The sequence below is a fragment of the Agelaius phoeniceus genome, chromosome 10, assembly GCF_051311805.1.
Source record: "Agelaius phoeniceus isolate bAgePho1 chromosome 10, bAgePho1.hap1, whole genome shotgun sequence".
NCBI classification, from domain to species: Eukaryota; Metazoa; Chordata; class Aves; order Passeriformes; family Icteridae; genus Agelaius; species Agelaius phoeniceus.
In genome coordinates this window covers 16,747,728-17,322,556 of record NC_135274.1, presented here as the reverse complement: position 1 = coordinate 17,322,556, position 574,829 = coordinate 16,747,728, and the positions used below count along the sequence as shown (strand labels likewise).

At 45.3% G+C, this 574,829-nt stretch overlaps 3 protein-coding genes and 2 long non-coding RNA genes across 18 annotated transcripts in view; 3 read left to right on the top strand and 2 right to left on the bottom strand.

Annotated features, from left to right (window-relative positions):
- The window catches only part of SST (somatostatin), a 1,600-nt gene extending 1,047 nt beyond the window's left edge, over positions 1 to 553 (bottom strand). Inside the window, exon 1 of the mRNA XM_054639484.2 lies at positions 321 to 553. Within this exon, the coding sequence (XP_054495459.1) occupies positions 321 to 458 (138 nt within the window). The 5' untranslated portion in view covers positions 459 to 553. The remainder of the gene's footprint in view (positions 1 to 320) is intronic.
- An 8,925-nt stretch (positions 554 to 9,478) lies between these two features.
- BCL6 (BCL6 transcription repressor) lies at positions 9,479 to 27,717 on the bottom strand. The gene is made up of 10 exons (XM_054639396.2): positions 27,604 to 27,717; positions 18,976 to 19,014; positions 17,800 to 17,967; positions 16,514 to 16,735; positions 15,379 to 16,362; positions 14,592 to 14,773; positions 13,448 to 13,615; positions 12,240 to 12,370; positions 11,672 to 11,809; positions 9,479 to 10,794 (listed from the first exon to the last, which is right to left on the bottom strand). The coding sequence occupies exons 3-10, from the start codon at positions 17,958 to 17,960 to the stop codon at positions 10,651 to 10,653; spliced, it is 2,130 nt and encodes a 709-aa protein (XP_054495371.1). The 5' UTR covers positions 17,961 to 17,967; positions 18,976 to 19,014; positions 27,604 to 27,717; the 3' UTR covers positions 9,479 to 10,650.
- LOC129124418 (uncharacterized) lies at positions 27,513 to 42,148 on the top strand. Of its 13 annotated transcripts, XR_013183639.1 has the most exons (7): positions 27,529 to 28,773; positions 33,207 to 33,276; positions 33,639 to 33,737; positions 35,053 to 35,200; positions 36,761 to 36,925; positions 38,615 to 38,880; positions 41,846 to 42,148. It is a non-coding gene; the product is annotated as an uncharacterized LOC129124418 (long non-coding RNA). The 13 variants fall into 13 exon arrangements; XR_013183644.1 differs by lacking the exons at positions 36,761 to 36,925; positions 38,615 to 38,880; positions 41,846 to 42,148 and adding an exon at positions 35,401 to 36,334 and having other exon boundaries at positions 27,534 to 28,773; XR_013183638.1 differs by lacking the exons at positions 36,761 to 36,925; positions 38,615 to 38,880; positions 41,846 to 42,148 and having other exon boundaries at positions 27,537 to 28,773; positions 35,053 to 36,334.
- Positions 42,149 to 179,440: 137,292 nt separating this feature from the next.
- On the top strand, positions 179,441 to 512,611 carry LPP (LIM domain containing preferred translocation partner in lipoma). Of its 2 annotated transcripts, XM_077184001.1 has the most exons (13): positions 179,441 to 179,726; positions 201,748 to 201,853; positions 242,550 to 242,648; positions 272,475 to 272,539; positions 296,540 to 296,741; positions 327,364 to 327,476; positions 346,948 to 347,070; positions 382,936 to 383,610; positions 428,250 to 428,373; positions 454,477 to 454,646; positions 492,777 to 492,955; positions 496,023 to 496,143; positions 497,741 to 512,611. In XM_077184001.1, exons 5-13 carry the CDS (start codon positions 296,549 to 296,551, stop codon positions 497,867 to 497,869), a joined length of 1,827 nt encoding a protein of 608 aa, XP_077040116.1. In that variant the 5' UTR covers positions 179,441 to 179,726; positions 201,748 to 201,853; positions 242,550 to 242,648; positions 272,475 to 272,539; positions 296,540 to 296,548; the 3' UTR covers positions 497,870 to 512,611. The 2 variants fall into 2 exon arrangements, with proteins under 2 accessions (XP_077040116.1, XP_054495090.2); XM_054639115.2 differs by lacking the exons at positions 179,441 to 179,726; positions 201,748 to 201,853 and adding an exon at positions 203,167 to 205,670.
- A 52,220-nt stretch (positions 512,612 to 564,831) lies between these two features.
- Positions 564,832 to 571,271, top strand: LOC143694842 (uncharacterized). Its single transcript, XR_013183567.1, has 3 exons — positions 564,832 to 564,877; positions 564,979 to 565,176; positions 571,146 to 571,271. It is a non-coding gene; the product is annotated as an uncharacterized LOC143694842 (long non-coding RNA).
- Positions 571,272 to 574,829: the final 3,558 nt, after the last annotated feature.

Genomic DNA, 574,829 nt, shown 5'->3' with positions numbered 1-574,829 from the left:
GACCACCAGCACCCAGCTGGACTGTCTCACCTCCCAGCACCAGCTGCCCAACCTGTCGATGGCTCAGCCCCGGCGGGGAACGGGGGATCTGCGGGGAAAGAGGGGTCTGCAGCAAGCAACCGCGCGTCTGAAACAGGGACACTGGGGAAGCCTGGCGAGGAACGGGAGGGGTCCGCAGCAGGGGTGCCGGGGCTGTGACAGGGAGCGGGGGTTCTGCAGAGGGGAATCGGGGTTTCTGTAGAAGCGGGAGCCTGCAGCGCGGCCGTCGGGGCGCCCGGGGGTACCCGCGGTGTCCGCCCCGTCGCGGGGCTCTCTCTCACCTGCTTCCCGGCGGCGGCGGCCAGCGACTTCTGCAGGAACTGCCGGAGCCGCGGGTCCGACGGGGCGGCCGAGACGGTGCCGAGGGCCAGGGCGATGGAGAGCAGGGCCAGGGCGCACTGGAGGCGGCACGACAGCATCTCGCCGGCGGGTCGGGCGCGGGAGGCGGCGGCGGGAGGCGCTGGCGGCTCCGCTGCGGCTCGGCTCCGGCGTTGGGGATCTCCTCGCCGCCCGCCGCCTTTATAAACCCTTCTCCTGACGTCAAGGCGGGGGCGCCCCCCTCGCCCCACGCCGCCGGGGGTGGGTCTCTGGAACGGGGGGGGGAACGGGACCGGGGATGCTCCGTTCTGCCCGGCGCCGGCCAAGCCTCCGCGGTTCCCCCTGAGCTCCCCTCCCCTCTGGCCGCCCCCAGTCCCCGTCCCAAATCACCGCCCCGACCACAGCTCCCGACCCTGCCCGTCCGCTCCCTCCTCCCCGGCCTCAAGACCACCCGAGCGGCGCTGGGGGGTCCCGGCTGTCACCGCCCACCCGCGGCTCTGACCCAGCGCCGGAGGGTGAAGCCCCCCAGCAGCCGCGCTGCCAAAGCCCCTCGCCCTGGAGCCGGGTCCCTCCCGTCGGTGAGAAACGGCTCCAGAATCCGGGGAGCGGCAAAGGGTCCCCTGAAGGGCGATTGCTTCCGGCTCCTGCAGCGGGTGGGGCTGCTGAGGTGCCCTTGGGGTCGGTCCTTTTGCCTCCCCTGCCCCTGTGGGTCGCTCCGGCACCGGTCCGACCCCAGGCTCCCTCCCGCGGGCAGCTCCGGGGGCAGCGGGAGCCTCAGGGACAGTGCCCGGCTCCTGCCGTGGCTCTGCCGCTCTGGGAGGCGAGCACAAATCTGTGCCTGGGTCGGGGCGTGCTGGTCCCTGGCTCAGCCTGCGGGGACCCTTGTCTCCATCTCAGGGTCGCTGGACATGCTGGTCCCTTGGCATGCACCTGTCCCACTCGATGGTGGGACAGTCTTCCCCACTCCTCCAGCCTCCACAACGCGGAAAAGCTGCTTCAACCCCCCTGAAGGATCAGCCTCCTCAGCTGTCTCCCAGCTGGCAGGAGCAGAGCAGGATGTGCTGGAAAGGGCCTCTGTTGTCAAAAAAGGGGTATAGGAACCTCTCCTATCTCAATTTCCAGCTGAGAAAAGTCAAAGACTTGAGGGGACAAGAATTCAAGTACTGTGAAAAGGTCTCCAGAAGCCTTCAAAATGACATTTTGTTTCATGATGAATTAATGTGCATCCCCTGCTCCACTTTCAACCCTGGTGCTGCTGTCTGGGTTTGTTGAAGCTGACCAGGGAGTGTGAAACATGAAACAAAGTGTTCCTGCTCTGTTTCACAGTCCAACATGATGAATTGGTGCTGGTTGCTGGTTCCAGACCAGGCAGGACTTTGGGCTGCACTGTGACTGCCCTCCCTCGATGGTGCTCCCTTCCTTTGTGCAGTGCAGCTCTGTAGCCTCACATAGCTTTCATCCTCTTCATCTTTCCCAAATTATGGAGCAAAATTAATGAAAATCATGAGAGAATAAGCCTTCATTTGTAGCCCATGAGGCCCTGAGGGTTGGGTTTACTTGTGCTGCATTATAGCCAGTTTTTCCTCATCTGCCTGACATGGACAAGGCCAAGCTCTGTGCTCCTGGGACCCTGTCTGTCTTCTAGCACTCATCTTGCTCTGGGGAAACCAGTAGAGAAGCATCAGCCCCTGCTCTGGTTTAGACAAATTCCCTTGCTTTGGGCACAGGACACAGCCTCCTACCAACGCCAAAGGAAATGACTGGACCCAAAAGAGCAGACTGTCCCTAAGGGCCGTGACTGTCAGAGCTTTTCTCTCTACCAAGATCCTGTGTGAACAGCTGGACCAGCATCTCTCTCCTCCTGTGGGCAAAGAAGCAGAGCCAGTCCTGGCTGTGGCAAATGGCCAAGGCAGCAGATGCCAGGGCACCAAACCTATCCTGGATCTCTTGCCTGCCTTCCAGAGAGGTTTCCTAGGAAAGGATTTTCTCAGCAACAATAATTTCGCCACTTTTCTAGATGTGCCAGTAGCAGCAAGCTGGGCTCTCCATTCTGCTTGCACTGAGAATAGAGTTGTTTTGTAGCCCCCAGGCTCACCTGCTTGGCACAGCCCAGCCCAGCTGTGCCACACTGCAGTGCAAGCCTGGGCCAGCTTTGCAGAAGGCTCCAACTCCCCACCAGCTCATCCCAGCTCCCCCAGCCCAGGGCAGTGCAGCTTGCTTGGGTTCCACATTGGAGAAGAGCAGAGATGGGAATGGGAGACAACACTGGGTTATTTCAGACTCCCCTGTGGCTTACTGGAAACTCTTACCTAACATCCCCTGCCACTGCACAGCAGGCAGCTCTCCAGGCTGGCACTCCTTCTGTCATTCAGTGTGTCACCCCAAGGGGATGGGCACACTGGGAACTCCCATCACTCCAGAGCTACCGTCCTGCTTTGGCTCCCACAGTGATGGGTCTGCCCTGAAGTGCCAGAGGGATCAGTTCAGCACCTGTATTTCTTAGAGCACTGCAATGGGCTGGAGTGCAGCCCTGGACTGCTGCATGGGATGGAGAGCTGTGCTACATTTCATCACCCTTTGGACCCACCTGGACACTAACATGGAGATGAGAGCTGTAGGAGCTGGCACAGTGCAGGAACAAGCTCATTGATGAGTTCCCCTCTTTCTCATTACCTGATAACTTCCTGTGGGACCAGCAGGACTTAGACACACCTAGTGGGATTGTGCAGAGTTGCACAGCTCAGCTGGAGATGGATGGGTCCCAGGTGGGCTGGCAGGGATGGTTTCAGGAAGTTGGTATGGTCCTGCTGCCATCAACTGGGGGAAGATACCAGACTAGATTCCTAAGGGGTTTTGAGAGGCCATTCTTGATGTCCTGCCCAAACCCAGGCTGCTCAGCACCTTGCTCTTCCCCAGCTACCCGCAGCACCTCTGTGTACATGAGGCCAGCTCTATTAAAGATGTTCAGACCAGAACTGTTCCTTCCCTGTCTTCACTCACACTTTGTTTTTCATTTTTGCATTTATTCAGCCCAATCCTGCCCTGCCAACCCTCCATGGCCACCTGGCAGTGCAGGGGATCCAGCCATAGAACAATAATGCCCAGCGGGACTTTGGGTTGGAGAAATGTTGTTGGAGTTGTGCTCCTGACAGTCCAGTTCCAGGCAAGCCCAGACCATCAGTCACACTGCGAATTCCTGGCTTGGATGTTCACTGGCTTTTCCAGGTACCTGGGGACAAGACTTGGAAGATGAGGTTGGCTCTGACTCCATCTCTCTGTGCAGCACTGGAGCTGGGTGGCTGTCCCTCTGTTCCCCCCTCTGCCTGAGGGAGGCTGGAGGAATTCCATCAGTGTTCCCCAGGAACAGGGGAATGGTGACTGCATGGAAGTGTCTTGGATTTGTCCCACTGAATTTCAGAAGCTCACCTGAGGAAAGTGTGGTTGGTTTCTTCTCTATGGTCATGCCCTCCATCGGGACATGACTAAACTCCTGAGCCAGAGCAGCCTCAGAAAGGCTCTGACATCCACATTTTTGGGATTTTACCTTTTTGGGATTCAGCTGAGGTTGTGAGGCTGGTGAGGCAGGACCAGAGACAAAGCTTTGATGGGACTGTTCCCCTAGAAATAACTCAGCCTGTTTAGAGCAGAGAAACTGAACTCTCATAGCGTCTGAGCCTTGTTGACAGATACAATGTTGAATGGACCAAAGTTCTCAGGTGATGTTTGTGAGAATCCCTCTGATGTTCTCCTTCTGAAAAAATTATTCTTTCTTTTCAAGGAAAATCTAAAGGAAAAAGACCATGTGCTTTGGTTCAGAAAACTACCTTGTGCTGACCTGAAGGAACCAGCAACAAGGGAGTGGAGAAAGGAAGTTCATCTGCTCCATACAAGTCTGGACTGTCTCCCGCAGAGGACTCCTGGGGAAGGGGTAAGGGCAGACCTCCAGATGTCCTCATGGCTGGTGCAGGCATAGATCAGCAAGTGAGCTGAGATTGACTTACCAGTTTCCCTTCCCCCAGCTCCTCTATGGGATCTGTGTGCTCTGAATTTTTTTGCATTCATTCTCCAGCCAGATAAATCCATCATCCGCTGGGCTGTGGCAAAGGCAATTCTGTTCCTTTCTTTCTGCCGCAGCGCTGCAGGGCATGTGGCTTTGCAGACGATTGAATTGCTCTGAATTCCTGTGACTGCTTCCTTTCCCCCACGCTTCCAGCTTGCTCCAGGGACCCAGAGCAGCCCAGCAGTGCCCGGCTCTGGGTGCCCAGGCTGTGTGCTCGGCAGCGAAGCGTGCCCTCTGCTGTCACCGCAGCCGCCAGCCCGGCTCCCATCGCACCTTATCTCCCTCGCTATCACCTACGGAGCGCTCTCCACACTCTCAGCTCTGCTTCCACGAGCAGGACAGTTGGATCACTGCCTTGCCAGCAGGGAATACCGCTTTTCTTTATATTCCAGCGCCCAAGCTGGTAGGGTTGAGCGGTGATCTGGGAGCCAGGGCGGTGGCATTCCCCACACTGCCTCTGGACATGCAGCTGCTGCTGTGGGGCAGTGAGGAGGCTGCTACAACCCCACAGATTTAACAGCTTGCTGGAAATCTAATAAAGCAGGTTTCTGCCCCGGGAGATCCAGATGAGTGGAGAAAAAGTAGTCAGTTACCTGAGTGATAATAAAAACCAAGAGCTCAATAAGGGAGAGAGCCTCTGGCTGAATGGTACCATGTACCCCTGGAATGGGGCACAGAGACAGCAGCAATGTTGGGGTTGTACACAGACTTACAACAGCCCCGAGAGGTTCTGTTTTTATAGTAAAACTTGGGCACAGATCAAAAAGAATTTGCCTCTCCATCAATTACAAGCATCTGGGATTTCTGCTCCAGTAGCAAAGAGGGAAGACAGTCAGGCTGTGGAGGTTCACAGAGGTGGAATTCTCTGTGACATACCTAATTTTTGGAATGTCTCTAAGAGCCTGAGCTGTGTTTAGGATTTCTGATGCTGTTACCTGAGTTTTATTCCCAGTCTCAGGCACCTGGGATACTGCCATGGCATCCATAGGGATGATAGCAGCTGCCTTGAAAAGGGAGAGGGAAGAGAAAGAGGAAGGGAAAGATATGGTAAAGACAAGGGAAAAACCAGTACAAACACTTGCAGAAACACAGCTGAACAGGCTGAGCTAAGAGTGATGTACCAGGTATAATATGAGAGTTAAATACCGAGGTATTTACTTGTACTATTGCAGTGGCTGCCAGGAGCCAGGGCTGTGTTTGGGACCATACAGAGAGATGCTGGCCTGAGCTGTGAGGAATTGTTAGCATAAGGAAAGAGATGATGGGTACAGATGGATGAGCACATAAAATCAAGAAATAATTATCTCTGCTTTATCTCTGTATATAACTCTCCTCTATTAACACCATTTCTGTTCAGCCTGGAAAAGGCTCTGGGGAGACCTTATAGCACCTTCCAGTAGCTAAACAGGATTATAGAAAGTCAGCGATGGACTTTTTCAAGGATATGCAGGGACAGGACAAAGAGGAATGGTTTTAAACTGAAATAGGGACAATTTAGGTTAGATATAAGGAAGTCATTCTTTACTGTGAGGGTGGCGAGGAATGGGTAATCTAGAGAAGCTGCAGATGCTCAACACCTGGAAGAGCAGCCTGGATGAGGCTTTGAGGAACGCGATCTTGTGGAAAGTATCCCTGTCCACGGCTGGAATTGGATGATCTTTAAAGTCCCTTCCAACCCAAACTGTTCCATAATTCCAGGACTGCGTGCTTAAACTCCGTCTTCCACTGCCCTCTCGTGGAGACTCGGCAGAATGCAGCGGAGCGCCCCGGCCCCGGCCCCGGCCCCGGCCCCGGCCCCGGCCCCGGCCCCGGCCCCGGCCCCGGCCCCGGCCCCGGCCCCGGCCCCGGCCCCGGCCCCGGCCCCGGCCCCGGCCCCGGCCCCGGCCCCGGCCCCGGCCCCGGCCCCGGCCCCGGCCTGGCCCCGGGGGTCGTCCGTCAAGGCTGCCAAAAGAAATAAAGCATCCCCTCCCGCAGCCCTGTTCACTCCCCTGGAGTTTGAATCCCCATTTCCATGCTGGGCCTTCTTGGCAAGCAGCCATTCCATAGGCTCGGTGGTGACCTTCCCTCTGAATGCCAGCCTGTCTCTGAAGCTGGGTTTTCCAAGGGCGAACAACCCAGCAATACGGACACGGGCAGGGCCGAGCAGTTCAGTGTTTATGGGTATAAAGCAGGCATAAAGCAAGTGTAGGGCAGCTCTGTGTGTGAGGGCTCCCTCGCCTCTCCAAACACCATCCGTGCCAGATGCCTGCAGGCCTGTGAGTGCGGATTGCTATCGCTTCAGCTGAACTGCCCGGAAAAGCCATGACATCACTGTTAAAAAAAAATAAAGTCTGTCAGGAGGAGGAAACCATGCTCCAGGAAAATACAGTATTTATTTTGCAAGTGCAGCTGGGCAAGTCAATAGGAAATAAAGGTCGTGGCAGCACAGCTGCTTTTCTGGGGCAAGTGGAGCTGTCAGTCCAGCCCTGCCGCTTCCAAAAGTGACAACTGCAGTAACCAGAGAGGCGGTGAGCTCAAAGGCAAGCAGGTCCTGACAGGGAGGGGAGAAACCTAAATATGTGTGTCAAATGAGAGCAGTGTGTCAAAATCCTGCTGTGAGGACAGCCAGCTTTACTAAAACATTAAAAACCCACCCGACAAAGGTAGAAAGGGAAAGCAAATGAGGGAATAAGGTGGGAAAGTAAGATTTTGCTATTGTTAACACTCAAGCAATGATCCATTTGTGGTTATTTTTCCACCACCCTGTGTCTAACATGAGTAAGTTGGTGAGGGCTCATGCTGGCCTCAGCCTTCGGGGTAAAAAATAGGCTCTTGCCCAGAAGGATGCTTGGGAAGACCTCAGTTCATGAAATGCCTGCCCCACAGCAGGCAGGCACTTGCTGCAGGCTGCCAGGCAGCTGTCCTGCCTGGCCAAACCAAACAGGAGGAGAGAGAGGCTGGCTTTGCTCAGCTCTTGCCTTTTTGTGGGGTTTCTTCACATGCCAGCAGATCTGGGCTGCTGGGAGACAAGCCAGAGGAGCTGGGGGGGGGTCATAAAATCATAGGATGGCTTGTGTTGGACGGGATGTTAAAGATCATCTTGTTACAACCCCCTACCGTGGGCAGAGACACCTTCCCCTGATTAGAGTTACTCAAGGCCTCATCCAGCCTGGCCTTGAACACTTCATGGATTTGACATCCACAGCTTCTCTGGGCAACCTCATCAGTTGTTCCAGTGCCTCACCACCACCATGGGTAAGAATGTTCTCCTAATAGCTAATCTAAATCTACCTTCCTCCAGCTTAAGGCCATTCCCCCTTGTGCTCCCACTACATGTCCTGGTGAAAAGTCCCTCTCCAACTCTCTTGTGGGCTCCCTTTGGGTACTGTAAAGTGCTCTAAGGTCTCCCTGGAACCCTCTCCAAGCTGAACAGCCCCAATTTTCTCAGCATGTCCCCACTGAAGACATGTTCCAATCCTGCTGCCAGCTTAGTGGCTCTCCTCTGGACTCATTCCAAAGGGTCTTCCTTGTGCAGGGGGCTGCAGAGCTGGACACAGTACTCAGGGAGAGGCCTCAAAAGACCAGAGTAGAAGTAAAAAAGTTTAACTTTCATCCTGAAACAATATGTTTATTTAGAGGCAAACAGGAAAAGGCAACTGCATTGCTTTTAGATGAGCACAAAAAGCAAGAGCTCAAAGATGTCATAAGGAAGAGTAGCAGACCCAAAAGCCACAAGCTCACAAAGATGAGGACCAGCCACTCTATCCAGCTCAGCAGCCTGTCCAGATCCAGAGGCTATGCTAAGCAAGACAATTCCTCAGGTGGAACTTCTCTAAGAATAGCATTGCTGTTATCAGTCATCATGATCCCACTTATGGGGCCCAAAAGCATCTTCATAGCTCCTGGTCCTAAAAATATTCAGCTGATGTCAGCAATAGTTGTCTCAGCCTGCTGTGACCATCAGAAGGCCAAGTCAGAGCAGCAAGGATGCTGAAAACCAGCAAATTAGCTGCCCCTCTTCTTGGCATTTTCTTCCCATGCAAAGCTGCTTTGGTTATCTCACATCCACCTCTGTCCCATGGCGTGTTGAAAACCAAATCCTTCTCTTCATCTCCAGCTCCTCCTAAGTGACCCTGCAAACAGCCAGGCCCTCTTTTTCCTGCTGGGGCTTCCAGGTGCCCCCACTGTGAATCATCTGGCGAGCCCCGAGACAAAGCTATCCATGAATTAACTAAACTCAAAATGAAACTCAGACCCCACCCCGGGCTGTGCTGAGCCATGGCCGAGCTCCACACCAGTGCTGGTTCCAGCCAGTCCTGTCTGTGTGATTCAGAGAAACTTTTTGCCTGAGGCTCTTTGGTTTTCTGAAACCAGCAGAGCAGTGCAGAGCTGCTGGGCTGCCTGCACAGAGCTCAGGGCCTGGGCACCCAGAGCTTCTCCCAGCACACCACAGCCATCCAAACAGAGCAAAGCAGCTCCTCTCCCCACCAGGGCGAGCCCAGGGACTCTCTCAGGCTGGGCTGTCTCAGCTCTGGCCCAAAGCCAGACTGCAATGGCTGGAAACAGAGATGCTCTTGGCCAGTGAGGTCCTGGATGGGGTTACAGACCCTGCTCCCCTGAATCATCCCACAAGGCAGGCAGAAGAGCAGCTCCCCCCTATCCCAGGCTCTGAGAAGAGAGGAGCAGCAGGCGGTCATCTTCCCTGAGCAATTCTGGCAAGTGCACTGGATTCCAGGAAATATAAATAACTACTCAGCCATCTGGAGCTGTCCCTGGGCTGGTTAGCAAAGGTTTCTCCCAGGCTCTGCCCAGTTCCTGCTGGCTACTTGGTGCCAATGCAGAAAGCACCAAGGGGGTGGCACAGTCCCCACCAGGATCCAGAGCAAACTTGAGCCTTGCTCCTGCCAGAGACCACCCTCACTCAAGGCTGAAAGAGGCCCTGCCTTCAATACAGGGCCAGAGCCACACCAAGCCAAGAGCTCACACCAGGGCTTGGGATGCTCAGCCCCTTCCCCAGGCACCAGCAAAGCTTCAAGGTGTTTAAGGAGAAGGACAGGCAAGAACAGACCTCTCACTCCATCATACATCACTTTTCTTCATTTTATTCTTTTATTTGTACAGCTATATTTTACAGAACGCATTAATGCAGTTTAGACACAGCCCAAACCCTGTCTCCCGAGATTGTTTATAACACAAGCATGTAAAATAAGACCAAAAAAAAAATCCAAAACAAAAAAAAATAAAACATTCCCCCACTTAAGAGTTCCACCAAAACTCCTTTTGCAACATCAGGCTGTACCTTGAAGAAACTGAGCTCAATATAGTCCATACACTGAAAACTTCCATTGAAAAGAAAGGCACCGTGCGAAACCACATTTTACATATATACAGACTGAGAACTAGAACAAAAAATTACACTTTATTATTATTTTAAATTCCTTCTGCAGCTTTGTTGGTTTAATACACACTTTTTTGTAAATTGTAAACCTTCACTTGCAAAAAAATACAAATACACTGATGCATTTAGACAAAATATTTTCTTACTTGTACAGATGCAATACTTTAAAATATCTCCTTAAGTGCTCTATCATAATAAAGATTCTCAGAGTGGCTTCTGCCTGCAGAGTCCAACTGAGCCTTTAATGCATTTTATATATTTTTAATATAGCTTTTTTAAAGGTCTATATATATTTATTTTATATATATATTTATATATTTATATCTATATATATTTACAACTCTGCCATAGATTCCTTCACCTTTGGTTAAAAAAGTTAAAGCCCTCTCTTTAATAGCATACTTTCTCTTTAAAAGAACACACATTTTGCATACAAAAGAAAAAAATCTGTTCCCATAAATCAACATTACATTCCTCATCTTCAAACTGCAAAGGCTGTGAAGGTTAGACTCCAGAGTTTATCAACACTCCACTGCACAGACATTTAAAATGACTATTTTAAATTTTTTTATGTTTTATATACAGTAAGATCTGAATAATTTTATTTTTTCATTTTGTTTCACATAACTGGGAAAAATAAAACCCGTGTATTTGTAATTTTTTTTTTCTAATTTCTAATGTTTTTCCACCTATCTGTACTATGGGTTTAGAGGCACTCCATCATGTGATGAATATTTTTTTCTCTCTCTCTCTCTTTTTTTTTTTTTTTTTTTTTTAAAGTGTTGCAAGTATCCTTTGGACAGCTGCTCCCCGCCATGCCCCCCAAGACGAGCTCCTCCTGGGCAATCCTGTGCCTTCAGCAGGCCTTGGGCAGCTCCGGGGGCACCTCGCTGGCCGAGATGCGGTACTGCACCTTGGTGTTGGTGATGGCCCCGTGCTTCTGCCGCAGGTGGAGCCGCAGCTGGCTTTTGTGGCGGAAGTGCAGGTTGCACTTCTCACACTGTGGGGAGACAGGCAAAGAGAGAGGGTGTCAAATGCCATGGCAGGGGACATGTCCTCCCCTCAGGGCACGCTCCACCAGAGGCCCCAGGACACTGCACCCACTATACAGGCAGATGAGGGGAAAAGTGGGAACATGGTGGGAGGAGCAGCACCTGCAGGCACTCCATCCCGGGCTTTCAGCAGCATGTATTGGTTTTTGGGATGTACAAAGGGCAAAGTCCCTCAGGAGATTACTCTGGCTGTGATAGACATAGCACCAAGCTCCATATCTAGGTGATCAAACCAGCTACAGGGCTATTTCTGGAGCTGCTTTTGGCCTCTGCTGAGCTGAATGGCTCCAGGATGTTAGGATGTCAACCTCTTCTTGGATTCTCTTTTGAACAGATGGTGAAAGCCAGGAAAGCCCCAGCAAAGCGCTGGGAGCCCACAGGGCTGCAGGCAAGGCAGGGCATACTGCTTGCTGTGTGTGATTATCACCATCAGAGGGGAGCTCAGGCCAGGCTGTCTGCTCCTTTCCCCTATCCCCACACACCACAGGCAGCTGTAATTTAAGCCACAGCTATTTGAAGTAGTGTGACCTTCTTCCAGATGGGGTGGAAGAAAAGAGCAACTAAGATGTACCCAGCTTGGGCTGCATGTCAGTGTTTCCAACACAGCCACGCCTGAAAAAACACCACATCAGCATCAGCTAATGCCCAGGAGGGAAATGGGGCACGAGAAGCAGGGATGTGACCTTGGTGTGGGGCCTCATGAGGCTGGCAAAGGGTGTTAGGATGCTGCAACCAGCCTGTGCCTTCACAGCCCCTCAGGCTTGGCAGCATTGTCCCCCAGCCCAAGCTGAGATTCCCCACCACCAAAAAAAGCAGGGCACTCACATGATAGGGTTTCTCTCCTGTGTGGATTCGAAGGTGACTTTTGAGGGTCTGCAGGTGCCGGAAGCGTGTGCCGCAGATCTCACAGGGGTACGGCTTCTCCCCGGTGTGAATGAGCACGTGAGCACGGAGGTGGGCCACCTGCAGAGAGCAGCTCTGGGTCACAACAGCCCCAGGGAGGATGGCATCCCACTGGGAGCAAGGGTATCCCTGCGGGAAGGGGGTTCTGCCCAGACGGCTTTTTTGGTCTATTGGGTTATAGCTGGGAGCCAGGGCCATGTGTCTGAGCTCTGGTACCTCCAGTCCTTAAGACAAAATGGAGCAGAATAGCCACAACCCTCAGTCAAGGCTTCCTTACTAAGCCAAATTTTTCCCCTCGGACCTTAAGGTCCATATTTATCCTACAACACCATGGGAAGAGCTGCCCAAGGCAGCAAGCTGGGCTATCATCACCCTCCTCTCTGCCATGAGGCATCACCAGTTTTGGCAGTGAAGATCTGCCAGTCTTGGGCAGAAGATCCAACCATATCCCACCTCCCCAGGCACCGTGGGTCCCAGAGGCCACACGCACCTGGACAAATCTGGCCCCACAGGTCTCACACTTGTAGGGTTTCTCCCCAGAGTGGATGCGTGTGTGGGTTTTCAGGTTGGCTGGTCGGTTGAACTGTGCCCCGCAGATGTTGCAGCGGTACGGCTTCTCTCCTGCAGAGCCCAAAAGGAAGGGTGAGGGATTAGCTACAGGTGTGCTCAGCAGCCAGGATCCATGGTGCTCCCCAGAGTTCAGTCCCTTCAGCTGCCAGACCCCATGGCATGAAACACCAGCCCTGACTCCTGTCCTTTTTGGAGATGGCTGTGGACAAGCAGCATTGGGCAGGGTCCACAGGGCAGGGTGAGCTCAGGAGGCAGATTTTCTCTTTTGGATTGGAAGCTGCAGCCTTCAGGGCAAGAGAGGAAGTCAGGCAGCTCTGCCAGCAAGGATTAATAGCATTGTTCCTCCTGACCCTGGGACAGCAGCTGGCATCTACATCTCCCTAGAGCTGTCAATAAGCACCCTTGAACACTGCCCTGGTACTTGTGTTGTCTCAGTCCCCTGCACAGCCCTCCTGGAGCTCAGCTGAGACTGTGGGAATTTGGGTCTAATTCAGTGCAGCAGTACAGAGTCATCAGCCCAGACTTCCCCTCCCCAGCTTGTGAACTGGCTGTTGACATGTTAAGCATTAAAAGCATGAAATAAAATAAGCCCTAGGTTTGTCAGCAAATGACTAAACCCTTAATATCCTCTTCCTTTCTCAGCTTTCATTGTGCTGATTCACAGAGTCCATCCATTCACAGATTTTCTCATCAGCACAGTTTATGCCAAGCTAGATGTGACCTGAATTTCTAGGATGTAAAAATAAATCTCAGACTTCTCCCTAAATGTTCTTTAGACTATTTTTAATTTTTTTTCTTGCTTAAGTCTACCACAAAGTTACCTAGAGGCCATGCATTTGCTCCCAGTTATGAATTTTGCACGACACCGTTAAAAATAGTGGTGCCCAGTGCTTTACAGCAAAGGAGGTTGAGTTCCACCCTTACTGCAAGGGCAGGTATCTCCCCCATTCCCAGGTTTGGTGCTCTGTCCAAGTAGCGGTGCCAAGTAAAGCACCTTGCTCTTCCCATCAGGGACAGCTTGTGACACAGAGTAGAGGACGCTGCACCAGGCACAAACCTAGCCATAAGCACCCACGTGCTCACCAACCCACAGCCTCCCCAAAGCTGTCCCCACAGCCAGCACTGTACCTGTGTGGACGGTTTTGTGGCTGGCGAGGTTCCCCTTGTAGCGAAAGGAGGCCTGGCAGCGGTCACACTTGTAGGGCTTGTCACTGTGGACTTGCAGAGAATGTCTCTTGAGAGAGGCCTCCTCGGAGAACCGGCAGTCACACTCGTTGCAGAAGAAGGCTCCGTTCTCTGGGAGGGCAGAGAGAGGAGCAATCAGATGGACAGTGCATGGGTCACCTTCTTGGTAGGCTATGGGATGGATTTGGGTTGGAGGAGAGGCGCAGCCAGTTCAAGTGTTGGAACAAGCAGCCAGGTGCAGGTGTTCATATTCAGTTGTGCTTCCACTGTGCTGTTACCTCTTCCAGAGAGGTCCATGAAAGCACTCAAGAGATCAGGCATCCTCTGAAGGATGCTCAGCTCTGGAGCAACACCTGCACCTTCAGAGGTCTTTTAACCTTTACAGGCACAAAGCTCTGCCTTTAGCTTGGGAAGATGATCATGATGCAAATTACAAGGCAGACTCCCCCAGTAGGAGGATGCCCAACTCTTAAATGTTGTGTTGAGTGTTACCACAGTGATGCTCCCTCCTTGGATCTCTGCCCACACTACAGGTGGCAATGCTGCATTCCCCCTCCCTGAGCTACAGGCAGATGAGTGCACAGATACCTGTCTTTGGGCTTGTGGGGTTTTGTAACAAGATTGCAAGCCTCATTATCTGCATTTCCCCAGATGTGCACACTGGGTTCCCTAATAATAAAGATATCATGACGGATGCATGAGACATGCCAGCTTGCCCAATCCCCATTACGGGTCATTACATCTGTCAGGCTTGTTCTCCTGTGGTTCTGGTGGGGTGGGGTGCACTTGTTTCCTGTCCTTATCTGCCAGGTTTGCAGCAGGTGACTACCTCCCTGCACAAGGTATCTGAATGGTGCTGGGGAAGGGGAGGAAGGCAGCAATTCCCATTTACATGTGTCCCTCATATGCATGCACACAGCTGGGCAGACAGTTAAGAAGGGGCTGTAAAGCACTGTGGGATTCACCAGCAGTGGACCTGGGACAGGTCTGACTGTGTGCTTGATCACAGGGCACTCAGTGATGGGTCCCTACATTGCACAGCCCCCAGCTGCTAGCTGAAAAAGATGACCAAGGATGCAAGACTCACCGCAGCTGGAGTCGGAGTATTCAGACTGGGTTTCCCCCATCTCTTCTCCAAAGTTTGAGCCAGGGGTATGAAGGCACATCTCAGTATGTTGTGGGGACTGGCAACCACAGGAGCTGCACTTTGATGAATGCATGTACAGTGGGGACTGCCCTTCGCTGCTCTGAGGGGACCCATCCCGGGACCTGTGGAAAGAGAGCAATGTACACAGCTGTGAGAAGGCCCTTGCTGTGCTCGAGATACTGAGGGTGTTTGCACCCCTCCCAACACAAGGGACAGACATGTTTTATGGGGACGTCTTTGTCGTGAGCTGCACAGCATAGCCCTGATCAACAACAGATCCTTAAGCTTCAAACCTTCAGATGTTCATCACCAAATGACCTTGTATGTCTTTAGGAACATCCAGGTCCAGAAGATGGCATATTGTTCCCTGAAACTTTGGCCATTCCAATGCTTACAGCCAACAAAAAACTTGAGGCATAGAGAGTCTGGTGGAAACACAGGCTAGGCAAATCCAGGCTCCAGGAATAATCCAGAGCTGCCAAAGTTACCCAGGGATTCACAACCCAACATTCCCAGTTCCTTTGCCAGTCTTCGCTGGCACCACTACAGTGGGAATGGTGGGCACTAATGTCACTGGCAGCCCTCCACCATAAGCAGGGGATTCCATCTGCTCATGACTGGACTTCCCAGCCCAATGCTACAGATATTTCACACTTCCAAACCCTCACCAACAATGCAGGAAGTCCTGTTTCTCAGGGAGGGGCAAGGGGGGTGGAAATCTTCTCACCTGTTAACAATATTGTTGAGTCTGCTCGCTTGTGGGATCGTAGAGTCTTCACCATTCACGCTTATCTTGGTGGGGGATTGCACATTGAGATGCTCCGGCTCCATGGACTGCTGGCAAGTGGACATGGGCACATAGGTGCGAGGAGAGAGGGTTCCCATCTCGTTCTGGTCAGCGCTGTCTTGCTTGGTGTTCTGGTTGAGAGAGTTGAGGACAATGAACTTGTACTTCTTCCAGTTGCAGGCTTTGGGGTCTGTGGGGCTCTTGGTGAAGAGGGAGCTGGAGTTCTGGCCGATACGGGCATTCTTGCTGCTGCTGGATTCAGTTGGTGAGTTGGGCTGGCAGTCTGACTTCTGGGGGCTCTGAGGGCTGATGAGTCCCTTGCGGTCCAGGGGTGTGTTGGTGGGCTCAAAGTGCTGGCTGATCTCGTCCTCTGAAGAGGTCCGCTCCTCCTCTTTGGCCACTTTATCGCAGGGGAAGTAGGGGTTGTTCCGGACTGAGGGGATGACAGGTTTGGGCCCAGAAGCCACGCTGTAGTGCATGTCACTCCTGGCTTCTTCAGCAGCACCTTCTTTAGGAGCATAGATGGTAGCGTGGCACATGTTGGCAGAGATGTCGGTGATGGTTCTCACGTACTCAGTGGGGATTGTCCTGGAGCTGTCGCACGGCAGGATCCTCTCCTTGGGGAAGGCACCTGCCCTTGAGAGTTCAGAGAGAGGCATCCTCATCTCCCGCAACTCATCATCCACCAGGAAGCTATTTAGAGGGAGAGGGCTGTATCCATGGTAGGAAATGGGGGATCCAGACAAACTGTTGATCAAGCCGGGTGCAAAGGCCCTCCCGTTGCAGAGGGACCCGTTTTGGAGAGGCATTCCGTTCTCTGAGACATCTCTGCTCCTATAAGCCATCACCTCTGGGTGGCCCAGCATCCGTCCAGCCAGAAACTCTTCCCTTGGGGTCTTCACAGCAGACACCATCTCTGCTTCACTGGAATCAGGGAAAACAAAGTAATTGTTTAGGAGGGAGACAAAGTCATTTTCAGCTGTTAAAGATATATTTGCAGATACTTTGTCAGTTCTTCCCTTGTCCACCCAAACACACAGTCCCCAGCTCTTCAAAGCTTACCAACTGCACTCACCTAGACTTGACAAACCTTCGGCAGGTGTCAACCACGTGCTCCATCTGCAGGTAGAGTGCTGTGGCCATCACAGCCATGATATTGTTCTCCCTCAAGTTCAGGCGGGAGGTGTACATGAAGTCCAAGAGGATGCAAAACCCCTCAGGGTTAATTTCAGGATCCAGGTTGATAACATTCAAGTTGCACTTGAGCTGGTCAGTGAAGATGCTGTAGAAGAGGCCACTGCAGAGGGGAGACAGTACAGAGGAAAGTGTTATGACAAGTCAAAGGAAAAAAAGGAGAATTTGTATGAAATCCCTGAGTACAGAGGGGGTTTGTGAATGGGAAGGGAGGAGGAGGAGGCAATTACTGAATTCCCTGAGCTTCCCCCTTATTATCAAGCTTGGTTTCTCAGCTTAGTAAGCGTCTTCTGCACTGCACTTTTCCCAACTGGAACAGCCTGCTTTTAGATCTCACCTGCTCAACAACTCTCCACTGCTTCCATTTAGTAATTCCCCAGCTTTTTTGTTTTTTTCCATTGTTGTTCTTACCACCATCCCCCTTCCACTATGACTCATTTCTTTCAGAAGCCTCTTGAGGCATCCACACAGTTTTAAACCAGAAAAATAAAAAAAGGAGAAATGTTGGCAAAACATTTTTCAGACATTTTAATAGTCAAAGCTTGGCTTTTTGAAATCTTTACACCATGTCAGCAAGAGAACCTGGAAGGCATTTGCTGTAATTCAACTGGGCAATGGTGGGATATTAATTAGCATTCACTGGGAAGCAATTCCAACAGTCTTAGGAGATGGAAAGTGATTTCAGACTCCATCAGGCTTTGAAGAAAAAAAAAATTAATCAACTAAGGTGGGTGCAGCCAGCAGTCTGGGAGCCAGGGAGGAATAGCTCTAAAAATAGCTGTGGCAGGGGACACCTCGGTCACAGAAGACTCACTCATCCCAGCGAACATCCTGCCCTCCCTCTCCTCTCCTATCCTGTCCCTGTGGCACATCTGTGCTTTGCCTTCAGGGATGTGCCTCACAGCTGCTGTGCTCCTGCTGGTCTCCATGGGCTGTGTGTGGGCAGATGTGGGTACACAAGGAGAGGTGAGGGCAGCACACTGGAGGGAAGCGGTCTCAGCTCTAATCCCATTACAGGTACAAATTTCTTGGCAGCCCCTTTCAGTTCTGTTTCTCCACCTCTGATTCCCTGTGAATCCCACGAGCCCCCACAGGACTGCAGCAGTGCTTCTGGAGGCCAAAGGCTGAAGGAGCAAGGAGGGAGCTAGGGAAGGAGCCTGTTCTCACCTGCAGGCCATCAGGACTGTTTTGTGGGCTCTGAACTGCTCCCGGTTCACGATGATGACAACATCGGTCAAGATGTCCCGGCTTCTAAGGCGGTTGAGGTTGAGGAGGACGTCACTGGCGTGGCGCGTGAACTGGATGCAGCTGTCTGCCGGCGAGGCCATCTTGAGTCTGGGAGACACAAGCATCAGAGGAAGATGAGAATGGAGAACAGCCAGGCAAGTACCCTAAGCCTGAGGAAGAGATGGCTGCTGCTCTGGGACATGCTCAGATGGCCAATTGCTCCTGGTAGGGGCAGCACCAGCTCCTTGCTCCCAAGGCAAACAGTGCTGCACCACACCAAGCTCTTGCCAGGCTGCCTGGTGAGGTCCCTGGTCTCCTGATAGTGAGACCTCGCACGTCTCATCCCACCCATCAAGCTGGTGGGTGAAGGCAATCAGACCCTCCTGATGATTAGCCAACCATCTCCTCTTTCTCCCTGCCTCACCCATGGCAGCCCCACCCCAGGCCACTCCACCCACTCAGGTTCATCTCCATAATGTTTCCAACATTAGAAGCTTCTAGCCTTCCAAACTCCCTCAGGAGCGATCCTTCTCACCTGTGTGATGTCTAGCTGTAAATCCAGCCACAGGAATCAAAACAAGCCTTAAGGTCCCAACTGAAGTTGAATGATTTCAACATCTGGAAAATCCAGCCCACGATGGAATACCAGCCCTCACCCAGGAAACTACTTTCCTGTTCCCAAGTGGTGGTCACTCTGGAGAAGACCTGTCCACAGTTTCCCAATTAACTGGTGAGGAGTAGAACTCATCTAACCTGCTGGGCTGCTACCCACACCATGGCCCATGAGCAAGGTTTGGGTTAGTCGAGGAATATGACTTCTCCCAACATAACACCTGTTGACACATCTCAGAGGTGTCCTCCGAAGCAGCACCCAGGATGGCCCATGTCTCCCTGAGGTTTGGGCTGGAATGTGCATCTTTGGTGGTAAATTCTTCGATGATCAACCCCCTCCCATAATCCTGATTCCTCCTTCCCCAGTGACACATGAACATACAGTAGTTTCTACAGAGCAGCTGCTCTCCCAAAAACAAATTCCAGCTGTGCCTAATGAAACGTTGCATTAAGGAAAGGGGGAGACAGATTAGGAGGGAAAACACAAGATTTAAATTTACATACCCAATGCCTCAATTCACAGTCCAAAAGTTTCTTTCAAACCTACAAATAAATCACAAGAAAACAAACACCACATTAGCTGGTAATTATGAATTGGCATGGCAGGTCACAAGGCTGCTATTTCGCTCAAGTATCAGTTGGATAAAAGCTCGAGATAACAAACCTTCTACTCTCCAGTAAGGTTAACATTTGTTTCTTCCGGTACAGTACGTTCTTATCACAATCACAGGCTTTGAGAATCCAATCATAGCTTCTTCCACACCCTCTAGCCCAAACCATGGGCGGATGCCAAGGAGATTTTCATTTCCATGACTCAGGAACTTAAAGGCAGGTGGGGAAAGGAAGTCAAGCGAGAATTTTCTCACCACTTCTTTTGGAGATAACTCTTCCCCTGCCAAAACTGAATTCCTGTCCAGTGCCACATTCAAGCCATGCCATACTCCCAGCACCCTGTTAACAGGTATGACATACACACAAACATCTCCTGCCACTCTCCTCAGAAACCCACATGCTCCAGCCATTGGTGAAAACGCCCTGGGATGGGATTGCTCAACAGATTTGGGAGGATATAGGTGTCAAGTATACACATGACTTGGCCAGGACTGCATAGGAAGCCAGTGGTGGAGACAGTAAGGATGCAGAACAAATGTCCCTTCCTCTTGCTGCTGCCAAAGCCTTCCCTTAAACCACAAGCTGTGTCTCCAGGCACTGGCTTCACCCAGCAATGTAGCTGGGACAGAACAGCAAGGAAACCAGGAGTTAATTGCCTCGCAGAACTCATACTAATCCTCCAAAATTTACTTAAACCAAACCCAATTGACTCGGCACCAATGCAGAAAGAATGTCCTCAGAGAACTGCCTCAGCAGGTAGAAGCACAATAAAACAAACCCCAAGACCTTCATCACACCATTTTGAGGATGAATCCCTGGACTGTTAAGACAGCAAGAAGCCCAATAATCCCTGTGAGACAAGGGATTGTCAAATTGCTTCACCTCTCCCTTGCAGGAGATGTGCAGGATTGAAGCCCACAATCCCCTCCCATCCCCAGAGCCACTGGGACAAAGAAATGGGATTTAAGGCAAGGTATCACACACAAAACCCAGAGGGTGTCTTACAGCTTTATTCCAGCCATCAAACACAAATCTTCAGAGCTGCTCTGAGCCTGGCCAGCTTAAAACTTCATGCACATACAAAAAGTGACTCATTTCCCAAATACTGCAGACTCTGACCTTTCTGTACATGCTCACTGCCAGCCACTCACTACCATGAATTGCGAGCCAAGGGACTCAGAGTGTTCTGCAAGGAGCCCAGCACACATCCCTGTGCCCACATGAGCAGATGTGTGTGCCTGGGGCAGCTAGCTGGCACCCCAACCTCAGCCACAGTGGCAGACATACTCTGCCAGGCTCTGGGGAGTCACCTCAGTGTCACAGAGGTGAGGAGGTGATCCACTTGTAAACCAACAAAGTTACAAACAGCCAGATGAACTCTGTACCCCTGAGCATCATGTGAGAAGCCGCTACTGTCGCCAAATCCCCTTATCCACAGTGAGGGCACAGCACTGCCAGAGGGACACCCAGCTTCTCTCCCAGAGCTGGACCCCAGCACAGCCCCCTCCCCACCCTTCCAAATTATCCCTCCCAGCACAGTGCTGCTGCAACGTCCACAGCCCCAAGAGCTGGGCAGGTGCATCCCAAGCAGCTCCTGGCTGCAGGATGTGGGCATGCAAAGGGAAAGGGACTTTCCTTCCTCTTGCTGTGCTGAGCTGTGTTAACCCTGCCCCTTCCAGTCCCCATGCAGCACTAGCTCTGTACCCCAGCACGGGAGGATACTCAGACCAGAGAGAACAGGATGGCAAACAAGGACCAGAGACCAGTGATGGGGACAGAAAAAACCACTGCAGCCAAGCATGATCTTTGCCATCAAAACCCCCCTCAAATCCCATGAGGCTCCTCCAGGCTCAGCTGGGGCCAGAGCATCATCCCACACCCCTGCCTCCCCTCCAGTTTTCCTGTCCAGTACCTTGAAGGTGTGAGCTCTCTGGCAGTGCTCGAGGCTGTGTGCCAGGGCTGGCTGTGCCCATAGAGGAAGGTCTGGAATGGGCACAGGGCCCATTTTGGGGGTGGCCACACGGGACAGTCACTGCTGTTGCCTTCCAGGAAGGCAATGAGTCTGCCCCAGCGGTTCAGGGAACAGCCCTTCCCTGCCGGCACCTCCCCGAGAAAACCCATTCCTGGAAAGGAGCCCAGAGCTGGCCCTGCCTTCCCTGCAGCTCTGTGAGCACAGGGAAGGTGTACCTTCGTGTGGGGGAACCTCTTTCAGCTCAACCCCAGGCAAAGGGGAGACCCTCTTTGCTCACTTACTCTAGGGCAGAGCTGAGAACCAGGGACTTCCAATCCATTTTTCTGCCATGCCTCTCCATTGATCTACTCTCCCAGTTAGAGGCAATCCCTTTTCATCCATCCTCCTCCCACTCTGTGCACAGGGGGGAACTCCTTGCTCCCCTGTCCTTCTTTGCATGGTGATACCCCGTGGTCTTAACCCTTCTCCAACCCCCAATCGCATAGGCAGGGAGGAGGGCATCAAACACTCCCCCTCCCTGGGCCCCAATCTCCTACCCCTCCAGAGCCTGCAGCGCCGACTCACTCACATCACCTTAGAGGGGTGGCTGGGTGAAGTCTTCCTTCCCCACAGCCTCATCCCACACAGTGTTCTGAAACTGCCCGCCCAGGGGAAGCTCCATCCTGCCCTCCTCCTCCTCCCCAGCCCCTGCACCCTGCAGGGTCCCAGCCCCATGGGAACATCCCCGCTGCCTGCCAGGGCCTGCTGCCAGCTGCCTCTCCACCCTGCCAAGGAATGCCTGGTTTCTCCTGAACAAGGATCGGGGGACAACCAAGAAAATGAGGTGGGGTGTGGGTGGCTGCCCCAGCAAAGCCATGGGTGCTACATGCCATGGTGAAGAAGATGCTTTTGGCTGTGGGTGTGTGAGCGCCCAGCTCAGCTTTCTGATACCATGCAATCCAGGGGCACTAAGTGTCCTTTAGTTGTCACAGCAGTTTTATTAGTTTAGTAGCTTGTGGTTAGTGTCTAGGCCAAAACGTGGCTGGGTTAATAATAACCCAAGAAGAGACTGAGAGAAGCCCACAGCGTCAGCACAGATCAAAAGCAGCACCACCAGTGCAAGCCCTGTCGTATTTTCCACCGTACCCTTCCGAGAGCGGATCGCGCTCGCTCTATCGAGCGGTCTCAATCTGATCCAATTTCCTGCCAGCAAACAAATGTTTCTAGGAAATGCAATGCATTATCTGGACGGGTTTATTATCAGCATTTGGAACCAGGAAAACTGCATATTTTCTCGAGCGCCGCAGGGAACTTTATAGTTCATACTTCAAAAGAGGGTTTAAAGGATTGCCCTTGAAAGCTGGCCCAGCTCAAGTCTCACATTGTTTTGGTCTTTGCAGAAGAAAATGCAGAGAAGGGAGGGGGTAAGCACGCTAAAACTGCCTCCAATGTTTTTCTACTAAAGAGGACTCCCCTGCCCTCTACGGAGCCAAGCTCTGGCTCTGAGGCAGAGGCAGTGCGTGCCCTTGGGAAGCAAGGAGTCGAGCCTTCCTCAGCATTTCAAACGACCCCAAGCAATCTGGCACATTAATTTTTCAAGGGAAGGCAGGAACCATGTGTCCTGGCTGAAATCTAGGGAGCTACTCCAGAGAACAGAAGATGGACTCCGTGCCCTGCCAACACAGCCCTGCACCGAGATGCCGACCCGAGAGCAGGGTGCAGCTGGAGCTGGGTGTCCCCTGCAGCTGAGCTGGGTCCCTGGCCCCACTGGGCTCCAAGGAGGTGTCTGATCATCCCAACCCTGCTCTGGGACAGAAAATTATCAGCGGGCACCTGACCCTCCCTGTCTCTGTACTCCTGGGGCTGAGGGTGGCACAGCTCCTTCTGGCAGTAAGGAACTGCTCTGGAATCCCACCTGGATGGGATGGGACACATGCCCAGTTTGGGGTGCCTTGGCCAGGGCAGAGACACCCCCTTGCCCCTATATTTAGCCAAACAGATTTAAGGAGGTGAATTTCAAAGGGTATCTAGTCCTACAGGACACCTTCTTCAGGAGCCATTCAGAGCCCCCTGTCCTGCAGTGTGCTTGTCTCAAGCTCTCTCCTCCATGAAAAGGGGTACAACATTCCCCATGGGTACCCAGCATACAGCCCAAAGGCAGCAACTGACCAAGAGAAAGAGGGGAAGGAAAACAATATAGATCAAAAATTCCCTAACCCTCTCCCAAATGCCCCTAGTTCTGTCTCTGGCTTAGATGGGAAGCTCCACTGAGATTACTGGGGTTTTAAAGCAGTCCTAAAGTCTACACACTTGCTCCAATTTAGGGGTGTGTGTCTTTTGGCTGCCAGCGTCCTGCAGTGATGCTAACACATATGATCTAGCCTGGATTTTAAAAAGAAAAAAAAAAAAAAAAAGGAAAAAGGAGGACTACATTTGCAGTCTAAATTTGCAGTCTGAAGGAGCTCACTGGACAGATGCTGACTTTTGGATACTGATCTAACCAAACTGCAAACTGTGAACTCCTGAGGTTTGCCAATGCCTGCTGTAAACATGGAAACCAAGTGTCACTTTTTGCCAAACAGAAGAATGGTTTAAAAATAGATCTAGAGAAGAATACAGGCACTCGGCATACGGGCTCCCGTTTATAGACTCCCAGGCTACTATAAAATGGAGCAAGAGGTTATGAGCACACAAGCAACCTTCCACCAAATTTAGATTTTACCAACTTCTCAGAAAAATGAAAACAACATTTCAGGCTCCAGCTGAACCAGTAAAAGCTCTTTGAGTGAAGTTCCCAGCCCAGGTATTACAGAATGCAGACTAAACCAGGCATGAAACAGTTCTTCAACCTTAACACCATAAATATATGAAGGTACATAAATTGCACACTGAGAAATGCATCTACTGATTAGAACTTCATTTTATTCATCTATAGACTTTGTAAAAAGGTTTTATTTTTCATGGAAAAATAAAGTGAGAGGACAGTTCCACCACATAGGACTGGCACACAAAGTTTTACCACCTATATTTGTATGGGGTTTTGAGGATAACATTACTGTTTACTAAGAAAAAAAATGTGCTCCAAACCCAAATACTATTCCTACAAATTCATATTGGGCTGCTGCAGTTGGACACTGAAAGCTTTCCCCAACCAAGGAAAAAAAAAAAAGAAAACAGAAAAAAAGCATCGCTTTACAATACATCCTAAATTAGGCAAAAATTCAAGGGCAGATTAACACCACAACTCGGAAAGATTTTCACATGTGATTTCATGACCAGACCCAGAGAGAACTCCATATGGAAATGTCAGTGACTTTATTAAGCACTCGGTTGTTTCCAATTAGGCTCCTTAAGTAAGTTCAGTGGCATCCAGAGTTTCCTCTGCCACCTTCCTCCAAGCTGGCAAGCATTTTTTTTTCTTTTTTTAACGAGCAGTTAATAAACATGTTCCCACTCTCCCGAGGCTGGCGGCCCCGCCAGCCCCGCGCGGAGCGGCGGCAGGTGACACTAGGTGGCACCAGTTCGCTTTGCTGCAGGAGCAATTTTTCCCCTTGGAAAATAAAACACCCCAACCAAACCTGGAAAACATATAATTTTGTCGATGTAATTCTGTTTCTCTTAAAACGCATCTGAGCAACATTATTTTTATGAGCTTTTCCAGCCTTGTTTTGAAAAACTTAATGTTTCTGTTAGGTTTATTTTTGTACCATCCAACAGCCGGCTGAATCCTCCCCGCACTGCAAACAGGGATGTCTAAAATGTGTCACAAAGCCTTTTGACGGATTTTTTTTTTTTTTGCTTTGTTTTTGGGGTGGGATTTGTAAGAATCACTTCTCATTCCAACTTCTTCCTTCACAATAATAACTAACCAGTTAACCTCCACTTCCTCTCCCATTATTGACTCAGACAGTCAGAACTGAGGAGGATTGGAAATTGGAATTGAAATGTATCTCAAGAGATCTTTGATCTGTTTTGCCAATCAAAATTGAACACCAAGAGATGAACTCTTTTCTTACTGGAACAATATAATAATCCATTCTTCTGGAAATTTTCTAGATACCCTTTGAATATTTTAATGGTTTAGTGATATGTTTCATGGGGCAAAATGTTTGCCATCTATAATGCAAGTTTTCAAACCTGCAATCCTACCCTTAGGAGAAAACAACAGAATCTTTGGTTCTGCTTCTCTGTGCATATATAAACAGAGGATTCCCCTAAAATATTTTTAGAGCAATTTTCGAACTGTAACCTACTCAAGGACTGGAAGAAGGAGCCTGCATTTGCTCCTAAAGCTCTTATCCTTTAAATTCTTGAAACAGTATGGCAAATAATAATTTTTAAAGCATTTAAAGGCTCGGGAGAGGAATCAATAAAATTCCCAGATCGAATAAGGGCCAGATCCCAAACCCAGCCCTGCTGACACTTCCACTGGCACAAGTAGCAATTTGGCCCAAGACAGAGATGTCGGACCAATGTAACAGCTTCTCATTGAGCCTCATCCGTCTGTCCCCAGCCTCCCTTCGCACTGATCCTGCGCCTACTTAAGTCAGTGGAAAAAACTAACCGGGGATGGGTTTGTTTTTGTTGATTTTGACTCATAATTTTAAGCCCAGATTCGCCTTTTCCCTGGAAATGCAACAGGGGGGTTAAAGGCAGCTTTTTAGGCACATCTGAGAGGCTGCCGCGGATTTTTCTAAGCAAACGCCTTGCTTTCTGTTTCCCTCCTTCCCAAGAGGCGATTTCATAACATTTCATATTGTGACTTTGCAAACTACAGGCGGGGGGAACGGCGGGGGGGGGTGGGGGCGGCCGGGAGAGGTCGCTGCCGTCCGACCACGAAAGTTTTCATAACAAAGTTGGGCTTTTTCGGTTTTGTTTTGCCTTTTATTTTTAAAGGGGGGGAGGGGGAGCTTAAAAAAAAAAATTTAAAAATTGCGCACACAAGATCACGCACCTAATAAAAAGCATTAAAAAACCCCAACAAACCAAAACAGCGCTCTGTCTTCGCCGCCCGCTCGCGGCGGTTTCGGGGCCGCAGCGAGCGGCGCGGGGGTTGCGCGGCTCCCCGCGGCCGTTCGCTCCAGGAATAGCGTGTGGCCGGGGGCCAGCCCCGCGGCTGCCGGCGGCAGATTTACGAGCGCCTGTCCCCGCGCCAAGTCCGCCGCGGTAGTAAACACAGGGCAAGGGCTGCGCTGGGGGCAGCGGGGGGCTCCGCACGCATCGCGCCCCGGACCCCGTCCCTCGCATCCCTCGCACGGCTGCGCTCCGCTTCCCCCCGCCCGCCGCCTTCCTCCCGGCGGGGGACGCCCGCTCCTCCCCACGGGTGGTAGTGGTGGTGGTGTTATTATTATTATTTTCAGCCCTACGCGTGATATTCAGAGTCGCTTCATACACTTTTGCCCCTTCGCGAGTTTTGCGTTGCGGTTGCGTTCCCGGCCGGCAGCCGCCCCGCACGCACCGTCGAGGCGAGCGCGGTCCCCGCCGCCCCGGGCCGGCACTCCGCGGTGCTCCGGGGCCGGCAGCCGGCGGCGGCCGAGCCTCCCCGCGGGCTCCCCCCTTCCCCGGGCAGGGAAATGCCGCAAGTCTTCTCCATCACCGCCCGCTCTTAGCCCGGGGCTTGACAGATCACGGCGCAGCCCCGCCACAGGTTGCAAAACGCACTAGCCCTTTCGCGGTTGCGCCGGGGACAGAATAACAATAATAATGCTTTAATAACAGAAACAGAGAGAAATGGGGGCTGGCGCGGAAAGGCCGGTGCCCGGTGCCGCCGAGCCCCCGCGCTGCCGCCAGCCCCGCTCCGTGGCGGCTTCGTGCGGCGGCGAAACGACAACAGCGACACAACACGCACACACCAAAAAAAAAAAAAAAAAAAAAAAAAAAAAGATAAAAAAAAAAGGCAAAAAAAAAAAAAGGCAAAAAAAAAATAACACACCCCGACTGAAAGATCCAGCCATTGAGAGCGGACCCCGAGTCACGCCACAAGCCCGGCGGCCGCCAGCGCTCGCCGCCGTCCTGCGCCCGCGGAGCGGCTGCAGGTGCAGAGAGGAGCCGCCGCCGTCCCCCCCGTCCCCACCCGGCCGTCACGCGTGCGGGAAAGCCAATAATCCCAGATAACCGATAATCCCCGGGAGAGGACAGCGAGGGGAGACACTCCCACCCACCCCGCTCCCCTCCCCTTATACACGCTCCCAGCGTTAAAGACATGCAGGCACCCCTATTTCCCTAATTTTTTTCTCGCCTGACAGCGGGAAAGGGAAAAGGGGGGGATGTGTATGTGAAATAAATAAATAAATAAGGCAGGGAAAAAAATTAAATTGAGATGATAATAATAATAGTATTAAAAAAAAATAAAGGGCACCTGCAGCGGGAAAGGGGGGGGAAGGAATGAGGAGGGAGAGGGAAAAAAAAAAGGGTAGAAATATATAGAGGCGGCTCCGCGCCAAGCGTCGGAGCGGGGCAGGGAGGGAAAGAGGAGGGAAAAAAATGGAGAGAAAAAAAAAAAAAAAAAAAAAAAGCGAGCGAGAGAATTAAAGGGTAAAATCGGCCGCGGCAATAGAAGCAGCAATCACCTGGTCTCCGGGCTTTCCTAGAAACTCCTTGCATCACCACTTCTAAGAACCCCAGTTCTAAGAATCAACAGAGCCCAATTCTCGGAATTTGAGCTGCGGACTCTACCATCGCGCTCGGCATGGGGAGGGCCACGGACCTCCCCCCTCCGCTCCTTCCCCGGCGCCGCGCCCCTCCCGGTGTGCGCGCCCCGCCGGGGCTGCCGCCAACAGGGTGGGCGAGGTGGGGGCGCGCGTCCCGGGGGGGCCGCGGCGGCGGCGGGGGTCTCACGGTGTCGCCCCCCGTTCATCCCCCTCCCCGTTCCCCCCTTTCAGCAGTGGTCGCGCCCGGCCGGCGGGTCACGTGGCGGCGGGTGCTGTCGGTGACGTGGGGGGCGCGCGGGCGCGGAGCAGCGCGCGCGGCGCGGATCGAGCAGCGGCGGCGGCGGCGGCAACGACGGCGGCGGGAGAGGAAAACGGGGGGTCCCGGGCACGGCTCCGGGCGGTGCAAACACACATCTCACCCCCCTGCCACCACCAGCCTCCGCTTCTGGTTTTTTGTGGGTTTTTTATTTTTTTTCTCCTCCCAAACCTCTCCGAAAACGAGCGAAGAGATCTTGGAAAAAAATGCGCCTTTTATTTTTATATATATTTATATATATATATATATATATATATATGTATTTTTAATTATAATTTATCTTTGTTTATTTTTTAATTTATTTATTTTGGGGGGGGGGGTCACTTTCGCGTTTCTAAAACACCCTCCCCCCCTAAAAAATACCCTAAACCAACCAAACAACCCAGCGAGCAAAGCCAGGAGCCAGCTGCATTGTTCTGGATTTTTACTTTTTTTTCTTTAATTATTTTTCCCTCATTCAGCTTTTTTTTTTTAATATTTTTTTGCAAACAGCCGCACTCGGCTCAGGGCCTCCAATGGGATTTACTCTTGGGGAAAGAAGCTTTTTCCTTAAAGACGGTTCCCCATGAACTCCCAATATTTACTTTTGGTTTTATTTTTAATTTTTTTTCTTTTTTATTTCTTTACCAGAATTCTCCAGACAAAACCCCCCCATTTTGATGATTTTTTCTTCTTTTATATTTTTTTCCATCCGTGTTCTCTTTTCCTTTCCAGGACCCTCAAGTGGTGGGTTAATTCTGTGTAGCTGTTTTGTTATTGTTGCAAAATAACCTGTAAGTCTATAAATATTCTGCTTGTATGGAATTGTTGTACTGTGCTGGGGATGCAAAATCGCTTTGGCTTTTCTGGAAAGGGATTTTATTTCTGCACTTTTTGCGTCTTGCTGGGCAAAGGCCTTTGCTGGGAGGTGGGAGGGGGGGATGATGCAAAGCCTTGCAATCAGTGTCTCGGGTGGGTGTCGCAGGGGGTGCCGAGGAGGGGACCTGTCACCCCAACCTTCCCCGCTCCTCTGTGCAGATGTAGCACCCTGGATGTAAATCTCTGGAGATTTCTGCGCCTGTCCCCCAGCCTCGCGTGTTTATTTCCTGGGGCCCTGCAGCAAGGGTTGGCTTTAGGGGTGGTTCAGATCGCTCATTTTGCTTTCCCGGACGGGTTTTTGGGCTGCGAGCTGCCGGTCGCGGTGGTGGGGAGCGGGGGAAGGCACGCTCTGGGCTGTGAAGGCATTCCCGGGCCCTGGTGATTAATAGAAATTTGTTTACGAGAATAACCACCGCAGGTCACGGTGCCCTCGGTCCACTGGTGCAGTTGCTCGGAGCTACTGATTCCAGCCCTGGCGAGCCCACGGAGCGGCCGCCTTGGACGCAAAGTGCCCGGGTGCTGCCTTTATTTTCATTCTCAGCTGAGCTCTTGAACCGAAACATTTTAAAGCAAGGAGGTTGGGCGGCGGGGAGGGGGGGTAATAAATTAGGAAGAAAGCCCTTCTGCTAATACGACTCGTCATTAAAAATAGCCCGGTGGAAAGACAGGGATGGTACTCCCGAGACACTTGAGGTGGTACAGATATGCTGGAGAGACGGCTTCCCTGTAGTTAAAATGCGATGTGGGATTCCCAGGGAGTGAGTGCGGCTGGAGCTGTGTGACTTGTGCGACTCCGATCCCGGCCCGGGGCAGGGAGGGGGCTCCCGGCTCTGCAAGTGACCGAAGGAGGGACGGACCCAAGAATAGCAACTCTGTTCCGGGATTTTGATTTTTTTTTTTTTTCTTTTTCCCCGGCAATGAAACCCAAAGGAAGGGGGTTGTTGGGATCGACAGATCTGTTCTGTTTGTCATTTCTCTGCAGTGCGTGACGCTTTCGCTTTAGCCGGAGCCCAGCGAGCCCAGCGCCCGCGGGACGCTCGGGAGCAGCAGCGGCAGGGCTGCCGCTTGGGGGATTTTTGGTGGAGACCCGAGGTCGAGCACAGCTTCCGTTCAAGTAGCACTCTTACGGGGGAGATTTCTCACTCTGCCTGGCCACAGCCAAGCCGGGCTTACATCAGAGTTTCCATCCTAACCCGCCTCGTTGCGGGGACATAGGGAGCAGCCAGCAGCATCCCTTTCGGACTGGGAGCTGAGCGGCCTGGGCGCCTTTGCTGAGGTTTTGGCCTTTCTGCTCTGGTGTCATACCTTCTCCTACTCCCTCGCTGTCACTCAGGGCCTGGCTGCAGCTACCCACAGGCTCTTGCCCACCCACCTCTGCTCCCCACTGCTTCCTGCTGCCCCAAAACCAACAGCGGTCCCTGTGTTGCCTCACTGGGGACTTCAGGGAGCTGGGGATGGAGTAATTTTCCTGGTAGCCCTCTCCCACCATTGGCCAGAGGAATCTCTGCTGAATGCGGCCTTGACACCCTCTTCCTTTGCCTGTCCGAGCTCTGGGGGCCTGCACGGCCGCCGCTGGCAGTGGTGGTGGCTGCCAGGGTGGCAATGTCCCGGTGGGACAGCTTCCCCTGCCTCTGCAAGCGACAGCAAGTGCTTTCTCTTTGGGGGACAACGGCGGCCCCGTGGTGGGGAGGGTGGCTGGTGGGAGTGTGCAAAGCCGCCGGCGGCCCCACGTCGGCTGTGGGACGTTTCTCAGCGGCCCCGGGCTCGGCGTGGCTCCTGCACACCCACGAGGTGCCTGTGTGGCACGTGGAGGAGCAGCAGCTCGGCCCTGCCTGTGGGAGGCTGTGGCAACCCCGCTGCGGGGGTCAGCCCCATGCACCCCTCTCTCAAAACACCCTCTACGCTGCAGAGAGCTCCTCACCCAGGCAGGGGTTTGAACCCCTGAGTGCCACCCCTCAAAGTGGTGGCAGTGCTGGCACAGGGATGATGCTGCTGGGAAATGGTCCCCCTTGGAGTTGGCAGGGGTATTTCTGGTCGCACTGAAGCAGCTCCAAGGAGCAGGAGCAGAGGCAGGAGCAGTGCTGGGCATTGCCACAGGTGCCTCACACCCTCCCACGGACTGTCCCTCTCCAGCTTCTTCATGTCCTCCCCTGGCAAAGCTCCTGGGATGAAAAACAACCCCTCTGCCTGTGTGCTGGCGTGCAGGGCACAGAGCAGTGTGAAATTATTCAGCCATCCCTGGGAGCTGCAGTTGAGTGCTGAAGGGCCTCGGAGCTGGAGGTGCTACTTGGCAGTGAGGGGAGTCCCTGGGCTTGGGTCGTTTCCCTCCAGGGGACACAGAGCAGGTTTTTATGGTATATCGAGGCCAGTGCGTATTTTTCCCAGGTGAACCGCACCCTTGGAAAGAAATGCCTTGTCTTCTACAAAACACTGCTTAAATAAACAATACCTTACTATAATTTTTTCTTTTGAAATTAACTCCTTCAGGCCATAAGGCTTCCCCATCTTCACACAAAAATAACTGCCAGGACTTTTAAAGGGAAAAAAAAAATATGTGTCTAAGAGAGAAAAGTTTAGCCTGACAGAAGAGAGCCTGTGAACCTCTCTCCTTCACTGTGGCCCTTGAGGATGGGTTTTAGGGACAGCCTGCCTGTTTTGAAGCTGGGTGCCACTGCATGAGGATGAGTTTCAGGGACAGCCTGCCCATTTTGGAGCTGGGTGCCACCGCATGAACATTACTTAAAAGGAGTTTTGTGCACATTAATGCAAATGCAGCGAGGCCAGGCTGCACAGGGACAGCCGAGTCCCTGCCTGAATTCAGCTATCTTGTTTTCTAATCTAACCTACTTTTTTTCTTTTGCCTTTTTTTTTTTTTTTTTTTTGTCAGAGGCCGGTGCTTTGCAGGAACCTGTTCTCAGTGCAATCTCAGAGCTTTTTGTGGGTGTCTGATTTCTGTAACACGTTTTGGTTTCCAGTATGAATGTAATGTACAGAGAACATCATGACACTGCTCTAGGTGTATGTGATCTTATCTACCTGACATTTAAGGTTTTTTTAAACCGTCCAATTCATCTGATTTGCATAGAAATCACATGATTTTACTTTTTTTCCTCCTTTTTTTCATGCATCATCATAACAAACTACTAAGGTTTACCAGGCTGTTTTATGTCTGTCAGCATGAACACGGGGCCCGTTTCTCTCGTCTTCATTCCTCCCCGGTGGATGTTGGGGATGTAAAAGATGGCACTTGGAGGGGACTTGTGATCCCAGCCAGCCACTGAAATCCTTAATAAGCAATTATGTACAGTTTAACTTCCCAGAAAACAAAGCAGCTGAGCATGCATGCCATGCAGTTGTTGTTAATTTAAATAGTTGAGACTTCTTTTTATTGATAAGGAAAATCCTCTGGAACAGCCCCCCGGATCCCAGCAGGCTCCCCCTGCTGCAGCCGTCCTCATTACAAAACAAGGCCGCAATTAAAATAAACTCCAAGAGCTAAACAAACTGCTGCCTCTTGCTGGTCATGTGTTAGCTTTAGCCTTTAACGCAGAACAAAATGTTTTCCTGGGTATCGGAAGAGGCATGGGCTCCGACCGGGAGGAGAAGAGGGAGCAGCAGCTGGGCCTCTGGGAATGGCAGGGAGTGGGGTGCTGCAATGCTCATTGGGGCTCCTTTCTCTTGCTTTCTTTTTATTTTTTTCTTGTAAATTTGAGTGTTTGTGTTCTAACTCGGTATTTACTGCAAGGGAAAGGGCTGGAAGTGGAAAAACTTGAATGTTGTGGTAAAACCTGGCTGTCCCAGCACGCCCTGGGCACACCTGACTGTACCTCTCCCTCGCCCGGCCTGGCTCCCACTGAGCCCACTGGCCACAAGCCCCCGGCCCAGTCTGTGTTACTTCCTTTGCAGTGGCTTTAGGTGGCTGCAGATACCACTTGGCATCTGCCAGCATCTGGATGGGTGCTGGGAAGGGAAGCACAGGGTGCCCTGGAGGACAGGACCAGAGGGATGAGGTCTGGATGGAGGGAGGGACAGCCAGGGGCTGTGGAGGGGTGTGTGGCTGGCCGGCCCTCAGTGCTTCCATGCCATGCCATGGCTCCCTTCACGGCCTGAGGACACGTTTTAACCCCCGTGCCGTGTCCAGCCGTCCTGTTCGGGATACTGAATTGCCCTCGGATGAATACCCTGCAAGAAGAGCTGCTCTGATGATGGAGGGGTGTACATCCACGCTGTGTGCACGTCAACCCCCAGGATAATATTCTGGCAAAATGATCCAAATAACTGGCATATCTGCTTGCTGACAGGAGACAGTGTAGACTTGCCTGTCAAAAATTACTTTCTTGCCACATAGGAGCAAGATACTTGCCTGTCTCCTGCCTGATCTCCCAAACTGACTGAGCATAAACAGCAGTTCTCGGAAGGTGCGTAAGGACTGTCCCCATTCCACAGAGCACTCACAGCTCCACATCAGTTCTGCCCCATCTTAAATTTAAAAGGGAAAATTCATCCTAAAGTTTTCCAGCTGCAAATAAATACCTCCCACCCCACCCTGGACCCAGTCGATTTTTAACCAGTTATGGACTAAAGCCTGTCCGTGCCTCAGTGGGGCTGTGCCGGGTAAGGAGCCTCCTGGCACGGGATGTGGTGGGGCAAGCCTAATTCCTTGCTTGTCCCCAAATCTTGTCATCCTGGCACCCACCAAACTGAAGTGTGTGACCAGTGGAAGCTGAAAATCCCTGTCCCATGGCTGAGCAGCACTACTGACCTCTTTTCTTTTCAGCAGATCTGTCAGCGTTCAGACGTTACAATGAAAAAAACCTCACTAACCCCTACAGATACTTCTCTCATTAGGAGTTGTGCTGAGGTAGTTCAAACCAAATGTGTAAGTTGCTTTGTTGGGGAAAAAAGTAATAAAAAGAATAAAAGGCAGTGTTTGCTTTGAATGGTTTATAATATTATTTATACTCCTACGTCTCAGAGAATCTTGCAGATACCTGATATTAAAAATCAGCAGAGAGACTAAGAAGGACAATGCCTCAAACTTTTAGAGGCACAAGCATATTGTAATTAAGAGAGGGATTTGCATTGACCCTGATAGTTTTGAAACAGGTCTCTAAAGTTCAGGCTAAACTAGCCTGGTTTATTTCTGTTTTTCCTTTAATAACTCCCCGGACTCTCAGCCTGTAGAGTACTCTGTGAATTTCAATTTCTCTCTTCAAATAAAACATCGACGTAATTTTTATATTCTTTGAAATGATCTGTGCAATTTTGTTCACAGAAACTCTTTGATTTAGACTTAAAGGATTTAGTGATTGGATAGGAGGGTATCTGGAAGTAATGGTGAAAATGGTGATTATTTGTTTTACTGCCTTCTGGAATTCTTTTATTTCTCCGTACTATCTCTAAAAGCATGTCTGGCAGTAACAAGCTGTCTCTAAAAAGAATTCAATTAAATGTATTGCCAACAGAATATTTTATAATTTTTTATACCAGTAGTTAGAGTGTTAAATAATATATTAGTAGATTTATAGACTACATTTAGGTATGACTATGAATAGCTACAGTAAAAACTCAGAATATTCATGTAAAAAGGGAGGGGAGGAAGTTTGGTTTCTGGGGTTTAAGATTTTTTTCTCCTCGTCCTTATTTGAGTTTCAGTTTTAGGACTTAAAAAGAATTAGATTTTCACATCTTTTTTTCTGTTATTCTCATATGACAAGAAAAAGTCAGCTATTTTTTGAGACAAAAATTCCCGTGAGATTTCTACTTGTTTTAAATAATTAAATATTAAAGGAGTAAGAAAGAAGCAGGCAGATCCTACGATATGGACATGAATCAAATGGGATATTTATTTGCATAGGTACATGGCAAATAGGAAAAAATCGATCCCGAAGCTGTATGAAATTGCCAGTTACTCCATTACAGTGTTACAAATAGATTATTGCTTATAAGAATGTAACTCTTAATGTACTAAAAATAATTTAATGCTAGGATTATTTTTATTTAATTTGGTAAATGACAAATATATTTTTGATTCCTATAAAGCAGAAATAAACCATCTCCCAGGAACTGGGAACTAAACCCAACTGCTCCCCCCACCCCTCCTATTTTTTTATTGACTTTTTTTTCCTTTTTTTTTTTTCTTCTTGTTTTATTTTTGCTTTCCAAACTCTCATCGGCTCTTCTGAATTTTGCAGTTCATTTCTCATTCCTTCTCCCTCAATAAAAATACTTTTCATCAGAAAACTTGATACTTTTTTCCTTCCGAGCCTCCCTGCGAACTGCCTCTCTCCCTGCAGACAAGTTTCGAGGATCAACAAGTTAACCTTCCCAAAGATTACAAAGGTACAAGTGGGCTGCTTAAGATGTGAATCATTAAATGTAAGGTGAAGTATACGACTGCAGGAGGTTTCAATTAAAGTGAGAGTCGAGGCAGCCTTTGCCTGCCCGGGAAGCTTTGCTTTTATTGTCAGAGCCGTGCTGGGAGCTGCGTCCATCCCAGGCAGGGAGATTTGGTTCCCAGTGTCTACATTCTGCATTCCCAGGTCTGCTGCTGCCTCAGTCCTCACTCCTGAAACAACTCCACGGGTTTCAGTGTCATAAATTCAACTGTCACAGCATTAAAATGTGGGAAAGGAGCCAGATCTTCTTTATGTCCCATTCAGGCTGGAATCAAGGAGCCCACCTTGGAACTGCCTTCACTCAATACTCCTCATTACCACGTCCTGAGGAAGAGCCCACGACCTACCCCATTCCTTCCCCAAATCCTGCTCGCTCCTACTTATTTTTATGTTTTTGAAGTAGTTTTGGTTTAATATCACAGTATATTTGATGAGCAGCCCCAGGGTGGAGGGAGAAATGTGAGATCCTTGCTGGGTGGTGGAAATCCTGCCCCGCTGCTGCCTTGTCCCCACATCCCTGTGTCTGCTCGGCATGGAGCACCCCTCGTCCTCCTGCCAAATGTCTCATTTGCCCTGACACAGAGCCTGTGTCCACGCACAGAGGGTAATGCAAAGACAACCAGTCCACGGGCAACTGCCCCTCATGGAGGTCCCATGTGCTTTGAAGCAGAACGTGCAATGCTGGGCTTTTTTTCCCTGGCTCTTTGGAGTACAGACAGCACGGTGGTGAGGCAGGAGGTAGAAAGGGCACAGGCTAGATATTGTCCTGCATGGAGCAGTGCTGTGACATTTTTTGGCACTTTGCTGATTTAAATTTTAAGTATTTCTGAGTTTTACATTTTGCTCTGACATGTTCCCATATGGCAGCCCCAAGTGTGGATGATATCCTCGCCACAAGGATGCTCCAGCGATTGGGTTAATTCCCTCCTACTAATTCCTTACATAATCATGTGGGCTCAGATCCTCAAAAGTATTTGTGTGCCTGCCTCCCTTGGAAATCAGAGAGTTTAATTGTCTGCTAAAATTATTGTGTTTTGTTTTGAAAGCAGAGCAGGAAATAAACTTGGATTTTATGAGATTTGTTTGCCTCTCTGTGGCCACAGAACACTTTTTTTACCTTTGCAAATGAATTTCCTGTTAAATAATGTAATGCCCAGATTACAGGTGGGTTTTTAGACAGTGACCAACAGGAACTTGAGTGCCAGCATAGGTTAGGGAAGCTGGGTCTTGGCCTTTTGGTACTTCTGGTCCTGGTTAGTAAAACGTGTGTAGGACAATAGCAGAGTCTTGAAGAAATGCTGGAGGGAAGAATCCATTAAAGCCTGTGAGATGCTGAGATAGGAGGATAATAGAGATCACGTCAGTGAGAGATGCCATCTATTACAGATAACGTTTGCACAGCTGACTGCATCTCCCCCTCTGGAAATGGCTCCTTTCTTAGTTTCATTTTTGGTTGTACAACCCAAAAGAATTCTTCTCACTCCTTGGCATTTGTCCCCTTCAGATATTTCATGCAATACAGAAGAGGGAGGAATCAAAATTCCATGACATTGAAGTTCATTGCCGATTCTGCTCACGTCAGTTGAAATCAGTCACTAAAACCTCAGCCTGCAGGACCCCGTGCTCTGTATTTTTCTAGTCTAGGTAATCGCGATGGCAGCAGGGGGAGGTAAGTAGAAGGAAAAATGAACTGATTTCATTAGGTGTGAGAAGAGCTTATTAGAAAATAGGACAAAAAAAGTAATAAAATTATGAAGACGGAATTAAAACAAGTGATGAAATCCAGTCTCTGCTGACTGCAAGGGGACACTTCTCACGCACCCTTTCTTGGTTTGGAAGATGCCCAGGCATTGATAAACATTTTACGAGAATTCAACTCCACAGCAGCAAGCGGCGGCGAATACCAAGAGAAAATATACTCGTGTGCCAGGATCAGCCCAGCAGCTTCAGAGGCAGCGTTTAACCTGCTGCCTCACAGCCTCTGGGCCCTGTTTGGGTTTGTTGTCAGCCAGCAATCTGGATCTGCACTATACCTGGGTTATATTTAGGACAATTAAATTAATTGCTGGAACAGACAACCCTTTTTAGACCCAAGGCACTTTGCCCCCCTTCTCGATACCGTAGGGCTGATGTAGTGATTCTGGGGCTTTGGCTTGGCAGCCAGAGCATGTGTGTGTTTTATGTAAGAAGCAGCAGTGGGGATGGATGCTGCTAGACAAATATTTGGTTAATTTTTGTAATTATTAGTAATAACAATACTCTGCTTTCTCAAGCACCTTTCATGTCTGGGTGCTTTTGAAACACTGGTAAAGTCAAGTGATGCAGCTCCATTCTAGGGGCTGTAATTAGCTTTAGCTCCACTTTGTAGATGTGGAAAGTGAGGTGGAGGGAGGCGGGAGGATTTGAGGTACAGCAGAGTTGGGGGGTGGTGCCCTGAGCAGCAGCCAGCAAGAGCTACCAGAAGTAAATCTCAGGCCTCTGCCAGCCTCTTGGTTGACCTGATCTGAGAGACAAGCTCATCTCACCACGCTGTGCTGATATTTGGGCCAGCGCCTGAGCCAGGAGCCTGAACTTTTCCTCCTAGGAGGTTCAGATACACCCTGTCCAGGAGGATATCCCTTGGCACCTGCCCCACCTGCCATGTCAGCTCTCCTCATTGTCAGAAGTGATGGGACAAGATGGTTTCATGTAGTTCCTCTTCCCAACCCTCCTCCTGACTGGGCTCCACGTGCCCATGGGATGAGAATGGTCCCTCAGTGACCAAGAACAGGAGGGACCTGCTGGGCTTTGGAGCCTGGTCCCCACGGGCCTGGGTTACCACATCCTCTTTGGCCAGGTTGGCTTTTTGCCTCTGCCTGCCTGTCACAAGATCTCTTTCCCCACATGGTTAGGGTGTTTCTTCCAGTTTCGTCCCAATGCTGGTTCACAGACCATTGGTCCCCCACCATGCTTAGGTCAGCTCTGTACCAGCTCTGTCCTTTTGCTCTGGTCTGCTCTAGATCTCTTGGACATCTGTGTCCAGGCTGTGTTTGTCTTGGTAACAAATTATAGCAAACTCAAGAATTTGCAATTATCCCTTAGGAAACTCAGTATTTCATTCCAAAATGAGCCCTCTGAGATTTCAAGGCATGGATTGTGATTTGCATGGGCTCTTCCAGTCTGCACCTTCCTCCAGTAGGGTCATGTCATGTTAGCTGGGATGTAGGCCTAAAACAAGGATGGGTAAGCTCTAAATCTAATCTTGAGTAAAAAAAAACCAAACAAAACCAAACAACAAAGAATTAATAATCTATCATTTCTATTATTTTTTTTTTTCTCTTCTGTTCCATTCTCGTCCATTCCAAATGTGTCTTCCCAGCAGGTTCCCTGGTTTAGGCCCTGAGTGCCAGCACAGAGATTCTGGCTGCAATTCTGAAATTAGTTAAGCCCAGCAGATCGTCAAAGCTTCAACCCAACACAAGGATTCAATCACCTAAGCATATTTTCAGCTCCCAATTGACCTGGTGCTTCTCTCTGTTATTATGCGTGCACAATCTCTCCTGCTGTGCCAAGATTCCTGTGTTCTTCATTTCTCTTCCGTCTCTGATGCCACAAAGTCAAGTGAATGTCTTCAAGGAAATCTCGGTAATAAAACCTATTTCCTCTTCCCAGCTGCAAAGAGAAAGCAGAGTAATAGTTTCTTTATCCATCAGGGACCGGTTAATGCCTCACTCCTCATCATCACCAAATGCAACTAATAAAGGAGTAAAGGAGATTTGGCAGTTTAATGCAGCAGCTAATTTTGTGCCTGCTGCCCTGCCAGAAAGTATTTTCACTTTTGGGTGATGCCAGAACAGCAGAGCTGATTAATTAGCCTTCTCTTGAGCAGGAAGAGCTCAGTTAAGATGCCTGAAGCCCCCAGACATCCCAGGCATTGGCCAACCTTGTTAGTAGCCGGCGTTCCCAGTATCTCAGGGGTTCATCGGTCTGCCTGTCTGGGTAAGGCAAAAAGACGACAGTGCAGAGCTTTCCCTCGGGAGGGAGCAGGTCTGTTACACACATCAGGTCTAGCTCTGAGACAGAGAGAACTGGCTGGAGAATGCTCAGAGCATGGAGGAGCTGGCACAGCACCACTGACGTGGTGGCTCACAGCGGGTCCCTACAGAGCCCAGTGCTGCCTGGGAGGGACACAGTGCACACACTTCCAAATCCCTCTGCAGATGTGGCTTTGGAGGGGTCAGCACTGCAGCTGTTGCACACAGGCGTGGGATCCATGGAAAACAGTGCTCCGGAAATGTAAATATGTTTGTGAGATGAGCAGAAATGCAAAACAAGGAAACTCCAGCCTTGATAGGGAGTCTCTCAGCAGAGACATTCAGACTCCTTCCTTGACTGAGAACAATCAAATACACAGAAAACACAATCCACGTGTGAGGACACCCTCCAGAGCAGCATGAGCTCCACAAGACCACAACAAGCAGAGCTTCTTTGCCAGCTAAGTAGTGCTCTCCATGGGTCATTAACACCTCCTGAGCCCTCCCTGTCCTGCCTTCATCTCCCAGGAGGTGTTTCTGAACAGCTTAAGCCATGGACAGATTAATTAAACTTGACGACAGGACCAGGCAGTTTCTGGAGGGCCTGGTCATTTTCCTGTCCATGTAATTTCTCAGAGGTTTTATGGTAATGCCTGTAAGAGTTTGCAAGACCAGGAACTCAATGAGTGTGTTCACAGACAGAGAAACTTCCTTAAAGCGCATGAGATGTGTAGGATCCAGCAAAACAAGTCCTTTGTTCTTGGTTGGGTCCTCTTTAGATGCTATAACAGTAATGATAATATGGAGAATTTCAGTCTGGAGACTTGGACAGCCTCTGCTGTCTGGGAGGTGGTGAGGGGACAAGTGGCTGCAAAGAGGGGGGCAGGTGGGTGGTGTGGGGTGCTTCTCCTCTGGACCTGCCACTGGGCTGCACTGTGAACATGGGCAGGTACACCAGTGAGAGCATCTTCACTGGGGCTGGATAACTCTGCTGCTTTTGTAATGGGTGCAGAAAAAGAGATGCTCCAAAGAGGCCCTTCAACTAAAGGAGCAGTCCATGGCAGGCTGGCTGTGCCCTGCAAGTACCTTTAGAGACCACCCAGATGACTGCCTCAAGTGCGAGCACCAGCCTTGCAAGTGTTCATACACAACCCCTGTTTGGGTTTCTTCTGGCTATTCCTGCCTCCTTGGGCTTTCAGAGCATCGCTTCTGCCAGCCCCATGTGTCAGGCTGGATTTCCCCACTATTCAGTGGGGTTGCCTATTCAGGGAGACAAAGGCTGGAACAGATTCGACACATCTTTAGTAGGAAGCAAGGGCTTATACCCTGCTGCAGGTAGGTGAGGTTTAAACCAGTCTGTAAAGAAATCCTGTTGGAGGGAAGCACAGTGTGCCTTGGACAGAGACACAGAGCAGCTGGTGATAGTTGAAACTTGCCGTTTCTACATGCCAGACTGCTAAACTGCAACACGCACAGAGGAGACCTTGATCCAGCCAAGGAGATAAGGTGTTTCAACTGGTACAAAGTAGCCAGTACAGAACTGGACTGAAAACGCAGAGAAAGTTGAAACTATGAGGTGTTGCTGCAGCCTGGTGATGGGGCACAGCCTTCAGGCACAGTGTGCTGTGATGTGTTACGGAGATAAGGGACAGCAAGAACACAGCCAGAGAATGGAAGGAGTATCAGTTTTACATTTTTCTGGAGTGAAACACTTTTCCTTGTTAAATGTGTAGTACTGGTGTTTCCCTCACGTTGTAACCAACTTCACGATGAGGGGAAATAAGTTGCTTTTCTTGCACAATCCAGCTTTGATATGGTTAATCCAGTTGGCATAAGACCCTTGGGGTTGCTCATAGGATGCAATAACGACACTGTTAGGAAGGGTGGCCTCGGTGCCTCCCGGGCACGGTGGTGTGTGTGCAGTATGAGAGCCTGGCGAGGCTGAAGGCTCCCCCTGACCTTGCAGGGCAGCCCCTGTGCCCAGGTGAGGCTGCACAGGGCTGGGTGGGCTCGGCACAGGTGGCGCTGCCGGGGCCATGCGCTGCCTGCGTGCTCGGCAGAGACGGACAAATCAACTCGCCTGGATTTATCTCGCTTTCTCAGATGATATCTTGCAATGTCTCAATCCTATTGCTCCAGCCCAGGCTGGCAGATAAGAGGCAGCTCGTGCCTCGCTGGGGCAGGGTTTAGGCAGCCAGTGAGTCCAGCTGGCAGGAAGCTCACTGCCGGACTGCGAGGGGACGGAGCTTTCTGCTGTGGCAGTCACGAGACCAAGAAATGCTTTTTCTTCAGAAGAACTTGTTGATTTTAAAAATAAAGCAGCCATGGCCTATGCTCCAAGGAATGTCTGGGATTGGGAAAAATGGAAAGGCATTTTTCTGTTCCTAGAGGGATTTGCACTGTAAAACCTAAACAATGTTTGTTCCTCTGGACCTCCCCAGCTCCACACTTCTGTGGTATTTATCAACACAGTGTTTTAGTGAATGATCTTCCTCCAGTTAACTAGCATGACTTAAATAGCGTGGTGATATTGCCAAATTCCTGATATCTGACAGCTTCCCTCTTCTTACCCACAGCAGCCAAGTGGATCCAGGGAGTCCTTCATTCATGGACCTAACAGGCTGACCTGAAAGTATCTTTGGACCAAGCCAAGGCTCAAACCTGTAAAAACTTATGCACTTGCTCAGATTTTATAGCATGTGTAATCTCAGAGACTGAACATATTATTGCTATCATTTATTCATATGTGCTATCTCTATTCCTCTCTCCCACTATTATCTGAGTGTCTTGTAAACATTAATGAATGATTTCCCTGCACACTGCTTCATTGTTTGGGCAGCAGGTCACAGGGAATGATTAAAGTGATGGGAAAAATGGCAGGTTGGATTTAAAAAGTCTGGTTTATTAATGTTCCTTTGCCTAGCTTCTGGAACATAGGAAATTCAAGGTACCCTCATGTGTTTTTTGAGACATTTCAGAAACTAGGAACCATTTCCCAAGTTGCTTTGTTCTATTCCCTTCTGAAATGTTAATGAAAATCATTAGAGGTGTCTCCAAACCTTGCTGCCCCTAAAGAGTTAATGTACACAGCTAGAAACTAGATTTTCAGGTCATTTTGGATGAAAAACCATTTCCTCTTATTTAACTTACCTCTTAGAAAAATGTTGCTCCTAATCTTGGCTATCTTCTTTTATTGACCACTGCCATTTTCAGTGGGACCTCAGAAAAACAGAACGGGCCAAGGTCCAGCCAGGCTGGTGTGTGACCAACTGCCTTCATCCCCTGGGAGGATGCTCATCCCCTCCAGCCCTGGGTGCTGGTGCAGGGAAGTGCCCTCTGTGTCCCCCACCAGGAAAAGGAATTTCACCATGGTGCAAAGCCTGAAGGGTTGATTTTCTGCAGCCATGCATGTGAGATGGGGACCTCATGCTGAGGGTTTGGGTGTGACATTTTTGTCTCTGGACCCATGACCTGGTTGCTGTGGGGCTGGAACAGATTGTGGGATATGACTTGGGGTGAGTTCCTTGACCTTCCCCAGGGAATGGCCTTGTGCCTTCTGCCATTGTGGGAAGGAGAGTGACTCACATGAACTCAGCCAACACCTCCAGCTGCCCCTTGAGCTCTCTATGTGACACCACGCTGGGGGGAAACCTTGCCAAAATGTTAAAAGGACAGAGCTGCCCAAACACAATATGGAAAGCCTGGTCTGGAGATGAATCCTCAGCAGTGAGAGGTTTGGTATGAATGTCCAGTTGAGTTAGTTCACACAATGGCAAAGGGCTGGGAGATGTCCTCAATTCCCAGGCTCTGGGGATGGGTGCAATTATTTCACCTGAAACTTCCCTTGTGTGAAAAATGCAAATTTGGTGACAAATAGTTTTGAGCATTAGTGCTGGTTGAACTAAATTGTTTGTCCTGAGAAAAAAAATTCCAAGAAAGTACATTTGCAATGTTTATTTCAGTTTAAAATTCCCCTCCATTTTACTTGTAAATAGCTCCAAATCAAAGCACAGCATTTTCTCCTCACCTTTCACATTTTCTGTAATTTAAACTAATAGTCCTAGTTGCAATCTGAACTAATTCCCTCCTTCCTGACTTTTCAGAACTGCTCATGAAACAAAACAACTCCAAATTCATTTTTTCAGACATCTCTCCTCAGAATCATTAGACACATTAACATCCACCACATAAATGAAACCACAGGCTATCAATGTTTTGAGACAGCTGTATTTCCCACCAGAAATTTGCATAGCACCTTTGTAGCACTCTGAATTACTCTACCAATATTTTTTTGGGAAAAATGCAACTTACTGGTACTGAATCTAGAATTAGAAGACTAAAAGTCCCCAAGCAAAACCCCAGCCATGCTCTTAGCCACCAGTCCCAGGTCTCTCTTCCTGCCTGTGTCTAGCAATGGGCAACCTTCATTCCTTCCCCACCTTTCCTCATTCTGTCTGTCCCTAGGAAAGTGGTGTCATCTTGTTTTCCTAACCCATTTCTCCCCTTGCAAAGCCATCCTGCTGAAAGAGCTGGTGTAAAAAAAAAAGGTTTTAAAATTCTTTTTCATCACCAAAGCATGACCTTTCAGAGGGTTCCAGCAGCTATCTCTGCAAAATTTCCATTTTTTCCATTTTTGCCACCACTGAAGGTTTTCATCAAACTCCCATCTAACAAAGTGTAGTTCTCAGCAACTGGAAGCAGAAGCAATTCAGCCCTCTGGGAAGTGATATTTGTCTGCATCAAGAAAATTCTTGCGATTAGACAGAAAATGGATATTTCCTCCCCTGTAATATATACTTTCAGAGAAATCCCCCAGCTCAATTCCCCTCCCCCCTCCAAAAAATAATAAGAGCAGAAACAGAAAATAATGAGAAAAAAAAGCAGCTTTTCCTGCAGAAAGCACCGTTTCCTGGTGAGGTCTGCCACCAGAGCTCCCACTGTGTCTCTTGGGAGGTATGGGCTGAGAAGGTGCAGGAAGGCAGCAGCTCACCCTGGTCGTTGTGTGCCTCCCACACCCCCAGGAAAGTGCAAGGTTTGGTTTCCCACAGTCAGATGGAGGACAGCGGTGGGGCTGATGCTTTTCTCTGCTCTCTGCTGAGCCGTGTCTCCTCCTCAGGGATGCTGATGGAAACGGCCAAGCTCCCTCCACCCAATGCCATGCAGGAGGGGACAGCATGTGCAGCAGGACAGCTGAGGGCTGTGCCCCTGGGTGGAGTGGCTCAGTGTGGACTCCTCAGGCCCCATGCCTCCCACCAGAGTCCCTGTGGCTCCCACAGGGTGGAGGAGGCTGGCTCTGCACGGCCCTGGGGCTGGCAGGGCTGTGCACAGTGAGCTCACCCCACCGCCTGCACCCAGGTGGAGGTTAGGCAATACTGAAGGAAAAAAACATGGGGGTGGAAAAAAGGGAAATGAGAAAGAAAAAGAAACATGAAGGAGATGGTGATGAAATGTTTGCCCTGCCTGGAAAACTGCCCTATCAGGGCAGGGGCGATACAAGCTGCAGTAGCAAAACACGCTCACGCTGCCCCAGAAACAGCCTGTGCAAAGATGTGGGTCAGTTAAGATGGGTGTACTCAGGAGGGCCATGCCCAGAAATGCCAGATGCAGTGGGAGCCCTGCTGGGCAGCAGCCAGGGTGCTGTTGTTACATGGCCATTGCAGAGATGTGCTGCCAGGGCTGGAGAAGAGCAAGAGAAGAAGGAGGAGGAGGAGAAAGGGAGAAGGAAGGTTGGGGGAGTTTCTCTCACGTTGTTGCCATGTGGAGCCCAGCTCAACACCTGTTTTCTTGGGAAGGTTCAGTCTTGTCTTGCCAGGTTGTGCTGGAGCAACTTGACTGAGTGAGGAAGGTCCTAAGCAAGATGATCCAAGATGGGCCCAGGCTCCTTGCTCCATCCCTTCCTCTTGGCCTTGAATTTTGGGGCTGGAGCTTTTCAGCAGACAAACACTTAACCTCTGACCTGTCTCTCCAGGGCTCCCTGAAGAGTTCAGGCCTTTTTCAGCCCATGCACTCTGAAGTGTTGCCCAGGAGAGCTGGGCTCTTGCAGGGCTCATTTACAAACCCTCACGACAGGTTACTGTGCAGAGTAATCCTCTGCAGAGCTCTCTCCTCTGGGAACAAAACTCTTCCTGAGAACATATCTCCTGAGAGAGGCCTGGAGCTGGTGCTGGGTTGTCAGGCTCCAGCAAGGACAATAGTTTGCATGGAAAAACTTCCTCTAAAAGCAAGACTTTCTCTGTGAGCAGCAGCATCTCCCAAAGGTGCTGGAGGCTCTGTTTTACCACATCTGTGTCATGATGCTTTGCAGGTAGGAGCCTGCATCCAGTCCTGTGTGCAGTGCTGTAGCAAATCCAGCACAAACAGCTAGAGAGGGTGCTCAGAAATGTGTGTGTGACTCCCACAGCCACAGAGATGGGGGCTGGCAATGATTTGGCTGGCCCTGCCAGGCACCATTTTCTTCCTCCTCAGCTGGCAAAGGCTTTGGCACCTGCAGCTGCTCCCTGAGAGACTCCTAGGAATGAAGGAGCTGATGGCTGCTTGCAGAAACTAGCATGGCACATTTGTGAAACAAATCAGGATCAAAGTGCTGCTGGGGGTAACCAGGTTTGAGAGATGCAGCTAAAAAACCCCATGGCTGGGGACCACCTGTTATTGCTATCCCTAGGCCATTTGTTTGGGCTACACAGAGATGTGCTGGATACTTAGAAATTCTCAAGTTCTAAAACTTTCAGCTCATATCAGGGGAATAATAAAAATCCAACTCTAGTCATCAGGTTCTCAAATTTAATCAGTTTAGAACATGTCAGCATTAATCCCAGCCCCCATGAATACTTTATAACATCAGCTATGTGTTGACACTTAGAAGTCAGGTATTTTTTAAAGGATTGTTCAGATCTTTTATAACTAAAGGGATTAAAAAATATAGGAATGTATTAATTTTTCTTCTAGTTTCTTTACTCTTCTCTTCTGAACAAGCCAATGAAGTAATAAAAAGCAGGTGTAATGGAAAACAAACCCAGAAGTCTCCCTGCTGGGAAATGTTGTCTAGCAATGTTGGTTTTGTTTTTTTTTTATTTCAGCGGGAGGAAATGGTGACATCAAAATGATATTGTAACATAGTTGGCACTAAACAAGAATAAAGTGTTCTAGATGACAGCACATCATCTCACATGCCTTCTATGCTCTAGGTATTGAAAATAAACCACCTGTCACGTACACCATAAATGTATTTCAGAGACTGAGTGAGATCCAGGAACACTAGATATTGCAGCTATCCTCGATGACTGGTTGCACTGAATTTCCCTCTCCCTGTGAGGCAATTCAGAAGCATCTCAGTGGCCCCAGAGGCCCCAGTGGTCAAGAACAACATTGGATGGAGCACCAAGCCTGTGTGCAAACTCTTCCTGGCCTTGTGCTGTCTCCTATACCATGGTTTTGCCTTGGCAATCACACTACAGCTAGTCCCCTGGGTATCCTCACCAGGAAGTAAAGGATGAGCCTCTGGGCTTGCTGAGCAACTGTCTCACTTGTTTGACATCCAAAGGTGTCCCACCTTTTGCTCAGGGCATTTCCACCTGCCTCTCAGCGACAGATGTGTGCCAGATTCCCACTTCTGAGCTGTATCTTAAGCTCTGTCCCTTGCTTTCCTGAGCCAGACCCTGGGCAGAACAGTTGCTGTCCTTTGCAAGGGTCTGTAGCCTTGGAAAAGATTTTGTGAGGTTATACCATCCCTATGGACCATGGGAAACAAGAGGGAGGAGAAGCAAGACTTGGACTCTGTCTCTTGGAAAAGATTTGGTCAAACATCTCTGAGCTTCCCAGGCCCTTGGTGTGGTACCAGCAGCCTGGTTCCCAGGCACAGAGCAGGTGCCTCTGACCAGCTCCCTGTACCATCAGCTGTCACTGGTCGCACCAACATCAACATCAACAGCTTCATCCCAGCACTCAGGTGCTGGTCCTTGCTTCCCCATGTGCACTTTACCCACCCACTCTCTGAGCCCTGTGTGTATAAACTCTCCTTGCCAGGGAGTTGATGCAGCACAGCCCAGTATTTGTCTGCCTCCCACAAGACTTCCAGTGCGACCAGCCAGTGGTGGTCAGGCAATGAAGACAGGGTCTGGCAGCAGCACAGGGGCTAGAGTCAGTAGTGGGGGATGCCAGCTGAGGAATTTGTGTTGCACCATGACTGGAATCAAGGATTGAAATATCCAGGTGGTTTGGTTTGAGGTTAGCTCTCTCCATTCCTCTGGCCCTCACCTGATTCCTTCCCATGTCAGAGCTCACCCACTCCTTGCCAACCTCATGTTCCTCTTTTCACTGCTGGTGCCCTGCTCACACTTGCTGTCCCACAGGTCTTCCTCACCTGAATCCTCTATTTGCATGATGAGTACACAGGTTAAACACACTTTCCTCCTCCCCTTCTGCCCTTAGAGGACTGGGGGCAACCAGTTGAGGAAAAACTGGGAAACACCTTCTTCAGCCTAGCAGACCCAGCTGACTTCCTGCAATGTCCCTCTTGTTAGGAGGGACAGAGAAGTCATTCTTGCTGTGTTTTGCTAGTTCTTAGGATAACGTACAGCATGATTAAGAAAAAAGAAGCCCAACCATTTATTTGTAGACTCCAGAACCTTCATGACTGACTCAATTTGGTCTTCACGTTCAAGTGGGGAGTGATTGAGCAAGAACTTGATTTTATCAGAAGGAGGTTGTCCTTTCTCTATTCCAGCAGGGATTTCTTTGGTTATTATCTATTCATGCATTTAATTTCTTTAGAAACAGCATCTGCCCAAAAGCTCTGGGCAGTCTGCCATTCCTCTGATGTACAAAGTGTACTTGTTATTGAACCTGGGAATGCATTAGCTACTGATCAGGCCTTGGTTTTGTAAAGCCTTTTCCATACACTTAATGCTAAACATATAGAAGACAGAGGAACAAAGTGAAGCTTGCCATTTCTCTTTGCATTGCTGGAGTTATAGTGGATCACATTCTGACCAGTTTTAAATGCTATTTCACTTTTCACTTTTCCTAAAATACACAAAGTCGTATCCCACATGGACATGTGGAATGCAATGATCTTTCCTACTTGTGAAATTGTGTCAAATAACTTGTATTTTTATCAGGTGTTACTTGCTATTTAATTCTCTAGTAAGATTTCAAGAAGAGCAATTCTTCTTAGCTGCAGTCACACGATCTTGTTGTCACTCTTAGGAGGACTGGACAGGCCCATTAAGTGTCCTGGGTTTGCACCTGGGAACTGATTTAAAACAAGCACCTGACTGACTGCATAAATCACAGGTCAGTGGAGCAACTCAAGCACTTTATGCAGCATCAGTGAAGGGACATACAACCTCCTCCTATCAAATCCCGCATGAAAGCAAACATTCACCTTTGCACAAGCATTTCTGAGAAGTATCCAGAAGAAAGGATTCCAGAAGACCCTAAATCTAGATAAGGACAAGTTCCTTGTAAACTATGCACAGATGCCTCTGGAGAAATTTCCAGGTGCAGCAATTACCAATAAAGCCTATTTTACACCTTTGCGACCAACTGAACTTACGCAATCCCTCTGCTCCTTACATAACGCTGGCAAAAAGCCACCCCCTCCCTGTTCTGGAAGAACCAAACTGACGTGTTAGAAGAGCACGATTGGAAAGGCTGGCCTGGGCCATTACTGTGCTGGAGCACTTAAAGGACATGTGGAATATACTTGAGATGCCATGAAATAATAGCCTATGTCAAACTAGTTCCAGGTCTCCTAACGCGCCTGGCCACTGAACACACCTGTTCCCAAATTGGGGTGACACGTCGCTCCTTTTTTGGGAGCGCATGGGTGGACCCAGACGTGTCCTCCTCTGCCCCACCCAGCTCAAGAGGGTGGGTGAATCCAAGAAGGCACCATGGCAGGGATTAACCACGTGAGGAAACCTGTGATGTTCCCATCCTCCACCAGCAGCTCACTTACAATCAGTCCCTTATGAGGAGCTGGGCACACACCAGTTCCCTGGGGAGCGCCAGTTTCCCTTCCTGAGTAGAAAGGAGCTCCCCACTCCTGGGTTATGATGGGTCAGATGTGGGCTCTTCATTCCACTGCTGCAAGGAGGCTGCTCAAAATCACTGCTGCTGAGGATGTTCTCCCTCAGCTCATGTGGTTGTGGGAAATTTTGTGGGAAGGGATAGCAGAACTGCTGGTCATGCTTGGGTTTGATGGATAGGGAGGATTGCATTCCTGCAAGCAATGTTCCTTCTAGCCCTGCTGTGGAAGCATAAACGAATATTGGAGGTGTAAAAATAAAAGAGAAAGTGCAAAAGCTGCTAAGAACCTTCAATTACTTTTGTGGACGTTAAAAATACCCTAACCATAAACCAGCTTCTGTGACTCCAGAAGCAAAGAGGAGCATGAGCACGTGCAGCTGGAGACCTCCATTCTTCCATCTGCACCACAGCTCTTTGCCTTGCGGTCGCTTGAGTGCAGCACTGGCACTGGAAGGACCGTGCAAAGTCCATGGAGGGTCAGGCAGTACTGAAGGGGTCCAGACCCTGTCACTGCCCGAGGGGAGCAGAGTGTGCCGGGGCCCTGCTGGGTGCAGGAGCCAGGGCTCAGTTTCAGCCTGTGCTGGAGAGAGCTCTTTGGTGTAAACAGCGGGGTGGGGAAGGCGTCTGGGCCGGGGCAGGCTCAGACCTGTGTGGCACTGGCAGCCCGGCTCCCTCCGTGGGGCTGCTGATTTCAGGAGCAAAGGCGTTCAGAGAAAGCGCCCAGTGCTGGGCATGCAGGCCAGCACCACACACTGCTCACTCCGTGGTCTTCTTCAGACCCTTTCTTTGCCTCTCTGAAGCAGCTCTTCTGTAATACAGGTGGAGTTATGGACAGGTTTTTAATAGAATAAATAGTTTGTGTAAAAAAATTAAAAATTGTGTTGTTATTGCCCTCTTAATTTGCTCATAGAGGGCTACAACAGGCAAGGAAGGAAATAACTGCTGACCTGCAGCTGGGCAGATTCTAGTCCATCCAAGTCTGGCATTTCACACTTAGTTTTCAAGGTGTCATCTTGTGAAATTTTACAAGCTCAGTGTGAGAGGAGCGAAGTGATGCCAGGGTGGGGTGCACTGGTTTGGCAGGCAGTGCTCTTGCCCACTCCCACCACACCGTGCTGTGCCGTGCTATGCCATGCCACGTTGTGCTGGCTGATCCATGCTCTGGCCAGGGGCTGTGATTGTCTCAGTAGCTGCAGGTCTCATGGCATTGGCTTTCAGTAGCATTCAGGTGGCAGCCACAGTGGCCAGGCCAGGCTACCAGTGGTGTGGAGACAGAAGGCCGCTGAACAGGTTTGAAGGGATGAGGAAACATTTAGGTCATTTTTATCCAGAGCTCATCTGCTATCTCTAAATCTTGCCAAGTGGGCATGACACCAGGAACAGGAGGTGAAGTGCAAGAAAAAAACAATGCCAGGATTTTTTCTTTCTATTTTTTCCCCCCACCTCTTTCTCCTCTCCCATCAGGTTCAGTGAGATTACACCAAACACAATACATCTCAATGCACGTGGCATGATGGAGATGCAGGCAGTTTTAGGGGGAGGGAGCCACACTGGCAACCCAACTATTTTGGTGGAAATAAAACTTCACTGTTTAGCAATCAGCTTGTCTGCACCAAAATGAACAGTTCATCCCCATCAGCTCCCTGCACTGGGTCTGCCCAGCTGCACTAATGGGGAAGACCACAGGGATGCAGGAAAGTTCTGGCCTAGTCTTCACAGGGTAAAGCAAAGGCTGCACACAGGGTCTGAAGACAAAGAGATCCAATTAAACACCTAGATTCTCCACAACACACTCTTTTTTCAGGACAAAGTGGGGCTATTTATTTTTACCCCTTGTCTTCTGCTGGCTCTGGAGCAATGTGGGCTGTGCACACAGTGTAGGATGTGAGCACATACTGTACATCTGAGGTGAGATGAAACACAAATATGCTTTTCATAATAGCATTTACACCTGGAAGAGAAGACCGGTTTATTACCTTGGTAAACAAAAGTTAGAATTCAAGCAAAGTACAAACTTTGCCCCGAGCTATTCTGACAGCGCACCTTGTGTTTGTGAAGTGAACTCGGTTGCTGATGTGCAGCGTGAAGCAACGGGGCCATTTCCAACCCTCCCCACCCCCTCATCTAGGGCCCACAGTTTAAAAGTTTGGTAATTTTGGAGGGAGAGGGTACCTTGAAGTGCTGAGGTGCACCCCAGACGCTCTGGCTGAGATGGTCACTGCTGGTGGGGAGAGCTGTGCGTGGCATATCTCTGCTGTGCATCGGGTTTTGTCTCTTTCCAGAGAGGGTGAGGATTTATAAGGTGTGTAGATTTAGCAATACGTGTTGTGCCGAAATGAGACTTGTGCTGCAGGGACATGCTAATGGGGGAGAAATACCTAGAGTGCTTCTCTGCAAGTGGCAGCAATGCCAAGTCCCAGCCTGGGAGGACCTGAGAACCATGAAGCTGGCTATACTCGGCAGTGTGGGTCTCAGACCTCCAACACTCCAGTGTTACAAGACCTGGAGAAGGCTCTGGGCCATTTGGAAACAGTCTTTTGTTTGGTTCACATGGGCCTAAGATCAAAAGCCTTCATGAAACCAAATTCACTCTGCAGCAATGAGATTAGCTCCTGTATTGCACAAAAGAGCAAGCTCTGCCCTGTGCCCCAGTTTGCTCTGTTGCAGTCCACACAATCTGCCAGCTGGGCAGGGAGGAAGGGTATCCAGATAGATCTGAGATGAGTTGGAGCAGCAGGATGTGTCTGGCACCATGCTCCCAGCCCATCAATCCTCAGCCATTTTTCTCCATGCCAGGGGATGGTTACTGGGCCAGGCATCAGGCTGGCTCTGGGCTGCCCTGCTCTGTATCCTTATTAGGCAGAGCCATGTGCTAAGGGCAGAAAAATGCCAGCTTTGCCTGAAAAATATAGGATGAGCTTGCTGGCTTAAAATTTCCAATAGCCCTGAAATTTCTAGCTCCAGTATTTGACTAAGCAAAATCCCAAAGTGGGGTTTTTTTTGCAAGTTTGAGATGTCCATATATTTTCACTCTGTTTTCATTGGTGCCTTTATATAGTTCTGGTAAAAAAGTGTAAGTGACTGCAGCCAAGCAGTTTCAGAGAGGTTGTTGGTTTCAGGGATCTGCAGCTCATAGGAAAGACTGGAATTCTGGTGAGACTGTTCTCTTGCAATTTTGTGAAAAACCCACAGCTAGGTGTTATTTCCAAAAATTTGAATTGCCCTCACTGGGCCTCCGTGGAGCTGATGTGCCCAGGGCTGCAGTGAGGATGGAGGCATGCCAGGACAGCAGAGCTGTGTCTGCTGCCTTGCAGATGATGGTGTTCCCCACAGTGGCATCTGCTGACCCAGCTCTGGAAGTCATTAGCAAGATGAGACATATCTCACCAGGCCATGTATTTTATTGCAGGTCACTGCCTGCTCTTTCTGATGACTTAAACACTTTCATCCCTCTGTACAGGAGCTATACCACCAAGGGGAGCTGAGCTTTGAAAAAATCTTGCCCTTTCCTAGACCACAGTGTTTTTGCTGGTTGTTTTGTTTAGCTCTATTGACCCTAGAAACCTCCTAGGTTACTTTAACAAAAAACCATGTCTGTTGATTAGATGCAACTGAGCTAGCAAATACACAGGGTGTTTATTCTCAGAGACCTGTGTCTCTGGCTGTAAGAACTGATTCTTATGCTTTGTGTGAGCCCAGCTACAGCAGCATGGCATGCACATTGCAACTTGCCTCTGCTGCAACCTCTTTGGGCTGCTGGGAGGGGACCTTCCTCTTTTATGCTTTCAAGGGAAGAAAACTAGGACCCTGGATGATAACAAATTGCTTCTACAGCCACATTTTTTTTTCTGAGTCATTTGTTTCTCTTTGTTTGCATGAGTGGAACATCACCCTTCTGAAAGCAGTCGCCACCACCAAAGGGCAGACCCGTAAGAAGATCTTCAAAAACAACACTGAATTCACTTAATATATGAAAGAGATTCTCAGTGGAGACCAGGAGGGATGTGTTAGGAAATGTGCTCTGCCTAAGTGAGGGATCTCTGGATGAAGTGCCTTAAGTCAAGGAAGTGGTGGAGGAGATGATGGAAAAGAAATGCCCACTCAGCTCTCTGATAACAACTTCTGTTGACCTGCACACTTTACTGGATTACAAGATAAAGTCATGAGGGTTAAATTGTATATGAATATAGCAACCACATTAGTACAAGTGTGATTTCAATTTGTTGAATGATGGCTTTGGCTGTGTTTATTGCAAGGTCTTAAAAAATCTTGGAAGATGAATCCTTGCAGAAATGAAATGCATTTCTGCATAGGATTTTTTTAACCACATCAAACATGCTCGATAAGTATACATTGTACAACTGTGGGACTCAGTTCTGATCAGAGATACAAGATTCCCCAGTGCCCCTGCTGCAGCAAGATGACATAACTTTGCCTGGCTGTTCTAGTCTCTTTGCTTGAGTGATTAAAAACAAGACGAGGCAAAGCAATGAATATAGCCCAGGGAAAAATGCTGCCTGGCTCATGAGAGATTGCAAATAGGTCTGATAGATCACTTCCATCTCTAACTCCTTTAGATTCTGTCATGGTTCTCTCAGGCATTTTACAAACTACGCATGACTGTACACATGGATTTGCAACGGGTCCAGAGATAAACAGAGCTGTATGCAAACCCGTTTGAGAGCAGCTCTGTGAATTGTGGGTTCTGGTCAGTGTTATATGCAGAGGCCTTGCCATATCTCCAGTTTTCAAGGTTTTAAGCTAGACCAGAACAAGTCTTATCAGTTCTGAACATCTGTTCCACCTCTTTGCATGTGACACCGACCATGGCCATGGGACAACTGACTCACAGGGGTCTCAGTGCTTCTTTTTAACCTAAAGTTTGTTTCTACAACATCCCTGCAGAAAACCTCCAACAAGAGACAACACAGTGACTGGAAGACAATCTTATCTTTGTTCCCTGTGAGAAATCACCGGAGTGGCACAGCTACACCTGTGCTCCAGGCAAGATGGGCCACATATGACTGGCTGTATTGGCATTTACAGCACTTGCACCAGCACTTCACTGCTGCTCCAGCCATCAGCATGTGGCAATGAGACCAGCTCCATTGCTTGTATAAACACTCCACACCTGTGCAACACTGCTAAACAGTTCCCTTGTGCATGGAGCAAGCATGTGCTGGATCATGTACAAAGCAGCTTTGTCCAGTGTTCCCTAAGGTGGATCTCTTCTGACATTGGCCCCTCCTGTTACCAGTCAATAAAAAAAAAAACTATCCAGGAAGATCACAGAAGGAATAGCGAGTTCCCTTGTTATGAGCAAAGATATGCCCAGGAACAGCTGCCTGTGCACCAGGCTTGCTTGGCACAAGGCTGGCATGACCTTAGCTGCAGCCCAAAATTGCAGCTGGGCCTTGTGAAAGGCATCTTCAGCTTACAGAGGGCTGGTCATGGGTTGTCTACCTGCAGACAGAGCCATAACATTCCCCAATATGTCTGTCTCTCCAGGGGCAAGAGCTTGGCTAACATTATAGCCCCAAAAAGATTGAAGCTCTGAAAGAACTGGAGAAATCTTCCAGACCCAAGTGGAGCTTGGGCGTGAGATTTACAACACAAAAAGTCCAGAGAGCAGAGCCTGAGATTGCTCAATGGTCAAGGCATGCGCATCTCATGAGTCTTTTGGGGACAGTGCTCAGTGGGGGACAGGGATCAGGGTTTTGCCCCTGCAAACCCTGCAACACAGAGGTGTGAGCTTGCAGAGCTGGACTATGGACGAGAGCTGAACTGGGGTTTATTTCCCCATATAGAGGTGCCAGTTTCAGGTGTGTCTGCTGTGCTGTGCTGCTGTGAGTGACTGAGGCTCCCTGGGCAGCCTGACATGCACCAGGGAAGGGCAGCTTGTGGCACTGAGAGGTGGGAGGAAAAGAGCTCAGTTCAAAGGCTTGCAATGCTCAGTTCAAAGACATTTTAACACTTCATAGCTACTTCCTCCTTGCTGTACTGTCTGCTCCTTAATACAATAGTCACATTATATTCATGATAAACCTATTGTACAGAAGAGAACCTTCTATTTGTTACTTACTAAATCAACAACCAGCTTTTTCCTAAAGCATAAGACATTCTCAGCAAATAGTTGCTTGACTAAGATAATGTAAAAATGTTGAATAGCTATTCAGTTTGCAATTCACTGAGTATTTCTTAAATACTGATAGAACAATAACAATAAAGTGTGGGCTTTATTTTCATCTCTTATTGAGGAACTTACAGTGTGTTACAGAAGGTAATTGTTAAGGTTTCACAACAAGATGGAGTTGGGCATTGCTTTGATAAAAACAGTTTGAAAAGCACTGAAAAGTGTCAGATTTTGAAAAAAAAAAGACAAATTCTCCATGTTTCTTTGCTGGATCTGCTTCCTTACCAAGGTCATCTTTACCTGATACACTACTGTCCCCTTCCCAAAGAGCCCCATTAGAGTTTTGAGGGATGTCCAAGGATCTGGCTGCCACAGTGCCAGGACAGCAGGCCTGACTGGGACTGTGTCTGTGGGGCACATGGCAGCTCAGTCCCACTCCACACTGGCATTTGGCTGGGCTCATCAGCCCCACAGAATGCTCCCATCACTTGGGGATCCATACCAGGAGCAAGATCAGATGATCCTCAGACAGACCAAAATGTGCTGCAAGGCGATACGGGAGAGACATGCTCTCCCTGCTTGCTAAGGCTCAGCTGCAGCTCTGGGCTGATCCAGTGAGGGGAGGTTAATTCAGAGAGGAGGGAGCAGCTGGGCGAGTGGTGCCCTGCCAGTGACTGCCTGGGAGTGCAAACAAACCCATTTCTGGAGATATCTAAGGAAAAGTCAATCAGTGCCTTTCCCAAAGGGCTCAGGTACAGTCCCACCACGCCAGCCATGGGATGCTCTGATCTGGTGACCTGGGCCTCTTGTGTCCCAGCTTTGCATGCAGGAGCACTGCTCATCCAGAGTTATTTATGGTGAGCGGCTGAGCGCCCAACCATCTGGAGCCCAGCCCCACTAATCATGTCCTCTGCCAAAACAAATTGAACCTAATTGGTTGGAAAAGAAGGAGGGGGAGAAGCAATAACAACAAAATCAACAACAACAACAACAAATACCCCAACTCACCCCAATCCGATGCTAAAAACAAATCATTAAATATTTTCTAAAGTCAAATTGCACCAACTGTCTGACTGAGGCTGGTCCAAGTCTGGCCTTATCAGCATTCAGCTCCACTGCCCCAGGATGGACGAGGAAACAGAACATCACTAAAGGGTAAGCCAGGGACAGAGGCCCCATGTTCCTGTTTCTTCTCCAAGGCCCTTTATGCTCTTTTGGAAAATAGAAATAGATATATCTAACAGAGAAACAGATCTCTTCATTATCTTTGATTAAACTGGCTGGAAGATGTCTCTCTTTCTCTCATTTCTGCTCTTTGCAGGCAGTGCAGGAGCTCCCACTTCCTGGCATTGGGATTGGCACAAAGCTCAAGGCTGCAGGTTGGCTCTGGCCTTTGCTGTAGCTGTGGGAAAGTCACCCTGCAGCCCTCCTCCTATCCCATCCTTCTTCCATGGAGGGGCTCAGGGCCATCGCTCAGAGCCCACCTTGGCCCCAGGCGTTTCCTCACCCTGGGGTGATTCCAAGGGAGGAGAGCGGCCTGTGTGCCCGCACTCCAGGACCTCTCTGCCCTGTGGTCTTCTCCTGCCTCGGGGGTCTCCTGCTGCTCCCTGCTCTGGAGGCTTCTCAGCCGCGCTGTCGCACAGGAGCCGATGTTCCCGGGCGCTGGGCGCGGTGACACATCTGCCGCTCGTTTGCTCTCTCAGCCTCTCCCCGGGGGAGGAAGGACTCTGTGCAATGGACTCTGCTGGCTTGTTTTGTTTTCCCTGTGTGTGTATACATATTTTTATATATGCTTATGTGGAAACATGGATACAGATATAGGCCTGGGTTTCCCAGCTTTTGCCTTCCCTCCCACTCACAGGTTAATAGCTCTAGGCACACTGCTCTCTCCCCAGCAGTAAGTGAGGCTCTTTAGTCTCCCACCCCCACTGTATCCTGGCCCTGGATCTGTGTTTTAAAGTATGCAGACATCAAAAAATACTTCAATGTGTCTTACACCTACCAGCTGGGGGACTTGTTCTGGGCTGGCACATTGAAACCCTTCTCCTTCCTAGGCAGGTTCTGATTTCTAAAATGCTGTGGTTTCCCCTTAAAAAATCTTTCCACCAGAGGACTTTGTCTTTGCCATAAAGGAGATGGTTCCACTGAGACATAAAGAGTCATTGCCATCTGGGACCCTTCTCCTGCACATGGTGTGTTTCCTGTGTTTCCTATTCCAAGGCCATGGTTTGGATGTGATGATAACGTTGGGTATGGAGGGGTGCATATCACCCACTGGAAAACCTCCCTGCTCCCACGTGCACAGAGCTCTCCATGACCATGGTTTTCTCCTCAGCAGAGGATTTTATGCTTGTAACTAGATGGGTTCAGATAGGCAAGTCCTATCCAAAAGACATCAGATATCTTTTGCAGACTGATGTTCCTTAATATTTTTCCTGTATTTCAGAGTTGATGGAAATCCTTTGGATTCACCTAGAAAAAACATCCCTGATGTTCCAAACAGCAATAATTGGAAGACAGAAATGCCCTGGATGCCGTGGCTTTTATTTTATCTGCTTACAAGCCAGCACTGCCTTCCAGGCAGGTGGTACATGGATAAATACAGACCACTTCACTGGAGAGAGAATTCCCCAGACATTGTTGACAAGGTGAGAGATGTTTCACCGGTATTCCAAAAGCTCTTGGCCTCTTTTGTCCTTTTCTGTGAGGCTTATCCATTGCCCATCTGGAAATGCTTTCTTCTCTGTTCTCTGTGAGCCTCCTCCACAAACCTCAGTTCCAGTTCTTGCTTTTCTATTCCTTGTGCCGTTTTCTCGGCCCCTATTCCAGCTATAAAGAACTTCTCAGTTTCCTGCTCATCCAACATTTTATAGTCCCCTCCAAAAATTACTCAAGCTTCATCTTCCAAATATTGCCATTCCCCAAAGGCCTCTCTCCTTGCAGGCAGCTGTTGTCAAACTCCTTGCCAGATAGAAACCTCCTAATTTTTATCCCAAATATTCTCATACAGCAACTGATCCCTCATTTGTTTTCATGCCAACAGGATCTTTTAGCTTGAATAGGTCTTCTCCTACCCCAGCCTCTGGTGTATTTACAGACAACAAAACTATGCTCTCTCCTCCTTAGTTTTGCTAGACTAAACAAGCCAAACTCTCTTGAATGTGGGTGAGAAATGCATTCCAGAGACCTGCTGAACTTGGGGCACTGACAGAAGCAACTGCTGGGGGGCCCTTTGAAGCCCTGAAATGCTTTTACCGTAAATTGCTGGAAGCAGGGTGCTTGTCTGACTGCCAGATCAGTTTATCTTCTTCCATCCCCATCCTTGGATAATTCCTTCATTGTGTTTTGCTGGACAGTTCCCTCACTCATCTTACTCCAGCCCCAGGCTCGGTCTTGGACCTCCACCCACTGGGAAGGTCTGCATCTGAAGGTCTGTCTGCCCAGCTTCCTGCACTGGATTTTTGGATGGCAAAGCTGTTCCTGTGGCTAAAAGCATATTTGTTGTCTGATACGGTATCATGTGGGCAGGGAGCCTTCCTTCCTTCCTTCCTTCCTTCCTTCCTTCCTTCCTTCCTTCCTTCCTTCCTTCCTTCCTTCCTTCCTTCCTTCCTTCCTTCCTTCCTTCCTTCCTTCCTTCCTTCCTTCCTTCCTTCCTTCCTTCCTTCCTTCCTTCCTCCCTCCCTCCCTCCCTCCCTCCCTCCCTCCCTCTGAAGGAGAGATTCATACCCAGTGGGGCTGATCATTCCCTCCCACCCATGGATTTATTCAACCAGCACCCAGATCACTCCTGTTATCTGGGGGATGTCTATGCTGCTTTCGGTGCATTCGCTTTTTTAGCAGTGAAAGGATTGCCATCAAATTTTGAGTTGAAATACACCTCACCTGGGGGACCACTGGCCTCCCTGAGAAGACAAGGTTTTGGGCAGCTGCAGCCCTGGGGCACAGAGCCTGCCCAAATCATGGCTTTCAGCAGCACAGAGGAGCAGCTGTGGTCAGCTTTCTCTTTTTGTAATTTCACCTATTTCAGTATGACCTTTGGCCAGGCTGCATCCCAGACCTGCAGGGCTCCTGCCACAGCCTGTGGGCAGCAGCACACAGAGCAGCACATTCATATCATGAAACAATACAAAATGCTGCAATAGAACAGCTTTCCTGAGGGCTCTGCCTCTGTGTTTGTGTGTCTGTGCACAGACATAGGCTGGTGTTTCAAAATGTGATTTAAGAGCAGGACAAGTGAGCAGAGTTCATTGGGGAGTAAGGAATGGGAAGGTAACACAATGTGTTCCAAGTCTAGGACCACCTTGTTTCATTTTAAAGAAGCCTTGGAAACAGTGTATTTCAGCTGAAGCTTAATTTTTATTTGCCGAATTTTTAACTTCATGCACCACATTGTTCCTGCAGAGCACCAAAAGCACTTTACAGAAAGACACCAAGCTATTGAATCAGGTTTGAAGCCTGCAGCTGTATCCTTGAGACACTTTTTTTGAGACAGCCTTGGCCTAGACTATTTTAAAGCAGCATGAAACTCAGATTGGTAATTTCTTTTCCCTAGCACAAAAGAGCACTCTACAATAAAAGTTTGAGATGTACTCAAAAGGCAGAACTCTATTAGGCAGCCAGTCCATGGCAGTGGAATCCTTCAGCCCATGATCCCTACCCTGAAATCAAGAACTGGGCAATGAGCTGAAGTCTGTCCCAAGAAAATCCCAGATGTGTCTAGTCCACTCCTCTAGTGACCAGGAGTAACAAAAACAAACCCAGTACATGACAGATTCTTTGTTGCTCAATTGAAAAAATGCTGCAATAACATGAAGAGCAGGCTGCTGGGGGAGCACAGGAGAGAATTAAATACTCCTCACTGCTGCACATGCAGGGCGCTGACATCCCTGGTGGTCATCCAGCAGCTGGGGTCAGGTTCCCTGACCATCACTTGTGGTGCATGGGCAGCTTGCACCAGCTTGTGGAGAAGCCTGTTCTGCTCATGAGAACTTCATAGCTGGAAGCCAGGGTCCTTTGCTGTTCCAGGATGCTGCAATGTAAGTTCAATGTGTTTCTGACACCTGCACTGTGCATAACATGGCAGTTTCAGTTCACAGTGGCTTGGGCAATCACTTTCCATTGCCTTATCTTTATGCCTGCTTGAGTTTTGCTTTTGGTTTAGGGCTCAGACTCACCCAAACCTTTGAGGTGAAATGAGCTTAATAGAAAGTATCATGAAAGAAGACACTACCCACATTTCCTCCAGCCTGGGCCTGTGAGAAATGTGCATGAAACTTTGAAATTGGAGGCTGTTTCATGTTTTAAATAATATTGTAAACAAGAATTTTAATCAAAACATTTGCTATTTTCCAACCCACGATACAGGAACTGATTTCAATGTATCCCTGCAATTTCTTACAGTGTCTTGGCTCCTTCACTTAAAAGCTCCCACTGGATCCTCTGGATGGGTAATATGGTTGCTGTGACTTTTTTCCCAAGTTGGAGTTGTTTCCAACTTCTCTTCTTTTAGTTTTCGCTGTACCAGCAAATCATCTCTTGTTAGAACCAGATATCACCCTGATAGCCTGAGGGATGAAGTCTGAATTGGACTCATAATTTAGTAGCTGTGTAATTTCCATCTCTTCAGTGGAAATTTTCTTGAGTGGTCCAGCAAACCTTAGATTTTCTTGCAGGATTCCTACTTCTGATCTACTTACTGCAGAAAATTCTGGAAATTTAGCTCTATAATTTTATTTCCTCGTCCTTCACATTTTCTCCCCATCCTTGCAGCTGTCTCTGACCTGCTGTCTTCATAGAGTACAGCTGCAGTTCTAAGCAGGATCTTGTGTGATTCAAAAATGTCACAGCCTTTAACAATACTGCTTCTTGACACGTTCTGTTTTCTAGAAGCAGGTTCATGCCCTGTGATTTTGGGATATATCACAGCAATTGGCCCACAGACTGATACAGTGGATGGGTGGCCTGCTGTGATGACTCCACACTTTTAATTGGACTTTAGTAACTTTCAAGATAATTAAAATCCCTTCTGTGCAACCTTTCCATGTTCTGGGTCAGAGAAATTAAAACACAAGCCCACACACACCAGAGGCAGACTTCTTGTTCTAATACGTTCTGAGCACAGTGAGACAGTTGTTCTGTATTGACTCAGAAGGAAAAGCACACTCTATTGAATCAGCAACACCACTTCCTTCCTCTGCACTTGTACCATTCACACACTCACTCTGCTTCTGTGAGAGAACCAGCAAGAGCAGTCCTGAGGAGGAAAGGCTGAGGATGCAGAGAAAATGTAGCAAAATAGACATAGGTAAAATACACTGGAGGGGGAAAGCAACCTTAATCCTCTGCAGCTGATGTCTGTGATTATGTGCTCTTAATTAAACAATGTAGCTTGGCTGGAATGGGTGTCACTGAGCTTAACATCCTCCCAATAGCTGATTAAATGCATCATGTCACACTGCCAGGGCACGAATGGTCACTGAGGGGGCTGCTGTGGAGAAGGGTCTCTGACCCAACACCAGGGAGCAGCTGCTCTTCCTAGGCTGTGCCATCTGATGACTCTGTGACCAGACACAGCTGCCTCAGGATGTTTGTCACAGCCCGTCACAACAGCACTGTGGTGAATGATTTCTCTTCCCTGCTGCAAAACCCCTGGGCAGCAGGACCCATTTACCAGCTCACCTTTTCTGGCAGGATAATGAAAAGGTTTCCCTTTTCTCAAGACCCATCGTATTGTCACGTTTGGCTCCGCTGGCTGAGGGAGGCCTGGAGCAGTAACAAGGCAGAGGGGAGGGCTGGCCACAGAGCTGAGCTGGCCACCACAGAATGCTGATGTTGAGCTTGGGGGCCAGTGGTCCAACTGTGTTGCCTTCCACTGCTTACAAGTGGGAGCAGCACATGGAGGGCCTCAGCTGTGATGAGGATGTGTAGCTTCAGATGTGCTTGGCCAGGGTTGGCCCAGGGAACTGGAAGGGTACTTAAAAGACGTGTAGTTTGGCACTTAGGAGCGTGGTTTAGCAGTGGGCTTGGCAGTGCTGGGTTTATGGTTGGGTTTGACCATCTTAGACAAAGGCCTTTGCCAGCCTAGCTGTGATTGTAGGCCTCCATGTCCTTAGTGCAGTCAATCAACACTGAATTCCATGCAACCCATTGGAAAATGGGACAAGGAAACATCAGACACAACTACAAAGCTTCACAAGCCCTTGTTGGGATGTTGCAACATTCCAGGGACTTTTATGGAGGAGTAAGAGTTTATAAAGCTGAATTCAGGAATGATCTTGGCAAATGTCACCTGATTGTCTTCCCTCAACCTCAAACTAAGGCACGGCCATATGTGTAGTGTCCATTATCAGCATCACTGGCCAGGAGCCATGTCAAAGGAGCTGTTTACAAGGACAGGGAAAGAAACCATCTACCCAATTCCTAGGCAAATAGCAGTGATTGGGATTCATGTGGCACAGCTGGATTTGAAGCAGAGCAAGCTAGTTCACCACTCACTAAACACTCATACTGGTATGAGACCATGGGGGACAAAATGCATGCACAGACACTAGCAGGAAGGCCTTCCTTTCAAGCTAGACACGTGGTAACAGGATTTGATTTTTAATTTTGCTATTTTTTTTTTACTATTTTGGCACTGTTCTGGTGTGTTTTTTACTGTTTGGTTCATTTTGGTTTTTTTTCATTAAACCTCACAGAACCATGTGAAGCAGGGAGCTCAAAAGCTGGGTGAAATTTTTGCCCCAGGCTCTCAACATAGAAGATATATTCGTATTTGTGCATATACATGTCTTCATATGCACAGATGAGTCATTCTCACTCTTGCTCGTGTTATTTCCGGGAGGGGGAAGTGGGGTGGTTCAATCCAAGGTAGAGCAATGCAGCACACAGACCTCCTGACACTGGGGATGGCATACACAGAGGATTTTGTGACTCAGCAGAGGTGGCTGGAAGGGGAACCTGCTGCCACTTTCCCAAGGGAAGGGTGGGCAAAGCAGCCCTGTGCCCCCCGTGCCTCAGCTGGCCAGAAAGTGCCAGGCGCGTCTCATCTCCATTCCCTCAGTTTCTGTATGTCACTGTGGGCAGAGGCAAGACTCAGAGAGGAAACCACAAGTGGTCCAGGCTGCCGAGTCTCAGCAAACAGCAGAATGGGCTCCAGGTGCAGCCTGTTTGCTTTCCAAAGAACCCAGGGCATGGCTGTCTGTCCCTCTCCTGGGGAAACATCACCTCCTGCATGTTTGCCAGGACACGCCACCTTCCCCTGCCCTGTCTGCCCTGCTCCTTCCATCTCCTTCTCGAATACAGATTGACCTTTTTTGCCTCTTTGTTGTCCCTTCTTATTAAACCTATGTGATGGCTGGCAGATTTAGGGCTGGCAAAAAGGTGCAGGTCCAATAAAAACTGACCCAGATTGTCACCTGTGATTTGTACCAAACTCAAATGGGACCATTCCTGAGGCTCTCAGTTGTTTAATTCAGTGTAAGATGAATTATTTTTAATCATCTCACTCCTTCTGGATCCTGGCTGGGGACAGTAGCGTCTATATTATCATATATTAAAATGGAACTGAGGTTGAAAATACACGGGCACAGCAAAGCAAGCTGTTCCCAGGCTAATTTATGGCTCATTCCATAGCAGAGACCAGTAAAAAGCCTCCAAGAAGGTGTATCCTGCAGAGAAGGTGAGCCTCAGTCTGGAGGACCAGCATGCAAATAGGATTTGGATAAACTTTTTAGGACGAGATCTATTGGTGCAAGCACTGTGGGAATGAGAGGAGGGAAATCAGCCCAGGGTCTGGCCCAGCCTGTTGGCTGTCACCCATGTCCCATGGCTGGGTGGGAAGCACAGTGCTGCTGGCAGAGCTGGGGGTGCTGTGCCCCACTTCCCAGCACCCACCCTGCACCCCTGGCTTTGTCACCTTTGTCACACAGCCCCTTCATGAGCCCTGGGTGCCCTGAGCTTTCTGCCTGGGCACGCGTTTGGTGTCCCCATGTAGCACATCACTGGTGGAGGCTGCCTTGGGTCCCCAGCTGTGCTACTCTTGCCCCAGAGCATCACCATCATTACAGCACAGATCATGCTCAGGAGGGTTCCCTCAGCACTCAGGGCAGGTGTGTCACTCCTGTGCTGCACTTTGGGACTTCTGTGACACCTTCTGCAAGCAAACTCCCTGGGAGTTACCAGCATCATAAAGCCACCCCAGGACAGTGGCACACAGGTCCTCTTGTCCCCTTACCCCATGCTCGTGGCTCCTGTGATTCAGAGTTTGCAAAAGCCATTGGCAGCTTTCTTTGCCTGGGCGTTGCTGAGCATATTCAGAAGTATCACAAGCACAGACATTTCCAACCAGCTCTAAGGCATCAGGAAGAAAACAAAGTGAGCAAACAGCTCCACTGGACTCCAAATTACATTAAAGGCAACCTTCCCTCCTCCCTCTCCAGGAAGGTGAGATTTTCTTTGGTGGAAGGCAGTGGTTGTTTCTGCCTGAAAGGGAGAGGGAGCAGGCTGAAGCTTCCTCTGGGCAGCAGTATAAGAACCATCAATAAGAATGAGTAGCACAAAAGTAATTTTTGGGGTTGTAGCAGACACCTTGGTCAGAGGACAAGGCCCCTTCAGCTGCATGCCTTGCTGCAGCACTGAGAAGCACTGGTACCCTCACAGGGACAGCTCAGGGATGTTCCAGAGCCAGGCAGGGACTCTGCAGGTGGGATATCCACAGCAGGGTGACCAAGAGACTAAAGTCAGTTAGGGACAGTCCTCCTACATCCTTTCCCAGAGCAGAGCTGTCTCTGGATCACAGCCTGGATGCACTGGGAGCTGCAGCCTGGGGTAACTGGCACTTGTGAGGAGGTACCCAAAATGTCGGAAAGCCACTGTGGTGCCAGCTTTGCTACCAGCTCTAGGGGCTTGCTGCAGAAGGTGCTGTTACCTGAGCTGTAGAGGCTTGGCAGCTCACAGTGGGAGGTGCAGAAGATTCAGCACAGGGTCACCTAGGAAGACACATAAGGCCAGGGCTTTCAGTCCTGGATTTTTTTTTTCAGTGACATACAGAAGATTTTCATCAGTGTGAATATGGACATTACTGGCTTTGCAGTTCTTTGTGTCATTCTGAAAAGTCCAGCTGACTTTCCCTTAACTAATAGAGCTTTCTCCAGGCACACAGACAGGACAATATTTTCAGTGAGTTATTTCTAAACAGCATCAGAATGTGTCTTCAAAAGATCATAGAAGAGATGGAAGACCTTGACATGGTGGCCTGACAGAGATCAGAGATGTCCAGCTAATGTGGTAAACCATGGCTGTGTTTTTTGTAGCCTTTGTGAGTGCTAAAGGGAGGTCAATGCACAGGGATGTGATAAGGACAGTTGTGGTAGATGTTCTAAACGACCAGAGAGCTCAGGCTGATGCAACTGCACAAGAGCAGGTAGCTGTGGATGTACAGTGCTCCTTCTCCAAGCCTAGGGCCATGGTAAGAAATGCAGATGTCTGTGCATAAGGCATTTATTAAAATGACCTCACCCATATGTATACATTTTAATCAAGTCAGTGAATGCCTGTTGTGTTTATTTTTAATACAACACTTGTTTTGATGTTACAATTGTGATGATGTGGATCTAATGGCAGTGACTCCTCATCTCAGGCCTCAAATCCAGAGCTGAAAGTGAAAAGACACTTTGCATTACTTTAAAATACAAAAGGGAATGTCCCTGGGCAAATTAGTCCTTCATTTCCATTCTAGACTGTAGTCAGCTGTCTGCTGCCTGGAGTCCAGAGTGCACAAGCTGCTCTGGAGGTCACCTGAGGTGCCTCCTCCTACCATTGACCAATAGGTGACAGAAAGGCAAACAGACCTTTGGAGAAAGGCTCACATATACCCTGAACTTCAGTATCACCTTCAGGGCAGAACACAGTCTTTGCCAGCCTTGTATTTTGTTTGAGGTGCTATGGCTTTGCTCTTTCTTGCCTTGAATATCTCCCCAAAAGTCCTCAAGAGCAAGGTACACACCCTAAACTCAGGTCTAGTAGAGCTTTCCATCAGACAACCTGGTCCTGGTGTTATCTCTTGCAATAGCAGTTCCCACCAGCTTTTCATAGAGAAGAGATGTAAAAAAGATGCAAACTGAAAAAAGATCAGCAGAGATGCTCTCAGCCAGTCCATGTGATGGAGCCCCAGGAAGACCAGGTATTTCTGACTTACAGCTTTTTCCCTAAACTGTTTCCCTAAATTTCCCTAAAATTCCCTAAAATTCCCTAAAATTCCCTAAAATTCTTGTCGTCGGGTCTGCAGAGATCTCACAGTTTTGTAATGCATGATGTGTGCCTGTGATAGACAGGCAAGGCAGCGAGCTGAGGGCAAGCTGCCAGCCTTCCCTTCACTTTGAACGCCCTTGGCTGTCCTGAGACTTGTTCCAAAACATTTAAATTGCTTAAGTGTGCAGCGATGTGTTTTAATTAATGCAGAAGAAGGGGACAGTAAAATACAGGTCCCTTCAGTACTAATTTGGCCTTGTGGTTGAGGCACAGGTGCTAGAAAGCCAGGAGTGCCTGGATGTGCCTCTGCCTCACTGCAGCACGAGCAGTGCCTCAGTTTCCCCAGCCTCAGTGGGGCTGACAGTGCCGGGCTGCCTTTGCCAGGTGCCTGGGACACAGGGTACCATGGGAAAGGTGTGTGCAGCACACAGGTATTTATGACATCTTCTTGCTACTCTGTCTAGGAAATGAGCTCCACAAAATAAACAGCGGGTTTATTATTAAACAGCAGGACCAGGAGACTGAAGCCTTCCCATGACACACTTTGTGAAAACTTTCAGGAAGTGGCAGAGTTTCCTCAAATTCCTCCCTCCAATGTGGGGCAAGCAATAGCATTGTATGAAGAGATTACTACTTCCATTACACAGGTGGGGAGCACAGTTTTCAGTTTTCACCCAGCTGCCACAGGAAATGTGGCATCGAACTAGGGCTTCATGTAAACTGTCTCTGGAGGCTCACACTGTGATTTACTGCAAGACCACCTTTTGTCAAGCTGCCCTCCCCAGCCAATCTGTGTGTAGTCCTGGAGAAGGGATATTTCTGAGTCCATCCATTATTTTCCCTGTAAGCACAACAGGAAAAAGAAAAGTGGAGAAGTTTCTGGGTCATGATTAATGTCACAGGGATCAGATGATATTTGAGTTTTGACAGTTGGATTATTAGGGATTACATGTTGTCTGATTGAAGTGCCCCAACTCCAGCATCTACATCCTAACCATGATTCTTTAACAGAGGGCACAGATGTTGATTTGACCATGTGAATGAATTGTTCATTGCAATGCCAGGAGCGCTTCCTTCTAAGAGACACAGATATTGTAAACCCTGGCTCAGCCTGTGAACTGGTCAGAAGATCTGGCCTTGATTTGGCCAGCGAATGACCTTGCTGAATTTGGAAATAAAGGGTCAAATTCTCAGACAGGCTGCAATAGATTAGGACATTTTTATGAGAGATTTCCCTTTAGAAAATCACCCTAACTGGGTCTTCTAAACTCCTCAGATACCCAGAATTTGAATGGCAGCTAGGAATGCCTTGATTTTGTAGAAGTTTTATTGGGGAAATTTAACCAACACCTGCAATTAGTCAGCATGAGTCTTACCAGAATGGTCAGTTCCTTAATTTAATGAGCATTAGAACAGTGATTCATTTCAAAGTGGAACTTGGTTATAGTGCTGCAGAAAGAAGAAATGACAGAGAGGAACAAAAAGAATGAGGAAACAGTTGTTTTAGGCTGAAAACAGACCAATATGTTCCTGGAAGTACACTTTCTGCCCCTATGCAGGCCTGGGTCAAGCTGAGGGAGAAATCTCTGTATACAGTTTGCTCAGCTTCTCTTAACAAGGCTGGACTGACCTTATTTCTTTAGGCCAAAGCTCTGCAAGGCTGCAGGTACTGGCTAACAACCCATGCCATGATAATCTGCACTGTAGAACCATGAAAGGAGCATTTTCCATGCATTTCCTTGTTCCGTGAAAGCACTAACAGGTTAAATACTTGCATAGAAATGTAATAATAATACTTAATGCATTCCTGCCCAGGTTCTGGCTTTTCTTCTGGCATAATTTGTCCTTCTTCAAGACTACAGATCCTTTGCTCATGCTGGCCTTCAGTCTAGCTAAAGTCAGCAGGAGACAAAAGCGTTGCACGTCTCGCAAGCTGAAACCCATTCTTGACCAAGCAAACACTTTCCAGAGTAACAAAAGCAATGGAGCAACTGTAAATAGGAGATCAAGCAGAGAAATGAGAAAACATTCATTTGCTTAGGAAAAAGTCCTGGCAAAGCTCACAGTGGTGAAACCAAATGGAAATGTTGCAAACTTTCACCTAGAATAAACAATCCGAATCAGCTGGAAGCGCTTTCCATCACACTGGTTCCCAGGAATGGGGTTGCCTCATTTTCTTGACACAAGGCTGCCAAAATCTGTAGTGACAGACTAGAATCCTGCTGATTAGCCAAGCTCTTGGCACATTTGTACGGCCAAAGCCTTTTATTTATTATTTTTCTGGTAAGAATCGCTAGTAGATTAAAAATGGGAGGCAGGCAACACAAATACATATTTATTTGGGTGGAGGAGACTTTGGCTTTAGGGTAGAATAAAGCGTGGTGTTACGTGGCAGCTTTCTGTCACAGGGCTTCAGATGTGCAATGCCATTATTAACCTCCCAGCACTGTCTGTGGTAGGTGAGACATGCTCCACTTCTCAGATGGTCAGAAGCTGGCCAGAGATATGAGGCACCAAATGCTCTTAGATCCCCTTGAGTGAAGCCTGACTTTCCTATTCCAGGTACTGGGGACCCCACTTCATATGTTTTTACATTTACTGTTCAAAGCTGCCTGCAGCACCTGCAATTAGAAAGTGCTCTGGTAGAGAAGTTAGTGCCCCACTAAAACCAGAACTGAGGAACTCTGACTTTCTTCCTTTGCTATTTATCGGGTTATGTTTGGAAGTAGGGACACTGTCCCTTGGTGTTTGCCCTTCAGAATTATCCTACCGTGAAGAAAATCCCTGGGTTTTTTTCTTTTCTTTGCAAAGGTGTTTTATTCCATGTTTGTTTTTCCAGCACTGCCGAGCCTGTCTCTGTTTCAATGTCTGTCCAGTCCCCACTGCTCACAGACCAGGTGTTGAAGCACCTCTTTCACCCACCTCATCTTTACCAGTTCTCTCACAGTGCCTACTTCTTCTTTTCACTCTTCACTGCCTGAGCCAGCATCCCCCTGTTGTTCAAGGCAGCCTTTGTACACACTTCCTTTTTCTCTGAAACTCTAGCAACAAGAAGTATGGGCTCAGAAAAAATTAAATAGCAATGGCGAGGTTTCCCTTTTTCTCAGCTCTTTCTTCAGCGTGGCTTTCTTTGGGAATTCTGTTCAGAATTTCTTGCCATTTGTAACAGCATCCAGGGAACCGAGCTGCAACGTAATACATCTGGGGCTAAGTTTGAAAGAGAAGCCAGATGCAGACAGGCATACTGGAGAGGAGGGGAAGGAAACAGGGAAAGTTCAGACATAAGTGGACATCCAGCAAAGCCTTGCAAAGCCAACTGGCAGCCCTGTCTTCCAAGAGGCTGTCTGAAAGCAGAGGTTTGTCTGAATCAGAACCCTCCATCCAAACAGACGTGAACTTTGAGAAGGGTCAGGTCCAGATTGTCTCCAGCTGGGTTCCAAGCCTTGATAAGAGAGTTCCTCCCTGGGGCTTGAGAGCAGCTGAGTCCTCAGGCAGCCTCTGGACTGACCTCTCCTTTCCAGGGTCTCCAGGATTTTTTACCCAGTTACTAGGTCATGATCAACCCCCTTTGGGATTGTTTGTTTCACTGTCCAGGGACATTTTTCTTTCTTCAGGGAGCTCTACAAAGCAGTTTTTCAGGAGGGGAGGAGATTCAGCATGACTCAATGGTGTTTGAGAAACAAGGAAGAAAAAATGAGGAGATCCTAGAGATACTTCCTTTTAAATAGCTCAGAGATTAGTAACGCTTTGCCATACCTGTAAATAGTTCACTCACGGACGTGAATGCCAAGGAGTGCTTGGAAAGCTGCACCTCGCTGCCCCTCATTTTCAAAGTGCATTTGTGATTTTTCGGCAACCACCTACCAAGCTGAGAGAAAATAGAAAGATCCCTGACCTTTCACTGCTCTGATTTCCTAATAATTTGGACACCTTTAATCCTTGCCTCAGTCTGAAGGGCACAGTTGTGTAATGCAGGCACAGTCCAGGAAGAGCCAGGCACAAGAGAAATGCTGGACCTCAATGTGCCAAACAAAAAAAAAAAAAAGCAGGAGGGGTGCAAAAGAAAAGCATTTCTGGGGGATCACAACAACGTTAACCGTATTTCTGTGGTGTTTGCAGAATCAGTCACTGTGTGGAAGGCTTTTGCTTGTCACCAAAATGTCTGTGCAGAGTGGTCAGACGAGTTGGGCAGTGAACACATGTACATTAATATTTGCTGTCACTGAGGTTGCAAAATAGAACAGACAGATCATTTCAGGACTTGGCCTCCTTATCTCCATCTACCACAGCCTATAAAGTTGCATAAGAAAAGAGGACTGAATAAGAAAAATTTTGAGGTGGAAACCTGAAGAGGAATGAAGAGGATTCAGCAACACCAAATGGCAAAGCTCCCCTAGAATGGGATTTTATGGTAATGGCAAAGTAATTCTGAGCTTGTCAAACCCCGACTTCAGGTCCTACCCATCTTAGGCCAAAAGAAGTTAAAATTAAGAAGTCTTCTTTTGTGGTTTGTCAGATACTCTGTGATTATGGACACTCAAATTGCTTTCTACTGAAAGACTCAAGGATGTGCAGCTACTGGAAAACTTCCTTGTTTAATGCATATAATTCCAGTATGCAAAAAACTTAATGACTGAGAAAAAGAGGAAGATGTTCCCATTGTGGTTTGGTGGTGACAAAAGGGTTAATCATCTCCCGACAGGACACACTAAATGCCATTGAGTCCTGCCTTCCCCTGGGCTCTGAGAGCAGCACAGAGGGATCAACTCCATGCAGAAACAGGGTCCCATAAGCACCCAGCATGCAGCCGAGGAGACAAAGTGGCTCCAAAGTGCTTTTGATCTGTTGTAAACCCTGACTTTGTTTAAGAAGAGTGAAGATTTTTTTGTTTAGGAGCCACGAGCATCTGTTTAGTGACTTCTTGGGGCATGGGAGAAGCAGCTCACTGGTGTCTTGCCAGGTAAGCAGCAAACAACATTAGGTCATCACAAACAGCTCTCCTTGGGCTCCATCTGTCCGATAAGGACCATGTCACTGGCAGGATGTTTGTGCTGATGAACTCTCCTTCAGCTAAGAAAAGCCAAATGTGAAGCTCGTTAAGGAGAGAACCTGAGATGCCCTCCCTAGACCAGCAGCAGCTGATTTGCTGCTATGGGTTAGTTAATCTCTCATTAGCTCAGGACAAAATGAGCTGTGTGAAGAAGAAATGTCTCTGTCATGACATGTCAAACCTGTGGAGCCAACTGAATCCCAAGTGCAGAAGCTGTTAGGGGCCACGGGGGTGGTTCTGGCTCTGAATTAGCCACAGCTGATTATGTGTGAGTGACTCGTGCAGTCGGGGCGTGACCAGCAGCCTTCTCAGGGCTCAGCCTGCAGGAGACAAGGTTGTGTTCCAGCCTCACCTTCCCTGGCTTTGGTTAGTGGCCATTCAAACACGGTGCTGTCAAGGAAGAAGCACAGCACCTAATAGTGGAGTAGATTGAGATGAGATTAAAAGAAAACCTGTGGTTCAGAGGAACGACGCCATGGAAAACATCAAGGAAAACGAGATGGAATGTGCGATCATTAGCAAATTGCTTTATTTATGGCTATTGGACACTGCTGTTGTGCCAAATCTTGAATTTATTTGGTGCCGTGGATTTCTTAATTAAAATCGTATTATTGGATTGTTATTTGGTGCAGTTTGCAATGATCATCCCCTTCGCTATTTTTACTTTTGCTCTGTGTACGTGTGTATGATCCTGCAAAAACAAGCCAGTCTTTGGGAGGGAGCACGTTTCCAGTCATGCTTTTCAAAAGGCACAGCTGATTTTCTCTGAGTTGAGTCACTTCTCTCCTCCATTTTGCTTTTCTGCTTCACCTCGCAGGCTGCACTGCAGTGGCTCCAAACCCTTTCCCTCCCAGTTATTAATGTTAAGCTGACAAGCTTTAAGTAAGGATTTTCAGGTGTCTTTACAAAGCTTGTGTTGGCTGCTAGGTGCTCCCAGGAGGATGCAGATCCTGGAATCTTCCACCCTGGCAATGTGCCCAGCCAATCACAACTGCAACCTTACTGAGATCTCAGTACTGGGATTTTGCAGCTGTTCAGAGGTCTCCAGACACCACAGCAAATGATTTCTGCTCTCTGAGTCAGCCAGTTCCTGCTTTGGATGACACAGATCCCAAGCCTTCCAGGTTTTCCTGCTGTTCCTTAGGAGAACCACCTTCAGAACTGGTGTCCCTGAGATGGAGCAACAAGTGGAGGTTGGTGGCTGTGTCATTTGCCTTTAGTTTGCTATATGCCAAGGCAGATGGTCTTCAAGGGAGACATATGGAGATGGCAGGATGGGGGAGAGCTGGGATTTCCAGAGATGATGAGTGGATCAACAACCATTTCTGCACAAGGGCTGTACTGTAGAGAAATCACATCAGCTCTCTTCCCTAATGGTAATTAAACGCATTATGTGATGCTGTGTAGATCCAAACCCTATTCAAGTAGTTTTGTGGTTTACAGGCTGCTGGATCCCAGCCACAGCTGTGCAAAACTGACAGCAGCTGCAGAAGGACAGAAGCAGCTCATCCCTGAGCCCTGCTCCCCCAAACCCTGCCCTCCTCTGATGCACACTTGTGTGCTGGAGCACCCCACAGCAACCCTAGAGCTCAGACTTTGGCTGTCCCATCATATCAAGTCATCAAGATTAAAAAGTCTTTTGTCACTTCTGACCAGACACAGTCATAGTAAGAATGTGGGTTCTCTGCAAAACAAGGTACACTTGACTTTTCAGTGGCATGCCCACCATCAGTCCCTACAGGAAGATTTTTCAGTTTAGAAGCTTACAAGAACATCATGTACCCTAGATTCTGTGCTGCTGTTTTGCATAACGCTTCCCAGCCTGTTTGAACCTAGCTCCAGGCTCTCTCAGGTCTCTTTCAGGTCTCTTTTGTCCCAGGGACAAATCTCTCTTGAGAACTGCAGTATCAGCCTCATGTGTTGCTCAGTTTTAAGCAAATAACCAGAGGCTGGTTACACTCAGGTTCATTAGTAGGTTTCACATCTTGTATGAAGCAAGATCAAAAAAGATTTCTTCTTTTTTTTTTGTCCTTTTTTTTTTTTTTTAATTTTTTCTCTTTTTTCAAGTGATTTGGAGCACTTGGGGTGTAATCTGGCTGTCAAAGCAAGCTGAAACAGGCAACACATGGGACATTCAGGGCAGGGGGAGTGCCTCTGAACCATCTCAGCAGGTGTGATACTGTCCTGCACCCATCAGTTTGCAGATCTGTTTTTTTCTCCAGGACCTCATGAGATGAGAAGCTCCCTTGTGACAGCCTCTCCTGCATGGATTCATGGCTCTGAGGGAGCAGCAGTCTGTGCAGAGACACTGGGTGTGCACTCACCTGCCTTCACATGTGACATGTCTCAGCCCCTGATGTCCAGGGTGGAGGATGCTGAAAAGCCTATCCTTCTTATTTTTGGTCTTGCCTTTGTCTTTCTCCGAGTAAAGGATGCATACCAGGAGCTGCTCCCCACGGTAATCAGAATCCTGGCTCCCCTCCCAACACACTCACACACACCTGGAGGGTTGGGTGCAGAGGTTTCAGGGGAAGATAAGCTGCTCCTCTGTCAATCAGAAACACTGTGAACAGCATTCACGCTGCTTTGCGGGGCTGTTGTGTATTTCAGGTCCCTTCCTGTGGCTCTTCCCGGGCTCTTTGTGCGGGGGGAAGGCACCTGGCAGCTGCTCTCGAGGCTGCCATCCACAGACCAGCCCGGGCACATGCACACCCCTGCCTGCAGCCCGACCAGCACCAGACAAGTCATCTGCTGCCAAAGAAGGTTTCTTCAGGATCAGAGTAACTAAAACTTCATTAAGATATGCAGGAGTCCTTCCAGGTTGCAAAAATGAAAATCACTGCCCGGAATCACTGCATTCAAAGTAGGGAAATATCGCTTTAAAGAAACCCATTGGCAATATTACTAAAGGCCCTTAGGCCAAGCTGATATTCAACATAACTCCACCGAGGCAAGAGAAATACACCAGGGATTAAGTTTGGCCCGATAGCAAAAACCACAGGCAAGTGAGACTGATTCCCAGAATCAAGTTGACCTGAAAAATATAGTTAGGTTTTGCCCTTAAAGGAATAATTTTCTTAATAACAACAGATAAAATGAAATGCTTGTCAAAATTATTACAAGCATACGGGGATGAAATGATCAACATTGCATGAATTGCTTCCTTCAACAGCTGCATTTCTGGTTCATTCTTTCACTGCTCTTTAATTCCTGAGCTTTTGACCTTCGCACTGCTCTTCTAGATTTACTACCTGCCCTATTCATTCTTGGCTTGTTAGACACACAGACTGTGTGGTTTTGGTGTTAATCCTAGGTTTGCCACAGACTTTCTGTGGGAATTTCATGGCTTGATGGTTTTTTCCTCAGTATCCTCCAACTCCATCTCTAACAGTACATCAATACACGAACTAACTGCCAGGCAATGTTAAGGGTAAAGTACCTCATTTTATCTTTCTGGATTGGGCCCTTGGTCTTCAACTTAGTGCTTTGCAACCATTACCAAGCAAGGATGGTAGTTAGCGTAAGGAAAAAACTTTCTCAGAAGCAGTGCCTGCATATGGGACTTGTTTTCTGACAGAGGAGAATGAATGACCACAGAATAAATCTCTTTCAAAACTCTGTCCAGGGCTCATTTGTTGTGTTTAACTTGTTCTCAGCAAGTCCTAAACAAACACTTGCAAACAAAGAGTGAAAACCCAACCATAGTTGTTCAAAAAACCCAAACCAAAACCAAACAGGAGCAATTTGCAAGCATGCTAAAAAGACAAACAAACATCTATGAAATAATCAGTTTATTCCACTAACAGCATTGAAAGGGCGTTAAAAGAGGAAGGATTGAGGGGTTTTGGGGATGTTTGTATCAGTTTAGAAGTAGTTACCAAGAACTCCCAGGCTTTTTCACTTGCTTTCTCACCTTTTTATACCTTCCAAGAGGCAACAGGCCTTTTAAATAATATTTTTCTTATTCAGCTTTGTAGTTTTCAGTCCCAAAATTCATGGCTGCAAGGGAGGGCTGGAGACTCCCTTCTGTGCTCCAGCACTTTAGGATCCCTGACTATCACTCCCTCACCTCTGTGTTTAACTCATGTTTGGCAAAGCACAGCTTGATTTCAATCAGACCTCCTAGGAGGGCAGCCAGCCTGGATTTGATGGCATCAAGAAACGTGGATCCAATCCTGCCTCTGGAGTTCATTCCAAAGTGCAAGTGTCTTCACTGATACAAGGCATGCTACTTTCTTATTTGAACTTTCTGGGCTGTGGTGTTTTTGTCAGGGGCCTTACCTGCCCAAGTTAAAGATTTTTTGTTCCCTCATTTTGTCCTGACAGCACTTTCACAGTGTAATGACAGCACCTCTTATTTTCTGGATGAATTTAGCACATTAAATTCTTCAAGTCTCTTAACTTCTCTTCTTAAAATGCAGAGACCAGCAAAAGGCAAATTATTTTTCTGTTCAAGACCTTTAGTGGAACCAGAACTGGTTCATACTTCAGTCTGCATCTCCTATCTTCACTCTTATCACTTGCAGTGTCACACACAGGCTGGGCTGCATGTCCACCTTGCCCCCCAGCTCCTTTCCTGACTTCCTCTGCTTTCCAGGGTGGGTGTTCTCCTTCCATACAGGCAGCAGCACCCCTGTCTCCCTGGCACAGGGCTCTGGCTGCCTGAGCACACGTGCTCTGCCTGTCAGTGACCCACATCTCCCCACATCTGCCCCCTCCCCACCTGCCTGGTGTCACCTGCAGGTTTGGACAGCAGTCATTGTGTCACCTTTCGTGTGCTGGGTATAAGCATTGAAAATTAGTGATGTCCTGCCACTCCCTGAGGATCTCCTCTGGGAATGTGGCTTCTCAGGAACTGCTCACATGGAAGAACTTTGATCTCACTGCTCTCTAAGCCATGCAGAGCTTGTGCTATTCATATCATGCTATTAATATTTGTAAGAGAATCTGCTAAGTCAACCACCTCACCAAAAATCTATCCCATCCAAAGTCACTTTTCCCAACAAAAGTTTTAACCTCTCCAAAGAACATAATAGGATTTGTCTGAAAGGCCTGGTTCTCATTTTAAAAAGCCTGAATAACAGTCACAGCTTTTAACTCCACTCAGTTCAGCTCCCCAACAGCTTTTCCATCATGTTGTCCACAACTGGTTCCATCCTATTGTGTGGTGCAGTTTTGCTTTAAACCTTGTCATGCCCTTGTGATTTTGAAGATGCTGCACCATGCTGAGGGATGTACATGATGGGGTGCCCAGTGCCTTTAGGAAATAAAAGTGTCAGTAGAGTCTCTGCTCTCCAGTCATCTGCCCTAAGTGGGCCAGGTATTTTTCTGAACCTGGTGGGAGTGCTCTAGTGTGATCCAGCTACAGTTTACATGCAGGAGCGGGGGAGCCAATGCTAGGAACAGCATGGGAATTTTTGTTTTTCCTTTTTTCAACTACTTTTACCCATCATTAAGTGCTTTCAGACCCAGCCTCAGGCTTTATATATATTTTTAAAGGACATTTTTAGCCACTGTGTCTTAAAAAAAAAAAAAAGGAAAAAAAGGAAAAAAAGAAAGTCTGCAGAAGTTATTTTTGAAGAAGAAACCACACACATGCACACTCTGTCACAGTTTATTTGCTTCTAGATATCCCACAATGTCCTCTCCACTGTGATATAGGGGCATTGTTCTACTCCTCTCACCTGCAGCTCTGTAACAATATCAGAGTGGCAGCCCTTTTGCTTTCTAGGCTGGAAAGATTATTGCTCTATTACAAAGAAGAATAATCTCACAATATCAGTAGAGTCAGGAGCAGCCCACTCCAGAGTAACACACCTGAACATCCAAGTTGTTGCACAGTTTGGTAAAACAACTTTTTGTGTTCAGCAGTGGGTGGAACAGAGGCTGGAGAAATATGTTTTAAGCAGGTATCTGTCACTGTTCAAAGCCAGGCTTTTTCCTGGCTCTGATTTGGTTCTTGCTGCTCTTAATTTTCCTTTCCAGCTGTCCAGATAATGCAAGACTTTGAACTAGCAGCCTCTCCTGTTGAATCTGTAAGCGTTTACTGAGCAGTATTTAGTTAAAGCACCAGACAGAGATGGAGACCAAAGAGGGTGGGATATGGAGGGTTTGTGGTTACAGCATAAGGCTCTGAATCAGGAAATTGCCAGAATCAACTTCAAGAGATGGGTCCAAGCCACAAAGTTCAGTTCTGCATCTGCTCCTGCACCAAGCTCCAACTGCCCTGGAGTTTAGTCTGTTTTGGTCTGTGCCTGTTGTGTAGAGATCACCTCTGCTTTCCTTGGATTTACAAAAAGCAAATTATTATTAAGGGCACACTCAGCAAGTGAGCCAGATTGAGAAGAGGGTGCAGTGCAGGATGAACTCACAGAACAGCTTCCCAACAGTGAGGAGTCTGGACCCCATGGACATCACCTGGCTTCCAGGTGTTATGAGAACTCTCTCAGCTCATCCCAAGCTGTGCAGTGCACACACTGCCATAGCTTTTCCCCAGGCTGAAATGCAGTGGCCACAAAGCCCATGGCATCCCTCTTCCCTGAGCCATCCGTCTGCATCAAGCCAGAACTGTCTGTGAGGAGCAATAACAAATTCCCTCCCTGCTGAACAGCCCCACAAAAGATGTGCAGTATCTGATTCCCAGATGGCAATGTTAAAAACAGAAGGCAACATGTCTGGGAAAGTACCCGAGGCATACCTGAACAATAGAAATAATAGAGATGTAAGAAGAAGATAGGTCCTTTCTTTTTTTCTGATATATGCATGCCTATGATCACTTAAAAAAACAAACAAACACCTTTTTTTTCTCTCTTTCAACAGGAAACCGTCTGCCTGAATAGGAGCACAGAGGGCTAGAGTGAAGTAGCTGAAGTAGGTGCATGATTGGTGTCACAGTGTGCCAGTCTTGTCTGCTCCTGGTGTCTGTGTTGGGTGTCATGTAGGCACATCCTTGGAATCCCTTTTAGGATTTATTTGGGTACCAGCAAACTGAGTGCATACCTAGCCTTCCAGCAGCACGCAGGATTATTCATTCCTAAGGACCGGGAGCCCCTATAGTCTGCTCAGGAACATGAGACTTGGCATGGGTTTCTATGCATAGTTTTTCTTTTAGGCTCTCCCAGGACAACTTCTAAAAGGGTAATGTGAGGAAGCTGTGCCTGCCTTGTCTCACACATTCCAGGAGCTAAACACCCTGAAGAAACCAAAGGCAGTGAATGTTTTGTGGGAAACTCACCAGCCGTCAGTGAGATGGAGATACCACCCCACGAGCAGCAGGCAGCTTCATGCAGACACATCGCTCCTGTCTCTCTGCTCCCGCCCCGCCTGCATTTGTTCCTCCTTTGCCTGATGGCACATCTTCCCCACACAATGGCATGCACAATCTAATCTCTACTGAAAGCTCTGCAGGGCAGGAACTCACACATTCAGATCCAAATAGGCTGCTCATGCCTTTCTAATTTCACTAGATCAGAATAACAACGGCAAGGAAATAAAGTAACAGCCAAAGAATCAAATCAGTACAGTGAAACAGGTCCCTTCCCTGTTCTACAAGTTACATCCACACCGCACTAATGGTGCAGGAAATCTAGTTACAACTGGCAAATCATCTTCCATTAAACAGCCCAAAAGGCTCTTGGCCACCATAGTGGACATCACCAGGTGATGCTTTCGAAGGTGATGTTCACTATGGTGATGTCCACTGTGGTGATGTTCACTATTACTAAAGCCATGTCAACCAGACAATGCATGTGAAGCATCCCTGGGCTCAGAGCGCCTCTGCACCCGCTAAGGGTCTGGGAAGAGCAAGCCTGGGGTTGGTGCACTCCCACGCACATTTGCAGCCCGGTCTGGCACCCTGCTGATCTCCACAGCCATCAATCCTGCTGCCATCTGGATGACAGGTCTTGCACAAGAGCAGAGCCATTACTTAAGGCTGTGGCTGTTTACAACTTCCCGCCCAGCGCACACCCGCCATGTGTTAATCAGGATGGTTCATAGTCAGTCCTGGAGTAAACAAATGCAACTTCACCAGAAAACATGGGAGCCACACCTCTTTACTCCAGGTGTGCATTTTGGCCCACTATCTGTTTCTCCATAGCGATTAGTGACTGGTATTTAAGACAATTTCTTAACAGGAGTTGGGATCGGTGGTTTATCTCCTCATTAAGTTGGTAATATCATTAATTAAGGCCATGTCAACGGACATGATGCCACAGCAGATGGGTGTTATCAGTGGCAACAGCCTTCCAGGGTTTGGGTTTACACCGCGCCTACCGCGATGCACCGTTGGCATCCTGCCCGAGGTGGGGACCTGCCCTTTGCCCACACTGCCTTTGAGAGCCCGCCCCACAACAAATGCATTCTGAGGCAGGCTCCAGAAATCCCCTCAAAAGTCCCCACTCTCCCTTGATCCCCGTTCCCCAGCTGACACGCTGTCTCAGAGCAGGGAACGAGTGGGAAACACAGAGTATTGGCAGGACTGGGGCACATGGGCTGTGTCCATGGCCCTACTCACCCCAAGGGCAGCAGTCCCTGTGCTGTGTGCTTGGCCCCACCTAATGCAGCTGCTCATTCAGGTGCCGGTATTTTAACTGAGAAAATGAGTTACTGAGCGATGTGGTGGACCCTGTGCCATGTTGTTGAGGCAAAGAGGCTGTTGAGGCCAGAAGGAATTGAGTGGTCACAATGCTCCCTCTGGATTTAAACCATACACATCATGAGAGCCATGAACGGGAAGTGGAAAGAGCATTTAGCCTGTCCCACTTACATGATACACCTCAGTTTAGTAAAAAAGCATGAGGATCTTTAAAAAACCTTTCTTTTTTCTCCTCTTTTACTCCAGAAGACAAATGGTTAAGTCAAACACAGCTTTGGGCTGAGTCCTGTCCTGGTTCTATGCAGAAGTCCCAACATATCCCAAAGACTCAGAGCACTTTAAATACCCATCAACAGGAGCATGTGCTGGCCAGAAGGTATTTTACAAAGCGGTCCTTCAAATGAGTGTAGTTTTAGTTGTTTTCCTCGGTTGTTTGAGGTCACTGTTCCCCCGCCCTTGTTAATAAAGATGTGATTAATGACTTTTGGCAAAGCTGCTGCCTGAAAGAGCCAATGCTTTAGGAAAAGCAAAACCAGTTTTCAGGTATTTTCTGTAAGGCTCATCTCAGAAACACACAAATACATTTCAAAGCATTTACAAAACACACTGACGCCTCCTTCACCCCATCTCCACCCTCCTGCAGACACATCACCATTCATAATCTGCATGATTCTATTCCATCTACCTGGAAGAAAGCTCTCACTGTGCCTTCAGCTGGAAAGGTTCCCCCTCAGCACAGCCAGGGCACAGGCACCAGCCAGAGCAATGGCTGTGTGTTATCACAGGGCTTCCTGGAGTGCCCTGGTGCAGAAATGGCTTTGGGATTGCTCTCCCCAGGCTGAGCGGCCCCCAAAAGTCCTGAGTGAGGCCCCCAAGTCTCTCCTTAAATAAATCAACAGTAGTAAAGAAGTAAGGGGTAAAGACGTTAAAAAAAAAAAAAGAAATGAAGTTGTTTTCTCTGAGAGGGCTGGACTCAAGGTTTGAAGCCCTTTTGTGCAAGCAGGGAGGCTTAGAAATACTGATGGTTAAAAGCAAGATGGCAAAAAATGGGACTTTTACAGCTGGGCCCAGGGTGCTGCAGCAGGGATTTGGGGAAAAGCACCAAAATTCAGGGTGTTTATGAAGAGGGCAGTACCAAACATAGGAACCTAAGCTGTGCTGCCTCTGTCAGGGACTCATTTCTCCCAGGCAGACGCGTTTCTCATAAGGGTTTGATATGGCTTAGCTTTCCCAGTCAGGTGGTTTAAATCTTCACACTGGTGGGGTTTAATCTGCAACACAGGGGCCTGTGCTGCTTTTGAGGGGGCCACATAGGATTTCTGAAAAAAGGTAACCCTTGCCTGGGGATGGGGATAAGGATAAGGACACCGATGCAGATGCAATAGCCAGAAGTGATGGTTGAAGGCTCCTATATGGGGTATCAAATCTGTGCTGGGAACCAGCAGCACAAGAATTAAGACCAAATCAGAGGTGTTAAAGTCTTGTACCAGGAGGGTGCAAGACCCCATCAGCTCCTTAGTCCTCCAGGCTCACCCTTATCCTGCTGGGCCTGAGCTCAAGACAGAGCTGATCTGCAAGCATGGCTTGGGCCAGGGTGTGCTGTCAGCCTCCATGGCAGCTGCAAGGACAGCTGGGGGTGGCTCTGGTGGCTCTGATTTTCCTTACTCTGCTTCAAGGGCTTTGTAAGGAGACAGTTGTGCAGCTTTGCATGGGGTGCTGTGGAATGTGCTGTACCTGCAGCACCCAGTGCTCGGCAGAACTGGTGTTTTTCCAGCTACAGGAAGCTGTTCTGGGGAGATCCAGTTTGGATGAGCCAGTGACATTTTATAATCCAATGGAAAAAAAGGAGTGAGGGCTCCAAAAGGAGTTTGTCCCCAAAGCTGAAGTTAATCCTTCAAATTAGAAGGACAGTCAGGTAAAGGCTTATACAAAAATTCCTATTGCTGTGACTCTCCTGCAGGCACCAGGGTGCCTTAAAGCACTGCTAAACTCCAGACAAGCAAGAGATGTGTCTGGGAGTGCTGGCCACTGGATTTCTGAGCTGGCCCAGTCCAAGCAGATGGTGAACTGGCAGCACCAACAATAAGATCCCAATCCATACACTGAAGCTTCCCCAAAATTGCTGTGGGTGGCTCTAATTATAACCTGTATCCTACCGCCTCCCCTTTCTGTGAGTAGGAAGGAGCTGGGCTTCCTTGTTACTCCAGCTGCCTGCCCGTTACCAGGTCGAGATTGCTGGTGGGATAAGGGCCTTCCATTTGTTTGTAGCACTGATGTCCTACTTGGCAGCACGTGCCTCATTCCTTCAACCCTACAAAGGGAAGAGCCCCGAGCAAAGCAGGTTTGCAGCTGGCTTAGCAACACGGCTGCTCTGCATTCCTGTAAATTTCCAGGTTCAAGTACAATTTTTTCTCTTTGTTGCCAAGCCAAGTGGACATCTAGCTCCCCTCATAGCACAGTTGAGCCTTTGGAAAGGGTGATGGGACCTGAGAGGAGTGTCTCCCAAAGCAGGCAGCAGCCTGCAGGGAGGCAAAGTGGTTCAGCAGTGCACATGAAGGCGACCAAGAGCTACATCATTTGCCCACCTCCAGACTTCCAAAGCAAAAGGAAAGCTTGCCCTTGAGGTTTGAGGTAAAGAGGTAAGTACAGGTATAGATCCAGGTCCCCAGGGCTAGTCTGATTTATTTGGCAGTCCAGACAGTCAATACTTTCAATCTTGGATGTGATGACTTTTCTTTTCAGCATGTGGCTCATTCTTGGATTCCTATTACTTTATTCCATGTGGGGTTGGTTTTTACTTCATTGTTTTTCCCTGAGCATGATTGACATGAACAGGAAGGAAATGTGGAAACTATAGGAACTATTCTCTGTGCTGAGGGAAGCTGCCTCATATTCTTCTGAACCTGACCCCATTGTTTGGTGCTGCACCCACAGGCACGTTCTCTGCCTCGCTCTGGATGGACCAGGGCATCCTTACCCACGTTCAGGCAATGGTCACCAAGCAAGCATAAAGACCTGACCCCATTCCCGCTGGAATCTGTGGGAGTTTCACCCCTGATTTGATTGCAGCAGGAATCAGGCCCCTACTTATAGCATATAAATAGCAGGAATTGATTTGAGGCAGATGGATATCAAGTTGTTCTGAATTTTTCCCGTGATTTCATTAGTGAGGTGATTTGTGTTACAAGGAAAACTTGTTCTGAAGCTGTTATTATTTACCTGAAACGCATCTGTGCTTTGAAGTAGGCTCTGGAAACACAAACAGAATGAAATTGCCCATAAAGCAGAGGTGGAGTGTCTTTTTCTGAGGTTTGAGACTGTTGGGTTCCCTCTACACTGGAATTCAAAAATAATGCCCTAAATTTAAACACTCACTAAGCTTTTTTTTTTTTTTTTTTTCATTCGTGACTTGAGAACGAATTCAGACGTAAAACGAAATGCAACTGACACATTTGGCATGCAAAACAACCATTGTTTTTGCCAGGGGGTTTCATGCACGTGTGTATGTGTTTGTAAAATAGCTCATGAGCCTCCATGGAAGACTTGCATGGTGGAAACATTGGCTTGGGCTGCCCAGAAGAAGTTAGCACCCACTTGTGGTCCTCAGTCTCCTTGTGGATCATCCATGTCCTGCTCAGAAGGGTTAACTCAGCTGTATCCAGTTTCCAAAGATTTAACATCATGTAAGATCACTGCAATCCCAAACCATTGAAAGAAATAATTTAACAACTGGATTTTTTGGCTGGTAACTGGTGTGAGCTCAGACACAACGTGCAGCTTTCTGTGTGCACCTTGTTTTGTTGCACTGCTTTCTTCCCAAATGAATGCTGTGATAAAAGTAGCAGCAGCAGCAGCAGCAGCTTGGTGCAGAGAGCCTAAAAAAAGGTGTTTGTTTCCATTGCAGTGCTTAGCTCATTGTTCCTGCTCCTCGTCCTGTTGACTGGCTGCTCAGGAAGGCTGTGTTCCCACCAGCCAGGAGCTCCTGCCTGCTCCCCACTGCTCTGCCACCACGTTCCTAAATCCACACTCTTTATCCCCAGTGTCCCTTTCTCTCTCTTTGTTGGAAGAGATGGTTTTTTACTTCTCTCACAGGGATGTGGTGGGTACTTTAAAAACCTTTGAAAGCTGCTTGCAATTCCTCAGATGGCATCAGTGAAACTCACACTGGTGTAACTGGCTGGAGATACAGGGATATTGACTTGACAGCTCTCATGAACCTGGCTTCACTCCCACATCTTCAGGCCATGGCAGGGTTAACCAAAATTCCCTTGTATGCTGTGCTTGAATGAAAATGCCAGCGAGCTCTGGTATGATAAAATTTATATCTGAATCATTTCAGTCAGTCCTGGGATGAATGGGATCTCAGCAACTTGGAGGTTTGCTTTCCACTTCACTGTTTTTCCCTGGTGTTGCTGTTTTTCACAGAGAAGGGACACACAGGAGCAGACTTTTCAGGGGCCTGGGTGCTTGCCTCCCTCTCCTGCCTCCTGCAGCTGGGGAACATGAGCTGGTATTGAAGAGCAAGACTTATGAGTCCCCATGCTCACCTCCTGAGCTGTGGCTTCCTGAGAATAAGCATTGAATTACACAACCCACTTTTGGTTGGCTTTTTTGTTGTTGTTGGTTTTTGTTTTCTTTTTTAAATTTTTCCACCAGATCTGGAACTGAAACCATCAATTCATTTCACTGACAATCTCATTCTCAAGTCAAGTCAGCAACAGCTACCTCAGCCAGCACCAGGGCTCTGCCCACTGCATCAGCTGTCCCAGCTCCTATGGGAAAGAAGATTCATCTGTTGTGATATGAGAGAGAGTTTTTTTATTAAGAAAGCAATGTGAGGAGCTTCCCTAGACACTCACTACACATCTTTATATCCTTCATGGAGACAAATTAATTAACCCTGCTGCGATTGCTGAGATGGAGCAGGGGAGGGGTGACAGTGGCAAACATGAGGAAGGTCCAGCTGAACAGGAGACTTCCCATCCTGAGCCACAGCACCTGAACAGTGAATTACTCCTGTAATCTCCAACTGTGTAAGTCTGAGATCCATTTCCCAGATCACAGGTCCATGTTATAATCATTGCTGTCACCCCGTGTCACACTGGCTGTGTTGAGAGGATTGAACAAGAATGGGGATCACAGCACGATGGCTGTGGGAAGGAGCTCTACTGTGTGTTGGTCTCACTGTGCTCTGTCAAACAGGGACAGTGCTGCCCTGAGCTCCAGAAACCCAAATTCTCAGTGTCTGTTCTCATATCTTTCAGAGCTGAACCAAAGTCCACTGAGATCAATGGAGTTTTCACACTGGTGACCATGAGTTTTGCATTCAGCTCCCTCAGATGAAAGTGCAAGGGACAGGCAGAAAATTATCCACAGGAAATCTGTTTCAATCATCCCCTTTTATGATGTTTTGGAAATGATTATGTGCTGTATAAAGAAATATGGCCTTCTGAATTTATTCAAGCTAATTCTGAGTGAACCCAAAGCTCTTTTATACTGTTCAGGCTGTGTAAAGAGTCTTAATGCACACAGAAATTAATTTACAACCCATTTCAATCACCTTTGTTCTGTCAGAACTTCAGAAAGCAGAAAAGCCTGCATTTTCATACTTGCATGTTGGTCAAGAGTGTGTTTTTCTTTAACTAGTGCAGTTAGGGTGATGGAGTGGGCATAGGGTGATAGGCAGGCAGAGAATTCCCTAGGGTGGATGTGGTGCTGCCTTTGTTCAAGTCTAATTTATCCCACTTCTCATAAAGAAATAAGTCCCACACGTGTAAACACCTCTATAGAGTTACAATTCCAAGCACAGCAGGGAAGTTTCCTGCTTTCCCAGATGCAGCACAGGATTACAATAAACCCTGAGGTCCAAATCAGCAGCCATCTCCTTGCTCCATACTGTGGGATGAGTTAAAAAAAAAGCAGTGGGACAGATGATTAATCTTTTGACAAAAATCTCGTTTGTGATGGCCTTGACAAACTTTTCTTACCTTCTGTTTGCTGGAATTTCATGTTTTTTGCCACACACCTTGAAAAGTCTCCTACTCACATCAGTGGGCTTGAGTCAACCATAAGCTGCCTGAGAGGGTCTTCGTACAAAGAGTTTTCTCATCCCAACCACAAACTCAACACTGGGCTCAGATAACTTCCAGCCAGGATAATAAAACCAGGTGTATCAGGCAGGACTAAGTAAGGCTGAGTGCAAAGCAAAGTGAGATCACAGTTTATTTTGATCAAACAGAAGGAGGGCTCTGTTTCATCTTCCCACAGCCCTCACAATTTATAATCCCTACCTGGCTGTTTTGGGACAACCCCCCAAATCCATCTGAATCTCAGGAAGGGCAGTTAAAATGTCACTTTTTTTCCCCCACTGCAGCTTTTCCAGGCTTAGGACAGCACTGAGCCCATTGCTGCCAAAAGGCCTCTGTGTTACTGGCACACAGACTGGTCACCAAAATCAACCTCTCTGTGTGTCCTTAGACTGAACATGCATTAATGGCTGGCTTCAGCCAGGAGACATCTGGCACATGGTTAAAGTTGGGTGCCTGCCCTGGTTCCCAATCAAGACAGAGATATTCACCATGTGAACCATGCTGCTAGTCAGTCAAAACAACTCAAAATAAAAGTGCCGTCGACTAACAGTGAGAGGAATTTTTTTTGTATAGATTACTTGGCAAATGATCCTGCAGTTCAGATACATTTCAGGAAATCATGACCTATTTTTTGATGACTTATCATGTCCACGTGTGGCAAAATTCCTCTAATAAATCAGTTGTGGTGAATGATTTAATTGCTGTTGTTATTATTATTATTATTATTATTATTATTATTATTATTATTATTATTATTATTACTATTACCTGCTCTCTCCACCTTAAATGTTCTGAGACAAGATGAAAGTACTGAAACTTCTAATGCCTCCCTGCTGAGTCGCTATTGTAGGAGTGAAAAAGAGCAGAATGGATCAGCTTTTAGTAAAACCCATGGTTTATGTAAAGCATCTGATTCAAAACCTATTTTCTATGTAGCCTTTTCTTGGGGACTGAAATAGTAGGCTGCATTCAAGCTAGACTTTGAGCTCAGTGAAAAGGAAGCACTGATGAAAATCACGACTCAAACACCCTTGCATCATATAATTCTGTTTGTTTTATTGGTGAGATACAGCCTAGGCCCCATTCTCTGGCTGCAGGAGGAAGCTCAGCCTAGGGCAGCAGGCCAGGCTCAGGCTCAGGCAGCGGCTGGACAGCAGTCAGACCCAAGGGGTGGAATTTGGACGAGACCAAAGTCCATGGGGACTTCACCATCAGCTTCTGCAGGCCCAGATTTCACCTTGCTGACCACTCCAAGGGCAGCTCTGCAGAAAGGGATGTTTTTGTTCCTAAAACAGGCATCTCTTGTAGAGTTCAGGTTCTCCCAAGGGCAGCCCCTCTTCCATCTTGGCATCCAGCCCAAGTGATGGAGAGCAGACACACAGCAGGTGCTAGGAAAAATGCATGCCCCACTTTTCTGCACGTGGATGGTGGGGTTCCCCTCTCTTCAAACACCCAGGCAGAACTCATGACATTTTTCCTGGCTGCCTCAAGGGTTTGTGTACCGTTTGCGTGACTTTTGGGTCTCGATATGTCTGCAGCAATTGCAGCTTCTGAAAAACATTTCAAACATTCCTGCCTGGGAGGCTTTTGGCTAAGAGGTCATCATCATTTGGGAGAAATGAAGCTACGAGGCAAACCCTACGTGCAGTGAGTGTGCACACGTGCTTGTGCCCACAGAGATCTCTGCAGGAATCGCCGTCCACCTCTCATCTCTACCATCTCTACATAGCTTCCCATTTTCAACATATGAAAAAATATTTATAGCTGTCGGGGAAGTGGTGACATAAACTCATCCTAAAATGCCTTGCAGCAGAAAGGATACAAAGTCCTTTGTTGTGAGTGTTGGGCAAGCCCCATGACTTGGTTCCTCACTTGGGCAGTGCCGCGGTACCGGAGGTGCTGGGTTCAAGGGAAGGCTGTGGCTGTGCTATGATGTGCAGCAGTGATGGTGAGGTGCTGCCTCTCAGGAGGAAGGATCCTGGCACTGAGCAGTTCCAGCAAAAGGATACCTCTCTAAGGAAGCTGTAGCTAACACTTGAGAAGCTACAAAACGGTCGTAAAAGATGCTCAGCCCACCATGCCTGATGAAATATGGATCAGTGTAATTGTTTCTTAGGCTGCTGAAGTATATAAAAAAGGAACAGAGAGACTTGAAGTATTGTATTACCACTGCACCCTTCAGTGGCTACAGCTAACATTTTTATTTTCATGCTGACAGCACCAGGCAAGTTGATTTATTTTCTGTGCTGTATTAAATATCAGAGGAGATATGCATCTCCTGGAATCTGAGGCATGGGATACAGCGGATGAGCTAAATGCATGTTAACCAAAGCCTCCTCTTGATTCACTTTGAAGTACCTGAGTGTTTACTAAGTGAAGCAATTCAGGGCTTCTGTAAGCAGATCCACCAAGGGTCTGTGCATGTGGCAACTGTGATTTGCTGCCATGGCTCAAAGCCACAATCGCACTGATCATTTCATAGTCCCCTTCCTTGAACTCCTTTGTCATACACTTAACTAATACTGCTCCCAATCAAGAAATGTCTGTGATTAGCAGATTTAAATGGACATTTGTTTCCTTCTTATTTGCCTTCTGACTCTGAAGCTCTCTGGAGGACATATTTTCAAGCTTTCTCTTCAATCACAAGATTTAGAGCTTACTTTTCTTTCCCTCATTTTTTTAAAGAAAGCTGAGATTCTTATGTAATCACCTACCTTCAGCATCTGGGACTTAAAACACAGGACCAAATATGGCTTGAAGTGGAAACAATGAATGATCAGCTTTTCTCACATGAGTAGTCCCTTTGAAGGCTAAGTGTCTGTACTCAGGAGCAAAGTTACATGTATATTATGAGAGCTTGCAGAGCCAGAACATGAACAAAATACAAAACCTAATTTACCCTAGAAATACAAACCTTGTATAAAGTTTTCATTACGTAGTTGGAGGAAATACCCTTTTTCCTAAACTAACATACTTCTAATCTTTTTTTCCTTTCCTTTGCAAAAATACCTGCTTTGATACAGAAGTCTTGTAAGCCTTACTGTTAAGTCTTTTATTAAATGTTTCAATAAATATTAAGTAAGCTTAAGGCAATAATAGAAGTTTATGACTTTTTAAAAGAGCTTGATTCTCTCCCTCCCACATTGTGTTGGTTTTTTGTTTTTCTTTTTAAAAAGTCACAAAACCTACATCTTGATCTGCTCCAGTCTGAAGGCTTCTATTTATAGTTTTTGGTTATGAATGTTTTTTCCTATGAAAAGGTCAGACCTCGCACATATACAATGGTGGAAAGCCCTGCTTATTAAAAAGCAGGCAGACGGATTTGTTAAAAAGAAGTAATTTCATAATGCAGCTGCTGTGAAAGGAGGCTGCTTTAGCAGAAACACACTCATGCTGCTTTATGAGAAAAACAGGTGAAGGAATTCTGCTTTGTGGTGGAGGAGTTTTTCCTTTCCAAGCCCCCAACCTCATTCACACGGTGTGTTCTTCACCTCTGTTTACACACTTTGTCCTACACCCACACATACGCACACACACTCTCACATTCCCTTAACCCATTTTTTCCCACTCCTGCTGCCCTGGAAAGACTGGAGGAGGTAATTATGCACCAGCTCAGCGTATCTTGCATGGAGCAGACACCCCTGGACTGCTGCCCAGGGCTCACCCAGTACCAGGCACACTCAGCCTCTGTCCAAAGCCCATGGCCAGGACCCTTGGCCAGCACTGGGAGCTGGGTCCTGGCCCTGGGGCTGGGCTCTGCAGGCCAGGACCACCCCTGGCTGAGGCAGTTCTTGCCCCGGGTGACCTGTGAAGGGTCAGTGTTGACTGACAGGTGTCCTTCAGCAGCACCTGGAGGAGCTGCTCTGCTCAGCACAGGGCATTGCTCTGGAGCATGGGATGGCCCAGGGTTTGGGGTTATAGCAACCTGCAACTTCCTGCGGGATGACAGCCAACAGAAACCTCTCTTTTTTGATAAAAGGAAAAAAGGAGAGGTCTTGGCTGCTTTGTCCTGGCTCTGAGTGAGGAGCTTTGATTAGCTGAACAAAAACCACTTAATCCCAAAAGCTTTTCTTTTCCTCCTTCCTCCCTGAAGCATCCTAAGCACTCCACACACCTGCAGCACCCTGGAGTGATGGAAACAGCACATATAGCCTCACATTTCCTAAAAATCTGTGTTATTAAGGAAGATCTCTCCTGTGTTTTATGAAATCATATGCAAAATGCCCAACTCCTTTAAATTAAACTTTGAAAATAGCCACTTCTCACTAACTCCTGGCTACTTTGTACAAAAATGGCCCCCAAACTCTGACCAGTCTCTTCTGCTTTGAAGGAGCAGCCGGTGCAGGAGGGAATGGGGTCACTGCTGAATGCATGTGGTGTCCTCCAGCCTCCAAAGGCACATCCCCATCAGGGTTAGTTTCCAGGGAGCATTGCTGTATGTTCTCTCTGAAGAGCTTTGTCTGCCTCAGCTCCTGCTCCACATCATCCCACAAACAAGTTGTCCCCAGGGTTCTAAATTCAGGGATCCACCTGTGCAGGAAATATTTTACTCTGTTAGCGATTCCACCACTGCTGCTATCCATCACGTCACTCCTGCAAAGAAAAATGAGGATGGATTCACTGAAAACCCTCTCTCTCTCCAGAGTGGGCTCAGCCCAGAACCCCTGAGCTTATTAATCAGCTTCTTCTCCTACCATGAAATGATGCTCTGGGTGCCTCCTCCGCAGTGCCTTCCCACGGGGTGCCAGCCCTGCTCCCGTCTCCCTGGCTCCATGTGAAGTGACAGCAGTGGGAGAGTGGCTGGGGCTTTCCCCACAGGCACTGCCTGTTCCAGGGAGGCAATAGTTCTGATCAGCCCCAGTCAGCACCACTGGATGGTGACATGGGTGGGCAGCTCCATCCAGCCTTCCCATCTGCTCCTGGATCTGTCTCTGCAAATGACTCCTCACTCAGGGTTCAGGTGGTCCCCGTGCAGCTGCAAGCAGAGCTCAGCATTTCTGGTGGAATTCCATCTCACCTGAGCTTTCAGGAGCAGAGCTCAACAGTGCCAGTCAAGTTATTCATGGAGAGATACGGCAGCTTCCTGCACTTACCTGCAGCTCAATATGAATATCAGCACATTCCCACCCACAGTTTCTCACCTGGTTTCACCAACAGGGTGAAAACATGAATATTCGGTAGCAAAAATACTCAAGGGATTTAAATCTTAGGTGGTGCGTGGATATCTTGGCACAGATTAATCTCACCCATTTTGAAATGTAATCCAACCTCTAACGGGAGCCCATATCAGTCATCAGTACAGCTGGAAGAATGGCACTGGAGACAGGCAGAAAATGCACAAGATAAGTGGATCTAGCCCAAGAGTCAGTGTGTCTGGAGTTTGGAAATATGGAATGAAACATTGGCCTTCATGACAGACCATGTAGGTGTAGTATTCATGTCTTTATCTGCAGTGAAATCAATAAAAAGGTTTAGTAAGGCAAAAGTGGAAAAACAAGAAAAAACAGTCTTTCCAAGTGACCTGCTGTGCCCTCTCTTGATTGTTTCAGATATGAGCTTCTGATAGCCATTCAAGCCTGACTTTAACTCACCTCACGTGTCCTGTCCCACTCCCAACTCCCAGGCTTCTACAGAAGCAATAATTACTATTGCCTTTGCAAAAGAGAGCATCTAATTGCACCACAGGACCTGGTACTTGTGCAGGAGGATACATCAAATTACAAACCTCTGTTCCTTTGAGCTGCAAGGTCTGTATGTGCACTGGCTGCAAGCTACTCTGGCAAGAAAAGGCATGTTACAGATTTGTAAAGTTCTGTGTGCATTAGTCAACGTGGTCATTAAAACAAATATTGCAGTTGTAGGGGCAGATGTTAAAATGCTTGTATCGTTCACAGTAACCATACTAATCCAAGGGGAAATCAGTTTGTGATCAATCTGTTGATGGCTGAGAGTGAGATTGTCCAGATTTCCCCCCCTGCAGCCCCACACAGGAGGCAGCTGTGCAGCCCAGCTCTGCAGGGCCTGGCAAGCAGGGTCCCAAACCCTCCCTTGCTCTGAGCATCCCTGGCACCTGATCCCCACCTGATGGCCCTCAGCATCATCCACATTGCCCTGACTTGGTATCCTCAGACATCTCTGAGGATTAAGAAGCTGTGACTCATTGAGGTCGTGGGGAAAAGCCCCCAGGTCTGTTGGACAAAGGATTGTGCTCCAGCAAGGCTGGGAGAGGCCAGGAGTTGTGCAGTGCTGTACACCTGCCTGCCCACCTGTGAGCCTGCAAACCAGGGGAAAGTGAAATAGCTCTGCCCACACCACTGTCACTGCAGGGGGCTGGGGAGCAGAGAGGGTTTAGTAATACCGAGAGCAGAGAAGTCTGCCTTAGTCAGATATTTTTGATGGTTTCTCTCCACACAGGGCAGGAAGTGAAACTGAGGTCCCAGTCAAAGCCCTGAGCCATGCTCCCCCCGGCAGGTCCCGCCGGGCAGGGGCTGAGACACAGGGCTGTCAGTCAGCAGGGATGGCTGCTGTGCCCAGGGCCCCCACACTGACACCCACCACCCCAGGCAGCCCCATCCACCCCCAAGCCACCCGTGCTGCCCTCAGAAGGGATGACCAGGCAGGCCTGGGCTTTGGGAAGGGGACCAAGACTAGATTTCTGACCTGCTGCCAGATAATCCAGGATGATCTCTTCCTGACCTTGTTTCCAGCCCAAATGGGACCTGCAGGGCCTGGTGAAGCCCACAGTGACCACATATCCCGATCCTCGAGGGATTGTGTGGACAAGCTGGTCCTTGGCAGTTGCCCCTTTGAAATCTGTGGCAGCACTGATTTAATTGCTGCCACACTGAAGCCTGTCCCCCTGGCGTTCTGCTGCTGGCTGAACAGCGTGTGGTCAGCAGACTGGAGGGGCACCATCTGACCCCCGTGCAAATGCAACCCTCTGTGAAGCAGAATGCAGGGCTGTGCAAGAGCACCGAGCAGCTCAAAGCAGACACTGAAAGGAAAGGAGGGTGGAAAGCAGGAAGCAGTTGCTGCCTGCCGAGGCTCCCAGGTGGAAGAGCAGTCCCAGTGCTTGAGCTTTTACCAGCAGAGTTGCAGATCAGCAGCCTTGTTGGGAAAAACCTCTGGGACAAAGCACAGACTTGGTCCAGCCCTGTTCTGTGATTCAGCTCCAGTTGCTGAGGGTGGGTGTCTCAAAAGTGGCCTAAAGAGGTGATGATTTGGTCACCTCAGATTCCCAGGAAGGTCATTGAAAAGTGAAATCTCTTGAATATAAGTGGACTGAGGAGGACATTACATTGCAAGCTCTTCTCCAGATGATTCTTGATATCTGTTCCCATGGCAGTTGAAGGAAGGGAATGTCTCAACCTCCCATTCCTGTGCTGGACCCTCAGGCAGGTGTTCCAGCCTCCCAGGTGAGACCCTGTGTGCTGCCACTGCCCCCCTGGCTTCAGGAAGCCACAGCAAATTATTCAGTGCTGCTGTGCCTGGTTGGCTTTGGGTGGTCAGAGCACATTTCTGCTGTGCACAAAGGGGCCAGGCAGAGGAGATAGCTGGCAAGCAAATTGGGACCTCAGGTCCATTCCCTCTAACAAGGACAGCTCAAGGGAAGTGACCGAACAGTGGCACGGCCCTCCCCTCCTGTTAGCCTCATCTGCAGGGCTTGGGCAAAGGTCTTTTTATTACTGTTCTCTGCTCCAATTAAAACATCCTACAGATTGTGCTTGGCAGGCTCTCAACGGCATCCAGAACTAAAGCCTGTTAACAGGATACAATCAGCGAGGTTCAGGGCTTGAAGGAAGCCAGAGGGGTAGGGAGTGTTTGCCAACTGCAGAGTGCCAAGTCCTATGGTCTGCCCATATTAATTCTGGCTGTTAATTGCTTTCTAGAAGCACCCACAGGTCCCCAGTGACAGTGAGAAGCCAGTGGCCAAAAATGCACATGCCCAGAGCAACAGGAAGTCGAGCTTCAGAGAGCTGTGTGTCCCCCTGCACCCGGGATGTTCCCGTGGGCCAAGGAAGGGTGGCAGGGGCACAGTGGTGGCCTGTGCCAGTGGAATTTTTGTCAAACCACCACGGTGGCCTTGAGGGCACAGTGCCCTCCTGCCAGTTGAGTGTTGCTCAGTGTTATCTCAGGCCCGCTGGGCATTTCACACACCCTGATGGGATTGCTGGGGCCAACTGGGAATTCAGCCCTTGCAGGAGCTGCCTGGGACATGTCAGCCATTTTCCAATGATCAGCACATCCCTCATGTCTGCAGAGAGCTCTGCAGGAGGATTTCCACCAGCAGCAAAGCCACCAAGGAGCATTTCTCTGGGGTGCAAAGGAGGAATTAGAAGCAAACAAAAGATGCAGTCACCTCATACAGTGAGAAACAGCATTGGAAATGATGGAAAGATATTTGTGTCCAGGAGTCCCTGAGTGACAATTGAAGCTTAATAATACCCAGAAAAGGGCATCTTAGAACCTCTGTGGGAGGGGAGAGGGGTCCACTCAAATTCCCACATTAATTGGCTTATGGGGAAGGCATCTAGCACAGGGTCCAATGACCCCTTTGGCACCTCTGGGGCAGGAGCATGATGCCTTTGTTGAATGCAGCTCTGGCCAGGGGAGATGGAGGCGAGGGGCGATTCTGAGCAGTAACACATTGGCACTGCCATGGGAGAATGAGAGATGAGCTGAGCATGGGATGCTCTGCTGAGCTCTTTGCTCCTGCTAGACCAGCACAACCTTGCAGCAATGACAGGGACAGACAGCAAAAAGAACAAGCAGATTGGAAATGTGAAATGACCAGTCTGATTTCTTTGTGCAAGCTAGAAGAGATACAAGGTGGGAACCAGCCCCTGATGAAAATAACCAGTAATTCACACCAGTTTGGAGGCTGTAGGGTCCAGCAATTTTCTTTCTAGATGAGCTGTAATGACAAGTGAATTTGATTTTTACAACTCATTCACTTTCAATGACCTATGGCTGTCATTAATGACTGAGCTCAGGACCCAACTTTTGGATAGAAGAGCTTATGTTGACAACTGGGTCTTCATAATTGCTTCCTCTTGTTTGTTTTAGTTTTCTCTTCATTTCCAAACATATACATTTTCCTTATTGTTTCTGACACCTGTCAGCAAAAAGCACAGCCTTGTGTATCTCCTGCCATTCCCAACCAGTGTGCAGGGAAATGGCTCTGCATGCTGTGTGGGAACTGTGCCAGCAATTCCAAAGATCAAGGAGAGAAACAGAAAATGCAAATAAATCATAATACAAATAAATCACAGGCGCAATGGAAGACTCTCCCTATAGGGACTTGTGGCCTTAACCTCATCTAGACCAACAAGAATCAAAGGTTAATGCAGGTGTCACTTGAAAGGTAATTTTCTATTGATTTGCAAGTAAGTCCCTGACCTACTGACCTCCGTGGTGCAGGAAATAGGAGTTCCCCTGGAGCAACATATGTGCAGGCAAATGTGTTATTTACTTTGGTAGTCCCTCTAGTATTTATAGGCCCAGGCAGAACCAATAGAGATAACCTAAGGAATGTGGTAGCCCTTGTAAAGATTTCTTTCTCACTCTTAAATATTTGGGCTGCAAAATAGGAACCTTGATCATAATTTGACAGAAGAAAACCACAAGGGCGCTGCCCGATTTCTACATCCTTTTACAGGCAATAAAAACCACCCATAAATAATTTTCATGCAGTGCCTCAGGAGCTCCTTGCAAGGGTCAGCTCAAGACTCGCTGGACATGATTCATGTTGTGCAGAGGTGTAAATCTATGCAGAGCTGTTCCTGGGGTGCACTGTGGGAGGGACTGGACGATCTGGATTCAGGAAGGTGCAGCAGAGAGCTGTTGATGCTGGCCACAGTTTGGGCTGGTGTGGTGAAGCACCCCCAGAAGCTCAGCCCTGAGCACCAGTCCCTGGCTAGACAGGTTCTGGAGTTTGGAACCAGGAAGCAACAGTAAATCTGTGGCTTGGCCACAGGTTGGGGACTACAGAGCTGGAAAATTTCCATCTGTTTCTTCAGTAGGAAATGGGGGATTTTTAAATGAAAAACTGAAAGGGCTTAGCACGGAGAGATGGCTGCAGCACTCCCCTGAGGATTTTAATTAGCTCTTGCTCTCCCTTGGCTTGTGCTGCCATTGATGGTCCATGATTCACAGCTGATGGGAGAGGAGATAGGTGTGCAGGGAGCTCACCTCCCTCCCGGGAAGCACGGAAGGGCAGAGGGTTTCCAACCCAAGAGCTGGCAGCAGATTTCCCAATGCAGAGAGATTTACACTTACAAATAAAAAGTGAATGTTTTTGAGGTCTGGAAGAATAAGGAGAAAAGTGATGGAGGAACACACCAGCTTTGACCACATGCAGCAGAAATGCCACTGTCACTCGCACATCCTGACCTCATCTCTTTTCTCCCAGCACGTCAGGGTCTATCACATTACTCAGAGCTATGTTTAATAGCCCTGCTGCTCCATTCCTGGTGCTCTGATACTGCCCTGGGTACTCCTTGTGCTTCTCCAGTCTGTCTCCTTCCCTAGGGGTCAGTATCCAGGAGCTGGATCTGGGGTTGTACAAGGCAAATGGCAAAGAAGATGGGGCTTCTCCTCTGCAGGTTTCCTAGCAGCTGAGAGGTGCCAAAGCTTGCAGAGCCCTTGCTGTCCTTCCCCAGCTCCCCTGGATACTGCTGAGAGCAAAGCTCAAGGGTGGGGATGCTGCAGAACTTTCATGGGACACATCTGGATCAGGGCTCAATGAATGGGTCTGCCAGCTCCAGGGGAATCCAAATCCCATCCTCCCACAGAAAGACTCTCAGATGTTTCCCTTGAGCTCACCTCCCCACACCGCATCCCAGCCCAGTTCTCATTCCTGGTTCCTCTCCTTTCCCTTCCCACTCCCAGGGCCTTGATCTCCCTGCCAAGCCGGGTGTCCTCCATCAGGCTGCTGCTGTCTCCTGCCCCACACGGCCTTGTGCCAGTGACTGCCTCAGAATTTGGGACACAGAGCCTGGCACCTGCACCCTGACCCACCCAAGGTGGGAGTCTGTGGCAGCCTGGGGACCCAGCCCAGGTGTGAGTCAAGCCACTCACTACCTGCCAGGGCATTGCATTCCCTGTGCTCCTGGCTGGCTTCCCAGGAGACCCAATTTCACACAAGGATTTCAAGGATGGTCTTGACACATCCTGGTGCTGGTTACAGCTTCAATCCAGCCAGGCACTTCCCTACCCACTGGGAAAGCCAAATGCAGCAGGCTGGTGCTCCTGAGTCCCTCTTGCAATGCACCCCTTCTCTCCCACCAGCCCACACACCCCACTGCTCCATGGAGCAAGCAGTGCTTTGATCTTTCTCTTGGTACAAACCAGGCCACAGCAGAGGCATCTTCATGCTTGTTTGCATGGCAATGGAGTGATCCCAAAGATGCCAGTCCATCTCTGTGATGCTGGGAGGGGTTAATGCTCCCAGAGCCCATTTGGTTCTCCAGGGAAACAGGAGGGACAAGCATCCAGTGGCTGTGTAACTCAGAAAATCATTTTTGATAGGTTTATTCCCATTGCTTCCAGCCAGGGGTGTGGGTTATGGAGCAGCCCACCTACAGCCACTGCTGCCTGCTGACACAAGAACCAGCTCTGAACAGCCTGTGAGCCACAGGCAGCCCACAAACCCCACATTGCCCAGCCCTGGAGGTGTTATCCCATCTGCAAGCCTGAAATGCTACAGCACTAGATTTGGGGAGCCAGGGGATCTGTGATAAACCTGTTGTGGAAATGCTCTGGTACCTGATACCTTCCCTGCTCCTCCTGGTACACGAGGGAACATTTCTCTCCTTTTCCAACAGCTGCTAGGACCTGCTCATTCCTCTGATCTGTAGGTCGTGAGAGAAACCACTCAGTCCTCGCTCATTCCAGTGCCCCCTGAGGCAGCAGAGATGGCTGAGGGATGGAGAAGAAGGAAAACAAACCTCCTTCATGGGGCTGAGTCAGCATCCACCAAGGACCACAGCCGGGCTGTACTCCTGTCTGCATCCCTGTGCAGGATTTGCCCACCTTTTGTCAAGAGATACAGGAATGACATTAATTTGATTTTACAGGTGAAGAAATAAGACATGGGGAGGTTTAATCATACTCTGCTTTTCCAGAGCTGCCCAGCCCTTTCGTAGGACCACAGGGAATCCAGGTGTGAGCTGTGTTGGACACTGCTGAGCTTTTCTCCCTGAGATGTGCAGCACCTGATCCATATGCTGCTGCTGTTCCTTGGTTGAAAATGGTATTTGCTCACTGAAAGAAATCTCTGGGTAAAGCTGTTTTTGTATTAGGAGTGAGGGCAGGAAACCCTACAAAATAAGCAACTTAAAACAAAGCTGCCACCACAGGTGACTCTTTTTTGACACCACTGCCCACAATTGGACAGTGCCACTGCAAAGAGTGGCACAGCTAAAGGTGATGACCAGAAGTACAAAAATACATTGACAAGGCAGTGGCTGGTACCACCAGCAATCTTGCAGATCTGCTACAGCTGAACTCTGCTCATCACTGCTGGGGAAGGCACTGGCTGCTCTAAAAAGGTGATCTCCACCCATGTTCACAGGGATGGACTTCACAGCCTTCCTTCTGTAGTACTGTCACCTTTTCACTGATACCCTGGGCACTTTTGCCAGCTCCTCTGCAAAGGGCAAATGAGGTTTCAAGTGCAAAACTGGGTCATCTTTCAACAGGCCAGGACAGCAGCTGATGGGTAAAGTAGGAGAAAATTCACAACATAACCCTCCTCTAGAGAAACCCTTAAAAAAAAATAGCTTGAAGCCTTTGACCCCTCTCTCATGCATAAACCCAGGTTGCAAAGCAGAGGGATGCTGCCGGGGAGTGTTAGATGTTGATGGCTGCTCCTCCCTGCACAAACTCTCCCAGATGCTGCTGAGGAATGGAGTGGCAGTTGGTTATTATTTTTAGCCCCCCGTTCACGTGGCCTGAGGATCAGATGCACATTGCCAGATGCTCATTCTGCAGATGCCGAGATCCCTGCAGCCCTGGGCGCGGATGCACGGGGCTGGCACAGCTCCTCACAGTGCTGGGGGGCACAGCAGGGGCTGGCAGCTCCCCCAGCCCACAGACCCACACCTACTCCTGCACGGACACACCACCTGCTCCTCTCAGGAAGCCCCCAGTGAGAAGGGCTTTCTAGGAAACCTGAATAAATGAGTGTGAGGAAGTCAGACTGAATCAATCCATCAGGCTGATGAACAGCCTGTGTCCCCTGAGGACACAGCATTCCCAGGAAGGTGAAGGGCTGTGTTTCCATGGGAGAAACCAGGCAGAGAAAGGGAGAGCAGGAGGCAGGGGCTGCCCATAGGAGCAGCAGGATGTTAGGAAGGGATGCAGGAGAGCAGAAGCTGGACCAGACCATGAGGGTGAACCAAGCAGCTGCAGTCCCTCCACCAGGTGATTCTGGGATGGGCACCAGCTCCATCCCTCAAAGGAAAAGGTGGTCCAGGAGGGTGCAGAGAAGGAAAAGAGAAAAACAAGCTCCTGAAGAAGTAAACCAAGTGAAGGGCACTGAGTCCAGTCTTAGTTTTGTCCTGATCTCTGCAAGAGCTGGAGGGGAACTCCAGCATGTCTGAGGTGTGGGGAACAAGTCGAGCACGTGCAGAATATCCAGAGGAAATGCATGGTCAGTCTGACCCTGGGGAAACATGTGTGATATCCCTCACCCATGCCCACACAGCTCTGAATGGGCTGCCTGGCATCTGAAATGTCAAATAAGAGACTGAAACCCTCACCCTCCATCCAGGCAACATTTCTGGGCAGGGAAAAGTAATGCCTGGGGTAACCCTGGTCCAGGGAAGTCCTACTGGGAAGTGATGTGGAATGGGAGTGGAATGACACCAAACCTGTCCAATTAGGGAAGGTAAAACAAGATCCAGCCGCTGCAATCTGAAGCCAGACAAATGCAGATTAGGTATAAAATGTGTTTCTATCAGGAGGCTTAATTAAACACTGGCACAGCTTTGGAGAGCTGTGATGGGTTCTCCATTACTGGCAAGGGTCCCATTTGCATTTGGAGGCATCTCTGAGGGCTCTGCTCTTGTTCAAGCACAGATATTGATCTAGTGGTAGAATTGTCAGGGAAAAAGCCTGAGGCCTGGGCTCCCAGAGCAATCAGCAGCAGTGGAGCATTCTTGATGGTGTCAGTTTTGGCACCAATGGAGACTTGGACTGGCACCAAAACCAAGAAGAGACAAAGCCTTACAGGTAAGACTCAGGATACCAAAACACCTCTGTCTCAGTGATGGATGTCAAATGGCCTTGAAACCTCTAAGAACGTGCAAGGACCACAGGAATGTGAGGAGATCAGGCCCCTGCTCTGTGGCAAGGCCATTCCTGTGAAGCCATGGCTCATTTGCTTGGGGTGGCACTCCTGAGGGCGAGTCATGTCTCAGGTGTCCAAGGCCAAAGGGGGCCATGGCTTAGCCAGCTGGGCAGGCTGGGAGCAGCCTCCCAACCATGCCATCCTCCTCCTCCCTCACTCAGGGCAATTGCCCAGCTCTTGGGCTGGGAGAGGCTCAGGAGCTGTGGGGCTGTGGGCTCAGGAGGATTTTCCCAGCTACAGGGGCTGCCCCGGACTTGAGCGCCCGAAGAAAACTGCTGACCTTGCTTATGGAAAATTGTGTTTTCTTGAAGGCTCCTGTCCCATAGATGAGTTTCTGACTGGTAGATAGCTATGGAGTGAGTCACTTCTCTTTGTGCCCCAGTTTCCAAGCTGGCTGAGAGGCTGAGTCTGTTCACTTTGATTCAGTCATAGAGCTGCTGGGGGAGGGGGAAAGGCTGGAACAAACCTGGAGCCTTGAGCCCACTGCTTTCCGGGGGCAAAGCCTCACAGCTTTTGGTATCACACTTCTCACCAGCACAGTCATCTTGAGAGGGTTGCTGTGATACCCAGAGAGGCTTTGAGTCCACGGACACTCAGCAGCTGTGACTGCAGCAGGGCACTGCAAGCTGTGCCTCTGCCTCGAGCTCTGCTTCTTGCTGGGCTGTCCGGGCATCCCAGGGTCCAGGGCTGCCTGGGGCAGTCACTCAGGGGAGCACTGTGTCTACTCCAGCAGCTCTGCATGGCCAGCCTTGAAGGGAAAGGGGAAAAGAGGGCAAAAAAAGACTTTTGATTAGCTGAGCTTCAGGTTCACAGCAATCCAGGGAGTGGGTGAAGCTTTCCCAGAGGCAGCGGGATCTCCACATGTATAAGTGATGCCTGTAATAATCCTCATCAGGGCATGGCATTCTTCCCATAACAAAAATTGGACATATTCAGGCTAGTAAGCAAAGGAAATGTTTGCTGCTTTTATTAGTAACCTGAAGAGACCTGTGCCTTCTGTTCTTTAGCTGTATATGTCAGCCCCATATGCAGAAGATTTGCTAATGATCCTTCAATTTTCCACAATACTCTATTGAAATATATAGAATCACTTCTTTTCCCATTTCTGTTCTGCTGAAGATCAGTAATTTGTGAATTACTGAAGGAATCCTGAAGCCTTTTGCAGGTCAGGAGCACTCTTCTCTGTTAAAAAGTACAAAAATGGGGATCAGGCCTTTCTGCCTACCCAATCTCCTATGCAGCAAATAAGAACAACAAATATTGTGAAATAATCTCAGGAAGAAATCTGGTTGCTGTTCCAGCCTTTAGAAAGCATTTTCCTGTGTCCACTGCTGCCCTTAAAACTACAAGCAGCCAAGGCAGGACCTGCTTTCCCAGCTGACCATTGAATTGATTTCCTCTTTGTTTGCTATTGTGTCTGGGATCCTTCTCTCTGTAAAACCTGTGTGCAGACCAACACACAAGCACAGACACACAGAGATCTCCTGCCCATGGCAGACCCCATCTCTGCTCCAGGGAGAGCTGTGGTCAGTCAGTGTTAGGCTGGCCTGGGGCTGGGGCAGCTGGACTCCACCCCAGACGTGCAGGCTGCATCTCTGCAAAGAGCTGTGCCTCAGTTTCCCTTGAACAGAAGCAGGGGGTGATTCGGATCTCCTTCTCAAGGTGCCTTCAGATCTAGAGACAAGAAGAGCTGTGTTGTGTCAGTGGTATCAGAGCCTCCCTTTTCCATCATTATTTTGCATCACTTTGATGCCCTTGAAATCAAAATATCACACTGTGATTTCATTAGTTTTCAGAGAGGATATCAGCAATCTTTGTCAAGTGTGTGCATGCGTCAGGTGAGGGGCTGAGGGTGGTGGAAGTTACCTGAGATGAGTATTAATGACTAACAGCTCCAAGCTCCAGCAGTAGAAGTGAGAACATCTAAATCAAGATTGAGGCACTTAATTAAACCTTTATTAAACTTCCTTCAACGCATGGGCATAATTCTTTCTTGCTTTCTGAAACCAGAAATAAAAACAAAAAAAATTGTCCTTTCACACTTAGGACCATGTTACTTCTACTTTACTGCAACATGAGCTGGTATTCAATGAGCAAGAGCTGAGTCCAGCTCCCCCATTTCAGCACCCAGGGCAGCAAAATTAAAGTTCAGAAACTGGTATTTAATTCTATAAAAGCCTTGATGTAGCCGGTGTTTTTGCAGGACCAAGGAGGTCGACTGGCCATTTTTGGGTAGCTGTTTCAAAGCCACCAGGCAGCTTTGCATTATTTCGAATTACCCTCAACTCTGTTCAAGAATGTCCAGACCCACAGGATGGAAGTTCCTGCTGCCAGCCAAAGTGGACCCCAGCCCAGCCATGTCCCATGTTCATCAGCATTTTGCCCCAGTGACTTTGGTAACCCTTATATAAACTTTCTTTTGGCACAGCCCAGGCAGGTGGCTCTCCTGTGTTCCTGTTGCCATGGCCCTGGCATGGCATTATAATATTATTATTAATAATAATAATAATATTAAAATCCCTAGCATCATTAAACAGCTATAATAATTAATCCCTAGTACTTAGCCCTGCCTTTTATGTTTTCAAGAAACACAATGACATTCCCTGACTATGTTCATTCACCCTTCTTCTCCTTGGAGAAAACTCTGTATCACATGCTCTGTTGTAGAGGGAATGAAGAATAACACATCCAGGGTATCCATGCATTTCAGTGCACCAGATGGGAATAAGGTATTATGTTTTAAACAGTTTGCTGTCCTTGAGTGGCAGTCCCAGTGTTCCCTGATTCACAGGGAGCTGGAAAGTTGCCAGAACAGCCTGCAACCAGGTCTTGCAAGTTTGGGCAGATTATCCCAAAGGACTCCTCTGAAGACCTACCCATGCTTGGAGTGATTTGTCTGTTGTTTTTCTATTTTTTTTTTAATTGTGCAAGGAATGAAAGCCATATTATTCTGGACCTGTGGTGGGACAGTGCCCCAGCTGTGATGTCTAGTCTGTGCTTGGAGCTTCAGGAGAGTGAACCTCCTCAGAGATAGGCAGCAGAGCTGGTTGAATGCTACTGGTCCCACTGCTGGGGAAAAGCAGAGCTGAGATGGGCCCACAGGACACGATCCTGGTGCTGTGCTCACAGCAGTCTGAAACACATCAGGACACAGCACAGCAAGGCTTTAGAGTGTGCTCAGCTCTAAGCAGAGGAGCAACCTACAGCAAAACAATGCTGACTTTGGAGCCTTATCTTTGCTTAAAGGTCAAAGCATGCTTAATGCCTCAGCAGCTTAAGACTATAGCACTCTCATGAAGGCAAGTTGAGAGCAGCTGTCCTTTCCAGCAAAGTGAACCCTGAAGAATTGGGTTCTCCTTTCCCTTCTTCCCAGTCCCTTTGCTGATGTAAACAGCACATGCTCTGAATCTGTGCTGGGGCAAGCGGAGCAGGACCCAAGTTCTTTCCTTTGCATCAGAGGAATGGCTGGACAAGTGGGGTGAGCCAAATGGGAATAGCACCTGCTTCCCGACAGAGCCCCTACACCACCCTTGGCTCAGAGATATCAACTGCATCTCATGTGCTCTGGTGCCCTGGGGAAGGCACAAAGCACTGCTCATCTCCCAGGAGACCAGAGCCCCCAGGGACCTGTAGGTCAGAGTCTGGGGAGCCAGGCAGGATGTGGACATGGCCACGAAGCAGCCAACGCTTGCCCGCCACCCGCAGCACATCCTCTGGCTGCCCCGTGGTGTCCACCATAGGCACCCCCTGCCCCCCACCAAGAGATATTTTGAGGGCCTGTTTTGATCTCCTTTGCATGTCAGTTATGCTATTTCTGAGCAATTTTATTTTTATTGTTTTCCGGTGGTGAGCTTGTTGTCTTACACTCTCGCCTTGATCTTTTCCACTTCCTCTCGCTTTCATGCCTCTTTCTTTCCCCGCCGGGCTGACAGGTTGGGTGTTTTTTGTCACAGCTGGTGGATGAGCTGTGTCCATCCCACATGTGCAGCCCCCAGTGGAGATTCCTGAGGCTGGTGGGAGTGCAGAGTCAGCCCCGGGGGTGTCTGTGTGGGTGCGTCACCCTCCTGCCTATCTCGGTGCCTTACCTGTTTCCAGCCACTGCCATGTGCAGAAAGAGTGTTGACTCATTAATTATCACGATGTAGGTTATGGTTAGGCAGATGAGTAAAGCATCTTCCAAGTAGTGCAGCACTGCAGAAAGGAAGGCTTTACCCTTTAATCACTCAATTTCAGAAATGGTAGAACAAGCAGGACTCTGCTGGAGATGGCCATTGGGTGACCACCGCAACTCCTCACTGAGGAAACTCAGCTACCACTGGGGAAATTCAACTTCTGCTTAGTTTTGGCAACTCAGAATAGACATTCTTCATCCAAAAATGGGGAGAGGGGGAGCTGAGGGGAACAACATTGTTTAGCAGCTGAGGCAAGAGAAAGAGAAAGGTGTCTCTTAAACATTTTTTGGCAAAACCTCTCTTTCTGCACCATATATTTTTTGTAGTTGTTCAAAGTATGAATTTCCTCCACAAATTCTCAACAAAACTTTATTTTTAAAAACCTAATTTTAAACAAAAAAGACGCTGAATCTAACCAGTTATCAATGCCAGATCTGTTGTAATCTTAGCCTGCATTCAACACTTGTGGAAGAAATGCACAACCATGAATCATCACGGTTCTGCTTTAGCGGGGTTTTATTGAAGCAATTCATGTGGTGAGATACAGGTCAGAATCTGACACGCTGACAGGATCAGCATTCACATTTCCACAGAGAAGGGGCAAAAACCCAAGTGGTGTGACTCCAGGACACAAGCAAAGACCAGCAAGCAAGCTGTGACCCAGGTAAGTACTGCACACTTGTGGCAGAGCCAGCCTGGAAGAGCACTAATGAAAGCCCATGGCTTCAGTGCAGCAGGGAGAATTGCAATAACAATGAATCATTTGTTGTTAGCATTGTACCATCAGGTGGTTAGTGAGCGTTTTCTCTCCAGATAGACTCTTGTCTTCCCATGGAGCAGCTGGGATCTGCCATTTGGGGAGGCAAATGTGTGGCATGCATGCCTTGAGAGTCTGAGCCAGGCTGTTCAGCCTTAGGCTCCTCTGAATGGCCAGCAGCTCCCTGCAGAAGGACAGCACCAACATGCCCTTGCTCACTCTTCCCCACACTTCTGCTGTCTCCTTCCTCTTGCTTCCTTTCAGTCTTGCACTTACTGGATCTGATCTCACACTCGTCTAACTCACCACAGGACCACCAAAATGAGTGGATTAGGCAAAACCCTCCATGGCACCTGCTGGACTGCTTCCAAGCCCTTGGTTCTAGCCCAAACACTGGGCAGATGGTTTGTTAACAGTCAAGTGGCAAGTCCCTGGTCGCTTCAGTTAGGGTCAGTAGTCCAAAAGGTCAGTTGGAAATCATCTGATAATCTTCCCCAAGGCTTTGTTTCTCATTTATAGCTGCAGGGAGAAGCAAGGACACCTGCATCAGGGAAAAGACATGATAAAAGCACTGAAACAACCCATGGTGCTCAGATGTAATGATAATGGCAGTCAGAGAAGTGCTGAAGTTAGATAGCAGGAAGGAAGGGGGGGTGTGGATTTACTCAGGTGTAGTTTGGACAGTCTGACCAGCTGATCTCTCTCTTCTATCCTATCCTCTCCTCTCAACTATCCTATACCTGTTTCCTGGGGTAGACTTTTTCTCTACTCTCTGTGCTCTTTACTCTCACTCCCCTTCCTCAAACTGAGACAGTTCTGCAGAGTTCATCAGGCTTGAAGCCATATGGCAGGAAGAGCCCATAACAAGTTTTTGTTTTTGAAAAAAATATGAGGATACCTGCTGCAAGGCAAATCTTGCTCATCTTTCCCGGAGAACTTGCTCCCCAGGGCTGGGTTTGACCGTCGGTTTGCAAGTGTGATAAAACAGACAGGAAATTCAGGGTCTGGCTTCAGTGTACAGGCACTGCCCTTCAGAGATACCCACACCTGCTCCAGCACTGCTGACACACAGCCTGTGAGCAGTGCAGTCCCACTCATCCCCTGCGTGGCCTGAGTTAATTGTGGTGCAGGGGAAACCAGGTCTGTCACCTCCAGCAGGGATGGAGCTGTCACGGATGCCCTGCTGTGGGTGCCTGAGAAAGCAGGGTAGCTCTGGATAAAGCACAGGTGGTGCAGATATGCCCATTAGTGGTGAGGCAAGGTAGTCCCCTTCCTCTCCTCTCACCTGGCTTTGTCACCTTTGCTTCACCATCTCTCTCCATCTTCTCACACCCAGCCTGTGTCTCGAGTTGAGCGATTCATGCCTGGCACAGCCTTGTACTTGCCCTGATCCCCATTGTATCAGACAGAAGCACCTCCTATCCCTGGCTCCTTGCTGTGTTGTGTCTGCTCCTCAGGGAGCACTGGCCCAGGAAGAAAATCCCAGACCAGGTTCATACTACCCTGCCCAAGCCCCTGCACTACCCTGCCCTGTCTTTCTGCTGTTGTGATTTCTAATGAACACTGCTGCTCTGAACTCCCTTCCCACCCACAGTTCATGGTCATTCCCATCCACAGTCTCAGTTCATCCCGGAACCACCTCATTCTGCTTGGTTTGGGTGCTAACTTTCCCCCTGAGCTGGGTAGCTTTACCCATCTCACCATAAATTCACTTCCCAGCCCTGCTCAGCCCTGTGCTTGGGGTTCTTCCAGCAGCTGCCCTGCACTGTCCAGTGCTGCCTTTTTGCTTGAGCAGAGCCAGGCACAAGCAGAACACTCCTCCACGGGCAGCAGCACCTGCAGGGGAGCAGTGGGGATTCAGGGACAAATTCTAGAGGGGATGAGCAGAGGAGCTCGTCCCGCTCCCTGCGCTCAGCACAGCTTGATCAGCCTCTTGCTTTTTCCAAGTGCTATATTCCCACATGGAGTGAGAGAGGTTTCAGGAAATTTCTGCTCCTCTCAAAATCACTTCTGATTTTTCTAGTAAAAGCGTCTGCCAGCCTCCTGCCGCCAAGTTGGTTTTTTTTTAATACATATACGATTCAAGCTGCGCTGGCTCTATTCCTGAAGTCTGGCAGGTGCTCAGTGACATATGTTCTGTGATAAATGTTTATTACATAAGTTCATTCAAGCTAACATGGATTTTGAGATATAGTCAGCTCTCATTATACAGCTTGCCTTCAAAGCTCAGTGTCCAGATTATGTCTTTTCTTGTAGGGATGTCTCCCAGGGTTTGTTTGCTCCTTCCTTGATTTAGCCAACTCTTGATTGGTTCATCAAGGTAGTTAATGAAGCACTCAGACCAACTCAGGGGAGGGGAGGAAAACGAGCAATTATAACTTCAGCTTGTTCCAGCTCATTATTTTAATCACTGCGTATCATATTTGGTGAAAACATCTCTCTACAAACATTTAAACTTTGGAGCTGTCATCACTCAGAAACAAAGGGTCTGGTTTTGCTGATTCCCAAGCACTGGTCCTGCCTTAGAGGTGGATTGCATCACTGTGTCTCATTGGAGGAATTCCTCCTGATCCCTGCTGTTTCAGGGCTATGGATACAACTCACAATGTTCAAGATTTCAAAGTGTGTTCATCTTCATCCTGGTTGCTCTAAAAACTTCTTATTATTGTTTAATCTTGTTGTAATAAATTCCAGTGACTAAGTGGGCTGTTCTTTGGAAGGATGACATTATAAGTGCTGTACCATAAAATCCTGAGCATCCTGCACAAGTCCAGGGCACCACTGCTGTCAAATTTCTCCTCTTCATGTGCATCAGATGGTAAAAATCAGGATAACCTGTTTTTTGCTTTGGATGGGGAGTTTGGAAACAGCAGGAGCCAGAGCTGCCTTGGGCCTGCCTCCCACATCACCACACCTGAACCTGTCTCTGAGCTTCACATAGACTCAAACTCATTTTGCACCCCAGGTTTTGGCAGGGTTCACAAAAGAGGTGCATCCACGTGTCCAGGAGCAGTGTGGTGTGCCATTCTGGGGAAGCCTTCACCTTGGCTGGTCACAGATCTCCACGTTTGCACTCAGGGATCAGGCTGATCCTGCATGTTATCACTCCTGATGTGCAAATGCTTGTGCAAATGGGATGATTCACACACATTTTGCAAATGCCTCGTGAATCTGGACTCTCTGGTGAGTCCAGCCTTGCTGAGGCAGGGCTGGGTTTTGGACAGTACAGCAGCAATGAAGGTGACTTTTTCTCAGAGGATCCCCTTAGCTCCCCCTCTCATTTGGGAGACCAAAATATCAGGACTGTCTATAGGCAGGTAAAATCCTGGCCAGGAGGAGCCCTCTGCAGTGAGGCTGTCAGGGCTCAGCAAAGGGACAAGCAGGGTGTGCATTTTACACTTGATCAGTTAGGGCCAGCAGGAGCAATAAATATTTTCTAGTAAACACATGTGTCTTATCTGGCAAATTCTGAAGCAAACACAGGGCAGATGGGCTGTTACTAAATGCCTGTACCTCTCTTGGTCTGCAATCCCTGTGTTTTCCTCCTATCCTACTTTGCTGCTCAAGATCTCTTAGTCAGAAACAAACCCAACTCTGGAGATGTGGCAGATCTGCAGATGGGAGGTTTGCAGTTAAGGGACAGCACTGGGCTATGAAATGTGGTTAGAGCTGCAATGTGTGCCTGGGCTATTATGGTTGAAGGGGCAGGGTGTTTTTAATACAGCTGCATAAGATAAATATGTCAAGCCTTCACTGAATGCACCAGTTTTAGCAAGACATGTGCATGTTATTCAGAGAATCTAAGGTTAAACTTGCTGAGCTGTAAATCTCAGTGACTGGCATGCACTGCAATTCCAGGGTGCTCTGAAGCATAGGAAAAGGAGACATGGGGAGGACGTCATCCTTAGGGTCCTTGGGATCAAAAATGCAGACTGGCAAAGATCAGCTTTCCCTGCTCACACTTTGCCTTGGGCTGATTGTGATCAATCTCATGTTTTGGAGGTTTGGAAGGGATGAAATCCCTTCCAGAAGAGAGAGGATGCAAAAAGGAAGAAAGGAGCTTTAAGGGGGAAACAATATTGCTGAAGACCCCAGACTGATCGTTGGTTTCTCTTGTACGTTTGGGAGGAATTGGGTGTCCTTCCTGCTAAATAATGCATAGTGGAGACCACACAAGAAACATCTGCAAGAATGGGAGGAACCCAACCAGAACAGCAATTAATGTGCTTTTTTAATTGGTATAGGTCAAAACTTCCCCTCCACGTCTCTTGGAGTGAACAAAGCTGAAGTGGGTGGCCATCTCAAATGGATATGGGCAAAGCAAGGGACCAAGTGCTGTACACTGAATCACCCCTTTTAGAGAATTGCCTCAGAAAAGACTGTGGAAAACAGAAAAATTTATCTGAGTACAATCCCAGCTGTGAGAAACTGGCAGGTCTTGAGGGGCAACTTGGCACAGTCAGTCCCAGAAGTTGTGTGGGGTCAGGGTTTCTCTGCTGGGACAGGGTCATGCTGGGAGCAGGGGTGGGAGCAGGAGTCAGTCATGAGGTGGAACAGGAGCCTCTTTGGAGAACAGGTGGTTTTGCATTATCTGGAATTGAATAAGAGCACTGAAAATAATAAACCATCATCCCAGAAAGAGCTGGGTACTTAACCTGTCTCTCTTGTGAACTTCTCCTGCCAGGCTCTCTGTTTATTGTAAATGGTATCCAGCCCCTAAAGAAGTCAGGAAGCACCTGCTTTGGTATTTGCATACTCTACAAGGTTTTTGAGGCAGGGACCGTCCTTTGGTGGCTTGTGCTGGCAGCCTTCAGAGCCAGAGGTCCTGGCTGGGGCACACCTGCAAGGCAAACCTTAACAACCAGGTGCCCATCTCAGCCACTGAAGGTGAAGCATTTTGTCTCTGGCTGGGCAGATGACTCAGACTCAGAGCAAATTAGAATTAGCTTGGGTGGAATTGTGATGTGAGTGTCTAGCCACCACTTGTGGGGAGGGTCAGTCACATCACCACAGCTCCATTAGGAATGATGCAGGCATTCTCCACCCGCAGAGAATTTGGCCCAGACCTTTTAAGTCATATCCTTGTGGTAATTTGATTTCCCTCTGCATTAAAGACATTAACATTTTAAGTGTCTTAGATGCTGATATGACACATGGACCAGTGGAAATGGTGGTTTTGCATGTGCTGACATTCAGTCCCTCTGAGCAATGTCCCAAACACCAAACTGCTTTTGGAACATCTTTGCCCCCAGAAGAGCTGCTACTGTGCTGAAATTAGAGCTCAGATCACTCATCAGAGAATCAATTTTCCTGATCCTTGGGGGATATGACATTAGCATGGTGGCTATCATCAGTCAGAGGGTTCCCTGATTTGCAGGCATTTAGGTACTCCCCACTCTGGAATGGGCCGCTGAAAGACTTTTAAAACTCTCAGATTTTGGGAAATCTGGGCTAAATTTTTCAGGAGGCACAGTGAGGAATGAGACTGAGAAAGGTATCTCTGGAAATGTATTTGTCATCAGGGCTTGCAAGACTGCTACACTACAGAGTGCTTCAGGTCTTTGTGACCTTAGGTCAAGTTCACAATCCCCATGGCCTGTAAATGAAAAATATGAACCTGATTTGATGTTTATTTGTTTTCCAGAGGGTTCAGGATTCAGGCTTTGTTGAATGGACAGCTATATTCTCTTTCAGGCATGAAGCAGCTCCTTCTGTTGTCTCTCCTATAAAAAAGTCTGGCAAATACTAGCTTTTTCTGCACAGCCTTGGGATTAAGCTTTCCAAAGGCAACTCTTCATCATGAGGCACTCATTTCTGGGATGCTTGAGCACAGCTTGCTGGAACAGTCTCTCCTTTGGAGGTCTCCAACTGCTGTATCCTTCAAAGATCCCTCCAGAGAGATGCCTCAGACACAGAGCCTCTTAAAGGTCTGGTCACTCCTGAGAGCCCTGGTATGCCTGTAGTGTGACTTTGCTCTCTCCCACACCTTTGCTCTTGCTCTTTCAGCCCATGCTCCAGTCCACTGTCAGTTCAGCTCTTTGGTGAATTCTTCTCTCACACACCTTCCCTCTGCTGGATTTCCCATTCAGGATGTGGATGCAGGAATGAACCAAGACACTGGTTGTGGTGGATTAGGCATCAAGTCATTTGCATTTCCTCACCACTGCCAATTACTACTCTTGCAGCAAAAGACAGAGTGCACACACTGACTGGGGCTGCTGCTCCTGATGGGAAAGCCAGAAGGGAGCACTCCTTCCGTCACAACATGCGCTGTGCACACTGACTGCAAGTCCCTGCATGCTGTCAGCTCGTTCCGTGTGCCTCTCCTTCAAAACAGCAACGTGCAGGCTGTACTAACCACCCCAGCTCCCTCAAAAACAGTTTGGGGTTTGACCAAGGGAAAAACACCCTCCTTGGGAAAGAGCTGATATGCAGGGAAGTGATTTTGTCAGAGCTGCTTGCTTAAGCACGTGGAGACAACTGCTCAGGGTCAGCCACGGATAACAAGCCTTCAGATGACAAATGGCAGTCCTTGGCTGTACAGTAAGGGGTGTATGTTCCCAGCATGCTCCCTCTGAATTATTGCAATGGCAGCACTCACTTCCCTTCTCTGGGAAAGAAACAAGAGCAAAGCAAGCAAGAACTAGCAGCAGATGGTCCCTCCTGTGCCCAGATCGTTCCAGCCAAAACAAATCTACATCCCCAGCTGAAGGGAAGGGTACAGGAATAGAACAGGAGTGTGACTCAGATCCAGTGACTCAGACAGCAAGGCGAGGGGAGAGAGGGAGGGGGAGAGGCTGAACCTGGCGCAAGAGCCTCTTACGGATGACAGTGATTATTGCTATTATTCCTGTGAGTGCTTGCGGGCACTGACAACTCTCACTCCTGTTCTCTTTTTTAGGGTTGTTTTTCTCTCTCTCTCTCTCTTTTTTTTTTTTTTTTTTTTTTTTTTTTTTTTTTTTTTTTTTTTTTTGCTGTGTCTCTCTTTCTTTCTTTCTCACTCTTCCCTTTTGTGGGAAACTGTGAGCACTCTCCTCTGCATATTTATCTGTTTGTGAGCTGGTAAATAGCTGGCCAAACACTTGTGTGCCAGATATCAGATAGACTCAGCTGTTTGCATGCCAGTGGAAAATGCCACATACCCATCTTCCTTCTGTTGGGGCAGCACAGCAGCCTGAGAGATTCCAGGCATGGTCCCCAGCTCTCCTCCCCCCTCTCATCCCCAGTCCACTGTCCTGTGGCACTTTTTCCATGTGCCTACCCACAGCAGTGGTTGTGTCAAATGAGGATGATGTTTGCCCAACCTTAGCAAGTCAGATTTTAAATAATGAGCTCAAGTGCTGAACTGTTGGTATTATTCTGTCAGAGCTGCCATGCAGGTCAGATCAGCTACTGTCACTTACTCATGGCTAAGATGTTTTTGTGGTACTTGGCTTTACCATGGAGGGATGGATTCCCATCTTGATACCCCTTAGATTATGTGGAACACTTTGCAAAGCTCCTGAAAAGCACTATCACTAGAAAAACTAGGCCATTGGGTGAGATCATGCATTAAGCACTAGGGGCTGGCTGAACAATCTGTCCCAGAAACCAGCCTTGGATTAGTGCTGTGCTGTGCTCTGGTCCTTGGCACAAGCACAGGTGGGACGAAGGGCCCAGATCCTGCCTGAGCACATTGGAGGAAAACCACCCTGTGGAGAAGAACATCCTGCCTTGCCCAGGTCCTGAGCATGAGGGGGCTGAGCAGGGAGCAGAATGTCCTATGGAAACCCAGACTCTGCTGTGCACCAGCAGAAATTCTGCTTCTCCATCTCCATCCCAGGTCATCCCCTGGGTGCCTTCCTCACCCACCCAGGCAGAACTTAGAGGCTTCTGAATTGTGTCAGACCCCAAACTGCTCCACACTGACCCCACCAGATGAGGTCTATCCCATGGCAATAAACTATGTGAGGACTGGCATTGTATGTGGATGACCCCTGAGCAAAGTCCATAATGAAGATGTACAGCTAGCACACACAACTTGAGCAGTGCAATTGCAGCCACTGGGAGGTTTGGAAGAACCAGAATGGCTGGAAAAAAATGGTCTCACTGACTTCCAGCTAAACTAGGTGCCCTAAACTGAGTCCACTGTGACTGCAGTGGGTATTCCACATACATTTTGGATTTCATGGGTGACAAGAACCAGCATATGTCTGCTTTAGGACATAGAGGTGCTTGAATACACCATTCTCTCTCCTGGAGTGGGTCCCATGACCAGTACAGTGCCTCTGGACACAGCACAGCTGGCTGGGGACTTACAGCTTACTCATCATGAATGCAGACAGCAGCACCCCAGTCCTAAACTGAGGGGTCCTCAGGGACAGAGCCAAGGCACAGAAAGGAGCATGTGCCAGCCCACGCACTGCTCACCAGCCAGTGAGGGCTTCAAGAAAGCCCTGTGGTCACTGGCCCAGCCAACACATCTGGGCTGAGGGAACACAACCCAAAACTTGAGGTCCCCAGCCTGCTGGGTTTGGAGGGTTTTCTCCTTGGGGTAGCCGAGAAGGAAGATAGAGACTGTCAGACCTTGGGTTATTGCTGAGGGGCATCAGGGAGATGGGATTTGAAAAGATGAGATAGATTGAATTTATATTAAAATTGTATATAGATGTTGTTACACAAACTATATAGCTATTTTTAACTACGGTACCCACTCTGGGTTTCATTTAACCGAACAGGATACAGGAGGTAAAACTTTCTTCAGGTCTACAAGATGTAGAGGCCCAGTGAATTGTCACACTTGAATTGCTTCCCCCTTCTTTGCATGTGTTGGTGACATGTTATAGACCATTGCAATGCTATATTTGCACACATAGAGTGTGCTGGTTTTTTTAAAAAGTGATTCAGCAGTAATGCAGTCTGCATGCACATGTGAGTAACTCAAGGGGAATTTTAACGTAAAGCCCCTTCTCCCCACTTAGTGCTCCAGCCCTGCTAAGGGCATGAAAATACAGCGTGTTTTCTTCACTTTCTGCTCTTGACCACCTTGTATAGTGCTGTACAGGATGAACTGCCTAAAAGATGAAGCATGAGGGAGAGATCAGAAGCTTTAGGGTCAGACCATCAATCCACAGTGTCCATGTTGGGAGAGAAGTGAACCTTTCCTTCCCAGCCCACACTGATGCCTCGGAGGCACGACCTTTACAAGCAGATACTCTAATGCATGATCTGATGCTGTATCTGCCACGCTGTTGTTATACCCAGAGGCTGTTTCTGGGGGAAAATTTGGATGACCTAGATGCAAGTTTTTGGTTCTTTCAGAGAAAATAGTGTCTGAAGTCAAGATATTTGGGTGGGAATCAGGGTTATTTATCAATAAAGCTCTGGCACAGGCTTCTTGTGTAAGTTCACTAAGCAACAGGGATGCTAACTATGGTGACCTAGGGTGCTGTTCAGATGAACAAGGCATCTCTGTGTGATATCAGGGATTGGTATCAGGGCTGAGAGAGTTTAGGTTGGGGGAAATCATTAGATTGTAGCCTGACTGACCCACAGAGTGAATAACAATTACTCTTAGCCATCTATCCTTTACTTGTGCTCACCTAAAGCATCTCTTCCAGAAAGGTGTCTAGTCATGATCTGAAGATACCAAGAGAAGGAGAAGCTGCCCCTCCCCTTGGTCATTTGTTCCAGTGGTTGATCACCTCTTTGCTAAACACGTGCACCTTGCAGCTAATTTGAATTTGTCTGGTTACAGCTTCTCACCAGTGGTGGTTGGTGTTTATGCTATTCTCTACTACATTGAAAAGCCCTTTTGCACTCTCTGTTTTCATCCAATGGAATTAATTATATGCCGATCTTAACTCACCCTTCAATATTCCCCTCCATCCCCCTTTGGGTGCATGAAACAGATCGAACAATTTCAGTATCTTGCTCTAAGGCATTTGCACTCCTTAATTCATTTCTGTGGCTCTTTCCTGCCCTCACTTTAACCACCTTTTGAATATTAAAATGTGAGCCCCAGGCCTGGTTGTGTTATCTTATCCACTTTAGTCTCAGTGCTTTATGTGGAGGAAAATTGACCTCCTTGATCCTACTTACCACTTTCCCTGTGTGCTTAATCCCAGGCAGCCCTTGCCCCCATTTGCCAGGAGAGGTGTCTGCACTGAACCACTCATCCACAGCGACCTCCAGCCCTCCTTCAGGAGCTCTGCTACACTTGCAGCCAGTCCTGCTGATAATGAACATCCTCCCCTCTTCCTTCCTCCCGGACTGCAGGAATGCATTGCAAGTGAGCCCTGCTTACCCAGCAGCCACCATACCCTGGTGTGGCTGCTTCTTCAACCACCTTGCCACCAAAGGTGGGCATCAATACCCTCTGTCAGTGTCCCTTTTGCACTGTCTTCCAGATTGATGATAGAAAACCATGGGGTAAAGCAGGGCTGAGTCCCAAACCTGCTTGGAATTTGTTGTTCGATGATGAGTCCTCACTGACAACAACATTTTGAGATCTGTCAGTTATCCAGCTCTCAATCTGTCTCACATATCCTCTGGTTCATACTATTCTGTGCTATTTTTTAAGCAGGATGTCATGGTTTTAGCTCAATCCCCTTGTAGAAAATCTAAGTATAGCATATCTGCGTAGTTACTTTTATCAGGCAACTTTGTAATCTCCTCAAAGAACTAAATCAGGTTTGTTAAGTGCTATTTTCTCTACTACAACATTGAATCACATTCACAGAAGAGGGGAATGCTGAGAGGCTACTAAGTTTATAATTCTTAAACTTATTATTCTTATTCTATTTTTATATATTCTTCTGCTGTCCTCACCTAATTGGGAAGACTGATCTTGTATTTGTTGTTCTCTTGGCTGTAGGACCTACCAGCAGAGGCAGGATCACCAAGTCCCTGGCCCAGGTCACCCTCGGGGGTGGCAGTGGCTCAGTGAGTTCTGTGCACAGCAGTGGGTTTGCTTTGGGGAGCACAGCCCAGAGCAACTGATCCTTGTGAGGTACAGGCAAGGCTGTGGCTGCTGTTGCAGGGGTACATCTCTGCTGGCCATCTTGTGGGTTTGGGGATGTACCACCCAACCATGAGGACTCTGCCCCTCCCTGCTCCTTCCACCCTCCTGGAGGCGGTCTGTCAGTACCTGATCAGGAGATACCACGTCTTCATTGTGATAAAGATCTGGAGAACATAAAAAAGAAGGGATATTCTCAGGTGTTGGATGCTGTCTTTCTTCCTGAGAATGGCTATGCTCAGGTCCCTTGGGTCACCCTAGCTTTAATGCACTACAAAGCAAACTGAAACCTTTGGGCCTAAAGTCTCCCTGATGGAGTGAATGTCCCACAGGTTTCTGACACTGCCCTAAGCCGACCTGCTTGGTGAATTTTCTGTGGTGAGAGTTGTAAAAGTTTGTCTCTGCTTCCCAGCTACGAGGGTGCACTGCAAGGAGGCAGTGGAAGATTGTGCAGCACCTGCAAGGACCTAGTCCCCTTCTGTGTGGGATGTGTTAGCAGCTGAAGAGCTGAGCTCCTGCTTTTCTTTATGTGCTCTCCTGACTCAGCCGATCTCTGTTACAAGCACAGCTGCACTCAAGAGAAGAATATGTTATAAAGAGAGTTCAAACTGGCTCTTCTGCTGTGGTAAGTTTTCAGCTACCACCTCTGAAGCACATCCTTCCTTCCTGATGGCCACGTCAAATGGTTTTGCAAAGACACTGTGGAAAGGAGACCCAGACGTGCGGTGTTTGATGGCCTCCTCTTCTGCAGAAATGCTGAGTGTCCTCATCACTTCCTATCTTTGTGTGATTATTAACAATAAAACAAGTCTGAGGGATTGGTAGATTTAACCCATTATAAGAGAAACACCCCAGCCTATGCCTTCTGAACACCCCAGGATGTCACTGGATCATGGGGGACTGGGAGGCCAGGTTTTGTTTAACTGGAGCTTTAAGTCTTTCCTAAGAAGATGGGAGCTCTCACAATTTGTGTCACAGTAACCAAGATCTAAAAAATGTGCCATGTTTCCACTGCAATTTTCCCTCTCAGATGTGCCAGCTGCTCTTTTTTCACACTTTTGCTGCACATTTACGAGAGTGAGAAGGAATGCACACACACACACGCACATACACACAGCTGCAGCCGTGAGACCAGCCTGGCCTTAGCCCACACAGTGCTGTTAAGCCCAGAGATGTATTTAGTTAGAGCAGAAGAAAGAGGAAAAAAAAAAAAAAAAAGGAAAGAAAAAAGGGTTGGTGTAACTATGTCTGGATTCCCAAACACCTGCATCAGGGTTTCCTGATATTTCTGCAGACATTTGCATCAGAGATACAGCTGCCACAGTGCTCTCACAAGACCTTAACCTTCATTTGATCATGGCTCTATTCTCCTTTCATTTTCTCTTACTTAAAACAGAGCTGAAATCTCATGTGCACCCAGGGCTGCAATGGTCGGAGTCCACGTTTGTGAAAAGTATCCAAATCTATTACACCAGTTTAACATCATTTAGTCAAAGGGCTGAAGGAGGTTGCATGTGCTCTGTCAGCTTAGTTTAATTCCAATACATGAAAAACAAGCTTAAACCACTATCTGTAATGGATTTTAAATAAGACTGAAAATTTGTGTGCAAAGAAAGCCTAATTTGATGGCGTTGTAGCTTCAGGAAGGGCAGACCTTTCTTGCTGTTTTAAGGGAAGAAACAAGTGTTAATTTGTGCTATTTTTATTCCCTCTGCACTATTGCTTTCTAGATTAACACATTAGTTTATCAGATGCTGAGAACTTAAATAAAATAACCAGGGCCAAATTCCCACCTGCTGAATACATTTAAACAGGGTTTTCTCTGAGATGTTTAGAGTCTTCTCCTTCTACTGACTTTTCTGGGGCATGACAACACTCACCACTGTGGTCCCTTACTGAACACTGCCCAGGTAAATCACAGCTGCCTTAGACAAGTTGCGCCAGGAGTGAGAAACGTATCAGGCAGCTCGTTCATTCATCTTTCTGAGCTTAGAAAAAAGAGAATGGGGACTGCAACTTGGTGTTTCTACATGGTTTCACTCTCTGGTTTTCATGAGGTAGCAAAAAGCTGAAGATTCTGTAGAGGAAGTCAAGCAAAAAATTTCAAGGAGATTTCTTAAAAAAAAATCAAAAAACAACAACAACAAAACACACACACACACACAAAAAAAGAAAATAAAAAACCCAGAGCAAAACAGAACAGCAACAGCTGAAATGTTTCTCTTTTTCTTGGAGATTCTGTAAAACCCCTTGCTTAACTAAACCTAGATTTGGAACCTACACCAACCTAAGAGCTTTCTTTAGTTAAAACCTCATCCGCAATCCAACTCAGAAAAAATACGATGACAATAAGCGCAAGCTTCAGAAAAAAAATGAGATGACATTTGTTCTTTAGGCAAGACTCCTTTGTCCTGAATTCTAGAGAGCTGGTTATTTAAGGAGAGAATTATGTGAACAACTAAGATTAAACAGAAGCAGCAACACACCCTGATGCAAGCTTGAGGGTGTTGAAATTGCTCTGCTCTTCTCCCCAAAGACATTTCAGATCCCATTTCTTGAACACTGTTTATGTCGAAAGTGCTCACATTCTGATTTCCTCTACCGCCAGTTCACTGCTCTCTGCAGTCTCTAAAAGCATCATCAAGCGTTTCCTCATTAGATAATATCATCACACACCCTAATGATTAGGCTCAATGAGTCACCTTCCTTTTTGGAGCCCTGTATTCAATCCAAAATTGTGTATCTCCTCTCTCTCTCTCAGAGAACTCCCTCCACACAGAGATGTCCCAGGAGACCAGCCCAGCTGTAGCAACAAGTTCATTAGCCAACCTATTGTGGTGGATTCTGAAACCCCTCTGTGAGATGCCAGGGACAATCAGACCATGCCAGGGTTAGGGGTGCTGTGTGCTGGGAGCAGAGTGGGCACTTCAGAAAGGGGAGCCCTTGCCTCAAAGAACTCTGACATCTGAAAAGCAAGAAGCCAGCTAAGTGCTTAGTGAAAGGCTTTGGGGATCAAGAGGATGATAAACAATCAGTGTAACTGTGGGCACTTGGGATGAGCAGAAAGGAGGGACTAAATATACCACATCTATGGGGAAGGATAAGGAAGAAGAAGAAAATGCTGAATTGAGACAATGAAGAATGTTGTAAGCAACGAAGTAGAGGCTGGTAGAAGAGGAAAAGGGATGGGTTCCTCCCGTTTGATTACAAAGGCCTTTTCCTGTCATCTTGCTTGCAGAACAGGTTTTATTATTTATCTCATTTTTTTTATTTCAGGCAGCATTAGCAGCAATTATAAAAATAATGGCATCTCTATTGCCATGTGCACTATTTACATTCCTGTGAAGCCCACAATCAGGGGCAGGAAGAGGGCCCTTCTCCAGGGTCTGTGGCTAGGAGAGGGGACAGGCTGGGTAGGGCAGTGGCCCGTGGCCACCTGCACAAGCAGCCAGCTTGGCTGGGACAGCAGCCAGGAGGAGAAAGCCTGTCACTCTCACTAAAGTTTTCATCAAAGGGCTTTCCTGCCTCTCCCCATCAGCAATTGAGAGTGGTGGACTTTTGCTGGTTTCCTTTATTTTTATTTTATAAACATTGCAAAAACCAGATACTTCCCCTGGGACATGGCTGTTTGCACCCCCTTGCTCACAAGTATTTATAGGGCTCCCCTCTCTGCAGCTTCTGGATGCCTTGTGTTTTTAACTGGATCTACACTCAGATTTACCCCTCTTGTGCAGGTAGCTGTGTGCAGGCACATACAGCTGAAACTGAGGCAATCAAGTCCAAAATGTAAATCTAGAAGTGGCCGCCTCAGGTGCAATTTAATACTTCCAACATCCCAAAAGTAGGTGGAGAAACACCTTAATTCCCAGAGGGACACTTTCTAGAAGATGTTTTCTGAACACATGTAAGACTTGCACCAAACAAGTTGCTGCCTTTTTAGGGAGGATGTTTGCATGTTCCCTCTCACTCACCCAACCCACTGATAGGATGTGCCACCCTGCAGGAACACATCCCCTCTGCCAAACCACAGGGCATGATTCCCTGGTGTTCCTGGTGAGATGGTGACTCACTTCAGCCTCCTGGATAAGGAGCTCACGAGCATCCCCTCCATATCTAATGAGGTGTATTTCTTCTCTGCATAGAATCACAGGATGGTAGGACCATTCAGATTGGAGAAACCTCCAGTATCATTACGTCCAACAATCAGCCTACCACAGCCAAGGCCACCACTCAGCCATGTCCCTAAGCACCACATCTACACATCTCTTAAATACCTCCAGGGCCTAGTCTGAATTAGGGACCCCCTCCCCATTGTACACCTGCTCCCTGGGGATCCTCCACCCCCACAGGGGGTTTTAGAGCAGAGGATGGAGGTGTGGGACCTGCAGCCTCACATGACAAGTACCTGCTCACCAATCAACCCTCCCCTCCAGCAGCCTGGGTGCTGCTGCACAAAGGGTTTGGAAAGGTGCCCATTTTGGGAGTCTGAGTGCTGGTCAGAGAGCTCTGTACCCTCTGTACCTGCTGCACCAGCCATGCAAACTGAGCTTTCAATGGAGGGTTACCATCACCATTGGCTGCCAGCTCTCACTGAGGACAGCAGCTTGCTTGGAGCTACCTTGTACCCCTCCTCTCTTTTTCCATCCCTGGGGCATCAAGTCTCTCTTAGGCTGCCTTCCTGATGCTGCTGAGGACTTGTGGTCCACCTGGCTCTGTGAACCCAGGATATTCCTCCCAAAGAAGGAAAGCTCTCTTTCACTCCCCTCCTTTCTCAAGCATCACTTAGGTTTCATTGTTCTCATCACCAAAGAGGACCCCTCAAACACTGTCCCAGTAAGTCCCACCCGACAGAGGAGGTTTTGTGCCTTAGCAAACCAGGGAGAGGCACAGCTGCTCTGTTTACTGTCTGTTCTGCCTTGATAATTTTTTGCTCCCAGTCATCCGCCTCCTCCTAGGTCTTTTCTCCAGAGGAGGTACTCTTGTCTCCCTGTCATTGTTTCATAGACACACGCTCAGAGATTTCCCAATGGTAGTATGTGGCAACAATGAATCCCCAGTGCACGGAAATGCACATGAAATTGTATTAGTCACACACAATTAGGCAACGCACATTCACCATGCAATCAGGGGAAGCCTAGATGCAGATTGTTGAGGTGCAGAGGTTTTTGATGAACCATATTGTCACCCAAAAATGCTAATATATGAGAAACAAAGCATTTTCCCTGAAAGGGTTGTACTGGGCAAATTTTTCAATTTGAATTGTATTTTGAGGGTTGGAAATTGCCCTTTTATCATTTCCGAAATGAAAAATTCATTTAATTTAAAATTACTTTTGATTTCACAATTTAAGCTAATGAGCTTTTTTTTAAACGTGGCTGAATACAAAACACTTCAAAGTTATCAAAATGAACCAGTGTTGATTGCCCCCATAGAGCTTTTTTTCACATTTTCATTGTAAAAATGCTTATCATCACCTATATTTGCATGTAGGGAAAAACATTTAAACACTGAAAACTGTTGCAGGACAGAGCAATCATGTGTTGCTCAGCTCTAACGCAAGAGCAATTTCACCACCTCCTTGTTACATGATTGTGATAGGCAGTCTTGTCTTCTTGACATCTTCCAGAGGATTCTTGCTTTCTGTAGGAGAGGTTCCCAGCTATGCAGTATTTACAAGCTGCAAATCCACACCAGACCTTTCAGGACACTTGCTAGACCATGCAGAGATGGAGGAAATGGATGTGGTTTGATTTGCCCGAGCTGGGTGGGGTCTCAGTGGATCTCAAATGGAATTGACAGAGCAAAGGGAGACCTTTGCGTGCTTTTCAGTCTCCAAGTGAGATTTCCAGCATTGTTTCCAGGCTGCAATCGGAGAATTACCCATCATTATAATTCCATTATAATAACTGGAGGCATGTTCAGTAGCTCAGCACGTTTCCCAGAGGTGGAATGTTTGCACACCCATCGGTGCTGCTGGCCAAGGTGTTCCCTGGGACACAGGAGCTCCCCCACGGGGGGCTGGGAATGCACTCACACCTGTTTGGATGGAGCACCCCAAAATTCATGTGGGGCACCTTGCTGACCTCCATGGAACCCTCTCTTTGGAAAATAGAGCCAAAAAAACTCACTAAAAAAACTTGGTGTCACCCTGATCAGTGTCTCCCCTGTGTTTCCTTGGATTTTCCCCTCCATCTGCACCCCCTGCCCTTTGGACCATACCTACAGTGCCCCAGCAAGGCCACACTTGCAGGAGGGCCTGGGAGGTCCCTGGTGTCCAGCATCATTAAACCACCTGGGAGCTGTTGGAATGGGGATCAGCAACATTAATTAGAGAGCAGCAGAGGGGAATTGCTGGGATCAACCTCTTAGGTGCTGCTTGCTTATTTGAGCTTCAGCTGATGAAGAATATGTGGCTTTAGCAGTCCCAGGGTTGTGCTGATGTGGTGTGTTGGAAGTTCTACAGAGTAAACCTTAATAGATTAATGTTTGTGCTTTTGAGTTACCACAGGATGAGGGCCTGTTGGGGGTGCCTGACCTCTGTGTAAGTGGCCTGTGTAAGGCAACAACACAGACAGTAAATTTCTTAGCTTGGGAACAGATGCCAGGGAATCTGCATCCCAGTCCTTTCCCTTCCTGAACAATCAGTTTTTCTCCTTTGGTGTACAGAAGAATTTGTAACCTACCAAGAGACACTGTGTCTGATGCTGACCAGAATTCTTTTCAAAAAATCTTGCATAACACGGATGAAACCAAAACTATAGTGTGCTACAAACAAAGGTAATCCTAAATGCAGTAAAAAATGGGAACACTGGGATTTCCCCAAGACAATTCTCATGTGTCCAGGCTTCACAGGAGTGAGATGACAGCTAGAAAAGAAGGCTGTGATGCCTCAACAGCCATTGAGAACATGACAACAACCAATTTGTTTTGAATTATCTTGCATTCAGTATTTTACAGTAGGAACAAGATAGGGCATAATACAGGAAGTGCAGAGTAAAAGCCCACTAACCAAAAGCTTTTTTCAGCAAGAATAAATAAATTTAAAATAAACCAAAATCAACAGCATTAAACCCCTAAATATTTATGTTTAAATATTATATTTACGCTTTCTTTTGAAATACTTTTGTTGCAAACTCAAGAGGTAGGGCTGTTCACATGCCCAGCTGGCAGCATCTGTCCTTACTGAAGCAGGAGTTGTATCAGTCATCTGATTCCCATCTTACATAACCCAGAGCTCTGCCTGGCCACGCTGCAGCTGGACAGAGGGAAAAGAACCTGAGCTTTGCTGAAACACATCGTCACAGTGCTGCATCAGTGTTGGTTCACCATGGTGTTTCCAAAAGTCAATCTCAGTAAAGATGCACAGGGTGTTCAATCATGTCAAGTGTTCTCTCCTCCAGCTGTAAAAATTAACAGGTGTTTGATTTCTCTGAAGTCACTTGTTCTTGGACTCATCCTTCCATGTGGGCTATCCCTTTCAGAAAGTCTGTGTGGCCCAGGTAACCTGAAAGGTAAAGTGCATACATATACATACACACACACACACATATATATACATATATGCATATATATATGTATATAATCACACATGTACACATGCTCATGTCTGTGCTTATACACACACACAGATACTTGTTATGTGTACACATTTTGAAGACCCCAGCCATTCTACCTTGGCTCAGGGAGCAAAGGTCTCCAAACAGGACTCAGATGTCACTTGCACAAAGAGGGTCTTCCCAAGGCAGTCTGGCCAGCTCTCATGCTCCAAGATCCCTGGTCCTCAGAGGCTGAAGGACAGAGTCAGGGACCATCCCTGAGACAGCAGAAAAGCACAAAAAAGGTTTGTTGGTTTGGCTGCTCCCCAGGACCTCCCCTTGCTCAGTCTCCCACACCACTGCCATGCCCACAGCTTGTACCCAAAGTTTCCCCAAACATTTTGGTTAACAAAGATGGCCTGACCAGGAGGAAATGAAGCTCTTCCTTTTTTCTTTTATTCTTTTATGCAATCATGCATCTGTCTCTCTTGTCCTGTCACCACAGAGATGTGGTTGCTGGATCCTGCAGTTGCCTCCCACTGCCCTCTGAAGCAGCCATAGGGGACAGTGCTTAGACAGCAGGAGGAGCAGCAGGAATTCCAGTCCAGCCACAGTGTGGTCTCACAGCCTTCAGATGCAGGCTCCTCAGTGGTCCTTAAAAGCCCTTAATGTAGGTGTAAGTTCGTGAACATGCCCTGTTACCATATTTGTGAGTCCATTTTGTCTTAGTGTGGCAGGAGTGCTTAGCACTTTCTAGTGATCCGAATTTTGTTTGTTAAAAAACCCAGCTTGCTATTCTATAGAATCTGCATAGGAGCATCCCACTTCACTCCAGGGCTGGTTATAATTTAAATAGGAAAGCATTCATCAGGAGTGAGGAGAAACATCTTTTCCTTACTCCCATTAGCTTCAAGAGCTCGAGGAAATCCTTCTCACAAAAGAAGAGCAAGACTTGGGGCTTTCTCCTAATGCTGCCTTTGAAGTGCCATCTCTTTTTCTGTCTCATACACACATCCACAGCAGCACCTGTACTTGTTGGTCTATCCTCAATTAACTAATTTGTTCTGATACATGAAATTCAAGGCACCATGACTCACTTTGTGCCTCACCTCTCAGATATGTGTCCATACCACAAGAACTGAGCACTTCCCAGAGCTGTCAGCCCTGCACGAGCAAATGCTGCTCAGCTTATGGAGCTCTTCAATCCCTCTCCTTTTCCAAGTGGAGGAGACTTTACTCAGAAAAGGTTTGCACAAGGAGGGGTTTACATCTGAAGTTTTTTCACTCTTTGTGAGCTTTTGCTTCTCTCTAAACACAACATGGAAGCTCTGCACATTGCTATTCTATGGATAAACCCAATCTCCTGAAAAATTTGCTTCTCCATTGACCTTTTCAATCCATTGAGCTTTTATGTGACTTGGATGCTTTCTTTAGCTAAATATTTATACAGTAAACATTCAATGTATGGATGATTGTTAGGATTGCAAGCTCTGTGGGACAGAGGCTGGTTCCCTGTTTTGCACCTTGCTCAGCCATTGCCAACACAATGCACAGCTACAGCAACAACATTCCTATGGCTTTGGAAGGCACAGACTGTGACTGGATTTGTCAGGCACAATGGAGCTGTTATTAACAATTCCTCTGAGAAAGAAGTTTCCAAATTCACCTTTCCTGCAATGTCTGAGGAGAATGGAGGGGGTGTTGAATTCTATCACGACAATATTAGAAAGAAGATGAGTCAAATATGCCACAAGGGTGTCCATCAAAGAGCAGAGATAAAAGTACTGAATTCCAGCAGCAAATTGTGCCTGGCAGCCACGATGAAATAATGCTGCTTGAAGAGAGTGAGGGGAAGTGTCAGGGCACTCCAGGTGTCAGAAGTGCCTCTGTGAGCTCCAGAAGAGTGAAGTTGTCTCTGCTGCGGCGCTGCAGACTTTCTGTCTGACGCTGAGTGAGTCACTGGCGTGTGGCTCACTGCAGGAGTGCAAGTGCCTGGCTGCTGTGGAAATCAGTGCAGGTCAGGTGCTGAAAGAAATGTAAGGATCTCAGTGTCTTCTCTCCTGTGACGTACAGATAATACTTCCTCTATTCCTTTGTGTGGCAAGGTCTTTGAGGAATTAAGTCATTTATGCTCAAGACTGAGCTTTGGGGACATTCTTCTCTGCTACTTTGGTACAGCAATAACTGGGGAAGTCCAAAATTTGCTCTGCTGTTTGTGGAGAAGGAACAGCTTGTGGACATTGCAGCCCCAGCACAATCTCTTCTTGCCAGGCAGAGTGGGTAAAAGCCCACGGGGGTCCAGGTGATGCCCAGAGAAACATGAGCTGGCACCCTCAATGGCCCCACCTCTGCTCTAGCACCAAGGCAAGGGAGCTCTGCTGTGCTCCACTTCATCAGTGGGTCTGCCACGCTCCCGGTGGGGCAATGCTTGTGTTTCCCTGTTGCAGAATGGCGGGCAGAACCACAGTGCCTGGGAAATCCTCCCCGAGGGATCATCCGTGTCTGCAGGGCACACACCGGGTGGCCCCGGCCTTGCCAGCCAGCCCCAGAGGAAGCTGCCTATGCTGTGAAATGAATTTTTTAACCAAGAAACAAAGTTTCCTTTCCTGTAACCCCAGACTTATGAGTCAGCATTTCACACATCAATTATTTACAACAAAAAGCAAGAAAAGCAATTTTAAGATTTTGTAGGATGCAGGGAAAGTGGAGATCTAGCCCACACCACTCCTAAGTTAAATGTATTCCCTTTCACTGCTTTGCAGGTCCCCAAGAAATTTTCTTTATCCTCACACAGTCTTCTGCGTGTAGCAGCTCCAGGCCTCCATTTATGTTTAGCCTCAAGGTCAGTGCAAAGCAAACCTGTTTTACTGTTAGAGAAACTACGCACAGAGAGCTGAAATAACTTGGCTATGCCTTTAATTCCCCATACCAGCTATATCAGGATCCAAAAGCAGCATGTGTGCATTCCCTCCTAGGAGATACAGGAATTCATGTAAGGACTCCTATCCTGTTTGTGCAAGGTAACTGAAGGCTTTCATTTATGCACCCTTGGTAATGAGTGCACACCTCTAAATGAAAATTGCTTTGAGTCACAAGGAAAATCCATGCAACCCTCAAGCTGCATGTCTAACTGCGCTGCTGAACATGGAGCCACAGAGGCTAACAGGGCCTTCCTTAAGTGGCAGAGGGATCCTTTGCTGCCTAATGTCTTTTCCAGCTTCCAAGAGCTGTTTGGCTGTGGTGATGATGTTGTGAGGTGGTGACAAAGGATGCAGGAAGTTCTTATGAGGAGGACGCCGTGATAAGGAAGCAAACAAGATGAGCTGTTAATGAAAGACAAAAAGCACTGAGATCCCTCAGAATATGTGGGGATTTTTCTGGTGAGTAATACCAACATTTTAGGAACAGAAAAATGAGTCACTCATACTCCACATGAACTCCTCTCATCCTGCCATGATTCAAGAACAAGTGTATTCCCGTGGAGTCTTTCACCATGGGATAGAGTAAATGATCTCTCCTGTAGAGAAGACAAAGTTTCAGTGTTTGCCCCAGTCCCCCCATGTCCTGAGACACCTGCAGATGGGAAGACTCATTAGGGCCCTAAGGGAAAACATGAAACACCTGTGGGCTCTGTCCAGAGAGAAGAGCGGCTCCCCTGTTCTCTCCCCACCCAGCTGGCAGCAATCTGCACCAAACACTACATAAGGGATTATGTTACAAGCACCTTTCCCTCTCTTCCTCCAGCCCCCAGTTGCAAGGGTGGTGTTGGATGCTGTGGATGTGAAAACTCCCTGCCCCATCTTGTTTGGAGAGATGCAGCTGCTTGAAGTAAGTTGGTGGGTGAAGGTCTTTGTTATGATGAGCTGGTCATGGGCTCTTGCACAGGCACTCATGGGAGGGCTGTGAGCAGTATCTGTAAACAGGTTTCATGCAAACATCGTTATCCTTGGCAGCTGCAGTGAAAAAGCTGTGGCTCAAACGAGCGTCTGGTTCCTCAGTCTTTCCTGTGCTATGATCTCATATTACAATGTGAGCAAACTTCCTATCTGTAAAGAAGGGAAGTAGAGAAGCCTCTGGGGAGCTGAGGTGGATTTTCCCTTCTTCCCATCAGGTGCTACTTTTAGCACAGGGCTGTGGTATAACCAGGAGCCTGGTCAGTGTTAATCAGGGCTCCTTGCAGCCCTGCTGGTGAGATGCTGACCCTCTATGCTTCTGGCTGAGCTGCTGCTGTGCAAGCAGCATGTGGTGTGGCCTCAGGGGTCCTGCTTGCTTTGGGACCCTGCCCTGTCCCATCGGGGGGAAGAGGTCAGCATGTCCAAACTGAGCCTCCAAGAGGCAGGGGGCTGGTGCTGGCATGAAGGGGCTGCATCAGGCTAGCTGTTCTGGCAAGCTGCTTTGTAGCTTTATTTTTTTTCCCTAGCCCAAGATATGGGGCTATTACTGTGCCTGGGAGCACCCTGGTTGTTCAGGGAAGAGGGTAGGGTCTGTGTATTCCCATACAGCAGGGATCCTGGGGGACCCATGGCTTCCCAGCTGGGCATACTTGGCAATGGGTGAGTTTTATACCATCCTGTGCCAGCCAGCTACAGCAAGAACAGCAGGAACTTGTCGGGATACCTTTGGGATCCAGGTGTTTATTTTGATAGCGTGGCTGTGTTTGGATTTGTGCTTGCGATTTTTCTTTTTTTAGAAGCAGAGTGGATTAGTCCTGGCTTGTGCAATTGTTGTACCACATTCTGGCTTTGTGTTGTACAGGGCTCGGCAGTGGTGTCAGGAGAGGTGCCCCTTAAGTACTCTTATTATTTATCCTCATTGTGCAAGCTGCACCAAATAAGTACCAGGCATTTCCAGAAATTGCTATTGATTGGGCAACTGTTTACAAAGCTAATCAATAAGTCCCCCCCACCACCTATTTATTTGTGATACAACTGCTCTCTTTGTGTGCCTCGTGTGCTTTCCAGAGTTTGTAATTTGTCCAGTGTAAATAGCTGATTTCATTCTTTTTCCTGGGGAAAAAATAGCCCTGCTATTATAATGCCATGTCTCTTCTGGTGAGGGAGGTGTATGTGTCTTCCTGCCTTTAGGGTGGGTAATCTCACCCTTCACAGGAAGAAGATGAAGGGATGGGAAAGAGCCTTGTTGTTTCCTGAACACCAGAGCTACTGAAGTCTCCTGTGGATTTTTGTCCTTTGGCCTTTTCATCCTACTTCTGTTTCTATCATAATAAGCCCAGCTCTTTTCACACTGCTCTTCCTGCGGCTCCGTGACACGGAAGATAACGTAATGCTGGAGCTGGGACAGAGCTGGGCAGGCTCTGGTTGGCCAGGCAGGACACACGTGTGCTTGGCCAGGCAGCTGCTGCCATGTGCCCTTCCATACTGGGAACTCCTCTGGATCTCTACCTCCTGTCCTCTGCGGGTTCTGCCAGTTCCTGTGGGCACTTCTTGTTGCTGAAACTTCTACCACTCTTTCGAATGTGACCCAATTGAGCCAAAACCTTCCAAAGTTCTTTGAGAAGGATGGGTGCTGGATTATCTGAGTGTCAGTCCAAAAAGAATCCTTTGTGTGGATGGCTGAATTGCCAAAACATTTAGAGTTATATTTAGGGCTCAAATTAAGGTGAATTTGGACATCTTCCTCTTCTGGTCTCAAATTACTTTGTTTATGCTGCCCCTCTAGGCCTGGTTTGCCTATGGTGAGAATGAGAAAGCACATAAAGCCCTTCTAAAGGATTTCCCCACAAACTGTAAACACCAGAATTTTGCAAGATCTTATTCTGTAGTGTGGGACTACGACTAAAGAAACATTGGCTTTTCCTGCTCCACTCTGTGTCCTGTGTGAACTTGGATACAATAATGTCCCCAGCTGTCTTCTCCATTAAGAAGAAACAAACTTGCATTTGATTTTCAAAACCCAATGTATCCCACATTTCTCTCTGAAATTTCCCAGTTTGATCTGTACAGTCACCACATTTAGCCCTATTTTGCACAATTCACTTTACTCTCACACACAGAGATCCAGCTACTGGATCCAGGACGGGATTTAAATCAACAGGCTTACATGTTGACAATATTTTTCCAAGATTTTGAGAGATTTTCTTAGGAACTACTGCCCTGGCCACAATACTAAGCAAGGCCAAAACCAAAGTAGTGTAGAATGTGGTGTGTAAGAATATAAATTATTTTCAAAATAGTAACACTGGTATCTTTATTATGTTCTTTCAGAAATTGTAGAACCAGTTGATCAGCCAACCTAAACAGGGCAACCCAAATAATCCTTGTTACAAAAGCATCTTGAAAAATCAATGGCAAGGCAATAGTGTGCTCTGTATGAGGGAGCTGGAGTTTTTAAAAGTTATATGTGCTGTTTGGACAAGTGGGTGACTGTCCAGCTAGAGCACAAATAGTCTAAAACAAACCACAGTAAATGCTGCTTCTTCCCTAGATGATCCCTACAGGGCACGGGAAGGAGCCGAGTGTCTTGGGAAGGGGCAGTTTTGAGGATGCTGTGGGTACAGAGCTGGGTGAGGTGGCTGCAGAGGGAATCTTGGAGCAGTGACCAAAGGGAAATGTGGGGGACACTAGAGTACATGTGCTGGTGGAGGGAAAGGACGTGTGGTGAAAATTCTTTGATTGTGAAAAGAAGAATCTCGAGGCCAGAAAAAGCTTGGAAGACAAACAAAGGTGTATGATGAAATACTGTGTTTCTCCTTCTAACAAGAGCTCCTATTGCCCATTTTCATGAGGTTTTTAAACAAATGGGGCTTTCTTTGGCACTAGGTACAGTATAATACCATGTCCTGAAAAAGTCAAATTGACCTGTGTATAATTAATGTTTCTTTTTAATATACATGAAGGCTTGCAGCCAGTGGAGCTAAGCTCTTAAAATGTGAACCTTTGTCTTCTGACTTTGGTTGAGATTACATCAATTCGAAGCTGTAGACACAATTAAAATTAACTCCTATTCTTTCCTTCTGCTCCTCTGTACACTCAGTTGCTTGTCCACACCCTCAGCTTCTTGGATCATTGACTCAGATGTTTAAATGGAAAAATACTTAGCACAAGTTTATTGCAATGAGTAGAAGCAAAGAGGGTCTCTGCAAATATCTTGGTTCTTTGTGTGCAGCTGGGTTCCCCTTTGTTTACTTGACTTCCCAAGTTATTTTCAAGCCTCTAAGGTCATTGCTAGTTAATAGTTGGCTAGAAATCAATAGACAGAGAGATGGTTAAAGATAAGTTTTAATAATGGGTGCAATCAAATTCTAGCAACTTTTTATCTCTCTGCCTCTGCCAGTGGTGGGTGTTTTTTGTGCATTGATTCCATTTATCTTCCAGCTGTACAAACTCCAGGCAGGATTTTTATCTTTGTAAAATAAAAAGTGGAAGCCCACCCTGGTGCTTAGTGCCCTGCTGTTGGAGAGCTGAGCCCAAATGTGCTTCAATGCTTTCCATAATTTTTAACAGGATTTTCATCCCATGTTCACCATCATTCTGAGGAAACAAAGCCCCTGTACAAGGGAGCAAGAGCATCATCATCTTTTGACTGCTCTCTAAATGCATGGGGCATCTCAAAGCCTCAAGGAGCTTTGCTCGTGAGTTCAGTTGTTAAGTGGCTTCTGCACCTCTAAATGAGCATTTTGAAGCCAGATTTTAAAATCTTCATTTTGGAAGAGAAAGTGCTGTGATTTGATTTATGCCTTTAAACACAGGGTTTGCTTAATTTGGAGTGTGTGCAGGGCACTGCAGAAGCCTAATAGTTATCTCTTGCCAGCTGGACATCACCACACACAAAGCAGATCTCTCACAAATACCCATGGTGTTGAGTGATCACTTGAACAAGTGTGTTCAAAGTGTGCTGGAGACAGTGGCTGCCCTGGGCTCAGATCAGGTGCTGCATGATGCTGCTTGTCAAGAGCTTCCTTGGCTGCCCACAGCTCGCCTGCTGATCCTGTGCCTGGCACCAGGTTCTGTTCCTGAGGGCTTTGCAGGATTTTATTGGGCTGTGATGCAATGGCATCCCATCCCTCCTGCTGCAGCACATTCACCCACAGAGGTATGGCTGGCACTTCCATGCCTGCTCAAGCAGGTGAAAGGCTTACACACTGCACCTAAAGCCCTGCCAGATGTTTTCACAAATATGGAAAACCATTGGGATGGCCTGGGCTTGGAGTGCCTGCAAAGAATTTGAGGGACTTGAGCTCAGTTCCCTGTTCTGCCCCAGACTTCATCTTCTGTCCCAGGCAAATTACAGCAGTGCTGTGATTCAGTAGGAGTACATTGGGAATAGCAGGAGTGCCCCAATTTGTGGGATTATTGTGGGGCTCAACTCCTCTTAGACTCGGGATACTGTGATCAGGACAGCCATATGAGCAATGGTGTAAAAAGTGACTTGATATGCCAAATCTTCAGGGAAAGGTTTTGGGAGTGCTAAACCTGCCCCAAGGTGTGGGAAGGGACTCTATAACCATCTGGGTGCTCAGGACCTTCTCCTGTGAAACCACTGGCAAATCCTGAAGGTGTTGCCACACTGGCAGGTCAGCTGAAAACTTGCAGAAGCACCACAGGCACCTGAGGTTCTCCTCTTGTAAAAGCTCTGTCCAGGCCATGAATCAGGGAAATTAATTTAGCCTGTGAATTCAGGGTTATGGATTCATTCTGTGAGTGACAAAGAGCTGCAGGGCATTAATTAACTGGCCAAAATGACCTGCTCAGGAATTGCCAAGAGCCTGAAAATGTTTTCAGCTTCTCTGGAGTACTGAGACACTTCAATGAGTGCAAGGGAAGGCAGGAACTTGCAAAAGTTACCAGTGGCTGCGCTGCCCTCTCAAAGCTTGCACTCTCCTTACACACATCACATCTCCAGAAGAGCTTTTCCTCCTTCCTACCCCCTCCACCCCTCCCTCCTTTCCACAAGAGTTGTTCTGCCTGCAGAAAGACTTCCTTGGCCAATGGCACCACTTGTCAATCCACTACGGGCAAAAGCTGGTTTGGCAATTTCAGCCAGCCCAAGGGGCACCTGTTTGGGTAAATGAAGAACACCAGGGCATTACTTCTAATGATTTGCTGGTGGATAAGATGTGAACTGTTCATTACAAGCCCTCCTGGAGATGCATGTTCTCAATTATTCTAGTAGTAACCTCTGAGTAACTACATAAGGTATTAGAGAAATGCAAAGTGGCACAACAAAGAATGGCAGAATATCTTGGAGGGTGACTTGTTGAACACCCAGACAGCATATGGAGTCCATTTTCATTATGACACATAAATGAAAACTGTTCACAAGTAGAGTATTTTACATTTATATGTAAATAGAGTATGCCATTTCAAAATTATTAGGTGAAAGCTGAGTTACCAGTTTGTTGTTACTAGTTGGCAGTAACAGGACATCTCAATGGATTTGAGGTACTCCTGTTTATCTGGGTATCCTAGGATGCAACCTCTCTGCAGTGGCGTTGTCTAGCACACCAGCTCATCACATTGTCCAGGAATTATTTCCTAGGTGGCCTATCTCTTGTGTATAATTTCCACTCCACTTCAGGAAGTAAAATCTCTGCATTAATGCTCTTGATAATACATTAGGAGAGACGAATGTCTTGCCCCAGTTTTACCAGCCTTTCTTCGTGGATTTTGGCCATAAAGCAGTAAAATCAAAATACAGCTGAGAACCTATTCCTGCTTTCAGTGGGCAAATCATATCATACATCTCAATCAAAATGCTAAATATAATTTAATTCCTCCTGATCCATCTTCTGAGGCTAGAGGCCGTTTGTTTGTCCATGAGGATCAGCAGGTGAGAGCAGAGTTTCCTGGTGCTTCTAAAGGACAGCCTGTACACGCTCTGTGCCCCTGCCTCTGGTGCTGTGTGAGTGCTGTGTGGCCAGTCACACCTGGCACAGAGCCACACCTGAAACCCAAACCTTTGCTGGGCTGATAAGCCAAGTCATGTAACGAGAAAGGAACGCTCTGCCTTGCTTTTGAACACACTCAAGGACACACACAAAGTCAGCTTGTCCAAAGGCAGGAAGGATTTGTTTGAAAAGAGATGCAGGGAAAAAAAGTAAAACCCATATTTTTTTAATACTGAGCAAACAAAGTGAGGGTTGGGATGTTTGTGGATTAGGACTTAAAATCTGTGAGCATTAAGCTTTCATTTGTTTTGAATAAGGCCAAGGTCACAAACGACCTGAAGTTGTGGTTGTGTTGCTTTGCATGAAGAACTGGTTTGGGTTTGTGAATGAGCAGTAAATTTGGCTCAAAACTGCTTCTCAGAGCCCAAGCCTATTTGCTCCTTAGCATCAAATACCGTTTGAGTTTTGGTCAAGGCAAGAATAAGGATGTTGGTATCAAATGTTTTCTCATGGTTTGCAGACAGCATTTTGACTTCTGTTTCAAAAGGATATTTTTGACGTGCATAACTTTGGTTTGAAAGTGCAGAAAGAGGGAAGGCAAACTCCAAACACACAATGTTGCTTGTCAAATGAAATGTTTTGGACCAACCCTCAAGCAGGTGTCCCAATAACCTTTGTTTGTCTGAAATTGTGTGTTTTCCACTTGGTTGTCAAGGCTGAAGAAAGGAAAGTCTTCCTTGTAGTCCCACCTTAAATGAGAGTATCAGGTAGGAGATCACATAAAGGTTCTGGGCTCATTACTTTGGGTGCAGCACAGGCAAGTAGCAAAAACAACCTTCCCCTCCCTGATGAACGCCTGAACAGGAATTAGACAGGATGCAACAAGTGGACAAAACGCAAATGGGAGTGCTGGAGGAGGATGAAATGAGGAGGAAGCTGTGCCTCGCCATGGGCGAGCCTGCTGCCAGATGGGTGTGAGGGGTAGGCTTGTGGCAGAGAGGTGTTTTGAGGAGCTATGTGAAAGATGCTACTCTGCCTGTTGATGTGAGTTTTGAAGCCCACATGGTAAAAAATAATCTCTGCTGTTTTTGGCATTAGTGACTGGTAGTTTCATCAACAAGACCTGAATGTGAATGCTGTCATGGGAGTTTCTGTTTTCTTCACTGTCTCAGATAGTGCTATAAGTCATGCTCAAAGCTTGTTGACGTTGTCTGGGCCCACTGCCAAGGCCCATGCAGGAACTATCTGGGGGCAGGGGGCTTTCTCTCGTGGGCAGTCAACCCAAAAGCTTTTCATCTTCAGAAAATGTCAGTTAACAGATCGAAGATGCTCAAAAATGCCAATTGCCCCTGGTTCCTGTTGTCTGCAAACTGGAGTGCTGGGTGCTCAGGTCATGACTTGAATAAACATCAGAGTAGGATTCCCTGCAGCAGCCAGATGCCTGAGCACTGTGCAACCCAGTGGCTCTCAGACACTCACAAAGATATTCTTGATTCTTCAGCAAGTGCTGAACTGGAGACTTAGATCAGACTCCTGCCTGGAGCCTGTGATTCTCAAAGCAGCTCCAGGAAGATAAGGCAAACTTTTAACTTGGTTCAACTCCCTTTGACACCTCTGGAAATGTGCAGCCAAGGCAGAGAACAGGGATGAAATGAGAGGCAGTGCAAGGTAGCACTGCAGCTACCAAATAATGGTCCAACACTTTTTCTTCCAGAGTAACCCACAGCTGATCAATAGAATCAATTAAAACTGTGGTCATGATGAAGCAGTTGATTGATACCTGCCCCCTCAAGACTTAATGATTCTGTTGCCATTCAGGTGAGGACCCTCTTAGGGGGCTTCTCCAAAAGAAATGAGAAGAATTGCTACTAAACTGGAGGAGAATGTTATTTGCTAACCACAGAATCTTGGGCTGATAATTGAGAGGAAGTTTCTTGCAGAGTTTGAAATTTCTTCCCAGTAGGAGCAACCAATGAAGAATGCCCTGCACAAGGATGTGGCTTGAAAAACTTCAACAGGTTGTCACAATTATAAGAAAAGGTTTGCAATAGCAAAAGCTTAAAAATAATAATCTGGGGGTCTTTCCAACCTCCTGTTCCAGTTGTGATCATATTGTGATATTAGCTTTTATTTTTCAAAGCAACTGGACTAAAACTGAATTCCTTGGTATCATTTTAGTCTATTCCTGTCCCTAACCAAGCTATTAACTTGTAGTATTGGTTATTAAAGGCACCTGTGATCCCCTACAATCTCCAGAGCCAACTGGCTGCCTACTTCTTCTTCCTGATCTGGTTTGAGGTCAAGATCTGAATATGCTTCAGCACTCCAGTCCAATTAAAAAATTCAATTTGTGTTTAAAATTTGTTTGGGGGGTCTTTAATTCCCTGCTGTAGATTCCTCCCCTCCTTGCAAAGTGGTAGGGAAAAGCATGTTCCGTGTTATTAAATGACTCACCAAAGTAGCCCAGTGGCTTAGAGGGCTTATGCGAGGCTTAGTGTACTCAATGGAGCACGGTGGGATACCCAGCACTGTCTGCCAGGTCAGGAGTTGAATTGGAGCTATCTGAGTGATATTATCCAGGATGCCTGGGGACAGAGGAAATTAAAAGTCACTAACGCTCAATGCCCTGAGCCAAGACTCAATTGCAGAAGCACCTGCAGGGTTGGCCTGCACACCTACTGCCTCTTTTTTTTTTCCTTTTTTATTTTTTTTTTCCCTTGGTTGACTCTTAAATGCGTTTTTATTTCCAAGTCAGTGGATGGCATAAGGCTGGCTCTGGATGGCTGAAATAGTCAGGGATGAGGCAGAATGGGATTCACTGATGTGCAAAAGACCTTGGACACTGTTGGGAGTGAGGGAGAAGAGTGATGGGAAATGAGCAGCTCTTTCCCTTTTGACTTGTGATCTCTAAGCCTACAAAAAATAAATGTGGGTGATGGGCTTTGCAGCCTGACCGGGAAGGGTGGGGGAAGCAAGGCAGAAACGGGTAAGGCTGTCCCAAATTTTTATTACAAGGTTTTTCCAAGGAAAATCTAGGGTTTCAACTGACCATAATTTTACTGGGAGAAATATCTGCTCTTGAATTCCTTCCCCCCTGCTTCTTTTTTATGCTGGAAGTTAAAATAATGGAAATAATTTTGGATCAAATGAAGCATCCCTCTTTTGTTTTTTGCACTTTTTAGAAGATAAGAAAAAGTTTTATCTAAAAGATATTGGAGTAGAATGTGAAATATCAAGGTGAGCTGAAAGTTCTGGAAAAAAAAATTCTTCAGTTTGACTCAAAATAAAACCTTCAGATTATTCTGAACTGCCAGTGAACCGAAAAATCAGTCATTTGCACTAATGATAAGTAACTGGCAGGTTGTTTTGCCTGTCAAATTCTGTGTCTTGTGGAGTGAGCACATTGTTGTCTGCTGACATGATCTACTGAGCTGTTAAAAAAAAATCAAATACGGCTCCTCTCTGTTGGCAATAAGGCTTGCTGACAGGTGCAAGGCACTCACATTCTCATGTCTGGGCTGTGGGGATGAGGGACCCCAATCCCAGTTGTGTTCTCAGAAACCACCCTGGCCTAATAAACACACCAAAATTTTCCTCTGAGTAGTGATGTTCAGAGACTGTCACAGCAATAACTGCTGATTATCTGGATGGCAGTGGCATCTGCATGCAGCCACCCATGCCAGGGCAGGACACAATACCACAGTGTGTCCCAATGGGGAAGTCAGAGCACAAGGTGCTGGGGGAGGAGGGAGTAACTGTGCTTTTCTCAGCCCTCTGCTAAGGGCTGGAGTCACCCATTGCCATAAACAAGGGCAAATGACAAAAATCAGCTGGACCGGCCAGTGAGGTAAAGAAAAATTAAAAAAGAAAAGAAAATCTGTGTGTCTCCTTGTTCCTCTTTCTAGTGGGAGATGGATCTGTGTGTTGGGAAGAAAACTAACTTCTCCCACAAATATATGTTACACACCCCATGTATCTTGGCACTTGTACCTCGGTGCTTGTACTTATTTACCCTTGGGTGCTTTCCTGGTAACACTGCCAGGGGAACAGGCTGCCTTACAGACCACATGGACAGGAAAGAACAGGGGAAATGTAATAACTGTAATTTCATGGTACCTCTACCAGGTGACCAAGACTCACTGAGTGAGGTGGTGTCTGAGCTGGAAGGAAGTTCTGGGAAACTGTATGAAGGTCTGGGTTTCACCTGAGGTGCGTCTGGTGGTTGTGGTTAAGGCAGAAATTGGTAGTTTGGCAGCTAAACCAAATCAGAGTTTAGGATTGTGTGTGAAATGAGCTGCTGGTGTGGGCTAGACCTCTCATCTTCATATGGTTCCTCCTGTCTGCTGTGCTGGTCCCAGGGGGTTTGTGGCCCTACAGAAGCAGAGGCAGCTCAGCAGGAGCCTGCCCAGTGCAGCTCCAGGACTGGCTGCTGGTGAAGCTCTTGGCAGCTTTGCCATGATGTGGGCACAAGCCTGCGGCTCCCATCTAAGGAATGGTTTTGGTAGTATAGTGCATTTAAGTGCTCTAGGGCTTAGGTTCTGTCTGGTGATTCAGTGTTTTAGTTCTGTTAGACCCTGCATGGCTGCTGCCCTAAGGAAAGGGAATCAGTCTGGTGAGCAGAGCAGGCACAGGATCCAGGTCTAGATCTACCACCAGCTTGCTGTCATCTGTGGGATCCTCTTGTGTTGGCAAAGAGCAAAACTCAGTAACTATAAAGCTTATTTCTCAGAAAAAAATCGGGCCATGGTACAAGTAAGTATCACTCTAGAAACTAAACAAGCTGCTGCAAACCAGAGTAGAGTAACACATGGGGCTGTGCTCCCATCCCCTGCTTGAAGAACATAATTCCTTTCATTTTCCTTCCTTCATTTAGCTTTATTCTCTAAAACATGAGGTGCCAGGTCCACCAGATGCCTGTGAAGAGGCACAGTCACAGCTGGTGTGGTAGGGGAAGGGAGGGCAGGGCTGGAGCAAGTTACCCGTGGTTCATTTGCTCAGAAGCCATCGTGCACACAATCTTCTTTGTTTTTTGGGGTTTTTTTCCTAACTTAAACAATCCAAACCACTGTCTTGGGTCCTTGGTGCCTGTTCTCCCAGGGCAGCTGGGTAGCAAATCATGGTGCAAATAACACCACCAGTAAATGGCTTCTTTCCCTGTGCACCCTCCCGGGTGCCCCCATACTTTGTTCCCAGGAGAGTGGCATGAAGGCTGCAGCAGTGCTGGTGCTTTCTGCAAACCCCATCTGAGGCTGAGGAGCTGGGTTCAACAGGCAGCTCTGGCTGCCAGGTCCTGCCTTTACTTGCTGGTTGCATTTCCTTATCTGGGGATGGCTCCTGATGCCAAGTCCTGACCGTCCTCACGTACGCTTGCAGCTTCTGCCACGAACATGACCTGTGCACGTGCTCCTGCTTGGACCTGACCCTTGTCGTGGTGAGAAAGGACAACAGACCTAGCTTTTCAACTTCAGAAGTGCTTGGTATTCACACCCTGGGTGCTATGTCATGCATGATAATGCATGCCCTGTCCATGCCCTCCTCAATCTTACTCCTTTTGCCTTCCTCCTGTTACACTTGTCCCTATTGGATTTTCAAGCTGAAGAAATAATTTCTGGGTTTTAAGTTGCAGAGGTTATCACAGAACAAAAACTGCATCTCTTTTTACCTCTTTTCTGTTAGTCACCCAACAGGATCTCATCTCCAAATAACCCTCTAGCCCTCAAGGATTTAACCACTTGTCTCTTCTGCTTCCTACCCTGCCAGGCACAGGCTGCCCACAGTCCCTTTCTGACTCAGTTCTGCTGAGGGTGAACCAATAGCTGCCTTCCTTGGCCACTTCTGCCAAAGGTGGAACTTTCCAGATGGATTACAGCTACAGCTTAGGAGTTGCAGCACAAAGTGTCTGTTGTGCTTTGGTAGTCTCTGAAAAAAGAAGCCGGAGCAAATTAGTTTCATTTGTGGAAGGGCCATTTCTCGACTGTACTTCTAAAAATCAATACAGAATAAATCCCATGTGTTAGTGGAGAGGTGTATATTAGACTGCAGCTATCACTATCCCAGCTTGAGGTCAAGAACTCCCAAAGGGTTTGGTGAGTTTCCTTAGTTACATTAGACAGGATAAAAATACTTGGGGAATTCGTGCTCCAAGAGAGAAATCAGCTGCCCCCTTACCAGTGCCACCTAAAGGTACTCTGTGCACCCAGGTCCTTCATGAACAGACGGTTTGCACCATCTTAAGAGGCAGCAGGTATTGACCATGTGGGTCCTGGGTGGCAAATTTCAGGAGAGAAAGGAATAAACTATCCATAGTAGCCAAATAATTCACGACACCCAGGACAGTGTGCTGGGTCAGTGGAACTTGTAGCATCTGGTCTGTGCCCCGTCTCTTAAAATAATAGGCTCTGTCCTGGAAAACAGATTATAGGATGTAATTCTGAACCACCAGGAAGAGGACAAGGCAGGATTACTGGGTCTTTTTCACTTATCGTAACCTGTGACCTATTTCTCCAGAAAGAAGGTGACTAGGTCAGGCCAGAAGGGGTGACAGCTCTTTCCATAAACCTTCCCCAACCTGGAAGAAATTGTCTACACAGCAACAGGAAGGAGTTAAATCCTAAAACAGGGATGCAAGAAAAAATCTGCACTGGACAAAAAAAGTGTCATGCTCTTTAATTTTTAGCTTTTCTTTATGGAATTTGCAGGACTTTGTTTACACTGAATGTAAAGCCTAACCAAGATCAACATGTCCTTGATTTTGCTTTGCATGTTAAGTGCTGCATATTTACCCCTTGCCACCTAATTTGTCAATTTGCCAGGAATCAAAACATCCATTTAAACTAGCCTGGAAGATAGCAAAATATGAATACAGCTAGATCATTATCTAAGGCATGGTTATGATGTACTGAGGGTGGCATTTCAAAGTCCTATGAACTATAAAAATGCTTCTAGACATAGGAGAATAAAACACACATTAAAAAAAAATTAAAATAACACCACCACCACTCCCTTTCCCTGTAAAAAAACCCAAAACAACTACAAAAAAAGCGCCACCGCAGAAAAATTTTATTTGGTCCAAAAACTGATTGCTGGTAGAAATTAAACTGGAACATTTCAGGTTAAATTTTTTTTTCTTCCTGTGGAAAAGCAGTAGAGGCCTGGGAACTATCCAAGGTTGGATGTTGCAACCTGCTTTGAGACAAGCCCATGGGTGAATCCCAGCCTTTGCTGAAACCCTCTGGCCTATTCCCCAGGGGAGAAGCAGGCTGCAATTCACCCTTGGGCTAAAAACCTTGTGGGAAATAAAGTCCATCTGGAGACCAGGGGAAGAGAGACCCTCTAATCTCCAATGTTTGTGCAAGTCCAGGGTCTTTAAGGGGCAGAGGAGTGAGTGGCCAGCATGGGCTGGAAGTGCACAGAGACTTTAGGATTATCTCTTTTTGTGGGTGCAGTTGGTCTGATTTGCCCTGAGTTGTCTGTCTTGATGAAGGTGCCATGACCATGTAGAGAAGAGTCTGTCTTGTTTAAATTGTTCTTTATATTTGGTTGGTTTTCCCATAGAAACAGTCTGGTAGGGAACAGCAAGTTTTGAAGCTAAACCAAGTCTTTATGAGAAAATACTGCTAAAAATGAGGTTTTTATACAACCTTTGGTTTTAATGATCTAGGAGGATTTTTGGCATTTCAGTACTTGCACCTTAATGTTGCTCAAAGCATAATGTTCAACAGGGGATAAAAAAGGAAGTCTTTGTCAAATCTGAGACTGTCAACATTTTATTCCATTTTTCCCAGGTATCAGGCAATGCAGGTGTTGGTCCATTAGAACCCTGAACTGGGAAAAGCTGCTTGATCTGTGCAAGTGTTGGGATATCTTATGACACCTGCTGCCTTAGTTTCCCCATTTGTAAAACAGATTGTTATGGTTTTTTCCTGTTATGGTTTTCTTCTGTTTTTCAAACACCTTTGAAAGCTGGACAGACATGCCCATACGATGTTTTAGTAAGCAATTAATACAAAAAAATGCGTAAATGAAATAAAATAAGCTAAACATGAAGTAAAGGAGATTTTTACTTTCTTGCTGTTTTTGTGACCTGTCTTACAAAGGAAGGGGAAATCCTTCTGCAGCTCAGGTTGCAAATTGAGCTCAGCTGCATTATTAGACAACAGAAAATCCAGCCTGGCAGGAGCAGGAGGAAGCCAGCCTTCCTACGCATCACTGTCAGGCAGCTATTGCCTTCACTCCAGTGTCGTGGGAATGAATTATCTCTGGAACTGCCGGGCTTTTATTTCTGCATGTAGGCTCTCAGGAAAGGAAGGTGCACAGGATTTTCAGGGTTGCTAAGAAAGCAGCAAGTGACATCAATCTGAATCTTATATTGTTGATGCACCGTGGAAGTTAATAAGGTTAGCTGGAAGTGTTAATTGTTCTACGCTGCTTGCTGTCTACGCTTGCTCTGGAAAATTCATGCATAGCAGCAGCTGAAAACTCAGCAAAAAGTGCTTTAACAGAGGAAATGGGCAACATTTGGCCCAGTAAAATCATAATGCAGGTGGCTGAGAAATCACTCACTCAATTATATGCATGAGGGGGACTCCATTTAAGAGCAACATTTGGAGCTTTATGGGCAACATAAAAGGGGAGAGAATGAGGTTTTTATATCGCTGTGCTCAGTTGTAGAAGAAGCAGGAGGTTGTTTCCCACCCTTTTGCATATGCTTGGACTGTGCAGGGAAAATGAAAATGTCTGCTCAGAGATTTGGATGACACCTGGGGAGGATGGGCTGGAGCTATTCCAGAGACCCCCTGCACACACCCTGCTACACCCCCTATTACACAGAGATTTTGTGTGATCACGACTGGGCAATGTCAAAACAAAAGCCATACTCTAAAAATAAAACCTTTGGCTCCTTTACTAACAGTGAACTCTCAAAGCAAAAGAAGTTTTTAAAAAAATTATGATCATAATTAATTGCTGCTTTTCTTGTCCCATGGCAGTTGTTACAGCAAGTGAAGTTAGATTATCTCCCAGCACACACAGCTCCTCCCATTTTTATCATCCTTCTGTCTTCTGTAGGGACCCTGCCCCTGGAATTCACAGCTAAATCTCTTTATTAAAGTTTCTTTTCTAATGCTTATGTTGGCTGAGGGAAAAAGCACAAGTAAGAGTGCACACCTTCCACAGCAAAGTATTTGTATTTTCCTTTGCTTTAAATTCTTCTAGTGCCTTAATCCCTGATTTTTGTGAGGCTGGGCTGACAGTGCTGCCACTTTGATACTGCAGCATCTGTGTCCATCCTTTCCTCCAGGCATGCCAGTACCTGCACTCTCCCCATTGCTCCTTCCTACTGGAGATTAGAAGAACCAAAACATTTTATTTTCTGCTGCTATAGATAGTCCTTTTAATCTGTTTAGAGAAGGTTCATCCACTAGCTCAGTGCTGTCTTTGCATTTTTAACAGAGAAGTACCTAATTTATTTTTCTATTAAACAAAATACAAAACTACCCCAAATACTTTTTTTTTCCCCTGCTGTAAAGCTTGACATCTGGGCCTGTAACAGCTCATCAGTAGATTTGTGAGATGAAGCAAATGACATTTCTGTATAGAGCGCCGCTGCTCTAGGAGTCAGTTGGTGAAATGGAACTGCAAAGAATTTGGTACTGAGTGATGATCTTCATGCAGGGATCTCGGAGTGCAGGAGTCCCCACTTTGCTGACACAGATGATGGGTGGCTGGCTCCAGCCTGCACAGCAAAATTGGCCTCACAGCTGAGTATCTCTGGAGACCTGCACACAGAGCACTCTGGAGCAGGACTCACATCTCTGTGTTTTATAAAGCTCTTTGTTGTAGCAAGCCTTTGACCCTGCTGTGGACAGAAGTGCATCTGTAAGTAGCTGTACACGAAACACTCATTCCATCCTTGGCATGCATGCAACCCACTTGGGTGCTTGCTTGCTCCAGTGCCTTGGCACAAGAGAACTTGCACTTTGCTTCCCTACACATGTGCTGTTTGAGCTGTATTCAGTATAAACATTGTTTCTGTGTGTTAAAACACAGCACCAGAGCACGGCAGCACTGCCCTGCCCTGCCCTTGGCAGCCCCACTCCAGAAGAAAGGCTGGAAAGCAGTTCCCAGGTTCCCAGCAGAACTGCTAGGGGTACAGAGCCAGACCAAAACCCAGTGACCTGAAGAAGCTTGAAGATGAATCTGGTAAAGTCCTGGGATATGTTTACTTCCAGCAGCAGGAGACTGGACTCAGCAGCCTGAGCCTCCCCTCCGTGCCCTGTTTGTCCCCCTGGGGCCTGGTGGCCAGGTCCCTGCCCCTGTTTGTCCCCCTGGGGCCTGGTGGCCAGATCTCTGCCCCTGTTTGTCCCCCTGGGGGCTGGTGGCCAGCTCTCTGCCCCTGTTTGTCCCCCTGGGGCCTGGTGGCCAGCTCTCTGCCCCTGTTTGTCCCCATGGGGCCTGGTGGCCAGGTCCCTGCCCCTGTTTGTCCCCCTGGGGCCTGGTGGCCAGGTCTCTGCCCCTGTTTGTCCCCCTGGGGCCTGGTGGCCAGGTCTCTGCCCCTGTTTGTCCCCATGGGGCCTGGTGGCCAGGTCCCTGCCCTAGCCACACCCGGTGGTTTCTGGGGCTGAGTCCGGGCTGAGCTTTCCCCTTCCCGCTGGTGCTGAACGCCGGCCCCAGCCCCGCTTCCCAGGATAGCTCCTTGGCTGGAGCTCAGGGAATCGGCCCGACGGGGGAAAGGGAGGGAGCGCTGCCCCTGACTGTGATGCCCTTCACTGCAGAGCGGCAGGAGCCTCCCGGCAGGGGCCCACGGTTCATCTCCTTGTAAGCAAGCTCAGAGAGGAGGCACGCTGCTGTAAGGATTTTGTGTTCCTCGGGATCGCTTTGTTCCTCCCCAGGTGCCCAGCAGGGCTGTGATGATCCTGCTGTTGCCTCTCCCGTGGGATTCACTCTGGCAATGCCAAGCTCTTCACAGCATCAGTGGAGCTCAGGGATGCTCCTTACCCAGGTGCTTTCCAGTGTGTGACTGTGTGGATGGCAGGAAGGGTTGGAAGGAATGGGGCACACAGTTAAGCACCCCTCTTCCCAGTACCAGCAACCTCCATGTGATGAGACACATGAAGATATTCTGATTATCACCAATCACAGCACCTCTGTGGTTCTGATGTTCCTGAACAAATCCTCCATCTCTCCCACCTCCTTTTAACCTCTGGAGTGGCTGGGCAGTGCCAGGCAAATTCTGCCTGTGATGATGTGCATAAACCTTGTGCAGAGGTAATTAATGTGCTTCAGTGAAGGCTGGAAATCTGGTTCTGTGCTCCAGCTTGTACATTCAATAGCAAAGATATTCAGATCCAGCTGCACCATCTCAAGCCACATCTGATCAAATCTGAATCAGCAGCGAGAACTTGCTGACTCCCAGAAACTCCATGCCTTGTAAAGAGATAGTCGTGATGGCTGTCTGTCAGCCAGTCAGTGCTCCAGCCCCGGGCAGGACACGGGGTGTTAAATTGGTGTCTTAAGAGGAGTCCAGGATATTCATGGCCATCAGGAGCTCTGTGGCACTCTGCTAGAGAAGGAACCTTTGTCTGATTCCTGCTGCCCTCCATCCTGGGGAGTTACACTGGCTTTTTGCACTTTCAGCTGAGCCTTCTGCTGCAAAGAATTGAAAAGCTATGAGTCCTGTTGTTACTGAGATTTTGGTTTTGCTATGATACAGGAAAAGGTTCTGACAACATTCATCTTCTATTTTTTTTTAATGAAGCCTTTCAACTTTGATTGTAGTGATCTTGCATATAAATATATGTGAAAATACAGGCATGTATATATGTGATCTATTGGTAATTAAACATAATCATAAAATACAGCTGGTTGGAATGTATTTTCTGGAAGATATTTCAGTGTGGTCCCTTTCTGCCTGGAACCCATGCTGTGCTGTAACACTTCAAATTCTCCTGTGGAACTGAATACATTTCTTTACCTAGCATGCAGCTCACCTGTCTGTTAAAGGCCTGGATGGGGCTGAAGCAGGTTTATGGTTTAAAAATTACTTCAGAAGCTGTTAGGAGCTATGTGGGTATTAATGGAAGCCACCTCAATATCTGTGAAGATGTTTGCTTGCTGTTGGACCCTGCTGTGTTCTATACCCTGCTGTTGAACTGAAAGGGCTTTCCTGTCTGTACTGGGTACAAATACAAAGTTCAGCTCAAGCACAGGCACTTGGAAGCAAGAAAACTCAGCTCTGTTCCTGCTCTTGTTGTGAGCTTTCAAGTGGCCATGGCTGTTTCATTAGAGAATCTGTAGGTGAAGGCATGTTCAGAGTTTGGTGCTAGATGTTCTTTGCAGTTCTAAAAGCAAATCAGTGAGGAGCCCAAGACAGACTGGGTTTGCTTTCTGGAAACATCCACAAGGACACTGCACTGAAGTGGCAGAAATAAGTAAGACCTTGACCAGCATAGGAAGAGGCATGACAACTTGAGCCTGTCTAGAGAGGTGCCAAGTGATCTGTCAGTGGAAATCTATAGAGCTGCTGTGAGGTGTCCCCTGCAACCCAGCACTCAGGCACTCTGTGCCTGACAATGCCTCATCACTTCCCTAAGAACAAGGGAGATAAGGAAAAAAAAGAATGCCAGAAAATGGCTTTATCGACTGGCAACTCTGTGTCAACTTTTCATTAAAACAGTGGAGAGTGGGGCCAGCAGTCTGGGGCTTTGCTTGATGAAGAGATTTCTAAACATATTAAAAGAAAAAAAATTGTAGCAAACGCATTACCTTTTGTCTCTGTTGTACAATAGCACCAAGTGGAGAGTATTAGTCACTTCTGGAAGTGGGAAAGGAATTTTACAACATAGAATCACATCTTGCTTCTCTCTTCCTTTTTCCAAGATTTTGTCCATCTGTTCCCTTTTTCAAAAACAAACAAACTATTAATACATTGCTTTGATGGAGCCTTCTGTTCAAGGCTCTTAAAGGGCTGTACAGATATTCATTATTTTATTTGTCAGGAAAGGCTCCAAGAGATAAATATTAAATTCCTTGCTTCCCACAGGGCAGATGCCAGAGAGGTTGTGTGTGTGTAGTGCTGACATCATGACTGGCGCCCTGACTTTAGACTCTGGAGAACTTGCTCAGCCCCTGGCTTTATCTCAGCATTCCTTTTTCTCAGCATGTACTCAGGATTGTACACTAGCTGCCTATTCCATCTGTGTCTCAGTTCCCCTATTTGTAAAATACAGGCATTTCTTTTCTTTTGCTCTTCCTTGCCATCTGCACACCGTGACCTGACTTCAGCTGATGCACAGGCACACGGTGATCCTCTCCCTGTGGAACTGCCCTTGGCTGGGAGTTATTTCTGCAGGGTGGCATAACCAGAGATTTTATTAACAAAATGCTTGGTGCTGACCTGGCTGGGTTGGCTACCAGTATCAGTGTAGTCCTGGCAACAGCACTCACTGCTACCCTAATGCTTGCTTGGATTCCTAGGCAGGTTTTCTGCCTGCACCAAGGTTTTTGCTGCTGTGTTGGTCCTAAAGGTAGCTCAGAGGGGCCTGCCAGAGCTGCTGCTGCTCCCTCATCTGCATCACCACCTCTCAAAATCCCCTGTGGTACAAGGATAAGGGACAGTGCAGCTTGTGGAACCAGGACCCCTTATCCCAAGCCTTGCTACATTTTCTTTAATGAAGGCACTAGCAGCACCTGTAAAGCACCAGAGAAAATGTGCATGTGTTGGGGACTGCAGATTGAGGATCTCCCCTGGAAATTACTTCCTGAAAAATCTCCTTGTTGCCCGAAACATCAGAACTAGCCAGCCTGGGACTGCAGCCCAGTCATGATGTTGTCTTAGTCATTTTTTTGGTCCTTTTTGTTGGTGGAAGAGACAAAAGGATAAATTGCATAAGGTGCCCCAGATAGAAAGCTTTTGTTATCAGGGAAAAAGCAAAGGCATCCAAGAAAGGAAGGAACCAAATGTATCCAGCACTGAAATGTATTCAGGAACATCCCAATTGCTGCTTATCAGAAAACAATGGCATCTTAAATCCTTTAATGAGAGAGCAGCCAATGTGAAGTTTTGGGTTTTATAATGGAAGATACTCTCTCTTCTCACTCTGTTTTGAAATAGAGCTCATGATGGTTTTCAAAATGCACTCTGCAAGTCCAAAGAAGTTGGCTTGGGAGCCATTTATCCCAAACACAGATTTACAAATTTGACCTGACCCAAATGAAAATGGTTTTCAGCAACACTGGGCAGTTCCTGGGTTCCTCTTTATTGCAAAATTGTTGCAGCTGAGCATAAGTGGCAGCTTCTTCTCAGGAGCCTGGCTTTAGGAGTGTGGTGGGGACTGTAGGATGTGGTCAGTGTAGCAGAGAAGGAGAGTAAATGGGCAGAATATGTACTAACATAGAGGGAAGACTGCTTGGATGATCAGAGTGGCCATGGAGCACAGCTGGATCATTTACAGGAGGGCAGATACCAAAATGTCTCCATCCAGGAAGAGTGCAAACAGTGATGGAAGCACTCAGTGTGTGTCTAAAGCAGATGTTCACAGGCAAAACCTACTGGATAAGAAGAGACTTGTCTGAAAGGATCAAATGTTTCTCTCTTTGCCCCGGTAAGAGTCAGTCTTGAGGGAAATGCCTTTTTATCACAAGATAACTGAGGGAGGCAAGGCTTCTTTGCTCCAGCAGAAATCCCAACCTGCAGGACTCAGGTGCCTGCATCCACATTTAGAGTGCAGAGATCTACCCTGAACTTGTTTTATTTTGGCTCATGAATATGCCACATGTAGGCAGAGAGGACTGAAAGAGGGAATATGGGTCTGGTGCCATTCCAGAGTAAACAGAGAGGCACTGTTGGAGAGCAGTGTGGAGAGACTCCTGGGCAGCGTGTCCATCTCTGCAGGGGTGGGAGGAAATGAGGTTTCAGAGGTCAGCTCTGTTCCTCCTCTGATCTCTCATCACCTGCCACCATAGAGCCATGAAAACCACTGAACCTGTAAGTAGAGAAAGTCTCTCTTTTATGAGATCTCATGACTACTTGGTGGCAAGTGACAAGATATTCTCTTGTTTTATGGCAAAACAAGGTATTTCAGGACAGGTGGAGAACAGTGAGGGTTCAGCACAGTGTGTACTGGAGAAATTAAACTAGACATTGTTGTGCAATTTCTTGTCATGACTTGGCATGACCTCCATTATACCCATGAGATCACCTCCAGTGAGTATCAATAGTCTCTTCCACTATGTCTTAATGTATTTTTAATACCTTGTAACTGCCAGAAAAATCATATTGTTTCTGGAAGCTTTCACTGCAACATTTAGTTATGCATTTATCCTACTGTCTGTGAATTCAGGATCCTTAGTTACCTGCAAACAGAAAAAGGTTAGGAATATATCTCCACAATAGTTTTAAAATAACATTGAAAGTCTTCATTATCTGTCCTTGTTGAGTACAAAGTCTAATACAAATGATGAAAGGCAATTCCCAGCACCTTGACTGGGATATTTTGAATTATTGTAACTTAGTAATGAACTGGTCAGTTAAACCTTTCACATAGCTTTAGCTCCACCTTTTTAAGTTGCTTACCAAATACCACAACTTTTACCAGCACACAGATATTCTGTAGCATGTGAATTTTATGCTCTCCATGAGATGTAAGTTCTTGAAGGTTTTTTTGCTAGGTCTTTGCTTAGCTAACACCTTAGGATGCAGTGTTGCCCATCTTGAATCAAAATTAAGTGGGATTTATGAGGCTGTATAAGGGCCCGAAATGTTCCAAGCAGTAAATATGGATTGGTGAGAAGAGCACACATAAAATGAGTGATGATAAGGACTGTGCCATAAATATAACTAATCATACAGCTATTATCTCTAGTTCAGTTGACTATGACAATAACACTTAACACTCTGGATCAGGGGACCTCAGGTTGCTCTGTAAGAACTTGTTCACATTATACTGGCAGTGAAAATTCCTGTCTGGGAGATATAGTGAACATCTGAGTCTTGAACAAACCATTGCATATTGTAGAATCATGGAATAATTTGGGTTGGAAGAGACCTTTTGAAGTCACCTAGTCCAACCTCCTGCCAGGGGCAGGGACACCTTCCATTATACCAGGTTGCTCAAAACTCCATCCAACCTTGTCTTGAGCACTTCCACGGAAGGGACATTCATAAATTCTCTGGGCAATTTGTTCCAGTCTTTTATTACTCTCATTAGAAAAACTCCTTCCTTCTGCCTAATCTAAACCTGCCCTCAGTCAGTTTAAAGTCACCACCCTTGCCCCATTGCTACACGCCCTTGGAGAAAGTCCCCCTGCAGCTGTGTCATAGGCCCCCTTATGATATGGAGGAGTACAAATCTCATTTCCCTGTACTTCCAGTGTGATGTCCTACTCACTGGACTATGGTACATGACTGGGTTCTATTACAGACACACCTGTAAGCAGAGACAGCTTCAAAGCAGAACAGAAACATCCCAGGCACCCCAGCTGCCTAGCTGGATGGCATGGGAAAGCATTGAGGAGGGAAAAGAGGCCCCTTTTGATGATTTCCCTGGAAAGGTAATGATCTGGAAGGTAATTTTTTTCATTTTCTCTGAGATAAAATCTCACAAACTTTGGTGTTCTGGTCTTGCTGGAACAGGAGACAGAAGCACAATGTCAGCAGTGTAGGCTTGACCTGGGATCTGCTTGGGCCTCCCATGTCTTCCTCTAGTCTTTCTCTGTCCTGTCTCTTTGGGAAAGTACTGCTTTCTGATGTCTCCATGCCACTGTGGTGTAACCTGCACCTTGTGACCTGCTCAGCAGATGCTGAAGGGATGAAAAGTGCCCTGCACTGAGGCCTGGAGTGGCTGGCAAGAACAGGTTGATAGCCTGATTCAGCGGCGACAGCAGTCCACCCTCCTTCTGTAAGTGCCTCCCATCTCCTGCTGCCAGTCATTACAGAAATAGAGACTTAGCTTTTCTCAGGAGGATCTAAATGTCCTGGTTGCTGCTTGGTAAGGGGCATATTTCTCCAATTAATTATTAAGTGGAGCTCTGGCTGGAGGAAGGGGTTGCAGAGATGTCAGAGTGAAAAGGGGAGAGTGTTTTAACCTTTCTGGAGCTCTCTGCAATCAGCAGCAGGTTTGCCTTGTGGGTGCTGGCCAGTTCTTGTTCTACAGCCCATCAGCAGGGCTGGCCAGCAGAGAATGGCCTCACGGGGACTCTGCCAACTTCCATGGCTCCTGGGCCATCTTTTCTCCCTCCTTGGCAGCAGAAAGATGCTGCAAGGAAACTGCTGCCTACAACTCATGTCTTCATCCTGCCCTTATTCTCCTGAGCTGGATGCAAGGTCCTGGCTGTGTAGGCAGCAGGGCAAGCAGACTTGGAAGAGCAGTTGTAGGCACAGGGGGAAGATTCATCACCTGAGAAGGAACAATGGGAAAGGTCCACTGGACATGGTTTTAGAGTTTTTATCAACCTGGGCTTTTATCAACCTGGATTAGAAGGACAAAGGAGAGTGCAGTGATCAACTCACACCATGCACTGGCCCTCATCCCTTGGGAGTACCACGAGAATCACATGTATGAACATTTTGGTAGTTTTGTACATCCAAATATTCAGTCTTCCCCACCTGTGCCCAGGAGAGGTGCAGAAGAAGCCTTGACTTGTCCCTCAGCCTGTTTTTCATAGTTACATCCTGGCACGATTGAGCTTCTTGCTCCTGCAGTTTCTCTTAAAATATTTTGGAAAAGGGAACACAGAGGCACTGTGGGGGGTGAACAAGGTGTGAAGGATGGATATGAGCAGAGCCAGGAGGATTAAAAACTTTAACCATTTTCTGGGCACTTTGGACAGAATGTCAACTTCTTTGAGAGGGTGGAATCAGCTGCAAGTGCCAACTCCCAGCCAAACCTCTACAGCTCTTAGGGCCAGTGCTTTGTTTTGTCATGTATGAGAATGAGCAGTCACAGGCTGGTTTCACCTGGGGTCCGCATCATGTCTTCCTCAGAAATCCCTGCTGGGGCCATCCTCCACTCACCAGCTGGGGGGCCTTCCTGAGGCTCAGCTCCTGGCTGGCTGTCAGAGCACCCCTGTGCTGCTTTCTGGCTCCAGCTGCTGTACCACATCTGCACAGACAGGGCTCACCACTGCCTCATCTGTATTTTTGTAATGCCAATTTTTCTAATCATAGGCCTGTGGCTATCAGCCAATCGACTCCATCTTTGAGACTTGTTATTGGACTTTGGATGTCAGGCTGAATTTTTCCTAACTGTCCATAATAACAGTAATAGCTTGACTTCCACCATGAGACAATTAACCTTCTTAAAGTTTAGTGCCTCAGGCTGTACCTCAGAAAGATTCTCTCTACAAAGCAGACAATTACCTTTACTTAATAACCTTTCTCTTTCTAATCTGATATTAGTGCCAAAGTAAATGTAAAGGGCAGTGCTCTATGTCCCCTCTTAAGTACTTTAAATGCCTGTCCATGAAAGCTAATGAGCTGCCATTTTGCTTAATCTAGATTTGCTGTGGATCTAACAGTACTCTGCAGCATCTTCCCTTTTTAAAAAACTTCATAAAAGGATATAGAACTGTTTTAGTTTGTATTGAAACTTTGAGTGAAGAAAGGAAAACTGATGAAGCAGGAAGAAAAATAATGATGTCCAAATAACAAAACAAGACAAAGCATATTTAACATTGGTCAACTGCTGGCTTAAGGCTGGTTTCAGTGGGAAGTGCTGTCAGTATCTGTAAAGAAGGAACTTGTTGCTGGAGCTTTTAGGGTTAGTGGCAGCCCCTCTTGTCGACTCGGATGTGCAGATGTGGGTTGGAGAGACAAGGTTGGGGAGTTTTTCTGTGCATCTCTCTGTCGCACCAGCCAGGAGCACTGACCTCTCTGCTTATGGCTGCTGCAGACCTACAGCAGAAGCACAACTGCTCTGTAGATGTAATTTCTTCATGGATTGCTGCTCACAGTAATTAATATGTATAATATTAGTAACTGTTGAGACACAAAATGCTCTCTCAGCAAAGAAGTTATTGCTCTGCTGACCCTGTGTTTTGCACTTTCAGTATGGGCTCTCTACTAATATTGAAAATTGCTCAAAGATTTCTGAGATAAAGACAAAGCTGTAGGCATTTCTCTATCATGTGAGCAAACACCATTTTTCCAAGAATTCTAGCTAAAAACAGCAACAAAAAACAGGTTTAAAATCCAGGAAAAACAGGGCAATCGCTGCTCTTAGCTAAGATGCCTAATTCCTCAGTATATCTTAAAGCTGTGTCTTGGGATGCTGAGTATTTCCCCACACAGCAGAACGTCACCTTCATTTGCTTCATCATTGTGCCCCTGCTAAGTCCATTCCCTGCTGCTGAGCCAACATTTACTCTCTTCTCGTAAGAGTGCTCTGGTTTCATCATCTCAATATAATGAGGTTTGTATTATTTTTTTATTATAATAAAAGCAGCCTCAGGTCTTAATCAAGATATTGGGCTAATTGCTATGGAAACCTAATTAGGCAGACCATGCCTCAAACTCTGTAAATATTTATACATGCACTTAACTGTCTGCGTGCAAACCAGCCCTCCCTGGCCATGGGAATGGGGCTCAGCACATGCTGAAGTGTTGATAGGGGTGGGAGCCTGCAGTGAGACAAGGCTGAGCTGTGCTGCAACACGTAGAGAGGAGCGGGTAGCGGAAATCAGATTGGGATCGTGTGAGTGCTCATGGGGCTGGGATCAGATAGGGCTGGGTTATGGGGCTGGTTAATAGCTGTACAGAACTGCTGCAGTTTTTAAATCATCCTATAGAATAATGACTAAAAATATGTGAGTCTCTGTACCAGACACAAACATGCATAGAGAAATACAGGGGTGTATGAAGTCTCCCTAGCCAGAATAAACTAACAGCGCTGTTTCCCAGCACAGCATTTTAAACATTATTTGAAAATTGTTCTTGAACTCAATCTTGGAAATAGTTTGCATGCATGAATCAGTTCATATTTACATGTTTATTGCAGCAGAGAGAAAATTCAGTGTTAGCTTTGGTACAAACACTTTAGACCACTAAGGTATTAACTTTAGAAGCTGAATATATGGAACTAATCAAATCCCTTTCATAAACAGATTAATGAGGAGACAAAAATGCACAAGTACAAGCTGCTAGGCTTTGAACAGTCACATCTTCTGTGTGTCTTTCTTTATTTAAATTAACAAGTATTTTAATTGGTTTTGTTACATGTCAGGTTTGGGAACAATAAGGTGGGGTGAATTTGCTGAACAGATAGAAATATAATAATGTAGACAGAGATCTCTGCATGAAACCCCATGTTGATCTTTTATTTATGTTTTTCTCTCTGTCCTCCATATTTGCTGCACCCTCCTGTCTGAGCCCTGCTCTCTCACGTGGAGCTCTCCAATTTTGTGTGCAATATTTGGTCTCCAAAGTGTGAACAGAGGTAGAGAACAAGGGCATTTAATTCAGCATAACCAGTATGACAGCATCCAACCAAGAATAGTAGATGCTCTGCCACAAAAGCTGAGGATCCCCTTCCCAAGATTTTCTGCTCAAGCACGTTGTCTATTTAATACCATTTATTTCTAGTAAATAACCTTGTACACAGAAAGCAATAAAACACTCCAAGAAAAAGAATGAAAAAAAAACCCCAAAAGCAAAATTAAAAGAAATTACCATGACCTGTTTATAAACCTTGTGCTTGGAGCAGAGGGGGAAAGGAGATGGGGCTGCTCAGAACAAACGTTTCCTGTGCTGGCTGAGTCACTGCAAGGTTCAGCAGCTCAGTCCTGCTGGGGACGTCTCGCAGACCTCACTCCCCATTCAAGACTGTAAATTTCCTTCCTGAGTTTGTTAGCAGCAAACAATGTGTGCAAAAAAAAAAAAAACCAAAAACCCTCAAACACCCAAGCCCACTATAACTGCTGTTATTATGCAAAAGAACTAATGCATAAGCAATCTGCTGCCCTTGGAGGAGCGTGCAACGTGACACCAGCCACCACAGAGAGCAGGGCAGCAGCTCTTCCAAACCTGGAGATAAAGAAGGGATCTCTATGGGGCTGGCTGAAAATTTTCCATTCAACACTTTTCTTTCAAACTGGCTCTTGAGTAACTTTATTTTTTTCCCTCCAAAGTTATGTCATTTCTGTACAAAACATCACCTTCTTACTAAACCAACCAAACAAGAATCTCCTCTCTCTTTGCTAATATGAATAATTTTGACCCTGGGAAAATGTCATGGGATGTGCCTCAGCAAATTTTTAGTGCACACACACCAAGTCCTCATCAGGCTCCAAGGACAGGTTTCCAACCTGTTGTCCTGACTTCAGGAAAAGCTCCCAGGAAAAGGGGATTAATGGGCAGGAGTGTGAGGTGCTGCATGGGAAACCAAGTCTGAGCAGAATAGCAGGCTCTGGGGGAGAATGGGGCCCTAGAGCTCCAGCTTCACAGACAGCAAGCCTTAATTTCCATTTCCTATCTTTCAGTTTTTCACTGAGATGCCAAATCTTTTTCGTATAGGAAAATTACATTCCAATCACTGCTGATGTTAAGCCTTAACCTAAGAAAGTTCCAACTTTTCTTTCTAGCTGAGATGTCTCTTTCAAATTTTTCCTGAAGCTTCAAGAAGAAAGAATAAAAGCCACGGGATTCAGAAAAACTTGATATTTCTCATGTTTAAAGGGGAGTTAGTCATATTAAAGTGAGCTTCTCTTTATACGTCAGAAAAGAGAGTAGCAGAAGTGACAACAAAACACACAGCTATTTTTTGATTTCCAGTTCACTGTGAAGAGTTGTTTTCACCCTCTCCCCCTTCTCCCTTTAGGAAGAAGTGTTAAATTAGCAATAAAAACAGCACATTAGCTGACAGGTACTGCAAATAATCTGATCATGAGACAGCATTAAAAAAACCTATTCAGCATGTTGTGGATATTGGGGTTATTCTCTTCAGCAATTACATCTCAGGGAAGCTCTCCCTAGATATTTAATGGGCTGGAGCTAAAGAATGTTTAAAGCACATTTCAGATCTGCTGCTATTGAAAAGGATCAAGTATTTCATAGTCACAGCTAAGTTTTACAATTGTTTATGGCACATCCTAAGTTAATCTCCTTCAGAAGGAAGCTGACAGTACCTAACACGAAATTCTGCCAAAGACAGTCTGTGTAGGCATAAAAGGAGAAGAGGCAGAACGCAATGCTGGGCATCATGAATAAAAAGCCTTATTCAGCCAGGGCCCAAAAGTGACTTTTTTAATGCTTATTTTTAACTAACTGTGAACTTCTGCAATAAGCAGAGTGCTACTTGGCTCCTTAAATAGCTGCAATGATGAGCTGGCGCTCGCTTCTGTTACTATGTGAATTTATGGAGCTGTTGTCACACGCTTTGTTGGAGGAAATATATGGTGGTTCTGTCATAGGGACTGGACACCTATAATTCTCACTTTCTTTGCCTTCTCATAAATCCCTGCTGCTCAGCCACACCATTATTATACTTGGGTTGTTGCTATAATCCCCTCGCTGGAGCAGAGCCCTCGCAGTGCCTTGCAGAGGAAGTGCTGAGTCACCAGGATCGCTCCAGTGGAGATGAAATGCTGCACGGGGTCGGTGACTGCCTGCCTGGCAAAGGAGAGTCAGGCTCCTACATCTGCCCCAGGGGCATGCTGACAGATAAATCCTGAGCTGAAAGGCATTGGGTGCCTTGGAAATGCAGCTTCGGGTGGGTTTTACCATCTCGAATAAGGTTTTATGTGTTTTGGTGCCTGATGGCCATCAAAACAAAGGTACAAGCTTTGCTTCTTGATTTTTTCTGTAAGACCCTGCCCAAGAAAGGGCATTTTCTACTTGTTGCTTGGAGAAGCACTTGTCTTACTGGAGTACAAGTCTAAAGAGGAGCAGCTGATGGTGCTGGGGTTGTTTAGTCTGAAGGAAAGGGAGATTGGGGAGATCTTATTGCTCTCTACAACTACTGGATGTTGTAGACAGGTGGGGGTCAATCTTTTCTCCCAGGTGACAGATGATAGGTCAAGAGGAAATGGCTTCAAGTTGCACCAGGGGAGGTTTAGATTGGATAGCAAGAAAGGTTTCATCACTGAAAGGGTTGTCAAACATTGAAACAGGCTGCCCAGGGAAGTAGTGTAATCACTGTCCTGCAAAGTGATCAGAAAATGCATAGGCATGGTGCTCAGGGACATGGATTAGTGGCAGTGTCAGGTTAATGGTTGAACTCAATGATCTTAGAGGTCCTTTCCAACCTTAACCTATTCTATTCTATTCTATTCTATTCTATTCTATTCTATTCTATTCTATTCTATTCTATGCTTCTCCCATTCTTCCCCTCTCTGTGCTTTTTGCTCAGGCCGGTGCAGCTGCTGCAGAGGACTTGGTTGTACTTCATTGGTGTGCATAAAGCCCTGCCTCGCCCGCAGGCCTCGAGCTGCCGGCACGGAGCTGTGTGAGATCCTTTATTGCTCAGACACTCTCAGTCTAGCTGGGCTGGGGATGGGTTTGATCTCTGGGCTGCTCCCGGACCCCGCGCTTTGCTGCCGCGCTCCTTTGTGTCCAGCGCCGGGGCCGCTCCGTGCTCGGTGCGCGGCGGCCGCCGCTGCCTCTGGCTCTGCTTTTTGAGTCACCGCCGCCTCTGCTCCTCCGGCCTCTGAACCCTTTCATCTTGCCCCGCTTCGCCTTCTTTCATCTCCTCCTCTGTGCCTGTGGGGATGCCCTTTCGGGAGCTGCCCTCTGCCTCATCCCCGTCGCTGCTGGAGGAGCTCCTGTGCAGGGGGACGCGTCGCTGTCGCAGCCCGTGTGGCAGTGGCACCTTGCCGAGCACCCCCGACCCACGCCAGTCTCTTGCCTGGTCCCCGGGAAATTCCTGCTCTCCCCTGTGCCTCTGTTTCTCTCTCTGGCTTTCATCTGTCTCTTTTGCTCAGGCCAGAGGCTGCTGTGTGTGACAAGCCCGACGGTGCCACGGCCGCCTGGCCCCAGCTGGGAACGCTGCCGTGGCACAGAACACAACCACAGCGCTGTCCCCGCTGCAAGCCCTGCTCAGCCCCTTGTCTGCACAAAGCCTATCTGCCTGTCTCTATGTCCGCTGCTCAGAGACAGGTGAGCCCTCCCAGGGAGACGGTCTGAGTTGTGTAACCCTTCCTGCACCTTTGTGGGAACAGTAAAGTCTAAAATGTGGCTGTGTTTTACTGCCAGCATCAGGATGTCTCAGTCCTGTGTTGGAGGCAAGGGTTAGGCTGTGTCTACATCCACCTGTGACGTGGATGGCAGTCCAGGAGCCACCAGGAGCAGCACCTGGGGGTTGGGACAGCACTGGGGTGCTGCTAGGTGGGCTCCTGTTGCTCCAGGTTCTTTCCAAGCTCCCAGGGAGCTATAGAGCATCTGAGACTTATCCCAACGGCTTGTAGGGAGCCAGACTCAAGGAGATCCATACCCCATAAGAAGGGAAAGTCCTGAGGGCAGAGGACCACCACAATTGTTATCTCATGAAGCTTGTAGCCCACGGGAATGATGCTGCATTCCCTTGAGTGGCTCCTGCAGGGACTTTATCCATGGCCCATTCACCACCACAAGGACCAAATTCTGGCAGCAGCCATGCACTGAATGCCCCCTCTCCCTCTGGGTGGCTCAGGGGTGTCCCCCATCTGTGCTGTAAGCAAGCATGGGGAGAGTGGATGGAGACAGGGAGTCTCTGTCCTCTTCCTCCAGCACCGTGTGTCAGCCCATTGTGCAGGAAAGCCATCTATTGATCAAGATCCATTGCCAGTTATTTCCCGGAGAAGCAAGCAGTGATTGAAGAAAGGTTGGTGCCTCTGAGACATACTTTTCCCCCTGGAGCAGTGCACTTATCTCCTGTTCCACCACCAGAACAAGAGGGAATGGCGTAACCCAGCCCAAGGCCATCGTTCCTTATAAAAGGCAGTGCTGGAGATGGTCAATGATGGGCACCAACTGGAGAAGCTTAAACCCTGGTCATCCCATTTTGACAATAAAATCACATGTTTTGATAATAAAAGCTTCCACCTGGAGAGCTTGATGAAAAGCACAGGGAAGTGTTGGTTCTAGGCAGGAATTTGCTTTACTATTCTGCTCCTCAGGAGCTTTCATAAGCAGGTTTCTTTGCTACCACAACAGAAAGAACATCCCTTTCATAATGAATTGCCTTCAACTACTATGAGCCAAGCTTAGGGGGTTTTTTGTTTTTGTTTTTTTTAAATGTGGGAGCACAGAAAATTAAATCTCTGTTGGATTTTTTTAAAGCAATTATTTTAAGCACTGTGAATAAACAGGGAGTGTCTTACAAACACCTGTTATTTTTCCCATCGTGAGTTTGGCTGCTGCTGAACAGTCAGAAATGCTGCTCTTTATAGGATAAAGTGTGTTTATCTGACAGAGAAGAATAGGGTTTGTTTTCATCACAGAATAATGCACTGGCTGCCATATAAAATGCAGCACCAACTATTATTGAATAGGAGGCATTTGTTCCCCAGCTTCCTCCTGGTTGCTGACAGATTGGTGAGACTCACTTGCTCCCATCCTGAAAGAGGCACCTCAGACCTGGGCAGAAGGAACTGGGGCCGTGTCACTGCCAGCTTCTCGAAGCTTCTGGATTTGCTATGAATATGAAGCTGAGCTCCAGCATAAGAATTGATTCAGATCTAGCTCTCAGCCTTCTTCTGGAGAAATCAGAAGGTGCAAAGTCTGGCCTTCTGAACTTCAGTAGGAGTAAAGTCCATTTAGAAGTCCATGCTCCCAAAACACTGGATCTGGAAACAGTTCTGAGAAATTCTCATAATCAGCTGTTTCCTCTTTACCCCTTTTCCCCATCTCCCTGTCTGGCTGCTGCAGGCTGACAGTACCATGGGGACAAGGTTACTGCTTGTACAGCAGCATTCAGAGCACGAACAGAGCAGCACAGGGACCTGAGGCAGAGGGATTACAGCAGCAGTTGGTTGGCTGAGCTGACCTGATTGAGCTGACACTTCCTTCTTTTCCAGCCTTAACCTTTGCTGAAGGTTGTCACCTCCTCTCGCCTGTCCTCCCTCCGGGTGGGGGGAAGCTACAGAGCAGCTGAGCAGGAGCCTCGTGAGCAGGACATGGCCTGAAGGGAGGGAAAGAAGAGGTCAGAGGTGGCTGGGGCTCCATAGATGAGACAAAGCACAAGGGCTGACAGTAATGGATTTGCAGCATGCACTTGGTATTGCAGGTCAGGCTGGAGGTGACCTGAGCAGTGACCATTCCACAGAGACAGCCGAGATCCTTTGTCCTTCTTCCCTCAGGTAGCACCAACCACCAGCGTTGTTTTTCAAGTACGTGTCTAAAGACAGCAAGGCTCTCTAACAAGCTAAGACAAGCATCACATTAGCCCCCAGCAGGGATGATTTTAGTAGGGACACTCGCAAAGCTCTATTGTAGCCAGCCAGCAAGTGCTCTGCCTCCTGGGTTTTGCTGGCTGATAGTATGGGAGTATGTTTTTTACTCTTTTTTCTTGCTTCTCAAAGTTTCCAATAAATCAGGGCTATTTCTGAGGCTCAGTTAAAGACCAGGAAGAGAGTGCTGAAGAGAGGTTAGGGGGCACTGGGATTAACTTGCTTCTGTTGGCGCTTGTGCTTTTGAGCAGTTCAGATATTCATCTGGCCAGTTTCCTCCCTTCTCTTACTGGTCTGTTACTGGTTCTGCACTGGATCTGTGCTCTGCCAGGTTGAGGTGTCCTGAGCAGGACATGGTGAAGGGGCAGAGGGGAAAGATGATGCCACCTGTGAGGCAGAACAGAGGTTCACACACCAGACGTGCTGTTTGAGCAAAGCACTGCAAGTCAAGCAAAGCTGCCTGGGCTCTGAAGAGCTGAGAAGGAAGCAAAGAAATCTCACCAGTTTTATACTCCTGCTGTTGCTCTTTAAAAGTCTCTAGCTGAGAGCACGTAGGCAGCCAGTCTGCATTGCTAACTCTGAACCTCTGCATGGCAAAAGGGGACACTTAGGAGGCTCCACCAACTCTTGGCTAGTGGTAGAAAGGATGTTTTCAGTGGTTAAGGTGTAAGACAGGTAGCAGAGACCAGGCTTCCATCCTGGGTGTTGTTACCAGTAAACTGTGTGTGAACAAACCCCTCAGGCCAAAATTTTCATTGCCCTGCCCTTCTGAAAATCAGGCCACAAGTTGCGTAAATATGGGTGTAGGTACCTAGCAGTAGGCAGCCAGCTTGGAACATTCTGGCTTTAATCCCTGTGCCTGAGTTACCTCATTTATAAAATGGGGATAATTCTTTGCTACCTCGAGGGATGCTCTGAAGCACAGCCCTATTGATGCTGGTGGAGCATGTCCCAGCTCGCTGGAGAGCTATTATTCTACACTTGACAGAAATTGGATACGGCAGAGCCGAACCAGTGCTCTTGGTGTAGTTTTCTGTGTTGCCAGTGGACAGCCTTTGAGTCACAGTTCCTACCCCCCAGCAATGAGACAGAGCAGATCAGGGACACTTTTGGCATTGCCATAGCTCCACATTGCAGCTTTAAAAAAGCCAAGTACCCCAATAGTTCTGCGCCTGCCTGTCACTGCCCCGGGGTACTCAGAGTGGACATAGGGCATGGATCCTTCCCCCTGGGGGGAGAATGAGTTGCCAGGACACTGGGGTGTGTGGCTTTGTAACTCCTTCTGTTATGAGCAAATTTTGTTTGTATCTCCTCAAGTTTATGTGGTTGGTTTTCATGAAGCATGAGCTCAGCATTTCTGCCGCAGAGACAGACGTCTGCACAAGACAATTAAAAGAGCAAATTGATTCAGAATAGCTCTGGATTTTGACACTCTTCTTCTGTGATAAAAGGATCTCTTCCTCTGTTTCACATGAGCTGTTGATACCAGGAAGCTTTCCCATCAATTTTCCACCACGGAAAAATATTTAATTCAGCCCATGACTTCCACGTCATTTTCATAATCATCATCAAGACATTCTTTCCAATAGAACTGTGCTCCTTCTTCCCAGCAACTTATCCCAGATACTCCTAGGAGAAACATGGATAATACATCACTTTATGCTAAGAAACATGTATTTATATGTCAAAACCTCTAATGCCACAGGATTAATATTTGCACAATGCTAGCAAAATCTTGCACTTAGAGTCACTTCCAGATTTAAATCATAAAATGCAGGGAATAAGATTTTTTTAAATTGAAAAATGCCTTCTTGATTTTCATCTTCTATACTGTTGGAAACTAAAGCATAGAGGAAATCTTGGGAGAAGTGTGTTATCCTAGGATTGTCTCTCTGGACTCACCCTCGGGGTGAGGTGATTTAAGTTTGGGTGCCTATCTGTAATGACAGCTGCTGTATCTTCTGAGTTTCAACCCTCGACACAATGACAAATGAACCTCCATGCCCACCTTTGCACCCAACTGGTTTCATATCAGGCAGTTTCACTGCCCACACATAGGTTAGATAAAAGAGGAGTCTTCGACTCTTTTGCAATCCTCTTACCTCCTCAGAAACCTTCCGCAATCTGCATTGTCTTGAACAAAGGGTGAGCTAAAGGATGAGTGGGATACTTCATTATAACCTCTGGCTGTGCAATGAGTCACACCTGAGATTTTGAAATACAAAATAATAAATTAAGAGGGCAGTAGTGAGATTGAGCTGACAACCTGATAATAAAAATACTGGGCAACTTGTCAACTTCAGCTGAGTAACCAAAGAACAACACTTTCTGCCAAGCACAGGCAAATGAAAGGCTCTCTTTGCTGCACTGTTTTCATGATGTGGCCAACAGCAATGTCTAGTGGTTCAATAAAATGTAAACACTGACTATATTTTCTGGAGCCAGTTTCTCTTTTTGTCCTCACGGAGAAGGAAGGTTGGCATCCAGGAGTCTGAAGTAAAGATTGAGAGCTGGGACTGTGCCTTGTGTTTATGCCAAGAGAAAAATCTCTATGATTCTGTTTACCTAAATGTAGATGACTTTATAGATAGGATTTAGAAAAGTATAATTACTATCAGCCTGATTCTCAGAGGGAAGGCATTCATAAATATTCTCTATTTATTAATCATCATACACAGTCATTTTCCTACAGCTGTCAAACTAACTGTCAGACTTTTCTCTTCACTGACTTCTCTTGCTCAGTGGTACAAGGATGTGTGGTATGGAGCAGCTACCTGGGCCAGCTCACTGTCCAAAACACTGCAAAGCCACACTGCAGACAATTTGGGACATGGCTTCACGAGCCAGCTTTGCAGGAAAGGGAACAGCAAAATGCCAAAAAACCAACCAAGCAACCAAAAAAAAAACCCAAAACACCAACCAAACAAAAATGCCCAACCAGAATTTGGGTAGGAATTAATATTTTTCCCTATGGAAAGAACAGAAAAAAAAATAAAAAAGGAAAAGACTTGTCACCAACATGTCTTCTCCTTTGGGTGACTACAGGAATAGGTATTTGCTCCCAGGAAAGCCTCTGTTATTCTGGGCAAAGAGCTTGTTCTCTTTGTCTGTGAGGGGGAGGAATGCTCTCAGTGTTTCTGTGAGAAAGGTGGGGCTGCAGCTGTGTAACTGAGATGTTCACGTGGAGGTTTGGCATGACTCAAAATTGTCACCAGGACAAAAACATCCCCAAACAAAACAGAAAACTTCTCAATGGAGTAAAATCCCCTACTGAAGGCCTGTGCAGAAAGCCAATCTCAGTAGCAAGGTGGCACAGCTCCTACCAGAACCAAAAGATTTATGGATTTAAAAGTAAAATGTAAACTTTAAACACCACCCCCCTCCCCCAAAAAAATTGTTTTTCTTTTCCTATTATTTCAATACAGGTGGTATTAGGGAATAGACATTCTGGTATGAGGCAGAGCCACTGTGTTGCTTGTAAATTGATAAAGTACAGGGTATTTTTAATGTTCCAAACAGGATATCTTGACTTTTGAGCATTGCTCAAATAAAACAAAGCACTGCAGTTTTTGCCCATCATTACAACTGCACATTTAGTTTCATGATTGGCATCTGGGCTGAGCCTGTGTATATTCTAATATCAGAAAAAAACAACATTTCCAGCCAAGGAGACAGTACTGATTGAACTGCCAAGGATGCACCAGCTCTGAGCTGGAGGATAGCTCGTGAAGTGGAGAGCTGAAATCTTTGCTCCTTTGACCCAATCATCACTGTTCCATTGGTGATTTTGTGTCTTCAGTTTCATCGACTGATTTGGCTTGCCAGGGACTGGACAATGGAAGGACAGAGACAGATCTAGATTGAGTCTAGTTGGCAAGTGTAGCACACCATTTTTAGTGGGAAGTATATATTTTTAAATATTGCAGTGAGATAAGCAATGTGTTACAGTAGGTCAGCACTGTCTTGAGGGCTCTGGGGCCATGGGCTGTCTGTACCCCAGTGTCAACCACGGCCCCATGCTCATAGCACCTCCTACAGTAGGACATGCCTGTGTCTATATTTCATAAAAAAACCAGCTCCAGGTCAGGATGCCAAATTGTTCTTGAAGCAAGTGAATCTGGCAGCAAAGAAAGAGCTCAGGCCATCTTCTTGGCCATAAAGCAGTGATGGAAAGGTGAGCAAGACAGATGGTGATTGCTATGTCAGACACTTGGCACTACTAATCCTCAACTCTTCTGTCAAGTGAAAACCTTAAGAGAAACCCCCACTTTCCCAAGCATGTTCATGAATTTAATCCAATGGGACCTGGAAAAGCCAATCAGCCATATGATTCCCACAGTGAACAACCCTTCAGGAGGTGCCATGGCTACACTTGCAACCTGTCACCTGTAACTCCTCCAACTCAATGGCCACATATTTATTTACATTCTGAGACTTGAATTCATACTCTTACCTGGGCAGTGAGACATGTCTCTTTCTCCAGCACTGTTGCTTGCCAGGGAATGCATAGATAAAGCAAGGTGCTCCCTCCTGCCACCAAGGACAATGTGCTCTTATTAGCCCTGGAGGCTGGACATGCTTCTTGTTTCAGCAACCTGGAGTGAACATGGAAAGCACCTGGCTACAAGGGCTGTAAACAAATAGAAACTTGACTGGGAGTTGCCACATAACACAGGAATTTAAATGAGATACAAAGCCAGGCACCTCCTATTACTAAGGAAAAATCAAGCTGCCATTTGTCCCTGCACAGTTCTGTTTTCCAGTGCCAGCACACCCCAACCAGAGACAGTTTGGCATGGAGGATTCTCTGGCCTGATGCAATGTTCCCAACCTGGGATCAGATTAGTCCTAACCCAGGATCTTATGCAAATCCAAGGCTGAAGGAAGCTTGAGAATGAAATAAGAGAAAATCCCTGTGATGAAGGGTGCTGATAAAAGCAGCCGCCTCCAGCCGGCGAGCAGCACCGCCCGCAGCCCAGCTCCTGGCGTGCCACCCTGGGCAGGGGCTGGTGACAGTCCAGCACCGAGGAGGAGACCAGGATGCTGTCCCATCCCAAACACACCTCAGCTCTATCTGAGCGAGCAGGAGGCCGTGCCAAAAACACGGGCAGGCAGACCTGTATCCCACCATCTGTGGGGAGTCCTTGGGCAGCTGTGCTGCTAGGCCTGTGTGGAGGGGCTGAGTGGGGGCACCACACACTCTCCATTTTCCTGGGCTTGCTAGATATCCTCTCTTCAGTGGATGTATATACCTACTTTCTACTGTGGACAAGATTTGAGAATTAGGAGGGTCACCAGAGTGCCTGTGTTTCTACCTGCAGTACTCACAGAGTGTTTGTTGTGGTGCCCCTTTAGTAAGAACAGATCTACTCTATTTATCCCAAATATTAGGAGTGGAGCTAGGTCCCACAATTTGTTTCACACCGATAAATGACATTCAAACGGCAGCAACTTCTCTCCCCTGCTCTCTATGCCCAGGGTACACACTGCAGCGAAGTAGAAAGCGCCGCAGTTGCAGAAACAACTTCCAGTAGCCACTGTGATCCCTGATAATTACTCTTCTTAGCCTCCCCTGATGCTTGGTGGCTGCTCAGCAAAGCCAGCCACGTGCCCTACCTGCGCAAGACTCTTGGGATGTGGTGTCAACGTGACTAAGACCGACTTGCAGGTTCTGTCACCTACCATTCCCAGGAAACTTTCTCCTGGAGGCAGGCAAGGCACAGGGCTGCCACAGCAGGTATTTTGCCCAGTTAAGCAAGTGAGCAGTGCTATGTGGCTGCTTGACATTTAGAGCAGAGCAGAGGAAGACAGACTGGAGGGAGATGTTGCAACCTTGTTTGTGTTGGCAGTGGATGGGGTTGCGAAAAAGCCCTAAGAGAAAGTAACAAACAAAGGGCGTGTCTTGAAAGGAGATTGAGTTCAGAAACCTTTGCACAACACGTGCAAGAGCCAGGTGATTCAGAGCTGCCTTTCCTACCCTCTTGTGACCTAAATCCCCCAACAAAAGGGACTAGTATGTGCACATACAACAAGAGCCTCCTGGCCTCTGGACCTGGTTTTCCAGGAAGAAAACCTGCCCCTGTTGAACAGAATGACACACTGAGGTGCAGTGCGGGATGTTTTCAGGGCTGTGTTTAGAAACTCAGGGACTGTTTAAGATCAGACTTGGGAGTAGTGGCCCAATATTTCAGTTTTCATGTGGCTGAGTTTCTTCTAACATAAAGCTCCTCTTTACATTGGCTCTTTAAGTCAGCCATTATTATGAGTATTTCAGATTCTTTCCATTTGATTGTTTTGTCCTGGGTTTTTTTTTTCCAAAACAGGAAACAGCTTTTGTTTGTTTGGGGGAGAGGAGGGTTAGCGCTCCATGTGTGTGATGCTTTCACAGAATCATAAAATAGTTTGCACTGGAGGGGACCTTAAAGTTCATCTAGTTCCAAACCCCTCTTCATGTGCAAGGGCACCACCCACTAGTCCAGGCTGCACTGGGCCCCATCCAACCTGGCCTTGGACACTTCCAGGGATGCTTTAAGAAATATTCTCTCAGTTCAGGCCTCTAGAAGAGTACAGCAGGCAGAATCAGTCTGTACCTGTTAGTTACAGAGGAAAATATACTTTGCAGCTTTTTGGGGGCTCCAGGAGTGAAGTGCAAGTGTTCCTTGCTCCTTTGTTTGAACAAACAGTAGGAATTATTGTTCCATCTGCTGTGGGAGCACTCCCATAGAACACTGCTGTGTTACTGTACAGTAAATTTTTCTGAGCCCATGTTATTTCCTGGGAGGGGTGCTCATAAGATGACCATGAGTTTTTTAACCCCTTTGGCGACCTGTTCAGAGGTCCCTCTACGCTTTCACCATCATGGGCAGCCTTTCAGCACATCTTGCATTGCCAAGAGGAGATCACACAGTGGTGCTGAATCAGTGCTATGGAGAGGGGTTGTGTCATGAGGCACTGATGAGGCAGATGAGCAGTGATGTCAGAAGGGTGGAATCTGCATATCCTGTTGGGATAAACCGATAAATGCCAAGTCAAGCTCCTCCATCATCTCTTGTGTTCTTAGATTTTTTCACTGTCTTGTTTGTGATTCAGCCTTTGAGGCACCTGGTGTTTGTCTGTATTTTTCCCACCACTGAATCATGTTCTCATTTGCACATTATCCCTTGCCTGAATTTCCCCAATAAGTGTCTAGACACAGATATCACTGCTTTGTGAGGAATACAGGTGGAAAAGCATACTTTTATTCCTGAGGATCTCAGAAGCTTTTCTGAGAGGCAGAAAGTTTGCTCTCTTCTTTGAACAATACACAGACTATCAAAAATCAGACCACGGCACGGGCAGAGATAGGAACACAATGTGTAGGAAACACAATATTCAGGTAGGGCGGCCAACACTGTGCTCGTCTGTGTCTTAGTCTCTATAAATCAGCCAGATGTCTTGCAGGCAGAACAGCATAAATAAGGTCTCCAGAAAGCACTCAAATCCAGTGAAAGAAGAAACTTTATGAATCAGCACGGTGTGTATTGAGGTCAGTGTGGAGGAAGGCAGAAGGACATTAACATGAGAATAGTCATTTATTAAAACGCTGCAGCCCTGAGAAAGAAGAGAAGGAATTGTTGCTTTCAGTGATTGTGTGCAACAACTGTCAGACAGGGCACTTCCCTTCTTCTCTACTGGAGTATGACCTCCATTCATACTTAGCTGCTCTGGTTTATATCTATATGTTGTAGCTCTAAAACCCTCAGAGCTGAGTTCGTCTGCAATATTTTTTACGTAAAGCATTTATTTTAACAGCTTCTCTACATGGACTGTGTGCAGTTCTTTGGGGACAAGGCCATTTTTCAAAGTTAGTGCTGCAGAGACAATAAAAAAGAGCTAAAAGAGATTAGAGTTTTGACTCTTACTATATATCAGGGAAATCTTACTGGAAACCTCAGACAGAAGCACAGTAAAAAGGCTAAGCATGCTGCTTCTGTGATATATTTGCCTGAAATTGCTATAAGACTCATATAACTTTTCCCTGTTTGCACTTGAGAAACAGATTGCTTCACTTCTTGATCCAAAGTTTGAGCAGTTCATGGTTGAAAAACTGCAAACCAAGGGGCATTGGCTGATAATCATGTAATTGTGCTGCTTTTCTGTCCTTTTTTTTTTTAGCGTGTGTTGACAGCACATAAATCATCGTAGCTTTCCATAGTTATATTGGTAGAGCTCTACTCCCAGGATTTAAAGGCAAAGTCTTGCAATATGAGGACTGAACATCAGCTGAGCCATGGCCACTATCACTGTAGGTGACAATAAAAGGAGGTTAATCCAAACTGCATCGACTGCAGGCCTGTGTACAGCAAAGTCACACTAGTTTTGTTTATTACAGGCTAAGAGGGAGCATATGGAGAGTTACCACAGCTCAGCTAATATATGGTAAGTTGCTAAGCTTGCAAGCCTTGAGTCCCTATTTTCTGATTCACATCTGACACAGGAAATGGAAGACAATAATTAATGAGTGGAAGAGGAGATATGACTTTACAATAGAGAGAGATGGTGAGATAACCTTATTACATATTTCACTGGATCTTTTACCAAACAGATGATAGAGTCATTATAAAGGGTGCACAGAACAAAGGGAACATTGACATTTAAAGAGATTCTGCTCCGGAAAGCAGGCACAGAATTGGCATGATGGGTTTCCGTGACTTTTATGTTTGGCTTTTGGGTGAAGGAACAGCTTTGTGTCTATTAGACCTGCAAAGTGTTGCAATGTGGGAGTTACACTGATTTTTAGTCTGATGAGAATTTGGTCCTGAAGTATGCTTCTGTTCCTTCCTCCACCTCTTTTTTCTTTCTTTTTTTCTTTCTTTTTTCTTTATTTTTTTAACTTCATTTTCCATGAAGACCAGCTTGCAGCAGCTTTTGTTTTTTCTCACTTGTTCACAGGGCAGGGCTGCTTTTCCCACTATGCTGTTGCAGCTTCAAAGCTGCTTTCACACAAGCTGATACCACCCTAGTTTAACCAGTGTGAACTTTTGCATTTGCTGATGTACATTGGCTGTAGAATGTCTTATCCTTGTTCATTTACAAAGCTCTTCTAACCAACCAGAGATGAAAATCCAGCTCTATTGATACTAAAATAAGAGGGTCTGCATGGCCTTGTGCCCTGATTTAGTTAAAATGTCTTAAATAATTAAACTTTAAAATAGTGCCATTGAATATGTACTCAGTATGTTGGAAATATCATGCCAGTACGAGCTATTTGAGTTATATCCTCAGAGATATAACTCAAAAATAAAAGCCTTTATTTTCAAGGAGCCTGGAAAATAAGAATTAAAATGCTTGTAAGCTTGAAGTCTGTGAGTGTGCTGGTGGAATTGAAGCAGTGGCAATACTAGAATAATGCATGGGGTGAGAGAAAACCACTTCTGGCTGTGTGTCACCATTCTCTTGCAAAGCACCCTTGGCAGACACTGCAGCTCCCTGAGTGACTTTGGGAACAGTGGGTGCTGCCTGCTTGCGTTTGGGATCACTTGGAACATGATGTGTTTAAAGCCAGCTTCAGTCTCATAAAAACCTGTAGATAACACCCAAACAAAAGGCTATGCTGGGGCCATTTTGCCCTTTCTGAAATGTTTCTCAGAATTTGGGTTCACAGGAAATTGCAACTTTCTGGTCTGATTGAGGAAAACATGAAATGTCAGATTTTTCTGTGGAACACAGATTTCAGCACTCATTCAGCTCAGCCAGCAGGTGAGCAGAAGCTTAACAGTAGCACATGGAGTTAGTGTCCACCACAGTAATCCCTTGAGCAAAGAGCACATGAGGCTGGAAAACTCTGAAAGGGAAGTCAGAATGACCCTAACAGAAAACCTTTCCTAAAGGAAACCACATCTGTTCAAGCTGGCATGGAGGACTGTTCTCAGGAGGAGCGAGATGCAAAGTTCAAGGGAACTGCCTGTGAAGACACACAGTGACGGCGCTGGGTTATATAATGTGCCTTGGTGTGAGGAAGCTCTTTGTTCTATTTACAAATCCCTGTATTACTGACAAGGAAACTTTGATGGCTGCCTTCCAAAGGCAACAATGAAGAAAGAAAGAAAGGTGGGTTTTTCTTTGTCTTGCAACTCCCATAAATCCCCTCCTATTCTGAAATGTGATTTTTAAAATTATTTTTCTTTCCCCCATGTGTAATCCCATTGCAGGTTTTACAAGTATAATTACAAAGCAATTAAATGTGGGAGCAGTGAGGAAGACTGCACCAAGGAACGCTGAGCCTATTTGTTTGAAAACTCCACAGGTGCTGGTTACAGCTTTGAAACACCAAGGTTATTGTGTCTGAAGAGTATTGTTTCATCCACAAAGAGGTCAAATACCGGAGAACATTCTTGGATATTATGTGAGATTTAAGCAAGACCCGTTCCTCAAAGACTACCTTATAAACCAGTTTATCTGATACAAAAGCTCCAAATCCTGAGAAAACTCAGGGTGAAAGTGGAATACCAAGGGAGAGGATAGAGCAGAGGGCACAAAATCATGAATAATGCTGAGTAGAGGGATGGAGAATGAATAATCACTATTTGCTATAGCACGAGAACACTGATTTTCATTAAAAAACAATCACAATCATTTTTCTCTGCAGAAGCAGGCTTTTACTAAACTGATTCCTCTAAGCCAATCTCTGGGACTCTGCCTCTACCATTCACTTTTCTGTACTCCTCAGTAAATATTTAGACTGAATGGTGTAGAGCTGTAATGTCCTCTGGGAATAACCCTTGGTACCTGTCACTAAATCCATTCTATATATTTGTTGGTGAACAGTTTGGCTGTAGACTAGATGCTGTTCTTGCTATTCTGTGAAAAATTTCCCTGGGTTCTTTGGGGGAAAAAAGGCATCTATTTGGTAAAAGCACATTATAAAGAATTATAAGGTAAGGATAGTCCTTCCAAGTTTTGTTCAAACTCCACTTCAGACATCAGGAGTTCTTTATCTCAGCTGTCTATCTAGGAAAATATTTACCCATTATAATGACCTAATCACAGGAAGGGGCCAGGGCCCAATTTTCTCGTTTGCCTGCCTGTCTCATTGTGGGGTGAGGCTTGATGCAGGGTGTGTACCAGTCCCAGATCCCTGTGCAGAGCCTGCAGTTGGTGCTCAACACCAACAGCATTAACCAATGCAATGCTCTGGGTGCTGGGGACAGTCTGGGTGCTCTCAAACACTGCCCTGTGATATTCAGCTTCTCCATCGGGGCCTCCCTACCATTTGGGCAGCATGGCCATGTCATCTAGGAATCTGTGGAGCAACACCAATGTGGCTAAAGCAAGGCTAAGTAGGTTGTTGTTCCTACCCGAATGTTAAGCATGAGTGAAAGCTCTTAACTGAAAGACGTGTGAACCATTCTGCTTAGGACAAAAGCAGAGCAGGGAAAAGCCCAGATGAAGTCATGGACATTCAAAGAGTTGAGCTGCTGTGTTTCCACAGGTGAAGCTGCAAGCTGATTCCTCTGTAATAAGATAGGGTGGGAAAGGTTATATAATTAAGTTGTTTGCCTTAAGCCCTCCTTCTCTGTAATGCTAAATAAAACAAATGCTTCAAGGATATAGGTCATTATCCCTGATCAGCTGCCCAAAGGGAGGAAACAGAGGGTGGTAAACAGCTGACACATGGGTGTAGACAGCTTTTGATTTAATAGTGGAGAAAGGTGGCATTTTTCAGTCTATGCTTGGGAGGGGTGAGATGTTGAACAGGTGAGATGGGCTTCCAGAAATTCTGCAAATGCTGGAACCTTATGGCTGAAATGTAGACAGGATAATGCAATTGAATTTTTTTCCTCATTTCCCTGCAGTAGGTGTGGGACTAAGAAACAAAGGTGACACCAAAATGTCAGCTTTCCTGAAGCTTTGGAGCCATTTGACTATCTCTAAAAGCTCTGTGCAGATCAGGTATTTGTAAGCATATTGCTCCAGGCTCACAACCTCAGCCAGCCCTTGCTAGGAACCTTACCACATTCCTGGAGCTGCATGGCTGTGGTGTGTCTGTAGCATCAAACAGATACTTAAAGTGTTCTGAGAGAGGGGACAGAATACTCATAGGTGGCTCTGACATCTAAAGGATTTGCCAAGGCAACAGTGAGAACCAAAGGTTTCTCCAGTGCAGCCACAAGCCCAGTGTTCTCAGGTTATTACTTTGAAGGAAAGATGGTGCTTCCAGCACACATTTACTCTCAAATTGTCCACTAAATTAGAGACAATTTGGAAGAGATCTATGAGCAATCTGGTTTAGCTCTCTGCAGACATTCCTCTCCAGCCACAAGCAGCTCATGAGCAGTTTGAGCCCAGCTCTGGTGCCAGGGATCTGTCACCTCACTGGCAGCAGGGCTGGGCTGTCTCCTTGGTGATCCAAGTTTTTGATGGTGTGAGGAAATGTGCATTCAGGGATGGCTGAGCTCAGGGATACTGAGGTGCCCTGCATTGCCTCTGTGTCCCAAAGTGGAACGGAGCAAATGGAGCAGCCTGTGGGCAGAGATGCTCTTGGTCAAGGTCAAACAGGGTCTATAAAAATTCTTGAGTCAGTCCATACTTATGTGCTATAAGGTATACAGAGTAATGGAGGTAAGGAGTCCATCACTTTCCTAGCCCAGAGTGATCTCCCAGAGCCTAGGGAAGGGCTGTTGTCTCCTTTTATTGATGGTGCACTGAGGCACAAAGCTCCAGAGTACTGGGGAGAAACATGTTGGACAAATGTTTCTCATTAAGAAATGTTTATTTGTCAGACATGATTCCTTTCATGTAGTGTGTGTGGGAGTGTATCCATTTTAGCAAGATACTCTAGGAAATGTTTTCTTGGAGTCAGCATGGAATTTCTGGCTGAGATGGTCCTTCACCGTGGCATGGTTATTCCTGGGCTGGCTGGGAGTCACATCTCAGAGCTGAGGCTAGCAAGGTGGGGGATTAAAACAGGCAAAACTGATTCTCAGTCACTTCTGGCACTGCGATTTGTTTTTCATTGCATGCTTTTTGTCCTTTGTTACAAGGGAGAAAGTCCTCCAAAATGTTGAGAAGTTCTGTTTTTGTCACAGTAGAGATGAGAAAGATTCCAGACTCTCCAAGATATTGGCAAATGGTGGAAGCTTTTCCAGTTCAAGCTGCAATTTTCCCCAAGTCCCACATCTGTTCTATTGCAGAGCTGCATACTTAACCCTGCTTTTCTGGATAGAAAATTATGTAAATAAACCAATTTGCTTTCTAAAACTATTACTGCCTAATCACCTGGTGGAGAAAGGGCAAAGCTGGCAGCCAGAAACTGGAGACCCAGGAGCCATGTCCTCTCCTTTTGACTTCATTGTCCTCTGTTTACAAGCTGGTATGTCAGATTGGTCACAGCTCTCAAGTCTCAAGGCAGTTGTTTTCCAAACTAAATACTTTTCTTTACGTAATTTTCTTTGTATATATCTTTAGTATAAACCAAATTAACCTCTTGCTTCTTCAAGGCTTTAAATCATTTAGGACCTCTGTAGGTGTTTTGAAGCACCCCACGCAGGACACCTCCTGAGCCAGCAAATGCAGAGCTTTGCTGTTGCATAGGGCACTGTCTGATGGCACCATGGGATTTGGGCTATGGGCTACCTAATAGCCCAACAACAACCTCAAGTTACTGGGAACATCCACCTCAAGTTAGTTGTCTTTGCCTTTACCAACTGCACAGCTTTTGATTTCTTTGACTCTTCTCATCAATCCTGTTCTTCGCTCAAGTCTGCCCAAAGGCACAGAAAGGGAAATGGAAATGTCCAGAGGTCAAGCACAGAAATCAAGTTTTGTTCAGATGAAAACTATCAAGAGAGAATGTACTACCTCTAAGCAGGCTGGCCAGAGGGTCACTGGCTTATTTTTCAGTCTTGCCCAAAAACTCCTCTTGGATCTGTTCAACGCAGCTCAGATTGATTTTCATCCAGAAGACCTCCTCATATTTTAATTTTGGTTTCTTTTTTCTTTTCCTTTTTTTCATTGTGAATTATTTATCCTGTGTTTCACCAAGGGAGTCTAATTTTCTAATCTTCTCCCTTCCTTATATTTAAGATCTCTCTAGGTGTCTCTGCAATACATCCATGTTCCCTGATTAAAGGAGTTACAGACAAAATCCACAGTTGGCATTTTTAGCTTGCAGAGATAATGTTTTTGTGGCTGTATACATTTCCATGCGCTGTAACTCTATTTACTTTAGCAGAAGAGTCCTTAAGATTGACGAATTAAGAAACGTATTTAAAATATGTATCTTGCAAATGTGTTAATGCCTATATAGGCTATAGGTCCCTGTGGAAATAAGAAGAGGCATTCTTTTAATAAACAATGGAGTGCATCCAGTTTTTCTTCCTACTTAAGTTATTTCCAGCACATTCACTAAAACGCTACCAGATTCAATAATATTTGTCTTTTTCTTGGCTTCTTACATATATAGCTTTCTTCCATGACAACAAGTCCAAGATTTTTTGGAGCTGAAGCAGGAATGATGATGTGTTTTTGTTGTTGTTGTTCTTCTAACCAGCTGTCTTTGCTCATCTTGCTGTCACTAGGAGAAGACATCTGCTTAGTACATTCAATATTTTCACTTTGATTCTCCACAGGGAGGTCAGAGCCTGTGCAAAAATGTCCCCCAAAATATTTTGTTACCACAAATATTTCTTTTTAGACTGGGGTACTTTGTTTATTCAGTGTAGGCTCCATAAAGTATTTAACTGATTCTCTTCCTGCATAGCAAAGCACTCATGATTTCTGTGCTCAAATCTGGACATGAGACATTTACCATTAGTGAGATTGTGTGCAAGATACCAGATGGCATAAAATACAAAGTCTAGTGGCTTCTGCTTTAATTGTTCTGATGAGACACTAGAAGTTTGGTTTTTCCCCCCACTAAACTGAGACCCAGAGAGTGAGGATTGTTAATGAAATGATCAACTTCTTTACCAATTCTTTGTGTTAATTTCATCAAAATTCATTAGAAGAAAGGAGTAGTGCTAGTAATGGTTTGGATGTGCCAAAATGCTTCAGGCAGTTCTTTCTTCTAGGCACTAGCAAGTCCCCTTCCTCATTAACCAAAGATACAGTCTAGCAAAACACTTCAATCCTTAAATTCACCCTGTTCAATGGAACCCTTAAATCTAAGCTGAAATCTCTCTGGGCTCAAATTGGATTTAAGCATGTCCTTACAATGAAGTATGCTACACTAGCACATTGCTCAACTGTACTTATCAGCACAGGAATATAGCAGTTTTACAAAACTTTACCGTTCCTGAGGCACAGGCTATTGTGGCTTAGACTGTAATGAAGTAGAGCAGGGAGCAGAGCCTAAAATATTTGCAGGAAGGTTTATACTTTCCTGAGCTACCCCAAACTCACCATGGCCAACAGTGAAATGATATGGAATTAGAGAGGACTGATGGCCAGGTAAAACTGAACATCTTGTGAACCACTTGCAACTCCAAGATGTGCCCAGAGATGGAGGGTTTGATGATGGTTACTATCTCTGATACACTCACAGAAAATTGGGGAATTTGTTGGCGACTGTATTTCTCACCAGTGAAGATTCCCTTGGGGTTTTGGCCCAGTCTCAATTGCTGTCAGAGATCTGTGACTCACTAAAGCCTGCTCAGTACCGTGTCTTGCATTCCTGTCTGGGTGCAAACATACCTGCAAAAGTGGGGAATGACAAAGCTTGGCCCCACTGCTGTCTCCAGATTCATTCTACCAGGCAGCACACACGTGTATCTCTCAATCAGAAACAAGCAGCCTGTTGGGAAATTAATTCAGTCTTGCAGGATGAGTCTTTTCTTTCCCGTCTGCCTAGTAGCCATGCTGGTGTTTCCTCATTCCTTCCCCAGTGCCACAGGAATGCTGTTGCTGTGAGCTCAGGTTTTGCATGTGCTTCCAAGAATGCCCTTTAGAGACTGAAGGGTCAAGTGTGACACTGCATGTCTTGGTGGAAACTGGCGTCCTCCTGGCGAGGCGGGTGAGGAGTCTGTGGTTTGGGGCAGAGGAGCCTCCAGTTGATCTAACACTAATTGCATCTGATCTTTGTCTCTAAATTAGGTGGCAGCTCTCCCAAAAACACATGCTAAGTGTGTTTTCCAGCCTCTTTGGCTTTTACCCACAGAAGAATTAGTTCACCAGGTGGGTGACTTTCCTGTTGTTCTGGAATTGTTGCTAGTGAGGGAATATCTCAGTTCCCCACAACTTCATCTGATTAAGAGCTGACTTGCAGAAAAAATGACTTGGGTTTGAGATAAAGCAAACATATCCAACTGTAAGGCTCTGGAATGGATCCTCTAGATAATCTTATAAGCAGGGTAGGTGAACCCCTGTCAGTTTAGGCAGTGCTGCTCCTGCTTTATTTCCTGAGAGGTGGAATTCCTGTGGCTTCCTAAGGGCTCTTCCCACCCTGAGTTTTTTGTTTCGTGATTTTTTACATATGAAATCTCACTGAAAAGGAGAGACCCAAACTGTGAAAAGCAAGGTTTCACTTGCTGACTTCTGGAAACTTTGCACAGAATGGGGTTTGATAGGAGGTCATGGTGTGTCATTCCCTGTTCTAAACCTTGTGCTGTGTGGGTTTCTAAGGGCTCCTCCAGACATGGGAAGGTGAACTGACTGGTTAAAGTCACACAATACAGGGAAAGTAGGAGCAGAAGCCAAGTTTCCAATCTCCTAGTCATGCACCTTAAACACAAAGAAACTTAATTTCCTTGAATTAATACTGGCCCAGGCTGACTCCTGTATTCCTGCCTCCTGACTGGCCTATGCAATGTCAGGCATTTCAGTCTTTTGCTGCTTAATTCATTTTGCTGCTATGGTGCAGGGTGAGGTAGATATTACCAAAGGAATGATTGTATGTTTGCCAGTATTTTTGATTCTTTCCAGGCAAAGAGCAGATTTTCACAGCCAGGCTCAACACCTTGAATTTTCTACTTTCATTTCTAAAGTGTATGATATTGGTCATGATAGGAAACTGAAAAAAACCCATAAAATTCATGCTGTGTTTGACAAGGCAGTGACCATTCTGGGCAGCACGTTACAAGGGTAATGGGTTGCAAATCAAACTTCTGCTGCTGTGCTGCAGAGGATTAGTCACAGTTCATCTACCAGCAGAATGGAGGTAGTAGTAGTTACTATCTCAAACTCTGGAGCCTCAAAGCTTAAAACTTTTGGGATCATTTAAAGGACGCTGCTATGGATAGGCACAGTATTCTATCTTCTGTTAACAGCACTGGAAAATGTCATAAGCTTGATGGATAAAGAAGCAATAAGTGTTGGATACGGGACCAGGAAAATATTTGACCACTGGTTTTGTCTGAAATACTAAATAAGAACACTTGTCTCTCATCTTGGGCCAAAGGGGCTTTTTTTTAGGGTTCATATACTTCCCCTAGACACCAGTTGACACAACACAAGGGCTGTGGCAGCTCTGCAAGAACATTTGAAGAAAGAAAACCAAAACAGGCAACAGTTCCTGTGTTTATCTGCCATCGAGAGCTCCACCATGCTGAGATCGACAGACATGGGTGCCAGGAAACCCCTGGCGATGACCACCTGCTCCTGGTGGAAGAAAATCCCATTGTGACTCATCCTCGGGGCACAGTGCAGGAGCACAGCCTCGCAGCCCAACACTCAGCTGGCAGGAGACAGGTGAACTGTAGGTTCTGCAGGAGGGAACTGAGCCTGGGTTTACAGGGCCTCAGGCAAAGGCTTTGGCTGCTCAGCTTGAGCTGGTGCTGCAGTCTCTTCCATCTGGGAATCAGCCATGCCCATCTTTCACAAGAGGCCAGGTTCACAGAGCACTGCTGGCTCTCCAGGTAACACCTACGGCACGGGGCCCTGGTGACTCACCGTCCTTCGGCTTTGCTTTAGGATCCCAGCAGGGTTTAAACACCAGGTAGGCGGCTAGGACAAGGCTGGGGTGTTTCTAGTCACAGTCCTAATGCTTAGAAAACACCTGCAGCCATGACTGCTCATGCAGATTTAGCTGCAGTGCTTCTAAAGAGCCAATCTGGCCCTCGCAGGCCTTGTTCCTGAGGGGAATTTAGCACCTCTGGTATACAGGGCCAGCACCAGACACCAAATCAACCCGAGAGGGGGGTTTGCACTGAGGACTATATTTGGGAAATGCCATACTTTCCCTTCTGAGGAGGTCTGCCAGGGTGGGGTGAAATCTCTTGGGGTCTCTGATTGGGAAGTACACTGGTTTTGGCAGCCACTGAAGGTGGAGAGAGGCTGAATCACAATTTTCTGCTACAGCTTAAGTATTTTAGGGACTGACTGTCCTTTATTTTATGTCCAAATGAGCAATCTTGCCCTCCTGGGACTGTCAAGCACTGACTGTGGACATTAAAGCTGGTAATGGGATAAGATGTAAACATCTTCTTGAAAGCACACACCAGAGCCCTTTATTTTAAAAATGAAATACATTTGAAGTGCCTACAAACTCACCCAGAAATCTCTTTCCAAATGAGGAAGGTTTGGCAAGGCTCCCCTGCACAGCCTGAACACAATGTAACCCTCTGCCTTCCCATTCTCTTCAGGGCAGTTGCAGATACCGAACAGCTACTTAAAGGGTAACATTCCATTATAAAAACAATCACACTCAACATCCCAATTTATTTTAATTGCAGTCCTTAGAAATAGCCAAAAAACAATCAAACAGAAAGCAATCAGAAAATAGTTTCCCTTCCCCCTCTCCTTAGTATTTGCAACAAGTCTTGTTTTGAATCTGTGAACAGGCAGCTCCTTTGGAACTCCCTGCACCTTTTTCACCTCCCGTCACCTTGCTCTTTGCCCCAGCTGGGGAACAGATTAAAAGTTGGTTGGAGAAGCACCCAAAGAATCAAAAGGAGCCCTGGACAAAACTTCCCCGTGAAAAGTTGGATCCCGCAAAGCACAGGGTGTATTTCTGGGCCTACGACTCTCCTGGCTCCGGGATGCAGAGCACAAGGTGATGCTCACAGGGTCGGGGCCGCCTCCAGCCCCGTTCCCCCCCGCTCCGGTACCAGGAGCCGGTGCCGCCCGTCCCCCCCCGGCCGCGGCGCAGCGCAGCCCCCTCCCGCCGTGCGGCCGCCCCGGCCCCGGCCCCGGCCCCAGCCCTTACATGGACAAATCTGCCTGCAGGGAAAGGCAGGAATTTGGGCCCTTGACGTCAGCCGCGGGCAGAGCGCGGCAGCCCGGCAGAGCGGGAGGCAGCGGCCGCCGCTTTCGCTTTTTGTTCCGGGGCCGTCCCGCCGAGCTCGGGGCCGCCGGCCGCCCCTCCCTGCGCCCCAGGGGAGGTAAGGGCCGGGGGGGGCGCGGACGGAGGGATGCGGGAGCGGCGCGGCCGGGGGGATGCGGGGAGGCTGGCGGACCGGAGGGAGGGAAGGAAGGAGGGATGTGCGGGGCGGAGCGCGGGAGGGGCTGCCCGGGGGACGCGGCGGGAGCGGCGCGGGGGTTGCGGAGCCGGGAGCGCGGGAGGGGCCGGCGGGGCACGCCGCGGGGCAGGGGCGCGGAAGGGGCCGCCGGGCGGAAGGAAGGGGCCGGCGGCGGGGCCGGGGGCGGGCGGTGCGGGGCGGCCGCGGGGGGCGGTCCCGGTGCCGCCCTCGGCCCGCCCCTCGCCACCTCCTCCCGCCGCCGCCGCCGCGCTCGCCTCCGCTGCCTCCTCCCCCGAGGTATTGTTGCAGATAATAACTTGCCCCCTTCCTCCCCCCACCCCCGTCCGCTCGCCGAGGCAGCTGTGCCACAGCTGGAGCCCCCGGCCGGGGCGGGGAGCGCTGCCAGCCGCCCGGGGGGGCCGCCCTGGCTCCTCCCTCCGCCCGGGGCGCCGCGGCCGCCGGAGGGGCCGGCCCGGTGCGGTGCGGGCTCGGCCGCGGGGCGGGGGCAGCGCCGGGCCCGGGGCAGGGGCAGCTTCCCCGGTGCCCGGGCGGCCCCGGTGCTCGGCTCCCGGCCGGTGTCGGCGGGCGGGGTGAGCCGGGCCGGGCCCCCCGAGCGGGCGGGCCGGTGCCGCAGGTGCACCTGGCCCGGGCGGCGGCTGCCGCAGCCCCGCCCCGCCGCCCGCCGACCCCCGGCCGCGGCTCGTAGTAAATAATAAGTTGAGTAAAGCTCCGGCAGCTTTTTATATGCCGGGGGAGGCCCTGCCTTCCCCACCAGGTAAGGACGGAAAAGTTTCCCACACCCTGACGTCACCCACGGCTTTTTTTTTTTTAGCATAAGTTTTTTTTTTGCCCTACCCCTTTCTTGTTCTCCTCTTTTGAACAGGCAAACCTTACTCCTGCCGTTGCTCAGGAGCACTCCCCGCGCCCCGGGGCTGTGCTGGGAAGCCGGCAGTGCTCCCGAGGAGGCGTTGATGAAGCAACTCCTGCCTAATTGCTCTGCCTCCTGTACCTCGAGGTGCAGCTTGGCCCTGCCGCTGAAACAAACGAGAGTTGGCTTCTCTTGCTTTGTTTTGGTTATTTTTGGTTTGTTTCTTTTTTCCTACACCTGTAGGAATTTACTTTTAAGCCCAGTTGTGTTGTTCTTGAGTTAGTTTCCTATTTCTTTCTGTTTTGCTAGGCAATTGGTACACAAAAGTTTAAGGAGCTTGTAGGAGCCATAAAACCTGCTGATGTGTCTCCCTGCACATCTGCAACACCTTGGTCCCTTTGCACAAAGGGATTTTGACCCATGCAAAAAAGGAAGGTCTCACATACAGCCACAAGTGCTTTTGGACACATTCCAGGATTTCTAACTTACTTACCTGTAGAGTTTGTGCTTGTACATTCCGGGAGTAATTTCTGGGGCAAGAGCTGAGAGAGTGGGGAGTGCCTGGGAGCTGGGTGATACAGCAGGTGCCAGCTCCCCGAGTAATTCGAGAAATGGGATATTAGGAAAGTATGGGAACATGCAAAGCTGAAGAAGAGGACACAGCATTTCATCTCTATGTTAATAATGTGGCTGTGTTCTTGCTGAAAAATGTTGGCTGCTGTCCTGTGTGTAGTTCAGCCTGCTGTGCAGCAGGACAGTTTAGGGATGTGGGGGACTTTCTAATTATTCCCCATCATTGCTGAAGCAGGACTGGCCCACACAAGGCTAAATAATACTCAGTGATTTCCCTTGGGAAATATGTGTGTCTGTGGATAAAGATTTAGTGTTGAAAATTACTCTCTGTCTGTTGGCTTGGTCTGTCTCACCCTGCCCACTCCATGACCTTACAGCCTATTGCTCCTAAATTTATTAGCTCTGTTATTCCCCTATTTCAATTGTTTAGCCTTTGTTGGAGGTTTTTCCCTGCGGGATGGGCTATCAGCAGCTCATGGTGTGGGTGGTGGCCACAGAGCCACCTGTCAGCACACCTCCCTGTCAAATCCTGCCTTTAACTTTGTTATGATGCAGGTGCTGCTAATGGGCCCTTCAGCCTGTTGCCGTTGTTCCATAGATGGTTTTCCTTTAATTGTTTTATTCAGGTTTCCTTTTTTCACCTGGCTCAGCTTGTGTGGGCTGGGAAAAACTGCCAGATCAGAGACACCTCTGCTCTGGTTCCAGCAGAGCAGCAGCAGCAGTAAGTTGCCGTCAGTAATGGTCCTGTAGAGGGATGCTGTGTAGTGGTAGGAGACCTGCTTCCCGAAAGTCACTCCCACCCTGTGTGTGGTGTGGCCGTGGGCACCTTGGCTGTGTGTGTCCCATGTTGCCAGCAGTGCTGGTTGGTGGCATGCAGCCCTTGCATGCTGTCTGAGTAAGTTCCAGGGTGGAAATTAAAGACATGTCTGGGAAAATGAAGCTAGAACAGTTTCTTTAGGTGCAGCTCCCAGCTGCTCTGAATTGCTGATCAGTCTCCATGGTGCCTGGGTCAGTGAGAATTACTGCTTTTCTTGCTGTACAGCTCTTTCTGTCTTGCCAGCCCTGATTGCCTGGTGTGGTTGGTACTGGTGGGGCAGAGATGCTGGTATTGAGCTGGGAGAAAAACTCCAATTCCTGTTTCACAGAGGTGAGATTTTTACCTTTGGAACATGTTCGGAGATCAGCCTGGATGTCAGGCCAGGGTGCTGGTGAGCTTGCCCATCTCAGCGTGGGTTCCAGCTCTGTGAATCGTTTCTCTTATTCGTGTTTGGTGGAGAGTCATCCAGCTTTAGGGGATAAGAGTATTGAATGATGTTGTCTGTGATGTGCTGTTGTGAAACCAGGAAAAACAGGCAAAAGCCTGGCTCTGCACTGGCAGGTCAGAAGTGGTATTCGGGTCTTGGGAATTGTGGTTAGTTTACCTGTCTTGTCTCCTGGAAATTTGCAGAGCACATTGTATTTCCAAGTTGGATTCCCCTGAGAAACACCTTGAGCTGTGCTGCGTTAGTGAGGTAATGGGCACAATGAGGAACTGGTGCAGTGTAATTCAAGCTTTCAAGCAGTGTAATGGCAGATTCAGGTGTGTATCCCTTGTAAAGCACTTGTTTCTCTAGGGTGTTCTGGGATGAAGCTCCAGAGCTGGACTAGTGAGTTTTGCAAGGCACCTAATAGTGTTGGTTGCAGTCTCATGGGAGCTTGAGTGCTTTTACATATATTATCATCAGTATGTATTTTTAATTCTAACTTCTAGTAAGAATTATGGTGTGGGGGTTCATGTTTAGAGACACCATTCTGTTTTGAAGTCTGGCTGATGTGTTGTTTGTTAAAATCACTGCTTGTGTCCACCTGCCTTAGTATAAAACCTGAGTAATACTCTTGTGATCAGTCAAACTTTGTGTATGCAGTTTTGGAGAGGGATAGTGAGAATGGCTGGGAGCTGGAAAACTTGAGAGAGTTTTATGAGCAGTATGGGATCACTCCTGTTAGAAGGACACAGGTTAGAAGGGTGTCAGAGAAACAGTGAGTGCTGTGGAAAAGGGATGTCTATTCCTCTGTAAAAATGAAAACCAAGGTGAAAGTGGTCGATTCAAAATGAAGAAAGTGCTTTTCAGTGTAACTAATGGTGGCATTTATCATGCAGAATGTTGCTGAGAACAAGTTTAGCCAAGTCTGAAAAGAAGATGGGATGGTTGTATGAGTGTCAGGCACACTGAGAGTTGTACCAGTTTGTGCTGGTGCCCATTGTATCATAAACATCTAATTGGAAAGAAGAAACAGTTTCATGTAGGTTTCCATGAAGCATCTCTGGCTGACACTAGATAGACACAGATAGAGAAAAGCAGTAGCTTGGGTGGATGACAAATTGTTCCAAGAACAGTTTCCGTGTGTCTGTGGAAACAAATACCCTCAGGGTGCCCGCAGTGGTTTCTCTATTGCTCTGCCCATCGTGCTTGTGTGAACAATACATTCTCAGTGGCTTTTTGTTGCTCCTCAAGCTTCTGAAGGCCTGATCCACACAGCTCTGCCTTTCTCCTGCTGGGCTCTTCTCTCCCTACATGGCTTTGAGAAACACTTGCACACTCTGCTCTGGCTGGCCCCAGATGCTGGGTTTCACCTTAAACTGATTGTCCAGGCTCTGGTGTGCTCTGTGGCAGCCCTGCTAAGCTGGAGCTAAGTCTCTCTGAATGCATGGAGAGGTTTTAAAGATGGCATCAGGATGATGGAGAAATATACACTGGCCAAGAGTAGGTCCCTTCCAAATCTGGATATTCTATGATTCTTTAGATATGTGTGTGCTTTTTAGGTACTTTGTTTTTGACGGGGAGAACACTTTCAGGAAAGTAAGATGAATACAGAGTCCATGTGACCCCAGCAGAAGTCTGTGATTCAGCAGCTGTGTTTGCTGTGTGCACATGTGAGTGTGACAGTGACCTCCTGTCTGCAAGACAAGGTCCTCCACAGCCAGTCTTTCACCCCAGCAGCTTCCTCATCTCCCTTTGCCCTCGCTCTTGTGTGAGTGTAGTTCTGTGAAAAGCTAGAGAGATTACTGCAATTGCAGCCAGAGCAGAGGAGGAACGAGCAAAGGAGATGGAAACCATAAATTATGAAAGGATGTGGGTTATCTGATGCACAGATTCACAAGGAACAATGCCTTTAAAGAGTGTGGGTTATACATAGGAAAATACTTGAAATAACTTTACAAGCAAGGGTTCCAGAGGAGGGATTGGAGGGAAGGTCTTGTGTTTGGTGTCCATGTGTGCATTGGAAGAGAGAACCAGTAAAGTTTGAAGAACTTAGTGTTTTTCTCTTTCTGATTTAGGAAGCTCTTTGTTTTGCAAAATAGAAACAAACAGAGAAAAGAAAACAACAAATCAAACCGAAAACCACAGACCAGAAAAAAACCCCACAAAACATTAAAGCTTTTGAGAGCTTATGCCTGCCTAAGAAGCAGAGTTTAACAGGGTTGGTTCTTTTCATTCATCCTGCTCCTGGGCATGGCAGGCCATGCAGGGCTGGCAATGTTTTCCAGTCCAAACATTAAAAAAACTAAAACCCGTTACCCACACTTAATCATTGCAATTAAGGTTATTGGTAGAGACAACTCAGTGGAGATTCTGTTTTGATCTCCAAGAGCTGGTTTCGATCAGGTTCTGAGCAACTGCAAGAGCTGGCATGAAAATGATCTTTTTTTAAGTCACTGTCAGCAACTCTCTGTCATTTTAGACTGTCAGTATCTGTTGTTGGGATCTGTGGGTGACAGTGACACACACGTGTGAGTCAGAAGAACTCCCAAACTATCACAATATGCTCAGGGAGGGAAAACAAACATCGGTGGAGTTGTGGGCTGCTGATAACCTTTTCTTAGACAATGTTATAAGCTTTTGAGTGTTGCAGGCTGTTAGGATGTTTTCTGTTGCCCTTGATGGCGTAAGGGAATCTTGGAGTACTGTGATTCCTCAGCAAACCCATAAACCACTTAGGTTGGTTTGGGGGCAGGGAGGGATGCATGAGGGTCTCTGACTTATGCCAGTTGTGTTGCTGAGTCCATCAGCCCTCTTTGGGGTTTGCAGATCTGGCTGGGATTGATCCTGTCTTGTGCCTTAGAGAGTTTATGCACATGAGCATCCTCTAAATAGGTGCCATTCAGCTCCTGGCTGCCTTCCTCCCCTTGGTCCTGCTGCTCAGTGATGCTTCAAAGCAGGAAAACTTGCGCCAAATCTTGGATGATTGTGCTGCCAGTGGAATAGTTAGTTGAGATTTAATATGGCCATTATCTTTAGGTAATGAAGTATCAGCTAACTTGCCATAACTATCTTGTTTAATGTCTATTAAAAACCCCACATACTTCAGTCACTGGGTGAAATTTAATAGAAGTTCATCTAAGCATTTACTGCTTATTTAATTTAAAAATAAGTTGATGTCCATGACTGGAGTAACAGGCACTAAGGATTTAATTAACATTTAGTAAACTGCCCTGTTAGCTCTGAATTGCACAGTCAGGTCTTGTTTATGCATCAATTTGTAACTACCCTCTCCTTTTTTTTTTTTTTTTTTTTGGCCATTTGATCTCATTGCGGGGAGCTGGAGTCATCTTCTATTCTCCCTCTGCTCCTGATCTCTTCTCACATGGAGAGCCTGTGTCAGGGCTGTGGGCTGGAATACTGCCGAGGAGCCAGGACCCAGCTGCTCAGTTGTGAGACCAGCCCAGACAGCTGGGCAAAGGCATATGGGATGGAGGAGACTGAATTGACAGGTTGTCCCACAGGCCTTGAAAAAGGATCTGTGGAGCCCCATGGGCTGGGTAGGGTTGCACTGTGTGGCGGGTTAGAAATGGTCCAGCTTCAAACCTTCCCTTAAACTTGGCTCTGTTATGTTTAAGTATCTCCTATAGGGGTTTTTCAGTGGTGTGGCTGCTGCATGGAATTCAGTGGAGGGATAGAATGTAAGAAAATAGTGCAGAAGGCAGTCTCACACCTGAGGAGTTGCAGCTGTATGTATCACCAAAGATTAGGAACAGGCCTGCCCTAAGCAGGCCACAGCTGGTCCAATATGAAGATGAGTGCCACAAAAGAGTGGGTGAGTGGGGTGAAGAGGGGAGCTGGAGTTTGTTGGCAGTGCTGCAAGGAGCTGCCCATGAGAAATCAATGAGAAGGTATGGAACTTTTGCAATAAGATGGCAACAGGTGAGGTTTGCTTTTTGGACAGAGAATGTTGGGGTGTTGCTACAGGTGACTTGTGGGTGGTCCTGCTGCAGAGGCTGTGGTGGTTGTACCACAGCTGGGGTGGTTTCTGTGTCACTAATGCGCGTGTGCATTTTCAACGTGCTGTGTGCACGTACCCTAAGGAGATCTCTGTTTCAGCAGTTTATTACCTCACCTTAACAGATTTGAATTACTCCACTTAGTGAGGCATGAATGAAAGCAAGGAGTCTCCCAGATAGTGCAGGCAGCAGTGGCTGGGTTGGGAGAGTGATTGAATTAGCAGCTGATAAGTGATTGTAGCTCCAGCTGCTGCATTATCACTGCCTCACTAGCCTGGGTGTCAGTGAAGTCCCTGTTCAAGCTCTTTGCTGGGGGACATCAGCTGGCTTGGATTTGACACGCCTTGTTGTTTGAGATAGGGACTTGATTTGCTTATTGTGGGTTTGGTCAGACCTTGAGAGATACCTCAAGGTATTAGTGTGGCCAAGACAAGCCTATAATCTGGATATCCCCAGAAAAAAATGGATAGTGATTGTGGCAGCCACGTGGAAAACCTGTAGTTGTTAAAAGAATGGTGTTAAAGTTGCAAAGTCCGAGTGCTCTAAAGCTATGAAATGCCAGAATGAAGGTCGTTGAAACCTTAATTTCAGCCTCCCCTGCAATCAGGTTTTATGATATACCACTTAATTGCCAGAGCACCTACTCTTTGTGCCCAGAGTGGAAGGTGATACTTAATGAGCATCTATTCAGTTGATTTTCTCTTTGTGCAGTGTGTGGCCCCAAGCCTTGTTTACCATGTACTGTTCAAGTTTGAGACAGAATGCAGAGTTATTAATTTTCTTTTGTGCTTTTCTGGAGCACTCTTTGCTCTTTCATTGGAGCACTTTGGAAGTTGGAGAAGGTATTTTTGTAGTGCCTTCCCAATGTGAAGGAAAATTATTCTTGCCATTTTACTGGTGGGACAATGAGGCTTGAAGAGGCATGTAACTAGCTTCTCACATCACCCTTGACACTGAAATCTTGGAGTAAAAAGGAGTTAGGCCAGGGTTGTTCTTTTAAGTGTGCAGTCATAACTGATAATAAAGCAAAGAAATGGTTGGGAAGAATTGTTTGTAATTACAGACTGAAGTTAACATCTTTTCTGCTCAACTCTGGAGATTACTCTGAACTTTTCCTTGCACTTATGCTTATCTTCTCCCATATTTCCTGCTGTACCTGCCTCTTATGCATGATCATCATTATCTTTGAGTGGGGGCAAAGCCTGTACTTACCTTGCATGAGTATTAAAATACCTAGCTTAGTGTGGAAGCTGGTCTTTGCCTCTGGCATTTGGAGGCTAGAGCAGCTTAGTGCTGTTGGAACTGAAATGTGGTGGTGAGGAGGTCCAGAAATGAGCCACAGAGATGGTTAAGGTCCAGGGCGTATTTATGTATAAAAATATCTTTCAAGGAGTAGAATTAATGAGGACTTCACATCGTCTGCTCGATGCTTCCTCAGTGACTTGTTTTACCATGTAAAGTGTGACTGACATTTTTCAGGTTTGAAGCTTCTTTTAAAGCTTATTCATCACTTCTGATCCTGCAGGCTATTTTTTTGGAGAACGAGAATTATGCCTTCCTTAGCGCAGTTTCACTTTGGTGCTTTTTCAGAGAATCCATTTCTTTTTTGAGTTCCTTGGGATGCAGAGCCGAGCTCGGAAAACACGACATTGCATCTTTGCCATTTAAGGAGGTCTTGGTGAACCTTCTGCATAGTAAGTTTGAAATTCAAGTGTATGAGTAATTCAGCTGAACTCTGCAGTTACTTGTGTGCCTGAAGATAAGCGAATGTTTCATCACTGTCCTGTACCCAAATCCTAACCTGTTCCCAAGGCAGACGGATGGAGAACAAACAAAGTGCAGTAGAGTTAAAGTTACTGGGGAGATATCAGGCTTCTTTCCTACTGTAGCATGCAGAGTGACCAGAGCCTCACTGCAGTGAAGAGTCAGCCTTATACAGAGCAGGAGATCCTACTGTGAGTGGTGCAGACATCTGCAGACTTTTGGCAGTGGCATTAAGTGAAGGACTGTGGGGCAGAAGCATATTTTGGAAGTTAGGAATGATGCCTTGGACCACTGCATTGCTGCAGGAATGAGCCTGGGGTTCTTGGCATGTAGGTCCTTTTTGAGTGTCTCCCTCTGCATCTGACGTTTGGGAATGTGGCCAGAGCAGCAGGTGGACTTAAAACAATATAAATGAACATGTCTTTCTAAAGCACTGCACCCACTGAGGTCCTTGAAGTGTCTGGGTGAAAGGATGGCAGCTCACAGAGTGCCTGTGTGTCTCCTTCCGTGGCTTGGCGTAGCATGTTTTGCTCTGTTGTGTGGGAGAACTGTGAACTTGGGGTGTGTGGAGGCTGGGGAAGTTAGTTGAGAAATTTTTAAGGACTATATCGTAGCCTGAGAGAAGGAGCTGTAAGAGCAGAGCTCGTTGCCTTACTCTGCATGAGGATCCCTGCAGGGTGTGTTCATGTATAAGTCAATCTGGATATGAAGTTAGTTACTCCATGCCCTCATTGCACACACAGCCTACAGGCAGTGTGTTGTGGGCACTGTTCCTACAGCTGAGTATCAGATTTCTCTGAGGATGAAGGGCAGGTGGCTTGATATCACCTCACCTTTGCACTGCTGGGTGTTTTGCTGTTCTGTGCTCTGCCCTGGGATAGGACAGGTGGGATTGCTCCATTGTGTTACAGTGATACCTGTGCTGCTTGTCCTCACCCTGTCTGGGATCAGGCCACTCTCTGGGCTCTCGTACTCAGATCCACATCACCCTGCTTCCCTGGATGCTGTGGCCCCAGCCTCCAATCTGTATTCATTTGCACACCTGAGGTGGTGTGTTAGGTCTTGGGTTATGCCATCAAGTGCCAGAAGTCCAAGTGAAAGTGATCTGCTCCAGCTTTGTTGGCTTCAGGGCAGCTGTCTGCCTGTGTTGGCTGTTCCCCATTCCTTGAAGTGCAGTGAGGCACAAGCAACCTCTGATGGGTTTTTGCAAGAACTGTTGATAAATTTCTTGTGTCTCAGGTGATTTGATTCATGCCTGATTAAGGGTGTGCCCACTTTTATGGGTGGAGCTGGATGTGCAAAGGTAGCTGTGTTATCAGAAAGTCACTGGCTCATCTCATTTAGTTTCAACTCCCTTGGCAGAGGCATCTGCTAAAATGGGAATATATTTTGTATGTTTTAGTTGTGCAAATTCTTCCTGATGTAGAATGAAAGTGATTCCAGGTGCTTTTGATCTCCAGAAGGACAAGACCTATCCATCTAATGAAAGACATGAGTAATTCTGGGTATGGTATTGCTGTACTCCTGGGTTCCTTTCGTCCTTTGTTTTTTCTTTCCATATCCCATAGCCAAGATTTTCTTGTGTTGTCCATATCTCCAAATTTGACCAATAGCATCTTGGGCTGGGCCTGGCACTTGTTTTGCTACCTGGAGAAGAGTTGTGAGTCTGGCAAACAGTGTGCATCCAATTCCTGTGAAGCCAAGCTCAGAGCACAAGCTGCACCCATGAGGTGACGTCTGGGTCTGAGGAGGTCCTGGCCTGAGAGATGAAGAATGCTGAGAGAAGAGCAGAATGATTGACTTTTGAACATAGTGACTGATTATGAGCAAAGATCAAAAAGATGTAAAAAGTGCTTGTTAGCAGATTGTGACTAAGATGAAGACCTGATAAGTATTGAAATGTGTGGAGGAAAGGGAAGCAGTAGTTTCTGACAGAGAGCAGAGCTGAACATGTAGGATTTGCAACTTGGTGCAAAGCAATTCTGGGTCATGGGAACATATGGCTGCTGTGGCTCTGCCACTTATGTCCCTGTAACAAATGTGCACAGTTCAATCTGGGACCCACTTGGGCTCTTCCTGTCCTTCCTGGGGAGTTCATCTCCCTCGTGGCTGTTTATTGCTGCAGTTTCTGAGCTGTGCATACTCGCTGTCTCATTCCTCAGCCCTTACTCACAGGAGGCCTCTGTGTGAGAGGGACACCCAAAAGAAACATGAAACTTGTAAAGTCCCTTGCCATGAGGAATTTGGGTGGCTGATCAGCTGCAGCTGGGTGTTGGGGAGCCTGCTGGAGGTCTGTGGGCTGAGGGTGTGATCTGCAGCACTCCAGAGCGTGGGATGGAGCTTGGGGGAAGGTGGTTTTCCCCTGCAAAGGGCAACCCCCATCTGGGGGCTCCTGGTAAAGCTGCGCTGGCCCAGCCTGTTAGCAAAAGTCAGTTGTGCATTTGGATGGGGTAAAGTGGAGGAGGGGAGCAGTATGACTCACTGAAGTTATCAGCGACCAGAAGTAGGCTGTAAGCTATAGGGGACACCTCATGCCTCCATCCTAAAGCAGTGAAATGTGTCAGGGGACATACAGCCCTATGTGCAAATACAGTGTGTGGGTTTGGGTTTTGGTCCAGCATTCCCATCCATAAATAGGCCAGGCCCTTCCTTACGCTAGCGTTTGTGTGCACTTCTCAAACATGAACCAGCTAATCCCAACAGATGTTTGGCAGCCTCCAGAGCCCATAAGGAAGTTAAATATCATTGCACTTTGCTAGAGAGATGCCCAGGATTCCAGTAACACCTGCTAGAAGATCCCAGTGGAGCTGTGTGTGTTGGTGGCTGTGTGGGCTCAGCTCAGCAGGGCACCTGCTGCTGTTGCCTCAGGCTGCTCTGCCACTGTGTGAGGGCTGCCTGGGCTTCCATTGACATCAAAGACACAGCTTCCTTTAGTTTGTGAGGGAGAATGGGATTTAGCAGTATGTTTATACACTCCCACTTTATTACAGTCTAGTTGAAAGGAGAGAGCTGTGGGTTTTGTTTGCTGCCTGCCTTTGTCCGTGTGCTGACATGTCCACCTCCACAGGGGTTGTGTGTGAAGTCCTAGATGGACTGTATCCTTTACTTGAGCTCCTCTCTTTCCCCAAGTGTCCACATTTAGTTGCAAACTTTAACACCTCTGAGAACAATAAAGTGGTGATTTATTCTGGAGTTGTCTCTGGACTCTCCAGTTTGTGATTCAAGAAGTCTTCAAGAACGACTGAGGATCATATTCATTTCTCCTGGCCTCTATTTCTGCTCTGGCTAGGTGGCTGTCCTGATTTTTTAGGCAGTATTGTAATTATAAGGCTGCTAAGTGAAGTGCTTGGGACAGCAGTAGGATAGTTGTGTATTACTAATGGATCAAGCACTTTCCTTAGGTGTTTCCCTACTCAGTTCTTCATCAGTCTCCATGAAATATAAATGATGGCTCTGAATACCTGCATGTAGTTAAAACTTCCTGGAGTCTCCTCAGGGTACAGACCTCACCAGATTTTGCCATTCAGCGCCTCAAGGACAAGTCTTGGGTGTCTTCTGTGATGACAGGGGCTTTGGGCTGCTTGTCCTGTCCTCCTTGCTCTGAACCTGCTGCAGTCCCTTTGCTGCACCAAGTGTGTGCATCTGACTCCAGCCCAGCCTTTTTCTCTGCATTAGTTTAACTGAGTGAGGAGCTTGCAGGAGAAGCTATTCATTCCCCTGGTAACTGTGCTTGACAATCAAGAGTTATTCTGAGGGTGAAGGACTGGTACAGATTTGTTTACCTTGGTTGGGGATCCATAACCCCTAATAGTTTCTTGCTCATAGGAGCCGAGTGGACTTGGTTTGCTGCTAATTAAAAGCCAAAAGGGTATGTAGTCTTTTCCAAAATAATTACCATTTTTGGTGAACAGAGCAAAACTATGCTGACTTCCTATTTGTTTCCAAGCCCCTTGCTTGTGTGCGTGTTACTTTGCACTGGCCCTGATGCATGGGAGGGCCCCATCAGGGCCAGCAGCTCCATCCTGGTGCACAAGGAATTTGTGCTTGAATCCTTTGTCTGCTGTTGGACCAAAGGATAAATGTAGAAGAAGCACAGGGTTGTTTAAAATGCTATGAAGTTAATAATTGCATTTGGGATTGAGAATGTGTTTTCTTGGTTGGAAGCCATTAAAGGCGATAGAAGTGAATGTGTGTACCCTCTGTGCCAGAGCATGTTTTTATCTTGGCTTTTTATGGGCTAAAAACCAGCAAGGAGAAGAAAAAGGTTTTGAGTGTGTGTGTGTGCTCAGTACCAGGAACCCCAGTTCCTAGATAGTTTAGTTTCTATCAGTAATTGGTTTCAGGTATACATTAACTTTGATTCACGTGTTGAGTTGGGCCTGCTGTTACAGTGGAAAATGCCCCCTTTCCTTTCTGTTTGCCCAGTCTCTGCTTCTGTCAAGTTTTTGCCTTGACATGACTGTACCTGCAGCAGGAGGGGGTCAGAGGGTTTTTTTGCTTTTTCAGCTGGTTCTGAGTGTCCATGCAAGTGTTTGTGCTCTTTCTGTGCAAATTGGAGGGGTTGGCTGATGGCACTGCTGGATTGAGGGCTGAAAGATGTCCAGTCCAAAGTGGCTGAGCTCCCTGGGAGCAGGGCCTCGAGCTCTGCAACTTCTGTTTGCTCTGTGTGTGAAAAGCAGAAGCATGTCTCCAGCCTTGTGTTTATCCTCACCATTACCTCATGGTGGGGTTTGTGCCTCTGAGCTCCAGCTGGGGTGGGAGGAATGGCTGTCTGGGCAGCAGTCAGTGGCTGAGCATCCATCCTCTCAAAGGAATGATGCCAGGGTGGGCAGGAATCTCTCAGGACTAGGTTCAGAGGCTGGGACAGGATCAGCTCCATTCATAGTGCTCTGGAAATGGATGTGTTTGACCTGCTGTAGAGGCTGGTGATGGTAGCTGTGCCCGCTCATCTGCATTGCCCCCGTTTGCTTTCGCACCCTGGGTACAAAAGTGAGTTGTGTTCACTTTGCACAGGGAGCATTCCCAAAATTGCTGTGCTCTACTGTGGCATGTGCAGGGAGCAGCAAAGGGGCTGTTATTTTCTTAATCTGCCTGTTTGATGAGGCAGTATCTGGCTGTGCCCTTAGCAACGGGTTTTTTAATGCAGATCAAGTCTCCTGTTTTAATTTACTAAGAAAAAAGAACTTGAAGAGGGTATGAACCCATGACCTTGAGATAAATAGTTTCTTATTGAGTTCCTGAGCCCCTAAGCCGCCCCCTCTTGTGAGAGTGGCATGGTTTAATCAAAGGTCAGAGGCTTTGTTGCCTCTGAACGCCTCAGAAAAAGAGGGTGACATGAGAGAGTTCTCCCTGGTCCTCTGTGACTGCAGTCATTTTTGGCCTGTCAAGTTCCCTTTGAGCTCGCTGTGCTTGTCCTCTGTTCCTAGATGATGGTTCTCTTGACCTTCTGTGGTCTCTGTGAATGCTTATAAAGACCTGGTGATCAGGTCAGCTGTGTTTCTGGGGGTTGGAACTATATATATGGTGGCTATGGGCAAATGGCTTTTGCAAGGCTGCTGTGAGCCCCTATGTGCAACATGCAGATTCACAGCCCTGATAGGACATGGCCTTTGCTTGCCAGCTCTTCCCACACTGCTCCCACGTGTGTCTCCTGTTTCTAGGCTAAAGGCCAAGTGTGGTATCTCACACACTGCTGTGTGGTCAGTCTTGGCATGTGCTGACTTGTGCTTGGCCACTGATGCCTAAGATGTTGCAGTTTATCATGAAGGTCCCCCCTCATTTTATTCTGTGTTTCCTTGGGTGGTGACCATATGTCTGTACCTCTTGTGAGAGGAGCAGTATTAGTCTGTCTTTGTCTCCTTCTCTGCCTTCTGTTTTCCCAACTGCAGTCACTAATGCTCCTGGCTGATGGCTGTCGTGGAGCTGGTCTTGCTTGCACATTGGATGCTGACTTCCTTGATTCTGTGCCAATTCTGTCTTTGAAAGTAGTCTGGCAAGTCCTGGAGAGATCTTTGCCTCCAAAAGCTTCCGCGGTTCCCTTCTGTTTTTCCCCATCACCGAGTAAAAAATAAAAACACTTGGCTCAGTAACAAATGCTGGCTTCAAATGCTGGTGACAAAATTCCTGCTGACAAGCTTAGTATGGTAGGGTAGGAGTAGGTGAAGACAGGTGTGATGGTTGTGTTATGCTGTTAGGTGCTCCTGTGAATCGCACAGCGAGACAGAAGAAGGTTGGAGAGCCCTTTCCTGGTCTCGAGAGGTTTGTACCTTTGGTGTGATGCTGCGATCGCACGCTGTAGCGAATGTTTCGAATGAGTAGATCTGAACTCTTCCGGAATACAGCACCCAGGTGTAGCAGGTTGGAGGATATCACATGGCAAACTCTTGGAAGAACACAGAAAATTAGTAGCCAAGAAAACTTAGTGCTGAGAAACCATCAGGTACATGGGAAGAAGTGTGATCTCTCCCTGTGAGCACCGGTGAGTTCCAGTAAGGCTGCTGGGAGATGTGTAATTGCTAACTTTGCCACTTTGCAAACCATAAGCTTCTTTCTTTTCACTGAGAAACAGGAATGCAGACAAAGGGAACCTAATCATAGAGGTTCAGGGATGCAATTTTGTAGTAATTGTTGGTGCTCTAGGCAAATAATAAAGGAAATGCAGTGAAAGTCCAGTGTGTTTACTTCTCCAGGTCAAGGTACAATGCTATGGAAGGTCTCAATCCTTTTTATCATCTATTTTTAAGGAGAGCAAAGAAGTGACAATACTTGCCCTTACTGTGCTGAAAAGTTTTGTGATAAATCCCAGTCTCCTTTTACAGACAATTAATTAAGCCCCTTTGGTGGGAGAATATTCCACAGAATTCTCATGGAAGTCTGTGAGTGCTGGTTCTCTCGCACAAGGTGATGAAGGGGTATCCAAGCTCTGCCACCTTCCCTTTTCTTGTGCCAAGTCCCAGCTGGTAGGATGGGAACATGTATAGGGCTGGGCGTTAGGCAGCCGTGTGCTGTCCCCATCTCTGTCCCCTTTTGGGGGAGCAAGTCCTTCCCTGGCAGGCAGGGAAAGTGCATGGAGCTGTGTGTCATCCTGCAGGCAGAGATCACCAGGTCACTGTGCTGGATAGATGGGTGTTTGGCAGCTGTGCTGTGGGACAGCAGAGCTGGGGCATTAGGATTGCCTTTCCTTCCCATTGCTGTGCTGCTGTGAGTGCAGGAGACCCTCTCATGCTCCTTTTTTCTAGTTAGTAGTGGCAGGATGGGGTTTGCACACTGCAGGGCAGGTGGTGGTGATGTTCAGATGTCCTTTGGAGCAGTTTTGTCTGCAGTGAAGGCCCAGGGCTCTGTGTGATGGTCACAGCAGGTTGTCACCCACAGCAAAGTAAAGGGCAGCACCTTTGCCATTGTCCCTCCCCATCCCTACCCTGGAGTGGGACTCTCTGGGAGCAGCCCAGTTTCTCCATCACATGGAAGAAAAGCAGAGCTTCAAGTGCTGCCCCTACTATTTGTTTCTTTTTTTTGTTCCTTTGGCGTAAGGGCCAAATTCATTCAGGAGTCTGGCTTCCAGCAGAACTGAGGGTAATTTAGGAACTAAACCAGCCTTTTAATGTATCTTCTGCGTGTCTCAGTCCCCATCTATGATGGAGGTAATGGTACTCTTCTTGTTCAGAAGGCAGATGCATTCACAGGCATCTCTGGCCCTCGTACTTTTCAGATGCAATAAGAGCAGGTATTACAGCTTCTCAGAATTGCTCCAGAAATTTTTATCTATATTTGGAATAAATGGGTCCTTTCTCAAAATTGAGCTTTCTGAGGGAAATGTCAGCTTGCAACTCATTTCTTGTAAAGAAAAAAAAAAAATTGGGTTTTTTCCTATTATTCTATTTGTGACAGTAAAAATATTTGTTGAAAACAGAAATGTTTTTATGAGGTGCAGTTGGTGGTGAGGCTGCTCCACATGCTGCTGGGTGATTGCCACATGACCACGTTTACCTGGGCCTCTCTGCCCCATCCAAGCTTTTTCCTTTTTTTTTCTTGAAGGAATAAGCTTCTTTGGCCTCTCCCAGCAGCTCTTTGGAAAGGGGAGCAGCAACACTGAGAAAGTTTTGTTTTTTTGTTGTTTAATACATGCTCATCCTACCTGGAGGTATTTGTTTTAAATCTGAGATGGGGGCAGGCCAGTCCTGAACTTAAATACTTTTGATATTAAGGTATGAAGGTGAAAAAAGATGGTTAATGCTTGGAGGGGCAAACATTTCTAAACCAGAGGGATTTACTGATCCTGGTTGATTCTGCTTTTTTAAACATCTCTATGGATTATAATGTTTTCAAAAATACCGAGTCTGACCACGTGGGCACAGGAGTGTGGAATCCAGTTGTCTGCCAGCTATTTGTTGCTATTTTCAAATGATCTGGCCAAAAATGTAAGCCTTGAACAGGAAGACTGTCTGGTCATAAAGGCTCCAAGCTTTAAAGTTTCTTTTACAAATGGCTTGAAGGATAAGAGGGCCTGCTGTGCTGCCAGGGGTTTCATTGTAGTGGCACCTGAGCAAGCCTGGGAGAAGGTGTTCTCTGCCTTCAAATTTTGGCCATTTAAAACCACAGTGGTTAAGGGAACATTAAGCTTTACTATAAAACGTTACAATAAACCCCTTAGATTGGGCACAGCAAACATGTGCCACCTCTGCCCTGGGAGATTTCAGCTTAAAAGCAGGCTGCAGGAGACCCTGGCCTGGGCTCCTGCCTTGTAGCACAGCACTGCTCTGCTCCCTATGCTCCTGGGCACTGTCAGTGTGTTTTCCTTGACCAAGCACCTTAAACACAGGGAGGTGTATGAGGGCACTGTTCTGCTGGGGCTGTCTGGGGAGGATGGCCATTCCTTGGGAAGTGAGAGAATGGCGTCTTTTATGTTTTGGGTTGAAAAACTTTATCCATTGTTTGAAACCTAGGATCTGTGGTACTCTGATTCTGCATAATTGATTGTCCTTCTTTGATCAAGAAGCTGGGGTGCCTTTGAGTGAGAAAGTGGAAGTGCCCCCCTCTTGCTCAGGGTGTCTCTGACCAGGCTTAGTGAAATGCAGACAGCAAACAGTGGGGGGAAAAAAGAAAAATGAAAATAAAACTCACTGAGGCTGTTTTGAAAATATTCCAGTAAGCTGAGGAGTGTGAGCAGCGTGAGGTCAGTAGTGTGTGCTTGAAAATACAGGATCCAATCCTGGTGTCAGTTACAGACATGTAAATCACGGGCAGTGCTGCTGGCAGTGACAGGAGCTGCTGAAAGGCTGCTCCAGCATGGGACCTTCAGGCTTTCTGGCACAGACATGCTGATTCCTCTCGCTCCTTAGCCACTCTTTTCTTCTAGCTGTCCTTGGGCATTTAAAATAACAGCAGTGCATCATGGCTGGTCCTGCTTTTGGGTTGGTTCCTGACCATCATGGCCCAGTGGTTCCAGCTCAGGGTGGCTCCTGGGATGCTGTTGGTAGGGCTGTCTCACAGCTTCCTTAGCTGCTGTTTAGATCTGTTCTGCTCCAAATGATCTTTTCATTCCCTATAACACACCAATCTCTGGGGCAGCTGGATGCCATCCCTTCAGTGGAAGTTGGATCCCATCCCTTCTGTGCTGAAGTGTTCTCTTTTCCTTTCTGTTCTCCTAACTCATTTTCCCCCTCTTGTTTTAGTCATGTTTAATGAATACCAGGACAAACCTAAAATCAAGTGAGACTGCAAAGGCAAAAATATATATATCCTGGTCCCAAAGCCTGCTGTGCATTGCTGGGGGACCTTGGGGCTCCTTTGGGGCAATGCTTTTAGTACCAGTCTCTGCACCCTGCAGCACGTAGGGCTTCCAGGGAGTTTGCTCCCTTATGGGAACTCATTGTCCCCACCCAAGCTGATGGTGTGTGCTGTGGTCAGGATCAGCTTTCCTCCAGGACAAGGGCTGGACCAGGAGCTCGGAAGTGATAAGCCCCATTATAGCTAATTTTGACACATGGGGTTGTGGTGGGATTGGAAGTAGCTCCGTCCTGAGTGCTATCTGGGAGGGGTGTGTGCTTCCTTGCAGACTGAAACCATTCACAGAGTCACTGCTTTTCACCAGCACAGGATCTGACACCCCAAAAGGCAGCAGCTGGGCTGTTTGTGTTGGTGACTCCCTGAGCAGGTGCTGTGCTGGAAGCAGAGCAGGGGAAACACGTCCTCAGCTTTTGTTGTCTCGTGTGATCCTTTTGTTAGATAACTTCAGCAGTGTACTGTTGAATCGAGCAGTTTAATTTTAATCCATGAAACCTGAGAAGCACAGATGCTAACACAGAAAACTGTTAGGGCCAGATCCTGCATGTGTCACTGTCCCCAGTGTAGAAAGATGAGTACCTGTCTATGTATGGCTGTGTTCAGGTGTAAAGCTACCAATGCATATAAGCTGAATTTTAAGTCAAAGCTGGACTTCAAATTGAGGTTTGTGTGAAAGGGGTCTGATTTTTCCAATGTGTGAGAATGTGGAGATCTCAGACAGCTCCCTCAGTGCTTGCAGTGGCCAGAGTGCCTGAGGGTCAGGGCTCTGGCAGTGGAGGAGATAACGTGAGAATTCTGAGTTTGGGAACTTTGGCCAGCAAATAACACATATATTGGCAAAGAGTGGGAAAGACATAAAAAGACATATGTCAGAACAGGGCAGGCTTTTAAGTGGTTTTCATTTAAAGTGAAAAGGTCAGATTGAATGAAGTTGGCATCTGGGGAACTGTTCATGCACCTGCCAATCAAAGCGGGGGGACCCACGTCAGTTCGTGCTGATGGGTGACTGGCTGAGAGCTTGTCTGTGTTTAAAAATTGGTGAGTGGAACAGTTAAAATGACAATTTTCCTTGTGGCTGTCAGGTTGAGCCATCTGCTTCTTGAAGGAATGGAACAAAGAATCCCAGCACAAGGCTGCTTTATCCCACTTCAACTGGTGTTTGCACTTGGGCTTCAACAAGTACAGCTATGCTGATATAAATATAATAATAGTAAAAAATAGGCTCTAAATATTGGTAACGCTTTAAAGTGTAAAGGAGATTAAAAGTGAATGCAGCTTTTGAGTAGTCAGAAAAACAGATGCCATTCAAACCAAGCTGTTCTGGGAGAAGTGTAATTAGCTGAAGTCATTTTCACTGCTAGATTTTCATTTATAGGGACTGTGGTGTCTGGTTACTTCCATTTCTACGTGGCCACTGTGGAGTTGTGTTAGGGATACCTGTTTTTCTGAAAGTGCTGACTTCTGTTCTTAAAACTTGGAATTATTGCAGAGGTTTTTCCACTGTCCATTCCTGAAAAATCCAAGAAAACTTAAGCAATAACACAGGACTGATTCTTAAATTCAGGCCTTGTAAACTACTGGTTTTAGATTTCAATCTGCAAACAGAAAAAGTTACTTTCTGTACTTGTGTGTTAAGTTCATATTTATTTTTTTCTTGAGAAACATTGATTCTTACCGTCAGTAATACTGCATCACTGTTGTCAGCCAGTGAGTGCATGAACTTCTTCTGATCATTTTGTCTTTATTGGAGTAGTCTGACAGACTGGCTTGGATGGGTATTGCTGTGACCAGGCAGGCTGTCCCTGTCCTGCTCACCTGTGGATGTGCTGCCAGGATGGAGTGCCTGCTTTGCTGCTGAGAGGGTGGTTTCACAACAAGTTTTCAGCTGGGTGCCTCAAGGAGGGTATGTGGTGTCCTGCTCACTTTGCTGCAGGAACCCAGTCACAGGTGACAGGGACAGCTGATGTGGGAAGCAAAGCCAGGAATTTGCAGTTCAACTGGCCAAATCCTATCACCGATCTTGTAAACATTTTGTGAGTTAAACCTGGTGAGAGACAATCCTGAACCAAGATTTTTAAACAAAGTTTGGGTTCCAAGAAGTATTGTCTTACCTGGATCTCCTGGAGGGGTTGTTGTGAGTTGAACTGAAATAGTGTTGGAATCAGAGGGGAGTGTTGTTGTCTCCTGCCTTTGCTGATAAGACTGAAGGGCATTTTGCCAGGAGCCTGTGGGAAGGACCTAAATTGTATGTAACTCTACATCATTTTAAAATGAAAAGTAAACATGCACAGCCATAATATTTGCTTGTTCTTGTCTCCTTGTTGATGGATGGAGAGAAATTGCTCTTTGGCTAAGTTCATCAGCAGTAAACCTCTGCAGTTACTCATCTTCATCCTTGCAGTGAGAGGGAGAGGCCATTGGAATTTCCAGTTGGTTTTCTCCTTATAACACCTTAGGAGAGCTCTGATTGTCTTGGGGACTTTCAGACCTGCCCATCCCTGTGGTGAATCAGGGCTAGGTGCCAGCACAGGGACCCTGGGACTGAGCTGGGTCAGAATGAAGCTCATTGTGCTCTTGTGGTGTTGGCACAATGGACACATGCCTCTGCTTGGGAGAAGCAAAAGCCCTGCCACTCTCCTGAATGTTGTAGCCTCAGACATTGAATGGGGGACAAGGGATGTTGGAAGGGCAGGAAGCCATCTCACTGTGGGACAGGGAAGAGGGCCTTGGACCATGAGCCACCAATACATTTTGCTCCTTGTGTGTTGTAGGTTTGTGGGCTCATGTGTACCATCATGAACAGCATAGGTACAACAAACAAGTCTGAACTGAGTTTTTCCATCGTGACAGCAGCAAATAGCAGAAGCTTTCTCTGCTGAGCTGCATTGACAAGCTTGTGCTTGTCATGGGCTGAGATAGGGCATTGGAGTGACCAGGATGTGGCTGGGACGGGATGCTGGCCAGGGCTGATGGGGACAGGAAGGAGTGTGTGCCTCAGATGCTGCTGGTCTCTGTGGGATGCACCCTGACATGTGTCCTGGCATGTCCTATGCCACGTGGCCTGGTTGTCCCCTCTGCTCTAACTTCATCATGTGCAGAAGGGGAAAGCACAACACTGAGCAGGTCACATCAAGAGAAGGTGGTGTCTGCTTCTCAGCTTCAGGAAAGGGTGAGATTGATAGTCCCCACTGGGAATTGTACAGGGCTCCAGAGACAAAAGGCTGTGCTGAGGGGGAAGGCTGCTGGTGTAGCTCTGCTCACAGTAATGGTAACCCCATGAGCTTCAAAATGCCTTAAATGGTGCCTTCTAGCTCCCTCACTCTGCCCAAGGCCAGAGAAGAATGATGTGGTTCACCCCGTACTCTTATGCCTCATTTGGTATCTCTTTATCCCTTTCTCTTCTCAATGGCATTAAGAGCAGTAAAGGAGCAGTGACTTGAGGAGGTGTAAGTTGTTGGCCAGACTCTAGCAGCTGAAATTTCTGGTCATTGCTGGTCACTGGCCCAGTTCAGGGTAGTGGGTTTTGCTTTTGGAGGTGCTAAAAGGAATCCAGGAGTATGGACACTTCTGCTTGAGAAAGCTGGGAAGGAAAATACTGCATTTCCCAGAAATTGTGTGGGTTAAACTGCTGGCTTTGGAGACAAGCTGTTGGGAAGCCCATCCAGTGTGCATTACTCAAGTCTCTCTCTTTTCAGGGCTGGGAAAGAAACCCAAAGTCGTGAGTCTGGTGGAGCCCTGCGTGTTTCCAAACGCCCTGCTCCGAGTTCATCCCACCAGTAAGGCTGTGCAGCGTGAGAACTGGTATGTAAACACAATTCACAGGCACAAGGGACAAGAAGGATGTCAGGCTTTTCTGACAGTGGCACCTTGTTCATGGCTCTCAAAGTTTGGAGGGAGAGTGGGATCACTGGAAAATACAAGACAAGGTGATGGTTCCCTGGTGGTGCTTACACCCAGAGGCTTTGGTGGGGAAGGGCTCAGCAGTGAGAGGCTGTGAGTGTCCAGGAGTCATCCCAGGCTGTGGTGCTGAGGCTTTAGACACGCTCTGTGGAGAGATGTGTGGTGTCACAGCACGCAGAGAGGCAACGTGGGGGTAATGACAAATGCACACAGCAGAAATGCATACACACAGACACAGGCTGTGCAAGTGTAGGCACATGGAAACAAAGATGGCAGTGCATATATAGTATATACTATACAGTGGCATATGAGAGCTCGGGGGTGTATATACCAAATGTCTGTATGTACTATATATGGCGATTAAAGAATGCATATGCATTCATGTTCTCTTTTTTTCTTTCTGTCTCTTCTGTCTTTCTGTGGAGCTGTTGCAAAACTACCAGATTCAACCTCCTGGGGAGCCTTTCTGGCCAAGGTTTTACAAGCCAGCACCTGCTTTGCCTGCCTGACTTCTTTCTATATTTATTCCTCTGCACCCGGTTTTTGCCTTTGCTTGTGGAACTGTCACAAACATTTGTGCTGGCTTTTGACTGCACAGGACTTCAGCTTGCAAGTCCTAAATCTGCCTTTGTGCATGGTAGAGGAGCAGGCATTTGTGTGCATGGTTGTGCATCTGTATGTCTGAGCATCCCTGGTCCTTGCTATCTGCATTACATGGCCTGTGTCCCTATGATTCTGCAGCAGTCCCTCTGTTCTCTGCCCATTCAAGATATTTTTATGAATCAAATATTCTCAGTCATCCTGCTTATGTAATTTGTAATTTTTCATTTAAATTAGCCACCCGTGACCCAGTGGCTGCTTTATAATGATCTGTACTGCTGTGCAGGAGGCTTAAGTCAGATTTTATTCCCAGACCCCCAAGGTTTCACTTCCCAAGCTTACTCCTGTGACAAGGAGGAGGATTTGTGTTGCCATGTAGCAGGGAACTCCTAGTTACCCTGTGGTTGGACACGGATATGTCCATCCCTCTGGTTTTCCTCCCCTGTGTTGTTTGGGGTGGGAGGTGTTCTGAAGCAGAGTTGCTGAACACAGGTGCTTAGGTGCCTCTGTTTTAAAGTGAGCACAGTAACAAGAGAGGTGTAAAGCCATTTCAGCTGGGAAAAGGAGGGGAGATCCTAGTGCTGTCCTGGGGAAAGTCAAGCTGGGGGAGTAGCCATACTGTGAGTCTCCCATCAGCAAGTGCAGCCCGAGGAGCCATGTGCTCGTTCCTGGTTTGATGGGTGTAACTTGCACACACTGGAGAGCAGTCCTGGGCTGCCTGCCAGGAGCTGGGGAATGGCTTGTCCTCATCTGCTCAGGCCCCTGTGCTCCCACCCGTTCTTAACAGCTCTCCTCCCTGCTGAAATGGGAGTCCATCTAAGGTCACAAAAGTGTTAGCCCCAGGTTTCAACCCCAAGAGCCATAAGACGTACCCTGCCTGACTGCTCTTCAAAGGCAGAGGCAGTGTGAGCAGCCTCACTCCCCTGGGTTTAATGTCCCTGTCCCCACCACGTGTGCCACTGCAGCCTGCATTCCTCTCCCATTCCGTAAGCCCTCTGCCTCTCACGCTGACACAGCTAATATTTCTCTGCTGGCAGGGCAGGCAAGGTGATGGCATTTAACTCTTAGGGACAACTTTGATCTGGTCAACTCTGGTGGGACACCAGAGCTTTAAGGGCTGGTGTGTGCCTGTGATGGGGTTTTTGTTCTTCCAGGTGTTCCCCATCCCTTTTCTGCTGCAAAACTTGAATCAGAGTTGGTAAAACATGCACAAACCTGACACTTTTTACATTGGTTTTGTGAGTATCCTCCCGTTTCTGACCATGGAGAAATCTCCAGGTGACCCTGATGCTGGCTGGGGCACACAGCTCCTGTGGGAGGTTTTAGGGGCTTTTGGAAAAATAATTAATCAGCTACCCATAGAGAGCTAGCCCCAGCCTGCAATGCATTGGCATTGCCGTGGTGTATGACTTAGTGCCACTTGGACTGTTGACTCTTTAGAGCTGCCTTTATGACCACCAGGGTAATGAACGTATGTTGGTGCTGCCTGGCAAGGTTGATTTGTTTTGCAGTGGTAGCAACGGATCACTGAGTTAAATGTGGGTGTATTCTAAAAGGCAGAGAACTTTGTTACCTTTTAAAGCAGTGATTTAAATGTTTTCTGTCACCTGTGGGTGCTAAACTCTAGTTGCCGCGGGCCCAGACCACTGCTCAGTTCCTGGAGGTAATTGCAGAGCCTCTGTCACTGCAGGATTTCAGCTCCTCCCAAAGCCTGTGCCTCAGTACCAGGGAAAGCCAGATGTACTGTAATGTTGCTTTTTTACAGTTTGTTTTGGCCATACATGGGCAGAGTCAGCTCTGGAATTCCTTCCCTATAAATTCAATAGCATCTTGTGGGTGGTGCTGGGGAATCACTCTGGTCTGGTTGGATCGCCTGGCCTCGGCAGCCTGTTTGCCTTGAAAATGTCCTGCTGTGCACATTCCTGAGAGGCTGCCTGCCCCTGGAGCCATGGCTGCAGCTACCAGGAGGCTGCTGGCAGGCAGAGTCAGCTCCTGCTGCCTGCAGGTCAGCCTTTGCTGCTGAGGGCTGATGCTTGAGGCAGTGCTGGCATGGGGATGTTGCTCTGGTGTGCATGCAGGCTCTGCGGGGGTAGTTATGCCCTCTAAGAAAACTGCCTCTTAAACTTGGCTTGTGTGTTTGAGCATTGACACTAAAGTCCCTTTTCCAGGGGTAGGGAGGCTGGGTGCTCCCCAGTTCCCACCATAGGATACAGTGCTGTGTGTCCCAGCAGGAATTGATGGGTGCTGCCATCCTGGGGCTCTTTGTACCTGCAGGGATCTTGTCTTGTCCTTCAGTCTGTGCCTTTCTGCAGTGCTATCTTTTGTTTTTATGTTTTTTTTTTTTTTCCATAATGCAAGTTCAAATACATGCTCTTCATAAAGCACTAGCTTGATGAGCCAGCTCAGGGGAGATTTCCCTGTGCCAGGTGAGCAGCCAGTGTGGGATGTGGTGTGACTGATGGCTGAGCCTGCCTTTTCTGGGCCAAGCTGATGTTGCTATAGCCACAGCCTGAATCTGCCTATTTGCCTTCAGAGAACACTAAAAAGTAGTTCTAGGAGGTTTTCTGCTGGTGAGTTGAGGAATGAAAGAGAAGTTTGTTGCAGGGGTGGAGCAGCAACAACTCCTGGAGTTGCTCCCATTGAATCTTCCTGTGCATCCCTAGGAGGGGACAGTGATGCAGTGTCACCCATCATGCCAGGAGCCTCTGAAGCACAGTTGAAGGTGATTATGTGTGGCCCCATGTCCAGGCTCTGTGTAGGTCAGCAAAGGCAATGTGCTCAGCTCATGCTTCAGAGGGGCAAGTCATCCCTGTGCCAAAGCCAGGGAGAGAAGGGTGATTTTTTTTTTCTTGACATCCTTTGGAGTTTTGATCTCCATATTTGGAAATGTTTACCCATTGCTCTGATCTATTGCAAGGGAGGGGAGGTGACTCAGGGTCTGGTGGAAGCAGGGTTTGAATTCCTGTAGTAAGGTTTTTTTTTTTTTTTTATCCCCCCCTTTCTTGTTTTGGAAGCTTGTTGTGGTCAGTTTTCAGTTCTCTCTTGCTCCTGGACCTTGTTCCAAATTTGATGTGCTGGAGAGGGAAGCATGTTAGCAAAGGAACTTGCCTGAATGCTGGTAAGTGCATCATTGCTGTTATAGCAAGCAACTTGGGATTTTTTTTTGTTGTTTTGTTTAGTCAGATGTATTACATCAAAGTGTGTGCATTGCTGGTGGAGGCAGGCATGTGGATCAACAGCAAGGGACCCAATGAAACCTTCTGTAGCAGGGAGAGTTGGTTTAGTGGATTGGTCTCAAAGGCAAAATGTTTCTTCAGGAATAGGTATAAAGATAATTTAAGCCAGCTCCCATTCAGTCACACTTTTCCTTTTATTTTCACTTGTTCGTGCAGCAAGGCAGCAGAGCACTGTAGAGCAAAGGAGGATATATTCATGTGGTCAGCAAGGAAAACACAGCTTATGTATGATTTCTGTTTCTTAAGCAGGAGTGTGTGATAAAAGGCTGTATAACACATGATAAAAGGCTGTATAACAAAAGGATGTATTTCTCTCAATTGTTAATATTTAACTCTGTTCTCTTAGTTGAAGTTTAGCTACTGTAACAGGATCAACTTTGAGTGTCTGTTTTTTTCCTGTTGTTCTGTATTTTTCCTTAGTGTTAAGTTTTTAATCTGTCTGATATTGTAGTATTGTAGCTGGCTGCTGCTTTTTTTTTTAATTTTTATTTTTTCCTCTCCCTCCCCCCCTCCTGCTCTTTCCTTTCTATTTCCTGAGAGGAAGCTGCAGTTCATCCAGACAGTCAGGGCTGTGGGGGGAACCTGGAAGATGCTCTGCTTCCTGTTTTATTCATGGCAGCTAAAACCATGCTGAGGAATCTGGAGCAGAGATCCACCATCCTGCATTCCTCTTGTCATTTGGAGCATGTAACATGTACAGAGTGCTTTTAACACTGCTCTGGGGGTCATGGAGCAGCCAGTCCTGCGCCACTGCGCTTCGTCCTTTTACTTTGGAAGGGGCATTGGTGAAAACCCTTTTATAGTTCCCAATGCTGGTTAGTAATCCTTGTATCTTCTCAGCTAACTGGCATTTTTAGGCTTCTTCAGACCTGTTGCTTCATACTCTCCCTCTTAAATTTAAGACCTTTCTTGGAAAGGTAAACTTCCTGTCGATTTTAATTTGCCTTTTTAAATAGGGCTTAGTACTCCTTGGTTTTTCCAGAGCTGTGGATTTGCAGCAGGTCCTTGAGGTACAAAACTCTCTGGATTCTCTTGAACAGGGAAGGATAGTTAGTGTGAGGATGGATGTGTGATAGAAAACACTCAGCCACAAAAAGTGATGAAGGACTGCTGGAGCCTTTTCTGTGGCTGAGATGTGCTGGGGGTTTGTAGAGTTCAGCTGTATTTTAATCTTTGTTGTTTCAAAAGGCTGATTGGATTACTGCAGCTTTTGGGGTCAGGGCCTGGCTGAGCTGAGCTTGGTGCAAAGGGAAGAACTGCTGTCCTAAAGAGTGCCCAGCCTGAACGGGCAGGGGAGGTAATGGCTCAGGAAACAGGGCCCTGGGAACATGTATGGAGCTGTCACAGCACCTGAAGCCTTGGCCCAAGGACTCCCCCAGCAGACACTCATCCTCTGTCTTGCATGGTGGTGCCAAGCTGTGGAATTGTGGCAGTGGGACCATGGTCTGTGTTGCTCCGTGTGTGCTGTGCTTTGCTCTGCTGTGCACACGTGCCCCTGTGCAATGGCCGTGCTTCTGGTGGCACATCCAGGCTTCACCAGCTGCCTGTGGCTGAGCTTGGAGTTTTGGGAACAGCACGGTGGGACTGGAAATGATGATGTTCTGTTCCCCTCGCAGTTTCTTCCCTTTCCTGCTCACCGGGACGTGCTGTTTGTTGGAAGACAAGGATGAGCAGTGCCTGGGTGCCGTAACCCAGTGCTCCAGGCAGGGCTAGTCTGGCACGTCTGGGAAATGTTCATGTGCTGATCCTTCTCTGTGCAACACCTCACCCCTGCGAGGACGTGACTTGAGAGCTGGACAGACTGTGCAGGATGAGCTCCCCATGTGCTGCCTGTGCCCCCCTTTCCTGGTGGGTGCTGGCAGAGCTGGGGGAGCTCTGGAGGACGAGGCCATGCCCACAGCTGGGACTGCAGGCTGCCAGGGCTCTCCATCTGGTGTTTCTCCAGGACCTGAGCAGATTCAGCGACCACTGACGCTATCCAGGATCCACAAAGGATTTTCTCTTGCTCCAGGAACAGAGCCATTAAGGGCTGACCTGTAAATTAATACAGCTGTCTAAAGATTTTTTTTTTCCCCTCCTCTAGCCTGGCATCTAGTAAACACTCCAGCCTGAGAAGCCTTCCATGGCACTGGCCCTCAAGAGCGTTCAGAGAGCTCCATGCCTGCCTTTCTTAAGCTTCTCTCAATCTCTTTTAATGATGTGTTAAATGCGAAGGACTTGCTTTATCTCCCATGTAGGGAGGTTTGGGTTCACAGCCCATCCTTCATCCTGGCTGTTGCCCTGATCAATCCAGAGCTGGCACTGCATAGTTGGCAAAGGGGTTACACCAGCAGTGTGATTTGAGTGCTCTGAGGGAGCTCAGCATGCACTGAGGGCTGGGTGTACGTGCCCCATGGCAGGTAAGAGAAGCTGCCCCAGATAGCATGGGACTGACACATGTGGGCACGGAAGGGGTGAAGGTTACAACCCTCTGCCCATTTTATGCTTTGTGTTTCTTTAGGCAAAGGTTTCAGATCCCTTAAGTGCTAAATTGTGCCTGAATGCTGAGGAAAGTAGTGTTATTGTTGTGTGCAGGCACAGAAATTAGGGCACTGTGTAGCAGATTAGGGAAAAGTGCAAATCTCTGTTTTCATATGATGGTTTGTGCTCAGCTCCTGCAGACAGGTGGGTGCTTTGTGGCCTCGGGCAGCGATGCTGTTAAACCCATCTCTCTTACTCTAATAAAGTCATACTTTTCTGAGCACAAAATATTTCTGCATCAGTTGCTTAAAGGTAAACCAAGAGGCATTGAGTATTTCATAAAGCTGATCTGTGTTGCTGGTGTGGGGCATGATCTCAACACGAATCACTACACTAGAAATTTCCAGATGGCACCTCACCTAATTGTATGGCTGCTCTTTCCTGGGATCTGAGTGGAGTGCAGGCTTTTAAGAAATGTCTGTTGTTATTAGCTTTATCATACACATTCTCCTGTACCAGCTGGTCACACAGCAGGAAGTCTCAGTCACAGCTTAATTCTTCAGTCAGCTTTGGGGGGGACTTTGCTCCTGTGAGTTAGGTATTTGCATTTGGGATGAGATCTCCAAGTGAGAACAACTTGTTTGCCTCCAGTGGGTGTGTTGGTTCAAGGACAAACGTGCCCAGAAGGAGGAAAGGAGTTGCTCTTGTTGCTTTACTGATGTTCTGGAATAGTTAACTGTGCTTACTGCTTGTCCTGGTGGGGAGGACAGTGTTCTAAAGAAATATCAGGTTTCAGAAGCCTGGCTGCCTGTGGTGGAGAGGAAAAGAATCCTTGTGCTGTGTTGTCTCACACCCCTACTGCAAAAATATCAGAGGGACGGGTTCTGGTGAAGCTGCCTGGTTTTGGCAGCCACTTCCCTCCTACATCCTTGTTCTTCAGGTAAATCCTTCTTCAACTCCATTTACTGTTCCCCTTTCTTCCCTGAAAAGTCATTATCATCCCTTGAAATTAAGAAAAGGACAGGGGGAGGGAATAAATGGATGTTAAGAAGTAGAAAACAATCAATTAAATAGTACATAGCATGTAATTTTGCTTGGAAACTTACCGTGAAATTGAGGAGCACTTTAACAACTAGTAATTTAAGTTGCATTTGAGCACTGCTAATGAGTTGTTTGCATAGGAATTTTGGTCATTTTGCAGCAGGTTGTTCTCTTTAGTACCCCTTCCTTCAGTTAAAAGAAAAAGATTAAAAATTTCTTGATGAGGAAGATACTGTAGTCAACTGGTCCAACTATTGCTAGTAAAAGGTGGTACCATGGAAATTCTGCAGGGCCCTGTTAGATTTGGAGTCATTTACATCCATAGCATCAGCACTTCCAGTGTTAAATACATGGGAATTTGATGCTTCTTATCTAAGAAAGCTTCTTATTTCTAAAAGGTAGGAAAATAATATTATCCCTATTGCACTCCCCAGCATGATAGAGTTGAGGAGGCTGAAGAAGTTCCTCCAGACTCCTGGGGCTGGGGTTTGCAGCTGTGGGACTGACCCAGGAGTGAATCTCTTGGCTCACTCCTTATCACCTCAGACAAATCAAAACAATGCTTTGGGATCTGATCCTGACTTGCTCCATCTTAAGAGGCACAACAGAGAGGTGCCGATTGGCTTTGCCTGTGGGGTATTTGTATTTAAGTTATTAGTCTTGTTTTTGCAGTGTTTAATGCTCTCCTCCACCACTATTTTACTTCTAAAATGCCAGCAATTTTCAGCAAAAGGCAATATCAGCCGAATCGTGTTGCTACTTCTCTGCTGGTGGTGCTGGGAGCAGACTCTATAGGAAGGCAAACGCCAGTTACTGTTCGCCTGTTGCTGAATGAACATCCCATTTTCAGAGCAGGGTTTTTGCAAATCCGTGGGTATGCTTAGCATATGGAAGGGGGTTCCAGTACCAAAACAAATCTGGCCTCCTGTTTCTGAGTGTGTAGGTTGTTTCTTAGAAGATGGAACCTTTAAAATCTGTCCCTGCAAACATGGCTGTTAAATCCTGCTATTTCTAGAGGTGTGAGGCAGCTGTCTGCACTGAGATAAGCTATAAAAAGGCAATATTTTCCAAACCCAGCTTTTTAAACTATACCTGCCAGACAGCTTGGCCAGCGGGAGTTCACCAGGAGTGTCACCACTGCTGCCCTTTTATGCGCAGGGTGCTGAGTGGTGTAAAAACTTCTGGGCAAGTTTCCAGGGTCAGCATTAAGCACCAGCTCTTCCATCCCTATTGGGTGAAATGCTGCTATGAGCATTCTGTGTGAAGGAAGGGGTGCTTGTTGGCTTGGTGGTTTTACATGGTCTCCTGTTATTTTCTAGGTGATTGTTTGACTTTTGTTCTTCATTTTCATTGTGTCTTACTTGTTGGTGATTTGGTGACCATGTCTAATCACAGAGGATTTGAATAGCCCTGCTGTTACTTACTTGGAGGCATTCCTGTGCTGTGTAGTCTTGAGGGTAGTTGGTGGGTTCAGATGAAACCAGTAACAAAAATTGTAATTTTTCCTGCAGATCTGGATGAGGTTTCTCACAGCACACTGCTGTTATCACATGGGCTTCCTGACACACGTGGTTCCTGCAGTGCTTTGTTAGTTATCAGCTAATTCTCCCCAAGATGTGTGAGGGTCAGAAAGCTGCATCAGATAACCTTGTAGAGGCTGTTAGAGCTGCAGGGACAGAGAAGGATGTGGCTTTTGAGCATGTTCCCAGTGAAGTGTTTCTGAAGGCTGGGAGGGCACTGGGGATGGTGTGCTGCAGTGACTGGAGCAATGTCCTCGTGTGGGTGAGGAGATGGGGTGAGATCCATGTGGTGGAGGAGGGCAGGGAGCCAGAGAGCAGAAACCCCAGACAACTTAGGTTCTCATGATGTTGAGAGCTGCTTCTTTATCTCAACTCATTGAGCTGTCTAGCAGGTACTTTTGCCCTCTTGTTGTAATTGAATGAGCACCTTGATTCCTGAGAAGTGACTCCTGTGGAATCACCTTGATTCCTGAGAAGTGCTCCACCTGTTATGCAAATCCCTCATCCTGCATGGCTGTGGCTCCCAGCCAACCAGCCCAGTTCCATGCATGGGCTCTGACATGAGTGGAGGGTTTTGTTTTCCCTGTTTTGATGTTTTTATGCACTGAAGCCCAGGCTTCCTCTTAGTCACCTCTGGATGCCCTGTGTGTTGTGGGTAATCTTTTGTTTGTAATTTCTATTTCCTTACCCTGGTTTTCCATTTCAATGGTCTACTCGTCTCTTTTCCAGCTTCCTTCCAAAGGCAGACACACACTCAGCTGGTGGAATTGGATGTAGATTTGATAATTGCTCCCTGAGCAAATAGCCATGTGTGCCTGCTTGTCCAAAAACTACTGAAGACTGAATAGAAGTGAGATGCGGGGTTTGAAATAATTCCAGTGAGTTACTTCTGGCTGTGGTCTCTCCCCGTGGTGCTCCCACAAGCTCCTCTACATCTCAGGGTTTGAGCTGAGATTGAACTGGGCTGGTAAAGGCCCTTTGTTTTCCCACCTCCCTGTCTCAACTTTTTTTGAAAAATGCAGATAAATTCAAGTGATAACCTTGTAACAGAGATAAGGAAGAAAAAGTCTTTACAGGTAGATTAGTTTGCAGTGGAGGGAAGGCAAACACCAAGGGAACCCACACTGAGCTACCCTGAAATGCTGAGCTGGCTTATTTATCACTTACTAGCCCAGTAAATGTATCCTGTGCTTTACAGGTGGGGAAGATGACAGTCCTTGTCCTAAAGATTCTGCAAAGGAAGGCAGACAAATGTGCACTTGAGGTCTGTGGAAGGGTTAGCACAGGTAATTGCTGGAGATCAAACTCCAGATAAAGCAGATTCCTGGAAGAGAAGGGCTTTTGCTGTGGGAGTTGTGGGTGAAGGATTTTTCAAGTGCTGGAGGAGTGGATTGAGAGAGGAAGGTAAAGGGGTATGGAGGGAGGTGAGAAGACCTGAAAGGAAAGAATGTTGAAGGGGAGGGAAGAAAGTGAGAAAAGGAGTAGGAGGAAAAAAAGAGCAGCAAGTCTGCTGTGGGAGGGGATGGTGTAGATGAGAGTCAAGATGACCTTAATGTCTCTTCGTTGTGTGTTAAAAGCTATGCCATAACTCAGCTACTGCAATTAGTCATCTCCCAGGGTTTGAGGTACCAGTTTCTTCTCTGAATGGGGTGTACTGGTCCTGGCTGGAGTCCAGTGCTGGAAGATTTCTTGGTCAGGCTTGAATGCCCCATGTGGTGGGGTGCTGGGTGGTCACATCCTGTCTGTGTCCCACTGCCAAACATTAATAGGCAAGTGCATAAGCAGCTTGTCATCTTCTGCTTTATACCTCAAAGTTAGTCCCCTGGAGACTCAGACAGCAAATCAGAGATTGGGGTGTGTGTGCGCATATGTAGAAATCTACCTCCAGCTTGCCTATCTTTTTCTGGGGCTTGTGTCTGATCCCCATCTATTTTTTTATGTCTCCTTTTACTGTTGATCCTGTTCATATCTTCATTCTGACTCCTCATTTCTTGCACAAAGTAGTCTCCCATCCTTCTAGTTCTTTCCTAATTGCCCATTAGTTAGACAGAATTCTTTTGTAGCCAGTATGAGGTGTGGGAACATGTAGGACCTCTCTGGAGCTCAGTCCATCTGCTGTCATGGCATGCTGTTCCAGCAGGAGAGAAACCTGAGTTCAGAACATCTGAAATTGCCCATTATCTCTGCTCATTTCTTGCAGTCCATAATTTGGGAGTGGGGAAGTGAGGGGAAGAGGAGGCGAGTCACTCTAACCATGACTCATCCCACAGTGGATCGATACAAAATGTTCCATTGCATTTTCATTGTCAAAAATGACTTCCCTCTCCTACCCCCTTCTGTGAGGTGCTGCAGAGGCTGCTTCACTTGGCTTAATGGTGGTGGCATGGCCAGCCCAGCCAAAGGTGTCTGAGTTTTGGTTCACACTTTACTCTCTGGGTGGGCTGAGGTTGAGCATGGTGGAGGTGACCTGATTTCAGAGGGGAGAGAGATTCTCTGGCTGCTCTCAGGAGATTTCGTGCTGCTCGAGGCCTGGAGCAGACCTGTTTGACAAGAGGAGTCACTCCCAGCCTTCCCCTTGGGGAGGGAGGCCAACAGATGTGCGAGATGTAAGGCACTATTAAAGGACATAATGGAAAGTATCGTGGGCTATCTGCCAGGAGCTCCTCTGGGCTGGTGCCACAGATTGCTCCCTTGGGCTCCAGAGGCGTTTCACTGGTGTGTCCTTGCTGAAGTTTCCTGCTGTGTGCAGTGATGGGGAGGAGATGGAGCTGCTGGGTGTTCTCTTGCCTCCAGGTGTGTTTAGGGCACTGATTTTGCAGTGTCTTTACTGACCAGGAAGGGTCAAAGCTTGCCCAAAGCTGCACAGATGTTGCCAGGTGTATATAAACATTTATGTGTGTAGGTATGTATATGGTAAGACAAAGAATTGATCCAAGTTTTGTGATTCCATTTGTCTTGTCCTTCTTCCTGATGTCTTCATGAGCAGCTTTATGGGCAGCCCTGCTGTAGCAGCTGGCCATGATCCTCTTTGTGCCCAGGAGGCTCTCTGCCACTCTTGCCTGGCATGGGATGGGAGGTGTCACTGGGCTGACCTCAGCGGCCTCTTCAAAAGGCTACAAAGTATTTGCAGTTATTTCACATCTTCCACCTGCCACAATCAAGGCCTTGATCTATGGGTAAACTTGCAAGAGCACCTTAATAAACAAACCCCAGTGCTCACAGGTAGGGTTTCGTTGGGAGAGTTTCAGCCTGCGAGGGAGCAGGCTGAGGTTGTGAGCATTGCTCCTGATAGTGTTATCTGTTGGTACAAATGGCACCAACGACATCTTCATCCTGTGCTGGGAGAAATTCCTGCCAGGAGCTGGGCTCTGGTACATGGTGGTGTGCTGTGATGGCAGGGGCAGGACCCAGGACGTTCAGCAGTCCCTGGTGAGATGTGTAGGTTGCTGCTGCTCTGTTTTGGAGGTGCTGTCACCACAGCAGAACGTTACAGGATCCAGGGTGCACACAAATGTGTTTACAGAGCAAATAAAGGTGGGAGAGAAAAAAAGGAAGAGCCTCAAAGTGGCTTTGGGTGTTTTTTAAGTGGTAAAGCTGAGAAATTCCTAAGCATATGCAATTAATGTCTGTTTAAACAGAAACTTCTTTAGTAGCTGAAATATCAGCTCCTCCAGAAGAGCTTTCCTGGTGGGTCTTTTTCATCTCCAGCCGCCTGCCCTGCCGGGGTGTGTAGGGGGATGTCTCCAAAGGTGCTGGGCTTTGTATTTTCAGTTGGGCTCGTTGGGTGTTTGCAAAGGGCGATGCCTCCTTCTTTCCTGGCTTGCTTCCATTTCTCTGACTGTGTGGAGGTAAAAGTGGTAAATTCTTATGAAAATTTACCCATTTGGGTCACAACGGTCCCATGCCTGATGCAATTTGTTTTTGTGAGATGTTGTTATTTACTCGAATCCTGGAGGAATACGATGCAGAATAAGCTAAAGGGCTTCTTCTGTCCTGCTGGAGCTGTGTGTGCTTTGTCCGTGAGCAGGCTGCTCTGTGAGCAGCAATTCTGGTGAAAGCTTGTGAAGTTCTCAGAGTAAAACCACTGGGGAATGGGGTACGTTGTGGAGGCAGGAGAGGGTGGTAGCAAAGTCTTTGTAGGCTTGACCTGCCTATTAAAACTTCACAGGGTCTTGCTGGCTGTATGGATGTCAAAGCAGCAGCCTGCTGCAGACATGATGCTGTTTGTGTGTATTTTGCTTGATTTAAAAAAAAAAAAAGTCATGAGGATGTTTTGAACAGTCTTGCTGAGCACCACTGTCGCCCTTCTCATTAGCTACAGCAGTGACCTGGGGCTTTCTTCTTGTGCTGGAACTTGCAAAGGTATGCTTTTTCCCTGTTTCCTTTTATCTTTTCCTTTTAAAAACACCATTGAAGTGCCTCTCTTGTGCTTCAGCAGCAGTTGCTTCAGCCTGTGCTGTTGTCCACGTGCTTGTTAGAGGCTCCCTTGTTACTTTGAGGAGTGGTCTGCAGGACCTGCTTCAGTGGGGCTACACCACACCTAAGCTCAGTGATGCACAGGGCCAGATCCATAGCAGGTGTGAATGGCAAAGTGGGGCACCTCAGCCTGTTTTGTCAAGGCTGTTATTCTCTGAGTATAAAGAAACCACGTTGAGCTCCTTGCATTTTATAAGGTTTTGAAAGCTTGATATGGACATGATGTTCCTCTCTGAGCTGTAGCTGCTGGATCTCTTGATGCAGTTCATTAGTTGCTTCTGAGTGCTGGAAAAAATGTGCAGACTCTGAAATGTTTGAACAAACTGTGCTCCCCTTGTTATATCTTTTTCCCTAGAAAAACAGGTGGAGATGTTTATCTCTCTCTCCCACTTTGCTTCCTCCTCCCAGCCTTGTCGCCGTTGTCCCACTGTTGTGGATCACTTGTGTCATGCACCAGTGTAGCATTTGTCCCTGGAGAACACACCAGTCACAGCTGATTTGCCTCAAATCATTGTCCTTGCAGTCCTGAATAATACCCACATTAAGCAGGTGGAGCTGATACAATCACTTCCAACGCAGCTGAGGCAGCTGGGTCAGAGTCTTTCTCACTGTTTCCTGCCAGAGGAGAAAATAAAGCACACGTGAAGGCAAAATACATGAGTTTTCCCCTTTGTCTTCCCTCCCCGGCACCCAAGTCATGCTTTCCACAACAATGAAGAAGTCTCAGCTAATCTGTTTCACAGAAGAGGCTGAATTTCTTAGAGTCAACATTTCCATGTCTGACAAAGTTAAAAAACTTAAAAAAAAAAAAAGGCAGAAAGGGCAGAGAGTCTGCATGTGGTCTGGCAGGCAGCCAGGCAAGGAGTGCTCTTAGGGTTATTATTAGGCAGATAACTGTATCAAGAGCTTAAACATCACCCTGGGTCTGATGACTGCTACTGTGCTCTTTTTGAAGTGCTGATGCACATTTCATACTCGTGAGAGAATGTATTGTAGGACCTGAAGCCAGTTTTAAAAACAATTTTATTTTTTCTTTTCCCCTACAGTAGCTAGGGTGCCAGCAGAGTTCCTGGGAAGCAATTACAGGTGCTCCATGGGGAGCTATTGCTAGTTTGGAGCTTGCAAATTCTTTTCCCTCTGTACTCCTGCCTCTGATAGGAGCCATGCCTAGAGGTTGTACGTGTCAGAGGTGTCCCTGAGTGAACTGGACTGCCTTGAAGATTTTTCTAGCTCCTTCTCAGGACCTGTCAGAGCACAGAGGAAGTTTTGAGGCCTGTGTGTTCTGGTTTGGAGGGTGTGTGTACAGAGGGGTGCTCTGGGCAGACCCTGTCACCTGCCCTGCCCTGTAGAAGAGGGGACATGTGGGAAGTGCAGGGACAGGCTTTTGATGATGAGCACTTTAACACCCTTGAGGAGCAGGAGCTGGTGGAGAGCTGCACAGGGTGGGATGACACAGGCGGAGCTGCTGGCTGGGAAGTTTCTTCTCAAGTCCCTGAGACCAGCGGAAGAATGTCTGTTTGTAATGCTGCTAGATACCATGTATCTGTCTGTGTTCCCATCTATAGATGGTATGTGCAAGGCTATATATAAACGCTGTGATGGCTGGTATTTTGGCTGATACACTCACAGTTTTGTGCCACATTGAGGGATTTAAAAATATCTCCCTGTTCCAGGAACATCTATACCATGGCAGATGTCATCTGGCATGGGGAGTGGCTTCTGTAAAGGGAGCTCAGCATTATTACTATGAGCCTTAGTAGTCTATTAGAATATTTATTGCTTCACTGCCACCATAAGACATGTGAGGTGTGTTATTTCTGCCTGTCAGAGTTTTTTCACACATGCAGGCAGGCAGCATCTGTCACTGCTCACTGCGAGTCACTAGCTTTCATTCTCAATGAACTTTCTTTCCAGCTGGAAGGAAGGCAAAATAAAGGCATCAGAACTACACAGAGCTGATGAGAAAAGGAGTTCATCAACATTTACTTACTTTGGAGTTGTACCTCTGAGGACTGTCTTGAGTCTGGGTCCTTGTTGGCCAAGGCACAGTCACCTTGTGCTTGCTATTGTTTGATTTCAAGGAGAGTCTGTCGGCCTGTTGTGTCAGGCCTGCGGAAGCCTGGTATGAGTCAGAAGTGTCTCTGTTGCAGGAGACAAAGAGTAGGATGGGAAACAAGTGAGAAATTACGTGCTCAGGACTTTCTTTTGGGAGCAGCTCTCAGGTTCCCCAGGCCTCGATTCATCAGCCGAGGGCCTGGCAGCACTGCCTCATCCTCAGCTTGTGTCAGAGTGTGAGGAAGTCCTTTTCTTGTGTGTCCTTGCAGAACTGTGGTGTTTTTGTGGTGGTTGTGAAGCACTGACTGTGCCAGCCATGTTGTGATGGAAGTGCTCAGAGTGTGAATGCTGGCATCACTCACCAGCAAGCTCTGCTTGTACACATAGGGATAATTCTCCCTTGCTCGTGCTTAGGACAGGGTTTGGATGGAGGCTTTCAGACTAGAAGGGCTGGGGAACATGTTGAGGTTTGGCCCTCCATTGTAGGGAGTTTCTGGACCTGCAGAGAAAAATGAGGCAGTAAAACCGAAAAAGGAAACAGATGTGAGAAGTCACACCTGAGCCTTGACCTGGGTCTCTTGTTTTGGATTGCTCTGTGAGGTGTCAGTGCTCTGTTCAAATCCTTCTCTGTGAGTTGGCATGAGATGCTTGTCTGTAACTGGAAGCAGGGGAGCCAAAACTTTCCCTTCTGTGCTAGGTGAGGATGGATATGGGTTCGTTCCCTGTGTTCTCTAGTGAAGGGGGGAAAAATGATCAGCAGAGCAGCAAAGATGTGGAAAGTGGGATTAGATACTTCACGTGAAGATTGGCCAAGTAGCAAAGACCCCTGTTGGGCTCCTTATTTGTCTGAGCCCATAAGGTGTTCCATGTTCCCATTTCCCAGTTTGCCTCTTGTTTGTTAGGGTGTTGTCAACAATGGCCAGATGTCTGTGGAGTTGAGGTTGGAGGTTTGCTGCAGAGGCTGGAGCCAGCCTGGAGCTCCGTGGAACTGGCCTAGTGAGTCACCATGGTCACAACGTTGGTGCTGTGGCAGGTGTGGAACAGCCAGAGGGCTTCTGCCTCCTGGTCAAGGGCAGTCCAGGAGAGGAGTATTGTGGGTTTACACCTGCTAGAGGCACAAGGGGCTCTTGGGTCTGGACCAAGGTAGATCTTCACATTTTCCTATCACTTTAAGGATGGACAGACCAGTGTCAGGAGCAGAGGGCTGTTTGTACGGTTTTTCTGTAGATCTCCTGTTACTTTCATCTATCCCATAGTTCTGTCCCTGAACCACTCCCTCATGCTGGGCCAATGAACACAAGTGATAATTAAAATGAGAATAAATCTGGTACCTCCTTCTAACCTGGTGATGGACTTTCTGACTGAGGAGGAATGGGAGGAACATGTCTTGGGACTGTCTCCTCCCTTCTGTAGCTGGGGATGGGGCTTACAGCAATGACCTTGGGTTGGTTCAGGCCCTGTCCGTCCAGCTCAGCGTTCACCTCTGCTGGTGGCCAGCAGCAGATGCCAAGGGAGGGCTATTGACTTCCCCAGGTGGCCAGCAGAGAGGCACAAGTGACCCTGCTCTCCACCCTTCCCACTGTGGCATTGCAAAAACCCTGAGTGTGCCCAGCTGGCAGATGAAGCTCAAAGTGCACAGAAAGGCTCGGTGCTGTGGGCGTGCGTTGGGAGAGCAGAGAGGAGGGTGTGGAGGAACATCTCCGGTGTTGCCTCTCGGGGTGCCAGGAAGTGGCCAGGGCTGGGTGAAAGCTGAGCAGGCTGGGGCGCCGGGGGTCGGCAGCCCCGGCGGGGCGGCACATTCTGTACATTCTGCAGCCTCCCTCGGCCCCTGCTGCCAGGCAGCCAGCCCAGCTGGCATTTCAGTGTCCTCACAGCCCTGAGCCTCCCTTTCTGCCCTGCTCTTCCCCTCCCCCTGCCCCACTGTGCCTCTAACTGAGGTGCACTTGTTTATCCATCGGGCTCTACAGCCTATAAACAGGATGTCTCTGTGTTTCCTTTCAGCCCAGTAACACTAAACCACTCCGGGTGCAGATAAGGCTTTAGGAACCCTCCTGCTGGCTGAATGAGCCTTGTGTTGGTCATGGCCAGCTTAGATGAGACAGCACATGTCTGTATGTATATGTATATGTATATATATATATATATATATATATATAGTATATGCATCTAGTAGGGACGTGGTATGAGTTGGCCACGGTGAACAAATTCACGTTGCTGTAAAGGAAATAAGTGCGTGTTTTAGACAGGGTGGCTGAAACAAGACACCGATTTCAACCGGATCCTGAATATACAGTTTGTGAAAACAAGCTGTTGTATAAAACCCTAAGCCTGTGAAACCTTTTAGGGGAAAAAAATCTGCAGTTTATTTTGTTTAAATGATGCTTCCCAAAGATTTTCTCACTATGCTGGAGTCCTGATAGTGAAACAGAGCATGTGGAAAGGCATTGCATTAACTAGTACTTGCAGTGCTGAGTGAAATTTTGAATGGGGGAAACAAAATTAGAAAAGAAAAATACTAACACACTATTTCAGAAAAAATTCTCATTCAGTAAAACAGTGTTCAGGCTGTGTAAAAGCAATGAGGATAAAGGTCATTCTTCTGAACCACTTTTTGATCTGAGACCTTGAAATCACAAATAATAATAAGCAAAATGGAGTTTTGAGATATTCAGTGTCTTAGCTTTAATGTTCAATATGTTCAGTGATTTCTATTGATTGTGGTCTTGTTGTAAGCTCCGCTATAAATCAAGTCCTTGCCAGCCCCTGCTTCCTTAAATCTCTAATTTCCTTTAATATCTTGTCTTCCATTTGAAATAAACTTAAGGTTCAGGGCCTTGTGGTCATGTAGGAATGTTTTGGAAAAAGGAATTTCTTTTCCCAAACAGGAGGTAAACTTCCAACACAGTAATTTTGAATGTATTGGTTTTTAAGCTAGTCTCACCAACACTGGGGCTGGACTGATAACTTTTGAACACTTGAAGATGCAAAGCAGGTCTCTAGAAAAGAAGCGAATTATGTCTGTTTTTTTCCTTGGATCGATGAGCCCTAACTTCAAGGGAGTTGTCAGTGAGAGCTCATGCTTTTGTAAAAGTTTTAAGTTTCTACCCACCACTTCAACCAGGTTGTCAGATCAACATGTCTCGTTTACAGAGATATACTCTGGATCTGTTACTGAGACGTGGTTCAGAATAGCTATTGAGGAACAAGTTGTTCTGCCACAGCTCTTCTGTGAGCACTTTGTGTGCATGCAGCTTCATTCCAAAATGAACATGCCTTTCTTGACTAAGTTCAGGCTATTTTGGAAGGTGGAGTAAGCTAAAACATGGAGGGGGAAAAAGTTCTGTTCTTCCAGAAATAAATTGATTTGCATTGGGCGTATTTTCTGTGAGCCTTTTGCGTTCTGAAGCCGCTGCCTACCTGAGCGGGTGGGTCCCAAGCCGTGTGGCTGGTCCTGAAAGTTCTGCAATTCATGTTATGGTGGCAGAGAGGCCTTAGGAGATCAGCTGTTTTCTATAAAAAGCTGGATGATGGTGAATTTAATAGAGGGTCAGCGTGTTTGGCACAGGATGCTTTTGTGTGAGCAGGCTGGGTGAGTGACAGGGCTTATTTGCACCGGTTGCGTAAGGATTTGACACAAATGGATGGGGTGACGAGGCTGATGGCACCTGCCATACAGATGCCATTTAAATAAAGATGTCCCCCTGATCTCAGAAGCATTTACCCATCCCAGGGACTGGCAGTGCTGGGTAATATTTAAGCTGTTTTGCTTAGCTCATGGAAAACAGGAATGGATTTCAGTGTTGCCTTTCTGGGTGGGCAGCGTGACATTGGCAGCGGTCATGGGTCCCTTGGGCAGTGAGCAGCCCTCGTGGAGCTTGTGGTCAGGGGAGCAGGCAGTGCTGGAGGGGGGTGGCTGATGCTCTGATGCTCTTCTGCAGAACCTGGGTTTCTGCTAAGGGCCTGTCCCTGCTGGGACAGTGGGGAATGCTGAGATTGGGTTTTGCTGTGCCATGGTTCTGTGTCATCCCTCCTCCTTCAGTGTGGTCAACTGCCATTGCTCCTTTAGTAAGGTGTTTGCACCCACCCCATCTCATGTTTCCCAGGAGAAAGTGGAACCAAATGGTGTGAGATCTGTAACTGGGCTAATTGCCCACTGGTCTTGGCATGCAGATCAGAGAAAATGCTGGATCAGTAGCAAAGCTTTGTCTTCCCTCTTCCACACCTGGGTGCTGCAGCAGGGCTTGTTGCTGCTCTCACACAAGCAGTGTGTCACCTCTGGTGTGCTCCCCATTTTTTTTTTCTCCTTTTAGGAAAGGGGCAGAGCAGGTCTGAAGGGGAAGGGTAAAGCTGGACTTGGTGCTGAGTGCTTAAAAAACTGATGTGTGCTGTAGGAGAGAAAGCAGCATCTCTTTAGAAACTTCTGTGTCTGTGAGGACAGCTCCTGAAGAGGGAGGAAACCAAAGTGTTGCATACTTGTGTAGGAGATGGATGTTAGAACAACCCCCTCACTTCCCCCACCTAGAAGTCACTCTGGATATAAGGTGAATCCCTTTCCTGTTTTCCCTGTGTCCAAGCAGTTGCTTGCTGTCCTGGCCACCCTAAGTGGTCTCCATGGTTAAAGTTGCTCTGTCCTCCCTTCATTGAGGCCAGGAGCTGTGCCTTTCCCTCTCTTCTATAATGTAGGGGAGTTCACTTTCCCCACTCCTCACTTTGGCAAACCTGAGGTGCTCTTCTCTGACAATACCAACCACTGTGTGGTTTGTGCTTGAGCAGGAAGATAAGCTGTGCTAAAAATGATAACTATTGTCATTGGTGTGCCTGGGAGGGGACAAAAATTGCCTTTGTCACGTTTCAAACATTTTCTGATGCTACAGAGCTTGAGGAGGTGATGTGGCACCATAATCTCTAAGTGCTCCTACCTTCATTGGATTGGTGGCTGACTTTTGTTGACAACACAAGGAACTTTAAAAATTTTATTCCCAAACCTTGCACTCTCGATTTCTGTGTATCATCCTGGAGCGGCTTTAGAGGATTTGTCTGGTGTGTGTTCCAGATGCCTGAGATGCTCTGTCCCTTGGGGCATTTAATAGCAGTAGGGGCATGGTATCTCATGTGAATAAGCTTGGCAAAATACAAAAGAGAACAGCTATTTCTGATGCTTTCAGCTGTGGTAATTGACAGGTGGTGGAAAATAGAGAATGTATAGGCTAGGCATCTTAGTAGATAATTTCTGTGCATCATTTAAACATTTTGGTGAAAACTATATTTGAGAAATGCTGCTGCTGCTGGGTAAGAGTAAGGGCAGTGTTGGATCAAACTAGAGGAGACAGATGAACTGATTAGTTTCCTCACCACATCCCCCCCCTGCTTTGCTAACATTTAAAATGGAAAAAGTCATCTGGTTTGAAAAATGTCACTTGGTTAAAGAGAAAAAACAACCAACCAAAAACTCAAAGCAAGCATTTACTACATAGCATGTGGGTGGGATCAAAAACAATGATTAGAAGCTGGCCTGGCCCAGAAAGGAGTGGAGGGGAGCAGTGTGCTGGGGCTGGATGTGGCAGGGTCAGTGGTTCTGTTGTGCTAACAAGGTAGTGCAAATGGTTCTTCCTCCCAAAACCAAGATGACCTGGTTCAGTCCACTGCTTAGTAATATGTAAGAGGAGTAAAGATCGACATGGTGGAAAAAAATGAAAGCTAATGTGAGCAGAAGATTAATTTGGACTCTGGAAGGAGGGCATTGCTAATCCTTGACTCTTTGAATGGTTTGGGTGGGAAGGGATGTTAAAGATCATCCAGTTCCAACTTCCCTTCCATAGGCAGGGATGCCTTCCAGTAGGCCAGCCTGCTCAGAGCCCCATCCAGCCTGGCCTTGGACACTTCAAGGGGTGATGGAAGTCTGTCAAAGCACTTCTGACAATCACTATCAGAGCAAAGCTTGTTGCTGTGCAGAGTTCAAAACTATTGTCTGGGTGGAAAATGGAAATTCTTTTGCATGTGGGAAAAAATTTAGAAAGAACCCCTGCCTCCCATAAAACCCACAGGCCTTTCAGGATCTGAACTTTCAAGCTTTCTAGTGCCTTTTTGGTGCAGGAAAAATAGTACAACACAAAGCTTCCTCCCCTCCAAAACACCGACATATTGACTAAAAATTATTGTGCAGCAGTGTTTCTACTTGGTGGTGGGAGATAAATGGAATACTCCCTGAGAATAAATGGATGGTGACCTGCAGGTGCTGCCTGGAGTTCAGATGCTCTCTGCTGCTCCACAGCACTGTGTGGGTTTCCTGGGGAGAGGTACTTTAAGTTTCTTGAGGATTTTTTTAAATCCTGGTGGATGCTGTGTAATCTGTATTTTAATGTAATTCTCATGGTCAGTTGTGCCAGTTATCTGTACCTTCTGTATTTTGGGAACCTAACAGTATTCAGCCTTCCTTGGTGTTTTTATCCTCCTTCTCCTCTCAGTTGCATAACTGGGTCATTCTGTCTGGTTGATAACCCCTGGCTTCAAGCTCTTTACACTTTCCTGCTGACTTAAGGTATCTCCTCTTCCCTCCCCAGTTTCCTTTTTGCCTGCGCCCTGCAGATGTGCTCCTGAGATGCTGGGTGTGGGTAACAAATTCCTGAGAAAATCTGTGGGTAAATGATTAATGTGTTGTAACGCTGAGTTCCCCTCTCCCCTCCCTGGGGCAAACTGGTGACAGTGAATATTCACCTTCTGAGCTTGTCATGCCTGTCCTAAACAGCAGATACCCTTGACTGGGTTCTCGCCCTCTTTAAAAAAAAAAAAAAAAAAAAAATTCATTTTGGCTCCTCTTTGTGAGAGAAAATAATGCTCAAACTGCAGAGATGTGGAATTGCAGAGGAGGAGCTAACTTCTAAGTCTCTGAGCTGGTTACATCCCTGCTCAGCAAGAAGACAGCTTCTTGGAAGAAGGTAAAGTGAGTCCTGACTGAAACTGGTGCAAGGATAAAGCCGCTCTGTGCAAACACCTACATTTGATTGGGGTCTGGTTTGAGCTTCAGAGCAAACTTGCTTTGGGAAGCAGCAACTCTCAGACCTCCATGGTGGGATGTGCCTTGTGTGCTCACCTTTCCTACCTGCTTCCTCCTGACCTGAGCAAGGTGAGTGCTAAGAAGAGAAATAGCACTCCACAAAGTCTTCCATAACCAGCCTGGGCTGGAACAGAGCATCACCCTGGCTGAACAGCTCTTCCTCTGACAGGAGGCACACCTGAAACTCATTCTGGCTGCTGTAAAGCATGAGTTTCATGAGTTGGACCTGAGGATGGGCAGGAAGGGACAACAAGCAGGATTTAAAAGCTTGGTGGGAGTAGTGGCCTGTGAAGAAGTGGCTCAGGAAGTTTTGAGGTGGGTGTCACTGAGCAGTTCAGTGCAAGCTCTTAGCATGAGGTGATGACAGAAACCTCCTCCTGGGTGTTGTACAGCAGTTGCTCAGCCAGTGAGTTGGGCACTTACTCTGGCATTGATGGCTGCAGAAACATGTGCTGCTGGTGAGACTGAGAGGAAGAAAACGGGAAATACACAATGTGTCTGCAAAGAAAAAGAACCCAAAGAGTCCTTTGATCTCAAGCTTTGTGGGTTTCTCTTTATTTGACTTGTTCATTCTCCTTGGAGGATTTCTGGAGGAGCTCCAGAATTCAGCCTTGATGAAAGCCACCTTCAGACTTGCAGGCAACATCCCCAGTGGGGCTGAGTGTATGTGGGGAGAGGTCTGGCCGTGGGGCAAGCACTGCTGTTTCTCTCACTGCTTGGACCAGTTCCTGAAGTGAAGTACCAAAAACAAGGCTAGCCAGATTAAGTGTTTCCCCTACCCGGTGGTATTTGTTGTGATGTAAAGCTGGAATGGTTCCTAGAAAGCATTAAAACACAAATAATATTAACCAGGACTGAGAGAGAACAGGCAGTCACTCGGAAATGAGAAATACGTTATGGTGTGAGCAGGTCAGTAGGAATGAGGCCGTCTGGCTTTTACTACTAAATCTGCTACTCAATCCCTCGAGAGCCTCAGTGGAGCCTGGTCCAGCAGGAAAGGGCATGAGCAGGGTGCTTGTCTGTACCAGTTGGGACTGGGAGGGTTCAATTGCAGATATTGCTGCTGAACTGGAGCATACTGGGCAAAGCTGGCCCTGCCTGAAGATTGTGATATCCTGGCTGGGTAGTTGATCCCTCTGACTCAGCTTATTTGCCTCTCAGCTGGGACTGATCCAGCCCACCCACCCCAGTAAGGCTTAAAAAGAACATTTCCTTGTTTGGCATTTGGGGATCCTGGGAGGTTTCATGCTAATCACATGCAAAGTGCTGTCCATCAAACACTCAACTGTTTATTGAGATATTTACCTGGATGATAACGTCACTTCCCCTTCCCTCCAATAAAACGTGCTTGGTAACTCACATGAGTGCTTGTAAGGCCAAAGGGACAGTCAGCCCTTTTAATCTGTGCTGTCATGAAATAAATAACCCACTGAGCTAATTCCCTCCAGCTTGTCCTAATCTCACCTCACCCTCATCTTTGTTCACATGCGCAAATGCACTGTCAGCAGTGTGTAATGTGCTTCCCTTGCAGCTTAAACAATAAATCCTATAAGACCAAAGCTTTGGAGATGGAAATTGCATCGTGTTGGTGGTCTTGGGCATGTGATTCAGGTGACTGAAGGTCAGCTTGAAAGGACGGCACTGACTTTAAAGAGATGTGTTCCCTTCTGTTGAAATTTCACACTACAATTTGGGGAAAAACAATTTTTGAGTTTTGCTTCATGCTAAATAGATGTGTGCAATCACGTTTTGTGTTTTGAAGTATTTAATTTCTACCATGGTTTCTGCAATACTTTCTCACAGCAACCATGGGAGAAAGAAACTACTGAAAACCACTGGGTTTTTAAAAATTTTTTTTGACATACTGAAAAGGCTGGCAAGAGACTCAGCATAAGTGTACATACTGAATGTACCTGTGTTTCCCTTTCTTGATACTCAAACTTGATGGTAGAAGGAGTTTGTTGCTTTGAAGTGAGAAGTTGCAGTGTCCTGCAACTCATCTCCTCATGTCTCTTTGTCACTTCTGTTTTTATTTAATCTCTTGTCACCTTTGGAGGAAGATGATGTCTTTCCCTGCAGGGGCTGAGGGAGGAGGGCAGGCAGGCTCCTGGTGTGTTTCTGTAACAGAAATCCCTATTTAAATGACAGGCAGTAAACTTTCCTATTTTCTTTTGGAAGGTGTTCTGTGTTATATGTTGGGATTCTGTGCTTCCCTGGGGCAGGCTTGCAGCAGTGGCTCTCCTTCCTGCAGTCACTGTGTGTTCTCTGTTTCTGTAATTTGGCTGATCAGCAGATATTTTGACATCCATGTGTTTTGAGAGGGGAAGACAGGCATTTAGCCTTCAGTTGGAACAAGGCTTGGCACTATTGTACATTTCATATTCAGTGCAAGACTCCCACAGAAACCCTCCAGCTCAAACCTGTTCCCCTCTGTGTGGGAGTGCATGTTGAGACTTCTCCTCAGCTCCATGAGCCCCCAGGCTGCTGGAGATGCAGAATCCCCTGTCACAGAGTGGGGGGAAAAGCCCTGAAGTTGTGTTGCAGTAGGGAACAGTGTTGCTTGCCCTCCTCACAGCTGCCTGGGTAAGCAACACCTTTGATCTTGGCTTTTTGCACAAAGCAGGAGGATCAGGCATTCCCACTGCTTCTGGAGCCTCTTCCACCACTTTGGGGAGAAGGAGTTTTAAAGGCTGGTGTGGGTTTGAATCAGACCCCAATCTCAGGCATAGAGGAGCTGTAGGCGTGCTGGGAGTTTGTGTTTGCTGTCCTGATCCTCTCCTGATTCCTGGCAAAGGACGTGATCTTCAACTTTGATATCTTGAATGTGCAGAGTTTTCTCATCCTAATATTTTCACTGGGTGGCATCAATAAGAAAGAAGAGGATTTCAAGAGGTAAAATACAGTCATCTTGCACTGCTGAACTGAGTTGGGTTTTGTTCAGTTGGGGCTTCCCCAAATGGAGGGCTGGGTTGAGCTATTGGGCTGGTGGAATCCAAAACCTGGCTGCCCCATTTGATGTTTCGCTGTGAAGTGCTCCTTCTCCTGTGCCATCTTCAGCCCTGAAGAGCTTGATCCCTTGTTTGAGCTTGGATAGTCGTTGAAAGAGAAGGGAAGGTCCAGGACTTGGAGAAGATAGTGTGCATCCCTGTTCTGGGTGAGAAACCCCAGAGGTGGGTGAATGTGGGAGCAGCTGGACTGCAATGTGGGTCATTGAGGAACAGGGAGTGCTGAGGGCATCTAACCTAGAGGGGTTTGGGCTCTGCTCCAGGCTGCCACAGTAATTATCAGTATCAACATCTGGCACATCAGTTTTTCCATTAGAAACTCAGTTCTTTGTGGGATTTTAATATCTTGGCTATTTCAGATCACACTGAGAAACAGCATGCCCATGTGCAGGCACACAGGATGCTTTAGTTGTTTGCAAAGCCTCCATATATAATAATAATTTATTGCACTGCCTTGAGAATAGGCAAGATGGGAAAACCAAGCCCCTAAATAGCAGGAGTTCTTTTCTATCAGCCAAGCTGTAGGAACGATGTGCTTGCAATTAACTCTAATAGCAAGAGAGTAGCTGGTGAGGGGAGGGTTTGGGCAAAGGGGCTTTTTTTGGCTGAGGTTCTGTTTTGAAACATGAGAGCTCCTTGGTAGTAGGGCAGGTTTGGGATAGTTTAGCAGTTGCCCATGCCCAGTGAGGTAAAAGCCTAGGGGGAAATTGCTGTGTTCCTCACAGGTAACATGGAGAGGTGTTGAAACCCAGTGTCCCATTTGATGCTGTGAGACTTCCTGTTTGTAACTCTGAATGTCTTCTGTGATGTGGACAAAACTTTGTGGTGTTTTGAGGCACAGCCCCACCACGAGAAGTGGTTCAGAAGGGACCAGTGAAAGGTCCTTCTGGTCTCTGCTGTGCATTCACAGCCTGTGGCTGGTCCACAGTGAGATTTATAGCAGATGGAACTGGGTCTAGGGAGATTTTCTCCTCTTGGAAACACCTGCAGCTGCGGTGTGTTGTAGGCTCTCTCATGAGTCTTAGCATCCCTTACCAAGTCTAAAACTGAGAGGTGAACCTTCACAAAGTCCCTATCTGAGATAAACCACTTCCAGACTTGAGCTTTACTTAAAGCTCTGGTGAAACACTTTGGTCCCTAGTGAGGCACAAAATTCAGGCAGTCTGGTTTTCAGCCAGAGCTTTCTTGGGGACATCAGCTGCACGTGTGTGTGTGTGTAGCGACCCTACAAAACAGGATCTGATTTAAGAGAGTATTTCTGTACAGGAAAGCATCTAAGTATATGCTTAAGTCCTACGGAAGTCAAAGCAACTTAAGCATGTATTATAGTTAATCAGGAGCTTAAGTGATTTTCTGAGTTGGCCTAGATCTGGAATGACACATAAGGCTCTCCTGAGTTGGGATTCACAGCCCTATTCTGTAGTTCCCCACCAAGGAATGCTGATTTATTTATTTATATTTCATTTTTGCCTTAAAGAATGGCCTCTTTTGGTCTTACTCCTTTGCAAGTTATTGGAAAGGAAGATATGAAAAGGTAAAGCACTCTGAGCAACACAGTCCTTTTGAAATGACAAAGAGAATTTGTACCATTAATTTCAAAAGGACTCTGTGCATCAAGAATAATGCTGTAACAAGGATGTTTCACTGAAGGATACTGTTGGAGTAGAAATGCCATCTGGTGTGATCAGAGTGACAGCCTGCCTGGAATTGGTGCTGTGTAATGTGCTGCTATACATTGTGATTTTTTTTTTTTTTTTTTTTAACTTTCTAAAGTCTCTTTGCTATGAGTGGGATACTTGCAGCATGGATTTGAATTGAATGCAATATTATGTAATAAGAACAATAAGCAGGTGCATTGTATAAAATTTAAGTGGAAAGCTACTGCCTAGAAGGGAAAAGTAATGTGGTTACTGCTGCATCTTTTTCCACATATGAGCATTGTTCCCAAGCACTTACGGGTTTCCCAGTGTGATAGGTTTATTTAAGGTAAACTCCTATTCAGGTGAATGGGACACTGTGCTTCTCAATTGATTTTTTTAGTACAACTTTTTATGGTTAGAACAATAGACAGTGCTAATGTATAGGTTCTTTGTAAGAAGACTAACGTTTTGCCTGGAAGTAACAGGATCATTTGATGAATGCTTGAGTGTTGCTAATGAAAAGGGGTGGGAGAGGAAATTACCTTTAATAAGGAGTTTAAGTGACATTTTTTTTATAGAATGCCATTGCTCTTGATTTTCACAGAAGCAAGGAACCCAAGGTGTTTGTGAGGCAGGTGTGGAGCAGCTGGGTGCCTGAAGACTTGCCCTGGCTCCCCTGTTTGTGCCTTGGTGCTTACCCCATCCTTGCTCTTCTTCCTGCTCATCTTTGGGTTGATGCTTCCTGGGGCACACCAGTCCTGGCCAGCAGCGGCCCTTTCTGTCCAAGGATGGCCCAGCAGATGCAGTTCTCCTGGAGCTCCAGCCCATGTTTGCAGAGCGCTGTCTGTTCTTGTGTTTCGTGTCCCCGCTCAGCCTGGCCGGGAGTGAACCCTTGTCTTGACCTGCAGCATCCTCTGGCAGGAAGGCTGCCAAGCAACTTCCAGCTGAAAACACAGTTTGTTAGGAAAGGGAATGAGTTACTTTTTGGCTTGCCTTTTGGACCCCTGGCCTTCAGACTAGGCAGATCTTCTTTCTAGCCCTTACTGTAGTTAATCCAGCCTTGCCAAGACCAGCAGTGACCTCGGGTGCTTTTCTGATCAAGCCCTCTCCTTCAGTGTTGGCTAAAGCAAAACCTTCCAACTTTAGGTCGCCCTAAAGAGGAAGTCTGCTCCTGTGAATGTGCCTGAATGACCCCCTTTTACTGGGGAAAGTTTTCAGGTAATGTTTAAAATCCACACTAAGTCCAATTAATGCAAATAGTACTTCAGAAACAGGAGGACAGGATCTCAGGGCTTTCAGCTCCATGTATGATGTGCTGCTGAAGGCTTGTTTGTGCTGTGCTGGCATCTCCTAGCTGGACTGCTCGTGTTTCTTCGCAGCAAGGGACCTTTATGTTTTTATTACAAAAATGAGCTTGTCAATCTGGAAGGGTCACAGATTTCCTTTTGGGAATCAAGGAAATTGGCAGAAACCGGAAAGTGTCAGCTTTAAACTACTGAGAGCTGTTGTTCAGGTGTTTCTGGTGTCTCTGAGAAGCAGCAGCTCATAGGTCCCCTTGGTGCCTCATGGTTTGCACATGCTAAAATGGGAACAGAGCCCAAAGCTTGTGGTGTCACCCTAGAAGGATGATTGGTTCCTCATTTAAAGGGGAAAGGCTTGGGTTCTTGGGAGCATGTGTCTGTGATAGGCTGGAAAAAGGGGCAAACCAGAGTTCTTTCCTTGACTTTAGTACTTTGTCTCTCTGATGATCCACTGTAGGTGCCCAGATTTCTGTCTCTGGAAATGCTGTTGTGGTTTATTGTTAATGACTTTGTAATGAACTTGTTCCTGCATTGTACAGGTACAAAGTTTAAGCCCTTTGTGATTTTGAGATATTGGCATGTTTACTCTAATAAATTCCAGTAGCTCTCCAATGTAAGTCTTAGAGCTGTTGTAGTTTATGGGAGCTACTGGTTCTGACGTTTCCACCCTGAGCTGCAGTGGGTTATTTCACTGATACCTTGAAGCTCTGGAATCTGCTCAGGGTGTCACCAGCAGCTCAGCTATTAATGGAGAAATACAGGCATATGCCAGAGGAGGTGAGGGAGAACTGAGTTTGAACCCAGATGCATTTTAGAAGAAGAATATGCAGATGGGCCATTGTAATTCTTTCAGATGTTAGTAAAGCTTTTAGGTAAAGACACTGCTCAGCACTTGTCTGATTTTGGCCATCTGAGCACATGGGGATCCTTCTACTGTAGCTGGAAGCAGTTTTGTAAGAGGAGGAGCAGTGCAGTTTGACATTAGCCATAGCGTTGGTTCCCATCTGCCTATGCAAGAATGGGCATTACTTGCACTCAAAAAACTGTGACATGGAAGGTCACAAATTCTGGGGTGAGAAGAGGAGTCTTTCTCAGTGCAGTCCTATGTAAGAAAAAAACTCTAGCATCTATTTCTAAGGACAGGATCTGAATAATCTGATTTTTTTTTTTGCCATGCTTTGTGGCCACAGCACCTTCCTTGCTTGCTGGCATATCCTCAGTCCTTCCTGCTTCTGTGCACATCCCCTAAGCCACAGCCTATTTATCCACTGCCAGACTGCACCTGGTGCAGGTGTCATCCCACATCCTTCAAACATCCCCTTCTTTTCCATCCAGGAGTGAGGGTGTTGGGGCAGTGCAGCTCCAAACTTCATGTCTAGAGTTGTTTTTTTGTTTGTTTGTTTTTTTTTTTTTTTTTTTTTCTTTTTCCCCTATACCCTTTTTGGGGGTTTCGTTGTTTTGTGTGTGATTTGTTTTGGGTTTCTCCTGTTCTCCTGTCTGCAAAGCAGGGGATAGGATATAATGCTTTCCATGGTGGGGCTGTGAGGCTGCCTGGGGTTGGTTCATTCTCACAGCTGAACAGTGGCTGGGTTGTATTGGCCTCATGTGCTCCCAGCCTGCTGAAAAGGCAGGCAAAGCTCAATAGCTGAAACCACCAATAAGTCATATCACCCACGTTTGTTAAGCCATGGTGACTTTAGGTTGCAGTCACCTTGGCATTTAGAAAGTGCTGTGGTGTCTGGGAAAGTGTATCATGGGGCTTGTTTTAATTTAAATGGTTTTGGAATACTGGAGACTTCAGGGTAAAAATAAAGGAGATTTTGGTTTTCTAAGATTCCAAACCTGCCCTGGACGTGCTGCAGAAGCTGTGTGGCTGCTGGGGACTTGGACCTTAGCTGTGATATTTTTGCAGACATGGCTTCAAGTGCAGTTCTGTTGAAGTCCTTTGTACCCTCCAGTGAAGGGAATTGCAAAGGGTTGGCACAGCCTAGCTTGAATTTCTGAGCTTGTGAAAGCCAACAGTGTAAAATGCTTTTGGCTGGCTTTTGAGGGCAGATGTCTGAGCACTGCCATTGTCATACAGTGATGGATCTTCTTTATTTGGGTTGGATGTCTCTGTCCTTCGTTGCAGCAGCAAGAATTTTTCTGAGTCCACAGTTCTGTCTCCAAAAATGGCAAAGATTTTTTTCTGTTAACTAATAGCTTCCTTGACAGATGTGTGACTTTAATCCCTTATGGAAAATGATTCTGCATTCATCCCATAGCAGGAACGGGGCTCAGATCTGTTGGGTGTTCCCAGCATTGCTTTTACTGCTGGGTTTCTGCAGCCATGGGGACTAGATTTGTCCAGTGTGTCCTCATGGGAAACACTGGAGGAATCTGGATCTGTTGTCTTGGTGGAGATGACCATTGTTGTGTCAGGAGGTTGGCTCTGGAGCATTGCAGCTCTGTGGTAGATGCAGGAATTTGCCCAGAGCATATCTCTGGGAATGTCCTGTGGTCCTTGGGTTAATATCCACAGGGTACAAAGGTGGCGGCTTTGGTGGATGGGCCAAGTTTGGATTGATTTTTGAAGGCTTAAGCTTCTGAAGTGGAGAAAGAGCTGTAGGTGTGGCTGTGTTTGTGGCAAAACTGATGCCTTCCTGCTGTGCTTGGCCCTGAAGGGACTTCTGGTCCTCAGTAGTTTAGCAGTAATTGTAGGTGCTTGCCCTAAAGGTGATGTCTCCAGGGAATGCTTTTATCAGGAAGGTGGTGAAAGAGAAGGGAGATAGTCTTCCTCTTTCTTGGGAAGACATTACCTTTAATTCTTATAAAGCAGAATGACTAGGTTCAGCCTCAGCATTACTGGCCAAGCTCTCAAAGGCAGTGACTGTTGTGTTGAGACACAGCAAACTGAGGTTTCCCAGTGGCAGCTTATCCCAGCTGGTGCCAGGGAATGTGGGGTCAATGCCTTCAGGAACCCTTAGGCACACCAGCTTACCTCCAAGAGACATGGGCATGCTGCTTCTCACTCTTCTGAGCTGCTCAGTGAGACTGGTGCCTCCTGAGAAGTTCAGGCATGTTAGTCATTTGTTGCAAGACTATTTTCTTTCCATTTTTGTTCTTAATGCTGTGTTATTTAGACAGCAGGAGTGAGGAAGTTTCTAAGCTGTCTGCTTGGAGCAGGGTGACTGTAGGCCACCTATTCCTGGGCAGGAGTTGCCATCCCTGGGGAGGCTAATGGTGGCTGGTGCTGAGCCACAGGGCAATGGGTGGTTTCCCACAGGTGGGGGACAGATATACTTGTCAGGGACCTGTGTGGGCCTGTGTGGGGAAGGAAGCATTCACTCATGCTCCTCACAGCACACAAGTGTTTTTTGCTAATCATTCCAGCCCGCAGGAATTTTTTTTATACGGATTTTTGGTGGTGGTGGTTCTTTCATGCAGTCATTATTTTTTTTCTTTTCCCTCCTTTAATTGTTGAAGCTGTTTTTAATCCCTGACCATAATAAAGCCACACTGTTAACACAAGCAGCGGGGTTGCTGAAATTGCAGCTGTACTACAAGCTCTGCTTTTAATTTCAGGCTGTTATTAATGAGGCTAGAAACTTTCCCTTCCCCCAGCTGAGTTTCAACTGTGTGTCTTCATCTAAGCCACTTCATTCTGTGCCTCAGAGCATCCCTGACTCCATCTGGATATAACAGGTGAAGGCTGAAGACTGTTTTCAGATGTCACGAAGGGGTTTCTGGCCACTGTCCTTCCCTTTTCCTTGTGCAGGGAGCTCTTTGGAGGTGGAGAGTTGGCAGCAGGCAGCTGCAGGGGCTGGGACAGAACCTCCAAAGAGAGGGTGGCATTGGGGAGCTGCAGCCCAGAGTTGCTGGTGCTGGGAAGGAGATGGAACTTCACATGCTTGACAGAGATGGGAGAACAAGATAGGGTGGTTGGATGGGTTGGGGTTGCTTGTGAGTTTCTGCCCTTGCACTTTGGTCCTAGGCCAAGCATGAGGGACTCTGCTGGTTGGTACTGCCATCCCATGGGGCAGCACCCATCACTCTTCATAGAGGGAAGGTTATGGGGTGAGTGTCTTTTCCTCTCCTTTTTGCTCCTGTAGTGCCCTGGGTGCCCACAGGAATAGTCTGTTGTTTACAGAAGAAGCAGTAATGGCAAGAAGGTTTTATGTTTTTGGAAGGTAATATTATAATTGCATTTGGGATATGGAAATCCCAGTCTGCTGCTGAAATTGCTGCAATAGACTCAAACTCAGGGATTGTCAGGACTCTAGGAAGAATTCCCAGCAATTTGCATCTCTAAAGTGCAATCCCACACTCCTGTCTAACCTGTGTGTGTTAGAGAGGACGTATTTCTCTGTGGCCAAAGGCACGTAATCCTCCAGCCCCAGGTGTGTTCTCTCCAGGCCAGGCTGGCTTTTATTTCCTGTGCAGCTATTACTTGAGTACTGCAAACCTGTGAAACAACCCTTTAGGACTGCAGCTGCAATAGTCCCTAGTTTTTAAGTTAACACCCCCCCTCCCTCCCTTCCCTGCAGTGTAATAAAGGTAATTACTGCCTGTGCAGTGCATGTGTTTGCAGCTCTGCAGGAGCACTTGCTGGGCTGGTCTCATTCAGCTGGCTCCTGTTTGGATCCTGCATCTCCAGACCGCGGGGTCTGAGCCTGACACTCCACTAGCCTTTTTCCTAGATGGATTTATTGGATTTCCAGTAAAGACAAACAATGTCTGAGGTCTGACGGTGCTGAGCAGGCAGCGCTGCACTCACTGGTCCAGCCCGCTGTGCTCAGCTCCTTATACGGCCAAAAAAAGGAAGGGGAAAAGAGGGCGCAGCGTGAATACCAGACATACGATGCATTCTTCCCAGCTGCAAACTTGGAATTCGCTTTTCCCTGGAAAGTGGGCCCTCTGTATATCCATTAATTCAGGCTCTGTACTGTTGAGCAGGAAGAGGGAAGCCAGCATTGAGCTGGCTCCGAGCAACACGCAATTGTCTTGTGTAAAGGAATTTCTTTTCTGCGAGGTTTTTTTCTTGCTTTGATGGGAGACAGGGGTGGGACGAGGAATGGGAGAGGGGGCCTGGTTCTCCTGAAGCTAGCTCTGACTTGGCAAGCTGGAAGCAGGTAGACTGCAATTACATCTATTTTCTTCATCTAAAAATCAATCTGATTCATCATTAGCCTCTGCCTTTAAATTATATTTTCCCTGAATAGCATCTTCCGGTTAGTGGGAGGCGGAGGGGAGGTAAGGCAATCGATTCTGTTACTTCATTCATCATCTGGCTTCAGCCTGTGTTGTTTGAAACACTGTGGGCATGAATGGCTGTGCTCGGGCTGGAAGTACAACGCACAGGTTCTCTATATGGGCCCTGGTATCTCCAAGTGGGCTGGGATTTCCAAAGCACTGGTTTGTTCTCTTGGGTGCTGCACCCTTTTGAGAGCTTGAATGAAGAAGGTCAGACCAGTCCCTTCCCTCTCCTGGTTTGTCACTGGTTCACAGGGTGCCAAGGCACTGGGAACTGAACTGCCATGGCAAGTGTTGTGGTTTCTTAGATTGTTTGGAAGCCCCATTTGGAGCTGGAAGCCACAGCAGGGTGAATCCTGGTGCTACCTGTGCACTGGCGGCTCACCTGCCTGCAGCACCTGGGGCCATGTTAGCAGGGACACCTCCAGCCAGCCCTGTTTGTGTCTGTTACCCAGAGGAGAGCTTTTCCAAGACCACAGATGTGCCTTGTGCTTCTGTGGATGCTCTCTGTGTTTCATGGGGGCCAAACAGGTGGGAGAATTGGACAACTGTCACTCAGCCGAAAGGCATTTGAAAAAAGCAGCTTGACAACCTTGAGTCATGTTTTACTGCCTTAGGATCAGAGTGCCTGGAAAGCAGTTCTCTATTGTCTCTTCACAGGCCTTGTGGAGGTGATGATGCTACTTAATTTCACAAGCTCCTTTCATCTAGCTCCTGCACTGTGCTTTCCCATCTCGAGTTTGGGCTGTGACAGCACTTGACTAAGGCAATCTGTGTAGCTTTGTGAGGATCCCATCTGTTTCTCTCCTTGACAGCTGGGTTGTTCCGTGTTACTTGCCTTCTTTCTTTCCTGTAAAACCCAGCACGTTATTAGGACCCAAAATAGTAGCTCCTTTGGGCCATGTTGTAATAGAGGGTGTTTCATGATGACAAGTTCCAGCATTGCATGAAGGTAAAGCCCTTTTATACACACAGGGAAATAGCAACAATCTGCTTGCAGGTCATGCATGGCTCAGCTCTTTGAACTTCTACATTGTCAAGTGTTTGCTGTCTCTGTTCTTCGAGACTGTACTTTGCAACAAGCACTGTAAATTATCCAGCAAGGATAATAAAGGAGTTTGATGGTAGAAAAAAGAGAGATGAATGGCAAATCTATGCTAATGGAAACATCTGTTGGGTATTCTTGTTATTCTTTCCCTATCCATCCCAACATGCATCCAGAGGTTGTTTAAAGCCAAGTGGAACAGAGACTTAATTTTTTCCTCTGAGTGGACCTTAGGCTCTTGTGTCTAGGTTTAGGTTAGAACTGTCAATTGGATTTTTGGCACTATTTCATATAAGTGCACTCTTGAGCATTTGGCTATAAATGCAACTTAATGATGCTCCTTGTTCGTTAGCCAGAGCTCCACAAAAAATTGGGTATTGGGCTTGGTGACTGTTGGATTTGGGGTCCCTTAATGTTTTGACTGTCTGAATTCTTTATGGTGGTATTGATGTGGGTGATAGCTGCCAGGTGAGAGCAGGAGACTGGCAGGCTGGTAGGACTCCAGTGCTGTGTCCTCAGATGGGTGTGTTGCTTGCAGAGGGCTCTCTGATGCTGCAGTTACCTGAATTGTGTACATGGTTTAGGAGCATCATGAGTTTTGTGGGTGCTCAAAAGTTGCAGCCCTCTCTATCTTGCTTCCATTTCTGCTAGGTTTAAATGGGTGTAAATTTCCACTGGTTGCTTTTCTAATGCAGTGAAACACTAAACTGATGGAGAAGGAGAAAAAGACAGGTGACTGGTAAATATTTCTTTAAGCATTGGAGTGGTTTTGTTTCCTGGATATTATCTTCTTGTTGGGAAAAAAATGTAATGCAATAAACACAATGCACCCTCCAAGTGTAGGGGAATGCTGTGCTTCTGTTCTTTTTATGTTTTTTATTTTTGTGGTACTGCCTTGAGGTGTCTTACCAGAAGTATGGGCTGTCATTATTAGAGTATCCTGTAAAATAGCTCTAATAATTGCACAATGTTCTTTATTCCTGTCAGGTTTATTCATAGGCTTTTTTTTTAAGACACACGAGGGACTGTCTCTGCACACATCATTGATTTTGCTAATAAAATCTTATATTTTGATGGTACATTTAATTGGAAAATCATTAACTGCTCTATAAGACTTAGAGTATCGTGGGATGGGAATGTTTCCTGTTGCCTTCATGGAGAGATTGATCTAGATGGATTTCTTTGATTTCTGAACAGCTGCTGGGAAAGGGCACAGAATCAGATGCCTCGTCTCTGCTCCAGTCTCTTTCACCAAGGCTTTTCTTCCTGCAGGGAATGGAGAAGGTGCTTAAAACCTGTTTGAAGTTATTCTAGTGAAAAATATGGGGAGAGGACACCTGTTGAACCATGGCCACCATGTTGTCCCCAGTGGTCCCTCCATGTGAGGTTCCTGCTGGCAGCTGTGACCATAGGTCAGCTGCTCAGGTGGAGGGCATTGTTTCTATTCAGGGTATTCAAGGACCAGGAGCAGCCTGTGCCCCTGTCCAGTATCAGCCAGGACATGCTTGAAAGCCTCAGGCTGTTCTTGCTGCCCCTTCTAGCTGAGTTCTTCAGGAGCTTGGATCAGCAGCACATGGTTTTAGATCCCACTGCAAGCCCAGAGCCCGTGGAAGGGCCCAGAGTGAGGTGAATCTGGGCACTGCTCTGGTTTATTTGGCTGTTAAAGAGCTTTTCCCCTGGAAGAGAGTGTTGGACTGGCAGTCAGAGAGCCACCACTGAGCCAAACTCCAGTCCTGTACTTAGTGGCAATTAGTAGATTTGAGTGCAGCCTTCATTCTGCCAAAAAACCTGGGAGATGGCACAAGTCTGTATTTCCTTGCATTCATTAATTTAGTGAGTGTGCATGTGTGTTGTATTTGAGGGAATGTTTAGTGTTCAGGTTTGTAGAGCTGAATCTGATTCTGTTTTACAGGAGACAGCCCAGTTGTCCGTAGCAACCTGAAATTGATTTCCCCCCCCCCCGTCTGCTGAAAGCTGTTCCCTCTTGAATCATCCCTTTAATTTAATACAGTGAACAGGATGTCCCTGCATGCAGAACCTTTTTTTTTAACAACAAGTAACCTAGGCAAAAAAAAAAAAAATCTTACTTGAGCAACAGCCCTGCCTCTGTCTTTATTGCCACTTGGCATTAGTCCTTGCTGTGCTGTTTCCTTGTGCTTTGTTTTAGGCACTGGAGGCCATTATCAGTATTGGTTAATCACTGCTGCTGCCACAGGGGCATGTCCCCCTGCACGCCCTGGCCAGCATGGCAGTGGGTCCCTCTTTGGCATGAAACCCTTCAGGCTGCCCTGCTTTGTGCTGAAAAATCTATTTTTTGTAGTGTGTGTACCATCAGCCCTGTGCTTTCCCCTGATGTGTGGTGGTGCTCACGTGTGGCACTGGCCATGTTGTGGCTCTGGCTCTGACCTGCCTTTATTTGTGGGTCTTTCCAGTGCAAGCAGTGGACTTGCTTCACAGGAGGCTGGTCACAAGGTGTTGGGGAAGAATGGGAAGAACTGCCTTGCTGTTTCGTTCCTATTTGCAAAAGAAATCTTTGTCATCTGTGTGGTGCCTGAGGACTCCAAGGGGAGTGATTACCTTGTCAGGGGAGTGCCAGGGATGAGGAATTTGGGACATTTGTACTTTTGCTACCTGGAAGACCACTTGACTACCTTTTGGAAGAATGACAGCTTGTTCTGTTGCCAGTGCAGAATGCAAACTCTTTCCACGTTTGCTTGCCCCTGGATTTTGCACAGCATGGCAAGACAGCAGAGATTTTTTTCCTATGTTCTTTGTTCTTGCCCTGCTTGTTGTGAAGCCACTGGAGGAGGAGGTGTTGCTGGGCTGGGGCAAGGTGTGCCGTGTAGCAGTTGTCCCACCAGACTTGTCTCTGTTGGTTGTTCCACACAAAGAGAAGCAAGCTGCTGCTTGCATCCATGCTTGGGCCATTAATACAAATTGCACCAATCTGTGCTGTGAAATGTCTGCCTTTCCCTGGCTTGTTTTATAAAAAGTTAAAGGGGTAAAAAAAAAAAAGCACACTAAATCAGTATGGCAGAGGCTTCAGTTGTGTGTTCACCTGCTGTCACTGTGGGATGAAGCCATGTCACTTGACATGCCTCGTGTATGGCACTTGTTGAGAAGATAGTTATTTCATCACTCTGTTTTTTTTATGTCAGTCAAAAAATGGTTTGTTTCATGTGCATCATCTGAACATTGCACTGAATAAGCTACCCAAAAAAGGTTAATCTCCAATTCTGTACTGCTTTTACTGTCGCATCCAACTGCTTCAAAGACAGCGATGAGTGTATTTCTAATGATGACTCCCAGATACAGAGGTAGCATAGGCTTCTACTTCTTTCAGGTGCCAAAACTGAGACTTACAAGGCCTGTTTTTTCAGAACACTTCATGTTTTGTAGTGCTGTACATGGTTTTAGTACAAGTGATTAAAGGTTGAACGCAGAATCTCAATCCTTGCCTGCTAGTTCTTGTCTCTTCTGGACATAGTCCTTCTGTATCTTTATTCAGCCACAAAAGGCACAGCAGTAGTAAATGTGTGGGAAATGTTGATATATGTGACTTTGCTCTTATCGTTCAGAAGGTTTATGGCAGAGGCATAAACAGGATCTAATCTTTCCAAGTGACGCTCAGCTGCCAGACCACAAAGCTTCCTTTCTCATCTCCTTACCATTGCCTGCCTTGCATGCTCTCCCTCTTCTGAAAACTGAATGAGGAGGAGGAAGCCACTGTCCCACATGGCTGCAACCTCCTTTTTGACATGACTTGGCTTTCATACAGAACTAGCATGTAGAGTGGACATTGCTCCAGGTGTCAGTGAACTTTGGGTCTTGTTGTCATTCCTCCCTTCAGCAGGAGTACTGCCTGCCTGAGAGCTGGGTATGATCTGGCTGAGTTATGCAGAAGTTCCTCAACTGTTGTCTGTAACTTCTGTCAGTGGGATATTTGTAAATTTAAACGCTTCCTCCCAGAAGTATCAAAGGAACTGAGGCCACTTTTCAGCGTGGACATGAAAGGCTTTCGCGCACTGGTGCAGCCAGGATTGCCATGGAGAACAAAGGCTTTTGCTAATCGCTTCTAATGCCTTTCAAGTTTATGCCTCATTTTTTCCCCTTTTTCAGATGGCCTCCCAGAGTACTGAGACTTCACTGACTGACTCACCAAATAATTAACAGGAGGAGGACTCAATCTCTGAAACTTTTGAACACCTCTTTTAATTTTCTTGAATAAGTCAGTACTCTGGCCAGGATCCAATTTGTGTAATTACATTTGACCTAACTTAATCCCTTGGCAGTTTCAATTGCATGTGGTAGTTGTCTTGGCTCCCTGTCCTGGGCTGCCATTCAATGCTACTCCATGGTTTTCAACAGCTGTCGTAATTCAGCTGTACAAATGGGTGTATTTTCTTGGTGGAAGCATTCCTCATATCTCTATCCCTTGCTAAACATCCTTATCTCACTAGTATGTTGGGAGGTAACGTGTCTGATGCTGCATATTATCTTGCTGAAGTCCTTGGAGCTGCTTTCACCCTTAAAGATGGGCATGCATTTACAGTCTTTTATCAGTTGTCCAACATACATTTTGAGATTACTTTGAGTTTTTCACCTTCAGGCATTTATTGCTCAGTCTCCTCAGCTACTATTTGGTGCTTTAGGGACGTTATTGGTGCAGGTATTCCTCTTTAGCTTTGGAAACAGCACTTCTGCCATCCAATCAGTGCTAATCAGGAGTGTGTCGCCTTCCTGTGCTGACAGCAGTTGGGCTGGCTGGCTGTAAGTGTTGGCATTGCTAAGAGTGCAAGTGATGAAGGAAAGCAAAAGCCCAGGACAGCTGGGTAGGATTACAAAGGGTGAAAAAAACCATCCCAAGCCAGAAACTTGGAGATGGACAAAGTGCAGTAGCCAAAAGTACAGCCAGATGGGTAATCCTTGCAAAAGACAAGACACTGAGTTCTTGCATTGGCACATCCTTAGATGTGCAACAGGCATCTTGTTTTCACAGCAGGTGACAAATTGAGGGTTGCTTGGCTTCAGCCATCGGAAAAGGAGTATTTGTTACAAAGTGACTTGATCCTTTGGGGGCAGGAGCAGCTCCCTCTGAGGGGAGACAGGAATTTAGATGAGATGGGGTGCAAAAGGTGATCCCCTGGTGAAAGGTGCTGTTGTTGCAAATTGTCTGCTACCTTCTAACTCTGTTTTTCTGAAAGCCTCCAGAAGTAGGATGGCAAATCTGTCATTGCTGCTCTCCCTTGTTGCCTGTTATCTTTCATGAAATTTGGGATGTTTTTGTCATTCAGAACTCTCCCCTGTGTTTCTGAGCACTGTGCATGTAGATTCCTGCTCTACCTTTCTACAGTGTCACCAAACACTTGGGTTCATGAGAGAATTCATTTTGCTAGGTAGAACATCCTGAAGATCAGGTAAGGAGTATGTTGTGAATACAAAAGCCATTTATCAGACCTGACTTTTAGTCTCTGGATCTATCCTGTAATTACACACATTTAAATCTCAGAGTGGTCTGGAAATCTTGCCTCTGTTGGTTTCAGTGACACTGTAAATAAAGCCACCAGTGGTGACATTAAAATTTGTCCTCTGTCACAGAGCTTAAAGGTTTGGAGTCAGAGCCATCTGATTTGGACATGTGCTGGGTATTGCTTATACCTTGGCAGAGCTTTCTGCAAAGTCCGTGAACAGTTTGTTTCCTAGAACACAAATTTATCAAACCCTTATGGTGGTTGTCAGAGAAAATGTGGCCAACTCTGAGCAGTGGTGCATGATGTATCCACAGTCAGTGATGTTGCTTTTGAAGATCTGTTTGTGTGCTAAATAATGGGGTGCAGAAAATTGCATTTCGGAGTTGCTGGTTTTTCCTTCACTCCTGGACTGGACTCTGCCTGCCATCCCGAAGACAAATCTTTTATTTTTCTTGTTTCAGAGTACTTTGTAACTGTGTGTGCCTGAATGCATCAGCCTTTGGAGGTGAGCGTCTTCCCTTGAAACAGCCTCGTGATAGCCAAGTGCCTTCTCTCTTGGGGTAAGGAATGACATACACATGCAGAGATTGAGAATGTGCTGTGAGCAGAAGCAGAATGGGCAAAGACAGGACAAGCAGCACTGCCTCAACTTGTAAATTTTGGAAATAGTGAACTTGTCATGGAGAGAGGGAATAAACTGAATCTGTGCACTGTAAATAAAACAAATTATAAACTTAAGTTGCAGCAAGGAAATTTAGCTGAGGTGTCGGTGAATGATCACAGTCAGGATAGCTGAGTGCTGGAGTGGATCCCCCAGGAGGTTAGGCAGTGTCAGTCATGGAAAGGTTTAAGGACAAGTTGGAAGAGCAGTAGCAGACATGCTTTTAGGAGAACCGATCCTTCCATGTAGTGGAAAAATAGACTAGGTGACGTCTGGAGAGTTCTACTAACCCACTGATAATTAAAATGAGAATGTGTGAAATTCTTATCTTAACAAAGCTGATAAGGTGAAAGGCAAAGCTGGGTGTATCCATGCAGAATGAGCTGCATGGTCTGGTGAAGAATTGGGGCAGCAGCAATTAATGCTGGTGCTCAGTGTCTTTGTTACCTGAATGGTGATGTTATTATGGAGGGAAGTATAAGCTCAGGGGAAAGAAGAAGTTTAATCCTCTGTTGCTGGCATGTAGTGTAAACTTGTGGTAAAAACAGGATGTTGTATCAATTCTGGCTCCTTTGTAGTAAGTTTCTGGGAGTTTGGGTCATTTCCATGGTCCCTGTAAGGGATTTACTCTTACTCTCAGGGGTGTAATCTCATCTGTTTTATTGTGACATCAGAACACAATGCTACAAATATAGGTATACTGAGCAAACCACAAATATCATGTGGAACACAGAGAGAGGAACCAAGTGATTACTTTTCCTCTCTTTTCCAGGGCTGATAAAGTGGAGGAGAGTTTCATTTTTCTTCTCTTGCTCTTCTGTTCATGTTCTCCATTGTGTTTCTTTGTCTTCTCTTGACAGCAAACACAGCAGGCTTTTCCTGAGTTTAAAAATGCTGGCTCACCAGCTAGGTCTTGAAATTATGTCCTGAAGATGTCTGCTCCTTTAGTTCCTTTGCTTCTTCCTCCTTCATCCCTTCCCTGGGGAGCTGCTGATGACAAATGGAGCCGGGGCTCAGGCAGCCTCCAAGCCATCCTATGACAAGAGGGGTGTTCAGGTGCTTTGTCTTCCTTGGTCCAGTGAAGAAGATCAGTGAGATACCTGTCTTATCTTGTAGGACATCTGAAATTCAATGGGAAGTTCTTCAACCTCTTGTTGGACTTTGGTTTCTCTAAAATTTACATTTCATCCATAATGTCAGCAAACACTGGTGTCTGCCCTGGAGTTAAACCAGTGCCTTATTGTTCCTTATCATCTTCTGCTTAGCAGAGATAAGATGTTGTGTCTCAGGGGTACAGGGACATGGAAGGAGCTTGCAAATAGCTCTAAGAAATGCAGATGGTGTCAAGAAGAAAATAAGGGATGCCTTTCTGAAGTCACCTTTGTACATGTTTTTTTTTATTTTTTCTCTTTTATTTTTTCCTCCTCTTGAGCTTTTCAATTCCTGCAACTATCTGCTCAAATCTTGAAAGCAAAATGCGTTCGTGGAAAGATGCAATTTACTGTGTTCCCCCATGATCTTTTGATCTCAATCAATCAAATAAATCCAAGACCTTGCCATTCACCTTGTTGCAAGGACGGTTAATAAGTTGAGGGGTTGTGCCAATGGTAGTGATGGTTTTCCAACCTTGTGCTTTTTTTTAAATTGTTATTTTTTTTTATGGTTCTGACCTTTTGGACTGGTCAGGGTAAGATTATTTGCAAAGAATAGTCCATAAATATGCCTGTCAGGACTGGAGTTAACATTCAAGCGTTGCTGCTTAGCAAAAGAAAGCTATATGCCAAAGTTCAATTTAGATTTCCCTGCAGGGTTGAAAATAATGATAAGACTCACTTAACATGGCAGGGATGAGTCCTGCCACCTCTGTGGGAGTGGCTGCTATGTGGTCCTGCAGCACTTTGTAGCTGTGTGCCTGGTTCAGTTGTCTGCTTCTGAAATTTGGTGTCTGGCATCTCGTGCTGGGGCTTGCTTGGGGTGGAGGAGCCCTGGATGCATCTCCTGGCTCTTGGAGGTGCCAGCTCAGTCAATTGGTAGCTTCCCTTGATTTAGCAACTGGCTTTTTTTCCAAGTGCTGCACTCCTTGCAATGCAAGTGAGGGTTTGTGGAGCTGCTCTAAGCTCTGTCCTGCAAAGGCTCCCTGTTCCCATCTTGGCACTCCATCCTGCCCTCAGTGCAAGCATGGCTAAACACAGCCCATGAGTGTCCTGTGGTGTGTTGAGCTGTGTCCTGTAGGTTACCTGCTGTAATCTCTGAGCCCTTTGGGAATCCCAGATTTCAATGGAAAGCAATTTGGGTTTTCCCTGCTATGACTATTCATGAAAACAGTTCCCAGATATCTCCCACCTGATGTTTGCCACCATGGAAGTGTGCATCGTCCAGTGGTAAGAATCTTGCTTTACTGTCAGGAAATATCTGAGTGGTTATTGATGTTTCTGCTGTCCTGTCAGCAGAATTGACTCTTCTAGGTGAGAGCAGCATGAGGAGTGAAACTGGAAACCAGAAGCTGCTATTCAAGCATTAACCTGCAGCACTTGAAAGCTGCACAGTCCATTGTGTACAAATAGTCTCTTTAGAGCCTGGTTGTGAATGTGAGTATAGTTTGTCTGAAGCAAGTGGCTCTTCTGAGTTCATTTTTTCTTCCTTCTGAAGATGAGAAAGTTAAGGTGCTGAAGACCACTTGAATTTTATTCACAGGAAGTTCATGGCAGTGGAGCCCTGAGGCTGGGTCTGAGACACATGAGTTTGGCCAAAAAATTCCCCTAGAGAAAGCCTATATGGGGTGAAAAAAATGATGCCATCAGTTGAGAAAGCAATTTTCAACAGACTGGGACTAGGTGGTGAAATAAAGGTACAAAAAACAGTGCAGCTTGTGGAAAGTCACAGAGCACCTCCATGACAGACCCCTGTGAGAGCTCAGCAGCTCTTGGTCCAAATCAGCAATGCTGTAACTTATGGTGAAGTAGATGGGTCTGGTTCCCTGTAAGCACTGGCTGAAAAGTTTTAGAGCAAAATAAATAAATTTGTCTTCAGTACCATCTTAAAATTCAGAGGTCATTTCTCCAGCACCTGTAAATAACTGTGAATATAAAAGGAGAGGATATGGGGAAAATAGGTTAGAGGGTGGCAGAGCAGAGCCTTTGTGTTGTGCCACACCCTCACAAGCCTGGTGGCCATGCTGAGAGTTGGGGACAGCTGTCCCCATGCCCACAGCTGCCATCCTCCAGGTGGCAAAGGAAAAGCCCTCCAGTGTGCAGGAGTTTTGCATGTCCCAGAAGGCAACACTCTTGTTTCTTATTCCAGAAGGGACTGGCAATTAGCAGCAGGGGTAATAACCACCTGGAATTAAATTCTGTGGAGGCATGAGAAATAGTAGGGTATATTTGGAAATATCTATTGCATATATATATTCCTCTTAAGAGAAACATGTTGGAGGTGCCATATCCATAAATACTAATAAGGCTGTTTGATTCCAATTTTCAGGTAAGATTAACATTTTATTGAGTATTATATCTGTCACATTCAATGCTTTAGTGTACCATCCTCTCAGGCTTATTAGCATAATTGCAGTGCTTAAGCAACAATAAAAAATTCAACAGTAAAATAGCGGTTAGCACAGGCAATTTGTTATCAAAAGCTTTTACTTAAGGACAGCTTTTGAGCGTATTTATTATCCAGTTAGGGCTATACATTATTTTTATTTATAAAAACAAGAGGGAAGCAATGTAGGAATGCTTTTTCTCTTTTGTTGTCTCAATCAGAAGGCCTGAGAATTGGTCACCGCCTTTTTCTCTTTCTTAAAATCACCCAGCAAATTCACTTGGAGTGGGGAGGCAAGATAACAAAACAGACTCTGGTCTAGAGCAGGGCTGTGACGTTAATAACTCAGCAGAACAATTCCAGTAAATTCTGATGCCAACTGGAGTGCCCTTCTAAAATTCCCTCGTTGCATCCTGGGCTCTGCAGATGCTGTCCTTTGTCCGTGGCTGATGGCACTGCCACTGGGGCAGTGCAGGGGCAGGGGTGGCCCAGGCTCACACCCCAGAGGTGGCTGCAGCCCAAGATGCAGTGCAGCTGTTGGGGTGATGCTCCCACAGGTGAGGGGAGGGACTGGACAGGACCTGCAGGAAAACAGACTTTGATACCAGGGCTGGTTATCTCTGAGGAGCATGGCCTGTCTGTGACAGTGCTGTACACCCCACCTCCTTTCTTTTCTCACTTTGAGGGCTCTTAGGGGAGCAGTCCTTTTGCTGAAAAGCTGCAGTATAGATGTGAATGCACCTGTTTGTGTGCCAGCACTTGCTTGTGCCCATACAAAATCTCTGTTCCCAGCGTGGCAAGATTTTGTGTGACTGTTTAAATTTTCAGCACATTTTCTGTGTGTACTTAAAATACAAAGTAGTACCTCTTAAATGAAGAAGTAAATACATTTTAAGCAGCTCAAGAAGTCCTTAGACTAGGAGGTCCATCAAGAAAAGCACATGGAATTGGCAAGAGGAAGACTGATGCTGTGATTGCTTGTGATTCTTTTGCTGGTAGAGGCTTTTTACAGACCCTCTCTTTGCTTGTGTTTACTCTTCCAACATCCTTCAGCCTTTGCTTGAGTTGTTGTCCTTGTTTCCAAGATCTCTGCTCACTTTCAGCATCCTCCCTGTCACTGCAACCTTGATGCCTCTGCTCTCATGTGTTTTCCTCATTTCCTCCCTTTTTCTGGGAGACCTCCTTTGCCTTGTGCTGCTTTTTCAGAGGTCACTCTTCCATCTTCTTGATGATTGACTTAACTTAATGGGCCTGTTGCTCTTTCATTTTGGTGGTACCCAAAGCCCAGGGTGTGGATCAGCCACAGCCCTGGTGGTGCCTTGATTGGGCTCACAGTCTGGATAAGCAAGATTGGTAAACTTGTTTTTGCTGGTGTTTTTGCTCCTGTTGTGTCTGGTGTCTGGGCTCACTGTGAGGAGAAGTGAAGGCAGTGCTGCTGCCCCAGGGAAGAAGCTTGTGCTCATAGTGAAACAGGATGTGCAAGCAGGTTGTAGGAATTGGGAAGGGAGCACATGGAGACAGGTGAAACTAAATTGGGCACATATTAGAGAAGTGATGTGCTTGTGGGGTCCTCTTCACAAACACTCTCTTCTGCGAATGTGTGAAATTTGAAAGGAGCTGGTTGTTTCAGATCCCCTTTTTTTTTTTTTTTTTTTTTTTTTGAAAGGGGTAAAAAACCTGATGTTATTCAGAGATAAGTTTTATGTTTCAGATTCTGGGGTAGTTGTGAGTCTTTTGTTGGTACACAGCTCACTCTCATGAAACTGCCCAGCACTGCATGGTGTTCAGACTTTCTGTCAGCAGAGAACTTGGTAATGCTCCTGAGACTGTGAATACACAGAAACTGACTGTGGAGAGCTAAACTTTGTGGGATCTTTGCTCTTGGTGGAAATCTGACTGTGATTTGAATTGCAGTTGAAATACGTGCTCTCTGCCTCCATGATCACCTCTAGGAATGGGGACTCGCTGCTGCTGTCTTAGGAAAGAGCAGGTTCCTTCACAGCCCTGCAGCTCCCCATTGTTGCTCCTGCAGCTCCACTGTTGCACCACAGCTGCTGGTGACACTGCACAGCTCTCCTCACTGCAGATGGGGAGGATGCTGGCAGGGGACAGGGTCTGTGCCTGGAGACCACTCCCCATGTGAACATATTCTCCCTGAGGAGGAAAGTGCCTGCATGCTTCTGGTGGGGAAAAATATGGCTGAAAGAATTTAGCAGTGATAAATGTCATAAAAAATACTTATGCTGGAATTTGTAAAGCCTGGAACATCTGTTCTCAACAGTGCTTTGATCACGTTGTGAGGCTTTTAAAACGATACTTCCATGAATTAAGTGAGATCCTTATGGCTGCAGGATTCCTTTCAGTGCCCTTTTTTCATGGAGCAAAAAGGCAAATTTCACAGGGAACATTACATGACTTGAAACACATATTTTAATGGTTAGTATCAACCAAACAATGTTTTATTAGGTGCTAGAAAAATGTTCCAGTTCCATACCCCGGGAAGCAAAGCACTCCCATTTACTTTTTTAGCTTATGGGAGCTGTACTTTAAAAAAAAAAAAGAATCAAGAATTCATTGCTTGTATGTTACCGTATTCAAAACCAAACCAAACATGGTGAAATGAGCTTAAACATTTTGAAGCTGTTGTCAGAAAAGGTCCTTTTTGGGCTTTGTTTCCAGGCAGAGCTGCTGACGAGGCAGAGGATCTGTGTTTTCTGAGGGACCCACAGCAAAGAATGGCGAGACACTGGTGATTTACTTCCCTCAGTGCACTGCCTTGGACTGAGCAGCTTTTGGCCATTCACTTTTCTCTGAGGACTTGTGCTTTCCCCATTCCTGGTTGTTTAGCAGGCTTCTGCCTGCTGCCCTTCCAGCAGCTGTGTATTTGGGGCTGAAATGTTGTGGTGCCAAATGACTTTGGTGATCTAAGGAGTGTGGAGAGCCCTCATGGCAGCTCTTTGCAGTGTCACACCTGGCAGGAGGATTTCTGCTCCTCTGCCTTCCTGCTATTTGTAGGGAAAAGAATACTCCTGGGCTGTTTGCAGAAAGAGCCTGTAGGATGTGAGGGGCAGCAGGAAGGAGGGAGAACCTAAAGAGGAGATGTGGAACAAGGGTTGGTCTCCTCCTCTGCTACATTTGTGTGCTCATAATTGAGAAATCCTTTCCTGTTGCTGCAGCCAGCAAGTCTGGCAGCTCCCAGTGGCATGCTGGGCAAGGCTTCTTGCTCCCATCTCCCTTTCCCTCCCTGGGATCAATGAATGGGCTTTTGTGTGACCCCACAGCTCTACCCAGCAATCAGAAGTCTGGGAAACTTAATTGTTTCTTCATTTAAAGACTGTCCAAACTATGAATGGAGGAAAGGTTGTGGTCAGAAATAGCAGAGAAGGAATATGGATGGGCTTTCTAGTAAGGTTCTGGGTGTCAGGGGTTAATTTATGAAAACTAAATTGTTTAATTTCTCCAGCACCCAACAGGTGAACAGGCGGCTTATTGCTGTGACATATCCATTTATAGCAGTTTTCCTTTGCTAACACCTGTGACTCAGTTCTGTTACATACTTATGCTGTCTGTTAATTATTTACCAGTGATTTACAAGTACAGAGTGCAAATAAAATGCTTTTATGCAGGAGACTGCATTATACACCCAGGATTCCTGGGAATTAGGGCACTGTACTACTGTGTACAGTCCCATCAACATCCCTGGAGTTCTGATGGAGGAGTCCTTGTATGTACCTGATGAAGGGGCAGCCCCTTGCCCTCCAGAACTGGCACTCAGAGGGGCTGTGGTCTTGGTAAAGGGCTTACTACACACAGGGCTGTGGTGTATGAGGGGATCTCTGTCCTTTGCTTCCTTTCAGATCGATTTTTGCCATTTTAAATTACTTTCTTCCCCCTCGACAAAGGCTCATTCTTCTTCATAAGTGATGGTAGCAGCAAACTGTTTTTTAAAAAACCCACAGCATGATGGGCCTTTTTTTTTTAAAGAACAAAATAGTATAAAAGTCAAGTAGCAGATAGAGTTCTGACTCAGCTCATAACTTATGATCCTATGCTATTTCTGTAACATTTTTAGCTTATGACCAAATTTTTCTTGTATTAGGACATTGCCATAGAAAGTGTGTCAGTCCCTGGCTGCCAGAACCTGTCACTGTACAGAATATATACACTTCTGAGCAAGTGTGCACAAGCAGGGAAGTGAGTTTATCTGCTGTGGTTTCAAATTGCTGAAAGTTGGGGTTTTTTTTTGTTTTTTTCCTTGTTTGTTTTTGGTTGTTTTTGTTGATTCGCTTAGCAAACAGAGTCGTGCAGAACAACATAGCTGCTTTTTATTTCTCACGCAGTCAGGCACTGAGCTCCCATCCCCAGCTGTGCCTCGTGCCACTGCAGTTGCTTTGCTGGTAGATTTTTCTGCTGTAAGTAAATTCAAGCTGTATCAACTGTGTGGATCTTATGGAAGTTGAGGATCTGGTCATACAGCTCATGGTTTAGTGAGGAAGAAGTTTGGGAGATGGTTGTCCCATTCTAGGCAGGCAGGAGAGTATGTGCAAAGTTTCTCTAACCTCAGGGAAGGCGTGTGAACAAATAAGCGTCTGTGTAGCAGAGAATGTGATTGCTGAGGAAATCCCAAAGTTTATGAGTAGGAGTTTTTATAGGTTCAGATCTGCTGTGGTTTCAGACACTTAAGGACATTTAAAATATTGAAACCCCAGACAGTCCAGCCACACATGCATGACGCACAGCAGCAAAGCCATCCTTGTGTTTAGCACTGCTGATCAGCTCGCTAATGCAACATCTGCTCTGGGATTTTGCATTTAAATTTTGTCTGGATAATGAAGAGGAATGCAGGGCTAATGATCTGTGTCCTGTTTCCCTTCAAAGTGCTTTATTTACTCTCTGTGGCTACTTTTCATGGTTCTTTGCAGCAGCCCTAAAATGTCAACTGACCTGAAGAAATCGACAATGGACGCCTAAAAAAAATCCAAAAGAAAAGTGAGGAAGGATGTTGCTTTCTAGCTTTTCATGTGAGCACCTTGTAATCAGACTCCCTTTGATTAAGTAACCAGCGAAGCCTATTCATGTGTACTCCAATTAAAATTTAATGAAGCAAGAGGATGTATTTGTATATGCTGACTAATGCAGGAGGAATAGATTCCTGTAACTCTGCTCTGCAAGCCCTTTCCTTTGCCATCAGGGCTGGATTTACTAGAAAGCTCCTCAGCAGCTGTGGACCTCCCCTGGCATGAGCAATCCTCAAAAGTCTGGGCTGTTGTGCTCACAGCAAGAGGTGATGATGTCCTGAATGTGGAAGATCACAGCTCTTTTGTAGGGCACAGACTTATCAATGAAGCCCAGCTTGGCTAATTGCAAGAGGTGAGGCAGGGCTTCTGCTCTAATGTACTCCATTGGAAAAGATCAGGGAATTGCTGGATGTGTGTGCTGTATCTGTCTTGCTATCAGCTGGATGAGTGGAGCAACACATACCAAGAAGAGAAGCCCTGTGCGCCGTGATTTTTAAGTAGGAAACTGATGTTCAAGAAGAGGAGTCTGTATGACAGCTAAGCTGGTGTCAGAAAACTGCCAGGCTTTTAGTGCCTCTGCCTTTGCCATGGGTTTATTGGGCAGTTGCTTTGGTGCCTGTGTTCCCAAAGGGATGTGGGCCTGCTTTGCAAAGCATTTTGTTTCTGACAGCACAGGGAATGTACAGACTCCTGTGTGGACAATGAAATGACCTGCCAGGAGGGGTGCAGAGGCTTGCTTAATTTGGCACTCCATCTCTTCCCATATATTTCTACCTCTGGGGCAGCTGCAGAGCTCCTGCATCACCTTGCACCCAGGATGGGGATTGGAAAAAAGATATTAAAGGATCTCACCTGCTCATGACACAGTGCCCTGTGACTTAAGCTTTGTGCAGGGACTGATAGCCCTCCTCTGGAGTGGAATGTGGCAGTGGGGTGATGCTGCACAGCTATGTTAAATGCCATTTTTGGACAAGCAATGAAAGATCCTGCTGTATCCACTCCCAGCAATGGGCTGGGCGACAGAACGGAAATGCCATGGTGGAATTTGCCTTTGCTGCTGACCCTTGCGTGACACGCGAGAGCTCCTCATCACCAGACCTTTGTTTTGCCTTACCCAGAATACAAAGCAGGGTTTCATTGGCATGGCTGGCTGTTTTCCTTCTGTCTTGACTCAGTGGCAGAACTGCAGCAAGCTTTCCAGAGACAGGCTGAGTGTTCCAGTTATCATCTGCTTCAGCCCCACATCCGTCCTGCCAAGGCTCTTGCTCGTGCTGTTGCAGTGAAGTGCTCAAGAAGCCTTCAAAGGGAGATGCAGCTCTGGAGCTAAGATCTTGGCCTTCATTTTTGGCCTGGAAAGCTGCTCTTGGAACAGTAAGCATGAGATTTCTCTTGAAACCTTCTTTGTATATGAAGAAATAGCTGGAAGGAGAAGACCTGTCAGTTGAGCTCTAAGAGAAAAACCTATTGGCTCTGAATACACTGGGGACATTATTTAAGGTCAGTTGATCTGTGAGAAGGCACAACTTATCTAATGCAGCCTAAGGTTAGTTATGCAACAGACAGGCTGCTCTTTGTTGTGAAGAACAACTTGAGTGTGTGCCTGTGAAAATCAAAAGTCTTGCTGAAGGCGTGTTGTGTTCTGGCTGGAAGCTATTGGGTGTCCTCCTCTAGTGGTTTTCCTTCTGCAGCAGATTAGCATCACGGAAAGGTTTCCAGTGGGAAAGGCACTCAGCCCTTGCAGGCTGCAGGGTGGAGCTGCCAGCAGATGTGTGCTCTGGTGGGCGCTGGTGCAGGACCACATGCATGTGGTATTGTTTCAGAGCAGCTTTTACTTCTGTCTGTTCCCACTGTGCATCTCTGTGTCATAGACCAGGTCACTGCATTGTCTAGATGATTACACAGGGCAGTGTTTTGCATAACTCCACTGCATGAGGAGTGTTTTCTGACTTTTAAAGAGAGAGATGTTTTTGTTTGTATTTGTTATTTATATTGCTTTGAAATACAACATTTGCAGTAAGCTGGCTACATGGCACTGACAGCTCCTTTCTTGGAGAACCTTTCTCTCCCCATCATCTCTTATTAAACATGCTGCCCTGCCAAAGTGCCATTATGTCTCCAGAGAGACTCAGCAAATAGAAGAAAGGGTATCTTTTTCTTTTAAAGTAGAATTGGTCTCCTGTGCCTTGTGGAGTAGCTAAGAGCGAGCAGTTCTGGGTAGGTATTTTTGGGTTTGAGTCTCTGTGTACAGTGAAAAATGCTTTATTGCTTATGCAAAGGTAAGCATAATATCCAGCAAGATTGCCTGATATGCTCGTGGATTGTCTTCTTTCTGTGCTTTTGATTCGTGTGGTATGTACAGCGAGGTTTAGCATTTGCAAAATGAGGATATTTTAACCAGCTCTGCACAAACACCTACGTGGTTTGTTAGGTGTGCATTCCTGGGCAGAGCTGTGGGGTGGGGGAAATAATCAAATACCTTGAGGATTTTTTTTTTTGAGGACTTTATGTAATACACAGAAAAATTAAACCCTAAAAGGAAACAACCGAGGTGGATAGTCATAAAATGCTGTTTTTTCTCAAAGTTCAACTTTATATATAGACACCTTGATGAAACCCATATTGTCTGTGATGGAAGGATGATGACTGTGATGTGATGTGGCAGTGGGGGAGCAAACTGGGGTGGCTGCAGCAATCCCTGCTTTGGGTGCCTCAGAGATGCAGATGCTCTGAACTCAGTGGGAGTGTTCCCATCTTCCTTGATGCAGCTTGGGACCAAAAGGGTTTTCCTGAGCTGCCTCTTGCTCTGAAAGTTTTTCTGTTCTTGTAAGCTCCCTTTGAAGTACACTCTGGAGCTGCAGTTAATAAGAAATTTCCTCTGCTTTACAAAGATCAGATTCTGCCTTCCCCTTTCTCAGCATCCAAAATGATTAGCAGTTCCTGTGAATCCAAGCCTATGGATTTTATGAAGACCCCTGACAGCCAGGGGTGATTGTGTTCTCCCTGAGTGTTTCCTAAGCAGGAGGAAATCAATGCATGAAGGGGCACTGTGCCTGACATCTATTAATTACACTGTCCCCTTACATCTAACACACTAGAAGAGGGTCTGACAATCAGCCCCCTATGCCCTGGCTAATTGATGGAGAAACAAATTGATACAAATGAATTGAACAGGTTCCTAAAAAAAAAAAAAAAAAAGAAGAGAGCGTTTATTTGGTAGCTGGGATTGGAAGGAGCAGTTGCAACGTCAAGTACAACATAACAGCAGTGTGAGATACTTGGCTGCAGCAGCCCCCCTGAATGGTCCCAGCAACCCCACAGAGCCCCACACTTAAATGCTTGGGAATAAACACTTCTGCTGTTGATGCTGCATCAAATGGAGGCATGAAGTACATGCCTGGGACAGTGGGCAGGGGGATAGTTACTGTGTCCTTCCCTCAGATGAGCTGATTTTGAAGCATTACCATCCTGACTTTTGCAGCACACATTCAGCTGAATATGACATCAGAGTTAAGAGCTGTGGCACTTGTGGTTACGGCCTTGGGATTCCTTATATTTACTTTCTAGGGAACTAAAATTCAAAGCAGCTTTTATGGCAGTCATGACAATACTGTCAGTTTCAAAAGAGGTGGCTAAGTGTGCATTGACCTTTAACTAATAGGCCATATCCTATTTTCTGTGTGTTTCCAATTAGGAGAAGTATGCTACAAATTTTTGAAAGAAATTGTTAAAAGAGAAAAGTTACTTAACTTTAAGACTTCTGCTTTTTTTTCCCAAAATAAAAATAGTGAATTCTTGTCTTAGTGCAGAAGGTTTCATACGACTACTATTATAAGCTGGAAATCAAGATTTAATAATAGCACATACCATCTGCCACCAGTGGTGGAAGAACAAGAATGAACCCTTGACTGCTGCAAACACTTTTAATTTGTAGCTTGGAGTGAGGTTGCAGGGCTTCACATCCATCCGTGGAGGAGAGGATGGGATTTTTGGTTACCACTGCTGATTCTCTTCCTGAGCTGTTGGGATTTTCACACTGCAAATTGCAAGTGCAATATCTTGTTCTTGCTTGGTGTGGTGCTGGGCCTTTAGAGTAAAATAAAGGATGGTGCTGACTATGTCAGGTTTTCTGAAGCCAGCCAGTTGTAAAAGCTGGAGCAACTCTGTGGGAAGCCCGAGATGAGTTTTTCACGTGTTTTGATGGTGGTGGGAGGTGATGGGCACATCTGGCTGAGACAAAGAAGGGTTTGCTTCTTAGAGGCCACATCTGTCCTCCTTATTTTCCTGAATGCACATTGCAAAATAATTTAATATCTTTGTTCCTAAAACTTGGGATCATTTTCATGAGCCATGGTGGATCTTTTGCTACCTTAGAAAAAGCAGAGCATATTTTTCCACTTTTTAAAATGTACTTTGCCAAATAGGTATTTTTGTCAAATTGCAGTTTCCTCCAAAACATAATTCTTTATATAGAAAATGGGATTCCACCTCTCCTAGACCTTTGCTAACAGCTGTTCTGCTAGCTAAATGTCACTGAATTAAAAAGAAACAAAAATAAGAATATGATGGCTTTGGATAGATTTTAGTTGACTGTTCCGATCCTACATAGAAGTAATCCTGCTCTCTTCTGAATGTGGGGATATTCTGGGGATTACTGCCCTGCTATTTTACCCTGCAGAGCACTGATAGTGCAGCATTTCTGGAAGGCTGGGATATGTGTATAACATGTACATGGCTTTTGCCAGCCCAGGGAAGTGCTGGGACAGCCCTGTGGACACTCGAGAACTGAGTGTGCTGCTGGTTTTGGCAACTCAGCCTTTAGAGCTGACCTATAACAAAGTTGATGCAATGGGATAGTTTCAGGTTGGGGTGTGTAGGAAAAGGGGACCCGTGCCAGCCTTTTGAAGGTTGCTTTGATTTGTTGCTGGGCACACTGAGGACTCCTGGGGTATTATCTGAGGATTAAGTGCAACATTAAACATTGGAGCTCGCTTGTCAAAGAAAGGGCAGGTTATCAAAATATGATTTATAACCAACAGTTTACTACTAGCTACAGTAATTAATATGGAACATGATGGGGCCCATCATTAATGTGCTTTGTTGTCTCAGCTTGCATGACTGCTGCTGGCAAGGCTGGCTTCTGAGGCTAATGAGGGACAGGGAAGAAAGAAAGCTGTGCTGCTGTTAGCTGATGGTAATATCTCTCCAGGTCACACACTGTGCCGTGTGTTGCATCTGATCACAAATCTCAGCCAGACATACCTGTCCAGTAAAGGCTGCTTTCCCAAATTCTTGCTTAGAGAGACAAGAATTTCTGTTTGTGCCAAGGTCAGTCAGAGCCAGTGACAAACTCTGTTAGTGTTCCATAGGGAGTGCACGAACTGGTCTGGAGGATAAGGAGAAATCTTTGTCAGTGGTCCAAATCCTACTCAGGTTGTCGATGAGAGAAGGCAGTTAATCTCCAGTGGTGGTGATTCGTGAACTTGTCCGAGGGAGGAGAAAAACAGAAGAGGCTTTTCCAACATTTTCTCATGGCCAAGTGCCCAGATGAGGGCAATGACTGGTGCTGTTCTGCTGATGGGAATCTGTTGGCGAGGAGCTTGTGGTTGGTTTGAGATGGGTCCCACTTCCTGATAGCCCATCTCGAGCTGCCTGAGAGCTGTGTGACTTCAGCAGAAGTTTTATTATCATGCTAGTTTCCAGAGAGATGTTTGGAGCCATTCCCAGCATTGGGTTTAGCTGCAGCAGCAGCTTGAGCTCCTTTCTGGCGTTTTGGTGAAGGGTAGGGCAGTGATGGCTCTCCTGAGGTGTGTCAAGAGTTCATGTTAAAATAAACAAAGCTGTTCCCATGGTCTGTTTGCTGTGTCAAGTCCGGGTTTACCTGTATTCCAAAATCAGATCCCACAATGTCATCCACATTTGAGAAATACCTGAGGCTGGAGGGGGTGCAGGGTGCAGTCAGGTCTCCTGCACGAAGATAGAGCAGTGGGGAAACCAAGTGCCTTTGAAATTTGGCGTGCTTGAGCTCCATGGTCACCATGATCAATTGTGACTGTGATTTAGAATGTTTTTGGCTTACTCACCCTTACTTTATACATTTTGGTTGAACAGCAGACCTGCAGCTGCCCAAAGTGGCAACACCTAGCTTGGGGCACTTTTACAGCAGAGTGCATTGTACCTTAGTTTTATTGAGCATTGCCCAAATAGTTAAGAAGGATGTCCTAAAGAGTCTTGTGATAGTCCAGATTTAGCTGCTGGCATTGCCCAAGAGCATCAGGGCTGTCTGCAGGGAGACTTAAAGGTTTCAGCAGTTCTGCTTCAGCTCGAACCAGGTAAGCAGTAGTCTCATGGTCCTCTCTGCTCATCTCTTCCAAACATGACCTTTTTGTCATACTTGGTGATCTAATCAGATAAATTTATTTCATGTTAAGATAGCATGATAAATAGTACATTGGCCAGTTTAGTTTCCATGGCCTTGGTTATGGTTTTTGCTGTGTGCATTTAGTCATCCCTGTTGCTGACTGTAAAGGGTTGGAGGGATGTATCTTGTGGGGCATATGCACCCATCATGTCATTTTTTATAGATTTCAGCACTTGACCTCCTTACTTATCCTGTAAAGGAGTCTCTTGAAAATTGACTAATCCCACTGGGATTTATTCAGTCTGGCTAAAAGCCAAGTCCTCCCTGGATGGGTGCGAGGTGCATCAAGGAGTTTGAATATTTGTGTTCTTAATTCTTGCTTGAATTAATCTAAGTCAAGGTAGCTGAGCAACTGGGTAGTGCAGTGTAATGCCATCATTATTAAATTAATGCCAGATAGGACATGATGATTTTATGACCAATAACAATATTTGTATGCAAACTGTGAGTCTGGCCCAGAGGGATGCAGAATGGGGCATCACTGAGAAGTGGAGACTCTTTAGTGTGTGATTTAGTAGGTTCACACTACAGAGCTGACCAGATGACTCAACACAGGTTTTAAAACATTGCTGCTGCTGGTTTACTTTGCTTCTTCAGAAATATTTAGTATTCTAGTTGGTTTTAGATTTTTGTTGTTGAATTGATGTTTGTGGTGTCGCAGCAGGAGAATTTTCTCTTTAGGACTTTCGGTATATTTGACAAAGATGCATTTCTTTCAGAGCTACAGGGACAGCACAGTCAAAGATTGTGGAGGAGAGCACATGGCCAGAAACAACTATCTGGAAATTAACATTTCTGGCTAAAATATCAGCACTATTGTCTGTTGTGGAGAGGGCCAAAATGCTATAAATGGCTTAGTTTGGTTTGATGCTAGAGACAGTAGATTACCCATCCCCAGTAATTGCAGTGTCCTTCCCATTTGGAGGGTTCTTCAGAAATTTTTGCTAGAATTAGATTCGTGCTTTGCAGAGGTGGGGACAAATTTTAAATATTTTGAAGTCTCTTGAAAATAGTAGCAATCTAATCACAACAAATAGCACAACAGTGATGTAAACATGGTGATTCAAGTGTTGCTTAATAATCTTTACCCACTCCATGTGGTGCCTTGGGCCTGTCAGCATGAATTTCAATGGAATTCTAGTTGCTTTTCCAAACATAAACAGAGTCCTTTTCCCCAAAGTAAGGTTTGTGTTTGCTGCCTCATGTGTCTCTATAGACAGACACGTGTACAGGTAGACTTGGTAGCAGTAGTGATGTCTTGGGTGGTTTCATGCTGTATTAACGAGGAGTGTGTTGTCAGTAAGTTTTCCAGTATTTGTTAAAGGTTTGCATGGGTAATAAAATCTTGTTGGGAAAATTGATCTAATTTTGAGATTGAGAGGTGTGAGAATAAAAGATCCTTTACTGTAAATTGTAGGTAGGTAACAACAGAAACTTGAATATTAGAAGAAACTGAGTATCGCACAAACCACACACTTTCACATCACTAAAACAAGAGCTGTGCTCACACAGAAACATGAACCTCTTTGCAAACCGCAGAAAGTAAAAGGGAGCTCTCCTGTTTCATTATTGATCTAATTGCTCTTTTCTTGATATGAGAAACGATATGAAATGCTCTTGAATATTCCAGTACACACAGAAACAGACCATTACTTTTGGAAACTTTTAAAGGCATAGCACATAGTGGTAAATAGCAAGGTCATTTATTTCTGAGAGTCACAACTGCCTACCTAATGTCACCTAATTGTTCTACTGGAACTGAATATGTTATAGCTTTGATGAGAACTTTTCACTCGGGAGTGATATTAAATGCAGGGAGCCCAGCCCATATTTTCATGTGATTAAATCAGTTTTGGAAGATCTGTTGGTGCAATCCTTTTAAGTAAGTCCTGTATTAAGAAAAGGTCCTCTTTTTACAGTATCTCAGTGTTGAAGTGCTTTAAAGCTCCCTTCTCACCCAAACTGCTCTGCAGTTCTTCGTGGTTGTTGCCTTTATCTATAATCTCTTTCCTTTGGTTTACAATCCCATTTAAGACCAAGTTTCCTGATTAACCTGAAAGTTTGGGCCTGCGGGACTTGTGCAAAATGTGTGTGGTTAAAACCTCGCCGTGTTTGCGTGTGAGAACAAACATGCATAGGAATGAGGTTCCTGGACTGATCCAGCGAAATCTGGACGTGTTTCAAAGCTGTGAGAGCCTGAGAGAGCCGTGCTTTTCTGGGGGGAGCTGTGAAGGTGAGCGTCAGCCTGTGCTCACCTCCGTGTTTTACAACACTCCTCCATTTATGATCTCCACCAGCTCTGCTGCTCCGCCTGCTCCTGCCAGCAGTCTCACCTCCCACTCTGCTGCCAGGCTGAGCAGATTCTGGAATCTGCTGGCTGCAGGCAGTGCCAGCTCCCTGACAGAGCCCTGCTCGAGGCTGTGGCAGGGCTGACACAAGGGGATCCTTGGTTCTCCTGGGGTTTTGGAAGTGGCTTTCTCCAGTAGCACTGGACACCTTGTCTTTTCCTTGTTTCAGTAACTTCTCTCTTGCTCAGTTTCTACAACTTAAAAACACCTGTGTCACCAAATTTGGCACTCTCATAGGATGGTTTGGGTTTGAAGGAACCCTTAGAGATCATCTTCCAGCCCTTCCCTGGGCAGGGCCACTTTCCTCTAGACCAGATTGTTCAAAGCCCCATCCAACCTGGACCCTCAACTAGAACTGCACAGTGGCCCTTTTTTTTTGTAGTGGGTAGTTCATCTGAAATACCAAGTGGTGAGAAAGAAGCACAATACAACTTTTAATAAAAGATTTTTCAAGCAGTTCAATTCATTTTGAGAACTACTTTTCACTTCCTAAAATCTCCAGCACTTCAAAATGGTCTTGAGATTTGCAGAAAAGCTCACTTCCAGCAGTAGCTAATAATAAAAGGTGGAGAGGAAGAGTGACTTCTCTTAATAGCTTGTTCTTAAGACATCTCAATGACTCGTTTGATGAATCAGTGATGAATTTTTTTTGCCTGAATCTCCTGGCAATTCCCTTTACCTGTATGGCATGTTAAACTCATTGTAATTTTCCTTTCTTGTTTATTGAGTTATAGATTTTTTTTCCCCTCCCCAACAAAACTGAAATTAATTAAGTCTGCTTAAAGATGAGAACAAGTCTCCCAGCTGGCAAGAATATGATTGTATGGTTGGAGAGATGTCACTGCTGTAGAGAAAAATGGCCTGGTAGTAGTTTTTCAAATTGCTGTTCAAATCCATGTTCATTTTAAAGGCATTTTCCCTTGAATTGTCGCCGAGTCCCAAGGTACTGAAGACAAACTCAAATAAGCCTACCCAAAAGTCATCCTCTCAGAAATCTTAGGAACTATCTGGCTTTGGATGTCTGCTCCTGAGCCAGTAGAAGAGGAAGCTGGCTTTTGGTTTAGGCAGATCTGGCCAAAACCAGATTTGTTTGCGTTTGTGCACCAAGTTTTGTTTTGTTTTCTTTCTGGAATAGTGACTGTATATATAATGTAATGTGGGAAAAGATTAAGTAAATGCCTTTCAGAAAAGTTTTAACAGACATTTGGCAGAAAAGTAAGAAAAGGATGATTTTTTTCATTGTTTCCTCAGAGCTCAGCAAACCATTCTTTTGAGTCAAGGTGAATTGTTGATGTATTTGCAGGACTAAATAGCTGTTTCTAAGATGCAGATAAATAGTCTGCAAGCTTCCAGATGCTGCCAGGAGGAGAAGTAAACATTTAGCTTTGGAAATGTGCAGATCACTTGCTCAGATCCCCTGCCCTTGAAGGATTTCTGTTCTTGTTTCAGTAGCAGGAGAAAGGCCTCAGTTTGGAGCATTCTCTGCTGGCCAGCTCTGTGACAGCAGCCCATGCCTGCCTGTGAGGTGAGCCACAGTCCCAGCAGGTGGATGGGAAGAGCCAAGGGGCAAAGGAGAGAGGGGGGAAATGGAGTTTCTGTCAGTGTTTCAGTACAGCTGAAGTGCAAGACTGACGTTCATTAGCGTGGTGAATGGTAATGCTGCGCTTGCTTCCAGCCTGTTCCTAAGAGTGTTGAATATTTCTGTGCCTGCTGGAGGGCAGCTGGGGAGAGGAGAAGCATTTTACCTTTAAATTCATCTGGGCTGAACCAGGGGGAGGAAATACTGACCCTTCAGCTCTGTGGGATGATAAGAAATTAATTTGTAATCCCCAGGCAGGTTCAGAAATTTTAATCATCTACCTAGCTGCTGTTTTCTTGCTTTTGAGTCAGAAGTTGGAAAATACCAGCACACGTGAGTTGGATTTCCATCTTTACACATCCAGTCACTTCAGTTTTAAGTGCAACATCTTGTGCATGTTCAGGTGCTTGCCCCACATGGCACATTGAATTGTAAAAATCGAAATTAAACCCAACTTCCACTTTCCAGAAGAATGGTGCAGTTCCCACTGAAGATCATGCTGTCCTGAACTCTCTCAGTTCCTACTTGATGACATTTTTCCCTCCATCATGAATTAAAACATGGTGCTGAGTACCCATCTAGTGACAGCCATGTTTCAGTGGCAGATGAAATTATTCCTGGCTCTAGGAGTTTGTAAAACACTTTGGGATCTTCTAGAATGGAAAGTGTTGTTGTTTGTTTGTCTGAGGCAGTATTTTCACCATGTTTTATTTCAATTGCTCCTGTTATATGTGTTGATTTTCATTATATCTTCAGATAAGGCTCATATGAAATGGGCTTCTGTTTTGTTTTCTCACCAGAGGAGTGATTCATATTCAAATTGAAATGTGGTATTGCTCTAAGCCAACCTTCTCCCCATGCGCTAATGGGAGGAGAGGGAGAAACAGGCATGGACCAAGCAGGATTATTTTTCTCCTACTGCATTTAGAAACTTTCCAAATGGCTTTTCAGGAGGACACGTGGACTTGCCTCGCATGGGAGAATCCTGGTCTTGTATGTTTTAACAATATCAGATGAGCTTGTCTCTCCTCAGTTGTCTCTTTAGGCTGCAGACCCACATGCTGCTAGAATTGTTCTCCAAAAGAAACAAAAAAGGTAATTTATGGTCCCTTTTAAGTTGAGGTGGGTTTTTTTTTTTTTTTGGTGGTCCTATATTTTCTCTTTATTCATAACACTAGTTTTAAGAAAGTCACTGGCACCAGTCTTAGGGCAGTGACTCCACAGGCACCTTCTGCAGCATGGCCAAAGCCATCAGCCCTTGGCCTCTGCTCCTGCCTGATGCTTTCTCCAAGGAAGCTGGTTGCCATCTACAGGAGAGGAAAACTGCACAGTGTAGCTGATGTTTCTGTTCTGGTTAGAACTGGATAGCCCAGTGCAGACTTCCTCAAGAAGTTTTACCACAGGTACTCAAGAAATGGAGAGAAGAGGTGCTGAGATTCCAGCTGGGGTCTTGTGTGTATTTAGGATTGTGTTGCTCTGTCACCTGCAGCTCAAAGTGAGTGTCATTGTAGGTCTTGTGGAGCCTGGTGCCTGTCCAATAAGCACCTAGACTGAGATAATAGTGTATTTAATGGAAATCAATAAAATATAGGTGAATATTCTTACCTTAGTTAAAGTGACCTAGCTGAGCCTACTCAAGAGGATATTTACTGGGTTTTAAACTTAAAACACAGCTCAGTCTATCTTTTCCTTGGTCCTTCCAAGCTGGGCTTGGGCAGGTGAAATGATCCTTCCTCATTCACCCTTTTCATTTTCACAGTTTGTGAAACTATTTGAACATTCCTAAGGTGCTCTCAGGTTTTGAGATAAATGAGGAGACACTGACACTTTTAAAGTAGCACCAGGGGAGCTGCTGAGCCTTGGAGGATGTGCTGCTTTGAAAGGAATACTGGTGACCATGTCCTCTGTGCTCTGTGACAGTTCAGTTACACCAACAGGCTGAGGGCATTGCGAGGGTCGAAAATGTCCTGCACTTTTGTTGGCATAAAATAAGAATTTATGAGAAAGTTTTTCCAAGGAGGAAAAAAGAGAAGAAGCTGTGACAGGTCTTCATAACTGATGGTGTGTTCATTCACCACAGGAGAGCTGGTGAGACAAATGTGGGACCTTGGTTACACGTCACCTAAATACTTTCTGACTTAAGAGCATTTGAGCTGGAATCGCTTGCAATTAGCATGGGCTTGGCAGAAACTGGCACTGCTGCTGTTTGTGCAGAAACTGCTTGCACAGTCCAGTTGTGCCAGGGGGAAAACTGCTGTTAGCAATTAGCACAGGGGTAGTCTTGAGGTGGTGTCTGTGCTGTGGCTGCTCGTAGAGCAGCTGATGTCCTTGATGGCCCAGCAGCAGCTCTGCAACCAGCAGCACAGCTGTCTGTCACCTCTACCCAGTCTGTCATGCAAACGTGTTCTTTAACCTATTTGTCATCATAGCCACACATTTTTTAGGCAGCTATTGGTGTCTGGGAGCTTTTAACTGCATTGCTTTTGAGAACTTAGGGTTGCACATGGTCCAGGGAGATGTGACCATGGCTCTGCTCTTCACAGTCTGCTTTGAGGCAGTTTCCTCAGCTGGCTGTGGTCAGGCTGAGGCAGACTGCAACCTGTTGCAGGCTCAAATGACCCAGCTGGGAACAATTGCCCAATTGACACAATAAATTATATCTAAATCTGTTAAATTGAGTAAATAATGAGGACCACAGGGCACCTGCTGATCCCCATAACCTATTTTGCTGGAGGTTGGGCAAAGTGTCTCCCGCCTGCCTGATGGAGCCTTGGAGCTTGTGAGTGGGTGGCGTGGGAACTGGGGACAACTGAGGATATTCGTACAGGGATGCAGAGTTGCTCCTTGGGGCAGAACAAGAAATGTATAATTCTTGGCCCTAGAATGAAGAAAGCAAGACGCTGTGGACTTGTTGCAACCTGTGCAGTCTGCGAATGTTTTCTTCTCATCAGATGCTGCTGTCACATAAGTTATTTTCTTGCCAAAGGGCAGGGAATGAGCTAGCAAAGTGGGAGAGAGGGCTGCGTGTTGTAGAAATCAGTGCATCAAATGTGCAATTCTTTACTTTCTGCTTTTGCAGTGTTTATTTACCTATAGGATTTGAGGGGGCAGAAGGGATGGTGGCGTAGGACGTTCATCTGTCTCATCCAGGAGAAGGCGTGTGTTCAGATGAGAAAGCATTATGCATACAATGCCTGAAATCAGCCCTTAAAATAGCACACTCCACATCTTAGTAATGTATTGAATATATCTGGATAAGAAACAGTCTGATTGAAGTATTGAGCTTATTGTAGTGTGTCTGCTGTGACTCATCAGGAAATTGAAAGTCTTGGGACAAAACTCACCCCCCTTTTTGGTAGAGACGGGAATTAGTCTTAGATGGGAGGTAATTAATTGTTCTGTGATTGCTGTAAATAGGTACTGAACAACAAGCTCGTACTGAAATATTTATATCCTAAGCCCTGTCTTGTGAGCCCAGCTATCCAGAGTCTCCATCAGACAGAGACAGTGAAAAAGAAAGTTCTTTGGAATGAGCAGCACTTCCACCTACATGCATTTAAGCGAGACTGGTTGGAGGTGAGCTGGTAGGCTGCACGCTGTAATAAGCCATTTACCAGGATAATGGCTGTAGGCTACAAATGCTGTTTCTACTTAGTCTGTCTATTCAATGCAAACATTGAAAAAGAAAAAGCTCTCTCCCTCAGTAAAGTCTATAATACTCTTAGTCCCCAGTGTACTCCATGAATATTAACCCAGCCAATGTCATAACACTCCGTGGAGGCAGATGATGCATGTGCAGCCTTTTGGCTGCACTGGAGAAACTGAGGCGATGGGAAGGACTTTAGACTTCTGGTTTTGGACTGGGGCAAAATCCTGGGCAGCAGCTTGGCTTGATGGTGAGCAGGCACCTGCTGACTGGCCCTTGGTGGGAGCATGGGAATTACAATTTTCAGGGTCTAATCCCGTAAATTTAGGGTTTCATTTGGAGATATTTGCTTCTTGCTATTGCAGGCAGTGCTACCCTGCTTGTAGAGTCACAGAGGGTGCATTGGCACAGCTGGCAGAAGTGGATTTTGAGGGTAAGAGTGTGTGCAGGAATATCTCTGTAATTTACTGAGTAGCTATAGCCTTTTTGTATCTGTCTGACTGCAGGATATTGCTGGGAATCCAGATGTTGAGAAAAGAAGCAAGAGAATCAAGATGATCAAATACCTGTTTAAAAAAAACAGTGCCCAAGGAAAAGGAGCTTGATGGTTTTGTGTTTGTCTGCAGTGAAGTCATGGCAACAGAGAACTCATTTAGCAAAATTAACTGTTTCTCTATCTTACCAAAAAAAAAAAAAAATCAAATTAAAATGATGCAAGGGAACATCCTTTTATCTAAACCAAATGAGTCCATTTGTGCCAAAGCAAAGGAGTCATCCTGGGGAGTTTGCTCCAGAGAGCACATATTTTATTGGTACAGAATGTAACAGTTGTCCCAAAGCCATAACTGTAAAAGCATGGTGCCTGAGGCGAGCACTTTCAGTAACAGGAAAACCCAAACTTAGGTTCCCGCACCTGCATGCTGTTGAAATAGAAGCATAATTTTAAGCTTTTGGTTGTTTGGGATTTCAGCTCAGTTAAGATGTGGATGCAGCTTTCAGGACTATAATCTCTTTAAAACTCCTTATGGGTAATGCTTACTTTTGAAATTATCTGAGGACAAAATGCTGATGCTGCATTGGCTTGGGTGCACCCAAATACTTGTAAAACACCAGTTGCCTCTAGGTCCCTTTGACTTACATTAGACCATAGGCTTCTTTGTGCCCAAGACTTGTTTTAATCTCCTAATTCAAGTACTATTTGAAATAATTCTCACACAAGCCCCAGAGATGACTCTTCTGTGCTACTTCTGTTTTGACATTAACCTGCCCATCTCCAGGCACAGACCACTCTGTGAAGCAGCACAAGAGGTGAACCACACAGCGACTGTATTGGTAGGCACGAAAGTTCATTTTACATCACTGAGAATCTCATATTTGGAATTCAGAAATTGTTCATCTTGCTAATGAGCAGGGGCAAGCTCCAGGGAAAATATCACGAACTCAGATGTGTTGCTTGAGGCGCCTGGAAAGTGGCGTTTCTCTTAAGCAGTGTTTTCCAACCAGATTTTACTTTGTGGCTCTCTGGGAGATGGTTTTAGGCAACACCTTATGGTTTCCCTGAAAGTGTCTGACAGCAAAGAAGCAGAGTTTTTATCTGTATGAAGGAGTGCAACAGTTTGGGGGAGATTGTAAGGATGATTCAACTTTGAGATAGCTTCTGTCAAAAATGTTGGGTAAGCTTCAGACTAATTAGAAACTTCCCCTTTCGTTGAAATCACAGAATCACAGAATATTTTGATCTGGAAGGGACCCATAAGGCTCATTGAGTCCAAATCTTAAGTCAGTGCTCACCAGGTGAATGTAAATTGTTTTCCATTGGTTCTCATACCTGGATGACACTGATGCCTTTCCTCCTGCAACTTTAACTTTGGTTTAATGAAAGAAAAGTGAATACTGAATGAATGGAAGGAGTTCTGATCAGTGAAGGAAAGCCACAATCATTGTATATCTAGGTAGATAACTCAGATGTTATTTGAAGGTGATCCATGTCAAAAGTCAATGTTTAAAGGTTCTTTTTGGAAAGCATCCCTTTCAGGAGGGACCTCATGAGAATAGTGGGACTCTCCACACTGCAGGATCACACCTATCAGATGGGTTGCACAGGCTGGCTGGGAGCCATTGACGCTTCCCAACTCAGCCTCAGGCTGGTGTGTTTGCAGTAGTGGCCTGTTTCTTGCCACTTGTTTTGTCATCCCCAAGCCTGGACATAGTCCTTGGTTTAGCTGTGTTAACAGTGTGGGAGCAGAAGATCCAGGCTGAAGCAGCCTCCTGGCACAGCCATTCCTGTGGGCTCGGGTGTTGCCACCAGGAGAGAAGAGTGCAAGGGGGTGAGGGTGGGAGTGCAAAGCCCAGGTGGTTGCTCATCAGATGTTGTCAGAGGCTTTTAAGGAGTAGCAATTCACATACCAGGCTTTCTTTGGTGAGGGATGAAATTCCCCAAACCAGAATGTTCACAAGTGAGGCAGCCCCAGCCCTATGGGCTGTCCCAACACGCTTGGGGAGGATAAGCACAGCGGAAAAGCCCAAGGAACGGCTGCCAAACGCCTGGGAAGATGCAGCCCACGGTGTCTGTTGTGTCTGAGATCTCTGTAAAGTCTCTCGCATCTTTCCTCAAGTTTAGTTTTCCAGTGGAGGCTGTTGCAGTAATGAGAATGTCTCCCATCTGCTCCTCACATGGCTTGGCACATTTAGCCAGAATATATATATATTTTTATTATGGGGTTAGCCAGTGGTAACCATGACAATTAGACTTATCACGCAGCAGTTTTTTTTCCCTCCTTGAGTCAGTTTGAAATGCTGACAATTAAATGGATACAGTACACTTTAGAGATCCATCAGTCTCTTTGTTGTCTTGACAACCAGAGTATATTTAGAAATGTAACAAGTACATGGAGTTCAATTGCACTTTTGCTAAAACATAGTTTTGTAGCTTGAGAATTTAATCTGTTGTTTGTAGATCCAGGTGCTTATTTGAGCTATGCCTGACTTTCTCTTTGGTCTCTCTGGGAAGCTCCAACACTGGCTGGTGGAAAGAAGGTCCTTGTCAAGTAGGGAGCAAACCTGCCCAGTGTGTGTGGCAGGGGCTTGGGTGAGGGGCTGGCAGCCACTTCCTCCTTGGGTACTGGATGTGCTGGGTGTTCCTGTGTACTTGTAGCTATTGATTTGTAGTGCCAGAGGAGCGTGTGTGGTTGTTGTCCCAGATGTTTGTCTCTGCAGATCCAGCTCAGCAGACAGGGCTGGAGAGCCATGAGCAGCATGTCCAAACACCCTCTCCAAGACGAGCTGCTGTCAGGGTTCAGTGGTGCTTTGGTACAGGAGGACAGTGCCATGCTGCATTGACAGTGGCAGGCAGTGGCTCTCCTCCTGCCCCTGAGCTACCCAAGCAACTCTTGGCCATGGAAGCAATAGCAAGGACTGTTTCTCCATATAATTTCTTCTGTTTTGTCTTTGGTTTGATGGGGACGTGTTTCTTTGGTTTTAACAGAATACTACTACTATTTTTTTTATTCCTTCCAGTTTGACTGGCAAAATTGAGTTTATGCTCTCCCTGCTGAGCTGGAATAGCAGTGTGTGGGCTAGCTGTCTGGAGCTATGGATTTTTAAGGCTGTATCCAGGACTGGAAGAGAAGGAGGGAATTACGATGGAGTGCAATTGTGGAGCTCTAAATAAGCCTGTCTCCCAGCACCCCTGTGCACACACTGGGTGATGGTGGGTGTGTGTGGAGTGTCTGTGTAACTCCCTGCCCTTTCCCTTTTGAGCCAGGAGAGAGCTGTGGTTGGTGCAGGCCCCTGTGTGGGTGTGACAGCCATACCTGCAGGTGTGGTGACGTGCCAGCCCAGAAAAGCAGCTGGGATGTGTGGCCCCCATCTGCTGCCATCCTACAGCCCAAAGGCTGTGAGATAGGGGCTGGCACTACAGTGCCCTTGTTACACTCTTAGCACATCTTCAGATCCAAGTCTGGACATGTGTGGATCAGAGTACTTCCCTGGCTTGAGTGATAAATGAATAAAATTAAAGTCAGATGAGGAAATAGCTCAAATGTTCCCTACTGCTCCTCTACCTGGCTGACCCACAGTTGTCCTGGTCAGGGCTGTCCCTTCAGAAGACTCACAGGCTGAGGAGCTGCTAAAATGGACTTCTTTGTGGTGAGGTGTTGATGACCTTTCATAATTGGCACATCCCATGGCAGGGACCGGGGTGTTTGTGTATTTTCTGTAAAACATGAAGCAAGACTCCTCCATTTCTCCCTGTCTTAGGCTTGGCTGCTAATTGATTCTTGGCAATATAATTTGGTCAGGAGAACGGAAAAAACCCAAACAAAACAGAATTCTCCTTTATCAGCAAAGCTGTGACAAAGCAGCAGTCTGAATAGGAGACTGGTTGCAGCAGATGGAGTGGCCTTTTGCTGGAGGGAACCAGTTCATTTGGTGAGATGGTTTAAAGAAGACAACGGTGTGTCCATGGCATGGGTGTAGTGGTGTTCATCCCTGGGCAGAGATCTGTAAAACTGGTCAGGAGTGCTGCTCTGCTCCTGGGGAGTACAGCCAGGTTTGCCACTGGGATGGTTTATTGCCAGGAGGTGAGGGAGGCTCCAGGGAGTGGAGTCCACCCTGAGGTCAGCTCTTAGGGACAGCCAGCAAAAAGTATCTGTATTTCCTTGGCTGCACAGCATCTTGTCTATGCACTATACCCAAAATACTAATAAGGCTCAGAAGGAGGACAGAATGGCATGATTTTGCTTCCTTCTTCCCTGTGTTTCTTTTTCATTCATTACCTGTCAAATAATGTGGTTGATTTCTCAGTGTATATGCACAGCTCAGTTTAGGTTTTGTATTTTCTTTCTTCTCTCCATTTCACCAATTTCCCAATGAAAATCCCAAACCATAGTTATATTTCCACTCCAGCTCTGTTTGTGGACTGTTAACATGCTTTGTTCCAGTGTTTAATAGCTGCTGGGGTTTATTCTTAAAATATAACCACCAAAACCTAACAATCCTAATGACTATTCAAGAGAGCTTTAAACAAGTTATCCCAATCCATCTGACAAGGATAATGGTCTTCTATTAGAAGATACTTAGCTGGAGGTTGGATGAGCTGTAATGTTTATGGGTCTGCAGATCTGTAACCAGACAAACTCAGAATGACTCCTTAGTTTTCAGTGGAGCTGTATTTGTTTATTACAGCTGAGGCTTAGGCAGTACTTTAGATGCAAATTGCAACCTCTGTGAAGTTAAGTGGGGTTTTGATTTAGTTTCTGGAAGCAGTAATGTCCACAGAGAAGCAAAGAGCTGAGACCCACACAGCCTGAAGTCTGTAACTTTGGGTTGCTCCCTTTCACTTACTGTCAAGATCAGATTCCCTTGGCTGGGGCTGCTAATTAAAATGCAGCTTTTCTTAAACATCTCCTAAAGGCAGGCAAGAGAGAGTGGAAGTGCAGCCTGTGCAGGTTATGTATCTCCCTCCGCATTTTGCAGAAAATGCCAGTGCTTGGGTGGTTCTCTCTGACTTGTGGTTGGGCTGTTGACCTGGAGCTTGTGCTCTCAGCTCCAAAACTGCAGAGGCTCTATGCTGAGTTATCTGGCTCTGATGTACAGAGAGCTGGGATCTCCTGTGCCCCAGCTTACCCGTGCCCATGCAGCAGTCAGGAGACATGGACCACTGCTCATCACCCTCACTGTGTGTGGCATAAGTGATTCACCATGCATTCATTTCTGGTCACATAAGGGGCATCAGTTTAAAGCAGGCTTGAGACATAGGTTAGTGTTAGCTATTTGAAGTCTGAAGTCTGAAAGCAACATCAAACAGGGAGCAGAAAATGTATCATGCACAGAAAAATCTCTGGGATTTGCTTCTCCCTTTAAAAAACAATAGTAATAAATTCCTAACTGTTTGCATATGCCGTCTCCTCTGTGGTCAGGACACCTGTCTGCTTCTTTGCTGATACTTGATACAGGCTTACAGTGCTTGCAAAAATGTTAACGTGAATTTTTTGTCATGGCAAATATGAAAAGAATATCCAGTGTCTGTGTGGGCAGGTTCTCAGCAGATTTTTCTCTGCTTTTTGCACTTCGGTGTGGATCTGAAGCAACTGCTGAAATTCTGCTGCCCTTCCTTCACCACAGACCAGGAGGGCAAAGCTGCTGCCCTGGCAGTCCTGGTTCTCCTGAGCAAGACAGCTGATGGTGGGGCTAATAAGTTTTAGCCTGACTTCATTAAAAAAGCAATACATGCAACTGGCTAGAAGTGTCTCCCCTTCTCTTTAATGACTTTTGATCCTTGGCTGATCTCAGGAAAATAGGGGTGAGGATGCAGTTAGGAGGGGCTGGGGGTCACCTGGTGACACCAGGAGCATGGTGGGCTGGGAGACCAGGGGTATGTCGAGGTGAACCTTTTGCTAGTTGACACTAGTACCTTTTAAACTTGCTCATTTCTTCTCCAGGACTGAGATTAAAGGAAATAGAAAACATCAGAGTAAGCTCGGATGTCAATAAGCTGGAAGTATTAAAGACTGCTGGTTGAAAAAAGCTTGTGGTAACTTGAAAAAACTGTGTTTTCTCTTTAATTGGGTGTCTTTGGAGGCACCCAGAAAGGAAACCAGGGCTGAAGGTGGAGGTAGGGTTTGGGCTGTCCCACCCTGACTCTTTTTTCACAATGGCTGTGTGTTTAATGCATCCCATCTCTGCTTTGGTGCTCCTTGATGCTCGCATGGCAGAGCCAGTGCTGTGGGAGTGACTCATGCCTGGCCTTGAGCGGTGGCTGAGGCTTGGGAAGAAGAGGCCCTTTAAGCATGAGAGGCAGAAGGGCGTCTGGTCAGGCTTTCAAAGGGACTTTGTTACCTGCAGCCCTTACGTCAGTGCCTTTCACCAGCTCTGCAGTGATTTAAAACAAGTAGCTTCTCTTCCAAATAAACCTCAGCTACCCCAACACTTGCTCAGATGTAATCTGTGCTGCCAACGAGTGAAAAACCCCTATATGGGTCAAAACAGGGACAGACTGACACATTACTTGTGTCAGAGGAGAGGAAAAAAGGCTGTGGTCTGCTCTGTACAGGAGGGCAGCTGGCCTTGCATGCCCTTTTGGGGCTGTTTTCTTGGCGAGGCATTACAGCCAGCTTGATTTACTTTCTGCTTTTACAGTGAGCAAAACATTGATTCTGACCTTTCTGTTTGCACCCACAGAAGTCCCTCGGAAGTGCCTGTCTGTACGTCTGACTGGGTGCCTGACGGGGCTGCCTTGCTTCCAGGTGAGGAATGGATCAGCTCCCAGAGCTTTTGCCAGCTGCTGAGTTTAGGGACAGTGGGAAGACCTCAGTACCATGTTGGGTCCTCAACAGCTGATGGGCATTTCTCCAAAGCCTGGGATGGTGGGATGCCAGCCTGCCCAGGAGGCTTGAGGTGGTTTTACTGTTTCTGGGTCCAAGTTTGGAATTAGCAAACATGCAGGCCCTCCTGCAGATTGGGAGTGTTGCCTGGGAACAATTGCTTGGTGCTGTGGGTTGTGTTGCTTTGACTTCTTCCTTGAACAGAGCTTTCCTGCTTGTGGACCTGAACTCATTCCCCATCCATGATGTGGCTCTGTGCAGGCTGTGGATGTTCCCAGCTGGTGATGGAGGGCTGGCTGCATTGTTAGCTGAGTCCAACTGTGTTTCAGTGGACAAATAGAAATTAATGTGAGGAGCAAATGAATTCATTCTTCAGAATTCCCAATTCTGTCAAATTCACTGGAGGTATTTAGCTGTGACCTAACGATCACGGTGATGAACCAGCCCAAAGTATTGGAGGAGTCCCTTGCTGGATTATGTGTAGGACACAAACTGTCCTTTGTGCCCATGCCATGATGGAATGGTTTGATTGCAGGGCAGGACCAGTGTCAGGGCAGTGGGTCTGTCCTCAAGCCTCTCTCAGTTGTGCTGCCCCAGGAGACAGAAAGGTGCTGGAGGTGCTGCAAAGTCATGGCAACGGGGGGAAGGAAGCAGCTTGTGCAGCCCTGCTGAGAAGCAGAGAATGAGAGACCAACTACCCTGGTGGTTGTGACCAGTGGAGCTTCTTTGTTTGCCATGATGTTACCTGACTTTAGGAGCGTGAGACAGGCCAAAATCAGGAGCAGTGAATCTTCACTCTGTTGTGTCACTGAATTTAATTGCACTCTCATTCTTCTCTTTTGATACACAATGTACGTCCCTGCTTTCTGCCTTTACCCTCTTCTTGAGTCTAATTTTTGTGGTTTTTGGGTTTTTTTTTTTGTGGGTAAATTATGTCTAGGTGGAGATGAGATTTCAGTATCCTGTTTACTGCAAACAGTTGCTGCCATTAATAAATGCTGACAGACAAAGACAGACCAGGGATTAATAAGTAGAGGGCAGGAGATTAATAGCAAGAGCACAGAATCTGGTTCAAGGCCTGATCTTCCCAGTTGCTGGGCTATGGAAGATTAATGGTAGCTCTTCTGCTAGTCTCACTCTTTCTGTGGTGGCTCTCCTGGCTAGGTTTAATAAACCATCCCAGTGGGTTGCTATAAATATGAAATCTAGGAAGAAGCCCATTGTTAAATTAACTTAAGATGTCCTTATGTTAACTAAATGAGACAGTTTTGTTTTCTAGTCAGCACTTGAACAACAACATCAATGCATTTGTGAGTGGTGAAGTCAGATTTTCAAGTGCTTACAACTCCTCTCAAGACAAAAACATATCATGAAATGTATTTTGTGGAGCAAGCTGTGTCTGACAAATTGGTTTTTTACTCTGTGTCCTGTGCAAGTGATTGATTTCTCTTCTCTTGACTGGGTTTTCAGCTTCATTTCTGTGAAAAATTGGGCTCTTTACCTGTTGCATCTGGTCTCTCATTAGGTTTAGTGTGAGATTAGATCATTGCAAGAAAACACCAGCTTTTCCAAGAGCATTCCTGGTTAAATTTGTGGGAGAACTGAACATGGGACTGCATCACGGCAAGTTTTATTGTGATAGAAGGCTGTGTGCTGTTCAGGGGATCCTATATAGACAGTCAGCTTCCAACTCTTTCTTTTTAGACTGGACCTGTCGATTTAAGCACTCCTGTAGTCTTTTGACCTCTGCCCTCAGGTATTTAGCACAGTCCCTGCAAAGGTGATCCCCAGCCCTTGGTGCATAAGGTCACAGTGATATATAGGTATATGTATGGCTGTTGGGAAGGAAGCAGCTGTGTCCCTGTAACAATGAGTGTGATGCAGCTGGGACTAAGATCAGAACTGCATGCAGCAATAGCTGAATTTCTTTTCAGGGGAAGAAAGCCTATGCACTGCCTTGGTGGCCCTGTAACAAAGCTTTTCCCCTCTTGTCTGCTCTTGCATGCAGTGCCCTTGGATTTTCAGAAGTTAATTGATTTGTCTATATTATGAGTCTCTCTTTAATTTTATTTGTGTAAAGGAGAACACACGCTAATCTTTCTCCAGAGAAATGTTTTGCATTGCTCCTCTTTGAACATTGGCCCTGGGTCTGCTGCTTTTTAATGAGTCTTTAACTACACAGCTATGGTTCCCACACGCTCCAGCCTTGACACACACATACTTGTACACCCACGTGCCTGCTCCCAGCTGAACCGAGCCTGCCCGGTCCCCTCGCCCGCTTTGGGATTTGTGTGCAAGGCAGCACCTCCCTGGGAAGCCCTGCGTGTGAGAGGGGCCTTTATACCTACACAGGGAGATAGACCAAGCCTCACACGAGCTGTCCTGTGAGTTGGAAGGGCTGTAACCTCTTTACCACCCTGTCCTCCCACCCTCTGGCTTGTTTAAAGTGCATCTCCAGGAGCGTGGATTCCTGTGGGCTGCGCTGCCTGCGGCGAGGACCCGAGCGAGCACCGAGCACCCGATGCTGAATTGCTGTCTGGAATGCCACTGGCTGCCAGATCCTTGATAGCTTGTTTTTAATGAAGATTCCTCCTGTAATTCCTAGAATATCTTGCAGCGCAAAAAAAATGAGCGGTGTGTGTATTTTGCTGTGGGCTGAATTTTTTCCTGCTCTTCACAGTTCCCTCCATGAACAGAGAGGAGGAGGAGGAGGAGGGGGAAGCAGCTGACTGCTTTTTTTTGTTGTTGTTTTTGTTTTTCTACTTGACTTCTGTGAAATATGTGGCGATCAATCGCTCGCGACTAACAAAATGTTTTTGTTTCTCTTTGCAAAAGCATATGGGAACTGCAGGAAAAGCATATGGGCGTTTTTAGGAAAACATATTGGTGAATGGACAAATTATAGCGGTGCCAATATGTTTTGGATGTCTGGCTAGACCACTACTACTGCCACACTTGCTGGCATGCAGACACATCCACAAGATTTCCAGCGTGTGAGGGGTGTGTAGCTGCTCCTGGGGAAAGGCAGGCTGGGCTGGATCGAGCTCCTGCTGAAACAGTGCTGTGATCCATCTTTGGGGTGTGTGACAGCCTCATCATGTCCTGGAGAAGGCTCTGGGCTCATGTTTATGGCCGTGTATCCATTCTGTCAGGAGACAGAGCCCAGAGATCCACTTGCAGCTGGCTGCAAGCAGTGATAATGGTAACCATTTTTCTTTCCAAAGCACTGGACTGCGGTCCTCATAACACCTGAGCTTCTTGCAAACAGCTAGGCAGCCTCTGGTTTTCCTCTGCTGCTCTAGCAAGATCTTTGTGGTAGCTTGGGCTGTTATTTTTGATTTCTCCATTGAGTAGTTTGCTTTTCAGGAAATGCAGAACATTGACAGTATTGTTTCTGGTCCCACTCCTGTTTGCCCTGGTACTGGTGATCCAGAGAAAGGCATCCATAAGAAGGGAGTTGTAAGGGGATTAAGTTGTCTGGGCTAGTGGGCTCTGGTGTCTCACAGCATCCCTGCAGTGGGAGCTGCCCTGCTGTGGACCTCTGTCCATGATGTCCTTGGTAGCTCCAAGGATGGGGCAGCCCTTCCTGCCCACCCCAGCAGTGAGGGAGGGCTGCCTCTGTCTGGGATGGGCATGGCTGGGCTGCAGAAGGGGGCCAAGCACATGGCTGAAGACTGGGGAGATGAGCAAGATGCACATCTGGGCAGTCATTTGGACCTTGTGTGGTTCATCTTGGTTATGAACTGGCACTCAGATATTCTGAGTGGTAATTCGGCACCTTTTAGTGCTCTCCCTCTTTGCCAGCTTCAGGATGATTTGCTAGAGAGTAATTTTACATTATTTAATGTAGCCACTTTCCTTATAGCTCTTTTGTTCTGTGAAACAATTCCTTATTTTATTATGCAAACAGTACATTAAGATCATTGTGGGCCTTAGTTCCCAACAGTGCTTGAGATGACGGCAGAGAAGTAGGTTATTTCAGAAATCATGATTCTCTCCTCTAGAAGCTTTCTTGGAGTTCTGCTTTAACTGCTTTTGATATTCTACGTGCTTAAAAAAATAGGCTAAAAAAAATTCAGTACTTCCTAAATGTTATAGAGCTCAAAAAATACACTGTATGCCTTGTCACAATATTTAATACAGAGTGCTATTTACAGTAATGAATCAAAATGTCAGTTTTTAAAATATGAACTGTCAAAGTGTTCCTACTTCGCAGAAAACTTTGATATGACAGTTTGTTAATCATATGACTATTACATCAAATGTGTCTAAGAGTACTTTTGCTCGACAAAGTCTTTTTTTATTCTTTTCCCCTCCCTTTTCCCTGTTAATTCTGGCAGGGTTGTTTGACTGAATGCACTCTAATTAGAGGTCAGAAGAATCCAGAGCTGAATGCTTTTGTTTATGGACAGAAGGGATGTGTCAGTGCCTGTGTTCTTGCTGGTCATGGTCACCTAATCTTAGGTACAGCCTGGTTTGGATCATGTCTCCCTTGTGAGCATGCTGGAGTGGTGCTGATGCCTCTGGGGTAACTGCATTTGGGCAGCTGGGCTAAAACTGTCTCTTGAGTAATAAAAAGCTGGCTTGTACTGTAGCATTTCTAATCCCTGCAGCTTTAGCATGAGAGCACAAGTAAAATAAAGATCTCAAGGCTGCCTGTGCATCCTCAGTGAGCTGGAGGGCTGGTGGGGCAGAGCTGATGCTGCTTCTTGAGCACAAGGCAGGGACCTGGGGATGCCAAGGTCCTCTCCCCAGTGCCTTTGATTATTCTGGACCCAGGTCAAGGAGTGGGCTTGGGCTCTGATTTCCCTTCCATTAATTTAGACCAGAATGCTTCGCTTTTTTAAATTCTTTTGTTTGCTTATCTGCAAAATGGGAGTAATTAATTGATATTAGTTAACTCACAAGTCTCCTTAAAGCCGATTAGTCAAACAACTGCACTTCTGGTGAAGACAGGGGAGAGCTTATGTAGATAATCGTGCTTTAGAAAACAGGCTGTGGAAGGAGCAGAGGGCTCAGCATGCTAATGTGAGGAGTGGAGGCCAGAGAGGAGTCCCAGGTGTAGCAGAGTCATGTACCTCTGCCCAGAATGTCTTTGTGCCACATTGCCTTAGGCTTCAGATGGATTCTTGCTGCTTGTTAAAACTCTCAGTTACCATTGCGTAGGTCTTACAAGTGCAATATTTCTGAGTTGGAGTTGGCCCAGCACAGCTATGGGAATAGGAGGAGTCTAAAAAGGCAAAAGCTGTGTCTCAGCAGTCCAGAAAAGAGGAGTGTGGGCAGTGCAAGACAGTAAATCTTAGAATCAAAAAATCATGGAAAGGTTTGGGTTGGAAGGGAACTTTGAAGAAGATCCTTTAGTTTGAGTTCCCCTGTGATGGGGAGGGACACCTTCCACTAGATCAGGTTTTTCCAAGCCCTGTCCAACCTGGTTTTGAACATTTCCAGGAATGGTGCATCCATAGTTTCTCTGGGCAATTCCTTCTGGTGTCTTACTGTAAAAAGAAATGATTTCTCAGGCCAAATCAGATGGTCTTGATTGTGGGTGTTTCTGGGGGCCTGATTAACTTGGAATTTCAGCTGGGCATGTCTCTTAAATAACAACCTCAACACTTGCACTAATGTTACTGAAGAGATGATAAGGAGCTGTTTTCAGGGGTGTAATCACATATTTAAGTGCACTTTTGAGCAGCACACCAGTGAGCTCTGGTGTGTGGAAGGCCCAGGTAAAGGTACTGCACAAATCTGAAGTCTGATGTGCTGAGGCCCACTGGTTCTCACCACTGGAAGGAGATTGGGAATGTGAGGGCAGTGCTGTAGCATTTGTCACATTCATATCCTGCCGATAGAGGAGGTGAGGAAAAAGCAGAGGGGAAGAAAGTGGGGGAAGGAGGTGCTGGTGAGTGAGGTGATGACAGCAGGAGAGGCTTTGCTGGCGGTGGTACCAGCCTGCCGAGGATCACCTGAGAGAAGCTGTTGGGTGAACCGGTCCCAAAAGGGCTCTTACACAAACATGGGGGCACAGAGGGGCTGCCAGCAGCAAGGGCCACTGGTGTGTGAAGCATCCCTTTTCAAACCATGTCTTTGTCACCTCCATCGGGCCAGTGCTGCTGCGTTTCCTCATCCCACAGAGGAACGTTGATTATTACTCAATTTTCATTTCAGACAAACCGCATTTTTAGTGCGACGATTTTTCTTTTATTATCGTTAGTGGAATGGGTGGAAAAGGAGCTCTAACAGATGTATGATTAGCAGGGCATGAAATTAAAAATGTTTGTGTACAAGGAAAAGGTTGTTTACTACCAAATTCCTCATTTGAAAATGAAGTGATACACAGAATGGCAGTGTGATTCTGCAGCAGCCCCCCTGTCCTTTTCTGTCCCTCCCTCAGCAGCACTGGCTGAAAAGTAGCAATATTTTTAATATTACTTTTATTAAAAAAATAATAGCACAATTGAAAAGTCAGTACCTGCCTTTGGAGGCAGATTATTTAAAGAGGTTTTTCTCGTGCTCTGGCACTGATGGAGTCAATTCAAGAAAATATTTTGACTGATGTTTAAGCCCCACTGATTAGACCGAATTGAATATTTTATATCAAAATTCATTTGGGTGGAAAATAAGGTTCTGATTGAATAATTTTGAGTGTGGGCATGTACCTGGGTGAAAAGTATGTATTGCCAAAATGTTGAAAAATTCGTATTTCGAGTTGCTGCTGCTGCAGCATATGCGGAGGGGTGCAGATTAGTATGTAGTACTCAGTTCTTGCCCTATTTTGTGGGTCAGACTTGCAGTGGTTTTGCACAGGAATGGTTTCAGACTCTGGTAGAAAGCCATCAGCTCTTAGATTTTTGTTTTAGAAGTGTGGGGGTTTATACCTGTAGAAAATATCTGTCCTTCCCCCCCCGGCCCCCATAATAATGAATTTTTTAAATTTTTAGTTTGAGAAAATGATCTTTTTTCTTAGGAGCTTTGCCTGTGATGTGCAATTCTCAAGTACAGCTGATCTTCCTTGATTTTTTTAAAATTATCATAGAATATGCTGAGTTGGAAGGGTGGATCAGGATCATCAGGTCCAAGTCCTGGCCCTGCACAGGACACCCCAAGAATCACACCATGCACCTGAGAGTGAATTTTAAAAGAACAAGGTTAAGAAGTGTGCATCAGAAACATTTCATTTGTGTTATTCTGCTGAGATAAGCCCGTTCCTACCTAGGACTGAACATTTCCCAGGTACTTTGAATTCTCATCTGTCTCATTCTTGTCCCCTAAAGCCTTTGTGGCCAAGGTCAAGGCTGGCACTGGTTGAAGCCTATCGGGCTGCTCGTGTGTGGGGTTTCACCTGGGTGAGTGTTTGCAGGACCCAGACCTGCAGCATCATCCTGATGGATTCTGCCTGCTGAGCCTGGATGGCATTGAGCAGAAAATAGGAAGAGGGCTAAGAGATTGTTCCTGCACTCTGGGAACAATTGAGACAGAAAATTGCTTCCAGGATTTCTTCACTTTTCCACAGAGAATAATCAGCCTGTGTAATTCTCTGCCACAGGAAATACTGCCCGAATCTGTTACTTAAAGACAGCAAGCAAAGTTCAGATAGCAGCCTGAATACCAAAGGTGCTGCAGAGCAGGGACTGTCATTTACTCAGGTTTTTTTTTGGTGTAGTGGCATTTTTTTGTTGTTTGTCATGGGATATCACAATGGTGCAACCAGTAGGACTGATAATTGAATAATGGCTTAGATAGCCAGCATGTTCTGGGTGCACATTTAGACTTTGGTGCCCTAAACAAGAGGACAAATTTGTATACTGAGCTTGTAAATGGAATTTTGCTTAGCCTGGTGCTTGGATTCTACACCTGAGATTGTGGTGGAACTCAGAGCAATTCCAGTGAGGTGATGGGTGTCTGGTAATTTCAGTCCTTCTCTTGGCTCGTTTTAGTCTTTGCTTCATAGATGTCAACAAATCACTACTTCTGCACCTTTATTTGTTAATCTGGAGAAAGGGAAGGACTTGGGCTACTTGCTGGGGTTTGCGTTATGTTTCTAATAAGGTATTTCAACCATGTGTTTTAGTCCAACTTTTAGGGGAAATTATTTAGATTTTTTGAGTGAGAGTAGTTGTGGCCGAATCACCGCATGAGCATTATACCTGCTGGGCTCCAAAATTTGATTCCTAAATTTCCATTAATGGGTCATACTGGGCCAAAGGATATTGAACTGCTAGAATAGAAAGGAATAAAACAGAATGGAGTTGGTGTTTGGTTATGGGCTCTGGATGTCATTGTTCCTGACTGTTCATCTGGCTAATGTTTGCTTTTGTGTAGTATTTGTCTGTGTCTGTGCTTCTGTGCACATGGGGAAAAGGAGGACAAATATCACTGGGGTGGATTAGCATTAAAAAATAGTTAACTGATCAAAGCCATAAAGCTTGTCCAAGTGAATTCTTCAGAGAAATAGTTTTGAATTTCCCAAGCAGCCGCAGGCCATGGAAGCGAAGCACTATCATTCAGAGATGCAAAAAATCCCCTTCTGTTGGAGTGTTGGACCTATTTGTTCCCTTTTAGGAGGGAATTCAAAATGTTTTCTTAATTTTCTTCTGAACAGCTCACTGCTATCCATCATGAGCCTTTGCCAGCTCTGCTCCCCCTCAGTTTTAACCCTCCACTGAGATCTCTATATCCATACTTGAAATTTTGGATGCCTTTTGGCTCTGTGCGCTTTGCTCTTACAGACCACACCTTGTCTCTGAGCTCAAAATGTCGTAAAGGAGGTGCTAAATATTGTCCTCAGTGCCTTGGTGGAGGTGACAGGGAAGGTGGGATGCAGATGGAGAGTGATACCTGGAAAGGTTTTCCACACTTGCTGAAGGGATGCCTGGGAGCCCTGTTCCTGGTGCCATGTTCTGTCTTTTTACTGGTGCTGCCCCAGCAGGAGCACCAGCCCCACCAGGTCTGCAGAGCAGGTGGGACAAAGCAGGAGGGAATTTCCTTTGTCTCACACGGAGGAAAGTTGTTTGACTGCTCAAAGTTATTGAAATCTCATACTGAAGGTTAAGCAACCAGCCTCTGGGAATTGGGCACATAAATTTGCTTTATGCTTATGAAAGTCTCTTTCACAGTGTTTTGCTTTTTTGCTTCTGCTTAAGATGTAGAAAAGAATGAAGTGCTGGTGTATGGTCCATACACAGGGTATTTGGATGGCACGGTCATTAATAGGAATGAAAATTATACTGTGGTGTTTCAGAGCTTGCCAAGGAAAAAAAGAAAGCAAAAACTCTCAGAAGACACAAAGTGCTTTGTAGCTGGAAGTGTCTGTTGCCCTGCAAGGTCTCAGCTGTCCTTTTCAGTCCCAGTCTTCTATTATTGAAAATATTTTTCTGCCTAATACCTACTAGCTTTTTAATACTGCTTAATTGTATGCATGCCCCCCCAGAAGAAAGCCACACATTTTTCTGCCTTTGGAAATGTTCAGCTTTAGGGCCCCCAGGGAGGGTGTTAATGGCTGTGTCCCGGCTGCCTTTCAGGCAGAGAATTCCACTTTTACTTTCCTTCTGAAATTGGGAGTTTCATTCTCCAGAAAACCGAATTTTCATATAACCACATTTAAAGTGTGTGTGTATATATATATAAATTATTATCTTTAATCCTGAGTCCTAAGTATATTCTGGTAGAAATTGAGGTCATCTTTGTAACAGGTGGGCAGTGCATGGAGAGCAAAGATGTGTCTGAGGGACAGGGGACTGCAGCTTTGGAGAGGGATTAGATGTTTGCACAAGTGTGGGCATGGCATTCATGTGTTCATGTGTGCCATGTACACACATCCTTGGTTTCTGTGGTAGAGCAGAGATGATTTACCCACATAGCAGGGCCATTTGCTAGGGAGAAGTCACCAGTGTTGTGTTCCTGAAGCAATAGAGAGGTGCATCCATATACAGGATAGTGCAAAGTAAAAGGGAAGCTCATCCTTCTCCAAGGTTGTAATTTGGCCTCTGGTATAGGCCACATCCTATGCTCAGATGGGAGCAGTGCTCAGCTATTGATAACATGAGGAGGAATTGAATCTGAAGCCCAGGGCCCTTCTGCACAGGGAAACCATTGCAAAACAAAGCCAGGGTGTGAATTTAAAGTGCAATAGCTGTTCCAGGCATGCTTCTCATGTGGGCAGTCTTATTCTGCTCTGAGAGGGCCTTTGTGCAGTTCTGCTTCATCCAGTGCCAAAGGCTCTCTGAGTGCAGAAAGAAGAATGCCCACACAGGGAGTGGATAGCTTTTCCAGGCTATTTCACCAAGCTGAAGAGTCCCAGGAGATGCCATGTTTTCATGTCCCCATGAATGTTGCAGGAGCCTACCCTTCATTCAGCTCCCTCTCCACTCAAGCTTTCACAGGAGAGCTTTGTGATGGGTGTCTTCTGGACCCTTCCAGGTGCAGTGTACATCACTCATTTACTTGAATTTTTGGGGCTGATCCCTGAGGACCTTGGTCTTGTCTGGGCGTTCCTGGTGTTGCAGTTTGGCATTCTCCATCAGGGCCATCACCTCTTGTGGTGTGTCCAGGCTGCTGAAAAGAACTCCTGTGAGATTGTGCCTATGTTCATCTGTTGTTCCTTTTCCTTTGAAATTGCCAAGCAAACCTGTGCACTGGGTATGATCGTTGTCTGAATACTGTTGAACAGGGAAAAAAAAAGCCCATCTGTTCTACAAAGAGGCAGTGTAAAGAGCAGGCTCTGTGACTAAATAAATTCACATCTGTTTAGCAGAACCATCAAATGGCGAGCAGAGGGGGCCTAATGTGAATCACATGTTGAAACCACAAGTATGAGTGAGATGAGCTGCAAAAGAGAGAGCCTGGAAGTGTTGATCCATGTGAGCAACTGTTGGTTTCTCTCCTTATTCTTTGCCTCTACCAGTTTCCTGAGCTAATGATGCAGAATAAAAAACTCAGGGATGTGCACATGTCTGTGCATACTTATGTGTGTAAGTTTGTATTCATTCAATGATTAATTAACCTTCCTACATTATTTGATCACGACTTCAATTGGAAGGGCTCTGGGTGATGGGGAAGCTGCCAAGGAGGGTCAGTGGGGCTGCCATGAAGAGAGCAGGTGAAGCTGTTCCCTAGTGGAGGTGCTTCACAAAAAAATTGCCCTGGGGTATCTTGTTTCAAAAAGGAGCTTGACTTGGAAGTGATTCCTTGTGATGATGTCTCCATCAGTGTCATCTTAAGGAACCTGATGGAGCAATCTAGAAGCTTCAAAGGGTAGGTTATGCCTTCACATGCTCAAGCTAATTTCAGAATAGGTATCTGTGTACCAGTCCTAACAGACTGCATCTTTCCATGGATCAATGGACTTTGTTGCTTAGATTTTCCCCTTAGTGTTTTAAGCCCTGCAGAAACAAAGGGCAGCTCAGGTTTCTTTATTGGTTGCATTTGCAGTTTATTTTTCTTTTGTGCCAAGAACATATCAATACAATTTCAAAACGCTGTATTTTGTGACTTGAGGCAGCAGTTTCTAACTTAAAAACAAGAAGGCTTTGGGGAGGTACACACAGCTCAGGTGCTTTAGTGAAGGTTATTTGACTGGTCTCCAATAGCCCCTTAGTGCCCATGCAGAGGAGCAAGCATCTTCTCTCCCTCAGGATCTCATGAAAAGAAACACACAGTGATTTTAGTCTCAATTGTGGTTTCTTGATGCTGCCTTGCCTTTTGTCCTAGATATTTTGCAGCAAACGAGGCCAAACTTGCAGAAACAAAGAGTGGTGGAAGATAGGCTGTTAGACCTGATTTGCTCAGATCCTGCTCTCCTGCAGCTCAGGCTGCTCTCTGTAGCTGACAGGGAGCTGTGTACAGCTCACCTGGGATGTGAGCTCTGCAGGAGCTGCTGGAGGTAATGAAGCACTTAAGGGCTGATGTGTTGAAGGTCCCCAAGGAATGATTAAGGTGTTGGCAGCTGTGTTACTTGGAAAGAGAAATACGTGCATTACACAGCAGAGGCATGCTGAAATGCCTTTCAGATGCTTGGTTGTGTGTGGGAACATGCTTTGCCTCAGACCTGAGAGATAGTGGTAGCAACTATTGAAGGGCATTTGATAAATGGAGCTGTGTGTGCTCTTACCAGCTGCAGGACCCAGCTGCCTGCCCTAGCACAGCTCAAAAATTTGCCAGCAGTGGTTAAAATGCAGCAGCATATAAAAATCTTTGGAGATATTAGAAGTTTTGTTCTTCCCTCTAAAAGTACCCTCTGCTCATGATGAATTTCTTCTCTTCCATCACCCCCTGCCAGTCTTTTGGGAGAAAGTGCAATGAAGGTAAAAGAGAATCAGAATATTTTCCTGGAGACTGTCAGATTTGAGCTGTTCCACATCTAGGGAACTGATGTGGCCAGTCTAGTATGAAAACTCTTTAGTCACAACAGAACTTCCTACTGATTTTTGGAAAGGGGAACAAATTATTAATTTGGATGGTCAAAAACAGAAGGCAGCAAAGCAATAGTGGTAGAGCAACTGGGGTGGGCTTTTTAGCAGGATGAGCTTGTTTAGCAAACTCACAAGGCTGGTGTGGATGCCTGGCTGGGTTGACTTCATTGCTGGTAGTATGGTTTGAACCAGCTGGGGAATTATCTCCCAGAGCTTTGCATATCACTGTTCTTGAATGAATGGACACTGAGTTAAAAGGGAAGAGCAGCAGTTTCTTGGGCTGGTGCTTAGTGCTTTTATGAGTTTCAAAGTAGAATTGAAAATCGAATTTCAAGCACTTGTGTTCTGTCATGAGTTTCTATTCAGAGCAGAACTAATGCTCTATGGATACTAAACCAGAGCTTTATCTTCAGGCACTCCACAGTGTCACGATCAGCTTTGCCTTTGCTTTTAATATTCCCCTTCAGCCATTTTCCTGTGCTTTAAGAACCTCCCCTCACCCCTCCCTTTGAACAGGTGTCTTCTTAATGAGCTATATGTCATATGTTTATTGCAAACAGCATCGGGGTAGCTAACACCACCTTGTGACCTACCCTTCTATCCATGTAGCCATGGCATGGTGAAGCTCCTCCAGCTTAGGCACCATCTCAAAATATGCCTTTTATTCTTCTTTATTTCTTGACAAAAGGATGTGGAGCAGGCAGTGAACACCCAGTCAAATATGAGTCCACTGTGTGCTGTGGTTGTCAATAAAGTACACTGCATATAGGGCTGCTTCAGGAGGAGCCTGGACTGTAGACTGAGTTATTGCTCACCTTTCCTCACTACTGCTGAGGCTATTACCCAGTCTTGAGTCCACCAGTTGAAATGGGATATTGAAGAGGTGGAAAGAGTCCAGAGGAAGGTCAGTCAGGGGCTGAGAGCACATGGCCTACAAGATTAGGCTGGGAGAGCTTTGGCTTCTGTTTCTGGTGGAAAGGAGGCAAAGGAGTGATCCAATGGCAGCCTGTGACAACTGCCGGGGGCCTTCTGAACAAGTCAGAGCCAAATGCTTCTGTCCAGATGGCCAAATAAAGTGCTGTGAACATGCATAATGGATTGGGAGATTCAGCTGGAGAGCTGGAAAAGAATTTTCTTTGGGAAAATAGTGTAACACTAGTACAAGTCACCAGGTATCAAGGGATTCTTCATTTTGGAGGTTTTCCAGGACAAAGCCACAGCAAGCCTTACCTAAAGTTGGTGATAGTTTAGTCTCCTGCTAAAAGCAGAACTTGGTAGCCTGCAGAGATCCTCTGTCTTTCCTGACAGTACTGCAGGCTTTCAGCTTCTTTAAGGAGGAAGCAATTTAAACCTTTATTTTTGCTTTGTGTTGCAGAAGGGAGACAAGAAGACAGTGCTTGTGTGTTGCTGATGTCAAGTCACCTGTTGTCATGAAACTCAAGAGAAATGTAGTCTTTTTCCTGACTGTTTATACAAAGAGTTTTGTGCACTTCGTTTCTTACAGTTTTCATACACTCAAATATCTTGCCTCCTTTAGCAATCTCTCTGCAACATCAATTTCCAGTCATCTGGCAGCTATCACTCTTCTGTGTTTTAACATACAGGATTTGTCATAGGAGAAAGGATTATTTGCCAAGTGCAAAACCAAGACACAGCTTGGTGCAAGGCTCAGGAAAAAGTCATCCAGGGATTTGTGGTGCCTGAAGCTGTGACTTCCAGGATGGCTTGGATCTGAGGGAGGAAAAGTTAAGTGGATCAGGGGTGAGGAAGAGAATCTGGGGTTAAAGATTTTGATCCTGGGCACTGTTCCTGCCCATTAATTGGTTTAATTGCTTGCTAGGCAGTACAGTGTCAAAGTCTGGATTCTACTGCCAGCTCCATGAGCTGTCACAAGGTTATGGTGGTGACAGACCCACACATGCTTCCTTCCTGAGTGGGGCCTGTGCTGTGCCTGTGTTCTGAGCTGCAGCTCCTTTTCCATTCACAGAAATCCTCTTGATGGCTTGGGGGTCAGACTGCCAGTAGCAGATGTGTGTTCTTCCAGGTGATGCAGCATCTGACTCTTCCTGCAATCACAGCTGTTTTAGAGGAGGAGTGAAGTGCAGGGAGCCCCATCATAAATACAACCCCCCCTACACCCAGCCTTGCTGGGTAGGACGTCAAGCTCAGCGCTGATTCCTTGTTCCCTCTATCAGTTTCCCACTGAGCTCAGATCCCTGCTGTTTCTCCCCAGGCTGAGCCACACACACTGCTCTGCAGAGCTAATACAATTATCTGTGTGTCAATATGCTGCCATGGTCCCATTTGGTCCCACTGGGGTCTTGTTGATATCTCACAGCTGAGCTACATGTTAGTTCTGCACAATTCCTCCTTGTTTACAGCCAGCATCAGCATCCAAAGTACCTGAACTTGTTCCAACAGCCTTAACCTTGCCAGTTCTTGTTGTCCTGTTATCTTTTCACTTCTGTGGGACTCTTGATATGCCTGATTTCAGTACATCTCCATCAGTTGGGAAGTCCAGTCCCTTAATAATTTTATTTGATGGATAAGCTCTGTGTTGCTTGGCAATGCCTTGCTGAAGTAGGAAGCCAAGCACTGAGCTGTGCTATAGGCAAGAAGACATTGAATACACAGAAGGAATAAAGGCAGGTTTTTTTTGGCAGAGAGGTCTTGAAAATAAATTGTATGCAGGAAAATAGTATTTGTGTAAGGTAGCTCATGATCTTAGACTCCCAGAATAACTTTTCTGCATCATTCCTGGTTTTGCTGTCTCTTTTAATAGATTTCTTCTCTTATTTTATATACAAATTTCTGAAACATCCATCTCAAACTTCTTTGTGGTAAGCAACATCCTCAAAAACATGTAGGTCAAGTTATCAGGGGAAGAGGCTATAACAATTGGAAGGAATCTGGCTGGCTCAGAGCTAACTCCTGGCTTCGGTCCTTAGGTTGAGGAATAAAATGTATTTGAGTAAGCCAGCAGGTCTGCCTCCTCTGTTACAATTGCCTTGGGGTTTGTTGTGACCACAAGTAGCTGTGGCCTTGGATTGGTGTTTTATCCAATATGATTATGTTTGGAGTAGCTGAGGATTGTCTCATGCCACAGAAGCCAAGAATCAGCTTGCTCTCTGGTGAAATTGCAATGCAGTCATTAGAGTTGTATTAGATTAGATAGATCTATTTATCTCCAGGGAGCCAGTATGATCTCTTTGTTTCACGGACAAGTCAAGTTCAATTTATTGGGATTTTAAAGCCTAGTTTGTCATCTGACACCAGGATGTGACATGGCTGTAAAAGGAAGATCTCATTCATCAGCTTTTATGCATGTGTTTTGCAGCAGCAGCCAAATTCAAATAGCCAGCATCTAATCCCAAAACTCCTAATGCAATTATATTGGGAAAGAAAAGAAGTTTTATGTTTAGTTTGCCCTTCTACCTTTTCCACTACTGAAGCTGATACAAGAAGAATGAACTAAGAGGGAAATCTAAGGATGGGTTCTTGGTTGATATCATAATTCTCCCAGAGGCAAGGTTTTGAAGTAGGAATGATTGCAGCATTGGGTTGATATCTGATGAACTATTTTCATGATGATGTTAACTTTTGTCAAGCATCTTTGTACCAGAGAGACTGTTCTTTACCATCACACCTTTGCAGTTTCCACTATACACTTGCTGTCTTCCTTTTATGTCTCAGTAATACTGTAGAAGTTGTAGTGATTAAGAGTGTACAACGAAAGTCACATCTCAAACTGGCATGGGCCTGATGAAAAATAGATGAATTGTGGATGCAGCTAGGGGAAAAAAGTTAATTTTCAGGTATTGGTTATTAAAAGAATGGGCACAAGCTCTGTTCATTTGCAAATTATTGCAACTAGAAAATAAGGAATATAATGTTGCATTGCCAGTAGGTGATATTGCTGGCATATCTTAAGTGGAATACAATATATTGCATGTGGAATACAATATACTGCAAACTGGAAGGAGCTGATGAGTCCCTTGAAGGCAGGGAGGCACTGCAGAGAGACCTTGATAAATTAGAGGATAGAGCAATCACCAGCCATAGGAAGTTCAACAAGAAGTGCCAGATTCTGCACCTGGAATGGGGCAACCCTGGATGGATGGATGGATAGACTGGGAATGAGAGTTTGGAGAGCAGTGCCATGGAAAGGGACCTGGGGGTCCTGGCTGGTGGCAAGCTGAACATAAGCCAGCATTCCCTGGCAGCCAGGAGGGCCAAGTGTGTCCTGGGGGTTCACCAGCCAGGCAAGGGAGGGGATTGTCCTGCTCTGCTCTGCACTGGGCTGGCCCCACGCTGAATATTGTGGACAGTTTTGGGTACCACAATGTAAGAAGGACATGAAACTATTAGAGAGTGTCCAAAGGAGGGTAATGAAGGTAGTGAAGGGCCTTGAGGGGAGGCAGTGTGAGGAGCAGCTGAGGGCACTGGGTCTGTTCAGCCTGGAGGAGACTGAGGGGAGACCTCACTGCAGTCACAGCTTCCTCCTGAGGGGAAGAGGAGGGGCAGGCACTGATCTCTGCTCTGTGCTGACCGTGACCGGACCCAAGAGAATGGCCTGAAGCTGAGTCAGGAGAGATTTAGGTTGGATATTAGGAAAAGGTTCTGCCCCCAGAGGGTGTTTGGGCTCTGACCAGGCTCCCCAGGGCAGTGGTCACAGCACCAAGCCTGGCAGAGCTCAAGAAGCGTTTGGATAAGGCTCTCAGGCTCCTGCTGTGACTCTTGGGGATGGTGCTGAGCAGGGCCAGGAGCTGGACTCGATGATCCTCGTGGTCCCTTCCAGCTCAGCAGGTTTGTGATTCCATGAAACCCTTCTGACTGCAGATGAAGTCACAGCTGTCAGTCTGGGTTTTTGAGTCACAAAATAGTTGATTTTGATCCCTCAAGGGATCTCTGCATGTCATCTGGACCAACTACTTCCTCATACCTGGGTGCACTTGGAACTTAAGCCAGGTCTTCTGGAGGATCCCATGGAAGTTTGATTGAAGCTGTTAAAGCCAGAATGAAATATTACCAGACTATATTCTTTGAGGAATAATTCATCAGTGCTCTAACTAGGTTTCTTTTTCCTTTAATTCCTCTGATTACATTAGTGATGTCCCATAGCAGGAAACAGGTAAATGCTCTCAGTCCTGTTTAACTGAAGTGTCTTTGATTTCATTTGCTCATTTATTTATTTTACTTTGAGGGAATTGGGATGAAGATACAAAACCTTGCCTTATCCAGGCAATCAAAATAAGCTATAAATCTGAGAGGCAGATTTGAAGTTGCTCAAGCTGATACCTGCTGTGAAAGACTACAGTAAAGCATTAGGAAATGTGCATACACCATGTAAAATGGGTACAAGCAAAGAAACCTGATCTTGAGGGGGTATTTGCCACAAGAACTTGGAGTCCACCTGTTGAGTTTGCCTAGGGTCAGAAGGGCAGTCACTGGAGGGTGATGGTGTTTTCCATTCCTCTTCATCACCTCTCAAAATCTCGTGGTGGCTCAGTTGACACTTAGACCTTTGCTGCTCACTGGTGGCAGAGGTCACCATGCACCATGCACAGGATTCCCAGTGCTCAGACTTGTTCCTGAAACTTCATGATGAAGGTCAGGACTCACTTTGCTGCTGGGGGGTTTGAGGGATGAGCGTTATTCGGCTGGTTAATATTGCAGTAGTTAAGTTCAGTTAGAGATGTTGTGCAGATCAGCAATGATTAAGGGAGTTCCCAAGGACTCCCAATTCCCCAAATCACATAAATTGCCATATGATGTAAAATTGATGAGAATAAGTAGTACCATATGGGAAAAGCATCCCAGGTGAGCTTGTGCTGAATTTAAGTACCTATGGCACTTCCTATGTTTGGTTAAAGACCTCTAATAAGACCTGAATTTTGATATTATACCCTCTTCTGAAGGCCACAAGAAGTACAAGAGCATGGCTAGAGATCATGTGCCATAAATGAAGAAATAAATTTATTTAACCTTCAGAGGGGAACAGTGCCAAAAAAAACAAGCAGCTTTGGGAGTTTGTAAAGAGCAAATCTCTCTGGTCAGCCTCATTCACTGCATTTGACTAATTAGAAGACTGGAGGTGAAAAGGACAAAGCAAAGGACTGTATTTTAGCAGGGCATTTGAGGTTTGTGATTTGGGGAATTTCAGACAGAAAAATGGAGACAAATCAGCTTAGAGGAGAGACATCCAGGTGTGCAGGTTGCAGCTCCAACAGAAAGGGACAATGGGTGGCATGGTTTTTGCATTGTGAAGGATGTCCCCTTAATTTACTTCTAGAGCTGTTCTTTAAAATTCATTTGGAAGGTGATGTAAAGTCAAAACTTTTCTCTTGGAGTTCTTTTACTTGGATGGAAGAGAAGAAAGAGTGGGGAGGATGCAGTTTGCCTTTCTACACTTAGAGACAAACTTGAGTTATCATGGGAAGGTGATGCTTGTATTGTGTATCAGAGAAAAGCCCAACAAAACTTTCAGTTGCATCTGCTGGCAACAAACAAGGTCCTAATTCCCTGTATCTGGTCAATCTCTTGGCCTTAGGAGAAATGGTTCACTGTGCATGGGTGATACCAAGACAGAACATCATAGACCTACATCAAGCCAGTGAATTTAGGAAGGCGTGGGATGGAAGACAGAGCAGACAGTCTGTAAGCACAGACGGTTGTTGCTCATTTTCTGTTAAATTATGTTGCTACCCGCTACGAAGCATTAGCTTAATTAACTCAGGGATAAAATCTTCTGTCTTGGTGAAGTCCATCAACATCCAAAGAGTATTTGGTCCATGTTACAAATATGAAAATGAAATGGAGATTTATTTGGGTACAGTCTAATCACAGAAAAGCCAGCCTGTCTCAGAGATGAATGTACGTACAATTTCAAAAGTAGACAAATTGGTACTCTACCCTTCCATTGCTTATCACATGTAAGGAGAAATTGACTTGAAACCCTCAGTTTTTTACCTTTGCTTCTCAAAGGTGAATGACATCCTGTAATTAAAAGCAAAAACAAGCTCTTATGCCCACACATTTGAAAAAAGAAAAAGGCTGTGAAAAAACCTTGTCAGGCTGTTATTACTGCACGGTATTATCTGCTATTGATATTCCTGATCTGACATTTTTAGATAATGTGGTCTCAGCTTGGGATTAATGGATTCCAGTTCTTCTGCTGTGGTGTATTCTTTCATGGTTAGAATTTTCTGAATTTACAGCATTAAGATCCTCCTAATGATAGAACCAGAGCCCACTGTTTGCCTTATTTATGCAGCGTGATTTCACTCTTCGCTCTTAATGCTATTTATCATGGTTAGTCTGGTCTTATCCTCTGCCTCCAAAAGTAGGTGATGACTAATGCTTCCAAGGAAGGAAGGATAACAGAACCTCAGGCGTCCACAGCTGATTTCAGTCAGGTTTTTGTTTTTGATATTATTCATCATTTTACCTCTTCTATTTTAAGTTACTATTCTTAAAAATGGTCTTACGCCATCAGCCACCATTTCAGAAAAGGTAGCTGGAAAATTGAAGAGAGTTCAGAGTAAACATACATGAAAGAATCAAGAGAAATCTGCCCTTTACAGGGAGTTTAATTGATACTTAATTTAAATGTTTTGGTTTGATTTAAGCAATGATCTGGCTGCGTTCTGAAAGGATCTACATAAGGCAGAGAGGCAAGTCTGTATTGCAGATGACAGGAGCATTACAAAATGCAATGGTTGAAAGTGGATCTAGCTAAATTTTAAGCCAGACATAAAGGAGAAGCTGTGATTATGGTGCTTAATTTTTTTATCCAAACAATGTACCTAATGCTGTGTTGGGTTCTCCAACACTTGCATTGTTTCAGTTGAGGCTACATATGCTTTATAACAAATAATCTTTAGCTCAGCAGAAGCTTTGCAGAGCGGTAGTTTGGGATGGTTCAGGGTTAGTCAAGATGATCAAGGAGAGGCTTTCAAATCAGTGACACAGAGAAGATTTAAGGGGTTTTTTGGGGGGGATGAGCAGTGAATTTGGGAAGGGGGTGTTGCCAGAGTGGTCAGTGAGGAAGGAGTCACAGGAAAAGCTTGTAGCAGTCAGATCAGGAATGGAGCTGTGAGCTGTGGGTGACCAAGGATGGCTGTGGGAGGGTGGCAGGCAGACATGCAGAAGGTTTCAGCCAAGGCAGAGGTGTGGCAGTGACAGAGGAGCAAGAGGTGTCTATCCCTCTGGGAGGATTCCCAGGAACATGGGCTCAGCCTTCCTGAGTTAACTGTTTCGTGGCTGGATCTACCGAGGGTTGCCAGGAAGGGGCTCAATGAATGCAAACAGTGCCTGGCAAATTTCTTGCTTGGAGCAGAAGTGTGGGGGCAGCTGTAGATTTAATCTGTACGTTAACATTGCAGTGAAAAATAACTTCTAATGGAAGAAGATAGCTCAAAAGTGAAATGTGTGTTTGCTGGCTGTGTTGCTGGCTAGCCAGAAAAGCTCTGCTGTTACCTATTGGGTGTTCCTGTCCAAGCACAGGCACCACAATGACACTCAGGCAGTGACATGGGTAAGAGTAAGTTTAGAGTAAGGGAATTAGAGATAGGCCCAGGTTTTCCTGTGCTATTTTTGTTACTTGGGCACATCACAAATGTTCTGCTCCTGATGGAAAACCAGTCAGTATTGCAGGGAGTGGAGAGAGAGCACTGGTGACTCTGAATTAGCCATGGTGCTCCACCATGGAGAAGTCTGCTGAAAGGTGGGCTGTGCTTGTCTGCAAGCCACCGTCCCTTATATTTTTCCTTGCTTTTGGCCTTTTACCAGCCAAAATGGAGGGAAAATAATAGCAATCTCAGAAGTTTAGCTTCAGCTTTTAAAAAGAAATTAATTCATTTTCTTTTTCTGTGATCTTGCAGAGTAGTTTGGCTAAATTTAATTGAGTCTGGGGAGCTGAGGCTGGAACAGATGAGGAAAAGGGAACTTGCTGAAAACACTGTCAGGGCACAGATAGCAAAAACGAGTGGCAGTAAATGCATAACAGAAAATGAGATGGGGAGAAAGAGGAAGAGAAAAGGCTAATGGGGAAACAATTAGAAAATACCACCATGGCCAAAACAAAGGCGTTAGAGGTTAGCTGAGAGGGAGCTGTGTGCCAGCTTACAGTCAGCAGCTGAGTTACAGCACTGTGATCTCCCTGCTCCCAAGCTGTCCATAGGAGCAGTCTGCTTTCTAAGCTTGTTTGTTGAAATTCTCTCATTGTCTTCAGCTGTGCTCAGTGCTGTGCAACCTGGCTACTGGAGCAGATATTCTTGGTTTGTGCATCACACAACCCATCCCTGTCATCAGCCCAGCAGACCATGAGGGTTCAGTGGGACCAAGGCATGCTGCCTGGGGGTGGTTAAGGAACATTCCAGAACAGGAATGGTGATAATCTAATCAGTAATGGGATTTTTGTCTTTAGCTTTGAGTCAACATGGAGTTAATGTCTAGGGTCTTAGGGTGCTTCATTGTAGCAGGGGGCTCTTTCATATTAGATGTCAAGCCATAGGCTGAAAACCTGTCAGAATTAAACTCCAGGATGCTTTTAGCAATGGGTAAGCTACAGTCATCTTTGGATGTAATAACTCTGCAGAGTGCAGGCTCGTTCTGTTTAGCTCTTAAGGCTGACTGCCCTCATTGCTTTCTGCTCTTAAGACCTAGATAGTTGTCTGAGTTTTATTGCTGCTTTTACGGATTTGAAGGATGGAGGAGGAGGAGTCAGCAGTGTAGGTGAATCTTACTGCTGGAGTGGCAGTCATTTTCCAGGTCCATAGGGGCTGCTGTTGGTGCTGGGAAGTGCCAGGCAGTGGGACCATGGTTCGTGTGCCCTCAGCCCCCACCCGTTGGGACTGGTTTCCTCTCCTGCCCTGTGGGGAGGACCTGCCTTTCACTTCTTGCTTTCAGAACGATGCTCTGCACTCTTACTGTGGGTTGGACAGCAGGCCTGTGAGGGAGAAAAGTCATGTCCTTGCAGCTCAGCCTTGGATCCATCTCCGGGCTGCTCCTGCTGTGCTCCTGTCTGCCTCATTTCTAGGCAGCTCCAGTGCCTTCATTTCACTGGTATTGGATGCCTAGTGCAGCAAGTTCACTTACTGGTGGTAGGAATTGTGAAACCACTGGCTGCACATCGAGCAGTCAGACTGCATGGCCAGGAAGAGACAGAAGTGTTGGGAGTGATGCTTGGCCCTTGTCAGTTCCTCTCTCACGCAAGGAGTGATGCAGGTGGAAGATGATCAAAAATTGTCACCTCCTAGTGTTGGGTCAGACATTGGGGCTTAAAGTAGAAATTACTCCTCAAGCAGGAAACTGTTTTTTGAAGTAAATTTTCTGGTTCAAATAAGCACACTTGTGTATCCATCAGTTTTAACAGTCATTGCTCTTAGCTGGAGGTGCTCACCTTGCACTACCATGTGGAGATCTTGATCCTATCTCTGGCATTGATCCTTTTCCATGATGAAATTAAATCTTTGCTGATGAGGTCATGGGTGCCTGCTGGTTTTGGTAGCCTCAGGAGGTTCTGACACCAAAGCAGTGCATGGGCAGGAGCAACAGGGTGCTCAAGAGCTGCAAAATTAGCATTGACTTTTGTCTGTGTGGGATCTTCATTCCTCCATCAAATCTCAAATCCAGCTCCATTGGACATTCTGATGGTACAGTAGGACTGTCATGGCTACCCTGCGAGTGTGGTTTGTGTGTGGTGAAAAACACTTGTTCATTGGAATTAACAGGATTTTTATGGGCAACATTTTCAGCAGCATCCGAACCCAGTTCTCAAAAGTGATGTAGGCTTTTAAGAGGCCAAAGCCAAGATTTTCATAAATAAGTAATGATTTGGGCTGCCTCTGCTTTTTGTTACACAAGTCTAAAAGGAGCCTGGTTGTCAGGGGTTGTGAGATTCTGGCATTTATTCAAAATTGACATGCTTTTAAAATGTCTTAAGCTGGGCATTCAGAAATGGAGGCATCAAGAATGATTAGCTACTTTTGAAATCTGTTTTCTTAAAAGTCTGAATGAAAATCACTGGGGCATGGGGTCCTAAATGACATGTGAAAAAGTGCTAAAAGTGTATTTTGGAAGTGTGTGTGCCTGTCTGTGACTAAACTTGTCCCCAGAGCACCTGCACTGTTGTACATTAATGTACTCAAAAAAGCCTAACAGGGAAAGGCAAATACATCACTACTGTGCTGAATGCAGGGTGGGATTGATGGGCTGCTTCAGGGTATCAGCCTGTCTCTGCTCTGGTTTGAAGAGGAAAATAGCAATGATTATTGTAGGTACCAACAATAGCCTGATCAGTAATTCTGACCTGCTGGGGAGAGAAAGGCAAATTTGCATCTGAAGTCCTATGTATTAGGAACAGCATATTTAAAGTTAAGCATGCACCAGTTAAACATATTTTGAAGGGTTTTGTAGGATTGATTTCATAAACCAGAAAAATAGTAGAATTGCAGCTGTTCCTTCCCCAGCTCAAACTCCTAATGTATATGTGACTCTCTTTATGTCTCCTCAGACCTGAAGCATGTCCCACCCATCCTGGCTGCCTCCCAAGAGTACCAACGAGCCTGTTGGCCACGTTACTGCAAGGATGGAGACCACACACACCTTTGGCACTCCCAGCATCTCCGTGTCCACCCAGCAGACCCCAAAGAAGTTTGCGCCTGTGGTCGCCCCCAAACCAAAGTACAACCCATACAAGCAACCAGGAGGTGATGGTGAGTATTTATTTTCTAGGAAGGAACCACAACTGCCTCATTCAGAGGAACTGACTGCTAACACAGGCTGTTCTTGATTTGCTCTTTGTTGGTGAGGTTGTGAGAGCCTCCCTTTTTCAGGTCATTCAAATCAAGAAGGATGTGAAGGTATCTCTTCCCCTTGCTCTGGCTAGCTACCCTCCTGAGAAGGGCAGGGCTGGGGGAGGGCATGAGGACAGACCTTTCTCAGTTCCAGTTGAAAGCAGATGTCCTATGTCCAGGACTGGTACTTTTCAAGGGGTTTTGCTTGTTTGGTCCCTGCTGGCACGTGATGATTCAAGGAGCTTAGGCTCAAGCAGTCCTTTTCAGTATTGGTTCTTTGACCCCACCACAGTGGGAATGCTTTACAAACAAGGGGTTGATCTGTGGAATATAAGTATGATTGGGAGTGGTAGGGCATAAATTTGACCAGTGAGTCTGGAAGTGTTTTCTCTCCAGTCTGCTGGATGGATTGTTTTAGTTCAGTTTAGTTCTTTCCCTCTACTATGGAACACTCTTGAATATGAAATAATTGGGAAGGTATTTAGATGACCATTGCTATGGTCTCTGGAGCTGTTAAGTCAGCAAAACAAATGGCCTGCCAGTCACTGTGTGTCAGCCTTCCTCTACTTCTTGCTGTGAAAGTCCTCCTCTCCAGATGAAGTTGAGCAGCAAGGGTGGGATTTGGGATCCTGGCTTGTGGACACATGGAGGGGAGTGAGTTTCCAGGAGCAGGACAGCATGGCTGGGAGCAACCCTGGAAGCTGCAACTGGAAACCTGCAAATTGGAGCACCTGGGATGCCCCTGGCTGACAATGGAGAGTTTGTGATGGAACTGCAGCAGAAACAAGTGAAGGCCAAGGATTTTAGGAGAGAGTGGTAGCTATTTTGGTAGAGCATGACATTTTCTATTCCTGGTGATTTACTGCAGGTAGAAATGGGGGGAAGTTCTTCCCCTCTTTCCCTCCAACCTTTCTCCAATGACAAGCTCAGCTGTATTCAAGCAAATGGCTAAACCAGCTTTTGTATTTGGTTTGGGATGCTCTACATTGTTCCTTCACTGCTTTTCCCTCTTTTATGTTGAGTACAATAAGATAAATATCACCTGTGTATTTTTTCCTCTTTCTGCTCTATCTTTTGGAAGCGTATACATTTTCAGGAACACTACAGAGTAATGGAAAAGAGAAAGAAAAACAAAGCAGCATATTAAATCTTACATTTGAGTGATTTTCTAAAGTTAAGGACATTTTATAGGAAAGTTGGAAAAGCCTGATGAATGTTTTGGGTATTTTTTGTCTGCCGCTCTAACTTCGGAGAATTCAGAACAAAAAAAGAAAATGTGTTGGAGAGGGAGAAGCGAAGTCATATGCACCTGTTCTGCTGCCTTCCGTAACAAAACTTAGTGAGAAATAGGAAGAGAAAGACATTTGGAATTTAAAAAGTAAAAAATAATCCATCTCTGAAATGCAAAGAAAATGTCATCCTCGAGTCAAGTGGAAATTCTTATTTTTCTAATTCTCTTGCAATTAAAAATAATAATGGAATATGGCCCTTTTTTCCTAGGAAATCTGTTCTTGATCAGTCAGGATTTTTTGTGTGAAAAAGATCAGTATTTTTAATTGTCAGTGTTTTAGTGATTGTAGGTCTAATTGTATGTGACTGAGGAACTTTATCACCTTCTAAAAAAATCCTGTGTTTCTTGCCATTTGTGGAAGAAGTTTTCCCAAGGAAGTTTTCCCAAGGAGCAGAACAGGCACTGCAGGCTGAGAAGGAGAGACAAGGCACTCCAGCATTTCTCATTGTTCCTGGTCCTGCAAGCAGTCGGGCATTGCTGGGTCTGCTGGAAACCAGGAGATGTTTGGGAGCTCCCAGGGGACTTTGTCAGTGCCAGTCCCTTGCCTTGTCTGACACTGGGCTTTTAGAGATCCCATCATTATCTGTCAGGCCTGGAAGAGCTAAGGGTTGGCCAAGACCTGGTCAGAGGTAGGCTTAGTGATGTGACAACATGCCTGCAGCTTTAGCTAATCCTCTTCCAGAAGGTGACACACTGCTGGTTGCTGTCAGCAGCCTGTGCAAAGCCATTACCATCCATATATAACCCTGAGAACATGAGGCTTCTGGGATCTGCCAGGCAAGGGCTGGGGTGAGAAATAGCCCAGTGTGCTTCAGTCACTTGCTATGGCTCCCTTCTCTCTTCCAGGCTCCCTGATTGTTTTTTCAATGACCTCCCTGATTTCTGCAGCAATAATTCAGCCTGGGAGATGGCTCCAGGCCCCACTGGTTCCCTGCTTACAGGGGCACTGCCATTTTGCCTCAGTTTGTCCTCTGTTGGACACAGGTCTTTCCCACCTGGTTAACTGTGAGTCTGTAGGTAGGGGTAGCATCCCCTCAAACCCCGGTGTGTTTTCATCCCTCCTGCCCTGGCAAAGCTGCTTAACTGGAGGCACATGGGCTTCCCAGGGATCCTTCTGCTGGAGATGAGTGGGAGCAACAGCACTGCTCTGGGGAAGGGTTGTCCTGCTGCTATTATTGGTCAAGAAGTGGCTGTGCTCAGCACAGCCTTGGCTGCCCCAGCAGTGTCACTGGAATTGGCTCCCTGCAGCCTTTGTAGTTCTGGAATCTCTCTGGGAGACTGGCAAATTCTGTTCCTGGTAATTTCCTCAGCTCATTGCTGTTAATGTTTAGGAATGTGCATCCTCTGGCCTTGTGGTTCTTATTATTGTTTTGTAGGTGTGTTGCTTGTACATAGAGGGTCTGTCAAGCTGATCACATTTGTGGTTTTATTTCTTGATCGTATTGAAGGCAGAGGGGAAAGACACTGGAGTGAAAGACTGTGGAGCAGGTGCTGTGTGTACCCCCCTCTCCCTCCCATCTCCTACCAAAGCATTTCCTTAGTCTCACCTTGACTTCAATTTTATTTTTTATTTCCTGATACCTGCACAAAACTCAGCCAGAAGGTGCTGATTAAAAGCTGCTTAATGGAACTTTAACAGAAGGTTAGAAATGGTTACATGACTGAAACAAAGTGAACTGGCAGCAGCCAACAGTTTATAAACAGGAACATTTTACTGTGATTTGAAGCACTCAAGGCATGTGTTCAGACCACTGAAGTAGCAATTTTCCTGGTGCTGCCAGCCCCCCTCCGTGCTGTTTGCCATGCTGAGTTGCTGCAGCTTGTTTCACACCAGATTTATCCACTCATCAAAGCAGAGACCATGTCTTGCTCTTGCAGGGATCTGCCTGGGGCCCCTGGGTATGACTGCAGTTGTGGCAGAAGTAATGATCATAATGGTAATCATCATCAATAAGACCCAAGCCCTGCTTAGCATTCTGCACAGATCTCTGCCATGCAGGCAGCCCAAGAGGCAAGCACAGCCTGTTTGTACAGGTCCTTCCAACATCTGCTGTGGTCTGGGCTGTGTTTCTGGAGGATTTAGTGCTGCCACTCCCCAGTGTGATGCTTTGCAGGGGATTTACCTTGCCTGATCCTGGAAGGTGTGAGCAGCACAGTTCCTGGGAAGTGCTGGTGCTCATCATCTTCCAGAACTCTGTATTTACCCCACAGAGAGAGGAGAGGAGAGCTGTTCAAGCTTGGGGAAGATGTTTATCTACAAGGTGAACAATTGTGAATTGGCAGGAAGTGTAGCTGCTGAGGAATTAGGCTGGAAATCAAAATTAAATGTCCAGATGTCTGAGCAGTAGCTCTAAGTGTTTAACTGGGGTCAGAGGTAGTCTTTGGATGGAGCTGGATGTGTCTGAAGTTTGACAGCATCTTCTCTTCATGCTGGGAGAAGATGAGTCCTGAGATGGATGAGGCATCAACCAGCCATGGGTCCTGACAATCTGCTTCTTATATATTTGACTTCTTTCTCCATGCTGATGTCTTTGGTATTGCCTGCCCCCTCCCTCTTTTCCTCAGCAGATGCTGTCCAGCAGTGTGCACAATGGGTTTTGTCCTACACCAAAAATCTCTTAAAGAAACGAAGATTTTTCTTCTGAGGAGTTGGTATTAATTTTGTTTCATTTAAAAGCAGTGGATGCCCCATCATTTAAAGTGCTCAGGGTCAGGTTGGACAGGGCTTTGAGCAACCTGATTTAGTGAAAGATATTCCTTTCACTGAGGAATGGCAGGGGCTTTGGATTGTATTATTTTTCAAGGTCTTTCCAATCCAAACCTTTCTGTGGTTGCCCTTCCTCGTTTTCCTGCCACTTACTTCTCTCTTGCTCTCCAGCTTTTAGACTTATATTGGTATTTCAGCATCTTCAACAGAGCTGGAGCCTTAGGGAAGCACTGCCACACAGCTGTTCCCATCTCTGCTGGGCTCAGGAAGATAGAAAGGATTTATAGCTTGCAGATGAAGCAAATTCCATCTTTGCCTTAGTTCCAGAAAATGGGGCCTCACCCTGCAGGGCAGACTAAGGAGGCATCTGGTGTGGGGTGAGATTGGTGATAGCTGATCTGCTGGCTTAGTGCCTGCTACTGTGGGGCTGGTGCTGCTGGGGTGGCACTGGGGCTTGTATGCCAGAACTGGGGGCTTCAGAAATGTGTAAAATCTGTTGTCAGTCAGAGGTACTCAGAAAAACCTGAATCAGGGCCACTGGATGGCTTGGGAGCAGTGAGTGACAAACTTTGCAGTGTGAGTCGTCTTTTGGTTTGGATCCTTTTGGTTTGAATCTTATTTTGGTAACCACAAAAGTTCTTTCCCCCCTTGGTTCCAAATAAAGCCCTGCAAGTCCAGCAGAAACACGACTGTGCTGAAACAGGTGGAGCACAGTGGTGAGCTGGGGAGGCTCAGCTGGATTGCAGGGCTGGGCTTTCCAGACCAGCATTCATGAGCACTGGGGCAGCTCCCTGGGGATTGAATTTACCTCCTCTGCCGCTGTGTGCAGTCACTTGAAGGATGATTTCATGGTGGTAGGGAAGAAATGGAGTCCATCCTTTCCTACCAGATCATTGAATGGCTCTCAGGAGGTCTCCTGCTCCTGCAAAGATGTTTCTTTCCACTCCCTAAAAGCCAAATCTGTCCTGTTCTTGCAGTGTCTGTTTTTTGTATGAACAGGACCATGTGTTTTTCTCAAGCTGCCTGAGACAGGCTGAGATGCTGCAGTGCCAGCCCTGGTTAGAAAGGGATGTGCAGCAGCATCCCTCCCAGGGCAGTCACTCTGTGGGGCTGCCCAGGGCTTGGAGGTGCTTCTCTGTCACACTCTGGGGCTCTCAGGACATGCTTTACAAAATTAGCCATGTTAGTTTATGCTGTTGGGTACTTCTAAATTCAGTATTTATTAGTGCTGATGTCTTTCCTTCTAACTGCCATCCTTGGTGAATATAGTATCTACAGAAACACTTAATGTGGATTTAATAATGGGAACTAAACGAAGGGATGAGCCTCAAAGCAATCTCCTCCTTTCTCCTTCCTTTCCTTGGGCACCTTTCAGATATGGTGAGCAACAGGTCTTATGTGAAGGTCTTTGAGGTTTTAATTGCCTCTTTAAAAAACCATCTCCTTCCATTTACCTTGGTTGGAGGAGGGGGCAAATGACTCATGAGACAAAGCAAACGAGCAGGACGAGCTCCAGGGCAAGGCTATGCCATGGACACCAGTGTGTGTTCTTGAACCCAGCTGATCCAGGTTTCCCAGAGCTTGACTCTCTGTGCCCTCCTCTTCTTCATGGGTGTGGAGGCTTTTGAGCACTGGTGAGTTATGTTCTGCTATGTCTGTAGGGGACTGGGGGCATGAACTCTCAGGCTGTTTGCTGTTTTGCTATTTTGTTTAGGGTTTGTTTTTTTTTTTTCCAGGCAGATATACCTAGTGGGTTTTGTTTACAGCAGCTGCTATCTGTAGCTCTGTCTTAATTTTTGAAGCTTGGGCATGGATTTATTGGACTAGACACCCTGTGTTATAGCTGTGCTGTTCCCTGCTCTGCAGTCTTTGACAGTTCATAGAAGCCAACAAGGTCCAGAGTCTATTCATTATTTGTATTGAGAGCCCTGAAAGAATAAATTCAGGCTGACCTGAAAGATTCTGTGGTTTTTTTCGGTTTTTTTTTTATTTTTTTCCCCTGGTTGCCTGTGCTGGTTCTGTTCCACAGCAGGAGGAATTCTCACTTGTGGAAGGGCTGTGTTGGCTGAGAGGCAGAGGGGTGTTGTACCTGCTCCTTGAAGTATCTCAGGAGCTTCTGCAGTGCTCTGCTGGTTGTTGGAGGAAGGCTGGGGTGCAGGCACAGTGAGCTGTCTCATCCATGCTCCTGTGGTGGTTTTGTGTGTGCATTGTTCAACACTAACATCAGATAATGCAGTTATCCAGAATTGGACAGCTAGCAGGAGCTGACTGTCTTGCATATGTCAGGAGTTATGCCTGTGGACCATTGCTAGTGCCCAGAGGAGGCATGGGGACACGTTGTTAGTCTGAATTGAGTCCTGGGAGTACCAGAGTATTTGCAGTGGGATCTGCTGGTCCCTCTCTTGCTCCTCATCTCTTCCACTAGCTGAAAAAAAATCATTGATGCTTCACGGGGGAGGAAGTGTCTCAGTGGTGGGACAAAAAGATAGGCTGAGAAGTGTTCTAACACTTTTCTGGTGCCATCCCTCACAGCACTGAGCTAATGGAGTTGAAAAATGTGGTGTGAATAAAGAGGTGACCTTGCTGTTGTAAGTCATCCTGACTGGGCCTGACCACAGCCCCCATGTTAGCGCTTGTTTCTTAGAAAAAGCTTTTTTAAAGTACATATTATAAACTTTTAAAGTCTTTCTTAATCCTTCCCTCATTTTTCTATGTGTTTCTTGTGCTGAATGAGATGCAGCAGATGAAGCAATACTTTATTCATTAGTGTTAGAACTGCATCATCCACAGGCTCTTACAAAACACAGCTGGTGAAAATGATCTTGAAACTCCAGGCCTCTTTGTGGTGGGCTTGCTACCTTCACACAAGAGCATTTAAAGCACAAGCAAAGCCCCTGAATGCTGCAGAATGAGTGGGAAGGTGGGGGTCCCTAGCTGTGAAGCAGTTTGGGGCACCCTTTTGGAAGTGCCCATTGATTCCTCTCGAAGCACATCCTCTCTCCTGTTGGTTAAGAACCGAGTGAAACCAGTTGGAAATGAGTGGTGGTTCTCATTTGTGTAAAACTGGATTTAAACTGCCCCAAGCAGGCTGGGCCATGTTGAAGAGGAATGAGACCAAGCTGGTGCCTTTGTGCCTGGCCAGCGTTGCTCCACTCAATAACTGCTGAGTTACAGGCACAGGGATTTTTGCCCAGTTGTCCCCAGCAGAGTGTCCAGTGTCAGGACCTGTGGGTCTCACCAGTGGGAATAAACTGGCTCTGTGTGGGGCCTTCTCTCTTGTTAGCATTCATCCCAAAAGTTGTTTTGTTGGATAACAGTGTCTGCATCTGCTTTTTTTTTTTTTTTTGCCAGAAACAAATCCATAGAACTATGTCTTGGCTTTGCTCTCAGGATGAGCATTTTCTTTTTGAAATACCACCTCAGGGAAAGGCCTGGGAAGAATGCAGCATAAAACAAGTGCATAAAAACTGTTATTGAACTAGTATACTTATCTGTAGTTCACAAAATGTCAAGTCAAGCCACCAGATTTTATTAAGTATTCTGACCATGTTTTGTTAGAATTACAAATATTAAATTTTCACAGGCTCTGGAACACATTGCCTCTTATTTGGGAACTACTTGAAGTAGTGCCTAGCCTTGGGTTTCATTCTGGTGAGTGAGCTTATATTTTCTCAGTTATTTGGTATCATAAAGCAAACATTGCACTTCTCAGCAGGTAGATTCTTAATTTTTTTTTCTGCCCTGACTATTTTTTCTCATTTTCTTTTCTCCTGTCTGTCTATTCTTCCAAGAGACTATATTTAATTTTTCCACTTCATTATTTCAGACATCAAATAGTGATTCATCTTAGCAGTGGCCTGCTCTGTGAACCACAATAGTTTGGGTAGAATAAAGAAAGCGGGCAAAAAAAGGGAAGGGAAAAAGAGAAAGAGAAGACATTTCTGACACACTGAAATGGAAGGGAAGTATCATTTAATAACTTGAATTGCAAACGTCTGTCATCAACCATATCAAACCTTCTGTTAAACAGATAATGTTTGTCCTGTATGTAGTTTTACAGGGCTGTGGTGCCCAGTCCAAGTAAGGGAGCAATGCTAATGCAGAAATAGCTTGAATTCAAGCAGGCAGCACTTGTCCCTTTTATTTTGATCTGAAATGTTAACATCCTCCAGATGCTTGTCTGTTAAATAATAACAATTGTTATATGATAGTTAACAGTCTAATAATTCTTTTTTTTTTGCCATTCTTCACACAGTGCTGCTCTTCTACTCACTGGAAACTAACTATTGCAGTAAAGGATTATATGTATGCTTTCCCTTTTCTCTGCCTAAAGCTTTTTTATTTTGCTAGGCTGAGTCCTGCTAAATCAGAGCAGCCAGTAAATGTCTATTGGATTATATTACAGGTTGGTGTAATAAAAGGTTGGAAGAATGAATGAGCAACTCTTGAAGCCACAGAGGCTGTACTTGTGGCCAAAGAGCAGGCATTTCTAGCAGTGAATCCTACACAATTACAATTTGGACTAAATATACCAGGCCTGAAGTGTTTGTTGCTACGCAAAGCATGTTTAGATGGACTTGGCACAGGACTTGAGGGGCTGTGAGCAGGACTGAGAATCCTGTGGCTCTGCTTTGCCTGGGGAGGGAGATTTTGCAGAGGATGAGCGGGGATCTGCTCTAGATGCTAATAAGTAGAAAGTTTCCTATTATCTGAAAATTCCCCTTCTGACTTCTTCTTTAACCAGCACGCACACTGCAAAGTCACAGCTGTGGAAGAAAGTGCAGGAATGCTCCAGGGGCTCAACTGGGGATTTACCCAAACTATTTGAGGAGCTGAAGTGCAAAAGACTCGCATGTCTCTTCCAAGTCTTAATTCCTGTGATGACATTGACTAAGGAAAGGTTTTGGTTTCATCTAGATATGACCCCAATCATAAAGCCAAGCCTGCTGTTAAGGGCTGGTGGGTAGAAATTGCACTGTCATGACAGCTGGCATTTGTTGTGCCAAGCATTGAATTTATGGGAAATGACATGGAGATGAGGAAGGAACCTGTGCTCTGGGTCATCTCTGTTACAAAGCCCACTTGAGAAGTTTTATCAACTGGTGTTTCTTAATACTCTGCACTGTCTGTGGTGTGAGGGTGTGCCCAGGGGTCCTGCCACAGGAATTGTCCTGAGTGAGTTGGTGGGAGGAGAGGAGGCCCTCAAGAGTATGAAAATGGTACCGAAACAGTGTGGGTAAGCACAGTCTTTTGAAAGAAGGTTTAATAGAAGAAAGTATAGACGTTTGAAATTTATGTTATAAAAAGTGAGCGTTATGAGGGTTGAATTCTTACTAAGTGGAGACTAATAGTCTCTGAGGTTGGTGGCCCCATTTTTAGAAAACCAATTCTTTTGTTCTCAACAAAATCAACTTTCCTCAACTTTTTGCCCCATGTACCCCTCAGTACAAGCTCTCAATTTGTGCTCCAAATTTCCTATCTCCTCCACTGGCTCCATCCCCTGTTCTTTTTTGCAGAGGACACAGTGCCAGTCTGTGGCTGCTTCTGCGTGAGCTGGGAGCCTCTTGGGCATCCTCTGGGAGCTTCCTTGGGACTGCTGGACACCTACAGCTGGATCTCTTTCCAGCTGCTTTCCTTATCCAGAGCAATCCATCTCAGCTGTTTGCAGAGAGACACCAAGAGAGGTGTCAGCTCACGTCTTAGCCCCTCAAGTGTTACAATCAGCTTTACAACATGCTGTCAGACCCTTCAAGGGAATGTTCTGACCCAAACTATGCTGTGTATTTGCAAAGTTTATTTTTCAAGAAGGTAAAAAGTAGTAATAATTTTTCCTAGGCCACTTCTTAGGAAGGGTAAGAAAAGGAAAGTTTCTCAGTGAAGATGCAGTAACAGCATTCTGGCTGTCAGACAGTGAAGCACAGGAGGTAAAAGTCAATTCTTCTCCCTTCCCAGTCCTGTGATTTAAAATGTTTGAACGTGCACTTCAGAAGCTGGGGAAGTAAAAGCCCCCAGTTGTGCCTGGAGACTCTCCAAAGGCCATGGCGAGCGGAGGGGCTGCGGAGTGTTAATACAGTCCATCATTTTGTAACAAGGCCGATGTTCTTGTATGAGCCGTGTCAGGCTGTTGTCTGTACGCTGTCTTTGCTGATCACAGTAATCGGGTCATAAGAGAGGGAGAAGTAATAGTGTGTCTCTTAGCAACCAGCCCCAGGAGAAAGAGAAAATTACTCAAACAGACTATCCAGCCAGGGAAGTAGAAAGATGAAATTTTCTGAAAGTCTGTTGGAAAGTGCTCAGGGACATAATTCTTTTATGTGTGAGATCCTTACAGGCTGGATCCAACGGTATCAGACACTTTTTTTTTCCTTGTTGTCTTTCTGGTAAACTTTTATTTTTAATTGGCCTCAGAAAAAACAAGGGGGGAGAACTCCGTGAAACAGACACATTTTGAAAACATAAGGAATGGATTTTTTTGTATTTCTGACAATGCCAAGGCGGAGGGAGGGAGGGGAGGTCAGTGTGTCTCAGGCAGGAGTCAAGGGGAGCCTCTTATCTCTGCGCGAGTGCTTTGAATGCTTCCCGTGTCACTACGAGCCAAAGCATGTTGCTGTATCTGCCAACGCTGCAGTGGCATGTGCAAAACAAACTTGTTGGGTCTCCATTGCATTGCACAGGGTGTCATGTCTTATGATTGTCACAGACTGTGAGCTGTGGTGATTGACAGCTTGGCAGAGAGCTGGACCTGACCTGCCCTCCCAGGGGCTGGGAGGCCAGGCAGAGCAGGTACTGCTTGAGTTCCTGCCAGCAGCCTTTTTCTTGTTATCCTGGTTTTTGTCCTCATCTAAGGTACTGGTTTGTGTAAGACATGGAGGGAAACATCTCTGAGGCCTTCTCAAGGACCATTTGGCCAATGTTGACCCCAGGTCTCAGAGGGAGGGCAGTGGTAGGAGCAATCCGGAAGTCACAGTAATAAACTGAAGCATTTGCAGCTTGTGTGTGGGATGGGGACAAGTATGTGTGCTTGTATCTTATATTTTCAAAAATTTATTTCTCATTCCAGAACTTGTACTTCTGTGGTCAGCTGGTCTGCAGTCCTCCCCACTGGGGCATGCTGGCTGCTTAGGGAAGGGGGCCTAGCCTGGCATTGTCTGCCCCTCCTTGCTAAGCGGGACCTTAAATCTGTGTGTGTTTAATGGCAAGAAAGTGAAATACTGTAAAATCGTTGTGAGCGTTCAGATTTGTGGTTGCATCCTTAAAACTATTGCAGGGACAAAATCTTTCTGAAGGCTTGGCTTAGTCCCTGGCTTTGAGGAGACATAAGGGGCACTGTTGCATGTGTGGAGGGGAACAGGCACTGATCCAGCTACTAGTCCATGCCCTTCCTCTGCTTTTGTGTGCTCTGTGATACCAGGGCATGTCTAGTTTATGCAGGGGGACCAGCTCACTTCTGCAGGTGATAGTTTGACTATCAGTAACAGATCTACTTGCAGATTCATGTGGTTTTCTGAAGGGTACAGCCATTCCCCCAAACTGGGATCCTGGACAGTTGGGTAAAAGGTTTGGGCTGATCTGGACTGCTGTGGCTGAATTGTTGTTGGTACCTGGGTTCATTCAAGTCTTGCTAAGGAGCCTTGGAGACAAGGCTGACTTCAATGTCTTATCCTGGAAATAATCTGTAGAAGAGAGGAAAAAACCCCAGCCTTGCAGCTGCACAGAATATCTTAGGAGCAACATCTACTACTGTCAAAGAAAAGTGTGATAAGGAACACTATTAATTGTGACTTCTTCCAAGAATATCATAGAGACTTCTGCTTTGCTGTTTTGTCAAAAAGAAGAATGACTTTTTTCCTTAAAAGTTTAGTAATTTAAGAATTCCCTTGCTATTTTTGTGAGTACCAGTAAGTGATGTTCCCTGGAAATTTTCCCCCAACTCTATAAATACCACCCCAGGGCTTACAGAAGTGAGTCAGTTTGGGAAGTCAACACCAAGCACTTCCTCAGCACAGCCTGGCAGCCCCCCAGCCAGAGTGCACAACTTCTTCAAAACTGCTAATTGGTTGTTAATCTGCAGTACAGTTGGGCTTCTTCTTGAAAACTGAATTCCTGTTGCTCATTCTGACCTTCCTGTCATGTTAGAGATGATGGCACAGGGGGCAGAAGAGGCTGAGGCACAGTTTGAGTCTGGAAAGTTGTAATTGGTATTTTGAGGTGCCACCTTTTCTCTGGATAACAAGCTCATTGAATGACCCCAACTGACAGTTAGATGAAATGCTTCTAATTGCCATATCTCACTGTCCTGGGACCAAGATTATCTCACAGACCTTGCTTTTGTAATTGGGTCCTTTCTTCCTTCCCATTACACTTTTGACATCACTTTTGTACCAGCTGGGCACAAATAGAGCCATTTGTAATTCTTTGTGTGGTGCCCAAGGAGAAATAGCACCTGGGTTACTGAATTAATTCTGCAGGCATAGGGGGGAAATTACACTGGGAGCTCAGGTCTGACACAGCTGTCTTACCTAAAAATCACTTTATAAAGACAAGAGGCAGTGCATGAGGGAACTGTGAGTTGGGTAAAATCACAGCTGGTCTGTATCTCCTCTGCTATCAGCATGGACAGGATACCATGCAGTCGTACCAGATAATGCATGAAGCATTGCAGTATCTTCCTCATCTTCTCCTTAGTGTGCCTTAGATTTGAATTAAATTCACATTTGATCTCTTCTTGTTAACCCATCCCTGCCCACAGTGATCCTGCAGAGTCTGACACTGTAACCCTTTCCTCCAGCCAAAAAATCAGTTGTGTTTGTAACAGAATACTTGACTGACTTCTCTTGGTGCATCAGGCTCTCAGCCTGTGTGTGTGTGTAAAAATGGGACATAGGCCCTCAGGAGGGAGAGATGACCTTGTGGCAGCAAGGGCTGGTGGATCTCTGGCTGCCAGGTCTCTAGGTTTTGTTCAATTGCTTACATCCCTTATTAGAGTCAAGAGTCTTTCAGACTTAGCTGCAGGAACGATTGGTTTGGCTGAACCTGAAAACTTATGACAATTAAAACATTTCTTCATGCCAGTAACTCATACTTAGTAGATACACAGAAAATACTTTAAATTTAGCAGCTAATCTGACACAAGGGATGCGATGTGTGACCACAGCTGAGATATTTCCTGCAAACAGAGTTGGGCTTTATAAACAAGAAACCTCCAATCACCACAATTCCATTCTGAGTATCTGGTTTTACTGAGATATCATGGAGACGAGCTAATGGAGGGTCCTTTTGCCTTTTTATGCTTTCTCATGTGGGAAGACCATATAATATTCCTGTTTCTGGTGCACGTTTAGCACTGTCTCTTTGCATCCAAAAGCGCTCTGGCTAATGATCCCTTTTGCCTCAGTGAGAATGTATTTTGTAACTGCAGTAGGCAAACAAATAAAAGAGAAATAAAGTATCAGGGTGACTATTTTGGGAGATGAGCTTTCGCTTGGTATGTTGATTTTCCAAAGAGATATGGCACATCCAGTACCTCGTGTAAGTTGACCATCCAGCATGGCATGGGACTGTGGAGTGGGAATATTCCATTTTAAGACTCTGTTGGGCAAGACATGGGCTCATGTTTGATGAATCTTGCCAACTATTTGAAGTGCTGTGAATTCGACCTGTGAAACTGGAGGCGGAGGTGACACAAGTAGGAGAATCTGGACCTAAATGTCAGGGCCTAAAGGTCACTTTTCATCAGAGCAAAGTGCAGTTGTCACCACGAATGTGGGGCTGCAGGAAGGGCATTGTGAGGCTCCTTGTCTGTTTCATCTGCTACTCGACCAAATATGCTTAGTTTACACTAAGGCCAGAGGTTTTTTTATCTGAAAAACCTGTCTAGCTAATGTGATTCTGATCTTGGGACTGAAACCCCCCTTTTTTGGCTCTTTTTGGGCTTTTTTTTTCTCCTGTGGTCCAAGAGCTGTGAAGAAGTTTCTGGGCATTTGGATAGTGACTGAGATAAAATTGAAATCAGAGCTTTCTCATGCAGCAATTCTGGCTCCATCATGCCCAGAGTAATGAAAGCTCTTTATGAGAGGAGCTGGAAAACTCATGAGGCATGAGAAGGAGAAGGAAGATGCATCTTATTTCTCTAAGCATTTAATTGCGAAATCTTTTCACTGCTTATTAAAATGATTAGTCAAGACTATTGGAAGGCAGTGAATGTCTATTTGTGGGAACTAGGGAAGGATTGATTGTGTTAGATTTCTTACCTCCTTGTTTTCCTTCTCTATTGCCAATGGTAAATGATTAAAATAAGGGTGTATTTTGAAAAGAAGGTTTCTAAAGAGAGCTTGGAGATTCTGTCCTTGTTTGTTAATTATTTCGTACGGAATAATCAACATTTGCAAGTGGCCAAGAAACAACAAAGCATTTGTTTGCTGCTTCTAAAGCTTTAGCATGCTGCTTGGGAATGGAATCTTGGTTTTGTCTGGTTGTCCCTCATTCAGTGGTACTGCAGGACACATTTCCCTCTGACACTTGCACAGCCCAATTTCTGCCTGGTTAGGTCAGTGATGGCTCCTCTGAGAGGATTTGTATAAAGGAAGACCTGAAGCCAGATACTTATTGTTAGGGGTGACCCACTAGAGCTGAGAAAAGGCACAGCCTGCAAGGAAATAAAATACTTTTAGATTTAGCCAGTAGCTCCAGTTTTCATTGGCAATAATCTGCGCCGGGACACAAATGTGTTTACTGTGAAAATGTCAGTTTTATATCGCCATATCGATGTACTTTTTAAATATTTGTTGGAAAACAGGAGAATAGAGTCTTCTGTCTTTGATTAAATATTTTCCTGTTAAGGTTTGGAAGCTGTGTCCCAGGGGCCTCATTACATCCTGTACTTCAGCTGTGGGCTGATCTTCTTGGGCACGGGATTTGTTTCATGGATGGCTGGCATGTGGAGATCAGGGACTGCTGGAGTCTCAGTGGGAGCTGTAGCTCTCATGTGAGTGAGCAAGTGGAGTAATGCTGGGAGCACTGTATTATCTTCAGGTCACCCTACTGACTCCAGTGAATGTCACTGATCACAATTTTGTCACTTCCTAGTCACCCTGTGTGTGCTGGTAATGTTAAGAAGGCATCTTGAGCCCAAAGGGGGTTCTTACTGAACTGCTCACATCTTAGGAACAGGAGCATGGTGCTTTCAGTGCAGGTGGGCTGGTGGATTTGTATGGGGCAGCTGCACAAAGCCCTCCCTGGGGGCTTGGAATGTTGCTTTTAGCATAGTGGAGAAACCTGCTCCATTTCTCATCATCTTGACGTGTTCTTCATCGACATTGGTACCTGATGAATGAAGCATTGCCTCTCAGACTCCATTGACACGTCGTCTGTTGCCTGTCATCTCATAAATCTCCCTGTGCAACTCTAAGTAAACACCCCTGGGTGGAATCAGCAGGTCATTTTTGTGGCATTTCTTGTCAACTAAACAATAATTCATTAAAAATTTAATGACTCTTTTGCTCTGGAGAGGAAAAAAAGAGAGCTGGCGCCTGCCTTTCAAGTTTCTGTCTTGTTTGGCGATTTTTGTTTTATTTTGGAGATATTTTTATATTTTATTTTGAAGGAAATCAGGTTGATAAACTAAAAGAAAGCCATCTTACTACGAAAAGCTTGAGTGCTTCTGAGAACATTTAAAACAAGGATGACTAGAAATGACCTTTCCATCCTGAAGCGAACTTTGAGCGTATTCTCCCTTTGGCATTTCTAATGATAGACTTTCCATCTGGTCTTTGCTTAAAAGCTAAGATGCAGCTTGGGTTTTTTCACATAAAAACTGTACGTACTCTAAAATTAATCCTCTTGATCATTTCACTTCAGGGAGAGGAATGCAGAAACACTGGGAATATTTGCTTATTTTTAGCAGCTCCAGTCCCTCTGAGAGCAGATTCCTTTTGTCCCAAATAAAGTGGATTCTGATTTTAGGGAACCCTGGATTTCCCTCTGCTTAAATTTGGGGAGATTATACCCTCTAGAGGAGATTTTTAATGAAAATTGAAGAGATGTCAGTGGCTCTGGTGGGATCTGAATCAGTGGGGAGGGATTTGTGGTTACTTCAGCTACCCTGGGCAATACTGTAATTTCTAACGCTGGGAATTCCCTGCTCCCAGTTTCCCATAGTGATTCCCCAAAGCTGAATATACAAGAGGGAAATCCTAGCAAAATGAATGCTTCAGGGAAGAATTGGGGATCTCCTGAGAGCTACCACTGCAACCATTTAGCCTCATTTCAGCAGAATCTTTGGGGAAAGTTCATAAACCAATCCTTTTGCTTAGCAAAGCATTCCAGCAAATGCCTAATTTGATACATGCTTTGTGAAGGCCCGTGGGACATAACATTTAAGAATGCACTTGAACTTAAGAGTGTAACTGAGCCCCTGCTGCATGCAAGCACGTGCATGCAGGAGGGGAATATTTCTCTAGATCACATGTAGGAACATCAGACAGCAGATTTTAATTTTTTTCCCCTGTAATGCTGATTGCCACTGAATGTGTTTCCTCTCTCTCTCTCTTTGTTTTTTTTTTAATTTGTATTTTTTTTTTTTTTTGGTTGGTTGGGTTTTTGCCTTTTCATCCTTCTATTCAATGAAATGCTACAAAAACACATGTAGGTGGGAGATTACTGGTGAGCCATCCATTCCTCAAAATGTTTTTCTGGTGGGAACAGCCAAAAGTAAGTTTGTTAGCAAAGTCACATTTCTATCAGCACTGCATATGTGGCATGCATAGAAAACAGATTTTCTGAGCATCAAGGAGGCTGCAGAACAGCAGATGTGCTTTGGGGCTTTTGGCAGGTAGATACTCTTCTGAGGGTATTGGCATTTTTGCTGCAGGTTCTTCTGGTGACCAACTTTATTAAAACAATGGGAGGGAGAAAGGATGTTACGGATAATGGAAGAGAACAATTCTGGCACACGTAGCTTCCTCTTCATAAAGCTGTTTTTCCCTTGAGGCAATATATCTTGCGTCTTATGGGAAGGAAATCTTACAATATAAAAGGAAGTCTGAACTGCTTACCAGTGAATTTAGAAGCATAGCAGTTGGATTCCTTTCATGAAGAGATAATATGGGGCCTGTTCCAGTATATTAGGGAAGCTTTTTTAAGATGCTTCTCCAAAAATAGGAGGACTCTGGGAATCACGTCTTTAAAATAATATTTGTGGGTGGCTTATGTTAATATTCCCAGAACCTTGGGGGATGTGTGCTCAGCATAACGAAGGTGTTCAGAGAGCAAGAGCAGCAGCAGTTTGGTATCTTTGGGCTGCAGGGCAGGGGCGGATGCCTTTATGTTCCTGGGGATGCCTCTGACGTGGGCTGGAGTGGTCCGAGGGCTGTCCTCGCTTCGCTCTCCTGCAACAGCTCCTGAGGGGCTGTTCTGGCTCCAAGAATAGCTGGCACATGGCAGTGCTCTAATTAGGCTTGTTCTCCTGCGCTGGGAGTGACGTGCCTGCTGCCAGCTCTGCTGCCCAGAGGATGCCCCTCTCCACAGACAGCTCCCCACGGTGCAGCGCGGCAAAGAGCTGCGTCCATCCAAAGGTTTGCAGCCTTTTAGCCTCGCCCCAGTGAGGCTTACCCTTTCACTGTCCCAGATTGCTCTTCTGTCTTCCCGTTCTCCACAGTTAAGGTAAAGTCATGGAGGGAGAGAGAGCATGGAGAGATTTTCAGTGAGTAGCGCAAAAGGTGAAGCACAGATAACTTCAGTAGGCATAGCCAAGTGAGGGTGTTTTATACAGACCGTAGCAAACTGAAAACAGTAAACAAAAAAAAAAAAAAGGAGAAAAGTGTCTAGAATTCTTCCAAAGAATTTTTGCAGAGTACATAATTGAAGGGGATCTTTTTGATAAAGGCTAAATTGTGTATGGGCATGAAAAATTCATCAGGGAATTTAAACCATTTCCAAACCACATAAAACATTAAACATTTCAAGCTCTGGAGTAGCTTGAATATGGCGTGCATCATCCCAAGCTTTAAGCAGTCATCTGATTTTTCTCTTGCAAATGTTAAATATATAGTAAATGAGAGCCAAAGTAGTCTTTATTTGCTTTCTCATGATGACTGTGGAGTCTTGAAAGGTTTTGCTGGCTGACCTGACACACACCTTTGTTTACCTCTCTTGGCTAGATAATTTTAACTGCAGTATTTTGAAGAATGTGGGGAGCAGATATCAATGCTGCAGTCACAGTGTCCCATTGTGTGCTTGTGATGAACTCCAGCCTTGGTCTTTTGTATGAGTGTGTCTCAAACTAGCCTTCTAAATCCAATGGAATTAAAGATTTTAATCAATCAAGATGCTGATCATCATGACATGATGTGATATGTATTGCCTGATAAGGATATGGAGTAAATCTCATAGTCTTGTGAAAGTAGAGAGTCCTATTCTTCAAAAGATCATCAGCATCCACATTTAGGTTTTGGCCAGATGGGTTACTGGATTTTAAAGCTAGGTCATACCTGTATTTTTAAATCTAAAATCTGTCCTTTGTGTAGAAATATAAATAGTGGCCAATTTCAGAATATTCTCAATTGCATCCTCAATTGCTTCTTATTTTCTTGACAGCCCAGGTGCCCAAAAATACCATGTTTTCTCTTTAAATGAAATTGTTACTCACTTGAGTGTCTTTCATCAGGGAAATCTGACTGTCATTGTTTAAATCCTCTAGGAATGAGCTTTGCTTTTGTATAAAGCAGTCACCTTGGATGACTGCGTGCAGCAAGTCATGCATTACAAAATTGCAGTGTGAATTGGCAAAACCTGCTTCTCTAGGGTTTCATGTAAACACCAAAGGAGGGTGTTTCTGCTCTTCTCTAGGAGAACACGCAGGCCGTGACTCAAGTTTGTCTTTTTGTGCCAAAGATGGTCATGGAATCCTATCACAGAATCATCAAATGGTTTGGATTGGAAGGGACCTTAAAGATCATCTGATTCCACTTCCTCTGCCATAGGCAGGGACACCTTCCACTATCCCAAGTTGCTCAAAGCTCCATCCAACCTGGTCTGGAATAATTCCAGGGATGGGAAGTCTACAACCTCTGTGGGCAATTTGTGCCAGTGCCTCACCACCCTCACAGTAAAGAATTTCTTCCATATATCCTCTCTTTCAGTTCAAAGCCATCCCCCTTGTACTACCACTACATGCCCTTGTGAGAAGTCCCTCCCCAGCCTTCCTGTAGGCCCCCTTTAGGGACTGTAAGGTGTTTTTGGCTCTCCTTGGAGCCTTCTCTTCTCCAGGCTGAACAGCTAAGCCTGTCTTCATAGCAAGACATGCCAGCCCTCTGACCATCCTCTAAGAAAACTCTGCACCCTTAAATATCTCTGTGTGCACCCTTGCCAGGGCAGAGAATGTGCTTTCCCCTATTACACTATAAAAACACCACTTTGGCAAGATGCACCACGACCTTCCCATTGCTTCACATGGGACTGGAAAAAGGCAAAAGGAGTAATTGTAGCCCACAGCACCAGGGCACTGTCTTTGCTGTGATTCATGAAGAAGATGGAGATGTTGGCTAGAAAATTCTCAGAGCTGATAAGCAACTCTGAATGACGTAGGCTTCATGATTCATCATAAAGCCTCAGCACACCGGGCATTTCTGTGCATTAAAATAATTTCCAACCAGTGAACCTTCCTGGTGTCTCTCTGGCTGTTTGCACTTGCTGATAATGTCAACTTGGAAATCATTCTTCCTGCATCATCTGTCTGATGGAGGAAAAGGCCTACTCTTTCCAGCTCACTGATAAAGGAGTCCTTGTCAGGTGGTGAGATGGACCATCCCCTCTTCTCCTGTGCTGCTCAGCCCTCTCTCCCTCCCTTCACTGCTCCAGGCTCATGCTTGTGGAAGCAGGAGGAGATGTGTATGTGACAGTGGATAATCACTGTCCATCACCACTGGCATCAGCAGCCCTCCAAGGGGGACAGAGGCTTTTGTCATCAGAGAAGATTTATCCTCTTCTCATCCTCCCTAAGCACACACTCAAACAATATATCCATTTTAATTGTTTTCTGAGAGGTTATTAATATTGGAGTGGGGATTTAGAATGAAGATCAGTCATTAATCTGAAAAGGATAGATTTGCACTCTCCTGTAGCAAAGCTGAAAAAGAAATTAGAACAAAAGAAAATCGAGAGAGGTTCCCCACCTAGCCTAATTTTATTTTTTGTTTAACTAAAATTGTCCCAGTAGCAGTTCTGAGGAAAACCAAACCTCAGACTGAAGATTTCCAAAGACCAGCCTAGAAACTGCAGCAATATGTTACTACAATTTGTTACCCTTTTTTTCCACAACATTTTTATTTTAAGAATAAAGTCTCTGGCTTTTCAAACAAAACCACAATCTTAGCAGAGGATTTTAATTTTCTTCCGCATTATTCCTTTTAACAATATCCACAAATATTTCAGTAATTTGTTTTCTGTCGGTTAAATAGAAAACTTTTAATTCAGTCTGGGAGCAATCTCACCCAGGTTTCTCTACAGCAAATAGTGCTTTTGGTGTGGTGTGTTTCATGGCAAGGGCACCCTCTCAGTTGCTCTGGGCTGATGCCAGACCCTAATACTTTTTCTCTGGAAAGGAGGCACCATATGCTGAGCAGAGTTACAGTAAAACTGCTGGTTTTATTGACTGCTCTCTCAGAATGGTCAGAAGGTTAAAATGTGTGTGCTTGGGTAACTACAGTGTCGTGGCCATTCCTGCTGGGAATGCAGGATGGGAACCACGTTCCCCCAAAACCAGACCAAGTTCCATGCTGCCACTGCTTATCCCTGCCTGTATTCTGAGGATAGGCAGTCTGCCTGGGTCACTCTAGGGAGTGAATTCTGTTATCATCAATGTCCTGAATGGGAATAGGATTCTCATCCTTGGGAAGACCTTTGTGTACCTCTGTTATTCACCTCTTCCTTGCTCATTTTAAGGAGCTCCTGATGGGAAATGCTCTGTCTCCTCTTGTTTTCCCCACCACAGTGCTCTGGGCTCTAACTAGACAGAAGAATGGGGTGGTTCTTGGTAGGAGATTTTGCAGAATATGAAAAAATGCATGTAGTTCCTTGTCTAAAAGGTCAGTTTAGTGTGGTTTTTTTTTTCACTAACCAGTTACTTTGTTGAATTATGCAAAAGTGTAAATTTTAAAGCATTTCTTGTCACATTGTGGCAATAACTGCGGGTATAAGTGGGAATAGTACCTTTAGGGTACTGGAAAATGGTCTTTGGTACAGAAAGCTTTGGAATCAGTGTTTCAGTGTATGATTCATCTCAAAGAAAAGAAAGTCTGCATTTGTTTTCTTCTCTACTTTCTTTGTTAGCAAGAAATACAGTAGAAAGGATATAGAGGATATAGGATACTACCATCCTTTTGTATTTTCTTTTGATTTTAATCCTGATTTTTTTCCATGTTCTAGCCAGTTCACATGGGACATTTCTAGTTGGTACCAGCAAAAGGAACCAAACCACCACTATTCCATATAAATATATATTTCTATACATTTATTTGCAGAGTTAGAATCATAGAACTATTTAGAACTGGAAAATATCTTCAAAATCATCAAGTCCAGCCATTAACCTAACACTGCCATGTCCATCACTAAAATTTGGATATGGAGCATTGCTATTTATTTTGAAAAAAATATGATAGAGGTGAATTCTATGTATCCAACATTTAATTTTATCTTCAGTTATCTTCAGGGATTAAGGATGTAATTTACTATTCAGTGTTACAGCAGTGAATTAGAAGGCAATTAATTTTATCACAGAAGGAAAATCAAGATGCTTTTCTGCTCCCAAGTAGCACTGACTAACTGCAGTGGAAGGAAGAAAGCCAGTGTTGTTTGTATTGGTGTAAACAGTGAACTGAGATACATTTGATGAAGACACATTTTGCTTTCATCTTCCAAGTCTGGGTGTTTGTAAGTGTGACACAGGGAGGGGTGGCAGAGAAGATGGGAGGACCCAGAGGATGAGTGACCCAGTTTGAAAACTAGTCCATGGGGGTTTGTTTGATCAGCTCATCTGAGCACTGTGCTTGCCTTTCCCGCTTGGTGGTTTTGCTCCAGTCTCTCAAACCAGGAGCAGAAGACTCAGTGAAGAGAACTTCTTGAAGGGAGGTTGACCCCCTCCTCCAGGAATGGTCTGGTTATGGCAGTGGGTTTTGTTGTCCCTCTCCTTCGCATGCTGGGCTAAGAGAATGCATCCAGTGGTTCCAGATGTTCTGCAGCACAGGCCACTGCTGACTCTGAGGCTTAAGCCAAGGCTGCAGCACATGGGTCTCCTCTGCCTGCTCAGATTGCAACTCGCCTCCCAAATGGGAAAACAATACAAAAAACAGGCATAGGAAAAGATAAATCCAGCATTGCTTAAAACTGTTGGCTGCAGCTTCCAAAACTTGAGGAAGTCCCTTGGTGGTGAAGAGCTCTGTGAGATGTTTTTTTGTGATCTGTGCAGTGTTTTGTATTTCATCACTAGGGACAGAGAGGGTTTGGTTGAAGATAAGATAGGTTGTGTCTTAAGGACATGGTCCCCATCTTCCCTGTCTGCTGCCTCAGGGGAGAAGGCTGGCCAAATAAACAGACTGACTTTCACTGTGCTTTGCAGCAGCAGTCGGTGGAAATGAGATCCTAATCCAGTAGCGTAGCTAATTTTTTTCAACTCCTTCAAAACAGCCCTCTAATAAATTAATGCATATGTCAACTCTTGTCAGAAGCTCTTAGCAATGAACAAATGAGTTCAACACCATAATCTAATAAACAAATAGATAACCTGTTCCACTTTGTTCTGACTGAGGTGGTGTTTCCCTCGTTGAGTTGTTTCATGGACCCTTCACTCTCAGAGGAGAAGGATGGTATGGTGGGAATGCAGCCCATTTCCTCTCCAGGACAGGGTTTTCTCTTCTGACTTAAATGCTCTGATTTTCACTTGTTTACCTGGAAATCTCTCCTTTATTTTCTGTCATTTTTAAAAAAAATCATTCAGAATTACTTTTGTCCCCATTATTGGACCTGAGCAGCTGCAGCTGAAAGGGAGATCTCATTGTACTAGTTGCTGCACAAGTAAGATGAAATCATGCTCACTTCTACAAATAAACATTGCAGACAAGGCAAAGGAAAGCTTTTCATGCTGGTGGACAGAGACACAGTGGGGTTGTGACATCCCCAATACCCTAAAAGAAGTATATGACAGGGAAGAGTGCTTAGAGCTTTTTTGTTAAATCTTACGGGTCTTCTTCTGCCTTCTATTTTAGCACAGATTTTTATTGAAGTTTTAAGGTTCCATGGACTGTTTCTTGCAACAGTTCAACTTCAGTCCTTCGCTAAACTTTGGTAAAGGACCATTGTGTTTCCTGTGGGTCACATCTATGGCAGAGAGGTTGGTGTAGGACAGTAGATGGAGTGCTCTGCCCCACAGTTATATGGAAAAATAATATTAAGATTAAAATGCAGCCTTCTGCTGATGTCTTTGTAGGCCTGATGTGTAGGAAGCTCTGCTGATGTGCATGTGGGAGGACAGGCCAGCACGGGGTTGCAGCTGCTTGCTCCTCCCTGCCACCACTGGAGCTGCAGGAGCACTGACTGGGATTTGTTAGGAAGGATAGCACTTGGTGTCTACAGCCACCAGCTGAATGGAAACAATCTCATCAAAAAACCCATTGTTTTCACAATGAGGGGCATCCACTGTGGTGAAGCAGCTGAGATTTTGCATAATTTGGGGAACTGAATCCTTATCTCCTACCCTGGTGCTAATTACTGCCTTTGGGGTGTTTTGAGAGGGAGGTCAGTGAGGTCTGAGTGAAGGGGTAAAGGGGATTTCCCACATTGGTGATGAGAGCTGGAGTGAAAACTCTGTGTATAGGACACTAAAGACAGCATCTGTTTGTACCAAATTAGGTTGCTCATTAAAAGCTACACCACTTGCAGAGAGCATGACATAGTGTGCCAGTGCTGTTCCTTTTAACAGTCGTAAACTTGTGGGCACAAACTTGCAAGGGGTCCAGTCCCTGGACCCTGGACTACTGGCTATGCCTGAGTAGTGGTAAAACCCAGTTACCTCTGGAGAGGAGTAAAAAATGGCTTTTGAACTGCTGCCTCAGCTCAGCCCCGGATGTCAGAGCAGCCAGCGCTGGATCTCCCCACTGGCACTCTCCCATGTGGCTCCTCTTCCCCACCAGAGTCTCATCTGCTTCTCCTGAAAGCTTTAGTACCTTATTCTGGCTCTAGTAACACTGGAAGAAGTCCAGAGCGATTCCAGCAGAGCTATTTTGGATTTGCTTTTGCAGGAGGAATTGTACCTAGAGGTTTTAAGCTAATCGCACGGTCATTTTTCCTCTGTATATTTAACCACTGAGGTTAATTAACATTTCAAAGTTTCACAGGCTGCTTCTGCCATTATCTCAGCCAGCTGTGGTGAAAGGCAGTGTGGCAAGAGGATGGTAGTCTGACTGGAGTTGTACAGATTGAAAAATTACTGGGAATTGTTTCCAGTGAATCCCAGGGGTTTAAACAGTTGGATGGCAGGGTGAAGGTGGAGGTGAGGATGAGTAAGCTGCCATGGTACACATTTCCTATTGACTTTCCATGTAGTAAACAAAATTACCAGATGATTGTTGGCTTGTGGTGGATTTGGATTTTTTTTTTAATTTAAAGAGAATATTTTAAGCAGGACTGCGATGCATAGTCCTGAACTGTAGGGGACTAATGTTCCTGTTCTCCAGCTGGGAGAAACTAATTCAACATCTTGTGTTGTAAACACTCACTCATTTTAACTGATTACACCTCCAATGTTCCTCAAATCACTAAAATTACTAATTGCTATTCCTTACACATCAGAGAGTGAATCCTGAATAATTAACCCCAAATAAAATTAGATGAATTGGCCCTTTTAATTAGAATCCCTGCTGCTGTTTGTTCTGAGCTTCCTTTTCTTACTGTTAAGAGACTTTTAGAATGATTAAAACTGTTTAAGACTTAAACAGCCAGTGACCTTTTAATACAATGTAAATCCATAAAAGCAATATTTCAGCTAGCAGGTGGTGAAGTAAATTTTCAGTGCAACTACCTGACAGACTCAGTATTCCTTTTTTATATGCTGAGGATGAAATTAGCCAGTGTGGGTTTTTTTTCTTCCTCATGCTTATTAATACAGTAGCTGATTAGCACAAGTAGTTCAAATGGTAGGATTAGTGATTGGTAAGAGTGGTAATTTAAACAGTGCTTTGGGTTGTTGGAGCTGCTTTATTTTAGGAATCACAGGCCAATGTGGTATATTTAGGTGGATTGTGGAGCTGGTATGCCATCATGCAGCAGTTTCCCCTGCACTGACGTGGTGTCAGTGATTCCTCACAACATGGTTGGGGCCAAAACATGATTTAAATTGTGTGTTTTCCTTGCCTAGTGATGTGTTAAGTACAGATGCTACAGGAAAATGTTTACTTTTGGAAACTTAGTAAGATGTATGTTCACACCTAGGAGGCCCCGGGTCACATCTATAAAAATCCTGTGCTGTCACTTTGCAGTAGGAAGCTTCCCAGACCATGTAGTAATACTGGGATATTCTGCAGGCTCCTGCAATGGTCACTGTGGATTGCAGGTTCATGGTAGCCTCCATCAACAGGATTTTAGTGCTCAATGAATTAGGGTTTAGGTGTAAATCTCAATTGTTTCAATGTCAAAGCTTTGGCTTTCTGCAGTAGAAGGTAAATACTTGACCAAGCAGTGCCCCTGTCTGCTCAGTACTTTGCCAAACGGAGTCTGGATCAGAATGGAAACACATCAGTGGGGTTCACTCCATCACTATCCTTAGTCTGGTCTCTGAGTCAGGGCTGAACTGTGTTTCACAGGTGATTCAAACTGATTCTGAACCAGCTTGAGAATCAGAAATTATCAAGATTATAGTCAGAAAGGATTATTTTTGCTTGGAAGGAGAAAATTGAAATCAGCATCTGACATATATCATCATCAGATGTCAGCCAGAAGTCTGGGAAGACCAATGTAAACCCAGTCTTTTGTTTAATAGGTTTCATTAACTTATTGTTTCCCTGAAAATTACAGTGTTTTGCTTTTTCACGTTTCTCTGTTTTTTCCCCCCAAAGTATCTCTTTTACTGAACATGTGAGCCCTTCTTCAAGTCTGGAAGTTTCAAAGCCACAAATCTTCATGTCTAAACTACTGTGTCTGTCAAGGGGGGGAGGCAGTTACTGTGCTACAGTTCATTTGTTGGCTGGCAGATATATCTCCTGAAAACAAAGACTTGAGACATGAGCTTGATCCAGCAAAAAATGAAGTGCACTTAAAATTTTAAAGGTTAGCCTGTAAGTGAGAATGGTGTTTGCTGTATGAGGCACGATGTTTTTCTTAGCTCGTACTTGTACCCAAAAGGCGTCAGGCTGCCAGTGGCAAAGATTTTGTGAATTTCTATTCACCCTGACAGATTTGTGCTGATGTAGGTGTCTGTTAGGGCTTTGAACAATTTTATATTTGTGTACTTAAAAGTGTAATAGTGAAATTATTAAAGGGAAAGAGTGTAAGAGGGGAAATTTTGGGGCAGAGAGGGGTAAAATGTTGCAAGTGCATCTACAATGGCACAGATTTGATTGAAGCCAGAAGCCAGGCTGGGGCCTGGGAGGCATCACTTCTGCCAGTGGCTCTGCTATTGCTTCCCACCATAACCACGATGGACTCACCTCGTTTCTGCCTAATCACTTGTATTTACAACATACAACTTTCTATTGCTCGGGGTGGGCCGAGGGTGGGGCTTTTGTTGCCAGGCTGGCAGTCCCATCCCTGCTGGCTGCAGCGGGTGATGCTGCGGTGCAGGAGCTGCGCGGGTGCTGAGGGAAGAGCTCAGGGCTGTGGTTTCACAACACATTGCGCTGCTGCATCTGAAATAACCGAGCAGGGCATGTGTCTCACTGCACAGCTCCTTCGTAGGTTGACTCATGGTCTACACAGCTGTATGCAGGGGAATGAGTAGCTGGTGCAACAAAGACTGTTTATTTTCTCTTCTTAAACATATGGTAACAGGTGGAGATTTCTCATTGTATGAGCTGGAGGAAGTTTGTGTCTTGGATTTCCTACCTCCATGGAGAGACTTGCCATTGGAAGGCAAGTCTCTTTGCCTGCCTTGAAGTCCAAATTGCTTTCTGGAGGTGCCTTGATACCTCTCTGTTGACAGAACTCAGTGCAGTCACTCTCACAACCTGGAATACATCCAAGTGTTCAGGTTGATGTCAGGCGAAAGTCAACCAAAATGCTGGTCTTGGTGCTGAACAATAATCAACATTAATGAGCCTTTTGGTCATCTTATGCCTTATTCACAGAGGGACAACCTGGTTAAATCAGTCAGGAGAGGGTGAGTGCTCAGGGTGGGATGTGTCCTCCACCAGCCCATGGTTAACTGGTAACCCCAGAGCCCCGTTCTGCTGTGGCTGCTGGTGCATCTGTGCAGACCAGGGACAGTCCCCTGCCCAGATGGCTCCCCCCTCGCTCTGTGACACTGAAGGTGGTCAGCAGTGGGTGGCAGTGATGTGCTCTGCCTGGACATGGACTTCCCTGCCTCCTCCCACAGCTCTAAGTGAGTAAAATCTGACTTGCAAAGCTCTGGGGGTGAGAGAAGGCAAAGGTGCACTGTAGGGACACTGTGCCTGAAGGGAGTGTCAGCTGGCTTTCAGGTTCTTTTCCCCTTTTGCTTCCTCAAACCTGTTTCTTCCCCACACCATCTAGAATCATTATGCTGCTGAGGACACGGATTTTGGTCTTTGCATGCTTCCCTCTCTGCCGGAAGGAGACTTCCAGCAATTCCAATAATAATAATAATAATAATGCAGGGACAGCTTTCCCTTCTGCATCCAAGGGAATATTCTCCTGTGAGTGCAGTGGGAACAGCACTGGGTCCTGTGGCTGTGTGGGAAAGAGGAAGGCGCAGTGGCAGAATAAATAACTAAAGCTGTGAAGGAGAAAGGTCCATCTGTTCACAGAGGACCAGGAAAAGGCCAAACATCTGCAAGGTCCCCCCAGTTCATCAGGCATCTGCTCTCTGCTTCCCAGTCTAAAAATCTTCCCACTTGTGGGGAGAGTGGAGCCAGCAGCTTATCTAACACAGGATGGAGACAGCAGAGCTGGGCTGGGATGTGGTAGAGCCAGCTGTCTCCTACTGCAAAGTGTTTTCTTCCAAACTCTAGGAGAGAGCTCTTGTCCTTCGCTCCTTTTCTGAAAAATCTTGCCAATTTTTTTTTTTCTTTCAAGAGGAGTGGGTCTTCCAAAGGGGCAAAAATGGTATTTTGTTTATGCTTAATCCAATGGTTATTGTTAGATACAGACTTCTGATTATGCAGAAAACCTGGCCCTTTCCCTGTCTCATCTCCTCCAGCACAATCTTTACCTTGATTTTCCTTAGGTGTTTTGAAGGATTGTAATAAAGCAAGAGTGTCTGACTAATGTGCTGTGCAGGGAGATCAGTCTTAGGCATCGGAGCCAGGACTGACTGAAAAACATCATTTAAAGCACAATCTTGAGAAGTCTGTGTTCACTGGAGTTGAATTTGTTTGCAAAATCATGTTGGCTGGTTGGAGGGTCATTTACAGAGCAAAGGAGAAAAGTTTAAGAAGCACTCAAATATCCCAGCATTTTTTAGAATGAACCCCTTAGATATTAATTTCAAAATCTCTCTACTTTTCTTTTTATTTTGTATTGTATTTCACATTATTTAAAATAAAAGATTTGATTAATTATCAGGCAATGAGGAAGATACTGCAGATATTATTGGACATAATTTTTTTAAAAATCAATCCTGAACTCTATAATAGCATGAGCCAGTGGGTTTCATGGGATTTTATGTATTGGAGCAAGCATGATTGTCTTAAATTAGTTTTCAGTCTGTTGTTTTTGAGCTGTCTTTGAGCATCTGTATTTAGGACAATACTTTCTTAGGGATTCAGAAGGGGTTTTTGAGTCCTATCCATGCTCATTTTGGGGAAAGTGGGAAGAAATTACTTTCCTGTTAAATAACATCTCTGAAAGTCCTAGGGGAAGTTTGTGTCTTTCAACAGTAATTCAAAATAGAAGAGAAAAACTTTCAAGGGCTGCAGACCCATCTGCTTCCCATGGCAGAGAGCTTGAAAGTGTTGTGCTGGCAGTGCTGCCCAGCTGGTGCCTGTGCCTGGTCTGGGCTGAGCCTAGGGCTTTAAACCTGGGCATAGGTGGTCCAGAAGGCTGCAGGTCACAGGGGTTTGGCTCAGCACCTTCCTCAGTGGTTTGGAGCCTGCTCCTTGGCATTTAGGGGTGGTGCTGAGGGCCTCTGGCCTGGACACAGTGTGATGCTGCATGGAGATCTGGAGGGTCAAGCAGGGAGCTCACATTTCCTTCCAAAAGCAACAGTTCCTATATATGTGAGATATCACATTTTATTAATCTGAAACCTTCCATCCCAGATGCTGCACGCACAAGAGCCAACAGCAAACAGCTCTACTTGCGGCATCAATCTTCATAGGAAGAAATAAAATCATACCAAAGTGGTCCAAATTGCAGGCAGCTGCCTCCCCTGGAGACAAATCCAGTGCTAATGGCAAATGCTCTTTTTCCACCATTAGGAGGTGCTTTGAGAGCTTGGTGGCCTGCTGCCTGCAGCCTGTGCTGCTTTGTCCTTGTTTTCTTTCTCCTTTCTGGTCCCACATCCCATGAAATTCTCAAGGAGAACTTCTCTCTGCTCCCACCTCCCATCTCTATGCTAAGCTGGCTGGCTTCACAGCCAGTATTTGCTGCTTTGTCTTCCCATCAGCACTTCTGGAAGATAAACTTGAGCAAGTTGTATTCTAGAAATTTTGTACATCAGCCCCCTTGTAAAAATCCAGAGTTAGGAGAGGTGGATTCATGTGTGCTTGCACCTGGCCCATCATGTGACTGTTGTCACTGAGAAGGGCCTGTGATCTTCCCAGCAGTTCTTTACATGAAGCTATGAAGTCCCTATTGGAAGAGGAAGATGCAAAGAGTGTGTCTGCCTGCCAGCAGCAGGGCTGCAGGAGATGGGCTGGCCTGGATTCTGGGCTCCAGCTCCAGCCCTCTGTGTGTTTCCTGCAGCAGGGAATCCCTGCTTTTGGACAGCTCTTGATGCTGTCTTTATAGAGATCAAGAAGAGCTGGTGTAGTTTAGCACATGAGGGAGATGAATTGGATGGGATCCATTGCAAGGTTAGACACAGGGTGTTCATTAGTGCAAGTTTTGTGTTTACCTGTGGTAGGTTTGAGATGTGACTTGGATCTGTGGAGCTGCTTGTTGGTGCCTTTGGGCTTTGTGGCACATCACCTTTTGCTGTGGAATCTGAGCACCCCTAAGCCATCTGCCAGTGTTACTCAGCTGTGTAGCCATTTCCTGAAGCAGTGAGGGGTGAAGCTGAGCATTTAATGGTCAAGTAATGTGTTATGTCCTGTGCCACAAAACCGATGGGCAGAGCTAAGAGTATTGCAGGGTTCCTCCTGATCATCCACGTCATGATGTGGGGAAATGCTGCTGAGTTTAAATTCTCTCCTTCTCTCTCCTAGGGGACTTCCTTCCTCCCCCTCCCCCTCCTGTGGATGACCTTGGGAACATCACATCATCACAAGGTGCCTTTCCCCCCCCACCCCCTCTGGATGATGTTACTTACAATGTACAGGTAAGAAGACAAGAATTTTGTCATTTGTGCAGAACTGATCCAGAAACTGTGGAAATGAATGAATGATATTACAATGAGGTGGCAGAGTTCTGGTTAAAAATCATGGGTCAGGAATAACGAAGTCAGCTTTAGCAAGCTGTGTTTCCCAAGCAGGGAGTATTTCCATTCAAAACTTACTGGGCTATTAAAGGATTTTTCCCATCCGGCTTGAATTAGGAGACTAATTGCCTTATGTCGTTGTGATGGCGGATGGGAGTGGAACCTTCCCAGAGTGAATTGTTTTCTGGAATGGCCATCTCCTTCCATGGACTGTGGAGAGACTTTAGGGCAGTAATCTGATCCTGAAAGTGCTTTGTTTAGATGCCTAAAATTAAGTGAAGCAAATAAGCCCTGGCCCAGGCTCCAGTGATGTAATTGAGACCCTTTTCACCCTCTTTTTGCTGGCTTGGATCTTCTAGATTGGCCACCTGGATGAAAATACAACTTCTGAGGTGCATCAGGTGATGATGGTAGGTCCAAACTGAATATGGACAGGCCTTGAACACCTTTACAAGATATGAATACTTTTGTGCCAGTATTGCAGGTTTGCCTGGAGTGCCAGGTTTATGTTTGCTCAGGCACATTCTGGAGAAATGCATTCAGACTTCTGGGACAAGGCAGTCAAAGTGATCAAGGAGTGAGGAGCTGATCTTCCAAGTGGAGACCAGAAGAGTTTGTCTTGTTAGCTGAGCAAAAGGAAGGCTGAGGATGGGTCTGGTTGCAAATTTGAAATACACTTGGGGAATAAACCTGTATTTCAGCTCTGTGTGGGTGTTGGTGCAGGAACAGGAGAGCCTGAGCTTGCCAGAAGTACCTCCGTGCTGGTGTTAAGAAATTTTCTAAGCTCTGGGGCTCCAAAGGTCTGGAAGAGCCTTCTGTAAGAAGTGGTGAGAACAAAGAGAGCATGGTCTACGTTTGAGGCTGTTGGGAGTGTATATACCACATATCCAAAGACATGGGGCTGCCCTTGATGGCCCTGGAAGAATTGTGGCAGTCCTGTATCCCTTGGTGGGTTTGAACATGAGAGTAGGCCAGCAGGCAGGCATTAAACAGAATTCAAAGGACCTGACTTAGTTTCTGACCCTCTCACCAACTCTAGACTCACTTTGTCTGCTTTGTGCCTTGGGAAGAACAAAACATTTCCCTCCCTCATGCGCTTACTGGGATGGCAAAGCCTCAGCCTTTCCTTCAATGGGCTCAGTGTTGGAAGCAGCCTTTGAGCAGGAAGGGGTTAATGGGGATTGTGTTCTCCCTTGCCAGGAAAGGCTGCGGCAGTCAGGGACATTGCCAAGTGCAGAGCATGGCTTTTCCCAGCCTTGGGGGAATGAAGTAATTCCCCAGCAAGTGTTGTTCTGTCTTTTATCTCTCTGAGAAGAGCGGCCCCCGTGGGAGCAGGGAGCTTCCAGAGCCCTGGGAAGCCATGGAGCAGCCGGCTCCTGGCAGAGGCCGGGCACTGCCTGCATGGAGCCTGCACGGCAGCCTGGGCAGCAGGAAGGGGTCCTGGTGCCCCACAGGATTCCTCAGGTCAGGCTTCCCCCTTCCCAGGTCACCCAAGGAGAGGGCCTGGTGTGTTTATTGAAAGGAGCTTGCTCCTGCCGTGGCTCCAAAAGTGTCCCTGAGCCCTCGAGGCTGCCACGGGGCTGTGCCCCTTGGTAGAACCACTCAGCAGGACAGCTCTTCCCTCTGAACTCATGGAATTGCTATTTGTCACACCCTTTCTCTCTGGCTTTATAAAACTGGGACTGGAGCTGTGTTCACTGTGGGGTTTTAGCCAGAGCTTGGTTAGAGCAGGATTCCTTTGCATGGTGAGCCTGGCAGTTGTACCTGAGCAGTCCTGCCTGTCACCATCCCAAATGTACTCTCATGCAGCAAACAGAGCTCCCTGCCTTTCCCTGTCTTTCATCTGTGATCAGAGAGGTCACCTATTCCTCTCCCTTTTCCCTTCCATTTTCTGTAGGAGATCAGGAGCAGGCAAAAGTCAGGGCCAAAGTCAGGAGCCAGCAGGGTTTTGTGTTGCAAGATCAGCTCCTTATCTCTCAGGAGCAGCAAAAGTCATGCTGAAGCAAGATGTAAAGCCCAAGAGAGGAGGAAAAGGGCAGGTGGTGCTGGAGAAAGCTGCCCAATGCCTTTGTGCATCGAACACAGTAATTTTCTCAACTCTGGACAGGCGTTCTTGTGCTAAAGGAGCAGAACAAATGGTGACTGTGTTCTGTCTGCTGTGAGGACATGGTTGTCTGGAATCAGGGATCTTGTGAACATATGTTGTTTTGGGCTCCAAGAGGCTGATTTTGCTCTCCAATGCCAGACCATTTAATTTCCATGCCTCAGTTTCCCCATTGCTAAATATAAGCACTGGAGCAGGAGACCCAGTTCCTGAGCATTGCCCAGACCTGAGGCTGCTGTCTGGGTGGTTTGGCCCCCGTGGACCTGGTGAGAGCCCTCCAGATCTACTCCAGACTATGAAATTCCTCTGTTCCATCAAATCAGCTATTTTACATCAGAAATTTCTCTTTGGATATTACAGTGCTGATGACAGATTATGAAGTATGTGTGCTATGGGGCTCCAGGTAAAGCTTTTCATACTAGGTGTTAAGTTGATGAGGACAGCAGGATAAATGTTTAGTTTATTATCAATTTGTGTGTTACTGTTACCAGAGGGCTGAAAGCTGCACAGCTTATTACAGTTTAAGCTGTAGCTTAAGAGCAGCAGTTAAAGTAATACCCAGTTTTCATAGACCTGTTTATCTCTGGATCTCTATTTGGACAGTGGAACTGGCCACTTAGGATCAGATCCAAAAAGGTACTTTAGTATCTGACTTATGCTCTGATGGAAATTAGAGGAGGGCTGGATCATAAAATACCTTTGTGATAGATCTGGCATTTTCTTGTAATTTCTGTTTTCCCATCTAGATCCGTCATATTCGGATTCACAGCAGGGCTGTGGGGAGGAAAGGGGAAGGAAATTTTAACTCCTTTCTTATTAACTGGAATGCTTTTTTTTTTTAGAAATAAAAAAAAAGAAAAGAAAAGGCAATATTTATTTTTAAAAGAGTGTGTTTGGGCTGGGGGAGAGTTGTGTTGGGAAGTTCCCCTTTGGCTGCAGCGGGGGAAGGCAAGGACTTGTTCCCAGAATGGTGGTGAGGGCGTGGTGGTGGCGCGTTTGACAAATAAGGACATGAGCAAAGAGCCTTTTGCCACGTTGGCCTGGGCTCAGTTTGAAAGAGAAAGAAAAAAAAAATTTGGACGGGAAGAAAAATGAAATCACTGTTTGTCAAAGGGAAATAGATAGATCTGGGAGGGAGGGAGGCAGATTTTTATTATGTTTTTGCCTTCTAGTTTCAAAACAGGCATCTGCCCAGGCCAGGGAAAGCCAAAGTGAGAAATTCTCATCAGCCACCTCTCAAGGACCCTATTTGCTCACAGAGAGGGACCCTCACTCATGGCTCTGGCAATTCCTTCCTTCCTTGCCAGGCAGGGCTGCACAGCTGTGTGAAAAGCCAGTCCCTGTCCCATGTCCCATCCTTGTGAAGGCTGTCTCAGGAGTCATGGGTGCTATGGCTTTGAAATGACTGATTCTCTCTAAAGGGGAGGGTCAGAGCCCAGCATTTCATGTTGGGGCAGGATCTGGGTGGCTCAAGGCAGATGTGACCCTCAGCTGCCAACTTGCCAAGGGAAAACATCCGTTTAGAGATCTCTACTATTTACCTGCATGTGCTGCATCTGCAGATGGGTCTGGTTTTCTTTTGGGATCTGAGATGCTGCCACAGCATGGGAAGAAGGGGATTGTGTTGAGCTGGGATGGCACTTCTTTCCCAGCAACCCCCAGCTGTTATCAGTGTGGCTTTTATTGACAGGCCACAAAACACTTGACAAAAGAAATACCACTCTCTTCCTGATAAGGGAGCTGGAGCAGGGAAAGTGCTTTGCCTAGGTCATCAGGCTGACCAGTAGCAGGCTAAAAATAAGACCGAGATCTCCTGTGTCCCAGAGCTATTCTGCCTGCTACATCCCAGAGCCTCATTACTGTAATAACTGCAAATTAATGACTAAACACCATCAGTGCCTGAACATAGGAACAATTTGGGATATATCAAAGCAGATGTGAATAAGTGGCTTTAGGTTGGGGGTTAAAGTGAAGAAAAAATCAGACTTTGAATAGTTGCATGAAGTGCAACATAAAGAATTTTAATATACCAGTTCTTGTTAAAACCATCTATGTTTGGAGGGGCTGCAGGGCTGCAGCTACACGGGCAGGGAACTGTGCCCTTATTCAGAGCTTCTGAACTCTCCAGTGGTGTTGTCCTGTTGCGATGTGCAGAAAATCAGCCAAAGGGCTCGAGTTCCTCTTGCCACGGAGTTTTGGAAGGGGAAAAGCTGCAGCGCATTCTGGAGGCGTGTGTGCCTTCCTCCGTGAGGCTGTTCTGAGGAGACCTGTCTCACTGCTCCTCGGAGCTGGGAGAAGGTGGGAATGTGTTGATAGGTGCGAGAAGTGAGAGCCTCATCCTCCTTGGGGAGAGGCTGCCAGGTGTTTCGCGTCTGACTCCGCTCCCCGCCGGCGGCGGCGGCGGTGCCTCTGCGGGCTCTGACTCACTGGCTGAAGGAACAGCCAGGACACAGGAATTGCTTTGGGTTTTTTGGGTTTTTTTAAAACTTTATGTCTGAATTTTGGGTGCATTTCTTGGCAAATAGCTGGGGAGGAAAGAGCATGAATTTTGCCATTGGGGGTTGCTGCCTTAAATCGCTCATCTCCTGTTCAGTGGCTGGGCTCTGCCTGCTGGTGCTGGGCTGCTTTAAATCACCTGCCTTTTAATGTGTGGAGAAGCTGGAAAGGCCAAAGAGAGCAGAGCATGTGTTCAGCCTCCCTCTAGTGCTAGATTTTGTTAATCATCAGGATTAGTGGCCTGGTTGTAGGTGCTTGCTGGCAAGGAATGTTGGTACCACAGGGCAGCTCTGGCTGCTGGCGAGGCTGCCTGACTCCAGGAGGGATCAGTAACTCCCAGAAACTCTGTAAATAAAGCCACAGTCTGTGTGCATTGCTTGCCATTTGAGATCCAGCTTTTACAGATTTCTGACTGTGACTTCTAACCTGATTTATTAAAATCCACGTGATAAGCATCTGCCTTTTATCTAAATTGAAGCTGTGTCCAGCAGTATAAATAAATTACCTGGTAATGTTAACCCCTTTACTCAAATCTTGGCTTTGAAGGAATGCTTTTTATCTGTTTCCTTCCTGCCTTCCTCATATGTTTGTGAAACAGGAATGTGCTGTGCCCTAAGTTAGACTTAAACAGATAACATGTATGTTCTCTGAATGTTTAAATGCTCACTGGGTCTCTACAAGCCAATAAGTGTTTGCTCTATAATAAGGGGATTTAGGTTCTAGGGTGAGAAAACTCAGTAATATAGCATCTGTATATGTTGATGAATATTGGGATGCATGAGAGATAAAATGCATGCATTACTTATATGTGTGTATATATATATTTACACCCTATAGATATATGTATGAGAAATGAATCATGAGTGGGGATATAGAGCAGACTTTCACATTATTGAAAGCAAGCATGCACGTTTTATCCCTGCTGCTTTTCCCTCCCTTTTGTGGGCAGCATGATCAGTAGATCCAGGATCACAAGAGAAAAGGAACACTGAGCACTTCTTTTCAGGCAGCTCTTGATGCAGCCCATCTTACACATGTTTATTTTACAATGCCAAACCACATTCTATTTTAAATCTTTAATGAACCTCTGTTCCCATCCATGTAACTTTCCAATTCTTACTCTCTTCAGAATAGACAAAGATGCTTATTATAAGCCACAAATTTTACTGAAAGGGTAAACTGGAAAAGTTTTAATTGTGCAGTGTGAGCCTGCCATTCATCTCCCTGCCTGGCTATTAATATCTTGGCAACGTTATAACGCAGCACAGCCTTTAACAGCTGAACCTCTCAGCAAGGACTACAAAGTAAGCAAGGACCCAAACAGTTAACTGTGCTCATTATTTTCATCATGCTTATTACTGTATTATTGAATGTATTTGTTATGTTACTGTTTAGTACAGTGACCCAGCACACAGGATGTGCTAGGACCTGCATACTTGTGCCTTTTTTGGCAGGGGAGCCCTGTGGCTGAGGCTGGGAGATGCTTTCAGAGATGAAGCAGGGCAGCTTTTGGTAATCTGCCATGCAGCAGGTGATGAGGTGAAGGAACGGAGGAAAGCAAAAGCCTGGTACAGATCATGTGTAAATATGGGTATGGGACCTACTAAAAAGTCGTGAGAGGAAACAGAAAGGTCAGAAATGTTGCTGCTTATAATGGTCAGAGCTGATCAAGGTAAATCCATCCCAGGTTAAGACACATTTGCCAGTTTGGGTCCAGACAGAAGGCCATGCTCCCCCAGTGCTGTGCCCAGGACCACAAACCCTGGTGGGCATCGCCTTGGTGCTGTGGACACATCTCTGAGGGACACTGTCACACTGCAAATGATGGAGTCAGGCAGAGCTGGCACCTGCAGAGAGTTTAATCTGTAACCTGGATTATACTCATGGGTAATGGAGACATGAATGTGGAAAGTAATAGTGGAGGCATGGAGAGCATGCAGAAGAAGCAGGCAATTTTATTCTGTCAGAGCTTGGCTGGTGACAGACCAAAAGCAAGCAAATACATCATTGTATCTAAGGTAGAATTATTGAAGCAGAGGGAAAATAAAAAGATAATGAAGATGTGGGAATGCTCCTATCAAAGCAGATGAGCTGTGTGATGTGACAGAGTGAGATAACATGGCCAATGCAGAAGTTGTTTCCATTCTTCCCATATCTGAGTGCTATTAAAGTCTGCTGTTGGGTTAACAGGTCCTAGGAAAAATCTCTTGCACTGTAGGTTGCTCTTGTCTCAGATCCTGGATAGCCTGTTTTGCATAAGGGAACTATAATGCAGCAGCAAGACTAAAACAGACTGTCAGTAACAAGAAAGGATGCTAAAAACTGCAGCAGACAAATTATTATGCCTCTTTTTTTGAAGCTGGCTGGGATTGGAAAAGGTGGTTTAGAAAGTCAGTCTTTCCATGCATCTTGGGCATAGTGGTAGCCTGGAATGTGACAGAGCAGAGTCAGATTCCCACCTTGGGTCTGGTGCTTTAAGTGCTCTGGTGCTGTGCACTGTAGAAAGGAGCTTTGGCCAAACAAGTTAAAAGGAAATAGAACTCTAGTGCTTGGGGAATCCAGTTGTGGCCTAAATTCAGTTTTAGAGCCCTGGAGTTTTTCAAAGAGTAGGGCAAACTTCATCCTATTTTTGATGAAAATTTTATCTGGCAGCAATGAGATGTGGATATGGAGAAGTTGTGAGAGCATCTAATTTCCAAGAATGGAAGTGGCTGAAATGCAGGTTCCTGTCTCTGTTTTTCAGTTTCCATCACTGGTGAAAAACAGCTTCAGCTGCCATGAAGGGTGGTTTTGTTGTTAGAAAATGTTGCCTCTGTGGGGAGTGTGTGGCACAGTGACTGAGCAAGCTGGAAGATGGTAGAAATACCAGTGAGAAATGTTACAGCCAGAGCTGAAGGAATTTGTTCCAGACATGATTTTAAGTGTCTGCTACCATAAAACTCCCATCTTTGAAGGACCATTCTCCACAATTGTATTTTCAGTTTGATTTGCTGATTAAAATGCAGGATGTTGATTAGCTTTAACACACAACAGGTAAGGAAAAGCATCTGGAAAACATCATGTGACTGCTTTAGTATTGGTTTTAATGGTGAGAGAAGTAAAATATAAACGTTTGAGAAAGCTGTAGCAACTCCCAAGTGTTGCTGAAGACAGTAAGCAGCAAAGGTGCTTTACAAACTCCTTTCATTCAGCAGTCCTGAGGCACAGCTCCTTCCCTCTCCATCTCCACGTTTCTCTTTTGCCATGGAAACTGTCTCACCTCTTGTCATGTTAAAGGTCTGGCCTTCCTCCCCGGCTCCTGAGTCGCCTGCCCCTTCCTCCCCCTGTCTCTGGCTCTGCAAATTCCTCCAGTTCAGCCCTGCAGTGCCCTCTCTGTGTGTTCCTGAAGGATGCCCCTGCTGAGCTCTGCAGACACCCATGGGTGGTGTAGGGCTGCCTTCAGGAGCAGCTGTGGTCAGTTCTGAGGTCAGGTGAGCCTCTTAGAGACACTTAGGTAAGGAACACGCTTTCAGTGCAGAAGTTTGGCTTCTGTGGCGTGTTGACCCCAGCAGAATTACTGTTAAATGCTGTTTTCCTGAGGTCTAATGTGTGCTGGGGTCTAATGTGTGCTTTTCTGAAGCATGAATTCTAATTGAAAGACATCACTTTACGTTCATTTATCTGTATGTGGACAATATCAAACTTTGGAGCTCACCCAGGAGGGATTTGCACAGTGGATTCCATTTTAGTGCAGCACAAATTCTTGTTCAGCTTTCTGTGTGATTTGGGTGTCCCTTTTCTTCAGCTGAGGTTCCCACTTAGGAGATGTGTAGAATGTAAGGTATCCGAACAAGACAATTGTTGTTAAAAAAGCAATAAAAACCCATGGGCAGCCAGCCAAATCCAATACCTGACACACATCTGGCAGCCTTGAAGGGAATGTAGAAGTGAGTCTAATGGTTTGGAAAATGAGATAGCAAATTTCATGAAGGCAAGAACCTTCTTCAGTGAATCAGACTGTGGGGTTTGCCCAGCTGAGGCTGGCCTGCCCCATGAACTGCAGCCACTGACCACCCCAAAAACGTGTAGACTGAGGCAGAGTCCAGATTTTCCTCTTCTCAGCTTTGAGACATACAGTAGATTTTTAACATGATTCATTTCCTCAGAAGCCAAACCCAAGCCATTGACTTTCATGTAGTTTTATACATCCATTTTGCTGACATTTTGCCAGGTTCTCTGGGAATCCTTGCAAACATTTTGGCACTCACCCCTTCCTATTACAGCAAAACAAGCAAACAAACTGAGAAATATGTTATATGTTTAATTTCTGGACTTAGTGCTTACTCAGGCTGTGAAAATTGACCAGCCAGTTTTAATTTTACTTTTTTCTCATTGGTGATTTCCTAATAGCTTCACAGTCCATGCTCAGGAATGCTTTCTCAAATTCAGAGAAGCTTGGCTGTATGCTTAAACTTCATTAAAGTTGATAGAACTTAAGCACACGTGTAAAATTAAGCGTATGCTTATGTTTTATACAGTCTTTTTGCAGGTGACACAAACAGCTGCATATGGGTTTCCAATATGTGATTAAATTCCAAAAGGAGTTTTTAAAAACAGTTTTAGTCAACCTTAATTTTCTGAAATTGGTAGCTTTAACAAAACCTATCTTTTTTGATTTAAATTGCCTGAGATGTGTGCCTTTTAAAAAGCTCTTTATTTAACTGTCACAATATGCAGTCTTGTGTGGGATAGAGTTTGTTCATGTAAATTTAATTTCCAGTTAAACTGGTGCAAACACAGAATGATGTCAGTAGATCTTTATGGACTGGCAGAGCTGTTTCTTTCTCACCTCTGCCGAGGTGGGGGCCAGGCAGAGCCATTAAATTGTCAGCTGTGCCCTTCTGCCTCATGCAGATCATAAAGCTTTGCCTGGTCACCCAGGGAGACCAAAGGCATCCAGCCTTGATCCACAGACATCAAGGGGTGGAGAAATCTTGGAAGTTTGTTTTAACATTTAATTGCCAGCAGTATTACACATAAGTGAGTATCTCTGTTATTTCTAAATGGAATTTCCCTAGCTTTGGCTTCCCGACTGCTGTGTGTTTTTTCTGTTTTGCTAGATTGGACAGTCTTGTGGTATCTGTAATTTTCATTCTGTGAAACTGTTTAGTTATTGCTATCAAGCTACTCAATCTCCTTCACAGGTGAAACCAAATGAGTTCTCTATGTGTCTCCTTTTCATCTGTTTTCTGCTTTTTTGGGGCATCTCAAATTCCTAAGCTACTGCCTCCCGTGCTGGATAAGGTATGTCAGTGCCAGGCTCACCACAAGTGTTGAAAGAAGTAAAATCACCTTCAGCTCTGCACTATCTTGTGCCTGGTGGGAGATGGTGTTTGGTGTGGTTTTCCCCTCTGGATATAAATGCAGAGTCGTGGGGCTGGGTGTGACAGACTGCCTTGTGTGCAGGTGTGTGCAATTTGTGCCTTGTCAGACACATGCCATGCTGTCCGAGGCATCCTCCTCTTACCTCTTTTCTTATGCCAGAAAAAAAAAAGATGAAGGTCAGGACTTGGCCAGGATGTGAAGATGAAGGGAGTCTTTGCTCTTTCATATCACCAATGGATCTTTCGAAAATGTAACATTTGTGTCATATGAGTCAGTGGGAAGGTCCTCCTTTGTTGCAGGGGACACCTAATGAGATGTTTGGTTTCTACATTGATTAATCTTTGCAGCTGTATTGGGGTAATTGGCTGCTCTTTGGTTATGGTTCCCCTTGGAGGCAGTGATGAAATATCTGCTATGTTCTCCTATTTCTCAGCTTTTCTGTAAGCAGCAATGCTCTGTGGGGAACATCAGCTCTGCTTGATGGCTAATTGGACGTTAATTTGTGACGATATTGGAGCAGATTTTAAGTTGGTGGGGGAGTGGACAAAGAAAGGGGAAACTTTTAACAGTCACCATAATTGTCAATAATGAGTCCTAATGTAATTGCATTAATTAAAAGAAAAGGGATATATTCCCTGCTGCTGTAAAGTTAGTTAAAGTCAGTGAAAGTCATGCTGGGTCAAAAAAACTTCATGGCCAGCTGTTCTTGCCCTGTGGACAGACAGGTAGTGCTGTCTTACCCAAAGTGTAAAGAAAAAAAATATATATCCCAGTTCTTATTGTATATTCTGCTGATGAACAGGAATGTTTCACAAATTCAATTTAATTCCCAAGGATGAGTAATTGTAACTCCACCCAGAGAATATTAAATTGCCTTAATGGAAAAATTGGTTTTATTCTCCCCCTTCTCTCCCCACCTTCCCCATTCAGTTTTCAAGTAACTTTATGTGCCTCCTTAGTTTATTAATACACTTCTCATCTTGCTGCTGATTTTGCATCTGGTAGCACTTAACATAGACAAGACTCCCAAAGCTTTTGATCAGACATGTTAAGTAAACTCTCAGGACCGTCGGGTCTGCTGCTCTGGCAGATGTTGGCTCGTGGGACTCCTCCTCTCTCTTCATCCCCTGACTGTTCCTTATCAAATCCATGCTGTTGCTTTCATGTGCTGAGGATTGTGGTGCCTTTCCCCACGTACTCTCTGGCCCACAGATCGGACATCCTCTGGTCAGCTGAAGGGCATTTGTTGTTTTGCTGGTTTTTGGTGTAGAGGCCCAGGGAGGCACTGCACTATTAAAAGCCCCATTTAGCCAACCTTAACATTTCCAGGACTTCCTTCAGTGAGCAAAACAAACCAGTGAGGAACCCACAAAAGCTGAGTGCAGGTTTATATGCCCAAGGTGGAGGTGCCAGCCTGTGCTGCAGCAGGGGCTGGGTAAGACCATCCTGAGGCTGAGGGGACTGGACAGCACAGGGCCTCTGTGTTGGCATCTCCAGTTCCAAGGCACCCACAAGCACACTTGCGGCCTGCAAGGAGGATTGTTGAGTGCTGTTTGCTGCATCTTCTTTATTCCTGTTGCATAATTGCCTTCTGTTGTCCTCAGGGGTGACAGAGGGACAGGGAATATTGCAGCTCGTCCTGTGGTGTATTGTTCATGTCCCATCAAATCAATCAGTCATCCACTGCTGGTGTTTGATCCAGGGTTTCAGCAGAGTGTACTCCAAGGCCATGGATCCTGTTGGCTAAACTTCTGTGATGCCCTTTCATCCTTTTTTTATCTCTGCTCGTTCATCTAATATCCGTGGCCAATTCTTGAGAACTCTGGACTAACCACAGGTGTTTGTGGCAAAATCTTCCCTCTGGTGTTAGGGGCAGGAGCTGCTGGGAAGGGAATGTAGTTCTGGATTGCTTTACTGCTCATCCACACTGGTGGCATCCTGCACCCACCAATGAGCTGGTGTTGGGACTGGGGCCCTGCTCAGGATGAACAGGGAGCAAGAGCTTATTAAACAGTGGTGGAAAATGACCACAGGCCCACTGACCCAGAATCCAGTTGCTAGCTATGGCAGTGGCTCAGACCCAGCCATGTCATGGAAAATCAGGGCCATCCTGCAGCAGAATTGCAGCTGGAGCTTGAATGGCTTGGACGGGGGTTTGCTGTCTTCTGGCATGTTTTGTCAGGTCTTGGATGGCAAATACAGAGAATAAGAAGTCCTTTAAGGAGCTAGCTTGGCCCAAGGGATTAGTGTCTTCATCTGATGGCCTGAAGGAACTTGGTTGTACCTCTGAGTTTCAGCACCTTGCTCCCACCCCTCTGCCTGCATTCTGGTATCCAATTGACAATGAACTCCTTGGGACAGGGATGTTGCCTAGGTACTGTGTGAACAGTGTCTGTAACGCTGATCTCTAGGGAGATATAAATCTTTATTATCATACAGATTCATAACTACAACAAAGTCTTTGCTTTTTTTTAATCTGTGCATCCCAGGAGGCTGAGTGCAGATGGCTGTAATTTCTGTTGTCTCTGCTAAAAGAAAGGAAGGAATGGGTTTCCAGGTGTTGGGCCAAACCCTGGCACCTAGGACTGTGGTCAGTTATTTACCTGCAGAGACTGGAATGTACCCTCCAGCAGATGTGACTCCCAGCAGGTGTCAGAAGGTGGATAGACAACACAAATGGAGACTTCATATGAATGTCTCTAGAGCCAAATCAATCACTAGTGACCAGAGATAAATGTAAAAGGGCAGCACAGAACATTTTATATTTATTGTGTGTCTTGGAGTTTACTTCCATGAGTTTCTCCTGCTGCTTTTGAAATCTATGTAAACTCATAGCAACCACTGTGTCTTGCAGCAGAAATAGCTCTGCAGCCTAGCAGTGTGTTGGGTGAAAAAACACCTACCCCTTTTCCTTTGTTTTGAGACTGATGCCTCCTAGTTTCATGCTTTCTTTTTATCTGCTTTATCTACATTTTTTCTTTTTAAAAATGTTTTTATTATTTGTCCTTTTCATAAGCTTCTTACACCACGGTGAGTTTTTAAATCAGCTGTTAAGGTTTTGCTAGGTGTCTCCTAGCAATGCTTAACAAATAACTTTCCTTCATCTGCTTGTTTGTTTGCCCCAGCTGAAAGCCCATGCAGTTCTTTACCACACCTCGTTGCTTCAGAAATGAGTTCAGTCTGGATACCCAGTATTATTTGTGTTTTCCATGGCTGGAGAAATTGAATGTGGGACTGTGGCTACCCCAGGCTAATTGCTGTAGGTGTGGCTGAGCACAGCTTCCTTTACCCCACTGTGCCTTCTGCAGTTTGTTGTGGCACAGCTGCCAGTATGAACTTTGCCAAGGGAAGATATTTGGCACATTCACTGGCCCTTTTTGGGAGCATATAGGCTGGTGTGTAGTAGATGATCATCCCCACCCCATTCAAGCTCTGTTCCAGGTAGGCCTGACCTGCCTCTTTACAGTGAAATCTTCAAAAGTGGCTGGAGTCAAAGAAACACTGCTCAGTTAAATGACAGTGGCATCTAAGAGGCACCAAATGGTGCCTTCTTTAAACTTTTGAAGTGTTTTCCTTTGGTCCTGCTGATATACAGCAACACAAACCAGGTAAAACTATTCTGTGCCTGAAAAAATGAAAGAGCAAGGGGAAAAAATAAATCAAAACCTAGCTTCCCTTTGGCTTTTATCCTTGATGTCATCAAAAGACTCAAAAGGATATTTCAGGCCTGGCTTCAGCCTGATGGAACAGCAGGGAAGTTCTTTTCTATTAGATCCTTGATACAATCACATCTGGTGAAATCACTGTGGTCACATCTGCTGAAATCTTCCATCATTTCAGATTTGTTTCAAAAGACTCAGTCTTTCTGTTTTTAAAGGGCACGACTTCTTTTCCAGCCCTCCTTGGTGCCTGGAACAGAGATTAGGCATCAATCAGGGATCTCAGCCCCCTGGATGCTGCAGTCAGCTCCTGTCTCCATGTGCCTGCGTGGGGGGGCAGCCTCTTGGGACTGTTTAAATTTACATTAGAGAATTTGAAAGAAAATGTTTACACTTGTCTGTAGGCTTAGGGGAGAATAGACACAGCAGCTCTTAAGGGTGCTTCATATTCCTGATAGATGCCCTTCAGTATGCATCTTTTTTTGCCACTGCAATGTCTTTTGGGGCTTTAGATGGCTTTTGTGACCTTGGAAAGAAGAATGAATAAGAGACGAGGTAGCAAGGGTGTGTGTTTGAAAAGAACCTTGCCTCTGGCAGTGATATTGTTAGAGAAAGTGCAAAGAAAGAAAAAAAAAGGAAAAACTAAATACAAGTCCCAGCCTGAAGTGTATCAAGACTGAATCACTTCCTTTCTTCTTCCTGGTTAACATTTCTCACAGCCTCTTCTTGTCAGTACAGTGGATACTATTGACATCAAACACTTTTCTGTCCCTCACCTGTCCCCAGCTAAAATAAGAAATAAGAGCTGCATCCTTCCTGCTCTGTCTGCATCTCTGTCTAAGCCCAGTGCCCAAGGCCATGGAGTATAAGGAGAGGCTCACTCCTGCTTTGTTTGCCCTTCCCACCACCTCAGTGCCTATCCCAGCCTGCAGAGCGTGGTGGGTGGCTGCCATGGGTGCAGCCTGGTGGAAGCAGGCAGTGGGCACTGAATTTATCCTCTCTACCACCTCATCTGTGGCTCGCTGGCTTTTACTGGGGGAAAAGACAGTAAAGTCTTTTAGGGCAGAAGTCCTTATGTACTATCTACTTGCTCACAGCTCCTGATTTGCCTAAATTCCACTTGCTCCTCTTGTGACCTTTGTCCTTCCTTTGCCCAAGAAGGCTTTTCTGTTCTTGGATGTGTAAATGCAAAAAGTGTTGATGTGTTACAGCTCAAAGAGAGCTCCCAAGCACCTCGAGCTAAAACCAATGTACCAGGAGCAGAAGACACTGTGGGCCCCCAGCTTTGTTTTGAGTCATTAGCTGTGACCTTTCCTAATATCCATGGTGCTCATCTCCAGTTTTCACTTGTGAGTTGGGAGGTTATCAGTGACCTGTGATAGCACAGCGTGTGAAATGAGCTGATGCTACTAGAAAGGTTGTGTGTTTAGCTGCAGCTCTGCTGTCTTGGAGGTGTCTGCACAGATAAACCAGCACTACATTTCCCACAAATGACAGTTCACCTTCCAGGGACACAGTTCAGAGGATGAGCTGGCTACAGCACTCAGGAAACATGTGCTGAGCTCAATCTCTGTTAGACAAGACTTTTGAAGTGGATGGAGTGATGATGGATATTGATGCTGGAAATTTACACTACGGTGAGCAAAGTCAAAAACTCAGAGTGTTCAGGAGTTTGGCCATTGCCTTGTGTTGGTAGAAAATACACACTGGGGCTCTGGAGTTACTTGTAGCCTGCCACCCATGTCAGCAGGACACTGCTGCAAAGCCACACTCCGTGTTTCCCTGACACAGCAACACACCTGGCACCGGCAATTTGGCTGAGAGGCCAACCTGGCAGCCCCCATTGCATCTCTCATCTCAGGGGCTAATGCCTGGTCTGAGCTACAGCCCTGCAGGGCAGAAAACAGGGCTTGGAGAGAGGGGAAAACAGAATAAAAGAGAGATGGCTGGGCCTGAGTAGGGAAAGGAATTTGGAGCAGGAGCTAGGAAGGACATCTGGGAGCCAGATTCCTCTCTGTGAGCCCACTGCAAGGAGCTGGCTTGGTTAAACGAGAGACATTCTTGTTCCTCTGCTGAAAGCTGCAAAATATGATAAGAGAAGGTGATCTAGGGTTATGGGAAGAGTTGACATCTAGGGAAATCATTGTGCTTTTCATGTCTTTTAGCTCAGGGAATAGTCTTACAACTCTTTTAGAACAGTGAGGCAAAATTTGAGACCATGTGTTGACCTCTGCCCTGCATGTTCTATAATGAATGTTCCTTGGAGTGGTGTGGGGGACCTGTGGCACTGACTGCTGTTGGCTTGTAAGCTTATCAAAAGTAAAGCAAATTTTCATCAGAGCAGAGTGGGTTGATGGGGCTCGGGAGTGGATTACCATCAGAGCTGCTCTGAGCTGCACACCAGGAGTTCAGGGGCAGACAAGCAAACCAAGCAGTGAAGCTCTCGGCTGTTTTTCTCTCTTTTGACTCAGAGCAGAGACTGAGCCAGGGGATAGGAGTGTAGGCGTTGCAGAAGTTCACGTGAGTGGATAGTCTCTGGCATGAGTAATTTCTTGGACTGGGTTGGCTTACGTTTGCTTTTTGTCGAACTCACGTTGGCTGAGCCAAAGATAGCATCCTTTTTCTTTTTAAACCCATTTTTCCATATTCTACTGGCTGGAAGAGGGGGCGCAGAAGTGACATGTCTGCAACAATGCCATAAATCCAGACAGAAATAGAATAAGCAGTTCCCTCTGGTTCCGGTGTTTGTATCTGCGGGGCTCTGAGCTTAACCAGCCTGGGCTCCTCGGAGCAGAGCTGTGTCTGTGTGAACCTGTTGTGCCTTGGGACCTGGAGCTTGGGTTTTGTTCCAGGACAATATCATAAAACTTTTGCAGGAACGTCATGACAAAGAGCATGGGAAGAGGAATAACTTAACCCTCTCTTGCTGAAGTTGGTGTTGCAAAGCTCTGGTTTGCCCACACAGCAAATCTTTTGGTTGAATATTGAGCACTGTGGGAAGAGAGAAAATTCAAGATTTGTGGGGATGGGGAAGAAAAAGCAACCACAAACCTGTGTTTGAGGATTACCATTTCCTAAATGTCTTTCAAGTCCATTTCTGCCCCTGTAGGCCCTGGCATACATCGGTAGTGTCATTTGTTGGCACTCTTGCACTGCATTATGTTCCTGCATTTTAGAGTTGGGCTCTTAATCTATGTTGATTATGTTTTAATTGAATAAATCAATCAGAGCCCAGAATCAATAGAGATGCTTCTATGCTGTTTTATTTTATTTTTCTAGGTTTCCTAAGGACATTTAACTTTTACAACCTTATAACTTGTTCTACAGCATTTGCTAGTCAGCTGTTGCATAATTGTTCTGGGGAATGAGAACCTGGGAATAATATGGCCCAGAAATGCTAAGAAGCAGAAATGAAATTGGCTGATCTCATCTGCCACCATCCCTTCTCTCCAGGGTCAGGGTACCAAGCAGGTCCTGTGTGGACTTCAGTGTTATTCCTGGGTCTACCATTGGCTTCATTTATCACCTCGCCTGTTGGGGCCTTGGATGCCCTTTGCATCTCCCCTCCCCTCTCCTTTCCAGGCTGACTCTTGGCTGCTTAACTTCAGAATTCTCTGGAGTGGAGCAATCACTGATTTTCTGTCTGAGAAGCCTGTGGCAGTTACAGGCCAACAACTGGAAGATGAAGAAAAACCAAACAAGAGCCATGAAGTGGAAAAGAAGTTGCACTTCTGCAGATTTAAAAATCCAGGTGCCTGTAGTTAGCCAGGAGTAATGGTCTGGGCTAATTCCTGTGAAAAATATTTCTTTTTTTGAACAATGGTTTGGATGGAAAGACTTTGGCTCTATAATAAAAATAGGCAAGAAGAGTCAAGTTTGTAAGTATTTTCTAACCTGACTCTCAGCCTTTTAAATGGTGTGTTCTTGCATAAGCCACGCTGGAGCTTCCATTTTCTTATTAGTCAAGCCAAATATATTGTAATACAATAAGATTTAATAATCATTAGGTACTAATGGATGCCCCAGCATGTATAAGTTTGGCAGATCAGAGGCTGCCTACTTTGCATAGCCTGTCTCTCTTTGACCAACTTGCCATTTATGTGTCAGATTGATGACTGGAGAGTTCTTTAAAACCAGGTAATGATCGACTGCTCCTAAAATGAAATTTAAATGAAAACTATCTGGAGCAGCCACTGAGCCAAAGGAAAAGGCAAACTTTTGGCTTGGAAAATTGAAGTAACTTGGTGAGAGTGAAGGCAAACAGAGCTAGATTGTCTGTGGGAAGGTGCTATTATGGTCTGAACAGTTTTTGCAGTTGAAATTAGGTGAGTTGTTAGGTAATTATTTAGTATTTTTATTATTGACATTGTCAAGCTCTGAATGAGCTCTTCTGCACCGAACTCTGTAGTTGCATGTCTGCAGAGAGACTCTGTCCTGTCCAGGGATTTGCAGATAAGTAAGACATTGAAGAACAGAAGACAAATAGCTCAGGTTGAGAAAAGACTTTCAGTGTAATAGTTCACTTGACTCAAGAACTTTGGTTTCTGTGAATGCCCTGGTGGTGGCCTGGCTCAGGGGGGCTAGCCCCTAGCACCTACTTTGTCCATGGAATGGATCCTCAGCTGGTTTTCTTAAATTTCCCATTCCTGGTGGAGCTGCCTAGTTCCCAAAGCACTGAAAACATTGAGGAGGATGTTTTCTAGCCTTTACTTACTTTGTGTCCTGTTGAGAGGTCCCACTGTTGGCTTGGGCTGTACAGCACAAAGGTCCTTCCTAGAGGTTTTGGACTAGGTTGATTCATCAAAAATAAAGCATGTGAATGAGTCCTCTTTAAAAATGCTTATTCTAACAGGGATTGCAGTGCTGCCTTTGAACAGTGGCTTGAACATCACATGCTCTGCTGTGGTACTGAGTTCTGGGTTTTACTTTTTGAGGTGGGCAGTGGTGGTGACAATTCACATCTCTTCCCTTCCAAGTGAGTGTCCCTACCAGCCTGGATACAAATGGGACTGGGCTGTTTTGAAAGCAGAAAGAAAGAAAAATTTGTTGAATTAGCGTCCTTGGCTGCATGTTGGCATTTGCTCTGGGTATGGGCTTTCCTGCATAAAAGCCTTTTCACAAAGACCTTACTTATGTTATTTTGTGACTGCTTGTTGCAAATCACCACCCTTCACCTTCAATCTGCTAGAAATGGATTGAACTTTTTCACTCCTCCTTGAAGGAGCTCATTTTTGAGATTAAATTTGTGAAGAGGCGTTGAATCAGACAGGTACACATACCAAGAATTGATTTAAAATAAGAATAGGTGCACGTGGCCAGTCACTGGCTGCTGTGGTTTGTAGCTCTGTTCTGTTTGTGATTTGCTCTTGGGATCCAGGTGCTCCAAGCCTGTTCCCAGCTTTGTCCTTCCAGACAGGTATCCTTCTGTAACACATCTTCTCCATCTTACGGTGTGGGGATTGTCCTGCCTCTTCAGCTCAGCAGCAGATTGCTGAATTCCTAATCCTTCAAGTCAGTTTTACACAATGGAACCCTTGTGGCAAATACATAAGAAAAGCCCCAAAGCAGCATAAATTCTGTGAGATGGAGGCTTGCTGTTAGTTCTAGAGGGAGCTATAGGATTTCAGCATGTTTGTCCCTGCAGCCCTAGAGTTATTGCTGGGCATGGGTGCAGCTCCATGAGGACAGTAGGAAACCATGTGCCAGGCCAAGTGGTTTGAATAACTGGAACTTTTCTTTCTTCTTTAAGGTGAATCCTGGTGGCAAGACCCTTGAGGAGAGGAGGTGCAGTTTAGATGCAGAAATTGATTCTCTGACCAGCATCCTGGCCGACCTAGAGAGCAGCTCTCCATACAAACCTCGGACTCAACAGGTTAGTTGCACGTTGTGTAAACACAGAGTGGGAAAGGGGCCAGCATCGACTTCTGGAGTCAATTTGCTAAGTGCTTGGTATTTGTTGTGAGAAGGCCAGCCAGTTCCTCCTGATAGCATCCAGATGTGGCTGTCAATGGGGAGAAGGGCGCAGCTGCTCTGAGGGGGCACCGGCTCAAAAGCTGCCACACCTCTGAGCAAAGGGCCTCCGATCGCGATTGTCAGATTGCCACAGAGATTGTAGAAAAATACTTGCAAAAAATGGCATTTCATTTGCCTCAACTTTCAACCAACAATGACTCGTGAATTAAAACCTTCTCGGTTCACAAGGACTTTTGTGCTTTTGTTTTCTTGTTGTTTTTCTGTTCTGTTAACTTCTGTCTGTCGCGCTGCCAGAAGGATCCAGATATCCCCATCTCATGAAGTGGCTTGGATCGGAGCTCAGCTGTCAGGGTCGCTGTAGCCCAGCGAGGCAGACTGGAATTCGCACTTCTCTGCTGTGTCTAGACAAGGACTGCAGGGGTGACAGTGACTTGGCTAATTTTTGTCACTCATCTAGGTAGTGCTTGAGTGGAGCTATTTAAGTTCTGGTGAGATGTCATCTATTTATCAGAGGAAGTGGTGACACCCCAGTGGCACTTTTAAAAGGGCAATTCTTGTGATCTCATAAAATCATCCTAGATATGTTTGTGCCTTGTCTTTCCTTCCTAGTCTCATAACTGGTCACATTTCTTACATGTGTGTGGGTCTGTAGGCTGTATACAGCTAGATGTATGCTGTATTTCTCTTAGTAAAGCCCCAAAAGTCAAAAGTATTGAAGGGATAAGTCAGTGCTGGGTGCACACTCAGTATGCATGCAAGCCTTCTCTTTGGTTTGTCTTATTTGGTTGTTTTCATTGCTCCCTTTCTTTTAAGTAACGGAGAAGTGATACCTTTGGAACAGAACTAAAGTAGTGATCAGAATCTCTTTAGATTTGCTCTTTTTCAGGTCTGCAAATGGAGCAAAAGCAGAGCAAAATCAGATTTGTGCTCTTTTGAAAGTGTCCCCCTGCACACAGAGGCTCTGGGTTTCCATCCTTTCTGCAGGGACCTCCCTATAAACTCGGCTTTAATTTTAGTGGCATGTGCACAGTTAATTGCATAAACTTACAGACTTGTCCTTGAAAAAAAGTCTAATTTGGGTTAGTCAGTGAAAAAGATCAACAATATAAACCAGATACAATTCAGCCCTTTTCCCAGTGGGTTTCTGTTGTGATAAATGAGATGGGTTCTGCTGAGGCATTGTGGTGAATAACCAATGTTCAGTTTGTTTGCATGGGCCAAACACACACCAATGCACACTGTTACTGGGAAATGCTTTACTCAAAACGCTGCTAGAGTTGGGTGAAAGAGATTTGTGTTCCCCATTTCCCTCAGCAATGCCCACAGTCAGCTCTGACATCTTTGTGGGGACATGTAACTTCCGTACCCATTTCATGGAGCATCTACAGTTTGCTGACAGTGCTGCTGCCTGTTTCCTGATGCTTCTTCCTTTGGGATCTGGGGTTCTGTGAATAGGTTGGTTTTTCACTTTTATTTTATGCCTTTACCATTAAAAGAAAAAAATTTAAAAATCAGTGCCCAATAACAGTGTCCAAATGCAAACTTCTGCAGCTGTATTTGAGTTTGGAGGATTTGAAGTCATAGCCCAAGTTTGGGACTTGATCTGACTTTGAAAGTTCGTTGCCCTCCAAGATGATGTGCTCATTCCCATTCATGAATGAATGTTCCTATGGCTTTCTGCCACAACTTGGGTGAGGGCTCTGCAGACTTGTCACCTGCTCCCAGGTGCACTACACCCTGTGTGGCCTGGCGGGCAGAAGAAGCTGAACTCCATATCTGGGATCAAATCCCAACTTGATTTGTTCAGTCTATCTGACTTCCCAGCATCTCCTGGTTAATGTAATGATGTCCTGTGAAAAGTACTGCTACAGCAGCTTCTAACTAGACCTGTTAGAGAAAGAAAATGCCAGAGTTGGATGTATCATCTGCTGTAATTAAAGAGTACTCAGACAAGTCCTTGAAAGGTGGAACTAGAACGTAAAGCTTTGATATTTTCCTTTGTTTGATCTGTACTAAGTATTAAAACTGGTGAGTCATTTGATGGTCTTATAGTAGGATAATAGATTAGGCTGCAAATTGTGAGGTACTTACTCAGAACATCAGCACATTTATTGGATTACACCTTAGCTGACCTTCCCAAATTTATCAGGATAATGGCTGCAGATAGGAAAGAAGAGCTACGACTTGTTTTCAGAGAAGACGTTTTCAGTTGTGCTTACGTGGTTAAAGCATTATAATAATTTTATAGGAATACCTTGCCCTTGGGGATACTCCTGTTCTTGAATAAGAGAAATTTTATTGTTACATTTCTTTTTCATATTATCTTCGGGACAGTTTTAAAGCAACGTAAGATAAATTGTAACAGAGTCCTTTCTCACTGGAGCAGGAGTGATAGCAGGGTAATGACAAGCAGTTTATTTAACATACACTTCCCTTGGCATGAATTCACACAAAGGGAAGCTCTTTTGATCCTTGGTAAGGGTTCAAGATTGCAAAGACACACACTGCACCAGGGGTGCCCCTGACATAGAGGAATGTAATGTTTCTCAGAAAGGATGGGCCAACATCAACCCCGGACACCGTCCCTTAGCCCTTGCTGTTGAGGACATGGGTGAGTGTGAATCTCTGCACCATCCCTGCATTGCTTACCTGCGTGTTGCTCTGGTGACATTTTTTGTGTGCTGGGTGGGTGACGAGGACACTGCCATGAGCTGAAACTGACAACCATTAACAGAAGGCAGGGAGAGAGTTTGGATGCCTGTGGTCAGCAGTGCCCTCCTGGTACCTCATGGTCCTGCTGAATTCTAGATAGCTGGGTAGGAAAGAAAGGTGATCTGGGCTGAGTCCGTGTCTTGCAAGCAAAAGTCTCTCTGACTGAATCATAGAAGCAGTCAGAAATGATTAAATGCAAGTTTTTTCCTTTCAAAATTGCACATACCTAAAAGCACAGGAAATTACAAGACTAAATCACCATCTTTAGCCTTAACAGAGCAGCATCTAAGGATGTTTTCTGTCATGTGAGGTGGTGTAGGAGAGATTGTATTTAAAGAATTCAGCTAGAACTGAAGTTTTAGAAAAGGTCTGTATGACCTTCGCCAGAATGACCAGTTCTAGCCCTCTGGTACAGTAAATTGAAATGGACAAGATGACCAGGATGATCTCAAAATTGCCATGACTGCAGTGGCATATGAGGTTTAACTTGCCTCGGGTGTTGCTGGAAGAACTGCAGATGCACTATGAAAAAAATCTAATTAATTTTTTCCTCTAGTTTGGTGCAGTTTGGAAGTACTAGTGTGATGAATAAAGTACAGAGCTCCTCTTATGTAGCTGCAGTGTGCTTCTGTGTACATATCACACCTTCTAAATTGCAGTAACTCATTGGAAAGTTCAGAGGCAGAGAACCCACTGTACCTTTCATTAGTAAAAGGAGGCATTAGTGAAAGACAAGATATTAGGTGCATAATTTTCATGGATAGGAGTAGGGGAAAGTCATAAATTGTGTGAACCCCCTAAGTAGAGGCCTAGTGAATGCTGTGTTTATCTGACCTCTATTAAAGGGTATTTCCCCCAGTTTTTACCTGTTCTGCTTAAATCCTTGCTTAAGAGATCAATGCAGCAAGACCTTAACAAAAAAAAAAAAAAACAACCCAAAAACACTCCAAACCAAACATGCCAAATTTCAGCCCATAAAACAAATGTTTGCATTTTCTAAAAAACAAGAAAACTTTGTGCCTCTGGAAAAAGGGCTTCCAGCAGAGACTGTGAAAGTGAAATACTGGAAATAGCAGCACACGTAAGCTCAGGATTCTTTGTCCCTGCTGTGAATTATGTATTGAATGATGATTGCTTTGTCTGGAATTGGACACCTACCTTCCAAAACTCTTGAGTTTTGTCCTGAATTTCCAACAGAATGTCTGTTTGGCAAAATAACACTTTGTGGGAGGTGTACCAGGTAATAAGATGTACCTGGTCTGATGCTATTTAATGTTTTTCTAAAAGCAGATGCTCTGTGGCCAATATTTGTGAAGTACTTAAATAGCAAAAAAAAATCTTGTTTGACCATGCACCATGGCCAAGATGAAATCTGCTTGTGTACAAGCTGTTGGGGGCAGCTTGATCCAGAGGGAACTGGGCTGGCGCTCTGGAGACCTGTTTCATTCCCAGCAACCTCTGCTGTGCTAAATGACCTTGAATGTAGTGTTTCCCCTCTCCTTCCTCTCAAAATCTTTTCGGTCCTTGTAGCTTGGCAACCTCTTCAATGTGATTTGCCTCTTACTCCCCATGTGTATGGCATGTAGCAATGTGGAACCTTGGTCTGGGTTGAAGGCCTTTGGGTGATGTGTTGTGCAAACAGGTGGGGAGCATGAAGGCAGAGTTAGGCAAGATTTCTAAGGATTCATGGCTGTGTCCCTGCCTCTGTGTCATTGCCCCCAGTACTAGACACCCGTCACTATCCAACACTTCAAGCCAAAGTGAGCACTGTTTTGAAGGAAAAGAGGTTCATTCTCAATGTGAGCTATAGAACAATAAAAATGTAAAGAAAATTAGGTTTAAAAATCAGGGATATATTTTCATTAAGTTTCAAGCATACTGGGAAATAATGTATTGTAATGACTGGAATTTAAAAGGGATTTAAATGTTTGACAGTGCTGGTGGTTATCCTGAAACTTATTTTGATCACCATTTGGGGATAGTAAAAGTAGAGAAAAGGCAATGGATGTATTTTCTTGCAGAGTGGTGGGACAGGATTGAACAGTTTCAGCTCAAGGCAAACCAAAGCAAAATGTTGAAGTGCTGCTGAAGACTCCTGTGAATTTCTAATTGGAGTGCCCCTCTTATAGCTGTGTCAGGAATGCACGGCTGAGAGTTCAGGTGTTTTATCTTGGTTTATGCAGAGCCGTGTCTCCAGCCATGGTTAAAGCTTCCAATCCAGCAAGGGGAAGCACATTCCCCAAGCTTTGAGAAAGATCCTTATGATTATTCTTGGTTTGGGCTGTGAGGCTCTGTGAAAAACAGATCACTGAATCTGAACTCAAAACAGTCTGTGCAAATGTGCTAGTCCAGGCTCAGAGTTGGTTTCGTGGTTCCTGCTACTTGCCTGAGTCTGGCTGCTTGGCTTGGTTTGCACCAAAAGGATTTTAGAAGGGCAGTCCACAGGGTATGTTACAGAACTCCAGTTGTTGTCGGGAATGTATTTATTTCTTTCAAGAAAGAAAATTTAGGTGTACAAGCAGATTGAGATTGATTTGGTGGGTTCAGAATGAATTCCTCCCTCCTGTAGCATTTATGTGACAGAGAGTTTTATGGTTCCTCAGTTATGGGACTCAGGGGGATATGGCTTTTTCAGATGTTCAGTTTGGGCTGAAATGGATGGCTTAACTTCTGCCATCTTCACATATGATATTTGAGGTAAATAAAAGTTTCCTGGCCTCATTCTGCTGGTCTGAGCACATCTAAGCTGGCATCTGCACAGCTTTGCCAAAGAGTCTTGAGTGTCCAGCAGCACAGCATGGTAGCCAGGCAGTGCTTGCTTTCCCTATGGCAAAGGGCTCTTTGTATTGTTTTTTTTTTTTTGAGGTCTGTGCATTTTGGGCTTTGTAGGTGTTTGATTCTCTTTGTTGTAGGACAAAGGGGCTCATTGGAAGTAGGCTCCTCTGCTGAAAATGAGAAGCATCCGCTGTCCATCCTGAAGGGTTGATGACCTTTTAGTACGACCATCCTAGCTACTCCAGAGCTTTTGTGCCACACACTGCTTTTCCTGAAGCCTGTGAGTGCTGCTATTTTGCTGGCTTGGATGACAGTGGGTCACAGTGGTGTGCCCAAGCTGGCGTTGGGCTGGTGATCTGTAGCCTTGTAGCAGCATTGGATGGGCTGTGCAGACTCACTGCAGGGTGCTGACTGTGGCTGTTCTCAGTGGGCTGTGACACTTTTGCCATAGTCATGGACATCAGGAATTGCATGGGCTGTTCTGTAGATGGGGTCACCCCTGAGAGCTGTGCTCCTGCTTCTGGCTGCAGCATGCTGGCTTTGTGCTGTCTGGAAAATCTGGGTGGATTACTGAAAGTAGGAAAGGAAGTGTCCCATCTGGAGCCATTTCTGTAGGTTCCTCCCTGCACTCAAAGTGCAAAGCCTCTACATCCAGAAACACTTCCTGCTGCTGTTCCCCTCTCCAAGGGCAGAGTGGCATTCCTACTCCACGTGGGTGGCATTTGAGGTGGTCCCTGGGTTGGAGCTTTGTGGGAGGACCACTGTGGGTGCACTGGCTGTGAGCAGCACATCTGTCCTGCCATCCCTGACATGTCTGCAGGCAGGAGTGTGCACAGGATGGGGATGCTCAGCCATGAACGTGTGAGTTGGGAGGCATAGCCAAGAGATGATTTAATGTTGTTTGGATTTGGTCTTTCTCTATAAGAAGGGAAACCTTCCTGCAGTCATCAGCTCCAGCCAGTGCGTGCAGCAACTGATGTTGCTCTGATTAGCAGATGCCTGAATCGGTTGCATCTGCTGGTATGTATTAAACCTTAATCCTTTTGATAAGAGCATGTCCGTGAAGATTTTTAAAGAAAGTTTTCTGAGATCCCGGATTATCAGCCTGTCACAGATGAACAGGATAAGAGTGACCTTTGCAGGGTATTATTTCTTCCTCTTGTACTATCATCAGAGTGAAAATAAATCAGCACTACTCCTGCTGTTTCTTTTTCTGATAAATTACCAAGTTCACAGAAATATCAGTGAGGTTTTCTTTTCCATTTTTCCCTTTCTCTTCTGCATCCATTTTGGTTTTCTGCCTACGTGTTTGGCTAAAGCTTTAGATGACAACTAGTGTTGGATGTATTGGACTTTAAAATCTGTGCAGGCATCTCAAATTTGTATATGGATAAAGATAAACATTTACTTTGGGAACAGTGATAAAAAGCAAATAGTACTGCATAATTTGGTCTTTTTCTCATTCTGCATTTGTGATTGTTTTGCTATGAGTGGTTGAGATCAGAGTTCTTATTCTCTACAGCTTTTCAAGGCCTTCTACCTATTGTTATGGTTTGTTTTCTGTCTTTTTCCCCACAACGGGACCAAGCTGCTGTAAGCCATCATCTCAGGAAGCCTGTCATCATTTCCCCATCCTTGCATTTTGGCACTTGCTGTAGTTTGGCACTCTCCTCAAAGGGCTGCGGCGCGCTCCATGAGCTGTCCGTGTGTCCAGCCAGCAAAGAGCAGCTGCCTCTGGGGCAGGAACCTGTGTTTTGTTGGGATGCAGCCTCTGCTCGTGTTCTTGCATGGTCGATGCATCCGAGTGCTTCAGCGGCATCGGATTCACCACCATGGCAGCAGCCCTGTGAGATGGGGAAGTACAGTGGCTGTGTCATGGGCAGGGGAGGAACCCAGGCACTGGGGCATCAGATGACTTGGTTTGTGCCTGAGTCACCAGAGGAGCTGAGGCCGCACCATGGGCACCCTGTCATAGATTTATCTTCATCTCATACCCCATTGGAATGGATGGGCAGAGTGTGTGTGAGAACACCCCTTTCAGAAAGATTTAAAGAGGTCTCGTGTGTGGGGTTGATTTCCCCATGTGTGGCAGCCACTCTTCTGCCTAGTGCCTGCCAAGGAAATAACTGGAGCATTTTGAAATGAAAGCACAGTTGATTAATTCTTCCTACTCGGCACCTCTTGATGTCAAGCAGTTGGCTACTCCCTGCATATGATTTGATTTCTGTGACCACTTTTAAGTGGGTCTGTGGGAGGGATATCTGTGTGGCTGGGGATCCCTGAGATCCCTGTCTTGGGGAGCTGCAGGGTGTGCAGTGGGGCCACCCTGGCTGTCCTTGCTTGGCCCATGGGGTGGCCCCACTGCACACGTGTGCAGCGAGCGCCAGGCCTGCTGCGTGTCCTGCAGGCAACTTGAACTTTTGCTCTTCCAGACTGTGCTGTAACCAGGATCTCTGACCTGGAACATGGATTGTTTGGCTGACACACACAGACAAATGCCAAGGCTAATACTAGGGGGAGAAGGGAAGTGGAGGGGCAGTCAGGAGAGGTAACAGATGAGAACAGGAAGGGCCAGAGTCTGCTCAAGATGCAAGACACAAGTCCATAGGAAATCAGGCTTCCTTTGCTCTGCTCTCTATGGTTTCTGTTCCTTTTGTGTTGTGTTTTTCTCTTCTGTGCACAGGAGGAACCAGCTGCGTTTCCCTCCCTGCTAGGGAAAGGAAATAGTTCAGCGCCAAGGGAACAGCGCAGCAACTTGCAGAAACACCTGCATGGCAATACATCACTTGGGACTCTGCTCCCACTGTGGGCTCTGCTGGGCGTATTCCCCAGGCCATTTCCACCAAAATGGGAGTGACAATGTGGTTCCTGCATCATGCTCACAGCAAGGAGGGCATTACCTTGGTGTGCCTTCGGATTGCTTGGGATCTATCCAGAGACCATTGCAGGGCAGGTATAGATCCTGTTGATGGGAGTTGCTGTGGAATTGTTCTCTTTAGAAAAGGAGGGCAGCTGCCTTCTGCAGTGGTAGTTTCTAAATACAGTTTGAAAGGTGAAGGCTTAAACACACTGGGAAGCCCTGGCATTTAAAGCATGGCCTTTGTGAGTTTGTCCTTGTTACTTATTGCTGAGTGTTTGCACGAGTGCTTGCAACTTTCCATGTGTTCATCCCTGTTGTGCCCTGGGGTGGGAGAAGTTTGGTTCTTTTGTTCTGCAGATGGAGAGCTGATGCACAGAGAGACCTTGCAGCTCATTGTAAAACAGGGCTTTGGACAGATATCAGTGACATTTTGGGATAGTGTTGTCACTCACTGTTGTCCATCCTGTCCATCTGTGGTCTGTTTTTCTGAGGCTCTGCCCTGCCAGAAGGGAGGACCTCTCCCTGGAGCCCTTGCTGGCCATTCCAGAGGCAGATTAGGTGTATTCACAGCCTCATTTCAGGTAGGGTCACCTGTAAGGACCTAGAGCTCCACAGAAAAGTGAGACCTGGCCCTGCAGTTTCTACATCAGAGTCTCCTACCAGTGTGTAAATAAACCTGATGAGTTTGTAGCCTGAATATATCTCAGGATTGTTCCAAGATGTTCTAGTTCAAAACCTAATTCATTAAAATAAGAGGCAGAGGCATCTGTGAATGGTTTGAGAAGCAGTGTCTATATTTTCTCTCTCTTATTGATTGCCTTTGGCCTTCCTGTCTGGAACCTTTTGAGAGATGACTGTGATGCTGAAATGCATTGTCGCTTTCTGTATATTAAAGCTGCTAAAAAAAAAAACCCCAACCCACATCTAGCCTGTATCTGAAAGCCATGAATTGATAGATCCTTGCTCTAGCTCTTCAAGTAACTGTGAATTACTCCAGGCTGTTACAGTTTCATTGTAGGGAAGTTCTTTCCTTGACTCAGACTTCTTTGCATCACAGTAAAATGCAATTAGGTGACGTACTTATTGTGGCTTGGAAGCACTTAGAATTCTCTCAGCCTTATGTTGTCAACTTTTGCTCAATAGCAGACTTGTGGACTGTGTCACTGTGCCTGTGTTAGCATATATTATCACCATATGGTGTTTCAGTAGTGAATAGGAAACTTCTATGAGTATGTAAAAGAGGATGAAATGAAAAAAAATATTACAGTAAGATAAAACTAACATGCTGCTTCACTGCTGAAAGTGAGCACTCTATCTAACTGCTGTTTCTATGAGAAATCAGTCATGTGTTGGTCCAATGGATATTACTGTCTTCCCCCACAGATTTAAAAAGAAAAACTAAACAAAAAAAAGGACCTGGCCAGAAGAAGGAGATTTTGAAACAGTTATAAATACTTCTGCCAATGTTTGCAGTCTGATACTGATTCCTCCCTGCCCAAACAAAATATTTTGAGACTTACAATGAATTCTTCACTTGGAAGGAAGTAGTTTCGCGTGCATGAGTACAGTAAGAGCAAGGGCGGGTTGTGCAGTTCTCATGGCATTATGTGCCTCACAGGCAGGATTGCTGCAATCATCTCACCTGATTGCCAGCATAAGCCAGGTCAGAGACTTTGCTGTCTTGCCATAAGTAGCACGGTATTTCTCTCTGGTTTGACACGAGGCTGAGTACCTCACCCCCTCTGGAGTGATTTGTAAGGTGTCAATGAGAACCCATTCCTGCCCCAGGCAGCTCAGAACCATGAAGAATTGCCATCTTGTATGTCAGCAATCACTCAAGTCATCCTGGGGTCTCAGGCAATTCTGATGCTGTCTTCCCAAACCATTAACTTGTGATCCAAGAAGAATTCAAGAAAGATGGGAGGCAGAGTTCTCTTTCCATGCAGCAGAAAGCCAAGATGCACATGCAGCTTCACGCTGTGATTATCAAGAGGGGAGGAGAAGATGTTGGGGTTGATTACTGTGCTGGTTTGCAGAAAGATCAGCTGTCCATTACATGGAATATCTGTGTGGCTAAGGTCCTTTTACAGTCCTAAAAAGTGGTAGAAAAACAGTTCAGCTGGATTTTTTTGAGCACTGTATAGTTCAGCAGAGAGATAATACAGATATTATTTTGAATTATATTTAATCTTTTTCTGGAAAGATTTTGACTGGAATCTGCATCAGCAGCTCATGTCCAAAGTGCAAGACAAGGGATCTGGCTGTGGGAAAGGGTTACCACAAAGATCACGGTGTTTTATGAGGCCCCAATGACAGCTGCTACCGTGCTTGAGACAGCACTCTCTGCTTCCTGAGAAAAGCTGTGGAGATACCACACAGAGGATGAATTGTTAAGTGGTTCTTTCGGGTAAACGTAGATCACTGTTAGATTTTGGAGATATCTGGAAGAGTCAGAGCCAACACCCCAAAGCAGGACTGTTTAATACTGGAAATCATCAGACTTTCTGGCAAGACTTGCCTTTGACAAGACTTGGCTTTGACTTTGTTGAGTAATGTGGTCATTTCTAACTAATAGCAATAAAACTTTAGGGAACACCTGCTGTTTGGATATTGAACATATGTGTGCGTGCTCATGTAAAATCACAAATGCAGGCAAGTCTAGAAAATACAATTTGTATTTGGCATCTTTCCTACAAATCATATTTCAGAACACCTTAAAGCCTTCCTGTAAATAAAATCATTTCAGAATTGAGCTCATTAATGGAGAGAAGGAGATGTGGTAAGGCACAAAGACAAAGAAGGAAAAAGGTGGCTTTTGTTCGGTTTTGTGGGCTTTTTAAAGGCAAAGCGTCCATTTGATGAACTCAATCATTTGTTGAATGTACTCAGTGATTTCTTAGGAGGACATATGGACAGTCTCAGGACACTGTCTGCATGATTGGAGCTGCATGGAGCCGAAACCAAAATGATGGCTGATCACTTAAAAAATATAAATGGAGGGAACATCTGAGGATCTCTGGCAGTTTTCCTTATGAGGCAGTGCTGGATTATCCCCTATAATCAGTGCTTTCGCCAGCCCAGTTTCCAATAAATTAAATGTAAATATCTCATTGCTTTCTTTGGGTGATTATTCCAGACTGAAATGTATACAGCTGCTAAGAGCTATTTGACTTCAGAATTTCCTTTTTTAATTTAATCTCCTTGTTCTGAGTGACACTTCATATATGTGTCCATGCATATGTCCTCGTACCATATGGACGCATTCCACGTCTACGCATACGGAGTGTGAGGAGGTTGAAATTCCCCAGTACAGACAGAGCTGTAATAAAAGGACTGACAGACTGGGTCTGTAATATGCCTGACCTGACAATTAAGCAAACTTATTACCATGTCAGCTTGCCAGATGGATCATCTACTCATGATGTAACGTGTGTTGCTTCTTGAAAATATTGGAGTGCAGTTTCCTATTTTATGTTTGTTGAGCTGAGAAAGGGAGAGGGAAGAGACAGTTTTATTTGAACTAAACCCACTCGTTTCAAGTATGCTTAATGATAGCAATATGTGACAGATAAAATAAAATCCTAGGCCCTGGTCCATGTTTATTTTAATTTCAAGCAATGGGGAGAGATGGAAGAGATAAAATTACAGGCTAAAAATGTCTCTTGATGTAAAATAGCAGCTTGAGTCCTGAAGGGGCTTTCCTTGCTGCACCCTGCAGGGTTCTCAGATACATTTGTCAGAGTTTTGCTAGGTAGGAGTTTGCGGCTTTGACTATAAAGAAAAGTCAGGTTGGACTGATTGGCATCAGCTTTATAATTATTTCCTTTTAACTTACTTAAGATAGTAAGGCTACACTGAAAGAGTGGAGAGGAAAGCAGTGCTTAGTCTGAAGTATCTATCACTAACCTGGACTTTCTTTTAACCTAGTCCCACCCTGAACCTGAGGAGGAGGTAAGTTGTTCTCAGTCCTGTCTTGTGTCCCTGAGACTGCCAGACCTCTGCCTGCTGTTGTGTAACCTTGGCTGAGCCATCTTCTGCCTCTGGGCTGCTCTTCTGTTAAATAGGGAAAGCCCCCATTTCTCTGCCCACCTGCTCAGGGTGCAGTGTTTGGGTGCAGTGAGGGTGTGTAGGTGATGTTCTATTTGTGAGCTTTAGTATTTCCATCTGAACTGCTGGGGTTTTATTCTCTCCACTCTCCTGTCGCAGCAGCATGGGTGGATTGGGATAAAGTGTCCCTTTCCAAATCTTAGGTGGAGCACAGCCTTGCAACCTTGTGCAGCTGTTTCACGTTTCTGTATGGCTAAGTTGGCAGAGTCAACAACACCAAGGTGCTGTTCTCCATTTTTAAGCTGTTCTCTGCCTGAAGAGCTTAAGGACTCCCGATCCATCCGAACCAGGTCCCTCATTCTGCTTGTACACCTCTGAGGAGCTGTAAGCCCATGACTCAAGGAAACATGAGGGTGATCCTCTTGGTCTGCAAAGATGCTTGAACTGGCTTTGCAAGTGGAATGTTGTGCCCAACAGCTGGGAGATTTTCCTGCACACAAGTTCAGAATAGTAGAAGGGAGATAGTAGACATTAGTGCTCAGAGCTGTCACCTCCTTTGGAGATGCATTGTGTGGGGATGTAGCAGTGCATCCAGCACTGGTTCCATCATGCTTTTGACTCCATTAATTGCACTTGTATGCAGAGGACACTGCAATTTCACTGTTGGAAGCCTGTCCTCCAGGGAATTTTTAGTATCTTATTTGCCCTGTCAAGTTTTCTTGAGGGTCTCAAATGCTGTCTGTTGTGAAGACTCAGCTTCATCTCTGGCTTGGCTCGTTTGATGAAAGCATTTTGGTATCCTGGAGTCAGATAAATGCTCTTTTTGTAAGATTTGTTGTCTGCAACTGAGCTGGGAGGGAAGTTGAATCTGGAGTGTATTCACTCAAATATATTTGGTCCCAACTCATATCATTATAGTGTTGGTCAGCTGCTGGTGGTTTTTTAAAGACAGAAGCAGCAAAAGTCTGGTTTGTAGAAAAATAACTTATCTGCATGAGAAACTGGAACTTAAACCTTTGCTTTTCAGTATCTTTTTGTCATATGTCAAGGTATATAGGCCTGAAATTAAGAGCCTGACCTTCCCCACCCTGTGTCACTCCAGCTCAGGGTTCTTCCCCATAAATACCAGAAAAAGAAGACAAGAGTGGTGCAAATTCATATCTACACTGCCCCAGAATATTTCCATTTATCTAAGAATTTGCTGTTCACAGAGAACTGGCTTGATTTAAATTATGTCTTCCTTAATATTCCGTCAGGGATTTTTCCTCCGTCAGCTCATCCAATTGCTTTATGAGCTCATGTAAATCTCTGGAATTTAAAACATCCCATAGCAAAGAAGTTCAATGGAGGTGGGGCAGACCCACCTTATTCTTGATATTTTCCCTTTGCCTCCCACAAGGGTGGTTTCCTGTTGCTTCTTTCTAGCACTGGAAGTGACAGAACAATCATTCCTCCTGTTTGTACCAGTCTGAGTCTTAGCTCTCTCTTTTCAAGGCCCAAGAGATACTTAGCTGTTTCAGAGGAATGTGAAAAATGTAGGTGCAGTATCCATTTGTTTCTGATCAGGTATTGCTATCTAACTGCAAACTGTAAGCTTATATGCAAAAATTAAAAAAAAGTGAAAGTGGCTATTGGGCCTGTGTTATGTTATTTTTACTTATTAGAGGTAAAGTCTGTGTTTCAGCTGAGGGGCTTTCAGAGTAGCTTCCATAGTGCCCTGCTTTTTTCTGGTTTGTTTTGGTAGTTTTATTTTTGTTTTGTTTTGTTTTTTCCTCCCAACCATCTCAGGAAAAAATAATTTGACTGGAATTTGACCTCTTTGCCAAACTTTTTGTGTGATAGTTACCAAAGACGGTATCCATGGGCACATTGCTTGCAAATACAAAGTGAGAGGAGAGATACAGGATGACTGATTTGGGGGAGGTCTGATGCAGCCACAGTACTTTGGAACAAGATGGGATCTGTTCTTCTCCCTTTTCTCACAGATCTCTGACACGTTCCTTTATTTTCAGTAAGATTTTTAATTTTTCTAGCATTAAGTTTTCCATCTGTAAAACAGAGGTGGTAATAATAACATATCCCACCTGGCTCTCTGACTTCAGAAAGGATTTTCAAATCTCCAGCTGAAAATTCTTCTGCAAGCACAAAAATATTACAGTTTTGCCAGCTTGTGTAAAAAAATTGTTTCTTGCTGTGAAAAATCAGTATGTCAAACACTTTTATTTTCTGTAAGGGAATTCAGCATCAAACTCTTCCAAATGTGTTAGGTAATGTTTTGCATTATAGATTATATGCTGTTAATTTAATTTCAGGTTCTATGCAGAGAAGAAATTGTTGAGTGTACTTTAGTGATTTATACTATGATTTGATCAGTGTGTTAGTAGTCTGGCAGATCTTAACTTCCAGAAACATCTAAGAGTTCAATACATTAGAGATGAATAAGCTATGTACATGAACATGTGTGCTTTTATTGCTAAAGCTAAATTAAAGCTTGAGCCCTTTTGGGTTGAATTAGTCAGCACTTCTCCAGCTCTTTTTCTGTCTTTCAAAACTCTTCTGTGCAACCAGTATGGTTCTAATGTGCTCTGCATTATTTTTCTGCTTTCACATGAAGACCTGGAGAGACAGTGAAAGCTCTGTATAGAGTGTATTGTACAGTGAGGGAGGGAGCCCAACAAAGCTAATTATACAGACACTCCCACTCTATTACCCTTTGGAGAAATTGAGCCTAACATTCTGCTCTGAAGCTTGTTAAACTATCCTTTTTGGGTGCAAGGAGCTTATTGAGGGAATGAAATAGCTACACTGTGTAATCAGAATGGGAATTGGAGCAGATCATTATATTTACTCATTTGATTAGCCATAAAATAGCTACTGAAGTCCCCATTTTAAATCTGCTTAGCAATTGTGCAGCAGGGCAAACTGGGTCTTTTAATTAGAAAAGAAAAGAGATTGCAGTATTTTTTAATAAGTAATAAATATATAAACACACACACATTGTGATCCTGTTTATGTAAATAACCTCTTCCCTGTGGGTGTTCTTGCCTCCTAATTGTTCAGGGTCTGTCTGCTTCCAGCTGCAAAGAAAAAGGGAATGGCACATCTACACTAGAAAGCACAGTATCTGGGACTTAAAACCCAGCTAGACATTTAGATTACCCATTAGGGTAAAACTGCTGTGGGAGGGATAGGTAACCCCAGAAGAAGATGGCATGGAAAAGCAGGAGGTCATTGATTAGTGGAGGGACTTTAGGTCAGGTTGTGCAAAAGTCTGTCTGGAGCAGTTTGGGTAGGGTCAGTCCTGCTGTAAGGGAGAGGACTGGGCTGAAGAGACTCCTGAGATCCCATTCAACTTGTAAGATTTATTTAAGAGAGGCCATTCTGGATCATCAGGGGTTGCCTTGAGTGGGTCCTGTTCCTGAGGGAGCTGGGGGGGCTCAGGCAGGGGCAGTGCAGAGCCCCCCCAGACATCTGAGACCAGCAGGTCTGAGCTGCCTTGCAGGCACTGCCTGCCTTTGTGCACAGCCACAGCCAGGGATGCCCTGCTGTCTCTCTAAGAAAATTCAGTGCACAGCCATGGCCATAAAGGCTTGGAAAGGAGCCATTATTGAAGGTTTCATTTGCTGGCTTCCTTTGCTATCTGAGGAACTTGCACATCAGAGAAAATGTTCTAAAGGCAGTGAGCTCTGTAACCACTGGTTACTCTGTTCAGGATGGTCACTGTCTTAATATTTCTTAAGTATCAAATATACTTTTAGGATATTTTTGAGCTATGAAAGTATTTCAGCTTTCTTAAAATTTATTTAATTTGGTTTTAAGACAACCAAAGCTTGGTTACAGAGAGCAGACTTGTTTTTGAAATGCATTAGACTATGTGGAGAGCTGACCCACTGGTAAGCATGTGTTATGGTGCTGTACTTCTGTGGGTCACTGAAAAGTCATGTTCTTAATGACAATAACAGAATCATTCTTTTGATGTTGCCTGTGGATGACAAGATCTTTGGGCAGCAGGAAGGGGCAGAGTAGAGCATTACCATTACAATATTAAAGGATGAAGTAAATATTTGGCCTAGTGACTAATTTTTTTGTGGACATATTCTCCAGTATTTCCTTTTTTTTTATAATTTATTTAAATAAATAGTCCATGGGTTAGAACCCACTTGCAAATGCCCAGAAATCCTACTGTGTTGAGAAATCTTGTCCAGAGTGGCTCGGAGCAATCCCTCCCAGATGTGCTGTGGGCACCTTTAAAAGGCCACACCTCAGGGGAAGAAATGCCAGCACCGGCTGTTCTGCATCTGCCAAGAGAGTTACTCTGGCATTGTTCCACAGCACTAAATTGTATAAGCAGGACATTGGGCAGGCCAAAAATAAAAGCCACCATTATTAGGCCCAAAATACCATTAGCTGGAACTTGCTGGCCAAAAGAACAAGCACCTAACTATAAAGAGGTTAGAAGTGTACTGTAAATTTTAGTGAATGCCTGATTCTCTTTTTGATGTGGCTGGGACACCTGCAGTGAGCTTGGGCTGTTCTGCATTGCCCTGCATCACTGCAACCACCTCAGAGCCCACCTGACTGTCAGGAGGATCATAGGTAAAGGGAAATTGCATGGCTGAATTTTCACTTGATTGTGGTAGAAGGGCTTTCTCTGAAGTTCTGCACACCTGTATCTGCCATTGAAATTAATGGAACATTTGACATTGATGCCAATTCTTCTTTTCTTTCCATCCACCAGCCTGATCATATCCTTTCTGTGCCACGGGGGTGGAGAGAGCCATAGTCTAAGTCTCACCACCACAGTGTATGCAGTAAAACTGGCCAAGTGAGGATCCTGGAGGAACATTTTTAATGTTACATCTCCTTTTGGATACACGCCTTTCCCAAGCGAGCGGCTGCTCTGCGCCCGGGGAAGCGGGGTTTGTGTTTAGAGCACGTCTGTGAATTGCGGTTGTTGACTGGATCAAGCTGTCACTGTGTCACTTAAATGTTACAATCTCTCAAGCTGTCATGATGACTTTTAAATCGAAGCAAAGGTGATGGCTTCCTTCTCACATCAACAGCCGCGCCATTTCCAGAGCTGTGCGTTCTGGTGTTCCGCCGCCTGCCTTCTGCTTTGAGGATTTTTATCCCCCCAGCCTCTTTGCTGGGGTTGTTTGTGTCTCACCTGCCTGCCTGGTGAGTAAGGGCACAGTTACATCAGGACACCCAGCTCGATGCTTTCAGTAAGCCGGGTGTTTCCAACCAAGAACGTAACTTTCCATAGTAATTTGGTGCTATTTGCATAGGATTCTCTCTCTTCTAGGGAAGAGTGTACTCCTGTAATCTGATCTAAAAGGGCTCCTAAAGGAATTATTTAGCTATTTCTCTGGAAGTATGTAATAAATTTCCCAGGAGGACTGGTGTTCTTCTGCATAGTGGAGGAGTGAGAAAGTATTTAGTGAGATTTCCCAAGAGATGAGCCTGAATGTGTCTTTTCTGTAGACATATCTGCTGTTACTGCTCATTGAAGGGACATGCTGCATTTTACAGAAGCAGCTTTGACTTTGCTGGGGTTCTGCCAATTCAGAAAGGGCTTTCTCTTCTGAAAAGCTGATCTCACTTATGCTTGAGTCCAAACACTTGGGTACCTCCACTCAGTGAAGAAGTGTGTGGTTGGGCTGCTGAGCTGGTCTCATATAGGTGGAAAGAGTTGCCCTCAGGAATGAACACACACAGAATGCTTTTAATCTGTGAAATGAAGGCAAGGGCACAGCTATTTCTGTACATGTCCAGTTGTATATGTTGGGAAGTCTCTCTGGATTTTTTCCAAAGACTGTGTGAACTGGATTTTGGCATTTACAAAATAACAAGTCTGATGCATATGTTCATGTGACAGGCAATGGGAATTCATTGCACTTCTGATAAATCCAACAAAAGTTGTTGGTTTCATGCTAATCCCTTAAGATGCTTCCTTGACTGAAGCAATACCCAGCAGGAGCCTGATGGAGCTGAGGTTATGGTGTGCACTCCTGATCCAGTTGGAGCAATCAGTGCTTTCAGGTGAAGCATTTTAGCTGAGGACATGGTGACTTGCATTAAGGGCAGGTGAAATGCCTGAGCTGCTGTGGAAGCTGAGCACTTAGATACTGGTGGTTTTGCTCACAGTTGCTGAGATTTTAGGTAGGAGGAAAAGAAAATCGTATCTTGAATGCTATGGGAAATTTGGTCATTGGCATCTGAGTAGGAAAATGTTTGGCATTCATCATCCACAGGGAACTTGGTGCTCAATCAGGCAAAGAGCTAGAGGAGCTGAAGAGTATGACCTTCTGTCCATTTTAAGGCATGGTCACTGCCTTTTAGCCCACTGAGGCTAGCATTTTCCTAGGAATGTTCTTTCCCAGGCTAAGTTGGGAGGGGAGTAGGCTGCTGGTTTTGCAGAGCTGGGTGAATGCAGGAAGCCCCAGAGCCCCATTTTAACCCTCCTGCAAAGGACCAGGTCACCTCCACTTCTGGAATGACAACATTGCAGTTGAATTCCTCCCTAGCCTTTGGAATGCCCAGTCTCAGGTCACCTCCAGTTTTGGCAGAGCAGGAGATGGTGTGGAAATGCTCCCCCCTGGCAGGGACAGGCAGTGACTGGATTCACCATTGCAGTCAGCTCTTGGTCCAAGCACTCCATTGATATAATTAATGCTGCATAGGGGGGAACAGCCACTTCTCTGAAGCCCTCTGCAGGAGCTTTGGAATCTGCCCGTGCACTGTTTCTGTCTGTGTGTCCCTCTGCCATTCAGGGTTGGAGGAATGACTAAGTAGTGCTGACGACATCAGTTGTTGGCCTGTATTAATTATTTCCGCGGGTTCTATTTACTTGCGTGTTCCCTATGGGAATGTTGTGCATACAGATCACAGCAGCACTTAATTTTATTGCAGTGAGAGGCTGAGGTTGGGGAAGGGGAGGGGTGAGAGGAGAGAGAGGGTCGTGTATGCGTCAGCCCTGTCAGGCTTTTCCTTCTGTTTCATTTGTGCTGAGGTTTTTATTATCATTAAGCCGATTGTATCTGTGGCACAAAGGGCTGAGTTACCTCGGTAACCACACTAGCTGGGATGGTAATCCATTTATAGCATCACTGCTCAGGTCTGATTAAATTAGCATGCTGATGACGTAAATGCTTGGCTGGGTGATGCTGATGAGGTTGCTCCTAATAGGAACTCTCGGCCTTACATTTATTCTCATTTATTTCATGAGACCCCTGCAGGAAATGTACAGAAATAAGGCTACAGATGATTGACTCTTGTTTTCAGAACAACTTGTGCTGCTAGCAACAGACAGTGCTTGATCTGAATGCAGACGGCAGCCTGCACATTTCGCCTTGTTTCTTCCCGCTGCAGAATTCCCCACACAGCCCTGCCGAGGCAGAGCCCTGCTCTCCAGCCCTGCTTGCCATCTGCCACAGCAGCAGCGGGAGCAGCTCCTCTGGCTGATGGGTTATTTCCAGACACTGCTACAAAAGAAATAAAGAAGGTAATAATAAAAGAAAAGGAACACCCTGGTTCTTTACTCCCTCTTGTGAGATTCCTGCAAACACAGGCATCCTTTTACTCACTCCAAACAAGCCAGTTATTTATGTCTGAATTCTCAGTGTCGAACAATACCGTTCAGTGCTCACATGTGGATCAAATGCTTTCAGCATCTTCTGTCCAGCCCCTTGAGGGAAAACACTGACAACTGCATGATCACATCGCTGTCCCTGTTGTTTGATGAAGTGGCAAGAACAAGAGGACTGAGAGTTGCTGAAACTCCTGGTTTCCCTTCCCAATCCTGCCTCTGATTCAGTGGATAAGGAGTCTTTGGGCAAGCAGCTTCCTAGCAGGCTGTTTGGGGCTCCCAGGACTTGAGTTTTTCATCTGTAAAAAGAGACTTTAAAAGGATGCTTTTTCTTTTTTTCTTTTCTGCAAGAAGCATGGGAATGATTAAGCGTGTTTAAGTTCTGTAAGTACTTGGAGATCCTCAGGTGGAAACTCTGAGGTTCTGAACAATTTGCCATTTTAATTGTCAGATTTGATTTATCCAGTTGGCATAGAAGGATTTAAAAGGAATTTTTTGAACAAAAGCAGTTTTGGGATGGAGGACTAAAAATGCAATAAATTTTAAGTAGCAATAAATAGTTTGGCGTTTGCCCTGGAGTATGAGCAGATGTGGTTGCACAGAAACCAGTGGACTACACCTGCTTTCAGTCGGATTTGGACATGGAAATCTGTTATTGGTGAAATAACAAGCATGGTTTTGAGACACAAATGCGAATATGCCCATGCTGTCATTTTCTGGGCCTGCAAATTCTTACCTAGCACTCACAGGGCTTTTCCTTGGTAACACTGGGATAAAGGTGGTTTGGTACATGGGAGCCCTCTGCCATGCCTTTCCCAGCTGTGCTTGCTCTCTTTGAGAAGTATTTGGTGCTTGAAGGACCCTGCCCAGAATCTGAAGCTCTCCAAAGATGAGGGGCACTGAATTTGTCAGTGGCAATGCTTCACCCTCCTGGCAGCCAGCTGAGCTGGAGCATCCTGACACTGCTGCATTTGCTCCATGCTCCCATGCAGTGACAGGGAGCAGCTGAGCTGGGGATGTTCCTGCTCATTCCTTGGACTGTGTGGGACATGTGTGCTCTGCCAGCGCCATGCTGAGAGCTCGGCTCTGCTCCCCAGCCTCCTGCCAGAGCAGGTGCACTCTATTAATGAAGGTATTTCAAAGAGTTTGTTCTACCTCTGGCTCAGTTCAAAGCATCCTGCTGTCAAGAAGTCCTGCACCCATGGCCTGGGATGCCTTGCCCTGGGGCTTCCTTTTAAATTTAAACTTCAGTGGTTAATTCCTTTAGCTTACTATTTTCAGTGTAAAAAATGTGTAAGTCAGCAGTAGCAGCATGTTCAAGAGGTGCTGTGGGTGCTCCTTAGCTGGACTCTGCTTCCTCCAGAAGTTACAGGCATGGACAGCATTTTCCTGATTTATTTTCTGGATAACCTCCACTCCTGGTAGAATGAGCTGGTCTGAGGGGTACAGATTCATGGGCACCCACCCAGCACATGAGGTGGTGGAAGCTCTCAGAGGAAATGTCCAGCACTCAGCAAGAGGAGCTCCAGACTACTGAGGCTTGGGAAGTCACCCAGCAGCATCTCTGCTCAGTAAGTAAATAATCAGCCCTTTTTTGATTGCCTCCCTTTGGTTAATTAACCTGTGTGCTGGGGCTGACAGAGTACATGGAGAGGAGATGGCTGTCTCTGTTACAGCAGCATTCACAAGCTCACTGGCAATATTTTGGTGTCAAAACCATTCCTGTTCATTTCAGGGACATCACAAGAACCTAGTTCTAGAGGTCTGAGCCCCTCTTTTTCAGCTTTTTCTTTTCCCAAAGATTTATCCAAAATAAGAATATTTTGGTCTCAAGGGTCTGCCCCTGATTTGGTTGGCCGAAGGAGAAGTTACTTGGGCTCTAACAAGCTCAAGTCAGACAAGGACCACAGGGCAGGAGGGGAAGTCCCACTGAAATTCCCCTCCCTTCCCCACAGGTTTCTGTGATTTTTGGCATGAGTGCATTGCCTTAAGAATGCCTGGAAATTTTCATTATAGGTGAGCAAAATTTCAACTCATTTGTCTACCAAATTAGAGCAAAGCAGGAGATGAACAGTAATAAAATTCCTGTTTGTTGAAACAAACCCATTCTTGCTCATTTGGAGAAAAAGAAAAGCCTCTCATGTTTGCATGTGTTTGGATTTTTATGTTGCTTGAGTCTGGTCCCTCTATTTTCTGAAGTCCTTGGGATATTTGTATCTTATTTCAGTGGGAGAGCAATCTGTTGGAAGAATTTGCTTTAACACCATAAGGATTTATTTTTTTAAGGGGGGTAGCAAGAATTGGAGGTTTTTTAAACTATTTTTATTCTTCCAAAAGAAGGTTTGCTGCTTATTATCTTACAAGCTTTTATCTGGTGCTGAGTCATGGAAGTGAGAGAACGTGTAGGCGTCTTAGCATAAGAGAGAGTTATACTGTCATTTACATTTACAGACAGTTATGCTTTCCAGAAAACTTTTTTTTTGTGGGTTACAAAAGTGATTAATCTGCTGTTGAAGCTGTCAAAGGAGGTTTTCTGTTTAAGAATTTTTTGAAAGAGAGAAAAATCTGTTTCTACTTATAGGAAATAATAAGGTAGAAATTGAAATTTAAAAAAAAAAAACATACTGAAAGAACAGACAAGAAAATGTTCCCTTTCCTAATTATATTTTTCCCTTTTCTTTTTATGTATCTATCCATCTGTCTATCAGCCTATATATCTATTCTTCTGTTTCATGGAAAAGTCATGTGGACTTTGTATCAAAGCTAAATATAGTAGAATTATGGCCAAGTTCAGTATTATCAATTCCAGCTGTTAAAAATATCATAGGATCAGTCTAAAATAATTTTTGTTTTCCCTTTAAAGAAAACTTATTTCAGTTTCTTTTTAGTTTTCCATCAGGCTCTTTAGTTGTTATGTTTTAAACTTTTTCTGCACTCTTGAAAACTGCATTTTTTTTTAAATGAAGTCCAGAGCCCTCAGTTAAATATTTCTCTACAGTAGTAGTTGTAGTAGTAGTATAAACTATTTTCTTTTCCTCTATCCTTTTTTTTTGTAGTTTTCCTTTTACCATATTTTTTTTTCTAATTGCTATTAGGTTTTTCTATTATTATGTAAAAAATGAATTAATTACTGCTGAGACAAATCCTTTCCTCCTTAGGACATGTTCTCAGTGATGAGATCTGTAGGGCTGTTGGAAGACTAAAGAGAGTTCACCAGTGGCGACCAAATTTGTGTAGACCTTCAATGTCAATGGCATGAGTAGCTGTGATTCTTGTTTGTTGTACCCATTCCTGAGGACACACTGGACATGAAGTATTCTAGCCTGGAAGTTGAGTGGTTTTGTCCCTAACAAAGTAGGCAGTGATGTTTTCAAGTGATCTTCTGGCACAGTAGGGGTGGGAGTATAAAAACTTGCTCTACTTTCAGCGTAGTTTATCCCATTATGAAGAGTATGATATGCCCAGCAAAGTCTCTCTTTTGGGGGTTCCAGAGGAGCTGACACTGTGGTGGAAGCAAGGCAGTGAAGCAGGGTGCTGTGCTGGAAGCTGGAGCTGTCACAGGCAAAGAGAGGAGCGCTCATCATCATGCCAGAGGACAGCCTGTGGGGCAGAAGGATGTCCCTCCTTGTCCCTCCTAGCTGAAACCCTCAGCCCACCCCAAATGGACTTTGACAAGGGCATGTAGGGACAGGACAAGGGGAAATGGCTTTAAACTGAAAGAGAGCAGGTTTAGATGAAATATAAGGAAGAAATTCTTCCCTGAGTGCGGTGAGGCACTGGCACAGGTTGCCCAGAGAAGGTGAGGCTGCCTCATCCCACAAATATACAAGCCCAGGCTGAATGGGGTTTGAGCAACCTGGTGTGATGGAAGATACCCTGCCCATGGCAGGGGTTTGGAACTGGATGGATGCTCAGTTCCTGTCCAACCCAAACACTTCTATGACCTTATGATCAATGCCACATCTGCTCACTTGCCTTGGTTAGAAGTGTTGTTTTCAGCATCTCCCTTATCCCTGCTCCAGTTAAAGTCTCTGCTCTCCTCATCCCCCATTCCTCACAGCTGCCCTTCCTCCCTCCCCAACCATAGTAGCTTCAACCATGATCCTTTAACCTTCAGCAGAAAATTATTTGTGCCATGTAAGAGGAATATTGATTTTTACGTCACATGGCCCATGAGGCATTAGAAATTACATTTTTCCCGTAAGTGTGGCTTATCTCTAGCTTTTAGGAAAAAAATTAGCTTTGGGCCCTGTGAGATTTCCTGTTCAGGGTGAATGGGTTCTGCATTTAGACCTTTTCACTGGAAAGCCACGTGCTGCAGCTGGACTTCTAAATTAAAGGGGGAAGGGAATTAACCTGGCTTAACCTAAGTTTTGACAATTCCATTGAGAGGCCAGTGACTCATTTATAGAATTCATCGAGTCCACAAGGGTTAGAATGATACTTCTGAAAGCTTATAGAATGTCACTGCTTTGTGTTTCAACAATTGGGTCCTGCAGTGAATTTTTGTGGGTTGTTATGGAAAAAAGATTTATTGATGACTTGTGATGCCAGGATGTTTTTCTGTGCATAATTTTTTTTCTTAAAATACAAATACATCATAAACCGCAAAAGAGAGAAAAAAGAGAAAAGGGTTTCATTACAAACTAGAAAATAAATATGATTTAATCCCATGGAAAATTCAGACCTAGACCTGAATTCTCCTCACTCCCCTCAAGTTCAAGTCTGGAGCCTAATTTGACCTGTGACAAAAGAGAATTAAATTTTGGATCCAAAATTTGTTGCAGTTTTTGGGCATCCACTGCTGACTTTTGGAGAGCTTTGAGCCCTTGTTAAAAACATTGTTGAAGCCAAGATCTCAGATTGAAAACTAATAATTCCCAGTCCCAAAGGTTTTTAGCATTTAGTACTCCTGCCCCAGAGCTAGAAAGTCACTGTTTCAAATTCTGGAGTTAACAATGTCAAAATCAGTTAGACTGCAAGTCACAGTAGCCATCAGTGTGCATTTATATATACATCCACCACAAGGAAAGAAGTGAGGAGAGAGGGAGGATACGTCTGTTTGTTTGGAATTAGCACGCTTGGGTTCAGTTTCTCATGCAGAAGGGTCCATGGCTGGGTGCACAGGTCAGGGTGCACAGCTGGAAGTGCTGCCGCTGGGACAGGCTGAGCTGAGTCCTTGGAGGTGCTGAGGCTTAGTCCAATGCAGGTTGTATTTAATCTCGGTTAGAAGTTTCATTTGCTTTCATTCAGGCTGCAGCAGGATGAATTGCCAAGATCTCCAGCGTGTTGAGTTTTGGCAAAGCTGGACGATTAGTACCTGGAGAAGGTCAGATCAGTAGGATTCATTACTGTTTGCATAGAAACCTCCACTGTGTTCCCCGTGGGGAGGCAAACATGGTGAATGCAGAGGTAGTAGAAGGCCAAATTCAGATCTGCAGCAGCCAGCATGTTTGGAGTAAATCTGCTGGAATAAATAGACGCACTTGAGCTGGCACCACTGTCCCCAAGATCAGAACCTGGCTTGATATAAAGCACTTTTAAAAAATGTAATTCAGGCACTCAGGGGTATGGAAGATTGTTTTACTTGTAATCTGTGACTGTGATAAGCTAGTCAGCAAGCCATGGAGCAAATGTTTTGGGATGTTATTTGGGTCCAAAAGCAGTGTAAGTGGGAAAAATTACAAATCATAACTTAATTTGGCTCATTAGGTCATTAGTGATGAAGTTTAGGAACTTTTTTTTTCCTTCCTAAAACTCACTGAACAGAGTGGAGCATGGCAAAGGAGAAAACCTGGTATTAAACTAGAATATAGTACTTAGCTCTGTATAACCTAGTCAGCAGTATCAGTCATTGAAAACACAGCTCTTGGATTCTGGTTAAGAATGAAGAGAAGGGTTTTGTTTGTTGTTGCATATTTTTTTTGTGGGTTTTTTATATTAAAGCTTACAATGGCTATTTGTGGTTTTGTTTCCTCAAGGCATATTTAGGGAAACTGGATTAATTTATAATGCCATTTGCAACAGAACAAAGCCTGGTGAGGCAATGGATTTGACATTCCTTTACACAGGCTTTTTACAGTGAAACTGTTCTGATTCTAAATTTTTATCAGTGTGTTATTTGAGTAAACATTTTATTTACCATACATTTAATGTAATTATATGTTCTATGAGAAGAGGAAAATAGTGCAGAAACAGTGATTACACTGAGTTAACACTTGAATTTAAAAATAATCTTAACTTTCTGTATTGTTTCATACCCAAGTATTTCTGTGGTACAGATGGCTTTTTTGCTTGTGCTATAAATTAATGCTCACTCTTTCTGACTGGTTATAGTACTGCCCTGGTGTTTTGACTGGAAGTGCTGCAGGGGGTTTCTGTGTATCTTGGTGTATGTATTTATATATCTGGAGACTAATTTTAAAAGCTACAGCAGGTGGAGGAAAACCTTTCCAATCAGATTCCTCAACATCGTGCTTGGAGTCTGTGATACTGTGGAAAGATTAAGGTATTTCGGGCAGTGGTGATAACCCAGGCAGACGGATAAATGAGGGAATGTTCCACTCCACTTCCCAGAAGGAGCCATCTGGGAAAACTGTTAAATTTGACCTGTTGTTGGAGCTCATCAGCCTTTTGGAAAGGTGTACACTAAATCTAATAGGAAAATAACCTCTCTGTCACATATGACTGTCTTTTATGGGGTTTTTTGGTTTTGTTTTTTGGTTTGGTTTTTTGTGGGTTTTTTTTTTTGTTAGACTTATTTTTTTGGTGTGGCTATACAGTTTTTTTTTCCTCATGCTATAACCTCTCAACTTATTAACTTGAACCATTTTGTAGCTCACTAAAAATACTGGCAGATGACAGTGGGTTCTGGACCTCAAGTGAACCATAAGAAAGCAGATGTCGTATGAACACAGAATTGTTCACTGATGCTTCTGCTCTTCTGCACTGCTATTTGCACAGGCTTTAAAATGTGGGGAAAAGAAGAATGAAAACACATGGTTTTCACAGGAAATAGAGACAATACTAACATTCGAAAATGTTTATGCCCTCTGGTAGGAAAATGTTTTAAATCTGGTTTAATAGAGTTTTGGAATTCGAAAAGATAAATACGTTATAAATGCAATGCACCAAATAAATAGAATCGTAAACAAATAAGTAACACAAAGTAAACCAAGTAGTGTCTGGGTGCATATGTATTTCCTATTATTTTATGTGTGCATATGCACACTTTTTTAGTGTTCTCTAGAATTAATAAACGAAGAAAGCTTGTACACTATAAACACTCTAAAACTCCTTTGCAATTTAGTAGGAAATGAGAAGTTTTTATTGCAATTTTGCACTCTTCTTTGTGTCTGTTATTCAACATACAATAGAAAATGATAACTTTTCTATATAAATTGTAGAAGACTTCTCCAGAAGACTTCATGTGTGTGGAATTTTGTCATGTCACTCCCAGGTGCAGACCTCTTCCCTCACTCATGCATCTTCCATTATATGTTCTTAATCCACTTTTTGTAATCATGATGCACATCCATGGATAGTGCCATAACCCTCAAACCTGCCCATATTTGTCATGCACAGGAACTTCTTTTCCATTACGAATAGCAAGTTATAAAAGGAAGGAAAAAAAGTCTGTGGGTGCTGTAATTATGATACTTCAAGTTTTACTAGCTTAGTAATAGCAAAAGTCATAAAAATACTTTGCTTACCCAAAGTTCTTATTTATAGAGGGGTGGGGGCTTCCCCATTGTCAGGCTTAGCAATATTTGCCTGAATTAAGCAAGGGAATTTGTTCAGCCCATTAGAAGGGCCCAGTTTGGTGAAGGGAAATGTTTTGGACATTCCTGCATTGCTAAGACTTAGAGGAGGTGTTCCTCAAGGAGCTGTTTCAATGCTCGATGCATGTGGTGACTTGTCTTCACATGGTGCGGTGCTGGTTTTTTTGTGGTCTTTGCTTCTGGGATTGTCCTCAGTAGTTCTGCCTTTTGGTATGACCAAAGAGATGTGGTGCCTTTTTACAGCTCTTTATGTAATTTACTGCTGAGTCCATGTGCCACTGATTAAATCTGTGCAGGGGGCTGCCATTGCATGGTCCTCAGGTCCAGATGGGTGCAAATAATGTCATTTTAGTGATAAGAGTGGGAAATTACAGAAATATCCCAAGATTAATTCAGAAAATGTTTTACTTCTCTTGACTGGCATCTTCTGTAACTTTTTGACAGTTATGTCTCATGCTGATATCTGATATTCTTGTAGATAAAGTTACTACTTCATTTGAAGTGGTCAAGTTGAGTCGCTTAAGTAGAAGAGTTTAAATAATAACTAACCCTTTCAATGAGTTAAGCTAGAATTATGGACCTTGACTGTCCACCAGCATTAAAAGTATTTAGGTCAATTGTTTGCACATCTTTTAAAACTAGCGTCTCAGAGAGTCCTTCTCATAAATACCAGATGATCAGTCATCAGAAAAGGAAAAGCAAATAAAAAGCTCAGAGTAGTCATCGTAGCGATAGTATTAGGTAAACAAAAAAGTAAATATGAAACTGAGAAGGAAATTCTTCCCTGGCATAACACTGTTGTGTTTTGGAGACCAAATTTTTCAGATGTGTTCAGACTCTTTGGAATTAATGGAGTGTTGCAAAGTGGAAACCCAGATTGCCTAAAACACTTGACACCCGCACTGAAAGCTGAACCAAGGTGTGTGTCTGTAACTGCACGTGTCAGTTAGGAAGGCTGTTTTCCATGATAAAATATTGGAGGTCAGCTCTTAGCACCTTTTCTTGTGTGCACCATCTCCCATGGTTTCAGGCTGGGCCATCACAAGGAGTACAAAAGAGGCTATGGACAGAAACATTAACAAGTATGTTGACTCCTTTTCCACCTGTGGTAGCAGCTGAAAAACAGATCAGCAGCAGTTGTGTTCTTGTAACACTTTATGGCATTCACAAGGTATTCTCTTCATTTGAGAACCAGAGATGAACACTTTATTAGATTTCTCCTTTTCTTTTGCTGTAATGCCTGGGAGCAGTCTGTTTGAATACCTTGATAGCTTCTGGTAATCAAGCCAGCAAATTGAATCTCACATCTGCAAAGTCTGAGTGTAGCTGCTGATCCATGCACAGTCCATACATCCGTGACACTTGCTTGTCAGCTGTAAACTAGAAATGAAAGAATGATGAAAGTGTAAAGAAAAACTTCATCTGATTATAAACGTGTTTTGGCTGAGGGGTTTAAGGTTTGGACCAGACTTCAAAACTTTGGATTGGGTTCTAAGGACATTGTGACACTTAAAAGAAATCTGTGTTAGCAACTGAGCTGTGTGCACGGCATAGCAGCAGTGCGGAGTTGTAAAGATGTGTCCTCAGTGTGCTTGGACTGTCTGGACCTTATAAAGAAGGCCAGGGAATGCTATATATTGAAAATGCATCAGGTATGCTAAATGGGAGCAGTCCATCCACTCAGGATCTTGGACCTGAAGCAACCCAGCTGGAGCTCTACCAGGAGAGCATCTGCAAGTCCCAAATGGGAGGCCAGATTTCTCATTTTCACCCAGATGTTATTTCAGACAGAAAAAGGTTCAGACAGGTTCAGGGGAACTTGGCCATACATTATCACCGGTTAAGCTGCTTGTTCAAATACAGAATTTGAAGTCAGCAGGAGGTAGAGGTGTCTGCACATCAGGAAACCCCCTAAAATCCCTGTTCACATTTTCAGGTACCTAAAGACCAAGGTTTCAAAGCAGATTATTTTATTTTTCTCAGGGGTTATCTTTCCCATACCGAAGGGGAGCTGAGGTTTGCTACCTCAGGCAGAAGGGAGGCTCAGCCCAGATGCTACTCCTGGAAAAGCAGCAGCTCCAGTTCCAGCAGGAGCCACTGTTCAGAACAGATGTGGAAGAGGAGGTGGGGAAGGGTGTCCCATTCATGTCAGCCCCCTTCCTACACTAGAAATAAACTTGCAACACAATCTCTTGGTCATGCCTTGGCTACAGGGTGCAGCAGGATCCTGGCAGATTGTCTGAGCTGCTGGCACTCAGAAATCCCTTTGGTGTGCTGCTGTAGCTGAGCTTGAGTGGCAGGGCACTTAATGCAGGGAAAAGGGATCTCTGCTTCTTACAGTCACATCAAAATTACCTGCTTATTGTGGAATTTGTCTCCACTAACTTATGCTGTCTAAATATTCAGTGACTTGTCTTGCCTGTTTTTACGTTTCTTATACAGTCAGCGGAGAGAAGTAGATTCCCCCAGTGGCTGATTCATCTCCCCTGTTTTAGGCTTCAATATTAGAATGGAATAAATGACCCTGTGGAGGTACATTTCAGAGAGAGAGAGTGCTTTAAGCACCTCCAGCTAGCCAAGGTGAATGCCCATCATTGGTGATAGGAAAAGCCAAGTTGATTTTTTTACCATTTGGTGCCCTTCCCACCCAGGCCTCCAACTTCCACACCTTTGAGTGCTACTTAAAGGATTTCAGGTGGTCTGAGCTGGCCCTGTGTTTCAGCCAAGCTTGTGTCAGTGGACCATGCAGGAAGAGGGGCTGAGTGAAGAGGAGAGATGCTGCAGTGGCCCGTTGAACTGGCAGCCCCCTGAGAACGCCGCATCTTGGGTTCAACCCACCGGTAGTTGCCAGGTTTCTGCCTTTCGAGGAAGAAGAGTTGTTTCATTCCTATCCTGGAGTAATTAGTGACTGAAAAGCCCAAAAAAGGCAGCCCCAGCTAGAGCCGTGGTTCTGAACCTCTGCTCTGCAAACCCTGGGGGTCCATGGATCACTCCTAAGGTAACTAAGAAGAATTCAATGAAAGGTAACTGAAAAACCCATGTTTATTGTCAATAGATTAACTTTCTCCATAAAGGAGCTTGTCTCTTCTGAAAAACATTTGGGGACTCCCGAGCATAAAGGTTGAAAATCACTGAGCTGGAGTAATATATCTTTGTGTGTAATAATTTGACAGCTAAAGGGCTAAAGCTATTCAACTGTACCTTTATGAAAAAATGTCTGGAGAATTGAATAGAATGTGATAAACTTTGTATTGGCATTTTTGATTCAGTCTCTGAAACTTGAGTAACTGAAGGGGTTCTATAAAAATAATTCTACAAATGTGCAAAGTAAAAGAATGAAGTCCTTTTCAAATGGATTCCAGCTGATCATAGAGAATCATGCTCATGCTGTAGACTGTGATTATTCTGTGCTCTTTTTAAGATTTAACCCTGACAAATGGTAAAGAATTGCAGGTTAATTTCTGTAGAACAACAGGTTCCATCCCTCATACCTATGCAATGACTTTTTAGTGTAGATGTACATTGAATTTAATTTACGATCTATGTCAATAATTTCTACAGGATGAAGAATCAAAGCTACTCAGGATTTTGGGTTTCCCCACCAGGGTAGCTTTGAATCCAGACACCCAGCTCTGACAGCCTTTGACAGTGTGGCTTTATCACATTGCCATAGACTTTCCCTATGATGGTTGGTACAAGAAACTCCTAAAAATGTTTATAAACCTCCTCTGCATTTAAAAAGACAAGGCAGGATTTGCCAAGCAAAACTATTCCCCTCATGGTTTTACATGGTAAACTTTTTTAGAAGTGTTTTGGGGTTTTTTTCCTCCCACATTTGGTTGAGTTTTACTTGATTTTGTCAGTATTGGTTCACCTTTACTTGAACTGCTGGATAATTCATTTGTAGAAGAGGCAGTACATTTAGGTACTTCCATCTGTGCTTAAACAAGGCTCTTGTGCTTTCCCATTTAAAAAAAAAAAATGATTTTGTATTATAATGCTTGTGGTAGATGAGGTTCTGAATTTAACTCCTTCCTACTCTAGTTTCTCTCAACGGCTCTGTTATCAACACCTGGGGTTTCTAGTTTACTCTCTTTGCAAATATGAATTTGCAAGAAGGGGTTGATGGTAAGTAGCGGGGTTTTAATTTGCACTTGCGAAGTGTGTCAGACAGTTTCATCAGGGCATGGCGAGCAGAGGAAAGCCTGTCTTCCTCTGAAAACAGCCCTCAGAGGATGTCAGAGAGTGTGTTTGGCTGCGATAATCACTTGCAAATGCAGTATGGTTTTGAAATGAGCTGTCCAGGGGCTGCTGGAGAAAGGGATGCTTGTGCTCCTATGAATTCACTCTTTGTCTTTCTCTTTTTTCTTTCTGCTGTTTCTACTTGTTTTCATGTTTCTGAGCAGTCACTTTGATGTGCTTTTGGATGAATCTACCTAGTTGTGTTCGTGGAAGTTCTATGGATTCACATGGGTGAAACATTTGTGACAATCATCTGTTTTGTTAGGCTTTACTCAGTAATACAGATAGCCCCTTCCAGCCTTCTGTTTATTACTCCATCTACCTGGCATCTCTACAGCCTCATCCATCCTTCCTCCTAGTGCTTTCCAGACAGCTGTTGAAATCTCTCTTCTAGTGGTATCTGAGTACCCTTTTCTCGTCCTTCCACATATTCCTGTCCTCAGAGCAGGAATCTTGTCCTTGGTTACTGTTCATTTATAAAGTTTTTTCTTCACCCATTAGTAATCTTAAGGTTTAAGCCTGGGGTGATATCTGAGTGCATGGCTGGACTGTGGCCACCCTTCTCTCTCTCAGGCAAAAGGGCAGAGGATTTATGGTGATACCTCACCTGTGCCCTTGCACAAGGGCTACAACCAACTTGCATCCTCATAAATCATCAATGCTCCAGTAGTGTTAAATTCCCTGCAGCCTGTCCCATTTCTCTACTACCACATCAGCTAGGCTTACACCTCCCCCCATAAACCCCAGCTTTCATCACACACTTGCCCAGTGCCCTCAGAGGAATTCAGAATGAGTCACGCAGGGCGCCTCTGGGGACTCCTACTGATGCAAACTTCCTCCTCCTCAAGGCAGCCTGTGGTTTGATGCCACAATGCAGCCGGTACTTGTTAGCTTGGGCCTTTGCTGTGGAGTTGATAGCAAACTTCGGGCTCTGCTCCCCTAAATTGTCACCTTCCTTCACTGGATTCTGGTGCAGGAGGGGATACTTGCAGCTCATCCTCTTTGTAGTGTCAAACACAGTGTCAAACACAGGAGCTGCTCAGTACCGGTCCACAGATTGTGAGGGTTTGGGGGATTTTTGGAAGAAGGGTTTATCATTCATTCTTAAAGTGTATTCCAGTCCAGGCAGGAGACTGGCATCAGTGAAGTATTATGTAGATGTTTATGTGTGTTATGTGGATGTTTATATGTACGATTGAAGTCACCCAGTTCTTGAGATAAGATCAGAAGAGCTTTAGTAGCATCTGTCATGACCTGCTTCCAGAGTCTGCATTCAGAAATACAGACTTATGTTGTTTTGGGTTGGTCTTTCCCCCTCCCCTAGACAGGCCATTTCCTTTATAACATTATCTACCTTCTACCTCTTCACATGGAAAAGAAAAATGCTTTTCTGGTGGTAATTACACAGTGCTGCATTGTGGACCTTTCATCCCATTACAGTAAGTGGACAAACTACTATAATTTACAAGAATGAAATAGGTGAGGAAATGGGAAAGTTTCTGGCACTCCCAGGCATAAATGCCAACCTGACATGGGAGAACAATTCTGACAGAAAGCAAGTTTTCTTGCTAGCAATGAATGCTGGTGCAGTTGTTTTCTGATGCAGGGATGGAGGAGTGCCAGCTTCCCTTCAGGTGTTTCAGAAGTAGAAGAATCAGGCAGTATTAATGGAGGGCTACAGACCCTTAACCTGTCTCTGCCCTTGCAGTTCAACTAAGACATGCTTCAGCTCTTCCTTGCTCTCAGTTTGAAAATCTCCTGTCTGTCTATGTGCTGCCTTGTCATGGATCTGTTAGCAAGGTCAGGGTGTGAATACATTGAGGTGTTTTTCCTCCAGCAGAAGTTTGCTGCCTTATTATTCCCCACTTCTGAATACACACCTTTCACACCTCTCAGAACAGACTGATGCTCTTATTTGCCTGGGGTTTTTTGCTGATTTATAGTGTTTCCTTGTGGGAGGTTTGCCCTGAAGGTGTGATTGCAGGAGTAAGGTCTTTACCAGTGCATCAGCAAAAAAGTATTTGCACATCATCAGGGAAGAGCTGCCAGTTGGGTGGTGGAGCTTCTTTATCCCTTGGGTAGACTTGTTGACTGTGCACTAGAAACTGAGTGGCTTGCACTTGTCTTTTTATTTTCTTTGTGTGAGGTGGTTACCAAATGTTGGGGGACACAACCACCCTGCACAAAGGATGAGTTTCTCCCACCCCGTACAGAGGATGAGTTTGGAACCCTTGGAGGCTCAAGGTGGCTGAAGTTCCCCCAGCCCCCCCTGGGTGGTTTGGCAGCAATTAATTGCCGCCACCTGCTGACCAGGCACAGGATTTCTCTGGCCCCAGTGCAGCTTGTGCATGTCCTGAAGAATCCTCACCGTGCCCTCCCCAGCAAGAGGGTGGTGGAGCAGTAGGTGGAGGCCAGGGTGCCTGCATAAACAGGAACACCTGGGGACAAATACAAGGTTGGTCATTTAAAGGTGTCACATGCCTTAGAGTGCACATAAACATGGGTAGGCTGGTCTGCCTTTGGGCTGCTGTGAACTTGGAGATTATCAAGCAGATGATGGATGAGATCAAGCCTGGTACAGGAAGTTTGAATGAGATATAACTTCATATAACTATGGTGTTAAGTGCTGTCAAACTGCATGTCTTCACTTTAATGCATTTCCGTGTAGAAGGCATAAAATTCAGGTACTCTTTTAGAATAAAGGAAAATAGAGAAGCAAGAAATTTTACCTAATCCTAAACTCTAGAAATTCAAGTTTACTCTTCTCTGATGTAGTGAAAAGACATAAAGACTGTTGGTCAGTGTTCTTCAGAAACTCTCACGTTGTTAGCTCTTTAACCAAGATGTCTTTTTACACTGGTGTTTTTGAACATTTAAATGTGAGGTAAGCCAGACAAACAAGTACACTAGACTGAAGGATGTATGATGCCTGTTAGACAGCGTCACTGCAACAAAGCTTCATTCTGTGGCCAAATTGCAGGAAGCAGCAGCATTTGCTGTAATCCTCTTCCCTGGCTGCCCCAGCATTGCTGTGCCTGGGGCACTGGTGCAGGGTTACATGGCTTCCATGGTAGGAGCTGACTTCTGAAGCTCTTGGAAATCCTGACCCACTTTCTGCCCTTTAATGAAGCATGTGTAGCATTTAACTTTTCTGGGGTCACTCCAGGTGTTCAACCAGTACAGCCAGGGTAGGGACACCTCAGTAATTTGCTTTGATCGGAGTTCATTCTTACAGCCTGGGAGCTGCTTGTAGGCTATCGCAATCTGCTGCCTCCTGCACAATTAAAGGAGCTCCCGTATTGGGGCAGAACCTTACAAGTGCTCTAGGGACACAAGGAATTTCATGTCTCCATAGAGAGTATAAACTCATTTTCTCACTTTTTCAAAACAGACTCATTTTCACAGGAATGCATGGGGTTTTCCCTAATTATCCTCTGGCGAGTCTCCCTTTTTTTTTGTGTGTATAATTTTTTAATTTGTTTGTTTGCTTGGAGGCGGAGGAGAAGCCTCCAAGGAGAGATGAAATGCCATGCACGGCACTTCTGCTCTGCTGCTGCCGTGCCGTCCCTGTTCTGTCAGAGCAGGGGAAGGTTGCTATAACCATTCTGCAACGTGTGGCCCTAGGTTATTATTGCTTTCCTAAGCAGTTTGAGTTGCTGCACAGATATTTCTGTAAACCCCCATTTCCACCCTCATTGCTTGACCCAGTGCCCAAATGGCCCCTCCTGCTGACCCCGTGTCTCTCTCCTTGCTCTCCAGGGCTCTGGGACCTCAAGCAGCTCCGCTGCCACCACCCCATCCGTGTCCACTCCTGTCACTGGCCACAAGCGGATGATCATCCCCAACCAGCCTCCCCTCACTGCCACCAAGAAGTCCACTGCCAAGGGCCCAGGGCAGCCAGCGCCCATCCCAGTCACTCCTGTTGGCACCCTGAAGCCGCAGCCGGTGCCGGCCTCCTACGCCACGGCCTCCACGCCGAGCCGCCCGGCCTTCAACGTGCAGGTGAGGACGGCGCAGCCCAGCCCACACTACCAGCCGCCCAGCCCGCAGCCCGGCCACTACGGCAGCCTGGGGCCCGGCCAGGCCTACGCCGCCGCGCCGTCCCGCCAGCCCGCTGCCCCTCAGTACGGAGCGCCGCAGCCCCAGGGGCCCGGCTATGGCTACGGCCCTCCGCCTGGCAGGCCTGCCGAGCCCGCCTACGGGTACGCGCCCCCGCAGGGCCGCTACCAGGAAACCTACTACGGGGGCTACGGCGGCAGGAACGGCTCTGAGGCGCCCTACGTGCTGCAGAGCTCCTGGAAGGCCGAGCCGGCGTATCCTGCGAGTAATGCCATGGGCCAGGCTCCTCCTGCACTCTACCAGCCACCGGGCACGAAGAAGACCTACATCACTGACCCAGTGCTGGCCTCGCAGCCGCCCGTCCTGCAGCAGAAGGTAAGAGATGCCAATGGTCACTGACTTTCCTGGGAGAGCCACATGGCTGAGCGTGGCCTGGGACACTCCCTGAAAGGTGGTGGGGGTTAAGGTGGTGCTATCAGAAGTGTGGGGCTGATCTCCCTACATATGGCTTCTTAAAAGCTGGAAGAGGGAGCTCTCATCTGCTTTGAAAAGAGCCTCTGCAGGGGCTTAGAAAAACTGTCAGCTTCAAGTTGTAAAATGGTGTCACATATGGAAGCATGGTGTCCAGCCCATGGGAGAGAGGGAGGCTTTGTCCCTGTGACATGCTGTTACCCAAGGAGCTCCCTGGCCATGCCTCTGTAAGGCATCGCTCAACTGGAAGCTTTTCTTCTAGGCACTCCCAAGATGAAGTGAGAGGATGGGTGTGAGCTGCTTCATGTACTTGTGGACGTACCTGGTTCAACAATTAATCCTCCCTGTCCTCAGGCAGATGGGAGGTACATGAGAGGCTGGTTTTGATTGTGGTTCAGAGTGATTGCGGAGGTTGTCCTCTGGTGTGTCGCTGTTCAAAGATCACTTATCACTGAAACCACAGGGAAATGAGTCCCCACAGAGCTCGGCTCTGGTTTTCCTCTCCGATGTTGGTACACCGGGTGGCCGCCATCCACTTCAACAAGTGCCTGGACCTCATAAAGTGAAGTCAGTTTGAAATAGAAAGTTAAAGTGGGTCTGCCTGGTTTCTCTGCCCAAGCTGATCCTGCCTGGCTTTTGTCCCTTCCGCTGGTGGCCATCTCTAATGTGGCTCTAGGAGGTGTTTTAGCTTTGTGGGGTGCTCATTGTGTAAGATGAGCTGAGGTTCCACAAATGGTGAGGTAGGGAGGCAGTGATGCAGTTGCTGCCCAGACCCACCTTGGCACGTCTGAGCACATCCGTGTTCTTGAGTTTGAGGGTGCTCACAGGGAAAGGGGAAAAAGCTTCTGATACATAACAGAAAGCCTGTCCCTTTGTAATTTCCTTCTCTAACAGCACACAGATGGTCTTCCCTATATTCCAGGTTTCCTGACAGTGGGAACTTTAAAAGGCAAAGATGTTTCTCAAGGCAGTTTAGAGAGGGCAAGAAATTACAGAAGTCCTTGAAATATTATCTACAAGCAGCTAAGAAACTGCTTTTTCTCTTTTCTTCCCTTTCCTTGACAAGAACCTTTGAAGCAAGGAGAGAAGCAATAAACTCTCAGCTCTGCAGGTACTTGGTATAGAGCTTAGACTGAAAAGTAGTGAAAGACACAAAATTTGCACATAGCTTTAACTGGTGTAAATGGTTGTGGTTCCAGTGGAGTCACTGAGGAAATGCTGAGGTATAGCAGATCCATATTTAGACTTTTATAGATACAAGTAGGTTTATATATATAAAAAAATTTAAAACTGTAGTTCAGTCAGCATCTCCATGGAAACACAAATCATCTCAAACCACAAACAGCACAAGCCTGTTAGTCTCATTTGCATTACAAAGCTGGAGGGACAATTTAATTTAGCTCAAGTTGGGGGTTTCATGTATGCCTATATATATTTGTATATACATGTTGGTGTGTGTGCACGTGGCATTTGCAAATACACAGGCAGAAATACTTCATAAGTATCTGTATAAAAAATAATTTCAATTCTTCTGCAGAACAGACTATCATCTGCTTGATGATAAATCCCTGCAGAAACTTTCTTTGTCTTCCAACCTGCTAAATAGCTGTTTTCTTACCTATTTCACTTTTGAGCTTACAAATCCTCTGTAACATATTGGTGGCAGGCTTTGCCTTTAAAGCACTGTTGTCCAGCCTTAGCACATGCTGTTCTCTTTCTTTGCAGAGTAACTCATTCATAAAATCGACTTTGGGAATTATTTTATTTAAATGGGGAAAAAACGGCTGTGTTAGAGCCAGGTATCTGTTAGGAAGAATTGTCACTGTAATTTTATTTGGCTATCATGTAAATTTTATCATCTTTTCCAGCACACACACATGATTCTGCATTTGTTTGTGTTTTGCCGTTTCAAGGTTGATTTGAGGCCTTTCAGTTAAAGAAACAGAAAGGGTAAGAAGCATTAATACATCTCACATAAATGTAAGGTGACCTTTAGGAATTTTTCTTCTTGCAAGGGAATGGTTTTAAAATATCAAACAATTTCTAAATGTATTCAGAAAACTGCATGCCTAATCTTGAACATAGTTTGTGTGCAAATTATTAAGGATGTTGTAGCAAATCCATCTCAGATTAAAAGTTCACGGTCCTTAATTCCAACATACACCATGATCCATCACTGTGAGGGAAAATTTTTCATTAAATTTGTTTCATGTTTTTAAAGGGTAAAAAAGAAAAGGTTTATATTTGGCATTCTGGCTAGGAAGAGGTTCATGACACTGTTGCTCTGTTTTTTTTTGCTGTGTACTAATCATGTTGAAGTCGCTGCTGATCCAAAATAAATCTGGATTGGTATGGGAACAGCAAATAATCTGTACTGGTTCTTAAAGCCTGCTGAAAACAATGAGTTTTACTCTCACACAATTCCACATTGCATTCTGTCCTTGGGCCACTTATGGGGTGAGAGTCATGCATGTGAAGCCTCTGGGCATTTTAGTCTTTAATGCAGCACCCTGTCCAGCATGAGTGCCCAAGTCCTAGTTAGGAAATGATCTGGTGGAGTGCATGTCCTCATTTAAACCTTCATGTGCTTCAACAGCCAAAAAAACCTCAGGAGCTTTCTCTTCTGGCTGGTGGGTGGTGGGGACTTATGTAGCAACAGCAGCAGAGTTCTCGTGAGAACATTTGGCTCCTCTCATGCTCTTGCTGTGCCTGCTCAGACCAAGTCAAAATCTGAAGCCTCTCTCTTTAACTTCTCCTCTCCCAAAGGGCAGAGGGCACCAGGTTGGGGTGGCTCATTAGGTATGCTCATTTCTGGCACAAACATGTCCATAGTAGACATATGACAAAACCAGTTTCTGATGTGGAGTATTCCCAGGGCTTTGCCCTGTGGCCAAAGCAGGACTGGTAAACTCCCACCACCGACCACCTCATCTATGACCAAATGTTTCTGTGCTGGACTGGTTAAGACACCGAAAACCCTTGTTAGTTCCTGTATCTCCAAATAGTTTTAGGTCTTATCGCTGGTTTTTGTCATGTTTGAGCATTTTGAGACACCATCATATGTCCCAGCTAGATCTGTGGACCTTTTAGGGTCCTCATGTATCTCCTGGTGTATTTGAGGGATGGCTCTGGGATATCTGTTCTTTCTAGATCCCAACTATTCTCCTGAATAGGCTTTGGGAAGCACATTCCTTCCTAAAGGGACCTTTCATGTTTTCAACATCTAGACTAGGTACCACTGAAGCCATTTGAGACAGCTTTGTGGCTCTGGTCCAAAATGGTGGAAATCTTAACAAAAACATTTATCTCTTGACAGCAATTTGACAATTTGGTGAGGACAGAAGTGTCTTGTAGCTCTGATTTAGTACAGCATCCAAATCCGCGTTTCTTTGTTGCAGATTTGCTGCAAAGGAGGGAGGGAGGAGAAAGGGAGCAGTGTCCCTTTGGTAGCTGTGTCTGTTCTCCCTGACATGGCACAAGTGCCCAAGTTCCTTAACCTGCTCAGCCACAGGTTGCAGTACCTCCATTCACACCTGTACAGGCATCAGTGCACATGGAGCATGGCCTCCTCTTCAGACAACCCTTCAGTTTTGCACACCTTTCCAGGGGAGCACCATGAAAAATGGGGAGACAACTGTAAACCAGGAGGATTTAATGAGGCAGCTCATGCTTGTGGCTTAGGTGGTGGTGGCTGCTCATGACTAGCGGACCTCAGCCACTGCGTGGTTTCTGCACTGCTGGAGGTGATTTCTTTGCTGCCTGCTGCAGCCAGCCCTGACATGGTCTCTTGCAGCTTGCAGTGCCCAAAAGGGACTGTGATGGCTCGCTGTTTTCTCATTTTACACAACTTTTGTCAGTTTTTCCACTGATTTAATACCTGTGATGGAGACATTCGCTTGGAAGTTTCATCTTTGCCTCAGAAACATCTGCTCACCAGTGCCCTTCGCTATGACTGATGCACTTCTCTTGCACTGATTTAATAAATTTTACAGTCTGCCATCTCTCACATAAAGGAGATACCTCTGGCACTTGTGTTTGAACTGAGACTAATTCTCTTGCTGTTTGCTGTTAATTTAGCGACTAGAAACTTTTTCTTCTCTGCAGATGAATAAAAGCAGTCTGCCAGATTCCTTCCTGCTGTCACAGGGATATATTCCTTCCTAGTGTTGCTTTTGACTTGTGGAGAAAGGCAGGCAGCTTGCTTTGCATTGCTTGCCTCCCCCCAAAGTGTCTTCTCACCCAAAATTTTATGCTTTCACCTAAGTGTCTTCACAAAAGTCACGTATGAAAAATTTTCAATGGATGGAATTTGGAGACAGTGAAAAAATAATGATTGAAGTTTGTTTTCTGTCAGTGCAGGACAGTGGCTTCCCATAGTTTTAATGTGTTCAAATAAAGCAAACCAAAGTAAAATTAAAAAGGGTGATTTAAAATATTCTACTTCGGCATTTAATGAATTAAAAAACCCTGAAAGCCAATGTAAAATGAAATAGAATGTGAAATTCTGAAATTCAGAGTTGAATCTGCGAGTTCAGTGTGACATTTCAAAATTTCCAGATGAATATGCAGTTCCTTTCTACCCTGAGAATAGCAACAAATGTCAAAATGTTGACATTCTTCACAAAACAGTAATTCAGAGTTCTAACCAGCACTAGCTGTATATCAGCTGCTGACTCTGTCATTGCTTCTGGGTGGATTAAATTAAATACTGTTGCTTCTGTTAAAATGAGGAGGAGCAGAAAGAAGGCAGTTGTGTCTAACAATAAGATGAGAAGCTCAGGACTTGTGGTACTGTGGAATTGAGAATGATGTTTTCCTCTTCAAGTTATTATAAATCTCTGCATGAAAATTGTTGTGGGTTTTCTCAGGTGAATAAGTGCTGGCAAGAGATGCAAAGATGTATTTTCAGAATGGTGTCCTTATCCTGACTGCAGGAATATGACACAGTCTGGTTTATATCCTAGACTTTTGAAAGAGCCCAGTTCTTGGCTCAAAATGTGTTTAACATGTTCATTTGAGAACTTTACTCTTTGTTCTTTGTATTATATTTTTATTATTTAAGCACTCTATATACTAGCAGGAACCAGCTGATGACAGAGCAATTAATCAGTTTTTTCTCTTAGGTATCATATATTTGAATTGTTTTCCTGAAATAGTGAAACAAAGAGTTGCCAAACAATTACCTTGAAGTTAAAGATAACAGGCAGCCTGCAGTTACAGGAGTAAGTCAGGTCAGCATATACTGAAAAACCAACTTAAATTTACAGCTTCAGGATGCAGCTTTTGTAGCTTTAGCCTTTAGTCAGCCACAATGGGTTAGAAATATAAGAGGAATAATTGAGAAAGAGGCTTTTGGCATAATACCTGGATGTTCTTTATTGCTCCTTCTTAAAATAAGCTGAGGACAATGCCTCCACACATGATAAGGCATGGGGCAACCTTGAAGTTAATCAAGGGCTCTGCTTCTGTGGTAGTTAACTCTTGATAACCAAGCATCTACCTTCAGAGATCCTGCCAGTCTGTGTTACAGGCTAACATAAGAATTTTGTGTCTGAGGTCATAGGATGCAGTGAGTGTATACTTAGATAGCATCAGACAGGGGGGCTGGCTGGTTTCCAGCAGTGGGGCTTGCCTGAGCCCTGGCGCTGCCTGAGTTCAGGTCTCTAAGGGGCAGCCTGCTCTGTGGCATGATGTGACAAGGATGGTTGGCCTTGCTACTGCTTTACAGCTTTCAGTACAGAAAGCAGCACCCATAAAAGTGAATGCTACTTAATTTGCAGGCAGACTCTGGCTATTGAGTGTGATGGTGCTGCTGATTACTGGAGGAGCTGGTTCATTCCATTTAAAAATGCACTCGAGTCCAACCACATTGTAATTCTTTCAAAGCCAAAGCACCAGAACGTGTGAGGAAGCTGTTCTTCTGTCAGATAACCTCTGTGTCATTGTCAAGTTTATTGCAAGGAAGCCAGAACCTGAATGTGTAGAGAAGGTTTGTCCAAGGTTAAGCACCAATTGATTAGGAGAGTAGGGCAGAACAAGGAGACATGGAACATCTTGGTGTCATTTGGTGGCTCTTCTGTTTGAGGTGAAAGGGTCACTGGATGCCCTGTTGGTGTGAAACTCTTTGGGCCTATGACCTGATGATAATGCCAGTGTTAAGAGAAATCACTCTGCTCACAACACAGTGACAGCATAGATGATGCTTTGGGTGATGTCCTATTTTGGCCATGCCATTTGGAGTGGATCTTCCTATATTTGGGTGTTTTTCCCACTGACGTTTGTGAGGCATATTTGCAGTCTTAATCCAGTTTTTAATGGCACACATACAGATAAAATAGTAATGGTTTGTTACTGAAGCACCACTTTGTGCAGGGGGCTGTGTACAGTTTAAAAGATGAATTTTTCCCTGGATGGGGATGGTTGTGCATAGATAGGCTCTTGAGCCTAGTACTTGAATGAGCAGGCAAGTTAGACAACTGTCATGGCGCACAGTGAACAGTGCCAGCCATGAAGATACCACCAAAAATAGATATTCAGTTGTAAAGATTACAAAGTAGTCTATAATGTCGGCTGATATAATATTTGTTTCATCCAAGAATAATGGTATGAAGCAGTTGCTCATATATGGTTACTTTAGTGATCATAAATGTTCTGGTGTTAAACTAACTTTGGCCTCCACATAATGGGCTTCCTGTTAAGATTTACCTCTGAATAACTATAAAGAAACATGATATAGTAAATTTAATAGCAGCCTTTGGGGGAAAAAAAAGTTTAAAAAAAAAGAGGTTTCCTATCACAGGCTGAAAGAACTCCTGCAAGGCAAACAGAATCTGCAATTACACTGACAGTTTTGTTCTTAAATGAAAATAATAGTGAATTATAAAGCTGTAAAATTGTTTTCACAACAATATTTTGTTTTTATAACTTATACTATTTCACTTAGTAGCTGCCTGGCTCCACAGCAAGTTACATAACATGGTATTATGAGTATGATGCCTCAACTTTTTGTCTAGGGAATTAATTTAGGGCTCTAAACTTTCCAGTCACATTTTCTTCTTTGTTCCAGACGCAATGTATTCTCTGTGCTGGAAGAAATATCAGATGAACTACGTCTTGCTTGTGGCAGAGTAATATTCATGTGTCTCTTTATCCACACTAATAGGGCAGTGACTTAGTTTCACATGGCTCCTCAAAATAGTCCAGATTGAAACGGGCCATCTAAAGTCAGCTACACAAAACAAATTAGAAGGGTGAAGCTGCTGTGTGTTAGCTGATCAATGTAGCATTAGCAAGGATTTTCCACAGTGTGGTTTAGCACAGACAAATGAATTACTCTTACTGTCAGTATCACTTGTCCTCCCAATTAAATATTTTTCTAAACAAACAAACAAACAAACAAAATTTCCTCAGATGAGTCGGCTGTAACTTAACCTGACTTATGAGGATTAGTATAGTCATCAATAAAATGGAACCACACCTGAGCTATAATATACAGATTAGCTATCATAATTTTCATCCTATTATTGTCTAGTTAGACTCTAGATTACCAACACCTGAATTTACCAACACCTGAAGAATCTTTTTTTCAGGATTTTCCTCCAGGTTTCTGAGAACTGGTTCTTCATTAAATGAATCACTTTCTTTCTGTTGTTGCTGCAGTAGAACTTAAAGTGAAAACTCATGCCTTTTCCATGGAGAAAAATAGCCTAAGTGTACAGGGAAGCTCCTGCTGTGTATATGTCACTGGTGGATTCCTTCTAGGCTGTCATCAGGAAGCCTGGAAGGTTTTATTTTGCAGTCCAACTCAGCCAACAGAAGAAATCTCTGTGAGGAAGTATCCTGCAACACTTGTATTCTTGTAAATCTCTGTTTTGTGTTTATCTCAGAGACTCAAAGATTCAGGTGGCAGTTGTGTTTTCCTGATCTGATGATCAGCATCAGAAAGTTGCCCTGCATCTCCTTGTCCAGTTTGTGTTAGAAGGCTGCTTTTCTGCTCCTTTCTGTATCAAAATCCTTCCCCTCTCCTATTATGCAATACTTACTTGTAACCTCTCTTTCCACAGACTGCATCCCAAAAACATGCTTTAGAAACATATCAATTCTTGCATGACCTCATTTGAATACTTCAGTTAAGGCTCTCTCCTGAACCCATTTTCCCAACTGCATTTCCCATCATCTAGATTTTTCACAACTTTTACGTGTTTCTACATCACTTTCCCTCAGGGTTCTTGTCCTCTAAGGCTTAGGCTTAAAATTAGGCCTTTTGCTGCTGTAGAATTTCCAGATCACTGAGCAAGTAGTGGATGAGTCTCTCTAGTAGATTTTTCAGTACAGAGAAGTAATGCAGTTGTACTGCAGGCAAGCATGGCCTTGTAGGTACCAGAGGGTGTTGGGATTGTACATCCTTGTGTTTGTTTCTTCATGACATTGCTCACCAATAAATATGGCCAAATATAGTTTTCAAATCTGAATTCAGCTTCCCACCCACCTTTCTGTAGCATTTCACCATCAGGTCACCTTCTACTGAATAAATGCAGAACAGCAATTAAAACCATATGTGTAATTAAAAGAAATTCAGCAGAAATTTAAACAGCATGAAGATAAGAAAGGTAGAGGGATAAAGACAACTGGAAGCTCAGTTCTGTGTGACCTGCTTTTGAATAAACAACATTATATTCCACAGTCAATTATCCAAAAAGTACAATGTGTTCTGTTGCCAAAAAAAGGTTGTCAGATAGAAGTGGTTAGTCAAAAGGACACATGCACTGGAGTGAACATTAGTCTATTGTACTCAGTATAATATTATACAAACAGAGCTGGCTTGTTACTGGCTTTTTTTCTTTTTTTTTTTAATTTTTGGCTACAGATGTGATTATGCAGCTTTTTAATATTACTTCATGAACATCTAATTGCAGGCTTCAGCAAGAGGTGCAGACCTTGCTAGGGAAATCAAATAAGGTATGCTCTGTGCAGCCCAATAATAAGGCTTCCAATACAAAAGTGGAAAAACAAGTCATTAGTTACAACCATCGAACGGAGGTCTAATGGGAGCCACAGGATAAACATTCCATTTTATTATGTCTTCGTTATATGTTTTGCAAGAATCCGTGGTTATAAATTAAAATTGCTTTTTGCAGCCGCGGCTGTAAAAAAGTTCAAAATCTGTGAATGTACCTATTATTTTTATTTATATCACAGCAGGCTGCTAGCAAAATTAACTTTTTTTTCCTCCTCCTATTTGTTAGTTAAAAGATGGAAAAAGCATACAAATACATATCTGCAGGCAGCACTCAAAAATGCCCCCGGCCTTTTTTTTTTAAAATCAAGATGGCATTAATTTAAAGTGGGAGACAAAAGAGGGAAGGAAACCCAAACATCTCAGATAAAATTAACTTCTTCATCATTGCACAAGTTGGTAGGGTCTGGTGTTTGTTTAGAAATTTAAATTAATGCTAGTGAAAGCATCCAGATTGTACTTTGACAGATGAGACAAGGATTTGCTTGAGACCATGTCGCTGACAAAGCAGAAGAATTTCCAGGGCTCTTCTCCAATTGAACTGGCAATCGTGGAGACCCTGATTACCAGCAAAAAAGCAGTATTAGGACAGGATTTTCCAATGCTGTCTTCTGCCTTCTAAGCTGCTGTGTGAGAGAATGTGTTCAACCTCTGACTCTGCCCCAGACTCTCTCTTGAACCTTCCAGCAAAACAATTAATTTTTTCGTTTCTTAATACAGCATTTGGAAGTCACTACCCCAAGGTAACAGCCAGAGCAAGAGATCTGTGGAATGGAAATTTGTGGTGGTTGAAAACATCTGTTTCTCCTTTTAGAAAGGATACAGACATGCAGTCCTAAACCTTCATCACCCTCATCAACCCTTCTGCTTCCATTTAGGAGTTAATTATTAACTGGGGCAGCATAGGCAGCTTCTCCTCTCGAGGAAAGAGCTATACTGGACAGGAGATCTGTGGCTTTCAGTGTGCAAATCCCAAGCATTGGCAAATTACATCTGAGCTGTACTTCCTCTGATCTAGGAAAGCCTTTTGTCAGAAGCTTAAATTCATTATGTGGAGCCTGCACGTCCAAGGGGGAAAAATAATTGTATGCAAATGAAAAAAGGCAAAAAAAACCCCACTGTTACAGAGACTTTTTTACTCTTTCACATTAGCATTCCTGTGGGCCATTGAGGAAGCAGGCTAAGGTGGTCTCACTTGGGCTGGGAATTCCTCCTGTAGGCAGGGTTGAGGTTCGTAGTCATCTTTCTCCAAGGACTGGTCAGGAAGAGTCTCCAGTCAGGGACCACAGCACTTGTCTAGGATGGATCAGATTAAAATATGATACATGTTCCTAAGTCTCCATGGTGCTGCTCTTGCTACTCCCTGCTTTTCACCATTATAATTCTGCTAGTGATGCTTAGTAATTGTTCTAAATACTAGATAATGCCAAGAATTCAATACCATGGAACCTAATTGTTTTTCTGTCGTTGGGAAATTAAAGAACCCTGTGTTTAGTGGTGAGGAACCTGTTTTAAAGTAAAAACCTGGATTTTTGAACACAAGATGAGTTCCTGCAAGCTTTGCCTCCCACTGTGCTGCCAGTTGCTGAGAAATTATTTTATTTCCTAATTTAGATGTTGGACAGTGACTCAATATGCCCTGGAAATACTATCATTCTAGCAATTTTCTCATGTGGTAGCTCGGCTTAATGTTGGAGAAATGGGTAGTTATGAGTCCAGACACTATAACGTTGGATTTGGGTTCTAAAAATAAATGTTTGGTTAACTTTTAGTTGTCAGCAATTTTCTGCTGCCACACATGTTAGAAAATGGAATAAATGGCCTCATGCAATTCCAGGCACACTCTGTGTTCAACAGAAGTATCTGCAGAAGATTAAATATGGTGGCAATACAGATAAAAGTGGTGGTCACTCTCCCCATATGGCATGTGCTCCCTGATGTTTAGAACCTTGAGAGCAGAAGAGTTAACTGTTCAGTAAGAACAACAGGTGAGCAATTGTGCATCTAGATGGACCTTACCAGCATGCCTGATTTCTCAAATGTCTCATTTCTGGCTTTAGACTTGGGGGTTTAACCTTTTTCCTTCTTAGTTTCCTCTCTGAAACAGGTATAATGTTTACCTCCTGTATCACAGTGGGGGTTTCAAGACTTGATTGTCTGCAAATTAGTTTTAAAGTCTATAAATGCAAAGTAGTGTTCTATTTTCTGTGTGAAAGGCAGTGAAAATCATTTGCAGAGCCTCTCACAGCAGGCACAGTGGTTATTTGAAATGAAGGATATTTCTGTACCTTTGTATGTAAATGAAAGAAAGATCTCTCTTAAATCTGTGGCTATTAACAACAGTTAACTTTTAGCATTTATGTAGTTTTATATTGTGAGAGCTCTCTTACGAATCTCAACTAAATTCTTCACAGAGCCTCTGAAAGCTTATGGCAATATTCTGCTGTTATGGTCATTTCCCCAAACTCACAGAGGGAGAAAGTAATTCAGCCAGGCTCATATGGGTAGCAGCCCCATGGCTTTCTCCTCCCTCAGTGACAGACAGAAAGCAAGGACCTGTTCCAGGCAGATAAAAAAGGTTCCCCCAGAGGTGGAGAATGAGCTATTTAATCAAGTCATACAGTTTTATGCATAAGTCAACATTCGGAGGGTGAGGTATATACATTCCTTGAGGAGCAGTGCAGAGCTGTGACCTTGTCTGGATCTAGGGGCTTTGGTGGGATTTAGGATAAATGTGGCCCACTCTCCCATGTGCTGAGTTTGTGCTTAGAGCAGAAATATGCAGTGCCTCACTGTGGCTTAAGTCCCTGTTTTATTTTGTTGCCAAGCATGAGGAAAGGCCAGTGAGATCAGGCATGACTACTGACATCCTCAGCTTTCCTTTAACTGAAGCATCTGCATGTTTTATGGGGAACCAGATACAAAGAATGTGGGAAATGAGGAAGAGGATAAATGTTGTTTCCCAGTGTTCAGGATTGTTCAACCAGTTTCCTTTGGTCTTCAGTCTGGGATGGTTCATCAGACATTTGGTGGCCATGTTATGCCCCATTTGGTTTTAGAAGGCTTTAAAACACACTAATTTATGGAAGGAGCTGTGTTGCAGCTGGAGTCAGGCTATCTCTGTACAGTAATTCCAGCTGTTGCTGGAATTAGATGAGAAACCAGGAGTGGAAACAAGCAGACATCCAAAAAAGCCGCATCAGATACGACACCTCATATATGAAGCACATACACGGAATTTGTATAGAATAACATTTTAGCAGTGAATTTGGTCTATCCTATGAAGGCTCTTGAGTTGTAATGTACAGGTTTTCATTTTGCAGTGTGTATATTGGATCAGAGTGATGTCACTATGGCAGTATTGACTTTGGAGCAACTCTGTTGATTTAGCAACAGCTGGGAGTATAGATCAGAAGCTAACATAGTATTGTCATCTGAGGTTCTCAAGCAACAACTAGGAGACCAAGTAAATCACAGAGTAGCCTTTTCTGTTCTTGTATTTCCTGCCTCCCTAAAACAATTACACATTGAACCTGTTCCTGGTACAAGAGTGACTTTATGGTTAGCTCTAGGGGAATCAACACCTTATCCCTGTTGGTTACCAGCCATAACATTTTTCAGTACTTTCTTTTGTGAGACATTGTTTCTAAGCAAACAGAGATTTTACTTAACATGTAGGAAGATGTCCCTGTGTGAGTTCTTACAAAGAAGAAGGAAGAGGAGTGCTTCAACAGAACAGCTCAAGTAAATAACACCCTGCAGTAGAAACTAATCCATTTCTGGGGAGGTTTTCTGTAGCATTCGGAGTGGGCTGTGAGTGATTGGGGCTGATTCTGAACAGACGCCACCAGTGATGTGAACCTCATCAGAAAGGACTGTTGGCAGTATAGGTAGAGAGTAAAGGCAGGTATCAGGAGAGGTTGGTTGTGAGCATGCATCCTCACAGATACAAAGCAGAAATAATGTTGAAAATTTGGGCCCTTTTAACAGATACACATTTCTTCCTAAGCTTTCTTTCCAAGTCCCCTACTCCTGATTTTTCCCAGAAGGATTTCTCTGAATCTCACATCCTATTTTTCTTGGTCAGTTTTTTTCCTGCTTCTCTTATGTTCTGCACAAGAGGCAGCTGTTCACTCCTCCTCAGTGATGAATATATACAAGGGTCAGTATACAGGGTCCAGAGCATTGTGATGACAGTGAGCAAGACAGCTACACTGAGCTTTTGCTGATGAGAGTTTATTACTCATGGTTTCATATCAGCTCATATCTGCCTCAGCTGTTCTGCAGATGCCTTTCTTTCCCAACACTGATTTTTCACTTGAATTGCAGGAGATTGCAATTCCTCAGCCAAGGTGTGTGGCTTTCCTCAGACTTGTGTGATTGTCACTGTGTAGTTCTAGATTGGCAGAAGCTCAAGTGATTTGAGTGCTGGGAGAACTGTGAGGACTCAAATTGTGGGACTGCAGGAATTAATACAAAAATCTACCTGACAAAAAGAAGCAACTTGGCAATTGCTGACATAGGCTTAATTGGAGGTTTGTTGTGGGATATTAACATCCGGATGCATGCACATGTGTGTAGACAAATATCAGTTGGATATTAACACTTCTAGGATTCTACCCATGTCCTCAGTGTTGGCTCATCATCCATGATTTCTGCTCTTTTGTGCCTCCTGTTCATGAAGTTTAAAGTACTAACGCTGAGGACTGACTCCTACAGCCTTCAGCTGAATATGTGCAATGAGTTGTTTTTAATCAAAACATGGTATTTGAGTGGCCTAATGTCAGCCTTTAGCACAAAGAATTCATGAGCTTGGTTTGACAGCTTGGACCCTGTATTACCTTTCTTTTCCCTGGGGGTTACTGTGGATGAGCTGTTTCACACTGGTTTCCACCATCAACCTGCTTGCCCCAGGCATGAGCAATTCAGGTGGGTCATTCTCCTTTCATAGGAACTCTGGTGGGATCATGAAATCTTCCCCCCAGGGAAGAAGCCTGGACATTACTGTGTGCAAGCAGTGAAGGACCATAAGAATGCCTCTGAGCAGGCAGCTGCTTATCATGCAGATGCAAAAAACATACCTTGTTTGGGTTAATTAACATGCCCAAGTCCTAAGAGAAAGTGGTGTTGAAGTGGGGGAAGTGAACCCAGAGGTTTTTGACACGCAGTGGTCTGTGCTTCCCCTGAAAAGGGGAAGTTGTAATGGCACCTGTAAGGTTTGTGGGGTTTTGTGTGAGGCCATCCAAACCGCCAAATCCAAATTTCAGTGAGTCTCTCAGTTTTCCTTTGTTCCTGCTTCACTAGGCTCTCAGAGAATCTCTCAGGGAAAGGGCCATGTCTGTCTGTCCTCCTGGGAGCTGCTGGGCACACTGGTAAGCCTAGGAGCTGAAGTTCTGATGCCTTTCAAGTGATGCTTCAGAATGACATTGCCTCTCTGGCTGGGATGCCCAGGCACGGGGCAGTGAGCAGAGCAAACAGGGTGGTTGGAGTGTGTGTGTTTGCTCAGCAGAGTGCAGCTGCCTTGTCTGCTTGTTTCAGAGCACAAGGGAAAGGGGACAGCCAGCGGTCACCAGCCGCCTTTAGTAAAACATTATCTCAATTAATCCTTTGGTTGTGTTGTTTATTAAGGGACAGCACTGCCCACACAGCATGTAAGTTTATCCCCTACCTTGTCTTAGTCAAAAGGCTAGGGCAGCCTGACAGTGCAGCAAGCCCAAAATTCCTCCTGTGGATGACACTGAAAGAGCAAACCTCAAGAAAAGCTTTCAGTGTAGCTCAAGGCATAGCCAGTCCTGCTTGTTTGATCTCTCCCTGCTTTCCTCTCTTGCCACCACAACACACAGTAGTACTTGCTGATTCACAAATGCATGTATTCCCTCTCACTCTGCATCTCTCTCTTGCATCGTCTAACAAACAAGGAGCTTGTACAACTATCTGACTTCTGGTGAAAGCACTGAGCACCTTGCAGAGCTGACCTTCAGTGTTTTCCTTGCTGCAGCATGAGCAGGTTTAACTTAAAAGTGACAGGTCAAGACCAGGGCCAGACTAACATTGTGTTTGATGTTCTGTTGGTCTAGCAGTATTTGTCTTGGTTATATTGTTATAGTACTAGTGAATTTCAGAAGGCCATTGCTATTTCTTTTCCTATGTCTTCAGCATCCTGACCAGTAATACCAGTAGTCCTTCCTTTTTTTTTTTTTTTCCCCAAACCAAGAGACTGCTAGACATACCACTTTCTGCAATCTTGTGTTCTGGAAGGCCACTGCATATATCCATTATTCTCTTTATCTGGGTCATTTCCAGATCTGGCGGTACCTTGTATATAGATCAGCCTCTTGAGAGACCTGCTATTTTCCCCATCACTGTGTAAGCTGTTTTGGTCCCAGTCACTGCTTTGGAGAGTTTTCTGTTGTCATTCAGTGTCTAGGGAGCTGCTGCTTTCTTAAGCACCTTAGGTGGCTTGTGCTGGGACACTGGCACTTGTTCAGCTGGGGCTGGTGATCTGTGTATATTTGACATATTGTTTGCTCTTGTCACGCCATGTGTCCTCTAATTACACTGCCCTGGATGGGTGCCAGTAGGAAAAGGACAAGACATACAGCACAATATGAGATGGCAGAGAAGTTTTACTGGTGTGTGAGGAAAGATTTTATCCTGCCCTTTTAGCAAATGTTTGATATTCACAGGAATGTCCAAAGTGCTCTCCTTGTTCTCCGGGGCTGGGGCCCAGCTCCAAGCAGTTGCAAACAGCCCTCTCAGCCTTGCACAAGGCTCTGTGATGTGAACACATAGCTGTTTTCACACAGGTCCTCCCTGCACAGGAGTGGTGTCCTTAGTGCCAAATCACCTTTGAGCCACAAAGCACTTATTAATCCCACCAAAAACTCTATGACTGACTGAGACAAATTCACCTTTGAAAATTGAACTAATGCAATGGGATGACTCAGAAACATCAAGGGATTTTTTATTTGTTTGTTTTGAACTACAAATGGTGCTGCCTGAAGTTTACCTAGGGTCAAGCTACAAACTATAGAGCCAAATTTTGACTGTGCTGATCTTTGGAGCTTAGCTCATTATAGGAAAGCCAGTCTTTAACTAGGATACATAATCAGATTTGAATTTCACCTCAGAGCCAAGAACTGATCTCTAACTTCTACAGTTCTGCATTTTCTGTAAAGTACGTATTTATAGTCAATGTGACACTGGCACATGACTGGTAAACAAGCAAGTCCAAAAGTAAACACTGTAAAATAGGAAACTATGGACAGTATTTACATCATCAAAGTTTCCCAAAATATCTTTAGCTATTATCATTTGTCTAATGTTGTCATCGTCTTGTTTGTTTGTTTTTTGTTTTCCTTAATTGACTTTGTACAGATTCCTTTTGATGTGAACTACACACCATCTTTTGCTGGTACTTTGTCAGGGAGAAATGTTCATCTGATTTGGAGGGAAATCCTGTTCAGGCGTGAAGATAAAACAAAGATTTGTGTAGTAGGTGCAAATTACATCTGTTTTCATCCTTTGTTTTAGTATGAATATATCATTTAGGTGGGGAGAGCTGATGCTCATTTGTAGTGCTAAATCAGTTGTTGATTCTCCTAAACTGAGTGAAAGTACTGAAAAATCCCCAGGAAAAGTAAAGAAGAATTTTTCAGGGCATGTGCCATTTCAGACTGGGGAATGTAACTTTTGCTTTTCGTATCTTCACATGTGATCTTGCCAAAATTTCTAGCATGCTCACAGTGCTCTGACTTCATTGCTGCTTTGCTTTTTTTGACTTGTGATCATTTCAACTTCATTACTAACAACTAACCCCTTTCATCACTCTCTCTCTCTCTCCCCCTCCCTCTGTTTATTTAGAGATTGACCTTTTGAGTGTTTGCACTAAGAGTTTCTCTTTGTGAATTGTTCAACCGCTGAAAATAAGTTCCAAGAAAGGGAATGTTATTTTTCTCTTGCATACTTGCAGCATTCAGAAGTTGTGCCTGCGCACCTGCTTTTCAAATGAAGCGCACCCAGCTGCTCTTGCCTGTTTTGGGATGCCCAGAGCTTAGGAGACAGTGCCCTGTAGTGAAAATTAACAATTGTGATTTGGCCTAGAGGGTGGCATTAGGATATATTGGCCCCAGTGATAAAAAGGGAGTCAAGCACTTTGTTTTGCATCCCCTTGGAAAAGTTTCAGGAATGCACAGTTTCTCCAGAGCTGCACACATGAACAGCATATTCTACCACTTGCAGGACTGGCTATGAGAAAGACTCTGCAGAACCTGCAGCATTAGAAGAACAAAAGAAATATTCTCTCTTTTTTTTTCTTACAGTACCCAAGATGCAAATGAAAGGCAGAGAAGTCTTGCATATGGAAGAGACTGCACATTTTCAGTTTTTTGTAATCCTTGGCTATAGACAGAAGTAAAGTGTACATTTGTTAACAGGACAGTGAGGTCTTGGTCTGGCAGTCATTCTAGAGATTAATGTTTTGTCCTCTGAACCATTGATAAAATTTCCTCTATGAAGAAGAGGAGGCAGAAAGTTTAAGCAGGAAAACACAGAAACTCAGATCAAAGTAGAGCAAGCACTGAAAAAGCCCAGAAGACCTGTTTGCTCCAGAGCAAAGCAAAACTGAGGGAGACACAGAGAAAGCAGGACACTAAGGATTGATATCTACCACAAACAAAAGCAGCTTTGGAATGGTTATTGCATAGGACAGCACTTAGGAACCCCAGTGCTCAGAATTAGGCTAGAGTGACTGTGAGGGCTTTTGACAGAGCTCTAGGATGCATCTCCTCTGTTAAGTGTGAGAGAAACAAGAAACCACAGGGAAATGACTGCAAACCCCCTTGTCAAAAGCTTTGAGAAATCTTCCTGACTTTTACTTTTCCAAATTTGACACTGTTATTCCTAAATCTGTTACATTACAAAACACAGCACATGTGCAAGCTGCTGAGTTGCTGTTTAATGAAGCATAGTTTCCTATTGCCTGTGAGACAGTTTTTACAGACATGAGGTTTGCACTTTGGTTTGGCTACTAGAGCCGAGCCCTGAGCTCGAGGGACTGCAGTGGTCTCAAGCAAGGGACAATCATTCTGTTATTTCTGCACCTCATTTAGCAACCCTGTTGAATTATCTAAGACTGACCAGATGAAAGCCAAGATCAGATTCCACGTCTTCAGCCCCAAGAAGAGCTATGAGAAGTTAATCTTTGTGGTATGTGGTGTCACCATTCAGCTGCAATGTCACCTGCAGTTCTAACCACATGGTGCAGGAAACAGCAATACATTGAAAAGAGAAAATATTCCGCTCCTGTCACAGTCATTTCAGGCCCAAAGCTGGGTCTGGCCACGTCCTCTGGTGCATAAAAACTTTCACTGGCTGTGGGCTCTGGCATCTGCCTTGCACACAGGTTTCTCAACCTTCCATCTATTGGCGAAGAGCCACCTTTTGCTTAAATCTTATGGGATTGCAGCTGGCCAGGTTGGTCGTGCTGAAATATGTAAGTGCTGTGCCTTGCAGGCCTCTGTGATCCATCTGCAAGAGAGATAAACCTCCTAAGTGTCCCTTGCCTAATCTCTGAGCTCTGACATGGCCAGGCTGTTCTTCAGCCAGTAACTCATGCTGGTGCTGGTACCAATTTCCCAGTATCCCTGGGTTAGCCTGTAAGGTTGTTGCTTTCTCCTTAAGTTATTTCCTCTGAAACTGCCCAAATGTCATGGATTAAGCCAAACCCAGCACATCAAAGCATACTGTCTTTGATCTTGATTACAGTAGGTTTGGCTCTGCTCGTTGCATTTATACTTTTCTTTCCTGATTATCTGACTGTAGCTTGCACACCCAGGATCCATTATTTATTCAGGATTGAGCATATCTCAGAGATGACCTTCCAGACACTTCTCCTGGCAAAGGCCATTTCTAGGTGGAAACTCCAGTGTTGCTACCAAATACCTGCTGGGCTCCTGACCTGAATTCCTGCTGGTGTGGTACTAAGAGGGTGCCCAGGCTTAGCCAGTCCTGTCAAGGTGTTTCTTCCATACCAAGTTTGATAGGGACAAGTGTGGGCCTGGCCCACATTGGGGGTGGTGAGCTGCTTTGGGGAGTGGATTTGAGAGGGTTTGAGACCTGAGCTGCCTTGTATTCTCCATTCCCCAAAACAAGGAAATATTCCTTTTTATTGCCAAAGCGGGATTTTTTTTCCCTTCAATATGAAATCAAGGCCTCAGGCCCGAGTGTTGCAAACACAAGTTAGCACCTACTCTTTCTTACTAGAAATAACTGTGCAGTGAGAGTATGATACTGCAGCTGTAACACATTGCAATCCCTCTTCTTTTTCTTTCCTTTAAGGACAATTTTTTTTCTCTGGCACCCAGCATTACAAATACACATCTGTATTTGGCTGCTAAAGAAGCAGCCTGAGATATGGTTTTCCATAGTACAATGCATTTGACTTCGGTAGGGGCTGAAGGGATGCAGCAGTTCAGAAAAAGTGACCTCTCATTTAGTGTTTACAGATGCATTTCAAAGCTTGACTTCAGGCACATGAATTTGAAAATGTTTGATCTAAAGTCCTTTTCCCCTTTTGGTTTACTGCCAGCTCTTATCTGGTCATTACTGTAGCAGGTCACCACATTATCCCTTACTAGCAGCTATCAGTAAGTGTCAATTCCCAGCAAATGAATTCAGCAACTTGACAATATTTTTTTTTATGATGTCTATTTAAAGATGACAAAAATCATAAATCTTGTAGGCTTGTCACTGAGAGTTTTTATTGAGTTTGTTGATGAAACAACTTCACAGCTCAGCTGAAGAGGAACTGCAGGGTATGAAGAAGCAAAAGACTTTTGATAGTGTGCAGTAGTCCAAGAAATTGAAGATAGAAACCAACTTGCTGGCATTCTGTCCATTTTCCTTCTTCCTGGTCAGAGCAGAAGCTTCTCTTCACACCCCTGAGAGAGGCAGAGCATTTTCCAGTCCATCTGGAAAAGAGGCCAATCACCACATGAAGCAGGGGCTGTTTTTAACCACGGGGTTAGAGAAGGGGAATTAGGACCTGGAGGGCGGCAGTCGGGGCGAGCGTCACCTCCCTGAGTGCAGCAGTGTTTCCTTCTCTCCTTCACATCCTGCAGTGGAAAGTTCCATTGCAATACTGATGTTTTACAACTACAAATTTTGTTTGCTGAGGAAAGTTTGAATCTTGTGGACATTTTGATAACAGCCCATAAACTGTCCTCCATAAATCTGTTTGGTGAATTCCCTGGTTGTTATTTGCATTCTCATCCTCTGGGCAGGCCAGTGGCTCTCATTGACACTTACTTTATTTTGCAGTCAACAAATTGACTGGCAGAGTTTACGGGGTAATTGCAGCATTGTGCAACAAGTGGGAAGGTTTATGGCTTTCTGTAGAAGGAAGATATAATTGGAAGAACTAATATAACTGCTTTAGCAATCACCCTGACACCAGGTTGGTCCATAAAATTCCAAAGTCTGATTGAAAATAGTATCTAAAAAGCATGTCTCAGGAATAAACTTCTATTTAACAGAGAGGAATGGATTTTACCTGGTTTTAAGTGTTGAAGTTATTTTAGGTATCATTCCATATTCTTGAAAAGCAGGGATTGGCTCATCCCCCAAGCTTCAGCAGACAGATGTTACTTAAAACAGTGGCATAGTGCTTCTGCAGTTGTATGTTTATCAAAGTTAATGTATTAAATGTAGTATTAATGTCTTCTGCTATAACAATAGTATTCTGGTGTATCTTGTTCCACTGTTCATTCAGTGGAACAGTCAGTCTTGCATTACCCATCAAAAAAGCCCCTTTCTGCAGAGATAAAATCAGACTGTGAGGTAAATCCAAACTAGGCTGTGCTGGTCTCTGAAGAGAAATTACATTTTTAAAACCTGGCCTTGGCTAAACTCCCACTGACTTTGACTGAGCCAAAATTTAACCTATGGTATAGTAAGCACCATTCTTTTTCCCTTAAGTGAAATTGAGTCGCATCAGAGGTCCTTTAAGTGTCCTTCTATGTTTCAGTCTCCCTGCAGATGATACTTGACCAGCACTCCCATAAAACATGCATGCACTTAGTCAAAAAACCAGCAGCACTGACTTGTCTGTGTCCAGAGTGCACAGCTTTCCTTTCCTCTTTGCCATGCTGTCTCAGAGGATCCCAGCTCCACTGCATGAGTGCTCTTGTTCTGTGAGATGAGAAATGCAAGCCCCAAGGTGAAATTTCCTGCACTGGTATTAGGCTCAAAGACAAGTGACTCCATCTTCTAAACACTGTTGTTGTAGCACTTCCAACTTGCTTCATGAAGTTGCCCAGATTCATGACCTGTGTGCTTTACAGGTAGGTGTGTGTTTTTTATAGCTATACAGTATTTGTGTATGTTGTATATATTATACATATGTGTACTATATACCTGACATTATATTTTTGAAAAATCTTTGTCTTGTTCTCCCACTAACTCTTTTCTTTGGAGTATCTAAAGCAGAGCATGGGGAGAATGTGTTTAAGAAGTTTTAGACTGAAGGAGTTGACTTGGGATGTTGCAAGCTTGCCCAAGGGAAAGAAGTAATGTAAGTTTAGTGCAAAGCGTTTCACAATATTGACCTCTGGTACATCAGACCTGAAGCCTTTACTACATTTGCACGTGGTTTTGGTATTGCCAATTCCTCAATTGGATTATTTTAAACTACTGAGCAAAACTACGAAGCCTTTTCTGTGTCATTGCTAAAGGGTCTCAGGAAAATAATTGCCACAGCAAAGAGTCCTGAACTCTGACCCTTGGCCTGAGAGCTGCAGTAGGTTCTGTCCTGTGTGTGGCAGAGCACAGAGCAGCACAGTGTAGACTGCTCTCCTGTGCTGGTTATTAGGCACACCAACAACGTGTTCAGCAAATTTCCCTCTACTCATGCCTATTTAAAAATGCCATTTTAATAACTGAAGGCTTAATGCTAAACTTCCAAACTTCTAATGTTGTTTACACAACAAACAAATCAGACCTATTTTGACAAGCCCTGAATCTTTGTCAGGTGCCATTACCTTGTTTTATAACAGCGCTGGACTTTCAGGAATTGCAGTAAATAAATGAATGAAATTAAAACCCTGTGGTGAACTTCTACCAGGGCAGTGGATCCACTGGAGGCTGTCTGCCTGCTGCAGAGCACCACTTCATCTTCTCTGATGAATCACCATGTTGTGTGCAGCATTAATAAACAAGTGCCAGAGAGAAAACAAGGTGTTATCCAGATGTAATGAACTCCTGAACTGACTGGAGAAGGTGACATGCTGACATGAAGTCATCCACTAAGAAGCAAGACAGGCCTCCTCACCTCTGGAGCCCAGTGATAGGTATCACAAAGCCACTGTTATCTGAACAATTATCTGTGGAGCCAGCCCTGCATGGTTGCCCCATTAACATTTCATGTGCAAAGAGATGAAGCTGTGAATGCTTAAAAGTCTCCCAGTGGCTGAACTGCAAAGCTTTTATATTTTCTTTATTTGAAGACTTAGCACACAGGCGTGTGCGTGCACATAATCTTCAGCCTGGAGATTTCAAGCTGTTAGGTAAATGAAATGTTTCAATGACAACTTTTTTGGGTTTTGTCACTAGATACTGTTAGCCTTTAGTAAATTAGGAATAAATACTTGCAAAGAGAGTTTCATTTTTCTTTAGCACTATTTTCTGGTGGCAGCTGGACAGATAATGCAGCCACAAAGTGAAACTTCTTTATAAAGAAGTGCAAGTACAAGCTCTTCTGATGCTTGCAGGCAAACCCCTGCAGCTTCATAGCAGTAGTCAGCAATATTTCAAACAGTGAGACGATAATGGTCACTTTGAAATGTAAGAAATGGATTTGGATGGTAAATTTCAAAACCAAGTGCTGATCCAACAATTGTGACCACATCTGATTGCAGCAGTCATGCTGAAGGGGGGCCTGAGTCATGGTCAAACTTGAAGCCTTTGTGCCTCACTCTGGTTGTAAAAAATGGGTTTGAAGTGGGGGTTAATTGATCTGCACCTGCCCAATGCAGGAACTGTTAAAAAAAAGTGTAGGGCAAATGTGAACCAGGCATCTTGTGGATGGAAGAATGATTTTTTCAGTTTATGGGCACTTAGAGAATTTTCCTCTCTTGCAAGTAGGTGAATGTAGTTGTCTCCACTGTTATTCTGCCCACCTTGAAAAGAGTGGGCTGCTCAGATTGTCTGAGGGTGTTGGGTAGTTTTTTAAAAGCCGAGTTCCTTTGAGATGTCCAACAGTGAGGTGTGTCAGTGTCTTCAGAAAATGTTGGGTTGGGTTTTTGAATGTGATTTAAGGTACTGTGAGCTGCTAATTAACTTATTTTTTTTAGTCAACCCAGATGTTCTTCTTAAACCCAGAGAAGGGGAAAGTGCATCTGCCCAATGTGCCTGTAGGTGAGAGATTTGCAAAAAAAGTAATGCAGGCTGCAAAATGGAGAGAAGTCTGAAAAGTCAGTTTGTGTCTCTGGTCTTTCTCATGCATTCCCACAGCATGTACAAGTCTCTAAAAGCATGTCTTTTCTAAAATGCCCCATCTCCCTTTCACCCTCTGTAATGCTGCTGCTTCTGTCCAGCCAGCATGAGTTGAGCTGTGGAGTTCAACTGCTTTGTGAATTAATTACAGGAGTGAAATCTGCTGAGGAAGAGGGATGAGGGGATGCAGTCCCAGGAGCCCTGTGGCTCACATGTCGCCGCTGCTGCCGCAGCCCTTTCAGCATTGGACAGAGCTCCGCGGGGCTGCCAGGGTGCAGCAAACGCCACAGCTGCCCTGGGCAGAGCAGGGCTCCCAGAGGGGCTTCCAGAGCTGGGCAGCCTTGAGCCACAAGGTTTTATGGCTCTGAAGGTTTTGCCACAGTTCCTAGCAGCATCATCAGAAAGCCATAAGAAGCTCAGTACCTTCTTTGGGCAAAAGATTTAATGGAATTTGGTTTTGGCTGGATGGGTATTGTGTGTGTTTCTTTCATGGTATTTCAGATAACCTAGTGGAAACTTAAAGATTCACTTTTAAACCAGTATAAAAATAATACTGGCCATCTGTTTAACTAGTCTTGGTCTGTCTTGTAACAGTTCATTGACCATCTGTTACTGTGGCGTAGAGATAGACATTGTGAATCCACTTGACTGTGTGGATTTCAAAATTCAGTTTATTTTTGGTTGCTGGTACATATGGACCCTGTTCTGTTACTCTTGATGTGTTTGTTCACAAGGACTTCTTAGCACTAATTTCCCTGGGAGGGGTGTTTCAGAATGGGGGAAGAAGGGGAAGAAAAGCAATTAATTTTCTACTTCAGTAATCACAAATAATTTTTCTAATTTGGATCCCATCTCACTGTCTTTTCCCCAGCAAGCTGTGTGGAAGGATGAAGCAGCCAGGGGAGAGTAGCGATCCAGATGTGAGCTATCTGATTAATGAAGTCACTGTCAGGCATGCATAGTAAAACTCAGACAAAATGAATCATTTCAGGGTTCTCTTATCAGTGTTTCTGCTGTTTCCCCTCTTTCACATGGTGTTAAAGGCTGGGCAGGGTGTCTGGGCCCTGCCACAGTGCTCCTTTGTCTTGGCATCCAGCAGGTGTCTGATAAATTAGAATGGTACTTAGCTGGCTGGATGCATTTGCAGGGCCTGCTTGTGGGACATGCTCTTGGTTTTAGCAGTAATGCTCTCGGTTTTATTAGTGGTGCTTTTAGTAGCCCAAGTTAAAGTAGTCTCTGTACCAGGCAAAGATCAGGAGGAAGTGTTTCCTTTCCAGGGGCAGCCAATGTTATGAAAAAAGAGTTGATGTTAGGTTGGGCTTGTTCTTGCTTGCACATCACCATTTGTTGCCTCATCTGTGGTATGTGGCTGTTTTATTGACCCTTACTGAGTTCAGTCTTGGTGAAAAGCATTGGAAGAAGATTTTTCCTTAGATCATAATGTTGTTCCCTGTGGACAGCTTCCCAGCAGAGGCTTCATGGTTCAGCAGAGCTGGAAGGGGTGCTGGCTTTTCTTCCTGCTTCTCTTTTACAACAGAATGACAATTCATGTCTGTAGTGCTCCTGCCTCTGGGTCACATGAGGTGGAAGTGAAACTTCCTCAGCCTAACCAGGTATGAGCCAGGCAGCTGCTAGGCAATTAAGCTAAATGTTGACACAGTCTCCATTCCTTTGACGGAAGAATTTGAGAATGGCTGTGCAGGTGACGCAGGAACATTCCAGGAGTTGGTCTGTACTTGCTCTTATTGCTCATGAAATCCTTTCTGCTTTCTTTCTAAGTTAGCCTATTTAGACAAGCAGCAGCATTCATTCAGGCATCACCTAGCACTCCAAAAGAATCAAGTTCAGCTCTAGATCAGCTCTAAGCCATCACAACTCCTCTTGTCAGGAAATCCTTCTAGCACACACGAATGCTGTGGGGAAAAATACAACCACGATAAAGGAGGCACAACATGAACATGGAGATGGAGCAGTGTCCCAGCAAACTGCAGTTTCCAGGCTGGGGGAAGCATTTCAAAATCCCACCAAGACCCACAGTATCCCTGTGCAAAGAAGAAAGTTTCCATGCAGTGAGGAGAAGCAACCAAATCCCTTCTCATTGGGAACCAACAGCACTTCTCTGTGTGTAACTATAGCAGGACATGTAGGCAAAACAGGATTATGGTTCTGCATTAGTTATCAGCTTATTAGCCCCTTGTTTTTAGACAAGGCCCACTTTATAAAAATCAGGTGAAAGGATTTCCTGAATCTATTACTTTACCAAAGCTTTGTTAACACCTCACCACCTTTAATCTCTCACCATTCTTATTTATATTTAGTAATCTATCTGAATTAGAAGTGGTGTGACCCATTCTCTGCTGAGGCCAGACTGCCAGCTTATAGAAATTACTGAAACGAGGCGCCAAAGTAATATAAGGACAAATGTCTCCCTGTACAGATTGGCATGAACACTGGAGGCAGCATTTGAGCGTAATATTGACTAATTATTTAACCATGAGTGGCAGCTTTGAACATTGTGTTCTTTTTGCTTCGCTTCCCACATTTACTGTGAATCCTAATTACGAAGGGAACAAGTATTCCTTCTCAGGTCGCTGGAAACACAGCAGCCAGCTTTGGGAGAGTGCATGGGATGCAAAGGGGAGGCAGCCGTGAACTGTGCATCACTTAGTTCTCGTACTAGAGATAGTATTGTGTGCTAGCACTAGTACTCACTGAGCGGAGAGAGCAGGTGTTGGCAGGGATCTGGTCTGAAAATTCAAAAGCTGCTGATAAGAGAAAAAATAGATCATGGACTAAAAATGCATAATTGGAAATGAGCCGTTTAGATTATTAGCAACATGATTTTTTTTTTCCCCACTCCCATTTTAGAAGGCTTGGCTTTTTAATGATTCTTTCTGTGATGTTAACAAGAAATGTCCCCAGTTGGATGCTTTTCAGTAGAGGTCATGTGTATCAAGAGATCTGACCCCTAAAAGAGGAATGTAAGCTTCTGGCATTAACTTTGTGCGAAATATCTCTGCCACAGATGGAAACTTATCTGTATTTAAAGGAATATGCATGTACAGCAAACAGCTGGATTCCCTGAATGAGAAGAGACAACTGACAGTTGCTTGAGAAGGCAGATGGTTATCTTATTCTTTCCCTTGCTACTGTCTTTTGGTCTCCTAACCCATGAGGTGAAAAATAAGACTTCAGCTCTCAAAGAACTGATGCAATAAACATAGCAGTAAGGTGGGAATTAATGTTTAGTGCTGCACTTAAATTTGTGACACCCGGAGCAATTAGACAAATATCTGATAAGAAAATTGGTCCTATTTATTCTGAAGCCCCTAGAGAAAAGGACTGTCTGTTCAAGTGTGTTTGTGTACAGTCGTGTCAAACTTGTGACATGGACCTCAGTGGAGATTGTCCCCCATAGGCCCCCTGGAATAACCTCTCTAAGTGCTTGATTGTTAGTTAGGCTTGATGTCTCAGCTTTTAATTGAAAACTATGCCAATGACATGGCCTTATGCCTTGCCTCTGTCCCTTGGAGAAAGCCTGTGTTCATTGTAGGATTTCTTGGGTTCAGAGAACATGGTTTTAGCTCAGCACAGAGATCAGCTGTGACTCTTGTGTCTGTGTGTCCTCTCTGGCTGCGTGCACATTACTGGGCTCTCCAAGGACACCCGTCTGCCGCAGCTCGTTGTGCACCTGCCAGCTCAGCCTCTCTATGGCTTGTTGGGTTTCTCTTCCATAAGCAAAAAGTCACCTGGAAGACTTTGCTTGGCCCTCAGGCTTATTTAGAGTTGTGGGAGACAGCTGGAAGACAGCAAGGGCTTCAGTGGTGGAACGAAGCGTGCTGGATTGCTGTCCATGCTCCAGCTCCCCTCAGCAAGCCTGTCTGCACACACCTCTGCTTTTGTGGCAGATTGGCACAGGAGTTGTGGCAAGCTGAGGACACCACTGGCTAAAAGATTACACTGCCCTGAGGTGCATTCTTGGAGGTGGGAGTCATGTGCAGTGTAAATATATCCTCTTACTCTTTCATCTGGGGTCAGATGATGCCAGGCTATTATATTAAATGCTCTCTTGCAGTATGTACTCTATGGACGACTTTGTGAATGCTGCTTTTTTCCACAATAAATTAGTTGGAAATCCCCTACCACTAGACCAGAGTGTTAATACCAGTCACAACCCTTTGTTTCCATTAAGCTTGATTAAGTTAGCTATGGTTGCTACTTGCTGATTTTCCTCTGTGAGAAACCTAGTGCCTGTCTTTCCTGGAAGTGCCCAATAGATGATTTTAGCTACAGAGGTATGCCAAGACCAAGATGTCAAGGTTGGCCTTGAGCATTTGTCTCTGTATTACTGGAAAATTTATTTGTGATGTAAAATGATTGCCAAAAGCCCATTAGATAACTTGATGTCCTCTGTTCCTCCCTATTTCCAAAGTCTGCTGCAGGGCTCTGATTCCAAATGCACTTTTAATAAACTTGCAATTGCATTGCTTGTTTTAATTTAAGGTACCATTTCTGCAAACACAGAGTTGTGCCACGTTCTTTTTGCACTTGATACTGAGTTGGTTGTGAATATTAAGGGCCATTAGCAGAGCAAGTACAGAGCAGTGCAAAATGTGACTGAGCACATGTGCTGTGCTGTAGTCTGCAGTGTTCTGTGTTGTACCATTTTTTGATGAGATTTGAAAAATTACAAGTGAAAACATACTCTTCCTTTATTATCCACTATTATTAGAACCATATGGCTTGAACTGAAGAGTTAAGTGTGTCTGACATGTATCAACCTAGCATGTGTCTGCAGGTGAATATAGTTTTTGAAATGTACATTAAAGGGGAAATGAAGGTGGGATAGTAGCATTCACACAATTTCTCTAGGAGATGCTGGCACTATTTCTCATTTTTAAGGTCTTTCTCCAGGGTCTCTGGAGGATGACACAGAGGTGCAAGGCAATTTCTTGATAGGAATGCTGAAATACAGACATGCATTTGCATTCAGCTTTTTGTAGTCCCTCATAAAATGAGACTCATCCTTGTTTGTGGAGAGGTTGACACGTGATACATAACATGACTCCATGGAAGATATTTGCATATTGGTGTGCTGCTGCTGTGCTGCTGAGCAAAGTTCATGATGAGACCTTGACCATCCTTGCCTGCTTGTCATGAGATAAGAGATCATGCTGTCACACTAAGAGGCTCTGTTCTTAGGAAGAAACATAAATCCTCCTATCTCAAAGCAGTCTAATTACAAATTACCTGGAGTGAAGAAGAAATTAGCCTTTTGACATAATATTTAGTATTTTATTGGTTTACATTTCTTGGATTTTTTCACTCCATTATCAGGTGATAGTTCTTCTCAAAGATACAACCCTGCAATGGGTAGAAATTGCAGCTCTTGTCTGCCCTGGGGATCATGTGAGTTTCCTTTTCTCCGAAGAGTGTTACGAGTACAAGCATTGTGGACACCCCAGATTTGAGGTGTGCTGTTACTAGGAGAATGAAATGCTCCCTCCTCTGTCTCCAGAATTAACATGTCTAATAGGTCAAACACATACTTTATTTTATTCCTTCTTGGGATAAAGGAGTCTGTTAAGCAATCTCTCAAAATCTTCCAAATCTTTTCTCTCTTGTTATTTCTTAATTACACAAGCTTGTTAGGTGTCTCATCTCTGCTGCTTTTAGGTTTTAATTAAGTCCCTGTTGGTATTGAAGGATGTCCAGGCCTGCAGCCTCAGTGTGTGAGTACAAGTCTGGGGAACCAACCACTGCTCTGCTGTCCCACTATCTCCTCATGCAGACAGGGATTCCAGGCAGCATCCTGGATGAATTATATCCCACTTCCTATTGGCATATTTCACCCAGCTGCCATCACAGAAGAGCCTCATCGATCCAACAGCAGCCACCACTAGGCTAGCATCAACGAGTAGCTAAAAATAATGCAGAGTGGAAAAAAACACCTAACATCTAAATATAAATCTCTAATGCCTCAGTAGGGAGCATTGCATTTCCTAGTCATTCAGTCAAATTGTTTGAAGATTGATTAATACTGGAAAGCCTTATGTTTCCACCTTGGTCACTGATCTCTCCTTCTCTCAGCTCTTTTTTAAGAAGGCAGAAAAGCTACCTTTTCTCTGGTAGCTCTTCCTTTGCTTGTGTACCCTTTTCCATAAGCCCTGCTGGCCACTGGAGCTGTGGGAGCCCCATGCAGTGCCCAGCCACATTTACAGAACTGTGCTGGCTCCTGCAGCCACCTTCCAAGGAGGAGCATGTTAGGGGAAGCGAAGGGGTCCAGGGGACACAGTGTGACACTCAGGGCACCAGTCTTGCCATCTGCAAGCTGACACAGCTCCCACAAACTCAGCTTGTTGAGTTGTGCCACCTGGGCTTGCCACCCACCCTTAACCGTCGCACAGGTGGAATGAAGTAACACACAGACATGGAGAAAATGGAGAATGGATTTTTTTCCCGACCCGTCAGCTGGCTGCCTTTGAAAATCAAAGGCTAGAGCGATTTCTTTCCTCGGGAACACATGCCAAGCAATCGTGCTCCATTGTTGCTGGCAGATTTGTTTTTGCACACTTCAGACAGGAAGAGCGGCACTCTCGGGGCGAAGATGCTGGCACAGTGCGAGCGAGATGGGAAGAGGGGAAAGAGCCAGCGAGGAGATCTGCAGGGCTTTGCCACGTTCCCTAGCAACCCGCGCCCCCAGAACCGCTTCCAGTGGCTCCTCTTCATCAGCGCAGCTGCATCGCTGTGCGAGCCGCGCCGTGGTCTGGCTGCCGCTATTTTGGGTGTAAAACACCAAGCGTGTGATTGCAGCGCTGTCATGGGCATAAGGGCTTTGGATTGCTCTCTTGCACAGATGGGAGCAATTCACAAGGAGCGCTGGGAAAGTGACTTTCTGTTCTTGCTTGAATGTTGTCTGGTACCAGCTAGTAAATACCGTCTTGTGGCATAAAGACTTTGCGATGAGTAGGTTAGATAGCTCCCCTAGCATTTGTTTTCCCCAGAAGGTGGTATTGCAGGGAGAGCTGGCATCAGTGTTTCTGGAGTAACTTCTTCCCTTCAATCCACTGCGGACACACGTGGGTTTTTGCACAACAGACATGTGGAGTGTTTTGCAGTCTGGGGCACCTACGATGATTTTCTGAATGCTTTTTGCCTGCCATTTCCATGCTCCTGGCCAGACTCACTGCATCCTGTCTAGCTTCTGGGAGGTTTTAATAGAGATTCAGCACCGAGTGCCAGATGGGCATTCCTGAGGACTAGGACAAAAGAAGCCGGCTGTTTGTCTAACACAAATATTTACTGCCCATACAGTGGGTGCTCTGAATGTGCTGCCTCATGCAGCTGGAGTCAAAGCTGGAGATACAGCATTTTGGAGATGGTAAAAGCAGGGCAGGGCCTGCTTAGGACCCAGCTTCTTTGTCTTACTATTGCTGAACAAACTTTCCTTGATTTAGTGTTTGGAACAAAACCACCAAGTAACTTAACACTGCATATGAGCTTCCTTTCCTGTAAGCAGCTTCAGCCCTGAAGATGATCCATAGGGCTTTCAGCTGGCTTTGCTCAACTCCGTTGCAGAATATGTCACAACTGCTATCACAATCACAGAAGCATAAACAGTAAAGCTGGAACAGACTTGAAGATCTGTCTGCTGCTCAGAGACAGGATCAACTCTGCCTAAGCTATTCTTCACAAATATTTGTTTGTTCCTACTCTGAAAAGCCTCAGTGATGGAAATCACAGACTCTCCCCAGGCAATCCCTTCCAGCACTTTGTTGGCCTCACTTTCTCATCCTCTGTGTTGCAAACCCTCTAAAGTGTGTGAGTGATTTTCAGATGAGGGTCAGAGGGAGGGGGCCTGAATCTCTTATTTAATAGTGTAAAACTAATGCAGAAGGGCAGAAAGGGAGCATGGAGAGAATACATTGTATAGAGAGAAAGAAGAGGAAGGACTCTGTAAAGTGTTTGATGTTCTCAACTGTTTTTCTAGACATGCTGTTGAAATTTGCATGGCTCTTAGAACAAGTATAGATGAGGAAGGAGGTAGAGGAGGCATGCTTCCTCTGAAAATCCTCTAAAAGAGGGAGCCAGCTCCTTTAAAGGGGCCAGGAGAGAGGAGGCCCTGAAAAACATGTTAGCTTGAACTGGGAGTTGGAAACAGGAGTCCATGAAAGCCACTCTGACACGTCCCCCACAGATGGGGACAGAGACTTCTAACTTAATTTTTTAAGTGAACCCTGGAGTGTCACCTGCAAGGAAGCTGGCTTCAATCACCCATTTCCTCAGAGAGTGGGGTCTTTGTCTGTGGTGTTCACTCTTGGTCTGGCAGTCTAGAAGCCAGTTTTCTCCCTGTGTCATTTGTTTTGTGAGAGACAAATGCAGCTGAAGGCTCAGGGGGCTGCAGTGAGTCTGGTCTAGGTTTGGACAGCCTTGTTGACTCAAATAGTGCCTCTCAACCAGCCAGTGTACACCTGATTACATTGCTCACTTTGGCATGTTGAGCTAGATTCTCCACTGCTGTGTAAATCAGCGAGTTCCCTGGAGTGACTCTGATTTGCACCATCTGAATGTCTAGCCCATCCTTTTCAAGTAAATTCGGCAAAATTTTATATGTATATACACCTTTGTTTTTCCCCTTCAGCCTTTTGTCAGTCAACCTGCATCTTCTAAGTCATTAAAATACAGGAGGCTGCTGCTGTTGTGGCTGAACAGCACCAGAAAATGGTTCATGGACAAAGTGATCTTTCCTATACATCAGAATGGTCCAGGCACAGTGTTGTGTCCAGCCACAGCCCTCAGCCTCCTCAGCTCTAATTGCACATGCCACCACCTCTGCCAGTTTACTCCATTCTCCACAAAGTACTGCTCAACCAATTAGTGAGATAAGCCTGTCTCCAGCCCAGGATGGATGTGGACAGCCTTCTTAGCTGCATCTCTGTACATGGAGGAATGTTTTGACAACTAAACATGGATCTTGTTGAGCTGTCAGCTTGACTCACTCTCCCAAGTGTCTCATTTATTGAGCCATCAGGCTCTTCCTGACCTCCTCAGAGTCAGTCCCAGCCTCATACAAAAGATGGCACAGAAATACAGCTTGAACGTGGCCTTCTGAACAGGGTGAGTTTCTTAAAGCATTTGATGCCTTGAACAGTGTAGATCATTAGGTCTGTATGTCAGTACAGTGGCTGTGCCCTCAGGATGACAGCAGCCTTAGAGGCTGCAGCTGGGTAAGTTAGATTCCCTTCCTTAGTGCACAGCCTGGTTTGGCTGCCAAGATCCTGGGGCTTTTTGAGAGGCTTATGGGAAAGCAGAGGATGAGGAAAAGTAGTAGAAAAGCTCTGAATCTGGGGAATCCCATACTCCCTTCTGTCTCCAGTGCCAAGCAGAATTCCTTCTCCTTGCCCTTTATTCCATAGGTATTCATGTAGCACACAGCACAATCCCCACAGCACAAGCCCCTGTGCATTTACCATCTTAAGCATCATGGCCATAAAAGTAATTTTCTGTTTGGCTGGAAAGCATGCCTGTGACAAATGTAGGATCACACACTACATGTGGCAGGGGAAGTAGAAAGAAGGATCGTGTGAGATTGAAACTCCATATACAACTTCCAGGAAGGAATCAAAAGTGACACTGAGGGTGTAGTGCTCTACCCTGGGCGTCTATTGTCCCATCAAAAACACACACACACTCACACAGATGTGTGTGTCTGGAAGCATCTGACCAATCCCATAGACTAAAACTGCAGGGTTTTGTTAGCATTGGATAGTTCTTGTAGAAAGGAAATTATTCAGTAAAATCAGCTGACACTGATACCTCTCCTTTGGTCTTGCTTTCCTGCTTGTTCCCTGCTCTGAGGGTGCTATTACCTTCCATTTCATATAGCTCCTTTGCACATAGGTCTTCCCTAAGCCACTCTCCCTGTGGTTGGTGTATATCTCCATGTGCCCTCTCTGCATGGACTCTTGCCAGCTATGGAAGCTCCTAGCCAGGCTGTACTTTGTTCTCCATCCTCTCTGCCTCATTCCATCCTCCCCTTTGATGCTAGGCTCTGGCTCAAATCACTTACTGCATGCTGCCTTCTGAGTGGTTTTCCCCTCTTCCTAGCAGCACTTCTCTCTTGCCTTTTTAAATTGCTGAACTAAGGTAGTTCTGCCTTTTTTAAAATCTGTATTTGTGTTGCTAAATGCTAATTTGCTCTTTCCCCTGCCTCCCTCCCCATGTTGCCAGAGCCCTCATTCCGGATCTGACCTTCACCTCTCTGCTCCTGGGGCTCTTCCCCTCCAAGGGCCATCGCCTGCCCTCTGCACAAGCAGGATTCATAGGATCCACAACAGGACTAGAACAGCCAAATCACTCCTGTTCCAGCAGGTTGAAAGGAAAAGGTTGAAACCCTTTGAATATTGAATAGCCATGGTGAAACTTCCTGCAGTATTTTTTGATAGCACATAATCCCTGCTGCTTTGGCTCCCTGCCATGATTTGGCCACCAGTTGTGATGTGCTGGGTCTTCATCCTGCAGTGCTCTCTGAGGAAAAATCATTCCTCTTCTCTTGCTGCCCTTTTCTCAGCTCCCCTCTCGAGTGATTGTGGGAAATTCCTGAGCAGGTACAGTTTTTCAAGGGAGACTTGGAGCTTTTATTTGAGTAATACTTTACTGCCCTGGACTCTATTACAGGAGAATTATGACTTTGTTGAGAAATTTCTACTGCTGTGAGCCAAATGAGAGATCATTTTTGTAAGTACATTGGATGAAATAAATTATAATCTAGATGGCGGGCATTTACCCTGGCCTTTTTCCTCCAAGTGCAGTATAGAATTTGGCACTGCTTTGTTCTGAAAATATTATTTCTGATTATCTGAGGTAATTGATAGTGAAACATGTGCAAGTCTCTTCTAAAGCAGCAGTGCTTAGGCTATCAAGATGACACTCACTTGAGGCTGCAGCCCTTCACTCTTTCCTTCTCCTTTTCTTGTGTATTACTCCCTCTGCTCCTGATGGCACTGTTTAATTTCACCATCTCTCTCCTTACTGCCAGTGTGTCCTGTCCTCTGCCTGATGTTGCTCAGCACCACAGTACCACCTGCAAGTGCAGGTAATGCCTTGTTGGTGCAGCTGCACTTCCCAGACTCTCCTGTGAGCGAGCAGCACCAGGTCTGTGAGCAAACTGCCTGCTTCTGGTAGGGACCTCCATATAACAGAAGGTGAAGGGTTCTCTAAGTGTTTAATCACCAGTGATGACCTGACTGGTGATGACTCCAGCCTGGTAATTTTGTGAAGAGGCTCTTGTCTGTGTTTGGGCTGGAGATAGATAGGCCAGGCTTGGTGGTGGCAGTGTGGTCTGCTCAACACTGATGGGCCAGGCGATTGGTCCTCATGAATTAAATAACATGTGTTTGCAAATGGTACTTGACGTGATGTTAGAAGACTGAGCTGAGATCCAGGTGACCTACAGATACCTGCAGAGGGCTCTTCATGAGAATTAGTTGTTTTAAGTGCAGCAAAGCTTCAGTCTCTTAAAGGTCAATAAAACAATTCAGCAACAAAACTATCCATATAGAGGGTATAAAATATAGAGATGTTTTAATTGAAGTAGAGATGAGGTGAACTCTGATCTTTACTGCTTACATATTGTGTTGAGCTGTGTCAGTATCCTTTAAATAATCTTCTCTACAGTCTTTCACCACAAGACCTGGAGGTGCAAGCAAATGAGGTATCCCTCTGACTTCGATGAGTAGCAATCTTCTCATTATCATTTGCAAGTTCTCTTTTCTCTTGCATCACTGGAAAAGATGTCACTTTGAAAATTTTTTGTCACCCTTGAAGCACACCTTGGCTGAGAGGTGAGCACAATAAGATGGCCTGAACAGAATCCAGATGTGTCTTAAATTTCTGACCCCTTTTCCCTGACAGACTGAAAGTGAAATGAAGGGTCATACTCAATGCCTATGCTCTCTGACATGTTTGGAGCTCCCTATCTTCTTTCCAAAGGAACTTGTGCCCATTTTGTTAAAAGGGGTTGGCACCCTCCAGTAACCTCTTCAAGAAACATGGCCTGTGCAAAGTTAAAGGAAAAACAGGAAAGCTCTTAGAATGAAAGCAGCTACACATTAGGAAAAGAGAACAGGCGATTCTGGGATTGGAACATGAATAAAACAGAGAAGTCTCCCAGTTGTGAAACAGGGAAGAAGCTTCTGAGTCCAGCAGGAATGTAATTTGCTTTTGCCACATTATTATTTCCTCAAATATTATTCTTATCACTTTTATTTATACAAGACCACTAAGGGCATGTTGGGAGACCAGTGTTTGTTTTGAAGATGTTATAATCTTAAAAGACAAAATCTAGACAGATGTGAGTGAAAGGAGGCACAATCTTGGCTAGTAAAGGTAATTATTAATAGTCATGATTTGTATTCATTCAGCATCTTTCATTCAAGGATCTCAAAGCATTTTGTAATGAAGAGTTCATTGAGCCTCTCAAACTCTCTTGAGACAGCCAAGCATTATGAACACCATTTGTAACAGCAGGGTGCAGGATCAGACTGGTTAAGAATATTGCTGAGGATAAAGCTCAGGAATCCTACCCTCCAATGCTATGGATGTTGAACCAAGCACCTGCTCCAGTCTGAGAAGCCTTTTTTTTTTTTACTGTAATTTATATATATAATCTTTTAATGTTAAGCAAAATATGTAGTCTTCATTTAAGTCATTGGTGTCCTGGGAAGTGTAATGGCCCATGTCACAGTTGACTAAAAGTGAGACTACAGATAGTGGGTTAAACACACTTGGTTAACCATTTGTTTGCTGTTACAGTTTTCACATGAAAAAACCTTATATTAAAACCTGTCTTGGTGATGGAAAGTGATATGATTTTAGGTTTCTTTGTGTATTAAAACAGAAACACAATTTGCATATTTTAAGTATCTTTTTAGCCTATTCAGGCTTCTGGCAAGAAAGCTATATTTAAACTGTTAATACAGTATGAATGCAAGTTTCACATGCAAAATTAGTACCATTAAAATGGTGAGATTTATTTTTCTTTTGAAACAAGTGATGCCATGGTACTTCTGTTTTTGTTACCTGCTAAGGCCCCGCAGCTGGGGCCACCTGTTTTTTCACTGGGTGCCGAAGCTGAACTGCAGGGCAGATGGTGCTGGTGCTGAGCACCAGGTCCTGCCCCAGGTCTGGGGGTGAGTGGTGGTCAGGCAGTGCTGGGGAGCTCCTGGGGCACTGCAGGTGCCATGCCAGCCGTGTGCATGAGCCCATCACACTGTGTCACCCCTCAGTGTCTGTGGAAACCGTTCAGCTCTGCCTTTCTGAAGGGCTGTGCAAGTGAAAAAATTAAGAAAGGGCAAAGCTCAATTATTTGGATTTTAAGTGTGCTTTTGGAAGGGTAGGCTTTGGAGAGAAGGTGCTTCTGGAAGGATAGGCTTTGGAGGGAAGGTGCTTCTGGAAGGATAGGCTTTGGAGAGAAGGTGGTTCTGGAAGGATAGGCTTTGGAGAGAAGGTGCTTCTGGAAGGATAGGCTTTGGAGAGAAGGTGGTGCTGGAAGGATAGGCTTTGGAGAGAAGGTGGTGCTGGAAGGATAGGCTTTGGAGAGAAGGTGGTGCTGGAAGGATAGGCTTTGGAGAGAAGGTGGTGCTGGAAGGATAGGCTTTGGAGAGAAGGTGGTGCTAGAAGGATAGGCTTTGGAGGGAAGGTGCTTCTGGAAGGATAGACTTTGGAGGGAAGGTGCTGCTGGAAGGATAGACTTTGGAGGGAAGGTGCTGCTGGAAGGATAGGCTTTGGAGAGAAGGTGGTGCTAGAAGGATAGGCTTTGGAGAGAAGGTGGTGCTAGAAGGATAGGCTTTGGAGAGAAGGTGGTTCTTTCAGTCATTTCATTGTGGCAATGAATCATCGGAGTGAGTTGAGTACTGTGTCAGCACACGCATCTCTTTCAATCAGTATGAATATTGAAGCATTTCTCTTTTCATTAGGTTTGTCTCTGTGCTTGTCCTATTAGATGGGAATATGGCTTGGTTGGTGGTGAGATGGTGAGCCCTTGGATTGCCAATCACTGCCACTGGAGCCCCCCACACCTTGATGTCTTCAGTAGTGCCACCTTGGACTGGTACAAGCGACTTCTGTACAGGTCTTGAGGCTCATCACCTGCCCAAACAAGGAGTCCTATATGCACTGTGCACCCCAGAATCTATAGCCAAGATGTCAAGAAGTGGATTCAAACTCTTGTACAGCAGTTTGCTGTGCAGCTCGGGATCAAAGCAGTGAGACTGTTATCTCCTATGGAAGCTTATGGCTCCTACTCTGAAATGCAGATTTTGACCTGTTGATAGCAGTAAATATAATGCTTAATTAATTAGTGTTTTGAAGGCCATCTTGGAAGCCCCCAGTATTATGATGGGAAGAGGAGGGGAGTTGAGAAGCAGCCTGTAGGGTCTTTACTGCTGGTGATGATCCATGGGAGTAAGGGAATACTTGACTCTGAGCCCAGAGAGATGTGGCAAGGCAAGCAGCTTGGAGCAGAATAAAGCCTTTGATCTTGAAACAAATAGACAAGTAAGCATAGGACCTCCTGATATAATTTTATGGAGCAGACTGAGCTCTTCCAGCCAAAAACATAGGGCTAAAATGGTTCAGTCTCTTTATTTGCATATGAGTATAATAATTGTGCCTAATGCTCTCTCTCAGTAGACCCATCCAGCTGTTCCTTGAGTTCTTGGCTTTTTTTTAAAGTGCCTAAAATGTCTATTACCAAAATAAGTGGGGTTAATGGAAAAACACAAAACAAAACAGCCTGCTCCCCTTTTCATATGAGATAAGCCTTGACAAGTAAAGCATATTTGTGTAATGATAGGGCCAAGAGGCCCCAGGCAAGATCAGGCACTGCTGCATTTGTTTCTGTATATACATTTAAGCACCAATGGGACATTAAAATGTAGTATTTTATATGTGAAATATAGCTTAAATCTGCTGTTTCCTGAGATAACATGTAAAATATTTATTACTTGGAGAACCAGCCACTGCTTTGTATTTTATAATGAGAAATGGTCAATGTTGCTCCATAAAAATCTTGCACATCTGCTGTTACCTCTGAATATATAAACAGTCCATAGTGTCCAGCAGAAGCAAGGACTCGCCAGAATTGCAGTGGAAGGTGTCATTTAACACAGTCATGCTCAGTGCAGAAGCCAGAAGCAGATGGTGGTGTTTACAGAGTATCCAGTTTTTATAATACCTAGAAAAAATAACCAGCCCTTCCAGATTCAAAACATTAGTGAGAATATGAAGAGTAGCAAGAAAAGCTACTTAGGCTGTTTACATATAATAGCATAAAACAATCCAAGGACAAAGCAGTGATGTTCTTTTGTTACCATGCTTGATGGTTAATAAAACTCTCTGTCTCTGTGTAGTCACTTATGTCGTAGAAGCTTGAACAGCTCCACAGCACTGATTAATTAAGACAGAAGTATTGCTAAACCCATTTTACCGAGTAATTAGGGTGCATGTATGGTGAGCCTGTTTAATTCAGTATCAGTACACAAAGACCAAGATTTTGGGTTCGTGACTGTAAGCTAAAAACTCTGCTCTGGTGAGTCAAAATAGACATCTGTATGAGCAGCCAAAAGTCCAGGAAAGGTCTCAATTCTATCATGATTTTGCATTCTGGCTCTACTGTCTTTTAAAACTATCAACAAGATGCCTCCCCTTACTACCTGTCTGCATCCCAGTTTTGCAGTGTTAAAAAAAAGAGACAATTGTGCAAAATTGCCTGCTGTGGACTTAAAACAGAGGAAAATACTTTTATTGTTATTATTACTCAAATTCTGTGTAGCTTAATGCCACAAGAGATCACTGGAACTAAGAGCTTAGCAGGATTAGGACAGGCAATGTGCATGGATAGTTAAGTGAGGATACAGTTGCAATAATGAAGTTTAAAAATAAAGAAAAATATCCTCTAGAGCTTTGAAGCAGTTACAAAACTGTCCTATTTCAAAGCCAGGCAATGTTAAACAAATGAGGGCTCTGCTGGCAGAACTGCACGTTCTGGATTGCTGGTTTGCTGTGGGGGGGCAGGGCAGGTAGGCAGCCAGGGAATCAGTGGCTTGTTCCACTGTGGCATGTCCCAGAAGAGCCCTCTCTCCTGGCAGCCCAACACTTGAAATTTTGGTCTTCTGGTGTGGGCTGGAGGGCACTGGCTGTCAGTGGATATCTCCTCAAGCAGGGCAGTTTCTTCAGAGGATCTTGATGAGCTATCCTCTGACCAGGAATAAACCCAGGAATGTGCATGCTGCAAGGATCCCAGGCAGAATCCTCTTTTCAGGAATCTTTATGTACTCTGGCAGCTGTAGCCTTTCACTGGGAAAATAAATCAAGAATTAAAATATTTTTTCTAATGCATCTCCTCTGTAAGAGTTGGCCTTAATTATAAACTGAATTACAGCTGTAGGCAGTCTTGATACTTCCTTGGGAGCACAACTCATGAGAGATGTGGCACTATGCTGGATTTCTTGCTCTGAAAGTTTGTGATTGCTTTGGATAGTCAATAAATTCTTAAAAAATGTGGTCTTTGTCAAACCATTGAACAAAAAATTATGCTGCAATACTATTTAACTGACGATTAGTTTTGGTGAGTGAAATGAAAGTACTAACTTTATGCAGTTGAAACAGGAGGAAAAAAGTGAAGAGAAAGTAGCTATCAGTGAAAGATGTTTCTGGCTGCTTTTCAATTCCAAATTCAGCTAATTCTACCTTCTGAAAAGAAGATAATTTCCACGTTTCTGTAACTGGGAACATGTAATTGAAGTTATTTTCCCCCAGAGAGAAGAAGCTTCTTCTACAGTGTTTGCAAATGGACAAGAAAAATGACCACATACAGTGTGTTCTGAATGATGGTGCACTCCTCACAGCATCATCTTCAGATGTCTTTGCAGATTTTGCAGTGCAGTTTTTACCCATATGGGTAAATATTTATGTGGGGATGGGGAAGGTTCTTGTTGGCAAATGCACCACACTGACTGCAGAGCTCCCGTTTCTGGGCAGCCCTTACATTTGAGACAGGTCTGGAGTAGAAAACATGTGCCAGGGAAGCACTGAAGCAAGTATCAGCTTTGCGTACCAAAATAATTATGCAGTGATTCCACACGACTGCTTCTTTTGACCTGGCTTTTCAGGAACTGAACTTTAATAAGGAAGATGAGCCAGATGTTGTTGCAGCATTTTGATAGTGGCACAAGCAATTAGCTCACTTCCTTTGTAGCATGAAGATACTTTCTGCTACAGGGCTTAACCCTGGAAGTGCTGGTGTTTTCCTTAACATCCCAAATAAGTATGCAAGACAGTGCTTATTTAGGAATGCTTTTGCATCTGCACATGATATGCAATCCTCTTGTCTTCCTGAGCTTGCTCCTGCAATCTTCTCTTCCCTGAAGTTGCTTGGTGTTTGATCTCAGTAGCAAAGGAGGCACTCAGATGCCTGTGCTTCCAAAGCATGGTTCCTCCTGCCAGCTTTTTACTGGGCCCTTTTCCATTTTCGTGTGTCAGTTTATCATCCCTGATGCTTCTGTGATTAGCCAGACAGAGTGGTGCTTTGGGTCTGCAAGTCAATGCAGTCCCTTTCTTTGAGCTGTGTCTAGCTAAGAATGTGGGTATTTGTGTGCATTGAGGTGTGTGCATGGGGAAAAGAGAATGCATGAAGTTAGTTAACTGGTAGATCAGACAGCAAACTGAATTTCTAGACAGCCTTGATTATTGTACAGATCAGGAGAAAATAGAGGAAGTTTAATATAAACAACAACACCACAACTGTGTTTTGTAAGGAAAGCCAGAGTTATATTTTTACCTTGACTTAACAAAGGAGGAGGAAGGAAACTGTTTTGCTGAAACAAGTATTTTGTATTGGACTAAGGATACACTTTCCTCTCTATGTTTGTGTGTGTGCGTGTCCCAGCAAACAGCATGTTCATATGCATGAAATGCATTTTCCTGGAGGCACGTAGTCAGCATGTGCCATGGGAGGAGGAAAAAAGATGTGCCTAGCACTACTTAAAGGCTGGTCAAAAAGGCATAGCATTTTAGTGGAAATAAGTCCAAGTGTCTCGTAACATTGTGGTTGGTATCTGTTATTTCTGCTGACATTGGGTATTGGATAGGAAATCTGCCTGGTATGGAAAAGTGCAATGTAGATAAAATACGAGAGCAGCCTATTTATTGTATGTATGAGGCAGTGTGGCCTCCAAAACCAGAGAGAGTCAGACAAAACTGAAAATCTTCAGGTTTTGGTCTTTAATTTTAAAGGGCCTAATCCAAGCCCTTATGAATTAGTTACGGAGGGCTCCCCAGTTGGGAGTTACGGGAAACCAGCATGGAAATGAGGGAGAGGCTTCACCCACCCCCTGCCAAAGCCTGGCTGTGGTAGCCTGCAGGTGCAGTGGCTTTGGGTTGCAGAGTGTTCAGTGTAGGTCTGCAACGCCAGGCAGAGCCCCAGTGTGTGGGGGTGGAAAGTGTAGGGCTCCCAGCAGCCTGGATGCAGGATTCGTCTTTGCCTTAGAGCCCATGTGTGATACTGAGCAAATCGCTTCAGCTCCATGTATCTCACTGCCCTTTACTGTGAACAGACTGTGGCTTGTGCCTTCTGTTCTTGTCCATTTATATTGCAGGGCCCAAGGGTAAAGGCAGTGTTTCAAATGATGTGTGGACAGAGCCCAGCAGAAGAGGCTGGTGATGACTAATGGGAAATACAGGGATGGGGGCCATCATCAGCTTCAGACCATGTTGTCTTCTCCATACAAAGTCTGGGAAAGGAGTCTCTGTTGGTGGAATGGCAGAGGTCATTCTTTTCTGCATGGAAGCTGAAATTCCAATACCTGGAATAGAACCTTAAGAAGCTTGGATTGATTTCTCAAGCTAATAAATCCTTGGCTGTACTTGCTGTGTTAAAATATATGTTCAGGAAAGATTCATGATCAGCTCTTAGGACCAAGAGAGCAAAGGGAAAAAAACAGGTTGTTCCAAGATTAAATGTCTTACATTTGACAACTTTAATTGACTTATTAATAAACTTTTTTTTTTTTAAGTAGTTGTAGACTAGCCCTTCTAAAAAAGCCACAAAGCTCTGGCCAAGGGAGTCTGGGTGTTCTGGGTCAAATACCTGCTTCTAGAACTTCTAGTCATGTGAATGGCCTTATCCACACCAAAATTATGTATCCCACAGAGATGACACTTAAATGACTTAGAAGGCAAATGCAGGTCACCATACTGCCTGCCTCCCCATGTGCACAAGTAAGTTGTGGTAACCCAAACACATCAGCATGGTTGCATTTGTACAAAAAAGTTTACTGCTCTGTATGTGGATGTTCAGCATTTCCAGATGCTCAAGACAACTGCTAGGCAACTAGAATTCCTGGAGAAATGCACAAAATCCTTAAATGTTGTTCAGAAAAAAATTCATAAGCAAAAAAAAAGAAAACATCTGTGGGAAAACCTGAATGTATGTTAGGTCCAATCTATGTTCTCAGTCAGGGAGGCTGAATGTGTGGCAAACAGGCCTTGCACAGCCCTTCAAGGAAATTTATCCAGCCTGGGGCTTATTCCAGGTACACTTTTTTCCCTAGGGGACCATGCCACCCCTCTGCCTCATGAACTGCTGCTACTCTGCTACAGAGTGGGTTTTGGGCAGGCAGTGGGTGCAGCTGCTGCATTGAGTATGTGTGCACAGCAAATCCAGCCCTTCTAGGGGGCACAGGCCCCTGCTGAAGGGTGATGGTGCAGCTTAGCATGGACCCTAGAAAAGGAATTATGATGGGGTGAGGAACATGCAGGTGTTTGGGTTTTGGGAGTGGGTGATTGAAGTATTATCACAAAGTGCCGTTCTGAGACCTTCTCTGCATTGATTGATGTCTCATTTCAAATCTCCTTCTTGCCTGAAGGAAAAAAGCATGGAAGTATATAGTTAATTCTCTTGAAGTGCAGTGCTTTAAAGCTGCTGTTCTCTGTTGAACGTCACTGGCTCAATAAAGATTCATCATGTCAGATGTAGTCCCTAGAAGTGGTCAATGTATTGTTTCTCCAGTGATTTTACATTTTCTTGCCATTTAAGTAGTTATGGAGCATGGAAAAATGTTTCCTTGTTTAATATCAAGGGTCCAATCCTTGATGTAGGCAGCAATTAATCAATAAAATCACTTGCTTTACTGAAATTATGTGTTTTATAAATAAATTAGTTTTCATATGCAAGTCTTTCAAGAAAGCAGTGCACACAAGGAGAGCTGGTGTCAGCATTTTTTTAGTCCTGAGATGACTGAGTTCCTCCTTATGGACACCAAACTTAGCTTCTTCTAAGAAACTTCTAGGCACAAGACTATTTCTGTGCTTCTCAAAATATGCCATACTTTTGGTGTTTTCCAGGGAGAAGACTCTCTTAGACAGGCTGCAAATACTGTATGCAGCTGTTAGCTTATGAAGGCCAAGAGATCTCAGGTTCTACACACATATTAAAACCTTTGTATCTCTAGTACTAAAAATCTCTGTGGACCAGCACCTGATCTCACTAAAGTTAACAGCAGGATTTGTGTCGAAACAAACAAGAAGAGAACATAACTAGCAACTTGGGATTATCTGTCTTTGTCCATATACTCTACCACGGAAGAATTATCATTTATGTTGTGTTGTTAAGTGATGGGAACTTTTACCAAGTCTGAACTTAAATGCTTCCAAAGCCTTTTTCAGTTTTGGAGAACATTTGTATCAAGTTATTCTTGGAATAATCTTCTTTTTTATTATTATGTGCTACCCAGTAGACATCTAATTATGAGGCACAGGATATTTCCCATTCTAGGAGGATATATAGTACTTAACTGGATGTTCTTCAGAGTCCATTTTCATTACATTAAGTAAGGTGTTTACTTGCTTGAATCCCTTGTGTCTTAAAAAAATTCAACACTAAATGAAGAATTAAGTTAAACACTGAGCAGCCAATATAGCCCCTTACTGTGTGAATGCTTTTATACCACATCACAGGCTGTTCTTTTTTTTTTTTCAGAGTGGGTATCCAAGCTCTGGACCTACATCAAGCACTCCTGCCTTCAGACCTGAGGATGAGCTGGAACACCTGACCAAGAAAATGCTGTATGACATGGAGAATCCTCCGTCTGATGAGTACTTTGGTGAGCCATGTCACAAGTGTTTGTCGTCCTCTTCTGTATTTACTGGGTTCAGTAATGGGAGGCCTGACAACTGCACTGGTAATGTAGTGACACTCGTTTTGATGGATGTGCTTTCCATGCTTGGGCTGGAAGTGTAATCATCCATAGGAATTCCTCTGTAATTTCAGCATAAATCTCATGCTCACTCACTGTATGTTTATAGTCTTACTGGATATAAAGTTGAATTTTTCAGTGTCTGGTTCATTTTCACACCATCTGTCCCCAGCTTCCAGGCTACCAGTCTGAATTCAGGTGCAGTCGCTGTCGTGCCTGCCTGCCCCATCCCTTCTCATTGCAGCTGCAAAAAAATCTGGCAGTGTAAATGTGTTCTGCTTCCAAGGCATGGATTTTCATTTTCTGTGTGCTGGCACAGATTAAAAGGAAATCCATTTTGAGTCAATCAGGTTGGTTATACATGGGGACCCAGAATTGGGTCCAACAAATGCAAGTAAGACAAATCTGGACTGATTGGTTCATAACAGTGTCATCTTCCTTACCTGGAAAAAGATATGCATCTAATTTCCTTCTTAAGTGGTATAGAGTATAATTATCTTAGGTACCTATAGGTGTAGAATTATATCTTGCCTTTACATGAAACATAGGTGGTAAGACCTCTGAACTCTGCATTGAAATCAAAGAGTCTTGGGCACTCGATGATGGTGAGATCAATGGATCTGCCTGTGTGCTTAGTTTCTTACAGGCTTGGGTAATCATGTTATTATGAAACAAACTCTCTAGTTTGTAGAGTTAAAGACTGGGGCAGGCCATTCATTTTGTGTTCTTTATATTCCTTTATTTCAACATTTCTTAAAAATTCATTTAGATTGCCCCCAGATCTATTTGCTATAGAGTTTGGTTGGAATGAAACATTTCTGGCTCAAAGAAGCTTTCGTGATCTGGTTTAATCAGAAAGTGGGTGGGAACACAGTTTCACTAACAAGCAAGGATCTTGCAGTGGCAAAGGATCTGATAATATGAGAAGATTAAGATGTTCCCATCAAACAAATATTGCCCTTGTAGGTGGGGTTAGTATCAGTCCCAATTCTCTGTCAGTACCTTCTACCTTCTGTGGCTGCACCCTAATAATCAAAATGTCTTCTCTGTAAACACTGATAGTCATCAGTATTGATGATTATCACAGATCTGAGGTGTGAGCAGGAATGGCTAACTGAATAGAAAATAGCCAGGGAGCATTTTCTGTGCTTCTGCCTTTGACTCTGTCCATAGCCATTTGGGTTCACTCTCTGATGTTTTAAACATGAAACTAGAACCAAATGAACATAACATGTATTTAGCCATTAGCTGGGCCAGAAAGAGGGGGAAATTTTTTCCTGCCCTCTTCAGGCAAATGGCTGAAGCCCTGGAGCATGAGATCTGATTACAGCAATTTTCTTAAAGTAGAACTCTGTGGCGGGAGTTGGTTGATGGACCAAAGCCCATTCCATTTTCCTTTTTGCCCAAGAAAGTAGGCAGATAAACAAAGAAGATTCGCAGGCTCAAGGTCAGAAAGGACCTTGCCATTATACTGCCTAATGTCCTACTCTCAGTTTCTCCCAGGAACATGATTGAATCATGACTTAAAAAAAAAAAAAAAGGATCTAATCTTATCTTAAAAACTTCAAGCAATGGTGAGTCAACCACCTACCCTGATAAGCTGTTCTAGTGATTAATTTTCCTCACAGCTCGAAAATTGCTTCCTGAAGTGAAGTTTTAGTTTTGTTTACCACTTGTATTTATGAAGCTGCAAAGCTCAGATTTTGCAGACTAATATTGTATGACTAAGATTGCTCTGCTCTGTTGGAGAGGGTGGTACATCAAAGTTTCCTCATCCAAAAGGGATGCATAGCTGAAAGGGTGGGAACATAAAGTCTCTCAGGTCATCAATTTGGCTATCAGATCAGACCAATGTCAGACCAATGCCATGCCATTAGCTCTTAATTCAGCAGGGAGACAAGAAAATGGAAAGGAGGCTTCAGAACACTCTGAAGTTTTGCCAGTGTTATTTATATAAACAGTAGCATAATCAAAGATGGAATAATCATGCATGATGCATGATGGAAAAATCAAACAACAACCATAGTCCTACCCTGGGCAGGTCATGTGTAATTACCAGCTGCACCTGATTGATCTTCTGATTGCACTGTGTGCCACTGAAGTTCATCTCTGAGGTGATGTCCAGCCTTGGCATTCCTGATGTGCCAAAGAACCATGTGTTGGGCTGAACATCTCCTCAGCTCCCTGAGCATGCTGTGCCCCATACAGCCTTCTGGGAGCTTTTCTAACAAAACACAGAATGCTGGAGCACAACTGCTTTTTAGGTACAGTTGATGCCTGAAGAGGCTGACCTGGAACAGAGGCTAGACAGAGTAAAAGGAATAAAGTAGGTGTTTATTAAAAGGCCTTCAAAGAATACAGCTTGGGCAGTACCAGAGCCCAGCTGTGGTTCTGTCCAAGATGGACCCAAGATGGATGCAAAATGGTCAACCAGTCACAAGTTTTCACACTTTTATAAGTTTTGGTTCATTTACATATTGGGGTCAATTGTCCAATTAAAGCTTCAGGTTATTCAGTCCCATCCTCCCAGATTGCTCTCCTCAATTCACTGTTGTTTATCCTTCTTGACAGTGGTGTCCTTGGTTCTCAGCTGGGAAAGAATTGTTTTGTCTGACTAAACTGTGAAGAAAACTTGCTAACACTTAATATAAAGTTTAGAGTCACACACTAAGGCAGTGCAGAATTGAAAAAATATGAAAGCTAAAACTTAAGGCATCACAGTGAAAGAGGTAGGCTGCTCTCATCTTCCTAGTTTTGCTCCAGCCCAGGCTCCTCCCTGGGTCTCTGGAGTCACAGTGGATGAAGCTCTCTGATATGGCAGTGCAGGCCGGGAGTTTTGTACTAATTCTGGCTATGTCAGAACTAAATACTCATCTCTGCTTGAGCTGTCAGCCAGTGCCTTCAGTAACTTCATGCTCATGTGGAAAGAACAAATTAAGTGTGGGAGGGAAAAAGAGTCTTTCAACTTTGGTTAACTGTCTCAACCAATATCTCTGCCCTTGTTCTTTAGTTGTTTAGCATGGTAGTGTGGACTGTACAGGATTCATATGGCACATTGATCAAGTAATCCGAAGAAGGACAAATGGGCAGAGACATTGACTCTGATTTGCATTAAATATCTTATGCCTGAGGTCTAAATGCCATGGTAATTGTAGCATACCAGATAGCTGTCAGCTAATCACTTTTATTAGTTTGAATTTAGAAAACTGGATTTCAGCATATTAAAAGTTGGTTAAGAGCAGATAGGTTTTGAATTGAAGAATCTAATTAACCTTGCTAGAAAGCTGCAAGGCGTTATATTAAGTCATGAAAATAATTTGTTGGAATAATTACATTTGAACTGTCAGGCTGGAGAAAGGTCATTTTACTTGGTCTGCCCACACTCTGGGATGTTCTGTGTAATGAACTTCCTTCTGCAAGTTTATTCACTGTATCTCTGGTTTTCAGTCAAGCCATCTTGGTTCTGTAGTCAGCAGAATCTGCCCAGCAGTGGGCTGGGTGAAGGCTCCTTGGGAAGGAAGAGGAGTAGTAGTCACTCAAGTTGTCTCTTTGCCCTGGAAATTCTGTCTGTCAGACCCAGTGAGCTGAGCTGAGGAGCTGGGCAGCCAGCAGTTCCATCCAGTCTGTGCTTACTGAACCTCTCTGCAGCTTCCCAGGTGGAAACCACTGAAAGTGATTTCAGAGTTGGGGGAATGGTTCTAGGCAGGGATTGCTCACCCAAGCACTCACAGCTGGCAGCAGGGCATGGATCACATTGTCCTCCTGGGGAGCCTGGGAGTGTGGTGGGAGCCAGGAGCAGCATGCTGGAGATGCTTGGAAGCAGCACGATCACAGCTGGCAGCTTTGTCTTTCCAGGACTTACCACAGCAGCACAATCCAGTCACTGGGAAATCCTCTAGCTGCCATTGGCAAGGCAATGCTTAAGTATGGAAATATCACTAGGCATAAGAATTTTTTTTTAAATTCTTGTGAATTTTTAGGAGTTAAACGTGTATATTGGGTATTCTGCCTAACTTTTGTTAAGACCAAACTACTATAATAAGTCTAAGCACCCCAATCCTTGGGGTATGTCTCCTCCAACCTCCTTGCAGATTCTGGAGTAACTTGTGGAGTGACTACTCCTGGGAAGTCCTTGGCAGATCAGCAAATTAAAGTCTTTTGAGTCTAAGCTGCTCTTCCTTCTTTACTGATGATTAAGTTGCTGATCTGTGGTAGTTGGCTGTCTTTAATCAAATCCCTTTTTATTAGAAAGGATTCCCAAATGTCTTATGCTCTGTGCAGTAGGGATAGTTTCTCTCTATCACAGCCCTTCCTGTTGATAAATGTGCTATTATAGACAGGCATGTCTGATTTGTTTGGAAAAAATAATACCTAGTGGAGTGGAAATTGGGTAAGGTTGAAGGAGGAGAAATGGATACTTATAGTAGATTAAAATGAAACTATCAAAATTGTTTGTTAGCCGCCATGGGAAATTACAGCCCTTGATTCTGCATTTTAAAAACCCCAACCAAATACACACACACACAGATCACAACTGTTCTGGACCACTGTTTCAAGTCTTATAGAAAGAAATTACTTCTGGCAGCTTATCAGTCTCTATCACCATGCAGACTGCTGATTAAGACTGGAAAAGTGCCATTGGGGCCCCTCATCTCCTGTTGCCTTCTGGACCATGTCCCAGCTGAGTCACTCCCCACAGCAGTTTCCCTGACTGGTGGGAAGAAACTCTCACTGGTATTTTACCATAAATGCTCAGAGCTACCAAAGGAACCACCAACTTCATGTATTGAATAATGTAACAGTCTCCTTTTGTAGTTCCAGCATGCTGTAGGGATGCATGGGGAGAAAAGAGATGCCAAAATCATCCTGTGGGAAATACTCATTTTATGCAGTAAAGGAATCATGATTTAAGTTTGAGCTGATAATTCAGGAGATACAGGTTTTTTATGTGTATTTTCTGTGTACCCTGGCTTTGACGATGGGAGAGATGGTGCAGAATTGGATTGAAGAACAAGACCAAGGAATAGGAGGCTTGACTTTCTTTTCTACTTCTCATCTTGACATCTTGACCTGTGGCAGATTGTTTTACCTTTTCAAACTTAATTTTTTCCTTTTTCACCAAATTTGCTGGAGATAATTAGCAGCAGCAGTCATATGTGCATCCCCGTGGAGAAGCCTTCATCTCCAGTGGTTCTTTGAGATGTCATGTCACAGTTAAGATTAAAGAATGATAAGTGACGCCAATATTGAATCTGCCAAGGCTCTGCCAACCTTTCCCATCACTGGCTTTGCATCTCCATTTGGCTTCCATTCATAAGCTAAAATTCCTTCAATAGGACCAGAGACCTGGTATCCAAACAGTGTTGAATGTGTTCCCTAATTTTACTTCTTGAGGATCAGGACAAGGGTTAGGAGGTAGCAGTCCAAGTCAGGTTTGGGAGCGAGTGAGGTGGAGTCGTAAGAGGTTCAGCTGAGGGGACACACTGGATGGTCCAGGTATGACTTCCTTTGGTTCATGCTGTCTTTGTCCCTTTGGCATGGCTCTGAGCACTGTACAGTTCTAGAGGCTCTAAATTGAACATGATATGTGTTGCATTTCAATCTTGGTCAGGCATATCAGCAGCCTCTAAAAGGCAGAAGTAGCCACTTGGTTTCATCTGAAGTTTTACCAGAAAAAGAAACTGAAAGTTGTCATATCTTGCCCGTACTCTTAGATCTGTTGTGAAAAGGTTATCATTAAAAGAAGCATATTATTATTACAAGAGCATAATTACACTGTAATTTTGCCATGTAATGTGATGTGTCTTTTGTCTAAAGGCAGGGGTCCTGGTGCAAGATGGTGTCTGTCCTCATTTGAACAACATCTGGGTCACAAAATAGTAGGTTAGACTTTCAACAACTGATGAGCTGACAGTCATTTTCTGTTATGTAACCGCTCACAAAAGCAGGAAGAACAGACATATAATGGGGACCCTTTTCTCCATTGTCGTTCAAGTAATTTTTTTTAATGTTCAAGCCATATTCCAGCGTTTGCACAGAGGCTACAAAGCCTGGGAGCAACCTCTGCTCAGGGAGGTCACAGTGCAGCACCATCAACAGCCAGCGGCCCTGTTGTGGCCTGCCGCAAGGGGAGTCACCCTCCCTCTGCTCCCCAGGGGCTTTAATTATCTTGGTAAATGGCTTTCAGAGCCGGTTTCTTCAGTCTCACTTCTGTCAATACGTGCCACCCTCGTCTAGCTTCTTTTCAGGGAGTCCTCTGCCTGCTGGCATCCTTGCACAGCAAGGTAGAGCAAATTTATAAGAGTAATCTCAATGCAACCTAGATGGTGAATTTTAGCCCACAATTTCAAAGTAAGAAGAGAAAAAGAGTAAGCCAGTGAGTAGTTGGAGAGCAAAATATACCATATCTACATGCACTTACCTCCAGCCATGAGAAAGGCAAGAGGCTTTGAGCTGATCTAAGTTGCTTCTCAAGCATTTGAAAGACTGGAAATGGATGCAAAAGTTCGATTCTTCCTGATGTTGATCCTATCCACATCTTACTCTGTATTAATTCTGGGAAACATACTTTATGAAGCTAAGTGCCTTGTTCTTTTTATGCCAGGTATCTTAGCCTTATAAAGGCTTGAGTGCACATCTTTTACACGAAGATCCAAGAGATGTAGCAGTCAGGAATCAGAGAAGGTTGCACTTCCCTAAGTTCTGAGCACTTGGTACCCAGATGGGCCAGGAGACAAGAGGCTTACCTTCTGTTTTCCTCTGCTAATCCACACAAGAGTGGTCAAGACTGTGCATCATGAGTGTTTCTGAAGCACAGTCTCTTATAAGACCACCACTGCTTCACAGATGGGATCTAAATCTTGAATCAAAACCACAATTACCCTTTGTTACTGTAGGTCATAAAATCCCAGCTGGAACAGGTAGCAAGCAGCATGACTTTTTCTGTGTTTTTATTTCCCTGGTTTAGCTTGAATTGCTGGCAGTCAACATAGACATACTCTTACTTTTAAACAGAACTTATTTTTGATGCAGAGGTTATTTAATGAAGAATAAGTTCAGAATTCTGGAGTAGCACTGAATCAAAGGGATTCCCATGATCACCTGTATGCTGTGAAAGAGAGTTGGGTTTCAGGCCATGAATGAAATTAGGTTTGTCCTGAAAGTTAGTAAATAAAAACTGATAATTTCCTGCTGTCTTCTGGAAGGAGTGAAATGTGATAATGAAATTCAGAGATGTGTCTTTCTAAAGTACAGCTGTATTCTACATGATTTTTCAGCATGTTTAAAAATTAACATAGCCATGAAAAAAGAAATCCATGAGGGTAGTGGATACCTCTTTCATTGTGAGAGGCTCCTTAGTGTGCTAGGACTTGTACAGATGGATAGGAAAGCTCATCTTCCAGAAAAACCTTTGAAAAATGATGAGGCTATTAGCCAACCCGCCATATTTAACAGTCCTACATGGAAACAACCTAAATATTTCTACCTTAATTTGACAATTCAAAGACAATCCAGCTTATTCATTATGAACTTACAAAGTCAAGTAAAGTCTCTGTGGACTGAAAGGGCTGAAAATTTGATAGTGAGCCATCAAGTCTTCAGCTGCAGTTCATTAGTCTGTAGCTGGCTCAGATCATTAAGCAAAAACAGGACCTACCTGATGGCTATTTCCTGCTCCTCATGAAATGAGCTGGCTGGTCTCTGGGGGTTCTCTGTGGGGATGTCATCACCTGATTAAAATTGTGGCAGCTGGAGGATCCCTCGTTGGGGATCTCCTTGCTGAGGCCGGGGGCAGGAGATGGACTGTTAGTCTAGGACATACAGGATAGAGAAGGTTGGTTCTCCTGTTTTATGGAGATGAGTGATACCAGGCGCTTCCTCCATCTGGGATATCATAAACTCTAAATTCTCACAGGTATTTTGAGAGGGAGTGTGTGTATGCATGTTTCTATGAATGAGTGAGAATGTTTTCCTGGACTGTAATATTATAGGAATAATTTTCACTTCAGATAGGGCTTTGGAGTGTTTAAAGCCTCAAGACATTCTTTTGTCATGACTTGTAGCTAAGTTGTCAAGTGAGGCATAGGCATTCAGTTTTGGAGCTGGAGTTAGAAGCCCTTCCAGCAATGCACTCTTGGATAAATCTTTGTCCCAGTAACATGAAAACAGTTTAATTTCTTTGTTTTGAGTTACTTGTCTACGTGACCTGACAGAAAGGAGCCCTTTCTTTGCTTTTTAAAACTGAACAGCTCACCTTTTCTTTGAAGCTCTGTGGACTAAATTTGCAGTTTTCTCCCATGTTCCACTATGGCTCATTGTGCTGCAGTGGCATCCAAGGCTGTGGTCACACTGTAATATGTGCAAATTAGACATGGAGTAGGAACAGGGTGCATCCCTCAGAGTTCTGAAACTGAAAATGGGCTAGGAAATTACTGTCCCTAATTTACAAGTGAGGGGCAGACTGGAAGAGTTCAGATGACTCACCCAGAGTCATGCTGAGATACAGTAGTGAAGTGGGAATTGAGCCTAGAATTCCTTCAAGTTCCATGCCTTACCCAAAACTATGGCCATGCTCTTTATTTTATGTGAAAATCAACCAAAATGGACTTGTGAGCCTTGTCTGATAAGAAATCACAACCAGTCTGAAGGCTCTTCCCAGCATGCTGAGCAGAAACCCTATTTTCCAGGGTTAGTAACAAGGCTATGAAAAGAAGAAAGGGGGGAAAATGTGCTCCAGGGTCATACTTGATCATTTTAACTGCTGTTAATGTAATGTACCCACTAATGTTAGCACACTTCAGCATTTAGGTAGTTCAAGGCTATTAGGAAAATTGATAATTCACCATAATCTGTTACTTTCCACTCTAGCAATCACTGTTCCACGGAAGTGGGGCACAGTGTGGCATTTGTTATTTCTTCTGATGGCATTTGTCTCATGCTGTCTTTTTTTGATAGGGTGGTTTGTCTTTTGCTAGTAGCTTTTGGGGGTATTTTAGTGTCATTAACTCAAAATGAGTTATTTCCAGTGGGGCAAAAGGACAGATTTTATCTGAGAGTGAAATGTGTTAAAAAGAAGAATTAGACAGGACTGTCTCATTTGCTGAGTGTTCTCCAGCCTCTTCTCTTCTGATGGAAATGCATCAAAACTGTTTGGTTTTTTATACGGAATTGCTTTGACTCAGATTCAGTGAGATGAATCATAACCCACTTTCTCATCTGAGATGCGAAAAAAAAAATTCCAACTCTGCTGTCAATGTCAGCATAATCAATACAGAGTGATTCTCAGTGGTGCAAAGAGGTAGGGGAGGATTAAAAGAATGAAAAGAAGCAAAAGTAGCCAAACTTTCCCGCTGGTTTTAGTAAGCTGCACTGTTTTCATGCTTCCAAATGCACGTTGCTGTTCATCATGTCATGTCATGAACACATGTTTTCATGTCTCTGGCTACAAGCCAAGGTCACAACTGCTGCTCTAGGGTCAGGAGACTGTCATCTCAAACTGGCAGGCAGATCACGAGAAGCCAGCCCTGGCAGACATTTGGGATGCTACAAGCAGCCAAGAGTAAACCTCTTTTGATTTGTGAAACCTGCAGTAGAGATGTCCCCTGCCTGTACCGTGCCAGCACAGATGGTGTCAGCTGAGCAGGAGAGAGTGGCGAAGCACCGTGCCTGTCCCATGGCCCTGTGTCAGCCAGCCCCATTGAGGGAAACAGGCAACGTCAATAGCAATAGGATCACTGTGGGTGCAAAGTGGAGATGGGAGACTACATCTGATACCTTGTCACCAGCTTTCATTTAGCAACTTGCTCATTTGCTTTTTTTTTTTTTTTCTTGTGTGTCTGCCAAGACATGCACAGAGATGTAGAAATAATTACTTCTGTAAGTGTGAGCTAAGAGCTAAACCTCTGAAAAACTGTGTTCACAGCACCGGGGTCAAAAGGGGACAGCACAGGTAGGGACATGAGTTCTGGCAGTTGACAAATGCATCTCCCCATTGAACACAAGTGGTTCAGTAAAACATCATGGCAATAGCAGACCCCTTTGTTGAGAGTTTAGAGGTATGGGTACAACCATCTTCCACAGCCTAAGGTACTGTCCACTGCTAAGGACAGACAGCTGGATGTGGGATGTGAATTATTCTGTTTTGTAGATTCTTTCAAATCACTGTCCCAGCCATGCTAAGTTGTCTGTTTAAAGCTGTGAATCAGGCTGTGTTCAGTTAGCAGCAGTGTTGAACTTTAATATACAATTTCCTCAACAAATTCTGGTTCCAGACAATATCTTGAGAGGTTAATAACTTACTATCTGCTCAGTACATGTTCTGATTCTGTCTGTACTGTCAGGGGCAGGCTGGGCAGGTGATGTGCTGCATTCTTTGTGAGTGCAGGTTGAAAGAAGGGATACTTTTTGTGTGAATTTTAGTTGCTTTTGTTGTCATTTAAAATTACACTTGGAAAAAAACCCAGGTTTTTAAATGTCTCTATTTCCTCACTATGTGCTTGCTGTGAAAGACAAGTGAATTCAGCATGTGACTGTCAAAAAAACTGCAGAAAGCCTGAAGCCTTTTACCTTGAATTTTCACTTGTGTTGATGAATGGCTGGGACATGATAATATTGACTTTCTACTCTTTTTAGTGCAGAGTTTGTGATCACATGAGCTAAGGAATTGTGTCTGGCTGAGCTGGAGGGAGACATTTAGAAAGGACTCTAATGTGGGTCCTTTATGCTGTGCAGAAGACTGTCACATGAAGCCAGCTCTTCTGGACAGGAAAGTCCTAGCGAACGTCACTGCCAACGTGGAGCTAATTCTGGTCACGTGTTCTTGCTGTCATCTCCACGAGCTGCGCAGCTGCTTCTCATTTCTGTCCCGTGGCTGGAATTAGTGAGAATCTTAAAATGCATAAATAAATGTGTGAGTGTGTACACACACATATATATAGGGCAGGATACTACCTGGAGTCTGATTCTAATGGCCTTCCTTTCTTTCCCATTCTCCATCTCGACATCTCACATCAACTGATCCAGTTTTGATGCCTACATGGGTCATGTGAAGCATGACTCTCTCCACACTGGCAAATCTGATGTGTGTTGTTTAGAGGAGGGAGGAAGGTAAGGTGGAAGGGCAGGACTGGAGAAGGTATGGCTAGAATAGCATTGGATGGTTTGGTGGGACATTTTAAAATACTCCATCTTTTGTCTGTAGATACCTAAAACCATTGCCTTCTTCTAAAGATAAAATGGCAAAGCACAGGCTTCAGTGTGCTGTGCTTGTGTAGTTCCATTAGGCCACTACTGATGCTAAGGCCACTATAATTTCTTTTTCTGTGTATACTCAATTTCCATGCATGGCAACAAAAAGGGGAGGGGAGTAAAAAACGGAGCTCGCCCATGGTCAGATTTATTTCTGCTGTTTCTTCACAGGCAGAATTCAGAAGGTGAAGGAAGTGGAGAATGTGCACTGCAGATGTGCACAGCTGCTGCACTGCCATCTCCATGGCATCCTTCTGTCAGAAAGGCAGCTGAGGAGAGCCACAAGGTCTGTGTCAGTTACATGGCCAGCTCCTAGTGAAAGCTTGTCATTTGAACTCTTTCAGTCTCTTTCTGCCCTGCTGTCTCTAAATTGAGTGAAGAATGGAAGCTGCTCTGTTTACTCACACAGGGAAGAGTCACATACTTTCTTGAGGGCTTAGGCAGAGAACCACACCGATAATGCACGTTTTTGGAGCTTCTGCAGGAGGGTCAGAGACAGGCTTTGGAAAAGAGGCCGCCCCCAAACTTAGGCCAGAGGGACATTGCTGCTCTGGGGTTGGAGATCTGTGCCCTGAGCTAGGTCTGGTCATGCCTGTAAAGGTGAGTAAAGGGTTTTTTGTTTGTAAGGCCCATTGATCCAAGTGTGGCTTGGTCTTTTAAACAAAAACAGTGCTTCACAGAAAGCCAATTAGTCTTAGGAACTTGATGGATTTTCTGTTATTTCTTTGCTCTGATTACAGCAGGACATTGGGTGAGGAGCAATAACTAAGCTGTTTCAAATCTGCAGACTCTGCTTCCTTCTGTTTTGTACAATTGCAAGGTGTACACACACAGTCTTGCTGCCTACTGCCCTTTGTGGCACAACTTTCAGGGAAGACAAGGTGGCTGACCTGTGGCCTTGAGTCCCATGTAAGTGACAGAAGTCCTGGTACTATGAGTAACAGCTGTTAGGTAGCAAGTAGGAATGGTGTGCATCCAGCAAATGTCTGATTACAAGAGCTGTTCTGGCCTAGGGAAATTGCAGAACAATTTGTTCAGAAGAACAAACATTTCACAGGGTGATGTTCTGGAGCATGGTCTAATTGTGGCACATAGTGGCTCACATCTCAATAGGTTGAGAAGAAGATGCTGCAACTGACATCAGCTTGGCTAGAGTAAAATCAGTCTAGCTGAATAAATCCTGCGTAAACTCTCAGGACATCAGTGTGTGCAGTAGCTTCATTCTTGTGCTCTTGGGCCAGGGGAGAACAGAACAATGTACAGCACAAATAGGACTGTAAAATGAGTTCTTAATATTGTTTCCCTATGGCAATTTACTAATTTTGTGTCACTCTTAGCTGGGAATATCGCATGACCCTTAATACCTCAAGGCTCGTTTGCATGAATAGGAGCTCATAAAACTTTAGTCTCTGATTTCCAAAATGCCAGTCTCTCTCTTTTTTGCTATGGTTGGGGTTTCTTTGACTTTCTCATGAAGCAACACTGAACTCAGACTTTTTTGTAGGTGTTCTAATGTTTGGATGTGGATCTGAAGCTTATCTCAAACTCTTCTGAAGTCATCTGGTCTAGAACACGGTTGTAGACTTCCAACAAGCTACATAATGCATTTTGTTTGTAGGTCCTCATCTGTGCAGGGATGCTTAGAACAATGGAAAACAATGAAAGCAATTTCTGCAATGTTTGAAGTCCCAAAAGGCTTTGTTTTGAAGGCTTTTGTAAGTTGTAGCTTTCCACTGGGACAAAAGTCTCCCACACTTTTTCCTATGCTGGGGTGGGAATAATGGCTTCTCTGACTTACCCATCACATCTGACTTTGTCAACATAATAAAGCTGAATCATATTATGTGAAAATGGAAACCAACTGACTTAGACCAGTGTTGGCTTTCTGGGCTTGGTCATATAAATTCAAAAGACATCGACTAAGTTTACATCAGCTAAAATCAGGCTTGGTATAAACTGTCCCTACATTTACACCAGATCTAAATTTGGAGGTCTAGTGGATTTCAAATTATTCCATTATCGCACGTAAACAAGTCCATCAGTTTTCCCTACTGTCACACCAAAGAGTTTAATGAGGATTAGATACCCTTACTGGTTTCACAGTGAACTCCCATGAATGTAGGAAAACCAGCACCCTGAAAGTTCAGAGCACAGCGATTTGCCAACTTTGCTCATACAGAGTTGCCGTCATCGGTACAGCATGTTCAGGACGTTTTCCAATACCAAGTTTTTGGCAAACACTTACAATCCCTGATGATGATGGCCTTTTCTGCTCAAGGGCATTGGGCTGGCAGAACTCATCATGAGCTCTGGATATCAAATCAGTCCTTTCCGATTGGTTCAGCCATGGGAGGGACGAGGAAAAAGTTTTACGGTTTCAGTTTCCATTGGCACAAAATTTTCAGGTCATGAATTGTGTGAATAATTCAGGAGGTAGGGATTGGTGCCCTTAGCATGGAAGCCCTTAGCATGGAAGCCAATTCAGGAAAACTCTTCCATCTTAGTAGTACTGAGTGATGAGTGATGAGTAGTACTTTGAGCACGCCTTTGTAGATGCCGGTCAACATCAGAGCTTCCTCATAGAGAGCTTAAGGTGAAATGTCAGGACAGTCTTTAATCATGATAAATGGATCAGTACCCACAATTCTCATGTCTCCTACTGTTAGTCAACAGGCCCTAGAGTCAAAACCACCACCGCAAACAGATCAGACTTAGTGCCACTAAAGAGCTTGGTTTTATGGTGTGAGGTTTTTTTAACTTATTATTTTTTAAACCTTGCTAATTTTGAATCAAAAGCTGTAGGATGTGTGAGAGTGACACATGCAGTTGTGCAGATGGATTTCTACATATTTTCTTTAAATAAAATAATAATTGTTATAAATATGTATCTCATATTTTGCACTAATTCACTTGTAGTGGAGGCCAGGCAAGAAAACTTCGATATCCTTATGTATCAAGCTCTGAATGTGGCAATCAGGTGAGCATAATGATCTGTGGATACTTGATATGAGTGCTCCATCGTGGACTCCCAATGAAGCATGTGCCACTGGGAGGTTATTCTCAAATTAGAGAGTTATCAGTATTACTTTCCATCTACCCTGGCCAGTAAAAGCAGGTCCCATGACCCAAAGGAGGAGCAGAATTATAGTTACTGCTTAATTATATCAGTCTAATAAATACGGTATCATCAACAGCAAGTGACATTTTAAAAGGACTTTTGCTTTCAATACCAATGTCACATTTTAAGATTATGATATGTGTGGTCATTCTGAATAGGAACAAATATTGAATATCTCCTGCAGAATCAGAGTGCTTCTCCATCCCAGGTTGTAAAGTTCTTGTTACTTGTCCAAGAGAGTAAACAAATATTGGACCTTGTACCTGGTTGGAAAGGTCTCCAATTTTGGGATGAAGAAGGAAGCCTCTGTCTAGTAGGATTCTTTAATGAAAAAAAAAAACAGCATTACTTGTTTCCAGCTACTGAGAAATTTGGAGTGATGGAATTCATTGCAAGGAACAGTGGATGCTCAGCATACAGGTGAGGTGGTTTCCAGTGCCTGAGGGATGTGATTTATGGCAGGGTTGCTGTCAACACACAGACAGCGCATGTTTCAAAACAGCAAGGAAGCTTTGGGCTGGTGCCGGATTGTGAAAGGCAGGGTTTTCAAAAAACCTGAAATAAATGAGGTGCTGGTTGAAATTTGGTGTGACATCTTCTAATGCAGCCAGGCACCTTTGAAAACCTCAGGCCTTAATGTTGCTGGGCCTATGAGAGCTGCCATTTTTTCAGGACACTACTCTTTGTCTGATCCAGCCTTTCTTCACTTCTTTTTTTTTTTTTTTTCTTTCACTTTTGGCAGTGGGGAGATAGGTTCCCTCCCTGTGTTTTGGATTTTGTCAGATGTTTTTCCTCAGGCAAGCATGCAGGAGGCATTCCAGGTTGGTAGGCCAGAGCCAATGGCACAGGAAGCATCTCTGACTCAAAACCTTGTCATTACTCAGGCAATTTCATCTTCACCACTGAACAGAGCCTTTGGTAAAAATCAATTCATGCCACCACCTTCCCAGTGATGCCATGAAGCAGAGACAAGCTGCACAATACCAGCTGGAGCACAGTCAGGCTGTGGAAGAGTGAATTGAGTCATTCGTGCCCAGCCATGGATGTGAGTTTTGGCTGGGCTTGAGTCTGTTTAACACACTGATGGTGCCTATCCTAGGCTTATGAAATGGAGAGGCTGGGCAGGGGGACAGAAGTGGTTTGAAGTGCCTTTGTACAACATGGACACAGTTGGAGATGAAAGTCTTTGGGACAGGGGACATTGTTTGCTCTTTGTCCTGCACCTAACATCACAGAACTGCACGCCATTGCTTGAGCTCCCTGAGCCTGCTTTCCTGCTGGAAATGGCAAACCCAACCACAGTCCTTTGGGACAACTCATTTTTTGACCTAGATATAGAGGCTGCTGTCTGTATCAGTGTGAGTCTTAGCTGGTCCCTTTTGACTGCACTCTCGGTTCAGCTGTGAAAGAAAGCTGAGAGCTCAGGAGAATTTGATCTATGTTTAAGGTGTGCTTGCACTGAGCAGCAGCATGAGCCTGTGGACCACCAGTCACTAGTTCTCCCCAGCTGGAAGGGCTGGGAGAAGCTGCATGAAGCATTGCACAGTGAGCCCAAGCCTCTGAGGAGAGCAGCTCCTCTGGTCCAGCTCTGCTCTGTGTTACAGCCATTGCTTACGGATGGGGTCGGGTGCAGCAGCCCCTGCAATCACCCTCCACTGCTCTAGCAGCAAGGCTGCTCTCCTGAGCCAGGGAGGGAGCAGGCTGGGACAGCACGCTGGGAGACACCTGCCAAAGAACCCAGATGGGCCAGGCAGAGCTGCTCCACGTAGCTGCTGCCTGAGGCTGCTGCCACTGGCACCCCCATAATGCCAGGGTATTTCTTTGTGGCTTTCCAAAAGAAGAAGATCCTGAAATTTGGTGCAGCATTACAGAATGAGCCTAGTGGGCCAGGGGATAGCTCAGGAAATGCCCCCCTGCCAGTGGCCCCTGATGAGGGCAGGAGGAAGAGTGATTCCTGCCTAGTATTCTGCTTTCCTTTACCTGCAGGAGATTCATACAAGCATGGTTGGCTCACCTTGTGTGCCATAATGTATTTGGTGGTTTCACTGTCCAGGGTTTATCATGCAATATGGCTTGGCAAGTGCGAGTGCAAAGGGAGTGGCTCAGTGTTAGGATCACCAAAATTTGTTTGATCTACAGCTCAACCAGCAACTGTTCCCCTTTGCTTTGTTTTCACCTTCCTAGGAGGGGTAAACCTCCACAGAATCAGCTTTGGGATAAATTGCCCAGAGAGAGGTTTCCTGACAGCCCCACTAGGACTCGGCTGATAGCCTCACCTTTGCCAGGGCTTTAGCAGAGAGCTGCTGAGGTTGTTCCCTGGATGCTACATACTGGTAACATCTCACTAAAAAATAAGATTTCAACATTACTGTTGTGTTCCAAGGAAAAGAGTAAATTTTGGTTTAGAAAGTCCTAATTTTTCTGTGAAAGTAGAATAAAATAAGAGGTTTCTCAGCTTTTGAAAACATGGAAAAGGCCCACTTTCTTACAACCTTTATAATTTTTGCCTGATATTTATTTTTTTAAAAAATAGGTTTTTACGTATCTTGCTTTTTGAACTTACTGCATGCAATCAGAGAGGAAATGGCACAGGAATGCGGGGGACTTCTGTGAAAGTATGCATTTTTAAAATTTTTTTTTTTTTTTTTACCAAATTAAATTATTGCACTCCTTAATTAAGCATTTGTTAGCTGGGCTTGGTGGGGTTTTTTTGTTTTTTTTACAAATTGGTTTTTGAAAATCTTGCCTCCAAACACGAATAATTATGAATTGCTACTTCTTTCAATCCAGCTCTACACCTGCAGCGTAAAGCTTTACCATAGCCGTGCCCGGCTCAGGCCAGGCTGGGAGCAGTGGGGAGGGAGGGAGGCAGGGAGTGCCCGGCACAGGCAGGGGCCGTGTTTGCCGTGCTGGAGAGCCCGGCAGAGGCAGGGGCTGGAGGAGGAATTGCTGCGGCTCCTGCTCTGCTTGCCGAGCCCATGCACAGCCGTGGTCTCTGTCATCTGGCAGCTTTCATCGGCATTAAAGGAAACATTTCTAAAGGAAATAGAGTACATTTTACTCTCTCCCTTGCATTTCCTTGATCGATTAGCAAAGGGAGGAATGTTTCCTCTCTCCCACTCTTTTTCTCACCCTCTATTATTTTCTTCTTTTTTTTTTTTTGTCTCCAGATGTAAGCGGGGTTCTGTTTCAAGCCGTTCGCACATGGTAAAACACGTGCCAAAAAGTTGACACAATGTAACAACAACAACAGGAGGGGGAAAAAAAAAACCAAAAAAAAAAAAAAGGCAAAGCATGCTGCAAAAAAAGGTGTCTAGGACCTTAAATATTGTAGAGCATCACTGACCCCCACTGGGCTGGCACACTCACTGCACATCATCCAGCGTGGGGACTGGCACCTCACCGGTGTGTGGGGCTCAGGAACACACCGGCCTGCCGGGGGAGCATCTTCCAATCCGTCCTTACAGCTGCTGTCAGCCTGTCTGCTTTCCTTATGGCCATCATGAATGGAGTAAAAAGGCTTTGGCTTGGCTTGCTGTGAGGGGCATTGTGGTTGGATGGCAGAAAGGCTCACTGGTGGTATGGTTAGGTACCCACTGAGATTTTTTGACCAAGTGCTTGGTGAAATCTCTGTTGCTGGAGGTTTTTAGGAGCAGGTTAAAAAAATATCTATCAAGAATGCTGTAGAGAGAGTTGGTGCTGCCTTCAAAGCAATAAGATCATTTCCAGGTCTTTTCAAGATCCTGTTCAGCCTGAATTTTTATATTTTTTTGGGAAAATCAGGAGTGGTCCTCTCCGTTTTGGGGCAGTAATACATTGTGGCTGCAATAATTTCAGGAGGTACCTGTCATTGTAATCTGGTTTATATCAGAACAAACTAAACTGTCTCTGGTGTCCCAGGATGTTGAGGAGGGGGGGATGTAGATGGGTAAAGGATCACCACCACACAGATGTTGAAGGAAGCAGAGTCTTTCCTTCTCTGTCAATAAACAGAGGGCACTAGCAGAGGCACAGAACTCTGTGTGCTCAGTTGCTATGTGGCTCAGCCAGGCTGCCAGAGAGTGATGCCATGGTCCACACAAGGAGCAAATTCCTTCTCCTGGGGAAGGGATTTTAGTAAGACTGGTACTGGGAGTTCCCTCTGAAATGGAGTTTTTATGCCACAGGCCCTTCTTACCATCAAGCTTTTTCAGATATGGCCTTGTGGTTAAAGAAACCAGACTGTGATTGAGAAAATATAGTTTCAGTTCCTGGCTCCATCATAAACTTTTTGTGTGACCCTTGGAGGGTTATTTAATCTGTGTGGGTCTCAAGTTCCCTGCCTGCATGTTGGGTGTCCTAACAGTCCTCTACCTTCCCTGAGGTGCTGGAAAGGTTCACTGTGAGGCCTGGAGATCACTGGGACAGTAATCTTATGATGAGCAGCATGAAGAAATGTTTGAGAAGGTAAAGTGTTGGCAGAGTGAGCCTGCACAGTTGCAGTGCATTTGCTCTGTGGTGTGGAATGGGACCTCTGGGGCACACTGAGAATGTGTCAGGTTTTTACAGCCAAGCAAAGTGAGAATATGAAGTTGTATTGTGGTTGGAGGAAAGGGATGCAAACAACACCAGAGTGCAGCTACTGCACAGTGCTGTACAGTACAAATGACAAGTAGGTCACTGCAGGGACCTGTACATCTGGAGTACAAGTGGAACACAGTTAAAGCAGAATAACCAGGACACAGTAATTAAATCATGGCCTTGGATTTAATTTATGAAGTGTTTCAGGCACACATTGCAGCATGAATCTGTGTTTACTGTGAAAGATTGTGTTTTCTGACGTCTGCTGAAGAAGAGGGAATTAAGATTGATCTGTCTTATGTCCAAAGGCTGTGCAAGACAATTGATGCATACAGCCTGCTACTGTCAAATGGTGACACTTCAAGCTTGGATCCTGGCACAATAAACCATTGCCAAGGGCTTCCCACTCAGTGAAAAGTCTTGAGTTCAAAAGCAAAAAAAGTGTAGGTAAGGAAGGCAAGGGTAAAATGAGCTAAATAGTATAGTTTTCTACAAAATGTACAAAATGTCTTTGGGTTTTCCCTCTGTACCATTATTGCAATGCCCTGAGTGCCAAAATTTCAGAATCACTCTGGGACAAATATGATCAACACATCTGTATCTAGCTTAATCAGTTAGACACATACCTCCTGTGCACTGTAGAAGGACATAAACCCTCCCTTGTGGATCAGAGATGCCTCTTCTGTTCCCTTTGGATGAATTAAAGAACCCAGAATCTGTTGGGTACTTCCGAGTTGCAGAAGCTCTGACTGGGACTTAACTTGATTAGGGTATACTAAGTTAAGGTCTGCTGTTACACTGTTACCCCAGTAATCAATTTCTGCTCAGGCATCCCCTTAAAATAGAGTAATTCTGCCTGTCTGACATAGGTGTCCTGAGGAATCCCATGTGCTCGGGAAATGCTTGAAAACCCTTGGATAAAAGTCACTAGGAAAGAGGAGGGAGAGAGGGGAAAGTCTTTTTACATTGTTGACTTATGGTCAACGTTGTCCTCGAAATGCTGTTTTGTCATCAATATTTCTTCATTAGGAATAATGATTTTTCCACATTTACTGCCAGCTGATTCAAAGCCATCCAAAAGCAGAATGTGTCGTGAATCTCTAAAATGCATTCACTGGCGAACTCTAAACAGAAATGATTAGAAAAATAACACAGCGGAAATACTGGCTGTCTTGAGGCTGCTGGGGGAACTTTTAGTGAGATATTTTGTTCAATGTATTTATCTATTTTCAAAGTGTTCTTGGTACCATTTTGAAAAGGCAGTGTGCTGTATTTTTTTAGGTCTTTCTTGCATTGTGTATCAGGGCTGCAGTGAGAGCCAGGGAATACACTTAGCTGATCAAGGGAAATTGTGTAATTGATAGGCACTGAGGATATGACCTTGTGGTGTATTCCCACTGTACGGTGAGGTGGGAAACAGTTTTTTCCATCATGCCGAGTTTTTTGAGATATCAACGTTTTTTCCCCATGTTTCAGCAAATGCAGAACCTCCCTACTTTGATGCTTTTATCAGAAAATTATCCCCTATCTCTTCTCTACATAGAATGCATGCTTTGAATTCATGAATTTAAGCCTTTTGTGGAGAGGTTTGCACATTTTCCCTCTGCTTTCTCTGCTCTTGGCATCTGTAGTTGCCTGAATTGTCTGTGTTAGGCACTGTACATCGCAATGGTGCTGCCAATGGCTTAATGTCTAAGTAGGTATGACAGAAAAATAATGCTGTAGCCTAGAAAAGGCTACTGAAGTCCCTGGATGTGCAAACAGGAGCATCTCAAGCCCCCTGTGTGGAGTTACATTGCCTTTATCCTCGGCTCCAGTGTGATTGCTATCAGAATATTACTGCCATAAGGATTAGTATGACATGTACCTATTCCATCATCCATCTTCAGTGGTGGATGTTTGTCCCATTTGCTCATGTTCTTAATCTGACATTTAAAAGTGATGCATGTCCCGGATAAGGTTGGACACCCTGTGCCTAATTCCTCATCTCCAGATTGTGCCCAGTTTCTGGCCAAATCTTAAGAGCTTTGCTGAGTAACAGCTCAGATTATAGCCTTTCCTATTCATCTTCACAGTTAAAACCTGCATCCAAGCTCCAGTGACCTTGAATCTCTGCAACATCCTTTTCAAAAAATGCAATTTCTCTCTATTCATGCTCAACTAGCTGTAGAAATAACTCTCTGGCTTTTAACTTAGGCCAGATAATTTTTGCCTCTTAGTCATAGAATCATAGAACATCCTGAGTCAGAAGGGGCCCACAAGGATCTTCGAATCCAACTCCTAAACATCTCTCCTCTGGTTTCATTTCTGCCTCATATCAAACAGAAGCTTCATGTCTTTACCTGCACGACCTGTAATGACCTATTCCCACCCTTCTTTGTCTAGTATTCTCTAGTGACATACCAACTCATCCTTCCCATCTGAAGCTGTCTATGTTCAACCTTCAAGCACTTACATTCTCTTTTGTGTTGTCTTTGTCCTTTCTTCAGAAGCATTCCATTAAACTTCCTTTAAACTCCCTCCGGGTCCTCTTTCAAATTCTTCCTTAACCTTTTCCTTTGCTGTGCTGTCTACAGACTCCTTGTCAACAGTAAAACATTGAGAGTGCTGAGACCACAGCTCCCCTTGCTGACTGGTTTTGTCTGATTGTTTCCTTCTATTTCCTATCACTTCCTGGTTGTTACTGCTTGTATTAGGTTGTAAACTCCTGCAGCTGGGCCCTTCTTTGAATTCTGTGTTTTCCCAATACCCAGCAGAATGGATCTATTCTATAATCTGAGTAGCCAGGATTTGTGGTGGTATAGCCAAAACCATGTGAGAGTAATGAGATAACAAGAAATTAGAACATGGCATCGTGTGCAAATATGAGCTCCTCTTCTCCCTTCCCCCCCTTCCTTCAAATTCACAATATTTCAAAATTTTTACACAGAAGAAGACATTAAATGAGGAGGTTTCAGAACAGAGTATAGCAGCTGATGTATCCTTTCAGCTGCTGAAGTGTTTCTGTGTAATGCACTCACTAACTGTGGCATTTTCAGCAGGGAAGCCTCTGCAGGCACTTCTGTACATGCCCCCAAGGTAAGACCACCATGTGGCAGCCAGGCTGGGCTGAAGGAAGGTCACAGCACGGCCAAGGTTATGAACCTCTTTCATGCAAAAATAGAGGACTCCGGTCTCCCAGGCTTGCTGCCAACATATCGCCTTCTAGTTTTGCTGAAATGATCTTGAAAAAGGATCTAAAAAGGGCTGAAGGGGCAAAAGAAGAATGTTGAAATGACATAGTTTCTCATCTTCATGCAGTTTAGTGCTAATTTTGTCCTTTGTCTTTAAGCTGCCTTTTAAATGCTGCTTGTGGAAAGCAAATGGGTCACGTTGTTCCGTGTTTCTACTGTAATACGCTGCCTGCTATTTTTCTCTTAGATTATTTGTGTAATCTTTTTTGTGCAATCTGTTTGTTCTTGAGTCTTGCAAACTTTGCCTTTTGCTACTTCTTTCCCAATAAGCAGTGCAACTTGTTCTGTGTTCACTCATGGGTATTCTGCACACAACGAACTGGGTTATTTGAGACAGTGTGAAAATATTAAAATGGGGAACATGTGTGGGCACTTAATTGTGGTGAGCCCAACCACAAATACCTTCGCCGTTGGTAACTGGCACAGAGGAAGAGCAGACCTTTGTTTTGTTTTTATCAGACGTAATGATAGATACATTGTTTTTAGTGGGGTTTTTCTGGTTTTCTAAGGAAATGAGGCTTGTGCAATCACACTGCCTGTGTGCATGTGCCTGTCTGCTTGTCAGTTCCTCCTCCACCAACACTTGAAACTAATAGCCATTTTCAACTACATTTGAGTGAGTTGCAGGAGTTGGGAGAAGAGACAGGTTTTTGCAGAAGCCTTGTGAATTCCCCAAGATCGCAACAAGGTCTGCAGAAGGTGCAGTCTCCAGTGATCACATTGCTGCAAACCAGATCAGTTGTGTATTTGCCCATGTGCCTTTAAGTGGATCCAGCCACCCAACTGTGGGCTCCCAAATTTGAATATTTTGGCTTATTTGTTTTTACCTTTTGGGTGAGTGAGTCAGTTGCGAGAGTTGCTAGGCACAGAGTTTGTGTTTTGATTCTCACTGGAGTGGCCATGTCTCATGAAAAACACGGTTTGTTCAAGGCCACAGTGTTATAATTTGCATATAAACTTATAAAAAAGGAAGCTTTCTTTAAGCTTTCCTGTGTGAGAGTTTATAGGAGTATTTCTGTCTGTGTACTTAATAGCAGAAACTGGACTTCTCATAAATGTAGACAGGTTGAGTCTGTTGCTGCCTCAGTGGCAATCTTCTGTGGAAAAACCCAGAAAGAGAAAGGAAAGCCTCAGGAAACAAACTTAAAGGGAAGAAGTTGACCAAGATTCATGTTGTGCTACTCCTTGGTTTGTATCTGACCACCAGCAGTGTAGTTGGGGAATACCTCAGAGCCATGGGGGAATGTAGCCTCAGGGCACCTTTGGGAGGCAGAGATGATGTCTTTATGCCCTTTGCTCAAAGAGAGGGCAGAGGTACAAAGGCACTGAGTGACTTGTCAGAGATTACAGGAGTACGTAGGAAAGAGACCCAGGTCTCCTGGTGCAGGTGCAGCCATAAGTATGGTCTCCATGTAGACAGCTTCTTCAACAAATGGAGAGATACCTTGGTCAAAGAGGAAGATAAATGCTGAAGCACACAAGAGCTGGTTAAATTATGAATGTGAGAAGAGAAGGAGGGGTAGAAAAGATTCCCACATGTTCTGCTCAGATGTTAACAAAGAAAGCTGAGAAGTGTTTGCATAGACACTACATTATTCCATGTCCAAATGCCTCATAAAAATAATACCGGATGATCACAGAATGGCACACTAGGGAAAATAAATTCTTCAGCGGAATATTCCCTCTGGAAAAACACTGTGTAAAGTAATACACTAATGGCTTTCAATTTCATGTTTTATATATAGAGATATTAACTGCTCCCCAGACGTCTCTTCGTATTACAGCCCAGCTACACGAGATGTTTGGAGAAGGCCCTGGAGCAGCTCTGTGCTGTCCACACCAGGGCTCAGCAGGGCTCTCCTGTGCTACACAGGAGGTGTCTTCTGCCTTCTTCTCAGCACAGTGCTCACTCCTGTGGTTCTCTCCAGTGAGTTTGGGGTTTTGTTTTTTTTCTTGCCCTGATTGTTTTTTTCCATTCTTCCCCTGTGCTCTGTAGCCTCACTACCGTGCTGGGAAACCTGAATTCCTTTTCTGCTTATAAAAAAGGAGTCCTCTCTAGAAGTGTTACAGTGGAGTGATTAAAGCACAACAGTGACAATCAAAACCCTAAGAACAAATGCTAAGGAAAGTTAAGTTTAAATACATCATTATTAATTCCATTTGGGGGATTTCCAGACTTGTCTGGATTCATCTGGTGAGTTCTCCTTCCACATTGCTCAGGCTGGGAGCTGTTTGAGTCAGGAACTGTCTGTCCTGTATAAAGCCAACTACAGTTATACCATTGTAGCAAATCGTAATGATCTGGGTTCTTTTCCAAGCTTTCCTAATATATCTCAAATGTGTATATATATCATCCTGCCACATCCTGAGGGATCCAAAAGTAGCTTCCATGCTTTGTTCCCTGAATGTAGCTTGCTGGAGTGTGGGACAGGCAGGAAAGAAGTCATGAGTGTGGGGACATTGTCAGTTCACAGTGAAGGGCACCAGCCCTACTCTTGAGATGACAAGACAGGTCTAACTTGTAGAAGATGTGCAGTATTTGCATGAAAAGGCCAATAAACAGGTATGAGGGAGCATTATATCACTACTGGATTATGTAATTATTATCAAGTACATATTATTTCTATATGCCTTCATGAATAATTCTGTATTGAACTCAGTCTGCTTTCCTGCTTGTACCTCAGCTCTTGCTTCCCTTCCCATGCTCACTGACCACACCACTGCACCCATGAAGCCTTCAAGAAGTGCAGGGTCCCAAGGCTGGGGTCACCACAGTTATTCTTAAACTGGAGGGTACCATTTTGAGTGGGGCAATGTCCCAGATCATAGTTGCTCTGTTACCTTTTATGGGATTTTCCTGTGTAGTGTGGCTGACCTTGTCCTTAATGCCTTCCATTTGCAACATCAACTGTTACGTAGGGGCATCAGAACTTGAGGGGCTATCTCCATTTTCTAGAACCCAAATGGCTGAGAAAAATGGTAAAGGTGTGCCTTCTACCCACCTCTTCCATCACCTCTGCACCACAGTCTTCCCTAGGGAAATGTTTTTCCCATGAGCTAAGGAAATCTTGTCTTCACTTTAAAACTGTCTGCCACATAGCATCTTTAGCAACAATCTGAACAAGGCAGCAAGCCTTTTGTACGTGCATGTCTACAGACTTTTTGTTATGCATTTGTGTCTGACATTAAGGACCTTTTTCAGAAACAGACAGAGCTCTTAAGGCTTGTCTGTACTTAGAGTCTTTACCAGCAGTCTGATACACCTTTCTTGAAGGATGGTAAGAATAAAATATCCACACATCAGTTTCTTTAGGAATAGTTTCTGTGCTTTAAATAGACAGAATATCTTAATCTGTATTAATCTTTGAACGGGAAAAAAAAAAGTAATTGGCTCCATTGAGAGAATTGGTTTAAGCTATACAAGCAAAAAACTTTTTAAATTGTGCTGCCATCAGGCAGCTTTATGAGGCCTCCTCTGACAAAATCCTTTCATGTGGAAGCAAGGCTTAAGGCACAGGTTTATCCCATCTAACTGAGGAGCTGGGTTAGATGATAGCTGAGTGGTTTGTATCTGGAGCTCAAGATCCCTACAATGATTGCTGGCTTGCAGCAGCACAACTGACATGAGTGCTGTCTTGGGAGCCAGTGACAATCCTTTCTAGATCTTTTCATATGGACTGGCACCAGAGTGCCTTCCAGGGGCACTGGATCTTTGCCAGCAGTAGCACAAGTTGTTTTTCTGTGGACTGAGCTGCCACATCCCCCTCAAGAGCCACGGGTGAGTGGAGGGCCCTCCTGTGCAGCTGGGACAAGGGCCTTGCTTTGACTGCTGTCCTTTCCCTCTGGTGGCAGGACGCTGTGCCCGCTGCGGGGAGAATGTTGTCGGAGAGGGCACCGGTTGCACAGCCATGGACCAAGTCTTCCACGCGGATTGTTTCACCTGCATAAAGTGCAGCGGCAAGCTGAGGGGACAGCCTTTCTATGCCGTGGAGAAGAAAGCCTACTGTGAACCCTGCTACATTGTGAGTACCCGTTCCTCTTTGTGCCCTGTTTTTAATGCACAGACATGGGAAACATTTATTTCTTTCATTGCTGTGGAATTGCCTTACAGTTAAAATCTCACAGCCCTGTGCAGTACCATGAGCAACAGGTTTTTTTATGGTCTTCAGAACTCTGGTCTTTTCAGCTTACTGGGTGAATTACATTTCCTGGTCTGACTTCCCTCTGAAATAAAGTGGACACAGCAGGAGAAAGAGCTGGGTTTTGTGATTGTTTCATCTCTGTAAGGAGCAGACTATGCAGTCATTTTTTAGCAGTAGTGTGGTTCTCAGCTTTCTGTGTTGAGAAATCTGATACCAAAATGGTTACACACTGTGTGCCCAATAAGATTAAGGAGGTGGGATGCAAGAAAGCACTAAAATTTCTAAAATCAAGACTTTTGCCTTGCTTGATGGAAGACTTACTACTGAGCTAAGGGTCTTTGGATTAAATGTCTTTTGAAGCTTACATTACCCTAAAATTTCATTTCATGCCTCCAGCAAGGTCTTAAAGCAAACAATTAACAGTTGCTCTGAGGAGCTACACATTTTAAGAGGCTCCCGTAACAAGTAGCTGGAACCAGTTGCACAGGTGCAAATTAAAGAAACATCCCATAATGTACCTGAGGCTTTACCTTGGTCTGACCTTAGCAACCAGTATATAAGGATTATCCTTGTAACTTAGAGTAGGAAAAGCGCTGGAACACTCTTAAAACACTGACAGAACTTTCTTTAAACTTCCAGTTTTGAGTTCTTACAAACACTGGATAATTGGATTTACACTTCTAAAAGTAAAAATTGATGTTTTTCATGACATTTCTGTCATTCCAGTGATAATTAGAGCAATAATACTAAAATATTTCTGAAAATGGCATCAATATTTTGTTGTTCTCTCTATTTCTACAGAGCCTTCACAGTGAGATTGTTACAAAAATACTGAGTATAAAAAGGGAGGATTGTGTCTTACTTACATTGGCAGTGATAGATGGGCCTTGTTAAATTGATTTTAAAAGCTAAATGGTCTTTTGGTGGAATATGTACCTTTTAAATAATTTCTGTTTTTGTTTGCACTAAAATGATGGCACCATAAAAAATTTAAGTTTCATTTTGTGGCAAGTTTAACCACGTGCAAAGCACTGAAGACTTTAGAAAGGTGCATTCATAATATAATTGGAGCAACTTTATGTAACTAGAATTAAACATTTCATTGACTTCAGGCTGGAATTGACTTCATCTGCTTGCAGATTGATACTTTCTTTTCTTCTTTTTTAAATCAAGCACGCATTCTACACCACTCATCTGCTTTAGTTTGGGAAAACATCTGCATTAGCCACTAGTAATGGTTTAAGATTATTTAATCCCATTACTTATACACTTCATTAGCCTGAGTGAATTGTTGGCAAGGGTTCAGTAAACTTCCTACATTGGGAGATAAAAGGATAAAAAAGGAAAGGGAGAAGGATTCTGTTCCTCATTTTCTTTCAAATTTATCTTCTATCTATTTAAGTGATAAAGGAACGATAATTGCCTGGTTGCATCTGCGTTTGTATGTTCTGTGATAGGGCTTTGCAGCTCTGAGTATAGAAGAAAGAGTAAACGTTTAATAGCTTCCTTTTATATAACCAGAAGGGGCCTTTAAATGTTTATCCATGCAGTCCACAAAAACATGGTTGTGGAGTTAACCCAAAACACGTCTGGATCCATCTGCTGCTGCACATGCAGGGGAAAGGATTGCAATGCTGATGGGGCTACATATATGTAGCTGGGCAGCTGGTACTGTGAGTGAAAAATGGGAAGCAGGAAGCTGGCAGTCTGATGCAGTAAGGAAAAAAAAAAAAAAAAACAAAAACCCAAGCACAAATTAAACTCTTAAATGTGGAAGAAACAAGTGTTGGGAGCCTATGTCTCAGTGTCTTTCAGAAATCTCAGGACTCTGCTGTGTTGAAAGCCAGATCTACAAGGGATCTAGGCTTCTGCCATCCTCTGGCTTTAGGCCTGAGGAATTTGTGTCCTAGAGCATATGTCTCATTGATTTTTCAGTGGAATGAAGCCTGCATTGGCTTCAGCAGGATAATGAATGCTTAAGTACACTGAGGCTTTGAGCTAGGCTTGCAAGTTATTCTTGCAGATGAATGAGACCCTTAAATTGATGAGGCGCAGTCTGACTGCTTTTGTCTTTAGATGCCTTTAGATGTGTGATGCAGTTATCCTGAACTCTGAGTCTTAATGACCTGCTTAAAATCTAGCCTGTCTAGCCACATTCTGCTGAATTGTAGCCTCTGATTATTTTTGTTTTGGCTTGGGGTTTTTTCCCCTTTCTTTTTTGTTGGTTGGTTGATTGGTTTTAGGGGGTTTTTTGGTGTTTGGTTTTTGAAGGTGGGTGGGGAATTTTTTGTTTCCCAAAGTCCCTCTATCAGAAAATAGCTTGGATACTAGGAATCCTAGATCTGTAGAAACTCAGTGGGACTGAAGTACCTTGACTCAAATTCCTCTGGAGCTGAATTCCCATGGAAGGTGCAGCAGATGTGACTGGCCCAAAACTGCACAGCTAATTCATGGCAGTGGCCAGCTGAGAAAACAGGGTTCTCAGCTGGTGTAAGTGTGAGTAATTCAGTGAAACTTGTTTCTGGTCTACCTAATTCACACTGATTTCTAGCACACATCCCTATTTTCCCAAGTCGAAAACTCTTGACCTCTTACGCAAGTCATAGAGGCTTAATTGATATAAAGAAAATAAACAAATACTTGCCTAGTAACACTGGCCTAGTTGTGATATATAAATTCTTGAAACCTTAGATTATTTTTTAATAATTCACTGGTGTGACTTGTGGCCTTATGCACACAAAAACTATGCACAAAAATAAAAATAAATGTTTTTAAACAATTAGAATTGGCTAATCTTCTCAATTTGTTGTGTGACTCTTCTTAGCTGTGGTGTAGTGAAGCCATAATTAAGACTTCTGTGAAGAGCTGTATTTAATTACTGGTTAGTCAGTACCAAGCCTAAATAGCCTGCAGAAGGGGTTTTCTTTGTTGTTTTTGTTTCTGGTTTTATTTATCAGTGATCCAATTAAGATGAAATTCCCCAAAAGTCTGAATTAACATCTAAGGAAATCAATCACCTGTTTGAAAAGAAATATTTTTCTTAATGGGAATTTGAGTACCACAGTTAATTTCTTTCACACAAAAATCCTCCCACCCAAAAGCCCATCACTATCATTTCCTGTTACATCTTCTGAGTGCAGCGAGTTCTGTTGCCAATGTGTTTGCTGGTTTTGCTCTGCATCCAAGGATTCTTTCATTATTGATGTTATTTCTAAAAGAGTACCAGCCTTCTCCATTAAGACTCTTCTGCTGAACTAAAAGCAACTGTAAAAACTAAAGTGTTAATAGGAAACAGATGTTTCCCAGTCATGATGACAGTCAAGTTAACATTTGAAATACCATGATAGAGTTTCCAGTGTAACCAGTGCACTGCTGTGCACGTGATGAATGCCGTGTCTGCAGTATGTTATCAGTATATTTCCCCCCTCCCTTACAGGGCAAATTACTGACAAAAGAACATTTGGTTTGCTTCCTCTAAGTAGTTGAAGAGATTTTAACACTGGACTGAGAGCAGGGAAAAGGCGAAGCGTAATATCAGTGGAACTGTTGTTATAAAAGACTGAAGAGCAAGATGTTGAGCAGTGCCAGCTGTCTGCTGTCCAAATACCGTGTTATCGTAAGGACTGAGCACAAGGTTAACCAGACACACCAGTCTGGCAAGAGTGATGCTGCTGTTTTGTGAATGGGGTGTTCTTTGATGTCCAGATAACTTTCTCCAGGATGTGGAAATTTTCTTCCATTCTTACTCCCCTCTCCTGACAGTCTGGTGGCTGGCAGCTAGAGATGTGCACTCTGAGGTGAGGGCTGGGAGGGGCTCCTGCACTTAATGCAGAAAGCAGCAAGATCTTGCTGATGCTCCTGGCCTCTCAGGGTTTCTTCTGTTGTGTCCCAGTCAATGTGACCCACCTGAGGACAGGACCATGGTGGAACTGGGAAGGGGAAATAGCAGAAATAGCCAGAGTCAGATGAAAGACTTCAGAGAAGTGGTGGGCTAGAAATGGTGAAGGATTGGTTGAAGGAGGAGAAGAAAGAAACTCTCATTTCTGTCAAGCTAGATCAGGGCAGATGGTGGGTATGCTCTGTAGAGCCCTGTGGAGACCCAGGGATTGAGGTTTCCTATTTCTGCTGAGAACTGTGAGGTATTGAGAACAGTATCTTAAACCCATCCCCAAAGATCACTTATAAGGATTTTTTGCAGGTGAAATACTATCTTTCCATAGTACTGAAGCTGTGGAAGTGCTTGAAGGAAGAAGTCCCATTATGCATGGGACTCTTGTCCTGGTTATTTCTGTTCCCCAGCTTTGAACTTGGGATCATAGTGCTCCATGTTTGTTTTTTTTTCTTCCCCTGCCCCCTCACCCCCCAATTACTTGTTTTGTGAGCAGAAAAAGTATATCTTAGAGGGTTTTTTTTCTCTTAAAATCTTCTAACTTCCTGGCCTATCAGTGGCTGCAGTTCAGTAGAAGATAGTTCAAAACAGAACACAAGAGAAATGCTTTAAAGAAATGGTACAATGAGAGCCGCTGATGCCATGGAGCATCCTGGGAAAGCTTAAATTTGCTAATCATTCTAAAATGTCAGTGTTAACTCAATTTGTGCTCACTGAAATCTCTGGTGAGACTGCTATTGGCTTCAATGTGACTGATATTGAAAACCTCGCCCTGTGTGCACGTGAGTGTGGCTGGTTGAAAGCTGTGCAAGAGCGGCTTCCTGCAGCACATCGGGTTTGAAGTGTAAGGTTATTCCCTGCAGTAAAACTACATCTATTTTTAAAAATAATTCTGCAATTTGTAAGCAGGGATTACAGCACTAATTTAGCAACTATGTAACAATTTAAATTGGACCAGAAAAGAGAAACTATAATTTAAAGATTTTTTTTTATGATACAAGTTTTCTTCTTTTTAAAGTAAAAAGGCCTTTATTCTTGTTTTTGTCAAGCAACGTATTGAATTTGAGAGTAATTTATGGAAAGTGCTGCCAGCATGGTATTGCAAGTGCTCCACAATTTGAATTTAAACTGCTCAATGGGATCATTAAGACTATTATGCCTGCTTTCCAAAGAGTTTGAATTCAAAATGACAACTGGAACAAAAATATAAAATAAACTAAAGAGAAGTCACGCACTCTTTGCATGGTGGAATTTTTCTGCCCTCGAAATATTTCATTGAGATCAATGCTGCTCTTCAATCCTCTCCTAGAAAAAAGCTGGTGTTGCTAGTTTTAGTTCGGAGCTCCTGTGTGAGTCATCGGCAGCAGGGAGCTGAACCTGTGACCCGTGGATCGAAAAGCATTAAGGCTCAGCTCCTGTGGCACAGAAATGGAGCTGGGCTGTGCCAGGCAGCAGCAGGCTCAGCCCTGGGTATTTCTTACCCTCAACAGAAGTGGTCCGTGGGCATAGCAGCCACAAAACAGGTCCAGAGTTCTGGCTTGCTCACAGGCTACTGATTATTAGCATTGATAATTGTGCTAGTCTGCGCCCAGTTGGTAGTTCAATGGAAAAAACATATTGTCAAGGGAAATCTGTTACATCTAATAAACTGATTGTTTGTAGAAGTGAAAAATTAGTAAATCCCTTTAAGAGTGTAACAGTCCTTTCTATTGATACCACCCAGCAACAGCTGATATAAAAAATAGAGACAGCAGGTGGAGGAGGAATAGTGGCCATAAGCTCAACTCTACTACTTTGAGGGGTAAATGTTCTTGTGCAATCAGGGCACAGATATAGGAGGACGGGATGCTATTACATAAGCTGCACCTGGAGTTTCCAGGAGTCCAGGTCTAGGAGGTACAAAAACGTGTGAGAGAATATGTCGATGAAGCAGCTTCTGTCAGAACTGGGACAGCTGAACTTAGCTGACCCTCTGGAAGACTGCATCTGTTTTTCAGTGGCCTACCAGCTGTTACAGGGGATGGGTCATGCCTCTTATTTTGTCACAAGGCAAGAGAAAAGGTTCCTTTGCAGGGGTGGATGGGTGGGGGAGTCAGCAGAGGTCAATAACCTCCTTTCTAAACTGGAATTATAAAGAAAGGGGAGAAAGTGTACTGTGAGATGATGAGGTAATGCTTTACAGAGACTCTTCTGTAGAGACCCAGAGGCTCATATTAAAGAAGACAGGGCCAATTCATCTTCCTGTCCAACAAGGACAGGACAAGAAGCCCGCAAATCAAGCCTGTAAGAAGGAAAATTCATAGTGTTCTTGGAAGACATGAGAGCGACCCCTGCCAAGAATTGCACCGAGCTCACCTTGGTGATGGATTCTGAGACCAATATACCTTGGTGTAATTGACTTTCCAGAAAGCTGACTGGAGTGTTGCTTTAGAGGAAGACCAGCTATGGATTGTGGAGGTAAAGCAACTTCATGCTACCAATGAGAACAGTGTCACAAGGGGGATATTTTTGGTAAAGTACCATAGTGCTGGACAGTGTTTTAATAGATACGTTTGTGTTGGGAGATTGGGCATGACATGCTGATGAACTGTTCACTGATGTCTTGGTGGTGCAAAGTTTTGTTAGGTATGGATCACTTTTCATTCCTTTTCATGGCCCCTATTTAAAAATGTGTCCATACTAAGTGATGAGTCCTCCTCCACACCTGGGCTTACTTGGGATTTTTGTGACGACTTGCTAGAATCCAGATCTTTCCTCCTGTGTGTGTTGGCAGCCACAACAGCTTGAATTGTAGTCTTGTCTCTGCCTTGTGCTTTTATAATTAGAGGCATTTTTCATATTTTGATTATATGAACTAAGCATTGATTTGACGTGTATAATCTAGAAAAACTATACCATGGGAAATGAAGAGTTCTTAGTGACTGAAAAGATGATACTGTGAAGGACCAGCTGCTGCCATTCAGTGAATTTCTTGCCTTACGGGGTGAATTCCACTGACCAACTGTATATTCTTTGGAAGAAAATAGTCTCCCTCTCTGCAGGACTAATGGGATTTTATGGTTCCTGGCTATAGATCCACTTAGGGATCATGCTACAGTAGAGGGGATGGCGAAGTCATTTAGCAATGGATTTTAGCTGTGTGTTGAGCTTTCCCTATGGAATGTATCCCAAAGCTTGCTGCCTTTGCAAGCTAGCAGAAATGGCTTATAAGGAAAGAATAACATCTTTGTAGTATCTTCCTCATTTGCAGTTAAGTGTAGATGGTTATTGGCAAGTTACATCCAGTTTTTACAGTGTTCATCTCTTTTCTTTCATCTGTTCTTCACCACCTCCTCAGTAAACTACTTGCTGCTTTCACCCTCTGCTGCCTGAGCAGCATCTGGAGATACCACTGTAATGAACTCTCACTGTGGTGTGTCAGTGAATGAAAGTCTTTGTCTCTGAAAAACTTCTTGGTAAACAGCAAGTCTATGGGAAAGGCAACAGTGTTGTCTCCATATTGCAGATGGAGATCTGACCCTGAGAAGTTTAAATGCAGTTTGTTTAGATCATGGATCTCCATTGCTGGAAGCCTTCAAGGACAGGCAGGACAAACATCTCTTAGGAATGGTTAAGGTCTAGGCATGGGCAGACCTAGGGATGTTTTTCTAGCCTTGCTTGTTCTGGTTCTGAGCTTGAATTACGTGTCCAGGACCACAAACACATCCTGCACTACACAGCTCAGGTTTTCCACGCCCCAATTTTCTACCTATTTGCAGTTCAGCCTGCCAGGATCTTGAGGTGAAGGAGCTTCCTTTCTTTTCTTCCCCTCTTCCAATCACTGCTGTTTAGAGACTGCACAGGAATAAGAACGAGCATCTGAAAGCTTAGTGAGGGCTCTTGGAAAACCCAAGAGGGTGGAAGGCACCATGACAGTTTTCCTTTCCAAGTAGTCCTACTGCTTGCTTGTAACCCTGCATAGTTATTTGTCAATTCAAACTGCTGAAGACAATTATTCTGAAAAGGCTGTAATGTATTTGAAACAGGGCCTGTAATTTAGGTGTGTGTTTCCATCAGATCTGTGTATTATGGAGCTTTGTCCTCTCTAATGCAGTGATGTTAAAGCACTGCAATGTCCAGACACAAAAAAATTGGAACTCACTGAAGTAAACAAACCATTAAGTATTGCTTATTTTTGCCAGTGCCCCTGTGCAGAGCTGCTGGCAAAGCACGCTGCAGTACCTGTGAGTAACAGAGTTGAATCTGTCCTGGAACTGGTGTGTTTGGATTTAGCAAGGATGGTTCCCTGAGCAGCCTTGAAGAGAGCAAAATCTTGTCTTGCTCACTCTCAATTCCAGATACCCTCTTCCTTCAGTCCAGACAGTGATTTGCAAGCCTGAGTGCTAGGCAGCCCAGCAGGCTCTTGCAGCATGCCACTTGAGCCGTCTCCTTGGTGAAGCCACACTCCAAGGAATTTGCTCTGGCAAAAGCTCAGTCTGTGAGTCGATCCTCCCTCTAGTGTCTGCCTCTGCTTTTCACTCCAGGACATGATTTGTGTGCATGTGATGTTTGTTTGCAGTGGGGGAAACTGTTTAACTTGCCATCACGCACACAGAAACCCCAGTGGGCTTGGGAGATTTCTGGTTGGAAAAAAACAAAATAATGCCAGTGTAGGGAAAGTACAACAAATGGGAATCATGAAAGGGGAAAAAGTTTCTTGATTTTAAGAATATGGAGAGTGTTTGGTACTCACGTTGGGACAAAGCAAATTGTAAGACTATTGTTTCATCTCATCTGCATTGATTACAAAGCTGTGGTCCAAGTACAATATTGACAGAAGAGAGAAATAATCCACTGGGGTATTTTGGGCAGAAGCAAAACCACATTATAGCTTAACTCTGGTGCTGTGGCATTTGCTGGGGACAAGAGATAATTGTGCACTGGTAGGTAGCAGCCTTCACAGGAGCAGAGAGGTTGCTGTGGTCAGTGAGGTGCCCCAGTGTGTGCCCATCTCTGCGACGCCTCTGTGGGGGCTAGGCAGGGATGGCACCGCGCACGTCGGTGAGCATGGAACTCATGGGGCACCTGGATTGCTGAAAACGGTGATGAAATCCGCTCAGCGTTGTCCCTGCTTTTCCCTGGCTGCTGTTTCCTGACAAACATTTGACACAGAAGCACCATGGAGGTTTTCCACACCAACCTGATGCTGTAAGTGTCAAAGCAGACTTGCCACGCAGCTCTCTGAGGCAGTGCAGGAAGTGCAGGCAGTTAGGAACTGGTGGCCGCTCTTATGTTACATGCCCATGTTTCAAAGGTTTTTGTTCTTTTTAAAAATAGAGCTTTATGGAAAGAACTAAACCAAGAATCTTTGTGACCTCTTTGGTGTGAGGTTATGAAGCACAGATTCGATAGTCTTTAGTCGCTATAGGAATGTGCTCCTGCAGATGCTGGCCATCAAAAAAAATCTTCGTATTGTTTTGATTTTTGTTTTCTTGCTGAAGTCAATCTACTAATGTGTTTAATGCTGCAGCTCATTGTATTTGCATCCTTGCTGTTTGACTCTTTAACACTGAGTGGCCTTCCAGATTCTCCTGTCACTTAACCTTTTTCATGTAGGAGGTTTTTCAACTGCTTCAAAGACATAAAAAGTAATGGTTATTGCGCCCAAAACCTAAAAGTTGCTGCTGATCAAACCCAGATACTTTCCCTTGTTTGTGAAGGGAAATACAGCAAGGGGTGGGGGGGGTTGGGGGGAATAAGTGTTGAAATGTAAATTAATTCTCAGATGTTATCAGGGATTGAGATTTTAAGTATGAATATTCCATTAGCTCCTGACAAGGTAGTTTTTTGTTTAAGGTCATGTTTGAACCAATACACCATCTTGGCATCCCACCAACAAAGATATCTGTGTAAATGCAATCTGTGTTCAAGCCAGACAACACTTTAAAAAATTTATTTAATATTTCCTACAGCAAGCCATCTGTGACTGGTCACATTTTAGGAAGCAAATGAACATCATAGCAACGTTCGCCAATCTCTTTGAGTAACTTCTAGACTTTTTAAATTAAATGTGCTGCCAAATATTTATGTTCTGTTGTGAAAAGAAAAATATTTGTTTGACGTCCTAGATTCCCTGGCAATTTGCAGTCGATTGCTCCTCTGAGGAGCTGTGCTTTTCTTGTGGGTGCTGCAGGGCCAAAGGAGGATGTGGGAATCCCTAAAGGTGCCTTTTGGGCTCCTCAGCGAGGAATGGGGGCAGCTGTAGCAGGATGGGGCTCTGTGGGGGCTGAGAGAGGTTGAGCCCTGGGTCCTCCCATGGAGGGTGTGACAGGGGCAGGCTGGGGGCCAGGTTGTGCCCGGTGCTGGCATTGGAGGGTCAGAGGGTGGTGGAACAGGCACAGGTGGCCATCACAGCATTCCTGCCAACATGAAAAAGGCTCAAGAGTTCCCAGAAAAGCCAAACCACTTAGCAGGATGTCTTCCAGTGCATCTGCCACAGGCACTGCAGCCATCACCAAGGCAACCAAGTTACCAGAATTTAGCAGCAGCAAAACAGAAGGAAAAATTAGTGATGGCCGAAATCGTGGCTGCTAAAGGCCCTGATGGAGCTTAGCCATGCTCTAAATCACATCTAGCATTTAGCAATAATTTTCAGAAAAGTCTTGTTTTTTTATCCTGTTCCACAAGTTTATGGCTGGCTTAAACTTGATCATTCTAAAGTAGTGAAATGCCTTTGTTCAAGGGCTTGGAAATGGTTATCCTCTTACTACATACAGGTACTAATAAACAAGTAAAATGTCTAAAACTGTCCTGAAATAGTGAATTCTGTTTTGGAAAAGCTGAAATGTTCTCTAGAGTCCCTGGTGGCACAGCACCAGTTTTTGCTAAGTTCTGATTTGAAATGGTCCATATAATTTGCCTGTAGTTACCACCTTGGGACTGTTGCAACCAGCAGAAGCCCAGGTGAATCATCAGCCCATAACCTGTCCACATGTGTCTATCACCTATAGGAACAATGCCATGCACAGAACATGCATATTCTTATATTCTGGAAAGAGGCCCTTGCAACAGAGTAGGGGGAGAAAGCAATCTTGATTTGCTGTATTACCTCTGACAGTTTTACTTTCACTGTGGCATGGCAATAAGATTAAAGTTTTATAGTAATATCACCTCCATCCAGACAAAAAAAAAAATAAAACCTCTCCTCTCTGGTACTTAGATTTCAAACTCTTTTTATAGAGCCTCTGCATCTGTTAATAAAGTCCTTAATTCATTTTGAACATTTTATTGTCACTTTGGATAAAAGTTTAATCAGATAGAATTATTGCCCTTCTAATATTCCCTTAACCTTTGCATTTTAGACTTAGACCATATCATTTAAATTTTAAAATCACTCTTTTATAGACTTGAATGCCCCCATCTCTTTTTTAGAGGGTACTTTTGCACAGGAATGCCGTAGTCTGTCATGAGGTCATGTGAAAACTTTAAAGGCTCTAATGTGAGCACTGCTCACTTTCCACTGAAATGTCTTGCATGCCCTATTAATTTCTTTAATGGTGACATGCTGGTTTAAGGGAGTTCTTTATTAATGCCACTAAATCTTTTTTTTATTGTTGTTTAAACACTTTTCCTTTCCTTTATGTAGATGTATTTAATCCCTTCTGTCTTTAAAATAAACGAGTGCACAACCGCACAAGGTGTTTGACATTTCCATCTTTCTGTCTCAGGAGGATGTAGGGAGGACTTGGCTCCCTTGTCCACATCCCACCAGAGACATCTGTGCACATCTGTACTGTCTGTCTTCATGTGTTGGATTGTTCTGGTGGAAGTAATATTGGAAATCTGATCTCTCTCTTTCCAGAAATAATACACAGTGAATGTGCTTTTACTCTTCCAGGATGTTGAGATTGTAGAGGTTAGTTTGGATTTTTTGCTGGAAGTGCAGCACTCCCAGTTCAAGAGAGGATTTGCCTATGTTTGAGTCTTTTCCTAGTAAGGAGGACATGTTGGTTTGGTCTCCTCAACCTGAACTGAGTATTCTAGTAGTCCATTTTTACTTCAAACATTCGCTATACTGGATTATTTATAGAGCAGCCCTTTTGCTGAACTAGCTAGCTGGTAAAACACTGACATCCATGCCTGCAGCTGGATTTTAGTCTATCTGGTTTCTATTTTTTTTAAGGTGAAATCTTTTACAAAATACCTGTTCTTGATTCATCTTAGTTGCAGATTTTCTTGGCCTGGGAAGGTGAAGCAAGGTGTGAGAGAGAAAATATCATCAGGACCTGGGGAAACTTTTTCAAAAGCGCATAAATGACTGAGGAATTGGCTCCTTTTGGTTTGCTAACCCACTCTTGACAATGAGACTTAAACTTTTAGTAGTAAGTCATGTAATTCTTTAGTCACTTTAGAAAATGTTACGTCTCCAATAACCATCATGGGACTCTTCACATTTGAGATCTATAAACAAACTTCACTGGTTTTAAAGAAAATCAGAATGGATTGTTGAAAAATTTGTGAAGAGGTTTCACCAACAGCAAGTAGTTTATTCTTTGGTGAGGGAGCAGTGGTTTAGGGCTTTGGGTTGGGGTTTTTTTTGTTTTCTTCGGGCAAAGTATGCAAGCTTGTATTACACTGCAGGGTTTCTCTTGACCTTCCCTCTCCCAGATATTTCCAACTCCTAAAAACATCTGTGCCCAGCTGGGTAATAGAGTTTCTGTGCAGCTCTCCATGGCTAATGTGTACCTGTACATACACACAGACTTGCACAGGAAGAATCTGGAAGCCTGAATTCAATCTGAAATGATTTGGCATTTGCCCAGAAAAGGTATTCCTTCCTCTTGTGGACCTTCCCTCAGGTTTGTCCAAGTCAGTCTTCAATTATCAGTAATACACTTAGCTGTTGAGTGGGCAGAGCCTTTTGCTCACAACTGCTGCTTTAATTTTAGAAGCCGGCAGTTCACTTATGCACTTATACGGTACTAAAGGGTACCTTTTGCATTTTCAAACTTTGCTAAATGGCACCCTTTGCATTTTAGAATAAGTAGCTAATTAAATGGCAAGGCTGAGTGCTGTTTGAGCCATGGGTTAGAGTCACTCTAACTTAGATAAAGGACTGGATCCCATAAAACAAATTAGTCTAAGTTGTAGGCCTGCTCCCACTGATCCAAATTTAAATATTTTCTTTAAAATTTATAGGAGCTGAATCTGATGTGTGGTGCCCAAGACAATGGGTCTAATGAAAGACACGAGATATAGACCCCATCTCACAAAGTGATCCTCTTGAGTGTGTGAAGAATCTAGACTGGCTTGATCAAAAGAATTTTCACTTTCTGTTTTTTAAAGTAAAAGTAAGGAAGATTCAAGTTAATTTTAGTGGAAATTCCCTAAAATTAACTGAAAAGCACAAACCATACTTTTCCCCCCTCTAAATTTGTTTCCTTCCCTTTTCCCATGTGGTTACCTTGTTTATTTTTTAAATAAATAATCATATTTAAAGCAGTATAAATAAATTGCAAAGTGTGCTCCAATGGGGTAGATAAATATATTCCATCTGCTGGGGAGTGATTATTAAATAATTCACCAGTGGCAAACCCAGGAGTGGTTATCCATTTTCCTCTCATTCATGGGTAATTTTTTCTACATCCCATAGGAGCTCATTATGTTTTCTTTGTACATAATGTTTAATAATTTTAAAATCTGGCACTAACCCCTCCATCTACAGATTCTTCAATTTTTCCTAAGTATTTGTGCATGTGTACACATGTATGTATTGGCAGAGGAAGATATTTGTTTTCCTTCTTCCTTCTTTTTTTTTTTTTTTTTTTTTTTTTTCATGTGGAGAGAATATGAGAATTTATGTATGAAGTGAGGTGGGAAGTTGGAGGCAAATTTTCTCCAACTGTGCAAAGGAGTTTCCTCCTGCACAGGTGGTGGATGGGTTACATCCCTGGTCTCACCCTTGGGTGGCAATCAACAGAACTTCAGGGCTGTGGCATTAATATGAACCTCATACTTCAACACTTACAAATAAAGGAAGAGGAAGCAAGGTGAGGGAGTGGGGCATTTGAAGAGCCCTGTCTCCTTTTTCTCAATGTTAGGAAGAATTTGGTTGTCTTCTAAGGGACCAAGAGTGAGCCCAGTGAGCCTGGTCTGTGGGTAAGCAGCAAGCTATTACCTGATTGAAAACTGGAACTCTATCCCATCAGTGGGAAAATTGCCACAGATATGTGGAGTGGTGGGCTTTGAATCTGACCTTAAGGGAAGAGTTCAGCTCCTGGTAACGAACCCAAAGGCCTCTGTGGGCTTTGATCAGGCAGGGTGGGCAGCTGGGCAAAGGACTGGATGGGGTTGGCACATAGCAGGAGGCTGCGCACAGTCAGGAGCTGGCACCTCCAGTGCTGAATCCCGTTTCAGAAATGGTCATGTTCCCATAGCTGTGTGTGCTGGGGCTGGAGCTGAGGGACCACCATCCTGTCTTGTCTGCCCAGTGCCAGTGCCCAAGGAACTGTGGTCAGAGCTGGGCTCTCCCCCAGGCTGGAAGCAGATGTTTACAGTTAGAGGACAATCACTACCTTGGTGCTAAAATGTGTAATTAGCCACAGGAAATTCTTTCCTTAGCTGATGAAGACAGGTAAAAAAGTGTCTCTTAATGCTTCTACTGTTTTTCCTAGGGAGTTGAGTGAATCCGGCTGCCCTCATAGAGGGGAATAGCAATCCTATTCCCCAGCAGGTAATGATCTCTGTTGTTCTCTTACACATGTCTAGGTGTCTGTACTGTTGGCCAGAGAGGAACAAAACCCTCTCACTGTGAGGTAGGGAGCTGTTTTATTTCTCTCTCCTTCTTTTTCACATTCCCTGTAGGCATGTGCAGACTCCAGGTTTTAGAGGCTGGGCTCTGTACTAAGCAGGAGCAAACAGCTTTTCCCTGGGACAAAGACCAGATCCAAGCAATTTGGTTTTGACTATAATTTCCATATGATTCTTGACCTGAAAATTCCTCCTTTTGTTATTCTGCTAATCCCTTTTGAGAGGGGAGAGGGGAAGAAGTCCAGATGTGAATTAGCAGAACCTTGATTATTTTGCTTGTTTGTGAAGAAGGGCTCTTCTTTCCTTTGCACTTCCCAAGCTGATATTCTGCATATTCCCATCCCATATCTTCACCATAGTCAAAGCCTGAATAACACTTTCCATGACTGGTTTCTCTGCAAAACATGAGTTTTGCTATGCTCAGTATAGGAATAGAGTGCTGCAGCTACTGAGGCTGGTTCTGGCTCTGAGCTCACTTCTCCATCTCATTTCCTGCTCCAAATGATTGGTAATTTTCACTCCTAGAAATGATGCTCCAGGATGGAAGAGCACAGGGAAGCTACTATTCAGGTGAAAGAACAGTGTTAAATGATGAGATTGAATACAGAGTTCCAGAGCAAATGAGCAGTGTCTTGTTCAGCACTATGGGCACGTGAAAGAAGTTGCACCTTGCAGAGCAAGGGCTGGAACATAAGCTGGGGTGTGCTGGCCAATGTGCCAGCTGCAGGAAAAGTTGTGTGAACTGGGGGTTTGTGGAGCTGCTCTAATTTAAACCTCAAGAAACTGGTGTGAGAAACCAGCTGTGGACTGAAATGGTGTTTGATGGATCTGACAGGAGCTGGGGAGTACAGAATTACTGCCATGCTGGCTCCTCTGTGCCCAAGGCTCATCCTTACATTAGCAGTTCTTCAGCTGTACAGCACAGGAGACACCTGTGTTCTTGCAAACCCAGACTGCTGGCACCTCCATCAGGGATGCCATGGGATTCTCTGCTGATTGATGTCCTTGATATTAACCAGAGCTGAGCACTGCTGCTTGAATGGAGCAGGAGCAGCAAGCTCAGTTCTCTAGAAACCTGAGCTTAGGCTGTAGATAGAGCTGTTTCCATGATGTCCTTTTTTCTTCTTACTTGCACATGCTGCCTCTCCCCATGGACCTTGCTGTCTTCAGGTCTCTGGGTCCTGAAGAGAGCAATTTTTGTGTGAATTTCCCATCCATGATGGTGATCCAGTTGCTCTTTTGCCCTCTGTCAAGCACATTCAGAGAGGAGAAGTGATTGGCTCAAATGGGCAAAGCCCAAACTGGGAAGCTGCCTGGGGCTTCCCCACGCCCTGTCCAAGGTGTCCATACATAACCCAAGCACCTTTTCCTGATGCTATCTCTGAAATGGCCCTGCTGGCAGCCTAAATACCCAGAACTCTCCCCATACTGACACAGAGCTGGGCACTGATGTGCTCTATAGCCTGTACTGCAGTGTGCCATTAGGAAAACTGTGGTTGCCAAATGTTTCTGTTTTTACATGAAGCTATTCCACCGAGGTTATCTGATTTTTCTTTGGTGCTGAGAAAAGCAGTTGAATCAGACAAGAGACCTTGTGGGTGGAATACATTATATCCAAAAATCAATCATAAGGTAAGGAAGGAATAGAATGGAGTTTATTTACAGTCTGTTGACTTTTATAGTTAACACCATTTATTAGAGAAGATGAAGAAGAAGAAGAAAATTAAGCAGAGGGCAGGAAAATGTTTCTTTGTGATATTTTTGTGCCTGGCAATGGAAAGAGATGTGTGTACGAGCTGACAATTTATCTTCTGCCCTGAAGAGAAATGACTTGTTCTCAAATGGGCATGAAATGAAATAGTGCAGAACACGATAGGAACTTTTCTGAGTAAATGGGTCAATTTCCTGTCATTCTCTCGATAATTGTATGTAGAGCACACTACGCTCCAAACACTGGCAAATGTGATTTTTTTTTTTCCCTCCTGTTATTTTACTTCTCTTGTAAATGGGTGGAAAACATATTCCAGTGCTGGCACTATTATATTCAGCTTTTGCCAGTGGCTAATAGCAGTCCATTTTCGGTGAATGCTTATTACCTCTAAGCAGTCCAAGACACTACATAATAACCCAGGGCTGTGTAGACTGGTACTGCTAGGAATGAGATGCAGTTATAGGGACTGCATTGCAAATGCCCCATCACAGCAGGAAATTTGCTTGTCCCTTTATCTTCTCTTGCCTAATTGCAAAATAAGCCCTGGTGCTCTAGCTGGAGAAGGAGCCTTGCTTGCCTTCCAGAACTTCCTGGTATGGTCAGGGACTTTCTGCCTCACCATCCCTTAGCAAGCTGATGCATTTTCCTTCACTTAGAGCAGCCCTCGCTGTCACTGAGGGGACATGCTTTCAGGTCAGACTCACTGAGGACTGAGCTGGTAATTTTATTTTGGATGTGGTTAATTAAAAGTATCAGAAGTGTTGTATCAGGTGTCCAGTGGGTGACAATTAGGATCTCTGTGGCAGATTGGGTAAATCTCACTGGAATGAGCTAATGCAGTGATGAGCTTCACGAGTGCCTTTGAATTCAATCTTAGGAAAAGGGAGACAATGTTATAGGGTTGGCCCCAAGGTGCTGGATTCTGGCTGTGGAAATATCTGGATAAATCCCAGATACTTGATTTCAATAAATTTTCTCCCTCTTAATTCTAAGCTAAGCAAGATATAGACTTGTCCATCCTATCTAATCATGCACAGTATTATGCTCCTAGTTGGAGGTTATAGGAAGGATAACAAACCAAGCCCAGCCTGATCAGGACTGAAGATACTTGAGCTGTGATATATCACCTGATGGGGTAACACAGCCCTGTGAGAGCTAAAACCCATCCCTGCCTCTCCTTAGGGATGGGAGAAAGTGACTTAGGGAGAAAGTTGCTCAAGAAATGGATTTCAGCTGAAGATCATTGAGAACTTCTGTTTTCACCCCAGCTATCCCTCAAAATGAAAATTTTAAATAGCATGTTTTGAAGACCAGAATCTAAAAGCTTTGAAAGGAAACCCCAAGAACAGATTTTCTTTTTTTTTTTTCCTTCCCACTAGTAAAAAGCTGATTCTCAAAAGTGTGGCAGGATTAGGCATTTCCTATGCAAAATTTTCTTTTAGGAGGGGAAGTCTGGGGCCTTTCTGGAGCTTTAAACAACATTGTTTTTTCTCACTGGTTGTAATTAGAACTCTTCTGTGAATACAGCCCAGGGTCAGTGTCACCTTATTTCTGTTCATGTAGGGCACGTTTCAGTCCAATACAAGTTGGATTGGGTCACAACTTAAAAAAGACTATGGAAAAATTTTCAACTCTGATTTTCTTTTTTTGTAACTGTTGCTTGTTGTTTTATTTAATTTTTCCACTAGGATAGGAAAATGTTAGCTTTTCATAGCTGTCTGTAAGAACAGACGGGTCTGTTTGTCTTGCATGTATACTGTTGATGCAAATGGACTGAAAGTAAGGATACACAGAACAGGTCTTCATCTTCTGCATCTGCTGTCAGGAGAGGAATTCATGTAGCAGTCCCACTCTGTGAATCAGCAGTTGCTGAAGTATGCACACAACTGCTGGATGGAGCAGGCCCCACTTGGCTCATGGGTGAGGCTCCAGACTCCTCACAAGTCATGAGGAACGGGAAGTAAATGATCTCTGACCTCCATCAGCAGGGAGCATGGGGAAATGTGCATTGTTTATTCCACCTGTCTTTGGAAAAGTGCAGCCCTGGAGGACTGATTCAGAAGACAGTTATGCTCAGTAATTCTGGAACAGCTCAGCTGCCTGGGATAGGATCAGCCCACTGTAAAAGCCACCAGGGGAATTGGGTCAGAATTCGGCCGTGCTGGTGCTTCGACCAGAGAATGAGTTCTAATGACTCTTACTTGGAGCAAAATAGGAAAAGATCAAGGGCAGAATTAGTCATTTTCCCCGTGTTACATAACAATATTTTAGCACACATTCTTCTCCCTGAACATTTAAATGCATTGCTTGAATAATCACTGAAGACAATGTGGTAATAATATGTTCCTGATGTGTTGGAGGCAAAGCAGTTACTCTGGTTTTACTTTTGCAAAATATATTAAACTACTTAGTTTTTGCTGATGTTTACACACAGGGAGTGCGGGGGGTTGTTTTGGTTTTTACTGCTATTTCTTTAAGGGGGCACAAGGGGATTGCTGTTAAATGGGTCTGATGCTTGTGGTGGAATTCATCCCAGATAACTTCATCTCACTGCAAGCCACGTGCTTGGGCTGACATGCATGTGCCTTGGGAGTGATGGTGGAGAGTTATTGGTGCCTCCCTCCTAGGGAAGGATATTTTAACCAGCCTTACCAACAACTCTTGCAATCACCCCAGTGCTGGTGTCACCTTTGCTCAGTGTATTTAAGGCAAGCAGCATCTGAGTACCTAGAAAGTAGGTTTTCTTCCACCTATAGCTCCCACATGGCCTGGTTGTTTAGTCATGCTCTAATTCACTCTTGTTCAGGACTGACTCCACCAGAAAAGGCAGTTCTGACCATTTTCTCTGATGCAGCCAGGAAGAGAAAGTGGAGTTGCAATATGCCCAGGTAGTTTTAAGTAGTTAGGAAATGAGCCCTGGAGATGAGTGGACCCAAGCTCTGAAACTGCCTCAGCTAGAGGGCAAAACCAAAACTGCCCTTTCTTAGATGTAGGGGAAATGTGACAGAAAAGACTGCTCCAGAAGAGCTCTTGTTGCAGCTCCAGCTGAAGCCAGCATGCAGAAAATACCCTGAGATGTGCCAGAGAGGGTCAAGGCAGGGATGAAAGTGTTCATTGGGATGATGTGGGTCAGGACTGCACTTGTCTTCCCACCACAGTCTCCCAGCCTGCTCCACCTTCCCACTTGGAAAAACACAAGGCTAATACAGATGATTGCAAAAAGGAGGTGAAAAATGGCCTTAATCCAGGGGGGTGTGCAGTGGGTACCACGATGGGCATGGCAGTGCTGGAGGGGTGAGCTGGATGGACTACAATGCTACCTGTGAGCAAAAGGTGGGTTAGGAAGGCATGGTGTGATTTCTTCAGCTGGCTAGGTTCTTATTGTCAGAAATGGATTTCACTGGGCTTGAAACTTGGATTAAAAAACATGTCTCTATTAGCTCCAGACAGAGATGCGTCCTGGAATCTTGGAAACAGCATCACTGCTGTCTTTGGGAGGAAATTTTGGCTTTCCAAGTTACAACATGACTGATATGTTCTATTTGGTTTTTTGAGAATTTTTTTATACTCCCATGACTCAAATGCTTTTGAATTTTTCCTTCAAACCATGTGTTTGTGTGCTCTGACTAGCATAGCATTGCATTGGATATTCTGGCATTGGGCAGTGGAGGATGGAGAAGTGTTTTTCCACTGCTACCACAGTGGTCTTCAGCTCAGTGTTGCAAAGCACAACTTTTAGCACAATCCACCACACTCAGTTAGACTGACACTTCCCAGGGGGAGCAGGCACAGGGGTTTTGATCCACCAAGACCAGCACTGCTGAATAGATGCACTACAAAGAGAGGCACAGGCCTTGTCTCATACTGTGATAACTCTTTTTGGCCTAAAATGTGCCACCTCTTCCTCAGCCTGAGTTTTGCTGCTTTTATGTGCTTAAATAGGGTCTGTACTTTAATGACATAATTGTGGAGGGGTCTTCTTCACCCACCCTTGGGTCCTCTGCACTGTTCACGGACTGCAGCTGTAGGATATTCACCCAGTCTTGTGTCCCTGCACTGCAGGGTGCAGGGAGTTGGCTTAGGGCATCTCTTATTTGTACAGGTTAATATTTGCTGGGCCACAACAAGACAGGCAGAGGAATTGATGCCATTACTGTAAGGTCAAGCTGTTTGCTGGAGAGAGAGAGAGAGAGAGAGGACATCAGCCCTCCAGGCATGTTCAAAGAACACACTGCAGATCCAGCTCTGCAAACAAGATGTACAAGGACATGTCCCATTTGTGAATTGCCACCAGCCCTGAGTCTCCAGCCAGCATTGAACAATCACCACATAAATGATTGTGTGAGTGCCTGGTGATGATAAATGGAGGCATCTCAGGGACTTTATTGAAAACCTACATTTTCCCTTCCTGCCATCTGCACCAGCTCCCCAGGGGCTCTGAGAGCTGAGGCTGCAAGCTCATTTGCCCCCTCATGTGCTGCTTGGGCAATTGGGAAGGCTTGGCAAAGGTCCCCAGGACATCCTCCCTATATAAGGAACATTGCCACCACTGCGAGGGTGCCACCATGGGAACACAAGCACATCTCCTGATGCCTGAGAAAGCACAGGAGTCCACCTTGCTTTCTGGGAGCTGCATTGCTTGAAGGGCTAAAAGGGGTAAAAACTAAACTTTTTTTTTGGGTTACTGCTGTCAGCTGACCTGGCTCTGATGCACTTGTGTAAGCAGGCAGCATTTTCACATCTATGCTGTTTGCTTTAACATGTCAAATAGCTGATGTTTTTGCAAGATTTCCCTAGCTCCTTCCTCCATCCTCTTTTCTACTGTCTCTATAAAATAATACTGCTATAATCCAGTTTGACTCAGCAGGATCCCTTTCATGCTGGCTAATCCCCATATATAGGCATCAGTTCAGGGAGGTGCACCAGAACGCTGCATATTTTCCCTAACATTTTGTTTAACCAGGATGACATTATTCAGACAAATTAATTCCTCCAAGACGTAAACTTGTTCTGACTGAGTGCTGCAGCAGCCTCCCTGAGAGCAACAAACCATGATCTGACATCTTAACAGCTCTCCACACAGTCAGGGGGAGTCTTACATAAAAGATCTTCAGCTGTGCATATCTGCAAGGTGCAGCTGCCCCTTTCTGCAGTAGATTTCTCTTTCAGCAGGTTTTGGTGGAAAAATTTTTTTTTTAGGAAGTGAATGGGATCTAAAGCACAAGTAATTTTGGAAAATATCCTGCCATATAAAAACATACAGTAGAGATTACCCTACCCTCTGAAATCCTTGCCAAAGGTTTTAAAAATGGGGTTTACTGTTGTCACTTTCCTTCCATTCTGAATTGAGTTCATCTTGCATGTCTGAGCTAACATGTTGCTAGATGGGATTTACAAAGCTCAGGGGTATATGTGGGTGATGTGTCAGCTGTGTGTGCCAAATGGCAGCACCTGTTGGAAAGGAAGAGGAAAATGTAAAGAGTCCTTCAGAAGTCTGTCAAGAAAAGGAATTCTTGGTCTGCCTCATAGAGAGGAGGTCCTGGTGTGAGAAATGACACATATAATGCTGCTTTTACCCCATATAGGATATGGATGGGCAGCTACCCTGTGCCCCTCTGTGACACCAGGTATTTGGGGTGGCATGGCCAGGCTGCTGGAGCTGTGTTCAGCACTGGGTTTTCTGTCCACACTCCCCGAGATGTTTTCCCGGCACTTCAGTTACCTCTTGTACTCTAATGTCAGGGTTCTGGAAGCCAACTGGGAAATGCCTTTTTCCTCCTCTTGCCTGGCATTCCTTCCCCTTGGTGCTTCCGTAGTTCCTAGATCCAGAATCCAGAATTGAGGCTGTCTTGCTGGCCTCAAATGTGCCAAAACAGTTGAGGATACCCTAAAGGAGGAGGAAGGAAAGAAGAAATCTGATTAACTTCAAGTAGCAGAGCCTGAGCTATTTGAACACAGTTCTGGGTCCAAATCTCACAGCCCTGGCTTCTCTTCTGAATTCTTCATTGCCTTATGTCTATTTTTGCTCTGCTTGAGTTGCTACACTGTGCCTTAGTGATACGTTCCTGAGAAAGGGGTTGATGTTAATTGTTTGTTCATTGAGTCTTACAAGGAGTGACTTCAGAGGGCTTAGCTGACTGGATGGCCATGGTCTTGGGGTGCTGGGAGCTTCTAGCTGGATTTCTCTTCTGCACCTTCCCATCTCCTAGGCTAGCAAGGACAGCTAAGGGAGAATATGTTCTTTTTTCTACAGCAGTGTATTATTGATAGAGGGCATCATTAGGGACTCCTGGTACTCCACGTCAGGTACTTAATGTAATATCATCAACATTAATTCAAACTGTGTTAAAATTACAGCAAGTAACTGTAACATTCAATAGACACTGAATAATTTAAAAGCTTTATAAAGTTTAGGCTTAAGAAATGGATTTACAGATGCACAAAACTGCCTCAGATTAGTTTCAGAGGTTCCCCTTGCTCAGTATCAGCTGTTGCAGATGCTTACCACTTGCTTCCCAAGGGAACTTTCACATCTTTTTCTCCTGGTTGTATTTGTGAAAGCTCTAACATTAAGACTTCACTTTCTTTGACACAGCAGTTTTGTCTTTTGGGAAAATAGTCAGTCTTCAAGCTCTCTCTATGCTTTTAGCCCTAGGGTCGTCTCTGCATGGCGATTCTGAGCCCTTTACTTGCTGCAGACATAGACCTGACCAGTAGCTTTGAAAATGTCGTTTAGCTATTTCATATACTCTATAGAATAACAGCCAGAGTGAGCTTGTTGCTTTCCAGGGGAGTAATTAGCAATTGCTACTTGTTGGAGTAATTAGCAATTTATACTGTAGTAAGGTAAAGCAGTTTTTTCTCCTTTTGAAGCAATTCTTAAGTCTTTCTGAAAAACATTTTGTACACTGAAGTTCTTATTTCATAATAAATGTGTGGAGTAACTTCCACACATTATAGAAACCTTGAAATATAATTAAATCACACAGCTTATTAATGGCTTCTGCTTAAGACTCTCTGTGATGTTACCCTGAGATAAACCATCCCCCAACCACATCTTTGGGACCAGTGCAACTGTCCCTACAAGAGAAACCATGTGATTGAGCATGGCTGAAACAGATTTCTAGTGTGCTACTGCAGAGCTGTTACATCTGATAGTACTTGATGCTTACCTGTAGTCTACTATTAATAACAAAGGGGAAAAAACTGCTGATAAAATCAGTGGATTAGTAAGATGCCAGAGCAGTGGAATGGAGAGGCATGAACTGAGGAACATCCCGAACTCAGTTGAACTAGAATAGTTTAACACACCCAGCTGTGAGGCTGTCTATTTGTGTAGGAACAAAACCAACTTCTGGCAAACCAGCTGTATCTGCAGGTAGAGGTTCATCCAGCTAAGCACCTTCTAAGGAAGGATCAGAGCTTTCTGTAGCCAGCTAAGGGAGCCTTAGCGAGTGGTGAGTCTGTGTCTCTTGATGTGTTCAGGCTAAGCCTGGGCACTGTGATGGAAGTCTTGATTTAGCCAAACCTGTACATCGCTAAAAATCCTAAGCGGATCCATTGCCAGGGATTCTGCACAGAAACAATGCTGGTATAGCACCAAGAACCTCACACACTGTGGATTTGGGGTAGAAGGAGTGGTGCCTTGTATGGTTTTCTTTTTGTCACGCTCCCAGAAGAGAGCAGAGAGCCCAAGCACGGTGGGAAGCATGCACAGAGCGTTCTGAGAAGATCCTTGTGTTCTGTACATGGCACCAGCTAACACATTCCTCCTGTCAGAGCACTGCCACAGCAGGTCCAGATGTCAGTAACTCCAGCTGATACCACTGAAGAACAATGATTTATGGCCACTGGAGATTTGTCTGCCTTTGTTCAGGGAGCACAAGGAAAGGACTTGGAGGTTGTGCTTGGGGTGGTCAGCTGTCTAGGTCAGAAGAGGTAAAAGTTGCTGTTTTCAAAAACTGGCCTTCTTTCCAGCTATCTTGTGGTTTGTCTTCTCTGTCAGAGAGTATGGGCTGCTTTGTTTTTTTTTCCAGGATGCTGAACAAACCCCAACTCAAGCTGCTGGCTTGAAGTGTCTTTAAGAAAAGGTGGTTTGAATTAACCACCCTAAAATATAGAACACCCTATCCCTGAGGACACTTTGCAGTGTGTGACTGTTATGTGTTTAGTCATTAAAAGGAGGGCTATACCCAAAGTGACTTAATTCTTACTTTAGGTCCTGAAAAGATCATCTCTACACCCATCTGTAGTCACAGGAATGCCAGGCAAACAGAGGAGTTTAAGGTGCATGGAAGCAGGAGAACTAAATGGCAGTAACAAGCCTTTGGTATACAGGTAGTATTTTCTTACCAGCAGATCTTAAAGTGCTTTCCAAAGACTGGTAAGAACAGGGATATGTGGGGTTAGATGAACCCTGGAGTGAATGCCTTATTTTCAGTCACACATTCCAGGTCTCAGCTCAAATATTTTTGTGTTGGGTTTCTTTCAGAAAATTGAAGAAAGGTCCTGGAGCCAGAAATACTGTACAAAGCACGCAGGATAATTAGGAACCTCCTGGAAACATGTGAAACTTTAATAAAACTTAAACTCCAGTTCCTTCCCACAGGTGGAGTCCAGCAGTAATGTAGGCAATACGCACAATTAAGCTATTTTTATGCTTCTTCATCTAAAAATGTAAGTGTTAAAACATATGTAGGTAAAGCAAATGGAAAGCTTAGACTTGCCTGCGTGCCATGCTCATTTGAACTCGCTGCATTAGCCTGGATTGCTGCTGAGCAGTGTGTGCTCCAGCAAAGGTTTTGCAAAGGGAAATGTCTTCACCTACAAACCTGGCTTCTTAAAAAGCCTTATGACTTTGCAGCTCGAGAAGATACTGACTTTCCCCGCCAACCACAAAGGGGAATAAATGACTGGAAGGGCTCAAGTAATTATACAAAGTGCCTGGATCAACTTTTCCATGGGGATCCTGTAGCTACTGGTCTGATGGCTTAATAATGTGCTTCTGAAATGGCTGCTTTCCCCTGCTGTTTCTCTCTGGGGCCAGATTTCCAGCAAGGCTCCTTAGCTGCCCTTGCAGAGCTGGCAGGACAATGCTCACTGGACTCATGCTGCCTGTGAAGAAGCCAACAGTAACTTTTCCATAGGAAAATCTGCAGGTAGGGCAGAGCTGGACTATGCTGCTCCAGCAGCAAACTTTGAGAAAGAGAATGACTCAGAAAGCCCTAGATAAATTCTTTGTTCCCCACTCTTCACTGCCACTCTAGTCCCTCTGTCCTTGTCCCTCATATCTTTGGAAGCTGGTGTGGCAGTGCCTGTGGGGAGTGACCACTTTGCACCACCAGAGCAGCAATAAAATGTCATCCTCCCATTAGGAGACCACCAGCACTTGTCCTTATGGCCTGCATTAGCTGGATCACTCAGATGCATGAGCCACCTGCTAATACCAGGCTGTCTTGTCTATTTTCACCTGGATCTGGTCTATAGTTAGAGCCTGATGAAGAGTGGCCTTTCCTTCTTTTGTTCCTCACAGGTCCATTAAATCAGAAGCTGTGTATAGAAAGATGTGGTCCAGTTTTACTTTGCATGAGCTGCTTGGCAAAACATGAGGGTCAGACTACTTTGGGTGTTCAGATGTTCTTGCTGGGGAAATGGCAACTTCTGGTCCTCATAAAGGAAAGTTGGAAGTTGTATTAGGATGGAAATGAGCAATTCAGCAGTTACGTTGGGAAACAACCATTGATGCAGGTGATCTCAGACCTTTTAAAGTACTGTGAGAAGCACTGGAGCATGGTCTTTTCCACTGTTATGGAAAGAAAATCCCCATAATGGAATGGAACAGTTACAGATCAGAATGATGCTGCAATAATGTTGTTTTTTCCTCTATATTCCATAACCACTGTGATTTCAGCCTAAGAGCCCATACACTGGGAGGATGCTATCGACTTGAGAATGGACATGTTATATAACATCTATTATACATTCAGTGTGTTTATAGAAATGCATATCTCTTATGTAACTGTGTCACTAGGAAAATGGTGAGGCTGGACAAGTTGGTTTCTCCTGCCATTGCCGCTCTGCTTCGCTTGTTAATTCTTAAGCACTGTCCCAAGACACTGCAGGTTGTACTGGTGATGTGTGCCCAAGTGAATCTCTTCTTTTCAGCAGCTCCATTCACTTTGGGTTTTGCTGGGTCTTTTCTCAACTGTTGTTTCTTTTTTTAAATGTAATATTTGGCAGAAAGCCTTTGGTGCTGGTTTCACAAATACAGGAGTAATCTGGTTAGTAAATACTGTGGACTGACAGTTGACTAGCACAGTGTTCAGTTGCTGTGCTTTTCAACTTGAAATAACATCCAGGGCAGCCTCCTCAAGTGATGTAAAAGACCTGGTAAAGAAATGCCAACTGTCAGCTTGATTTTTGGTCTGCTCTGCTCTGACATGAACCTTTCTGACAGCTCAGACCAGTGTCCTTCATATTCTAAATTAATCCAAAATTTCTCATGGTAATGAAAGGGAAAGAAATTACTTTAGAGTGCATGTTTCTTGCTCTGAACATCCTTGACTAACCCTGCAGACACCAGAGAATTACCACCTACTCAGACATGCCTGTCTGCTCTTGATGAAACTCTTGAGCTTATTTGCATGACAATGTGTTTGCCATACAAGATCTCTGTATCCAAGTCTCCATGTTGTCTGTACAAAACAGGAGAAAAATTTTTATATTTCAGGGAGCTCTAATTTTTCTAGATTGAGAGCAAAGGAACAGTGTCAAGAGGTTGAATCAGCTCAGCAGACAATTGTGTTGCAAGGACTCTTCTGCCCAACTTTCCACAGCAGTATCTTGAACAGTAGAGTAGCACAAAGCTTCTGGTTTACTTTTCACTTATTCAAGGAAGGATCTGATCTATTGCATGGGTTTCTCTTTGTAAGGTTAGAAGGAATAATGTGCCTTCCTTTCTTTCCCAACTGTACAGCAAGCTGAGTTCCAGCAGAAGCACCCTCAGAGGTGGGCTGGAGGGGCAGAGGGACTGATGTAAATCATCTTCTCTATCTCTGTCTTTGTGGATGAGATTATCTCCCAGTGGAGGAAGGAAGGTGATGGATGAGTTCCCAGGGTGGAACATCAGTCTCCAGCTTTTGCTTTTCTCACATCTCACTTGACCTCTTTGGGAAGTTCTCTTTTCTGTGCCATGCCTTGTCTGGGCTCTTCTTACATAGCCATCTCAATTTTCTGGTTTTGTATCCCTTCCTTCTTTGTCACTTTTATCTCAGCAGGTGGCTCAAACTTGCTTTCCCAGACAAGGAACCGAGTCAAACATCCAGGTCAACTGAATGAAAAGAACAGGGATGTCATTGCATCTAAAAATAATTTCAGTACCTGGTAGGTGACATATTTGACCCTGGACTTAGTCAGCAGCCTGGATTTATTTCCAATTAGAGTCTGACTCTAGATAGAAGAAGAAGTGTTGCTCCAGGAAATAATTCAATTCAAACCTCTGAAGAAATCCTGTCCCCCCAAAAGATGAAATTTCTAGTCTTGAGGTAGAGGGGAGAGAGTATAGTACAGTTCTCACTGTACTATTGGCTCACTGAACTTTGGGTTCTGTTATTCCTGACAGTGGCCAATGTTGATTGTCTGTGAGTTTCCAGTGTTCTTTCAGTCTTTAAAAATAGACATTTCACTCAGGAGGCTTTCTTCAAGAAATAAGAAACGCCCTCTTCTTCTCCCTTTGGAAAGACCTCAGAGCACCCACAAAGCTTTCAGCCCTCATATTTCAATCACAGATAAGTCTCCCACTGCCCTAAAGGCTCCAAGACATTCTCCTCACATCAAGGACATAAATGTATTTGGCAACTCTTTAGGAAACATATCATGGATTTGGGCAAATCATATTCTCACTGTCACTTTGGGTACCAGCAGCATCCAAGTGCTGTGAGAGTTTTGGGGGAGTTTTTTTCCAAGCTTTATACTGGATTACGTTATCTATTAAAAGCAGCTATTTTTATAGTGAACTGCTGCAATGACCTGTATTTCACAGCTTGCACGTATACACTGAAAAAAACCATTATCTTGCACTCAAAAGGTGTTTCAGTGAAAGCTCCATGAAATTCTGTGCAAAATCTCATTACCTTCTTGCTTGGGTTTTCATTTTGTTTCAGTTTGAGGAGGTTTTTATTTCTTGGTAGCTCCAGGTGCCAACTTTGGTGTTTACAATAGAGATGTGACTTCTGTCAGAGCATCACACACCTACTAATAGCTGACTAAAGCCACTCTATAGATAATGTGAAGAACAGAGGAGGAAAAGAATGGAATTATTCTCTGAGTCACTAGTGAACCAAGGACAGAAGACAAACACCCTTAGTTTCCAGTGCTCTGCCCCTGCCACTAGAAAAAATTAATTTCTCTTGTAACTTGTATGAGATCTTCAGGAGAAGCTTTGCATTCTCTTTGTTTGAGCAATTAAGGTAGAACAGGAGCTGTTAAACTGATATCCAGTTGGAATATTTAATTTATTTAGTAGCCATTAGAAGTGACTTAGAGATGCCCTTCTATGTGACTTGAAATAAGCAGAGGAAAATAGATTGTGTGCCTTTTCTTGTGGCTTAGAGAGATGAAGGGTTTTTATTCGCAAGGAGTGAAGGGGAAGGATCCTGTCTTTTTTTTTTCCTTACAAACTCTAGAACAACCCAGACTCTCGAGCAGTAGCCCTGTCTTTCTCTTTTTTTTTCTTTTTTTTTTTTGTTTTTTTTTTTTTTTTTTTTTTGGTTCTCCAGGAAATCTCTCTTGGAGAGCACAGGAAGCAGAAAAAGCCAGCTTTAAACCGGTTGTAGTTAAAAGGCTTGTAGTGTTCAATCTGTAACCAAAGCAAGCCCAGCTTTGCTGGATGCTAATTTACTGATGAGAGTTTCCAACTAAAATTTGTTTTCCATTTTAATCAACCATTTTCTTGATGGTTTTTATGTCACAAATTCTTGCATTGTTAAAACAGTCCTTCAGGAAACTCATGGCAGGCAAGAACTCATTTCAAATGTAAAAATACTGAGAAAGAGGAGAGTGAGGGGAACTATAAATAACCACTGAGATGTCAGAGTCTCAGTCATTTTTTCCTCTGCAAGTCAGCTTTAGCAGTTAAGGTCAAGATAACATTTCCATGTCAATGGTCAGTTACATCAAAATTCTAAAACAGGAAAATTGAATGGAATCTTCAATTTTTTTTCTTGTATTGTGCCCGGATTTGACCGATTTATAGCCTCTTTGGTCCGTCAGCTCTGAGTTCCAATGTTATTTTGGTTAAGCTTCTTGCCAGAGTGGCAAGCTTGGATTGGATCATTGGGTTTATTAAAGGCTATGAAATTAAATTCCTCACCAAAAGAAAAGAAAAAAAGCCCACTTCTTCCTGATAGTCACTTCTCTGTTTCCTTTGATGCGGTTCAGTTTGACTTGAATTTTAGCCTAACAATTTGCTACACAATTTTGTTTTGTTTTCACAAAGTTCTAATCAGCTTAAACTGCAAGCAGTTTGAAATGCCTCTCTAACAGCTTCCTTGGTATTGCTAATTAAGCTTGAAATCTCTGTGTTGTCCACAATTGTATCTAAACAAGGAGGAGAGTGTATCTGCTCAATGTTTGCCACATCTCCCAGCTGCATGTAATTCTGCTGCCTGTGCAGAAAGTAATCACAACAGGACAGAACCTTTATTTAGGCAAAACTCCCAGGGCAGCATGCAAGGTCAGGCACATCATGTTTTGAGGAACTTGCTGGTGAGAACACGTAAGGCAAGCAGAGCTACATCAACAGCACAAAGGCTGGGAGTGCTTGGGAATAAGGAACGGCTTTGCTTTGTCCCCCCCAGCACTTTGTTCCACCGAGCCCTGAGTTATGTATGGTCCGTAAGTGCTCTCACCTGATGTGTGGGTATTAAAAACAGATAAAAGCACAGGCTATCAAAACCTGCTGTGTATTCCCCCTGTCCCTCAGGAGCAAAGCTAGTAGAGTATCATAGTTTTTAAAGCTACCAAGGTTCACTTTGGTGGAAAAAAAGTCGTAACAAATCCTCAAATACATCTCTCTGCGTTGGGCAAAGCCATGGGCTGGTTGCTCCCTAGGTGGGGACCCCAGTGTGTGAAGCAATGCTTATCTGCTGAGGCATAGCTGCTGTTGTGTGACACAGCCCAGGGATTTCCGTGGTAGCTCTGTGCCAGTTTGCCTCAGCTGCAGCAGCCTTGAACAAACTGTTTACCTCTGACATTCTGAGAGGGATTTTGAGGGATTTCCTTCAAGTTAGAAATCTTCGAAAATCAGCATCTTGCGCCAGGCATTGTATTATGCAATGTCTCGGAGTGAAGGTCTGGTCGTACACTTAGGATCTCCTTGGATTGAAGGAATCAGAGATGGAAACTGTCTTATCAGATCATTCCTCCCTGCCAAGGCAGCCACGTCTCCTGTGCTCTGCTGGTGCTGCTGTGCTTTACAGATGTTTTTCTCTCCAGTGCTCCAAAAGCCTGTCCCAGCCTCCTGGTTGGATGTTTTCTGGGCCAGTTGCAGTCCCGGTGTGGAGTGACCGATTTCACGTGGTTCATACCTGGTGTGTGGTGGCAGTGCTAACAGCAAGAGTGAGCTCTGCTCACCAAAATGCACATTGTGCTGCTTCAATTCTTTCCTGGTGGCAATAGACAAGATGCAGGGAGGTTTGGAAATGCAGCTTCACAAGAAAATTACTGAAGGGACTGGAGCTGATTACTAAGATATTTAACAATGTTCTTTTACATAGCAATTGCTAAGGATGCTTTCAATTGTTTGGCTTATTGTAGTATTCCATGCAGCTGTAATTATTGTTGCTAAAAAAATTTCAAATGCATAGCCTTTTTTATTCTCCGTGCTATTTTAAAGTCAACTGTAAGTTAGAAGCATTTCCCCGGTATTAAACTACTTTACTTTTGCAAATGGCTGTAGCCACATTGGAGTATTCTGAATAACAGCTCAGGTGCTGTTCTCTGGTGGTGCACCACCCAAAGTTGATTTTTGAGATGTGTGCAAGTCATTACAGATAAAAGGAATTTAATGTTTTCTGTTAATAATATCTTGTTTCCATTAAGTAACCATTTAGGCACACAGAGTACTTCACAAGTATTTATCAAATCTAACAATATCCAGTTTCTCACTGGGATACGTAACTTCTACAGCCATTTTATTTACAGGCTGGGGATGCCTGTAAATGTGCCTGCCACGCACAGAGTGTGGAAATGCTTTGCCTATGGCAGCTACTTGGTTTAAAAGCCAGAAGTCCAGGCATTTTATCTTCCAGCCTACCAGTTCAGAGGACAATTCCCTCATTTCTTACATTCATAGGCTCTGCCGTTTTAAAGGGACAAAGATCTCTGTTGTCAGAGCAAGGAATGTACAGAAGATGAGTAGCTTTGAGTGCCAGAAATTAGTTAAGTAATTTCCAGCACGGGGCTTCTTGTGGATTTTTAGCTGGAAGGAGTCAATGAGGCTGTGGTCAGACATGGAGCATAATGCAGAGCAGATTTTTAACTCTGACATTCCTTCATCACTCTCAGCTGGATGGTGCTAGAGAGGGCTGCAGGCCTTATCTAAACTGGCACTGAGCATCAGAGTAGTCACCCAGTCCCTGCCTCTGCTGCTCCAAACATTAATTACATTCAGCATTAAGAATATAATTCCTTCTGCAGGTAGTATGGCCAGCTTGTGTGCCTGCCAGGCCCAGCAGCCTTCTCTAGGTTTCCTCTGCAGCCTCTGGTGTGCTCAGACACCAGCAAAGCCGTCCCTCAGCCTTCACTTGATAAGAAGAATAGAGCTTCTTCCTCCTCTCACTGTAGAGCATATTTTGACATCTGCTTATCATTTGAGAAGCATTTCTCAAGCACTGTTCCATTTTCATCATGGCCTTTCTGCTGTTGCACATTTGTGGACTCAGTTGCATGCCTTTGTTATCTGTGCTACTAGCACAAGCCATGAAATACGTCTAGCCTTTCTCTAATAGTTATAGGGCAAGGGGAAGGGACTCCTCCATCCTGTATGCTGAGAGGACTTTCTGCCAGATTCACCTCCAGCTGCTCTGAGTCCAAAACTACAAAGCTGAATTCAGTTTTCCTGACAAGAAAAGCAAATTCCAGCAGAGGAGAAGCATGCCAGCCGCGGTATTGCTACTGTGCTGGGAAAGCCACTAAAAACTGAGATGAATGGAAGAGTGATTTGAAAGGCACTGAATACAGTAACCTCAGGGCCTGAGTCTGCACTGTGCAAGGGGCAGCTGTAAGCACAGCTCAGCCCCATTCCCAGCATGCTGGTAATGTTGCAGGGTTGCCCGTGTAATTTATTCCCATTATCTTCCTTTCCATCTCCCAGCAAATCAAGCTGTACCATCTAAAGAACAGCCTGACTGCTCACCATTGTGTCTGAATTAGGCTGTCAGGGTCAGTCACATCTTTTGCCCCAGCACACTGATGCAGCTATGGCAGCATGGTCTGAAGGTCACTAGCCAAGGTGCTTCTGCAGTGCTGTACCCTGCTGAAAGTACCCTCAGAGCAGCAAGAAGGGGATTGTCACCCTCTGCTAATAATGTGTCCAGCTGGTCAGGTGAAGTGAGAAGGATTAACTCATGCCCAAGTTGTCTCCTCAGACATGCAGGAAGGAATTTCATGCTGGCTATTAGTGACTTAAATGTTATGTTTGCCAAGATTTAACCCATCTGTGGAGATAGCAGCTGGGGAGCCTTGGTTTTCCTTTTCTAGAAATAGTGCCAAAAAAGTGTTTGAAAGTGTTGAAATTACATCTTGACGCTTAACCCCTCCACCACTGTCTGCTTTATATTTAATTTATAATACAACTACATATTTTCAGACCCAAACCCTAAATGAAACCATTTGCAATTATTTTGAAGTGCAGTTTTTCAATTGACCTGATCTAATTTGAGGTTTATAAATTCACCAGGCTTCTTGAGATTAAAGTGTTCTGTCTTCACTTAAGTATGGAAACATTTTCAAGCCTCAAAAAATATCCCACAAAGGGGAAAATGTCTGCTGCTCTGCTCTCCTTGCTGTCTGAGGAAATGAAGGACGGAGTCACAAGATTTAAAGCAAGTCACTTACCACACTTTACTAAGTTACAGTTCAACTATAGCATTTGACCATGTGCCTGTTTTTAGCACAACAGTCACATTTCATTCGTGCAGCTCAAAACCATCTCCTCTGCTCAGTCACTTCGAAAAATGTGTTTCTTCTGCAGTGCTTACAGAAAGTGAGTTTGTGTCCCTGTGCATGAGTTGCCAATGTAATTTATTCCAGCAACTTCCCTCCCCTCTCCCAGCAAAATAAGCAATACCATGCTCATGTCCCTGTGCATGAGCTCTCCTCGGTCTGCTGTTCAGAGTGCAGGAGACATTATTTATGTTCATTAGAGCTTGGGATGAATTGCCAATGCAGAAGAAGCAATGACTAATCTGTGTGGCTTTTCTTCTGCACTCATTGCTGGGTCATTGTGGGAGAGTCCTTGTGCTGGCATGATGTTGTGAGTTACTGCTGTCCCCCAGGTTTGGTTAGGATGGGTTGTACTCTGCAGCATTAGGGCAGTGGGATGAGCTGCAGCCCATGGGCTGTCACTGCACCTCTGGTCCCTAAAGTCTCTGCCACCTTTCCATCTGGGATGTGAAGTTTTCAGGAGGAGACTCAAACACTCCCCAGCTCCAGCCTTCTGTGGCTCTTGCAACCCAGAAGTCTTTCCTAGCAGTCAGAATTTTTACTTTGTGTCCCATGTTTAAACCTAAAATCTGCAGAGCAACCCCCTTTGGCTTTCTGTGGTTTCTGAAGAGACCAGTATTGCTCTAGGGAGGTCAACTCCAAACACCACTTGCTAGGTGCTTGCTCCCAAGCAGCTTGTTCCCACTTTGACACTGATTGTGTTATACATGTTTAAGTCTCTTAATTTTAACTTGCAAGATGATTATGATGTCCTGGTCATTATAGTCCTTTCTTTGTGTTTTAGTGTATCTTTGCTTGAGGTTATTTTTCTTTTTGGTATTTAGGGTGCATTATTCTTCTCATGTGAGATTCTTTTTCTTTGCCATGGATGTTCTGCCCTCAAGGGACATGGACCCAGACTCAGCCTTAAACATTGTGCCAGCCTTCCCTTTGGAAATGGATGGCTCCTTCCCTATGCTTTTCAAACCCCCAAAAAATTGGTTGGATTTGGGAGACACAAGGGCACTCCCTGCCTCTTGGCCAAAAATATGGGAAAAGAATGGCAAACTTTACCCTCAGCCCACACTAGATTTGTGGGCTATATTCTTATGACATGAATGTGACCACAACCCCTAGGATTGATGTTCCCTAGCTGTTTCTCATCTTTCTTCTTTGTGCCTTGCCTTAGCTCTCAGTGTAGCTCATCAGATGCATTCAGCTCTACCTGTTGATTACAGAGCAGACTTGCAACAGCAGCCGGAGAGAAAAGAAGGAAAATAGACCTGTTAGGCATTTTTTCTTCATCTTATTTCGCTTTTTGGAGGTCTGAAAGCTCCAGGAGGAGCTAGGAGAGTTAGACAGTGAAAGAGAGCAAAATCAAGAAGCCAAACTTATAATCCTACAGGGATGCTGTTCCCATAATGTGCATAAATACCTTTGTGCAGGTTGTTAGCTGCTGGGGCAGCACTTAGGCATGTGGGATAACCTGATTAGAGAATCAAAGAAAACCTGGTAGCTTCACAGGCCAAATCCTGCCTTACAGCAACCTGATGTCAAATGGGTGTGAATCAAGGAAGCTTTCCCTTTGGCATCATCTGGTAACACCTTGAAGGGAAGGGTCTGAGCCAGCCAGGGTTCTAGCAAGGAGGGAGGCTTAAGCAAATACACTCCCAGACAGGAGTGAGCTGGAGTCTGAAACTAATGACTTTGTTTTTCCTTACTGGTACAGACTTGGAAGGATGAAAAGAATAAATTTCTCAGGTCTGATTTTCAGGTCGTATAGAAGGCTTAATCAGGAGTTGGTTAATTCATAATGCTTGTCTTACGTAGCTGTGAGAATGTCAAACTGTGACCGAGCTGAGATTTGGGAGAAGAAGATGTGTGTTTTCAGAAGGTATGATCCAGCAGGGTGATTGCCTGCTGTCCTGGTCACTGTAAAGTTTCCACCAAAATCAGTGTTAACATGGGGTGTCAGACAGGATGGTTGTACTGATCCCTTATGGGCTTAAACTCTGTGTGCCCGAAATGTGTGAGCAGGAGTTACATCTGGCCCGTGGTGTGAGCAGTTCCAGGCCATGCTGCTGGGTGCTGGACCCCTCTGCAGCTTGGATTGCTGCTGCAGGTGCCTGCTCTGGTCACTGTCCTGGGTGGGCTGCAGTAGCAGACCAGGGGAACTGCTGAACACATCAGTCCCCAGCATGGAAGTAAGCCACAGAATTCTTGGTCACGTTGTGGGGGATCAGTATTTATCAGAATTCAAAAATCGGGAAGGTTTATGGGAGAAGCATCCACTTGAGGCAAAGTATGGGGAAGCCAGGCTCTGACTCAGGAAGTGCCTAAACCAGTAATCAGTGGAGACTGGAAGCAAATCCCAAGGAATTTCTGCTTTGCTTATCCTGTTCTCATACTTTGGCCTCTGTTGTTGGCAACTGTTGGAAATGAGGCAAGCAGTGACTTGGTGAGGCAAATGCTCCATACCTGCTTGTGTTCAGAAAATTTCATGGCAAATGCTTCACGAATGGCACAATCTTCCATCAGTATCTGCAGGTATCCTGCCTTCCCTCCTTGGCAGAAAAACATAGAGAACCACATGGATGTGGACTGAGATGATGTGATCTGCTTATGCAAAGCAAAATGGTAAATCTGCCAGGTTATTTCTCCATGGAGAAAATTATTGACCTTGCTTTTTCTGGCATACCAGCCACTGTTATAATGATGATGATGGTGACAGCAACCAGACAGAAAGGCCAGCAGTCATTCTTTCCTGCCCATTATTACAAGGTATAAAGCAAAATCCAGCCTGTATTTGATGCTAGTCTGGCTGTGCTCTCCTTACAAATGCATGAGGCAGTTCTCATACGGGTTGAAATTCAGGATTTTTCATATCGACCTTTCCAAAAACAATCCTTCAGATCCTCTGATAGGAACCCGTGTATTTCTATGTTTGTACCTTACCCGTGACGTGCAGCCCAGAGATAATGTCTGAGAGCAAATATGAGAGTGTAGAACCTTCTGAGTTCCTGGGTGATTCATCTCCTCACAATACATTTCAGTTGCACATGTAAGGAGTGGATCTTGCCCCTGAGAATACTGGCTCAAAGAAGCAATAACAATGCTGTCAGTCAAAACACGACTTTCTCTGGGAATTTTGTTGCATGAGGAAGCAGAACTTTAGCCTTCCTGTGTTTGTCAACAATATCTACCTTTCAGCAGCTTTCTATATTTCTGTCCTGTTGGATTTTTTCCTTTATTTTCCCGCCCCCTTATTTCTGTCTATCTAAATAATAATCAGTAGTGTAATGATAGATTTTTCTACCTCACCCAAGATGCAAACACTGATTGATAACATTATTTGATAACTTCAGGTCCATCAAGCAAGAATAGTAGGTGAAGTTTGCTTTTCTAAAGTCCAGTGAAATTACCCGAATCAGATTTATTGTTTGCATCTATGTGGTTTGCACCATCCATTCATGGCATGTGTCTTTTAAAGTGCTTGTTTTGAAATGGTGAGTTACCCAGTTGGTGTCAGAAGGGCTGGTGTGGCTCACAGACAACCATCTGAAACAAAATTATCGTGGTGTTTCTATAATTAACTGCAAGGGTAAGTGAGGGTTGAAATGAGATGAATCATTCAATAGACCCCACTTGAAAAGTGGGAATTTTTTTGGCTCCAGCACTTTAGGAGCAGGCTAGTATGTAAAACCTGTGCAGCTAGGATCATGGCCTCAGAGCTGGCATTTCACAGTCATTATCTCAAACATTGTGGGCCAGAGATAAATGAAGCATTTAAGTCATCCTGAGCTCCTGTCCTTGTGGATGCTTTCCTTGCAACCACTGCTTTGTTCTCTGCCCAGACTTAGCAGTATTCTCTGTGGCGAGAGAGGAAGATCAAGATCTTTGTACAAGGCAGATAAAGATATTTTTATGGGATCTGCATTGGCAAATTAATTAGGAGGTCTCTGTGTAGCCCCAGGAGTTTGCACTTCAGTTTAGCACTGCCCTCTCTGGAACTTGTCTCTAATGAACTCTGCTGCATAAGCTCACTCTGACTGGGCAGTGCAGAGGCAAAAGCCCAGGAGTGTTGGCTGCACAACTCCTTCATGTGCTCCTGGCTACAGAAGCTGCTGTGTCTCAGATAACCCACCTGATGAGCCATCTCTGATCACTTGTCAGAGCTGCTGAGAGAAGGCTCTGGTTTGTGTTCTCACACTGTTCTAAAGGCTTGACCCAGGCCCTGTGCTCCCTGTGCATGTTATCATACTCTTTGATAACTGTTGACTGTACTGCACTTTATCTAGGAGAAATGAAAAGAAGGTACCTAAAGCTTCCAAGCAGACCAGCAGCAGCCATCAGCCCAGCTGACCTTTGTAATGTCCTGCTGAGATGGTGCTCACATGTGTTGTGTATGTTTTCTTTGCAGAATACACTGGAGCAGTGCAGTGTCTGTGCAAAGCCCATCATGGAAAGGATCCTGCGAGCCACTGGGAAGGCCTACCATCCCCACTGCTTCACCTGTGTGATGTGCCATCGCAGCCTGGATGGGATCCCCTTCACTGTGGATGCTGGTGGCAACATCCACTGCATTGAGGATTTCCATAAGTAAGGCCTAAGCTGCTGTCACTGCTTCACTTGTTGTATTTGTCTTTTGCTGCTAAAAACTCTCCTTTTTCAGACTGAGCTTTCAGGAATTTCTGAACCCTATGCCACTTCCTCCCAAGGCTCTTAAATAGTAGGGAGAGCATTGCTCCAAGCAGCCATGGCATACAAGGTTAATTGGTTAGGGGATGATTCTGCTTGATCTCTGTTTTGCTTAGAGCTGAATTGAGGGATAACCTCTGTGTCCCTCTCTTTTAAGTGCTCTGCCTTCCTCTTGCCTTTTCACTGTGCATGGGCATGTTTCTCTTCACTGCCTCTACCTGCACTTTCACATCACCACCTCCCTGCCTCTTCCACTGAGCAATTAAGAGAGGTCCTGTCCTCCTGCACTCTGCAGGTGTTTGCTTACCTGCTAGAGGGATCTCAGTGGCCACAGGCTGCTCACAGCTCCTTTTGTTTCTAGTTGCTAATTAGCTTTTTAAAGCTACTAAAAATACAGCCCTGGTAATAATTTATAGTGAAACTGCTATTTAAAGTAAGTTGAAAGGTATAGCTGCAAGTAATTTCTGTCACTGACATACTACCACCCCCATCATCACTAATCCAGGGAAAGACAGGTAGATATAATCAGAGCACAAATGTTTGCCCTGTATGGAAAAGACAGATACATTACACCCCTCAATTAAAAGATGAAATCAATACTGACAAAGGTGAGTTTATATCTCAACCATTTACCTCTTAATTTCTAAGCGGGTAGACTTAATTAGAGCCTCATGACATCAGTGTGTGGGTCTGAAAGCTCAAAGAAGCTGACTGACTTGACAGAAAGGGAAGCAGCCACAATTAACTGGCATGTTAGAATCCAACAGGAGGATGTTCCCTGTAGCTCAGCTAGGCTGGGTTAATTGGCAGCTGCTGCATTGCTTTGCCTTTCTGTGCTGCCAGTTGTGTGTAAGGTAAAATGTGGTCTTGAGCACAGGCCCAACAGGAGTTTCATGCACCACTCAGTCACCTGAAGGACTTCCCTCACACCCCCTCAGCAATTTGGAGAGTGCCCCTTCCCAAAGCCCCACAGGCCAAGGGCTCACATGCTGTCAGGAGAAAGAGAGCTGATGTCCCACATTGAAGCCTTTTGGCAGTGACTGCACACAGACCTCGGGGCTCTGAGAGTAGAAAGTGGGAGGCTGTCAATGCAAGGAAGGACATAAAAATTGTTGAGTGAGGGATTGAGGGGAAGGTGATGGGAATAGCACAAGACCCAGTGTAACACTCAGAATGTCTTTGGCCAGCCACACATTTTGCAGTACTTCGGCCAACCCAGCTTTAATTGATTAGGGATGGCATGTCCTCCTGATCTGGAGGTTGAGTGTTCTACATCTACATCCTCTTGATAACAAAACTGTAGCTAATGCTCACACTGTTACTCAGCTACTACCTGAGCTCAGGCCCCACAGTAACAGATCTACATCCCCTAAAATCTGCAGGAATGATCTCAGGATCCTAGGAGATAATATTTGTCTCATAATGAATTACTCACAGTAGCCTGGGCAAAGAAATGTTGAAGTATTTTTTTATTACCACATTTGAGCTAAATGGCGAAAGGAAGGGCCTGCATGAAGCAGCACACAATTAATTGCCATCACAGCTCCAGTCATATCATGATCCATTTAAGTTATTTTTCAGAGCACTCGTTATAGCCACTGTTTAATTCATTCTTTCATTAGATCACAGCTACACAGGCATCTTTCATCTGCTGCCAGTGAAATTAATATTTTTCTTTATTCCTAGTACAGATAGATTTTATTTTTCTTTTCTAAGATAGTTAATTCTGAGGTGGTTCATGTGACAGGCTGGGTGGCAGAGTCAGTCCTTACTAGGCATTTTAGAAGAGAAGGCCCTTTGATCTCCTTGTGTTCTGATGTTTGCCATAAGCTTTGCCCTCTGTCGCTCCACAGCCCCTGACCCTGGTTCTCATTACATGGCAGCAGATTCTGTGGGTGTAAATTTCCTTTTTTGCAGGCAGAATTTGCAGCCAGGAAACTGGTACCAGTAGGTTTTGAACTAAAATAGAGAACGACTCACCACAGGCTAAAGGTTCCCAAGCCTAGGAGCAGAGGTGGCCACTTCTCATGGGACCTGAGGGGAGCAAAACTAGAGGGAATGCAGAACATGGGTGAATTATCCAGAAGGGCATATGGTGAGCAATAGAAGGGAAGAAGAAAGGGCTGTGCTTCTCTTGATCCCTGAGCTGACCCTGATTCAAGTCAGTCTCTTCATGCAGCGAGTTATTGTCACTATACAATTAGAAGTCAGACTGACTGGAAGAGAGAACATTGGGGTCTCTGCACCCAGACCTGTTCCCTTTCAAGCCTGGACAGCACCCTGTTGGATAACTGAGTAGGTTTTAGCTAGAAGATGCAGCAAGTCAGAATTGCCCTGATGCTTCTTGTCTGAGAGTGAGCACAGCCAGAAATGTGCTTCTGTGTGCATAAGTGGGTAAGATGGCTTGAAAGTTTAAAGTGGGTGACATAAACCTCAACAAATTAGTGTTAGTAAAAGGCAGTTCTTTTTACCATTTCTTTTCAGACTTTTAAACTATTTGTTCCAATCTCCAAATCTTAATAGTTTGATTTTTATTTTCAAGAGATGCTCTTGAAGCAGATTCTGGTCATCTTTCTAACCATGGGATTTGCATGGATTTTCTTAGAGGCTGAGGGTTGTGGCAGTGCATAGGTGCCACAATGGAGGGTCATTCAACAGGCACTTTAGTTGTTAATTAGGGCAGGCAAAATGCTCTGCTGCCTGTCAGAAGTTCTATAAGTCATCTCCTTATAAATGTTCTTTAATATCCTACGTGCCTGAAATTGCCTTGTAAGACTAAAGTGCTCCTGCCTGTTTTTTTTCCAAGGAGGGATCTGTGCAGAGCTCCAGCCTGTGTTGTGTATGCACATGTGTGTGTGTGTGTGTGTGTGTGTTGGTACAAATTCACACATTTCTGGCTGGCCGGTCCAGTTAACAAAAACTTTTTCTCCACGTTTGAGATGACTGTGCCTGTCTGTTGCTCCCTCAGGAAGTTTGCCCCGAGGTGTTCTGTGTGTAAGGAGCCCATCATGCCAGCCCCGGGACAAGAGGAGACCGTGCGCATTGTTGCCCTGGATCGTGACTTCCATGTCCAGTGCTACCGGTGCGAGGTTGGTATTCCAGGCACAGCAGGGACAGAAAGCAAGGGTTGGCTTAACTTCATCACCACCTGACATTGCCCACACAACAGGCATACCCTGTTGTAACACTGGCTCTACAATCAAATTACTTCATTGACTTCAGCAAGCAAGGAATTTTTCCTCATTTATATCCACGCAAATGAGAGGAAAATCAGGTCCCTTGTTTATGACAGGTTCATTAGAAGAGCAAAAGAATGTGACTCAGGCAATTAGGTCTTAATATTGGAGAACTTAATAAATTATAGCCTGGACACAAACGTAGCTCATCTTTATGTTCTTAAAATGAAAGCTAATGCATGTTAGGATTTGAGCAAGATTGTACAGGAAATTCAGCATATGGCTCTGGGTTGAAGAATTTTAATGGACACATAAACATGATCATTCTTGTTTTGTGCAATGCTTTTTATGCTACTTTTCCTGTTCAGTTTCATAACACACTTCATGTAATTTTGATGGTAAGAGTCTGAAGACAGAGAATAAAAATCACCTTAAAGCAATTAGCATGTGGGAACAGCTGTGTTAGGGAACCTTCAAGAATTCTTCAGTGCTAGTGTTACTTGTTGGATAATACATCAGCCAGATGGCAGGGTAAGAAAATGAGACCAAATATATTTCTTATAGCAGTTGCAGGTTTTAATAACCTTAATTGGAAAGAAGGATGGACTAAGGTTTAAAGGTCTAGGCTGAAACTTGAGGCATCTGGTTCAGTTCTCAATCTGACCTTGGCTTTCAGGGTACATACCAGCCCATTACTTAGGCCCATTATTTTTTAAGATGCTGGGCATTCTTACACTAAATTTTGTAGAGCCTAATTCATCATACAGCATGTCCCCATGCTGGTTGCTGAGATACCCAGGCTTTCACACACATGGATCCATCAGTAGTCTTGGGCCAAGCAATTGCTTGATCACAAAGTGTGGGATAATTCCCAACTTTCCTAGCAGCTTCCTTAAAGCTTATGGGCTGAGGTCTCTGGAGCAGGTTTGGGGGCCTTGGAGTGGGGTTTCCATGTTCCTGTCTGACATCCTCCTTTTTGCCACAACCTTTTTGGCCAATTGTAATACAAACACAGGTGACAGTTCTAGTAGGGGAGAGAGGAAGGGACTTTGCTTAGCTGCCACTCCTGGAATGGAGGCTGTAACTTCATGGCATTAACTCTTCCAAAGGAGATTACCTATAGTCAGATATTGGTACTAAACTTTTTCCCAGTGATGCTTCTTTTTTATACTTTTTTTGAATTAATAAATATGTGCTTTAGTTTGATGTTTCTCCAGTGCTAAAGACCTTTGCTTCCTCAGAAATGTGAAGGGAATAATCTCCTTTTATTTTCAATTGGATTAAATTCAGCAGGGAGCTTGGGAACCCATCTTCTCTGCAGCATTGTCTCTTATCAGAAAATGGCTTAATCGTAAAAGACATCACGTACCTCAGCTTCATGCTTTGCACTGACTCAGGCTGGATCCTGTTACAAGGTGGAGAGTGAGGAGAGTTTCTTTGACTAATAGATTCTTTGCTTAATCTTGTTCTTTATTATTTACTTTGCTCTTCCTGTTCACTTATTTCCTAGGACTGTGGTGGCCTCCTGTCTGAAGGGGACAATCAGGGCTGTTACCCTCTGGATGGGCACATCCTCTGCAAGACCTGCAACTCTGCTCGGATCCAGGCTCTGACTGCCAAGGCCAGCACTGATCTCTGAGTATCAACTGTGACCCTCCCCAGGATGCCCATTGGGAGATATTGCACAAGCTTTGCATGATTTCTTTCCAACCTAGGGTCTGAATCTCTTTTATTGAAAAAAAGAAAAAAAAAAAAAAAAAAGGAAAAAAAAAAAAAGTAAAACTGGAAGGCCTTGGAGCAAGAGGGCAGTTTGAGAGGCCATGTTCAGACTACCCATGACAGGCACCTAATTTAGACACAACTGTCCAGGAGGGCAGTGAGTGAGTCAGAGCAGCTGCTCTGTCTGCAGCTGATGGAGTTATGGGTCACAGCACCTAAGTTATCTGCCTGTGTAAGGAGGTCTGAACATGGTCCTTACTATGCTTCTGTGTTTGATTCCTGTTTCTTAAGAAGTACATGAAGGTAGAGGGTGAAAGATGGCTGAGGTGGTTATTTCTCCCAAGTTATTTTGAGAACCTGAGCAGCTCTCATTGAAGTCATGGGACTTCAATGTCTGCTGATGACTTTAATAGGATCTGTGTCACCAACAGAAGTAGCTCCACTGTCCTAGAAGGTGTGAGAGCAGACCCAGCATTAACACAAACAGTGCAACTGCAGCTGTACTGCAGCTGAGTGTAGGTGTGATCTTGTATCCTTGGGACACAGATTGGTCATTTCTTAGGCCCTTACTTGTCTCCATTCCCTTCCAGTTCAATAGTGTTTTTCTTTTACTCATGAAAGTCTACTTAGCTATCGCATAAATTTATTCAGTAGTGATGCTTCCAATTCACAATGTATGAGCAATCACAGAAGGATGTGAGCTTGCACACACTACACACACACTACACACTACACACACACAGCATGCTTTTGATTTTCCAGGGGCATAAGCCAGTCATGTCCCTTAAGAAGATATTTAAGGGATGTGGGGCTGGAAACACATTTCTGAAATCCCAGTGGTTAAAAAAAATATAAAAATGACTACATAGAATTGCAGTGCAAAGCGATGCTCAAAAAAATCTTACACCACTCTCATACAGCCCATTCTAGTGAGACCACTGGCAGTGTTGGTCTCTGGGTAGACATTCAAGCAATAAAGTCTTTTTCCATCTCCTGTTATTGCAGTGGGAGGATTTTCCTTCAACAGTAACAAGGATTGAATCAGGCTTTGGGATGATACACATTTCTCTGATGTTAACACATGTGATTTGTGTTTTTCAATTTAAAGCATCAGGTCCTGTTTCAACAACAGCAAAAAAATCATCCTAAATACATGTTCAGTTTTCATCCTAAGAAAGCTAAAGAGGGTATTAAACCCTTCACTATGCCATTCCAGAAAGCAGGCAATTTTTTCCTCTTCCATTTTCATCCCAGCCACTTTTAACTTGCCTCTGTGAAATTCATGGCAGTAGAGTGCTGGGCCAGCAGCAGCATTTTCATCTTCAGTCCAGAATCAATATAATATCCCAAGGTAAATAAAACCTGGGCACAGATAATCCTTTTTTTTTTTTTTTCACATGATCATGGGTTTAGGGTTTCTTTGTTTTTTTTTAGTTTGGTTAATTAAAAACAAATCAAAAAATTAGAAATCCATGGCATTCTGAGCAGCTATAATAGTCTTGTTCATGAAACCCATAATAACTTGGGTGCAAATTACATAGTGAGGGAGTAATTTTCATATCACTGAATTGACATTAATATCTTATTTGCAGATGTAATCAAGGAAAACACCTTTCTTTGCACTTAAATTAAGAAGCAGAACTGAAACAGTTGCAGGCTGATTGACCATAAAAGTGACAAAATGTAACTTTTCAAGAGTAAGTTACAAGATCTTTTTTTCATGCATCCCACTGAAAAATAATAAGAAGGTGGTGCTTTCCCCTTTGTATCAGGCTTCTGTTATAGAGAATAATTATATCCACTAATGCTGAAAAGAAAAGTTAGATGAGCTGAACTGATAGGAAGCAAAGGAAAAATTGTGATGTGATACTGCAGCTCCTGCATATGGTGCATTTCTTTTCAGTTTAGCACTAACCTTTTTGGAAGAGCACTGTGATATTCAGTAGCTTCAGCTGTCTGTGGTAAATTCAAATACAGAAATACCAGTCTGAAAGCTCCATTCCTTACATGGTTTATATGTTGGCAAACTTCACCAGTGTCAGGGAAGTTTCCCAAAATTCACAGCTTGAAATGAATCCTTCTTTGTAGAAGGGTGGCATCATTGAGCAGAAGTCTTCCTTCACCACCACAGGGGCTGTGCTGAAGCAGTTTGACTTTTTATACTGGATTTTTATACTGGATTTCTACCCTGGCCTGCAAGAATGTTACTGCCTCAGACATAAACAGAGTTTTTGGCACCCTGGCTCTCACCAGGTTCCACCTGGGCTCCTGCTCCCTGAACCATGGCATGTAAGGTCCTTCTGAGCTCGCTTCTTGACACACAGTCTGCACCACCACCAGTCCAAAAAACCTTGCAAATACTGAGCAAATCTAGTTTGAACTAACCCTACAAAAACAGGGGAGGTCAGTGCTGGGATAGAAGCACAGGTGATAAAGTGATGCATTTGGGTGCAGAATGAGCCATTCATCAGGCAGAAAACATAGCTCTGATCTTCCTTACTCTTGTGAGTGTTAAATCAAGTGGTTGATGAGACTCTCAAGCTGCTGTGCCTTCCAGCAGAATGTGGCCTAGACTAAGGACTCGAGTTCAGAGCCTTTGGGCTTTTTATGGCCCTGCCATAGGCTGGACTGGAGCGAGTCATATGGCTCCCTGTCTTCTGCCCTCTGCATGAGAGAGCTTCTTTGCAGTTTCCCAGAGACATTATGGGGATTAAAGTAGTCACAGACTAGCACAAACTAGTGATTTCTGGAGCTCTATTTTCTCTTTCCAGAAAAGTTTGCTGGTATGTAGGCCTGGGATTCCAGCCCATTGCAATGCACGCGGCCAGCCAGGAGATCCAGCTCAGAATCCTCTCTGTTATGAGAGTGCTGTGGTGAGTTGGGCTGGCATGCAGGGAGGTGAGAGCCAAACTTTTCAAGCATTAAATACTTCATGGATGGAATATGATTGACAAAGATTGAACAGTGTTGATGTTTGAGGTGCTGTGGCTGGTTTCTAGACCTGACACATCAGTGCAAAGGTACTATGATGGGGTTTTTTTCACCCCTAGACACCAAAGCCATCTGCCCGTTGGAAGGAGGGAGTATCTAAAACCCTCTTCTTTATTCAGTGTGGTTTTGTTTTCCAAAATTGCTATAAATAATTTGAAAGATATTGTATCACAGAGGCTCTCATCACCCACATGTATATGGAAATCTCCCTGCTGATGCTTCAGGATTTAATAAGAAATGCTGGTGGGATTTATCTCAATTGCACTGCAATTAAGAACCACTGGGATATGGCTTCATCACAATATTTATCACATACTTATAATATATCATGTTTATCTGTTCCAAAGAAAGAGTTTTTGCCAAAGAAACATTGCTTTTCTCAAGTTGGACCTTCTTAGCCATGACAAAAATTCACATCATCTGTGGCTGTAGTAATGTCCAAACTGTTCCTTTCAGAAAGAATTGGAAGATCACCCCAACATTTCTGTTCAAGTCTGCAGTTTCTGCTTATGCTGCTTTGTCTTTGTCTAGCATTTGTTGGCAAGTCAGGCCTGATCCCATGATTTCTGTGGCCAGACAGGGCCCAGGATCAGGTTCTAATTTAGCAAAATATTTATGTCCCTGGGGTTTGTTTAAGTGCAGACTTAAAGCCATTGCGTGGTGTGACATAAGCCATTAATACCAGACTGGTTCTTTATTCCCTGATCATACAGGTTTGATCTGGGTAGGATGTGGGCACAGTTAAATTTCTATCAAATTACCCAGAAGACAGGAAATGGCTCCTGTATCACCCTTATGCCAACTGCAGGAGAACACCACAGCTGATCAAATGTAACATTTGGATGACAGGAGGTTGAGTTGTTAAAAGATGAGTGCTTTGTGTTGGGTGGTTGTGGCACCTTCCATATGTCACAAGTAGCCCTACAGCCAGATTTACTGTATCTTTGAGCAATAGCTTTAAAACTCTCTACTTAAACTTTCTCCAGGAGATTGGGTTGCCTTGGTTACAGCCCAATCCTTAAGCACATCCCCAAGGCTAACACTAGTATTTTGTGAATGTGATGGTTTTATTGTCACTTATTTTGTTCATTGAACATTGCTTTTAAAACCAGAAATCCACACCAATTCTTTAGCCTATCAGATAACACACCTTTAATTTCGGTTTTGGGAGGGGTGTTAATATTTTAATTCTTAGATTTTTATCATGGCTGCAAAACACTTGAGTAATGACTTAATCATAGAGGTGTGGGAGTACCAAAGTGTTTGTCACTCTACATAATAGCGTTCATCCTGATAGCAGGAGTGAGGCTTTAACAAAACACAGGCCTTAAATTGACTTTCTGCCTATCAGCAAAATGTGCCTGAGAAGAATGAAAAAAAAGTGTCTTTAAAGAAATGGTGGTTATTAAAGAGAATATGCAACAAGTCTGAAATCTCTTTGGACCTGTTATGGCTGCTGCCTGGCTTAGGTTTGATAAATGCTGGTTCCTTTTGATTTTGGGAAAGTCTGGAAGGCAGAGGATAACAGGACCCAAGAGAAGGTTCTTGAGATAAATCCCATGTCAAGGATAAATGTTGGACACCTGGTGCTTGAGCTGAGTGGCTCAGAAGGGGTTTGAGTTGCTGACTGGTGTCTGATGGTGTCTGGTTCCTGCAGTGGGGTCACAGTGGTGATTTGCTGTTTGTTCAGCACCTGGGTGGACAACACCTCACACAGGTTCAGTGCTGCAAGCTGGGGCTCCTGGAGAGGGGTGCTGAACCATCCCACTGTGGTGAAATTCCCATGAGAAAACACCAGTGATGGTAACTGAGGGTTTGTTGTGGAAGGAGGGCAGGAACTGCTCCATAACCTAGAGGTTAGTAAAATACAGACCAAGAGAGCTGTGAGAACACTATTTCCAGTTAGAGCTGGTTGCAATTTTTACACTAAATTATGTGATAGCAGAAGGGCAATTTTTTTAATGAGAAGTTCTCTCTTTTTGCAATATTACCCACAGCATTTTTGGGGGTTGTTTTTTGCTGTTATGATTAAAATTATACTGAATTTTTATCTAAATAAATTTCAGAATTGTTAACCAATATTTTTATTTTTCAAAGACCCATGTCTTTTTTCACAGTTGTTTGTAGTTCTTTGGTTTCTTCTGCTGGTAAATTAAAGTTTCTGTTACAATTTTGAAAACATTTTGGATAAAAATTCTACTTAAAACCAAGCAAATGTTCTTGGGAAATGGTTCAGTATTGGACCTGGTGAAATAAAAAAAGCTTTGAAACTTTTTACGAGATTTTTTTCCCTATTTTTAACTAGTTTTGCTAATTTTGAAGTCACTGTTTCCTTTGTTAGAACAATCCAAGTAATGTGACTCTTAAAATAACAGTGTTACTTCTGCTGGATTCATTTTTCTTATCCGTCTTAAAGCCATGGAGTGGCTGGCTATAGGGACTGCCAGTGTCTTTCTCTGTGGCAGCTGCAATTTTCTTCTTTGTTTTTATCTTGGGGTCTTTTTCTGTTTGGCTTTTTCCCCTGAAATTACTGAAGAATATAGGCACATTACGGCAACTGCTGTGAAAATCAAGAGATACTGATTGAATTTAATCTCCTTTCTGGGCTTGGGAATGGCATTTTTCCTTAAACATTTCTAGAAATATTACCTGTCTCCCTCAGCATTTCAAATTTGAAGTTGCAACAGTTGGTTGCCCAGCTGGCATTTGGAGCCTGAGAGAGAACAGACTTTAGACATGTGAAATTATAACATTCATCCAGCATCTGAAAATCTAAAAGGACAGCCTCAGTAAGTTTCCTGGTGGACACTGAGGAACAGCTCTCACTTCAGCCTGGAAATTTTCTGCTGTGGTCTGAAAAAAGCTAAGTTGCACCCTTTCAGAGCAGTCTGGCATACACACACACATGTCAGGTGTTTGTGAGGCTATAACTGAGCAGAAATCCAGGCTGCAGCATTGACTGTTGCTACTTACACTGCACTGGGCTTCACTCCTGACTATGTGTCCCTGCTCCCTTTGGCTTCATGTAATGTGTGGAAGCACAGGGTTTATCACAGGTAGCAAGAGCATCCAGTTAAAACTTTTTTTTTTTTTTTTTTTTTTTTAATTTTGTTATTTGTCCAGTATTGTTATCCTACTTCGATGTTTTAGAAAATGAGGAAGGAAACAGAAGCCCCAGTGGTGGCATTACCTTTACATTTCCAGGGGTTAGAGTCCCTCCCCAGGAACATCACACTTGGGGTGCCTCTGCTTTCCTGCCTCTGCCTCCCCTTGTCCACAAGCCTCTCTCTTACCCACTTTTTCCATGTCCTCAATGTGCACTCATCTTTGCAGTAAAGATGGTTTCTTACTTACTTCACCGAGGTATTGTGAGTCTTAGCTAGTAGTTGGAAAAACTTGTTCAGATCTTTAATCAAGTAGTTTTGTGCGTCCTTAGTATCATTGGCCTGCCATATGGATATCAAAGAAAATTGTTATAATTATTGCTTTTAAAATGATTATGAAATTGTGCCTTACTTTTTCAGTCATATTTAACCATGTAATTTAGAACCACATGATTGCAGGGATTTACCATGAAGAAATATGTTTGAAGGATAGTTTGTTTTTTAAATATTTTTTTTCTTCAAAAATGATTTTATTAGCTTTTCCTCTTTTATTTTTTTTCTCCAGTTATATTCCTTTAATATGTTTGTGTAAAAGGGCAGCCAGAATTTGCATTCATGAGAGACAGAAGATTTTATTTGGTCTTGTATGTAGAGCTTTCATTTTCTTTTATGTTCCTTCAGGAAAATTCCTCTCTCCCCAATTACTCATGAGATGCCTTTAAATGCAGGCTGACCAGTAAGGGTTTTTTGTTGCTGTTTAATTTAGTGTGTGGTTGCTTTGTGGTTGTGGTTTTTCTTTTAATTAACCAGATATAGGGTGCTGGGGAGGCATTGCACATTAATGCAGAACGTTAATGCTAATTTTCACAGAAAAGACAAAATTAGAGTCTTTCCCTGTCTCCAGTGCAGTTTTGTTACTGCTCTGTGTACAACACTAATATTAAGCCAGACTGTAAAGGCTAAATACTCAGAGTGACCTACTTCCATTCACCAGCAAGAATCCTTTGTCAGCTGACTCCTGTTTGTTTGTTCATTTTTAAATGTCGGATTACAGTACGAGCATCTACTAAAGATGAAAGAAAACAGTGTTTTCATGTGCAGGAAATTTGGGGTTGCAGCAACAGAACATTTTCTTTGTGAATTTGGATGTCATGGTGTTTTAAGCTCCTGCCTGGAGCCTAAATCAATTTGGCCTCTCATCCAGTTCATCTAACTGGTGCTCCTAAAAGGCTGCAGCCCTGCAAAAGCTCATGCAGCATTTTTGGCTGCCTTCCCTTGCTCCCATTTGGTACATATTTGCACAATTTAACTGAGCTTTTCTTTCTGCTGAAGGTCAGATGCAAGCGATACGAAACACTAAACTTTATAAACAAGCAAAACCATTTCAACCACAGCATTTTGGACTAGAATGGATTTTTAGGTGGCGCACTGTCTGCTGGCCTTTGGAGAGGGGATCCTGAGACTGCATTGGACTGGAACAAGAGGCAAAGCCACAAGCCTTGGTTTTTTTAATAAACTACTTACTGTAATCCAGCTACACAGTTTCAGCCTCACACTTCAGAAGAAGCTTCCAGTAGCTATGCACATACAGGCACTTTCTCTCTTGCAGAAAGTGAAACTTTCCCAACCAGAGTAAATTTAACCTATTGCATAAGATGCTGGAAGTTGGTTGTTTTTTTATTTTCCTTGGGAGTCTCACTGTAACCTCTGTGTGCAGAGGATGAATAGCTTTTCTTTTTCCCCCTCTTTATTTTTTTTTCTGACAAGATTAGATGCTGCATATTGATGAGCTAGCATTTCAAAGGTCCGTGGGGCTTTGGAACATATTAAGAATCTCTGAAGTTTAATATTCACCATGTTTTAAATATTCAGAAGGAAAAATCTGCATAAAATGGCTTTTGATAAATACATTCTAGGGATTCTTTCTTTCTCTCTTACACAAGCATTGTGGGGATTGTGGCTGTGCCAGTTTTGTTCCAAAGTCTTTTTTTTCAGCGTTTCAGGATCATTTTGATCCCATTTGTATGCCCAGTACCAGTCCTGAAGTCTGTTACGGTTTCTACTGGGACTGTACAGCAGGCAGGTGGATGTGACCAAGAAAAAGACTCAGCTGAGCATTGGAACTCATGAATACCTGCGTGGGGGCTCCTCCTGATGACAGCTGGGCACATCCAGCCCTTTTCTGTGCCTGCTTCTTGTGATAGGGTTGGGATCAGCCCAGTGGTTATGCCTGGATGAGACCTTTCTGCAAATGTGCTCTATACCAGTGGGGTTTGAGTTTGGGAATATTCTGGGTGCAGGAGCAAAGCAAAGCAAAGTGTCATTTGATGCATCTCAGATCTCACAGGGCACTCTCCCCTTCCTTGGAAGTCTCTTTGGTGAGATTATCAGCAGTAAAAAAAGTGCCTTTAGGAGAAATCTGATTCAAGCTTTAGATGAGGAGGATGAGTTGCTGGCTGCAAAGGTGCAGCTCTTTTGCTGTATTACCAACACGTGTGCCATGGTACATGCCAGGGTGTTGCAGGACAGCGCTTTGGTCCCTCTCACACCCAGCCTTGACTTTGCCACACCAGTCCTGTTGAATCAGTGCCTGGTGTTTGTTCTCAGGACCGCTCTGGCTCAGGCCAAGGGCACCTCGTGCCTCTATGCAAAAGGTGGTGCTTTCAGGTTTTACCTTACAAATAATGCAGCCCTTTCAAACTCACCTTTCTTCTCTTATGTATTCTTGACAGAAGTAGGATTTTAAATATTTCATAGCATTCTTCTTTCTTCTTCCTTTTTGCCAGATGCCTTGAAAACATTGTCAGATTACGATCTGGGGGGGATCAGGATCAGTTTCCTTTCCTTCTTGAGTGCATGGTGTAGGTTTGCAATGAGGGTTTTGTCCTTTTTTCTTTTTTTCTTTTTTTTTTGTTAGTCTTACAGAACAGATGCCTTCATTTTATGCAGAGAAAAGATTGTCTATGATCAGAGCTAATCCAGGATGGCAGGATTGGACCCCCACAGTGAAAGCTAGAAAAGTGATTGCAAAAGTATTCTGTTTCTCCTTTATTAATTGCACAGGAAGTTTCCACCAAAGGCTCATGTAGCCCAACTGGCCTATGTAATAAGTAGCAGGGCCTGTAATTACAGTCTGTCTTCTGATCCTATCTGTGCTCTGACTTTCTAGGCACTGCAGTTCTATTTACATCTGGCTCTCTGTCACCATTCTAAATTTTTGATTGGTCACTAAGGGAAGGAGAGCATGAGCTGTGAGCCCTGAGAGGTGCAGTGAGTATAAACGAGGGAGTCTCCTCCCTCTCAGGTATCCACCTGATTTGGGACACAGAGCACGAGGAACAGGAGGATTTCACCAGCCATGCAGCAGAGGAAGTGGGCTACCTGCCAACTAGGTATCTTTCAAGACCTCAGGGTTCTTTATAGGACTGGAAATTTGAACCTTTTACAGGTCTTAACTAGTGTACTCTCCTGTGAGATAGTTCATCAGCATTTCTTTGCTCAGAGCTGTTCCTAAAGGATTTGACCTTTTTTCTCTGTAAGATTCAAGGTTTTATGGTTGCAAAGAGATCCTTCCCCATATGGCATGAAGAGGGAGATAGCTGTTGGCATCAAGCAGAAAGCTGTGTTACAAATCCTGGTATCAATGTGGAAAGCAAGAGTAACTTGAGTAGGAGGGGGAAGGCAGTGATTTACACGTGGTTCAGTACCAGGTTCACCAGCTCTGAGCACCAGCCAGCACAGCCTCAAGCAGATGAGCTCCCTGGGGTGTCAGTTCTGAGACCTGCAAGAGAATAATGGGCTCCTTATGGGAATGTTTGGTGCTGGTCACTTTGCAGCAATCTCTCGTCTCTTTGGAAACATGCACTAAACTTTGGGTGAGGCTACAGAATGGTGCCCCCCAGACTTTTTCCTCAAGGCAGACTCCCGGTGTTATGTTTGATCGAGAGGAATGAAAGCCATTAGGCAAATACAGCACTCTGCAATAAAACCCATTAACAATCTACTGTGGATACTTTTAATGTCCATTAAACTGTTAAACAAATTGTCCCTTTTCTACAGCCTGCACTGTTATTTCATTATTTTTACCTGACTTCTGTTTAAAAAATACCCCTCAATTTTTATTTTTTTTTTGTAACTCTGCTTCTAAGAAAGTTGATGCTTTAAAGGAAAAAAAAAAAAAACTTAGTTTCAAACATGGGTTTTTCAGGCTTCTAAATTAATAATTTCTACACCTGACCCAGTTCCTGCAGCTGCCAAAAAAGAAAAGAGAAAGCTATTTAAATTTCTCATAGAACCATTTATCTCTTAAAATATGCCAAGGCAATTTGAGGTGGGGGTGGAGACTCAGCTATTTATCTCAGCAGCTTGATTTTTCTCTTTATGTTTCTAACTGTCAGGGGGAAAAAACCGGTAGGAAGCTATTCTTGGGCTATTATTGATGTATTGTGTTGCCATTATGCAGGATGTCTGCTTTGCTATATACGGAAGGACATTAATAATAGCCATCTCCCCTGCCCCCACCCTCAGTTCCTCTTTGGGAAGATATGGTTTAACTGGAGCATCTGCTGTGTTCAAATTGCTGCTCCTTCCTCCCCTTCCCCCAGTTCATTCCCAAACTAGTTTTAGGAACCAGGGCTAAAGAAATAAGGAGACATTATTTTTGCCATTTTTCTTCCTACTTCTGTGGTTGCTCCAGGCAAATAATTTCCATGTCCTGTACCTGTCTGCCCTTTTCCTTCACATGTACTGCCCCTGCTTTCATTTTAAGTTCATCAATGCAAAGAAAAAAAACTCTTTCTTGCTCTCTTTTTCTCACAAAGGCTGGCTGGCAGAACAGGCTCAGCCACAGACCTCTGATTTGTTATTACCCAGCATTTCATAGCCACAAACATCAGTTTCATTATTTCCAATTAGCAGGAAAATGTATTCCCGTTCCCATCCCTCCTACCCCAGGTTTAAAACATTGTTAGGAGACTTTAAAGGGTCCGTCTACTTGTTTAAAGACTTGGATGCTTGTTTTATTTTTGGAAGCAGAGTGTACAGTGAACAGGAATAGTTTGATGTTTAAAAAATAGCCCCAGTTCAGCATTCCCCTGAAGTGCGGGAAGTCCTGTCTCCACAGGGCTGTGCCAGCAGCGTGACAGCCCAGAGAGCAAAGCCAGCTTGAAAAGGAAAAAGAACTGGCCTGCCCCACTTCATCTGTGAGAAGAGAGAGGTGAAAATAATAACGTGGCAAGAAAATAAAGGGCAGAATTGCTCTGATTTTTTATTTTAATGGCTGTTCCTGTGTCTCCCGCTGATTTTGTTCCATAGTAGCTTTGCTTATTCAGCATTTTTGGTAATCAGGACCATGTGTTTTTTCAAGGTATCATTATTTTTACTTTTCATTTGTTGAGCTGTAGTCTTGCCCTGGTCCCCATAGGATATGGAGCCACTTTGGCTTGGGCACTGAATGAAAACAGTAGCTCTGTCTAGGAGTGCTTACCTAGAATTTGGAACCAGCAAATGCAATGAGAATATTTTCCAGTCTGATATAGAGAAGTTTTCAAAATAGGAATTCTACATGGCAGGAATGCTTTCACTGGGGGAAATGCTTAGATTTCAAAATGAAAGGGAGATGGCCATTCAGTGTAGTTTCTCGTTGCTTTTATAATCTTCCTTGGTGGCATACAAGGAGAAAAATTACACCCTCACCCTCTGTTCCCTAAACTAAGCCAGAACCCAGCATCTCCTCTGCAAACATTTGCTCCAGCTCCAGCTTTCCACAGCGCTGCAGCATGGGAGTGAGGAAGGCCTGCTAAGGGAGCAAGGTCAGCCTCATCCTCTCCACAGCCAGCACTGCTCCCCATGGTGAGTCTGCGTCCAGCCTGGGGCTTGATCCTGCCTTCCCAGTGAGAGTGTTTTGCCAGAATCAGCTGTTTTCTCTTTGCCATTAGCTATGGGATTGTGTGCAATGATGAGGATTTGCAGGGAGGGAGGAGAAGATCCTGTTCCAATTAGGCTGCCTTTGTGCTAATGTTTCATTCAGGGCTGCATGAGATAAGAGCAGTTTGCACTGAAATGCACAGCCGGAGGTTGTAGTTTGAGTTTCAACTGTGTTGAGATGGTACCCATTGAAAATCCAAACTAGAGCTCTTTTTTGCATCTGCCAGTGCTTTCTTGACAGCTCTGTGTGGGCTGGAAACCCATTTCAGTTTTGCAAATGGACATTCTGTGCCTTGTCCCCCAAGTCTGATCTAGTTCTTTGCTTTATCCACCTAAAAAGGAATATTTCTAATGTGCCTAAGTAGCTAAGCTCCTGACTGGCATCTCAACAGAACAACCAGCAAGGTGACAAGTAGGCTATTGACAGAGCTGCCTTTCTAAAAAGTAAGTAAAGTATTCCACTTTCTTCACTGTGTGCCTTTTCAGAGACCTGCTGTGCTCCTTTATGGGCAGCAGAGAGATGGGAACTAGGAGGGTGATGGAGAAGAGAAGCAAGAGGCTAATGCTGAGCATCTGTTCTCCATGGTGATAAGCAAAGCAATGGCTTATCCCATTAATGTGCAGCTTGTCTTGCGTTGTACACCCTGTTGTCTGGTGGGCAACTGCTCTGTAGCAGAGGTGCTTGGGTATATCTCCTCAAACATCTCATCCTGATCAGAACTCCAGGGTCATTCATATTTGAAGAATTTATTCCCTTAATAATGTCTCTTATAAAATCTACATCATTCATTTTTTATATAATGCTAGAAGAGAGAAAATCTGAAGGTGAACCAAAGTTTGATTGGTGCTACTGTATTAAAAAGGCTGGTATGCTCTCATTTTCAATCCTCAAAATAATGTTTTAGCAAAATTTTCCCTGTTGTGATCAGACAGGAAATGCCGGGTGTATTGGAAATGCAGTGAAGGGAAAGATTTGATGTTTTGATGCTCTGAACTGCACCACTGTGACCTGCTCTACTGTCTCTTTGGAAAGTGAGAACTGAGTATTGGTAGAGGTATGGGCAAAGCCAAGTAATGCCTGGACTTTTCTCTCATAGTCTTGCTAGAAAGGATCTGCCTTGGTGGGACATCAGCTTCCTTAGTGGGCCTGTACTTTTCCATGCCACAGCTTGTGTTTTAGACAGTCAGAGAGCCTGGAAAGCAGCCTCCAGTGCCTTCCCTCTAGTTAGTCAAATGAGAGGCCCTGAGTACTAATTCTGCATTTATTGAAGTCTTTTTCCAGAAGAGAACAAACAGCAAAGGTTTGTCATGTTTCAGAGCTCAGTCTCTCACCCTGGCTTTACCTGTGGGCAGCTACAAGGGGGTCTGAACCACACATAGGTCATTCCAGAAGGATTCCTCTTGGCTACATGGAGAACCCCCTAAAGGCTGGGAGAATGATTCAGGCCTTTCAGACTGCAAGGAGGAAGTGTCCCCAGGAATGTATTTGCCTATGTAGCTGCTATGCCTTGGCCTGTCCCTGCCAGTTGCAGACCTGTGTGCTCTGAGGGCTCACCAGGGGTGATCTGTACTGGATGTGCAGTAGCTCACAGTGGTTTCAGGTGGTGCTTCAGCTTCAGGGTGGTTGTTGGTTTAGCCCATGAGATGGAGAAGGTTCTGTGTTGTTGCCTTTGTTGCAGTTGGGAGGCAGGGTGACTGGCCACTCTCCTCCTTGTCCAGTGCCAGCAGACAGGCTCTCAGTGGTGTGGGCAGCATCTTCCTTTTAAATGTGAATCATTAGCCTAGGGATCTGGGCAAGGGGAGGCACAAGGAAGCACTTCCTATATGAGGAATGCTTCCACTGCACACTCTGTGCCCTTGGATCCTAATGAAGTAACGTTACTTGAGCTTTTAGGAGTGGTCTCCTGTCTGTCAGAGCTTGGGGGTACCAGAGTTTTACACCTTGCTGAGCAAAAGCATTACCCAAGTCTGTGGGGGGCCTAATCCTGCTGCCATTGGAATTTTCCCGATTCCTGTGACTTGCTGAGTGCACCTCCTGTGAGCTGCTGAGTAGCCTCCCTTGTCACTGAACCCATCAGGCCACTTGTCTCCCTCACTGACTACTTCCACAGGGCTTTGAGGGCACTCAGGAAATGCAATCAGCACCTTACAGGATCGATCTGCTAAGCAATAAATGAAGTTTTTTCTCTGGTAACTTGTGTGCATGAATTGAAAAATCATTTATTCCAATTTGTTCTGAGGACAGATGCAGCATATACACATTTTCTATATTTATAAATATATATAGATATATATATTTTGTTCTCAGCTAGTTACCTCTTCTAAACTGCAATTTTCAGAGCAACCGGCATATATTTTTTATTCAACACGTAAAATGACTTTTTACAGTAAGAGAATGAAAGCTGTTTTAAGCATGTGTTTTCTGTATTTTTATTATGCATTATCCAATTATATTGAGATGTATTTTCCTCTTTGCTCTGCTCTTTCAGTTGTTATCCTTTTTATCAGTTATGCTTTTCAAATGTTTTGTAAGGGAAAATAAATATGCAAAATCGCCAGATGCCTTTTTTCTTTGCAGAAGAAGTATCACAAATGCTTTTTTATTACATTTTACCAATCCAATAAACTTCTTATAAATTTCATTTTTGTTTGCTAGCGTGTGAAATTATTTTTTCAAGTTGAATGGTATTTACTTTCTTCAAGCCTCCACCTGCAATTATGCTTCATATCCTTCACCTTTTTCTCTTTTAGGGTCAAAATTTCATTGTGTGGCTCCTGAGCATACCTAATAGAAGAGTCTGTTTTACTGTTGAGTGAAGTAAGGATACAAAAGTGTCCCGAGAGGCTCACCCCTGTCATACTGACCATGTCTTGATGAATTTTGCACTGTTCCTAAAACTGTATGCCTTTGCAGTAGAGAGCACTCCATTCCTAACCCATGCAGTAATCTGCAGAGTTGGGTTGTATGGGAAGATGTCCACAAATGTTCTCAAATTTGTGTTCTGATGGGGTGACAGCAGAGCCAGACACCTTGCCCTGCAGCTGAATGGAGGAACATTATTCAAACTGTTACAGGCAGAGTAGAAAGAAGTGTGGTTAGCAAAGTCTATCTCTTCTAGAAACTTGTTTCTAGGCTATCATTGCGGTAAATAATCAGGATTGTTCCCATCTGCTTAGGAAATATCACTGGTCCCCACACAGGCTGACCTCTACCTCTCCATCCAGAGAACCTGGGGCAGCACTGGATGCTCTCCCTGACAGAAATGCCTCATGTGGTGGGGACTCCAGTGTATCCCGGTAAGCTTTTCCACAGATACATGCTAAATATCTGCACCCTGCTAAAGCCTTTGTTTTTCTCCCCTTTCTATCCTTGGACCTTTTTATAAAAGCCCTTTTCCCTCAGAAATCTCCTGCACAGTGCTGCACAGATCGTCTTCAAGATGGGATTAATTTCCGTGAACTTTAGCAGCCTGGAAGACAACTATGTTGTCTAAGGTGGCCCTCCTGTCAGTGGAGAAGCTGCATCCTTTCTTTAGGTAAGCATCTGAGACAGGTTTGTTTGTGCCTTTAAGGGTTAAATGAGACAAATACTGTCCTCCCTATTAGCAGAAGTGCTTATCATAAAAAGAATTTTTGAGAGTTGTAGAAAGATCCCAATCCACACAATACAGCTAAACCCATTCCCTCCATGTCATTCCCAAGAAATCTTTATCTAGTGTGACCTTGAAGACATTGCACGTGGAGATCCCACAACCTCCCCTGGCAGTCCTCTCTGTGGCAGTGTTGTCTTCACCCTTAAACAGTCTCTCCTACTGTCCAGGCCAAATATTCTTGGCTGTAAATTAAATCCCATCCTTACTTTCCCACCACCAGGGAAAATGAAGGACTTCTTTAGTAGGTTGTGTATTGTCAGGGGATGCTTTGTCAGCCATGGAAGGAGGCGCAGGCAGCAGCCTCCCTCCCAGCTCCTCCTCCCCTTCCCCAGGGGACTTTAGGAAGGGCCTGTGTTCTCCCTCAGGAAAGGACAAACTGCAGCTTGTTCCTACAGGACACGGGAGGCAGACAGGCTTTGTCTTGGCAGTAAAGGGAGTGTGATGGTGTGGGCTTTCAAGTCTATTCAAACTGCTGTATAGTTTTCCAAACTCGATATTATTACTTCCTTTATAGCACAAGGTACTTTTTCCTAAACTTGTTACGATGGAAAAGTTCCAGGGATACGTTGTCCACACACAAATCAAAATGCATTAGCAGGCCAGGGGCCAGAGGCGAGGGCCAAGGGTGGGGGAGCTATTAATTCCATAGTTTGGCACTGCTTTTTTTGCAATCAAAGGCTACCAGAATCCTTTGAAGACAATGGAAGCTTTGGGCGTGAAGTGTATCTAAAATCCAGGTGCCAATGGGAGCTGTCCTGGGGCTAAGGGAGGGATGGAGGCAGAGGAGGCTGTTTGGCTCTGTTGGTGACATTCCTGGTCAGATGAAAAGCAGTTGTACCCCTGTGTTCTCCTGGTGCAATGGCTGTCTCCAGCTGTGGCTACTGGAGATTTAACCACCTGGCTTTGAAGAAAGGTGGGTCTGGAATGTTTATCCTGATGTTTATCTACGCTAACCTCCTGTATGACTTCTATGTCAAAAAGGGAGTTCTATTTTGCTTTCTAGTCAATTTTGAGAAGATTTCAGAGGCTTCCTGAGCTTCTTCAGGGGTTTTCAAAGCAGAAAATAAACCTGGAAGGCTGATAAATCTGTCCCCAGTGCTGGTTTTAGCAGGCTGTATTGGTGTCCTGGGAAGGGTTGGAATAATGGTTTGGAAGGAAAGAGCCCAATGCAAGAGAGCAGCAGGACTCCCTCTGTGAGAGATGGACACTTCCAAAGGGCCATTCCTCCAACAAAGCTTTGGCAGCTTCTTCATGGCAGGGTGAACTGCTTTCTGGAGGGGTTTCTCTCATGCCATTAACTGCCAAGGGACTCAGAAAGATCAGACCAGACCTCTTCCTTTCAGACAACTGAAATGGAGAAGATGAATGGACAAGTGAGTGAGCCCTTTCATTGCTCCATTCCCCCCAAAATACAACTGGCTGCACCACACAGCACCACCACGGCTGCGAAAACAAGCGGGGAAAAGAGGGAAGAGTTTGGATGGGGCTGTCAGGAGAATTGCTGCTACTGTCAGTGTCACATGTCACAACCTGCCAGGGTCCTGCAAAACAAAGTGCCACTACTCCAGTGACACCAAGGAGTTTCTTTCCTGGGAGCTCCTGTGAGGAAGACTGGGAGCTCTCTGCCTCTGGTCTGCCCAACCAGGCAGTCCTGGTAACGGTGAGTCAAAGGGGGTGAAGCCTACTCTTCTAAACTGCTGAGAGTTTTTGGGAACAATGTTTTATGGATACTGAACCCACTGAAAATACACAAGGTCAGCCTTGGAGCAGAGCAGAGGCACAGCAACTGCTTTCCAAGTGCTAACCACCTCCAGTGTGGTGTCACCAGGAGTTACACATGACACTGTTTTCCATGAGGTAAGGAAAAATAAATAAAGCTAAATCATTGCATAGCAGAATGGTCTGCTTTTTTATCTTGCCATATTGTTGGTGTTGGACTGAATCTGCTGTCTTAAAGTATAAATATAAAGACGCTGCTAAATCATCACTATTTCAGCAACTAATTAAGGGGTAATGCTGGTGGTGCAGCCGTATATGAGGCAATAAACGGCTTTGGCGGCTGATTAAACGCTGGCACCCAGGCATTTAATTACAGCAAAAGCCAATTACCATGTGCACATTCCGACACCATGGACATTACTCCTGTTCTGTGACGGAACAAGGAGAGGCAATAAACCATGCTATAGAGACATATAGCACAGGACCCTCCAGCTTTGCCAAAACTGCCACCCTTCCTCTCCAGTAGCTCTGGGATAAGGACTTTGTCTCCATATGGAAGGATCAAAACAAAGTCCCAGAGTAAAAATGCATTTTAATTTACAGGACTCATTTGGGATCTAGAAACAGAGCCAAATATTGCACATCCTTCCTGCACTAAGGCACATTGAACCATTTGGAGAGCCTTATATTCCCACACTCAGGTAACAGGTGCATTTAAAGCCCCACCTGAGTGTATTTACCATGGGCAAGTCAGTGACACTCAAGGAAAAGGTCATGTGTAGCCTTTTTTTCCTTCAGTTATGGCATTGCAGAAAGCATAATCAGTTGCAAAACTCCACATGCCATTCTTCAGTTAATTGATTTAAAAGCTGGAGTCTGATTTTCACAGGCTTTCAGCTCTTGCACCATCCATTTGACTTAACCAGCTCAGCACCTCTTCAAATTAAGCCCTAGCTCTCTTTAACCAGTAGTGAATTATTCCTTTTAAAGGAGTTTCCTAGAGAAATTCTCTCTTAGAAAATCCTTGGCAAGAAACCTTAGCCAGCCTTGGCATGCAAACCTGCCTCACGCTGGCATTAACAAGCCTCTTATTTAAATGTTGATGAGCTCTTTGCTGCCAGTTAGCAACGGGAAATGCAGTCTGTGTGTTAAATGAGAGCTGGGAATGACTTCCAAATACCAAAATGTTTGTTAAACTCGCAGCCCACCTCTTCCCTCCTTGGGAGTGGGAAGCTTCCCAGCAAGTTGGCCCCATTTTGCACAGAAACTGCCAGGGAGGATCAGACCACGCATCCCTCTGGTTCTGTGGCCCACGTGGGACCAGCACCAGGAGCACAGCTTCCCAGGGCACCCTGTGTACCCCTGGTGTGGCCATCTGCCCCAGGGGACCCTTTCCTGACCCCATTAATTAGATATATTCTCAGGCATTGAAGACAGGCTCCCCCTGCCATTGTGCTCATTTGGGGTTAAGTGATTGCTTTTAACCTCTCTCAATGCACAGGGAGCTGATGGCTGTTCCTGTACTGACAGTTGAAGAATTGCCTCCCCCCCCCCCCACAAAAACCTTTCTGGACCCCTTTGGTTCTCTGCAGGGCTTTATAGAAATGCATTCCACAAGCTGATTGTGATATTATGTTTAGTGATGTCTCATATCAGCTAGATAGGCACCCCCTAAAATTCAGCCAGAGACCCCAAGAGCAAGTCCTGTTTTCTTGCCGTCCCATGGAGACCAAACACCTTGTTGCCTCTAAATGAGGAATATAATTTGTGATGGGGGCTCTTCTGTCCTTCTGGGACTCTTCCCTTTTATGGTGAGTCAAAGGATGAGATTCAAATACTAAATGCCAGGCAAGGGAGTCTCCCTGTATCCTTGTGTTACCTTTGCTGCCTTCTGAAATCAACATGTTCCCCAGCCAGGGAACGTGTAAATTCTTTTGGCTACCACTCACTTTTGGATGGATCCCAACTGTGCATATACACAATGGTCGGTTTCCTCGGTGTTTGAATGAACCAGAAAGGCTTTGTCTGCTATGGATGGGTGCTTTCAATCCCATTTATGGTACATTATATCAGCCTGAAATAGCATCTGTGAGGTCCTTCAGCTGAACCACCATCAGATTTACAGCCACCGCAGAGGAGTTAGCAGGCTGGCTCCAGAGAGCTATGAGCACTAACCATACTGTCCTGAAATATTTGCTTTCTCTGCAAAGCTGACCTGAGGAAGAATCTGTTGTTCATTTGAAGATCTCAGTTTGTTCATTTATTCAGAGAACATCTTCACTTTAGAATGGAGAGATGAGCTTCAGAGCTGAGAGCCAAAGCCATGTTTCTTGTTATTGCAGAGCTGGTGACAGCTGTACAGACAGGGAGCTTCCCATGGTATATCCACACATCTGCAAGGTAAAACATGGGGATTGGAGTTTTTTGCTCATAGTGGGATGAGCAAGGCAGCTCAATCTTCCTCTCAAACCTCTGCCCAGAGTATGCCCAGGACCTCATCTGAAACTCAGCAGAGAGAACAGCAAATGCATGCACAGACAAGTTCTCAGAGCTTAGTCTTTCTGCTGCTTTGAAGAACACTTAAAGCACCCTGGCAAGGCTGCACCAGCAGGGCCAAAATAGGATACACCAAAAATCTACCTCAGGAGTAGATTTTTAGTCACTTCCAATCTGCTGCTTACGTGTGCTCTATTGCAGGCCAAACTCAGGAGTTATCCCAACTACTGCCCTCACTGGAAACATCTGGGGAATGGCTGGTTTTTCTCAGTTGCCCTGGGGAAGTTCAGGATGCCAGCTGAGACTGGGGAGGTTTTGCTTGACGCTCTGCAGACATGGCCAGTGACAGCCCATGCCTCAGATGCTCCCTGTCTAAGCAGGCAGGACACATGAAGAGCAGGCAGTGCTGCCAATTCAAGCTGCCAGTGCCCTGTGTTTATGTGAAATTCTTGGCTTTCATTTAAAATAATAATAATAATAATAAAAAAATCTGACCTGCTCGGTTGGAAATATGATCCGTAAAGAGTCAGAAACCACAAGGCCACTCAAAAAGGCACGTAATTCATACATACATGCTTATAGCTCTGGATTTTTAAGCCAAAATCATGGTTTTTGGAGGCCCAAATCAAGACTTATGAATTCCTAGAGGCTGACAGCACCAAGTCAGGGGGAAAGGGCAAAATTAGCCCATGGTAAAAAAAAAAAGAATTGCCAAAGGTATGACGGCAGGTCAGTGGGAGAGCCAAGCCTCTTACCACCTCCTCCTCGCCCTGTGGACCAGCCACACTGCCCAGCCTCCTGCCCCAGAGGAAATTAAGACTCCTTAAACAAATCCTGACTATTTTAGTCTTATGTTTCCATTTTCCTTTTGATGCTCTTATTTTCAGCAACGCATAGATCTTGCAGCCTCCTGCTGCTCCCCACAGGATGTTACTCCATCTCTGGGGCTCACAGCCATGGTACTGTGTGCTGATGGCAGCTGTGGGAGTTTGCAATAGCGTAACATTTGCATGCCATGAATATGCAGTTCTGAGCATGGCCCAGTTCTCCATGCAGCTAAACTGTGCATGTTTGCCAGGGACAGCAGCATCCTGCATGTGTCTAGATCCCAGGAGACACCAGTTCCGGGAGTCTTGGGTGGCATTTCTGTGTACATTTAGCTGTTTATAATCACAAACACCTGGATAACCAGCCTCATGTTCAGTACCCTGGGAAATCTGGGTTTGCTTTTAATCCCAGCAGAAATCAGGGTCTCCTGGTTGAGCAGCAATCATCCCTACCTGAGCTTTTTCCAGGATCTGATTTCTGCCTACGAGCAAAGCACAGAAACCTCCTGGCACAGAGCACAGCCCTGGACAAGGGCACAGCCTGCCAGTGGCTCCTCTCCCTGTCACACTGACTTCTAATTTCTGTTTACACCAGCACAATGTCAAACATCACAGCAGCAGCTCTGGCGGAAGGTGAATCTGTTAGAACAGAGGTGTCGCTTCCTCTGCTGAGGCCTCTCTAATAACGCCAAGATGCTTTTCTAACTAATTAATTACAGGGCTTTGGCTGAGTTGCTTTAATGATTCCCATCTTCCTGCTGCTGCTCTGCAATCAGCAGTACTTGCAGTGCTGTGCAGAGCAACATTGATGCCATCAGAGCAGACGGATGAGCGATATGAGGCAGGGGGGCTGGTCTTTTAAGCCAGATGTACTCTGAGATGCTTGACTTTCTGCTCCCTGATGTACTTTCCTGGACAAGAGGATAAAGATGTGGTAAGCAGGTAGCTCTAGCAGGCCTTTAACCCTGAACAGGATTGCTGTCTCTAGGGAAGAGCTTATGCAAAGTGTTAATAGTTCTCACATTCTCATTAAAAAGCCATAAAATCTCAAGATCCAGCTTGCATGTGCATTCAATTGACTTGGTGGATCAGAAAACATTGAAGTTGCAGTCTGGAAACTCTGCTCCTGGACCTTGAATATGGAGATTGGCTATAGATGGAATGGCTTGCTCAGAGCCAGTGCTCCAGCCCACCTATGATTTATGCTCCAGTAGCACAGAGTTGTGGTGCACGGCCTCCCCTGTTTGTACAAATCACAAACTGGGGTCCAAATACTTTTAGAGTCAGGAGACAAAGATTGTGGCATAACTTGACCAGGCTCCACCAGAAATGTTGCATTATAGCATGACTGTGTGCAGGTGCTGCTGCCACTCACTGCTCACTTCATTCATCACCTCTCCACGCTGCAGGAGCAGCCCCCTGCCCCAGGCTTGCCCGGCACCTCCCTGCAATGGTGATGGCAATTCCTCACCTCAAAAAATACAGTAAGCAGAGTAGGAGATGAAAGGCAGCAAGGGAAGGCAGCTGGGAGAGCAGCAAGTCTGCACAAAGGCAGCAACCTCAGGAGTCAGCTCCTGGATGTCTGTGGGTCACTGCAGAGAAAGGTGTCAGGAGGAGTTTGAAGGCACACTTGTGTCCTGAAAAGCCCATTCCAGGGGTATGCACAAAGAAATATTAAGGTGTTATTCTGAGATGTGTGGGATGGATTAGGTACTTTAAAAGAAATTTGGGGTTGTTTTTTTCCCTAGATTTCTTTTTTATTATTTTTCAGTTCTTCTAAATGTCTGTATAGGTATTCCCATTTCAGTCTCTGGGTCATGAGCCAAACAGAGGTGATGAGATGAAGTTCTGTGAGTTCTATAATTAACAGATGGTCCCTTGAGCAGCAGAAGTGATCAAGCCTGCTTTCCTATGGATCTATGCCATATGTGGATTCTTTTCTAAGAAGGAGGGAATTCTTTCTCCAGTCTTTTGCTTACAAAAGGCCTTATTGAGGTAATTTACTTTGACAAAACACTTGCTGGAATCTAGTATCTCTAAGATTTTTCCACTCCCTTTCTTCCCCTACAGTCTGAGGGAGTGAAATTGATGAGGGAGTCCTGGAATTATCAGAGGATGGGAAAGATGGATGGTAAGCATAAGCTGGCAAACAGATGAAAGCAGATGCCATAATGTATAATATAATACCTCTTGGAAGGGAGTGTGTGTATATCTGAAAGGAAATAAATTAAGGTTAGAGACCCATTCTCCATTATTTCTTCCTGGGGCACCTAAAACCTCAAAGAAGTGACACACTGGTCTCCAGCATACCAGCTCACCAGCTGAAACTGCTGCACGTGGTGCAGCTCTTCCAAATACATTCCTTTAGCCAAATCTCCAAAGAGTCCCCCCTTTGCCACAGCTTCTATGCCAAGTAGAAATTCAAACACAAAGTGCTGTGACCTTCCTCTCAGTGTAATTGAAAAATATTAGCAGTGCCTTTGTACTGGCTTGAAGCTTTTGTGCTGAATTTGCATCTAATGAGAAGGGACCTTTTAAGGAGCAAATAAATAAATAAATGGAGGAAACCTTCTCTTTGAGCTAATTTTAGGCACATCCATGCTGACAGCTGCTCTTCCCTGATATATCTCTGCCACATCCTGGAGCAGCCAGGGGGACTAAGCTCTGTTCATGCCACTGCAGCTGAGAAAAGGCCTTTGTTTGTTTTGTTTTCAAGGGACTGATGGTAGCTGGCTTTCCAGAGTGTCCCTTCATCCTGGTTTCCATTATGACCCAGGTGGGAACAAGGGATCGTGGCACTTGGATGGGTGTCCAAGCCCTACACAAGGCAACAAGGGGTGGCAATTGCTGGGCACGGGGCATGAGGCCAAGGTCTGCCCTTGGTGGCCTTTTCTCCTGTTGCTGACTGGGGAAGAAGTCCCAGAGCACCAAGACATGAGGCCTGGAGATATCCCAAACATCCAGTGAACCAGTCTGGGGGTCAGCCTGGGGGACAGGGCCCCTGGGGGGCTGCAGGTGTGCAAGAGACCTGTCTAGGGAGGGTAGTGAGGCTGGACTTGCTCCTCTGAGGCTCATTTCAGCTGTCAGTGACTTGACAGAACTGTTCATACTTCTGGTGAGGTGGAGAAGGGCAGGAAAGGCTTCTTCCTCCTCTGGGTGTGAACTAAGCCAAAATCTGCACCTTGCACTGCTTTCCCCAGGCTAACCCTTGCATCTCTCCTCAGTCCATCTCCCAAGATATATGGATGGATAAAACTGAGATGACCATGGAGGGAAAAGTCCCAGTCCATGTCTGCTTCGAGAGTAAAAGGCAACAGGGCACAGATATTGCTCTTTCCTCTTCACCTGTAGCTTTCTTTTTTTTTTTTTTTCTGCTCAAATTAGAAACTCAGGACTTGTCTAGCTTGGATGATTGTTTCATTTCCTCGTTGAAAAGGTGATTACCCCTTTAGTTCTCATAATTACCTAATCAGCAAAAATCAAATCAATCAATGTTAATTTCAACCCTAATAAATATTCTCTGCTATTCTATACATTTATGTATATCTCACAACTCATCCTAATTTCAAGGAAAATATGATTTCACAAGTCAGCCCAATGTGCTCAGCACCAGGCTCAGCAGTGTGCCACACATCCTGTGAACACACAGGGAGGGGTCAGCATGTGACAGAGAGGAGCTGAACAAACACATCTGGAAATTGGGATGGGAAAGGCCAATGCATTAGAGTTCACCTGGTCCATACCCTACCACAACATCGAATCAGCTGGACCCAAGCTAGCTCAGACAGATGTTTGCCTCTGTCCTGTTCCTGAAAGCATTTGAGTATACAGACCTCACAGACCCCCTAGGCAATGATTTCAGTGCTTAACTGTGTTTGTTATTTAAAACAGTTAGAGATGGGCCAAAGTTAAATCCTCCTTGCTGCACTTTCAGCTTACTGTTTTCTGCCCTGCCCACACTGGACTAATGAGCTGTGCTCAACTTGGGTTACTTCTCCCTGAGGCAGGTGGATCTTGGGGTGATGTTAAAAGGTGAGGAATTGAGCCTGGACTGGCTGTAGTTTGCATAAAAAACTGCCTGATGGTTTCTGTGAGTTGGTAAATTCAAGAGCCAATTGAAACAGAAATGAGGTCTTTGCTGGTCTCCTGAAACAGCAAAAAGTCTCAGCTTTTGGGATGAGCTTCCCTACTCATGTCCCTACTTCCGTAATACAAGTGACATGGAGGGCCCAGCTAGTGCATGCCTGGCTCACCCTGCCCCACAAATAGGACTGGAACATTTTATATGTGTTGGCCTTGATGCTTGTTTACTGCCATGATTTCTACTCCAGCACAGATCTGTGGGGAAAGGGAAGGATGGAAAAAAAGCATTGTGAACTTAACAGTCACCTACCTGCTATTATTTACCCTGATAAGAGCTCAAACACTTCTTCTGGCATGGGTAATAGAAATACTTAAACCATAATTGTCCCAACCCAAGTCTTCTTAGCATTGTACCAGATGCTGAGATGCCTCTGGCAGGTTTTTCCCCATTTGCACATCTGTGCCCTCCGTGCTGGCTGGGCATTGTTGACTTGTAGCAGCTCTGCTGGGCAGTTGAATATCAGGGGTGTGGGGCCAGGACCATCACTGCAGGCTGGGTTTGTGCAGCATCAAGCACAGTGTGTGAGGTGGGCTCATCTCCATACTGGGCATCTGCTGGGGAAGGACAGGAGCCACATAAAGAGGATTGGGATGACTTTGCTGGAAAATTGAGACTTGGGGTATGCCTGGTGTATGCCTCTACCCAGCTCCTCCTGGGGAGGAAGGGCTCCTTCCTTCCTCAACCTCTGCCCTCCTCCCAACTGTCCTACATCACGGGACTGTGTCTGAACCTTCTCATCCTTTGGAGGAGGCTGACATGTGGCTTAGAAGTCAGGAGGGTTGCATGTTTGTGGTTAGCCAAGGCTTGTGTTTCAAAGGATGCTTTGGCCCCTGATGACTTTCTGTCTGTGGGGCTGGCCTCGAGGACAGATGCTCAGCAGTGAAATGATGCAGTGCCAGATTTTTAGATGCTGGCATTCATTGTGGTTTTTGAGGAACCTCTTCTCCATAAAAACACTCTTCTTTTTTTTTCCAGGACTTTCCTGAGCACCTCCTGGTACAGGTAAACCCAACTCATCTCTTCTTTAGGCTGTACATAGTGAAAAATCCTCCTAAAGCCATGTCTGTCTGGCAAATGCAGTGAGCAACCGTGGCCTCCCAGCATCCAACCCCCACGTGGCAGATGGAGCTGAGCAAGAGGCAGTTTTGTGCTGGTTTGTGTCTTTCAAGGAAATAATTCCTGAAGAGGAGGGAGGGCTCTGCTCCAGGGAGATAAGCAGTCCCATTGAGGCAGACCTCTGGTGTTTCTTCTCCTCCCATTTCACAAGGCAGCATCCTGAGGGATGGCACAAAGGGGTCTCTCCAGCCTGTGGAGCAGGGTGGGAGCCCTGAGGTGCTGCCTGGAAGCCTGGCTCCATCCAACCATCTCTGAAGGGGGGAGCAGATCCTCAGCCTGGTGCATGACCTGGTGCAGTGCTGGGGAACAACCCTTTCTCTCAGCTCTGGGAGCCAACCCTGCCTGACTGTGCTTGCAGGCTGGCATGGGCCAGGCTGTGGGGTATCTCAGGTCCTGTGAGCAGGCTCTGACACCTTGTGTGAGTCAGCCCCCTGAGCTCTCCCCAGGCCTCCTGCTTTGCTCACTGGGGTCCCACCTTCACGCACTGCTCCTGAGCCTGCCCACACCCCTCTGTCAGAGGTGACTCTCAAGGCTCATTTCCCAGCACATCTTGCACGAGAGCTGTGCCAGGAGGCTCAGGCAGGCAATGGCCAGCAGCAGGAGAGGGGACCCCACACATCCTGTGCCCCAGAGGCCAGGCTGGACCAAGAAAGACAACGTGGGAGCAGGCAGATATGGCAGAACAGCAGAGGGAATGGGCTGGAACTGGGACCATGGCTATGTCCCAGCAGGAGTGGAACTGGATGAGCTCCTACATCAGTGTAGGACTCAGGCAAGGTGCCCACAGCTGGGGTGTCTATGAGCAATATGCTCAGACCATGTGGAGCTGACACAAGTGTAGGAGGTGGGAGGGAAAGAAACCCCAAACCTGGAAAAGGTTTGGGCTGAGAACTGGCATGACCATGTGCCAGAAACTGTGCCCTGAATGGAGAAAGGCTTGTGGCACATCATCAGAGTGGTGCAGCAGCCCAGGGCACGATGGGTCTGCAGGTCTGGCTGGAGGGGTTTTAAAGCAGCTCTGAAGAGAAGGTTCACAAATGTCCAGAGCCGAATTAGTAGGAGATAATGCACCTAGGTAGCATGGGAAAACTGTAACAGAGATGCCAGCCTGGGAGAAGAGGGATTGCAAGAATTCCTCTCAGGTCAGGACCCCAAGATTAATTGTCAACACTGTCAACATTGTGAGGGTCTCTGGTTCAAAGAAACAACTAGAAAACAATGTGGTTTTAATCAGAAATGTGGCACATGAAGCCTGTGAGGAAAGGTTTACAAGGGCCAAGGGCATTGTAGTGCATATTATGGCCACGGAATCTCCTCAGAGCTACAGGGGAAGATCCCAGCATGGCTCGGGAGAGGACACCAGACTGGTCACTGGGGAAAGGCTTGAGGGCATGTGTGGAGTGCAGGATCAAGTTGGTTTCTAACAATGGCAAGCACCAGCTACCAGCCAGTTTGGCAGCTCAGCCCCTCTGCAAGCCACAAGTTCAACCACAGCCAGGAGAGCCTTCCCCATGGACTGACCTTGCTTCCTTTACTGTGAAAGTGTCAGGATCTGGAGCACCAGGCTCGCCAAGCACAGTGCCTGAGCAGCATCATGTGCTCTGGGTGCAAAAAGATACATAAAACACCATATAGGAACTTCATCCTCTTCAATCCCCCCATTCCCCATTTTCCTGTCTAAGCCCCTGTCCCTCTTGGGATCCTGGACTGTCATTCAGGAAAGCAGCCCCAGTTCCCCAGCAGTATTTGTCCTGGGCACAAGGGCATCAGAAGCAGAGCCTGACTGTCAGCAGATCCAGGAAGCACAGGCCTGCATAGTCCCTAGGGGGGAATTATTTGCTGATTGCATCTGTTTCCCAGAAGCATCACTCCAATTCATCCCGGGATTCACGTTTTATCCAGCAAATAAGCACCTTGGGAGCTTCATTTCCATCTTAGCTGTTAAATTTAGAAGTGGTGTTTCCCCTTCTCCCACCCTCTCCTGCCCCTTCCCCAACGGCTCCCATATCTCCCCTCCAGCCCCCACCCTCACCTCCAGCTCTCCCTCTTTGTCGCATTACATAGTAATCTGAGATGCATTGGCCGAGCTCCAGGGAACAGAATGTACTTGGCAGGGAGACGGGTCTTGATGTCTGCAAAATGTCGGGAAATGCAGCCAAGAGCTGCTAACTGGGTCATTAACCTCTAGAAGAAGAGCAAGTTGTGGAGCTGTGCTCTGTCTCCCTTCATCTCGCCAATAAAAATGTCCCAGCAATGAGAGAGGGAAGAAGAGGTTTACAGCTTTAAGTCCTAAGCAGTCAACGCAACCACCCCTCCCTGACCCCCCTTCTCCTTTCCCTCTCCCCCAGCGCAGTGTTAAAGCTCGTAAGTGGCCTTTTAAAAACCCAGCGGTCCCCAAACAGCTGTCCTTTGGTGCTTGTAAAGAGGCTACTGGAGCAAACCAGTCACTTCCAGCGATGTGCTGCTCCTGCCGTTCATGGTTTGAGGGTCTCCAAGGAAGGGCTTTTTCCTGGGTTGCAGCCCCATTGCAACCCTTGTGCAAGTTGGGACCAGGTGCTGCCATTGCCCCACGCTCCTGTGTACCCCTCTTTGCCACCCCCAGCTGCACATGGTATTTTTGGCTGCCCTGTCAGCATGAGCTGCCTGCCTGCATTGGAGCTGCAGGTTGCAGGCAGAGCTGGCTGGTTCCCCTCCTTGGGAAGAGGTGTAGCACTGGGAAACAGCGGCCAACAGCCCAAGGAGGGTCCTGGGCTCAAATAACACAGCCCATGTCACTTTGTGAAACTTGAAATAAAACAAACGTGCTTGTCAATGGGAGTGAGGGCTCTGCAGGCTGCAAGAGGGTGGGTCTCCAGAAATGGGGGTCCTGGCCAGAGTCAGCCAAGGGACAGGGGATGGTGTTCCAGCTCCAAAAATCCCCATGTCCCCCAGCTGTTCAGAGGCTGTTCAGAGTGCAGGTCATGGGACAGAGGCTGGGTGAATGCGAGAGGGGAAGAGAGGTGCCACATTGCCAGACTCCTTCCTCAGAGATGCCTTATTTCTATCCCTGTCCTCTGGAAGACATCCATCCTTAGGAGAGATTTGGGCTGCCCAAGGACCCCAGTGCTCACTCCCGTAGCCGGTGCCCTCACGGTGAGAGCCCTGAGGGACCTGCCCAAGCCGAGCAGGTGCCGCTGGGCCCGGCGGCTCCAGGTGGGCCGAGCCAGTCCCGCTCCGCCAGTGCCCTCTGCCGGCCGGCCCGCGCAGCGCGGCCCGGCACCGCGGCTCCCGGAGCCGGGACTGAGGGGCCCGGGGAGCCCGCCCGGGACTGAGGGGGCCCGGGGAGCCCGGCCGGGACTGAGGGGCCCCGGGGAGACCGCCCGGGACTGAGGGGGCCCGGGGAGCCCGCCCGGGACTGAGGGGGCCCGGGGAGCCCGCCCGGGACTGAGCTCGCCCCGGGAGAATGTTCCGCCCGAAGTTCAGCTCGGTCTGATTCAGCTTAAAGGTTCCTCTAAAGACAGGGAATGTTAGTTCCTTCCTTAGCAAACGCGCACATTGACGCCTTCTCCCTCCGGCAAGAATAAGGTCACCTGCCAAAAAAGCTTTTAAAGGAATACAGCCTCCCTTTCTCCAACATGGAACTTTCCCCTAGTCCCTCGTTGTCAGGGGCAGTGGCAGTAAAGCCATGCTATAAAATAGGCCACTTTATGCCCTCCTCTTCTTTCCAGCTCCATGCTGTAATTGACAAAGCACGAGCTACCCAGTTCCTCCCGATTTCCCAAGTGTATCCTTGGATTTTTTGGGTGCCTTCAAAACTGCAAAGCAAATGATAAAATTAAGAAGCCCCTGCTAGGCTTTGTCTTGCTTGCACTTGCTCCAGGATATCCAGCACCTCTTCTGGGATGAGCTGTAGGAACATGAGCCAGGCAAGGCCAGTTGTTTCTAAGTTAGAGTGAACCCAGGTCTCTACTGATTGCTTGGGTAAACCTATTTAAGGAGAAATACTATCTCTCTGGGAGGAGTTGAGTGAAGGCCCCTTTGAAATCCCTGACCCCGATGAAGCAGCAACTAGTGACATCCAAGCCCCATGCCTAAGGCAGCAGCCACAGTGTCCTCCTTTCAGCAGCATTTCACTCGGAGGAAATGAAAGCATTGGGAAAGGAAATGGGGCTGAAAAAGCTTAGATCCCCAGCGAGTGGGCCTTTGTTTTCCCATTGTGCTCGCCCAGCTGAGCCTGTGTTGGAGCAGAGCCCTCCTGCAGCTGGGCCCAAAAGCAGCAGCCAAAGAGAAATCCCGGCAACCATCTGTGCAAGAGGAGGAGGGATGTGCAGGGGCTGCAGAGCTCATCTGTGCTGGGGAGGAGAGCTGAAGGGCTGGTGGACACACAGCCCACATCTGCAGCCCCAGCAGGGCACAGCAGCTGAGGAAATGGGACAGTCTTGCCCATTCTGAGCAGAAATCACGAAGAATGAGCCTACAGGGCAACAGTCTTGGAGAGCAGGACATCAACTTTCAGTTGGCTCTGGACCACAGCAGCACTAACCAAGGATCCTGAGGGCCAGGATTTGACCTCCCAGGCCAGAGCAGGGCTTCATGCCATGGCCAACAGCTCCATCACTAGCCCATCCAAAAACACCATAGGCTGTGCTTGTTTCCAGACATCCCAGGGGGTGCTGAGTCCAAAAGAGGGTTTTAAGAGTTACCACAGCATGTTGCTGATGCATGTGCTGAGTTCCACATGCAGAGCTGGTGGTAAATTTGACATCTCTGTCAAAATAGTTTCTCTACTGAAAAGCCTCAGCATGAGCAAGTATCCTGCAGAGCACAGCCCGGGCTGTGACCTTGCTGGCTTGGTGTCAGTGCAGGGAAAGTGGTGTCTTCTCTTTCAGAGAGCAAGGGGTTAAATTCAGCCCTGCTTCCCCCTTTCTGCCCTGAAGGAATGATCTGTGAATTTGCCAAGGTCCCACCTGCAGCACAAAATGAAGGGCTGTGAATCCCTTCCAACCTCAACTACTGCTCCCTCTCTCAGAGGAGACTTAGTGTAGATGTTTGATCTAATGGTGATCTGCCCTAAAATGATCCGGTACCTCTTGAAGGGAGGTCATTGCTCCCTTGATGACAAACCAGTGCTGATTCTGGGGGTGCTGGCCAAAATGCCAAGACGTGATCCTTTCCCTCTCTCTGTATCACTGATAAACCTGGAGGAACCAATGCTTTGGAGGTGGCAAAGATTCCTTTGGCTTTTCTTGCCCTCCTTGGGCAGAACGGGCCTGCAGGACCACTTAAACAGCTCTGCTCAAGCTGAAGACTGGGGTGTCCTCAGCAGCCATCAGAGCCTCCTCAGGTGTCAAAGCTGCCCTCAACCAAAGGTGAGAGAAACTTTTCTATTTCTTACTTGAGTGAAGCTGGAGAATGGTGCCTTGGGAACTGTGCCTTGAAACAGCCCTGCTCAGTCTTTTTTGGCCTCGCTGTGCACAACATGACATGACTTTAATAAAGCCACTAGAGACACAGATTTCACAAGGACTTCTTAGTTCCCAAACTGAGGGCTGTCTCCACTGAATTTGTACCTTCAGGAGGCTGTGATGAAGGACTCTGCCCATTAACCCTGCTACTTAACACTATCGCAGATGCTAAGGGCTTTTGGAGCAAAATGATGTTGCTGGTGTCATTGCACTGCCATGCAAATGTGTGGCTGAGGAAGGGTCCCTGGGGCTTCTGCTCAAGTTTTCCAGTAGCAAAAACATTTGGTGGCTTTTTTAAGCCCTTCTTCCTGGATTTGTGCTATTGCATGAATGTTTTTATTTATTTTTGGAGAAAATCTTTTAGGCTGCAGAATTACTGTGGAAAAAGGCTTCATTCTCAAAGGCTCCCCAAAGTAAATAAATTAAAAGAACCAGCACTTGAAAATTTCTCTTGAAGCTAATGATAGGAGAGACTGATGACTCTGGGCCTCTGAACTCCTGGAGCCAAACAACACTGCTTCTACTTCCTGAAATGTCTTTTTCTTAAAGAAGAGTGTTTTCTCCAGTCGATTAAGGATCTACAATGTTTTATTCATGCACAGCCCGGGATTATCAGCAGTGTTTTACATTTCAAACCAGCTAGTGCCACCACTTCCCCAGCTCAAGGAAGCTGCATTTCCCCAGTGTAGCTTGAGGCTACTCCTAGAGAAGGTGTCACAGCTATTACTACTTGTTACCCTTATTTGTTAACCTCTGGGATGAACTGTTAGTACTTGTCTCTGGTGCTGCCTTGGCTGGCTCCGTTCCCTTAATTTTTTTTTATGCACCCAAAACACTATGGCAAGTGATCATCCTGGTATGAGTCAGTGCTGATCCCGTTGTTGCAGGGAACTGTCGGATTTTATCCAAATAAGGAGCTGCACTTCTGCACTGGGTAGAGCATTTCTTGGATATTCATGAATATGTAGACAGCAAAAGTCAGACATTCATGGCTAGCCAGGGTATCTAGCTGATATCTCTGCCTGTCCAGGGACCACTTGGAGCCCCAAGGCAGCTGCTTCCATTTTCAAACTGCTACCCCTGCTAGGAGTGAGAAATTCCCTATTTGTTGTTAATCCTGGAGGGACTAAAACACACAATGATTTCTTACCATTAAAGAAAGGGAACAGTCCATTGTATTTGTAAATAATAAAGGCCCAACTGCTGAATCTTACTGAAGGCAGAAGTGGTTACAGCAGCCAATAATTCAGCCATCAGAAGGAAATACATGGAGAAAACCCCATGTCCCCTGTTGTATAGTTACTGCATAGCAAAGAGGGTCATATATTAAAATTGTGAGACTGCCTAAGCACTCAGTAATTAACTGCTGTCTATTTAACCAGACAGCTAAAGCAAGTTAATTCAGTGTCAGTTAGGAGACTTATTAAGTGTCTGTGTTTTTTTAACAATTTCCTGGTCCATCATTAACTACCCCTAGATTATCTTGTCAAATTGATAATTAAATGGCTCAAAAATTCATTACAGACTCAATATATTAATAGGAATATAATTAAGTAATGTTTGCTTATGTGATCTGCAGTTTATTACCTGCATGCTGATTTATCTCCAAGGCATTTACTAAACCTTAGCTGTAGCCTATTCAGAATCAATACAGGCCCAGGAGTCAATAAACATTGTATTAGATCCAAACGAGCTATTTAATTGGGAGAATGCATTGAAGTTGTCTTCTGGATCTCCAGTGAGTTTGAAGAGGGGAGTGTGACTGCACAAACAACAGCTGAAGAACCTGCAGTTGATGATTTATGGCTGGGTCAGAATCTACCCCCCCCCCCCACTGAAGCACAGGTTTTTGGTCTAATTTTGTTGACTGTTTGGTTTGGGTTCTGTAGTCTGTTAGAAACTGCCTAAATTGGTCTTACTGTGCTAGTCAGTTGGTGCAGTGATGAATCAGAGGCTCTATTTTGTCTAAAAAGCCAGTTAACTCCTCTTGTCCTACATAAGGAAGATAGTCTAATGAATTCCCTAAATTTGTAAGCCTTGGACTTTGCATGCCAAGTGAATTTTTCTAACAACTTGCAAGTTGCTTCATTAACTAGTTTGATTAATATGACACATTTTTTTTTTTTATTTTTGGGGGGAAATAAATGCTGTTTTTACTCTGAATAACTGTAAAGATGGAAGAAAACAACATCCGAGATTTGCTGCACTGCTTTAGCACACCAGTTTGTTATTAAGGTCCATTATCAGTGGTTACAGTCTGTTGGCATTAGCCAGCCTGCAGATAGGCTACTGATCAAGATAAATGGATCTTTGTGTGGAGGAGCAAGGGCCACCCTTCCTTGCGGCTGCGTGTGCCAAGGGATGTTCTGGAGCTGGGGGGAGGGCTGGGCCCATGTCTGGACCCTGGGCTCAGCTGCACAGCCTGAGCTCCTGATGGGTTTGTAGGCTGGAGCTCCATGTACGGTTGTGTAGCTCTCCTGGTAGTTTTGAAGACTAGGGAAATTTCATTAAGACAGATTTGAGCTTGTGTGTATGCGTGTATAGGAGATACATGTTCAAAAATAAAGAGTAGGCATGCTAAATTGTTCCAAGTCACAGTGTCATAAGCCCCATGAGGTAGACAGTTACATTTAAAAGAAATTTTAAAAGGTTAAAGTTAATATAATTGTAGCAGTACTCTCAGGGACTTGGACTTCCCTTTCCTGTTCAGTGATGTTAGGAATTAACTATGTTGTCACAAAGACGATATTGCAGTGTTTGGCCTAGATTAGGTTACATTAGTTTTTTTTCATGGAAAGTCAATGTTTTTGTTGAACTATTTTGCCTTTGTGGCATTATCACAAGCTTGGGGTGATGGTGGTGGCTGTTACTGCTTTGGTGTCCTACTTTAAACTATGGTCCTTTTTCTGGAGGGAGGCAGAAGGGAAGAAGCTGATGAAGTATTCAATGGTTCCTTTTCCCCAGTGCCAAACTGATGTTAATCACAAACAACCCACAAAAGAGTGTGTGAATACAGATCCAAGACAGGCTTTGGCATGGAAGGGTTTTCTGGAGCATATCTGGGGTTTCATTTTTTTTTTCTCCAATTTTAGGCAAATATAGCTTTGGTTTTCACACTTAAATATATTTGGACTATTTTGTTTTCAAAAACTGTTATTCTAATGTTTGAATTAGATGAAAAGCTGGCAAGATCCAAGCTGAGCATTCCTGGGGGAGAGTTCCCAGCAAGCATGCTTGTGTGCATGCAGCCTTTGGTGTCTGCCAGGCTCTTCCATAAAGTGATTATACAGCTTGAAAAACAAGAGGGGAAAAAAAAAAAAAAAAGAAGGAAAAAAAAAATTAAAAAAAAAACCTCCCAAGAGGTTGGTTGGCTATGGGAGTAGAGCTGAAGGCAAAACTTCAGCTGGTATCTTTAGGGCATTTTTCCATGAGTTCTGTATGTGCCTATTCCAATCATGGAACCGGGTGAGTCCTGACCAGGAATGCAAAACTGTTGTAAAATTTACACGTGTTGTGTACTAAGAACCTTTGCATGAGGAATTTGGTTAGGAAATATTTTTCTGCTTCATCCTTCTCTCATCCTTCTCTGAGCTTTACTGGAATTAAAGCTGAACCAAACTTTTCTGAAAACTCTGAAATGCTTCAGTAACTTGTGTTTGTTTTCCTCATGCCTCTGTACTTGGCTTCTGGCAAGGACTGAAAGCAGCACTGAGTCACTCAGTAAAGAAGTCTGTTTTGACAGCATCCTCTTGGCCTAAGCAGGAAGTTCTCAAAGTCTGAAGGCATTGAGAGTTCTGGATCTTGCATGGTTAAAGCCCAGATGCACTAACCCTAAGGGCATCATCAGGAGGTATTCCAGCTTCTGGAGTTGCTTAGACCATGCAAAGCTGGCAGCCTGGAGAGCCTTGCCCGTCACTGGAGCTAGCTGAAAAGGTGGCTCCACCAAAAATCCTTAATCATACAGTAATTTTGAGAAAGAGTCAAATTCTTTGAAGTCTTTCTATTTTTCTAATGAGATTATTTTTTTAAAAAAAGTGTGGGGTGTGGGGAGAAAAAGCTCCATCTTACTCACTACATCTGCAGGCTCTGTGTTTCTGAGTCATAGCTTCTGGCTGCACTGACAATGGCAGGGTTTTTTAATTTGCTTTCCAACCTCGTTAATGCAATAAGAAGGGGCAGTGCAAACACTGGAACGGGGATGGGATTGTGTAAGCATCAACAAGACAATAAATTGGACCGCTGGTTTTCCTTCTTGGGATTAGTACTCAGCAAGAAAGAGCTCAGCTTTAGCCTGGCTCCAGTAGGAGTTTTGCAAGGTAGAAATTGGGAATGGGAAGTAAGAAGGTGAGAGAGAGAGAGAGGAGCCCAGTAGCTCCTCAGTAACAGAGATACCCATTTATGAACAGATGATGTGCAGACTAAAAGATAGTTGTGTTCCTCTGTACAACATCCTGTTAGCATTGCTTTATATAAAAGAGGCACTGAAATGGATTTCTTCTAAAGCCAAACTTCAATTTGGCAAATGGGTGCTTCCCACTGGTGCCGGTGTTGGTGACATTGTGAGGCAAGTCACAGAGAATGCCACCCCATGTGAATCCAGATACCTTCTATCTTCCAAGATGGTGAAAAAGGAAAAAATATGCAATATATGTGAAAGGGGAAGAGTTGGGTCTCTTTTTCATATTTGCTACCAGATGCCTGCCATGAAAAAGCGAGTGCTTGTTAACACTTCCTACATGGTGGGATGTGGCACACCACACTCCTCACCCTGCACAGAGGAGGAAATCACTGATAACTGATAGTTTGCTGTTGGGGCTACCTCCTTCTAGTTATCTAAACTGTTATAAAATCTATGAAGGTGAAGACAGGCAGCCCCCTTTCATTTCATGGCATGCTCAACACTGCTCTTCTCTCCTGAGCTGCCCCCACATTCTCACCCCGGATCAGTTGTATTTAGTACCCAGCACAGCACTTTGTAACATGTGAATGGCCACTTGCCCTGTTCTCCCATAGTCAGAATCTGCCAGTAGAGTTTATTTTAAAGCAGTTCCTATCATTGTGTTCATAGATGACTTTGGGTACCATCTGGGAAAAATTAGTCTTTTTTAATTCCTCTTTATTACCCTTGGGATATGTATTTAAGGCATGAGATGCTGAAAGATGTACTGAGGACTGTAAAAGCAGCTTGAAGTAAAGATGTAGGAGGAAAAGTACTCAAGCTGTTTTTCTGCTTTTGCAATTGAAAGGAAACTCATGATATAGCAAATTTTAAATGGCACAAGAAATTCTGCTGTCTCCTTCAACATGGTACTATTAGACCAGCAACAGGGGGAGCAGCTGCTCAGCCATTGCATAATTGACATCACTGATAATGACCTTGGGCTCATAATTAGGGTTTGCAAGGACCAGGACAAGAAAAGGAAAAAAGGAAAAACACGACCCTTAAAAAGGTCACAAACCTGTGTGAGTGAGCACATTGGAATGCAATGAAGGCTGAAGAAATCCTGCCTGTCCCAGGGCCCTGTGGCAGATGAGATGTGGGCTCTTGAGCAGTGAGATGTTCCAGCTCTCTCTTGATGATATTGAGCAGTTGACCAGAAGTGCTGACATTTTAGAGGAAGGCCAGAGAAATTTATATTAGAACACACTGCTTTAAAAGAACATATTTTTTTTCCTGGGAATGAATAAGCAGGCTCATGCCAGCAACACTGATCTAGCAAGGCACACAGGGACCATTGCCTCCAGGTATAATCAGTGCTTGAACCCCATGCTGGCACATGTTGCTTGTGGATACCTTCTTTATCACATGTATTTGAGAGCTCAGACTTTGACTGCCACCTGAAACTGGATACTGTGGTTTTCTTTCCCCACTCTGTGGATCTTTTGGTTGAAATCCTGTATCCTTTCATGAGGCTCTTCAGAGTCCCATGTAACCTTTATCCACTTCTCTTTCTAGCAAAAATGTATTTCAGGAAATTCCATAATTGCACATCTCTATATGGTGAGGTCTGGCACAAAAAACCTGATGTGAGGTTGACTTTTTCTTCCCTTTAACTTACAATGTTTAGGTTGGGTTCCCTCACATTCAGCAAACACATTCAGCTGGGTCATGATGGTCAAGAAAGGGAAAAAAACCACACTGAGCTTTCTGCTGCAAGCTGCCTTTACAGAAAATGCCATGGTATTGCTTGCATAGAGGCTTCAGTTTCCATTGAGCTTCTCTTGAGCTGCAAGGAGCCACTGATCCATGGATGGATGAGGTAGTGCTCGGAGTCAGCAGTGCCTCCATGCTCTGGATTTCTCTGAGGTTGTGCCCTAGACTGAGGACCCTCTGGCTGTTCAGGGAGGGAATTTTAATTTCCTTTAATAAATAATGTTTGCCTGTGTTTGAGAAATGCCAGTCATTTTAGCAGCTACTGAAAACTAAAGCATAAGGAAAGTAAAGATGCATGAGCACAATTTTCTTACAGAACAGTTTGTGTTGTGTTCCCAAAGGGGGTTATGCACCTTTTTTTACTGTGGGGTCGGAGGTCTGAAACTATTCCTTTCAGAGCTGCCTTGAAATTTCATTAAACAACTGCTTTCATGAAGCTGGGTCTTAATCAGGCAGCCTCTGGTAGCTTGTGGAAGTTGGATCCTGTCAAGCTAAATTGGGATTATTTGTGATTAAATTAAAAATAAGGTCAAAAAAGATACTTGTGGTTTGAGACTCATAAAAAATATTTGTCTTGGTACTCATAACCCTTAAACCAGAATGATTCAAAATCAATGTGACAGAGTGAAAGGATTAAACACTGGCTTGGAAGCACATCCCAAGATGTCATTGTAAACAGGAAATCAGAACTGAGGGGGAGTATTTCTTGTGGGGTCTCCAAGAAGCTTTGCAGGCCCAAGCAGCTGAGTGACCAAGCAGCAAACAGGAGTCAGTGGTCAGCCTGGCGAGGCCTGGCTGGGGACACACAGGCACCTGGGCCACCTGAGAGCCAGCAGGCAGGAGAGCCAGCTCTCCGAGTCACCCCGTGCTCCAGGGGCCACCTGAGAGCCAGCAGGCAGGAGAGCCAGCTCTCCGAGTCACCCTGTGCTCCGAGGGGACAGCTCTGGGTACAGCCACTCCTGCTGCTGCAGCCACCTGCACGTTGTGCTGGCGCAGTCCACAAGCGCTCGCTCCTCCAGGACAGGGAGAAAGAAGAGCAATGAAATGTTTGAGCTGCAGCTGTCCCCTATCAGAAGCATGTTAATTAAACAGGAGATGCTCCCAGGGTGCCAGAGCTCCTCTCTGGCCTTCCAGTCTGTACTAGAGCAGCTGCTGGTACAAGGGTGGGCCTTACCTGTTTTGGGAGTCATTGCAGCAGAGAAGAACTTGAAATGCAGAAGAGAAGTTGCTTATGGCATGTAAAGAATGAGGCTGTTGTGGGCAGAGTGCCTTGAGGTCCCTGACCTCCTAGTCAATAGAGAAAGGACCCTTCTTTGCTGTATGCCTGCATTCAGACAAAATGTGGTTCACTCCAACCAAATATCCAGACATTTTCTCTGTGCCTTTTGAACTCAGGAAAGATTTCTGCTCCTAGAGCACTGCTTTCCCCTGCTGCTGTTTTCCTTTTAGCCTCTCAGCACAGGGTGGATTGGTAGAGCTGAGACTTGGGCAGAGGAGCAGAGGTTAAATGTGGCATCTGAGAGAATAAAAAACCACAGGCTGTGGGGCTCATTAATGCTGCTCCTTGTAAAACAGAAATTACAGTGGTATGCATTTCCAGACCTGGATGTACATGTAGCTGGAAGGAAAGAGCTATAGGGCAGCAGGGCATCCAGCTCTAGATAAAATACAACAGTATTTCCATTACCCCCCGAGATACTCTTCCATCAAAATAATTAAACTTAGGCTCTGCAATCATCCTTGCTCTCTGGTAATGCCGAGGACCAGTTTAGTATTGTCCCCATTTAAAGCCTGCCTCAGCTCTGCCACACAGGGGAGTCACAGCAAGGGACAGCTTGGGTTTGGTCAGTTTGGGGTGTGGAGCAAGACCTAAAGGAGGTACTTTTGTCTGGAAATAAGAGGAATCCTGGGTATGTTCACACATTACTCCTAATACCATTGATTGGGTGGTCTTGACTATAACTGTGATGCCTTGTTCATGTTCTCTGCCTGCTGATGAGGCTTTCTCCTGTCTCACCCCTGGTTCTGGCTGGAGGCAGAGGAGCTGGTGGAGGTAGCACAGGCAGCACCAGCCCTTGCCTGCAGACAGTGGGAATATTTTGATATTTCAGGAGTAAGGAGGTCAGGCTGGGTTTCTGGGCCCTGTGAGGCTGCTTTTTTTTTTTTTTTTTTAAACAGCTTAGTTCTGTTTAGTTTTGCTTTTAAAGGGTGAAGAGGGGGAAAAAACAGCTTCCAGAAAAAAAACAACAGCTCAAGCTCCAGGAGCCAGATCTTAGCATGAGAACCCGACACAGCATGGGGGAGGGCTGTGTCAGATCACTGCATGCCCGAGGAGCAAGTATTCACTGCCTGCTGAAAAGCCACAGAGCTCAGACCCTATTTGAAAGAGTAACATCTTTGATATAAAAAAAACAACCAACCAACAACCCAAAACCACCCATCCAATAAAAAGCCTCAGACATACAGGATCCCATTCATGGTGGGAGGGATTTAGTGGAAGTATTTTCCTTCTTTAAGGTTTGGCACAGCCTTAAAGGAGTCTCTTTAAAAGCTTCCAGAGCCGATTATATTTTGGATTGTGTTTCAAATCACCCTTCCCCCCCAGGTTTGGTGGGTCCTCAGACAAGTTCCCAGAATAAATTAGGCATAACGGTAGCAGGATTTATTATTTTTTTTTTAACTTAAGAAGGAGGAAGGAATAAATGACACCAATTTCTGTAATGGAAAGAAAAAAAGAAAAAAAGTGTATATCGGAAACTGCTGCTGAGTGACTCATGCTGCCAGACAAACGGAACCTCACTCATCACTCCATCTTCATCCTCCTCTGGTGAGAGAAAAAGTCTTGGAAAAATATCAGCTCACCCCCCCCCCCCCCACCCCGCCCTGCTGCTTCTCCCATGGCATCCATACACAGGGAAACAGTCCAAGCCACAGTGATGGCTTCATGTGCTTCTTGGGGCAGGCGGAGTTTTTTTTGTTTTAATGGCCAACTAGGAAAAGCCTCCGAGGTGACCTTGGAAAAATGTATGCACCAAAGGAAAAAGTTGTGGAGAGGGGTGGGGGGGGGCAGTGTTGGAGTCCTTGTGTGCTTAATGTTTGAAGAAGATTTTTTTCCCTTCAAAATGTTTTTCCAAGTTTCCACTGACATAGATTTGCAAGTTATTATTATTTTTGTTATGAGTGGGAAGAGAGGTGAGGATGTGCCATGCGAAAGGCAGAATAAGCTGGGCACAATTCCGACTTAAATAAATGCTGCGTCATAAAAGTAAAAAGGGCAAGGCAGGAGGAAGGGTGGGATGCAAAAAAAAAAAGGTTCTGTTTTCTCTTCTGTTTGGGAGAGTCATTAGCACTTTCATGAAGCATATGAACTGTATACAAATCAAATATGTTTTTATTAACATAAAAATGGAGGGAGTATTTCTTTTTTTTTTTTTCCCTTCTCAAAACATCCTCACAAATATTTGGCACTGCCTGACAGAAAGCCTCTTAAAATGTTGCTTTTCAGACTGCCCAGTCCAGCCAGCCCTGCTGTGGGCACAAGGACTCAGCCAATGGCAGCCCCTTCCCAGCAAATGCCTTCTCAGGGTGGTGGGGTTGAGTGGGTGCACACAATAGCTCAGCTCTACCTCACAAAAAATCTTGCCTAAGGAGATGCCACGTTTTTACAGGCTGTTAGTTCTTGTTTTTCCTCAACAGGTTACTTCTCCTTCCACCCAGAGATGCCTTGAGTTCAACTGTGCATGGTGTGAAAATAGCCACGAAGAGGTGTGATACTTTGTTCTTCTCTGCTTTTTGTGGTTGTGATCAATCCCATGCTCTTTTTCACTGCTCCCAGTTGTCCCCCTTATCTTTCCATTATACCTTTCCCCTTTTTCTAGTGCCATTCACTGTCTCCAGCTCAGGCTTGCACATGACACCACCTGCAGAGCTGGAGGAGCTCTTGGGACACTGGGTAGGAGTGGTGGAAAGAGCAGAGGGTGGCCTGGGACAGCAGTTTGGGGTGGTCAAAAGCCATCCAAGCATGCAGGAAAACAGCACTGGGGTACTCTGCCTAAGCCATGCCTTGGGGTACACACAGATATAATAAGAGATGTCGCTGGTGGCAGCAGCTGCATGTCCCTGACCTGAGTAGAGCCTGTGGAGCTCATCTTGTGCTCCTTCCCTCATTTCCCATATCTTTCCCTGGCCTTCACAGCCCATGGCTCCAGAGCCAGCTGCTGTTCCTGTCCCTGAGCTGCTCTGTGCACGGATGAGAGAGTGGCCAACCCTGCTCCTGGACCCAACTGCCCAAGGGCAGAGCAGGGAGAAGGGCTGCATTTCCCAGCTGCGGCCTGGGAGCAGTTTTTGGCTGAGGAATGACTTTCAGCTGGAGCACATTAGCCATGGGAGGTGCTGCTGGGGAGCAGCAGCTCTGCTTAAGGCAGCTTCTGCCAGCTGCCTCTGGGCTATCAGTGGTGGAGGGGCTGTGCTAGGCTGGGACCTTGGGTGCTCTCCTGTGGGCTGAGGTTCCTCAGGAGATCTGTTTCTGCACTGGGAAAGCTTTCCTGATTGTAAGTGCAAGGTTTGACCCACCTTCCCTCCCCTACCTCTTCCCTTTGCTTCATTCCACAGGAAAGCAATCATAGTATCAAGTGTTTCTTAATAACTTTTTAGGTTGATGACTAATTTTTCAGCCATGCTGAATGATGGGTAATAGTAAGATATTAAGCCCTGCTGTGAAATAGGTGTCCAAGTCAGAAAAGTGTACGGGAAGCTGTGCAGGAGTGGGAGATTTCTGAAATATCCCAGTTTCAGGAAAGCCTCTGTCCAGAGATTTTGTGCCTGGGAAGCTGAAGCCAATCCATTGCCAGGTAGAAACCCAAAAGAAAATGAGTTTTGGTGGAGCTCATGTTTGTGGCCTTGCCTTGCTGGCTAGGGGAGGGAGACCTAAGAGGTTTTTTTTCTCTTAAAACCCTCATCCTACCCTGGGGGAGGATATTGGATTTCAATCCAGACTTTTGAGATGGGCCTCAAACAAATGGGAGGGGTTGTGAAAAGCACGAGAAAGTAAGATGTGGGTTTGGATCCCAAAACTCCTGTTCCTAACAAGGAGCCATGTGAGTGCTGCTTTGGAGGCTTTCAGCTCTGAATTGCTGGATGCTCCCTGTGGTGCTTGTATTAGTGGTGCCTTGCAGGCTCCCAGGCACTTTGGGCTGGACAAATTCACTGCTTTGGGCTTATGGTCCCCATTTGGGGACTGTGAGCTCCAGGCAGGCCTGTGCTGCGCCTTCCCCACTCTCCAGCTGCAGCCTTCCATGGGGATTTAGCTGAGGGGAGTGGGGAAGTGAGCAAGAACAGGTTGAAATCACCTTTTTGTGTAAGTCAGCTGATGTGCTGTATAAAATGCAGGTCTAGGTTTTGAACCTAGAATTTTCTTTAATAACAAACCCCAGTCAATGAATGTAAAAGCCCCATGCAGAGCCTTTTACTGTGTTAGTCATAGCTTGAAGCCTTTATGTTCCCTCTTCTAATGGCAAGTATTATCCAGCATGCCTTGTTACAGTGCAGTCTTTGGAGGGTGTGGAAGTAATGATGGTGCCTGAATGCTGTTCCAGAGATCGCTGCTACAATTCACAGCAGATAATAGGAGCCACAGCCAGACAGATAATAGAACTGACTGAGATCCATTTATTGCTAAGAGACTGGCTGAATATTTGTACGTAGCCCCAGCCACTCCACCCTCCTTCATCACATCTCCCAGGAAAGGGGGGAGGGAAAAAACCCCAAAAACACAAGCCTAGAGCAGAATGGGGAGGAAGGGAGAGATTTGCAGACTCTGATGCATTCATAACTTCTATTTCTTTTTTATGGTGCTTGTCATAACTGAGCAAGAATGGTGTAGGTTGCTAATGAATTTACAGCCTGCCTGTGCAAATGAAGGTGTGGGATGACAACAGGAAACAAGTAGTGAATTTGGAATGGGAACCTGTGTGAAGTCTAAACTAACACCTCAACCTAAAGCCATCTTTCCTTGCAGGTAAACAAGCAGCCTGGTGGAAGGGTTCAGTGATGGGTTGCAGGCAAAGCCAAAGTCTGGGATTATAGCAGTAGACACACTAGAAAAGGCTGACCTGATTCATAGCATCATAGTTCACAGCCACTTCAAATTTTCTTGGTTTTCAAAAGCTTGCTAAGCTGCTTAGGCCTTGCAGAAGCTGTCTGGAGAGGTAATTTGTGTGCCAAAAGGTATATGTGTTGTTAGTCAGGGTTTTTGGTATTTGACTGACCCTCCACTCACCTTTCCCTCTCTTGAAGTCTTTGCAGTTTTTAAATAGCATTAGAAGTTGGGGGTTTTTGTTTCTCAGTTTTTTTTTTTTTTGCTTTCAGAGTATTTTCTAATGTGATCTTTTTGCGTATGGAAGTTAAAATACTTGTAGCTTTTCCTTATAGTGGTTGCCCTTGGTGGGGGGGCGGGAGGCATAGCTGTGTTAGGCCCTTTCTTATCCTGGTCTGTTCAATATTTGCTGTTTCTAGGATGATGGTGAGGAGTAAGACATGGGCAATAGCAAAGTCCAATGCAGCAACAAAGGAAAAACTGATGATCACATGTTTTCCTACTTATGTTTCAAGGTGGCAGTGAGTAGGGAAGTTAAGCTGCAGTGCTCCTGGCTCTGGGGAAGGGTTGTGGTATATGGTGTAGGTTGAGGACAGCAGCTTTGTGGTACTTTACTGATGGTCACTGCTGGCTCCTGGCAGCAAACCTGGCTGTGCTGAGGCCCTGCTGGAGGTGGATGATGAACTCCCTCCCTGCCTACTGAGCCATGACTGGTGGCCTCTCCCACTGCTTTGGTTTCCTGGCCCCCTCTGTCAGCACGTGTCTGGGTGGTGCCAATAAGTAAATGCAGCCTTGCCCCCACCTTACCCTTTTCTTTGAAATATTTTGTGGTGTGCAGAGCATGACTGAGAGTCTCTGATCTGAGGCACTCATGGCTCCCAGATGTTAGGGCTGCTCAGCTGGCATGGAGTGCTTGCCAAGCCTCTCTTCTGTGACCATTCATTTTTACATTCCACATTTTTTTTTCCAATCATCCCAGAGGTACTAAGTCCTTTTCTTTACTGATCAAACAGTTTGTTAGCAGCACTTATTTTTCCTGTGGTCCTTGGAGATCACTGAGTTTGCTCAGTAGTGGTCTAGGTTAGACTTGTGCTAAGGAGGAAAAGCCAACTTTGCTGTGATAGGCAAGCATGTTCAGGTGCAAGTCTGTTCTCAGCTCTGGATCTGATCACATGCTGTCAGCTGTTGATAGCAAGCATGTAGGGGAGATAAGGGCTTTGATCACCAATCAGTGCTCCTGGGCTCTGTTCTTGGCTGTGAACAGGTGTGTGAACACTGAGCACCTTGTGTTCTGTCATCAGGACTGGAAGCTGATTTGGGCAAGGACAACTTCTGTGTACTGGAGGCTGACAAATGCTGCCTGTGGTGGACAGTGAGGGACTACCAAGAGCACCTCTCAGAAAGGGGGATTTGGGTATGAAAATGAAGCAGCTGGGTGCTCACTTAGCCCTGGATAGAGCAGATATACAATGCAGGGGAGCCCTGACCTCCCCTGAGCTGCCCTAATAAAGGGTGCAAGATGCAAGACCAGAAATCAGAATTCTCCATTGTAGGCTTCTTCTTCTGTATTTTCCTTAGAACCCAGAGATCTGCACTATGGGGTGTTGCACAAATCTGTAGCACAGCTCTGCAGAAGTCCCAGTATCTTGAGTAAATTAATGAAGGCATATTGTTTTCCAGCTGGTTGGAAGAGATCTTTGTCTTGGAGAGCCTTTCCTCTTGTGAGACTTCCCCTGGGAGGTTATGTGCAATGAGCCTTTTGCTAGCAGCAAATACTGGTCTTGAAGCATTTTCCCGAAGCTTTTGTTGAAGGTGGAGGGGTGGGATTTCTCTTCTACTCTGAAATTAAACATCAAAATTTTACAACCCATCAGTTGGCCCTTTCAGCTGAAAGATCCCACCAATGCTCTGGGAAGACAGTTTTCTCTTTTTTTTTTTTTTTTTCCTTTTTTTTTTTTTTTTTAAGATAGAGGACGGCCCATTTCAGGGCAGTTGTTAAGGAATTGGACTACTCAGATAACAAGAAATAAGTTCATCACAAAGATGCCGGTACATTCCAGGCTAAATTTGGATTTTCTAAGATGTTTTGTTACCTAAACTGAAATGTGAAGTTTAGGTAGTGACATTCCCTGACTCCAAGAGTAATTAATTCTATTTCTTCACATACAGTATGGTTCACTTACCAAAAGTCCTTCAGAGTTCTCACAACTCCTAAGTTTAGGTCAACCAGGCATATATGCTAAGGGAAAAGGAATGTCTTGAACTGTGCTCAAAAACAATGACTATATAGTTTAAATATCATTTTGAGGAAAAGAATTTGTCCCAGAGGAATGAGCTCTAGCAGCTCCAGCACTGGTGCTTTGTATGACAAAGTATTACTAAAATGTTTTTCAAAGGCTGCGCTGTCTCTCTGGAGATGAGCCCTTTCCTTGCCATCCTTCGGAATGATGGTGGCCAAAATTTTTCCATAGTAGGAGTTGGTCAGTGGTCAGTCTTCACCACAGTGTCTGCATGAAATTACTGTGACTTGTGGTCCCAAATCACTGAGGTATTTTTAAAATGTTACTGTTAGGCTCTTAAATCTAAGCTTGGGAGGAGCTTTAATGGAAGGAAGGAAGGAAAAAAAAGAACAACCCTATTTTCATTAAAGTTTAGGAGTTGGCAGAGATGGAGGCTGCCTAACCTTCAAACAGACGACTGAAGCTCAGACTGTGCTTTCCTAGTGGCCAGCAAGACCTGGGCTCTAACTGCAGTTGGAGCTATAAATAAGTTGTGGACCACAGGCAAATTCTTGTGCTTGCTTTCTCCCTTCCAGAGTGGCTGAATTTGTTCTTAGAAACACAGCTGGTCCATCCTGCATGGTAGAGGCTGTCAACATCTATGTGACCTACCCATGCCTATGGCAATCCTTTTTTATCATGTTCTGAGTCCCTCAAAGAAACAAGGGAAAGGAAAGGTGTAGATGAAATGAAGGCCATTTTATTGTATGTTTTTTTTTCAATTCAATTCTTTTGTGCTACAAGAAGTAGCACAAAAGAACCACAAGTTTTGATGTACAAAATGAGTGACCTTTTTTAAAAAAACATTGATGGACAGGCTTAAATCCTCCTTCAAGCATGAGATCCTTTCTTGAACCATACCTTGCCTCTGCTCACCCTGAGTAGTCGGTGTATGCTGGTAAGAGAGCAGCAACATCACCATCACAGATAGAAAAGTAGGACAAAATCCTGGTTGAAATCCAAGACCTGAGCATGAACTTGCTTGCAGAGATGATCCAAAATGCTGTCTAAAATATGGCAGCCTGGAGAATTGGATGTGACCACCCAGGAACTCCCTTGGGTTTTATGCCCAAGCTGCTGACTACAAAGCTTTTCACTTACATTGTCTACCAAATGCATGTGTTGTTTCAAACAGAAGTATCTAAAAATCATCTCCATTTGTTTTGTTGCCTGGAAGTAGTGATCTGTGCTCCTTTTGTTCTAGATCTGACAAATGTCTCAAACATGAAGAATAAACAAAGTTATAATAAGGGATGTATGATGAATTCCAAACATTCTTGTGCTTTGCCTTCTGCCATCAATATAATGGCTATAAATTGGTATTTTGACTATGACAAATTAATTTGAATCTGTAGTTTGATACACCTGAAATGATACATAAGAGTGAGTGCATGAAGAATTGAGGCCTGTTACTACTCCACTAGTGTTTCAGGTTTAATGGACAGCTGAGCAAATCTTTAGAAGATCTTTTATCTTTCCTCTATGTCTGTTTAGATCAACCCTAAGTGAGCAGACTGAAAGCTGCCACTGTCCTTTGACCTGTGTAAGGGAAGCTGAAGAGTGTGACTTAGGAGGAAACAGGAAGAAAAATAATCTGTGATGAAAGCTTGCCTGAGTGGTTCAGTGGGGAACCCTCTTGTTAGACCAGTGCTCTGAGGTCATGCAGCTTGTCTGTACAGCAGAGTCTGGTATGACCCACTTTGCATGGCCCCAGCTCTGGTCTGGTTCAGGTTTGTTCCTCATTGTGGTCTCCAGTGTTGAGCTCTGACTGGTCTGGGCACTGATGCACTTTGTGACCTGAATCCTGCTGAACATCTCTTTATACCAGAAGAGGCAGCCATAATTCCCCTGAAGCTGCAGCACAATCAGAACCAGAAGCTTCCTCTAAAGGACAGGTAGCTTTTACTGTATCCTGACTTCAGCTTCTGCTTCAAATCTGGGCCAGGTAGTTTGGTATTTCTCACAGAGATTTTAGAATTAATCTTACTGATTACTGTGTGCCAGTGTAAGCAATGAGAGGTATTGCCTGTAACCATATAGATTAAAAGGAAAGGTCTTTTGCCTACAAATACAATCTACTGCCTAGTTAGCCAGGTCACAAAAAGATTTCATGAGCCTGGGCAGGAGGTCTAGAGCTTTATTTGTCTCTCTTCTGCTGCTCTTAGGGAGGAACAGGCTTTACCATTAAAGCTGTTTGGCACTTCTGACTTTCTGTGTCTCCCTAGGGAGTGATCTTGGTCCTCATCTGAAAAACTATGGTGAGGATATCTTATTACAAGCACTGAGATTGACCAGCTAGTAGCTGTAAAGAAAGCCCAGGTCCAGAAAATTCAGAAGGCTGGTAGCCAGGAAATATCCCTGGATAGGAAGGAAATTTCCAGAGTGTAATTTCAGTTCCTCAGTTTGTATTACTGGACCTGATTCCCTGTTTTGTAGAACTGTACACTTGAAAATAAACTGAAATGTAAAAGAGGGAGAAAATTTAGTCATGGTAGCTTAAGTTCTTTTCTTTTGAACCACGTGAAATGTCAGGAGGACAGGAAGCTCTCCCAGGGGTAATACCATCCAAAACTCTAGCTGCCTCTGAATTAACAAAGTTCCCAAGTGGACTGATACCACAGGGTGCAGATGTTTTAGTTCTGGCAAGTAACATGAAACTGCTGGCCAAGTTTATGCTAAAATTTTCCTTTTTTTCCCCATAGACATTGCTTTAAAAAAAACCCCAAACCAAAAACTTAAATTCTCACCCAGACTCTAAGCCTTGTTTAGAAATGTGAATGGGTGTATGTTCTCCTGCTGGCTTGGTAATTTGGTAGATGTTAACACAATGTAAATACAGCACAATACAGTTTGGCATGGTGTTTGTAAGTACATATGGGAGCTATCATTTTTATGCAACCTAGTACTGGGTTTAGTGCTTCTGAAGGGCTTCTGCTTTGACTGTGTGTGATATTGGCTGTAGTGGGAATGAATTATGAAGAGCAGCGAAATGTGAATGTCTTGTAAACTTGGTTAAAATGTTGAAAGACCCAGAGAGATGGGTAAATGCTTTTCAAAGCCAATACAAAAAAAGAGCAAATCTGAGGTCAGCTGGCAAAATCTTTGAAATGTAGGACTGAGTGTTTCTCTTCCTGTTTGGGAGCATTTCCCACTCATGCCATATGGAGAACAATCATTGATACTGCTTGTCAGTCTAGGTCTGCTCTGGCCCAGAAAAGAGGTGGGCTGCCAGATACAGATCCTACAATGAGCCCATGTCTTCACTGCTCAGTGATTCCCTTGTGCAGCAGAAATGTTAGACATCTGTTGCCAGCCAGGAAAAAACCCCAAACCCTAGGAATGTGAGTATGAAATGCACTGTCTGAATCAATGAATCAAAGTTGCCACAATCCTAATTTACTGCATATGAGATGTTTAGACCAGCAGGGCCTCCCTGGCCCTTGCTAATATAACATGTTGCAGAGCATCTCTCTGTATCGCATGACAAGAGATGAGTGAATGTATGCAAGGCAAAGTGCCAGCAGAGGTTTTCCAGTGCTGCTGGGAGGGTGTTTGCCAGGGCAGAATGGCTAGATGATACTGAGGATCTATCAAGCCCCAAACTGCAGGGGGGGGGGGGGGGGGAAATGAAAAGACAAGAGTTATTTACATAGTGGTCATTGCAATTGGACTTGGAGGAGTTTCCTTCCTGACCCCAAATCTGGCGTTTGGTCTAACTTCACATGGGTGAGGAAAAACAAACTGACTATGTGGAAGGCTTCTCAATGCTGGGAGGAATTCCCTGCTTCCTCATCCCCCTTCCCAGCTCATCTGTACCAAAGATTGATCTCTTCCCTTTCTATCCAAGGTGAAATGCTTTGGGTGCCCAAGATCATGAGTGAGAAGGAAATCATCTCTTGTGGCCCATATCATAGCTGGAGCAAGTAAGAGAAAAGTCCATTATTGTGTCTTCTGCCTCTAAGGGACATGAGAGCATCATTAGGAAGGGTGACAGCACAGGGTTTTCATTAGGAAAAAGGAAGGTTTCATGCAAAGCCAAGTTACTTTCATTGCTATGGAGGCTTCATGGCACTGTAGTTCTTGGGTGTGGGCTCAGTCCCCCCATTGAGACTTGTTTATTCCAAAGCTCAGTAGGTTTCTGGGAAGTGCTGTAATAGCTGGGAGGAGATCCCATGGAGAGGGTGGATTCTCTGGGACACACGCTGTTTAACAATGCCACTGTCTGCAGAGAAACAGAAAATAAACAATGCAGAATCCCTGCCGTAAACCATGCACAAACACCAGAATATGAATAGCCTCTCGGAAGGTGGCTAGTGCCAAGCAGCTTTGCTGCTATTGTTTATTGTGGTAGAGGAACTAGAACCAGCTTTTCAAAATAGGTCAATATTGCCCATTCATAATGGGTTAATGGTTTCTGCAGCTGAAACTGAAGTATAATGGTTCCTGGTGAAATGGGGGAAGCATCTGTAGAAAGCAAATTTGGAAGCAGTGAAAACTGAATGAAAAAAATGAATTAATTTTGTTTTATTCAGGCATCTTGGGCAGGGAGAGCAAAGGCCCTGTTTGGATAGCTGTTGCAATTGCGAGCAGTAAAGGCTGAGGGATTGTCTCTGAGGACTGATCTGTGAAGCACCAGGTAGAGAAGCAGGTGAAAGCAGTCAGATGGGTGGGAGAACAACATAGCTGGAGTGGCTCTGAGGGTGGATTCCTTTCAGCTCAGAGTGTTCTGGGATTCTGTGTCACTGAGCCCTGTGAGTGGCTCTGCAGGGTAAGTCAGATGGTGCTGTGGTCGGTGCTGTTGGCATTTCTGGGGGCGTTTTCCTCTGGATTAGATCTACTCTCCAGTTCTTAGGATTGGAAGTGGGTGTCTGGAGGATTTTTGGTATGTTCTGGCATGTATCTCTGTCTGGCTTCATCGGACAGGAGTCCCCCTTGCACCCTCCAAGATCACCTTGTGAAGTGAACCGAAGTGCAGTGAGTGGGGATGAGCTGGAGAGCTGCTTCAAAAGCCCCTGTTTGAATGCAGGTGCTTGTGTTGGTGTGTTCTAGGTATGCTGACCTATGTCTGAGGAGGGAAGTAGCTCCTGGGGCATGCCAGCTGCACATCTGTAAAGCCCCAAAGCATGTGTTTGAGCCAAGAGAGTGCAGGGTGCCTTGATGCTGCCAATTGCCTCTTGTGTTTATTCTTTGCATGCAGGTCAGCTGAGAGGGGATTATTTTATTCTTCTGTCTGCAAGTTTTGGGCAACCCAGAGAATCTGTGGCTTTTGGGAAGCGGCTCCCTGAACCTTTGACAAGGCCACTGAAACTTCTCTGGGGCCTCTGGGGAAGAATTGCAGGTGTTTAGCAGTGAGCCTGTGCACACTCAGGGCCTAGGTGGTAGTGACTCTCATTTGCCCTCTACTCATCCATCCCAGCCATTTCCAAGGACACTTCTTGCTGAAAGCAGAGAAGCAGCTGCTGTGTCTTTGAGTGGACTGGAGACAAGGGCTTTCCCCAGAGGAGCCAGGTCACTCTAAAATAAGATAAACACCACCTATGTTAATTGCAGTGGAAAACTGAGAGCAGCTTGTCTTGGGCTGCTGTGTGTTGTCCCTAAGCAGGGATTATGCAGAGCAGCTGGGTTCCAGAAGGGCTCTGGAAAAAAAAGATGCTCAGAAGGGAGCAGTGTCTCCTGCACTGAGGGGCAGTTTTCAGGTGTGGGGTTTTTTTTTTGAAGATATATTTTTAGGACTGCTGGTATCTGCATTTAGGTTGTGAGCCCTGGAGCCTGTTTTCTATTCACAAATGTGTTCTGTAGTGAAGATCAGTTTGTCAGCACTCTTTTTGATTTTTTTTTTTTCCCTACTAACATATGACCCACTCTGGGTCATGTGAAGGAGACATGGATGGTATGTGACAGGAGAGAAGCTGCAGTCTGCAGCTGACTCTCCAGCAGGGCTTGGTGCTTGGAACATTCCCAAGTGCAGCATCTCCCTGTGGGCCAGGGCAGCTGGACACAGCACAGGGTAAGTGGTGTATCTGGGACACCACTGGGGTGGATGGGGTCTGTATTTTGGTGAAGTGTGACATGATGGGCATTCAGCAACTCCTGCCCCAGCTCAGCAAGAATAAACCCCAAGGGGTTATTCAGAGGTGACGGAAACAAAATCCTTTTCCCTGAACAGCAGCAACGTAGCCTTATGCATCAGTGGCTGGTGAGTACAGTGGCAGTAGCTTCCAGCAGATTTCCAGTTGGGTCAGGTCCTAAACTTGATAGTAAGAAGCTCTCAAAGCTTAGTGCTGCACCTTAAAGCTCTTTAGCTCCTCCCTAGCAGCAGGCACTGTAATGATTAAAGCTCTGTGATTGAATATATAAATGCCTGCAGCTGCTGGAGCTATTCCTTAGGTCAGATTTTCACTGCCTCTGGTACAAGGTTACAATTCTGCCAGTGATTCCCACAGAGTGTTATCCCAAAGCACATGAGTTCTGCCAGGGTTCCTGCTGTTCTTGCCAAACCATGTCTGCATTGGCCCCATTGCAAACCAGGTCCTGAAAGGAACAGAGCAAAAATCATGGGGACCCTTTGGGCCTGACCTGCAAGCATGGCAATAGATTCTGTTTGTCCTGCAAGCTCTCCAGCAATGAAGAAAGCAAATACCAGTCTGGAAATAGCTTGTCTTGACTCTCCAGTCTTGTTAGAGTGCAGACTAATACTGCTTGCCCTGCTGTAGTTGTGCTCTGAGCTTGCCTGCCAAGGACAACCATCCTTGTGTTTCAAGAAAGCCATGGTAAACCAAAGCAATGCACCCTTAAAATTGTGCTAGACAAGCTTTTGAAAGCTCAAGAATTAAGGAAGTCTGGATGGATGAGAGAATCAAAAATTCTTGAAGGATCATCTGGACTCACAGAACAGACTGGATTCTAGCTATTCTAGGAGTAGATATTTTCAGATTATTCTTTTAGGTACCCCTTCACTGAATTATTAGACATGCCTGACAGTCTGCTGCATAGAATACCTTGAAGAATTAGGGAAATTTTATCTCTTCTCAAACACCAGGGAAGGGAGACATATGGAGGCTAAAATCCACATCCTCAAAGGAATGTAGATTTGTAATTTGCACTGGAAAGTGGTGGAGATAGCAGGATTTCCTCAGGGTTATGGTTAAGCTGATTGACTTTGCTGGTATATAGGCATGTAATTGATTATCTTGGAGGCTCTGGGTTTAAGTATTTGCCTTAGATGGTGTCTGTAGGGGAGGACAGAAATGAGACTCTGTTTCCTGAGCCAGTCTCCCCTCAGTTCTTCCCTGAATCACTGCTGCTGCCCGTGATGCTATTTCTTACCCTTGCCTCTGAGCCAGCTGATTTGAGCTCTCTGGGCTCTGATTTTTTGGTAAAGTTATTACAGGTGTTGTCTTTCAAACTCAAAACACAAGACCCTTCTCTTATTCTTCTGTTATCGTCCTGTTTTCAGCTGTGCAGTCTGGAGTGCCTGGACTGGCCTCGCCTCTCCTTGCCTAACCTCTCACATACAGCCACGAATTTTTGAAAAGGGCCTTGGTTTGCCCTGCCAGCACTCCTTAATTTTGCTTTTCCTCCTTGCAAGCCACACTGAAGCAGCGCTTTGCTATTCTCCGGGAGGAAAATAAAAAAAAATAAAGTAGGTCATGGTGTCATGTAAGGCAGCCGAGCCCTACCATGGAGCCAGGCGAGCGGAGCGAAAAAGAGCCCCTGTGGGATGGGAGATGATGAATGAGCAGCTGTGCGGGATAAACAGGGATGAAGGGATGGATGGGAGCGCAGGAGCCGAGCGCGGCAGGTGGAGGCGCCGGCGGCCGCTCCGCTCCGGGGCTGGGGGGCTCCGGCCCCGCTGGACCATGCGCCCTCTCCCGGCACAGGTGTTCCCTCTGGAGCAGCTTTCCTTGCTCCTACAAGCGATGGTAATGTTTGGTTTCGTTGGTTTTTTTCTTTTTTTAATCGTGGTTTTCTTCCCCTCGCCCCACAGTTCGATCCAAATAGCACTTGCAGAAAACATGGGACAGGTATGGAAAATCACTCTTAGCAGACCAAAACAATCTTTGGTTGCAAATATGTTTTTTAATTTTTTTTTTCATCCCCTTTATAGATTAGAGTCCCCTTGTTTATGTCAGTTGTGTTTTGTTTTTTTTCAGAATTAACTTTTGAAAGAAGGAGGGGGTTTTATGCCTGCTGGCTCTCTTGATTCTCACCCAGCATTACTCACTGGGCCTGCAATAGATCTCTTTGGAAGATGGACTCAAGCCTGACCTTATCTCTGAGGCAGGATTCCACCCTAGTGTTTAAAGAGAGAAATTCAGGTCTGGAGATGTGGCTTATCCCAGTAAGTATTCCTTAACTTAAAATACTGATTACAACTTGGTGTGGACGATGATCTTTGCTACGCACTTAATTTAGAATTTCAACCTGTTAAAAAAAACCCCAAAATTAAAACCACCAAAAACAAGGGTGAGAATCAAACTCAAAAGGCAAAAACATTTCAGAGCAGTGCCAGCTGAAAGAGCTTGGGATGTTAATCTTCTTGCTGTAGTCCTGTAGATAAAGGGTATGATTTTAACTCTCACCAGGCTGTTAAGGCATCAGTATTGCCACTTGAGATAAATTCACTTTGGATTTGTCCTGGTTCAGCATGTGTTGCAGGGCTCCCAGTCCTCCAAAACACATGCAGCAAGGACAACTTACTTCTTCCTCAGGTCTCAACCCCCAACCTCAGAACTGGGGTGGGAGCCCACTGGAGGAAGTGATCTTGGGTTGAGAGGCTCAAATTGTCAAAGCTTAGAAGTGAGGGTTCTTTTAGAATTTGGAGGACTTAATTTTTTTTTTTTTTCTGTAGCCCTGTTCAGAGAAACCAAAAGTTTTCTATGTAGGGCTGGCATTTAAGTCCTGCTCATAGCTCCCATCCTCTGGCTATAAATTCCTCTTCAGCCACTTGAGGCAAAACTTCCCTTGTACCCAGTGTTTGGGGGATGAAGCTGTCATGTTTAACAAGCTGAAATATTCTTGTGGTTTCCCCCCACTCTTTCCCTGTATCAAGCAGGGCTGGTGGAACAGAGCTGGGCAGTCTCCTAGTGTTGTCAACATTTGCTGCCTGAGCTGCACAGAAACCAGTGCTCAAGTCCTGTGTCAGAATGCTTCTTGAAACCTTCATCTTTTCCAGTTCTTCAGCCAATTTACTTCTGCAAATGCTTGGAAATGCTGGTGAGTGGTGGAAGCAAGCAGCCTCCAGTCTAACCAAGGATTTCTACTGCTGCTGGCTCTGTAGAAGAGATTTTAAGGTCAGTTTTAAAATAGTTCTGCCTAGAAAGAGCTGGTTCAGGAGGATGGCACTAGCTAATATGCACAGAGTAGAGATCTGCAGCCAGTTGTTCCTGCAGACAGCCTGTATCTGGTGTTTGAGCTGAACTGTGGTATGCAGAAAACTCTTCTGTACAGAGTGAGAGTCTCAGCAGTGCCAAGGACCAATTACCTCTTCCCTGTCAAAAGTGAGTGTCCTGTTTACTGTTTGAACTGGCTGACTCAAAATTCCAGTTTTAGTCTGTGCTTCTAAAAGATTTTGGTGGCAAGGACCTTTGAATGCTATGCAGACATCAACCAGCCCTCTTGGTGCCCCTAGAAGGCTGCTTGGTGAGGAGGACACCCCTTGCTCAAGACAAAGGGCCACCAGAAGTGAGGGGGGGTGGCTGCCCATCCCTGTCACCACGCTGGTGTTCCTGGCTCCTGTTGCCATGCTTGAGGCACTTGACACCTCTGTGCCTGCCCTCACAAAGGCTCTGCTTGTCCTGCAGCTCCCAGCCTGTTTTATGAGCGGAAACTGAGTCAGCACATGGTGCTCACCAACGCCGGCCACTGCTGCTTCTCCTAGCCACTAGCTGTGAGCTTGGAAAACAGTTTGAAACAGAAGCATAAAATGGGCTTTGTTGAAATGTGTTAGCTCACCTGGAGTCTCCAGAACCTGTGTGTGTATTTTAGGAAGCAGAATAACCCAACTTTACAACTTGCAGTATTTGGAGGCACAGCACAATTATGTGGCTGTTCCAGCCCCTGGGAGACTGAGAGATGAAAATAATGGTTTTTGAGGTAGTGAGTGGGGTGGAGAGAGCCTTTGGGAAGCAGCAGTAGATTAAATGGCATCAAAGCATTGCTAGTGTTCATTTATTTGCCCAAAGGCCTTTAGGTTCTCTATTAGGCTCTCCCTAATTATTTGTAAGGCAATAAATCCAATCAGAACACTGAAAGAGGTTCACCCAGACCAAGAACTGTGCTTTAATGTTCCTCCTAGTACATTCTATTATTAATCATGTTTAGAAGGTTGGTTAGTACTGCTTTTTTCCCCCTCATTTTGTGTTTGTGATGAGCAACAGGTATCCTGATAACCAAAGCTTCAGCATTTCAGAGCCAAAATTGTGCCACGTAGTGTCTCTTTTCTCATTTCTGTCTTCCCTTACTCCTTAAATACTAGGAGTTGTAACAAAGCCTGCTGTCAACCTTTGGCTTGGGTTCTAAATACTGACCCACATCCAAATTTTGCAATTGGTTCCATTTGTTACAGTGGATGGAACTAATTCTCTAGATCCAAGTACAATTAGATAAATCTAGATCATAATTCTGGGCACTGAATTAAAAAATACGTTCCTTTCCTTTTATCTTCTCCTTCCATTGACTAATAATAGTCCAGTACAAGCCTTTCCTCTTCAAAAATCTATTATGAGCCTCCTCAAAGGCCAGTGAAGCCTATAAAGAGAGCATGACAACCTGGGAGGGAGCAGCTTGTCTTCACATGCTTGCAGGACCAAAGCAGTGGAACTACATACTTTGGGGGACTTCCAAATAATCATCTTTCTTTTAGTTTTGCCTCATGTCCTGGCCTCTACAGTTTAATGCACTTTGGATGGTTTGATTGCCTGTTTTGACTTTCCCTGTTGTGAACTGCACAGCAATGGTTTTGTGCACTTTTGCACTGGCCAGCAGCTGAACCATTGCTTTGTGCTGCAAGTGATGCAGATCCTGTGTGGTACCGTGCCAGTGCTGGGGATGCTCTGGGGCTAAAACTTCCAGCCTGGAATGGAAAGATCACCAAGCTGCCTGTTGGATGTGATCGCTCTGGGATAGGTGCTCTCCCTCCTGAGATGGCTCCTCTGTCAACATCATTAGCACAAACTAGATGCCCACAGTGCTGACTCTGGAGCATGGAAGACAGCTTAATACTGTTTCATTTCAGGATCAACCCAGTAGCAGCCCAGAGCTTTTAGGTTAGTTACTGTCCAGCTGAAATCAAAAGCTGAGTTCACGGTGACCTTATGGTGGAATTGATTCTTTTTTTTTTTTCCTGAGGACTGATTCATAAAATAGGCCCAGAGCAAACAGGCCAGGAACACATGCTATTCATAATAATGCCTCCAGAGAATAGCTCATTTCTTTTTCTCTTCCAAGGGTATTGTCAGGCTTGTGTACTTCAAAACAGATCTGGCACTGACAGTACAGATAAGTTAATGGAAGTCTGCAGAGGGTTTGGGGTTTTTAAATTTTTTCCCTTTAAACTAAGCATAATAAGTTCTAATGAAACCCTATTTTAAATTTGTATTCTTTTTAACATCCCTTACTTGTAGTTCTGAAGAGCTTTGCCAGCTTGTTCCGCATCTTGAAGAACAGAGGATATCTTAAGTTGCTGTGTAGCAGCAGGAAAATGCACAAATCTTAAATTTCTGAAGAACCATGAGCTAATTACTCATGCGGTGTCAGGAGAGTCATCTGTAATTCTTTTATTCTACAGAGTCCTGGGGAAACAGCTGGAGCATTGTGTACAATTTGCTGAGCACATTTCAGGGAAGATGTGGACAATGGGGAGATGCCAAAGGAGAACAGGGAGAACAATTGTAGATCTTAAAAACATAACCTCAAAACGAGGAGGGGGGAAAAGCTGACTTAACTGTAATTAAAGTACAAAAAAAGTTTTCAAAAAATGTAGAAAAACCCATGCAGAGAGGGAGAAGGACACTGTTCTCCATAGCAATGGACATGGGTTGGGAAATAACACACTTAAATTGTAACAAGAAAGAATCAGGTTGGGCACTTCAGAAACCTTCCCAGTGGCAGACACTGATGCAGTAGTTTGAATTATTTGGGAATGTCATGGGGTTCTTGTCACTAGAGATTTTTAAGGTGAGGTTAGCCAAACATGTTAAAAATAACATACCTCATGCTCAGTTACCAGAAATGACCAATATTTGCTTAGGGTACTTTCTAATAACTGTCTAATGCATAATTCAAGCTTTTTGAAATCGTGGGAAACTTAGCCACCCTTAGCATTGCAAACCTTAGGATTTATAATAGAGAAAAATCTTTTTTTAAGCTAAGCTACTCTCTATTGACTTCAGCAGATCTTGGATTGTGTTTGCTGATATCACAGAGAGTAAACCAGGCTAGGATACCCAAGGTGCTGAGGCCTGAGACCTCAGCTGAAATGGGTGCTTGAAATTATGTAAGAGGAAGCAGAATTACTTAGACAAAATGTAATTCTCATGATGTTTAACCCACATTAACCCCAGAGGGAAATGTCAGCTGGTTTTCCCAACACTGATGCTTATTAGACCATGAAATATTTTTCCCTTTGGGAGATGCTTAGAAGTGAATTGGACAAAGTGCTGGAAAATGTAGGGTCCTGTATGGTTTGAAGACAAGAAGTTCCATTCAGTTGGGGCATTTGAACCGGGTTCAGTTTCTTATTTTGTCACTGTTTTATTGTGTCCTTGCATTGCTTTTTTTTTTTTTTTTTTTCTTTTGAGATCGACAGCTGGGAAGAGCAGGAAGTGCTGAGATGCTCTGACTGGAGGGTCTGAGGTGGTGTAGGTATACAGATATGCTGTATGTTGAATTTAGCAGCAGTGATGCTAAAGCAAAATAAGGGCACATACATTCCTGTGTTTGAAAGTTAGTAGTTTAAAGTTTATTGCAAAACTGTGGACCGTCAATCAGTCTCAGGCACTTTGACAAAGTGCTGATATCTCAGCTAATTCCCTGCTGTTCTGCTTTTAGAAAGCAGCATGACATCTGTAACAGCTGTATGGGAGTCATTTCTACCACTCACCTGTACAAGAGGCAGCAGTGAAATGAGAATGGTGTTTCTGCTTGCATGTTGGTCTAATGCAGGTCTCAAACTCTCCTTTGGTCCAGGAGGTAGCAATGCCTGTTCTTTTTGCATTACCTATGGAGATATCTCTTCAGGAATTTACCCAGAGCCCTCCTCTAAGAGGTTTTTTTTTTTCCAAGTGACATGCAGTCTGGTATGATCTGGCTTTGTTTTTAATACTTTTCAGAGAAGAGCTTAAATTTTTGTTTGTTTCTTTTGCTTTGTTCCTTATTATTCTGATGTAGAATATTCCACTCTGAAGCCCACAGGATTTATTATTGTCATGGCTAATCAAGCAGTGCTACTTACCATGCCCTTGTCTTGTCTTTCCAGAGAGCAGCTGAGAAGCAGGCCTGTAGGCCACTACATCCCCCAAAGTATGTAGTGACTTCAGAGTGTGCACCTAAACATAGTTGAACTCTGAAGGTGTTTAAGCAAAAGGCTTGATACACATGTTAGAAAAGATTGTTGTAACGTTCCAAATACTCATGGATCAGTCATGAACAATTAGAGGTCAGAATTCAGGCTGATGTTGGGGTTTCTTTTGCATATGGTGGAAATAAAATGTAAATGGGTCTGAAGAAACTCTTAAATGCAGAAAAGTTATCTAAGCAAGTTTATTTTTGTGTTCCCATTAGGGAAAGACAAAGCCATAGAACACACCAGAGCACTTTTTCTGTTGTTCTCTAGGTTTGTAGATCCTGTACTCCTGAGTACCTGATTTCTTTGCCTTGTTTGACTATCTTGTTTTTATCCTAGCTTCTCCCAGCTTCATTAGAGTATTGCTTGTGTCTAATCAGTCTGTACTGTCCTTCAACTTTTGGCTGTCTTTCTTACACTGCATTATGTGTAATGCAGAGATAGAAGCTGCTCCAGGAGGTTTTCTAGCTCAGCATGATGCCATACCAATATTAACATCTGAATGTGTGACCTTGTTAGTTCAGTATTGCAAGGTAGGTATTTTTCATCTGTCCAATGCACTGCTTATTATTAATGAGGTGTGCTGTGTAAAACAGTACCATTAAATTTCTCCCAGCTGGAAGCCATATTTTAGTGTTAACTTACCCATTATAGGATTTGGGGAGAACTTGAGCTGTGGCTTAGAATACAATTCTGGTAACAAATTATTCTGTAGCTAGGCACTAATGCTGTATGACACCCTATAGCCATTGTATCAACATGGGCTCATGAGCAAAATCCTAAATTTATGTAGTGGCTACAAAGATCCTTCTTCATGTCATGGTTTGTTTCTTGTGGGACTTGCTGGAAGCCAAATGAAGTCTGCTATTTCCAAAACCATCAGGGAGAAATTAATGAATCAACATAGTAAATAACTCACTGCTTATTTCCTGAAACAAAGAGCACCTGTAACATCCAAGGGGTAGCTGCCTGGCAGGAGGCTGGTGGCACTTTAAGGCGCATAGGAATGTTGGGACTGGGTAGAGAGCTAGGGACAAGTGGATACACAGAACCAAATGTGTGGTTTGGGCTATGAGACCTTTTTGTCAGGTGTTGGTGCCTCTTCAATAGCTCTTTCTGTTCCTTGATAATAAAGCCCATGTTTGTGTGGGATCTGACCTCAGGGGAGGTTAACGCTTCTACTGAGGAAAGCCAAGTCACACTCCTTTCAATCCTGTTTGCTGTTGCTTGCAAGGCTGTTTCTATTTGTGTTGTCCTTTGGGTGTGATGCCTACAAGGTGGGAATTGCCTTAAGCTTGGTTTGTTTGGTGAGAGAAGGAAGGCCTGTTTGTTGGGTATGTTCTCTTCTGAACTTCAACTTTTGCCAACTTAGTCCCAGCCCTCAGGCTAAAGACACAGGTGTGAAGTGAGGTGAGCTATAAAAAGAAAAATACCCAAAACCCCCAAAATACATGGAGTAGGCTTGTGAATGGGGGAGAGAAGGAGATTTGCTGCTGATTCTGGGTTGTGTGGAAGGCAACGAGGGTCAGGACCTGCATTTCAGCAACCCAGGGTATCCTGAGGCCCTGCGTGCACCTACTGACAATGCTGCAGCAGGTAGCTGGAGAGCAGGGCCTCTCATGTAGGAGCCCTCTGGCTATGCCTAGGGTGGGAGAGGCTGCTTTTCTCCTTGTCTTTGAGGATTTAGTCTACCCAGAGCAGAATAAATAATATGGGAGCTGCCCCACACCAGCCCCTCCTCTCAGAGCAGGCTCAGAGACTGCAGCTTTCAAGTTAAACAGGTCTAAGGTCACCCTTGAAATCAATCTCATGCTTGAACTGTGCAAGATATTGCTTCTCTGCAGTACCTCAAGGAGCATCCATGGACAGAGGAATCTTTAGTGTTGATATTGCACAGACTGGTGTAAAAGAGGTGCTTTTCCTTCTTGGAGACTTTCGAGATAACAGGGGTGAGTCTGTGTCAACTTCGTGTTTGAGTGGATTTGAGAGGACTGTTATCGAAATGCTGGTTTTTCTTCTGGAGAGGTGGAAGTTACTTAGGCAGCTGATGACTCAGCTTCTCTGGCTGTAGGACGCAGATGAGAAATGCTGGCTTTCCAGATAATGGATGAGATTTTCCCATTTGGGACATACTTTGCAAAATGTAGGGCGTTAAAAATGGTAGTATGAAGGTCAGTGAGTAAACTCATATTCAGCCTTTGACCCTTCATAAGATGACATAGCCACATAGTAGCTTTCAGTGTGATGGCCCAGAAGAAGATAGTGAGGTGATGAGGTTTCTGCTCATGTGTTGTTGAACAGCAAAAAAGATGAGCACAGAACTGCTTCTTCCACAGAAGTTTTTAATATACAATGATATATACAAGACAAGCTCTGGGAGAGAAGGAAATACAGATAAGGTGCACACAAATCTTGTAGTGATGCCTTGGGAGTCACTAGTATGACACAGACTTAAAAATGTTTGGGTGGTGGGAGCTGAATTACAGACTGGAGAAGTGGCTTTTACTTTCTAGTGGGACATGGATTCCCTGCAGCAAGGTCTTTGCTCTTGTGTAATAATGACTTTACCTTTGAAGACTTGCATTTAATGGCAATCTTCAACAAATGCTGAAGCAGAAACAGCTCTCTGAACAGAAATTTTGGGTGAGATGCCAGAGGAATGAGCAGAGTTAATTCCAGTGAGTCCCTTCCCAACAATGTGGCATGTAGTTGGGCTCAGTGGTGAATTCTCACCACAAATCAAGAAATACTTTACAAGATGCCCTACAGAGCTGTTCCCTGAGTGACCTTGCTGTGCTAGGGCACTGCTACTCACTGATGCCAAACCATGAGTGGGGTTTGGTGGATGGGAGAAGGGAGGTAATGTGGAAAAGGGATGTTTGCCCATTGGACCACTCTTGGTCATGAAATGCTGCTGTCGGATGATTGCCAAGGTGACATGGGAAAGTATTTTGTTGATCATTTAAGCAGATGAATTATTGCTGTGTCTTCCCAAAATGGTGTTTCATTTTTGCACATTTCCTGAATAAAGCTGTCCTTGTTTCCTACCAGGCTCTGCACTGGCATGTGGAGGACCGGTGCCTGGCTAGTGTTGCCAAAGATGAAGCTATTCAGAAGAGCAAGCAGGTATATGGGGGTGCTGATCATGGTGTTCTGTGTTTGTAAAAGGGAGACTGTGTGAATCCATAGGCTATGGATGCTGACATCTCCTGACAAAGGTCTTATAAATCCTAGCAGTCACCTTGAAGGCAAGAATTCATTCTGCTTGGTCTGCCAGCCATACTGGCTGCCTTCTAAGTTATGCATGTTTTTCCTTGTAAATATTTTCAGTGGGCTGTTTTCCCAGGACCATTTTGCTTACCATCTTCTCCATCCTCCCTGTCTGCAGAGTAATTTTTTAGACCAAGGGAAGGGGAGAGGATGTTGTTTGTAGCAATCAGTGTTATAAACATGTCCTGTATGGTTATTTTGGAAGATTAACAGTTCTTGCTGTCACTCCGTAGAGTGACTTAGCTCCCCAGAAGTGTTCCTAGTTTTGTTCCCAGGAATAGGACAGTCCTCTCTTTTACCCAGCTTCCCTGCTCAGTTGAGGAGAGAGGAAATAGAAGTTGGAGCAAGGATTCTCTGTGATCATGACTCCTTGCTTCTTCAACCTAGCTCAATATTGAGCTGCCTGGAGGCTGCTCTGCTTTAACACTGCTGGCAAAATTACACTCCAGCCACTCTCCTTCCTTGCCCTGGCTTGCCCTCCCTGGTAGGGTAATGCTGGGAATCCCCTGCTACGTGTGCAGCTGTGGGGGTGACACAAGAACAGCTTTGTGTTCCATGTGCCATTTAGAAGCTGTTTTCTCATTGCTGATGATCAGAGCAACATCTGTCTGCTTGTTTATAAGGATGCAATTGTAAGATGATCAGAAAAGCTGGGTTTCTGAGGCTGCTACTTATTCTAAATACTGAAATGGATTCCTGCACCAGCAGAAAAAAAAAATCTCATAATATATAGATAGAGCTTCTAATATGTTCTGCATTAGAAAATAATGGAGGCAGTCCAAAGAGCAATAATGAAAGTTTGTCTGATGGAAAACTGTCAAGATCCTTTTAGCTGCATCTTGGTGATTTAAGCCGGGCTGAGCGCTGTCCTGCTGAGCCCTTAGGCACAGAGGTTTGACCTGGGTGGGGACTGCAGATCCCTGTGTGTACCATTACCAGCCCTGCCTGGGATAGTTGACAGGTGTGCTGGCCTGTTCCAGTGCTGCCTCCTTCAGTGTGGTGAAGACCATAAAAAGTGGTATCTTCATCACTAGTCCCAAATGTTGTCTCTAGTGCTGAGGGAAGAGGCACTAGCTTTGGACTTTGAGCACATACTCAGAATTGCTGAATTAAGTGCCTGCAGTACAGCTGTGCCTGAGAAATTTTTGATTCATTTGTGGGCACCTGGGTTTGGAGTTTCTCTGACTAAGGCTGCTTTCCTGTCACCTGCCTGTGTCTGGGCACAATCCATGACTTATTTAGATCTTTCTCAAAGTGGAACCTACTGTTTCCCATTTCTCATGGAAATCCTCATCGTGCCACTGATTGCCTGGTTTCTATCCTGCTTTTTTCATCTCCATAGCTCTGTGGTCTTTCCCTTGCACAGGGGGATAAGGGTTACAGTGGTAAGCTTCCTTGAGGAGCAGAGGCTGGATGAAGGAGCAAAATTTTAAGGCCTCTGGTCTCTTTATGTGCCTGGACAGAGTTCAATTGTGTGGCATCTGTGGGATATCTGGGCCCACATGGCTGGTTTTGTGGCATTGGAGTTCTTTATGTGACTTCCCCTATTTTCAGCAATATTTTCTGCACCCTTCCTATTGCTTTTGTTTCATCTGTTGCTATCTGGTGTGTGAGAACAGTGCCCAGCTCCTCAACAGCTCTACCCCACACCCAGCCAATAAAAAGGAGGCATTTGTGGCTGGTGATGTCCCCAGGACTGGAGCAGTCAATGCATAGCTGTCCAGTCTCCACCTGAGGAAGCAGGTAAGCAGGGTAACCTTGTGATAACTGCAGAACAAACAGTCTGTAAACCAAAAAAGAGCTGGAGCCTTTTCCTGCAGAAGGACAACTTGTCATTATAATGGGGGGAACAGCAAGCAGAGGTGGTTTGTCCAGATGTTTTACTGTCTTTCCAAGTAAATGTATATGTGCTTAGGATGTTGATTGCAAAAGAAAAACCCTTTTTTTTTTTGTCAGTGGAGTAACTTATATGTCTGTGTCAGCTCTTCAGGAAATATTGTGTTAGTGGGAGTGCGGAGTCTCCTGATCTCTTTTAAGTCATTGACCTTACTTAAATTCTCTGAATTCTCAGCAAGCAAAGATTAATTGAACACCTTTACACATTCAGTAGAAGCTCATGCTGCGGTGACCTTACTGATTGCCACTGACAAGAGCAAGAAGAATTGCATTTTTGAGCATTTACAGACACAGCTTTTCATCACTGTGGGAAACCGATCTTGTCCCATGGGGAAGGAATATGTTGGTGTGCAGAAGGTGTTATTGTTTTCAGCTCTTTTGGAGGTTTGACTAGCAAATAGATACTTGGAAAAAACAGGCAAATTAGCTGTCAGTTGATAGTAGATGAAGCAACATAGTTGCTGTTGTTCTTAAATGTTTTCAGTGCAAAGGCTGTGCTCTAGTTTGAAGTGTCTTCTCTGTGGCTTGATTTGTTCAAGAGAAGGCAGTATTGGCTAAAGAGAAGGTGAGGTGTTTGGGTTAGATGTTAGGCTGGAGCTCAGGAGATTTTAGCTGTTTTTGGGTGGGCAATCAATGACACATGACCACAGGCAAGCCATGAATGATGTTAATGATCTTGTCTTTGTTTTATTTACTTGAAGTTTAAGCTCTTTTGAACAGAGTCTGGCATTGCTGACTATTTGTAGAATGTAGTGCAGTGAATTTGCTTTCAGGGCCAAACTTTTGGACACTGCTGGTCCGCAAGCAGTAGCTCAAGCTCATCTGTTTCAACTGTGTCATCAGCCTGCAGAAATCCATAACCTCTGCTGGAGCTTCCTTTGCACCCAGCTGCATGTTTGGAAGGACTCTGCACCTAGACATTAGCAGAGGAGCTGAGAGGCTGCATCTCATTATGAAGTATTTGTGCACTTTCTTTTAATGTGTGTTGCCAGTGCTGGCTGCCCTTTGCTGGTGTCTTAAGCGAAGCAGCCATTGCTCATCTAGGTAATGTGTTGTGTCCTTACAAAGTCATTGGCACGGGTTTCCCTGGCACTTACAGGGTTCCACCTCAGTGCCAGATTCCCTCTGTCACCTCAATGGATTGCAGTAACACCCAACAGTAATGCTCTTCACAGTCCTGATCCTCTGAGGCTGAGCCCTCTGGGGCAGATCCTTATAGGTCTTTATCTCTTGTCCCCAGAGTCTTGTGGCATTGCCATCACTTATACTGTGCTTTAAAACATCACTTACACATTGCTTTAAAACTTTCCTCCTGCCTTGCCTTGTTCTGCCCATCTGTCTCTGTGTGCCTTGCCTGCCCAGGCTGTAAGCCTCTGGAGGAAGGACTTAGCTGTGTCCCCCTGCTACACTCAGTCATAGCTTGTCACTCAGTGGGGAGTAGCCCCTGAACTTTCACTGGCAGAACAGCTTTGATTATATTAGGCAGGTATAGTTATAGGGCAGCTAAGGCCTCCAGTGCAGCCTCCAAGCACAATAGTAATATACATAGTAATTTGGGTAGCTGTGTATGTTCTGAGACCTCCTAATAACCAGATATGGGGCAAGTCATATTTTATCTTTTCCCTGAATGTAATTTTGATGGGTGCAATGGGTATGCCTGCAGTGTGCTTGTCCTATTAAAATAGTTTCTATTATGCAATTCCCTATTTGGAGAACTGATTCAATCCCTTATAACACTAGGTTACACTCTCCTGATCCTACTGTAGTTATTCTGTTATGGGCCCAAGAGTGCTAAAACTTGTTTCCATAAATTTTTGCTCTCCTTTGTAAAAAGCAGCATGAATACCTGGTAATCTGATGTTTGACTCTGCAGTACAAACCCAGCATTAGCCCACTGGTTGCTGCACTTAAAAATACTGTTTCTGGAGTAACACATGGTCTGGCAGAATCCAAACTTGCAGCAGCCCAGCACTGAGTGTGCAGCCACTGCTGGATCCTTGAAGCAGCCTCAAAGACAAGATAACACTGGGAAAAATACCAGCCAGGGCACAGAGTGAGAGCCGGTCTCATGGGAATTACTTCTACATAAGTCTGTGGGTGGTTATAAGTGATCAAGAAGTTATGCTGACAGAGAAAATAAAATCTATTTTGTGTGTGCTAAGGAAGTTGCTGCAGTCTGGGACATCAAAGTTCTGTTTTGTCATTCCAGGTGGAGTTAAAGAGGAGACCCACAAACTGGCTCTGTTCTCTGGGTAAGGCCATGACAGCTGTGTTGGGCTCATGCCTGGCATACACTTGCTAAAACTACCTCCTCTTGACCTTCTGATCTGTATTTTAACTTCTTCCATTCTAGATGTGCCTGAAGCACATTCAAAGTGCTGGATGTCCAGGCATATGTCCAGTCGCATTCACTTCTGGCTGGAATTGTGATCCAGAACAGTGTTTACTCGTGAGAGATGAAGCAGGACAGCCTCTCTGATTACTGCTGAGAGTTGAATTTAGATGTGTAGGCTCTGATAACCCAAGCTGGAAGCTGGCCAAGGATGCTAAGGTGAGCTGCTTTTGGGTGAAGTGGTGTATTATCTCTAATGACCAGAGGGACCAGGCTTTGTTTCCCTTAAACATTCCCTTAAATCATCCTGGGGAATTTTACACTGTTCTTAGGTTTGCAAGGAGAGGCAGAGGGAGAGCACCATTTTACTGAGCAAAGGCTGCAGGGGAGTAGAAAGGAGCCACATTTCTCAAAACCCTGCCATGTAGCACACTTGTTCTCCTCCAGCCATCTCATGCCAGCAATACAGATGCTCCCTGCTGGCATTCCCCTTTCCATCAGTGTCAGCTGGCCTTGCAAAGGCTCGTTCCAGCCCCGTAACTGCGTTTTTCCCGCAGCTTCACTCCAAGTTAACGCTCGGCCATGCTCTGCTCCTGCCCAGAGCCTTCAGCACCGGGAGAGCTCCGGCGGTGCCGGGGAGGAGCAGCCCATGGCACCCGGCAGGTGGGGGATGGTTGCTAATTAATTTGCATTAACGCATTTTAAATAATTCAGGTCAGACTAGGGTTTATGCTCTGCCTAGCTCCATGCTGACTCTCCAGCTCAGGCTGGAGCACTGGGCTTTGGGAGAAGTGATGGTCTTCTTTGACCTCCCCAGCTGTACTCTGGACAAGCAGGGCTGATGCCCAATCTAAGTATGGACAAGTTTCCTGCTACTTTGCTCAAAGACTTTCTGAATTGGAATTGGGTTTTGCCTTAGATTTGCATTTCACTGCATTGCGTGCAGCACATATCTGTCCTTGGAAGGGGAGGATCTGCTTCCACCCAGAAGAATCCTTTAACAAAGTGATTTAACAAAAATGAGAATAGGGCAGAATTTGCAGGACAGAGAAACCCTTATCTGAGAAGCTAACGGCAGGATCACAGAAAACATGAAGTGGTGAATAAGAACAGGCAACAAAAACTTCAGATACTGCACATAGGTAAAGCAAAATTATTTTTGGCTCGTGTCACGTATTTGGAGCAGAACGCCCTTTCTGTCTATGTGAAACAGAATGCCATGAGGTTTTAAGTTCTCCATGTGACCAGATGGGGTTTGCCGCAACAATAGGGTTTCTGCTTGGTTTTGGGAAGGGCAGTGGTTTTGCTGGCATTACAAAAGACTATATGTGATAAAATAAGGAACCTTCTTTCTCCAGCATATCTGATTTATGAAACTGCTGGAAATCAAAACTTCTTTGCCATTTGGATAATTTTTTTTTTCCTCCAAACTGTACTGGATGTTCTTCACATATTAATTTGCGGATTACAGAATGTTCTAGGCAAAACATTAGTGGGACAGTAAAATGTTAATACAAGAGTTCAGCTAACATAAAATAAAACCACAGTGTTCTTCTATCCTGCTTAATAATGACTCAAGTGAAATGGGGACAGTTGTGTGGTCTAGTGGCTAGTGAGGGGTGTGGTCCTCTGGATTCCTGGAGCAGCTTCGCAGATCTTCTTTCCCATGCTGGGTGACCTTAAACAAGTTTACCCGTTGTAAATTGGAGCCTGATGTCTGGCTAGGAAGGCTTATTAAGAAACTTAATTTTTGAGAGAGCATTTTGGGAACTTGAGATGACAGGTGCTAAATAAAGACACTTCTTTCTATTAAGTAGCTCTAAGAAAACACATTCAGATTCCAATTTTGTGATATTGGTGTTTTGGGAGCTCATCTTTTGGCTTTTTATGAATTGAACACTCTTTATCTGGATGACAAACGTGGATACTCCTGACCATTTTGCTGGAATGATTGTTTCAATTGTCAGCACTTTGGTTTAATGGCATCAAAAGAACAATGGTTTAATTTCCACATCAGCAAATTATTCTGGATTTAAACAGAACTGTGTGGCAGTGGTCACAAAACCAGCAAAAGGTGCCCCAGAGCCAGGAAGTTAAATTGATTGTAAATGGTAGTAAAGCAGACTGGCTGAGCTTTGCTTTCTGAGCTGAGTATAAGGTATCAGTGGGGAAAAGCAAAGCAAACAGTAGGAAAAAATGCGTTGCAGAAAATGGAGACTGGACATGCAAGAGAAAAGGGTTGTCCTGCAGAACGCCACTGTTGGAGCACTCAGGCTAATTCTGCAGAGACCTTTCTCTTGAAAGGGGGCAGCAAACATCCCCATGCCTCAAAGGCTGGGTATAATGTGAGGTTCCAATATACTGTGACGGTAGAGACCATACAGGTAGAAAGAAAGAACAACCTGTGGAGTGGATTCCTGGCTGAAGGATCTTGGTGCAAGTTTCATTCCAATTAATCTGTTTCTCTAATCTAAATCTTTAAACAAAGAACTTTTTACTATCAGCCTATTTTTCCTCTTCCACTCCCCACCACTGAGGGAGCTCAGGTCTGAATGGCTGCTCAGAATGTCCCCAGCAATGTGACAGGGAGGGTCTGACTGCTTCTAAGCAGTGAAGTCTTTGTGAAGAAAGTCTGGCACGCTCAGTGTTTGCACCAGAGTTTTGCCATTGGATTTTGCTGGAAGTGGATCAAGCTGTTACTTTGAATGTACCCACGATCAATTAATTTCAAGCTGTGTCCTCATCTATAGCCAGAACAAATCAACATTTTTCTGTTCCTCCCCCAAATGCGCAAGTGACATCATATTGTTGGGTAAACGTTGCTTTCTTGTCCAGCTGGCAGTTTGTCCTGGCTTGGAGTTTGGTAGCAGTTCTCTGCACAGTGTGGTCTGTACTGCACAGGACACCTGGAGAGTATGCTTTGCATTTGCAAGTAGTTGCTGCATATTTAGGTAGCAGAGAAGCAAGGATTTCTGGTCTGCATGTGCTAGGAGTCAAAGGCAGACTTGTGGCTAATTTAGGTCTTGAACCCTCATTGTATTGAAAACTATTCTTTTGCAGACACTTGTTCCCAGCATTAAGATTTAGGCACTACTTACCTGCAAGGAACCATTTACAAAGTAAGGTTTGCTCTGAGCTCTTGCATGGCAGGACAATCAGCCTGTATAAACCTCTTGGCTGTGATAAGCTGGTGTGGATCAGAAAGCCAAAGTTCCACTGGAATATTGGGCAAAAGTGTTGTAATCCAGAGTGCCCACTGATGAGGTCCTCGTGCCTAATATGACAATACATCTCTTCCAGAGGCAAGGGTTTATTCACTCTCATTTCTCTTTAAAATCTATGTCATAACTAGGGCCCCACTTTCTTGCTACTCCAATGAAAATAGAAATTACCTTTTCAAAAGACTTTTTGGAGTTCTAGTCCCTTGAAGAAAAGCATCAAGATGTCAGGACTACCAGAAGAGACACAAATGAAATGATCCACCTAAATTCTTATGATTAGGAGCAGCCATGACTTCCTACATGTCAATGCAGTTTATTTCATGGAGAAACTGCTACAGGTCCAGCTATGTCCTAATCTTTACTCCATGCAAGCTGGAAGGAGTGGGACTAGGTTTAGCACAATCACAGTAAGAAAAGGTGATGAGATGTGGTTCTGTGACTGATTATCATGGTCTAATGTGGAACCAGAGAAAAAAGCAGAATGCAGAGGAGGCATGGGTAGGTGTGTGACCCTGGTTGGTTCTGGGGCAGCTCCTCTTTGCTGTAGGAATCCAGCAGCAAGTTCAGCCTGAGGAACTGGGCAAGTAATCCCCTTGAGAGTAAGGCTTTGGTGCATCTTTGGTACTAGCCATGACCCAGTGGGTGGAAATACTCCTGGGAAAGGAATGTCTGCTGAGCCTGCTGTGCCTTGAGCTGGTCCTTCTTCTGCCTGTCCCATCCCTCACAACTGAGCTCAGAGATGAGCTCTGCTTCTGGGTTGTCAGAGGGCAGGAGAGGTGCACCTAAGAAACACAACCCTTTGTGATTTCTTCCTGTTCTTAGTGCCTGTCATTCTATAGCGAGGCAATGGCTGGGGCCCTGAACAGTGTCACCAGGATCAAACAATGAAGAGGGAATTGTTGTCCCCTTCTAAATCTGACCAAAGCCCACAGGAGCTCCCCTATGCACGTACAGTCTGAATAGTTCATGTTATTGTACCAATTTATAATATCTAACAGAAATCCCCAGTATCCTGGGACTCTGCTACAGACAGATGTGTTACCATTTTGCTGATGTAGAATTAATGATAGAATTATTTAGAGAGCTGGTGATAGGGTTTTGACTCTACAGTGTCTGACTCTCAAATCTATGCTTTCCTATAGCTATCCTCCATAGACATTACTTGGAACAATTTCTCCTTCCAAACAAAAAATAATTTTGGGAAACACACATTCTCAACTCAGCTATGAAATGTCATCTTTGTGGTGATGATGATTATGGGATGCAGCAAATGCATGCATAATTATTCTCACTGCTCACAGAGTAGCAGATAGGCCCATTTCCTGCCTCCTGAAATATATAACCAAACACTTTTCCTCATGCTGTCTGCTCTGTGAATTTTCATGAGCTTGTTCCCTAGGGCTCCTTGTGAAATTATTCTAATTTTTCGAAGTAGGGAGAAAAAAAATGAAATAGTTCTGTTGAAAATGGCATTGATTTGTCTATTAAGTCATTACAGCTGTTTCTCTCTTGAAGGCACTAGAAGAGGAATTCCTGATTTATTTTTTTATAAATAAAGGGAGATGGGAAGCAGTTTGGCAGTAAGAATGCAGTGAATTTTGGAAGCAGTTCTTGAAGTGCTTTCCTATTATGTATGTGAGAATGCAGAATAAGGATAATAAAGAGTACTTTCTGACTTTCAGAGGTATAGCTTGGTCTGTGTCAATAGTTATAACTATCTTGGTGTAGGGTAATTTATTACATGCAAAGGGTTGCGTTTGACAGCCTGAGCTTGTCAGCCTTGAGTCACATAAGGGAAGGCCCAGCAGAATATATAATGCAAATGTTAATGTAGTATAATGAAAAATACCCTTCTGAACTATTTTCCATTAAAAATAAAAATTAAAATTACTTAACAAAACATGCTTTTTCTCCCCGTCTTTTAGCAACAAACAAAAGCTCCGATGTGCAGTCTAAAATTGCTAATCAAGGGGAGAGACCAGGCTAGGATTTAGTAAATGGCTTTTTTTTCTTTGAATAAAGCAATTAGTTCTAAAGGGAACATGTCATCTTTGGTACACTGCTAAGGTAGAACAGTCATTGTGCTTTCTGGCACTCCATCAAACTGCTCCTTGTGCATAGTTATTGGAGAAAGTGCATTTACACGTTCTGTCGACGTCCAATGCCGGGAAGAGGTTTCTTAAATAACAAGACACAGGCTATTATGTGCATTAGCTTTATTATTTTTTCAAAAGTGTCTTAGCCTTTGGGGGCTGAAGGTACTTAATAATATGTTGCAATTACAGTGTGCCAATGTGTTGTCGTCATATCTCAGGTGCTTGACAATCAAACAAGTGCAGATTAACCCTTAGATGTCCATTGAATTTCCAGCTAGCTGCTTTTATGTCTAGAGCTTGTGATGTGTCCACAGTACAGCAAAACCAAACATCCATCTGTTATCTTGGGGCCTTGCCAGAGGCTGTCCCAGGAGGAATGTCCTCTGCCACCCCCAGGTATGCTTAGCCCACTTAGGAGAGATGAGCTCCATGTTTTTGGTTTGGATGGCCTGTGATTTTCTGAGCAGAGGGAGAGGGTGCTCTGGGGATGGAGCATAATCAGACAGCTTGCCTGAGGAAAGCCTGTGTTGGTGATGGTGTTGTGATTCAACCCTACATGGCACTCATGTACCACACAGCCACTCACTCCCCTGGCCCTGGTGGAGAGGAGAATAGAAGAAAAAACAATGTAAACCTGATGAGTTGAGGTAAGAGCAGTTTAATAGGGGAGGTGGTATCTGGTAGCTTCCTTAGACAGCAGAAAGCTAAGAGTGAAGTCTCAAGCCAGAGAACTCACCAAGGGGAGTTGAACTAGTGGTGTAGATGAAACCTGAATTAAAATGTCTCATGGACAGAGCTGTTCAGTCCCTAAATCGGAACAATATGAAATGAGTTCTGTGTTGTGGATTTTTCATTTGTTTTCCTCCTCCAGCATCCTTGGTCTTGAAAAAGCTCCCAGAATGGATGTCAAGGAGTTGTTCTGTTGAAGCATGGCAGGTACATCACCCTTAAGCCACAGAAAAGATGGATTTTGAGTTGCTCTCTGCTGGAAATCCAGGTACAACTTGTCCATATTTGCACTCCATATTTTGTAGCTGTCTGGGTGTGGATGGAAGGAGGCAAAGGGAAAAACGGGTGCTGTCTGTAGGTACCAAACAGCAAAAGCCCAAAGCAGACAGCCTTTGTTTACTGAGCAATATAAGAGCTTTTGTAGGTGATGTGTAGTGTTTGCTATTTCTTCAATTTTTGGTTTTATTTTCCTTTGGAGTATATTTTCCTTCTGAGTACAACTCAGAAGCAAAGTCTGGATATGCAAGAAATTCAAGGAAGTTTTAAAGACTAGGTGTAGAGGCCAAGCAAAAGCTCTGAAGTACTAATTGAATTATGGCTCTTAACATGATGCCTGGTCAGTAAAGGAGCTAAAAGGACATCAGTTCTAGAGTGACAGGCGCACTTTTTTTTGGTGACTTTTTTTTTGCTTGATTGGTTGATTTGGGTTTTTTGTTTGTTTATTTGTTTAATTCTGAAAAAAGTTGTCTCCTGCTGAGGAAGCTTGGCTGGCACCCAGATTAGTCCTACTCTAATCTTTAGAGTGACTTTCTCTGTGCAGTGTGAAATGAGGTGATGAGATGGTGCAGTAGACAAGCTGCAATACCTTGTCCAGGGCAGAATTGCTCTCATTTGAGTCAAGCCTTGCATCTGCAGTTAAGTCAACAGCTGAAATCAGGCCTGGGATGGTTCCTTTATGCAGCAAGAGTATGTAATTCTCCTCTGTGGTGCAGGCCATTCAGCAGATTGTCAGTCTTTAGAGCACAGCATTACAGGTAGGGATGTCAGGATCACCAACTAGGTTAAGGTTTTTCCATGAGAAACCAGTGTTTGCAAGAGCTCCCAGTAACTGCTTCAGCTTATGCCTACTGTGCAAAAGGTCATTCTTCTTTCTCATTTTGGTCTTGGTTTTGTTTTTCCTTTCTTTGTGTTTTGAAAAGTTCCAGTTAGAGTGGTCCAGCTGTTTTGGAGAAGGAGATTGGAAATTGTTTGTTAATAACAAAAATAAGCTTAATTGTCCTCATAAAGTTCCATATTTTAGAGCAGGATTTCGGGCATTAGAGGACAAAGCTCATGGGGTCCCAATGGTGTTAAGGAGATGCCTTGCATGACATATCTATGGGAGGCTGTGTGTTGCCAAATTATACATGTCTTCTCAAAAAGAAAAAAAAAAGGAAAAGCAGTTTCATTGTGTTCATTGTCTGCCAGCTAATCCTGATATTTCCTCTGCTGGGATGGCAATATGGATGAGGCTGAACAGGTTTGTCTTTGGTGCTGTTGCTCTCAGATGAAGGTGGTTATTGTGGCTCCAGGCTCTATGAAATGGAAATATCAATCAGATGGACATGACCAGGGCCTGTCAGATATTCTTAACCACAAAACTGGACTTCAGTGCCTTTTTCCAAAGTGTGGAAAATACTTAACATCTTTCTTACAAAAAAAATTAATACGGGCTACACAGTTCTCTCTTTTCTTGTATATGTATTACCAAAAACCCACCCCTTTAGATCATGTTAGATGCATCTTCCCCAAGTCTAAGGAAAGCTCTTCTGTAGGTTTGTGTTCTGGCAGAAACAAGAGTTATGGTTAGTATGAACAGGGAGGTCTCCAGGGTCATTGGTTCCTCTCCCTGGTTCAGCTGCTCAGACCAAACCTGTAAAACCTACAGCAACAATGCAAGGTCTCAGGGAAAATCCTGTGCAGGAGCCTGAGGGAGACTGATAAAAACACAGCTGAGAGTGATGAATGGGAGAAAGGAAAGGAAGCTCAGGGCAGGAAATAACGATGGATCCCATAACTAGGAGAATCTCCACAATGGAGGCTAGGACTAGACTTAGGTTTTTTTATTTACTGATAATGCCAAAACTAAAGTAGACATAAAGTCTCCATACTACAAACAGCACTAATGGAGACAGATTTCCATTGCTCACAGTCATAAGAAAACAATTGGTCTTGCATGCTCTGAGAGTTCATTGCAGTTTCACAACTTTGCTTGGAGCAATAATTCTTTGGTGAGCTTCAGGAATCCACTGGATTTCCCCTCATGCCTCTGGAATTCAGGATAGGGACTGCTCCTGGAAATGCTGTTATTCCTTAGGGTGAAAATCCCTGGAGAGCATGGGCTCCTGGTCATGTAGTAATAGTACAAGGGGGAATGGCTGTAAGATGAAGGAGGGTAGATTTTGACTAGGTTTAGATATTAGGAAGAAATTCTTTGCTATATGGGTGGTGAGGCACTGGCCCAGGAAGGCTGTGGACTTGCCATCCCTAGAGGTGTTCAAGACCAGTCTGGATGGGCTCTGCGCAGCCTGATCTGCTGGGAGGTTGCCTGCCCACAGCAGAGGGGCTGGAATGAGATGGTCATTAACCATGCTTTAACCTAACCATTCTATGACTGATATTTCTGAGTGCCTTGTTAGAGCTCTGATAGCTGTGATTAAGACTGAGTAATGAGGTGTGACTCAGTGAAAGGGCTGACTATGAGAGTTGGCCACTAAGCTCAGTATTGCTCACCCTCAGCATTTGGATCACTGTAGGCCTTGGCTTGCTCAGCACACAACATGACCATCCATGCTGGAGGGCAAAAAGGAGTCAGCAGCCTCACAAAGTAGTCTAAGCAGTGGAAAGAAACACTAAACCACCCATTCATATAACAAAAGAAGTGAAAAATGAAAGCCAAGAACTGCATAAAAGGATGGGGATTTTCTACCTTCATGTTATGAAGGATGGTTGCCTGGAACCAAGGAACAAGTTTCATGGGAGAAATCTGCTCCAGCTGATTCCAACTGGTCCCCGCTTTCATGTCTAGTTTACAGGTCTTAAATAGATTTGTTATGCTTCATGGGACACCCAAGAAGCAGCCAGCTCCATGGCTTGCTCCCAGCCAGCTCAGCAGCTGGCCTGCTTGAGTAGGATTGCTTCTCATACAAAGCTTCTTGCTAATGATTCCAAGAACTTGGGGCACTTGGCTATCTTCTCCCAGAATTCCTGTTGGTTTGGGATTGAAAGATTTATCCTGCTCTCTTGAGCCTGCCTAGGCAAGTGGCTAATGCACTTTAGGTGCTTTGGGGGTAGGAAGAAGTCTTCTTTGTGGAAGATTGATATTTGGTATATTTGGATCATCCTAAGTCCTCATGAAAACCTCCTGGCTCCCTAGGCGTGGAGCCCCCTGCCACAAGGTTTGTACTCCCCATCCTGTGGTGTGAGCAGACCTGGAGACAACTTCTGTTTTTCTTGCTGTCTCAAATCTTGAGCTCCTCTATGCCTTTTTTTTGTGGTTGTTTCGGGTTTATTAGGAGAGCTCTGGAGAAATGGTTCTTTTCTTTCTCTCTCTCCATTTGGAAGCTTGATTCCCGGGAATGCATTTAGAGGGAGAGTCTGAGAAATGCCTTTTGCCTAGCAGAGGCATTGTTGCCCGGAAATGTAAAGCCAATTCCACTGGGCTATAGCTCTCAATTCCTGGAACTGCATGAGGCAGCTCACAGAGCATGGAAGCTGCTGCCACCTCACTGATACAGAGCTTTGGGGAATAATGGAATTGCTTTCACGCCTGAGCAACCTGGAACCC

Excerpts from the sequence above, each read along its gene's own strand:
- BCL6 (XM_054639396.2), bottom strand. The coding sequence starts at position 17,960 with ATGGCCTCGCCGGCAGACAGCTGCATCCAGTTCACGCGCCACGCCAGT. Across the intron at positions 13,616-14,591 it reads ATACTCCGACTCCAGCTGCG|AGAACGGAGCCTTCTTCTGC; the intron begins GTGAGTCTTGCA and ends CTGCCCTCCCAG. Across the intron at positions 11,810-12,239 it reads GTGGGGCCAGATTTGTCCAG|GTGGCCCACCTCCGTGCTCA; the intron begins GTGCGTGTGGCC and ends TGCTCTCTGCAG.
- LPP (XM_077184001.1), top strand. The coding sequence starts at position 296,549 with ATGTCCCACCCATCCTGGCTGCCTCCCAAGAGTACCAACGAGCCTGTT. Across the intron at positions 296,742-327,363 it reads CAAGCAACCAGGAGGTGATG|GGGACTTCCTTCCTCCCCCT; the intron begins GTGAGTATTTAT and ends TCTCTCTCCTAG. Across the intron at positions 496,144-497,740 it reads TCCAGTGCTACCGGTGCGAG|GACTGTGGTGGCCTCCTGTC; the intron begins GTTGGTATTCCA and ends CTTATTTCCTAG.